Source organism: Tiliqua scincoides, chromosome 3 (assembly GCF_035046505.1).
Source record: "Tiliqua scincoides isolate rTilSci1 chromosome 3, rTilSci1.hap2, whole genome shotgun sequence".
Lineage (NCBI taxonomy): Eukaryota > Metazoa > Chordata > Lepidosauria > Squamata > Scincidae > Tiliqua > Tiliqua scincoides.
This window is the reverse complement of record NC_089823.1, coordinates 47,173,340-47,750,055: the sequence shown is the minus strand read 5'-3', so window position 1 is coordinate 47,750,055 and position 576,716 is coordinate 47,173,340.

The following is a 576,716-nucleotide window of genomic DNA, read 5'->3' as shown; positions in this document are numbered from 1 at the left end:
CTTTTCTACATCTTAGCAGAAATTGTGGTTAGAGCTGAAATGAAGAATATAAAAAATGTGGATTCGGTGTCTAATGCTTTAGGATCATTAAGAACCTTAATAATCATGTTCAGGACACACAAAACGTCATAGGAGCTGTTTGAAGTCTTTAATATATTGACATTTAAGTTCTCATTCATTAGGTTAATGAGTTATATTTGATAGAAAGTGGAAGAAGGGAGGGGACATTTATATGGTGGTTCCTAAAAATATTATGTACAGCCCAATCGTATACTGCTTGCTTGCTTGCTTGCTTGTGTCACAGTATAGCAGAGCTGAAATAGCTGCTCTTGTATCCTGTGGGGCAAGGGAAGCAACCTGAGGTCTCCTTGGAACATCAGTTTCCTTACTCCATGTCAGGACCAGGCAGTCCCTATGGGGCTACTTGGATCTGCACAGCTCCATAACTGGTGCAGATTCAGGTAGCCCATGTAGGGCTTTCAGACTCAGGAAGGCAGATAGGATTCAGCAGTAGCCTCTGCTGTTGTCCCTGCTCCACACCTGGGCCTGAACTGCCTCCTACACAACCCTCCCCCACCCACTTTCACCCCCTCCCCATATTCCCCCTGCCAGGAATGTCTCCCCACTGTCCAGCAGGGAACTTTCCATCAGTGAATCCACCTATTTTGGACTCTGCCTTGAATCAGAGGCACAGCTCAGTCCTAACTAGTTCCCTGTGAAGCAATGCAGTGGTGCCAACTTGGTGCTCACTCTATCCCTCTAGATCAGGGGTGTCTAAACTTTTTGGTAGGAGAGCCACATGATCTCTCTAACACTGTGTTGGGGGCTGGGGAAAAAAAGAATTAATTTACATTTCAAATTTGAATAATTTACATAAATTTACATAAATGAATATATTAAAGATGGAACTTGTGTGAATGAATAAAGGTCATTCACTCTGAGAGCAGTTGTGTCAGGCCAGCATGGGCTCTAGCAAGTTTCTGGAGGGCCAGAGGCTCATTGGAGACCAGGGGCTTCCCGTGGGCCGAATTAGGCATCCCCAAGGGCTGCAAGTGGCCCCCGGGCCGGGGTTTGGGCCCCGCTGCTCTAGATAAAACTGCCATGTCTTCTAGATATAAGCTTATGAGCAACAAACTGGGCATGGCTCACAGCTATCAGGACAGAACAGCTACAAACAAATTACCCCACTGCTTTCATCTGTTTCTTGATAGCAAAATATATTTCTGTCAAGCATGTTAACTAAAGATGGCTCGTGCATCTGATCATTTTGGTTTAATTTTAAGAAACAATATGAAATCATACACATTTCATTTACAAATAAATACATATTTTCTTAGTAGCTGCTTATCACAGAGTGTAGTTTATTAATAACCCCAAATGTGTAATCTTCCTATGTATGAAAACTATTTATAGGTTTTTAAAATCTAGGGCACTTGTTTGTGTTATACTGTTAACACCACCATTAATTTAAATGGAGTCCTCCGTGTGCACATAAAACATTATTGTTCGTGTTAGCGGCATAAGCTAAAGAGATAGCCAACTGAGGACCCAATCCTATCCAACTTTCCAGCACTGGTGCAGCTGCAATGCAGCCTGAAGGTAAGGGAACAAATGTTTCCTTACCTTGAGGAGGCCTCTGTGACTGCCACCCCACCAAAGGATGCAGCACACACCCCATTGGCACCGCTGCACCAGCCCTGGAAAATTGGATAGGATTGGGCCCTGATTCTAAAAGAAGATAATTTTAGGAGCACTGTGAGTATTTATAAAGTTGTAATACGAAAAAGGAAAAAAATGACAAAGATTCATCTTTAAACTTAATCTTTTTTAAATTTATCATTTCAATTGAGAAAAAAATCATTAATTGAAAGAATACCTTAGATTTATCAGGGCTGTTCTTTTTTTTTTTTTTTTTTTTTAAGGCAATTAATGTTTGTCAAAACTTTTTTTGATTAATATTACTATATAAAATGAATAAACCTGCAGCTATACTCACTCAGGGCCCAATCCTATCCAATTTTCCAGTGCTGGTGCAGCTGTGCCAGTGGGGCATGCACTGCATCCTGTGGTGAGGAGGCAGTCACAGAGGCCTCCTCAAGGTATGGGAACATTGTTGCCTTGCCTCAGGGCTGCATTGCAGATGCAGCTGTGCTGGATAGTTGGCTAGGCTTGGACCCTCACTCTCACAGGCAACCTGACCCATTACCCAATGTAAAAAATGAAGAATAGAGGAAGAGAAAGAGAAGGGGGGATGGGCAGCTGCAGAGGAAGGGAAGTTGAAGCAAAATGCAAGAGATACTTTGAATGTACCGGGTTGGACATCAAGGATTGGAGGAAGCCCCACAATGGGGCTTCTCAAATCTGCGCCAGCTATTTTGACTGTGCAGGCTTGAGAGACTCCGTGTTGGACCTTCCGGCCTGAAACGAAATTCAGGATATGGAGGAGTAGAGGTCTCTCTGTGAGTACTCCCAATCCACTGTACCTTGGTACAATACATCCTGAACTGTACTACAACATGTACAGGTTGGACCTTGGTATTCATGGGGGATTCATACCTAGACTCCCATGGATGTCAAACCCACAGATACTAAGTTCCATGGAGGTTCACAGAGGACCTCCAGACGCAACCAGATGTACCTTCTGGAGGTGGTCTGAGGTGCGAGGAGGCCACCTGCAGCTTCCCTACACCTCAGAAGGCCTCTAAGAGGCACTTACGGTTTCTCAGCAAACCGGACGTGCCTGTTAGAGGCCTTCTGAGATGCAGGGAAGCTGCATGTGTCATCTCCGCACTTCACAACACTTTCAGACACAACCAGAAGGGACCTATGATCACATTGGGAAGTCCTCTGTGGGCCCTCCTGATGAGGGTTCAGAACTCACGTTGGGTCAAATCCACAGGTTCCAAACCCACAGTTGAGGAGGGCCCACTGTACCTATATTAGGATTGCTGCTAGATTTAACCTTTACCCAAAATATTCCAAATGTTTAAAATGAATTCAGCAAGAAATTGAAATGTGGTTGCAAACAATGAGATAAAAAAAATCATTCAATATTTACCGGTACATCTTTTTCAGTGCTGGGCTGCATTGAACTATTGAACTATGCTTTATGTGTTATGTAAGGGGAATTCCATGTTAATTTCCCCACAATGTGTAACAATTATTTTGTGCAAGGCAGTGAAGGACATCTACCCTTTATATGATAAGATCAAGTTTTCATCTCAACTGTTCTATTTTGGCAGCAAGGTTAACTTTAAAAAAAAAAATTAAGAAAAGCAAATACCAGGAATAAGGAACCATGATAAAACTTTTTAAAGATTAGTCATAAAATAGCCTTTAAATATAAATGCCAGAGAAGGGAACAGAGAAAGAGGAACACTTCATGCTTTATTTGATGTGTGACACATTGACGCTTGCTCTTCTCCTGTAATATTTAAGAAAAATAAACAAGAATTATCTTGAAAGTTTGAAGAATATAACATATTTCTTCACTTAAAATAAACCTTCAATACAAAGCCAATTAAGGCAACCAGTTTGGATATGATGAAATGTAACATTCTTATCCAGGAATCATCTTTTCTGAAATATACTGTTCCCAGATTGTTTTGCTCCTTTTATCTTGAACATAATCGAGTAAAATATGTGCCTTACATAACAGTCTCTCTCTGCCCATGCTCACATTAAAATAATTGTACCGTTGGCTGTATAAGTCAAGAAAACCTGCATACTTTAGAAGTATCTACCATATTTACTTCAGAAGCATTGTTTTTCATGTTCTTCTGGCATTTAAGTAGCAATCAAAAGGGTCACATCTCGAATGGGAGACCTACCACATACAGTGTGCTAGTGTGCTATTCCCTCCCTGCCTTTCATAGTAATGTGCCAGATCATGAGTCAATCCCACTTTGATAGATCAGTAAGGCACAAATGCCCTGTGTTTTGTGTACTCGAAACACCAGAGAACCAGCAGAAATTTGAAACAAATCTATCTGGATTTCATGTTAGATTTCTGTAAAGACTGTTGTCCATTCTGAGCCTTTGTGAATGGCAGGTTACAAATTAAGTACTATATATAAATACACTGAAGTGCAGTGCATTTTTCAACTCTAATGTACCAAGCAACAAAATTAATGACAAGAAATCCTACTGATTGGCCATTAGCAAGTTGTGGGAGGAATCTCAGCAATGTCTTCCAATTCCCTTTATCTCCTCTCCTTCCTGTGCAGCACATCTGGTTGACATGGGGAGGTGTCAACCCAGGTCAGTTTTAATGCCACATGGCTTGAAGTCATGCAATGTATTCCTTGGCTACACAATGAGCTTGAGCTTTAGAGGCAGTAATTTGATCCCCAATCTGTTAGGGATATCATAAACGATGAGAATAAAATGCTAATGTTTCCTTCATGACTCTGGAAGGCTGAAATAGAATTATATCCTTAATCAAGTTCCATTTCAAGGAAGCCTTATTTAAATGTACATGGTAATTGCAATTACTGTCCATAAAGGTGCTGAAGCACCATAGACTGATGATGGTAGTGAAACCCCATACTAGTAAGATAGTAAATAAGGCTTTGAATCCTATATAGGAGCTACTGTGCCCCTCCCTACTCACAGAAGCCATAAGAACACCAATGGCCCTATCAGAAGGATGATTATATTTTTGTTTTTATTATATCATTTTATAATTTTTACTTGTTGAATTTGATTGTACTATTCATATGTTTTAGGCTGCAATCCTAACCTCCCTTTCCTGTGAGTTGGCATCCTTCAGTCTCAGAAGACTATGGTGTCACGCTCTGAATGGTGGTTCTGGAACAGAGTGTCCTCTCCAGTGCGTGAAGCCTGGATAAAGCAGGTATGGAGGATAGGCTGTTACCCATGCAGCAAATCCCCCCTCTCCACATCGCTGAAATGGTCCAATGGAAAGGAAGAGGCCAATACGGTTGGTTCCAGCGGCGTCGCAGGAGTTGCCAGAATGTGACTGTGTTCAGCCATGAACTGCCTCAGGGACTCCAGCTCCGGATTTTGCCTCGAGGTTGACTCCTGAAGCCTTTTCCATAACTGATGTAGCCACAAGGCAGTGGAGGTTTGGGATCAGAGTTTTCCTTCTCTCAGATGAGCTGCCTTCCCAGGCTGACGAGTCCCATCTACCCGGTGGCTGTTTAGTCGCCTCTTATGACAAGTACAGCCAAACTGAGGGCCTATTCTTATCCCCAGCCCCCAGGGGAAATTTTGCAACTCAAAATTTTGCAACTCAACCAATAGAGTTTGACAAACCAACCAATAGAGTTTTGTCCCCTCAAAGCCTCTGGCCCACTTGACTGAACATGACCAGAAATGTGCTCTGATTAAATCTGGAGGGTATTCTGAGGGCCAGAGAGGCTGAGTGAATGAGCCAACTCATTCATTTATTCACTCACCTAAGTTCCATCTCTAATTTATTTATTTAAATTTTATATTTACATTTTTTTCCAGTCCTCAGCACTATACCAGATATTTCATGCGGCCCTCTGGCCAAAACGTTTGGCGACCCCTGCCCTAGAAGAATGGAAGGATTGGGTAGGTATCTCTTTAAAAAAATGTATTCATATATATTAATACACTACTTGCCAAAGTTTAACCTCCCTAAATACTACAATCATGAGACTATGAGCTAGAGCAGGGGTCTCCAAACTTTTTGGTACTAGGGCTGCATTGTATATCTGACTTAGTGTCAAGATTGTATATCTGACATACAAGATAGTGTCAGATTGTATATCTGACATAGTGTCAAGGGCCAGATAAATAAGTAAGTAAGTAAGTAAGTAAATAAATAAATAAATGGAGAACTGACATGCTGAGAGTTTGATTAAATACCATAAGTGGGTGCGAGTTGAAGGAGGGAAGCAGAGGGAATAATTTCTTTACATTGCATTACATTCAGCACCTTTAGTGGCTGAATGTGGTATAAACCCATACTGGGAAATCCAGAGGTGTGTCTTTGGAATTATTTTTAGCTCTGAGATGCTGAGAACCTTGTGGGCCAGATAAAAATGTTCTGGAGGGTTGGATGTGGCTCCCGGGTCAAGGTTTGAAGATTCCTGAGCTAGAGCACAACACATATATTAGCAGTGCAATTCTAGGCATGTCTACTAAGAAGTCAGCCTACTGAGGTTAATGGGACTTTCTCTCAGGTGCATGTGTATAAGATTACATAAGAACAGCCCCACTGGATCAGGCCATAGGCCCATCTAGTCCAGCTTCCTGTATCTCACAGCGGCCCACCAAATGCCCCAGGGAGCACACCAGATAACAAGAGACCTCATCCTGGTGCCCTCCCCTACATCTGGCATTCTGACTTAACCCATTCCTAAAATCAGGAGGTTGCGCATACACATCATGGCTTGTACCCCATAATGGATTTTTCCTCCAGAAATTCGTCCAATCCCCTTTTAAAGGCGTCTAGACGCCAGCACCATATCCTGTGGCAAGGAGTTCCACAGACCGACCACGCGCTGAGTAAAGAAATATTTTCTTTTGTCTGTCCTAACCTGCCCAACACTCAATTTTAGTGGATGTCCCCTGGTTCTGGTATTATGTGAGAGTGTAAAGAGCATCTCCCTATCCACTCTGTCCATCCCCCACTACAAGAAGCCCCCGACCCCCCTCCCGCCGAGGAGTATCCCGAGTGCGCTCGGATACGGGCCCATCCCCTGGAGAAGGGATCCCCCCTAGGGGATTGTTTCCCTCCTCTCCAGGATGACGTCCTCCAGTCCCGAGACTTCCCACCCGGGCAGCCGAGGAGCTGCACGCCTGAGGTTGGGACGAAGCCTGATTGTCTTCTTGTAGTGGGGGATTCGATTATTAGAAACATAGAGAGGGGGGTTTGCGACGGATGTGAGGACCGCATGGTGACTTGCCTGACTGGTGCGAAGGTTGCGGACATCACTTCTCGTCTAGACAGGCTGGCAGACAGTGCTGGGGGAGAGGTAGCGGCTGTGGTGCATGTCGGCACCAACGATGTGGGCAAGTGTAGCTGGGAGGTCCTGGAGGCCAAATTTAGGCTTTTAGGCAGGAAGCTGAAAGCCAGGACCTCAAAGGTAGCGTTCTCTGAAGTGCTACCTGTTCCACGCGCAGGGCCAGCTAGGCAGGCGGAGATCAGGGGTCTCAATGCATGGATGAGACGGTGGTGTAGGGAGGAGGGGTTTAGATTCGTTAGGCACTGGGGAACGTTTTGGGACAAGCGGGGCCTGTACAAGAGGGACGGGCTCCATTTGAACCAGAATGGAACCAGACTGCTGGCGCATAACATTAAAAAGGTGGCAGAGCAGCTTTTAAACTGATCCCTGGGGGAAGGCCGACAGGAGCCTAGGGGCATCCGGTTCGGGACTCCTCATCCCTATGGGATGAGGATGGGGAGGTTAGAGAACAACAAGACAAAGGCAGGGTAGGAGAAGAAATTGGGAAAGTTAGGGAGATGGGATGTGATAGACGGTTTGGCACAATGAGAGGATGCGGGGACAAAGGAGCGAATAAGCAGCCCATCCTGGGGCATTCCGTGTATAAATGCTTTTATGCGAATGCCCGAAGTCTACGAGCAAAGGTGGGAGAACTGGAATGTCTGGTGACAAGGGAAAATATTGACATAGTGGGCATAACGGAAACCTGGTGGAATGCGGAGAATCAGTGGGATACCGCAATCCCGGGCTATAAACTCTACAGGAGGGACAGGCAGGGGCGTGTTGGAGGTGGGGTGGCCCTTTATGTTAAGGAAGGGATAGAATCCAGCAAAGTAGAGATTGAAGGTGGGTCCGACTCCACCGTAGAATCTCTGTGGGTTAAATTACCAGGCTTGTGCAGCGATGTAATACTGGGGGTGTGCTATCGTCCTCCAGACCAGAAATCTGATGGGGACCTTGAAATGAGGAAACAGATCAGGGAGGTGACAAGGAAGGACAGGGTTGTAATCATGGGGGACTTCAATTATCCTCATATTGACTGGGTCAATTTGTGTTCTGGTCACGATAAGGAAACCGGATTTCTTGACGTGCTGAATGACTGTGGCTTAGATCAGCTAGTCACGGAGCCCACCAGAGGACAGGTGACTCTGGATTTAATTTTGTGCGGTACGCAGGACCTGGTTAGAGATGTAAACGTTACTGAGCCATTGGGGAACAGTGATCATGCTGTGATCCGTTTTGACGTGCACGTTGGGGGAAGAATACCAGGCAAATCTCTAACAAAAACCCTTGACTTCCGACGGGCGGACTTCCCTCAAATGAGGAGGCTGTTAGAAGGAGGTTGAAAGGGAGGGTAAAAAGAGTCCAGTCTCTCCAGAATGCATGGAGGCTGCTTAAAACAACAGTAATAGAGGCCCAGCAGAGGTGTATACCGCAAAGAAAGAAGGGTTCCACTAAATCCAGGAGAGTGCCCACATGGCTAACCAGCCAAGTTAGAGAGGCTGTGAAGGGCAAGGAAGCTTCCTTCCGTAAATGGAAGTCTTGCCCTAATGAAGAGAATAAAAAGGAACATAAACTGTGGCAAAAGAAATGTAAGAAGGTGATAGGGGAGGCCAAGCGAGACTATGAGGAACGCATGGCCAGCAACATTAAGGGGAATAATAAAAGCTTCTTCAAATATGTTAGAAGCAGGAAACCCGCCAGAGAAGCGGTTGGCCCTCTGGATGGTGAGGGAGGGAAAGGGGAGATAAAAGGAGACTTAGAGATGGCAGAGAAATTAAATGAGTTCTTTGCATCTGTCTTCACGGCAGAAGACCTCGGGCAGATACCGCTGCCCGAACGGCCCCTCCTGACCGAGGAGTTAAGTCAGATAGAGGTTAAAAGAGAAGATGTTTCAGACCTCATTGATAAATTAAAGATCAATAAGTCACCGGGCCCTGATGGCATACACCCAAGGGTTATTAAGGAATTGAAGAATGAAGTTGCAGATCTCTTGGCTAAGGTATGCAACTTGTCCCTCAAAACGGCCATGGTGCCAGAAGATTGGAGGATAGCAAATGTCACGCCTATTTTTAAAAAGGGAAAGAGGGGGGACCCGGGAAACTATAGGCCGGTCAGCCTAACATCCATACCGGGTAAGATGGTGGAATGCCTCATCAAAAATAGGATCTCAAAACACATAGACAAACAGGCCTTGCTGAGGGAGAGTCAGCATGGCTTCTGTAAGGGTAAGTCTTGCCTCACAAACCTTATAGAATTCTTTGAAAAGGTCAACAGGCATGTGGATGCGGGAGAACCCATGGACATTATATATCTGGACTTTCAGAAGGCGTTTGACACGGTCCCTCACCAAAGGCTACTGAAAAAACTCCACAGTCAGGGAATTAGAGGACAGGTCCTCTCGTGGATTGAGAACTGGTTGGAGGCCAGGAAGCAGAGAGTGGGTGTCAATGGGCAATTTTCACAATGGAGAGAGGTGAAAAGCGGTGTGCCCCAAGGATCTGTCCTGGGACCGGTGCTTTTCAACCTCTTCATAAATGACCTGGAGACAGGGTTGAGCAGTGAAGTGGCTAAGTTTGCAGACGACACCAAACTTTTCCGAGTGGTAAAGACCAGAAGTGATTGTGAGGAGCTCCAGAAGGATCTCTCCAGACTGGCAGAATGGGCAGCAAAATGGCAGATGCGCTTCAATGTCAGTAAGTGTAAAGTCATGCACATTGGGGCAAAAAATCAAAACTTTAGATATAGGCTGATGGGTTCTGAGCTGTCTGTGACAGATCAGGAGAGAGATCTTGGGGTGGTGGTGGACAGGTCGATGAAAGTGTCGACCCAATGTGCGGCGGCAGTGAAGAAGGCCAATTCTATGCTTGGGATCATTAGGAAGGGTATTGAGAACAAAACGGCTAGTATTATAATGCCGTTGTACAAATCGATGGTAAGGCCACACCTGGAGTATTGTGTCCAGTTCTGGTCGCCGCATCTCAAAAAAGACATAGTGGAAATGGAAAAGGTGCAAAAGAGAGCGACTAAGATGATTACGGGGCTGGGGCACCTTCCTTATGAGGAAAGGTTAGGGCGTTTGGGCCTCTTCAGCCTAGAAAAGAGACGCTTGAGGGGGGACATGATTGAGACATACAAAATTATGCAGGGGATGGACAGAGTGGATAGGGAGATGCTCTTTACACTCTCACATAATACCAGAACCAGGGGACATCCACTAAAATTGAGTGTTGGGCGGGTTAGGACAGACAAAAGAAAATATTTCTTTACTCAGCGTGTGGTCGGTCTGTGGAACTCCTTGCCACAGGATGTGGTGCTGGCGTCTAGCCTAGACGCCTTTAAAAGGGGATTGGACAAGTTTCTGGAGGAAAAATCCATTATGGGGTACAAGCCATGATGTGTATGCGCAACCTCCTGATTTTAGGAATGGGTTAAGTCAGAATGCCAGATGTAGGGGAGAGCACCAGGATGAGGTCTCTTGTTATCTGGTGTGCTCCCTGGGGCATTTGGTGGGCCGCTGTGAGATACAGGAAGCTGGACTAGATGGGCCTATGGCCTGATCCAGTGGGGCTGTTCTTATGTTCTTATGTCCCCAGAAGTCTCCCCACGGTCCTCCTCTGGCTGCCTGCGCTTCTCCAGGTCGGCCACCAAGGCTTCAAGGGAGCGGACGCGTTCCCTGAGAGCCTGGAGCTCCTTGCACCGAGGACACACCCATGACTTATGCCCCAGAGGCATATAATCATACATGTGGCACTCGATGCAGAACACTGGATAGCCCCCACCCTGCTGCTGGCTGTCTGACTGCATAGCTTTTTTGTTGTTGTTGTTGTTGTTTTATTTAGGGGTCCTTTTAAAAACCGTACACTGGATAGCAGCCCTTTTCTCTAGGGAAGAGGAAGGGCAGTGTATGGGGCCCTGGCCTCCTCGCCCTGCTGCTGAACTCGCCCAGATGCTAAACTCTTGTGCCTTACCTGGCACTTAGTTCCCGAGGCACTGGGTTCCCAGAGGCGACACGCGTCTGCAGAGAGCCTCACGCGATGGCCCGCCTAGCTTTATACTCCTGGCTGGCTCCTCCCCCCTCCTTCCTTCCTGATTGAAAGGGGGCTGGCCTTCCCAGGTGAGTTTACAAAAGCTCAGGAAGGCAAATGGCTGCTGATGGGCGTGACCTACTCTGCAGGCTCCTGAATGGACTGCTTGGATTAGCCTAATGGGGCTCTTAATGGGTTGGGAATTGGCCCTTCCTAGGTCCTTTCCCTCCTAGTTCTGTTCTCTTAGGCTGGACTGTTTTTGTAACCTCAAGCTAGTTTTTATTTGGGTTTGTTTAATTATTTATTGCTCTCTAGATCCTGTGTCCCAATTTACTGACCTGTTTAGGTTATGTTCTAACTTAGATTACGTTTAACCTGGGTTAAGTATAGGTTTAATTTAAACAAGTAGAACAACCTGCTTTCCACTTTATCCTCCTCCCTTCCTTCGATTAGGTGCTACCTTAGGTGCAGCTAACTTTCAACTTTGATTTAAATGCCTGACCCTTGGGCTCTTACTCACGAGTAGGACTCTGCTCCTGCTCAGAGTAGCCCTATGTACCTCCCTTAGGTGCTAACTTTCAATTTTGATTTAAGGTTGCTTTAAAGGTAAGGTTAAGGTTAGAAGACAGGGAGTTAGAAAGACAAAGCGTTAGAATGAGTACACTTACCTCCTCCTCCTGCTCCTCCTCCTCTCCTTCTCCAAAACTCAGAGGTCTCCTTGCCTTCTCCTCGCCCAGATGCTAAACTCTTGTGCCTTACCTGGCACTTAGTTCCCGAGGCACTTGGTTCCCAGAGGCCACACGCGTCTGCAGATTGCAGCCTCACAGCCCAATCATAAGCTTCCCAGAGCCCGCTAGAGCAGTGGTACCAAAATGGCTACTGCTGCATCCAGTGGACACTGGGAAGCAGCTGGAGGTCTCCTCGGGGAAAGGAGCCTTTTGACCCCTTCCCCCAGGGAATGCCCCAAAGTCCCACAATGGGGCTTCTCAAATCTGTGCTGGCTAGTTTGCCAGCTCAGAGTTAAAAAGCTCTGTGTCAGGCCAGAAGGCCAAGACACAGTTTTCGGGATCTGGCCGAGCAGAATTTCACCAGTCCTGCTCCCTCCTGCTCCACTTCCTCTCCCACCCCACTGCCCCCCCCCACTTTGGGATGACCTCCCCCTGCCCCAACAGACCTCTCTGCTGCCTGGAGCTTGTCCCTTGCTCCAGGCGGCATGTAGCTGGCTTGCAGCTGGTGCTGGGTTGGCACCAGTACTGACGTGGCGCTGAGTGTCGCGGGCGTGCCTTATGGCAAGTTTGTGACACTCAGTGCTGGCATTAGGCCAGCACAACACATTAGGCCCGCTCAGGATTGGGCTCTCAGTCTTCCCAAGGACAATTCTAATGGGACTCATCTCACCCATCCATAATTCTTTCCTGAGATGTGGTAGTTTGAGATTCCCCAGATGAAGGACTGTGGTAAACCCAATGTCAGACAGGAAGTGCTTGCTGTCCAGGTCACTTTCCGATATAGATCTACTTCTCGCTGGTAGTTTTTATGGACTAATCCACCACAAATATGTGAGACTGGTTGTATTGCTGAGCCTCTTCTCTATGGGCCTTTATGGCAATCTGATTATTCTAGGCTCTTGTTTTCTAGGAATAACAAAAGAGAGGATTTCATGGGAGAAGAAGTAATAGAAATATGATGAACATACTAAACTTCAGGTAGACTTACTACAGAGGATGATAGATTTATGAAAATCTGGTATAGAATTGAAAGCACAAATCAAGAAGTTCTCCTCCCATTGCTGTTACTGGTTTGTTCATAGATATACGTTTTCTTCAAGTGGATAATTGCATTTATTTTCCTGCATATGTGGGAACTGAAGCACCCACTTGTGTAACAATATGTTTTCAAAGGTAAACTTAACAGAAGTGCAATAAGTGGAGACTTTCATAGATTTCTGGTCAATAAATAAATATTTATTAAATATTTATTGCTAAATACTAAAATGATAGATAGATAGATAGATAGATAGATAGATAGATAGATAGATAGATAGATAGATAGATAGATAGATAGATAGATAGATAGATAGATAGATAGATAGATGCACTAGTCCATTATGAAAATTGTGTCAATCTACTAAGTAATATGGCTTTCCACTTCTAGAGAATTTTGAATGCATGAATAAAGCATACGCTGGCTATAAATATTTTAAAACCAGAGGTATTTTCTGCAAAGGTATCCTAGAAGAAGAAAAACCTTCTTTAGAATTATGTCATAGTAAGGAGAAGTAGGGGGCTTAATGGCCTTTCTTCTCTGCTGCACTGAGGTCAAAGGTAAAGTAGAAGGTTGTTTAACCCTAGATGCACATAGCCTAACCAGTGATTTTCAGCCTTTTTCATCTCATGGCACACTGACAAGGTACTAAAATTGTCAAGGCACACCATCAGTTTTTGGACAATTGACAAGGCACACCATGCTGTTGGTGGGGGGCTCATATCCCCCAATGGTCCTATTAATAAATGACCCTCCACCAAACTCCCATGGCACATCTGGGAACCATTCACTGCACACCAGTGTGCCACGGCACAGTGGTTGAAAACGGCAGGGACTAATCTATCTTGTCCTTTTTGTGAACCGACCAAAATTGGGTCAACTGCTCTACAGTGCAAGCCCATGCAGATCTACTCAGAAATAAGTCCCACTGTGTTCAATGGAGCTTACTCCCATTATAGTGTGTATAGGATTGCAACCTCATGTCTGTGAGCAAAATGACTGCTGACATGAATGTGCCTGCAAAAGTTTGCAGCTTTGTGAGCAGCTCAACCAATCAGTTCTTCTTTGAAAACACTGATGAAACCTTTATCAATGTTTATGAGGGGTTGATGCCTGAGAAGCTTTAACTTTTTGTGGGCGTGTTCAAGTTTTTGCAAAGGATCCAATGGATTGTTTGCAAAGGTTACAACATTTGCTGACATTTGCTTGGAGCATATGCAAAAACTGTTTCTATGTTCATGCATTCATAAAGTTCATGCATCCATAAAGCCAATGAACAAGATGTTTCAAATAGCAAACACCAAATTTATTTATGCAGTAACGGAAATTTGAAATTCCTTGTTGAAGAAATCTCAACCGTAATAATATCCAAACAGAATTTCACAATAATCTGCTTTGTTATGAAAATGTTACAGTTCAATCCTATTTAACACCAGCCTGCACGATGTTGCAGTGCCAATGGAGTGTGCACTGCTTGCTATAGGTGTGTGGGGGGATGACGACTAGATGGCCCAGAATCTCTGTTGGCAACCTTCAGTCTCAAAAGACTATGGTATCGCGCTCTGAATGGTGGTTCTGGAACAGCGTCTAGTGTGGCTGAAAAGGCCAATTCGGGAGTGACAATCCCTTCCACACTAGGAGCAAGTGCAGTCTGTCCCTGGTCTGTCTCCCTGGCTATGGGCCTTCCTTCTTTGCCTCTTAGCCTCAGACTGTTGGCCAAGTGTCTCTTCAAACTGGGAAGGGCCATGCTGCACAGCCTGCCTCCAAGTGGGCCGCTCAGAGGCCAGGGTTCCCCACTTGTTGAGGTCCACTCCTAAGGCCTTCAGATTCCTCTTGCAGATGTCCTTGTATCACAGCTGTGGTCTACCTGTAGGGCACTTTCCTTGCACGAGTTCTCCATAGAGGAGATCCTTTGGGATCCGGCCATCATCCATTCTCACAACATGACCGAGCCAACGCAGGCGTCTCTGTTTCAGCAGTGCATACATGCTAGGGATTCCAGCACATTCCAGGACTGTGTTGTTTGGAACTTTGTCCTGCCAGGTGATGCCGAGAATGCGTCAGAGGCAGCGCATATGGAAAGCGTTCAGTTTCCTCTCCTGTTGTGAGCGGAGAGTCCATGACTCGCTGCAGTACAGAAGTGTACTCAGGATGCAAGCTCTGTAGACCTGAACATAAGAACATAAGAACAGCCCCACTGGATCAGGCCATAGGCCCATCTAGTCCAGCTTCCTGTATCTCACAGCGGCCCACCAAATGCCCCAGGGAGCACACCAGATAACAAGAGACCTCATCCTGGTGCCCTCCCCTACATCTGGCATTCTGACTTAACCCATTCCTAAAATCAGGAGGTTGCGCATACACATCATGGCTTGTACCCCATAATGGATTTTTCCTCCAGAAACTTGTCCAATCCCCTTTTAAAGGCGTCTAGGCTAGACGCCAGCACCACATCCTGTGGCAAGGAGTTCCACAGACCGACCACACGCTGAGTAAAGAAATATTTTCTTTTGTCTGTCCTAACCCGCCCAACACTCAATTTTAGTGGATGTCCCCTGGTTCTGGTATTATGTGAGAGTGTAAAGAGCATCTCCCTATCCACTCTGTCCATCCCCTGCATAATTTTGTATGTCTCAATCATGTCCCCCCTCAAGCGTCTCTTTTCTAGGCTGAAGAGGCCCAAACGCCCTAACCTTTCCTCATAAGGAAGGTGCCCCAGCCCCGTAATCATCTTAGTCGCTCTCTTTTGAACCTTTTCCATTTCCACTATGTCTTTTTTGAGATGCGGCGACCAGAACTGGACACAATACTCCAGGTGTGGCCTTACCATCGATTTGTACAACGGCATAATAATACTAGCCGTTTTGTTCTCAATACCCTTCCTAATGATCCCAAGCATAGAATTGGCCTTCTTCACTGCCGCCGCACATTGGGTCGACACTTTCATCGACCTGTCCACCACCACCCCAAGATCTCTCTCCTGATCTGTCACAGACAGCTCAGAACCCATCAGCCTATATCTAAAGTTTTGATTTTTTGCCCCAATGTGCATGACTTTACACTTACTGACATTGAAGCGCATCTGCCATTTTGCTGCCCATTCTGCCAGTAGGTCCTGGATCTTGGTATGTTCCGTCAGCTTCTTGTTAGAGTAAAAATTATGTTTATTTCTCTATGAGCTGCCTCATCATCAGTGGTTCTTCTCAGACTTATGCTAGTCTGAGCCACAGGGAACACTGGGTAGGGAAAAGGGGGTAGGATGTTGGCATGTGCTACTGCTGCCTAGATCCTGCCGCTACCACCCTCAAACGGCCCCCACTTTGGCCCATTCCCCATCCAAATCCTCCTCTGAACCACCCTGAACTGCCCCTGCTGTCACCTTACCTGTTCCATTGTGGGCTCAGTGAGCCTCTGGCATGCATACAGGCCCTCCAGTCACCAAACATGGCAGTGGCGACCTCGAAGTGCACAACAGTGGTATGGTTTTTGTGGCACTGGGTTTATAGAGGCAAATTCTAAAAATCTGTTGCTGTAGGCCCTGGATAGGATTGGGCTGTTAATTTCAGCAAGCTATGTTGAGTTGCAGCACACTTATGCAGACAACACTGGGAAATGACAAAGAGGAAATCTAAAATATTGTTCTGGCCTAACTGAGGAAGGCTTAAAAAGTCACATGCTCCTTTGGCATACGATACACAAGGCAATATTGTTGCTATCCAACAATTTACAATCCAGTTAATCTGGAATATTTTAGAATTTGATTAAAAACCTATTCAATAGCACTCTAACATTGACATCTCTTTTGTCATCATGCAGATCTTACCTGTCACCCCAATGCCATGTTTACATGTGTTTGTTGTGCAAATGGAAACAAGTCAGCCCCATTAGACTCAGCCAGGACAATTAGACTCAGATGCACCTTGGAAGGAATCCAATGCTTATGTCACTCTACACTTTCCTCCAGTTGTCATATGTGCTTGGTTTTAATGTATTTCACTGTCATTCACTCATACTGAACAATTGAGATGTAAGTCCATAGCTCTACCATAGCCAATCTGAAATGTGAAAATGATCGAGAACTGCCTGCATCTGGTGTGGTGCAGGATACTGGAACAGCTTGGACCACCAGCTACCTCCCAAGGAATGATATGCTTGTGTGCCTCACAGCCCAATCCTATACATGTCAACTAAGGCCCATTATAGTAAAAGGAGCTTATTCTCAGGTAATAGGATTGCAGCCTCAGAGTCCATACAGAAAACTAAAACTGCTAGATAAGGGCTACTGAAACAGTTCCCCCACATGGTGAATATTTTGAGGTAGTACAGGACAAACTAGAGCAGGGGTGTCCAGACTTTTTGGCAGGAGGGCCACATCATCTCTCTGACACTGTGTCAGGGGCCTGGGAAAAAAAGAATTAAGTTACATTTTAAATTTGAATAAATTTACATAAATTTACATAAATGGATATATTCAAGATGGAACTTTTACAAATGAATGAAGATCTTGCAGTAGTTAAAGGCCTATAAAAGGCCTTGCACAATGCAAGTCTGGCCTTGCCATCACTGCTGCTACTGCAGCACAGACATGAAACAGCAAGCAGTGGAGGGAGCTCTCATCTCACAGCTCATGTGAGAGGTTGAACAGTCACCCTCATGCTGAGAGCAGATGCATCGGGCTAGCACGGGCTCCAGCAAGTCTCCAGAGGACCCTTTCCCAGAGGCTTCCAGCAGCCCAGGTAGTGCCACTGGATACAGCAGTAGCCATTTTGACACCACTGCACCTGGCAGAGCCATCAGGGATAGGATTGGACTGTCACTCCTCTATAAGCTCCAGCTCAGCATAAACATGGAGTCTTCAGGCAATTAGTTCTCTACATGGTATAGTCTTCACTTTCTACGCTATGACAACTGGTCTGTTGACCTTTGAAAGAAGTAAGGGAAGAAATAACTACCTAGCAAGTACGGCAAATGCCAGGTGTTTTTGTTCCTGGAGATGGGGCTTTTTAACTGCTTCACTACCCTGTGTAAAGGCACCCAGCATCATCTGTTGAGTGGACTCTCACATTGTGCACCCCTTGACCTCTCTGAATGGAATGGATCATCCTCTACTGGCCTCACAAAGCAGCAGCTAAGAAAGTCAACTGACTATTAAGGGCAGTTTGCCTGTCCCAGAATATCTCTTTGGGGCCAGAATCTGCCTCACATGCTTTCCATCGCCGATCCCTAATTTTAATCTTTTTATCCTCTAGGCTTACTTGTCTAAATGGTGTAGATTAATATTGCTACGCCATTTACACAAGTAAGCTTAGAGGATAAAAAAGATTATCACAACAACAAGAATTTTTAAAATGACACATAGGTTTCGACACACATTTCAATTCATTAATTGAACATAGGTAATACGCTAGCTAATCTTTTTGCATCAGTTTTTTGAAAGACTAAGAAAACAGTTGATCAGCACTCTGTTTAAAAACAAGATCCTTATGATTAATGAGGTCTAAATGAATGACAACCACATGGATTATCTCTTCATTGTGGAGGAACTGGCTACTGTGTGTGTAGACAGGTTCATTCTGAAAGGCTGGCTAAAAGCTCAACAGCCTTTGCTGTTTAAACTGCTTCACAAATTTCCAGACCTGACTGTGAGACCCATTGATAAAACAATTCGCTTAGTAATTACATGTGCACTGGTGGAAGCCAGAGCTATTACAGACCCATAGATCATTGCTCTTAAGTCTCATTCCACAGGATTGCAGTGGCGTCCGCCTAGTGCATGGCAAAGAATGATGAAAGCTGAGTGATAGCAGCAGATAAGAGAGGCGGTATGTTCCATCCTGGGCAGATAGCTAGCATGAGGAAAGATTGTCATCTTTAAAACCTCTAATCTAACCCACCAAGATAAATAAAATGGGGGCCAATGTGAAATAACATTTTCCAGGATACCCTTCATACTCTACATGATCGGTGGTCAAATTGCCTGTTCACCAGATTATATTTAAACCGCATCTCAGTATTTTTGAGCCTTTGCAGTTGACTGAAAGGGCTGTGACAGAAGCAGGTGTTGTTGTAACCAGGGGAGCCTTGAATGAAACATTTTGCACTTATTTGAATGTATCAGTTGACCTTTAGTTGCATATCAGTCAGAGCAAGGCGATGATCATCTGAAAAAACCTTGAAATACAGAGCAGGAGATAAGCCATCTGTAACTGCTGGTATTAACACTGAAATCCTATGCACACTTACTCAGAAGTAAGCTCCAATAAAAGAACATGGCTGGGTGTCAACACATGTAAGATTAGGCTACATAACATTTCAGAGACTCTCACCTCTTCTCAGAAAATGATAGCTAATGTTTTGGAATAAGTAAGGAAAATAGTAGCTCTTGATCATAAATGGATTTCTACAAATACTAATGAAAGGACAAGTGTCTTCATTCCTCAGCAGTAAGTACTGTGTTTGTAAAATCTTTCAAGGCCAAATTGCATATGACACTCTCAGCCCAATCCTATCTAAATTTTGGCACCAATATAAGCTCTGCTTCATCCTGCAGGGGAATTTTAGCTGCTGGAGACCTCCTAGGTGTATAAGGACTTGTTCCCTTGCCACAGAATAAAACCACAACGGGATAATGGGGTTAACATACCAAAGGTAGGGATGTTGTTGCTGCAAGTCCAAGTTGATGTGTGTTGGCAGATTAGGCAGATCGGGCCTAGGAAGGGGGATAGAATATGATGCTTGCCAGTGCCTCCAATCCCAAGCCTGATCCGCATAGGATTGTGCTGTAAGAGACTAAGGGCCCAATCCTATCCAACTTTCCAGCACCAGTGCAGCCTCAATGCAACCCTGAGGTAAGGGAACACATATTCCCATACTTTAAGGGGGCCTCTGTGACTGCCTCTCCATCACAGGATGCAGCGCATGCCCCATTGACACAGCTGCACTGGAAAATTGGATAGGATTGGGCCCTGAGCTGTCTCAGGCAAACCGTGTGGCTAGAAGGGTGCTAGATCTTTCTAGAACCCTTGTGGTGAGCTGACATCAAAGGGGAGTGGCTTGCTGAAGGCTACCTGGTGAATCAATGACAAAGGCAAGATTCCAACCACAGGGACTGGCACCTTGTGGTTGAAATCTTGCCTCTGCCATGGATTCACCAGGTAGCCTTCAGCAAGCCACTCCCCCTTGGCCTCAGTTCCCCACAAAGGTGCTAGAAGGATTACAACAAGGTAATGTGTGTGAAGCACTGGGACCCTTGGAAGTGTTATTCAAAAGTGGAGACTTGTGTTTTTTTTAGATTCAAATGAAGGTGCAAAATAGAGCAGAATCATGCAAATTTAAAAAGCAAAAATAAATGGCTGTTTGCAACATTGTGCGGATCCACACACAGAGAAGAGAAATAACTAAGATATGCCTAATGGCTTATAAATTCCTGGAACCTCATGATACATTCATGTTCTGGGTAGAAAATAGAAGACTAAACTGCACCACCCAGAGAGTTCCAGGAATGCAGACATAATAGGGAAACAAAAACAAAGTCTATGGATTCAAAGCATATAAACAAGTTGGAAATCATTTTGAAACTTGCTTTTCCTTTGGTCAGTGGGCACAGGAAAGCCATGTTAAGCATTAAGTTGAAGGAAGCCATGTTAAGCATTAGAAGGAAAAAAGAGTCCCAGTAAAATTAATAATTTAACTTGAGTTTTGCAGAAAGCTTGGTTTCTTAACAGAGGCGTGCTTTAGAGAAAGACAATGCCTCTTGCAATTTATGGTAATTAACCAGCAAGAGATAATGCCCAGCTCTTAAATAGCACTCAACGGCTTCAAAGTAGTGTGAAAACACACATTAATTGCTCACAAAGTGTGAATCTGCAAAAGTTTGTGGGCTGGAAGAAAGATACCTTCTATGTTATTTCATGTATTGTAGAAGCCATCTTACTGAATTCCATATGAACATTAAATAACATTCATTTAAAATTTGCATGTCAGAAAGATAAGGTGTACATAACATGATCTGTTCAAGGCCACAGCAAATCAGTGACAAAACCGTAAGCAGCTTTCTTAACATAAAATAAAATGAACACTTACTGCAAAGTTGCCCGTATAAAACAGTCCCAGGCACAACTCTAATCAAATGGGGGGAACACGAAGACTCAAGGCCCAATTCAAACATACCTCAGTGCCAGCACTGAGCTCCAGCGCTGGTGCTGGTTTTCAGAAATGTGCCATAAGGCATGACTGTGACACCCTGAGAGGAGTCTGTGCCCGCCCAGCACCAGTCAGCAGAGCTCAATGCTGGACAGACACTGCCCAGAGCATGATCAGAGCTCTGGGTGGTGATGAGGGCATGGAGCAGAGGAGGAGGCGTTCCAAGGCAGGGGGAGGGTGGAGAGAGGGAGGAGCAGGGGGAGGACCAGGGCAGGAGGGGGTAGTCTGCCAGATCCTAAGCTCCATATTTGGGCTGAAAAGCAAAATAGCAAAATAACCAGTGCAGAATGGAGGAGACCCATTGTGGCCCCTATGCCCTTAGTCGGAATGGGACAAAATGCAACTGAGCTCAGTCTAGCGCCTGCGCGCTAGAACTAACCCAGTTGTCCCGCCCCCACAGGCCAGCCAGCCAATCAGCTGGCAGCAAAGCCCTGCTGCCGGCGGATAGGGGCTCTGGCATGGCAATAATTGCTAGCGTGCCATACAGGCGCGCTAGCAGCCCTTTCTCAAGGAGGCCTCCAGCAGCTCCAGCAGTGCTGCTGGATGCCGCGGTAGCCATTTTGGTGCCACTGCACCTTGCAGAGCCACCAGGGGTAGGACTGAATTGTCGCTTACCTACAAGCTCCAGTTCAACATAAAGATGGAGACTTCAGGCAATCAGTTCTCTACGTGGCAAGGTCTTCACTTTCTATGCTTACTTCCTCTTCATTTGTAGCCCCTTTGGCACAATACCTTACATGCTAAAACACATGTGTAATGATTAAGAACACACTATGTAAAACACATTATGAAATGAGTAGATGCTGCTGGTGCAGGCTGTGACCAAAGGATGAATCAGACCTGCACCCGGATGGTGCATTAGGTACTACCACTGCCACTGGTACTGGGGGTCAAACCATGTGGGCTGACCCTCTGATAGGTGCAGGCTTTCAGTAAGTGTCCAAATTGGCTGATCTATGAAAACAGTTGCCACCTCTGTGACGGGGTGCTTTTAAAAATACAAGTAATAAGCATATGGGGGGAAAAAACAATCATGTGCAGGAACCCAATATAATGACTATAATGACTGACTACAATTTTCCAGGGAAAGGAAAATTACGAAAATGGTGAAGGTGCACGATATTTACTTATGTGACAGCCATAGAGGACTTCGCTCTGCTTGAACTCTAGTTCCAGTAGGTCAAGGCCTTCGTGGAAGGGGCCGTAACTGAGATTCAGGGTGATCTGAGTCTTCTAGCTCTTATGCAGCACTGTATGCTTTACACATTACACCAATATTTGTAGGAGCCTTTGAATTCTCCTTTGCTATCCGGCTTGGAAGAGGAGGGTGTAGAGAAATTGGCAGGTTTCTTCAGCTGTTAATTTCTCTTGTTGAATAACACCCTGGAGACAGGGGAATCCTTGCAAGCTACATGGAGAATTCACCCTGAAAACTATCCTCAGTGCTTCAGAAATAGCACAGACAGAGAGGGGGAAAAAGGATAGCAGATATCTTGGGATACGATGAGCGTTTAGGAAAATAAATGTATCCTTTAAAATACATAGAGTATTTTATACAAATAATGCAATCCTGTATACAGTCATCTGGGAGTAAGTCCCATTGAATTCAATAGGGTGTCAGTACCATGCACATGTGCAAAGGAGGAAGAGGGCGGTGAAATGTCACTTATTAAGATTTTTGATATTGAATTCTAAATCTCCTCTCCCCTGTTCTTCCCCAATTTTTCTTAAATGGTCACAAAACATGTTTTAATGTTTTATTTACATTAAAACAAACGCCCAAAAAATATCATCATTAGAACAGCATTTAATACCTAAAGATTTCTCAAACATCTTATTGTTTGTGTATCACTCTTTCTGCAAGAAGCTGAGGATGATGGAAACAGGGATATCTCATGTAGAGCCCAATCCTGGGCTCGCTGCGCCGGCTCACCACTGGCGCAAACGTGCCGTAAAGCATGTTTGCAGGCCCTACCACCAGCCAAACACTTGTGGTAGCCCAGGGCTGGCTGGCGCCAAGTTACTACTGGGCAGGCACCCAACCGCCGCCACGGTTGCGCGGACCGCCGAGCAGTGGAGAGGTAAGCAGGGGTGTGGGGGGAGGTGGGAAGGAGGCATTCCTGGGAGGGAAAGGTGGGAGAAGGGCGGGGAAAGGGTGGGGAGGAGGCATTATGGGGAGGCGGGGAGAGGGCAGGGGGAGGTGTGCTGGGGAGAGGGAGTGGAGCGGGAGAGAGGCAGGACCATGGAGCTTTGCTCCACTGGATACAGGGCCTCTGTGTTGGGCTTGTTGCCCTATATGGAGGCATTTGATTCACTGCCAACCTTTTCGTTGGCGGTGAATCAAGTAGCCCCATTGCGGACTACCTGGGGGAAGGGGACGAAAGCAGACCTATGGGGAAGGTCAGAGGTTGGGGGGGTTGTTTCGCAATGACCTGTGACTTTATGGAAAATGTATAAGACTTTATATAATGATCAGCCTTATTCAGTTTCTTCAAACTCCCCCTTCCTTCCTGGCCTGTTAAAGACAATTCACACAACAATAATTGTGAGAACGGAGTTCTCACCTTTAAAATTGTTTTCAATGGTGACTTTGGATCAACAGCCCAAACTGACACAGATAGAGCAATGGAGATCATTTTATGCTTGGTTGAAAATGGAGTTGTAGATGTATAAGATAGGGCATTTAGATGAATATATTGGATACATGATATATTGTATAAGATATGATAGGACAGATAAATGATATTAAGGGGCTAAGCTAGAAGAACAAGATTAGAAGATATGTATTGATTGATTAGATATACAGGTCCAGCCTATTTATACACGGATTTTTTATACACGGATTTGACTCAACACGAATGGTCCCTGCAAATGAGAAAGTATGTGCTGATCCCTGGAGAAGGGGAAAAATGCATCCCTTTAAAATCAGTTTTAAAACTGAACAGTCCTTTAACAACAGCCTCCTTAATGAGAGACAGAGTGGTTAGCAGGCTAAAAATCCATCAGTCCTTCTCTCTCCAGGCAATCCCTCCCTTCCCCCGAGCAAGTGAAAGAAAGATACTTTCTGGGGAGGGAGGGGCTGAGTGAAGTGCTGAGGGATTGTCTTCTTAATGACTCTTATCTTAGAGTCAAAAGGTCAGCAAGGCTGTTTTTCAATCACTGGAGCAAATAAACTTTGTTCTTAAAATTGATTTGCTATAGTGCATTTTTTTAAATCCACATGAGTGCTCGGAACGGAACCCGCGCGAATAATTAGTCTCAACCTGTATATATGATTGCCTGCACCCTCCAACGGTGTTTTTTGTTTTGTTTTGTTTTTTTTGTGTGTTTTGTATTGAGTTTGTGTTTGTTTATATATGTTTTATTTTGGAAAATAATAAAAAAATTAAAAAGAAAAAAAAATTGTTGTCAGTGGCAATGTCATATCCTTCAACATTCCACAAATGAAAATAAGAACATGTTTGCAATATCCCTGTTGTAATAATAAGGCTCCATGCCTGGTTTCCAGACTCTTCCCTCCTGACCTGCCCCAAAGACATTGGTGAAAGCTCTAATTCTCGCACTATACTCTTAAGTCAGCACACACAAGATCCGGGTGTAAAAGGAACTGGTTGGAAAGCCACTGAATGGCAACTGTGGATACTATGCTGCACAAAGACCTTGAGGACCTGACCAAGAAATAAAAATACCACTCAGGTGTAACCTAACTCTCACAGCTCTTTTGAGGTAAAGTGGGGTAATTCCATTATGCTTCCTGTCTTGAATTCAACTTGATGGTAGGTGATATGTTTGTTCCCTTGCAGGGTCTCTGGTTGAAATCAAATTGGGTGCAGTGGACATCTGTTTCCTTTTCTGATTGACCTTTTCTTCAAGGTAATTTGGGGATGTGATTAAATGAGGCTGGTACTATGTGCCTTGCAAGTTCTCGCACCTCATTGTGTTAAGAGCTAGTGTATTGCAGTCCTCCCTTGAGCAATTCATTTTGTGCGTCTCTTTCAGATGTAACCATGTTTCTGTTATGTTTTGATGTTGTTCATTTTCTGGTCTTTGTAATAAAATAGGGGAATAGGATGGGGTAGGGCTTGTGGAACAGGTGGGGCTTGATATTGTCCTTCAACACGGGCAGAAAAGCCCTGCTAAGAATTTGCAGACTAACCTTCTAAACAATGAGTTAATTACAAGAGAAGCCAAAGGCAGTTCACTAATTACCACAGGTGATTTGCTCACCTGAATAACTCACACCACAATGCTAATGTAACATCTTGCTGGCACAGGCCTCCCTATCAGCCGCAGACCTCTGCAGCCCCGCACCTGGGGCAAAGCTCCGCGACGGAGCCCCCTGTGGGTTGTCACCACCCCCTTGGGCAGAAATTTGCCCCCCCCCCACTTACCAGAGGCTCACGGAGCCTCGCACGACCTCCTCCCACACCAGAAGCACAGTTTCGCCCCTGTCGGGAGCCTCAGAGAGACTTCCACGGGGCTCTAGAGGCTAACGCTCGGGGCATTTGCCCCAGATCAGGCTATGGCAGACACACAACTGCTTCCTGTGGTGAGTTCAAGTGTCGCAAACATACCATAAAGGATATTTGTGGCTACTTAAAGGTTGGCAGTGCTGGCACAAAGACATGTGCTGGTGTGCCAATGCCAGATTCAGTACCAGTGCTGACCAATGCAGGTAAGTGTGCACCAGATTGTGTGGGGGGTGGTAGAGGGTGGCAGGAGGGTGATGTGGAGGCAGGAGGAGTCATTTCTGGTCAAGAGACGGGTGGAACAGGGAGAGGATCAGGTCAGGGTTGGAACTGGATCAGTGGTGGCATTGCATGCTGTATCCTAACTTCTGCTCCCAGGCCCAGCAGGCTTCTTGGATTTCGCTATTTAGCTGGCACAGATCTGAGTAATCCCATATGGCAGGGTGGGGCATTACTCAAGGTAAGGGGGGAAAATCCTCTTTCTACAAGGTGATCTCCAACCTGATGCTAACCTGCACTGGATACAGTGCAGGCCAGACCGCCTGGCTGTACCGGTGCAGGTTAGGATTGTGCTGTCAATTAAATGTATAGAGAACTGCCAAGGCTGTATGAAAATGTAATGTTCTTTGTTATACCTACTCTGTATTGTTGGCTCACAGCTATTTAGCAAAACGTCAAAAGGAACAAGCAAACGATCCACTGACCCACATCTTCTACTGCAGTATCAATGCCACATATGAGATCTTGTCAGACATCACTTCAGCTTTCACAAGGCTTTTCAGCCTTTATTGTCGTTGAATGGCAATACTCTGAAGAAGACGTTGACTTTTTCACTTCCTTTCTGGCAAGCGCTCGTGTGAAATGCTTACCACAAAGAGTCAATTGAGAGCCCGTTCTAGCCCTCTTGCTAATGAAGGAGGTGGAGAAGGATGCCACTGTGTCTGAGAGTTTGCATGGAAATGCCCCTCTCAACGGAGCAGAGCCTTGACCTGTGAAGGGAAGATGTCCATGTTGTCTTTGCAAGTGGTTGCAAGGATCTTACTGACAAACATTTGTCTCTGTTAAATGCTCTGCTTATTTTGAAGTCCCTTCTCCAGGTAGCTTGAAGGCCACTGAGCAATGAATTTTCCTAATACATCATCATTACAGAAACACCTGTGCTAACTCATAGATTCCAGGCTCCTATGAAAGATCCCAGAGTGTCCAGTAACCCTCAGAAGTTCCTCGTCAGTACTGCAGAATTGCTGAATAGCTGCATAAGCTGGGAAATACTTTTTTAGCACTTCCATAGAGCAACTTCTTTCCCCTAAGAGCGTACACAGTACAATAAATTTGTTTCAATCAAACATAGACATTTCCTTTTCAAATCATATCACAATTGCTCTTCTTCAACTGACTTGCTTTCCTTCCCTCACCACCCCACCTGTTTAGCCCCATGAAGAGCACGCTGGCATTTCTGGAGGAGAGAGAAGCAGGTGTCACTTCCTGGAATTGGCAAGGGGTTGGCAAGGTCACCCTGGGAGGCAGAAGCAGGTGTCACTTCCTAGGTTGGCAAGGGGTTGGCAAGGTCACCCTGGGAGACAGAAGCAGGTGTCACTTCCTAGGTTGGCAAGGGGTTGGCAAGGTCACCCTGGGAGACAGAAGCAGATGTCACTTCCTAGGTTGGCAAGGGGTTGGCAAGGTCACCCTGGGAGACAGAAGCAGGTGTCACTTCCTAGGTTGGCAAGGGGTTGGCAAGGTCACCCTGGGAGGCAGAAGCAGGTGTCACTTCCTAGGTTGGCAAGGGGTTGGCAAGGTCACCCTGGGAGACAGAAGCAGGTGTCACTTCCTAGGTTGGCAAGGGGTTGGCAAGGTCACCCTGGGAGACAGAAGCAGGTGTCACTTCCTAGGTTGGCAAGGGGTTGGCAAGGTCACCCCTTGCCAACCCCTTGCCACCAATTACCCCAGGAAAAGGGGATCAAGGCAGCTCATCCCTAGCTTGATAACTTTTGACATCTGCAATTCAAGCCCAAAGGGTCTCCATTCCTGAACCAGACAGGCTGAGTTGATTCTCCTTCGGACTCTTGCTTGTCTTAGGGTGCATACCCGATACCTGATCTCCTACACTATATCTGCCAGTAGTGGCTGCCCAGGCTAAAAATCACATCACAAATGACAAATGAAGGGGAGGAAAACTTCCTACCAATAGCTAATCAGACAGAAAGCAAAAAAAAAATCCTATCCAGCCCCCAAGGGTGGCCAGCTAGTCTCCCAAGAGTGAGTGAGCTGGGATGCAAAGCCTTGGAGGATCACATTGCCAGCTTTAGGGCTTGCCTGTACTAATGCTGCTTTAGCCCTGTCCCCAAGCAGCCACACAAGCTCCTCTCCTGAGAGCGACCTCTGTACTGGGGGGTTCAATCGGCATCTCCAAAGAAAGCATGGCTCAGGCACATTGAGGAAGATCTAAGGAACCAGCAATCAACCATTGACAAGGCTAGAAATATCACCAACAATCATCAAGAGTGGAAGCGTGTTGTGAATGACACGTGGATCCCAGTGGCACCTACAGCAGTGTGTTGGTTAAGAGGATGATCTGCTCCCCAAGTGCCAGTGAGGAGGAGGAGTGTGTCTGTCCTTCCTGCCTTGCCTTGTGCTGAGTGGGATAGGACAAAGAGAGCCCCCACCTAAACAGTGGAGGGACTGCATTCTAGCAGTGGCATATCAGGTATGCAGTGCCTAAGCTTTTCATTTTATTATTTCATGGGTGTCCACGGCCGTATCTCATTAGTACTTTCAGTTTAGTTTTCAGTGCAGTGCCTTTCCTCCTACGGTTTATTTTAACACCAGTTTTGTAAGCATATTTCCCTAATCAATCTTTTGCAGGGGGTTATTTAATCATATTTCTACATTTCCAGTAATGAATGTGACATTTTTATTTCCTAGTCGTGTAGTAGTTCCCCCCCCACCCGAAGCAATTCTTTTGCATTCTCAATGGGCATTAATGCTTGCAGCCCTTCACAAGGCAATATTACCCACAAATTAAAATATGTCTTTGTGTGTTGCATTCCAGATCATTACCTGAAACAGTATATTAAACAAAGCCAAACACCAAACCCTTTAGCACCCCACTGGAAAGCCTCCTACTACCAACGTTCAATACACTGTCATGAGTGCCTCTTGTTTACACTCCATTTGACAGTGTTACTATCCTTCTACATTTGCATTATCATTTCAAATATGATTTTATGAAGCAATGCTTTGCTGAATTTTAAGCACAGTATACATTGCGCACTGCATTTTCTTCATCCACCAATTAAGCCACGTGATCAAGGCAGCAGCCACAAAAATGCTACCAAATGTGTTGTTTGTGATTCCATGCTGTCGTAAGCAGTTGCGCTCTCTCTCTCTCTCTCTCTGTATACACACACACACACACACACACACACACACACACACACACACACACACACAAACACACACACAGTGGTGCCTCACATGACGAATGCCTCGCGCACTGAAAAACTTGCAGAACGAAAGCGTTTTGTGATTTTTGGTGACTCGCAAGACGAATTTTAATGGCCCATGCTTTGCAAGACGAATTTTGTTTTGTTTTGTTTTGGTTTGTTTTAAGGGGGGGGATCTTCATGCCAGTTTATGCTCACATTCACCCTAAGGAAGGATGATGAGTTCTTGGGGTTTCCTCGCGCAGCAGCGGATCAGTCAGCATCCCTCCCTCCCTCTCACACACACACTTACGCTCTCTTCACCACCCCTCACTCACTCACTCACAGGGCCAGGCTCCTGTGTGCCTGTCAGGGGTTGCACGTTCTTGCTCCCGCCCGTTTTTGTGCCCCCCGCAAGCCTGGAACATCACAGCCCTCTCTCCCCCCAAGCCTAGAGCATCGCAGCCTCTCTCTCCCCCCCCCCCCCGCAAGCCTGCAGCATCCCAGCCTCTCTTCCCCCAAGCCTGGAGCATTGCAGCCTCTCTCCCCCCCCCTGCAAGCCTGGAGCATCACAGCCTCTCTTTCCCCCCACCCCAAGCCTGGAGCATCACAACTTCTCTGCAACACAAACACTTTCCCCCCTCTCTCACACACACAGGCTGCCCCCTTCTCTTACACACACAGATGCTCTGCCCCCCCCACACTCACACAGCAGGGGAGGGGTGCCTTCACTCACCTCATCCAGCATCTGAATGTAAGCCCCCCCAGCAACCTGCCATTGCAGCCTCCCCCCCCCCCCCGCAAGCCTGATCCCATTCACCCTAATAAGGGGGAATCTTCATGTCAGTTTATGATCCCATCCACCCTAGTAATGGGAGCATCTTCATGTCAGTTTATGTAAGTCCTATTGTGCTTGCTCCCAGGAAAGTGTGCACAGGATTACAGCCTTCAAGCTCCCCACTCAGCATCCCCCCGTTTTTGAAATCCTCAGTACAGTATGTATGCCTTTAAAGAGCACTTAATAAACACTTTGTAAACCAAATTTGACTTTGTTCTGACTTTTCTTGCCCATAGGAACGCATTAATTAAATTTCAATGCATTCCTATGGGAAAACGCGCTTCGCAAAACGAAAAACTCGCATAACGAAAGGACTCGCGGAATGAATTAATTTCGTTATGTGAGGCACCACTGTGTGTGTGTGTGTGTGTGTGTACACACACACACACACACACACACACACACACACACACACACACATAAACAAAATAGAAGGATTGTCAGTTTCAGGGAGAAGAAAAGGTCAATTGACAGTCTGCCCTATCTCAGCAGCATTGCTGATTTGCCCTCACACCTAATAAAGACACAGGGCAGTCATCTGGGTGGAAATGGGCCATGACTGGGTGGAAATGGGCCATGCAGTTATAATCTGCAGAGTGATTTCCTAACTACTGAAACTTCTCCCTCAAACAGTGCAAGACTGATAGTCTGATCCCTACTAGGATGTGCCAGCAGAACGCATGTTCCACCGGCACATGTTGTTGCAAAAGCTCCATAAAGTGCTTTGTGCCAGCACTTCTAGCTGGCATGCTGGTGGGAAGGCCAGTCTTCCCACATGCACCAGCACTCACAGGGATGCCCACTGGACCAGGTAAGTCCACTGGAGGGGTGGGAAGGGTGGGGGAAAATGGAAAAAGTGTGAAACAGGGTAGAGGAAGTGATGGGGGTGGGGTGAGCGGATCAGGCCCAGGAGGGGGTGGGATCAGTGCTGCTGGGGCATGCTGTATCCTATCTCTTTTCCTGGGCCTGATCCACTGACCTGGATCAACTTGGACTTGTGCTGGCAATATCGATGGCGGAGCTCCAAGTTGACCCACTGTGGCCTCTGGGGTTTGCCTTGGGGAAAGGGGACAATTGTACCCCTACCCTGTGGAGACTTTCAGCATGTGTACTTTGCAGCATAGTCCATACCAGCACCACAGCATTGCCACGTGAGAATTTACTAAGAATTTGGCTGCCTACCTCTTTTGACTCTAATATGCCATCAACCCTATGCCCCATTCCTGGGTGCATTTATGCCATGGACAGAGTAGTGGATCAGCAACATAATGTCCTGCCACCCTACCTGCCATTGCACGAGCAAGTCTTATCTCCATGTCCCCTCACGAAGCCAGAAAGTCTCTGGGAATGGGAATATTGGTACAGTTCAGAGAACAGGATTACTCTCCCTAGAACCATACAGCCCCAATGAATTGTTTTCCAGTCCTCTTCATGCCCCTGAATACCTCTGGTGTGGTCACCTGTCCTTTCTTACTCCTTCCTGACCCACACTACCCCTGCTAGTTGCAACCTAACCTCCTAGATCCCCATCAAAGCATAAACGAGATTTTTAAAAAACCTCTCCAAAGCACAATCTAGTGTAAAGACAAAAAAAAATTGTACTCAGCCTCAAAGTCACCAATTCTATCCCTACAGTGACAATTGGGTGGATAGCTGGGTGCTACACCTTTGCCCTGATAATATGTGGCCGGAGCAACCCGCTACAAGCAAGATCTGCTCTCACAGCCAATGCATTTGGGCAGCTTTAATGGGCTCAAATGTCCTCGCCAAACCTTTTGCAAACAGTGTGAGGCAAACCACATACTCACAATGAGTTCAGGGGGAGCATCAGTCTCTTCTCTCACAATGAAATGTTTGAGATGTCAACATGATTTTTTTTTCTGAACAGCTATACTGCGGATAGACTCAAACTTTTGTCTTAATATTTAGGACAAATCATGTGCCGTTTATGCATGCTATATCCGGCTTTTTAAAGTCCCTGTATATCTGCTCAAAAGTAGTGGTTGTAGTGAGTTCTTCATATCCTAATTGCCCACATTCCATTTATTTTTAATCCTAAAGATTCACTGTTAAAAGGCAGTTGGTACCTTGTAGATTCATCATTTATTTCATTTCCTTCCTCATTTATTAATGAAGCTTCTGTCTCTTTTTCCTGGCATATTAAATGCTTCCTTCTTAATCCTCTTGATTCATTTCACCCATATGCTCATTCTGTGAATTTCTTTCTTAAAATTGTTGGATGTAAGACTATATTTACTCAGAAAGACTTATTTCACTTGGGCCCAAAACATGCTTAATTTCTAAAATAAAAATTGTCTGGGTGTAAGCATCTCTAACCACCTCATAAGAACATAACATAAGAACAGCCCCACTGGATCAGGCCATAGGCCCATCTAGTCCAGCTTCCTGTATCTCACAGCGGCCCACCAAATGCCCCAGGGAGCACACCAGATAACAAGAGACCTCATCCTGGTGCTCTCCCCTACATCTGGCATTCTGACTTTCCTAAAATCAGGAGGTTGCGCATACACATCATGACTTGTACCCCATAATGGATTTTTCCTCCAGAAACTTGTCCAATCCCCTTTTAAAGGCGTCTAGGCTAGACGCCAGCACCACATCCTGTGGCAAGGAGTTCCACAGACCGACCACGCGCTGAGTAAAGAAATATTTTCTTTTGTCTGTCCTAACCCGCCCAACACTCAATTTTAGTGGATGTCCCCTGGTTCTGGTATTATGTGAGAGTGTAAAGAGCATCTCCCTATCCACTCTGTCCATCCCCTGCATAATTTTGTATGTCTCAATCATGTCCCCCCTCAAGCGTCTCTTTTCTAGGCTAAAGAGGCCCAAACGCCGTAGCCTTTCCTCATAAGGAAGGTGCCCCAGCCCCGTAATCAGCTTAGTCGCTCTCTTTTGCACCTTTTCCATTTCCACTATGTCTTTTTTGAGATGTGGCAACCAGAACTGGACACAATACTCCAGGTGTGGCCTTACCATCGATTTGTACAACGGCATTATAATACTAACTGTTTTGTTCTCAATACCCTTCCTAATGATCCCAAGCATAGAATTGGCCTTCTTCACTGCCGCCGCACATTGGGTCGACACTTTCATCGACCTGTCCACCACCACCCCAAGATCTCTCTCCTGATCTGTCACAGACAGCTCAGAACCCATCAGCCTATATCTAAAGTTTTGATTTTTTGCCCCAATGTGCATGACTTTACACTTACTGACATTGAAGCGCAACTGCCATTTTGCTGCCCATTCTGCCAGTCTGGAGAGATCCTTCTGGAGCTCCTCACAATCACTTCTGGTCTTTACCACTTGGAAAAGTTTGGTGTCATCTGCAAACTTAGCCACTTCACTGCTCAACCCTGTCTCCAGGTCATTTATGAAGAGGTTGAAAAGCACCGGTCCCAGGACAGATCCTTGGGGCACACCGCTTTTCACCTCTCTCCATTGTGAAAATTGCCCATTGACACCCACTCTCTGCTTCCTGGCCTCCAACCAGTTCTCAATCCACGAGAGGACCTGTCCTCTAATTCCCTCAGGTGTAAGCATCTCCATCCACCTCAGGAATGCATCCATCAAACTAGACATGAAACACATAAACTCCTTCCGTCTTTCCCTTTTTAAAAAATAGTCCAGACTGGGACTGCTGCACAAATAGAGAGGAAGCTTAACCCTTATTATGCCATAACCTTGGCAATAACCACCCTTTCGGATGCTAATTGCCTCAGAAAGGAACCTGCCATTGATGCCCATATCTGGTGATTAGGTTATGGTTTTTCATTGCTAAGACCCATTTCAAACTTGTAAGAAACTTCCTAAAATGTCCCGTGGCTGTTCCAGAGGAGTACATTCCCATGGAGAATATGTGTCCCAGTTCTACATGCAGCTGTAGATAGAACTGAATCTCATGATCACTGGGGTTTGGAAGCAGTTCCATCACAACTTCAGAAATTGCTGCCAAGAAATTGCTCCCAGGAGACAAGGTACTGCCCATCAGAACCTGCCCAGAAAGAGTTCTGCAACTGGTTCTTGGGCTGAGGCCTGGTAATCCATGACTCAAGCAAAACATCCAATCCAACATACACACAAAAACTGTTTTCTTTCTTACATGCTGTTTTGCCATCTCAAATTTATCAAAGGTTAATGTCAGGACCAGTATCCCTTAGCATTGTCAGTTGTACGGCTAAGGCTGTAATCCTAACCAACTTTCCAGCACTGACATAAGGACAATGCAATTCCGAGGAAAGGGAACAAACATTGCCTTACCTTGAGGAGGCCTCTGTGACTGCCACCCAACTGCAGGATGCAGCACCTACCCCATTGGCATAGCTATGCCAATGCTGGAAAGTTGGTTAGGATTGCATCCTAAATCAGGAAAGTCAGTCATTAAAATACTTCAGCACACAGAGAAAATTTGCATCTCCAAAAGGAATTAGAATTTCTGTTCAAAATGTGTGCTTTTTGCCTCTTCTTTGTGATAATTATAAATCACCATGCCATTTTTATTCCCCCATCCCCTCATCCCACAGCAACAGTCTTTCTAGTTCCATACTAGCACACCAATCTCCTTTCTTTTTCATATATATCTTCTTCTTATCCTCTAATACCAAGACTTTCTATGAGGGGACTCCATTTAGTATTGCTCCATCTACCTCAAATAATAAGAAACAAAAGATGATTTCCTCTTGGACTAATCCTTTGGCAGAACTAACATTATGCCAGTGGATTCAGCTTTATGGCAGCTGTAAAATTCTCTCTGGTAGTGTGGAAAACTGCACATTGGCAGAGCACCAGTGTGGATGTTGGAGCAGCCCTGCACACCACGATGGATTGCCAAAGGCCTGCCAACCCAGGTAGGCCAGCAGGAGAAGTGGGACTAGGTAGGGAAGGGTGGATTGTGGCAGTGGGGAGAAGGGCAGATTGGGTCTGGGAAGCAGTGGTTCATCATCATCATCAGCCACCAAATCTCCCTTTCCAGACCCAATGCCCTGACCTTGGTCCACATGCATTTGTGCCAGCAATTTTGCTCACACAAATCTGAGAAGACCCGCCTGGGTCTCAAAGGCTTATCCTTGAATAAGGGAACAAATGTTCCATTACCCAGAGGAGACTTCTGGTACTCCCCCTCCCCCACAAGATGGAGCAAGGATACAAGTCTTTCTGGCACGGCTGCATCAGCGGAGGGTGGGGAAGAATAGGATTGGGCTGTTAATGTTTAATTGCCTTTGGAGCACAAACTACTGTATGCCTTTGACAATTCTACCTCTTTGCAACAATTTACACATTAAAGAATAAATAAGGAAGCTGAATGCACTTCCAGTAAACTGCCTGTCAGAACTGGTGCATCCCTACCATGTCTCTTTCCAGTACAGTCTCTTATTCTTCACGGTTACCTGCAACACATGACATCTGATCAGAGAAGCAGGAAGGTGCAACAGTAGAGGGAACAATATGTGCATGAGCTCACTCTAATCATAGTAGGTAGAGCAGCTTGGATGCATTGTCTGAACTGGCCTTTTGTTTTTATTTTTTTTATTTTTTGGTGCAAAGTTTATTTATTTATTGCAGATACAGGTGAGGAAAATGGGTTAAACTTAGGGCTGGGACTACATAGGTTACACATGAGGGTATTGGACATAGATTACAACATGTCTTAATCCAAAAATATAAATCAACAATGACTGAAAAAAATAATCATTGATACAAAAATTATCCTATTTGTCATTATACTAATTAATTATTTAACTAAACAATCACTATTGTTTAACTAAAATTATTTATCCAATCGTAAAAAGGCTTCAAATTTTGCACATAGAATATTCTTGCTGCTATACTGATATGTACAATAAAATGTTTCTTATATTGGTCTTCAATTTTGATATCACCTTTAAAAGGAATCTTTCCGGTTTGAATGGTACTACACAAAAGAACATAAGAACATAAGAACAACCCCACTGGATCAGGCCATAGGCCCATCTAGTCCAGCTTCCTCTGTCTCACAGCGGCCCACCAAATGCCCCAGGGAGCACACCAGATAACAAGAGACCTCGTCCTGGTGCTCTCCCCTACATCTGGCATTCTGACTTAACCCATTCCTAAAATCAGGAGGTTGCGCATACACATCATGGCTTGTACCCCATAATGGATTTTTCCTCCAGAAACTCGTCCAATCCCCTTTTAAAGGCGTCTAGGCTAGACGCCAGCACCACATCCTGTGGCAAGGAGTTCCACAGACTGACCACGCGCTGAGTAAAGAAATATTTTCTTTTGTCTGTCCTAACCCGCCCAACACTCAATTTTAGTGGATGTCCCCTGGTTCTGGTATTATGTGAGAGTGTAAAGAGCATCTCCCTATCCACTCTGTCCATCCCCTGCATAATTTTGTATGTCTCAATCATGTCCCCCCTCAAGCGTCTCTTTTCTAGGCTGAAGAGGCCCAAACGCCGTAGCCTTTCCTCATAAGGAAGGTGCCCCAGCCCCGTAATCAGCTTAGTCGCTCTCTTTTGCACCTTTTCCATTTCCACTATGTCTTTTTTGAGATGCGGCGACCAGAACTGGACACAATACTCCAGGTATGGCCTTACCATCGATTTGTACAACGGCATTATAATATTAGCCGTTTTGTTCTCAATACCCTTCCTAATGATCCCAAGCATAGAATTGGCCTTCTTCACTGCCGCCGCACATTGGGTCGACACTTTCATCGACCTGTCCACCACCACCCCAAGATCTCTCTCCTGATCTGTCACAGACAGCTCAGAACCCATCAGCCTATATCTAAAGTTTTGATTTTTTGCCCCAATGTGCATGACTTTACACTTACTGACATTGAAGCGCATCTGCCATTTTGCTGCCCATTCTGCCAGTCTGGAGAGATCCTTCTGGAGCTCCTCACAATCACTTCTGGTCTTTACCACTCGGAAAAGTTTGGTGTCGTCTGCAAACTTAGCCACTTCACTGCTCAACCCTGTCTCCAGGTCATTTATGAAGAGGTTGAAAAGCACCGGTCCCAGGACAGATCCTTGGGGCACACCGCTTTTCACCTCTCTCCATTGTGAAAATTGCCCATTGACACCCACTCTCTGCTTCCTGGCCTCCAACCAGTTCTCAATCCACGAGAGGACCTGTCCTCTAATTCCCTGACTGTGGAGTTTTTTCAGTAGCCTTTGGTGAGGGACCGTGTTAAATGCCTTCTGAAAGTCCAGATATATAATGTCCACGGGTTCTCCCACATCCACATGCCTGTTGACCTTTTCAAAGAATTCTATAAGGTTTGTGAGGCAAGACTTACCCTTACAGAAGCCATGCTGACTCTCCCTCAGCAAGGCCTGTTCGTCTATGTGTTTTGAGATCCTATCTTTGATGAGGCATTCCACCATCTTACCCGGTATGGATGTTAGGCTGACCGGCCTATAGTTTCCCGGGTCCCCCCTCTTTCCCTTTTTAAAAATAGGCGTGACATTTGCTATCCTCCAATCTTCTGGTACCGTGGCTGTTTTGAGGGACAAGTTGCATACCTTAGTCAAGAGATCTGCAACTTCATTCTTCAATTCCTTAATAACCCTTGGGTGGATGCCATCAGGGCCCGGTGACTTATTGATCTTTAATTTATCAATGAGGTCTGAAACATCTTCTCTTTTAACCTCTATCTGACTTAACTCCTCGGTTAGGAGGGGCCGTTCGGGCAGCGGTATCTGCCCGAGGTCTTCTGCCGTGAAGGCAGATGCAAAGAACTCATTTAATTTCTCTGCCATCTCTAAGTCTCCTTTTATCTCCCCTTTCCCTCCCTCACCATCCAGAGGGCCAACCGCTTCTCTGGCGGGTTTCCTGCTTCTAACATATTTGAAGAAGCTTTTATTATTCCCCTTAATGTTGCTGGCCATGCGTTCCTCATAGTCTCGCTTGGCCTCCCCTATCACCTTCTTACATTTCTTTTGCCACAGTTTATGTTCCTTTTTATTCTCTTCATTAGGGCAAGACTTCCATTTACGGAAGGAAGCTTCCTTGCCCTTCACAGCCTCTCTAACTTGGCTGGTTAGCCATGCGGGCACCCTCCTGGATTTAGTGGAACCCTTCTTTCTTTGCGGTATACACCTCTGCTCGGCCTCTATTACTGTTGTTTTAAGCAGCCTCCATGCACTCTGGAGAGATTGGACTCTTTTTACCCTCCCTTTCAACCTCCTTCTAAGCAGCCTCCTCATTTGAGGGAAGTCCGCCCGTCGGAAGTCAAGGGTTTTTGTTAGAGATTTGCTTGGTATTCTTCCCCCAACGTGCACATCAAAACGGATCGCAGCATGATCACTGTTCCCCAATGGCTCAGTAACGTTTACATCTCTAACCAGGTCCTGCGTACCGCACAAAATTAAATCCAGAGTCACCTGTCCTCTGGTGGGCTCCTTGACTAGCTGATCTAAGCCACAGTCATTCAGCACGTCAAGAAATCCGGTTTCCTTATCGTGACCAGAACACAAATTGACCCAGTCAATATGAGGATAATTGAAGTCCCCCATGATTACAACCCTGTCCTTCCTTGTCACCTCCCTGATCTGTTTCCTCATTTCAAGGTCCCCATCAGATTTCTGGTCTGGAGGACGATAGCACGCCCCCAGTATTACATTGCTGCACAAGCCTGGTAATTTAACCCACAGAGATTCTACGGTGGAGTCGGACCCACCTTCAATCTCTACTTTGCTGGATTCTATCCCTTCCTTAACATAAAGGGCCTAACCCCACCTCCAGCACGCCCCTGCCTGTCCCTCCTGTAGAGTTTATAGCCCGGGATTGCGGTATCCCACTGATTCTCCGCATTCCACCAGGTTTCCGTTATGCCCACTATGTCAATATTTTCCCTTGTCACCAGACATTCCAGTTCTCCCACCTTTGCTCGTAGACTTCGGGCATTCGCATAAAAGCATTTATACACGGAATGCCCCAGGATGGGCTGCTTATTCGCTCCTTTGTCCCCGCATCCTCTCATTGTGCCAAACCGTCTATCACATCCCATCACCCTACCTTTCCCAATTTCTTCTCCTACCCTGCCTTTGTCTTGTTGTTCTCTAACCTCCCCATCCTCATCCCATAGGGATGAGGAGTCCCGAACCGGATGCCCCTCGGCTCCTGTCGGCCTTCCCCCAGGGATCAGTTTAAAAGCTGCTCTGCCACCTTTTTAATGTTATGCGCCAGCAGTCTGGTTCCATTCTGGTTCAAATGGAGCCCGTCCCTCTTGTACAGGCCCCGCTTGTCCCAAAACGTTCCCCAGTGCCTAATGAATCTAAACCCCTCCTCCCTACACCACCGTCTCATCCACGCATTGAGACCCCTGATCTCCACCTGCCTAGCTGGCCCTGCGCGTGGAACAGGTAGCACTTCAGAGAACGCTACCTTTGAGGTCCTGGCTTTCAGCTTCCTGCCTAAAAGCCTAAATTTGGCCTCCAGGACCTCCCAGCTACACTTGCCCACGTCGTTGGTGCCGACATGCACCACAGCCGCTACCTCTCCCCCAGCACTGTCTACTAGCCTGTCTAGACGAGAAGTGATGTCCGCAACCTTCGCACCAGGCAGGCAAGTCACCATGCGGTCCTCACATCCGTCGCAAACCCCCCTCTCTATGTTTCTAATAATCGAATCCCCCACTACAAGAAGCCCCCGACCCCCCTCCCGCCGAGGAGTATCCCGAGTGCGCTCGGATACGGGCCCATCCCCTGGAGAAGGGATCCCCCCTAGGGGATTGTTTCCCTCCTCTCCAGGATGACGTCCTCCAGTCCCGAGACTTCCCACCCGGGCAGCCGAGGAGCTGCACGCCTGAGGTTGGGACGAAGCCTGATCGTCCCCGGAAGTCTCCCCACGGTCCTCCTCTGGCTGCCTGCGCTTCTCCAGGTCGGCCACCAAGGCTTCAAGGGAGCGGACGCGTTCCCTGAGAGCCTGGAGCTCCTTGCACCGAGGACACACCCATGACTTATGCCCCAGAGGCATATAATCATACATGTGGCACTCGATGCAGAACACTGGATAGCCCCCACCCTGCTGCTGGCTGTCTGACTGCATAGCTTTTTTGTTGTTGTTGTTGTTGTTTTATTTAGGGGTCCTTTTAAAAACCGTACACTGGATAGCAGCCCTTTTCTCAAGGGAAGAGGAAGGGCAGTGTATGGGGCCCTGGCCTCCTCGCCCTGCCGCTGAACTCGCCCAGATGCTAAACTCTTGTGCCTTACCTGGCACTTAGTTCCCGAGGCACTGGGTTCCCAGAGGCCACACACGTCTGCAGAGAGCCTCACGCGATGGCCCGCCTAGCTTTATACTCCTGGCTGGCTCCTCCCCCCTCCTTCCTTCCTGATTGAAAGGGGGCTGGCCTTCCCAGGTGAGTTTACAAAAGCTCAGGAAGGCAAATGGCTGCTGATGGGCGTGACCTACTCTGCAGGCTCCTGAATGGACTGCTTGGATTAGCCTAATGGGGCTCTTAATGGGTTGGGAATTGGCCCTTCCTAGGTCCTTTCCCTCCTAGTTCTGTTCTCTTAGGCTGGACTGTTTTTGTAACCTCAAGCTAGTTTTTATTTGGGTTTGTTTAATTATTTATTGCTCTCTAGATCCTGTGTCCCAATTTACTGACCTGTTTAGGTTATGTTCTAACTTAGATTAGGTTTAACCTGGGTTAAGTATAGGTTTAATTTAAACAAGTAGAAAAACCTGCTTTCCACTTTATCCTCCTCCCTTCCTTCGATTAAGTGCTACCTTAGGTGCAGCTAACTTTCAACTTTGATTTAAATGCCTGACCCTTGGGCTCTTACTCACGAGTAGGACTCTGCTCTTACTCACGAGTAGGACTCTGCTCCTGCTCACGAGTAGCCCTATGTACCTCCCTTAGGTGCTAACTTTCAATTTTGATTTAAGGTTGCTTTAAAGGTAAGATTAAGGTTAGAAGACAGGGAGTTAGAAAGACAAAGCGTTAGAATGAGTACACTTACCTCCTCCTCCTCCTCCTCCTCCTCTCCTTCTCCAAAACTCAGAGGTCTCCTTGCCTTCTCCTCGCCCAGATGCTAAACTCTTGTGCCTTACCTGGCACTTAGTTCCCAGAGGCACTTGGTTCCCAGAGGCCACACGCGTCTGCAGAGTTCACAATTCAATATTTCTACACAATTCAATATTTCTACACAATTCAATATTTCTTATAACAATATATATCATTTTCCAATATTTCTTTTGGAAATATTTACTTTCCACTTAACCATCACATATAATAAAAATTCCCTCATTCTCTTTGCATATCTAACAATTATTTGATGACCAAGGGTACATTTTTGCTACTTCCTCTGGACTTAAATATCATCTATAAAACAATTTATATAAATTCACTTTAAAAGATACAGCTTTAATTATCTGAATACCACTTTAATTATCTTAATATTTGCGTTCCAACTTTGTTTCCACTTACAACTACTTGATTTGACATAATTAATGGCATACTCCTCACTTCTGAGGAGAATTCAATCCATTAATATCTACAAAAAAATTTCCCCTTGTTATTCAGCCATTTTCACTTGCTGTCTTAGTATTTTCTTTGTTCTCTGCCTTGTTGATATTTTCCTTCTTGCTCCTCCTACTGCTCCTTCCACTCCTTCTTCTTCCTCTTAATTCCCTTATATTTCTTGATCCCCCTCTTCTTCCATTTTCTCCATTTTGTTCTTTTTGAATGTAATCCAAAGATGATGATTCTTCTTGAAAGGATGCACTCTCTTTCTCTGAGAATTCCCTTTTTTCTTCCTGAAAATTCTAATAATAAATGTTGCTTTTTCCATCTCCTGTCTCATTACAAAAATCTCCAATTCTTTAGTTTCATCTGACATTTGGTTCATTCTTTTTTCCATCCCCTCCGTATTTTTCTTTGTTTGTCTGTTTGTCAGGGAGGAGTTTATTTGCCTCATTTGTTCAGATAGTTTTTCAAACTCTTGCTTCAGTTCATTTCTGAATTCTTGCAACATCTCCATTAATGAGGTCTGGCTTTCGCTAACATGCTTTAGATTTTTTGACATCATTCTTATCAGTATCAAATCAAGCCAATTCCCACAATTAAAGAGTCATCCAATTCTTATTGTCTTGCATCCCTTCTTGTCAAAGATAGTCTTTATGTTTTTATATCCAAAAGGGGTGGGTCAGTAATCCAATTCAAGTTAATAACACTGTCAAATTAAGTTAGTATACCTTTAATTGTTCAGGCCTGAGTCAAGTCTTTTGTGGTAAAAACAAAAGTGAAAATTGTTCCATACTTTAAAGATTAATTGTTAATTTCTTTTCCATGCATACCATTCCAACAGGATGATCTTTTATCTCTTTTCTTCCAATCATCCTTGTTACAAATAAGAAGAAAAAAGTGGCTTTTTTCTCCAGCAGGGGCTTTTTAAATCCACATTTGCTCTTTTTCCCCTCTGGGTGGCTGCAAGCCAACGTAAATAATCTTAAAGTTGTCTTTCCCTCCTTCCAACCTCTTGATTGCAATTCTTTTTATAGCCTTTTAATGAACTGGTTACTCCAATTAAAGGCTTTGTTTGCTTTCATGTTTTATCTAGGCCGTGGGGGCCTAGACAGGCCCACTGGCCTGCCTGCTTCCACCACAAGTTAGGATTGCGCCCTAAGAAACCCAATCAATCAGAAGACATCTTTAAACTTCAAATGAGGAAAAAAATGAACTACGACTTTCAAAGCACCATCTCTTAGCTATAATATTCTCAATAATACCAAATCATCTTTCCTATTCATTCAACCAATTTGTTGGCATCCTTCAGTCTCAGAAGACTATGGTATCGCGCTCTGAATGGTTGTTCTGGAACAGAGTGTCCTCTCCAGTGCACGAAGCCTGGGTAAAGTAGGTATGGAGGATAGACTGTTGCCCATGCAGCAAATCCCCCCTCTCCATGTCGCTGAAATGGTCCAATGGAAAGGAAGAGGCCAATACGGTTGGTTCCAGTGGCGTCACAGGAGATGCCAGAACGTGACTGTGTTGAGCCATGAACTGCCTCAGGGACTCCGGCTCCGGATTTTGCCTCGAGGTTGACTCCTGAAGCCTTTTCCATAACTGGATGTAGCCACAAGGCAGTGGAGGTTTGGGATCAGAGTTTTCCTTCTCTCAGATGAGCTGCCTTCCCAGGCTGACGAGTCCCATCTACCCAGTGGCTGTTTAGTTGCCTCTTACGACAAGTACAGCCAAACTGAGGGCCTATTCTTATCCCCAGCCCCCAGGGGAAATTTTGCAACTCAAAATTTTGCAACTCAACCAATAGAGTTTGACAAATGTGACTTCTCGATATACTGTAGGCATATATTTATGTGGCTGTCTGCAAAGCGAATTTTGCGATGTGGCATTATTGCATTTTTGTACAAATGACACCAAATGTAATGATTTTAACTGCCATCAGAGATACTTAATTTTACAATTATTTTTCATTATTGTGTGCTTAACAAAAAGATAATAATCAAGATCTACCTTTTTCTGTCATTGAGATAGATGACTCACTAACAAATTTACATATAAATGACTAAATGAAAAGTAGGCTTGTTTTATGTTTTATAGCAGGGGATTTGGAGTCAGGACCTTGGAGTCATTTTCATAGCTTGCTGTGAATTCATTGAGGTTGCGAAGCAGCAACATTTGGGTGGCTTGTTATCCACAGGAGGAATACCAATTACATAAGAAGAGAGTTTTGAGGCATAGTTCATCTTCTGGAAGCCATTTGACAGGGCTAGAAGAATTGGTGGAAGTGCTCAGAGATAATCAGTCTAATCATGAATTCATAACTTGGGTTTACGTTGAAAAAGGACAATACAAAGAGCAGGTGTTAGTCTTGTTGTAATACCGACCATGAAGAAGAGCATTTTGCCCTGCTAACTGAACAAAGGTTTCTCTTTTCAAGAGATTGATATATTTAGCAGAGGGAGAGCAATTGCCTAAATTCTCAACCAGTACCTGAGTTGGTGTCTCTTGGTACTTGTGGGACCCTCAGACATCTGCTGTCCGGCAGTGAGGCAAGTGACATGACACGACGGACCTCAGTAGGAGGCTTGGCTTGATGGGCAGAGCTCCAAAGCATGTTTTCCAAGCACTTTAAAAAGCCCTCCTGTCCACCCTGAGGCTCTTACTGGTGTCAGTCACATTGCATCTGGCCTCTCAACCCAGAAGTAACTTTGCAATGACATCATTGCCAGTTACTTCAGGTGGTACTTCCAATAAGTGGATCATGAAAAGTGGTATGGCGGGGGATAAATGTTGAGAAATGCTGGCCTATATCAATCCCTGTATAGCATCCCTCCCAATGGCTGTTGCTGGTGCCCCCCTTTGTTGTTCCTTTGGGGACACTGAACCATTTTCTTATTTGTTTTCTATATAAACCACCTTTCTTTTCTTTTTTTGGTTCAAAAGTGGTATACTAATAGACTTACTGCCTGATCCCATGGGCTTCTTGCAGCAGCTGATATAGCAATCCGCTGCTGTAAGGCACCCTGCCACAGTACAAAGATCGCATCACCGTCTCACACTACAGAGCCACCAGCAGAACAACTCCTGGTGTAGGTAAGGGGGCAGTTCAGAAGCACACCAGGGGAAGATTAGGATGAGGAGTGGGCCAAACTGGGGTGGATCTCAGCAGCAGTTACGTAAATCTTATCCCCTTTTCCCAGTCTTGACTCACCCTCTTCCTCTCCTCAGACTTGCAGCTGCAAAATAGCTGGTGTATGTCTTAGGAGATGGTGATTAGGTGATGGTGATGTCATTGGTGATTAGGTGGCCTACCGAGGGGTAAAGAAACAGTATTTTTGCTTACTTCTCGCTGGTTGGCTGAGCACCTCTTCCACCATAGCATGCAGCAAATGCTCTTTTGGCAGCACTGCATGTTATGGATTGGCAAGGATAGGATCAGGCAGCTAATATTATTGTATCCACAAGAAATTGACATTGATGTGATGATTAGAAGATGCTGTTCAGTTTTATTATTCTCAGTGTTACACAGTGATATATTTTATTATGATTTATTCTTTTTTGAATACATTTTTTGATTATTTTTACATCTATATGTCTATTTGGAAGTTGTGTCTACTTCTGTGCACACAGCCACTCCCATACACACAAGTACAACACACACACACACACACAACCGATATGGGTATATAGTAAACATCTTAATAATCCAAATATACACGTACATTTCATCTTTGCGATAAAGACTTTGAAGGAGATTATAGGATTTAAAGATTGTACCACATTGTCTTTGATCAGTGAGGTCCAACTTTTGTGTTTGCATTTGGTCCAAATACTCTGAACTTATGCAAAATGATTACTCCTTTATTCAGATTTTCTAAATGTCATGCTTATTATGTCAAAGTAATAGACTTTGCATAGCCTCCTCTGCATGATAATTGAGAAAGGCAAAATACAGTTTATAAAATTTGATCTGCTCAGTCTCTGCATGCAAATGATTAGAAATGTGATCTCCTCACTTGTTCACTTAGAATATTCCCTAACCATCTTGGGCGCTGTGCTCTATTAAGGTGGAAGCTTGGCATATGAGCAATGGGTTCCCACCCAGTATCCCAAAACTGAGCTGTCTCCTGGGGCCAGTTCTGCCATCCCACCCCCCGCTTTTTCCACTCCACTTTCCCAGCTTGCGCACTGATCCCTACGCTTATCCCTAACTGCACCATACCTACCAGTTGTGATCACCTGGCTAAGAAAATACCAAAGGTCAGTCCAAAACTAGGCGAAAAACCTACCAGGCGAATAGCCAAGCCAATCTGGTAAGAGAGTAAAAAATTCAAATTCAGCCTCTTACTGATGACTGACAAATCACAGACTGATCTCCTGGGTGGATAGGAAGGACCTAGTATGACAAATGTACTAGAGACAATGAGGAAGCTGATCAGGCTGCCCTGACTCCCCCACATTGCAATGGCAACTCCAGTGAACTACCATCCCACTGCTTCCACTTGTGCCACAAGGAGATGGGACAAAATGCCCACCCACCATGATTCCTCATAGTTGGCACCATTGTGTTCAATAATAAATGGTTGTATTACATTGAAAGGAACTATGATTTGGTACCAAACACATGATCAAAATGAAATATTTACTGAAATAGGCAAAAAATACTCTAGTTTTAGTATTCATTTATTTAATAATAAATAATTTAATAAATAATTTAATAAATTTATTAAATTTAATAAATATATTAAATAATATATTTAATAATATAATAGTTCATGTCCCACCTTTCTTCCAGCAATGGCAAACCAGGTGGTTTACAAAGTTTAAAACGCAACAGTAATGAAACATTAAAAACAATTAAAACGATAAAAACAAGACTCATCCCACGTATTAGCTGCTATATGTGAAGAAGAACCTGTTGGAATTTGTGATAGTCCAGCATAAAGGCTGATAGTACCACCTCAAATAGTTGCTGGTTGGAATGGAAGCTTTTGTGAAAAGTAATAGCCCTGAATCGGGTCTCATGCTGTGATTTCTAAGTCATCCAACACCAATTTAATAAAAAGCTTGAACTCTGTTGTCTTGTACCCTGCAACTAACAGAACTAACTCTAGCCAGTTTTAGAAATGGGTGAACTTTCTTTGGCTCAATTCAGAGCAGGGCTTGGCAAACCAAGCTATTGAAAAAAAATAAATCTCATAGCAGCTGACCAATGAATTGTGATGGTGCCTGGGCTAAAATATTTTTTACAACTTTATTTTATATTAATAGTCCATCAGGGTCATCACCCCGAACACTTCTGTGCTGACAATGTAGGGGCTCCTAAAGTATTCTTACAGGCCTACTAATGAGAGAGATACCTGCATGCAGGGAAAGGAGAATGTGACTACCTGAAAGTAAGTCCCATTGAGTTAAATGGGATCTACTTTCAGGTACGTGGGTACAGGACTGCAGCCTAACACTCTGCTTTCGGTCCCCATTTTCTGAACACAGAGGGGCACTAATCACAACAGCAGGTTAACGACTGCACCTGGTGCCTGGGGTGGTGACTCCTGGTGTCACCCCCCAAGCATGCAGACATGGAAGTCATCATGTCACTGCCAATTACTTCTGCGTCTGCTGACCCATCCACTTGCTGACCCATACCAATTGAGCAATAAATGAAAAATCCCACTTAGCAGGGACAGACCCTCAGCAATGCATCAGTGGGAATCAGAGTAATGGGGAGGTCTGGAGAACACGATGAAGGGCTGGATGTGTCCCATAGGTCACTTATCTTCATTGTTGTGGGAGAAGGCAGTGGCACTTTGAAATGGATTGAAGCCATCTCTGCCATTGACTTCACAATAGACGATATACCCATCTTCTTGAATAATTTATTACCTAAGTGAAAGACAGATAAAATGGAAATATACTCTTATCTAACAGTACTACTCTTCACAGAATAAGTACCTTGGGGAATCTTTTCAGTGACCTTTTCTTTGCTTTTCTCAATCTGCTGACTGTCTTTAAGCATGCTGAAGGTCATGATCCTGGATTCTCATTCTGACTTTTGCTTTCTTGTTTGATCACCAAGGAAGTGGGATAAGTGAATGAAGGGCAAGGCTGGAACAATCATGTGCTAATTTTGAGGACCCCATTTCCCTGATCCTGCAACAAATATCTTCTCTAGCTTCCATACGTCGCTTGAACTTATGAGAGGCCTATTCAGATCTGAATAAATGTGAAACCTAATTTGAAATTCAGCTGATGTTGTTAAGGATAACCAATGGCATCACTAGGATTTGCATCACCCAGTGCAGGAGGCCAGCACATCACCCCAATGATGTACCCATGCAGTGAGCAAGACAAGACCCTGCTCACTGGGAGTGGTGCAGTAGCATAGCTAATGAATTTGTAGCCCGGTGCAGAGCTCAAAATGATGCCCTGGAAGTGATGGTACAACCGAAAATGAAATCACACTTGGGCTTTTTAAAAAGTGCAAATTGGGGGGAAACCTGCCTTCTCCTCCCAGCAATCCACCACCCACTTGATCTGCCACTTCCCCCAGCCAGTGGCATAGCTAAGGCAACTATCTGCTACCCGGGATCAAAGATTTTGTAGCCCCCCACTCTCCATGACAAAATCAAATTTAATTAATTCAAATAAATAAAAAGTGTATCCCTTATTGGTTAGAGACACTGTGCTGGGGTGAAGAGGAACAGTTATTCTCTCCCTGCTAAATATAAGAGGAGAACCACTTGAAAAAGTGCCTCTTTATCAGTTAGCGGGAATAGCTGTATTATGATACATGGAAATGAAATACTGACTCATACTAACACCTTATTGGTTCCATGCTGTATCATAATAACATCTCATTGGCTCAGTCAGTCTCATAGGTCAGTTTTGAGTTAAATAAATCCACTTTTTGTTCCTTTAGGTAGTTGTGTTTTCTGGTTAATTGGCCATAACTTTTCATAGAATACAGATATTCTAATGTGGTTTGATTCATTGCATTCTGCATTAAATTACCTTTCCAATGATTTATAACAGTGATTTTCAAAGTGGGCGCTAGCGTCCCCCAGGGGGCGTTGGAAAGATCCAAGGGGGCGTTGAAAGTAAAATGGGCGTTAGGGGGGCGATGGGGACAAAGTGGGCGATAGGGGGCAGTGACAGGTCAGGCCAGGTGAAAAACGCTGGCCGCCACCAAAAAAAAAGGGGTTCCAGGCGGCCAGCGTTTGAATTTGGCGCGCGTTGTCCTTGCGCGCCTCTGATTTGTTTTTCTCTGCCTGGAGTCAATGAGCGGGAGAAGGAGGCTCCTCCTCCCCTCACCGCTCAGAGCGCTCCAGGCTTCTGAGGCAACAGCCTCGTGAGTGCTCTTCCCCTGCGCCGCTTTGCCGCCTGCCTCCCTGCTTGTGTGGCCACAGCCTCAACGCTGGTCGTGGTGCCTGCCTGCTGCCTGTGTGGCCACAGCTGCTTGCCTGTGCCGTGTGCCTGCCATCGCCACCACAGCCTCTGCAGCGGCGTTGTGCTGCCTGCCTGCCTGCCTGCCTGCCTGCCTGCCTGGGACCAACATAGCTCAGCAGCAGCCTTCTCCATTGATATCCAGGTAAAAGAGGAGAAGGAAGTATAAGTGTGCAATCCTGAGGCTGTCTACTCAGAAGTAAGTTCCATTATATTCAATGGGACTTACTCCCAAGAAAGTGTCTTAAGGATTGCAGCCTCAATACATTACATTAAAAACATTACTCATCCTACTTGTGTCTACTCATAAGTAAGGTCCATTACTCAGTTGGGCTCGCCCCCAGTCCAGCAATCTCCCCCTCCCAACCCCCCCTGCACCTGCAGCCTTTATCTCCCAGTCTGAGCCCCATCCCAGTTGTGTCTACTCAGAAGTAAGCCCCCTGAAATGAAGTGGCTTGGATTGCAGCCTAACTAGTCTTGCCCCCCCAACCCCTCTGGACCTGCCTGCACTGCCCCAAAGAAAATCCCGTCATGCATGCACCCCCCTGCCCCAAGATAAAAAATATATGCAATATATTTATACATATTTATTTATAAATTTATACATATACAAGATGGTTGATGCTGGATGCAAAAAGGTTGGTTGCAAAGTTTGTTGCAAGTAGTGGTGTGTGATTTGCACAGGTGTTTCTTGACTTGGCCTGCTAGAGACTTCTGCAGACTCTGCAGAGAAGGTTGGTTGCAAAGTTTGCTGCAAATAGTGAGTGCGTGCTTTGCAAAGAATTTGCATATTCTTGTTCCAGAATAAAATATGGCTCCAACACAGCAAACAAAAAAGAAGTGTAGGCAATACAGTGTGGAATATCTGAAATATGGATTTGTACCAGCACCAAATAACGAGCAGCAACCAGTGTGCCTACTGTGTGAGGGAGTTTTTTCAAATGAAGCCATGAAACCTTCCAGGCTCCTACAACATTTGAAGAAAATGCACTCTGATAAAGCAGACAAAAACTTAGCATATTTACAGTCACTTCGGGAACAATTACAGAAAAGGAAAATGTTATTTATTAACATATTTTCAATCACTTCGGGAACAATTACAGAAAAGGAAAATGTTATTTATTAAAAATGTTAAATGTTATATATTTAACTTTAAATACTGTTTACTAGATTTATTTGTCAAATACGTACGCTTTTTTTATAGTGTTGTATTACTTGTTTTGAATTTGCAGTAGACTATTAAGCAAAGAGGTGGGGGGCGCTAGGAATTTTTCCTGGGTCTCAAGGGGGCGTTAGCCCGAAAAAGTTTGGGAACCACTGATTTATAACATGATGGTATTATTCGTACATACCAAAATTTTCACAATTTTGGCCACTAGTGTCAAGCTCAGTTTGTTGCCCCCCTAAAGCTTGTTGCCCGGTACGACTGCTACCCCCTACACCCCCTTAGCTACATCACTGGAGTGGTGATGTATCTTTACCCCACCCTGCTGTTTTATAACTCTTGTTAGAATAAAAATATTTCAACATGCACCAGCACGGCTTATTCCCAAGGAGGCACAAACATGCTTTATGACACATCTGTGACCCTCCTGAGCTGGCGCAAGGGATTTGCACTGTTCCACGTCGTTCTCTGGATTGCACCCTAATATATATACAAAAATTTTAGGCCATTTCCAACAATACTTGTCTGACCAGCCCTTTCAGGTATGATGATGTGCAGAACATGCCATGAGCATGCACTTTCTCTTCCCCTTCTGATGCATAAGGGGCACCATTGCCTAACTGCATGTGGGAGGTGGCTCAAATAAACCACCCTTCCATATACAAGTTATTTACTTTGAGTTGTGCATGAAAGGGAGGGTCAGATGAAGTCCTCATGTGGATACACAGATCAGTGGCATAGCTAATGAATGTGTAGCCCAGTGCAGAGCTCAAAATGATGCCCCGGAAGTGATGTCACAACCAGAAGTGACATCACATCCGGGCTTTTTAAATAGTACAAATTGGGGGGGGAACCTACCTCCCCCCAGCATAAATAAATAAAAAGTGTGCCCCTTATTGGTTAGAGACACTGTGCTGGGATGAAGAGGGATGGTTATAGTCCCCCTGCTAAATATAAGAGGAGCACCACTTTTGATAGAATACAGATATTCCAACTGGGTTTGTTTAATTGCATTCTGCATTAAATTACCTTTCCAATGATATATAACATTATGGTATTATTCGTATAGACCAAATTTTTTTCACAATTATGGCCACTAGTGTCAAGCTCAGCTTGTTGCCCTCCTAAAGCTTGTTGCCCAGTGCAACTGCTACCCCCTGCACCCCCTTAGCTACGCCACTGAAACAGATGAGTACTGGTGCGGCAGAAGGACAGACATGCTTACATAGTTAATTACTTGAAAAGGTTTTGATATAACGAAATCATAACATTACTGGAATCATTCTCTAAATCCAGAGAAGAAACATCCCTGAACTCCTCAGCCATGGGTCCCACCATGTCCCATGGGGCTTCCTCACAGGGCAGCATGGCTTAGCTGAAGTTGTGAGACTGCAATTGTGTACTTGCTTCCTTAGGGGTCATGCCCATGCGCTCAGGTGAAGCTGCTGTCCAGGTATAGACTTGGGTATGGCATTGTGCAGGAGTGTCAACCTGATGCCAGCCCAGCATTGGTTGTTCGCTGGAAAACTGCTACATGTGTGCTCCATGGTTGCAAAGACATTGTCACAAAGTAGCTGCCAGTTGGTTGCTGGACAACCACTGCACACTATTATTATTAATATATTGATATGTCGCTTTTCAACAAAAAGTAGTTCACAAAGTGGTTCACAGAGAAAAACATCACAACGTCTCCCTATTCCCAAAGGACTCACAGTCTAAAAAGAGATGTAGAAGAGACACCAGCAGTAGCCACTGGAAAAGATATCAAGCTGGGGCAAAAAGGGACAATTGCTCTTCCCTTGTTAAATATAAGAGGACACCACTTTAAAAGGTGCCTCTTTGCCCCATTAGAAAGGGTGTTCCTCAGCTATGGGGCACTGATTGCACAGTCACAGCCAGTCATGGCCTGCTGGATGCAGTCTCGGTTGTGAGGGATGCTAGTGGAGTGATGATGTGGCTGAGCATGGCTTGGAACCTGGTGCTCCTCCTCTGTCCATTGACAGACAGGCTTGTGATACTGTGGTTGTTGCTCTGGCATCCGTGCGCCATCAGCACGGTATCTGAATATGATATCTTATATCATGATGAGTCATATAGAAGTAGCACAACTATCCCTTTGTGAAACAAATGGCCAGGTTAACACCTGTACCTTGAGGAACTTTTAAAAATCATGTCCAATATGTTTCTCATGTCACCTGTACCAATTTATTTCCATGTTAGCACCATTCAAATTACTGTCCTGTGTGCAGCAGATTCTGCTCTGTTCTCAGTAGGTTGACTAATTTTAAGGGACCTTGACTTTTACTGACATTCCTGGAAAAGTATCAGGGCTCTCTGGAGGTTATAAAAATATTCTTTAGCCTCACTTTGTAATTTTTTTCCTTCATTTCTTCATGCTTTAGTTTTCAAACCATGGCAGTTTATATAGCGTTTTACTATTATTGACCTGAAGAATGGCCTCCAGTGCTAGCTAATTACAAAATCCGCTGGTGGTACATATTTTGAGGGGGAATTTGAGTTCAGAGGAGCAGTAAGCAAAGAGACATGGCCCATTTCCAAGAAGGAACCATTCACAAAGAGATTTTAATTTCAGAAAGGAATTATTGTGCGCAAATTCATCAGAACTAATTGTGAATAGCTACATTTTTTTTGAAGAGATTTTAATTCCCATTTGAAAAGCATTCATGTTTTTTTTGAAAATTAATGAGACTGAAACACCAAATATGTTCACATATCATGCTGAAAAAAAATCATCTTAAAATAAAGCTTAATAAAATACCGAGTATTGCATTATTTATTTTTTAAAAATATAATACACATTTTTTTTTTTTTTTTTGCAGAGTGCCCTGGATGTGGGCAGCCCAGTGCCCGCTGCAGCTTCCTGAGCTTCCCAGTGCCCGCTGCAGCAGCATCACCAAAGTGGCAACCTCCGTATCCAGTGGGCACCGGGAAGCAGCCAGAGATCTCCTCTGGGGAAGGGGACTTTCCCACCTCCTACCCTGGTTCTTCCCCCCACCCCTAGAAAGCAGACCTCTGAAAGTGATGAGGACAGCATAATCCTGACCTTCTCTGTTCTGGGGCAATGTCCATGCACAGAGCCTAGCACTTCCAGCCAGTTGGTGGCTGCACTGTGCAGAGTAAATCTTCTTCTCCCCCTCCCCTTCCCTAGTCCTAGCACTAGTATGGGGGCAGATTTTAAAATGTGGTGCAAGTTGGGCACAAAACAAAATTATACACCCAAACCTCTGACATTCTAATAGAAAACTCCAGAACTCTAGCAGCTTTTTCTTTTTTTCTTTTGATTTTGTTAATATGGCAGGCTTTACAGTGAGGGGACGCCTCTACTTTTACTCTGACATGTATGTAAATTCGTCACAAAACATGTGACAAGATGAGTAGAACTCTTTTAAAGGCATCAAATTTTGACTGCCTCTAGAATGAAAACCCCAGCACCCATAGTGATGACATTTAGTTGGCTTCATCCCCTTGTTGACAGCATTTATCACTGTGAATTTCATTCAAATCTGAAAAGTAATAAAGTCACTGTGAATTGAATTTTGCTCATTGACATAAATAGAAAAGGATTTTTTAAAAATCAAATTTGAAGTGAAGCAACCATTTGAATGGGGCACAAAAAGAAGCAAATTGTGTACCAAGGCAAAAAAACAAATCAGGCCACCAAACAAAGCAATAGCCAAAGCAACACGTCCCTGGTGATTTTTTTGCCAGCTCAGCTCTGGGGACTTTAGTTTTTCTTTTGGACTTGATTTAGGAAAAACAGCATTTTCATTCTTCATTTATTTTGTATATCTTGATATCCCTTGTTTTCTTGAGAGAGATGCATATCATTTTATAGGCATATTATATGTTTCCATGCTGCGTCTAAAATAGCCTCCATGCTGCTTGTTTTAATTTCATTTCCATATAAGTACCTATAGCAATAATACACAAGTGGGCAGAAAAATGGTACAATCATAAATTTGAAGCTGAAAGTATTGTTTGCACAATAAATTTTCAGGTAATTAATCACAGTGGTATCATTTTATTTTTAAATCTTTTTTATACTTAAAATTTTCAGAAAGGTTGCTTGATGACATATATCAGCATAAGCTATTTCTAGAATGTAGCAAAATACATACATTGCAGGTAAAGGTTGAGTAAAATTACTTGTTGAAATATTTGTTGGAAAAATGACGGCATGCAAGCTAAACCTACAGCGGTGCTCCCTAAACGTACATTCATCACCACACCCTAGCACCCAGAAGGAAGTGGAAATGGCGTGAGATGTGATTGTCCAATGATGTCATCATCACTTCCTTCTGTGTTCATAGGCCAAAAGTAACCTTACAAACAAGCATTAAGGGGCTCCAGTTGAACGGGATGTTCTTTTCAAGCATGTGAAAATCACACACAGCAGCTCTGCCCACCACACCAAGCCTCTGCTGCTGTTTGCAGGATTGCAGTGCATTCTTGCTGCCAGGTAGCGGGCATCACATGATGCCCCAGTAACTGCCTTGTGACACCCCAGGGCACGTCAACGCACACTTATACAGTACCTCTGTGTACAATATCAGTCAGTGTGGATATGTGTACTAATCCCCATCAATGGGGGAGCTGTTACTCATTCAGTTCTTAGTTTAAAGGTCTAAGTGTGGTCTCTCCTGCTTTAACTAGAGTTCTCTTCTTATTGTCGCGTGTATCCATGCCTAAGCAGCTGAGACCATTTGCTTCTGTTTGCTTGTTTTGCCATATGTAAAAACACATTGGGTAAACCAGTTCTGCAGGGAATGAGTTTGTTTTTTCACAATTGCGCCCACAACACTACTACCACTAAAGGATGAATGATCAGTGTCAACAGCATAGCCATTGTGAACCCCAGTGCTTACTCAGAAGGGCACATTCAAATATTTGGCTGGTCACATATTCTGATCACATCTCAGAAAGAATATGAAATTAAATACCCCAGCGGTGCTATTTTGTGAAGCAATAGTACAAGATATGGTTGGGGACAAAATAATCTGTGACTCATTTTGTCTTTAGCATTAAGAAAAGCTGGAGGAGGCAAAATGAACTATTAGGAATATGCTCACAGTGATTAATCGGGGGGGGGGGAGATCTCGATGAGAGCTGTGAACATTCTGAAGATGAAAATGGCTTGTACAAGGCAGTTTCAAAAATGGCAAGATTTTTTTAAAAAAAGTTCAGGATTTTTGTCCAAATCTACAGAACAAAAGGCTTCTTCCTTTACAGGATTTTGGAAAGAGCGAGAGCCAAATGATATTCAAGAAGCACTGGTGTTTTTAAGCCTGACCCAGCTCTAAGACGCTTGGCCTTATAGTGCCAAGTATCAGAAACAGTGGCCAGGGAAAAATTCTCACTGCATCTGAAGTCTTCAATCCCTTGGAAAGAGCAAAACATAATTCTTCACTTATCTAGCTGAAGTTTGAACTTCAAAACCTTTTTTTATATTATTAGTATGATTATTGTGTCATATAACCATTTGGGCATGACAGAACCTAATGCCTTGACACTAAGAAGATCACAACTCCTCCTAGCAAGGCACTCTCCAGTCTTCCCTCAAACAGGAACAGGAAAAGTTCAGAATGTAATCATGCATTGCACTCCCTAAATAAAGCGAGAGAAATGAATATAGTCTCCAACCTTGCAGAAGGAGCTTTATGAGGGCATGCCTAATGATGGCATTTGCCATAACCCTCCAGAAAAATGCCACCTAGTTTAATACAATGGCATTTGCTTGTAGTATTTAACTATTGATTTTGAGGACTTTGAGATAAAGTAATATATTTTAGGTTAATACTCTATCAGCCCAATTCTAATCAACATTAAAGTGCTGATGCAGCCACAATGCAGCCCTGAAGTTAGGGTACAAATGCTCCCTTAAGGAGGCCTTAGTGACTGCTCTCCAATGCATGATGCAACATGCTCCCCGCTGGCATGACTGCATTGGTGAAGGAATGTTAGTTGGGATTGGGCTGAATCTTATGTATTGTCAGGAAAATAAATAAAAAAGGACTACTATATACTCAGAAACAAAGCATATTTGCAGACAGTGTCACAGCTTTGGTGTAGCTCAATCATTGAGTCAGGAATTCTGACATGTGTGTTTTGCCTTGTTCTTTTAGGCTGCAATCCTAACCCATTTTCCAGCACGGACATAAAGGCAATGTAACATATGGATAATGGAACAAACCTTGCCTTACATTAAGGAGGCCTCCATGACTGCCACCCAACTGCAGGATGCAGCACATGTCCCACTGGCACAGCTATGCCAGTGCTGGAAAGTTGGTTATGATTGCGTCCTTAGGGCCCAATCCTAACCAATTTTCCAGTGCCGGTGCAACAGTGCCAATGGGGCATGCACTAAATCCTGTGGTGGGGAAGCAGTCACAGAGGCCTCCTCAAAATATGGGAACACTTGTTCCCTTACCTTGTGGCTGAGTTGTGGTTGCACCAGTGCTGGAATGTTGGATAGGATTGGGCCCTTAGTCAGTTGTTTCTGATGGATGATCTTGGCTCCCCATTTAACCACATTTTGCTCACTCTTGTTTTCTTACTCCTTGCATCAATCCCTTCTCCTCTTGGATGTCATCAGTTTGCCAATGCAATGTTCTCTCGTCATCCTTCCTAGGATAGTTTGATGTCCCTCCAACTTGGCCAATCAGCCCTTATTCCCTCAACCTCTCTTGTCTTTGTAGGTGCCATGATGATATGGTATAATTGATATTATGGTACAACTCATGGGGGAATGTTTGATTATTTTTCCAAAAAGCTAAGGAAGGCCAGTTTGCATTTCTGAACTCAGAAATTTTCAATTAACTTTGGCCATATCAGAATCCCCTAGCCTGCATTAGCCAAGTTTTTTGGTCCACACATATACAGATTACAAATGCATATGCTACAATATTCATGTAGCATCTATTCAAAATCAAAAACCCCAAAATGACTCATACCCCCTGGGTATTTGCATGCACATTATGTAAAAACATCATATTATTATCATCATTTAGCTGCAACCTGCTGCAACCGTGTTAGATAAATTATGCTAGATTATGCATCAGATCAGTTAACATTGCACTTTGACACTGTAAAATAGTGTTTTAGAAGGACACCAATACACATTTATTCAGAGTTGGCTGAATTTACTTTGGGATTTGAGAATAGTGAAAAATTGACTTGTGAAAAATTTTAAGAAAATAATCCTTACTTCATTAATGTGTCTCAGGCATTACAAAATATCCAAAATTATCAAAGAAAGGGGGACCCCCAGGATGTAATCAATTAAACTTAGGGGCAATTTCTAAAAATACGTACTTCTGTTAGCGTTTGAACAATGCCGCTCTTTCAGAAAGTTTTCTGATAAAGTGGGTCCACTGTATCCACATGTCCTGCATCCGCCAATTCAATCAACCACATATCAAATATGAAAAAATCCAGAATATTCCAAAAAGCAAATCTGCATATCTAAAAGCAAAAACCATATCTAATGAATATGTGTACTCTCAAGCAATTGTTGATACTAGATTTTAGAGAGGTGCTTCCCAAAGAGGTAGTTTTAATAAATGTAGTTTTCTCTTCCATCTGGCACAAGCCTCTTTCTGTTGCACAATCTTCCCTTTCCTGCCAAGGAAGCTGGCTCTGTTGCTCATTTCATTTCCAGGGTTACAAGCCAGTCGCCCCCCCCCCCAGGCCGTTGCAGATATGTCCCCACTCAACAAGCAAGAGGAGGAGGGTGGCAAGGCAGCCTGCTGTTCTTGCTTTGCAAACCCAGATTGGGCTGAAGCAGCGCAGGTGTGGGAAAGACGGGCAGCACCACTGAGAATGCTGCCTTGTATGCCCTAAACAAGGACAGCCTCTTTGTCAAGCACCTGTCTCTCCCTTTCCTGCCACTACTTCAAGTGACTTGAGCATCCACGGATTTTGGCATCCGCCTGCGATTCTAGAACCAGATCCGTGCAGATACGGAGGGCCCACTACTTCTTTGCAAGGAAGGTCACCAGGATGCAGGTCTCTGTTGTCTTGTGTGCTCCCTGAGGCATCTGGTGGGCCCTGTGAGATACAGGAAGCTGGACTAGATGGGCTTTTGACCTGATCCAGCGGGGCTCTTCTTATGTACTAGGACACAAGGCTGGTTCACATCTGCTTGGATCAGTGACTGAGAAGGAAGAGAAAGTGGGGATTTCATGACATCACATCCTGATGGGAAACAGTTACCCATACCATTCCGACTTCATGTGACATCCATTATCATAGCCTGGTGAGACCCTTATTCCCCTCAACACTTTCCTGAAATGTAAGCCAAATGTCCTTATTTTTAGCCACCTTACCAGGATACATTCCTTTGTTCTTTTTTCATTAATTCAAATTCCATGAGAAATGTTCTTTAGAGTTATTGTTATGCTTTAATTGCTATTGACAGCCTAGAGTACGAGCATAAGGTAGCCAAAAATATGCCAGCAAACTGCTGTAGGACAAAAGTAAAAAATATGTATAAATATCAAAATTCAGATAGAAATGTTTGAAATCAAACACAGTGACACCAAAAGAAACCATAACACAAACTGCTTTTGAATGGTGCGCCAAGTGATGACTGGAACACCAGTCAGGAGCAAGGCTGCCCGAGTTAGAGTAACAGTGCAATCCTAACTTGCGCTGGAACAGGCAGGTCAGTGTGCCTGCGCTGTATCCAGTGTAAGGTTTGGGTGCTTAGTGGATCAGCCTGGGGCAAGAGGAATCACTTCCCCTTACGCCGGGGAGAGCCACTGCAGCTTCAATGGGGCTACTCAGATCTGCACCACCTCCAGCAGTAGCACAAATCTGAGCAGCTTGGGGCTGGTCCAGGCTGCCTGGGAACAGGGTCAGGATCCAGCATAACAGCCGGATCCTGGCCCCGCCTCCTGTTTCCCACCTACCCCCCCCCCCCCGTGCAAGTGGGCCTTCTCAGTGGTGGCTCTGTTCCCATGAAATGGTTGGTTCATTTTGGCCCTGCTTTTTCAGAGAAGACCTGTTTCAGAGAAGACCTTCTCCAATTTTTGACTGTGCTGCATTTGTATCTCTCTCTTTGCTTTCAATGTGATTGGTTGCATATTTCTGCTGTGAGTCTTAGGGAATGGCAGGGTATAAATCTTTCTGAGTAAATAAATAAAACCTCAAGTGATGCTATGTGAGTGATTGAAAGGAGAAAAAAAACCCTACCACAAATTGGCTATTGTCCTTACACAGCGTAGCTGTATGACTGATGCTAGTTGAGTCCTAATTGGCCTCTCTAATGGCATCACTAGGACCTTTATTCTGAATACTGTGAGATATTACCTCAGTGGCTCATAGAATTGAACTGTAAGATTCAATAAGTACATATAGCTGGATATAAGTAAATAATATCTTTCTGTATACAGTGAATCTCTTTACCCGTCTTTGACAGATATAATAGTAGGATTTGTGAAGAGCCCTGGTAAATATAAAGAAACTTGGACAGTGATGCACTGAAAATTACTGATAAAATAAATAGGCTGATGGATAGTTTTCTCTGGAGTTCAATAATGGTGGCTTCTCCAATGGATATGATTCAGAAAGAGAAACACAGACAAGAAAATGTTTGGGAAGTGATAATGGTGAAGCTAAAACACACAGTATGTTATAGAAATGTAACATGAGATCATTGAATGGAGAAGAGAATAGGACAAAGAAAAAAAGAAGAACAGTACAAAGTGATGAGTCCAGCAAAATGGCATGGTCAGAGTGACAAACCTCAGAAGATGCTATGCACTTCTGGAAAGTGCGCTTCTAGTAAAATAATTTTCATAATGCAAGACATACGCAAACAACAACATAGGAGCAGAATGGGTTGAATAGTACAACAGAATCCATTAAACGTAAAATCTATAAAGACTAAATGAAAAGGAATGGAAACTAACACAATTTGATACATATCCTGCATGCTGGACCTCTCAGCAATGCTGATACCATAAATCATTGTATCTTTCTGAGGGCACAATCCAAATGCGCCATTGGGCCGATGCAAGTCCCTTGCACTGGCCCAAGAGGATCGCGTAAGACATATTTGCACCTCCTTGAGAGAAAGCAGGACCAGCGCTCTGAGTAGCACCAACCTGCGGAGGCTGACGCAAGCCACTGCCTGCTTCCTCTTTCAGACTTGCGTCGGCTGGCCTGGGCTGACGCAAAAAGAAAAGGGAGGTGGAGGTAGGGGAGGAGATGGGAGGGAGGCATTCCTGGGCAGGGGGTGGGTGGGCAGTGGGCAGCTTCGGCGGTGGGCGGGTGGGCAGGGACCAGGAGGTGGGGCTGGGATCTGGCAGTTATGCCAGATCCCAACCCCTGTTCCCAGGGAGAATGGAGTGGCTTCAAGCTGCTCCACTTTCCTCGGACTTGCGCCACCTGAGGAGTGCAAGTCTGGAGGTGGCGCAAGTCTGAGGAGACCCACAGGGCCAGTGGCCCTTACCCAGGGGTAATGGGAAAAGTTTCCCCTTGCCTCTGGCTGAGCCACTTCTTGGCCCTATCCTGTGCTGGATACAGCACAAGCTTCTTGGCTTACCTGTTCCAGCACAGGATAGGATTGTGCCCTGAGTTACCTAACTGGGATGGGGAACTACCTTGTGATGGCTGTGTTCCTTCCTGGATTCCAGAAGGTGGTGCCATGGGATCCCTACTTGGCATTGTGGCCTCAGGTGCGCAGTATGCTGCAGAGTCCCCTGTGATGGTTAACATCAACATAAAGCCATTGGAGGATGTCATCAGAAATTTGGAACATCGAGTTGAATATCACACAACCATTCCCAGCTGGAGATGCTAAGGATGGCTTTAGTAGGTGTCTGGAGTCAGTGAAGGGCTGGATGTGAATAAACAAGCTGCACAAGACAGAGGTTCTCTTCTGTCACAAGACCTGCTGATTTGGTCATGGTGGTTGAGGTAGCATGTCCCTTGAAGGAACAAATTTGCAGCTTGGAAGTAGACTTGGTTCCAGTCCTGTTCCTGTATGCCTGGCTGATGGCTGCAGCCCAAGGTGCTTTTCTTTGTCTTCAGCCAGTGTGGCAGTTTATTATTGGCAGTGCTTTTAAAAATGCAAGTAACATGAGTACATGGGGGGGGGGGGACAAGCATGCATGGGGATTCAGTGTAATGACAAATTGTATGACTTAGTAATTGTGTGACTTAGTGCTGAAAGAAAAACAGAGTCAGAGGTGAAGGTGCACTAAATGTAGTAAAAGTGCTCAGAAACCCCAGAATGTGGTTCAATGGGTCTAGCTCACTTACACTTGTTTGAGGCAAGGAGAATCTACAGCTAACGATCACACAGCATGGAGTCCTGAGGAAAGCAATTTGAAGGAGCAGAAATGTGTAGAGGGGGGGAGAAACTGTTGAGATGAGGGGGCAGTGCAAAGTGTGGAAAGCAGGGTTGGGGGAGAAGAGATACGGGTAGATTAGCTGGGCTTCCCAGAGGAACCACGAAGAGGACGTAGGGGCTTTGGTGTGCAGAAAATGAAGAAAAGTGGAGAGATTAGTTGACAGTAAAAGAAAAAGGTATAGGCAGTCTAACCTCTCACAAAAAGGTTGCACAAGGGGGGTCTCTGTAGCTTGATGAGAAAGATATAGGAAAGGGGCATAGAAATTGATTGTGAAAGTACTTGCAGTGGGAAGTTAGTCTCTCCCACCAAACAAACAAACTTGAAACACACCAGAACTCAGAGGACTTGCTGAATTGGACAATTTGTCTAGTAAAGGAAGCCTGAGTCTAGTCTTGGGCCTCCAACAAACAGTACAAAACTCGAAAAACTGTCACTCACTCATGAACACATGGCACTCACAGAACGAAAGGAAAGACAATCACTAAGTGTGCCGTCAATTTGAATTCATACAGGACAAGAAAAGATAGCAGGGAATTTGGTGGGTCATTAGTGTGACTGCACTTGTAGAGCAAGGTACCATTCCTACTTCCACAAATCTTGAGAATGTTGCACTGTAGGTGTCGTGATGACAAAGGGTGAACCACACAAATCTCAATGGATGAAGAGAGATCTCAAAGGCAGAAAAAGGACTATGAAGCAAGCCCTAAGCATGCAAGAAGGCAGTAACCTTGAAGGGAGCTCTGCTGTCTTTCTTCCTAGAGAGAGAAGGGATGCTTGGAGAGGTTGCCTGGCCAACAAATGCCAGCTTCAACAGTATCAGTACCACTTGGGAGATGGGCAGAGAGAAGGCTGGAAGGGAAAGGGGGTTGCAGGGTGTTATCCATCCTGGGCACCTACTGGCATGGTAGTTATTGGCTGGAGTGTAGAATGGGAGGGTTGACTTGATGCAGTCAAGAATGGGGGGGTAACTAGTGGGTTACCATTTCACAGGCCAACAGCAAGGCAGGATAGTGGACAAAGAGCAAAGAATGGATGTGGAACAAAGGCTCTATAATTGTGTGTCCCATAGAATTATATGGGATTCTACAACCACATGCTTAGCAGGCACCCCTGAGGGATTTCTAGATTGCTCCAGTGTGCAGGCTAATCTGGAACCTTAGCCAGTCTCATCTCAAATTCCAGGGTCTGTGTATCTTCTACATTCAATCATTCTAATCACTGGAAGCAGAAACATATTTCCAACAGGATAACTTCGATGAAGTATAGTAATTTGGCACTTTTCAAGAAAAGAAGTACCAGGTAGTAAAAAACCTGAGTATGCTGACTCAGTTCATTTTATAATACTATTTCTATGGTAGCTTATATAGTACAAGTCCAGTAATCTCAGACCACAGGTGTTTAATGATCCCAGGTTCTTGCAATATCAATATCTCCAGGCAAAACATTTTAGCTGACCAAAACTATTTATGTACATTATTACATTCCTACAAATATGATAAATGGGCTACAAATTTTTATTAAGCTTTCTTGCCATTTTTAATAACATTCCGTAGTTAAGCTATTTTGATGGGGCGTAAGCTGAATACTGTATCTCAAGACTGTCAAATGCTATGATCCATTTTCCTCAAACTACAGAGGCATTGCTGCAACAATGAAAAATTCAGTGTGGAATTATAACTTTCCTTGCACATCATCATACAGGTATATAAAGCAAAGTAATCTCTTCTACAATCAAGAACCACATTTATCAAAACATATCTTTTGAATATCTGTTTTGCACCTTTGCCTAGGTATGGATTCAAAGAAACCATGTATGTGAGCTGTTTTGGCAAAAGTGATAAAAAATGATGAAATTATAGATGCCTTCTTCTATCCCTGGGCTCCAGGTGGCAGGCATGGTGTTCCCAGGTTCTCACCCAATCATTCACTGATCAAAGGGAGATCTGCTTATTTTCATATATGATCCATGTGCACCACTCAAGTAATTTGTTGATGTGAGTAAATTTGTGCAATGGCATCACATTGCACATATATGGGAAGAGAGGAAAATACATTGAGCTGATCTTATTTGTAGTAGTAGTAGTAGTAGTAGTAGTAGTAGTAGTAGTAGTAGTAGTAGTGCAGGAGTAGTAGTAGTAGTAGTAGTAGTAGTAGTAGTAGTAGTAGTAATAATAATAATAATAATAATAGGGCAGGAGGTCTGGCTCAGTTGGTAGAGCTGCCACCTTGTATGCCTGAAGATCTGAGGCTGCCAGTTCGAAACAACCAGAAGTACCCAAGAACTGGCGACACGCTGATATACTGATGAGCTGACCCTCAGTGGCAGAGAGGAGTTGCCGTCAAGTGGAGCATGGGAGGCGAAGGGCCAGAGAGAGGCCAGACCGGGAAGGAATCCAGCTGGAAGGAGGAGTTCTATGAAAGACTAGAACTATTCAATTGTAAAAATCCCTACGGGGGTTTAGAACAGCCTGCCTATGTAAACCGCCTTGGATTAAAGTCTGAGGAGAAATCTGACCACCAAAGAAAGGCGGTATATAAATACCTAAATAAACAAACAAACAAACAAATAAATAAATAACTCGGTATTTATATACCACCTTTCTGGTCATCAGATTACTCCTCACTCAGCTGGGCTTGTGAGCTGCTTCAAGGTCTCGCCATTCTCAGCTGTTCAGGGAGCTGCCGGTGTCCTCAAACTGGTGACCTTCTGATGTTATCTTCGGGCTAACGGAGGCTCCACCGTCTAGACCAGACCTCCTGCCCTAGCAGTAGTAGTAGTAGGCCTCCTGCCCTCCTCCTCCTCCTAGTGGTAGTAGTAGTAGTAGTAGTAGTAGTAGTAGTAGTAGGCAGCTCATGTGATTATAATATATATTACATAATATTTATTAATATTTGTAATATCTATCCATAGACCGTATATCTAATATAATAGCTATAGACCGTATATCTATATATATCTATATCTATATATAGGTAATATGTATCTATAGACCGTAGTGTCCATAAATTCTTCTGGACTTAGATTTGTGTTTGGTCTGATTCACTTCCCAAAGGATTTCTAGATGCAGTTCCAGCCATAACCAGAATTCCAGTCCTGGGATATTCAAACAGCAGTTTAATTTGCTGCAATATAAAACAAGGCTGGAGCCAGTTTCTTTGATATGTGACAGTGTTATAAAACCTTTTAATTGAGTCTTCTGTTTGGCATTGACCCAACAAAGACCCTCCTTGATTATCAGGACTCCCCAAGACCTATTTGCATTTATACAAAGGCCTCTTTTTCCCCAGCTGTTACCACCACAGAATATCAAATAGCTATCAGAAAGGGACATCAGAACACGCAAACACAATGGTCAATTACCAATGAATTTCTGCAGTTCACAGCCTTCCTGCTACCAAAATAGTTAGAGGACATCAAGTCTTACAAAGTTTAATCACTGTAACCAAGGTATGAATAACAATAGTCAAGCTACACATAGTAAATAAGAAAGAAAAAGCCAGGAAAGTTTCAGGGGAACAGTGGGAAAAAGATTTGTCTTGCCCTTGCTGAGCACTTAAATATGATTTTCCATTTATTCACAAATCAATACTTTCATTACTCACAGCCAAGATAATACAATTTTCTGCTATTTTTTTCCCCCGTGAACACTGGGTAGTAGTTATGCCTTACTTGCTCTGAAGACCACAGCATCTGAAATTTGACTTGGTTATCGAAGGAAGTACAGTAGTTATTTTCTACTCTGAGATGCATCCTTGTTTGTTTTTAGGCTATGAGGAAGGTGAAATAATGTGAGGTTAAAAAAAAACTATTTGAAAGAGTGTTTGAAGGAAGGTTTAAAATGTTTGTGATATCTCTCTGACTTCAAACTCTAAGCTGGGAGGTACTCAGTCCTCTTCACAACTAATAATTTTCACATGCTAACATAAACGCTAGTTCAATAATTAGGCACTAATTGGGTCCAGCCAGACTGAATCATGAATGGATATATATTTAATTTTTAACTTCATCACAGGCATTTTCCAAAGTATTTAGTGCCCATGTTATGAGAAGGAATACCCATCTGACTTGAGGAATTAAATCTTTACATGTTAATGGAATTTGAAATTGCCAGTCTTTTTTTTATTTAAAATTCATTTTGATATGAATGCAACACCTTGCATTTTGATATTTTTCATATCCATTTTGTCAGCATTGTTACCTCAGATCTCTGCTGAGGATAAAGTGAGGATAAAGTGGACATGCCCAGGATAAAGTGAGGAGTGAATGAAGTAATGGCAGAACCTCTGAGAACCTTATACACAGCAGGTCAGAGAAAGGTGCTGGAACAAAAACAATGGATGGGTATTACTATCCATCAAGCTCTGCTTGTGGGTTTTCTAAAAGGAGTTGGCTAGTAAATATTGGAGACAGAACACTGAACTAGAAGAGTGACATTGCTAAGATTTACACTCACAATTACACATCTCTGAAGCCCATAAATACTTGTTGGAAATAAGAGATATTCTGAACCTTGAAGTCTTTGATCCAGAGAAAAGTTATCCTCTTCTCACCATATAAGTTTGCCTCTAAACCTCCTGTGTCCCATCTACACAGCTCACCATCAAGCCTCCCAAATGCCTTTCCCTTCCACTTAGTAGGTTGGCATAGCCTGGCAGCGATAAGCCATGGCAAGTCATAGTTAGAAGAAAGGGTGAGAGCCAATGAAAGTGTTGTGTTTTTTTTCAATTAAAAATGTCACATAAGCGGTGGGACAACGATTTGGATTGAAACCATGGCAAGGGCAAAGTATCAAAGCCTCTCCACCTACTTTGTTCTGGTTTTGAGCCATTTGGTCTAGTTCCCCCCACTTGCACTATTTATTTTAGGAAAAAAAAACAAAAACATGAAACTATGTGTTATGATCATGTCTTGCTTGACTCTAGTGTCCCCCTGCTAACCAATGCAGCAGGAGCACCAGAGTGTGCACAGCATTTGGGGTGGGGGGGGAGAGGCCCCCTATAGGTAAGGGAACATTTTTCACCGCCAACTATTTCTGGGTGCCCTGCTTCGTGTTCAGCACCTCAAGCATCTGGCCACAGCAGCTGCAGTTGCTGCAGCTTCCTGATGAGTGGGGGGCCGTGCAAGTGCTCCCCATTAGTCCCTGCTGGTCCTGGGGCCAGCCCTATAGACACGCATTGAATTGCAGTGTAAGGATGGTTTTTCCTATTGATTTGACTCAAGGAATGAGTCCGTCCATTGAAATCTTTGGGGATGCTTAAACACACTATAAAATCCACCTGCATTTGAGGACATACAGGTCTCTAGATCTGGGCGTATCTCTTTAACAGAAAGAAGAAAAGGAAGAAAGTGTTTTTTCTAGAGATGTAAAAATGGGAATCTGGAGCGGTTTTACACAACCGAAGACTGTAAATTAAGCAAACATCTCTTCCAAGTATTTTCAACTAGAAAACAATACAACTTTGGACGGTTTTTAAATGTTGTTAATGGACCAGAAAGCTTAATTGAATCATATGCCAAAAGTAATATAAACTTGCTGTCATAGTTACAGAATTACGTTAAACAATCAGCCAAACTTTCGAAAGTTCAGTGTCAAACAATGCTTTTAGTGTATATATTTTTCAACTCCTTGTGGTCAGTGATTAAATAAATAAAATGCAGTTGAATGAATTGAGTATCTTTTTGACTTTCTACTCAGAGCAGGAATAGGCATATTTAATATAGGCAATGAGACTCTACTAGAGGGCACTGCCATGTCACGCGCGCGCACACACAAAACATGATAGGAGACAAGAACAAGTTGGGTAAATGGGCCACATTTATTTAATAATGCAACAATAAAATATCCTATTGTATTGTATTGTAGCCTAACTAGACAAAACTCCTCCCCTCTTAGTGTAGGCTCTGCTCTGAGGGGGAAGAGTGCCTCCCCCTCAGGCAACACAACCCTGGCTCCAAATCAAGTTTGTCTCACAACACCCCCTTGCTTCTCCATGCCAATCCCTGGAAAGTGGGGTCCAGGCAGCCATATTTTTCATCTATCCCAAGCCTACATAAAAACATAAGAAGAGCCCTACTGGATTAGGCCAAGGGTCCATCTAGTCCAGCTTCCTGTGTCTCACAGTGGCCCACTAGTTACAAGATACCTGTACCCTGTTGCAACTGCCTTGCAGCTGGCATTCAGAGATAGACTACCACTAAAACATGGAGGTTTCATACAGTCATCATGACTTGCAACCTGTGATGAACCTCTCCATAAATCTGTCCCCTTTTAAAAGCATCCAGACCAAGTGCCATCATAACAAGGCTGACAGTCTTTGTGATGGACTTGTGATGAACTTCAAGCCTGGAGGGTCACCACCCTACATCCCCAGATAGTCTTTTAAGGTCAGTTCTAGTTCCCCCTCTGACTCTTGCCCACCTCATACCAAATCCTAATCTTTACATTTACATTTACATACCAAATCCATACATACATACCAAATCCTAATCTTTCGCCCTGCTCTGCACTATATCTACCAAACATGGTCAGCCTAGCTACACAGCGCACCTTGGGGCTGTCTGGAATGGGTGAACCCCCACCTCCAACCGCCAATCAGACAAGGAGCAAAACATTCCTTCCACGCCTCCAAAAGGGACTAGTTATTTTCAGGCTATCCTATCGAGCGGTGGTCTGGGGACATGATATCATTCAGATTTTGACTGCTGGAGTGGAACTCAGTGTCTGATGCCAACAAAGTCCCTGCTCCCAGCAGTTTCTAAGCAAGCACCAATTAGGTGTGAACCCTGCTGCCTGTCCTCTTGGAGCCAAAGTGTGTCCCACGTCCAGGGTGTTGGTGGAGGAGAAGCATATCTAATGCTGCTGCCAGAACTCAGCAATAAAAATTAGCATGCTTCTTGTGTGAATATGAAAGATAGAAATTTGATTTCTTTGTTTCTAATTAGAAGCCGAAATGAAAAATCAAGAGTTGCTCTCCTTCAGATGGTTTATTTTCTAACAGGCTCGAACAGACTGGTTACGGACAAGACCATACCCCTCCCTGTACTTCCCCTTACAATCACTTTTATAACAGTACAAAACAACTGTCCATAACAACCATGACGCAATTTGGCTTCTCGGGACTTTCCAAACTTCCAGAACTCATCAAAACTCAGGTCAAAGTGCCCTATTACAAGTTGACATGATCTTGGATGTTCCCTTACAAAAGTCCCTGGCTGTCAGCCACAGTTTAGAACTGAAAAACACATTCCTTCTTATCTGCGTAACAGAGAACCAAGGTCTGTAGCCATAATTGTAGGCCTGAAAACCAGTTTCAGAGATTACTATACATTACTAGAGTTAAAACACATACAAAGGTTTACATAAGAAGATATATCACTACAGGTAACCTTAAAAATCTCCTTCAAATATAATAACACCCTTTAGTTTTGAAAGTTTTGGATTGTTCTATTTAAAATTCTATGAGTAGCATCCAGAAAAACACTTCCACGATTGAGCATATACTATGTGAACACAAGCTTCCTTTGGGAAAGGAAGAAGCATTCTGCTCACACCTAAGTTCCTTTCTGCTCACACAAGAACCCTTTGTGTGATGTGCCCTTTACCACTGCAGTATGTGGTTGCTTTATGTGACTTGCAATCTGATCCATTTCGCTGTCTGGGTGGGAAGGCACATCCATAACTCCTCTCCAGTCACAAGTCCTGAGCAAAAGGAGTTCAGATATGTATTTAGCAGGTAGAATTGAAAACCCCACAGATGCTTCTAATTCCCATTCCCTTTCATGAGATGAAAATGATCCACGGATACCTGATTAATATGACAGTGTTGCTGTCAAATGGTATTTCCTTCTTGTGTAAGAGAATGGGAAACCACAACATGAATAAAGCTTAGCATAGCAGTCACTCGATCAGGACCAGTTTCAGGCATTGAATTCACAATGATAAAAAAATATAGGTTTTTTGCATTTACTTGACTTACAGCTGAAGCTTATGCATGACTACTCAAAAGGCCTATTATAGTCAATGGGGCTTACTCCCAGGTAAGTGTGGATGGGATTGCAGCCTTAAAAAATGTACATGTCCAACTCATAATGGTTGGCTACATCACAAGGTGAACAGTATTTCCATCAAAAGTTCATCTCCATGTTCATAGGCTATATCAGAATGCCAGATGCAAGGGAGGGCACTAGGATGCAGGTCTCTTATTATCTGGTGTGCTTCCTGGGGCATTTGGTGGACCGCTGTGAGATACAGGAAGTTGGACTAGATGGGCCTATGGCCTGATCCAGTGGGGCTGTTCTTATGTTCTCCAACTAGAACTGAAACTAAGCACATGAACATTTCCCTGGTGAATTCCCTGGTGCATTGATAAAAGCTTCGACAGCATTCGAGATACCCTAGAAAATGTTGCTTTCTCGGGATGTCAGGTGCTCTATCAGTAACATAACAGGATCTGAATTTTGGAATTGGGTTCTAAAAACACTGAGCAATTTTATGATGTCTGGGGGAATGAGCTGAGCTGGTGGGCTTCAGCAATTACTACAAAAATCCAGAGTGGCTGGACTGTTGACTATCACCATGATATATTTATGTTTACTGCTGGAGATTTCTTGCCAGGCTGTTCACAAAATATTTTTGCACAAGGGAGCAGTAATGGCCAGAGAGATGTCAACTCACTCGTTCTGAATCTTGAACCCATTTATCTTTTATTCTTTTTGCTTTATAAGGTCTTAAACCATTCTGAGTCATCAAAGCTATCCCACACTTTTTTACTTGGTTTGTCTGTGTTGCCCGCTTAACAGCTACAACTTCCTCACTTGGAAATGACCAAAACACTATTTTTAGATTTTTTTTCCCCCCTACTACACTGGAAAATTCAATTACTGTCAGATGTATGAATTGAAGTAGACTAGCTGTGAATGTCTAGTTGTGAATGAATTTCACTCAGTTTACACACCAACATGCTCTAACTTTGTATCATGGCCTCCATCTTGCAACAGGGGAATCTGAGTAATGGAGAGGGTCAGGACTGGGGGTGCCATTACAAAGGAATGAGAAAAGTGGGCCAAGAGGGTAAAGGATAGATGAAATGGGGCAAAATATAAATGTATTAAGACTTGAAAGAGCGCTGATCTTTTGATGAGACAGATGGAAGATACTAGCTCGGCGGAAGAGTACACAGCCTTTCTCTAATCTTTTTTATTTCAGAAGTATAAAACCACTCCTACATGCTAATGCATTGGCAGCACTGTGCTAATATTTTAAGATTTGATAAATCCTTGTCGAATGTTTAAAATGCCAGCAATGAACTTCTGAACATTTTTTCTTTTAATCTTTAGCTGAAGCTATTATTTACTTTGAGATAACCAAGCTAATTCAGATTTTTTTTTTGGTCTTCCAGTACTCTCTTGCTTTTAAATTAAGCTCACTCACTTGCTCTCTTTCTAAGGATCTCAGCTGGGGAAATTTATCCCTGCCAGGAATCAATCAGATTTCCACATTTGCTAGGCTAGTTGACAGTAGGTTTAGCAGATTTCTTAATTATGAATGAAAATACTTTCAGATAACGCCCCACAGTAAAGGCTCTCTTAAACAACCTGCTAAAAACACTGGAGGCATAAGAATAAGAGCAAAGATTGTCCACTGGTAAAGGACAGCAAGTTGAGATAGAAAGCAAATTCAAATTGACAACCAATTATTGAATATGTAAAAGACTGTTGGGCTAGACATGACATCCTCCTATGCCTCAGTCTGGATGATGCTACCTAGAGGCCTAACTATGGCAAAGCCTGAGGGGCACCTGCCCTAGGAGCTATGCCAAGAGGTGTGTGAAGCTGACAATGCCTCCTCTTCCAGGGAGAACCCAGAAGTTACTGCCTTCACTTATGGATTTTCCAGAGGAGTGCACACTCACCACAGTGGCTTAGCGCCACTTTAGCATCTTAGCATCAAAGGGGAGCCTCCACAGGAGAAAGAATGGAGGCACAAAGCCACCAGTGCCTTCTCCTCCTCTGGGGGAACACAGAAGTGAAGTTACACCTCTGATGCTACTTAACATTTGTATAATGCTTTCTGAATATGTAAAGTACTTTGCATGCCTTACTTTGATGGAGCCCTTACAACACTGGAAGACATGCAGGTGTCCTTGCCCCCATATTGCAGCTGGGTTTGAGAGTGTTGCCCAACAGTAAGTTCAGAGGCAAGATTTGAATCAGGAAGGTCTGGAGTAGCAGGTCATTGGCTTAGCATAATTCTGTAGCAGCTCTCTGGTCAAAAGTCTCTTCTTGGCTTCTATACAGTCTCGTCACAAATGATTCTGCTCCCATGTAATTAGTATAGTACTTCAAGACCATATGAAGTGCATATGCAGTGTAAACCTTCACTGGCTTCTGCATCCTCCTTCCATTCAATTAGTATTTTGTGGCTTCTTCTATCCCTGAGAAACAAACATTAGCTTCCCAATCTTTCTTATTAATGGAATAACTTGGAAATATTGCTGTATATATTGGCTATTCAAAAGCCAAATTCTCTCTCTCTCTCTCTCTCTCTCTCTCTCTCGTATCTGCATAAAAAGAGATTATCAATATGTTTTTACTTGTTGGATGGTGGTTTGTCTTTGTAGCAATATAATTCCACATGCAACCATCTAACAGGAGACATTAGCAGCTAAGAGGCTTCAAAAATAGCACATTTTTAAAAAAGTATCTGGTGATATTCCGCAAGAATTCTTATCTCATTCCTCCTCGCTCTGGCTAATGGCAGAAAGACAGAATGAGATGATACATCACTTACTATAGTAGCTAGTGCTGCTGCCGCTATTGCATTTTTGAGCCTGTGGTCACTGCTGTTTTCCTCCTGGACTTCATAATGTCCCTTCCATTCTCAAAATAGCAACAGCATCTGCCTACCCTGTTTTCCTTCTAGAAATGGAATCCTCTTGCTCTGTTCTTTTTCTTCTATCTGTAAGTTTACCAGCATGATTCCTTACCTTACTCAAATAATCTTTGCTTGTCTTCTTTTTGGTTAGCATCAAGGCTAACCTCATAATCTCATCTGTATAATGTGGTTCTGGAAATCTTTTCTGCAAGCAATTGCAGTGCTCTTTTTTCTTTATTTTAAAGTTCAAATGAAGCATTTTGCCACCCACCTATAGCAGCCGTAGAATCTTGTCACGGGTTGAACCTCGGCCTGACTGGTAATTTACTGGCTGCACAGCAACAGGCCTGAAGCCTTGGCCAAACCAGGAGTGCACAGCATCCTGGGAGCTTCATGCTGATGCAATATCTGGAGATATTGCATCAGGTGATCTCATGTGTGTGTGTATATGTGGCAGCAGCTGCACAGTCAGCATGACTGTGCAGTAATGTCCAATGCTGTGATTGGCTGCAAGAAATATAAATATCCAGCAGAGGCAAGTGTGTGGGAGAAGCAGAGCATTGTGAGCCGGAGGCTACGTTGGTTGAAAGTGTGGATTGTGTACCGTTTGTACTACTTGGACTTGTAAATATTATCTGTACATAAGTAAAGGAGGAGTGTGGAGGAGAACTTCTGCCTCTGAGTCTTCCTTGTCGTCGGGGGTGCAAGAGGTTGGGCTGTGAGGCACAGAAACGACAAACAACAGCTGCACAGCGTTCCCGTGCCAAGCCGTTGGCGAAGCTCCAGCAGGAGACCGGTCTCGGAGCAGCTTGGACGGAGGTGAGGCAGCTCGCAACATTTTCTGTCATTCTGTTGTGGTGGTGGTGGTGGTTGCTGTTGTAAATAAGAACATAAGAAGAACCTTGCTGGATCATGCCCAGGGCTCATGTAGTACAGCCTCCCACATCCCACAGTGGCCCACCAGATGCCTCACAACCCAATCCTATGCTTGTCTACTTAGAAGTAAGTCCCATTAGAGTCAATGGGGCTTACTCCCAGGAAAGTGTGGATAGGATTGGGCTGTCAGGGAGCACACAACAACACCACAAGATACTTGCAACTCGCTGCCACTCCCCTGCATCTAGCATTCTATTTACCCTCACACACACCCCAACAAAGACACCAGATTTCACTTGGGTTTAACTTGTGCCACTTTATTAAACATAGTGAACAATTTTTAATTCATGAAACCTACTGAACATACCTTCCCTCCCCCACCAGTCTGAGGTAGGTGAAAAAACTGCCATCCATGGCCAATTTGGATACAATAAAAATTTCCAACCCAGCCTTCATGATGAGCAATCAGTTAATCTCAGACTGCACATACCCATCATGGCTTGTAACCAGTGATTGCGTTTTCCTCCAGAAATCTGTCCAATCCCCTTTTAAAGAGATCTAGGCTGGATGCCATCACCACATCCTGCAGCAAGGAGTTCCACAGACTAATTACACCTTTTAGAATATTAAGAATATTTTCTTTTGTCTCTTCTAAGTCTCCTGACACTCAATTTTAGTGGATGCCCCCAAGTTCTGGTGTTGTGTGAGAGGGAAAAGAATATCCCTCTACCCACTCTATCCATCCCCTGCATAATTTTGTTATGTCTCAATCATGTCCCCCTCAGGTGCCTCTTTTCTAGACTGGAGAGCCTCAAACATTGCAGCCTTTCCTCATAAGGGAGGTGCACTAGCCCAGTAATCATGTCTTGGGTTGGGTTGAGGCTGGGGTTGTCATTGCATTGTGGGCTTCTCAAATATTGGGTCTGTTACCAAAAGGCTGTTTTGTTTAGAGGGAATTATTACACTACCCTTTTTGGAACCTCAGGATCGCAGGCTGGATAACAAGACGGCGTAATGCAGAGAAATTCCCTTTAGCTTAAAAAGGAGACTGGGAGAAAGATAACTTAATAAAAGATTATAGTTTTATTACAGAAGCACAAAGGTAAACATAATGCACATGGAAAAAGTGGTAAGCATATATTTCTTGGTCCTAGTACTTGAATCCAGTGTACCTAGCTTTCATGGTGGTTGCATGTGAAGAGTATTTGGTGCATCCGAGGAAATTAGAAAAAGGGAAGGTTGTAGGGAAGGATTTTAGGGGTCCCTGGTCTGCCAAACCCAGTTGCTGACTAAAGATGGGGAGAGAAGGGGAGAAAAAGGGGGGGAAGAAGGGAAAGAGTTCCAGACGCGATATAGTTACCTGTCTTGTAGAGCAGTTGGATGGGGGGGGGGAGTCCTGTGGAGGACCCTCTGACACAACACAGATGTGTTGTGTCCTTGGAGGGGGAGCCAGAGAGAGAGAGAGCGCGCATGTGGCAGCCCTCTCTTAAAAAGGGATTTGCAAAACGTGCTGAGCTGAATGGTAGCTTCCTTACTATCACACAGCAGAGTAAACATTGAAAAGATCAGGATGTCCCTTATCAGCAAAATTCAATGGGGTCTAATAGCTGGCTTCCTAGCTGGGGGAACTGAATGGGCAACCCAGGAAGGCAGTTCAAGTTTGCATATGGTACTTAAGTAGTGATTGAGTTAAACAATACAATGAATAGGAGACACTTAAACAATGATTTAATATGCCAGACTTCTTCCTATAAAGTATGATCAGGGAGGTGGATTTAAGATGCCTATAACCACAGGGAAGTGGAGGTTGTGTATGCTTGTGACTTGACCTGATTGTGACCTGTGTGTTGAGGTTTAATCTGTATGATACTTCAGTCCATAGTACATAACCAGATAGAGAAAATCACAACTAAAGGCAAAAGGGGATTTTCACATAACAGGTCTAACAGCACAATCCTTTGCATGTCCACTTGGGTTTACCAAATCTGCTCATTCATACAAAGGGGTGTCTTCATACACTTGTCATGCATACATACACAGTAACTTAAATTGACCCCAAAAGGGGGAATTAGTAATACTTATAGAGTTCAAATTCAGAAGTGACTGACAGTTTTGGAATTGCTAATGTGGGTAAGTGGTGCAAACAACCCCAAACTGCCTAAAATTAGGCTACCAGTAAACACAACATTGAGCTTTTCGAAGAAGTTGGAGTTTTTAAAGGAACAGAAGCAAAGAGGGAACAGCACATTTACTTAAGAGATCAATTACTTTGCTTTATCAGTTGGTTACATGGAAACTACAGTGGTTGCAGGTGAAATAAATGTGAATAGTTCTGTCTTGGACAAACATAGGTTAAAAGAAGGAAGGGAAGAAATGAGAGTAAAAATCAAGTTGTGGCTGTGTTGAGCCAGTTAGAAAGAGGAAGAAGGTTAGCAAGATACTATATACAGAAACACGGAGAAGAAGGCTTCTTAGAAGGGATTGAGAGTTGTTTTGAGGATCAAAGGAAAGGAAGAAAAGATAACCAACCTTATTCTGCTGGGTAGATTTAGCATATATTATCTGTCTATGCCATGTGGGCTGCGTTGTGCAGTTCCAGGTGGGGCAGAAAAATGCAACAAAAAGGTGCTCCTTTGATCCAGAAAGGTAACTCCTTCAAGGGTAAGGACGGCCACCATAGCAAGACACTTCCTGATTGAACGTGGATAGCAAGGAGGCTTTCAAGGAGGAAGAAAAATGGAATCTCTATGGGAAGAGACCTTCAAAATACATGGCAGGATGGGCACTTGGGCTTTGGGAGTGAAAACAATGTCAAATGGAAGAGGCTTCTATAGGGAAAGAATCTCCCACAAACATGCAGCACACACCCTACCATGCCTTTTTCCCCTGCAGGAATGTCTCGGAGTGCAATGAAGTTTTTTGTGTGTTCCTGGAATAACACTTTCAAACTCGATCATGCTGCAGGTCTATGCTACAGACTCTGGAGAAGATCCAGGTACTATTGTCCATCTAGAAATGTTATTGTTTTCTGTACACAATAACCGCTCTTACTCTGGAAGCAGAACTTTGTCATTTCTCAACCCTTTAGAGCAGTGATTCTCAAACTGGTGGGTTCTGACCCACCAGTTTGTGTAACGCTTTCCTCATCCCTTCAAGGAGCGGGGGAAGAGGAGAGGCAGGGAAACAACCCCCAGCTTCGCATCCCTAAAGGGGGGCAAAGGGGGGTGTTTTCACTCAGGAAGGCCGCTGGAAGCTGCAGGAAGATGCAGGGAGCCCAGCGCACCCTTCCACAGGGCTCCCTGAGGCTTGGAATTGTCAAACAGAGTGATCACAAAGCACTTTCTGTTTTCAGGAATCACTTTCAAGATTCCAAGCCTAGGAGATCCTTGCAGAGGGCTGCGCTGGACTCCCTGCAGCTTCCAGCAGCCTCCATTGTGTACAAGTTAGTGAAGGTACCCACCTTCATCCCCGTAGGGATGCAATCCTAAGGATCACTTTCCTGTCCTTGCCCCTCCCCCACAAATACTTACTGAGGGAGTAAAGCTCAACATTTTAGGACCACTGCTTTAGAGACATGGCAAGGTGTGTACTGCACCCATGCGAAAGTGTGGACGGGACAGGCTTCTTGGCATTGGGATCTGAAAAGTCCAGATGACACTGTCCAGATGACCTGGTCACTAGATCTGGAAACCTTAATTTAGTATATAGTAGAACATCAGAATGAAACCTCTTTGACCACAGTGCAATTTATTCTCAAGTAAGCATGTATAAGATTTCAGCCTACCGGCACAATTCTATATTCAAAAGTGAGCTTCACTCAGTTGGACTTGCTCCCAGGTACATGTGTATAGAATTGCAGTCTAACAGCCCAGTCCTGTAGTGGCATGCTGGCAAGGCCTTAGCCACCATCATGTGAGCCACTCCAACAGCAGGTGGCTCGCTAACAATGGTGTGGGAGAAGGGAGGGCCCACACTGGCAGTCAGACTGCCAAAGTGGGTAGTTCGGCAGCTGGGAAGGTTTGGGGAAGGATTGTGGTTGGTTTGGGGGAAGAGATCCTATCCCCTTTATCCTGGTCTGACACACCCCCTGACTCTCCTAGGACTTACACAAGCCATTGGAGGTCTGGCAACCTACTGGGTAAAAATTTTTTTTACCTACCTCTCTGGATGTCCTGTCCCACCTGCCATAGTAGGCATTGCTCTGTCAGCGACACTGCTGACTGTAGCTCTGTCTGTGGCACTGCTTCCTATCTGCTGGCAGGGGATAGGATTGTGCTGCCTGTCTAATATAACTCTAACCCAAGGCACCGCAGATTCCGAATCTCAGTACAAAATGGGGAATTGCATGACCTGAGGATCCACTAAGCTGAGTCATGTGTGAACTGACTCAGCCCTGCACACGTGGTAAAAGTTTATATTGTTTTTTGAGATCTTCTGGAAGGATAGTTAATGTAAATTGCCATTCAGAGACAGTGGATAATTTTAGTTTAACATGTTTTACATTGCAGCATATTTCATTCTGGATCAATTCAGATGATATTCCCCCTCCCAACTCACAATTATGGATGTACAACAAGCTCATGGCATGCATGTGTCCTGGTTCTGCTTCACTTTTGGGCTAGTTTCTGAAACTGCATAGGGAGTGGTTCAGAGTGCAATTCTAACTTATTACATTTACAGCCCAATCCTACGTTTACAGCCGCCTTGAGTCCCTTTGGGGAGAAAGGCGGGGTAAAAATAAAGTTATTATTATTATTATTAATCCTAACTTGCGTTGGAAAAGGCAGACTGAATGGGATTTTTTTCCCCCTTACTTCATGTTGCAACTCAGCCACCCCTATGGAGCTACTCAGATCTTCGTCAGCAAATTTGCTGATGCAAATCCGAGCAGCCTGTGTAGGACTGCAGGGCCCGGGAGTGGGGATTAGAATTCGGCATGCACTGCTGCAACCAATCCCACTCCCTTCCTGAGCCGTATCCGACTACTGGTCCACCTTCCAAAATCACCCCCTCCCCACCTGTGTTCCATCCTCCTGCCACCCTCTCCCTCCCCCCTGCATGAACTCACCATGCCTGAGGCTGGATCCCGCATGCATTGTTGTGCCAGCACACTCAGCTCCCGAATAGCCACAAACGTGCCTGTACTGGCCTGGTCTGCACATGCAGGTCTGGATTGCACTGCATGATGAACTTCCCCTCTATGCATTCTGCGAAACCGAGTTTGAACTAGGTTTAGCAGCACATGTATAGGAATGTATTGGATTAATCCTCTCCCCAGAAAAGGAACTGTGGAAACTAACTGGGATGAAGAGAAGGGGACCAAACAATGCACACGATAGCAGCAAACACATCTGTAATTGCATGGGAGCATGAGAAGTATTGTCCAAACTGTCCCATTAGCTATCTGCTTTATGGATTATTGCCTACCCTAAGCTTACAAAATGCATAGTAGATTGCAAATACAAATGAATGATATAATGATTAGGCTGGGAAGAATGAAATATAGTATATAGGTTTCCAGTCCTATCCAACTTTCCGGCATGGATGCAGCCTCAACGCATCCTTAAGGTAAGGGGTCTTGAGGAGGCCTCCCTGACTATCCCTCCACAGCAGCAGGCATCGCATGCACCATGGCACAGCTGCATTGGCTCTGGAAAGTTGCATAGGATTGGGCTCCAAGTGTGTACTGCAGGATGATCCAAACTTCACTTAAAGAATCCCAGTAGATTTTTTTTTTTTTTTGTATTGGCAACCTTCAGTCTCGAAAGACTATGGTATCGCGCTCTGAAAGGTGGTTCTGGCACAGCGTCTAGTGTGGCTGAAAAGGCCAATCCGGGAGTGACAATCCCTTCCACACCGGGAGCAAGTGCAGTCTGTCCCTGGTCTGTCTCCCTGGCTATGGGCCTTCCTTCTTTGCCTCTTAGCCTCAGACTGTTGGCAAAGTGTCTCTTCAAACTGGGAAAGGCCATGCTGCACAGCCTGCCTCCAAGCGGGCCGCTCAGAGGCCAGGGTTTCCCACTTGTTGAGGTCCATCCCTAAGGCCTTCAGATCCCTCTTGCAGATGTCCTTGTATCGCAGCTGTGGTCTACCTGTAGGGCGCTTTCCTTGCACGAGTTCTCCATAGAGGAGATCCTTTGGGATCCGGCCATCATCCATTCTCACGACATGACCAAGCCAACGCAGGCGTCTCTGTTTCAGCAGTGAATACATGCTAGGGATTCCAGCACATTCCAGGACTGTGTTGTTTGGAACTTTGTCCTGCCAGGTGATGCCGAGGATGCGTCGGAGGCAGCGCATGTGGAAAGCGCTCAGTTTCCTCTCCTGTTGTGAGCGAAGAGTCCATGACTCGCTGCAATACAGAAGTGTACTCAGGACGCAAGCTCTGTAGACCTGGATCTTGGTATGTTCCGTCAGCTTCTTGTTGGACCAGACTCTCTTTGTGAGTCTGGAAAACGTGGTAGCTGCTTTACCGATGCGCCTGTTTAGCTCGGCATCGAGAGAATGAGTGTCGGAGATCGTTGAGCCAAGGTACACAAAGTCATGGACAACCTCCAGTTCATGCTCAGAGATTGTAATGCAGGGAGGTGAGTCCACATCCTGAACCATGACCTGTGTTTTCTTCAGGCTGATTGTCAGTCCAAAATCTTGGCAGGCCTTGCTAAAACGATCCATGAGCTGCTGGAGATCTTTGGCAGAGTGGGTAGTGACAGCTGCATCGTCGGCAAAGAGGAAGTCACGCAGACATTTCAGCTGGACTTTGGATTTTGCTCTCAGTCTGGAGAGGTTGAAGAGCTTTCCAGTAGATTAGGTACAGTGGAAAAGCACATACAGTTGATTAGAACATTGTCTCTGTTGATAAATACTTGAGGATAGAAATAATATTGTACATATGTGCTGCATTTCTTTAGACAGCACCAGTGTGCTAACAGTTAAAAAAATGTTTTGACATTTTGAAGCTCATGAACATGTATGATTTGAATTTGTGTGCCTACTTTATTGCTATTATTCTAACTGAAGCTGGTCTCTCCTCTTGTTATATAAATGTATACACAAATAATGTTTGCTGACCGGAAAAAAATTGTACTTGTTCTGGCTATGTTCCAGGCTATATTTTGCTTGTCACCACACACTCCCACACATAATCATGTTTTAATATAAGTGCCTTTAAATCCCTGAGTTCATGCACTGTAAAGCTATCTTTGGTTATCCTCGCACATCAACACTACCTAAGCACCTGACTTCGAAAGGAGTGCCTGTGAAAGTTAGTTTGGAGTATGCACACAATGGGTTCTTAACCAGATGAACTCAACAAAAATAACCCTACTGATTTGAGCTACTAGAAACTAGGCTCTTAGATATGTGAGCTTATCCTTTTGGTTTGCCATTTTTAAGAAATTGTTTTTCTCCTGGTCACCTGCTTTGGTGCTCTCTTTGGGAACTGAAAGGTGGCAAATTAAAGCATTAATAACATTAAAATGTTATTTAATTCTTGATTTTTCCATATTCAGAGTGCAAAATCAGTAGTTGAGTAAGCCCTGATGCATTCTTAAAAAAACTGCTCCCCTGCAATTACAAAGGAACTCAGGTGTTCTGGAACACTTATGCCCTCCCCAGGAATAAATCCCATGGTCCAATCCTATGGGACACTTAGGATCTATTAATCTGTTGTAATGAAGCATCTTGCAATGGCGCAAAAATTGCACCACCATTGAGTGCTACAGAGCTGCCAGTGGAAGCAGCCAGAAACTCTGTGTATGCACCAGAACTGCCAGGATGCTCTGCTGGTGCAGGTGAGGAGACATCACAGGCAGATCAGGGTAGGGAGTGGGCAGGGAGGGAGGGCTGAATGGGGGACAGGGAAGATGTGGGAGAGAGTGGATCTAGTGGTGATGCTGCACCCTGGACCATCCCTTCCATGAGCAGCCTCCTCACCGCCTTTCTTTCAACGGACTTGCACCATCAAAATTGCTGGCACAGGTCTGAAGAAACCCATTGTGTAGCAGGAGGTTTGTGGAGATGAAAGAGGATTTAAATCAACTTTCCCCTTCAAAGCCTCCTGATCTGCGCCCCCCACCCCCCACTGGATAAAGTGCTCCTGTTTTTGTTATGGTTGAACCAGCAAGGGCGGGGGGTAAGGATAGAGTTGGGCTGCAAAACTCAACCAATTTATATAGATATGCTCTAGACAGTTACTATGGCTAATAGAACAGAACTTAGGATAATTCTTAGAAGTGAAAGAGTTCTTTTGCAAGAACCTTTCCCAGCAATCGGATACCTAAACAACAGAAAGAACTTTGCAGCGTGCATGTAGTATATATAATTTTTTTTCCACACCCAGTGGGGAAGGTGTCATTCTGGAAGAAAAGAACATAGAGAGAGTGATTACTAAATGGTCTTTTAAAAAAAACAAAAACCCCTAATATTCACTGTCAAGAATATTCAGTGACTGATGAAACTCATGTTACTGCTGTGTCAGATAGTTGTTAAAAAGTTGTCTCTTTTAGCATATGTGAATCTAACTCATCTGCATTACAATATGCTGTCTTCCCACAGTGCCCAGCTATACTTAGAGGAAGGGAATACTTTTAAAAGTATCTCACAGAAGTAGTCAAGTGAATCAAGGCTTTCATGACTAGTCAAGGAGAAAGAGTTGAGTGCCTGTAAACTGTTATGTTCAAGTAACTGTTATGTTCTGAGGAGTAGATATATCCAAATGTAACCAAAATATACCACTTCAAAGTTTTAATGTGCTTCTGTGGGGAGATTAATTTGTAGCAATTATATCCCAGACTTTCTTTCAGAGATTTCAGATTAATGGTCCATACAACAATTTTACGTCAAATTTCACTACACGTCTGATGACCTTGACCTCAAGCAGCATTTCCAACTCAAAGGTTGAGGAGCCAGTTAGTTCCCCATCACAGATGTATGAGTTGGGTTCTAATAGCATGGATGAATAAGGCTATAAGGAGTACTAGGAGGCTAAACCCAGACCCCCAGATGGTTCACCCTGAGCCAGACTCATCCAAATGTTTGTGTCCTGATGTAAAACTTACTCTTCATTGCCCACTCACCAATGCAAGGATGTGTCAGGCAAGAGATGGTGGAGAGGTGGCAGAGTGCTGTCCTTCTAAGGATCTTCTCACTGAAGTAATGGGGTGAAGCATGCAAGGAGTTATTGGGGCAAAGATGCATAAAAGTACCCATCTGGAACTGAGGTCTGTTGAATCAAGATGAACACTTTAGCTTTCCAAGCTCCTACCATGTAACTTGTCTTATTTTCAAAATGATGCCCTTGTGGGTCTTGTTGCAAGGTTTGGACAGGACATATTTATGGTAAAATTCTCCATATGGCTTGGTAGGATAATATAGATGACCAACCAACCTGTATTGAGATCTCTGTCCTTGGGCTAATTTGTAAGGGCCAATGACGTTTCCACGTGCCTGTCTTTTAGGTAGTGACCAGAGACGTTTATGGTCAAAGATGGGACAACATAAGACATCTGTAGGACATTCACTGGATACTGAAGAAAATGCATATTCTATTGAATAGCCCAAGGCCTCTGCTAAAGACATATCAGGCAATAACCTGCTAGGAGAAAGTATTGTGTTTGTTATGCAGTATCTGCTAAGTGAAAGGGAAAGGGGGAGAGAAAAGAAAAGAAATACAGCCCGAAAAAAATTCATTTCTGTTTCACACAGCCTTTCGCTCCTCGTAACAGGACTTGTGGTAGCGGATCACAGTATCTGCCGCCTTAGGCCCTGCATAAGATTGAGTTGTTAATCATGTGGTACGACTTCCAGATTGCCTAAAGTGTGCACAAACATACACGGCCACCCACTCTCTGGTGAGAAGTTCATATCTTTATATTAGTCAAGAACAGTTGTAGCAACCTGTTCACTATGAGGTCCCAGACAAAGCTTTTCTTACATTTTCCTGGAAAATGTAGTACAAATTATTACTGTAATCTTAATGTAAAAACATGTGATCTAATGAAAAGAGGGGGGGAACCATTGCTTTTCAGGCATCACAGTAGGCATTCACAGCACCTCTGAAAGACAGATATCACAAACACATGCAGTTCAATTATAAGTGTGGGTGTTTCAGTGTCTGCACATTTAAGCTTGCCATTTGCAGGGAAATGCATTAAATGCGTGACATATAACCTCTTGCTTATTTACTTCAATTGACAAATCATTTTTCACACACAAACTCAATATACTTTAAAAACAAACTTTATGAGATTTGGAGCACAATCCTATGCATGTCTACTCAGAGATCCTATCATGTTTAATTGGGCTTTCACCCAGGAAGGTGTCTATAGCATTGCAGTCTTAGGCTGCAGTCCTATGTACCCTTTACTGGCAGTAATGCCAGCTGAACATAACATGACGGGCAGCCCAATCCTGATCTGCCCAGAGCCAGTATTGAATTTCAGCACTGGCACTGTATGTTGCAAAGCTGCATAAGGCACTTTCCTGCCAGCACTGTGCAGGATGCCCGGAAGGACCACTGGGCAGTGAGTATCCCTGTTGAGTGGCAGTGAGGCTTTAAGGCTGGGGGGAAGGTGGAACTGGGTGGAAGTAAGGAGAGCCAGGTGGGCGAATCTGGCTTAGGAGGGGGTGGGGTTGGCAGCAGAGGCTGCCACCAGATCCAATCCCACTTCTGGAGCCATGGAGCCCAACACGGGTCTTGTTGGTTCTGGGCCAGCCAAAGGGCTGGCGCAGATCTGAGTAGACTCATCAGGGCCAGGAGGCACTCAACGTGGGTAAGGGAACCAATGTTCCCTTACCCCGAGGAGATCTCCAACAGCTTTCCTAGCCCCCACAAGATACCATTTTGGCGTCTCTGTACCACTGAGCTCTGAGGAAGGTTTAGGCTGTTATTTGTCATTTTATGCAATCAGTGCAATTCTATGTATGGAGGATCGCACTGATAGGAGGATCAACACCTCCCCAATCAAAAAAGAAAATAAAACAAATGAATGAGTTCACATATAAAATAAGCAGGGGGTTCAGATTTTTTGGGAGGGGATGGGGAGTGAGAAGTATCATACATCTATACAAGTATCATACATGGCTCTCCCATTTTTCAACGTTATTTATTTATTTTCTTATTTATGTTGGCCTTTTCAGATTTTGTTTAATTGCCAACAGATTCTACCATATCACAAAATATGCACCGATAAAATCAATACAAGCAGCAATAAAACAAGGCCTCACCATCTGTGTGTTCAAAACAACTTAAGAGATTTATTGCATAAATTCTGCAGTAAAGGATTTATTTTTGATTTTCTGGCCATTTGCTCTTATGCGGCTACTGCTGTCGTTTCCTTTTTCATCTCATGAATATGCTTACTGAAGCCTGCACAATTTCACCATATTGATGGTTTAGATTCTTTTGTATATGCTCAGTGGACAGGACGGGTCTACTGTGGATTGAGTTATCCTCTGAAATGACCCAACAGACAAACTGTGTTTAGAGAAAGGTTTGACTACTGTATATAATTTCCTCAATAAATAACTGGACAAAATATATAATGATTTTTGAGTAAGTGGGAAAACACTTAGATCTGTCCTGTTCAAATTCACATTATATTGTGAAGGGAAATGAATATAGCGACCTAGATTTTATATTGGCTTTACAATAGCAACCTACATAAAGTGGTGCTAGGAAATTAATTTCGTATGCATGGTGGATTTTGGACAGCCCAAGCCTCTCCTGCTGGCCGGCTGATCTGTGCTGTATGCAGTGCAGTGTGGGGGTTACCTGCGGAGCAACCCGAGGCAAGGGGAATCGATTCCCCTTACTCTGGGTAACACAGCAGCAGCCCAATTGGGGCTACTCGGATCTCCGCCACCAAAATAGGTTGGTGGACCTAGGAATGCTCCCAAGACGACCTTCCCCTGCCCTCCCCAGACCCCCATGCCTGCCCGACTTGGTTGGCACAAACTTACCTTATGTTGGCACCGTGGAGGCCAGTCTTAGGCATTTGAGTAAGAAGGAAGAGGATTGATGTGGCGGATTTTATACCATAATCTAAGACATGCAAGTTTTCTGTTATGACCTTTTAAATATTCATCCTTAGAGTCTCCTTTTTTCCTAAGATACAAAGTCCATTGAGATCCAATAAAAGTATAATGCACACATGACTTTTAATTTCCTCATTGCCTTCCCATTCCAGCAAGAAAAAGAACACAGTAGCATCTGCTGGCTTAATCTAATCCTCCAATTCCCCATATTCTTCTGATGTAAATGTTTGAAGATTGTCTATATTTCAGCAGAAAGCTTGTCCGGTCTCCTCAATATTACCATGTATGCCTCGTTCTCTAATATGACCTAATGCGAGACTAATACTGAATCTGAAAGGAACAGAGATAACATTCCTGGATTTCACACATGTTGACGAATTCTGTGAGATCCTTCCTCCCTGCCGTATGCACACACGCGCGGGCACACACACACACACGTGCGCGCGCGCGCACACACACACACACACACACACACTGCATGGCACAATAGAGTGAGTCAGCGCAGTTTTCATTGACAAAGGTTATTGAAAACTAATACTGAATTTTGCTTGGTTGTAACTCAGTTTTATCTTGAGGTGCATTCATCAGAATTAAAGTACAGAAGGATGACAGGGAAATGACACCATGTGACAATATTGCCTTGTGGAACAACTGTGTTAATACACATTAACATTGACCATAAGCAATAGGAGACAAAGTGGTTGACTCTGCAAGGGAAGAATGGAGACTATCTCCATTATACATTTCTTATTATTTTTTAGTCCTGTCGGTACTGCCATATGTAGGTTATAAAATTGAGAATTTTTAAAATGATCTCACAGAGAGTTCACTTTAATTATCTTGTGGCTATTGCTCAAATTTACTTTCCCTGCTCACTTTCACTTTCCCAAATCTAAGGTGGTGTTCTCATTATCCTCTGTTTATTTAAGTCACCTCGAACTGGAATGCAGCATTGCAGCGGAATATATTCTCAAGTAATTTTAAAATAAAAGGTATTTCTCATCCTCAATACAATTTAGATGAGAGTAAAATACCATAGTATAATTTAATCCCCCCCCCCCATCATACATGCATGGCGAGTGCTGCACTTCCACATGTACATTTCATGGTACCAATGGCAAAGGTGGATTTTCAGTGCCACCTAATTGTATGTGATCTGTGCATACATTTATGTTCATGTGCTGAAGACTGCTCAAGAAAATAAGGCACTATGGGAATTCTTTATGTATGGGTGCTGCTCATTCAGAACTGAACTCTTTCCTGTGCCATGAAAATTAAACATTATTATTTCATTATTATTATTTCATGTTCACCCTGCTGCTGGAAGCATTGCTGAAGAAGAGTCTGCACTCTAATATTTACCTTCCAGATATTGCAGTGTGTTTTTGTTTGAATTAAAAACAAAACTTTCTTGGACTTCTTTATAATAAACCAAAAAAAGCTGGGAGCACAAGTCTATGCAAGTCTACTCAGAAGTAAATGCCATAATGTTTAATGGAGCTTACTCTCAAGAAAGTGTGTATAGGATTGAAGCCTAAGTGGTGCAAACCGGTTGGTGGGGATTTGATAACGGATGATAAGTAGAGATATATTGATCAATCCTACTGCTTTATCTTTTGAAACAGGATCAGATGGACAAGTTTTTTTATGTCTTTCTCCAAGGACTAGGCATTGGATAGTGTTCAATATTCTCATGCCTCTGCACCTCTACTTAATGCTAATACTTAACGCTAATACACTAATTAATGAATCTCATTAATGTCAATAGGATAGATCTGGCTTTAAGGTCACACTCCAGACTGCAATACATTTAAGGTCCAGTTCACACATATATGTGCATTTCTTGATTTCTCATCCCTTCATTGTTGAGCAACTTTATATCTCATAGCTGAGAGTTTCCACTGTAAATGAATACCAAGAAATGCACATATATGTGTGAACTGGACCTTAAATGTATTGCAGTCTGAATACCATTGCAGTCTGAATACCATTTATTTTAAGCTGATGCTATGACAGTTCTGTGTGTGGTGTTTGATTTAGGATAACTCACTGATACATGCAAGTTCACCAACTGATGCTGTAGTTCTGTTCAGCCATTTAGGGTCTGCATATGTATAGACCAGAAGAGGAAGCTTCTCATCCCAATCTGCACAATGATATGCACATATTTGAACAATGGAGGTCTATTCATGCATAGTTGTATATGCATGTATAAGTGTGAACTTGGAGAACTCTTGTAGTAGATAAACTTGTAGTTTATCAGAACGTTCCCTCTGTAGTATGGAGAACTCCTGAATCCAGTCTAGGTTCTGCATACTTACAGCTATGCATAAGAGGTGTTCATAAGTGTCTCATGGCAACTCAAAGACACAATGAATTACAAGTTCGGTATCTTGAAATTATGGAGCCATGAAATGAACAGAAGTATGTTAAATGAAAAAGATCTTATGCCTTTCCGTTGATCCCAGGCTTCAGAGCTCCCAACAGTACTTGCATTTTTGTACAGTTTACAAAGGCGTATTGTCAATGCCTAATGAAAATGCGATCCTTCTACCAGACAGAAGAGATAGGAGCAAAAATGAACCAATAGGCAAATTTAAGGATAGGCCATACTGCAAGTAAGAAAGACACAAATTTAGGCCCCAATCCTATTGGTGGTTTTTGCTTCTGGAACTGGTGTTCTCGCAGAGCAAGGTCCTTTACAGTGGTGCAAAAGTGAGGTCGCTGTTGGTGCTGCCAGGCTGCTGCTGCAAATGCCAAGACGCATGGTACACATTGCAATGGCTCCTGTAGGCTCTCTAGGTGCTGGTAAGTTGGGGCAGGGAGGTTGAAGTTCAGGGGCCTGGGAGAGGGCCAGAGGGGGAGGATCTCAGTGGGAAATACACACACCAGTTCCTGTCACCCATTTTTTGGCCCACCCTAACCCTTTCTGTCCTTGGACTTATGCCAGCTATATAGCTGGTTTGGGTCCAAGGAGACCCACAGGCCAGTGGTTCCCAAACTTTTTGACTGGCAGCTCCCTTGACCTACTGGGCCATTGGCAGCAGCTTCCCAGTAGGGCCACAAACCTATACACTATATAGGGTGGTGGGTTTTTCATGAGGATTCTGAGGCTCCCCTGGCTGGTTTTCCCAGCTCCCCACAGTGCCATGGCTAACACTTCATAGACCAGCAATTTTCATCCTTTCTCATCTCACAGCACACCACAGTGCCAGTGGGGGGGTTCACATCCTCCAATGGCCCTACTAATAAATGATCTTCCCTCCACACTGCAGAGACACACCTGCAGACCATTCACAGCACACCAATGTGCCCTGGCAAACTGACTGAAAATAGATGTCTTAGGTCATTAGAGGGCCTGCATAGAGGTATGTAAAAAAAATTGTAGTTACCTTTTGCAGGCCTCCTGATTACCACCACCCCCCAATTGGATGAGCACACACTCCACCAGCACAGTTGCATGGTTGCCAATGGTGGGGGATAGGATTGGGCAATAAGTGATGCAGGTCTATCAAGGTCTATTGAAAATTGCTTAGGTAGCAAGCCAGTGAAGACAAGAATGTGATACAAGGCATGCCTCATGAAATAGAACATGGATCCACTGATAATGCAAGCATATCAAACTGCAGTGGAGTAGGATAGAGTTCAGAACAAATGCACAAAAATCAGTATTTCCTATAAATGCTCATTTGGATGCAAAACCCACATGGGTTTACTTATCATGAATTTTTTCCATGAAATATGCCAATTTCCTATTCCACTTCTTAGTGAGTTTGGAATCAACTATGTGGGTTTGGAACATATGGTTGGAAACTCACAGGGTTGTCAGATGCATGTGGGTTTTGAGACCTCAGAGGAGGTGAGACAGCATTCTAGACCAGGGGTGTCAAGGCCTACAGGCCAAATGCAGCCCAAGAAGCAACTTATCTGCCCCCTCGTTATAATTGGGCTCTCTCATATCTTAAAAACATGAACAAGGTTTGCACATTTTCTCTTCTGTCATTTGCAGCTAATTGAGTTTCTATGGAAGAACAAAGTGATTATTTCTGGCCATCATCTGCTTAATGTTGTCACTTCCAGCCCTCAGCAGGCACAATGAATGCTAACTTTGGCCCTCCATAATATGTGTTTGCCATCCCTGTCCTAGACTCCCTCCTGGGGGGGGGGGTGCCTTCTTCATTTGATCCCATCCTCTCCATATTTTCTGAGGCTGTTAAACTCTCAGTCCTTTCAGTGGGCAAGTGCCACTGATATATGTACAGACACAAGAAGACTCCTGAAGGATGGTTGACAGGATTGGAGTAGGGACTAGCAGGATTTTTTCCATGGAGGAAATTCCCATATTGGAGAAAACATGTGGATGCAAATTTCAGTTAGTTTGACACTCATGGATGTGGCTCAGAGGGGTAATTTCCCATGGATGTACTGCTCATTTGGTATAGGCCAAAGACAGTGTGGTTTCTGGTACTGGCCGCAGGGAGACACGATAATGAAATGCAATTGCCTAATGCAGAATCGCATTTTGAGAGTCATATTTATTTATGTATTTATTTAAAACATCTGTAACCTGTCATTTCCATTTGGAACCACTAAAGCAATTTACCAATAAAATCTTAAGACTGTAATAAAATTCAAATGAGACACCGAAACTAGCAAGAGATAAAACCACAACTAGTGATATAACCTGTGCAAATGGATAGAAGACAAATACCTATTCCCTACTAAAGCTAACTGCCCAATCCTATATTCTAGATACACCTCTGTACCTCCATGTATTCTAGGGCAGCAACAGCCCCACTGGCATAGAAGTATGCCCGCTGACAGATGTTGCTGTAACACTTGAAAAAAAGACTACATTGGGCAGACAATCACAGCACACCAACTCCCATACAAAAGCCCCTGCCTGGGAGACTAAGGGCACAATCCTAACCAGGTCTACTCAGAAGTAAGTCCTAGTTTGTTCAATGGGACTTACTCTCAGGAAAGTGAGGTTAGGATTGCACATATTGCAGGATATTGATACTGCATCACTCTCCTGTGTCTCCAGCCACCCTGACCCATCAAGGTTGTTAAACGTGACTCCGTCATCAACTGTGGGTTCAATCTTAACCTGCACTGGCACAACCAGGCTGCAGTGTCCTGTACTGTATCCAGCACAGATTAGGTGCAGGTTGGAGGTCATCAGGTAAGGGCGTATTTTTTCCCTTACTCCATGTCAGGTTCCAGCTTGCCCTATGGGGCTACTTGGATCCGTGCCAGCAAATTTAATTGGCACAAATCCGAGCAACCCATGCAAGGCTGCCAGGCTGTGGGGGATAGGATATGGTCTATGCCACCAACATGGATCCCACCATCTCCTGGGCCCATGCAGCCTCCCATTGCACCCTCTATGGAACATTAGTTCTGTCAGTGCAAGGCCCAGATAGGATTGAACCATAAGGTATCACTACAGCATGGAGAAATGTGGCCAGGATATCCTGACACATTTTATTAGATTCCTTCTTTTTAACCTCAATGAAACTATCATGGTGAATGACCAGCAAGCTGCAGTTTTCTACTGTTTGTTAAATTATGCATACATCTTGTCACACAGATCCAACAAGTGTAGAATCTCAAAAAGGCCCTCAGATAGTCTTATAGTTTCTTTACTGAGATCACTAACTTCTGTCTATTTATGCTCAGGTTTAATTTTCTACTTGGAAAGAGTCACCAAGCATAGAATTATGAAGTTGTATGTGAGTGCAGTCTTTTGCTAAATAAATAAATAAACAAACAAACAAGTCATACCACCTCCAGAATTAAACTCCCAGGTCTTAATTGGCTCTTGTTTTTACTGCCGCTAATGGAGCATAATTGCTGTCTTTCCAGAGCAATGATAAACAAAAGAAGGAAGGGGTGGGGTGGGGAACCACCATTAAAGTAGAGACCACTCTCAAATCAAGAATTATCCTAGGGTGATTGTTCTCATAACAATTATGTATTGCATCTGGTATAGAAAGCAGTTTTCATAGCAACTATGTATCAAAATTATTTAGCAATACTTCATGCCATCTGTATCAGAGATACTATACCCTTGCACAAATCACATATGAAGTGATTATGATAGATAGATAGATAGATAGATAGATAGATAGATAGATAGATAGATAGATAGATAGATAGATAGATAGATAGATAGATAGATAGATAGATAGCCGGCTGTGGGCAAAAAGATACCCCTTCCTTCATTATACCATACATGGCAAAGGTGAAACATGCCAGAATATGGTACATTTGATCTTCATCCAGCTCATTTTAGCCAAACAAACAGAAACTCTGTGTTGAAATAAAATCTTGCTATCTTCCATTTGATTCCTTGGGCAATAAACTTTATATTGGGTCTTAAATGAGTTATTTTGTCTTAAAGGCAAACTAACAATGATTGCCTTTCTTTATGTTTCTGAAAAAATCAGCAAAAAAAAAAAATACATAAGGAACATCTTATGCTGTCTATCTAAGTATTGCACAACACTTAGAGCCTAAACCGTCTGATGAAAACTGAGGAAAAAAATTGCTTGAGCCTAGGAAGGCCATATACTGGCCACGCCGCTTAGGAACTGGTATTAACTTGGCAAGAAGCAGTGCAAAGAAGACTTACCTGTGAGGTGGCCTCTCATTTTCCAAAAGAGGGGGTTTCTTGACATATCAGTAGTATGAGATTTTGTTTCAATCCTCACCATGTTAGATGAGGAGTCAGAAGTGTGGAGCCACAGCTCACCTTGCAGGTTCTTTCCTTTGGAAAGAATCCCACTTTTCCAAATCACCATGAGGATTTCTTCCAGGAAACGGGAACTGGAAGGAACTGCCTATGCTGGCAAACATTGTAACCAGAAGAGTGTGGGGACAGGCCTAAAAGCATATTGGCATTGGAGTTAGGATGGCGAGTATGCTTGCATCCTCCAGTGAGGATAGTGGAATTCCCAGAGTGGGGGAACAGCACTAAGTTTTGCAGGGCATCTCACCACACTGTATAAGCCGTCCCTTCCCCTCGCCTGGGATTGACACTGATTTCCCTCTAAAGTAACATTCACACAGTCCTTTTCTTATGCACACTTTTCTTGTACAGTGCTTATACACATGGAGAATTGGCACATGGACGGACGCATCACAAAACTAGCCAGCAGTGATTCAAGTAATTGCACCAACTCAGAACATGATTCCCCATATATATGAATTGCTGCTCTGTGAACAAATTGGGAAAGATCTATGGCTCAGTGGTTGATTACCCGTTTGTAAACAGAAGGACCCAGATTTACTTTCTAGCACCTGCAGGTAAAACAGAGCAAAAAGTAAAATCCTCTTGGAAAACCCTCAAGAGGAGCTTCTAGTCTCTGGCAACACTGACCTAGATGGATCAAATGTCTAATTCGGTACAAGGCCGTTTCTTATGAGGCAGTACTTCTGACATCACATTTTTCATGTGACAGCAGACAAACATGAGGCTCAGGATAGGTTGGGAGTGGCTGCATGTAGGAGAAAAGCATGATTACCATACATTTCAGAAGGTTGTGGTTAATTTCATGCAGAGGCTTAGAACGTACAATGGGATCCTATCACAAATAAGTGGTGAGCATACCTATCAGTTCTATGTCAGAAGGTATCATCAAAACTCTTTCACATACAGTGGTTCTGGCAACCAAAATGACAGGCATGAAAAAGATGAAAACCCCCTTCACAAACATCAGGTACTGTTGCTCCCAGACTTCCATTACCATTCCCTGAATTCCTTTTTTTTTTTCAACTGGAGTCCCCAAGAGTAGTATCAACTACAGCGAGCTTTGCAAGGTCCTCAATGATTATAGATGACAGATGTATTGGGATTGTTTAGTCTGAAGATACTTGGAATTGATGTGTACACTGTTTTGACACGTTACCTTGCTAGCGAAAGCGGCTTATTCCGTTTTCGCTCTTTCTGAAATTGCCTATTTTTCTTCTTAGTATTTCATTAACATGATGATCTCATTTGTCTGAATTTGATTACAGCCTTTTGAGTACTATGTTCCTCTCATCAGATTTATTTGACAAACAAAGAGAAAATATGCCAAAACTGAGATAAAGGAGTGCATTATATCAATGAATGGTCTAACTGTTTTGGCTAAAATCTATTAACGACCCAAACACCCAATGCCACTGAGCCCAAGTTGCACTGAACTCAGTAAGCTGGCAGTGGGTACATGCCATGGACTGGGGAAGGGGAGATTTAGGGGAGTTTGGCGGCAGGGGGTGGGCATGGGGTGGTTTGGGGGAGAAAGCGGTGGATCTCAGTAGCAATAACTCCACCCAGGATCCTACTCCCCCTTTTCCTGGCCATCCTGCCCCTGTCGTCTCCTTGGACATACACCAGTGAATCTGAGGAGGCTCATAGGTGACCAGAAAGCATATAGAGAGGTAAGTAAAATACCTCTGGTTGGCCTTCTGGTCAACCCCTTCCCCCAATAGCATGCAGTGCATGCTAGGTCAGCATGGTTGCATGACATGCAGTGCTGGGGGATAGGACTGGGCTATAAGCAATCAGAGAAAAAAGGAGGAAAATTTCTATTTGTATTAATGTGTTGCATCACTACATACAAAGGGCTAGATTCTCACATTGCAGCCTAATGGTTACTCTGTTGATGTGATAGGACTGTAGTGTCTAGCTCAAAACCTCTGGTGTTCTGAAGGATGTAAATTCTGCATTTGCAACCACTTTGCAACTAATACCTACATGTAATTAGAATTAGGGGACTGGTATAAACTACAACGGTTTGATTTTGTCCTTTAAAAAGTACATAGCAAAGACCAATGAAATATCTTCTGATCAAAGCCAAGACTATCCTAAATGCAATATAAACGTTTACCTGGGACAAAGCACCATTTAACTCAGAGGGACTTACTTCTAGGTTGACATTCATAGGATTGTACGACGAGTGAATTTTGCATAAATTGTTATCCTACAACAGCTTCTCAGTGAAGCATCCAAATTGACCTTAAATTTCAACTTCTGTGGAACTGGATCATAACTTTAATAGTCATTCATTGTATATAAACAGTAAATTGACTAAATATGGGGGGAGAATGAATCACAAGTAGGAACAAACACATGGCCCTCCCAGAAGGCGCCCCAGCCATTGCAGGTTCCACATAAATGGAAATATAAATGAAAAGTTTCTGGTTGCTGTGTATTTAACTGTTCTCAAACGGTATGACATTCACAGATTCAAGTCCGATTACAACGTGAGCTGTCTAGGTTAAACTGTGGAAATGGCAGGAAATCGTGCGCTTGAAGGGAAGCCAACAAAAAAATTAATGCTAGGGTAAATCATGCAAGGTCTTAACAGGGTTATGACAGCAATGTCAAAAGAAATAGTAATATTTTTAACTGGAGCATGAATTATACCCCTTTAATGAGCAATTATACTCCCATCATCAGTAGTAGTAGCTACCAAATTCCCTCACTTAACAGTCTTAAAGTGTGGGGAGTAAGCGACTCTTTCATAATGGAGGCAGAAGGCTTTACGGAAAAGCCATGCCAGAAATATTAATCTGTGCAAATGCACATCTTTTATTCACTAAGTATAGAATGGCTCTAAATTCTGCAGCCGAACCACTAATTGAATTCTATATTGCTAATCACTACGTCTTATGAATTGTAGGAAAGAGCTTAAGTATCCCAGCACAGACATAAGATACCTTCAGGCTAATAATGGGACTTAAACACAGACCCTATCCTATTGTGCCAGTGTTAATGTATGGCAGTTCTGGGAACAGGGCACAGATAGAGCCAAGGTCTTCTTGCCAGAAACATCTCGGAGAGGCTGTGCGTCAAGGCATTGTTTTTGAGTGGGGTTTTCCCCCATAACAAGTATTGGGACGAGACCATGTTTACCTTGCCACAGCAAAAGTGGATTATAGGAACGAGCTATGAATAAGCGTCAACATTTTTAGTCGGCTAGTCATCCTGGGATAATGCCCAGAATTGATTACGCTGCTCTTACCAATAACCATAAAATATTCCCTTTCACAAAATGTGCTGAAAGAAGCTTGATTCACCAACAGTTCGATCATTTCAAAGATATACAACCTGCTTATGACTTTTTTTTTTCCCATGAGTCCTGTTTCCTCTGAAGTATTTCTATGTTATTTCATCAGACTGCTAACTGCATTTTTGTTACTTATAACTTTTCTTCTTAAATGCTGGTTCTTTTCAGTTCTGCTCTCTGATTGTGCATGCAAGAAGAATAGCTAATTTTTCCCTGTCTCATAAATTTAAGTACATTTGGGCCTTTTCACTTCTCCATTTCCCAAAGAAATCACTTCTCATTCCTTCCTGATCTCTCACTATATCTTCTGTTAGTAATTATCACTGTTGGTTGAAAAGATTTCCTCATTAGTCAAGTCTGGTTGCACACTTTTTTTTAGCCAAAGGCCAACTTCCTGACAAGTCTGTACCCTTGAATTATCAGATTATATTGATTTCATCTCTTCATATTTCCTCCTTTACAGAAGCCTTTCTCTGACCATTCCATTATCTAGAACAGCAGTAACACCATTGCTTAAAATATCCAGACACTTGAAACAGTGTTTACACTTATCCAAACTGTTCACCATGCTCACCTGACATACCTTTGGCATGAAACATATTCATGAAACCACAAGCAAGGGTATGCATCATTAAAGATTATCTTTAATGGCTTTCATTTGCCATTAGGTTAGTTTATGTATAATAGCCATGATGGCATTTGAAATAGCACTCTCTTTTTCTGTTGGAAAATGCTACTTCGTCATCAGCTGATTGCGTTTGGATTATGTGTTCTTGCACACTGTATTACACATAGGGCAGTCTAGAAATATCCACAGGATAGATTGTGGCTGCCCATTTGCTAACTGGGTACCACAAACCTGACTAACTCGTCTCTACCCTGCTTATAGTACACCAACACAATCCCAAGTGTGATTCTTGGACCTGAAATCTTTAAATGACCCAGGTCTAGGACACCTGTTCCTATCCAAACCTGCCTATACAGTAAGATAGTATACAGATTCCTGTTTCCAGGTGCTCCCTCCTTCAGAGTCATAGTGGTTAGCTAGTTACTGGAGATTATCTTCAGCATTTAGACATGCTAGGAATCCAAAATGTAGTGGGGGGAAAATGATAACTTTGAAAGTATCACTCGGATAAGTTCTGACTGTATAACATTTATGCAAACTTTCCAATAGCCCTGACCAGAGAATGGGATACTAATGGCATACTAAACTTTCCCTAAAGGGAGGGATACTAATACTAGGACTGCTATCTTTTTTGTTGTTTGCTTTTTGCCCTTATGATGGTGGTTTAGTTCTGGTGGAGTTTTATTTTTATTTTTTTAATGATCTGGCTCCTAAGACCGACCCTCATGTCCATAGTTTAGGTTTTTCATGACAAGACAGCAAAAAAGCCATTCTTCAGTGCTAGAGCATATGGTTTGCGTTCCAAAAGCCCCAAGCTCAGTCTCTAAAATCTCTTAGAAGGGCTGGGAAACACCCATCTGCAACACAGGAGTGCTGTTGTCTGGTGCATACAATCCTGAGCTAGTTGGACCAATGGTCTGATTTGATATCTTCTTATGTAACAACTTAAAGCTATCTTTCAAAATATGTAGGAAATCTCCTCTGAAGAGGCAGTGAGCACTGTAGCAAAACATGGTAAGAACAAGTCACACTAGGAAACAACTCCAGAAGGTCCACCAAAATGCGAGAGCAAGTGAAAGTAAACATCACTGACTTTAAAGCGCATTGCGTTCTATAGTTAGACATGACCTCATGCCTGTTTTCACTAATTTCACTTGACAGTTCATTGACTATTGTAAAAATACACTTCAATCGGATCTATCCTTGCAGTTAGTAGTGTTATGAAACTAGTATGTATTGTATACAGTAGTGTAGCTGAGCACAGGACGCTGGGTGGCACTCTTCCAGGGGGCAACAATGCTGCAATCCTCCCCCCTCACTCTCCCTACGCCCCACCCAGACGTGACTGGAGCTGCCTCAGAAGGCCTTCTAAGGCCTTCAGGAGGCCTTAGAAGGTCACTTTTTAAGACTTTAGAAGGTCTTCTGAAACCTGGCAGGGCCACGCCTCAGAATACCCTCCAGATGTTACCAGAGTACAGCTACACCATTTCCAGCTACACCTTCCAGCTACACCACTGTATGTATATTGAAAGAAGTTGCACAAACACTATCTTTTGGGTGTGGCACACTGAGAATGGACTGTTTCTTACACTATTGTACACTATGCATTCTTTTAGCAATGCCCACTGTAGCTCTGCTAAAATTTTGTGGAGTATATGTGTAAGGAGTGTGTGAATTGCATGTAGTAGTCAGTAGTAGTTAGTAGTCATGGCGCTGTCGAGTCAGGTACTGGTGTCACACACTCGAGCATCACGTGGGGTGCTGACAGGAAGTATATATTACATTGAATCAGTAATCTCCAACCCTGATGTGCAGGCTGGGAAAACATCGAGAACAGCAGAAACTGGAGGGAAGACCTCCTGATTTTAGAAGTAGGCTACCTCAGAATGCTAGATGCGAGGGAGGGCAGCAGGATGCAGGTCTTATGTGCTCCCTGAAGAATCTGGTGGGCCACTGTGAGATTCAGGAGGCAGAACTAAATGGGCTTTATGCCTGCTCCAGCTGGGCTTTTCTTATGTTCTTATGTAAGACATCTTAGACCCTGCCACTCTTCATTTATGAGAGCACCTCCAATTCCTTTAAAAAAAACTCATCAATATACAACCATACTTAAACAGCAGGGTTCCCATTCCATCTGTCACATCAAAAGCGTCAATAATATTAAAAAAAAAACCCAAAAAAACTACAGATCATTTAATTTTATAGGAACTGTAACACTTATAACACTTTTATTAGGAGGGAACAAGTACCCAACAAAACTGCTGGTAGCACAGTGCTCATTTATAATCCAGTTGCTTGAAAATTGATTATGATATAGTTTAAGCACTTACCATGAATGCTCCTGAATACTACCACAATGTATGTTCATTAATACTCCTTCTTTTCTCCATTTCATACTGACCCCCAAAAAAATATATTAGAGAGATTTATAATTTATGACATTTAAGATTTGTAATCGGCAAGGTATGAGGTTCACACTTTCTGTTTTTATTCATCATAAATGCCTAATGGTGAATATGTCAAATGCATTACATCCAATTTTCCTAATGCTGGACACAGGCTTTTATTTTTCTTTTCTTAATTAACTGAACCTCCCTTGCATCCCTAGGTTTCCTATTAAGCAATAATTCTCTTCCTTTTGAAGAAACAAATTGACTTTCTGTGGTAGATGTCCGCTGTCTGGAGACACAGAGGATTAAAACAAAAAATAAAACAAACAAAAAAACTGATGCTCTTCTGAATTCTTTAGCTTGTGTTAATTAGCACAGTAGGTAGTTGTCAAGAGCCTGTCATCTATGTACAAAATACTGCTTATACATGAACGCTCTTGCCTTCAGAATTTTCCAAAGCTGTTTGCATTGCTAAAACGAATGGCAATTCTGCCACATCTCACTTAGAAACGGAGCCCCAGGTATAAACCTGGGGAGACTGATGGCACAATTCTATGCTTCCTTTGTGCCAGAGCAGCACACGCTCCACCAGTCTGCGCTGTCACAAATGTGCCACAAAGCATGATGTGACAGAGCGCGTGTTGGTAGCACCAGTTGGACGGCCAGAGCCTTCCTGCTACTGCCAGTGCAAGGAGCAATGCCCACCATAGTTTATAAGCTCCATGTGTAGCAGCATAGGGGTAGGGGAAGTGCAGGGGAGGGTTGGCAGGTCAGGACTGGAAGGTACATGCACAGTATTTTATCCCCTTTCCTGAGTGTGACCTGCTGACATGGATAAACTTGGACTTGCACCAGCGATATTGCTGATGTGGGTCCAAGCTTACTCACTGCACAGTCTTATCCCAGGGCAAGGGGACAAATGTTCACTTACTCCAAGGAGACTTTTGGTCTGCTAACCCCCCCCCCCCCACACACACACACACACACACTGGATACAGTATAATCTGTGCTGGCATCACTGCATCAGCATGGGAAAATTTAGGTAGGATTGGTAAGTCTACATTGGTAACCAAGTTTCTGATTAAAGGAATGTTAGTTAGTGGCTCAGTGAGCTTAGGCTAAGTCTTTGGTATCTGAAGTTGTGGGTTTGAATCTCTGCTTGGGTGACTTAATTATTATTCCTGCCTAAGGCAGGGGTTTGGACTAGATGACCTATTAGGCCCCTTCCAACTCTATGATTCTATTCTATTTACTTACATCTGCAATCATTTCCATCACATGTGTCAATCCTAAGGCTTTCCCTTAATTCTATGTGTTTCACACAGACAATACAGTAACTATATTCTGTTGTAGATGAATATGGGGTTTTGTCATTTGTAAAAATATCTATTTATTGGCTACACCTTCCAAAGAATCATAGGATTACCTACCAACTTTAAAAACCTGAGGAACAACAACTTTAGTTGTATCAGAACTTCCTAAACATGAGAATTGTCGTCAAGCTTCCCTCAAAGGAAGACCATGCTGGCATATTCAGAGAAACATATGCCCCTTTAGGGACTTTATGATGGTTCATATCCTGTTCACATGCTGTTTCTCTTGATCAATGCTTTACAAATATAGCCAAAATTAGGTTGTATCCCACAATGACCCTGAATAATAACCAATTATGAAGGTACTTTTCATAAAATTCTCTAAGCATTTTGAACTGACTCAGCTTCATAAAAACACAGTTTAATGATGTGCTTCTCTATAAAGGCATTTTATTGTTTTCTTTTAATTCTCCTACCAGTTCAGTGATGCCTTCCATTTTGCAGTATGAAAATGATACTCGTATTTGCTTCCAAAAGCAAAGATATTTATGATCCACTTGGCCTTCATCATGTATATCTTGGGAATTATCTTCCTAGGCAGGAGAGTCTCTTTTCCTTTTTGTTTATCTGAATTTGGGGGGGGGGGGACCAATGCAAAACATTTGAGGTGACTATGTATTTTCTGGTTGCATTCCGTTGCCATTCAAATTCTGCTGCATCTATTTTGGGAGGAGAAAAAATAACTTTCTACTTGATTCATACTAAAGATTGCCATATATGGTTTGATACTTTCTCAATCAAAGGTGTCAAATGTAAGGCCCATGGGCTGGATACAGCCTGCCAAAGCTCTTTAACCCATTTTAGCCCGACCCACAGGTATGCACATCTGGACCCTGCTGCGTATATGCAATGTGGGGCAGAAATTGCTTCACTGCCCCCCACTCGAGAATTTGTTTCTCTCAGTGCTGCCCTTTCAGCAGCACAGCTTCTGCAGAGTCTCTGGGAGAGAGAGATGGAACTCAGAAGGTGAGGAACGCTACTGGGGAAGGTACAGGCCAAGAGAAGTCAGGAAGGGAGACTCTGCCAAGGGGCTGGGAGAGTCCAAATCATGTGAGCCACTCATGCAGCAGCACTGCCTCTGGGCTAGGTGGGCCTATGGCCTGATCAAGTGGAGCTGTTCTTATGTTCTTATGATTGTAAAAACTTCCTCAGGGGTGTAGAAAAAGCCTACCTGTGTAAACCGCCTTGAATAAAGCCAAAGGAGTAATCCAATGGCCAGAAAGGCAATATGTAAATACCAGTTATTCTCATCATAATCGTCACTATTTTGCAGAGCACTTCTCCGAAGCTGCACTGTATAGAGATACCTCAGCAGGAGTGCTACTGCTGAAAGGGCAGTCCACGAGATAATTGAGCTCTCCCAGTATGATAAAGGGCTCTGTCATATCTTGAAAGTATGATCAAATTCTGCATATTTTCTCTTCTGTCATTTGCAGCTAATGAGTTTGCAGCTAGTGAATTCCAATGTGAGAACAAATGTTCATTTCTGGTCATCATTTGCTTAATGATGTTACTTCCAGCCCTCAGCAAGTGCCATGGATGCTGTTCGTCCGACTCTATGAAACAGGTTTGACAGCCCTGTTCGAGATTGTGATACCTTTTGGGGCAGGGAACTGTTTACCGAAGCCATTTAGGCTTTGCTGGTCCTCTGGGAGCCAGGCAGCTTTGGATTGGGCTGTTATTTTGCTATGCAAACTGCTTTCTGAACTTTTTTTGTTGAAAAGTGGTATAGAAATATTGTTAATACTAGAACAACAACAATATATTTAACATTGGTGGTAGCATTAGGCTAGGAAGACAAGGAAAGGCATAGGATCGAAAGTTGTTTGTTTGGTTTTTAGCACATGCCTATTTGTTAAAAGGTCAGTTCAAATTAAAATCCCCCAAGGAAGAAGGGAAGAGTGTACAAGACATGCTGATAGCTATAAACTTTAACACATACTTAAATGTTGTCAGGCATAAAAGATTGCAGCCATTTGGGATCTGAAAGTCAATGATGTCTTATATAATATCAATACCTGGCTGAGAAACTAGCTTTGAATTAAACCTCTGTACACTTTACAAAATATGTTCTAGTGCTCTGGAGGGGGAGAATGACATTGATTCCACTTGCACACAAGAACTGAAAACCCAATTCTACTTCTTATGCTTTAAACTCAGTGAATGAGCGGGTGTAAATTTGCACAACAGTGTACTAGAAAAGAATGCACAGGAATTCTTGTAATCACTCACCACACTCACAAATTGTAAACTAACAATGGGATTTGTACTGAATCTTTTATATGCCATTAAGAAAATCTATGCTTCATGTTCTATTTTACCCTTTAAACCCAATCAGGCAGGCACAAATTGCTACTACTGGGTTTTCGTTTTGCTGTGAGTAGTAAGCTGTGATATAGCCTGACTGCAGTCACTTGAGCTGTAATACAGCAAGCAGATTCAAAAGAAATAGACCCTTGATTTAAAATATCCAGCACTTTAAGAGATGCCTTCATGTGCCTGCTGCCTGTATACCTACAAGTTTTAAACAAGACTTAACCAAGTGTTACTTCTAAATAAACATGCCATACTGCCTGGCCATCTTCCTACTCTCTGGCATCTCATATACTGAGGAGATGGAGTTAAGCTTCACCCATAGGTGAAAGTGTAGCTAGGGGGTGGGGAGGTCAATTGAGATGGGTACCACACCTTGAGGGGATGTCAGGGGGGTGCCTTTCTAAGGCCTCCAACAGTCCCTCTTCCAAGACTCAGGGAGGCAGTGCACATCCTCCTTGGACCTCAGCAGGTCTGCTAGAAGTCCTTTAGTTTTAGCAAAAGGGCACTTCCAGTTTTAGCAAAAGCCAAAAGTGTCTTTCTAAGGCTTCCGGCAGGCCTTCTGAGGCCCAGAAACACCTCCCCGCACCTCAGAACACCTCCCAGATGTCCCTGGGCAGAAAATTCCCTGGGGGCATCTGGCCCCCGGGGGTGTTAATTTTTTTTTTGCTTCCGGGTGCCAGCTACACCACTGCTTCACCATGTTTCTCCTGCTCATCAGTGACCCAGTGACGAACATAGCCACAACCAAATTTCTGGAGGTTCAGAAAACTGACAGGGTAAATTAGGCTATGTGCATCAAGGCATTAAGCAGCATGCTACTGGGGTAGGGGAACACTGCTGCCCAATCACCATTATAGCCACAGAGGCTTGAAGATCTGGGAGAAACTTTTTTTTAGGTCCCGATGCTAAAAATGAGATCCACTGACATAGGGTTAATGCATTTATTAGAATAAGTGTTCCAAAACAAAATGAAGAACAACTATTCAGAGTAAGCCATGGGCAGCCCAATCCTGAGCTGCCTGGGGCACGCAGCTTCAGCGGCACCGAATACGGCTGTCGCCAAATCCTGCACACCTTGGGTTAACACAGGCGGCACCTTTCGTCCCCTTCTCCTGGGTATGGGAAACAGCCCCGCAATGGGACTACTCACTTTGCGTAAGGTAAAAGTGTTTGTGTAGGGTGCAGAGCCCTACACAAACGGATAAGATCCGGCAGAGCGAAGCTCCAACTGACCCACCTCTCTGCCTCCCCAACCCTCCCCTTGGCACGCCTCCCGCTGCCCTTTCCCCGCCTCCCCGTCATGCTTCTTCCCTGGCCTCTCTCCGCCTTCCTCCTGCCTCCCCCTCACTGAAATGCCTCCTCCTCGCCCCTGCTTACCATGCTGCAGCTCAGCAGTCCATGAGACTGCCGAGCAGCAGAGGAAGAGTGCCAACCCATCGCTAGCCCAGCATCGGCCAGTGCTGTACTAACACGGCTGCTGGCCCGGCGGTAAGCATAAGAACATAAGAACAGCCCCACTGGATCAGGCCATAGGCCCATCTAGTCCAGCTTCCTGTATCTCACAGCGGCCCACCAAATGCCCCAGGGAGCACACCAGATAACAAGAGACCTCATCCTGGTGCCCTCCCTTGCATCTGGCATTCTGACATAGCCCATTGCTAAAATCAGGAGGTTGCACATACACATCATGGCTTGTACCCTGTAATGGATTTTTCCTCCAGAAACTTGTCCAATTCCCTTTTAAAGGCATCCAGGTCAGTCGCCATCACCACATCCTGTGGCAAAGAGTTCCACAGACCAACCACACACTGAGTAAAGAATTACAGATGTGCCTTGTGGCACATTTGCAGCAGTGCGCGCTGGCGGGAAACTGGCACGCCGAGCTGAGGATTGGGCTCTAAATCATCATCATTCTTCATGATTTGTGAGGCAGGCACCTTGTACAGCCTCATCAAGTTCTTAAATGATCTTACAGTGCAATCCTAGGCTTATATATTCAGAAGTAAGCTCCACTGAGTTCACTGGATGTAATTCAAGATATGTGTGCATAGTATTGCAGACTTATAGATATGAACTGCCCAGTCCCCATCTGCTCTGCAGGAACTCATGAATCAGTGGCACAGTGTGGTTTGTGGCATCACAAAATGTGATGTACTGTTGCACACTACTGGACTACTACTATAAACAGCAAGCTGTTTTGGCTACATAGCAGCGCCTCATCTGGCTTCCCTGGCGCCTGTAAGTTTGGGGGGGGGGGGTAGTTGGCAGGGAGAGAGGTTCAGGGAGGATATTTGAACTGCCAGGTGGCATATTGGAGGCAGGCAGGAAGTGTTTATTGGTGGCAATGGTGTTGCCCATATCCTATGCACCCCACCCGGCCTTGTTACTCTCCCTTCAGTCCACTCAGACTGGTGCCAAAGGGCTAGTGCAGATCTAAGCAGACTCACAGGGCAACGGAGAGGTTACCTGGACGTAAGGGAAGAAAAGTTCCTTTATTTTGAGATAAGTAAGGATGCATCAGTGTGTGGGGGGGAGGGGGTTGTTAGGTTATGGCCGCACTATTTATAGCAATAGGTAAAAGTATCTTAAAGAATTTCCATTTCTCGAACAAATGTAGTTGGAACCATATAAATATCCAGTGGCTTCCAGGCAGCGGCAGCAGCAGAAGCTATCAATTGCCAGTTGCAGGGCAGTCTGATGTCATTTTATTGCCTAGCGATACTTGCATCACAAAACTACACTCAAGTCTTTGAAGACCAAGAGTGGCTTCAAACATTTGGAGATGTGTATTTCACAATGATATCTGAAGTTGAACAATTTCATTATCCCTCCCATGGAGAAACATGCAACTTCCCTCTGCAGGGAAGTCATGCAGTCCACCATGAAGGCAGATGAGAAAATTCAAGCTCAGATATTTTGAAGAAGGGCAGGAAACAGGAAACTAAAGTCACATGCACCTTCTATCCCCTGACCTCCTCTGAATCTTGAAAACTGCTTTCACCGGATTGAAAATCACCGACTCTGTTAAGGTTGGTCTTTCTTAAAGTGGAATTAGCAAGCAGCCTCATTTTCTTTGCCCAAACAAAGCTGCTTATTACATTTTTCCATTTACTATCTAATGTTTATGGCTAATCCTAAAGCGTTAACATTGTCACACAGAACCGTAAACCACCATGCATAATACAAAAGATGTTTCCATCATCAGGCAGGGCAGAGAGGGATTACCATCAACATTTAACGGAGTCGAATTTACAGAAGATAAGTCCTGCTGTTCCTTCAATATTTAAATATTTTCTTTAGGTGACCTTGTCGTTAGGTGCACTAAGGGGATTAGAGAATCCCTGAAAGATGAGTCTCTCCATGGTTACTCATCAGGATGATTGAATGCTAGCTCCAGATTTAGCAACAATATTCTTTTGAGTATTACTTGGAATAGAGTAACATGGGAAAGGGCTATGCTTTCATCTGCTGCTTATGGACTTTCTAGAGGCAATTGGTTGGCCACTTTGGGAATGAAGATGCTGAACTATGTGGCTTTTTGATCTGTTCCAGAAAGATGTCTATTTTTTTCAGTTGTTTTTACCTTTGAAGGTTTTATAGGCTTTCAAAACAAATTCCACTTTGTGTAGCAAGACATTTTTTTATAGCCCCACTGATGATTATAAGGACAACTTCTGTGGTACTGAGGGATCTAGTCATTCACAACCTGAATGTTCAAGTTGTGCTTTGAATATTTTAATACAAATCCTCAGACCAATGTATCTGGGTGTTCATCCTTCCATTTCTTGTCAAGTTCTCACTTATCTTTTAAACCCCCACTCTACTTGAATCATTTCGTAGGGTTGAATCATGTTGTTGAGCTTCTTTTTTTGGCGAGTCTTCTGGGAAGATTCAAATTTTGTTCGGAAGGAATCTTTCTTCAAAAGTACATTCTTTTAGTATGAAATTAAACTGCCAGTGCTTCAAATGAATTAGTCCAGCTGCCTACACTAATCTAGAAGAGGCAATCAGTAATCCAGCATGACAATAAAACTAATCCAACACTGAAACCAATATGTCAGGAGAGATGAAAAAAGAACCACAGCCATTTGCCACCAGCACTGACAACAAGCAAAATAACAGCATCTTTTAAAAAAAACAAAAAATAAAGACTAATTAAACATAAACATTTTTAATGAGCAACACCATAGTGTTAGAATCTTGTTTTGATATAGTTGCTCCTTTATCATTGCTAAGGTTTATCTTTTTATTTTGAATTGCTTGTTTTTAAATCTTTCAGTCATTTGAAAGCACTTTTTATTTATTTATTTAATTTGCACACCTTGAATGATATTACAGCCAAGGATTATTATTTTTTTACATCACTCTATGGAGGAATAAATGAAGCTGTATATGCCAGACCAATCCATATCTCCATCCCCCACAAAATTTACCAAAAAAAATCCCTATTTAATTTTAAATCCATATATATGTATATCCTATGGAACAAAACCAATCTAATCTTTATTATTTTTGTATAGAATTCAAATTCTTATTTCTTTTTTCTGCTTCTTAATCCACTTCCGTTTCTATCTGTAAAGAGTTTTATAAGTCCCTGCAGCAATGAGAGCTGTGGGATGAGAAAGAAACCCCAATCACATTACCAAAATCCAATACATTGTGTTATCACCATGGCTTCTTTTACTCTCTGTTTTTTGCTTAAACTTATTTTGAATTTCAGTGACTAACACAAACAAAATCCTTGAAATACACAAGCCTGGACTATGCCTTTCTTGATGTCCTATTTGTATGCAAAGTCCTGAATAGAGACTGTGTTCTTTTATAACCTTCTAGCACTAGAAGCGCTGGAGAGCCGTTTTTTTTTAAGCTTCTAGTGTGCTCGGGTCATATCCCTTTTTTTGGTTCTAGTGTGCTAGTCCACACTAGAATTTCTCCAAGCGAGCTTGGAACTAGAAAAGATGGCTACCTCTATGCCTATTTTCCTATCCAAAGAACAGAAGAAACTGTCAAAAGCTTGGTGGCCCCCATAGTGTGCAGAGTGCATGGAAACAACAGGACAAACTCCATACGATTGATTTCAAGGAGGAGACATTGTTTTGTCATTTTGAAATTAACCACGCTGGAACAACATGCTGGAAATATCACTTCTGCCAATTCTTCTGTCTAAAAAAAATATATATATATATATGCAGCCAGAGTTCAGAGTCTCAGCTGACAAGAAATAAACGGGTTACATACTTTACTTCAGCATATGGTGAACTTTGAAGTGGCAAGGGCAAAAGCTCTATCAATGCAATTCTATTTACCCAGAAGTAAGTCCTAGTTTATTCAATAGGGCTTATAATCCAAACCTAAACTTACCTTCCACTGGTGTAGTGGCTGCTGCACTGGCCCAGGGTGTCACAAACCTGCCATAAAATGCTTTTGCAAGCACCTTGTGAGTAGGCTGAACTGGCAGGAAGGCCTGCGCCATCCCACCCATGTTGACCAGGGCCTGATAGAGCGGGCAAGTTCCTGCCAGGTGTCAAAGGCAAACAGGGGCGGGGAGGGGTGTAATGGGACACGGGAAAGGAGAGAGGAGTGGTTCAGGCCCAGGAGGAGCACTAGCTGACACCAAATCCTGTTCCACTTCCCACCCTGAAAGTCCTATATTGGGCTTCTGCCGGCAATTTTGCTGGGTTAGATCTGAGTCGCCCCATTGTGCAGGCTGGGGTTTGACATGGGAACAAATGTTCCCTTACCCAAAGAAGACCTCCAGGCTCCTCAATCCCAGTGCTGGAAACAACTTGGGCAGTTGGGTCCTACTGTGCCAGTACTGGTTCGGATTGAACTGCCAGTCTCAGGGAAGTGTGCATAGAATTGCACTGCATAAAAACTAAAGTATTTCCTTTACGTGCATAAATATCTGACAGAAATGTTGCACCACTGACAAAAATGACTAAAGGTGGACCTTTAAAATTTGTGTTAGTTTGCTTTGCTAGTAACAAAGTAAGAAAATCCCTATTATGAAATATAGTGGGAATACCACCCTGCTGACTGTGTTGAGACTGTGTGCGTTGTGAATTACCTACCCAAAACCCCGGGCTCAGTATAGGTGAGCCAGGCAGTCCCCCAAAGGGGACTCATTTCCAGATTCATTACCAGTCACCCTAAGCCCCAATGGCCTGAGGAACTTCTCTATGAAATTCACCTTTCACCATAGGAGTGCCCTTGGGTGCTTGCTGATACCCTTCTAAAGTAATTCCCCCAGCACCTGCACTCACAAGAAGGAGACAAGCCACCATTTCTTTCTATCATCTGGCAAAGACAGCCTCTCCTAGACCTGCTGCAGATCTCATGAAAATATCTTCCCTATTGTCAGACAAGATCCCATCAGCTCTATAAAGATGAACCGGATGGTACAGGTGGTATATCAGTAAGCAATATACTCCTTTGCCATTGACCAAAAGCATCAATCATATTTCACAGTTCATATTTTTTTATATTCTCTGTATTCCATCTTTTTGGTATTCTCATTGTGGGGCCCCTTTCCCCAGAAAGAGGAAATTGTCATAGTGGGATAAAAATAAAACAGAAAAGGATATAACAGATGGGGAAAATATAATTTTAGTGTTTAAATTCTACCATAAACCGTGAGCATAGGCTCTAAACCTAGGTCAGTTTAAACTTAAAGTCAAGTCACGTTTTGGGTTTAAATACAATCCAGCCAAACAGTTTGAGTAGTGCATGGCCATCAAAAACAAAAGGGGTTGAATGCCAGTTGGAAGGAAGTGGCAACAGGATACAGGTGTCTTGTGGTCTTGTGTGCTCCCAGAGGCATCTTGTGATGCAGGAAGATGAACTAGATGGGCCCTTGGCCTGATCCAGCAAGGTTCTTCTTATGTTCTTACGGGGTTTGTGATTCACTCAAGGCTGGGAGTTGATCGGGAGTTTTAAAAAAGGCAGTGTGAGCATGCAGGGGATTTGATTAAACCTACTGTGTGCTATTTGGGCCCTTGGGAACAGATGGTGCTCCAGTATTTGACCCTGACTCAACTAGTGCTGTTTTTTTTTCCCAGGCTTCCATTTAATCTGTGCAATGACTCTTTCAACTTGCTACACTGAAATCTTTCGTTCATGGAACACATTTTCTGCACAGTGCCCATCTGTTTGATGAGAGGCATTCAACACTTTTCCAGGGGCTGCAGAGTTAGAGATGCTGGTTGTGGGAGATTCACTCTGCCATAGATGCATGCTTTGAAATCCGTTTAACAGGAGGGGAAGGAAAGTCCACACTAAGTTCCCAAAACAATGGCTAGGAAATATGATATGCTTTGTACTCTAGTGCAAAAACCCTATCATTTGGAAACGAAACGTGTGAACTGGATGGAATGCTGCCAAGTGGCTTTAAAAGGGTGCACATGTACAAGCCATGGCAAACTCTAGAGATAGAGTGCTCTGGACTAATTCAGAAATCTATAAAAGCAATAAGTGAGACCCACTGGCGGCCCTGGCCACCCTCTCACCCCAGGGTTGTGGGATACAGTGCCACCCCCTCCAACTGAAAGTAATCGCAGTGACATCATCATGTCACTGTAATTACTTCTGGTATTAACACGCCAATCTATGGGTTGCCCCCTTCTTCCCCCTTTTGAAAAGGGGGTAGCCCTTAGAGCTGCACGGATTCTCTTTTTTTTCAAAGTGAAAGAAGCCAGCAGTGCTGCTGACTTCTTTCACTTTGGAAAAAAAAAGCAGAAAAAAATGGACGGCAGGGAGCAGTGGATGGTGATGGCACCCCTGCAGACATGCAGTCCCGGAGTCACTTTCCCCCCTTGACCCCACCCCAGGTTCTCCAGTGGGGGGCCTGCAAAAAAATCTCCCCAATCCTAATACCCAGCTATCCAGCAGGCCACTCTCTTCTTGCTGATCCATTTTCTTCTGTCATTTAGTTTTGTTTTTTGTTTTCTAAAATGATTCCCCACCGTTCCATGGGTCTACTGAGAATGCTCAGTCAGAACCACAGCCCAATCCTATGCTGGCTGCCATTTCTGTGGTACAGCAGTGTCAAAATGGCTACCACTATATCCTGTGGAGCCGAGGAACCAGTTGAAGGTCTCCTTGGAGTAAGGGAACATTGGTTCCTTTACCCCATGTCGCAACCAGGCAGCCACTATGGGGCTCCTCGGATCTGCACCAGCTGGTGTAGATTCAAGTAGCCCATGTAGGGCCTTCAGATGCAGGAGGGGGAGAGGATTTAGCGGCAGCTTCTGCCATCCTCCCTGCTCCCCTCTTGGACCTGATCCAACCCAGGCCACCCTCCCACCTCCCAGTTTCACTGCCTTTCCACCTTCCCCCCTCCCCCACTCCAGAATGCCACCCCACCAGTCGGTGGCCTACGTACCACTGCAGGTTCCCACTGACTATCTGAGCATTGCAGCAGCCCAGAGCTGACTGGTGCTGGCCTATCCACCGGTACCTCTCCCCTCCCAGCTGCCACAACAAGGCTTGCTGGCTTGCCTGTTCCTGTGCAAGATAGGATCGCATTGAAACTTATCTACTTTGGCATATCCACAGGGTCCCTTAAGTATGTGGAAACCACTACCATATTTTTGGGTGGCCTCATTTCACATCCAACCAGACAGGCACTTGACTTGTTTTCACATTTGTATACAGATGGAAAAGTGGAGAATTTGTAATGCATCAGTTCTACTTCAGAAAGATCAGGTCATTTTAGAACTCCAAATTTCAGGGGAAGGTAAGGATAATTTTGGAAGCATCCTTACCTGCAAGCATAAGGTAAATGGAATCTTGTGTTTGCCTTGTAATAGCTGATTGGCCACAATGGGCCAGATCTTCATAGTCAGATCTTCATTTTTCAAAGCCGCTAAGTCTCAGTATTCAGGTTTTGTTGAAGTCCCAAAGGTTATCAGTGAGAACAAGTAGGGCTGTAGTCATTGTGCTATAATCAGAACAGTGAGTGAGTGGGTGAATATCCAGAGAAATGAAGAAAGAATGCCTGCTAAAGGTCATGATCGGGTTAGAGAATGCAGGAGAGACCAAGCCAGAAGAGACAGCAAATCCCAAAGCAGCTGAGGAAGATGAAGATCAGAGAAATAATACTGAATTCATCAGAAATATAAAAGGTCACAGCATGTTCAGCATGGAACCAAAAGATAAGGTATTTCAGCTGCAGAATGAGTAGACTCATCTGAGTATAGGAAACCTGATTTATGCAGTATACTTTGCAACTGGCTTCTTCAGGCATTTCTGGCTCATGAGGCTACTCTATTTGCACACAATGCAGATTTTAAAGAACAGCTTTTTGATCCTTTTATTACCATGTCCAATGATACTAATGGCCCAAACCTATTGGACCTTTACACTGCTGGAACTTGCATTCTGGTAACGAAGTGTGCTTTGTGGCTGTCACAGAAAGCAAGCAGCAAATGGCTAGGGTCACATAGCAGCCAAGTCAGAAACAGCCCCAGCACCAGCAAGTCAGTGAGGGGAGTGGGGGAGGGTGGGCACAATGGGGAGGGGAGTGAGAGGAACAGGGCAGAAACCAGGGCGGGAAGGGGCACTATCGGCAGCTGTGGCATCTCTGATATCCTATCCTCCTTCCTAGCCTTGATCTGCCTTCCCAGGTCCACTCAGACTTTCACCAGCAAAATCATAGGTGCAGGCCAAGGCCACTGGTGCAAAATCACTGGTCAATGATTGTGATGACCTGCACCAAATTTGGTCTGCAACAAAATCACTGGGGCAGGCCACTCAGGCAGCAGAAGCATACCCTTGGGCAAGGGAACAAATGTTCCTGGGGATGCATTGGCAGCCTGGGGAGAGGGGTTAGATATTATTGAGCTGTAAATTAGATGAAAATGGTGTGTTTCAAAATAGTAGTTATGCCAGTGTTGCTAAGGTGACAAAAATATAGGAATTCAGATAAGAAATGAAGATGGATGGTCAGTTCCTTCATCTAACCTGCAATGACCTTTAGTTTAGTCCAGGGGTGTCAAACTTGTTTCATACAAAGGCCGAGTAGCATTCATGATGCCTGCTGAGGGCTGGAAGTGATGTCATTAGGCAGGAAGTGATGTCATTAGGCAGGAAGTGATGACATTAAACAGACCATAACCAAAAATAAGCACCTTTTCTCACTTTGGAATTCATTAACTGCAAATGACAGAAGAGAAAATATGCAAATCTTGATCAAATTCCAAGATATGGGAAAGCCCAATTTTCATGTGGGCTGCCCTTTCAGCAGTAACGCTCAGCACCGCTCAGCAGGTTAGAGCCTGAGAGCTGGATAAAAAGTTTCCACAGGCCACATCTGGCCCCCAGGCCTTATGTTTGACACCCCTAGTTTAGTCTCCTCGGTGAGAGATGTCATAGGTGAAGCAATTCAGCTGAAGGGGTTGTGGATGAATGGAAAAATGTGGACTGTACAGTCTCTTCAGAATCACATCTAAGCAAGTACAACTAGAAACATATAACCGTCACAATAAGAAACATAACAAAAGCAATGTTAATATGACATGTCTTGTTTTGGCTGTATAATTGTGAGTGCCAGATTACCTATTTGCCTAATTTAGAAAAATATTTAAAATCACCCATACAATATTGTTTACATAGCTGAAAACATTTGGTGCATTTGCACTGACGCTTCATGGATGGATAAGCCACAGATTGATCAACTGGCAAACAGAAATTAGGTCAAAAGTAACAGTATATATCAGTGAAATAAAAATTGCCACACATGAGTTCTCTCACCAAAAAGTATCTGAAAAAAATGAACTCTGTCAGAAATTTGGCCTCTTGGTGAACTACTTTCCAGGCTCAATGCAACGTTAGCTAAAATCCTTGCAATCCTAACAGTATCAACATCTTAACTTTCTCAAGTGGGCAGCCCAATCCTATCCTTCCTGGTCTCCGGAGAAACAGCGACACCAAAATGATGACTGAGGTATCCTGCGGGAGCTGGGAAGCAGCCGGAGGTCTCCTCAGGGAAAGGTGACTTTTGTCCCCCTCCCCTGAAGAAAGGCCCAGGCCCTGCAATGGGACTTCTCAAGTTTGCACATGATATTTTGCTGGAGCAGACTTGAGAACCTCCATGTTAGGTTTTTCAGCCTGATATGGAGGATAGGATCCTGCTGGTCTGACCCCCCTCCTGGGCCAGTTACTCCCCTCACCCCCAGCCTCCTCCAAAAGGCCTCGCTCCAAAAGGCCACACTACCAACCAGTGCTCTTACCTTGCTTCAGGCAGCTGCACGGGGTCCTCCACTGGGCCGGGCTCAGCGCTGACTGGCCAATGCTCCCTACTCTGAGGGTGCCATGAAAGTGCTTTACAGGTGCCAGGACTAGGGCCCCTAGGGAATTCCCCAATTCCAATTTGGGTATGCATAATTTCTGAACCTATACAGGCTTCAGGCTAGTAGCTGTGGGGCAATCCTACCAATGTGGCAGCCCCTGCATCCTGGGGGAGGGGGAGTGTGGGCCTCTGGAGGCTTCCTTGAGGGAAGGGAATATTTCTTCCCTTCACCCAGGGTGCTGCCCCCATGGGTCAGCTTGGACCAGCACCAGCAATATCGCTGGTGCAAAGACTGTGTAGACACATGAATATGGATTGGGTCTGGGAAGGTGGTTAGGATTTGGTGGGCACTGGTGCTGCCAGACCTGCACCCTTCCCAGGCCCAATCTGCCCTCCTCACTGCCCTTCCATTTGATCCAATAGCCACAACTATATCTGAATCGTTCTGACATGGCCATGGTGACCCATGCCCTGGTGACATCTAGATGAGGTTACTGCAACATGCTCTATGTGGGGCTGCTTTTGAAACTGCTTCTGGAAACTGCAATTAGTGCAGAAAGCAGCTGCCTGTGTGTGGGGGGGGGGATGGCTCATCAGTTTGACTCAGACAGGCAGCTGCTTTGGCAGCTACACTGGCCGCTGGTTCATTTCTGGGCACAATTCAAGGTGCCAGTTATGACTTTTAAAGCCCTTTACAGCTCAGGACCAGGGTATTTGAGGGACTGCCTCCTTCCATATAATACAACTTGTTCTCTGAGGTAATCAGAAGGGGCCCTGATTACCGTGCTGCCATTGATGGACATTATGGGAACAGTGGCAAGAAACCACCGTCTTGGTGTTACCACAATGGTGGCACCGCAATTGTGAAATTCCCTCCCCTTGGTATTAAGAACAGCTACCTCCTTGAAGACCATTCAGCAGGGCCTTAACCTTTTTATTCAGGATGTTTGATAGTTTACGTGATGGACTAGCATTTTAATCAAATGTAATTTTAATTGTTTTATGTAAACCCTTGAGGTTTTTCTTGTTTTCAGTGTTTTAATTGCTTTTAATGCTTTATTATTGTTGTTTTTAGTTCTGTAAGCCACTTTGATTGTCCTTACCAGGAGAAAGACAAGGTATACACTCTTTAAATAAAAAACGTAAAATAAATTTCAGCCTAGACTTTCATAAATAGTCCATTGTATCATATGTATGATGAATCCTCATCTGATGCATGCATCAGATACACTTGGTGAAGTGTGTGCCACTCCTGATCCACAAAAGACTAGTCTGAAATAAATGCATTTAGTTTTTAAGGTGCTCATAATTGTTTTCATGCTTCACCTTGCACAGGAACTTCAAAACTGCATTTCAAGTTTTCATCTTGATAAGTGAAAATTCCAAGTTTGGGCAGGAAAAAAAGTAAAGTTTCTTTTTTCCATAAGGCAGGAATTCCATTTCCCTGTAAAATGAGACCTGAGGCATGCTCAGAGAAACAAAGGCCTGAGTTTACTCATCCGTAGTAAAACTGACAGTACTAATACTTGTGATTTTAGTGATGAGACTATGGTTGGCAAAAATCAATTCATTACCAAAATTACTGAGTAAAAACAAAAGCTGGAAAAGACTCAAAAGATGAAGACTGTGATAGAAATAAATGAAGCAAGGCCCCAGAAATGTTATCTATTTTAAGATGGACTTTGCAAACCCATCATTATTTGTCCATTCCCATTAAATATCAGCCCTTTTTGTAGAAGTGCTAGAATTAGTTTTCATTGAATCAGTATGACTGAGTTCTAAAATCCAAAAGTTTGACAAAATTACTGCTGAGCTGCTTCTTTAAGGAACCTAGGACCCAATCCTATCCAATTTTCCTGTGCCGGTGCTGATGTGCCTATGAGATATGCACTGCTTCTTGTGTTGGGGAGGCAGTCTTGGGGGCCTCCTCAAGGTATGGGAACATTTGTTCCCATACACTGGAACTGCATTGCGGCTGCCCCATTGCTGAAAAGTCAGATAGGATTGGGCCCCTAGCTTATTTATTCATTAATTCATTCATTCGATTGATTGATTGATTTGTAATCCGCCTTTCTCCCCGGAGGGCACCCAAGGCGGCAAACAACATTTAAAAGTCATAAAATACATTAAAACAACAGCAATAAAATAGATAAAAAAACAACCAGCAGCAATAAAATCAGCAGTAAAAACAATTAAAAGCAGCCACCAGGCATCAAAGCTTGCTGGAATAAAAACGTCTTCAGGCCTCACCGGAAGGTTAACAATGAAGGAGCTGTTCTCAACTCAAAGGAGAGGGAATTCCACAATACAGGTGCCACCACTGAGAAGGCCCTATTTCTCGCCACCATCCCCCTAACCTCTCTTGATGATGGCACAACCAACAGGGCCCCCTCTGATGACGGAAGAGAGTGGGCTGGAATATATGGTATAAGGCGGTCTCTCGAATACGCATTCTGCACTAGCTGCAACTTCCGGACCATCTTCAAGGGCAGCTCCATGTAGAGCACCTTGCAATAGTCTAATCTGAATGTCAGCATGGCATGGCCCACCGTGGCCAGCTCCGACTGAGGCAGGTACAGCCACAGCTGGCACACCAACTGAAGTTGAGCAAAGGTGCACCTGGCCACAGCCGACACCTGGGCATCCAGGAGCAGCTGTGAGTCAAGAATAACCCCCAAGCTGTGAACCTCCTCTTTCAGGGGGAGTGCAACCCCATTCAAAGCAGGGTGATAGTCCAGCACCTGCATTGTGGATTTCTGCACCAGGAGACCTCTGTCTTGTCCGGATTTAATTTCAGCTTCTTCACCCTCATCCAGACCCCAACTGCCTCCAGGCAGTGCTCCAGGACAGAGATGGCCACCCTGGAGTCTGGTGGAAAGGAGAGATAGAGCTGAGTGTCATCAGCATACTGATGGCACCCAACTCCAAATCCCCGGATGACCTCTCCCAGCGGTTTCATATAGATGTTAAATAACATGGGGAAAGAATAGAACCCTGGGGCACCCCACACTCTAAAGGTCAAGGTGCCAAATATGAGTCCCCCAGTACCACCATCTGGGACCTGTCAGCCAAGAAGGAGTGGAACCACCGCAAAATGGTGCCTCCAATCCCCAACTCAGCCAATTGTCCCAGGACACCATGGTCGATAGTGTCAAAAGCTACTGAAAGGTCCAAAAGGACCAGCATGGATGCACTCCCACCATCCAGCCCTCGGCATAGGTCATCCACCAAGGTACCTAAGGTCATCTCCATCCCAAAGCCTGGCCTGAAGCCAGACTGAAAGGGATCCAGATAATCCACTTCATCCAAGGCCCTCTGGAGCTGAGACGCCACAACCCACTTGACCACTTTGCCCAGAAATGGGAGGTTTGATCCTGGCTGATAATTATCTAATATAGAAGGGTCCAGAGTGGGCTTTTTCAGGAGGGAGCAAACCACAGCCTGCTTTAAAGCCAGTAGCAACACCCCCTCCCTCAAGGATGAATTCACTACCCTCTCTATCCACTCAGCCAGTCCCTCCCGGGCAGATCTAATCAACCATGCTGGGCACAGGTCAAGTGGGCAGGCAGATGGCCTCACACTCCAAAGGATCCTGTCCATGTTCTCAGGTTCCACAAGCTGAAAAGAATCCCACACACCAGGACCGACAGATGCCATGGGGACATCACCAGACATTGCCAATGTGGAGTCCAAGTTGTGGCGAATCCGAGCAATTTTATCCACAAAGTACCTGGCAAACGTGTTACAGCAGACCTCTGTGTGGTCCTCCTGATCAACTGGTAGGGTCTGATGGAGGAGACCCTGCACCACACGGAACAGTTCCGCTGGCGATAGATATGGCAGACATGACAGTGACAGAGAAGAAGGAACGCTTCGCTGCCACTATCGCCATAAAGTAGGCCCTGTAATGGGCCCTCGCCTGTGTCCAGTCAGATCTGTCACGAGTCTTCCTCCACTGTCGCTCAAGATGCCTACCCTGCCACTTCATCATTCGTAGCTCCTCGGTAAACCAAGGAGCCACTTTGACTCTACTGGCTGGGAGGCACCACTCAGGAGCAATCTCATGCACAGCCCTGGCCATCTCCATGTTCCAGAGATCAACCAGACCCTCAGATAAGACAGTGGCCTTAGTAGCAGGAAAATCCCCCAGAGCCCTTGGGAAACCATTCCCATATACGGGGGCAGACCATATAATAAGGTCCTCCGCCTCTGCAGAGACAGGAGGCAGCAACAGGTCTAAACCTTACCAGGAAGTGATCTGTCCATGACAATGGAGTAATCTTGATCTCCTCCACATCCATATCACCATCCCTTTGCCCAGACACAAACACCAGGTCTAACATGTGTCCAGCCTCATAGGTTGGAGTAGAGATCTTTTGTGAAAGGCCCATGGCTGCTATGGCGGCCATGAAATCCTGAGCTCCGCCTACCTCTGAGGCCCTGGCGTGCACATAGGCCAACACCAATAGGTGGGAGTTGCAGGGCAAAGTGGTCAAGTGGGTGGTAGCATCTCAGCTCCAGAGGAACCTTGGATGAAGGGCTTGGGCAAGGGAGATGGAATCCCAAAGTTGTGGCTTCTGCAGTACCCGGAAACTCGGTGGACAAAGCTGATAAAGATTCACTCCTCCCACTACATCCAACCAGGTCTCCGTGATACATGCCAGATCAGCATCCTCACCCAGGATTAAATCCTGAATAAGAGAGGTTTTATTATTTACTGATCTGGCATTTAGAAGCAGCAGTTTCAGATCCAGGGCACTACTGCCAAGGCCCCCAGTCGTCAGAGAACTGGAGGGAAGGCTGGAGAGAGGGACAATCTGTCTATGATGGTTCCTCCTTCCCCTAGAAAGGCTAGCCCTCCCTCCACTGCCATATCTTTCACGGCCCATCACTCTATTGATGGTGGCACCTTTCCCCTCCCCTGAGCTCCTAGATGGAAATACACATCACTTACTGTCGAGGCCTATCTTCTAAAAGCCAATGTATAAAGCACCTGCTCAGTATTTGTTCTGTTACATACACAGCTTGGTACCAAGGCTTCCACTCCTGCAGATTACAAATTAGGAGACAAAAGATGGAAGAGGGATAAGGAAGGGTACTAGTCTGCAGTACAAGTCTAGGCCACTCCTACAGCAACTCCCCCATGTCTGACCCAGTGAGGTGTGCTACCTCACAATTCTTCTTCTACCCCCCTCTCACAGGGGCACAACCATCTGACTTCCCTCACCCCTCTCTCATGGGGATTCAGGATGTCTCACTCTTATATCCCATCTAACAGGCCTCAAGGGAGAAGCACAAAAGGGGAGAAGGACAAAAGGGAGAAGGACAAAAGCACTGCAGGTGCTCCAAATCAGGCTGCTATAACTGCTGCATGTCTCTTGATTAGTAAGATCTTTTGTTATATAGTGCCCCCCCCCGACAGATGACAAACAGGGGGAAAAGAGAACTGCTGCTGCTGTTATGCTTGGTGTGTGCCAGCTGTTTCTGAAGAGGGTCCTCTAGTCTGATGCCCCACGAGTCCTTGGGCGAAGAGCCATGGGCAAAGAGCCCTTTGGTTCTTGCCCTTCGGCTTGCGTCAAAGGCTCGCGCCTCTGGCATCCAGAGGCTTTAAGCAGTTACCTGCAAGTAAAGGGAGGGAGCTGGTCCAGTCCTCACAAGCATAGGTGTAAGTAATTGACACCCTTCTCCACCCTCCCGGCATGATGGCTTCTTGCAAACTTCACACACCATACACAGGGTAAGGCTTTAAGCAGTTAGTTCTAATTAGAATTCTAATTGCCCAGGTACCCACCACAAAGACCATGTCATTTCAAGTAAAACTGGCCACCTTTATTGATCTATATAGCACTAGATCAATTTAAACATCATAAGAACATAAGAACAGCCCCACTGGATCAGGCCATAGGCCCATCTAGTCCAGCTTCCTGTATCTCACAGTGGCCCACCAAATGCCCCAGGGAGCACACCAGATAACAAGAGACCTCATTTTGGTGCCCTCCCTTGCATCTGGCATTCTGACATAGCCCATTTCTAAAATCAGGAGGTTGCACATGCACATCATGGCTTGTAACCCATAATGGATTTTCCTCCAGAACTTGTCCAATTGCCCTTTTAAAGGCATCCAGGCCAGACGCCATCACCACATCCTGTGGCAAGGAGTTCCACAGACCAACCACACGCTGAGTAAAGAATTATTTTCTTTTGTCTGTTCTATCCAGCGAGATCTCATGAGAAACATGTGATCCAAGATGGCTGCACCCATCTTCCTGGCTCTCTCAAGTGCTGTCATCTTGGAAAGCGCAAGATCTCACACAATCCAAGATGGCAGCACCTGAGTGAGCCAGGAAGAAAAGGCTGCCATGAAAGAAGGGTGCTGTGACCATGGTACACTTGGGAACCACTGCCCTTGGGACACACCAGCTTGGATCCAATCTGAGGTTGCCACTCAGTGACTCAAGTTTTCAACACCAACCCTTGGAATAAGGGTCAAGGAAGACAAATTGCTCCACTGACCCCAAGCCAGGTAACCTTTGAAACAGACATTGCATTTCCAGTCTGAGGGACGTTCTGGTGTGACTGCAGGCACTCCGGTAGATGCCCCAGTGTGGGGATCCTCCAGTCGCTCGGCCCAATTTGGCCAAATTGCCCAAAGTAATTTTCTCTTCCTTTCTTTATTCATGTCTTGTGTTTTACAATGCAAATGTACGGTAGCTAAACAATGGTGCCTCTTGGACTCTGCAGCTCAAGGGAACTATTGTCCAGTTGTATTCTGCTCACACAGCTCTTTGTAGAAGACAGGAGCATACCGTAAGATAGATTGAAACACATTTTCCAGAGACTGTTCTGAAATGAGACAATTATTTTAAACAAAAGAGATATAAATATTGTGATATTGTTCTTCATCGATGCTATGCATTTGAATCAGGACACCACTGACAGCACAGTGGGTCTGAGGTCAACTCAGTCAAAAGATAATTGCGTTGGGGCTTCCTCCATTTTAGGGAATGAAAAGGAATGAACACGGGAACCTGAAATGCCTCAATAACACCAAACAGATTCAGTCAACTAGAATGGCATTAACACAGAACTGCTGTGAAGGAAAATAGAGGATAAAATAAACACGAGGCTTACCATAAATCTAAATCATGATAAAATGAAATTTTGAAACAAACAAACCTCGGGAGTGGGGGTGGAAATTAAGGTTGTCTGTGACTGACTTGTAGAGTAAAAGTCTACTTAGGTTGTACCTCAAGCTATTCACAACCTAATATTCAATCCTCAAGTTCGTAGCTCTATCCTCGAGCTTTCTAAAGAAGCTGAAGAAGAATCGCCAGGACAAAGGTGCACCACTGCCTGATTATATCTAACTGATGGCCCAATTCTAACTAGGATTGGACTGGCACATGGGAGGGGGGTTCGCGACAGTAAAACAGTGTTCTGCTGTCATAAAATGGCCACTCCACCAGTTGCCATTTTGCAAATGCTGCCACAAGAGGTGGCAGTGCTGCAGCCTCACTGCTGAAGCCTGTTCCCCCTCTAGAGCTGGCAAGCCAGATGTGAGGGAGAAGGAATGGAGGAGTGAATTTGAGGAGAAGAGTGGAACAGTGGGTGGAACATGGGCAGAATGGGTGGATATATGTGGCAGCTATATGCACCAATTTCCTCACCCTGTTTTCCCCCCATTCTGTCAACTTTACTTATCTCAAACCTGCACTAGCAAAAAGGTGACTCAGTGGGTGAACAGACACCTACCCTTGGGTAAGGGAACAAATGTTCCCTCACCTGAAGGAGTCCTCCATGACTGCCCCACCACAGGATGCAGCATGCGTTCCAATGACATGGCTGCATTGGGGGATTTAGTTAGGATTGGACTGTGATGATTTGTTTTTGGTGCTCACTAGATTGTAGCTGTTGCAACTGTTTTGATTTTGATGTTTTAATTTCCTGTCGTAGAACTGTTTTTACATTTTGTAATGAGCTATCTTGGGTACCTTCCACTGGGGAGAGGAAAGGTGGGATACAGATATCTTGAAATAAACAATTAAGGGCCAAATCCTATGCTGGGGCAATGCCAGCGGCCACCACGCTACTCCAGCAACTGCAGTCACAAAATTGCCATAAGTCACTCCTGTGCTGGTGGTGAGGCCGCAGTATTGGTGCAGGGCCTTACTGCCTGGAGGACTCACCACTGGAGCAACCGGTGGTAAATTTCTCCACTGACCAGCAGAGTGGATTTTCAGGGCAGGGGCAGGCAGGGGAAAGGTGGGGGTGGGCAGAACTGGGCAGAGGAATCAGGCGAAGAGAGGGTGAGGAGAGGATCAGGGCCAGGAGCAGGGCGGAGATAGCGGTAGACTCTGCTGCTGTAACCTATGCCACCTCCCAAGCCTGGAGGCCCTACACAGGCCTCCTTGGTTCTGAACCAGCAAAATAGCTGGTGCAGCTCTGAGGAAACTCATTGGGACCACCAGAGCTTTACCCAAGGTAAGGGGACAAAACATTCCCTTGCCTGGAGGAGACTCTGGCAGCTGCCCTGGGCCCACAGGATACTGCGGCAGCCAATTTGGCATTGCTGCTCCTCTGGGCAAGGGGCAGCATTGGATTGGGCTGCCCATTTTCTTTATGGAGAAAAGCGGAAATGCATGAATTTAAACCAGATTATTCTTATTGAAGTGAATTTCTTCATTTATTTAAAGGGTTTAGAACTTCTCTTGCAATAGGAACAACCTCAAGGTGGCTTCCAGCAGTCTCTAAATGCTTTAAAATGCTGACCACAAAACAACAACGATATAGCCACAAAGATAAAAATCAACAACCAATACATTGGCTTCAATCCATATTGGTTATATCTGGGTTAACGAAAGAACACTCCTGTCTTCATCTGTTTTAAAAGGCCTTGCTGCTAGGATGCAAAAACTAAATTGAATGTTTCAATTGAATTCAAAGCGTGTCATGGTCATTCAAGTCAGAATTCCACGTAAATGGCCCTATCCTATCTGGGCTGACTGGTGGCAGAATGCAGATTGCAGTTGTAAAAAAGCTCCTGATGGCAAATGCTGCTGGACCACCAGCAGGAAGGTTGGAGCAGCCTCCCACATGCCAGCTGATGGCTTAAGATCTGCTAGGGGATAGGGTTGGGGTCGGGTGGAATGGGGGAGGAAATGGGGCAGGGAGGAGGGTGAATAGGCTCTGGGAAGGGGAGGGTTCAACGGCAGCAGGGCCCACAGAATTCTTACCCCCAACCCGAGCCTGATCCACCTTCATGGGTCAACACAGACTTGTGCCAGCTATAGAACTGGTTCAAATCCTATTTGACCCATTGCAGCTTCTGGGGCTTACCCCAGGGCAAGGGAACAAACATTCCCTTCTTCCAAGGAGGCCTCAACATGCTGAAACTCCCCTACAGCATACACAGAAGGCTGCATTTAGTCTGCTGCATTAAAATGCGGGGCATTAGGATTGAACTGAAGGAGTCATGTAAACAATTCAGCTTTCTTTTTCTGCCCAACACACACAAACACATTAATAGGGTAAAATACACAAAAGCCAGGGATATATGTTGCCTTGTTTTGAAACAACACAGTGTTGACTTACACCAGCTGTCTGAACGAGAGACGGCAGGCACATTGCCGTCACATCCAGCCTGTGACCCCTCACATTATCTCTCCGCTTACCAGCAGGCAACTCTGGAACATACACAGAAATGAACGAGTCATTTAAGAGAGCCATTCTCACATAGCAAGACATTGCATTCAATGGCTGATGATTAGGTAGTCAATAATGAGTCCTAACGGGATATTATTATATTGTGAAAGAACTAATTAGAGTAAAATCTCTAATGACTGTTTGGCAGCAAAAGCATTTCAGAAGCACAGCATTGTGCGTCCTAACATTACTGGCTAATCCTTTCACTGAAACTCCATGCACTGTGAGACATTGTAACACATACCACCTGAAACTTTTGGAAGTCGTGGCAGAAGGGGAAAATAAGACACTTACAATGGACTTCACTGGGATTTGTAAGAAATGCATTGATAAGGGCACCGAATTTCAGGCTGGCTTTACTGCACTGACTTCTGGAACTACAGAGAAGTTAAACTCTCATGCCACCTAATGTCAAATTTAATGAGCCTGATTTAGAAGTGGATTATACTACCCTGAAATGTGAAACTTATTTTGAAGAGCTCCTAAAGAACCTTGATCCAGAGAAACAATTCCCTATACAACTCAACTAGCAGACTGAAAATCTAACCCAGAATTTAGTGCAACGTAGAGAAAGGAAGGAATTAGTCAATGCCTACATTTTGAACTATACAGACACAGACTCATCAAGTGTTCTTTTTGCATTTAAACTAAGGATGCTGTTGTAGATGTTTAATATGCCATTCATATCCATTCTTAAAAGTTCACAATTTTAAGACTAAAATGGAACTTCAACACACCATTAGCACACAGTCCCTAAATGCTGCATACCCAATAATATGCCAAGTAAGTATCTTTACATCACTGGTTTCTTTGTTTGTTTTTTCTCTTCAGTCTGTTTCTGCTTACACCAAGTGCTTTTTACAAGATAATTACATTTCTTGGATATGCCAATTTCTGATTGCCAATTTCTGATTTATTTCTGATGGACCTGTTTTGCCATCAGCTCTGTGTTTACAAATAAATGTTAAATGGCCCAATCCTATTGGGCGAAATGCATGTTCTACGGTTGCTAAAGCTCCATAAAGTGCCAAGCAACAGCACAAGGTCCAGGCACTCTGGTGGAAAGACCAAAGATTTCCCACTAGTACAGTGGTCATCGAGAGGCCCATTGGAGCAGGTGAGTCCAGCAAAGGGTAAGGGGGTGGAGAAGAGCTGGGGTGAGTGGGGTGGGGGAGGGTGGATCGGGGTGATGATGGGGTAGGGTGGGTGGATCTGGTTTGAGATGGAGCAGGATCGAAAGCGCTGGTGTATGCTGTATTCAAACCCGCTTTGAAGGCCTGCCTGCACAAATAATGCGGACATGCACCATCAATATCAAGGGCACAGATCCAAGTCAATCTGTTCTGGTTGCTGGGGCTTATCCCGGGGCAAGGGGACAAATGTCGCCTTATCCAAAGACCTCCAGCATCAGGAAGGAAGGTGCTCCAATTCCATGTTATTTTGGCTATCATACCTATGCCTGGGTTCCCATCTACAAACAGTGTTACCGGCAACCCATACAGAGCTGAATGGATGTGGTTCCTTTTCCAAGCACAAAAAATTGCTTTGCCCACTACAGCATATACCAGTGTGACATCTTAATTAATTTCTTCAATAAATTCATAATTGAAGAATGCTATTGTGGCTGCAGATTCATGTCACCAGTACTATATATAGCTAGAAACACAAATGTTTGAGATAACAAAAGCATGAGTAATACAGCATTATTAAATAATGCTTCCTTGACTTAGCACATCCATTGATTTTCTTTGGAAAGTTTCCCTTCATCTTTCAAATTTCCATCAAACTGGCATAATTTATGGTTTCTGAGCATAATTTTATGATCATATTCAAGCTGTATTTAGAATGTCTATCTCATTAATACTGTATATCTCAGTTGTTCTTGCACATTTAGCACTGGGACCCACTTTTTAGAATGAAAATCTGTCAGGACCCACTGGAAGTAATGTCATGACTGGAAGTGACATCATCAAGCAGGAAAATTTTTAACAATCCTAGGCTGCAATCCTACCCACATTTACCCAGGAGTAAGTCCCATTGACTATCATTGTTAAAAGAATATCCATAGTAGCTTGTTAAAGTACAGGTCTGTAACATTTCCCCAAATGCAGTCACAGACCATGGTAGCATCAAGTCTAATCTATTAAAAATAAAATATTGAAATGAATGGGGACTCACCTGAAATTGGCTCACAACCTACCTAGTAGGTCCCAACCCACAGTTTGAGAAACACTCGTATCCTATATTCATCCGATTTTTTAATAACATAACTCCAAAAAGCATATGTGTGTGATACCAGTTTGGGTGCTAAAAAACAAAATGCATAGAATAGACCAGGTGAACAATGCAGTGATACCTGTCATTTGTGGCTTGCTATCACAGTTCAGTGGAAACAGAATTAGAACTAGAAACCAAAATGGGAACTCAAGGCTCCGTTACAACTGCAGTGTCTAGCCATCTGCATCACTTCTCCATTTCAATCTCATCCAACTTACCCCCAATCTCAAGCTCCTCCTTTATTTCTTCTACTCTTTCATTCTTACAAAAGGACCATGTCTAATGTCCAATCCACTGCTTCTTTCAGTCTGCCATATTACTATCTGTTCTTTTCCTAGACCTCTAGACCTGCCCTCCTTCTTCTGTAAGAACTGAGCAAGTCAGTCAATGGAAGCTAGAGAGTCTTCCTGTACTGTATGACATCAGGGCAGCTCAGGATCAATTCAGACATCATATTAACAGCCCAATCCTAATCAACATTCTAGTGCCAATGCAACCACAATGCAGCCCTAAGGTTAAGGAGCAAATGTTCCCTTGCCTTGAGGCAGCTTCTGTGACTCTCCCCCCCAACACATTGAAAATATCCTGTAAAACTACAATGGGACCCTGAAGATGCCAGAGCAGCTTTGGGATAATTTTGAGTAGGGAGGGAAAGTATGGAGGCAATGGGTTAGACACCCCTCCCTCCATGTTTAAACCTGATCCAGACTGAGGCTCCATATAACTGGTACTTTCGAGTAAAAATAAGCCCATTTGTTTCTTTATTTATAAAAAGCACTTTCTTCTGCCTTTTCTAGTCTCATGGGGAAGCCAAAAGTGGCCTACAATCAAGAAGTCAACGAAACAACTAATAAACAGTAACAATCTAACAAGACATAATTAATCAGCAGCAGCATAGCATCAATTTTTTAAAAAGTCAGCCAAAACAAACAGATAGAGTCAAATCAAAAAGAGAGCATAACAATTAATTCAACTAGATTGACAAAAACTAGATAAATAAAAGAGTCGCTGAAATTGTAAGATTTTAAGATCCTCAAGGAACTCCAGCATGGAAGAGGCACCCTGACCACTTGTAGTAGTAGTAGTAGTAGTAGTAGTAGTAGTAGTAGCAGCAGCAGCAGCAGCAGCAGTGAGTTCCACCAACTGAGCACCACAACAACATTCACAACAGGCCCACATAGATGGGGGGAAATGCAAATTTGTATGGGAAAACAATTACATGTTGAACATTTTTTTTCTCTTATCTGCTGGGCTCTGCCAGCAGAACATGCCAGTGAAATGTGTGGAGCTGGCAGGATTCAGGCAGAAGTACCTGGATCCCGGTGGAAGTCATGAGATGGTGTCACTAACTCTGGCACCTCCAACAAGCACACTGGGGCCGCCAGTGCAGCAAGGCCTCCGTCCACTTGCACAAGGCGAGTCAGCAGCCGGGGTGGGAGATGAAAAGGCTGGGGAGGGAGTGGGAGGATCAGAGATGTTTCTGGGTGTTGAGGGGGAGGAACCAGGGGCAGCAGAGGGTGAATCCAGAGGCAATAGTGCACACCAGATCACATCCCCTCCGTTTCAAACTTCCCCATCTTCCCCTTTTCCTCTTCCTCTTTTCTCTCCTCTTACTTACATACACCACCAAAATAGGTAGCATATATTCAAAGAAACGTGTCACTGCTCAGGCAGCCTACCAGGAGATAAGTAACAAATATTTTTACTTACCTTCTGCAGGTTTTCTGTGACCTCCCCCTACCATAGAATGCAGCATGTGCCTTTTGGGTTCATGTGCATCAGTGGTGGTGGAAGAGGATAGAATTGAGGCCCTAGTTCAACAGCTAATCACTGCAAGAGGTGTTGGTGCACTCACCATGAGCATTACAAAATCAGTGCATTATTATAGAAAGACAGGATTGATTAAAACTGCATCAAGCACAAGTCCCTGCAGGACCATCTAGCCCAGCTCACAGGGTAGTCTGTTTTATTATTATTATTATTATTATTATTATTATTATTATTATTATTATTATTATTATTAACAACAACAACAACAACAACAACAACAACAACAACAACAACAACAACTACTACTACTACTGGTATTTATATACCACCTTTCTGGTCATCAGATTACTCCTCTGACTTTATTCAAGGTGGTTTATATAGGCAGGCGTTTCTAAATCCCTCAAGGGGATTTTTACAATCATACAGGTTCTCTTTCAAGAACCAACCACATTTTAGAATCGATCTTCCTGGTTTGGTCTCACTTCTGGCCTCCAGTTCTCCCAGGCAGGCTGACGAGCAGCTCCATCTTTCACATGGAGGGCAGCCAAGACGCTTCTTGCTCACACCAAGAGCAAGTGGAATCACTCAGCTGGGCTTGTCAGCTGCTTCAAGGTCTCGCCATTCTCAGCCGTTCAGGGAGCTGCCGGTGTCCTCGAACTGGCAACCTTCTGATGTTATCTTCGGGCTAACGGAGGCTCTACCCTCTAGACCAGACCTCCTGCCCATGATCATGATCATGTACTAGGGACAGTGGGATTGTGACAGCCAGCTCTCTACCACTGACCTGCACACATTCAGCTAGTCAGGGAACAGATTGTATGAGCACACTGTTTCTATATAGGCTCAATATGTACAGTGGGGAATCCTATAAAAAGCAGTCATCCAGGCAAACGTATGCATGAAAGTGTGTGCACTGAGTCTGAAAGTATCTGTTCACATGACCACTCAGTATTGGGTGGAAAACATCAGAGATTTTGTGGAGGCTTTATGCCACTGCCATTTTCCACCTGTAGTATTTTCTATATGTACTGAATTATTGGAAGGAATAAGCACTCCCTTGCATTACCTGATAAACCAGAAAATTATATATACAGAAGTCCCATGCACATAAACGGATACACCAGCCCAAAAAGCAGAAGAAGCTAATTTCAAGTTTGTATCAGATGCTAAGGCAGTGGCACAGCTAAGGGGGTACAAAGGGTAGCAGTTGCACCGGGCAACAACCTTTAGGGGGGCAACAAGCTGAGCTTGACACTAGTGGCCAAAACTGTGAAAAAATTTGTATGTATGAATAATACCATCATGTTATATATAATTGGAAAGGTAATTTAATGTAGAATGCAATGAAACAAACCTCATTGGAATATCTGTATTCTATCAAAAGTTATGGCCAATTAACCAGAAAATGAAAACACATGCCTTATGGAACAAGAAATGGATTTTCTTCACCCAAAACTGACTTATGAGACTGATTATTCTGACAGTCATTGAGATGTTATTAGGATACAGCATGGTACCAGTGTTAATATGAGTCATCTCTCATTTCCATGTTTCATAATATAGTTATCCTTGCTAACTGGGTAAAGAGGCACTTTTTCAAGTGGCGCTCCTCTTATATTTAGCAGGAGGAGAATAACTGTCCCTCTTCACCCCAGCACAGTATCTGTAACCAATAAGGGGCACATTTATTTACTTAATTAATTAAATTTGATTTTGTCATGGAAAGCTACAAAATCTTCTTTGACCCCAGTAGCAGATAGATGCCTTAGCTATGCCACTGGCTGGGGGAGGCAGCAGAGCAAGTTGGTGGCAAGCTTCTGGGGGGAGGAGGCAGGTTTTCCCCCCGATATTCACTTTTTAAAAAAAATCTAGGTATGACATCACTTCCGGTTGTGACATCACTTCCAGGGCATCATTTTGAGCTTCCACTGGGTTACACAATCATTAGCTACGCCATTGTGCTAAGGTGGTTCTTTTTATTCAATACTGTAGGTTTTTTTTTAATATTTAAGCATAAACTTTGTCCACTTCCTTAAAATGTAAAGTGAAAATCTACTTTAAATACCTATACTTCCTTGTTTTGATAATCCTTTTTGTTACCCAGAGTCAAAACTGGATTTTGGCTTTTGCTGTTTGCGGGGCCAGCTCCCACCTTCAATGAGAAATGCATTCTCCCCACATGCATGCTGTATCGGTGAGTGGCACTGTCCACCATGTGGCAGCTCATAAACTATTGCAAACCATAAATCATGAAATGCAGACTTCCTGGCATATAGGTTCTCTGACAGTTTGTTCCTGCATGCTAATTGGCAGGTTCCCATGGGCCACATTTTTTTTTACTCTGAATACTGAGAAGGTTTAGAGCTACAAGGATAAAATGCAAATCATATTAAATTACAGACAACATACAACACAATGTCACACATCAGAGAATAATGATCACAATTGCTAAAGGGAATCTAGCACAAAATAAGGAATTTAAAGGAAGTGGCTCCAAATTGAAATTAAATTTCTGACTGCTTGAAACTTATTAAAATGAGTTCATTAATATGCAACACTCTTCTGTAGCAATTTCATTGTCAGTATAAAAAAAAAAAACTTGAAAACTTCCTATACTTTATCTTATCCTCCATCCTCTTCAATATGGATGTTGGGCATGAAAAGACATAAAATAAGGCATCACCTATAATCTGATAACTGCCTGCTCTATCTGTGTTTTTCATCTGACTTGTGATTGTATTGCCATATATTGTATCTGGATACTGACCTCAGGAGACTGATTGAGGCTGTACCCAAGGAAGGTGGAAGAAATTATTCTCAGCAGGCCTTGTGATTTGGAGGGAGAAAGAACACTTGTTATTGGTATTTATCTGAATCCCACCAATTCACCAATTAGAGGTTCACAGTAGATCTTAAGGGCCTAGATCTTAAGGATAGTAATCAGTTGTCTGAAAGAACTTCGCTCTTTTCACTCTGGTTTGGGCTTACCATCCAGAGACAGCTGGGGTTGTCACTGACATGTCAAGAAAGTGAAATTCAAAGTGAATTTTAGGGTTCCTGCCAGGCAGAAACAGCTGAGAATGTTCAAGAAAAGCCAAACAAGTTTATGTGAGACAAGTGAAATTCCTCAGGGGTGTTCTGCCCATGTCTGATTAGCACTGAAATCTCACAGAAAGTGAAATACACTTCAGAGAATTGCATTGCAGGGTTCCTCTCAAGATAAAATGTTCTAAATTTTTTAAGGGAAGCAACATAAGTTTCAATAAGACAGCAAGTCAAGTTTCTCAATGGGGTTTACGTGCGTACCTAGAAGCAGCTCCATAGACTTCAGGAAAAGCTATTTTTAAACAAGAAAACGTTACTTTAATCAACTCATAATCACTGTTGAATCCATTTTAAAAAAATTACTAGATCATAGAATAGCATATCAATGTAATAAAATAAGCATTCATGAGCTAATTCTGCCAAGTTGTATTTTAATGGTTGGAATTTAATGTTGTACACATTTTTCCAGAAGATGGTGGTTGACAACCTTCAGTCTCGAAAGACTATGGTATAAGCCTACAGCACCCGGTATTCCCAGGCGGTCTCCCATCCAAGTACTAACCAGGCCTGACCCTGCTTAGCTTCCAAGATCAGACAAGTTCGGGAGATAGTGTTCAGTATAGGGAGAATGCTCCATTGAACACAATGGAACTTGTTTCTGAGTAGACATGCATAAGATTTCACATCACTTTGCTGAGTAGACATGCATAATAACACAGCATGGGCAGGAATGAATCACTAGTACATAAATGTAACGTGACAAACTCTTAAATGCACATTAAACTAAGGAATACGGAGTAGTGCACTACATAATTCTACAGGTCTCTCCCCCCCCTTTTCCTTTTCACCCCCCCCTTTTCTCATATATTTTGATTCCTCCCCCCGCCTCAGTCATCACTACTGCTAGATTAGGTTGAATGTAGCAGGCATATTAGTAGCATATTACAGCTAGTTCACTGGGATTATTAATGAGAGAATGAAAAAGGACTCAGAAAACATTGGCAGGTGAGCTCCTAGGCATGTAATTCTTAGAGGAAGAAAACTAAAACCAAGACCCTATGAGCTATTTTATAATTCTAAACTGAAATGTTTGGTTATAATTGTCATCAGGTGTCAACTGATATATATATCATATACATATATGCATATGTATACATACATACATACATACATACATACATACATACATACATACATACGTATGTATACACACACACACACACACACACACACACATATATATATATGAACAGCTATGTTTGACACTGCTGTGCCACATTCAACCATAGCTGTTAAGTGCATCTTCCTCACATTAGTGGAAAGGCCACAAGAGTCATGAATATATGAAACCACTAACAGCACTTCTCCAGGATCTCAGGCAAAGGCATTTGCTAGCCCTACTATCTGAGAGCCTTGGAATTGCCAGCAGATCCTTGCAAATCATGCGCTGGACTGCTGAACAACACATCCCACACAGCACTGCACACTAAACAGTCTGTAGTAGAATTTTGGTTTTGCTCTAAAGCTAATGAAAAGGTCTGACCTGATCTTTATTAGCAACAATGAACTTTCCAAGAGAGTATTCCTTTTCTAAGTATCTCACCCATTGCTATAATGGACATAACTGACCTCATTTTCATTACACTGACTGAAATTAAACTAGCCATTAGTTGTTGTTTTTTTTTTTGGTTCTTTTTCTCATAGAAAAATGGCCATAGGCTGTATTGCTGCTCTGAAGAATTTTACCAACTTCTACAGACACAATAACTGGAATTGTCTGCTGTAATCATTAAATTTACCCATGGGATTAAATTGTCTGCATAAAAAGCTAAGCATAACTGAATTGTGGCCCGATTGGTGCTGGGTGTCGTAACAGTGCCATAGAGCATGTTTATGGCACCCTCAGAGTAGGAAGCATCGGCGCCATGCCAGTGCCAGTCGGTGCTGTGCCCAGCACCAGAAGGACATTGCCTGGAGAAAGGTAAGTGTTCTGGGTGGCTGTATGGGCTTTTAGGGAGGGTGAGGGTGAGGAAGGAACCAGCCCAGGAGGGGGTGGGACCGACGGAGCTCTGCTCTGCCAGATCCTATCCTCTGTGTTGGACTAAAAAGCCCAACACAGAGGTTCTCTCATCTGGCCTGGCAATATAGCTGCCGCAGACTTGAAAAGCCCCATTGTAGGGCCTGGGGCTTTCAACAGGGGAAGGGTACGAAAGTTCCCTTCCCCTGAGCAGACCTCTGGCAGTTTCCCAGCATCTGAGGGATACAGTGGTTGCCGTTTTGTGTTCCTTTGGGCACCAGGAAGTATAGGGCTACCCAATGCTTGACCTAAAATGTTAAGTCTTCCATTTTTTAAAAAATTTTCCTTGTGGACAAGGTGTTAGTCCTTAGTAAAGAATCTGGTAATGAACAAACTCTAACAACAGGTGTTAGTTTTGGGACCATATTGAGAAATTTACAAAAATCAAACAAAAATAACAGAAATCAGTCGCTGAATTATTCCACTAATCTTTGAAACTTAGAATGTAGATGACATATTTGTTGAATATTGTTATTCATATTGAATATTGTGAATATTGGTGAATATTGGTGAATGACATATTTGTTGAATATTGAATATTTGTTACTGCTGAATGCCATTACAGAGTGGCAGATTTCCTTAACAGAAGATGTCTCTGAATTGTACTGTTTTATTACTTTTTTTCTGCCATCATTTGTAGCAAGAAATTAGTGGATGGCTAAAGAACTCCCACTGATTGACAGGTTTATTTTATCATTAATAAAGTGTTATGGTGCTTGACCAATACTGATATCCTTCTAAAACAATTTTAGTGGTTCTCTATGTATGACTGTATAAGCTTATGTCTTATCAAGAAGTCTATGTTGAATTTTTTTGGAAGTTGCAAACCTTCTGGCTACAGCAATACCAACACAGTAATGCCATAAACAAATGGAGATGTCTGGATAAGGCCAAGTTGTGATGCCAAGAGTAAAGTATGAAGAATGTAAGAGGAGAGGGGAATCATTTTGACCAGCGGGCCTTCTATCACAACCTGATCCTTGCAACTTCACTGCATTAAAAAAAAACAACTGGTTATATGATAAAGAGTACTAGTGTCTGGGAAATATAAGTCCAACTAGGACTTATAGTAGAAAGAGGTAGCTTCTTGAAGCTGGAAACTTTGGCCAGAAGTTGCATGTGTACAGGCTACATGCATCAAATGGGTTCTTATTGACAGCTTTCCCACGGTGGAAGTGACAGAGAATTGGGACACCATGTTAGAAGGGTGTTTGTATAGCTAATATCACACCCGCCAATTAAGATACCAAGGAACTCAAACCACAAAAGAGCTATCTATGTATATAGGCAATGATGCCAGTGAAGAATGCCTTGAATGTGCAGGACTTCTGCTTCAGAGTTTCAATCTGCAAGTTGATGGGATGACATCAGTGTTGCCTAACCAGCAAAGTGAGGGAAGGGATGAAACTGGGAAGGGGAGCAGGAGGTAAAGAAGGGAAAAGATGGAAGCAAGGAGCAGGCCAGTGCAAGGAGAGAGACTGGAAAGAATCAAGAGGGAGGCAAGGGAAGGAGACAGCAGCAAGTCTCCTAGAGGAGGAGTAGATTGGCAGGCTGCCCAGGGAGTTTTCAGCTTAGGCTCCTTTCCACTGGGGGAGAGCTAGGGAGAGAACCCAGAGGTACTAGCAACCTGGCCTGGCAATGACCTGGGGAATAACATGAGTGAGCAGATAGCTTGGGTCCTTTGATACATTTGGAGGCCATACCCTGGGCTGCACTTTACCTCTACATAACCCTGCAGTGAAAGGATACCCTGCAAGAGGATATGGGTGAAGGGATACCCTGTGGAAGGATGGGTGTAAGCCCCTTCCAGCTTTTTTTGCTAATCTTTTCTATTGAATTAAACGTATAACGTGCCGGTTTGGTGCCTGGTTTGCCATTGTTCATCATGGCATTCCACCCCCACCCCCCCAGAAGTGGAGTTGGCACTCAGGTAGGAGGAGGTGGAGATGACACTGATACATACTTAAAATCATATCATATTTTACTGACTTGTATGCATTTTCGCCGCCATAAGTATTCTCTCTTGTGATACAGACAATACCGTTGCATAAGGATTTGTTTCTCTTGCATTTTGGATAGTGTTCTATCCACCTTTATTTTCATTTAAGAACAAAGAACATTGCTCATAACATCTTTTTCTTGACTGATCCATTAAGGGAATACTCATAAGGCAATTCTGAAGTAGCAGAGGTCGGTATACATTAATGGGGATCAACCCCATGCAATTATTATTAGTTTTTATACTGCCACCTAACAAGAAGTGCGTTGAGCTTAGATGCTGCTATTTTATAAGTTAATAACACAAGAAATAACAAGGTTGTGTTATTGCTTCTCTAAGGGAGTGCATTAAATGTGACCAAACTACTAATTCTGCTATAACCTTCCAAAGTGCCTTAAGGGCCATTTATTAAAAATAAAAAAGCTGCCGCTGCTGCTATATAAATCCCTAAATATCTGAGGTCTTGAGGGCAGCAGTTTGAAGGGGAAATATTTAGACGTGTCAGAAGCAAAATTTGCTTAGTCTGTAGCTTTGGGGGTTTCTGCTGGAACAACAGTGCTGCATGTACTTATTGAAAGTGATTTCATTGGCGGCAGTCCTGCACACAGTGAAGCTGCTCAAATCTCATTGACTCCAATAGGATGAAAACCACCTAAGTGTGTGCTAACTTCCAGCCATTGTCAATTAAGTGCTGAAAAGTGGGTCAGGATTGGGCTGTAAATTCAGACATGCCTGAAGCTTTTTTCCTGGTTAGGAGATCTTCTGATTCAGGAGCAGATAGAGATGTGCTCCCATTAAAATACAAGTATGTAGCTGGCCTTACAGCTGGATGTCCAGGTGTTGCCTTTGCTCAGGAGGCCTCAACCCAGCTTTGGCTGGTGCACTAGATGCACCCATTCCTGATGCAGTCTCCACACCTCACTGCTCAATTCTATCGTGCTGCTGTGCCAGTGGAGCAACCGCTTAACCAGTGCAGGCTGTCACAAACATTCAGTGAAGTGCATTGCAGAAGCATAGAATTTAGTAGCACCAGCACGGTAGTAGCACTACCAGTGCAGGCTGTGACATACACTGAAGCAGGTAAACTCCGCACTGAGCAGCAGAAGGGGATGGAAAGGGTTAAGGGGGTCGGAGTAGGTAGATCAGACTGGGAGGGGATGGGATCAGTGGCAGCAGTGCATGTCATATTCTATTCTCCTTCCTTGGCCAGATCCACCAATATGAATCCACTCAGATGTACTCCAGCAATTTAGCAGGCACAGGTCTGAGTATACCAGTTGCAATGGCTGGGGCTTATCCCAGGACAAGGGGACAAATGTCCCCTTACCTCAAGGAGCCCACTGGAGTTCCAACAACCTCTATAGGGTGCAGTGGCTCCTGTGCTGGTGCCATTACATCAGCATGGGGATGTTTGGATAGGATTGGGCTGCCTATAACCTCTCACCTTGATTACTGCAACTCACATGACATCTGGCTGTCCTTGAGGTCCATCTGGAAGCTACAACTGGTTTTAAATGCTTCCAAAAGATAGTTAAAGGGGGTGACGTATTATGATCATGTTATGTCCCTGCTGTTGAAGCTGCAGTTTGCTTCTGGATGCAATTCAGAATACTGGCTATGTGCTAGCTCCCTCCTTATAGAATATGCTCCCTTGGAGGGTCCACTGTTCTCCTTCTTTTATTAAGGCATCTTTAAAAAAAAATTCTTCCAGACTCTACCCATTTGTTTGAAATGCCCAATATCAATATTTGCAGTCCAATCTTATCCTTCCACTGCCCCCCACTGGTACAGCCACACTGAAAAGGCAGGGTGGAAGGATTTGGAAGGGAAGGAGAATTTCAATCCCCTTTCTCCTGCATAAGCCTTCCATCCCACAATGGGTCTGGCGCAAGTCCAAGGAGAGAAAGGGTAGGGGAGACTGCTGCAGACAGGGGATGGGATCTGGCGCACACCATTGCCACCAGATCCACCTCCTCCCACAGCCTCGCTGCCCAATTTCTTGCCCTTTTTTATCCAGTTTCACCCTGCCCTTGCCCCCATTCCACTCTCCCTCACCCCCTCCCCACCTCCCCTGCCATCTTAACTGCCTTGGCGGGTCCTTTTGGGTCTGTTGACACAGGCAGGAAGCCTCTGGCCTATCTTCCTACTGATGTTCAGGCAATACACTACTTGGCTACTCAAATCCTACTCTTTCTATTGTGATCTGGCTCTCCTGGGCTAACCTCTGAATATGGGACAAACAGGGACTGGATGGATCAGCCTCTGAATTGTAAGAAAATCAATTGCAGTAAAGGGCTTCAGAAAGATGTTCATTATCCATTATTGTTTATGAGTGTCTGAATTATACTAGGTGTTACAGAAAAATAAGATGAACAGATCCCTGCATGCAGGCTTACAGTCTAGAAAATATGAGATGAGAGAGGAGACTTTGACAAAATGGGAAAACTTTGCACTAGCTGGTAGACGCTTGAATGAACCAAAAAAGGAAAAGGAATATGACAGAGCATCAAGACCAAAATGCAAGAGACAAAGATATGTTTTTAATACTCGCCTAAAATGAAGGGCATGAAGAGGCAAGCAGCAAACTACTTAAAGGGAAGAAGAGGTCCATGCATAAGAGCCAGGAACCAGAAGGTGAGGCAATGAATCATCACTCAATTACCCCATTGTCAGTCTGGCATCCCCCCCTTGCCTCTCCCAAATCCACTGATTGTGGCATTCGCCTCACTGTGCCTTATTATGGGACTGACCCTGAGCACAAGGGAGTGGAGGTTTAATAAGAAGATTGATCAAAGGAGGGTCTGAGAAGAAGAAGAAGGAAAGCCAAAAAAGGACAGATGAGAATGGGGAAAAAAAAACTATGAAAAGCCTTAAATACACATTAAAGGTTAAACATATTATGGAACAATACAAAAAGCCAGGGAAGAGAAATGTAATAAAGAGGTGTGTCACAGTGAAAGTACAAAGAAAGAAAACTCAAATGAGCCTATAACTTTAAACCGAAAGTCAGGAAGCCCGATAATCAACACAAAAGAACAAAGGTCTTAGCAGAATCAGTAGACTGAAAATGAAGTTTGGGAATATCATACAGAGAGAACCAAAAAACCTTAGTTAGAGTAGTCACGTGGTGTTAGACAAGGTGAAAGTGAAGGTTTAGAGAGAGATGCAATAAATTTTCTCTCATGCAAATTAAGTTTGAGATAATTATCTGACATCTCCAGAAAGTGCTGTAAAACAATCGAAAATACTAGTAAGAACAGAGAGATGGAGGGAGCTACTAGAACACCTTACAAAATAATCTTGGTTCAACTGTACATGCAGTCTTATCAAGCCTGCTTCTTTTTGATGTTTTATAAAAGAATACATACATATCAGTAAAACACCAGATCCCAAAGCACTGATGCCATCATACATGCACTCCTATGCAGATTACTCTTTTGCAGTGTTTTATTATGCACATGTGTGTATTGGTGATGTGTATGGTTGTGCACTGGTGAAAATACGTGAATGATCTAAGGAACAAATACTATTGTAAAACGAATATTCACAGAGCTTTGTACAAAATTTGGAAATAAAAGTAGAACAGTTGAGGATTCCTAATGCATTAGTTCCTCTTTAGAAATGAGATCAGGTAATTCAGAACTTTAAAGTCTGAGAATGAAGTTAGGATGAGTTTGAGAAGCATCCCTTCTGGAAGCATTATGACAGTGATGAACTAAAGAGATGGGGAATAGCCTGCAAAACTGCAAAAAGCTAAGGCAGGCTGGGAGATATAAAAAGAGATTTCAAGAGCCACACTTTAGATTGTAGACTTCTGCATACTGTATGCCTCAAAGAAAGATTATCAAGCTATTGAAAAACTCCTACTTGCAAAGATGAATCATTAAAGTTAAAAGTTAGATTGGTTGTTCTTTGAATGTGAGGAAAGAATTCAGTCCCCGAAAGATTTTTCCATAATCATTAAGCAGTGTATACCATACCTTTATAGGATAATCAGTCATACACTTTCAGGACAATCCTGTTCAGCCTGCGGGCCGGTGCAGTGCAGGGTCAGGCAAGTGTCATAAAGCTGTCACACAAGTGTCATAAAGAACTTCACGAAGGCATAGCAGTGGCCAGCAGATCTGGGCAGGCCCATGCATGCCAGCAGAGAACCCAGTGTACACCAGATGAGCTAAGTTCCATGCTGAGTGGCACGGGGGCAGTGGAAGCTGGGGGAAGGGGGAAGATGGGGTGAAACAGGGTGGGGAGGGCATCAATGGGGGCAGCAGGGTGAGTGGATCAGGCCCAGAAGGGAGCGGGATCAGCAGCAGAGGCTTGCACCGCATCCTATCCCCCCCTCCTGGGCCTGATCCACCAATATGGGTGCACGCAGACTTGAGCCAACCATATGGCTTGCACAGGTGCAAGCAGACCTGTTACACAGGCTAGGGCTTTCCCCGCAGCAGGGGGACAAATATCCCCTTACCTCACAGAGACCTCCAGCCTGCAAAATTTCCTCACAGGATGCAGTGCAATCGGCAGTGGCCCTGCTGCGCAGGAATTTGCACTGGCTTGGACTGTATGTATGTGTGTCTTGCTTATTCCATACTAAAAGCAAGGATGGGGTTATATGTCATTTTATCATGCTTTGTGTATGATCCTTATCTCTCAGACTGAATGACAGTATCCTTAACAATGTTGTTCATGTATTCATTGAAGACAGCTGGGGGGTTTTTGTTTTTGTTGCTGTCTTCTGGCCCTCACTGTAGGATTCCCTATACCTGGAGACTTACCTAAGCCTGCGTACCTTCTTGAGGTCTTCATTCTTTAGATCGTTATCAGTTCTCCACTTCTCTCCTTTGCAGTGACAAATGGTGCTGTATACCAGCTAAGACACTGAGCTATGAATCAGGACTTCCTCAGTTTAATGATTGCCATGAGCCATGGTTTAATGAGCTCACTATATGGCCCTGATACAAAACGCACTCTCAGCATCCTCTCCCCAGCTGTAATGCAAAGCCAGTAATACAGCCCAATCCTAAGCCAGCTACCACTGAAGGGTATCTGCGGGGCATGTGCACTGAAGGGCATGTGCAGTGTCGCAAACATGTCGTAAGGCAGGTTGCAACAGTGTGGAGGAAACTGTCTTCAGCAGACAGGTCTGTGTCGGCCTGCCAGTGCCAGATGGAGGCCAGTGCCCTCCAGAGCAGGTAGGCACTACATAGGCTGGCAGAGGAGCGGGAGAAGGGTAGAATGAGAAGGGAGAGAAGGAGCAGGAGGCAGGGCATGAGGAGCAGGCGAATCAAACCAGGGAGAGGAAGACTGGCAGCAGTGGCTACCGCTGTATCCTATTCCCCTTCCTGGGCCCAATTTCCTAACATGGGGTGGCTCAAACTTGCACGAGCAATTTTGCTAACACAAGCCTGAGTAGCCCCATAGCTACTGCTAGGGTTTACCCTGGGGGAAGGGGATGACTGTCCCATTCCCTTGAGGAGATCTCCAGCAGCCTCTCTTTCCCTGCTTTAGGCAGCGGAGGCTGCACTGGTGCCACTGTATTGAAGTACAAGACTTTGGTTAGGATTGGGCTACCCCTTACTTACAGTGGTGATGCAAGGACAGCATGAAGATAATACACAGGAAGCACTATGCACATTCAGTGCTATACAAATGCCAAGTATTATTCGTAAATGGCTTTCTCTCTTCCTTCTTTCTTTTGCTCTCTATGTTCCCATTTTGTAGATTCCTAGACTCCCATTTCTCTCATTGTCTTCATCCTGCTACTTTTCAGCCTCGGCTGTCTCCATTCTTATACTGTACTATATTTGTTCCAGGGTCAGGACCGCTAAATGTCTCTGCTGAAAATCTGTATGAATTTGTTCATTATAAATTCATGCTTTCTTACTTTTTACACATACTTTATTTTTGGCCTGGTAGTCGTTGCTCATCTTCCTTCTCTCATCCTCTGTGTCAGGTCAGCAGGGGAGGATAGCCCTTGCTTTCCCGATAGCAAAGCGGTACGGGAGCGTAGGAAGACAGCACAAGAAGCAGGCGATCCCAAACAGAGCCAAAGAAGCAGACACAGGCTTGTTTGTTGCAGAAGCAGGTATTGGTAAAAGGAGCAGGCAGAAGAGTAGTCAGGCATACGGTCCAGAAGTCAGGGGTACAACAGGTCACAGTCACGAGAAGGCAGTCCAAATCAGTACACAAACCAGCAGCACAGCACGCAGAAACTCCACCACAACAACCCACACCCAGGGGTCTGTGCTTGCCCCATATATACTGGGGCCAGCCAACCAGAGTAAGGCGACCTCATAGTCACAAGACAGTCTTGTGACGCACTCTGATTGGCTGTCCAGTGGTGCATTGCACCACTCCACCATAGCCTACGTGACTCTGCACACGTCTCTCCCCAAGTCACGTGACTCCCACCTGTAACAGGTGCAGCTGATTGCTAATCAGCATACAGTGCTGCTGTTCCTTTAAGTACATTTTATACCAGGCCTGGACATCAAGGCCCCTCCTGCCACATCCTCCCTTATAACAATTCAGGGCCTGGGATGCCAAAGGCCTGACACTTTGTGTATTTGCTACTTTCAGCTTTTTTTCCTTTGATCTTTCCAATTTTTGATCAGCTCCTCTTCATACTTTTGCCCAATATTTTGGTACATTTCTATTATTCTTTCTTAATTTGCTTTCTCATCTTTGCTTGCAATATTTCTTCTACTTTATTTTCCACCTTACCAGATCTTTCCTGCCGAAGACAGGGGGTTGGACTAGATCAGGGATGCCCAAACCAGCAACCAAACCCTGGGGCCACTTGCGGCACTTGAGGACTCCCAATCCGGCCCACAGGGAGTTCCCAGTCTCCAATGAGCCTCTGGCCCTTCGGAGACTTGCTGGAGCCCACACTGGCCCGACACAACTGCTCTCAATGTGACAGCCAACTGTTCGACCTCTTGCGTGAGCTGTGGGACAAGGGCTCCCTCCACTGTTTTTGTTTCACATCTATGATGCAGCAGTGGCAGCAAAGGAAAGGCTGACCTCGCTTCGTGCAAGGTCTTTTATAGGCCTTGTGTTATTGCAAGACCTTCATTCATTCATATAAGTTCCATCTCTAATATATTCATTTAGGTAAACTTATGTAAATTTATTCAAATTTGAAATGTAAATTAATTCATTTTCCCCCCGGCCCCCGACAGTGTCAGAGAGATGATGTGGCCCTCCTGCCAAAAAGTTTGGACACCCCTGGACTAGATGACCTGTTAGGCCCCTTCCAACTCTATGATTCTATGATTACCTTGCCCTGCTCCTCATTTTCTCCAGTTTCTGCCTTGGAAAGCTCTCTCTCTTTTCTTCCATTAACTCACTCTCAGTAGTTAGATAGTTGAACTATTAAGAATGTGAGTTCCATTCTGATTTTCAGTCATCAGCAGAACCAGGATGCTTGAGTCACTATGGGTAAAGCCCTACAGTGGGCACCCAGTGGCACCCCCACCCATCCTGTTAGCATATTGGACATTACTACTGCCACCAGAACTGAAGGTTCAGGGGTTCACCTGGCTAGTTGGGCCCTCTGATGGATGTGGACAGTCCCTGAGACAGTCCCTGATCATCAGTAATTTTTTTTTTTTTACATCTCCCATTCAGTTCTGGTTCAGACTTTAAAAACTGTCTTAGTAACTGCTTCAGACACTTCAATATTATCCTACAAGAAACGTAATTGAATAAGTTCAACAACTGTTCAAGCTCCTTTGCTTGCAATGTAAATCTTTAAAATGAATGTAATGATAAATAATTATCAAGAAAAAAAAAATTCTAAATGTGCTCTCTTTGGACTCTTGAGAGTTCTTTGGCTCATTTATTGTTTTATTTTGCTTTGTAAATCACTTTGGGAACCACTTTTTGTTGAAAAGTATAAATATTATGATACTTCACCACAGTCTATGCTGGGCTGGTTATAGTCTGCAATTTGGGATCTAGCCAAGATTCTGGGAATCCCAGAGATATCACTGTAGGATTCTTGCTGTTCCAAGCAGTGTTGTATTCTGGAGCTGAGCGGGTATAATTTGCTCAAGGCCAAGAACACTGAGATGTTTCTTCAGACTTCTAGACATTGCTTCAAGGGGTCCAATGACAAATGGCACAGTATTGACCTTCTTCTCCCAGAAACACCAAATTCTCAGGTCTTGGTATCTTGTGATCTTGTCATGTTCTTTATCATCAATTCTACTCTCACCTGGGATTGCAATATCAATTGCAAACTTGATTTCTTTCTGTCAACTACTGTTATATCTGGGGTATTATGTTCTAGATATTCAGCTGTCTGTAATCTGAAGTCCTAAAGGATCTTGACTGGTTGTTCTCAGTGATTTTTATAAAGTTTATGATCCCAAAAATTTTGGAGTGAAGGTAAATTATTGTTGTTGATGTTGTTGTGCGCCCCTCATCAGTTGTAAAGCACCACGTACAGAGATAAAGTAATAATGAGTTTGCATTTTTAAGATTTTCTTTTTGCAAACAAAATATATACGAGAGGATAACATTCATGATACAACAGAAAGTCAGATCATTCAACTACTTATTTTGAACTGGTTACTTTTGTGGTGGTGGTGGTTTAGTGATCCAGATTTAGTTTATGTTTGAGGCAACCAAAGTGTTTTTTGTTTTGGGTACAGTGTTGGTTTACCTAAACTGTAACTCAGTGGTTTCCAACCTTTAGGAGCCCGTGGACCACGGAGGCAAAAATTGGAATTGCCGTGGACCACATGCAATGCCAGCTGCGGGCAGTCTGTTCTCCACTGACTGAGGGCAGTCAGGTTGGCCCTCTGGATGGTGAGGGAGGGAAAGGGGAGATAAAAGGAGACTTAGAGATGGCAGAGAAATTAAATGAGTTCTTTGCATCTGTCTTCACGGCTGAAGACCTCGGGCAGATACCGCTGCCCGAACGGCCCCTCCTAACCGAGGAGTTAAGTCAGATAGAGGTTAAAAGAGAAGATGTTTCAGACCTCATTGATAAATTAAAGATCAATAAGTCACCGGGCCCTGATGGCATACACCCAAGGGTTATTAAGGAATTGAAGAATGAAGTTGCAGATCTCTTGGCTAAGGTATGCAACTTGTCCCTCAAAACGGCCACGGTACCAGAAGATTGGAGGATAGCAAATGTCACGCCTATTTTTAAAAAGGGAAAGAGGGGGGACCCGGGAAACTATAGGCCGGTAAGCCTAACATCCATACCGGGTAAGATGGTGGAATGCCTCATCAAAGATAGGATCTCAAAACACATAGACGAACAGGCCTTGCTGAGGGAGAGTCAGCATGGCTTCTGTAAGGGTAAGTCTTGCCTCACAAACCTTATAGAATTCTTTGAAAAGGTCAACAGGCATGTGGATGCGGGAGAACCTGTGGACATTATATATCTGGACTTTCAGAAGGCGTTTGACACGGTCCCTCACCAAAGGCTACTGAAAAAAACTCCACAGTCAGGGAATTAGAGGACAGAGGAATTAGAGGAATTAGAGTTCTCGTGGATTGAGAACTGGTTGGAGGCCAGGAAGCTGAGAGTGGGTGTCAATGGGCAATTTTCACAATGGAGAGAGGTGAAAAGCGGTGTGCCCCAAGGATCTGTCCTGGGACCGGTGCTTTTCAACCTCTTCACAAATGACCTGGAGACAGGGTTGAGCAGTGAAGTGGCTAAGTTTGCAGACCACACCAAACTTTTCCGAGTGGTAAAGACCAGAAGTGATTGTGAGGAACTCCAGAAGGATCTCTCCAGACTGGCAGAATGGGCAGCAAAATGGCAGATGCGCTTCAATGTCAGTAAGTGTAAAGTCATGCACATTGGGGCAAAAAATCAAAACTTTAGATATAGGCTGATGGGTTCTGAGCTGTCTGTGACAGATCAGGAGAAAGATCTTGGGGTGGTGGTGGACAGGTCGATGAAGGTGTCGACCCAATGTGCGGCGGCAGTGAAGAAGGCCAATTCTATGCTTGGGATCATTAGGAAAGGTATTGAGAACAAAACGGTTAGTATTATAACGCCGTTGTACAAATCGATGGTAAGGCCACACCTGGAGTATTGTGTCCAGTTCTGGTCGCCGCATCTCAAAAAAGACATAGTGGAAATGGAAAAGGTGCAAAAGATAGCAACTAAGATGATTACGGGACTGGGGCACCTTCCTTATGAGGAAAGGCTACGGCGTTTGGGCCTTTTCAGCCTAGAAAAGAGACGCTTGAGGGGGGACATGATTGAGATATACAAAATTATGCAGGGGATGGACAGAGTGGATAGGGAGATGCTCTTTACACTCTCACATAATACCAGAACCAGGGGACATCCACTAAAATTGAGTGTTGGGCGGGTTAGGACAGACAAAAGAAAATATTTCTTTACTCAGCGCGTGGTCGGTCTGTGGAACTCCTTGCCACAGGATGTGGTGCTGGCGTCTAGCCTAGACGCCTTTAAAAGGGGATTGGACATGTTTCTGGAGGAAAAATCCATTATGGGGTACAAGCCATGATGTGTATGCGCAACCTCCTGATTTTAGGAATGGGTTAAGTCAGAATGTCAGATGTAGGGGAGAGCACCAGGATGAGGTCTCTTGTTATCTGGTGTGCTCCCTGGGGCATTTGGTGGGCCGCTGTGAGATACAGGAAGCTGGACTAGATGGGCCTATGGCCTGATCCAGTGGGGCTGTTCTTATGTTCTTATGTTCTTATGTTCACTCTCTCTAGTGGTCCATGGGGAAGCATCTCTTAAGTGAGCACTCCCCCATGGACCACCTGCAGCTGGCACTTTGGTGCTGGCTGCAGACAGTCCATTCTCTGCCCCTCTCTGGTGGTCCATGAAGGAGTGCTTGCTTGGCAAGATGCTGGAAGTGATCAAAGGTAATTTTATTCTCGAGACATCGCGGACCACTTTTCAGGGTCTTGTGGACTACCTGTGGTCCACGGACCAGGGGTTGGGAACCAGTGCTGTAACTGAACTAGTTTTAAAATTTAGGTTCTTTCCCCACCCATTCTTGACCTCTTTTTCAAATATCTCATTTTCCAGGAACTATTGCTCTTTGCTAATGATCCCATAGGATTCACATTTGCTGAACTGTTGTCTCAGCATGGAGACCAGACAGTACAGAAGCAATAGCCACACTGCTATAGTACATATGGATGAGGCCTTAGTTCCTAATCGTATCCAACTTTCCAGCACCGGTGCAACTGTAATGCAGCCCCAAGGTAAGGGAACAAATGTTCCCATACCTTGAGAAGGCCTCTGTGACTGCCTCCCCACCACAGGATGCAGTGCATGCCCCATTGGCACAGCTGCACCAGCACTGGAAAATTGGATAGGATTCAGCCCTTAAATCCTAAAACAGAAGCTATTGGATGATGAATATGTTGTTCAGATTCTAACCTTTCCTTTGGAATCACGGGGACACAACAGCTTTTAAGAGTGTTCTATCTTTTTTTTTTGGGGGGGGGGGGGAATGTGTGTTTAAAATCTAGTCCCAAATTGCAAATGTTGTGCAAGTCAGTCCTGCGCTAACTCTGGAAAAAAATAAGTTCTATTTTGTAATGTGAACAGATTGAAAACATAAGGGGACACTATTTGAACTGAATAGACTTCCAAATTGCCCTTGAATATAATGGACATACAGGATTAGAGCAAATTTTTTGTTCATTGTTTTTGGGACTAATAAAATAGAGCATGCCAGGGATTTCTTTAGAGAGGGTGGCTGTCCTACATCTAATGTTTAAGTATAGCAAAGTAAGGGATGCCGACACAATCAATAATCTTTTCCCTTAAAGGGAAGTGAAACTAATTTCAGAGATGTTGTGAATAGCATTATCCTACTTTTTGCTATTTTTTCCCAATAGATGGTAATGTGGTCTCAAAAAGTGATTCCAACTAATTTGTAACAATATAAAAAATGTTAAAGGTTCAACATACCAGCAGGAGGCTTGGAAATTGTGCACTCTGAAACTAAGTTGATTCGCGTCAATGATCTTTGATAAAATTAATAAAACCAAATTTCCTGACTTCTCTTCCTTCTCTTATTGAGAAAAAAAGTTATTCTTTTTTTGGTTACATTTTCAACTGAGCCCAATCCTAACTAGGACTAGGCTGCCCTTTACAACAGCAGAACACACTTCTGTTGTTGTATAGTCATACAATGGTGGCACATGCAGCTCACTGCAGGTGGCCATTTTGAGCCTGCCATCACAAACAGAAGTGGTGTCAAAGGCCTGCTGCCTGCTAACTCCAGCAGTGAAGGTTAGTGGCATCAGGGGCGGAGAGTGGCTGGGGCTGGGTGAAATGGGATGGGGAGAGTGATGGCACCCGCCGGATCCTATCCCCCCTGTCAGCAGCCTCCCTACCCCCTTTCTGTCCTCAGACTTGCAACAGCTAAAGAGCAGGTCTGAGGAAACCTTCTGTAGACAGGGAGGCTTATGGAGGAGTAAAGGGTTTCAAATCCCCTTTTCCCTTTGAAGCCTCCCATTCCTTCCACTGGATACAGCATGCTCCTTTTCGGCATGGCTGCACTAGTGGGGAAGGCTAAGGAAAGGATTGGCCCCTAAACTTGTTTTAAAGGAGTTTATATACAAAATTCAACCAAAATCCTTTGCAAATGAATAGTGGGTAAGGGGCATTTTCAGGCCTTCCCCCCCCCCCCATGACCGTTCTGCTTTTCTGTATTTTAAGTCATGCATTAGTTTTTAGTATTGTTCTTCACCTGGTTTTGATCTCCTGTCCTCTGGGTGGTTAGGGAGCCTGCTGTTAAAGAAGTTCCAGGTTTCCACACTCTCCCACTACCCTCGACTATATACCAAGACTCCGACTTCTGTCAGTACAGCTTTTGCAGGATTATTCTGACATTGTTTATCAAGACATTGGAAACACTTTTCATAGCATTTATCCCACCCAATCCCTGAGGAGCAACAACAATTGGGTTTTGTTCATCAAAAGAACTTTCTGCCCCTTGTTAGCCCCAATATAATTCTTGATTTAAACATGACACACAAACTCTTATATTGCTTTTCAGGAGATGCAAAGGCTTCTATTTTCTTTTTTCTTTCTTAACAAAAGCCAATAGAAATCTGTGTCCAATTAATGGTAAAAGCTAATCCTCTGTAATTGACGATGCTGACAATTTTCACTTTTCTTTGTAATGCCTATAATAACAGCGCAAATGCTTTCTAAAGGCTTTCCAAAACACTATATGATCCAATGGTCAATCAATCTGGATTGACTGATTGATTGTGCCTTCCTACCTCATTCCAAAGAAATATATTGAGCTACAGGAAACTGAAAATCAAATTTGTTGCTTTTTCTTTGTTTTAAACACTCTACATGTCAACAATGCAAGGAACAGGTCCAGTAGGAAATTGTGTGGTTTTCCATTTATTGACCAGTACATCTTAGCATACCATAAAAGCAAGAATGGAAATGGCTCTTAAAGAAATGCAATAAATAAAGAAACAGCTGCTTTTGCTGATCAATATAAGTCTTTATCTTTGCATCATTTTTAAGTTACGTCATCGTTAAGAATGAGAGATCCATTGAGAAAAGACAAAATGCAACTATTATTCAAAACCCAGATTAATAGTGCAATCCTATATATGCCTACTTAGACATTACGTTTAGTTCAGTAGGACTTATTTCCAGGTAAATGTTACAAAGTTGTGGCCTAGGTCTATCCAGAGGCATTGGGAGGCCAGTGTGGTTGGGGCAACCCGTCCCAGGTATGGTGCTCCATTAGAGCAACATGACATGGCCCGGGGATGGCACAATGCTGCCCGTGTCTTCAGCCCTCTCCATGTTGTCAGCAATGAGGGCCACAGCACAAGCAGAGCTTTTTAGTTGGAAGGCCCACCTGGCCACCCCTGCCTCCGACTGTCTTGAGATCAGGGCACTCCAGAAGCAGTTGGAAGTGATGCAATGATGTCATTACATCACCACCAACCTACTCCTGGGTGCAGCAGTCTTGCTTGAGCACCAGGCACCATTGACCCCAAGCCTACTGTTCGTCATGAGTGAGGGAGGTGCCATGCAGCAGGGGGGTGATGCGTCACAGGGGGGTGACACCCACCCAAGTGAAGGCTTCCACTCCATCCATTGCAAGTAGCCTTTTTCCCCACTTTGAAAGACTCTGGCATGGTAGCTGCCATCTACAGATGAACTGCCTACCCTGCTCACCAAAGGGCACCTTTTTGACTGTGTTTTTCCATTTTTCCTGGGAACCCAAAGTCATGCCACCCAGCCTCGCTGAGCAGAATGACAGCATATCCAAGACTACCTAGCAGAGTCAGGAAAGATCTGCACACAGGTCTACACATATTTTGTTGCCTTAAACGTTAGACCTATTCTTAGGTATATTTGGGGTGCTGAATTTAAAAATGGCATCAGTTTTGCTCAAATGACTCAAGTTTTAGGCGTAAGGCATAGCCACCTTATAGGCTGATTCAAGCAGCTTCCTCATGGGAAAGCCATGCTGTCAGCTACCTCATGAGGAAGCTGCCTGAATCAGCATATGAAGTGGCTATGCCATACCTTCAAAACTAGAGCCAATCAGGCAAAACCAATGCCATTTTTGGATTCAGTACCCCAAAAATATCCTACATTCATTCAATCTTTCTTGGCAAAAAAAAAAATGGGAGGTAGGCCTATGTAATATTTCTTCTCCATCTTAAAAACTAAATTCTCCCTCCTAAAGCCCCATTAAAAACATCTGAATCCTTTACTCCTGTTCTCCTTTGCTAAAAGCCTCTCTCTCTGTGTCCTCAGATCTGAGATTTGCACATGCTGTGGCAGACACATGCATATATGTGTGTGCACACATGGGAGCACTGGCCTAACAAGTGGCAAGTAGGAAGCACATGAATGGCACTGGCCATTGCAGTATGAGCCTATTTTCCCCCTCCCCCCCAAAAAAAGGTTTCCCCTAACAGCAAGATCAGGGTAAGGGTTTCACAGTGCAACAGAATTCAAGCTATCAGAAGACAATTTTCACCTCTCTAATGCATGTGAAGCTGAAGCTTACAAAATTGTGGCAGTTTCACTCCAGCCATTGATGTCGGTCTCTTTCTTTTCTAGTCAAATGCCCTGCATGCTGAGGACACAAATTTATTGAAGTTGGTGTAGGTGACATAGTTCACAATAGGTCATTGTTGTCCAATGCCTCATTCAACTTGCTTCTACTGTTTTGGATAGTGAGGTTCCAATTTAAATGAAAGCACCAAGCTGGCAGTATGGGAAGCTTCAGATCTTGGAAGATATCAATTCAGTCCTGTGCTGTCTTGAATGGTTCTTCTGCAATTTTGTACAGTTCTTTTGATCTATGACTCTAATAACACACACACAAAAAAAAAACTAGCAACTGGTGTTAGCTCAATTCAGACTTGGTTGGCAAGTATGAACTTTGTCAGTAATCATTCATTTTAAAAAATGTAAAAAATGAAAAAAAAAAAAACATTTCTGCATGTGCTTGCAAAGGAGGTGACTAGGTAGTTTTGCCCCTAGACTGCCAAACATTGACTGTACATGCTTAGAATCTCATTTTACATTGTGGCTCAGAAAAGAACTCCTGGTGGGGAAATGGCACACAACACTCGTAATACAGCCAAGCATTCCAAGCTAGAAATGTTGAATTCTGAACCAGGTAATTACCAATGTCAGTTCCTGATGCTGCTCACTCCCCAGGAAATCACAGGCTCGGGGGTAAAGGAAAAAAAATTGAGACTTGGTCATTGATTTGGGTGCTCAAGGAGAGTTGTTTGGGTAGCTGCTAGGGCTGTTCCTCTCACTCTTCACCTCAGTTCAACACATGACAGAAGAGGACATAAGATCAAAAAAGTGACCAGGGACAGGGGTAGGACCAGTGGGAGATGATAAAAGATCAGGTAGGTTGATGAGGGAGGCAGAATGGGGCAGGGAGAGGGTGGAGCAGGGCAGAACAGGGGAGGGTATGGGCCTGAGTGAGGCAGGAGGAAGTGGCAGCTGACATGGGCAGCTTGTGCCAGATGCTGTCCCTGTGATAGCAGTTGGCTTGTCCATTTTGTCTCCTTGGAATTGTGCCAACTACAGAGAGGTCCACAAAGACCCTTATGAGACCATGGGATGGCAGAATAGGGTAAGTAGAACTTTGCCCTACTTCTACATGCCTCCTTTGCATGCTGCTTCAGCAGGGCAAGGTGGATAGGATTGGACTCTTCATACCTGTGGCAAATATCCTTCCTGTTACCTGCTTTTTCCATTTTTGGACCTTTCTAATCTTTCTTCCCAGAAGTTTCTGTGATGTTCCAGCATTCTAATAACAACCCAGATAGCCTCCTGTAGTAAGACCTGTCTTTTTTGAATCTATCACCATTATAGAGGGCTCACCTGGCATCCCAGACCAGTACAAAATGGATTTATTGTCACCATAGTTGAACTTTCCCATGGACATAGAGTTGCACTTTGTTGTCACTTCTGGTTTGTTCCTTTGGTGTGCCCATGTGTTAGTGAAAGTGTGAGTGAACTCTTTCGCTGACACATTCCTTCCTTTGAGAAGGCAGGAATCAGGCCCTTTCCCTTTCTCTCCTTGGCAGTGTAAATAACTGAAGAGAGGTAATAACCAGTGATTGTGTATTTTCAGCTTGTCTTTGAAGCTCTGAGCTCTCTGTTCCAAGCTGCCAGCCATGGTCAGTCCTGTTTTGATTTTGATAAGTCATTTGCATTTGAATCTCTGCAACCACCTCCCTGTTTCTTTTATTTTGCCTGTTTTTCACTGTTTTATAAACAGGCTTGTCTCAGGTTATAAAAAAGGGGGATTGTCTCATTTCTCTCAGACTGCTCAGTCCTGCGGTTGGTTGTTTTGGTTTTTTGTGCAATTGGGAATCCTGCAGATTTTAGGAAGCCCTTTATCAATCAGGGAAGGAGGTTTGCAAGTTGGCCTCTCTGTGTCTGCCTTTCCCCCCATTGTGGTAACACTGTAGCAGCAGAGACCTACTGAAATCCTTCCAAACAGTAGGAGAAGCAAAGAATGGGAGGTCTATCTCTAAATACTAGGCATTAAGCCCATGCTCCCATGTGTGCCTTCTTCCAGCACAGTGAAATTTGCAGAATGTTTATATGGTCAATAAAGTTGTGGCCTATTTATAACCCAAGCTCTTTGTGTCATGTCTTATGGGAGGTTTTGCAATGGGGAAATAGCCACAGTTTGCAGAGATCAATTTGATCTATACTAACTCAAACATGATTGCATGCACTCTTGGTTGTAGATCATGTGGCTGGCAATTCCTGAGTTTCGGGGATTTTTTAAAGTCTGTTTCATTTGTGTGGCCTCCCTATCCTTGCTGCACCACCGAGCAGCCACCGGAAGGAAAGGCACTTTTCAAATATATAAATAAAAGTGTGTGTGTGTGTGTGCGTGAGAGAGAGAGAGAGAGAGAGAGAGAGAGAGAGAGAGAGAGGACATAAGTATATTCTTTACATGCTTCATACATTTAAAGAACTGTCACCCATGGGCTCATATCTGTTTATGCTTAGGATGATAAAACTGAAGAGAAACATTATTATCTTGCACATCATAGCTGCCTATTCTTTAGCTGGACGTGGTGTTAATTATAGTTGTGCCCCACCTCGGGGCCTAGGACATTGTAATGTATTTACAAATAATGGGTGCTGAATCGAGCAGGGTCGCTTTTTGAATTTGAATGGTTTTTGTCAATGTTCAGATGTTTTTAATGCAGTTCAAGCATTCTTGGGACTGCACCCAATGTACCAATCACAACTGGGATAACTGCTCCTGGTTTGCACCATAATCTTTGGATTTCACGTTTTAAATCCTGATATTTACTAATTTTTTCATACTCTTTTTCATCACTTCTGCTATCGCCAGGTATTGCTATGTCGATGATGGTCACTTTATTTTTTTCTATCACTGAAATATCTGGTATATTATTCACCAAAACTTTATGGGTTTGTATTCAAAAATACCACAAGATCTTGACTTTCTCATTTTCTGTCACTTTTTCTGGTTTATGCTCCCACCAATTAACTGTTTCAAAGTTGCAATTTCCACATGAATTCCAATGGACATTTGAGTCACAGTATTATGTCTGGATTTATAATCAGTCTGTGCGATCTTCTTGCAGGAACTAAGTATATAGTCAATTGTTTCTTCAGATTCATTGCATAACCTGCATTTTGCATCATTTGATGGTTTCTCAATTCTGGCCTTTATTGCATTTGTTCAAATAGCCTGCTCTTAGGCTGCTAATATTAATGATTCTGTTTCTATCTTTAAGGTTCTAGATGTTAACCATCGCCAAGTTATTTTCATTATCTATTTTGTCTTTGATCTTTTCCATATATTGGCTATGCAGTGCTTAATTCTACAAGCTTTCAGTTCTTGTTTTTATAGCATTTTTGCTGTACTCCTGTTTAGTTTGCTTAACTTTTAAAAGCTCCTGTTCATTACTTCAACAAGTGCTTGTTCTTGACTCTCTTTTACATAATTAGCCAATGCATGTTTCTCTTGCTCCACCGTTTTACTTGCAAAAGCCCTCTGCCACCAAATTTACAAGACAAAAGGTGCAATCCTAACCCCTTATATCAGTGCTTTCCAGCACTGACATAAGGGCAATGCAGCTCTGAGCTAAGGGAACAAACATTCCCTTATTGAGGAGGCCTCCATGAGTGCCACCCAACTGCAGGATGTCCCATTGGCACCGCTATGCCAGTGCTGGAAAGCACTGACATAAGGGGTTAGGATTGTGCCCAAATACAATCAATCTGTATGGATGTGGATGTAAAACATAGTGTATTGTCATAAGTTTGAGTTTTGTGATCCAAAGTACCCAAATCAGCTTGAGTCCAATTAATTATTCCAGCAGTATATCTTATGACCGGTATGGCCTTGCCGTTAATGTCCCCAACTGTGTTTCCATCATTTAGTTTGGATTTCAAAATTTTTCTGACCCTCTCAGTATATTCTTTTTTTGTTTTTTGGTCATCACTTCTTCATGCTTGATGTTATCCTATTGTAAAATGCCAAGATATTTATAGGCATCTTTTTGGTTAGACTTTATCTTTAGGCCATTTGGCATTTCAATGCCATTACTTTCTGTGTTTTTACCTCTCTTCATAGCTAGTGTCGTACATTTTTCTAGGCCAAATTCCACTGACATATTTGTGCTAAATATTCAAACAGTATTTGTTAATGACTAAACTTCTGTTTCTGACTTTCCATAAAGCTTGGGCAGCCCAATCCTATGCTGCCCGGAGCGCAGGGCTGCTGTGCTGCTGAAAATGGTGGCCGCTGCATCCTGAGCACTAACCAGGCAGCACTGGTGGCACCTTGGGAGAAGGGGACTTTTATCCCCTTCCCCGGGTAAGGTGAGTAGCCCTCAATGGGACTACTTGATTCTATGGCAACCCTTGGATTATTATAGAATCAAGAGCCTCCATGTCGGGCGGAGGATCCAACATGGAGGCTCAGGATTCAGTGGAGCAGAGATTCAGTGGAGCAGAGATTCAGTGGAGCAGAGCTGGAAAGCACTGACATAAGGGGTTAGGATTGCACGCTGAATCACCCTGAAAAATACCTTGCTTGACTGTACCAAAGTTTTCATTTCCAACTATCAGTTCTGTTCTCCATTGTTTTATGGCCTTCTGTATAAATGTATTTATGTTTTTACTAACTCTTATTCTTTTCAAGCATTCTATCATTATTATTATTATTGTCATCATAAGCCTCCTCCTCCTTCTCCTCCTCCTGAAATCTGACAATGTGGAGCAAAGTTACCTATTCAATGCACATTGCCCTTTCCTGCTCCCTCATTCTCTTTCTTCCTGATGCCACTAGTGCTGCATGGAGTCTGGTATTCAAGGTTTGATCCTTACATTTTTCTAGGTGATCTGGATGTTAAAACAATTTCAGGATCAAGATAAACTGTTGGCCCAGCAAGCTCACCTGATTGAGCCAGCAAGACCTCAGAGTCAGGCTGGACATCTCAGTCAAGAGTGTTTATTCTTTTGGAGACACCAGCTCCTTCACCACAAATGGGTGAAGTGTTTTCCAATCCTGCTTCTAGGCTCACCTCCTACCTGTAGCTTTCCATTCAGACTACAGAGAGCCACCTCCAGCTGCAGTCTTTGCTGCCTAAACCCTTCTCTCTCCATCTCCACTAATCTTTCCCTTATTCTTCTTTTCTTTCTCTTATCCAAATGCCAAACCCTTTCCTTCCTTAGCTCAGGTTCCTCTGGGAAGCCCAGCTAATTTCCTTATATCTCATTTCTTCTCCATGTTTCCCCCTCTTTGCTCTGCCCTTCTTCCTTCTAAGGAGCTCCTTCCCCTTCTACCTGCTCCATAGTTTGGTGAATATTAGCTATAGATTACCCCTGTCTAGACTGTGTGAGTGAGCTAATTCAGTTTAGACCAAACTGAGGCCTCCCTTTTTGACAGGGGGTTGGACCAGATGACCTCCAAGGCCTATTCCAATGATTCTATGGTACCTGTAAGTAAAATATATCTGGATTATTATCATTCATAGAGGGAATATTTTGTATTCGTTTCTCCCACACACCAACGCACATGAGTCCTGCACATCTGCAATTTGTTTCTGCACTCTTCCAAGCAGGCATTTGTTGAGACACGGTAAGTCAGGGGGCAACTCTCTCAGCCCTTTACAGGCAGGTTGCTAGTAAAGAGCCAAGGGAACCCCATTCACACAAATAACATAATCAGCCTATATCCAGGTGAGATGTGACTTCTGCCACTGACTCAGACAGTGCTGTGTCAGCTGCCTCCATCATACACATACCAAAAAGGGCAGAATGCTCTCATCTCTCTTGGATACCATAGTGGTGTTGGGATCAGCCATGCTGGGCACTGGCCAATAACCACTATCCACCAGAGGTCCCAGTAGGCTGGAACTGACCCATGAACCACAGTACCAGTAGCATTGGAGGCTCTCAAACAACCATCAGGGGACCGGTCAGGGTACCATGGATTCAGCAGGCAAGACTTGTCCCCAGGGTCCCCAACACCCTGCTGCTGACACTATCCTTACTATGTTTATCTACTTCATCAGCCATTACAACTTCCTGCTGAGTTTTCTGGGCTATGAAATACTGAACAATATTGGCTAGAGATAAAGAACAATCTTCATGCTCAGGTATTTTTCATGCTCTTTTTTGGCTTCAGAGTTCACTTTTGCTGAAGACACTGCTTTGTCTGCCCAGGATCAGCTGCGATTGCTACACAAACAACAACCTGATTGATACGCGTTGACTTCTTAATTGTACAGAGGGACCAATTACAGAGCGCTATTAGGATGTACCCTTGTCCCTGTAGAGGCTGGCGCTGGAATCATAGCAAGCCATTTACTATGACAAGTATTCTTCAGGGTTTGGATTAGGTGCTTGAAAATTGTTGAAATAATAAAATATAAATAGGGAGGCACTCCTACCACGTAATTAATGTAATACACTCATACAGGAATGCATAAAACCTGTGCAAGCATCTGTGAGGCTGAGGAAAAAAAGACCCCTGCTGCCAACGTTAAGTAGAGATAGTGCAGGCTAGCCACAGCACAAAGCAGCAGGCTGAAAAGGGTTTAAATTACACATAAAATTATAATCCAGTATCATCCCATCTCATAAATATGAGACAGCCTTATCAACAAGGTGCCAGTATCATTCTTTTATATGCTTCGTTCAAAATAGGAGGGGGTGTGTGTGGGAGAACTTATCCCTTTACGCATGTTCCCTTGTATTTTAAGTAACGTCAGAGATATTATTCTGTCATACAAAGTGAAGAGGATTACCTTCTCTCCAGGTGCTTGGATAGCCCCACAACTGCACTTGCTCAATGGCCTCTCCATAAGAAGATCAGAAGAGCCCTGCTGGATCAGGCCAAAGGCCGGCTAGTCTAGCATAAATCTCTAGAACTCTCTCCTCTAAAGGAAAGGCTGCCCTGAAACTTTCTACCATATAGATAAGTAGAAACAACTGCACAATACTTTGATCTCTTAGAAGAGATCGAGAAATCTGGCTTCAAGTGTAGAATCTGGCCATATAAAATCCTGAAAATTTTGGTTTTAATTTTTACTTAAGATGGAAATTTTAGGGCCCAATCCTACGCTTGTCTAGCACTGCATGGTACAGGGGTATCGAAACAGCTGCCATTGTATCTTGCCGGGTCAGAGAAGCAGCTGGAGGTCTCTTTGGGCGAAGTGCCCAATGGGTTTACCCGGATCTGTGCCAGCTATTTAGCTGGCGCAGAACCAAGGAGGCCTGTGTCAGCTCCATGGGTTTGGAGGGGGGATAGGATTTGGCAGAAGCCTCTGCCGCCATCCCTACCCCCTCACAGATTTAAATTGCCTCCAGGGCCACCCTCCCCTGGCTCAATTTTGCCCCTCCTTGCTCCCCCCTCATCCCCCTGCACTAGAACACCTTCCCGCCACTTGTCTGGAAAACCTACTGCCTCACAATCCTCCTTGTCTCCCACCAGTGCAAAGGTCCCACTCCACGGCATGGGGCTAGCCTGTCCATTGGTACAGCTCATCTGGCAGCTGCTGCAGTGTGCCATTGCTGGGATAGTGTGCCAACCACTGGCACTGCCCTGGCATTGTATTGGGCTGCCCACCTTCAAGTGAAATTATAGGTTCAGAAACCAGCTACAGAGCAGGTTCAAGATGACTCATGGCAGCTGCTAGGGTGTACCCCTGGGCAAAGGAACAATTCTCTTACCCAAGGAGGCCTCAAAATGCTAAAACTCCCCCAAGAGATACCACAGAAGCTTTAGCAAAACTGCATCACTGCAAGGGGAGTTATGCAGGATTGGGCTGTAACTAATGTAAGTTAGGCCCTTGCCCACACATTTCTGAGGGCCAACCTCTGACCCCTCAATATCAGCGGCAGTGGTAGTACCCAATGCACCATCAGGATTGAGCAGGGAGTGCTGCGGATCGATCAGTGTAAGACTTTGCTCCAGGCTCCCAGCAACCTTGCACTGGCACTGCACATATTAAGCAAGGTAGAGTTCAGAACTCAGACCCAGAGTGAGAGTACTCAGGAAAGGTTTCAGCTTGGAGCTGAAGACCTACTTAAGTACACCCAAGGGCCTGAGCAGTCCCAATGGGTCTTGAAGTTCATCTTTTTGAGAGGCCTATCTCCATGACATAGCAAAAACTGTTTTTCTAACTTTCCTTTACTTTTGCTGTGCAACATGGGTGCCCAACCCCGTATCTCCTTAGGGCACACAGACCCCAGATATATATTTCCTTCTATTCATAGTTCAAAATGCCAGAATCCTTATGTTGTTACATTTCAGTTTGTAGGATTGCAGAAAAAAAAGGATGCACAGAACAACCGGATGCAGTCTGAATTCACTACTGCAATTGAGAGTAACCTGCTAATTCATCCACATAATGTTTTCAGATTCCAACTAGTCACTAGCATGCAAAGGAAGACCTCAAGTTCAGATGTCCTCAATTTATTTTCTTATGTCTAACACCATCATTTATTTTAAGAAAATGACACTGGTAGATACAAAATAATCTTCTTTTGGAATGTAAGAGTAAGATGTACAACAGTGGCGTAGCTAATGATCATGTAGCCCAGTACTGAGCTCAGAATGATGCCCCAGAAGTGATGTCACAACTGGAAATTGTGTTTTCATTTTCTGGTTCATTGGCTTTAACTTTTGATAGAATGCAGTTATTCCAGTGTGGTTTGTTTCATTGCATTCTGCATTAAATTACCTTTCCAATGATATATGACATGATGGTATTATTCGTACATACCAAGGTTTTTCACAGTTTAGGCTACTGGTGTCAAGCTCACCTTGTTACCCCCCTAAAACTTGTTGCCCGGTGAAATTGCTACCCTCTACACCCCCTTAGCTATCAGATAATCACTGATGCACGATTATCACATTTGCCTTGACATTTCTCATCTCTTTTGTTTTCCATTATGAACATAGACCTTTTTTATTGGATCTTTTTTATTGAATATGTTGTAGGAAATGATAAAAAGAGGTTCGCTTTGATGGTGTATGCAAAGAACTGACCCACGCTGTGCCTCTTTTCATCGGAAAAATCTAATCTATTATACTTCCCAAGAATCCACTAGTCACATCTCGTAAACAACTTCAGCTGGCTAATATGACAGCATGGCATAAACATGCAGAGCAATCTTTGTTTATTTACAGTTCCTAAAAAGCTTATGAATATTACCCAATCTCCAACACACACACACACACACACACACACACACACACACACACTCTTCCTGGTTTCCTTTGCCTGAGAAAATGGTGTCTAGCAAACTGGGAGTTTGTACAGTACAAAGCTGACACGTTGGCATTCGCTAAAGGAAGGTGGACGTGTCATTTAAGAAAGGTCATTCTCCAGAGGAAATTATTTTCCCTCTGTTATCTTGAATACTATTGTTTAGTTTTCAAACTTTCCGAGGGCATTCAGATTTCAGTTTAATCACAACAGTGCATTCTATTAACTATTTAAAAAAAGAGAGAGAGATAAAGAATGACCTTTCATCAGGCAGAAATTCTAAAGGAGTTGGTGACTGTACGTACGTATTTTTAGCTAGATTCAAAACTGCAATTCTGCATTTTGCTCCGGTTCTCCTCTGGATGGTGAGAATTTCAGGCTACTTGAGAAAATGAATTACTGAATAACTGTTCCAACCAAGCTGTATCTAAATACCATGTGCTTGCTTTCAAATAAATTAAAGTGCAATATCAAAGGAATTTTGCCTGCCTACTACTGTAAGCTTGCATCATTACATTTATCTAGTGGGTCTAGAACCCCAAGATGTCTAAAACCAGTGTCGAGCTCCACTGGAGCCAGAACCCTGATCCAACATGGGACTCTTCGATTCTACGCTGGCTCAAGAGCTGCCGCAGAATCAAATAGCCCCACTGCAGGGCTACTTCCCTTCCCCGGGGAAGGGGACAAAAGTGCCCTTCTCTCGAGGAGGCAGCTGTGGCTTCCTGGGGTACACAAGATACCACAGAAGCAGAGAAGCTGTTTTTGGTGCCACAACAGACCTGTGCTCTGGGCAGCTCAGGATTGGGCTGCCCGTCTGCAGGTTAAAATTCAGGCCATATTGAAATGTGTTTTGGTAGTCTACTACCCAATCCTAATGAACTACTGTTCCAGCAGAACAGGGGTTCCAGCAGTACACACTGTTGTAAAAGCATGTAAATACTTTGTGACAGCATTACCCCCGCACCCGCAAATGAGCACGCAAGACACAGGACCACTTCATTAGAAACTTAGATCTACAGCCGGGCAAACTTATTAACCCATAACCTGAAAGTGTGCAGGTATCTAAGATGGGGGAAATAGCTCAAGCTGTCTACCTCACTTTTTCAAGTGGTATTCCTCTTATATTTAGCAGGGGAAGAGTAACTATCCCTCTTCAGTGTCTTTTTAGTGGCTGTTTGCTGGGGTTCTTCTGCATCTTTTTAGACTGTGAGCCTTTTTGGGACAGGGAGCCATTTAGTTATTTGACTTTGTAGACCGCTTTGTGAACCTTTTGTTGAAAAGCAGTATCTAAATACTGATGATGATGATCTACCTTCCCCAAGAATGTATATTGAGCATATGGGAATAGCACAAGGCACCAGGCAACATTCTGTTAGAGACAGAGCTCCAAGCCTCCTCCTCCGCTCACACAAGTGGGGCAGGGGCAAATGCGGTGGTGTTCAAGGCTTACAAACTTACTGGCTGGCAAGCTGGCAGGAAGGCCAGAATCTTCCCTTGCACACTGGCAGAGTGATTGAACACCTGCCAGACCAGGTAAGTCTGGCACAGGGGTGGGGGAAGGATGGGGAGAGGTGGAACAAGGCAGAGAGGTGGTGATAGGGACAGGGGTGGGCAGATCAAGCCCAGGGGTGGGCAGGATCGGTGATACTGGCTTGCACTGTATCCTTTCCCCCTTCTTGGGCGTGATCTGCCTGCACGGAACTACTCAGACTTGTGCCATCAGTATAGCTGGTGCAAGTCCAAGTTGACCCACAGCAGCTGCTGAGGCTTACCCGGGGCAAGGGGACAAACCTCAAGTTGCCTGGGAGATGAAGTGTAGCCCTCACCGGTGCTGCTGCATCACCACATGGGAATTTAGTTAGGATTGGGCTGTAAGGTATTCCTGGCACATGCCTTCGCTTTCTGGAAGAATGACTGAAGAAGAATAGAAATCTAAGTCATTGCCTTTATAGTTTCTCTCCTGCTTGACTGCCAGATGCACAACCAAATTTAGCTGGAGTATTTGAATTTGAGCTGACAGTCCCATTGAAGCAGTAGGAGGAAACCAGCTGAACTCTAAGTATTCTGTCTTAACTTGCCTGTTGACCAGGCTGCCAGTCCTTATGGCCTTGAAGTTCCAAATGACTCCAGTTGTGTGGATCATGCAGATTATGATCAAATCAACAGGCTGTCCTAGATCAGTGTCATTTATCTGTGTGGTTTGTTGCTGTTTTTTAAGCCGTTCTTTGTTATCTTCTCCGGGCTCAGAAAAAAAAAATATCCCTCTTGCCATTCATTTTTCTTTTTGTTTCCCAAATGTCCTTTCCTCCATAGCAATTACAATGGAAAAATGGGCATATGGCTCTGTCTTTTAACTGCCGCAACAAGCTGCCGCGCCACCTGGCAAGAGAGTAATATGGAGGTACAAACCTTGCTCTTCACCCCCGGAGGCTCAGCAAGTACTATAACAAAGCACCTTCTTAGTGCCTAAATCTTTCAAGGCTGAGGAAAGGGAGTGAAATCTGATTCTAAGCACTGCTGTTAAATACAGCCAGCTAGAGTATATTGCCACTGCGAAAGACCTATGGATCTGACATTTTGCTGAATTACTTTTACATGTGTCAACTTGCTCACTCGGTTTGTCAAAGTAAACAATTGTACCTGCTCAGGGAAGAATGGAGCAATATATATTACAGCCTGAAACATCCATAACATTTAGATCTCTATGGCCAGATGCATAAGAACCCTATTGCCATCATTCTACAGAGTTTTCTATGAACGCAAATAACTATACATTTTCATAACCTACTTGAGAAAATGAACTATATAGATGGTTCCACGTGGGCATGAATGTGCCTTTTTAAAAAATCACAATACAGTATCACCCACTTCTTTTGTGATTCTTCCCCACTAAGACTGGTTACAGATTGGAGGAGATCTACATCAGTTTTTTCAGTATCACAGATTCATGAGTTCACTGACATACTGCCATGTTTTAAAAAAACACACAAACTCTTGATGCATTAAAAAAAAATAATTTTGATTCCCTTCTGCCTAATAATTAGCCACATTCAGCGACAATAAAGTGGCACATTTTGTCTGCATTATGCCACAAATAGATTATAAAAGGTTTCTGCACTTCTGTTTCCATTATCATCTGGTTCACACATCTTAGAAGTGAGAAACTGTATACTGAACTTTTTTTTTTATTAGCATTCACACTGATTTTACCATTGTTATCTAAAAGCCACATTCAAGAAAATATGGAATGGGGAGGCATTAAAAAGAACTGCAGTTAAAGTGACTCTTCTTTTCAGAAATGGAAAGAACATTTATAGAGAAAGGCACAATATTCATTGCCATATTGGGGGTAGGAAGAGTGTGAAGATGTCACGAAAAGTAGTGGGAAATTTTAAGAGAAAAAAAGAGGAAAATGTGCAAAGATTATCAGCATGTATTCCATTCCCTCCTAATCTTTATATTCAGCACTCTGTACAATTTTCTGCAGGGATTTCAACCCTTGTTGATGTCTTACACACCACCTTCCATCCTCTAAATCTGTCCCATCAGTTGAGATCAGGAAGGAAATCTCTGCTCCACATGTTGTCACTGAGATTCAGTCAGCACGCACTTAGAACAGCTCTGCTGGATCTGGCTAAAGGCCCATCCAGTCCAGCATTCTATTTCTCACAGTGGCCCCCCATCTGCCCCTGGAAAACCCACAAGTAGGGCAGAAAGGCAGACCTCTCTCCTACTTTTGCCTCCCTGCAACTGCTAATTCACAACCCAACCCAATCAAAATCCCGCCCCCTAATGTGCATGCTGCATCCAATGGCGGGAGGGGCAGTTGCAGAGCATACCTCCAGGGAAGTGAAATTTCATCCCAATACCCTGAAGAAAGCCTCCACTTTCCCTGTAGGTCTCCTTGATTCAGTGCCAGATACTTTGCTGGTGCAGAAACAACAGAGAATGAAAGGGAGATTGAAGGGGGATAGTATATAGTCACACATGAGTGCCGCCCATCCCGCCCCCTGCCAGCCCCGCTTCACCTTCCTTCCCACCCCTGCCCAGAAATGCCCCCTTCCCCCCTTCCTCCTCTATCCCTCCTACTTCCTGCCCCATCACTGCTTTACAAGGCACTAGCAGCCTCATTGCATTTACTGTCGGCATCAGCAAGTGTGACAATGGTGTGCAATGCCTGCTTGATCCAGGCACCTTTGCATGGATACTGAGGCTTCCACCAGTGGAATGCACATACTTCTAGCAGCCCTATCAGATAGGACTGGGCTGTCAGAAACATACTGCCATTGAAACTGGAGCATGACTTTGATAGACCTGTCCTCCATGAATTTGTCTAATCTCCCTTTAAAGCTATGCAGATTAGTGGCCAACATCACACCATATGGCAGTGGTACTCAAACTTTTCCAGTCAGTGGCTCTCTTGACCCCCGTGGCTGTTGGCCATGACTCCCCATCATGTTCCTAAGGGCTGGAAGTGACATCATTAAACAGGAAGTGGCCAGAAATATTAACTATATTAAATATATTAAATATAATATTTTAATATTTAATATTATATTTAATATTTTAATATTATATTTAATATTAAATTATATTAACTATATTAATATTAATTATATTAATCATATTAATTAAATGCAGATCTTAAAAATATATTATTAATACACAGCAATATACATGCTTTATAAATGATCAGCTGCTGATCACTGTTGGAGACAGGATAATGGAGTAGGTAGATTTTGTCTGGTCCAGGAGGACTCATTTTTTAAAACTTTGTAAGCATAACAATAGAATTGTTTTATCAAATGAACTTTGTGAACAACCAGTCTGACCAACATTACACACTCACACCCCTGTGGACCCCAATTCAACTAGTCATTTCTCCCATTCTCCTTGGATAGGATTGAATCCTTTATTAATTTAATGAAATTAAATTTTTCCAGCAGCTGGTGGGGAAAACAAAAATAGACCATGAAAATATATCAGAGCTGACAAGGGTTTGGTTAGGAAGCTGATTTGGCTCCTATACTAGGAGATGCACAGCTCAAGCCTATGCATGTCTACTCAGAAGTAAGTCCCATTAGAGTCAATGGGGCTTACTCCCCGGAAAGTGTGGATAGGATTGGGCTGGCAATCATTTCATCAATGGCTGATAAGTATTCCCTTCAAATAGCAAGATTCATCACTTTAAAAATACAGCCTTTCCTCTTCAGTCAAACAAAAAGATTAATAAATCACTTTAAAAACAGTACCCTTTTTCTGCTCCTGGCCAAGTAAAGTGTGTGCTTCTCTCTCCCCCCCCCCAACCCTTCACCAACTGTATGGAAGCAAATTTAAGAGTCCTGATGACTGGTAAAATAGGAAGCGTTTTATTTGGGGAGGGGGAGGAAAGCAGGAAGGTTTGGCGATTGAAAGGGGGGAGTGGAAGAGGGAGGGGGTTGAAAAGAGAGATTTCACTTTGATGAGAAGCGATCCCAGGCTGGGAACTAGGAACCAACTAGACAAGGATCAGCGAGGCTTAAGGACTGCAAGATGGGGGTTGGAGTCGAAGAGCTTTGGAAACAATATGCAGCAAACACAGAAGGTGGTGGCCTTGGAGTGGAGGGAGAAGAGGGCAGGGCTTCAGCAGCCACTCTCACAGCTGAACAACTCCCGTTTCTTCTGCTTTAAAAAAAGTGCAGACAACGGGCAGAAGACGGGCTCGTATTCTGCCCAGGGGTGTGACTGTATCGCTGCGAGAGGACACCCTGTGCCTCCCCTTTGAGTTCCTGGCACCTCCCTAAAGAGCTGCACCTCACAGTTTGAATAACACTGCCTTATGGCAATGAATTCCACCAACTGTAAACATGTTGGCATCCTTCAGTCTCAGAAGACTATGGTGTCACGCTCTGAATGGTGGTTCTGGAACAGAGTGTCCTCTCCAGTGCGCGAAGCCTGGGTAAAGTAGATATGGAGGATAGGCTGTTACCCATGCAGCAAATCCCCCCCTCCACGTCGCTGAAATGGTCCAATGAAAAGGCAGAGGCCAATACGGTTGGTTCCAGCGGCATCGCAGGAGTTGCCAGAACGTGACTGTGTTCAGCCATGAACTGCCTCAGGGACTCCGGCTCCGGATTTTGCCTCGAGGTTGTCTCCTGAAGCCTTTTCCACAACTGGATGTAGCCACAAGGCAGTGGAGGTTTGGGGTCAGAGTTTTCTTTCTCTCAGATGAGCTGCCTTCCCAGGCTGACGGAGTCCCATCTACCCGGTGGCTGTTTAGTCGCCTCTTACGACAAGTACAGCCAAACTGAAGGCCTATTCTTATCCCCCAGCCCTCAGGGGTATTCTTATCCCCCAGCCTATTCTTATCCCCCTATTCTTATCCTATCCTAGGCCTATTCTTATCCCCCAGCCCTCAGCCACCAACTAATTACAAGCTAAGTGAAGCACTTCCTTACAAGCTAAGTGAAGTACTTCCTTTTGTTCATCCTAAATCTCCCACCAGCTAGTTTCAGTGAATGATCTCTGGTTCAAGTATTGTGAAAGAGGGAAAAACGCTCCTCTCGACCGAACCAGTGGTTCTCACACATTTAACACTAGGATCCACTTTTTAGAATGAGAATCTGACAGGACCCACTGGAAGTGATGACATAACCAGAAGTGGCATCATCAAGGAAGAAAATTTTTAACAATCCTAGGCTGCAATCCTTCCCACACTTACGCAGGAGTAAGTCCCATTTTCTATCATTGTTAAAATAATATCCATAGTAGCTTGTTAAAAGTGCAGGTCTGTAACATTTCCCCAAAGGCAGTCACATACCATGGTTGCATCTAGTCTAATACATTAAAAATAAACTATTGAAATAAATGGGAACCCACCTGAAATTGGCTTGCAACCCACCTAGTGGGTCCTGACCCACAGTTTGAGAAACACTGCTCAATACCATGCATAATTGGATGTATCATGTCTCACAATTTTTTCCAAGTCAGGGCGTTTTCTGTGACCTCAGGACCTTTTTCTCTGGCTTTGGAACCTTTTCCACAGGAGGTCTGCAGGGCCTGATCACCCCCAGTTGATCACTCCCTATACTGTAAAGCAGTGTTTCTCAACCAGTAGTACTCATACCACTGGTGGCACTTAAGGTGGTGTCCAGTGATACATGCGGGACTCCCAGCCTGACAGCAATGCAACAAGCAGCAGTAGGAGACTCAGCTCGGTAGAACTATTGGCCTCCACCAGTGGGGGGGGGGGGTTGTTGCTAGTTTAAGAGCTTGTTTGTTGCTTCTACCCCTATGTCTGATTGACCACTCCTTTAACTACTTTAGGAAAACAAATAAATATGCAAGTGTATAGATAGACCTGGAGTGTCAAATGTAAGGCCTGGATGTAGCCCGAGGAAGCTTTTTATCCGGCCCTCAGCTGCTGAAGTGCTACTTCTGGAAAGGTGACTCATAAGATAATTGAGCTCTCCCATATCTTTCCCATATCTCCCATATCCCATATCTCCCATATCACTATATCACTTTAGACGACAAGTGGAAGACTCACATTCATAGATGACCTGATACGTTTACTTCGTGAGAGCAAAAACAAAAACAAAAAAGCCTGCCCATAGAAAACTAGAATTGCAGAAATGAAAATTCTAGGTTAGGTCTCTTCCTGATTTGGGAAGTTTACTGTGTTGAAAGGGTTTAGATTTGTCTTTCCTGTTCTCATTGAGTTTTGTAAGATTCTTATAAAAGTTTCTGCCTCTTCATGCTTTAAATCACATCAATCATTCTCCATTTGAAGAGCAAGAGTTTTCTTTTTTCTTTTTTTAAATGTGGAGTACTTCCAAATGAGGGACATTTGACAGGCTTGGACAGAAATTTCAAGATCCACAGAAGTCAATGGGGTTGGTATATGGACTGTTTCAATATACAGCAATGGATTACAGTCACAAGCATCATAACCTAAATTCAGTTAGTCGAGCAATATTCTATTAAAACAATGTATGCAAAAGTGATTAATGATTTACATTTGAAGTATGTTCTGCCACATTTGAGAATGCTTTCAATTAACAACCTACAGAAATTTGGTGGACGAATGTAAAGTTGCTTCTCAATAGTTCACATTTGGAATTGGGATTAACCTGGGTGCAAGATATATATCATAGAAGTTGGGTGGCCCAATCCAATGCAGGGCCTTGTGACATTCATGGCAGGACCCCATCTTCCCCTTGGGTGGTCTGGCTCTAACGGGGAGGGTGAACACAGTGCAAATGACTTACCCTTCCAAGGGATGGACCACAGAGACCGCTTGCTTGCTTGAGAGAGGCGGTTTACTTGGGTAATGATTTTACATTCATTGGACCCCTTGTTGCACCACAAGGGGCCCAGCTCAAAGTCCACAAGTCTAATACTCAACATGGGTTTTGACTTAGGTCAGTCCTTCTGCCCAGGCAGGGTTGTTGGAGCCCTGTGATGAGGCTCGCAGCTGCCTAGAGGCCTCCTGGGGGTTGGGGTTGGTGCTTCACACGCTGGCTGTGTTCAGGTACACAGGCATTCCCTCAATTGTAGGGCAAGGTGGTTCCCTGAGATCACCACATGTCAGGGTTCTTGCTGCTGTTTTCCCTGGGTGTCTTCACCCTCTCCTCCTTGCCCCTCCTGGGACCAGGATCTACACGAAGGGACAGCAAGGTAACCGACAAGCCAGTTAAAGGTAGTGGGGTTGCTTTAGCTTTCCCTGGCTGTCTTCCAGGAGCCTAGGCCCAAGGAAGAGCAAGCCCTCCCTTTGCCTGCTGGGTTCCTCATGAACTCAGCAGCCAGCCCACCTGACCCCTCCCTTTCCAACCATGTGACCAGCCTGAGATCTTGTGAGATCTAAGGCCCTACTCCCAGGGAGACTTCCCACCTAGGGGCTGGATTCAGGCTGTACTCGTGTTGCTTTCCTACTCTTGAGGAGCCCTTAACTCCCAAGGAGCCCCTTGCTCCCAAGTAGTCACTTGCTCCTGAGGATGCCTGAATTGCCTGTGCCAGGCCTGGGCCTATAGCAGCAGATCTTGTGATATTCTGCTGTACATCCTGTTATGACGGTGCAAAAATGACGGCATACTGTCATTGTGCACACCAAAACCACCAGCACAGAAGGCCAGAGGCTCTGTGCACCTGCTACATCTGATGGAGCAGGCACAGTGGCAGCAGAGGCAGATGGGGGAGGAATGGTGTATGGATCAGGGAGGGGAAAGATCTTGGTGGCAGCAGCTCATGCTGAGATCCTATGTCCCCTTCTCAGCGAACACCCACACCTGACTTTTCTCACACTAAGGCCAGCAAAATAGTAGGTGTAGGTCCAAGGAGACCCACTGATAACCAGGTGGCCTACAGAGAGTAGGTAAAAAATATTTTTACTTATCTCTCCCAGGTCATCTGGTCACTCTTTCCACCACTGCATTCAGCACATGCTGCAAAGTGTAAACTGGTGGGGGATAGGATTGGGCCATTAGTCAAGCAATATTCTATTAACACAGTGAATGCACGGATGATAAACGATCTACATTTGAAATAAGTTCTACAACATTTAAGAATGCTTTCAATCAGCCGTGGACCTCCTTAACCCCGCACCCAGGGCAAAGCTCCGTGATGGCGCCCCTCACGGGCTATCGTGCCCCACCATGCAGAAATCGGCCCCCTCCACTCACTAGAGGCTCACAGAGCCTTGCGCGACCTCCTCCCACGCCAGGGAAACCTCTATGAGGTTCCCCGACGCTATAGACTGCTTCCGGCAAACCGGAATCACAGTTTCCACCCCCGTTGAGAGCCTCAGAGAGACTTCCGCGGGGTTCTAGCAGCCAGCGCCTGGGCCATTTGCTCCAAGGAAGTCTATGGCAGGCACGCAACTACTTTCAATAAACTACAGACTTCAAACTACAGAAATCTGGTAGGTGAATATAAAGTTGCTTCTCGATTGTCAATAATTCTCATTTGGAATGGGAATTAACTTGGGCATGACATGTATCTCACAGAAGTCAAAATGTGCTAATGCTTTCTAAGCATGAAAATATGATCCACAGTACTGATGGATTCATTATCCAAAGTCAGTGTGTACGGTTATAGACTCTTAATGTACGTTAAGAAATTCTCAACCATCTGTTTATCTATCTCTTCCTAAGCGCACACAATTATGACTAGGCCTATGACTTTGTAGCTATCTTTCTATCATGCTGTTTCTATCAGACTCCTCCCCACATAGATCCCACATATTCTCAATGTTAATAAGTATCTTCTATTAAATTTCTATAACACACATGAGCTTCATGCTGTAGTAATCCCAGCATAGATTGCAGAATAGCCAACTAGTGCTTCCCATTATTTTGTAAAAAGATGCCCGTTTTCTCTGACCCCGATATGCTGAACATCTAGAGGTGACTCCTGAACCCTGTTACCATGTGTATGTAACAATGCAATGTTTGGACTGTTCCCAGGAGAATTTTTGTGCAATGGCAGAAATAAATAAAGAAAAACATGTTTACAGTAAGTAACATTAACATTTTGAGTCAACAGGGCAAAAGCCAAGCATTAAAAATTCAGGCAGGTATCACGTCTTCATGCTGCAATCATAAAGAAAGGATTGACAAAGCACCCTGCTATGGGCTGGGGACATGAGGTCAGCTTCTGCAGTCACATTGGAAATGACATAGTGGGATTATTTATTTAAGGGGACTGGTGAATGTGGAATCTGGTTGCATTTGATGTTTCAGGTGTGAAAGCCTAATGAACTCTCTGTTCCACAATGTCGCCTGACACGGGATAAACAAAAATTGGCATCCTGAAAGTTTCCACAAGAAATAAGAACTCATCTCCTCCTGACCGTACCTACATTTCAGCATTGCAAAAACACAACCAATGTAACAGAACTGATTTGCCAAGTTCTACAATGGGTATGATGAACCTCGAGCCATTCAATGGGCTGGTTTGTGATGATGCAATACTTTTACAAAACTGAAACCAAAGAGCAAACCATAATATGAATTAGATCAGTGGTCCCCAACCTGTGGGTTGAGACTCACTAGTGGTTCGCAACTCTTTTTGGTGGGTCATGAAAACAGCCTGCTACACTGGCTGTAGCCACTTCCTAACAAGCTCAACCAGACTGGGCGGCTGTGGTGTAGTGCACACTGGGGTGCTGTCCAGCTGATGCAACCAGCACCAAGTCTGGCTACTCCTAGTGGTTGCCACCCCTTGCACTGAATAGGATAGGAGGCACTTGCCCCTGCGTCAACATCACGACTCCGGAGCAACCAGACAGTCCACAAGCAGCTGATCTTCCCCCTCAGTCAGGCAGCAGAGGAGGGTGGAGCTCAGGAGCAGGGAGATGGTGAGAGGGGGAAGAGACCTTTTGAGTCCTGAAGTAGGTCGCAGTGCTAAAAAGCCTGGGAAGCGCTGGATTAGTTTCACTCTTCTAGGTTATATATTCACAAAGCTGTTCTGTTATCATTCCATCCATGCTGTTAATCCCTGTTGTGCACATCTACATGCACCACATTACAGCCATTATTAGCAATGACTATAACTAAACTTTGTCACTGGAGAATGTTATGCTGGCAATGCCAGAGCATTACCACCATATGTGCAACTAAATATGAATGGGAAGACTGTAAAATAACTCCTGTGCCTCCAGTTATCACCAATGGAGTTTAATTGGTGCTTATTTTTCTTTTACCAGCCTTCAGATGGATAGGTTCATGTTTGTTTGTTTTGGGGGGGGGGGGTAAAAGCATTTCTCAATAGAAAAACACCTGCATTGAATGAAGAAGGACCCAGATCCAATCCCTGGCATCTCCAGGTACGCTTGGGAAAGACTCCAATCTGAAATGGGCAGTCTAAAATGGGCAATCTGAAATGTAAGAAATGGGCAGCATAGACGTTGCTGAATTTGAATCAGACCAGTGTTCTGATTCAGTTGAAGGCAGGGTCTTATGTGTTTTTGTTTTTTAAATATATGCATAGAAACCATGTTAAAAATTGCCACCAGTGTTCTCATATCTTTCAATAATGCCGAGGCCTTCCCAGCCATGGAGGTGATTGAAGCGGCTTTTGGGGGCAATAAATTGGAGGGGGAGTCAATGAATCACACAAACTTCCACACAATCCACACAAACCTCCCACAGGTGCAGCCATACTGAAAAGGATATACTGAATACTGAATTCAGGTATACTGAATACTTATCTGCACCAAAAAGGAGTGCAGAGAGGGGGTTGGTCAGGAGGCTTCAGAGGAGAAAGGGAATTTAAATCCCCTTACCTCTCTTAAAGCCTCCCCCTCCACAACAGGTCCTATGCCATAGGTTCAAGAAAGTCCTCTGCTTCCTTGGACCTATGTCAGCTCTTTAGCTGGCACAAGGACAAGAACGGGGCAGGGAGGCTGAAAATAGGATACGATCCAGGATGCCATTGCCACTGGATCCACCCCTTCCTGCAAAACCCTCCATAGTAAAGCCCAATCCTGCATAGGATTGGCCTGTGAATCAGATTCATGTTGCTGCTTCTGGAGTGATTGTGCACACTATAGGACCACAAGAGTTTGGATTCCTAATTCATACCATACAATGCCATTCTTTGGAGCCTTCTTTCAGGTTGTCATGTCCCTCTGTGACTATGAGACTCAGTTCACATTTCACTTCATGAACATGAAATGATGACCTGTATATGTAGATTGGCCCCAATATATATGGCACTACAAATATAATGTCCTGTGTCAGTCCACAGTGTTTTTCAACTGCGTCACAGATTCACTCATTGAGCAGACAGTAAACTGTGGCAAAAAGAGTTGATTACACACCAAACCAGTAGGACTTAATTTGAGGTTAAGAAGTGGGGCTCTGTTACCACCTTCTGTTTCCTCAAAGCGGCCCTTCTATAAAATGAATTAATAACCAGTTACTTGGGGGGGAAAGTATTCAGAAATATGAACAAATTCAAATTCTGATATTCAGTTCTGGATGCTTATGACGGCTAGGAAATCTTAGAGGCAACAGCGTCAAGAAAAAAAAAGAGCAACTTGGCACATGTAAGAATGGGTTGCAATCCTCTATGTACTTACCTGGGAGCAAGCACCATTAAACTCAATGAGTCTTCTGAGTAAACATGCATAAGATTGTGTTGCGAGTCTTATTCGAAAATACCAGATTGAATAAGAATAAATAAGAAACAGCAGTGGTAATTCTTCTCCAAAATAATGTCAGTTCTATCAGTTTTTGCTGGTGGGGGGGTGTGAGGAGCGTATTTCATTTTTGCTTTTGTTTGTGCTGTGTGCACATTCTGTGCTTTGATGACATTTCCTCTCTCTCAGCCGTAGCTGAAATGTCTTTAGCACAGAAATGTTTCGGCAAATGGAATACAAGTAATTTGTTGCCTGTGCAATAAAATAATAAGCTGAGACAAATGGAATGTCCATTCTTGTACAGGTATACACAAATATAATTTGCAAACCCAGGCTAAATTATTCACCAATATGTCATCAATTAAACTGCCGAGATGCATCTGACGAAATGGATGGTATTGTTGCATGACATCAAGAGCCCCATGGGTCTTTCTTTCTTTCTGATGAACAAACTGTGAAAAGAACAACAGCTGTTGACGAAAGCTAAAGGCCTTGCAGTAGGTGGTACCACCTGTGCTTTTTCTTATTCCAGCCTTAACAATCTGCCGCTTCTGAGCGTAAAGAGGGATGGAAAATTCAACAGTGACTCAGAGTCAGGGGGTGGGAGAGGAGGTATCCTGGTGGAAAGGGAAGCCCATTTTAGAAGCTCGTAGTTATCTTTATCTAGGGATCTACTGGAATGGGAAATGCACAGCTCATATCTTCAAACATAAATGATGACAAAGGACGGTTACAGTGGCACAAAAATTTTGCCTCTGAACACTGTGCCACCTGCACATCACACACATGTCCCTGATAGTCATTCAACTTGTTCCTCTGTTAATTGGATGTGTTTGTGTGGCTATGCTTTGTTATTATTCTGCCTTAAATCAAGGTGAATTTATCAGTGTCACAGGGAAGGGTAATCCCCTCTCCCCACTTATTGAGAGAGCAGATAAATGATTCATGTATTCAGTAGTGTCATGGAACAGCTCTCATATGGAGAGATGCGGTATAGAGCAACTGTTTACCACCATACCAGTGTCCTCAAAACGGAGAGCTCCACAATGTAAGCTCTTTTTGGTCTTCTTTTTTCTCTTCCATTCCTGTAAACTCACTAAGGAGATGCTGTGTGTAAAATGAATATCTTCATGAGGTATACAGATAAACCTGGAGCAATGAACAGGAAAAAAAAATCATATGATAAACTTATCCATCTGTCAGGTCTATACCAGAATTGTAGGTAGTTTTCAAACAGCTGTCATTTCTTTAAAGCTAACCAGCCACAAATATTGTTTTCCCCCTTTCCCATAAATATAGCCTGCACCACAGAATTTCATTAGCACGAAGTGAAGGGCAACAATATTCTGCTTTAGTTCAGTGACAAACATGAGGGCCGACACGGTTTGAAACCGGACAATTTATTCTATTGCCACGTCGACCAGACTCTTGCCAGACGCTTATGCTGTTGAAATAAGGAGAACAACTGGATTTGCACATTTGTTTCAGAAGATGTAAAGACCACAGTAATGTATGGACTGGCCTAATGACAAGAACTGATCATTAAAACAAACTAATTAGCCACAATAACACTAATAGCACATTCTGTACACTACTCAATCAGGTGTCTGGCTGAGTTAATCAATAACAGATAGAGCAGTCTACTTAAAATGCATACGAGGGTAATCATTTGTCCCAAAACAAATTAATAGATGTTACTGATCCTGCTAATGAGATGAAATCAGTCCTCTGGCCTTCATTGGCTCTCAGAAGTCATCCACTCTAGTGATAGACATGGGAAGTGAGAACACTTGCTGGTGAAATGATTGTTTCTGGGGTAGTGAGACCTAGAAGAATGTAGTAGAAGAATGTAGTAGTTGGGTTAGGCAAGGACATCTAGAAAACATTACATAATGGGGGGGAAAGGCACTGGACCAAGGGGACAAAGGCCTTGATTCAAGTGCAAATAGGGCCTTTGTCCTCTCTGCCTAGTCATGGACTTATTCCAATTTAACACATGCATTGGTAACTGATGGGAAATAATGCCTCACTGGATGAAATTTAGGAAGTTGCCTTATTTTGAGTCAGTCCCTCAGTTCTTCTGGCTGAGGGACTATCTCACTGATTGGCAATAGCTCTCCATGGTTTCAAAGATGAGTCTTTTCCAGTCCTACCTGGAGACACCAGGGGTTGAACATCTGACCTACATCATAGAGAGCATGTGCACAAGTGAGCTACAGCTCTTCCCAGGAGGGCAGGAGGTCTGGTCTAGAGGGTAGAGCCTCCGTCTGCCTGAAGATAACATCCACAAGGTCGCCAGTTCGAGGCCACTGGCACCGTGCGACCTTGAAGCAGCTGACAAGCTGAAGCCGAGCTATTCCATCTGCTCTGAGCGTGGGACGATGGAGGCCAGAATGTGAAGCCAGATCAGAATGAAACACCTGTATGTAGTGGTTCTTGAAAGAAAGAACCTACTTTCAAATGGTAAAAATCCCTATTTAATAAGGGATTTAAATATAAGCCTGCCTATGTAAACCGCCTTGAATAAAGTCTTGAATAAAGACCAAGAAAGGCGGTATATAAATACCTGTTATTATTATTATATTATTATTATTATTATTATTCCCTGGCATATTTGCTTAAAAAAAAAAAAAAGATCTAGAATCTGCAGACTCTGCTCCTGATTTTCATCACTCATTTTACATTATTTTTTTTTTACTTTCATGTATTTTTCATACACTACTCTACATTGCCAATGGTAGGTTGTTGGTTGAATGCTTCCCTGTTTCAAAACAAAAACAAAAACCTCTTTTACATAGAAAATGAGATGTCGGGCGGAAGAGCCTCTTTCTCTCTAGCTTCCTTCTTATGGTAATTTTGTATGCGCAGAATTTTTTTTTCTTTGTAAATTTTCAAAACAACACTAAACAACTGTTAACCAAAGAACAGGATCCAATGCTTTGCAATGAGATCAAGAAATTTACAAAACACGCTCTACAAATTGTAGTAACCATCACAGCAAAGCAAAGGAGAACCTTACAGTCATCAACCCAGCTCACCTTTCCAGAAAGATGCCTGAACCAGTGGTGGAAAAATGGAACCACCAACTTGATTAGCACACTGTATAATAATAAATATATTATTGACAATTCTTCTTGACAATTTCACCTACTGCAGTAATTTTCCCATTAAAGCCGGATGCCATATCTTTTGATACCAAAATGTCAGCAACACTTTTATTGATTATTTCCAATTACATTCTACAACCAGCCTTGCTGTTGCCGTAAGAAAGCCCTCTTAGTTATTTACATATCAGGTTTGTAAAATCTTCCTCAAACAGAGGCAGAAAAGCCAACATTGGATCTAGTGCAACATTTTGGTGAGTCATTATAGTAATTTCAGCAAATGTTTCTTCTCAAAATGGTGCTACTTGCACAAACTACTGCCACTTGTGGATAAACGTACCTTTGGTTTGGCAATCCCTCTAGCAATAAAGGACTAGGGGAGCATAAAGGCTTGTGATCACCCACTGTAGTCCTGGTGTAGCCCAGGAACAATTTTATCATCTCATTGGTTGTTTGGATGAATGAGGTCACAGACTCACAGTCAGACAGATACTGGAGAAATAACAAAAGAAGGAAAAAGAGCTGAATGTGAATGAAAAGCCTTATGAAACTGACAGCACAATCCTATGCATGTCTACTCAGTCCTATTAAGTGTGCATTGGGGTTTACTCCCACGTAAACATGCTTAGGATCACAGCCTGAAACAATTAAAGGTGGAATGAATACAAGGATGCAATCCTATACACACTTTCCTGGGCGTAAAAAACCCCCATTGAATACAAGAGGAATTATTTCTGAGTATTGAGCTTTAAATTGCAATAATTCCAGTACCTCCAAACCAATGTCTAATGTTTCTTCTTAAAGATGTTCCTTCCTAAATATTCCTCCTGCTGTCCATGATCTTTCTGTGACAATCTAATGTGGCATCTCATACTTAATTTTATGTATAATGTTAGCTTAAGTAATGTCACTTGTCTAATTAGGTGCCCAAAGTTTGATGTGTACTTGGGGCTCAATGGCAGAGAAAACTTAAGCTATAATTTTTATTTAAAGCCTACCATTTGCCACTAAGGAGAATATCAAATGACAAAAGGGAAACTTGGGGTCTCAGAACATGCCGACATTTGTCATAGTGCATTTTTCAAACAGTAGACTAAATAGCTGCTCTGGAGAGACTGGCTGTTATTGAGAATGCATAAAACGGTAGATTTATGAACCTGAAATCCCAATGTCAACATTCATTCTCTCTCTCTCTCTCTCTCTCTCTCTCTCTCTCTCTCTCTCTCTCTCTGTGTGTGTGTGTGTGTGTGTGTGTGTGAAATATGGATCTGCAAACCAATTTTAAGTTGGTATTAAAGGAGTGATTAAGCTTTTCAGAACCCTTTAGACAACAGACCCTCAGAAGAAAAATTAACTTTAATGAGTAGGAAGGAATACTATATATTGTATCAAAAGAATTATGTATTGCCACCATCTTGCTTCCCACTTTACTCTTTTAATGCGCAGCAGGAAATAACCCTATCCTGCTTTCCAGCACTGATGTTGCTGTGCCAACGGGATGTGCACTGCATGCTGTTGTGGGTAGGGGGCAGTCACAGAGTTTCCTCCAGGGTTAAGGAACGTCTGTTACCTTGAGGCTGCACTGCAGCTGCAACAGTGCTGGAATGTTGGATAGGACTGGGCTCGCAGTCAGATTATGCACTAACTAATCAATCCTCATGTAACAAACTTTTTCACCTGAGTATAAAACTGCTAGTAAACTCTCATTCTCTCTTACTATTTAAGCAAATTACTACAAGATTGTTAAAAAAAATTTTAAAAAGCAAAACCAAAGTTGGAAATGGCATATGGATTGAGATGAACAGGGTTTCCCCCAAAATGTATTGGGTATACATGTATTGGATACAAAATGGAAGAAGTTTGTCTAAAGAGGTCCACATTATACATAATGGACTCAACAAGCAAAGTCTCTTACAGAAACTGAAAAAGAACTAACTTGTTCAATGAGTTCAATGAGTCGTGGTTGCAATTCATTAAAACACACACATATGCACCTGTTCTGCTCTGGTGTGACTGCTTTCACGTGCACAAGTCTGCCTTGCCAATCTCTGGCAAACCACATGAAAACCAGATTTCTATAGAGTAGAGGTGAGCAAACTCGGGCCCGGGGGTAATTTGCAGCCCTTGAGGTCCCCCTTTCTGGCCAGCAGGGAGCCCCCAGTCTCCAATGAGCTTCTGGCCCATTGAAGACTGTTGGAGCTTGGTCTGGCCCATGACTGTCAGTCATAATCACCAGATGCGAGCTGCAGGCCAAGTTATAGTTATGTGTATAATAATCATAATCATAATCATAACAACTGGGTATTTATATACCGCCTTTCTGGTCATCGGATTACTCCTCTGACTTTATTCAAGGCGATTTACATAGGCAGGCTGTTTCTAAATCCCCGAGGGGATTTTTACAATCAAAGAAAGGTTCTGCCTTGCAAGAACCACACAACATTTCAGATGGATCTTTCTGGTCTGGTATCACTTCTGGCCTCCAGTTGCCTTCCACGCAGGCTGATAAGCAGCAACTTCACCTCTCACATGAAGGGCAGCCAAAATGCTTCTTCGCTCACACCAAAGAGCAGATGGAATATTGTCAGCTGCTTCAAGGTCTTGCCATAAGCTTAGTAAAATTCATTCATTTATATAAGTTCCAGCTCTAATGTATTCATTTATGTAAATTTATGTAAATTTATTCAAATTTAAAATGGAAATTAATTCTTTTTTCCCAGCTCCCCAACACAGTATCAGAGAGATGATATGTTCCTCCTGCCAAAATGTTTGCCCACCCCTGCTATAGAGCTACTGTATTTATTTGCTAGAACATTTTCCGACTGTTCTCATCAACTGTAAAATCTCTAAGCCAAGAAGGAAGAAATGTTGGAGGTTAAATGAAAAGGGTATGTTGTAATTCAGATGTGAATTCTGGAACTATTCTATGTAATGATCATTTATGAATTCCACAGTATCTATCTTAGTAATATTCCTTGTAAAAATTAAAAGGCATTTGAACTGTTTGTAAATATAGTTTGCCCATTTACCCAAATGCCATGGGTATGTCAGTATGCATCTGGCACATATCCTCATCATAGGTAAACATTAAGTTAAGCATTCATGAAACCAGATTGCATCTGGATCTCCACCTATACTATCTTGCCATAAGGGGGAAAAATGCGTACATCCCTCATAAGCATGAGGACTGAGAATGGAATGAAAACATCTCCAGCATACATTGTACTTTTTCTGCTTCCATCACCCTGTAATCACAGTTTGAATACAAACAATACCTCCAAGGAATCAGGTAAAATAGCTAATGAAACAAAAAATGACATTGATTACAACACCTTTCATTTACACCATAGTCTATACATACATACTAATCTTGTATTTTCTTTAAGGGATCTTGATTAGAGTTGTCAATGAATTTAAAAAGCAAGCGCAAGAAGCTGTTTTATACTAAATCCAATCATGCTCAGCATGGTCTACACCAGGGGTGTCAAACATAAGGCCCGGGGGCCAGATCCGGCCCCTGAAAGCTTTGTATTCGGCCCTCAGGCTCTCAGGTGCTGAGCAGTGCTGAGGTGTTACTGCTGAAACAGCAGCCCACTTGAAAATTGTTTCCCATATCTTGAAATACAATCAAGATTTGCATACTTTCTCTTCTGCCATTTGCAGTTAATAAGCTTCTATATCAGTGTTTCTCAAACTGTGGGTTGGGACCCATTAGGTGGGTCACGAGCCAATTTCAGGTGGGTTCCCATCCATTTCAATATTTTATTTATAATGTATTAGACTTGATGCTACCATGGTGTGTGACTGCATTTGAGGAAATGTTACTGACTTGTACTTTTAACAAGATACTATGTATATTCTTTTTACAATGATAGTCAATGGGATTTACTCCTGGATAAGTGTGGATAGGATTGTAGCCTAGGATTGTTAAAAAAAATTTCCTGCTTGATTATGTCACTTCGGGTCATGACATCACTTCTGGTGGGTCCTGACAGATTCTCATTCCAAAAAGTGGGTCTTGGTGCTAAATGTGTGAGAACCACTCTTCTATATGATAACAAAGTTCTGATTTCTGGCCATCAGCTGCTTAATGATGTCACTTTCTGCTTAATGACAACACTTCCAGCCCTCAGCAGGCACCCTGAATGCTAACTTCGGCCCTCTGTATGAAATGAGTTTGACACCCCTGGTCTACACTGAATATCACTACCTTCTCCTAAGATTTGAGATAGGGTTGTTTCCTAGACCTATCAAGAGACACCAGGGATTGATCCTGAGACCAGGGGGATCTACATAGAACGCTTCTGTGGGTTTAGAACATGGAAAGCACTGGGCTTCTACTGAAATAGTTCCATCTCCAAAATAGTGTTTGGTGATATTCTCTGGAAGCTTTCTTGGGGAAGCATATGTGTGGTGGGATGGATTGTTCTAAACTCAAAAAGAACCAGCTTAAAAAAAAAAAAACATTTTCTGGCAGATTTGTTGCTAAAGATCTAGAGATGAAATTCAGAATAGCATTCCTGCAGCATCTTTTGCACAAGCCTAGGCTTGGACAAGATGAAGTCATTATAAAAATGGTCTTTATCCTGAGTTCAGTCTGTCATGACTGAGGAAGTTTCCACCCAATCCTATCCCTGACAAATTATAGCATGCAGCTGCAGCAACAGAAGTTGTACTGTAATGGGGGGGGGGTGACTGGACAACCTGAAGGAGACAAGTAAAAATAACTTCTAGTAGGTGGCCCAATCACATATGTGTCTCCTTGGACTTACACCAGCCATTTTTTGCTGGTGTAAATATGAAGAGAGCTGAGGGTTTTCCAGGAAGGGGTTTTGGGATAGGATCTGGGTTCAAGTTACTTCCACTGGATGCACCCTCCTCCCCAAACACTACCCAAGTCCCTCCCCTGATACATCTCGTTACTCTCCCTCCATGCCCATGGCCCCCCTCCATCGCCAACTTACTGGCACCTGCGGAGCCTCCCAGAGCCATGCGAGCCACATCTCTCACTACCTGTGACAATGAATGACTTGGCAGCATATGACAGCAGACTGGCTTTTGCACCACAATAAACCGCCTTGCACTGCTGGAACACTAGTTCTGGAAGCACAAGGTCTTGACTGGATTGGGGCCAAAGTCATATTCATCATTTAAGTCCCATTGATTTCAATGTTCAGAGTGGCTCCTTCAAATGAATATGTAATTATGCTTTTCAGCTGCTTCTACTTGAATGTGTTATGTAGGCTTAGTAATATGAAAAGCCATCAGCAGCCAAATAACAGCAATTCTAACTCAGATCTTAAAGCCTCTGTGAATTTTAACAATACAATACAAGTTCTTTGAATTTCAGCTGTAGGACGTATTCAACTTCAGTTTTCATGGTGCAAAGCTTTCATTTTGGATGCTACCTTATGAACATACCTTTATTTTTAGAAGAAACAAGTCACATGGTTGAACTCTTTGTAAATATAGTCGGAGGCTGTTTCTGTGGTCCTTTACTTCATTTTGAGCAGGAAATACACATCTTGCTTACCAATATAAAAGAAAAAAGGCATGTATGTATATATGTATGTACTAATAGTGCGTGATGACTGTCTATTCTTCCTTTTAGTTCAGTGTCTTCTGGTTACAATTTTGAGTAGTCTGTTTTTCTTCTCTTTTTCTCCCAAGAAAGGAAATGTTCTGAGAAACAGATCTACATTGTTTCTGCCTGAAAAGCCTACTGAACCCCTTTCAATAATCTTGATTCAGAAATTGTAGTGATTGAAACCTAATCTCAATTATAGTCTGACGACATATTGTTGCCGGGTGTAATTATGGCATTTTCTACCTTAAGTGGACTCTGATCCAGAGAGCAGGCTTGAATAAGAAGGAGAGAAAAGAACCAGCCATTTGCAGTATGTTCCCTGTCAGTCTCACAGTCTAATGCACAGCTTGCCACACAGAGAGCAGGAAGTACTTATCCTGTCTAAGGAGTTATACATCTTTTCTCGGCAGTAATTACAAATGTCTTCAAAACAGCCGAGCAAGACCAGGGCCAACAGATAGCAGAGTTAGTGGAGTCTGATAGACTTCACAGAGCACAATGGTCTTGCTGTGCTGATGTGGCTTCTTTTGAAAGCAATGTGCAGGGTATAGAGGAATTACATTATCTCTGGAAAGGCTTCAGGGTAATCATTTGAATGCACATCAAGGAAAGTCTGCTAGGGGCAGGTCTATTATTCTAGACACGATCGGAAAATGCCAAATAAACCTCTCACTACTCTGGTTTTCCATCTGATACTTTTTAAAGGCGGTCTGATCTACATTTCGCATTATGTGCATGCTCAAAACTACCTCCACCACCTCAAAAAACAGAAACAAGGTGTGGAAAGGGAAGGCTGAATCTTGCACTCTGATTTTTGAAAGCCAAGCTTCTCCTAGGAAACAAGTGAGAGCATATTATCAGAATGATCCTTTTTTTGCCTACAAGGAAGGGGTTCTTCAGTATAGCTATACTGTGATCTGGCTGGGACTGTGGGCATCTGTAATGAGCAGCCCAATCCTAACTGGCACTGGCGCAGAGGGGCCGCATGCATTTTTCCCCTTACGCCGAGTAATGCCCCAGTCTGCCCTATGGGCTACTTCACGAGCTTTCCCATGTAAAGCTGCCATGTCTGAAAGGAAGAATATGATATGGTGGAGGAGGCCTCAGTTGATCCTGCCCCACTCCTGGGTCTGATCCACCCCATTCTGCCCTGCCTCTCCTGGGCCCTTTCCAAGGCCCTGTACCTCTCAGTACTGAACTTACTTCCAGTGGTGGCCAAGGGCTCAGGACATCCCGCCAGTGCTTGGTTTCAAGTTGCTGTTTAGGATTGCACTCTGAACACTGGACTGGAGATTGTGGAGGAGATGGGTGCAGCAAGAACATGGAGCCAGAAATGGATCGTGCACCAAGCAGTATTCAGTTAACCAGACCAAGAGAATAGACAATGTTCCAAGTGAATAGAAATTTCATCTTGATATCCATCTTTGATTGCATAGAGGACTGAGGTTTGAGAATATCCCATCCAAAGTAGACCACCAACCTAGGTGCCTGCTTCAAGCCAAGAATCCCTGATCAACTACATATGGAGCTCATTCTCACAGCTCACTAAATGCACTAAAAATTATTTGAGAACTAAAGGGAAGATTGGCATGCTGTCCACTGGAAACTGCTAGAGACAAACTAAACTCTCTCTGCAAATACTGGAATTAACAATAGGAGGTAGTTACCATCAGCTCCTGCTTTTAAGCCTCCATGAGATATCTGTCATGTCCCGTACTCTTGTAGACAGGATCATAAGCCAGACGGATCATTGGGTTGACCCAGCATGCCAATTCTTATATATTTATTTGAAGTTCAGAATGCTGTTGTTAAGAGATATCATTATCAAACCATCTGGAACTGTTTGGACTGCCCCTGCACTAGGGATAATAATCCCTTACAGATTCTTACCACCTAACTTTCAAAGATGCCTAGCTATCAGCTTTCCCTCCTGGTGCATATCCTTGCCCTCCTTCCTTCAAAGGAAAGCCTATTTTTGCAGTGACTTTCCCCGTCCTCTACTAAAGGAACATGCAGTTCCTGAAAACCAAAAATGATCTCCGACCTCTTTGACTTTAAATGCAGAATAGTGAATAGAGGTGCATGAGAACAGAGTCTTGCACTCTCCCTGGGATCATATACATTAAAAGCCTCTATGTTTGCAATGCACAATAAATATTCTCCTGTCCAAAAATGTCATTTCATCTAACCTGAAATTTCTCACTGAGAAATGCTATCATTTTGCTTAGACAGATGTGGTTTACTGACAGTAAGTCTGCAAGAAAGAAAAACACTGTGGACGAATTTTTTAGACCGGATTATGGTATGACAAACTATAATGAAATATAGAATTTCCCATGCCAAGGTATCAGGGATGATGGCACACTGGCAGCTTAACGAGATCAGAGGTGCACTACTACAAACTTTACACAAGATCCTAAGACCATGTCTGCACATAAACCTTTGCCAAAGGTCAAACATGCATAGGGCCACTTGCAGTAATAGGCAAGAGAAACATTCTATAAAATAATTATCTAGATAAAATTCCATAAATTTAGAAAAAAAATTTGTGGAATCTACAAGCTACTATATATAAATTCCAGACTTGTCTGCACTGCGCTTATATTTATAAAATATATACATTTTATTTGTATATTTTATTTCATGTGTGTACTTTGTATTTATTCGTCCTCCCTAATTCCTTCAGATTCCACTGGAGATAATTTACAATTTAAAAAATCATCATTGTGAAAACAATGACTACAAGAATGAAAACAAAAGGGCCAACTATTCAGAAAACACTACAAAATGTAACATTTAACAGATACAACATCTGGGGGGACAAAATTCAATGGAGCCAGCTCAGCAGACAGCAGTAGGAAAAGCACCCATAGAGAGTTATCCTGCCCCATATCATTAGTCTTTAAATAGTAATCTATTTACCCTGTAAATTGTTGTGTGCGGCTCCTACTGATAACCAGCTGAAAGTAAATAGATTCTGTTGCTAAGGAAAATGTTTGTAGTTGCTATGATTGCTGGCAGGTTCCTACTTAGTCCACTGTGATTCTAGAATGCTTCTCCATTGGTATGGGGCAGAGGCATCCAAAAGGTCATAAAGGAATTGATCCACCTCTGGACATTCCTTTTGAAATAGTTGGTGAAGGAGGATTAGTCAGAAGGCCTTGAGCCTGAGAGGTGGTAAGTGTTGACTGGTTGACAAGAATGGGGTCTGAGAGCACATAATGGGCAAACATAGCCTTGCCATGGAGGAAAAACATGCAGAGAGAGAGAGACTGGCTGGGTGAAAGCAGAACAGAACGAACAGGCCAGAAACAGGGCCTGAGAAGAAAGGTAGAAGGAAACAGGTTTGAAGTCCTGCAGAGGGGCAGCAGCAGAAGGAATTGAAAGAACAAACAGTAGCTAGACTCATGGCCCAATACTATCAAGGGCTTATAGCAGTGTAAACACCACACCACCATCACACGTGATAGAACGGCTGGTGGAGATGGCCAATGGCACCACGCAAGGTAAACTCACCCAAACTCTTGATTGATACTCTTCTTAGACATAAGTTTCTTTTTCTTTTTAAATAATTGCATTGCAGTTGGGGGGGGGGAGCACAGTTCAGCTTTAAAAGGAACCAGGAAGGTAGATTTACCTTGAGCTTTTGAGCTGTTTCCAACATCTGTAAGCTAACCCAGCTACTAGGAGGAGAAAAGTTACAGTAAGTAAATACACTGTTAAGGAAACAGGACTTGGTGGCAGTGGGAAAATAAAAAGGATAAAGTCTTAGTAATAGAAGCAAATCCTAACCTTCCACTTCTTCCCTCCAGAATCTTATATAGGCAGATCAGTTCAGAGATTTCCAGATTTCCTTGGTGGTTTTCTATTTATTTAAGAAATGTATACCCCTCATGCTGAAGCAAATGCCCAAGGCAGTTTACAAAGCTTTATAATCAAGTACAAAGTATCACAACAAGTAAAAAAAAATCAAACAAGGCATTAAAACATTAATTTCAGTATTGCATAGTGAAAAACAATATCAAAAACAAAGCAAAGCATTTTAAGGGGAAAAGAGAAAAGAACTCATTGAATCAATGGGGAACTGATGAGTCCAGGGAGGCAGTCAAGTCGCCATAGTACATCAGATAAATAGAGGGTAAAAATCCACTCCACAACCAAACGCCTGATGAAACAGGCCAGTTTTGTTCTGATTCACTGGTTCTACTGGAGGAACCAGTGGAGTCTGCAATACAATAGCCATCACGTGGTATGTTGGAGTTGGATGTGACACAGAGTCAATAATCTCTCAAACAGCCCTATATGCCAGGGGTTTTCAAACTTTGCAGCACTGTGGCCCACTTCATCCTCTGCAGTGGGTCATGATGTTGCTGGTGGTGCTGGAGGCCTCTCCCAGCTTTAGTTAAATCACAAAATTTGCCTTAGCTCCTCATATATAATATGGTGGTAGTAATTCTGGACTACCCTGTTGAAAAGACAAATGAGATTATGGATGTTAAATGCTCTCAACTATTAAAGCAAGTGGTATATCAGTGATGACACAAACAAGACAAATGGCCATGTCTGTTAGTGTAGTTACCTTGATTGATCTACCCTAGTTATCCAAATAAGTGTTCTTTAGTTAACTATTGTACATGAACTTTGGACATGGAATGAATTAAAAAGCAAATTTAATAACATGTAAGGGCTCAATCCTATCCAGATTTCCAGCATCGATACAACCACTACACATCTCTGAGGTAAGGGGCTGGGCTAGCACGGGCAGGAGCCTGATGGTGAGGCTTGCAAATGTCAGTGCACGGCGGGGCAGAGCTGCGGCACTGAGCCCAGGATTGGGCTCTGAGATACTACAGTGAAAAGAAGCAACCATAAAACATCTCAGATACGAGTAAATGATTTTACTTCCTGATTTTAGAAATGGGTTATGTCAGAATGCCAGATGCAAGGGAGGGCACCAGGATGAGGCCTCTTGTTATCTGGTGTGCTCCCTGGGGCATGTGGTGGGCTGCTGTGAGATACAGGAAGCTGGACTAGATGGGCCTATGGCCTGATCCAGTGGGGCTGTTCTTATGTTCTTAAATAGGTAGGAGTCTGCAGATTTGTGCAAAATAGTTTGCTTGCTACTTTTCAGTCAAATCCACCCAACTTAGGTAAGTGCTGAGATTTAGGCTGATTCAGTTCTATTGAAATCACTGCGCATAAATGGGCTAAATGCCAAGCATTTTGATTTAAACAGGATGTGGATCAGCTATAAGTTATTTAGCTTCTTGAACAAATGCACTGTCTAAATGTATATATCCTGACGTGATTGAATACCAAAGTTAGAACTTACCTGGATAACATTCCACTGGAAAAATAATTGATTTGAGACTGTAGCCATACTTTATAAATTACACAGTTCTATTTCCATCTAAAATACCAGTTTCTTCATTTATAACCCCATTTTTATTTGACATTTTTGGCTCTTCTCCTGATATATCAGGTTCCAGTGCTCCTAAAATACTTAATTTAACCAAGACCCATCCCAGAAACCTGTATTTTGCATCAATATTATTTGGAGGCAGGATCCAAGCAAAATATTAGGAGTTTATCATCCTACACTGTCAATAACAGACATTTTGTTAAATTTACCAGTTGCTGCAGCATCAAATGAAAGACCCTTCTTCGTGCTAAAGTGAGCTGGGGATTATATACAGTAAGAATCACTACGTGTGATGGACATGTAAGTGATCACCTGCTGTTGGCCTTGGACCATGAAGCTGCCGAGAATACTAATATCAAGAAAGCTATTGTGGTTTTTACTACTTTAAGATCACACCATTTTCTACTGATGTAGGCAGTTACTTAACGGATGCTATAATCTCTGGCTGCCTTCAGAAAGTGGCACACAAAATTTACCTTCAATTGTTTATCCTTTTAAAATTCTCTCTCTAGTGGATGATGGACAGTGATACAAAAAATTGCACAACAGCTTAAAGGGTGTGCAGTTAAAATGGAATAGCAGTACCATTCTACTACTGTCTCTTTGTTTACAATCATTTCCAATTTACTACAAGTGAAAGGGGGTTGAAAGTAAACAGGAATTATAAACAACCTGCTGCAACTGTGAAGTTAAGAAAGAGCATGAATATAGATAGACTAGTGCTCAGAAACTAACAAGTGTCATTACATTTTTCAATGCATGTATACTTGTGAGAATTACTGAGAATCCATGGGAAGTACAACTGAATAACTATAACAGGTGTCAAACTTTCAGTACAGTTTGTCTTGTTTCATAATTTTGGTGCAGCTGTTCCAGTGTTTATTTTCTACATTCTGGCCACTAAGAGAAGCCGTGCATGAGTACAAATTAGAGCTTACTCCTGATCCGATGCAAGGAGCACCCAAAATTGCTATCAAAAGTGTGCCTTGAAACTTGTGGATTGATAGAAATGTGCAATTAAAAACATACCACCATGGATATTTGGTTTGCGTTTAACTGCAGTGATGGATTTCTAGTGACAGTCAGGAACTTATCTATATTTGTGGACTGCAAGCTGTATTTACATCTCATTAATTTGGCATGAATTTATCTATAATCATATAGCTGTGGAAGACATTGAAATTAGAACTCAAGTATGAATGCAAAACAGTAAAAAAGATCATACTCAACGTGAAGGGAAATAGACATGAACAAATAGGTAGGACTTATTTTCATTTGTTCCTTTAATTATATGGATACCCAATATACCCATGTGCCATGGTTATTTATGGCATAGCTTACTCTCCAATTACTTACAGCACTTAAACCTACAAAAATAACATTTAAAGATATCTAACCTGTAAATGTGAAAAGCATTTTCTGATCTCAATAAAATTTACAGCCCAATCCAGATACACCAGCATATCTCCACATATGCTGGCACAAGTATGGCCCTATTGGCATAGAAATCCAACTACCAACAGTAGTGCCATGGACTTCAGTGCAACACGGGAAAAATGCTGTGCAAATCTACCTTGGATACTGGTGCAACTCTACTGGCAGACAGGCCAAAATGTGGAGGAGGTCCGGGCTTTACATGGGAGGGACATGGGAGAGACAAAGAGGTCAATGCATGCCATATCCCAAGCATCTGTTGCTTGAGGGACTTTGGAAAAAAAGGTGGAGGAAGGAGTAACCTATAGTGAACAACAGAGAAGGGGAAAAAAACCCAGAAAATCTTATCTCCCACTACCCTCCCCACCCACTTTCCCTACATCAGAACATAGGGTACAGAACACATGGTGTAGCCAGTCACAGTATGCCAACCCCTGCCAGGATTGCATCTCAGATGGGAAAATGTGAGGTATGGGCTATACCTCTCTGGTGTCTCAAAGGGCAACACTGATGATGGAAACCATGGGAAAAGGGCACTTGGTGCACAAAGGAATGCATCAATAGCACTCACTGTGACAGAAGGAACTATGTTAAGCCTCAGGGCTGATTTTCCTGATACTCCAAAACCAAGAGCCTAACAAGGGAAGATTCTTAACCTATTTTTGCCCAGCCCACAGCTGTACACATTTGGTCCCTGTTGTGCATATGCAATGCTGGGCAGAAATGGCTTAATTGGGCTGTGCACCTCTGTTGCCCTTCTTATCACATTGTTTGATGGTATGCCATGCTCATACAAACTCTTTGAGAATATTTTGTGCACATCTTTGGAATTTATATGCATTTTCCAAAATGTAAGTTGGATTTTTCTGTTTGAGGCAGAGTAGTTCAGGGGTGTGTGTGGCATCCATTTTAAACTAAATATACAAAAGCAAAAGAAGAGTTATTTGCTTTGAGAAACTATTGAAAGTATCTATTGCAAGATATTGTTACGCTCACAGGAATTATAGAAAATTAACCAACAAGCACACACGCAAACTTCAAATGTATATAAAATGTATTTCAGTGATGATTAGGAAAAATTTGAGAGAAGTACAGCTGGCTCACAAGTACCACCCTAAACACAGCTCTGAAGTGCAAAATTCATACGGCGACAGTACACCCACCAGCTCTCATTCTAGAGTGAAATATGATCGATATTGGCAGTTTTACCTTCAATCGTGGTTGGGCAATGTCAACAAGTGCAACTTTTCTCCTTGTTAACACTGCACTGTAGGCAGGTGCACCTGTCTTTCCTCATATAGAACTATTTAAATGCACAAGCTTCTCAGCATATATTGCACCTGACCACTTTAAAGCTAAGCTAGATATGCTTCCAAACACACTATTTAGCTATGTGTATTTGAGCTGAGTATATTTTTTGAAAATAGCAGCTGCAGGATAGGTATATTAGGACCACTGCATGGGGAGGAGCTTAACTCCTTGCTCTTCCTGTGCTCCTGATCTAGAATACCCTAGCAGTTATTTGCCATAGGAGAAAAAAGCTGCCTCTAATTTTCCCTTTGAGTCTTACGTGCCACCCAGTCAAAGTCACTCCTGGCTGATAGTTTAAACCCCCCCCCCCACACACACACACACTAACATTTCAGCTATGCTTGTCCCTTCTACTGTTTTGTTTTGTTTTTTTACAAAAAACATCTTTAACTACTTGAGGATGCATAATGATTAATGGCACAATCCTAAGCAGCTGTGGCACATGCCATAAAGCATGCTTTGACAGTCTAGCAGGTAGAAGTGCTGGTGGGTAGGCCTGTGCCATCCCACGGGTGACAGATCCAAGGGGAGCGTGGAGCAGATAATAGCTGCTCCAGGTAGCACAGGGGCAGGGGGCGTAACAAGGACAGGGTGGAGGATGGGCAGATTGAGTTCTGGGAGGGGGGCAGGATCGGCAGCATCCATGCACGCTGTATCCTATCTCCCTCCCTGGGCCTGAAAACGGAACCCAAGGCAACTCAGATTGGCATCAACTATTTAGCAAGTGCAGATTTGAGTTGTTCTATTGAACAGGCTGGGGCTTTAACTGGATGAATGTCCCCTTACCTCAAGGAGACCTCTTCCCTGCTCCATTTGCACTTAGGATGCACTGTGGTTGGATTGGCACAGGTTAGAACTGGGCTGTAAGATACACCAGTCATGTTTAATCTGCTTGCTAACATTATTATGTCCTGTAATATTTTACAATTTTGGAATCATACCTTTACTTGAAGTTGATATCAGAATCATGAAAGGGAACGATTCTGCCACAAACAGCCTGGAGGAGAAAAAAAAATGATGCCAAATAGTTAATCTGAAAAGATAGCTAAACTCAAACATTTATCAATATGCTTGCACTTAAACTGATTTCACATAGTGCCCAACAACTTTAGAATAATTGGCTTACAGATCCTATTATTTTATTAAATATTTTGTTGCTAAAATTTGTTGAGACAGATCTTTCAAAAAACATGGTATCAGCAAAAGCTGTGAAATTACCAACATGTATTAAACCCATGGGTGCTATGTAATTGTACATAATTTATCCTACACTGCTATTAAACATCGTAATAACCCCATAAGAAAAGAAAGATCAGATAAAATGTAATAAACACATTAAATAGAATAAGTGATATGCATGTAATCCAACTGAAAGGGGACATGTTTGATTGGCTTAAATACTGAAAATAATTAAATGTCTGCTCACGAACATCCTTCTCTTAAAAAAAAAAAAGCTAATATTTTTGCCAGACAAATTTGTCAGCTTTATTTTTTTAACATAAGGAGAATATGGGAAGAGAATTTAGACAAATCACACAATTATATTCAAAGTTTAATCCTGTCACTTTCAGTCTGCAGTCCAGAAATGAAACTGTGTGGCTGCATAATAACATGGAGTATTCCTATAGATTACAGTCAAATTTTATCCATAGTGCTGTGCTGTTGTTCTCTGCATGCGTCTCCCTTGTGTGTGTGCGTTTGTGTGTGTTTTAGACAGTGAGCCCCTTTGGACAAAGGAAACTTTCCATTTCTTTGGCTATGCTATGTAAACGACTTCATAAATTTTTTTGTTGTAAAATTATCTATAAATCTACTCCTCCTATGACTTGGGTTGCAAGCTAGGCATTTGATGAACCCGTCTTGCATATTAATCAACTCAAGCTCCAATATTAACTCTCCTGCCCATGCATGCATGCCAAGGAAGCAGGCACCCCATCCTGTGTTGGTGGGGGGCAGTAGCAGAGGTCTCCAGGTATGAGAATTTTTGTTCCCTTACCCTGGGGAAGCCTTCACTTCCCCATGGGGCTGCCTGGTTCTGCACCAGCTATTTTGCTTGCACAGAACTGAGAAGAGCAATGGTGGAGAAAAGGGCAAGGTAGAGGATCTGGTTGCATGCAAGTGCTGCCGATTCCATTCCTCCCTCCCCATGCCCCTCCCCCCTTAAACTCCCCTTCTCTCCCACCACCCCAACCGCTGCCTTTCCTGGTGCCTGCAGATAGTGTCTTTCCTGCTGGCCAGAGTACATAACCACCAGAAACTGCATCCATGGTTTCAATTCACTCGCTGGCAGTGTTGACAAGCACCAGCACATCCACCTGGATCCTGCTGTCTCCACCGGCAGAACATGCATTCCACCAGCACAGCACTTTTAATATGATTGGGCTGTTAATCCACATTCCCAGCTTTCCTACTTGGCCACACTTGTCCTTTAATGTAAGATGAGAGCACCAGTAAGATGAGTACTGTAGTTCCACTCCAAAATTCATCTCACACATTCTAACACCTACTTAATTCAAGGCATCATGTATAGTAGGTTGTTTTGGAAGACAATCTATCAAGTATTGGTTTGAACTAGGCAGTGAATGTGGATATTTTGTTAGATCCAGGTCCTGCCAACTCAGGACTTGTCTTGGGAGTGAAGAGCAAACGCAGTACCTTGTTATTCAGGCCACAGGGCAATACTGACTTTTAGGGGCTATTCTTATCATATAGATTGTCTTGGTCTGTTGCTGGATTGGCTGGTTACTAAGTTTATTCATTTTTGACCAAAGCTTGATGTCCTCTTATAATCGTCAGGAAATTGATTCAGGACCTGCTGTAGATTTGAGTCCTGACACATTGTCATAGCTGCATATCCTTCATTTTCCGCAGTAAAAAGGCCTTTTGGACTAGGTGATGATGCATTTTAACAAGACCTAATTTTGCAATGAAGACATTAATTTTAAATAGCTTTTATCTCTGTAATAGACTTTAAGGAATAATAAAGCAGATGGCAGATTCTGAACTATGTCCAAAAGAAATATTAACAGAATGATGCTGTCCTTAATATTTTAACTTCATCTTGATAAAACAATTATTTCCAAAATACTTCAGCAAAGTTTAGTTATGTTGTGTGCAACTGATAGAACATTCTTGATCCCTAGGTATTTTATTTAAATAACACTTATTGTATCAAGTATTATCATCAGTAATAATAACTGTCATGCAGTCATGAAATCATCATGTTTCTGCATTTTTTTTAAAAAAAAAAATCATCTGTGAGTGCCCAGTTTGGATTGGGAACTGTGGCATGGCACAACCACAATATAATCCTTTTCCTTCATGTCCAGGCAAAAAAATGTCCATCTATTTGCCCTGGGAAGGACAGCTTCCTTCCCAGGGCAAATAGCAATGTAGGATTGGTAGGGAGAGATTATCTTCAGAATCATAGCGCAAGGGGGAAAGCTGTCTTCCTTCTTCTGTGTTCATAATGCAGATCTACCCTCTGCAATTACTCCCATTATTTAAAAAAAAAAATGAAATAACACAGGAAAAGCCATTCAGGATCAGGTCAAAGGCCTGTTTAGTCCTGCACCCTGTATTCTACAATGTGCCCACCAATTGCCTCTGGGACACCCACAAACAGGAGGGAATGAATACTTCTCTCCACCACTGCTCCCATGCAAGTGGTATTCAAAGGCATGCTACTGTGGAGCACAGAGATAGCAAAGAGTCATTGTGGCTACTAGCCATTGTCACGTGAATGTGTCCAATTCCCTTTTAAAGCCACCCAAGCTAGTGGCCAGCACCACAACTTGTGGCAACAACTTCCACAGGCTAATGATGGGTTGTGTCAAGAATCCTGTATCTCCCACCATTCCATTTCACTGGATGACTACTATCATGAGAAAGGGAGAAAAGCTTCTGTCTTGCCCATCTTTCCACACCATACATAATGTTAAGGCTCACTCATGCCCCCTACCCCATGGCTTTTGGACCAATCCTATCCTTTCTGCTGGTGCAGCCACTTCAAAAAGGTACACAGTGTATCCAGCAGTGGGGGGAGGAGGAATAGAACAGAGCGGGAGACTTCAGAAGGGAAAAGGGATTTAAATGCTCTTTCCCCTCTCATCATGCAATGGGTCTCCTTGGACCTGTGCCAGATCTTTAGCTGGCAAAAGTCCAAGGAGAGAAATGAAGTGGGGAGGCTGCTGCACAGCCAATAGGATCCAGTATCCACCATCATTGCTGGAACCACCCCCTCCCACAGCCTCCCCATCCTCCCCATTCCTTTCCTCTCCTCATCTGGTTTCACGCGTTCCCCACCCACATTCCATGCTCCCCCACCTTGCCTGCTCCATTTTGCGGCCAGCAGTCCGGTAACATGTGGGAAGGTTCTGGCCTTCCCACCAGCACTTTGGCACTTTATGGCTGTAAAGGAGCTACAAAGCATGCTGCAGCAGTGTGCTGAGTGCACTTTATGGCTGCTTTAGAGTAGCTAGCACTGGTGGAATAGAATTGGGCTATTTTTTTTCCCCATCCTAAACAGCCCCAAGTACCTCCTTGTAAGGAAGACACCACAGCCCCCTGAGCATTTTGGTTGCCCTCTTTTTCACCCTTTGCAGTTTACAATATCCTTCTTGAGGTGTGGTGACCAGAACTGTGCATGATATCACAAATGTGGCCACAACTGTGGCCACAACGTTGATTTGTATGGCTACATTATAATGTTAGCAGTCTTATATTCTATTCCTTGCCTAGTGACTTTGTCTTCTTCACTGCTGCTGCACCCTAGATCAACGTTTTCATAAAGCTATCCATCACAGACTTCTTTTCTGGTTCACCATGGATTGCTCAGGCCCCAACAGCGTATAAATGGAGTTAGAATATTTTGCCCCAATGTCAAAATAAGTGAATTGCTTTACACTTATTGACATTGAACTGCATTTGCCACTTGGTTACAAAATTCTGGAAAATTTCCCCATCTCCTTTTTTTTTTTTTTTAAACCATTCTGAATTGTTTGGTGTCACTTGCAGACTTTCCCACCTTGCCACCAGCCACTAACCCCTAACTCCAAGTTATTTATGAATTTCAAAAGCAGCACAACACAGATAAAAAAGCACAATGATGCTTTTCATATCACGGGTAGTTTCATCCTGTTACTGTAACCCAAAAAACTGCCATGTTGCAATGTAAGAAGTCTCTAAGAGTTCACAGAATAAAATTAACATTTTTTCCCCTTTTGTTCATTTTTGGAGGGTGATATGTTCAAACATGGGACATGGGAGTGTTAATGACTTTTTTCCATATAGGAGAGTTCACCATTCTTTAAAGAGACATAAAAAAAATATGCATGCTGATCACATTACATTGGAAAGAATGAGACATTCCCTTGCAATCAGGAACTCCTTGTACTTGATAGAGGAATTCTATAGTGGTTCACACACATTTAGCACCGGGACCCACTTTTTAGAATGAGAATCTGTCAGGACCCACTGGAAGTGATGTCATGACCGAAAGTGACATTATCAAGCAGGAAAGTTTTTAACAATCCTAGGCTGCAATCCTACCCAGGATTAAATCCTATTTACTATCATTGTTAAAAGAATTTACATAGTAGCTTGTTAAAAGTACAGGTCTGTAACATTTCCCCAAATGAAGTCACACACCATGGTAGCATCAAGTCTAACATATTAAAAATAAAATATTGAAATCAATGGGGACCCACCTGAAATTGGCTCACGACCCACCTAGTGGGTCCAGACCCACAGTTTGAGAAACACTGCTATAGTGGGATCAGGTTACTACCTTTTTTCTAGCAAGGGAAACTTTCTCCCACCAGTCTATGTCATTGTGTGAAAGATGGAAAAGCTTCTTGGTTGAATTTTTGCCTGTCATGCAGCTTTTAAAAGCAAGGGAGCACTAGGCTGGGTTACTTATAACCACAACTAATTTAAGAATCTCACTATTTCATAAAATGAAAGTGATAGTGTTGTCAACTGAACAGAAAAAGCTGTTAGCGGGGTGGGGGGGAGTCTCAATAATTTCATTATCGCTTTCTTTGTTGGCAACCTTCAGTCTCGAAAGACTATGGTATCGCGCTCTGAATTGTGGTTCTGGAACAGCGTCTAGTGTGGCTGAAAAGGCTGATTCGGGAGTGACAATCCCTTCCATACCGGGAGCAAGTGCAGTCTGTCCCTGGTCTGTCTCCTGGCTATGGGCCTTCCTTCTTTGCCTCTTTGCCTCAGACTGTTGGTCAAGTGTCTCTTCAAACTGGGAAAGGCCATGCTGCACAGCCTGCCTCCAAGCGGGCCGCTCAGAGGCCAGGGTTTCCCACCTGTTGGGGTCCACTCCTAAGGCCTTCAGATCCCTCTTGCAGATGTCCTTGTATCGCAGCTGTGGTCTACCTGTAGGGCGCTTTCCTTGCACGAGTTCTCCATAGAGGAGATCCTTTGGGATCCGGCCATCATCCATTCTCACAACATGACCGAGCCAACGCAGGTGTCTCTGTTTCAGCAGTGCATACATGCTAGGGATTCCAGCTCGTTCCAGGACTGTGTTGTTCGGAACTTTGTCCTGCCAGGTGATGCCGAGGATGCATCGGAGGCAGCACATGTGGAAAGCGTTCGGTTTCCTCTCTTGTTGTGAGCGAAGAGTCCATGACTCGATCAGCCTTAAGAAAACACAGGTCATGGTTCAGGATGTGGACTCTCCTCCCTGCATTACAATCTCTGCGCATTTACTGGAGGTTGTCCATGACTTTGTATACCTTGGCTCAACAATCTCCAACACTCTTTCTCTCGATACCGAGCTAAACAAGCGTATCCGTAAAGCAGCTACCACGTTTTTCAGGCTCACAAAGAGAGTCTGGTCCAACAAGAAGCTGACGGAACATACCAAGATCCAGGTCTACAGAGCTTGCATACTGAGTACACTTCTGTACTGCATTATTGCTACTTCATATTAAAGACTAATATTATTCATTTTGTAGTTTTTTTGAGGCAAGGGTGGGGAGAGGGATGGAGCAACAATAAATGTGGTTAAAATTAAAATTCCAATAGAAAAATAAGTCCCATATTACGTAATACAAATTAAAAAAAATATTCTCCAAACGACCAAAAACTTTTTGCTCAACAATTAAAGTGCACTTCAGTTGTCAAAAGAGCTAATTAACCAATTGGGCAATTTTCCAACAATGTGAACCGGAAATTGTTTTTCATTGTATTACTCATCAGCCAGCATTTTAACATCTCTCTCTCTCTCTCTCTCTCTCTCTCTCTCTCTCTCTCTCTCTCTCTCACACACACCCACACACACACACACACACACACACACACCATACACTTCTCTCATCTATGCAATTTGTTATTAATTTAGTGCCTTTTAGATATTCTTTAATTTCGTCATGAAACCAGACACATATCATACTAATTACCTGGCATTTTGGGCCATGCACAAAATACCAGTTGTGGTATCCTATAAGGAACATAAGTAGCTATAACCACTTGCAGGAGCCTGGAAGAAGTGGTAGAATATTCTGATAGATATGATTAGCCTCATACTGTACATCGTGAGAGGAAACCATAAATTGTATAATCAGGGCTATCTGATCTTACATAAATGAATAAGAAAGATGCATTATCTTCTTCTTCTCCTCCATAAATGCATCTGAGGTTGGCCAAGCATGTTGAATAATTGTCTTCCTCCCTCCACTAACATATTTGTCTTCTTTCTACATAAATCAAATGAATGATCAATAAGACAAAGCTATGGGAATATTGACTTGTTTCTTTTCCTTTTCTTTTTGCCAAATGTCTCACTGATGTTATACCTGCATATAATATTTGGTTAAAGCAATATTGTTACAGGCGATGGCCTGCCATCTCACTCAAAATACCGCATAATGGTATTAATAACTGATTTTTAAGTGAAGGCTGGAGGTATTTTTATTCTTCCCGTAAGATATTAAGTCTTTATGGTATAGACAGAGGAAATAGTTTATAGAGGCACTCTCATTCAGCATTGCTGTGGAAGGCAATAGCAAGTTTCTTACAGAGAAGTGATGTGTACATTTCAGAGGGAAATGAAGAGCTATTGTATCCTGGGTCCATAAAGTAGCAAGACCATCTTGCAAAATCACAGGCAATAATAATAATAATAATAATAATAATAATAATAATAATAATAATAATAATAATAATAATAATGCTGGTATTTATATACCACCTTTCTGGTCATCGGATTACTCCTCTGATTTTATATCTCTAAACCCCTGAGGGGATTTTTACAATAACAGAAAGGTTCTATCTTTCAAGAACCGCACAACATTTCATATGGATCTTTCAAGGTCTGGTCCCCCCCAGTTGCCTCCCACGCTGGCTGACAAGCAGCTCCTTCATCTCCCACTTGAAGGGCAGCCAAGACACTTCTTCACTCACACCAACGAGCAGGTGGAATAACTTAGCTTGTCAGCTGCTTCAAGGTCTTGCCATTCATGGAGCTGCCGGTGGCCTTGAACCGGCAACCTTCAGATGATATCTTCAGGCTAACAAAGGCTCTACCTTCTAGACCAGACCTCCTGCCCTAAGGAAGGCATCTCCCTACTCTCACCTTTCCTAGTTATCAGATAGGGCCTGTGCTGTAGTTCAGAGGTAGAACACAGGATTGCATGCAGAAGACCACTGTTTCACTATCCAGCAAGGGCTAGGAAAAATTACTGTTTGAAAACCTGGAGAACCACTGCCAGCAGCATCAACAGTAATAATTAACAGCCCAATACAATCTAAACACCACCTCGCCAATGCAGCCGCACCATCGGGGTGCAAGCTGCATCCTTTGGGTTGGGCAGTCCAGAGGTCTTGCCCAGGGGAAAACCTCCACTTAGTAGCATTCCGTTTTTGTTGGTGCAAGTTCAAGTGGACCCAGGAAGGTGGACTGAGGCCAGGAAGGAGGAATAGGATATTGGTGGCACTGCTGTCACTAATACTGCCGTACCTGGCCTTAAGAACATAAGAAGAGCCCCGCTGGATCAGGCCATAGGCCCATCTACTCCAGCTTCCTATAGCTCACAGTGGCCCGCCAAACGCAAGAGGGAGCACACAAGACAACAAGAGACCTGCATCCTGGTGCCCAGGATGCCTTGACAAGGCCCAGGGCCTTGACATGCCCCCTCCCCACCCCAAATTTTTGTAGCACTCTACAAAAAAATTGTACAAATTTTTGTAGTACTCTAGACCAGTTTCTAAACTAGTGGTGTGGATACCACCAGTGGTACTTGAGGTGGTGTCTGGTGGTACTCATGAGACCTCTGGACCCCTGCCACGGGCAGCGAGACCAGGAACACAACACAACAAAGAGCAATAGGAAGCTCCAAAGCATGTTTTTCTGTGCTCAAAAAAGCCCTCATATCTACCCTGAGCCTCTTGCTGGTGTTTGTCACTTCGCATCTGGCCTCCCAACTCAGAAGTAACTGGCAATGATGTCATTGCCAGTTACTTTCGGTAGTGGCGCACCCAGGGTTTCTGATGCCCAGGGCAATGCCCAATGTCATGACGCCACACAGCGCCATGATGTCATCAGCATGCCCCAAGGGGGAAGCAGCTGGAGTGCGAATGCACCCTCAGCAGCTGGCAGGGCGATTTTGCCGAACCAGCTGCTGACAGAATGCACGTGCTCCAACTCCTTCCTGATGGGGGAACAGTTAGAGCACGAGCGCAAACTCAGCAGCCAGCTGGGCGATTTCACCCAACCGGCTGCCAACAGGGTGCATGCTGTAGTTGGAAGTAGTTGGAGCGTTTGCTCTGGCGCCCACCCTTGATGGTGCCCAGGGCATGCACCATGTCTCATTGCAGGGGTGGTATGCCTCTACTTCTAGTGGTACTTTGAATAGGTGGACCATGTGAAGAGGTACGGCGGAGGACAAACGTTGAGGAACACTGCTCCAGACGATTCTAAGAACTCCACAAATAAGCAATACTTATAAGAATGTTGAGGTCACACTAATATTGTGAATAAAGCACAGAAGCTTAACTTGCAGCTGCTTACAGTATAATGCTATACATATTTACCCCTAAGCAATATTCCCTTTATGGAGTTCATGATTTATGGTTAGTGGACACTTTCGATGTCCCTGCCTTTCAGTACGAGGTTAGATTGAGTGGTCTAATACTTCCAACTCTATGATGGAATTCACGTAGAGGCATGGGCGCCAGTGCCCCATGATGCTGGTATCACTGGTAATGTATGAAGCAGCAGTTAGCATGTGCCAAGGCAAGCCACATAGTTTCTAAATAACCAAGGGTTCCTGTGTGGGAGGGAGGGGGCTGGTCAAGGCAGCGTAGAAAGTCATTATGCCACCGGCCATACTTCCATGACTACATGGCTACTTTGTTCAGATGTCACCAAATGGCACGGGAGCCACCACATTACAGTGTTCCCTTTAGACTGCTTCTGATATATAAATCAAGTCTATAATTTCATCAGGCTATGAGCTAGTGAGTGCCTGAAAGCTGAACAGCATCAGTTTAAAGTCTTTACTAGGACATGAAGAACAGCTGTTGAGAGCAGGACGACTCAGCGTGACTTACCAAGAAAGGCATGCAACATCTGCACAGGTCACACTGGGACAAAGACAGCACTTGTCACCAGGCACTTAGGCCCAAATATATATTTTCACCATCTGTCTCTGCCCACCAGCAGTTTTTCACTACTTCGCATCATCTATTGTTTATAACATGTTTATCTAGCTTGTCTGGGTTATTGCATTACTGCTGGCAACTACTCCACTGATATCAGTACGACAATCTAGACCAGACAAAATGCAAATGGCATATCAATCTCTCTATCACCAGTAGCCTTGAAAGGTATTTATGCGATGGATCTGACTACCAATTGCATAATTATTTTGCTGCAGTGCATCCGATGCTGATGTCTTCAGGGGGACTGGCCATTGATCTTGAAGCAAAGCCGGTAATGTTTATGTTGAAAGCTTGCTTCAGTTCCTTCTGTTAATAGCTGAAATTCATTTCATCTGAAAAAGCAGGGTCAGCCCATCCATGAGCTGACTGAGATGCTCAGCCCAGGTAGTGGCCTGGAGAAGGAGGCCTGCCTCCATCCTCCTCCTCTTCTTCTACTTGTCCTTCTTCCACTCCCTAGATTGGAAAAGGAATTGGGGAATAAAAGAGAAGAGAATGGAAGAGACCAAGAAAGGGGAGTGGTGGGAGAGAGAGAGAGGAAGTGCCAGTGCAGTGACAGTGGCCACTGGTACACTGCTGGGTAAGGAGGTGGTGGTATTTGGTATCCTGCTTCATGTACTAGAATGTCTTAGGCCAGCCCTGTGAAAATACCTTTTCATTTCACATTTTAGGGCAACCCTTATATTACTGCTTCAATAGGGGCTTAGGTGAGTCTATGTTCATACTACTAAGGATCCAATCTTAACAAACTCCCCCAGAGCTGATGAAACTCAGCCAATGGGATGCACACTGCATCTTGCAGTGGAGGGCAGTCACAGAGGCTTCCTCAAGGTAAGGGAGCTTTTGAGGCCTCCACTTCCTCCACTTCCTCAGTGGGTCTCCTTGAATTTCTGCCAGTTATTTTGCTGGCTCAAATCCAAGGAAAGTAAGGGGAGGGGATAGGATCCCAGTGCAAGTTGCTGCTGCCAGGATACACCCCTTCCTTTTCTTGTTCCAGATCCTGCCTCATTCTTTCCAACATCTGTCTCCCCCCAACACACTGGTTTACCTGCACGCCCACAGATAACTGGTAGTAGCAATGGGCTGCTGTCACTGTCATCGTTTGCAGCAGTGGTTCCAAAATAGCTGCCAGGGGCTCGCTGTTGCAATGAGCAGGTTGCAAAGTTTGTTGGTGCCTAAGAGGTGCGCTGGCACACAGAGGCTGAATCTGGCTTCTGTGGTGAAGTGGGCTCTGGGGTGGGCAGGGGGGAGGAGGGAGGGAGGGAGGGAGGCGTTCCTGGGTGGGGGGAGGGCAGGTGGTGGGTGGTCCCAGGACGGGTGGGTGGGGAGCAGGAGGTGGGGCTGGGAACCAGCAATTATGTTGGCAAGTTGCCTCCTGCTGCCCTGGGGGATTGTCCAGTGCATAACAACCACAAGTGCAAACATCAGATTCTAAGTTTGGCACGAGTAGGGCTTGTGATTAATCCCAAGACCCGGGCATTGAGTTGAAGCCCACTTTAAAGGGGGGGGGGTTTCTAAGAAGCAAAGAACAGTAGCTTCCCTACTACCTAATATGCAAAGGTGCATTGGATAAAGGGGATTGGACATGATAAAGTTGTAGTTTATCATATCACAGATCTAGACATATTTTTGGTATGGGGGATGGAATGCATCTACAGAAGAAACAGTATGACATCATTAACCTCCCCCAGAAATTACTTACTCTTAGCCTGAACGCACAGGGGAAAGAAATATTTGTATTATATGTCTGTGCATTATTTATACCGTATTTGTTATACGGGTATCTGAAGACAGCTAATGTTCGACCCCTGAAATAATGTCTACACTAAAGCCTCCACCAACATCTATGATTAAGGCTAGGAAGACATTTTTGGTATATTAATAATCTAGCAGATATTCAAAAATGTTTCAAGTTCATGAATCATATTAGCCACATTCAAGATTCCCAAGGTTAGCTATGAGTTTAGTGCTTCTCTAACATATTGCAAACACTAGTAACACATCACAGGAGTGGTGTGGAATCCATAATGATGTAAGCATGGTGAACTTCTAGATGCTATATTTGCAGGAAATGCTCCTAGCTGAAGTTTTTAACACATGCAGTTTTCCTGATTGCTATATTTCATTTCACTCATACAGGGTGACCAGATGTCCTCCTTTTCCAGGACATGACCTTTTTTTTAACCTTATTCCTTGAAAAGAACTTAAATGTCCTCCTTTTCCCTGTGAGCAGGCAGTGCATAGCCTTATTGTAATTAATAAATTATATGTAATACAGTTTTAAATTTAATAGTAAGTAATATAGTGCTTAAATTAACCACATGAACTCAATACACAAGTGTTTTTAACTTTTATTTTGTCATGTCCTACATTTTTCTTGTATGTCCTCCATTTTGGGGTTCCTTGTTCTCTTTTGTGGTTATGACATCTGGTCACCCTGCACTCGTATCAAGCAATGAGTTAAATCAACATTACAAAAGTTCCCATACCTTGAGGAAGCTTCTGTGACTGCCTCCCTGCCACAAGATGCAGTGCATGCCCCATTGGCAAGCTTGCACCAACACTAGAAAATTGGATGGGATTGGGCCCTTACTTGGGAATAAGGTCCATTGATCCCAGGGATCCACAAGGATGAACTGGGTTTTAAACGCTATCTGTGCCTGCTCTGGGTTCTTCAGGTAGATTAGATACTTTTTCCACCACCACCTGCTATATAAAAATCAAGACAACTTAAAGGAAATGCTAGTGCCCACAGGTGAAATATTTAATAATGCCCAGCCAAAGTAACTATGTAGCCTGACCCTTGGATGTGGATGTCAGGGATCACTGACACTGGGCAGTGATTGGCCTGCTTGGGAGACCTCCAAGCATGATGCAACAGGACTTGGACCCAAAGCTTAGACCCAACCCTCCTTTAGAAAGCACCCATATGGGAGGCAGCACTACTCAACAACCACATTGCCAGGGTGATGTGAACACTTCATCTGGGTCTCTCAGGAAACCCGTATGTGCTGACTACAGAGGCAGGTTTAAAGACCCTGTTGCTGACAGGTGTGATGGTGGACAGACAGATGGTGAAAGGCTTGACTGACTTGCCTCAGTGGCACGAAGAGTCATCAGCAGTGATTTTCAAGTAGTGCACCACGGCAGATTGTTGTGCCGCAAATGGTCCGTAGGTGTGCCACAGGAGTTTGGGAGAAGGTCTTTTATTATTAGGGCCATTGGAGGATGTGAGCCACCTACCAACATCACAGTATGCCTTGTCAATTGTTTAAAAATAGATGTTGTGCCTTGTCAATTTTAGCAACTTGTCAGTGTGCCCTGAGCTGAAAAAGGTTGAAAATCACTGCTCTAGTGTAATGGTGGTCAATGATCAACTGCAAAGTCTTTCTTGTAGACCTTTGTACCTCTCCCCTTCCCCATTAGAGCGATACAATGACTTTTTCTTCCCCTTGACTATAAGGGGAAACTCTCCATACACACAGGATTTTCTAATCTCATATATGGAATGCTTCTCTTATGGACAGGAGCAGGAAAGTTTCGGAGTTTCAGATTGTGCCAAGTGGCCACTATTGAACCAAGTGCATAGTTTGAAGATAAGCATGACTATGTGCATGAAAGTACAAGTATGTTCGAATGTGTGGATTAAAATGAGTTGCTCAGCATGGACCTTAGTGTTGTCTACATCTCAGCCCATTTGAACCACCCTTACTGGCAGCGTCCAGGAAAAAGCCAAAGGTGGATACAAGATCACTAGCAGCACAGAATAATGTTTTAATTACTATATCTACTGCCAAAGGAGTGTTTTGGCACCCCAAATATTTTAACATACTTTAACTAAGACCCTATTAAAACCAAGGTGAGAGTATGCATTTTGATTGTATTGTCATCTGAAAGACAATGCTGCAGTCCTTAGATGAGTCAGAAGCAAACAATGACACAATATTTTCCCCCCTCTTTTAGATTATACAGTTTGCTGGTCCTTTTTTCTCTCTGTGTGGGCTTCTGTTTTCTCTGTTCCTGAAATAATTTTCATTTCATACATTTTTAGACATGCTGCCGTAACTAAAAATCAGCATATCCTGACACATATTATTTGAATATCCTTTTGTCAATTTTAAAATACTGGCTGTAGGATTTTCCTTTCAGCACCCTACACAGTTAACAGGCTGATTGGAACTTACTGTACCCCATATGGGGGCAGGGACAGTGCACCAGGTAGGCAGGGGATATTTATGTATCTAAATAAGGAATATTCCACCTTTTCATCTGAACAAATAGAATGCTCAATGCAGCGCATGGGAAGTTCAGAAGGGCTGTGTGCCTGAAGTTGTTCACTGTTAGAACAGAACTGCCAATATGCTGTCTCAGACAATACCCTATAAAACACATGCGTGCGCACACAAAGACAGTGTGCTTCTATAGGAAACTCTAGGCCTTGTAGTTTTGAGAACCAGTTCTTAAACCAACTTCAAATTTCACTGCCTGTTACCAGGGTGTGCGTGTGTTTATAACATGCATAACATGTGCACATGGGGAAAATACGTTGCATACATGGGGACCAAGTGCAGTGGCCTTTGGCACAGGTCAGTGGTTCTGTGGGGAAGGAAGAGGAAAGTGAGGATGACGGTGCAACAATAATAATTGTATTGGGGAAATAATAATAGAATCATAGAGAACTAAAAAGCAATGCCATGTTCCTTAGCCAGTCCTAAATGCAAGTGGTTCCTATGTAAAGAGAAGGAGGAACCATATACAAGGGGTGTGTGATGGTGCATGCGATGAAATCATTTCACTCACATGTGGTGGGAGGGCCAGTCTCTTCATTGAATGGTCACATTCAGCCAACATTGCAGATGCCCAAGAGGATCCACATCACTTCGCTGAGGAGCCAGAGTGAGCAAATGCTGTGACAGTCAAAGAAGTTCCTACTAGAGGCTTGGTATGGTCTGGCCTTTCCCCTTAAACAGTTAATAATAGACTAAGGCCTGAACACCCACACCCACAGCACTCACAGCAAAAAGGAAAAGACAGAAGCACTATGTGCAGGGACATCTGAACCTGGTCTGTTGTTTGGGGCTGTCTCTATTGTGAAGTGTCAACTTAGTTATTTGGGAAAGGTCATCCAGAAAGTTTGCATAAGAAAGCATTCCTAATTTTTTTCGGAAAGAGGTGGGTGGAAAAGATGAGGCAAGAAGCAGCTAGGGGAAATCTTGACAACTGAAGGGGAATGACAAACATGTTGCCTAATAAAACCTTAGCAAATTATAATGTGAAACTGGACATTGCACGAGAACAAAAATTTGTTTGCAGTATCAGCCCCAACCCTGACAGCCCCACCCCCACTACTACCATCTTCATACACAGAGCAGCTGGAGAGGAATTGATTTATCTAGATATAACGTTTGGGATTATGACTTGGGGTGCGGCTATATGCCAGTAACGAGAAAATGATGAACCTCTTCTAAACTCTGATGGGAAATATAAATGTAACTCTGCTATTTGCTTACTTGTTCCTTTAAAGAAAACAACTGCTAGGAAAATAGATAAAACAACTTCTAGTAACAATAATATCAACTCAAAATATGTAAACCTTCTCTCTCTCACCAATTCCCAGGAAAATAAAATTGATCCCCTTCTGTCCTATCCAGTCTTTAGAACAAGTAGCAAATCAAGGCAGGGTAATAAAGATTTTTACGGAAACGTCATAAGAAAGAAAGAAAGAAAGAAAGAAAGAAAGAAAGAAAGAACGAACGAACGAACGAACGAAAGAAAGAAAGAAAGAAAGAAAGAAAGAAAGAAAGAAAGAAAGAAAGAAAGAAAGAAAGAAAGAAAAAGATTTAGTAAAATGTACACCTAATGGAAGCCAAGGAAATCTCTATGGAAGTCAACAACCTGCCCTGGCTTATTACCAAACTTCAATGCAAAACTAAAATTGAAATCACAGCTTCCACAGTTGTCACAAGGGAAAGGAAATCAGAGACAAAACAATTAGGAAAATTGAAACCTTAAGCTACAATTACAAGCCAGAGACCTACATCACAGAGCAAAATCTCCTATAAAAAGCTAATAAAATGTTGCCTGGTGGCAGATCATCAAGCTGAGTATCCAGAAAATAGTGAAGTGACAAAAATAGCAGAGCTCTGGGCATTCCAGCAGATAGCCAATACAAAACGCAGTATTCCTGCAACTCTTAAACTAGGTATAAAATAACACTGCTTATGGGAAATTGCACTTTGAGAATTCAGGGTGAAGAAATCACAGATGGAAAAACGATCTGGGATAATAGCTATGATAGCATCATTGATCCCAAATACAAAGACAGGAGCCTACAGGCAGAACATACAAGAGACTGTAACAAACTATTGTGGTGCTGTTGTTTTTTAATCGCTTGTCTTAGTCAATCCACTCGTGCCTTGCGCAAGCAACTGCCAGTGCCTTGTGAGTGCTTGGCAGAATGAAGAAAAGATGCAGTTGGTGGTCAACCAGAAAGTGTGTTATTGTGGCAAATCATCAGGGGTGCACTGGAAATTCTGGGCCTGGCGAGCTTCAGACAGACGTCTGGAAAAGATTAGAGAAATTCTCAATAGATGCTTCTGGGAGTTCAGCAACAACTGGACACTTAATATGGTAATAATGAAAAGACGTCTCATTCCATATAAATGGTTAGCACTATTGTGAAATGTTATCAGGCTTCTATGCCCAGAACAGAGAGCATTTATTAGACTGAACTTCGTTACACTGACCTCAAGTTTGGCACATAAATCAATATCGCTTCCTTCTGTGTAGTGTCCAGCCACAATGCTTACAAAACCTGTCTCACTGTTCCCTTTCTAGTGCCCTGGTAGCAGAAGAGCATCCTTCATCTATCCGCAGCTCCTTGCTTTCTTTGTCCAGCAATGTTGTTACTGTGGGTGGAGAACTGCTGTTAGAGGTGTATATTCAGGATTTGTTTTCTCATCGCCCAACAAGCAGGCCATAGTCCTGGCTGAGGACAGAGTGCATATTATATACAGGAAATGTGACAAGCACAGTAGAGGGCACTGAGGGACAAAGCAAAACTAAAGGAAAGCTGAAGAACCACAGGGATCTTGATACATACTGTTAGAAGCCTGCCCTGCCTTGATTGCTGTGAATTGGTCTATCACTGTGGTTTTGCCTAAAGTGACTCCCTGATGGGAGCCAGGGACTTGACAAAGGAATGTTTCTTTTAACAAATGTTAAGGTTTCATAATGAGTGTGGGTTTTTTTTTCCCTACCTTGGTGGCTTAGAATCTAACTTTAAGGATGTGACACTCTCAGAGCTAGGAGGGGGCAGGAAAAGGTTTTTTGAATTTTTTCTAATTTGAGTAGGAGAAGCAAGAGCTGGGATTTTAGTGCAGCGGGGTGCAGCCAGAGGTGTATCTAAGGCAGGGGTGCTCACACTTTTTTGGCTCAAGAGCTACTTTGAAACCCAGTAAGGCCCGGAGATCTACCAGAGTTTTTTTTTACAATAATAGCATTTGCCATAACAGAATTTCCCACCTGCTTCTGCCCCATTTACCTTCCTCATCTCCTCAAGTTCTGTCAATTTACAGTTCATGTCTACCCATTAATGTCAATGGGGCTTACTCCCAGGAAAGTGTGGATAAGATTGGGCTGTCTGCTCTCTGCCTTGGAGGCCACCCATCCCTCTGTCATGTTGCCCAGATGGCTTCTCATTCCATCTGCCTCCCCCCCCCAATGGTCATCTCCCTCCCTTTAAGAGATGCCCCAAGGTTCCTCACAGGCACCAATGTTGCTTCAGAGTCCGGTCCAATGCCTGTCTACTAAGGTCCCATTATAGTCACTGGAGCTTACTCCCTGACAGGTGTGAACAGGACTGCAGCCTCGGAGCCCCACATCCTATGCCTGTCTACTCAGAAGTCAGTATAGCCACTGGGGCTTACTCCCAGGCAAGTGTGGATAGGACTGCAGCCTCAGAGCCCCATCCTAAGCCTGTCTACTCAGAAGTAAGTCCCTTTATAGTCACTAGGGCTTACTCCCAGGCAAGTGTGGCTAGGACTGCAGCCTCAGAGCCCCATCCTATGCAGGTTTACTCAGAAAAGTCCCATTAGAGTCACTGGAGCTCACTCCCAGGCAAGCGTGGACAGGACAGCAGCCTCAGCTCCTCCAGGGGGACACTCTCACACTCTCTCTCTGCCCCCCATCTCCCTGCCTGCTCCAACCTCCCCGCCACCCTCTCAGGGGGCTCCTCGTGCACTGCTCCGTCCTCGAGCGCGCTCCGCTCCTCTCCTCGCCCCCACCGCGCACGCGCTCCTCCCGCCTTCCTTCCCCTTCACTGCTCTCCTCAGCCCCCAACAGACACAGGCGACCCCTCAGGCGCTGACACGCTCACCGTTCCTGAGCTCGTGCTTGACGGTGAGCAGCAACAGTTCTCCCCCCTCAGAGCAGCCCGCAACTCTCTCCATTTCCTCAGTGCGCCTCTCGATGAGGGGAGGGAGGCGAGGAGCGGAGCACAGGCCGAGTCAGGCGAGCTCACGAGCTCTGCGAGGTGCGCTGCATGTTCCAGCGCAAGGGTCCGGGCGACGCCTCCTCACAGGCGGCGCGGCCCGCCCCCCCTCTCACCCCCCTCCCAGCAGGGGCAGGAGGGCAGCAGCGCTAGTCTCCAGGAGCCCCTAGTCTATAGACTCTATAGACTAGACTCTAGTCTAGTCACTAGAGTCTAGTGACTCAACATGAGGCAAAATGAGTGACTAGACTAAGGGCTCCGCGATCGACTCATTTTGCCTCGGGATCGACCGGTAGATTGCAAGCAACGTTTTGAGCACCACTGATCTAAGGTATGGCAGGTGTGGACACCTGTGCTAGGCACCACTTGAAGGGTGAAGCCCCACTACTGAGCAAAAGGAACATCTGGGGGGCAGTCAGATCATAAAGCAGCCACCTTGTGTTTTGGCAACTTTGTGATCTGGCTGCCCCATTTCTTTTCCTCAGTGGTGCTCCCATTGTAGTAGTGTCCTCCTCAAGTGGGAGTCACTTGACATCACTTCCAGGTTCTCCCAGAGGAGGAAGTGCTGGTGGCAGCAGCTTTGTGGTCTGGCTGCCACCCCTTGTTCCTTGTTCTTCTCCCACTTGAAGGGCATGCCCTTAAAGAGTGCACCCTTCAAGTGGTGAAATGGGGGGCAGCAGGCAGACTGTGAACCTGTGCTTCATCCAGGAGAACCTGGAAGTGATGTCGTAATATCACATAACATCATAGCCTCACAGTGTCACTGCCCCAGGCTCTGGGACCTCTAGGTACACCACTGGAGGTTGCAGGAAGTGCTCCTTGGGAATCTGATGCAGAATCACCACCTGAATAAGAAAGAGTATTTGCTTCCACTATGATCTGTGTGGACATTTGCAAGTAAGCTAACCATTACAAAGACACAACCAGCCTACAATGCTGTCTCATCCAAAGGAAACTCTGGTTCTGTGTTCCCCTAGTACTTCTCATCATGCGGAGAAGTGGAAATTTTTTCTCCAATTGCACTCAAGGAATGAGCATTTGCGACCCAGGAAGAAAGAGAATTTTGCAGCAGGCTGAGTCAGGAACACTGTGAGGATTTGCTTTGTAGCCAATCAAACTGCTGTGCTATCAATGAAAGCTATAGGGAGGTCGTGGGCACATAAGTGATTCTGGCTTCAACTCTTCTTGCCCACTGCCTCCTTCCCTGGCTGTCTGGTTTCAGGACAGCATCTAAGGACATCTGAGGAGAAAGTTTGTAGCTCAGTGATAAAAGCACATATTTTGAATGTGGAAGGTCTTGCGTGTTAACGGCTGGCATATCCAGTTTAAAAAGAATCAGATCGCGGGGGGGAGGGGGAGGCTTCTACCAGAGACCCCAGAGAACTGCTGTCAGTCAGAGTAGAAAATACTGCATTAGATACCACATGTTTCAGTATAAGGTTGCTGTATATGGGCCCAATCCTATCCAGTTTTCCAGTGCTGATGCAACCACAATGCAGCCTGAGGTAAGGGAACAAACATTCCCTTATCTTGAGGAGTCCTCCGTGACTGACTCTCCACCAGGGCCTCTGAGAGGAATTTTATCAGGGGGTACAAAGTTTCTTTTGGGCCCCTTCCCAAAGAGGTAGGGGGTGAAACAGAGTGGGGGTGGGCAGAATGGGAGCAAAACAGGCAGGGGGAAAGTGCAACAGCTGAAATAGTCCTTGGAAACCAGGTCTACCAGTCTTTCCACTGCAGAGCTCAGGTCTACCTGCCTGCTCAGCTCTGGCAGCTGAATACAGTAATATAAAAACCTAAAATCTTTCCAATCTAGAAAATCATTGCAGGAAATCAGTATCACTGTATTTAGACTTATACTAGAATGGAAAGTGTCCTGTGTACACCAACGCTGACTTCTGCAGCAGCTGCAGTCCCGCAACTGTGTCGCTGAGCTCCTCTACACTCCTTCATGGGAAGCAGATCCAAAGCCACAGAGCTACTGGAGCAGGTCAGTTTTCTCCCAGATGTGACACTGTTAAGAAATGTATGCATTCCTGCACCTGGTGCGCATGGCTTGTGGCAGTAGTTGCTGCTATGTGCCCACAGTAATGCCCTCAGCATCCGGTGTGGGCAGTGAGTCTGGGTAAAATTGGAAAATGTAAGATTCCAGGAAATTCCTGGGCCCCCTTTCTGACTCTGGGACCAGGTACAAATTACCCCCTTTACCCCCTTCTCCTTGGCCCTGCTCTCCACCACAGGATGCCACACATGCCCCGTTGGCATGACTGCATCAGTGCTGGAAATTTGGATAGGATTGGGCCCTCAGGCTGCAACCCTAACCACACTTTCCTGAGAGTAAGCCCCATTGAACAAAATAGGACTTACCTCTGAGTAGACCTGGTTAGGATTGTGCCCTCAGGATGCAATCCAAACTGCACCCTATGCCCTTGGGCCGGCCTAGGAAGGTCGCAAACGTGCTGTAAAGCACATTTGCCCCTCCTCAAAGGGAAGCCAAGCTAGCGCTCTGAGAAGTGCCGACCTGCAGAGGCTGACATAAGCCTCCGTGCCAGTTTCCCCTCAGCCGCTTGTGTCGGCCCACCTGCGCCGACACAAGCAGTAGGCGTGGAGGGGGGCAGGGAGGAGGAGGGAGGGAGCCGTTCCAGAGGTGGCGCAAGTCCGAGGAGACCCATTGTGGCCAGCAGCCCTTACCCAGCGGTAAGCGGAAGCGTTTTCCCTTGCCTCTGACTGAGTTGCTTCTGGCCACTATCCTGCACTGGATACAGCGCAAGCCTCCTGGCTTGCCTGTTCCAGCACAGGTTAGGATTGTGCCCTCATTCATATAAGATGCTCTGTTCTGGTTCTCTTCTAATGCCAATATTATATTAGTGCTCTGTTCCACATAACTTTACGTACACAGCAGTAGTCTGGTTACATGCACCTGAGTGCACGTTTTGAAGTAGAATGGGCTAAATTCATATCCGTCACAAGAGATATCAACTCTGGGGTCAACTTGCTACACTTGTTCTGGAAACAAGTATAGCAATTATATATTCTTCCAGACATTGAGATCTCTTTAATAAAAAGAAGATTTATAACTTGTAATACTGGTGGGATATTTCTGATATATAACTCCTGCCTTCCAGAGCAGCAGAAATATTGCTTGTAGCATTGATCCTTCTGCCCTTTAAGTAGTCCTGAAATCAAGGAAAGTTTATTTGACCCGTTCCAGTTCACTGGTAGATCACCCCTTATTTGGACATCTGAAATCTGGAGTATTCCAAAATCCAGATGCTTTTGTCCAAGGCCTATTTTCTGTACTGTAGAAAGTCTTGTGCTCATTCTCACATATGGTGCAGGTACAAGCTGTAAGTTCTATTCTCTTTTCTGTGGTGTGTACCTTTACAGACATTGTTGAAAAATGTCAGAGGTCAGAAGATACTGGTATGGGTAACAGTGCAAAGATCAAGAGGAGACATTTCTCATTATATTTATGCAATTATTCCGAAGTCCAGACAAATTTGGAGTCCAGACACCTTCCCATCCCAAGCAGACCAGATAAGGGATACTCAACCTGTATCCAGTAATCAGGATGTCAAAATCTTCTGTGTTGATAGCCAGTCACTTTTGTCATTGAATGATGTCTTCTCGGGATCTAGAACTATAGGTTTCATAGGGTCATTACATGGTCTGAATTATTTGATTCAATGGAAGCTCAATACATATTTGTAATTTCTGGCTAGGCAATTTTGATTGTGGCACTTCTGACTTTAAGGCTGATGTTTCTCTTCATTTCTTTGAAATCTGACTGACTAACAGCACTTAGTTTTGTTCTGCTTAATTCACTCTAAGTGCTGCAAAGTATGTAGTTCAATATACAGTAAGAATGTTGGAAGGCTGTTTTCTAGACAAGGTGGTGGTGATATTAGATTGCACCTTTACAGAAAGCATGAGTTGTGCAGAGAACGCCTTTCAGAGACAGGGTGCAGCTTTTACTTGAGGAATGTGGAATGGGATATTAGAGAGTATACGTATTAAAATGAACATGTGGGTGATGGGGTGGTGGGCCTTAGTCTATAGCTTACAGCCCAATTCTCTGCAGGATTGAGCTGTTGTGCAGAAATGTTTGCACAGCAAAATGGAGTTTCACTGTCGCAAAATGGCCACTGACAGCATGAGGAAGATTCTGTCAGTGGCCATTTTGGGAGTGCAGCAGCACTGATGGACCCCATCATGCCTTCTGAAGCAGGTAAGCAGAGGTGGAGGTGGAAAGGAGGCAAAACTGGGCAGGGAGAGGGGAAAGAATAGGGATGAGGAGGCTGCTGGAGTGGGTGGATCCAGCAGCAATGGCACACACTGGATCCTATCCCCTCTTTTTTGAGCCTCCCTGCCCCCTTGGACTTGCACCAGCTAAAGAGCTGGTGCAGGTCCGAGGAGACCCATTGTGGAGTGGGAGGCTTCTGGAGGGGCTAAGGCAGTGGTTCTCAAACTGGTGGGTCGCAACCCACCAGTTCGTGTAAAGGTTCCCTCTCCCTTTAAGGGGCGGGGGAAGGGGAGAGGCAGGGAAACAATCCCCAGGATTGCGTCCATATAGGGGGGCGAGAAGGGTGCTTGTGACTTGCATTATGTAGGCAGGGCTGCAGCAGTCTGCAGGAGGTGCGGGGAGGCCTGCGCAGCCCTTCACAGCGCTCCCTGAGGCTTGGAACATTTGGAAAAAGCGGGCGCAAAGCACTTCCGTTTTGCAGGAGGGGCTTTGCTCTTGCTGTTTCCGAACGTTCCAAGCCTCGGGGAGTGCTGCGGAGAGCTGCACAGGGCTCCCTGCACCTCCTGCAGCCCTGCCTACATAATGTAAGTCACAAACACCCCCCTTGCCCCCCCTTAGCGACGCAATCCTGGGGATCGCCTCACTGCTCTAGCCCCTCCCCCGCAAGAACTTACTGTGGGAGTAAAGCTTCCTCAAAGTTTGAGAACCACTGGGCTAAGGGAAACTAATTCCCTTTTCCTCTCCAAAGCCTGCCCCTCCAAAGGAAACACCCGAATACAGCATGCCCTTTTTCTGTACAACTGCATCAGGAGGGGAGAGGAGAGAATAGAATTGGGCCCTTCAATGTATAGGAGCACCTTGTTTAAAGCAAAACCAACTCTATGTACTCAGAATCATTTTTGCTATATATTATTACTTGACATGATGTTCTAAGCTCTGCCCTGGCTTTAAAATCAGATTCCGGATCTAAGCTGGGACTTCAACTAAACACTGATCAGATGCCCACAAACCCAGTGAGTAACCTATTCATTTTTCTCACTTTAAGTTCCACCACAAACCGCCAATTGCAAGTACTGTAGTATAACCACTGAGAACATGCCTAATTGAAACCAGCTGTGCAGAAAAAGTCCTGGCTGTTGCTGCTTTATTTGTATATGCCTTAACCATTGTCTAAGGAAACTGGACCATATGTTTAACATTTTTCAGTTTAGCAAATATGTCTAATACTTAGGCAGCACAGAATAAATGAGGGGTGATTATTGCCTGGCAGGCTGAAAATGCCAAAATCTGCCTTCAGCTAGAATAGTAAACCGAGGAACAGCCCAAGACTCATATCCACAAATAAACACCAGGAGCTATAGACAATATTAAGTTTGGTTCCGTAGAAAGAAGAAAAGCAAAGATCAGGAAGCAATTATGAGAAACCGCTCTCCAAAACGGTGCAAAACAGCAGCAAACATAGCTAGTGACTGGCCTTTAAAAGGAAAAGACACAGACAATTAGGAAAATTTCCAACAATCCCCTACAGCACTGAGAAAATATGCCTGAGGATGAGTACATAAAATGAATGTATACAATGTTTGTCCAAGCTGCAGACTGGAAACACAAGAAAAGGAGAGAGAGAGATTTTAAATTACAGAGTTACATGGTATATCTGGGCAGGCCCCGCAAACAAACAGTTAAAAATGTTTGTGGTCCCCCCTTAGGCTGATTGGTTTTTATCACTGATTTAAGTCATAGACAAAGCAGTCCTTTGGATGCACCAACCCCCACACAGAAATGAAAATTTATTCTAAAAGGCATGAAGGTAGGGTGAGTTAGCACATCCTTAACTGCATGTGGGTGGAGCTGGCTGGAACATTTGCACACCAGCTCAAATAATCCATTGGCATCTGAAATATGTACCCATATTTGTCAGAGTAGATTGTTGCCTTCAAAAACTGATGCAGTGGTCCTCTTTCAGTTGCCACGGGACACCTGGGCATATCAAAACATTATCTTTTGTGGATAGTGCTTTCATGGTTGCCCCCTCTATTACATCACTGACATCTAGTCCTGGTATCATTGGTCTGGGAAATCTCACATGATTCAGCACTTGGAGATAAAATAGGGATTTTGAAAAAAAAAAAAAAAAAAACAAGCTGAAATTCTTAACTTTATTGCAAGATGGGAGAAGGGGAACCTTTCCCTTTGTTAGACAGGTCCGTATTTTGATTTCTATAATTAATTTGGTCATCTAGGCTATCATGCATATTCAGTTAATTCTGTCTGGAATCAAAGGCTGTCCTGGGAATTTTTTTTTTTTTAAAAAAGGTAATCCAAATTCTGGACACTGCTAATAAATAGGTTGTCATCTAACTAGTTTCAAACAACCCAATCCTAGCCTTTCTTCCCCTGACCTGCTGGTGCAGCCATACAAAAAAAAAGTCGTATGCTGTATCCAGAGAAGGAAACAGGAGACTTTGGAGGGGTTGCCTCACAGTGGAGCTCCTCGAACCTCCACCAGTGATTTCGCTAGTACAAGTCCAAAGAAAAAAAGGGGGCGGGGAGGCTGCTACTGCAGGGGATAGGATTCGGCACATGCCATCACCGACAGATCTACCCCTTCCTGCGGCCATCCTGCCCTCATTTCTCCCCTCCCCGCTCCTTTCGCCCCCTACCATCTCCCCTGCAGGCTTACCTGCTGCAGCAGGTGGCCAGTGGTCCAGTGACACACACTGGAAGGTTCTGACCTTCCTACCATTGGCAATGTACTTCCTCTGAGCACCTCTGAGCACTTCCAAAGCATGCTTTGAGGCTGCTTTTCAGCAGCCAGAGCTGGCAGAACAAGCATTCCACTAGCAGGGCACTCCAGTGGGCTGTAAAAGAATATAGACAGCATGAACTGAAAAAGAAGAAAAGACTGGTTGAATGGGGCAAGTCCATCCCAGTCCCTCAGATGTTTATCATGGATTTCTTTTGGTGTTATCTCAAATATGTCTTCATGATATTTCAGTAATGTCAATGAAAGACTTTTTTTCCATTCCACTTGTTACTTTACATAGGAATCTCCAAAGATAAAAATCATCTCATGTGAGAAAGCAGCGTTAGCATTCACTCCTCATTCGAGCAACCTGATTCAGGGTCACAATACAATACAGTAATTCCCCGCCCCCCCCCCTCTTTCTTATGGAATGCGAGCAGCACATTGTCAGCCACTGAACTGGGGCTAAGTTTGTGAAAGCATGTTGCACTTCTTTGCTATAATAACGCTGAACATTCACAGCAGCAAACTTAAATATTCAGATCCATCAGCGTTACTAAGTAGCCTAGTGCAAAGAAATCATGTAATGAGCTTTTAAAATCCCAGGATGTTCAGTACTTCTGAATGGAGTGGAACTGTGAAAGACGACAAACAAATGAAAAGGCATCGGTAGGTGGTTGATTTCTTGCTGAGTCAGGTGTCTCAGTGATGAGCCACTTAGTACAGTTTCCACAAGCATTCCGCTAACATATCTATTGTTAAAGAGACTCATTAAACATTTAGCAACAAGGGGAGAGAATATCATGAGTACCATAACAATATTAAAAATTACAGAATTGGAAGGATCGAACTATAACTGAAGGACAGGAAAAATAAAAGGACAAAAAAGAAATCTAGCCTCAATCAGTTCAATGTCGATAATACAGGCCTACCAAATTGAGGGTCAGAAAAGTGTTTCCCAAACTTTACGGTGGTTTGATATGAATTTGGGGTGCCGATTCCAGAAATGGCATCCGTTTTGCCCTGTCAGGTCTAGTTTTGGAGATATAGTATAGCCTCACTAAGGAGGCTATGCCGTGTCTCCAAAACTAGACGTGATAGGGCAAAACGGATACCACTTTTGGAATCGGCACCCCAAATATACCCAGGAATTGGTGTAAAGTTTAAGGAAGCAAAATGTGTGCTGGCCTGTGTAATAGACCTTACTTAGATTAAGGGCCCAATTCTATGCCCTGGCAACTGCCATTGTACAAGTGCTGTAAGGCACATCATCAGTGATGGTAAGCCCACTGCACTGGAGGGGCCGGCATCTTCCCGGTGCTTAAGTCCAGTGCTGACTGGCACTGGCCTCTCTGCCAGTGCAACAGGCTTACCTGGTAAGTGCTCCCACTGATAGCGATGTGGCTCTTCAGGGTGGTGGGAGGGTACGGAAGGTGCAAGGAGGGTGGAACTGATTGGAGGGAGGGCGGACTAAGGAAAGGATCAGGCCTGGGAGGGGGCGGGGATGACTGCAGAATCTGTTGCCAAATTCTATCGCCCCTCCCAAGTCAAGCTGCCTGACATGGGCCTCCTCAGTTCTGCACCCACTAAATAGTGGCAGTAGCAGAGCTTTATCTGAGATAAGGGAACAAATGTTTCCTTCCCCCCAAGAGAGACTGGTGGCTACTGGGGCCTCCCGGGATACAGCGATGGCCATTTTGGGTGACACTGGACCTCACGGTGCCTGAGCTCCATAGAATTGGGCTGTTTATGTTGTATTTGATGCACAGGTTAGAACACCTAACAATAAAAATAAATATCATTATCTCCACAGGGCTTCAATTTTCCCTAGTTGTCCATCTTACTAGTCAGCTGCAAGGCATTATTTATGCATCATGGAAAGTCTACCCTTTTGGTCACAGTGTTGCTGAAATCATACTTTCTCTTTCTTTTAACTTTTTTTTTAGGTTGAAGACCCTATGTGGTTTCGCTGCAACTGTTTGGGACCTGTCTTCTTTCATTATTCTGAGAGAACAGTCATAGTAAGGCCTTTAGCACTATGAATAGGCCAAAACCATAACAGAAGGTAAGGTGGCTTTAGCATTTTGCCTGTGCCACAGTTCTAGCAGTGGCGTAGCTAGCTGGGGGCAGAGAGGTGGACCAACCCAGGTGCCACCTCAGAAGGGGTGACACCACTAATGACCAAAATCACAGTTTGTAGGAATAATACCATCATGTTATATACCAGTTGATGCGTGGTTTACAGCAGAATGAAGAAAACTGGCATGAAATATCTCCATTCTATCAAAAGTTATGGCTGAATAAACCAGAAAAGAAAAATGCAACTGTCTTATATAACAAAAAGTACATTTCCTTAACCCAAAATGGACCAATGAGACTGATTGTTTGAAGAGCCAATGAGATGTTATTATGATGCAGCATGGAACCAAAAAGGTGTTAGTAAGATGATACCCTCAGGGCACCACTAGTGACCAAAATTGTGGAAATCATGGTTTTTAGGAATAATACCATCATATACCATTCTGTGTGTAATTTACAGCAGAATGTAATGAAACAAACTGCTTTGAAATATCTGTGTTCTATCAAAAACTATAGCTAAATAACTAGAAAAGAATAACACAGTTGCCTTATGTTACTAAAAGTGGATTTCCTCAACTCAAATCTGACAAATGAGTCTCAGTGTTCTGAGAGTTGACAAGGTGTTATTATGACACACCATGTTACCTATAAAATGTTATGATGTCAGCTCCCTTTTCTGCATATCAGAGCTAATACTTGAACTCCTATTCAGTTGTGTCAGTGTCATCAAGTTGGCTACTTTGTTTTGTTGGTTACTGATTGCTTGGGTAACCTGTACTGTACTATAGTAAAATAAAAAAATCTAATGGGAGTGACACCTTGAGTTACCAGACCGAGTGACACCAACCCCAGTGATGAATTCCAAAGTGGATTCTAAACACTCATGGTAGACTATAGTCTATCAGTGGTAATTAACCATGATGGCTGCATTGCAGGGACAGTATGTCACTGACTGCTATGTGCAAGGGAGCAGCAGCAGGGGAGGGCACTGACAATTATCCATTGCTTGTGGGGAAATATTCACTACATTTATTTTCTGGCCATTATTATTATTCATTTCATGTCATGACTGTGACTATCTCTCAGTCTCATCTACCTCACAGGGTTGTTGTGATGACAAAAGAAGGGGAGAAACTATGCACCCCACCCTGAGCTCCCTTAGAGGAAGGGTAGTATAAAAATGTAAATAAATAAATAAATAAATAAATAAATAAATAAATAAATTTCTTGTATGGGGGACTGACAAACATTTAAGGGCATTGGGCGTCAAATGACCTAGCCATTGGTTCCTAGCAGAATTGGCTTTCAATAGGAACATGATCTTCCTATAAACTACATGCAGAGAATGCAGTCAGGATAGGAACTGCAGCAAAGGCTAAATGCTCAAGTTTTTCCAAGGTTTTGAGCCATTTTGCACATTGATTGATGTCTTCTCCCCCCCCACCCACCCAACTACCTCTTTAGAAAGAAAAGATACCAAAGTAAAAAATGTACATTGTGTGCCCAACTAGATCGATCTTCAGAGTGTCAAACCAGGTCTGCAGAGAACCTGGTTCAGTTGTCCATTCAGCCATAAAGGACATTAGGTGATATCAGTTGTGAATCTGGCCCTAGGGCTGCCTGGGGGCAGAGGACCGCAAAATGCCGCCTTCACCCAAAAAACGGCACTTCTGTTTTCTTGAAAAGCAGAAATGCCATTTTTTGTCATTTTGAAGGCCTCAGAAGGCCCAAAAGGGCCTGAAAACAGGCCCAAAGGGGAAAAAAATGGCAGTGGAAGAAGGGCCATAGAGTCCCGTCCCCCCCACGGAGTTTCGCCCAGGGCATTTGCCCTCCCGACTCCCCCAGGTACATCAGCAGGTGACACTGGGCCTAATCACTCTCAGTTTCACATATATCACAGGGTTGTTAAGAGGACAACTTTGCCATGAGGTGGGGGAATCCTGTATGCTGCCATGTCTACCTTGAAAGAAGGATTATATACAAATATCAATATTATATATATTATCACATGCAATTTGCATCTCAGCTTTTTTCAGGTCAACCAATACTAAAAATACCCAGACTAGCTTATGTTCAGGTAGAACTCCATCAAGTGTCTTCATCACCACTATATGATTTAAATTAGAGCTTCATTTCTTTCGGCTACAAGATATTTAATTCCTTTGTGTAAAGTTTTCTCTTTGATGACCTTTTTCTTCTCTTCTCTAAGGAACTGGCACAACCATTGCATGAAAGGTTTTTTTAAAAAATTATTATTATTATTATTATTATTAAATAAGAATTTCACAAAAAGGGAAGTGAATACATTTGGAATCTTTATTCATTCACAAAAATGGAGCAATCATTCTCTTATTAGAATAAAAGCTTCCTTTTGTCTCCTGTGTCAGATAATAAAGTGACTCTTGAAAAGTCAGTATTAGAAGAGGAAGCCCATGGGGAAAGCAAGGCGATATGTTTCGACTGAACTACCAGGTTCCTTTTTCTTGCCAGAATCTTTTTAAAACTCTCCTTTGCTACCATCTTGGGCTAAGTACTGGAGCCTCAAATTATAGTACTTGCAAAGATGATTTTCTTTGTTTTTTCAAGTAATGCTGATTGTTCTTTGTAGGTTTTATCATGAATAATTAGAACTGGGTAAAACTGAAGGGATTGGTCATGGAAGATGAAGTTGCTGATATTTCAAACACTCCTGCTGCCTCAGCCAGGGCTAAACTACTTTATAACCTTCTTGAAGAAGAAAAAATTACTTTAGTCTGATGAGTTAAGACTAAAGTAGCAATTGCTGCTATGGGCAGAAAATTGGATCAAGTACTTTCAAGGATAAACAACTTAAAAAGCCGACTACTGGTGTCAAGAAGCATTTAACATGCTTTGGCAAAGACTTTTCAATAGCACAGAACTGCAAGTGTGACTACTGTTTCGGTTTTTTAAAAGCATATTGGAAGTAAACAAGGTTTTTGTCATGCAAGGCACAGATGTTGCAAAACAGGTCCCGGGGGATCTGAGGATGACAGGAAAAGAAGCGGGTCTGATCATGGATCAAATTCAGCTATCATTTGCATGAGCTTAAATCCCATGGCAAGCAGTCACTCCCCTCCGGTGGATGACGGAATTAAGATACATTGTTATTCAACCTCCATACCCAGGCTGCTCACATACAGCTGAAGACCAAAAAAAAAGAGACAATGAAGAAGTAAATGCATGATGTATTTATAGCCAGGACATCAAGGTAGCATATAGAGATGCTCAACTTATGATAGACTGTGTCTGTGTGTGTGTGTTGGATCTTTTACAATAAATGAAAATCTAGTGTTCTTGGATTAATTCAAAGTACATGGTCCAACAAATGAAAATTATTCCTCCCATAACATGCATGTGACCAGCAGTGGCATCACAAGTGTTTGTGTCACCTGGTGCAGGAGGCCAGTGCATCATCCCTATGATGGATGATGGGGCAATGGCACATCACCAAGCCCACTGCCTGGGGCATTGCCCCACCCACTGCATGGAAGGCGGTCCATCATAATGGTGTCAGCCCCACTCCCATGTAAATCATCTGGTGAGGTCCATGCCCCTTGCACCTCCCTCGCAATGCCACTGGGGACTACTGATTAATGGATCATCAGAAAGGGGATGTAAAACCAACAGAAATTAGATAACCATGATTGAGGATTATCTCTGCTATAATCTTGGGTTTCCAGCCATTAGAAAACCACAACTGTATTTAATATCCTTCTTGACTTGACAGCAAGCTAGTTCTGAAATAATGTTATCTCCTGGCTACTGACTTGGCTATGGTTGGAAACCCAGCTTTAAAATGTGACTGTATGGATGAAGCATTAAAAAAAAAAAATTCTACTATATCCCATACCCTTCTGGGCATTGTTGAAACACTGCAAAAATTGCCGTTTTGATGTGATTGTATATATATTTCTTTCAGGATTCTATTTGTATGATGTGCAGCCTTGCACACATGCACTAGTAAGCACTACAGATAATAAATGCAACATTGACAGTCAACAAGCATGTTTTATTGTTAGGTTTCCTTTTTTTTTATAACACTAACCTCACAATACATGTCTACTCATAAGCATCTCCCATTGCATTTAATGGGTTGATGGACTGTAAACATTAATGGACTGCAAGATCCATCAGCATAAGGCCATGATAGGATGGCAGAGATACTACTGAAACATCCAGTCTTAGCTGTTCTACTAAATTAGCAATATTCATTCATTGGTTATTTTAAGAACAGCCCCGCTGGGTCAGGTCATAGACCCATCTAGTCCAGCTTCCTATATCTCACAGCGGCCCACCAAATGCCTCAGAGAGCACACAAGACAACAAGGGACCTGCATCCTGGTGCCATACCTTGCATCTGGCATTCTGAGGTAACCCAGAATAGAGTAACCCAGAACAGGTAATTTTTACCTGAGGTTATTTTAACTAGTTACCAACAGTTTATGACCCTGCAATCAAAGGGGTAGAGGACAACACAGAGCATAAATAAATAAATAAATAAATAAATAGAGTGACAGCAAAGAAAACAAGAAACACAAACCATATGACTAAAGAATAACCATATCCATGCCAGCTACTGCTCCAACAACAACCAATATTATATTTCATTAGTTAATAATTTGAAAGCAAACAATAGAAGTCACTAAGACCCAAATCCTAACCAACTTTCCAGCTCTGACATAGCTATTCCAATGGGACATGTGCTGTATCTTGCAGTTGGGAGGCAGTCATAGAGGCCTCCTCAAGGTAAGAGGATGTTTGCTCCATTACCTCAGAGCTGCAGTACCTTGAGATACTGCAGTACCAGTATCTCAATGCTGGAAAGTTGGTTAGGATTTTTCCCGAAATGGTGTTTCCCAAGATTAACATCAAGATATAGAGACAGTATTGCTAGGTAATTTACTTTTATGTAGGGAACTAACCACCACCATCGGTCATACTTTCAAAGAGAGAAAGTGCCAATGATGTGTGGTGTGGCCAATGCTACTGTCATATGCAAACATACATGTTTACTACTACACATGCGGACATGACCAGTCTCTGGCCCAGGTTTGCCTGGGCCTGAATTAAATTCATTTGGAGCAATCTATAACTAGAGGGGCCAAAATGCAGTATATGGCATTTTGGAATCGTTGACTGGATAGCGGAGTAAACAAGTGCAAAATGCCTTTAATTAGCTAAGAGTAACCACGAGATAGTTTTCCAAATGAATATCAAATATTGTAAGAGGTACAGAAAAACAATAAAGCATGGTTTACATGTATGATCAGTTGCTCTGAGTTTAAGTCAGTGGCAGATCTCTATAAGGCGCCTGATGGGGGCAGAAACTGTGCTCACAGAGGTTTTTCCGACATAGCTGGAGGTCGCGTGAGTCTCCGGGAGCCTCAGGTGAGTGAGGGGGGGTGGCTTTTCGAGCAAGGGGGGCTGGCGACAGCTTGCGGGCAGTGCCATTACAGACCTTTGCCCTGGGTGTGGGGCTGGGGAGGTCCGCTGCTGCACAAGGGCAATGTTAAAAATGCTTTTTCTGGCTAAGACATGACCTAGAAGGCTTGCATTTGAATCAGTATTTGCATTGATTATATACTTTGCTCCATACACACAGCCATGATGTCAAGAATGCTTCTGTTGGCTGAGATGCTTCCAAACAGTAACCAGAAAAAAGCCCACACAAACTTGGTCTGCATAAGTTAGGGTTAGGGTTAAGATATGGAGGATTCAATGGGTTAGGGAAGGGGTGCCCAAACCCCAGCCCGCTGTGGGTCCCCATCCAGCCCCCAGGGGGTCCCCCATCTCCAATGGGCACTCGGCCCTCATGTGCTGGCCTGCTGTGTGAGCTCTGCACCTTGCTTTTCCTCACTGCCGCTGAGCTCAGTGGCAGTGAAGGAAAGACAAGCCTAGCACGTGCGCAGGGCCTTTTATAGTGGGAAGGTAACATGAGACTTGCAGGTCTTTTGTTACTTCCCACTATAAAAGACCCTGCGCGCTTGCCAGCTGGTCTCTTCCTGCCTTGCCTATGGGCTGGGCTGGGCTCCGCTCAGCTGGGCTCGGCTCCCCTCCCCTCCTGCAACCTGAGCCAGGGGAGTGCAGGAGAGAGAGAGATCCAGCGCTAGGGAGGGGAGCCCAGCCCAGCCCGCAGCACATGTCTCTGGCCAGCAGGCCAGGCAGGCAGCAGCAGCAGGAGCACATTCCACCCTAGCTAGCGAGGAAGGGCGGTTAGGTAGGCAGGCAGGCAGGCAGGTAGGCATGCAGCTGGGCGAGCAGGCAGGCAGCCATGCAGGTGAGTGGGTGGCCAGGCAGGAGCACATACTGCCCAAGGAAACAAGGGTGGGAAGGAGGGAGGGCTAGGGGGCAGGCGAGTAGGCGGGTGTATGTGTGTGAAAGTGTGAAAGATCCCTTCTCCATTTGTGTGTGTGAATGGGATCATAAACTGGCATGAAGATCTCCCCCCCCCCTTATTAGTATGAACGGAATCATAACCTGAATTGAATTCAGTCATTCATTTTCTGTCTCTAATAAATTCATTTATGTAAATTTATTCAAATCTGAAATGCAAATTCTTTTTTTTTTCTGGCCCCAGACACAGAGAGATGTTGTGGCCCTCCTGCCAAAAACTTTGAGTACCCCTGAGTTAGGGTAAGGGCTAGTGTTAGGGCTTTTTTTTTTTCCTGTGGGTAATTCTTGTGTGGGCTTTTATCACAGAACCCTACAAAACATAAGAACATAAGAACAGCCCCACTGGATCAGGCCATAGGCCCATCTAGTCCAGCTTCCTGGATCTCACAGCAGCCCACCACATGCCCCAGGGAGCACAAAAGACAACAAGAGACCTCATCCTGGTGTCCTCCCTTGCATCCGGCATTCTGACATAACCCATTTCTAAAATCAGGAGGTTGCGCATACACATCATGGTTTGTACCCCGTAATGGATTTTTCCTCCAGAAACTTGTCCAATCCCCTTTTAAAGGCATCCAGGCCAGTCGACATCACCACATCTTGTGGCAAGGAGTTCCACAGACCAACCACACGCTGAGTAAAGAAATATTTTCTTTTGTCCTAACTCTCCCAACACTCAATTTTAGTGGATGTCCCCTGGTTCTGGTGTTATGTGAGAGTGTAAAGAGCATCTCCCTATCCACTCTGTCCATCCCTGCATAATTTTGTATGTCTCAATCATGTCCCCCCTCAGGCGTCTCTTTTCTAGGCTGAAGAGGCCCAAACGCCATAGCCTTTCCTCATAAGGAAGGTGCCCCAGCCCCGTAATCATCTTAGTCGCTCTCTTTTGCACCTTTTCCATTTCCACTATGTCTTTTTTGAGATGCGGCGACCAGAACTGGACACAATACTCCAGGTGTGGCCTTACCATCGATTTGTACAACAGTATTATATTAGCCATTTTGTTCTCAATACCTTTCCTAATGATCCCAAGCATAGAATTGGCCTTCTTCACTGCCGCTGCACATTGGGTCGACACTTTCATCGACCTGTCCACCACCACCCCAAGATCTCTCTCCTGATCTGTCACAGACAGCTCAGAACCCATCAGTCTATATCTAAAGTTTTGATTTTTTGCCCCAATGTGCATGACTTTACACTTACTGACATTGAAGCGCATCTGCCATTTTGTTGCCCATTCTTGAATATGTATCACTGATCGGCTTATGCATCACCCATGAGGTCCTGTTGGCAGTAATTATGAGCCCATCATAAAGTGAAATTATATCATAACTTATATCATATAGTTAATCTTGTTTTACTGTGAAGAGTCCACTGTAAAGTGATTTGATTGTGAAGTGAACCCATTGTAAAGTGGTGGTCCTTTTGATCAGACACTGGTTAACAAGGGAAAGAGAAAGGAGGTCCAGTCTGTCAGATGGGCAGAGTTTTCTGCATCAGAAATGACCCAACTGGACAGAAGGAGAGAATTACTTTAGTGGGAGATATTAAAAGAAAAAGCAGGAGTGGAGGATTTCAGAAGGGATGGGGAGTTGTTATGAGGATGACAGGGAGAGAGAAGATAAATTACCCATCCTTAATCTGCTGGTAGACTGGGATATGATGTCCTTCTGCAAGTGAGGCTGGCCTATGTGGCTTTAGGATCCCAAGGAAAAATAAAAAAAACGCGGCCAAAAATTTCTCAGGGAAAGTAGCTCCTCTGGAGGTGAGGGTAATACCTCCAAATGGAAAAAGCTTCATGAAAATGAACAGAGAGGAAGTCTTTTTTGGGGAGACTTCCAACAGAAACAGCACGGATGCTTTAGTGGGGAAGAAAATACCAAAGTTCAGAGCAGGAGTATAGTACTTTGGATGAAGAATACAAAGATATTCCAGGCATCAGGAACATCTCCTGGGTGTGTGTTCCAAGGTGGAGGGCCTGAATTTGCAAGACCTCAGAGAAGGGTGACACACAGATGCCACACAGTACTATAGCTTTCCATTGTAATCAATGGCCCTTTCTTAGCATGCTCCTGATTAGAAGGAGCTTTGCCTCACCCCCTCCAGGGCAAATCCTGGCTGACTCTCAGAAATGTAAGCAAAACAACCAAGATGGAGTTAAGAGAGAGATTGCACATGTTTTGAAAAGTGAGATCATTGGCAACAGTACCCTATTAGGATGCTAAAAATCCTTGGGTTCTTGTTTGCAATTTCCCAGGAGACCCAACCTGAAAGCTTTAAGCACTCTTCACAGCTCGTCTAGACCATGATTTTGTAACTTGAAAATTTTGGCATGTCAGGACAGAAGGCTGCCTCTCAAGAATGGTTAGGGTGATAAGACTACAATCCTATACACACACTCCTGTGGAAGCAATCTCTATTGAACACAATGGGACTACTTCCGAGTAGACATGCCAAGGTTTATGCTGTTAGTCTGCTGCATCCTCCCCTGTTTCACATCACCACAACTCTCCCTCCCATTGTTCAACTTTTTTTTTCATGAAATCTCCTAAGAATCCCTCCCAGGAGCTCCCCTAAGACAGTTCCACAGAGCTAAAACATTGTATTAATTTTATTATTCATTGCCATTGATGAACAATAGGGGGCTACATGCCACACAAAGGTATGCAGGTTTGCTATTTCTAATATCCATAGTGTATTCCTTGTCTTTTAAGTCCTCTGACAGAATGTGTTTTGTTTAGGGGGAGGTTTGCTTGGGGAATACAGGAGCTGGCAGGAAGCACTGGGTTGCAGCAGAGACGTAGCATAAATTCCAATTTGAATTGGTCCCAGCTTGAAAAGGAGTTCAAGTGACTCAGAGTAGGCCCAGATTTTTGAAGTGAGAGGAGCTTGCACTTTGAGTTCCCTCCATAGGAAGTCTTGCGCCATCTCTCATTACTGTGTGCTAGCATAAATGGGTTGATAGGAGAAATGAACTCTGTCATGCCCTTTGGAGATCTGTTGATTTATGGACACTGCCCCCATGCAGAAGTTATAACATATGCCAATAATACATTTCTACTGTGGTTTAAAGCTTGCCATTTAATTTACTTTGAGTTTAAACACCCTAAAAAGCTCAAATTTGCATATTTGTTGTTGCTTTTTTAAAAATTATGCCTTTATAGGAAATACTCTGATCTCTTACATATCAGTATTTTTACAGAAAGTCTCATCTCTCATGGCACAACACAGATTTTAAAAGCCTTTGTCTCAGTTAAGAATGTTGAACAACCCATTAACCTGAAAATGTTTCTTTAAAATGGTGAAGTATTTTACCATTTTAGTGACAGGTTTGAAAAACAGCAGTAGCTTAGCAAAAAGTTTGATATACATAAGAACTGGAGGCCAACTTGTTCCTGGAAAAAAATATATATACATATGGAATGATTTCGTATGCAAATACCAGATTTGTATGCACAGATGCAAGTGCATGTGTGTCTCTGCATTGCATACAATCTTGGTTCAGCCTTCTGTTTCTGAAAACTTGGCACTTCAAAATGTAGAGCCTCTCTGAACCATCCTTACTGGGACTGGGTGGTACCTTTTAACCCCAGCAACCAATTAAGCATAATGTTGGGCAACTTTGGGCGTAATTCTACCTTGTGCTTGTGCACAAGGTATCCAGGTATCCTTGTGCACTGTATCCAGCACAGCCACAGGCCAGGGGAAACTTTTGCCCTTACCTCCGGGTAAGGCGCCCTTGCCCCCATGGGTCTCCTCAGTTTTGCACCACCTCCTGAGGTGGTACAAGTCCAAGGAGAGCAGAATAGCTTGACTCCATGGGAACCATTCTTAACTCCATGGGAACGGGGGTTGGGATCCAAAATAAGTGCTGGTTCCCAGCCCCACCTCCTGCTCCCCACCCACCCGCCCCAGAGCCGCCCACCACCTGCCCTCCCCCCGCCCAGGAACGCCTCCTCCTCCCTGCCCACCCCAGAGCCCACTTCACCATAGAAGCCAGATTCAGCCTCTGTGTGCCAGCGCACCTCCGTGCACCAAAACAGCTTACTCCCGGGGAGGTGCAAACATGCTTTACGGCACATTTATGACCCTCCTGGGCCAGCCCAAGGGACTTGCGTCGGCCCAAGTGAAGGGCAGGATTGTGCCCTTTGACATATTTGTTTAGTGTCACGCCCAATATGGTACACTGTATTCTCTGTTGAGTCTACATTTATGGCCCAATCCTACTGAGGGCCTGCGCCAGCGAAACATGCATTCCACCGTCGTGCACTGATGCAAAAGCGCTGTAAAGCACTTTGCAACAGTGCAAGACCCAGGCATGCCAGGGGAAAGTCCAGAGCCTGCCCGTGCATACTGGTGAAGCAACGGAGGCCTGTCAGAGCAGGTAAGCCCAGCAGGGGCGGGGGAAGGCAGAACAGGGCGTTGATGAGAATGGGTGGATTAGGCTGAGAGGGGATGGGATGGGCCTGTCAGTAAATGCCATATCCAAACCCTCTTCCTGAAACATGGGCATGCACCAGCAATATAACAAAGTTCACCCATTGCAGTTTCTGGGGCTTACCCCAAAGCAAGGGGACAATCCTTGGTTTTTTTTTAAAGAATTTTGAGTGTTCATTGAGTCATCGCTTGCTGGCACATAACTCTCTGTTTCCAATCCCATGCAGAGTATCTGGTATGATGGAAAGTATTGCTGTGCACCTGCCCAGCTTCCCCAAGCAGTGAGACATTCCAGCGGCAGTGCTGAGCAGATTCTGGTTTCCTTGGGATGAGAGAGCACTGAAGGCTCGCAATGTCTTTGTAGCATTTCCTTTATTTATGGGGTGAGAAATACATGGGGTGAGCATTAGACAGATATAGTTGGTAGAGCATTCCTTAAAAGTAACAGCAGTTTCCAGCAGTTTCCCAAGAACGTGTTCCAGCTCTTAGTTCAGTCCTTCTCAGTCTCCATGTTGGCATCCTTCAGTCTCGGAAGACTATGGTGTCATGCTCTGAATGGTGGTTCTGGAACAGAGTGTCCTCTCCAGTGCGCGAAGCCTGGGTAAAGTAGGTATGGAGGATAGGCTGTTACCCATGCAGCAAATCCCCCCTCTCCACGTCGCTGAAATGGTCCAATGGAAAGGCAGAGGCCAATACGGTTGGTTCCAGCGGCATCGCAGGAGTTGCCAGAACGTGACTGTGTTCAGCCATGAACTGCCTCAGGGACTCTGGCTCCAGATTTTGCCTCGAGGTTGACTCCTGAAGCCTTTTTCCATAACTGATGTAGCCACAAGGCAGTGGAGGTTTGGGATCAGAGTTTTCCTTCTCTCAGATGAGCTGCCTTCCCAGGCTAATGAGTCCCTCTACCCGGTGGCTGTTTAGTTGCCTCTTACAAGAAGTACAGCCAAACTGAGGGCCTATTCTTATCCCCAGCCCCCAGGGAGCCCCCAGTCTCCATGTTAGTACATCCATTAATACCTATCTAAGATCTAACGAAAAATTCTTCTCTGTCTCACAAGCGACCAGCAAAGACTCTGCTTGCCTTTTCCTTTGTTCTTTCTTACACAAAGGGAGTGAAATCTCTTTACACTGTCATCTTAGCCCCTCCCTACAGGTGGCTGTACATGTAGTTTACAAGCTTGCCAATGATTCCATCCAGACTAGGTATCAGAGCCATTAGAACGTCATTCAGAAACACTTGGGGCCATCAGTGATTTCCTGAGCATCTAGTCTTTGCTCTACATGGACGGAAGCAGTTGATCAGCTAGAATTCATAATCATAACCAGTGGTGGGATTCAGCAGGTTCTCACCTACTCTATAGAACCCCTACCTAATCCAGCTGTTGGTTCTAGGAACCGTTTGCTGGCCAGGGAGTTCGCACCTTGAAATGTCAGGGCTAACCCTCCTGGGGGCAGCAGCCGTGCGGAGCCAACCCATCCCGGGGGAAAGGGTGTCGCTCCCAGCGGGTGCCGAGGCTGCTGGAGCTGAAGGGGCGAGCCGGACGAGGCCAACTGGAGTCTCCCGCGACGCGGCTGCCGCTCACCAGCCCTTGCGAGCTCGCTTTCACAGCTCCTGCGAAAGGGGCGTGCCTGCAGATGCAGCCTGCTGACGAGGGCGAGAGAAGCAGCCCAGCTGCCCGCCCCGTGCTTCCCCTCCCTGGCCGAGCTGGCCGACTGGCGAGTAGACTGCTCCTGCGCCTGGAGGCTCCTTGGGCTCAGCTCTCCAGGTGGGTTGGGGGTGCCAGCGGGACGAAGAGGAGGGCGCCAGAGCAGCTCCTGCCCAAAGAGCCCCCACCACCCCCGAGGGCGAGGCCCCCATGCAGCACGTCCATGGACATACAATGGAACTTACCTCTGGGTAGGCACTGAGCACAAGCCTAACCAGGTCTACTCAGAAGTAACTCCTTTTTTGTTCAATGGGGCTTACTCTCAGGAAAGTGTGGTTAGGATTGCAGCCACTGTTAATCAGAAGGCAAAGGAAGGAAGCATCTCATCCTTGTCTCTGAGTTTGCCACACTTTCCTGGGAGTAAGCCCCATTGAATACAGTGGGACTTACCTCTGAGTAGACACTGTCAATCAGAAGGCGAAGAAGGAAGCATCTCATCCTCTGTCTCATCCGCAGCGATCCTATCCACACTTTCCTGGGAGTAAGCCCCTTTGGCTATAATGACTTACTCCTGAGTAGACATGCATAGGATTGTGCTCAAAAGCTGCACTCCTAGCCACACTCTCCTTCGAGTAAGCCCCTTTGGCTATAATGACTTACTCCTCATAGACATGCATAGGATTGTGCTCAAAGGCTACACTCCTAGCCACACTTTCCTGCAAGTAAGCCCCTTTGGCTATAATGAGACTCTATAATGAGTAGACATGCATAGGCTTGGGCTCTCATGCTGCAGTAAGCTCTGTTGACTATAATGGGACTTACTTCTGAGTAGACAGGCATAGGGATTGTGCCCTTGCTTCCTACAAGCACAGGACTGCACCATGGGGTTGGTTTTCATCCTTGGGGTTTGGGAATGCAGTTTTGTGCCTGGGATCTTTTCATTGCAATACAACTTGTTGTATAATACACTATCAGACACATAGAGGTGATGCTCCCACAGCTGAAATTCCTCAGGTTAAAAAAAGGCAGGAAAGTAACAAAACATTACTTCATGTTCACAATCCTTCAAGGGTTATCCTTCACATTACTTCAAGGGCACAATCCTATGCAGGTCTTCTCAGAAGTAAGTCCTATTGTGTTCAATGGGTCTTACTCCCAGGAAAGTGCGGATAGGATTGCAGCCTTTGAGCAGCATCCTATGCATATCTACTCAGAAGTAAATCTCATTATAGCCATTGGGGCTTATTCCAAGGAAAGTGGAAGTAGGATTGCAGCCTTAGGGCACAATCCTATACATGTCTACTCAGAAGTAAGTCCTATTGTGCTCAGTGAGGCTTTCTTCTAGCACCTGTGCAGTCACAATGCAGCCCTGAGGTAAGGGAACAAATGTTCGCTGCCCCCCACCACAGGATGCAGTGCATGCGCTATTGGTACAGCTGCACTGACACTGGAAAAACGGATTGGGTCCTAAGTCCTCTTAACTGTAACTTTCCAGCACCAAGTCCTGGAGGTCTCCTTGTGACAAGGGAATGTTTGTTCCCTTACCTCGGGACTGCAGTGTGGCTGCACTGGCTCTGGAAAGTTGGATAGCCCTTAGGCTGCAATCCTACTCACACCTGGGAAGCAAGCCCAATTGACTATATAATGTGATTTACTCCTGTGTAGGCTTGCATAGGATTGGGCTGCTATTCCCAGGTAAGTTGTGCTGAAGATGGTACAGTTAGCATTGCTCCTTCTCTAGCAGAAAAGTTCCTTTAGGTTATTCTCCCCCCCCCCCCCATGCAAGTGAAATGGCAGGCTGACTAGAAATTGAAGATTTTTTGAACAAGTTTGCAAATTGGGTTTAGGTCTTCTCACCTAATGAAGAAGAACTGGAGAAGCACTGGGAAGAACTTGTGATCACAGGGTGAACCTCAAAACCTGCAAGGCTTGTTACATGTGCTGTTAATTTTCATTTTTAGGCTGGGTTGTGGGTGCTTGGGCACCTACACAGCTGCAACACTTTCGAAGGACTGTGGTGGGGAGGTTCTGCCTCACCTGCCTCCCCACCCACTGCAGGCCCCTGCTTTGCACTCCCTGGTCAGTAGCAGCCCTCAAACTTGTGGGAGAATCGCCACTAGAGTAGACCAAAGTGATGGGTATCTGCTGTTGCCTGTCGGAAAGCAACCTAAAAGAACAGTCCCCTCATAGTATTTTTTTGCTCATTAGTGAAACTGTCCTTCAAGGCTGCCATTCTCTCTCAAACCCTGGAAGTCAACAACTCCCCTTGAACTTGTTGGGCTTCTGAGTAGACGTGCATTGGATTGCAGAGTTGGAAGTTGGAGGGGGAAGCTTTAGAGTTCACTGGAATTCGTTTTGGGGCTGGGTGGTAAAAGCAATAGAGCAGCATTTCTCTACCAGTAGTACTCATACCACCAGTGGTACTTGAGGTGGTGCCCAGTGGTACTCATGGCAGGACCCCCCCCCCCAAGACATCCACTGCCTGGCAGTGAGACCAGTAATATGATGCAACAAACAGTGGTAGGAGGCTCAGTTCTGCTTTTCTTGCACTCAAAAAAGCCCTCCCATCTACCCTGGGAGCCCAATCCTATGCATATCTACTCAGAAGTAAGTTCCATTATAGTCAATAGGACTTACTACCAGGAAAAAGTGGATAGGATTGAAGCCTGAGCTTCTTACTGTGGTTTGTTGCATCATGTCTGGCCTCTTAGTATGGAAATAACTGGTGATAAAGTCATTCCAGTTACTTCCAGTTGTACTTCCCAGAGGTGGGCCATGCAAAATGGTACAGCAGGCGAGAGGCAGATGCTGAGGAATGCTGTAATAGAACAAAAAAGAAGGGGAGATGTAAAGATGTTACTATGCTGTTGTTGCTTTTGGTTGATGATGAGGTGTCAGACTATGTGCTCAGTGCACTTTTGCTGACAACTAAAAGTGAACCAGATCCTTGAGAGGATTGACTGCTCTGGTAAAAATCACCACAGAGAAGGATGGTGGCCCAGCTCAAAGCCCAGTGCAGCAAGTTGGTTTGTGCAGATGTGAAGGTGCTATGCTGCTGTGGTGTCTCCAGAGGTTGGTAACTTGGAGCCCTGGCAGTTCCCACCTCCTCTTCTTGGTGCCTTCCTGATTTCATTATACAACTGCCTTGAGAATTCAAGAAAAAATGTCCATTTGAAGTGTGCATTTCAGCCGCATGTTTATCCTCCTTGGAAACTAGTGGCCAGAGGCCTGTAAGTATGACTATAGAGGACAGAATTGCAGCCTTGCAATTTGGATTTAGACATTGGGTTAAAGTTACAGTGCAATCCTATGACTCAGAAGCAAGTCCCATTATGTTCAATGGGACTTACTCCCAGGAAAGTGTGTACTGTACAGTATAGGAGTGCAGCCGTAGTCTTTCAACTTTGTTTGGGGCAGACAATTGAAGCTGAGTTGCTCATTAGGACGTAGAACCTGTTGTTAATTTATTTGAATCCCACCACTGATCATAACCCCAAACCTAGGGCCCAGTCCCATCCAACTTTCCAGCATTGAGTGCTACAATGTGTATTGTATTGGCAAACTTCAGTCTCGAAAGACTATGGTATCGCGCTCTGAAAGGTGGTTCTGGCACAGCGTCTAGTGTGGCTGAAAAGGCCAATCCGGGAGTGACAATCCCTTCCACACCGGGAGCAAGTGCAGTCTGTCCCTGGTCTGTCTCCCTGGCTATGGGCCTTCCTTCTTTGCCTCTTAGCCTCAGACTGTTGGCAAAGTGTCTCTTCAAACTGGGAAAGGCCATGCTGCACAGCCTGCCTCCAAGCGGGCCGCTCAGAGGCCAGGGTCTCCCACTTGTTGAGGTCCATCCCTAAGGCCTTCAGATCCCTCTTGCAGATGTCCTTGTATCGCAGCTGTGGTCTACCTGTAGGGCGCTTTCCTTGCACGAGTTCTCCATAGAGGAGATCCTTTGGGATCCGGCCATCATCCATTCTCACGACATGACCAAGCCAACGCAGGCGTCTCTGTTTCAGCAGTGAATACATGCTAGGGATTCCAGCACGTTCCAGGACTGTGTTGTTTGGAACTTTGTCCTGCCAGGTGATGCCGAGGATGCGTTGGAGGCAGCGCATGTGGAAAGCGCTCAGTTTCCTCTCCTGTTGTGAGCGAAGAGTCCATGACTCGCTGCAGTACAGAAGTGTACTCAGGACGCAAGCTCTGTAGACCTGGATCTTGGTATGTTCCGTCAGCTTCTTGTTGGACCAGACTCTCTTTGTGAGTCTGGAAAACGTGGTAGCTGCTTTACCGATGCGCTTGTTTAGCTCGGTATCGAGAGAATGAGTGTCGGAGATCGTTGAGCCAAGGTACACAAAGTCATGGACAACCTCCAGTTCATGCTCAGAGATTGTAATGCAGGGAGGTGAGTCCACATCCTGAACCATGACCTGTGTTTTCTTCAGGCTGATTGTCAGTCCAAAATCTTGGCAGGCCTTGCTAAAACGATCCATGAGCTGCTGGAGATCTTTGGCAGAGTGGGTAGTGACAGCTGCATCGTCGGCAAAGAGGAAGTCACGCAGACATTTCAGCTGGACTTTGGATTTTGCTCTTGGATTTTTCTTTGGATTTTGCTGAAATGTCTACAATGTGTAGCCCTGTAGTAAGGGAATAACTATTTTCTTACTGTGAGGTTAAACTGCCCATGATTGCCCCTCCCCTTCAGCAGCATGCACGCATGTTCCATTTCTGCCCAGCCCAAAGGTGTACACATTTTATCCCTGTTGCATATATGCAGCATTGGGCAGAAATGGCTTAAGAATAGCTCCTTCATCTTTCAGTGAGGCTGCAAGACCATCCTATTCATGAAGGCTTTTAACTGATGGGGGGGGGGGGGGCTGGCACTTCTTAATGATTTCTATTTTAATCCTGGGTGTTCGTTTTAATGTTTTAATTGTTAGGCAGCCCAATCCTAACCTGCCCTGGAGCAGGCAGGTCAGCTGGCATCCAGAGCAGGGTTGAAGCTGCCCATGGCTCAGCCCAGGGCAAGGGCTTATCCGGGGTCACTCCCCTTACCAGGGGTAACACTGCAGCAGCCCCAATGGAGCTACTTGGATCTGTGCCACCTCAAAAAGTGGTGCAGACCCAAGCACCCTAGAGTTGCCCCAGGTTGCCTGGGACCGGGGTTAGGATCCAAGTGCCAGATCCTAGCCCCACCGCCCTGCTCAGCCAGCACAACCTTACCTGTTGCTCCGGGGCTTGGGTCAACTTCCCAACTGATGCAGGGACTTGCGCTGGCCCAAGGAGCATTCTGGATTGTGCTCTTGATGTTTTAATTGTTTTTAGTATATATTGTATTGATTTTATGTTTCACGTTATTAGCCACCTTGAGTCTCCTTTGGTGTGGGAGAAAAGTGGGATAAAAATACTGTAAATAAATAAATAATCTCATAACGCTATTTCTGAATAAAATATTATGGAGTCAACGCAACCAGCACATTCACCACAGCCTCCTCAGTGGGGAAGATGATAGCTCAGGGACAGAGGAAATGCTTTGCATATAGGAAATTACCAACAGTGGCGGACCTTCCAAGCCCCGCGCCATGGGGCAAAGGTCCATGATGGTAAGCCCCCACGAGCTGTCGCTGCCCCTTCATGTGCAAATCTCCCCCCCCCCCCACTCACCTGAGGTTCATGGAGCTTCGCGCAACCTTAGGCTGTGTCGGGGAAACTTCTTGAGACTTCCTGACGCTATAAACTGTTCTTCCAAAAAAACAGAAGCACAGTTTGCGACCCCGTCAGGAGCCTCAAAGAGGCTTCCACAGGGTCCTAAAGGCTGGCGCCCGGGGCATTTGCCTGATCGAATACAATGGGAGGTCCACCACTGAGGTTCAGTTCCGCATATCTCTGCCTAAACAGATCTCCAATGATCTAGCTGAAAAGAAGTCAGAAGAGAAAATATGGGGCTTGATGGACCAATGGTCTGACTCAACACCATGCATTCATTCACTTGACATTAGGAGAAGAATACTGGATGGTGCAGATCCTGTTAAAAGCGAAAGAGTTAATTATACAAGCAAGCCCTCAATATTGCTAGACATGAGACCAGGTATTATTATACAGAGCTTATGAGACCAAACAGAAAGTTCTGTCATATCAATTGTGAGAAAGAGAAGATGGCACATCAGAGCACATGATGGACAGGGATTGAAACCTTACAGCTGAGTGAGCAGGATAACTGATAACAAGCTTTAGTGATAGCGAGAGACTAAACAACGGGCCTCACTTAGGGAGAGGGGAAAAAACGCAAACCTCTTAACATTGTATGTCAGCAATGCACAAAGCCACAGAACAGATTATCCGGGAGTATAACAAAGATCAAATTAGCATTAGAATCTCTAGAGCTCACAAACAACATAATAAAACCACAGATAAGGAATTTCAGTCTGCATATAAACGAGCAAAAGTTAAACCACCCCTTTCTTAATTTGGAAGTAAAGATTTATTTATAAAAGCGGGGGTGGATTAAATACAAATAGAATCCATTTTCATGTAAGCGCAAAATCTGCAGTACATATTGTACTGAAAATTAGAAAGAAATTGGTTAGCAATACTGTAAGAATAAAAGTTACCTATGAGAAGGCAGAATCAATAGCCTTTAACAAGAAAGCTCTGCTTTCACTTTATATCTTCTCTCCAGCGAGATAGTCATAAACCTGTTAACTTCTTCTTTTCTTGAGTCCTTTTAGTCTTGCCAGGGATATTAGCTGCACTCATCAGAAGGAAATACTGTATATTTATACATTTAAATGCTAATGAATAAAAACACTGAAGGGTAGATATTCTTTCTAGACTGCAGCTCTGCCTGCATGATTATGGGGCAGAACTTGTCTTATACGGTCCCCCACCCCCAACACACATGGTTTGCTAACTGGGCAAAAGAAGCCAGCTGCACATCTTATCTGCAGTGCGAGAAGGTAGACACCATTATTTTCCTGTCTTTGGAGACCCAACACACCCACCCTGTAGTTTGTTCAGTCTAATGCATGGCTCAAACCCTGGTTGCCCATGGAGGTGCAGGTAGGAATTTTTTGCTTTACTTCAGACCAGGGTTGCCAAAACCCCGACCCGGGGACCACTTGTGGCCCTCGGGGGCTTCCAATCCGGCCCGCAGGAAGGCCCCAGTCTCCAATGAGCCTCTGGCCCTCCGGAGACTTGCTAGAGCCGGTGCTGGCCCAACGCAACTGCTCTCATTGTGAGGACAACTGTTGGACCTCTCACCTGAGCTGTGGGAAGAGGGCTCCCTCCACTACTTACTGTTTCATGTCTGTGATGAAACAATGGCAGCAAAGGAAAGGCTGGCCTTGCTTTGTGCAAGGCCTTTTATAGGCCCTGAGCTACTACAAGATCTTCATTCATTCATATAATTTCAATCTCTAATATATTCATTTATGTAAATTTATTCAAATTTAAAATGTAAATTAATTCTCCCCCCCCCCCCCCCGGCCCCCAACACAGTGTCAGAGAGATGATGTGGCCCTCCTGTCAAAATGTTTGGACACCCCTGCTCCAGATTGACTCAGGAAGTCTAGTTTTTTTGCCAACCCCAGACTGGGCTGAGGATGGGTGGTAGGACTAGTTAGGCCATGCCTGACAGGATGCTGCAGGGCAGGGAGGTGAGATACGGTTTGCCCTTAAGGAGTTGTGATGGACAACCAAAACCAGTCTCTAGTGACCTTCCAGCATAGGAAATACTGGTAAACCCTCTAGCTTGAACTGTAAATGCTAGCCCTAGAGCAGCCATTTTCAACCACTGTGCCATGGCACACTAGTGTGCCGTGAGTGGTCCACAGGAGTGCCACAGGAATTTGGGGGAAGATCATTTATTAGTAGGACCAATGGTGATGTGAGCCCCCCACTGGCAGCATGGTGTGCCTTGTCAATTGTCAAAAACCTGTTGGTATGCCTTGACAATTTTAGTGCCTTGTCAGTGTGCCACAAGATGAAAAAGGTTGAAAATCGCTGCCCTAGAGACTTGCCAGTTCAGGGTTGGCAGAGCAATTCAGCTTCTGTGACCTCTTATGCAGGGGGCTGGCAATGAGGAAGCAGGGAAACCAACAAGTTGATCCTGGATTCAGAGCCAGCATAACAAGCTTGTAGGGGGCGGGGGAGGCAGGTTTTCCCCCAGTTTTCACTTTTTAAAAAGCCCAGGTGTGACATCACTTCCAGGTATCATTTTGAGCTTGGCTCTGGGCTACACAATCATTAGCTATGCCACTGGGTGTAAGTATGGACTGAATTGGATTACAGGACAGACATGTGCTGTGTCACACACCCAACATTTGTAAGATCCATAAAAAACTTTGAACATTTCTCTTTCTATTGCCATTAACTAAGGCCACAATCCTAACCAACTTAGGGTCCCTTTAGGGAGAAGGGGGGATATAAATAAAGTTTATTATTATTATTATTATTATTATTATTATTATTATTATTATTATTAACTTCCCAGCACTGACATAAGGGCAATGCAACTCCGAGGTAAGAGAACAAACATTGCCTCGAGGAGGCAACATCTTGAGAGGCCTCCATGACTGCCCCCCAATTGCAGGATGCAGCACATGCGCCACTGGCACAGCTATGCCAGTGCTGGAAAGTTGGTTAGGACTGGGCCATCAGTTACCTATTCCTTTCTGTTTCGATGCAGTGGTACACTAAAATCCCGGAGACCATTCTAACTCACCCTGTATAAATCTTATAAATACCATTGCAAAAAGAACTCCCCAGTGCAGTTTCTTCTCAGGAAAACACTGCTGATTTTAACAGGGGCTTGGATCCAAAGAACAATGAGTGGAAGGAGAACATGTATTAGTGATGTCCCATGAACGCTTATGTGAGCACCTGCAGAAGATTGCAGTGTCACAATATATTAGTGGTTTGTTCAAGAAGTATTAGAAGGAATGAAGAAGGAAGATATAGCTGTAGAATATAATTTTCTAGGGATCATAAAAAGTACGAGAAAAGATTCTGTACAACGTCTTGCAAAGAGTTTGCGGGGGGGACGGGACCTGCAAAGTTCTTCTGCTAAATCAGGAACAACCCTTCCACGAATGGAAGAGGCTTTCCATTAGCAGAATGGACCCTTGGATCTAGGCCCTTATTAGGATTACAATCATTCCTCCACAATCTTTTTGTGATTGGTGGTGTTCCCATATGAAGGAGGGATTATGTTGTTATTTTTATGAGTCAGGTCCAACAAGTCCACTGTGGGGTTCAGTGGTAAGATAGGGTGTATACTTTTGCCTACTGGATGAGGATAATAGTGGGTAGAAAACAATCACATTTGCCTCCTTAGTAATTTCTAACATCCTCTCTATTCGTGTCCGGTCAGAAACACAGAACATCTTTGACAGGGTTCAGCAATAAGAGATGGAATAAAGTGACCAAGGCCAAGTGAATTAGTTAAGCAATTATCTACCCTAGGCTTCAGCATTAGACTTATTTATTTGTATACACTATGGGTGTATTGTTCTTTAAAGAATAATCAGCTTGTCCATCAGGAACAGCTGAGAATTCAGAAGTTAGCTCCAAATGATCTTGTACAATTTTGCATGGTCCAATCATGAACTTGACATTATGTATAGTTCCTTTCATTTTGACAAGCCTCCCCACATGCAAAGTAGGGTGTGTTTTTTTTCTCCTTTTGCTCAGCTGGAATGCTGGGTCAAGAAAATATCTTTCGATTGGACACACACACACACCCCTGCTAGCACTGGCTTCTCAGATCATTTTGTTCTCAGACCATATGTGGGCACAATCCTAACCAGTTCTACTCAGAAGTAAGTTCTATTTTGTTCAATGGGGCTTACTCTTAGAAAAGAGTGGTCAGCCTCTGAGTCTATGTGATTCTAAGAATCTTAGAAACTTTCTCTTTCAGTAGTAACGTGGGTCTATGGGTCTATTCCAATGTTGTGAATATATCTTATGGAACTTCATAGTAATGAAATCATTTTCTATATCAGTTGTTGCACAGATGATTCACCTAATCATTTTTTTTTTAATAATAATGCCAAAATTTTCATGTTTCCAGTCTTGATTGTTTTTGTTCAAATACATAACTATATAACCTTGTTAAAAGGAAATCAAAAAAGATATAAAAGAAATGGATGAAAAAGGAAAGATTAGGTAAGATGTATAGCTTACACTACATATATTCTCTATAGAAACATGGAAATGTATGAACCAGGAGTCCCTGGTTAAATCTTACATCCCTGCTGACCAGGTCAAAGGCCTTCGTGAGATCTATGAAGGCTATAAAGAGTGGCTGTCGTTGTTCCCTGCATTTCTCCTGCAGTTGTCTAAGGGAGAATACCATATCAGTGGTGGACCTGTTGGCTCGGAATCCGCACTGGGATTCTGGATAAACGCTCTCTGCAAGTACCTGGAGCCTCTTTAGTGCAACTCGGGCAAACAACTTTCCTACAACGCTAAGGAGAGAGATGCCACGGTAGTTATTGCAGTCACCCCTGTCGCCTTTGTTCTTGTACAGCGTGATGATGTTTGCGTCCCTCATGTCTTGAGGTACTCCACCTTCTCTCCAGCAGAGACAGAGGATTTCATGCAGCTCAGTGACGATGATCTCTTTGCAGCACTTTAGGACTTCAGCAGGGATGCTGTCTTTTCCCGGTGCCTTGCCAAATGCAAGGGAGTCCAGGGCCACGTGAAGTTCTTCTAGGGTTGGTTCACTGTCAAGCACCTCCAGCACAGGCAGGCACTCAATGTTGTTCAGCGCTTCTTCGGTGACTACATTTTCTCTGGATTATTATTATTATTATTATTATTATTATTATTATTATTATATGGCTGCACAGATCTGAACAACCTGGTGGTAGGCCTGTCTTCGTGGGAGGGGAGTTAGGATCCAGCCTGAGTACCAGATCCTGGTCCTGCCCTCATCCTGGGTTTGGTCTTCCCACCAGTCCATCTGCCCTCCCCCTACCTGAAATGCTTCTGAAATGCCCTCACCTTGCCATCTTCAGACGCCCATGCCAGTGGCCTGCTGCTGGTGCAAACCTTCCTTAAGCCGATGCCATGGAGGCCTTTGGAGGCTGGTGCAGCTCTGTGTGCCAGCCTGCTAACCCCCACAGTGGCACTTTTGCAACACCTCTGGTCCAGCACAAGGGATTTGCACTGGCCCAAGAGTCCTTCTGGATTTCGCTTCTAGTTGCTTATTGTCAAGGTTTAGTGGTGAGAGAGAGGGATTCAATTTGAGAAAAATCCCAAAGGTACATAATAATAATCCCAAAAAAGGAGATGGATCCCTGTTTTTTCACACCCATGGAGTGGGAGTTTCTGTTATACGATATGTCAGCATTAATTCTGTTCTGTAAAATACTATAGAGTATTGTGCTAATAATAATTGAGAATTAATTTGTAATACATTTGTAAAGTGTTTTGAAAGAGTTTCCAACACAAGGCACAATCTGGATGCTTGTAAACATCTCTGCATATTATGAAACATTTAATATTTGTATATGCTATGAATGATATAGTAAAGTTTATGCTGCATGGCTATTTGTGTTGACTTTTTGGTATGTATGCACGATTTAATTGACAGTCTGTGTTTGTAAATGGTGTAATTAAATACGTTCACATACATTCCAGATATTTTGTTTTTTTCTACGCATTTTGGGGTTCTGTTGTTTGGTGGGACTTTCTCATAACTGCATGGACATGGAACGCCCCCTCCCCCCATTTTTTTGTTTAGCAAGTAGCTTTTGAACAAATTTGATTTTGGTCGCAGAATTCAATCAGAAGTTTTTACTGCAGTGCTTGATAGGGAAGGCTGAACAGAGTTTTCATTAGTGCTGTAAAATGAAGGTTTCATTAAAAAAACAAAGGTTAAAAATATAATATAAATATAAAAAAGAAGTTTAGAAGTATGTGACTCATAAGCTTCTTCTCCTAATGCCCATTGTAATGGAACCACTCGGCTCCCTTTCTTTACCTGAGATTATAATGGCTCCCTGCTAGCTAAGCATGTGAAACTAATAATAGCATCCATCCTCATAACCATATTATTAAGAGAGAAGATGACAGTGGGAGCACAAGCAGAAGAAACAACAATACAAGTAAGTAACCCAGCTCTAGCAGAAGGAAAGAAATGTAGAAAATTCTCTACAGGGCTGAACATCCAGGACGCCCAACACCTCAGCACTTTAGGAGGTGCTGTTCTTAGCTTTTGAAACAGTTCAAGTGGTGAAGCTAAAAGGAGCTTGGGCAACTTGGGCAGCACAGCATTCCTGCACATGCTTACCAGGGAATAAGCCCCATAGAACATAGCATGAATAGGAATAGGTTTCTGTGAGAGGTGACTCATATCTATAAGGTATCCATAATTACCAATGGGAATTGCAACAAAGCCTATAAACCCAGGCGTTTCAGTGGAAATGCCCATTTCCCATTGAGGGTCAATTCTTATGAGAATGATTGCACTTTGTATAACTAGTAGTATCCAACAAGAAATGGTGGCAGGGAGGAGGAGGGCAGATTGGTCCTGGGTTTGGTGGCAGTAGTGTCCACTGAATCCTAATCCCCTTCCATGACCCAGTCCTGGAGCCTAGGTCCATGCGAACTTGCACCAGCGATTTTGTTGGTACCAGTTCAAGGAGACCCCTTCATACTGTGGAGACTTACACTTGGGTAAGGGAATGAAGTTCCTCTACCCAGATGAGACCTCCAGAACAGCCCCCACCCCCGCATGGTGCAGCACATGCCTTTTTGGTGCAGCTGCATCAGTGGTGAGGGGAAAGGAGAGGACTGGGCTGTAGATGAAAGAGGTTTAGGAGTAGACAGATTCAATTGACACAGAATCAGAAATAAGACTATCTTCATCTCAATTTTGAGGGGCGTAGTTCATCTTATTTCTGTATCAAAGCAGATATGAGCAATGGGTGGATTCAGTGCAATCCCACTGTCTAGAAGAATTTCAAGTTGGGAAGGTGGGATGAAGATGTACTGCCACTCACCAAAAGTCCACCACCAGTTAGCCTCCAGATAAGAGATGAACACTGTCATCTGGGTATGGAGGAGAGGAAAATGGAATGGTGAAAGATGAACTGGGGTGGGGAAGAAGTATATAAGGCAGAATAGGTTTACAAAGTGCATGTGCACATAAGGCAACACAGAACTGGTTCATGTTCAGTAAACCTTGGCACTGACCCTGGGTGGCCATCCCATTTCTAGTTAAAACCAGGCCCAGTTTGTGCGACATTCTGTGACCATGAGAAGGCAAAGACTGTGGGTTACTAGGATTTCATTTTTTTAAAAAAATCTCAAAGAAAGGTACAAGAGATTAAGGGTGCAATCCTAACCCCCTGTTAGGCCAGCGTAAGTCACTTGCGCCATCACGGGGGTGCCACAAATGTGCCACAAGGCACGTTTGCACTGACTTAGGAGTCAGGGAGGCCGAATCCACACCAGATCCACGCCTGGTGGGGCAAATTTGTGCTGGCCGAGCTCAGCCAACTCAGCGGTCTGGGGAGAGGACATGGGAAGGGTGCAGTGGTGGCAGGGAAGAGGCATTTGGGGGCAGGGGGAGGGCAGGCAGCAGGTGTTCCTGGGGGCAGGTGGGCGGGGAGCAGGAGGTGGGGCCAGGATCCGGCAGTTATGCCAGATCCTGACCCCGTTCCCAGACAGCATGGCATGGTCCCTGACCACACTGTTCTGCTCGGATCTGCGCCACCTCATCTGGTGGCACAGATCCAAGTAGACCCATTGGGGCCACTGCAGCACCACATGGGGTAAGGGGAAATTTTTCCCCTTGTCTCAGGTTGTGCCGGTTTTGGCCCCAAATGTGTGCTAGATGCAGTGCAGACCTGCTCACCTGCCTGCTCCAGTGCAAATTAGGATTGGGTTGCCCATGGTAAAATCTGATAAGTTTGTATTCAGTCATAAGGACCACTGATCAACAGCACCAGAAAAAGTTTCATTGAAAATTAATTTGTAAATAGAATCAGAACACTCAAAAACAGATTTACATAAAATCCATTTGAGTGAATTCTGTGCAATATTCAAACACATTAGTACATATGGAAAAGTGTTTTGTAAAAGAAATGTAGCTTTAAGTGGCAATTTCAGATATATGAACAGCATGACAATGGTTATTACTTAATACCTATAATAATGCATATAAATAATATTCTAGGATAAAAAACCTTTCAATTTAAGAAAATAGTTAATTAACACAAATTCACCTGTGCTCAAAAAAAAAAAAACAAAAAAAACACATGGGAAATTGTTAATATTCCAACTTGAACCTGGGTGCTATATAAGGAGTAAATGGGTTGTACAGTTTCACATATTGTGCTCCCTTCAAATTATGCTCCATGCATGCTTTGCCTTGACCGTCCAGCCTCAAGGCCCAATCCTATCCAACTTCCCTGTGCTTATGCAGCCATACTAATGGGGTATGTGCTGCACCTTGCAGTAGGCAGTCATGGAGGCCTCACCTTGAGGAGGCCTCCATGACTGCCCCTCCCCCCGCAACTGCAAGAGGTCTCTTGTTATCTGGTGTGCTCCCTGGGGCATTTGGTGGGCCGCTGTGAGATACAGGAAGCTGGACTAGATGGGCCTATGGCCTGATCCAGCAGGGCTGTTCTTATGTTTGTTCCCTTACCTTAGGTTTGCATTGTGACTACATTGGTGCTGGTAAGTTGAATGGGGGGGGAGGCAGGGGGAGAGAGCAGGGCAGGAGGGGGCAGGACCAGCGGAGCTAGCTTCACTGGATGATGAGCCCCGTGTCAGGCCACACAGCCTGACACAGGACTCTTTGATTCTGTGCCAGCTCAATAGCCGGCTCAAGACAAAAGTCCCCTTCTCCCAAGGAGGCGGCAGTGGCTGTCTGATGCGCAGAGGATACTGTGGCAACTCTTTTTAGTGCTGCACCAGCCTCATGCTCATGCACGGCAGCTCAGGACTGGGTTGCCCGTCATCTTTCATCTGATTTCTCAGGTATTTTGATAGCTCATACGACTCATTGATGAGATCTTCCCTACTGAATTTTATAATGATGCATATAATCATTATTTTGATTTTATAAAGAACAAAACACTCATGATTTTAATAGAGAGTGGTTTATGCCGTAATTAGAAAGTGTTTTTTGTTTTTTTTCAGAACTCTGTATTTGTAGAAAGCAGACACTACCAAATTCATTAGATGGAAAATGTCAGCAGCCGTGATTTCATATTTTTTAAAAAGTCCCTAAAAACAATTTAGGCAGACACAACGTTCGAGAAACAAAGGAGAAGACTTCGCAGCAGCTGGCAAGATCCTCAGTTCACAGCCAAGCAGGAGAAGTGCCAGGATCAAACGAAAAAGAAGAATTATGGTAACAGTGATGCCAGGATGGGCAGAGTGGGGAAAAAAAAGGACAAATGTGCACTAAATGTGATTTACAATGTGCCAACTAGTTAAGTATTCCAGGAGGAAAATACCTAATATATACACATTAAATTATATTTGTTTCTCATTCAAGAGTCTATCATTCCCATTCATGACCAGACATGAACCTGAGAAGTGAATAGTCTACCTACAGATTTACCCCCCATCATATACCACATAGAGAGCATTAAAGGGATCACATTTGCATCACAATGTGACTTGAAAGAGTAAAGTAAACCTGTTAATTTCATAATTAATTTCAGAAGCAGCACAAATCAATTTTTCTGCTGCATTCCAGAGGGGCAGTGAAGAGCTTGGGGAGAGTCACAAAAATAACAGTGAAGTTCTTGACTCAAATCTGCATTTGTCCATGAACTTAGTGAGCGATGCTTATGAGCTTACTGCTCTCTCCCATCTTCACATATCATTCATCCTCCTTATATAAGACTTCATGCATCCTTCGTGTATCCTTCTTTTAATCCTCCTGGTAAGGTAACAGTCTTATTGGTTGTTGCAATGACTACTGTGGACATTTCTTGTTACACCCTTGGAAAGAGCACAATATACATACTAATATGTGCCTTGCTGTTATTGTTGTTGGTCCTGATGCATCAATATTGAGCTGCACAGTGATTAGTTCAGATTAGGGTCAAAAATCCTCTTGGACACAACAAATTGAAGATGAAAAAAGAATATGGAAAAACACTGACTTGATTAGATAGATAGATAGATAGATAGATAGATAGATAGATAGATAGATAGATAGATAGATAGATAGATAGAAAGAAAGAAAGAAAGAAAGAAAGAAAGAAAGAAAGAAAGAAAGAAAGAAAGAAAGAAAGAAAGAAAGAAAGAAAGAAAATTATTTTAAAAACAAAACTTTTGGTCACATTTTGAGTTGTGTGTGATGTTCACCAAACCCAAAGTGAAATTCTACTAACATATTAAAGGTTTAAAGTCATTTATGTTCAAATTCAAGTGCTATAAGTTCTTCATTCTTCTAGCAATTCAAATTTAGTATCCAGATGTTTTTAACAAAAGCAGAAATATTGGTTATAATGGATCAGCACTAAGAGCTCAAACCTATTCAACTTTGCAGTGTTGTTCAAACCTATCCAGCTACAGCACTGGTGTTGCTGTAATGCAGCCCCAAGGTAAGGGAACAAATGTTCCCATATTTTGAGAAGGCCTCTGTGACAGCCTCCCAACCACAGGATGCAGTGCACACCCCATTGGTACCGCTGCACCGGCAATGGAAAATGGGCTTGGCGTGCTGGATTACCGCTGGATTGCGAACTGTTGCAAACGTGCCATGAGGCATGTTTGCGGGCCCTACCGCAGGGCGAACACCAGTGGTAGCCCAGCACTGACCAGTATTAGGCTACCACTGGGCAGGTGTCAGACCTCCATCACTCGGTGGTCGTGTGGAACACGAGGTAAGCAGGGGGTGGGGGGAGGCAGGGAGGAGGCATTCCAGGAAGGGGGAAGGCAAGCAGAGGGCAGGCGGAGGGCAAGGAGGAGACGTTCCGGGGAGGCAGGAGGAGGGGAGAGGGCGGGGGGAGGCGTGCCGGGGCAGGGAGCGTGGAGGGAGGGAGGCGGGACCGGTGGAATGAAGCCCAACACAGAGGCACTTGATTCACCGCCGACCTTTTCGTTGTCAGTGAATCAAGTAACCTCACTGCGGGGCTACCGCATTTACTCAGGGGAAGGAGACAAAAGTCCCCTTCTCCCGAGGTACCGCAAACAGCTGCTCGAAGTGCGCAGGATGCAGCGGCAGCCATTTTCAGCACCGCCACAGCCCTGCTCCCCAGGCAGCTCAGGATTTCACTGTGAATCAACTGCAAAATGGGGATCAACCTTTAAAATTAGGGCACGATCCAGCCAAAGTTAAAAAAAATACAAATCCAATTGATTTAAACTTTCTGCACTGAAATAAAAACTTGGAAGTTTTTCAGTTTAGCTGGATTACGTCCTTGATTTCTATAGCTGCAGTAAGAGCCATACAGCCATACAGCCATACAGCAAACAGGGCTGGTATGCATGTGAATGTTTGTTTCTGTATTCATTCAGATTATATACTGCCCTGTTGAGGCTCTAGCAACTGAAACTAGATGAGGAAAGGAACTTGCCAGGTTTTAACGTGTCATTTGGCAGATGGTGGTTCTTGCAAATGCCTTTTGGGATCTCATTTGCACAAGAGTTTTCCAAAGGAAGCACATGAGGTGCTAGGAGGCTCGCACAGAGTGGGTGTCATCACTGAAGATATTCCAATTTATAGTGCTATAAAAAAGCAGCATGACAAAAATATGATTAGCAGAGATACTGTAAGTACTGCATGAAGATGGATTCAAGGGGGGGGGAATCAATTAGGGGTAGATCAAATGGGGCCCTTTGAAAAGGAATTTGTATCCAGAAAGATCAAATGAAAACATGAAAGAGTAAAACAATTCCGCATTCTTTTCCTTTGGAAAGAATCAAAGATAATTGTTTAAAAACCATCCAAGTTGTTCCTAGGCATGTCTCAAGCCACTGCATCATTATCATCTTAATAAAAATACTTTGGATCCAGCCTTGCCTCTAGGGAAGAGAATGACCAGCTTTCATTGATTTTAATGGGAATGGGATTTCACCCTTAGAATGTAGCTAATGAGTCATGTGTTCATAATGCTGCATAAACACTAACTATTAATTACTCTGCTTTTTCTAAACAAGCCACAAGCAGAAACAGGCTTACCGGAACTGTGCCATCAACAGCATGTACAAGCAATGTAAGTGGATTCTGCAGAGAAGTCCTCAACAATTTGGGAGCACAAATGTCTCTAAACAAACAGCAAACTGGTGTGCAATTTTACTACTAAAACTTACGTTGGGACATACTGTGTCATGAAAAAATGTAATTATTGTTTTATACAGTTTTTCATTTAGTTTCATCGGACTGTATTGGTTTAAACCAGGGGTGTCAAACACAAGGGCCGTGAGCTGCATGCAGCCTCCGGAAGCTCTTCATTTGGCCCTTAGTCTCCCCCAATACCACCATCAGCTGATCTCAGCTTCTGAGCCAAGCTGAGGTGTCATTGCTGAAAGGAGCAGCTTGCATGATAATTGGACTCTCCCATATCCTGAAAACATGATCAAGAGGAGCATATTTTCTCTTCTGTCGTTTGCAGCTAATGAGTTCCTAAGTGAGAAAAAAATGCTTATTTCTGGACATTATCTGCTTAATGATGTCACTTCCTATTTAAAGACATCATTTCTGACCTTCAGCAGCCATTATGAGTTTTATTTGGCTACTTGTATGAAACGGGTACGACACTCCTGGTATCATTTTTCTTAGCTGTACTCCTTGAAACCTAATTTTGATTGCTTAACAAAAAGTATGAGATCTAACACGATCAATAGAGACCATTTGTGTTCCAACACAATACATGTTCAGAAATGAAAAATGTTAGATTACAGCTTGACAAGTTTAATTCCCTGTATTTCTGATGACAGTAAAATGTGCCTGCAACATCAGTTAACTAGCAGATGTGCTATGAAGCCATGATCCTCTGTTGGAGCAGCCCATAAGTAAGGCCAACTGAGGCAGTTGCCTTAGGCAGAAGATTGGCAGAGGGACAATCTGGACTAGAAAGGGGAGAGGGGGCATAGCAGGAGAGAAAGCATGGAGGAGAGAAGGGTGGTGGGCTACAGCATTGGAAACCATTCTCCAGGGATGTGCCCGTCACGAAGCTCAAGTCGCAAGTCACTGACTCTGCAACTCGATTCGTGAGTCATAGCAGCGCCCAGTGCAACTTGTGAGTCACAAGTCTGAGTCATTTTGAGTGACAAGTTGAGAGTCCTTGAGCAAAAACACACAGAAAACAGAGGAAGATGGTGATGGGATGTGTAAGAAAGCAAGCACACACACGGAGGCACAAAAGAGAGAGGGACTCGAGTCATTCAGGCAACCAGGGTGCTAGTATCCCAGTACTCAGGGAAGCTTGGCAAGACAGATGTATCCAAGCCAAGGGACTTCCTATATCCAACATCACACTTCCTTTGTGCATGATTAGCCAGAAACGTCCATGGCAGGGACAAAAGACAAGATGGAAGTAGGTCTTGAATCCACACTCTCCACTTCACAGGGCTGTTCTCTAGCTACTGAGTCCCAGCAGGAGACCTCACTGAGCTTATCACTTCCAGTGCCACCACAAATCTGGCTGAGATACTTGAGCACAAGCACCAATCAGAGGGAGTGCTGCATGGGCCATTAATTGGACTTCCATGAGCCATAGAGGTGCAGCAGCCCATTCATTTAACCATGAGCGCACTGTGCCCTTTCTGCACAGTAGCCCCAGCACAGCTGCCATGATGCCTACTACATCATGTGACCCATGAGGGATTTGCCTCTCAAGCCGAAGCAGTCAAAAAGTGAAGATGATGCAGACCCTGAACTCTGATGGTAGAGAGGACTCCCCTTCCTACAAAGACCCACCTTAAAGCCAGTGTCTGTGTGTGCGTGTGAGAGAGAGAAAGAGAGAGATCGATCAAAATTACACTGAGAGCAAACTACTAAGCCCCCTGCTCCAGTAATGTAGCATAGCTAGAGTGGGAAGCAAGCAGTAAGTACTGAAGGTGCTGCATTGCACCATGTAAGGGGATTTTCCCACTTGCACTCGGAGCCATTCTGGGCAGCAACTTCAACACTGTCACTCACCAAACCAAACATTGTTTCCTCTGTGTTGCAGTCACTGCCCGGAATGGCTCCAATGGCGAGTAGGCGAAGCCACTTACACGGTGCATTGCAATGCCTGTAATACTGTTTTCCTTCTCTAGCTATGCAACTGCCCATTTCACAGCCCCCTTAATTACTTAAATTACTATTTAATCCCCCTCCTCAGTGGAATTTTCTGGAATCCCTAATTGACCTGGCAAGAACTTTGGCAGCAAACATCTTAGCCATGACAATGAAATAATTCTTGATGCTACAAGCGATGCATTTGATCAGTATATGTGGAATGAGTAACAACTAAAATGGTGTTGATTTTGTCTTTACTTAGTCAACATGGAGGCAGACACTTAAATGAAAAGAATATACCATATGTGCCTTTGATTTATCACTAAAATGCTTCATTAACTCTTGTGTGATAAATATTGGAATTTAATAAGCTGAATGTCAAAATTATCTATTGATGAATTTTAGTATTAGTTCTTTTGCTATCTAGAAACAGGTACACTGTAGTGACATATACACAGCACAAAAGGGAAACGTTTGTGTGTCACAATAATTACAGTAGTTTCTAATAATATGCTACCAAATGGGGGAAAAAGTCTGGAATGATTTAGGTCTTATTAAATTAAAGCTTATATGTGCTTAAAACTATTTTTTTGAAGTTTTTCTAACCCTATGATTAACTTAGTTGGAAATCTTTCCCACTGAATGTCGTCTACTTATAAATGTCACCGCAGGTATGTTTGTTCACTGGAATCTGTGTTAGCTATTTAGAACCTTTCTTGCTCTCTGCTCCAGTTCATGTTGTGACTCTGCTTCCTGGGTCAGCCTGTCAAGCAGCATGGCTTTTTATTTTGGGGAACACCAGCAGTGCAAATCTCAGGTGGAAGCTCAAATCTACTTACTAAATTTTAATGAAGGGAAAATTGGAAGGCAAAAATCCTCTGGAAAAAAAAATTTAACTTGCCTTTCTCCATTCACCTGCAAGTTATTCTTGAAAGCATCAGCTATTCCTGGTAGAATGCCCTGACTCTTCAATACATTATAAAACTTTAATTCTGTGTTAGCGTTTCCTAGAATTCCCATTGTACACAGGAATGGAATTTCAATTAGCAATAATTGTAAGTATACACTTGTAAAATGGTGACTACCTGATGCGCTCTCACTCTCTCTCTCTCCCCGTGTGTGTGTGTGTGTGTGTGTGTGTGTGTGTGTGTGTGTGAAATTTACAAAGCTATTGTAAGATAGTGGCTAAGAGAGAGTACTGCAAATCAAAACTTTCCTGCTTTGAATCTTGCCTCTTGCAGCTTGCCTCACTAGCTGGTCTTAAACTTGCCATTGCCTCTGTGCCTCATAGCAATCTGGGGGATAATAATACTTATCTTACCTTGCAGGGAGTTTGTAAGAACTACATCACAACAATACAGGCAAAGAGCTTTGCACACTCAGAAAGGCTAGTATGGGTTGGACTAATATAGGATTGTATAGTACGTGCGGTGCAAGGATGGCAGGTGAGGCAGGACCTCTCCACCATAGTTCTTTGAAAGGTGCCACCACCGCCGGGGCTGTGATAGCACAAACACTCATAACCCATGTGTTTTGACATCTACAAAACTAAAAAAGCACAAGAAAAACATGCACCATTTCTAATGGACTATTTCCAAGCTAAAGGCTGCAATTCTGTACATCCTATTGAATACAATACAGAATTGAGTACAGTCAGTAGACATACCTAGGATGTCACTGTAAGTAATAGAAGCATGACAAAAAAAAGTACATCCATAAAACTACAGAAATGGGACAACAGAAAAAATTTCTTCATATGAAAGTGAAATAATCTCATGTGGCATCTCATGTAAAAATCATCTCTATGGATCTACATTAACAGTTGAATCCAGTTTGGTTTCACTGTGCCATATATAAACCTGGAGGCCCCCCTCTCTCTCTGAGATTTACAGAGAGAGATTTACAGATCTCTCTCTCAGAGATCTGAGATCTGAGAGAGAGAGAGAGAGAGAGAGAGAGAGAGAGAGATTTCACCACCTGTTCCTACTCATCAACTTCCTGGAAAGTTCAAATTGCACTTCCTCCTTGCTCTCCCTCTGCAGTTGCTTTCTTCTTTTATCATTTATGCGGCTTGTTCTCTAAATAATAGGTGTTCGTTGAATGATGAGTTTTTAAAATATTTATGTGGGGTTGTACATACAAACATCCTGTATACTGGCAGCATATAGTATATAAGCTAGCTGGAGCCTCTGCTGGAACTAAAATGGTCTGTGATATGTTCCCATTAATGGTGGGATGCTTGTTGCAAAGAGCATTACACATTAATATTTAAAGGATGCACCACTCAGCACATGCCTCTAGTACTGCCATACTTCCTGAGACGTCGTGAAGACAGCTGATAATGGTGGAAAGGATCAATCTATTGTGGGTGTACACTAAATGCTACCACAGCAAATACTTAATATTGCTATGGCATTTGTCTAGACACCTCTTTCCACAACAGAATGTTTGCCAATATATTTATTTTAATACCCGTACCCCTTCAATGAGGTCATCTCTTGAACCCAAAGGAAAATTATTATGGGCACCCTGCAGAAATGAGTCATATTCCCACACCAAATTTTCAGCAGATTTCCTTCCCCTAGGCAGCCACTCTCAGCTGTCTCACATTCAGAAAACAAGAAGCAAACAAAATGTGAGCACACCAGCTGATAAAAAAAGTACAGAAAATTCCACATGTGTCTGCAGATCACATCAGTGTGGTTCTTGGCATCACAGTCATTCAAACTAGACTGACAAGTCACATCAGAGTGGAGTTTTGTGGCTCACAGCTGTAACCATATCCATATACTACATTCTGGCACACCAGGATGCCAGATCTGTCTGCTCTTCCAAAAATCTTTATCACATATTACTTGCACTGCAATCCTATGTGTAGTAACAGCCCAGTCATAAGCTTCCCAGTGCCTGCTGGAGCAGCAGTGCCAAAGTGGCTACCATTGTATCAAACGGGTGCCGGGAGTCTCCTCGAGGGAAAGGGACTTTTGTCCGCTCCCTGCGGGGAAAGCCTCAAGCCCCACAATGGGGCTTCTCAAGTTTGCACTGGCTCTTTTGCCGGCACAGACTTGAGAGACTCCATGTTGGGCCTTCCTGCCTGACATGGAGTTCAGAAACGGGTGGAGCAGAGCCCCACCAGTCCTACCCCCTCCTGCCTCAGTTCTTCCTCATAAGAACATAAGAACATAAGAACAGCCCCACTGGATCAGGCCATAGGCCCATCTAGTCCAGCTTCCTGTATTTCACAGCGGCCCACCAAATGCCCCAGGGAGCACACCAGATAACAAGAGACCTCATCCTGGTGTCCTCCCCTACATCTGGCATTCTGACTTAACCCATTCCTAAAATCAGGAGGTTGCGCATACACATCATGGCTTGTACCCCATAATGGATTTTTCCTCCAGAAACTCGTCCAATCCCCTTTTAAAGGCGTCTAGGCTAGACGCCAGCACCACATCCTGTGGCAAGGAGTTCCACAGACCGACCACGCGCTGAGTAAAGAAATATTTTCTTTTGTCTGTCCTAACCCGCCCAACACTCAATTTTAGTGGATGTCCCCTGGTTCTGGTATTATGTGAGAGTGTAAAGAGCATCTCCCTATCCACTCTGTCCATCCCCTGCATAATTTTGTATGTCTCAATCATGTCCCCCTTAAGCGTCTCTTTTCTAGGCTGAAGAGGCCCAAACGCCGTAGCCTTTCCTCATAAGGAAGGTGCCCCAGCCCCGTAATCATCTTAGTCGCTCTCTTTTGCACCTTTTCCATTTCCACTATGTCTTTTTTGAGATGTGGCGACCAGAACTGGACACAATACTCCAGGTGTGTCGTTACCATCGACAACAGCATTATAATACTAACCGTTTTGTTCTCAATACCCTTCCTAATGATCCCAAGCATAGAATTGGCCTTCTTCACTGCCGCCGCACATTGGGTCGACACTTTCATCGACCTGTCCACCACCACCCCAAGATCTCTCTCCTGATCTGTCACAGACAGCTCAGAACCCATCAGCCTATATCTAAAGTTTTGATTTTTTGCCCCAATGTGCATGACTTTACACTTACTGACATTGAAGCGCATCTGCCATTTTGCTGCCCATTCTGCCAGTCTGGAGAGATCCTTCTGGAGCTCCTCACAATCACTTCTGGTCTTTACCACTTGGAAAAGTTTGGTGTCGTCTGCAAACTTAGCCACTTCACTGCTCAACCCTGTCTCCAGGTCATTTATGAAGAGGTTGAAAAGCACCGGTCCCAGGACAGATCCTTGGGGCACACCGCTTTTCACCTCTCTCCATTGTGAAAATTGCCCATTGACACCCACTCTCTGCTTCCTGGCCTCCAACCAGTTCTTAATCCACGAGAGGACCTGTCCTCTAATTCCCTGACTGTGGAGTTTTTTCAGTAGCCTTTGGTGAGGGACCGTGTCAAACGCCTTCTGAAAGTCCAGATATATAATGTCCACGGGTTCTCCCGCATCCACATGCCTGTTGACCTTTTCAAAGAATTCTATAAGGTTTGTGAGGCAAGACTTACCCTTACAGAAGCCATGCTGACTCTCCCTCAGCAAGGCCTGTTCGTCTATGTGTTTTGAGATCCTATCTTTGATGAGGCATTCCACCATCTTACCCGGTATGGATGTTAGACTTACCGGCCTATAGTTTCCCGGGTCCCCCCTCTTTCCCTTTTTAAAAATAGGCGTGACATTTGCTATCCTCCAATCTTCTGGCACCGTGGCCATTTTGAGGGACAAGTTGCATACCTTAGTCAAGAGATCTGCAACTTCATTCTTCAATTCCTTAATAACCCTTGGGTGGATGCCATCAGGGCCCGGTGACTTATTGATCTTTAATTTATCAATGAGGTCTGAAACATCTTCTCTTTTAACCTCTATCTGACTTAACTCCTCGGTCAGGAGGGGCCATTCGGGCAGCGGTATCTGCCCGAGGTCTTCTGCCGTGAAGACAGATGCAAAAAACTCATTTAATTTCTCTGCCATCTCTAAGTCTCCTTTTATCTCCCCTTTCCCTCCCTCACCATCCAGAGGGCCAACCGCTTCTCTGGCGGGTTTCCTGCTTCTAACATATTTGAAGAAGCTTTTATTATTCCCCTTAATGTTGCTGGCCATGCGTTCCTCATAGTCTCGCTTGGCCTCCCCTATCACCTTCTTACATTTCTTTTGCCACAGTTTATGTTCCTTTTTATTCTCTTCATTAGGGCAAGACTTCCATTTACGGAAGGAAGCTTCCTTGCCCTTCACAACCTCTCTAACTTGGCTGGTTAGCCATGCGGGCACCCTCCTGGATTTAGTGGAACCCTTCTTTCTTTGCAGTATACACCTCTGCTGGGCCTCTATTACTGTTGTTTTAAGCAGCCTCCATGCACTCTGGAGAGACTGGACTCTTTTTACCCTCCCTTTCAACCTCCTTCTAACCAGTCTCCTCATTTGAGGGAAGTCCGCCCGTCGGAAGTCAAGGGTTTTTGTTATACCCTTTGCCTGGTATTCTTCCAAAATTTACCTAGATTTGAAAATATACCAAAATTTACCTGGATTTGAAAATATACCAAAATTTGCCTGGTATTCTTCCCCCAACGTGCACGTCAAAACGGATCGCAGCATGATCACTGTTCCCCAATGGCTCAGTAACGTTTACATCTCTAACCAGGTCCTGCGTACCGCACAAAATTAAATCCAGTCCTACCCCCTCCTGCCTCAGTTCTTCCTCCAGCCCCGCCTCCCCGTTCCACCCAATCCCTGCCTCCCCATCTCCAAAACTATTTACAATCAGCTGGCCTTCCAGAGGGCACTGAGGCTTAGCGGCAATTGACACTGGCCCAGCACTGGCAGCCCTACCTCTCCGGGTGCCACAGACATGCCTTACGACATGTTGCAACACACAGCAGGGCATTGAGAATGCTTAGGATTGGGCCCTAAGTCTCACGACATTCAGTGGTACTTAGCTGCAACTGTATTTAGAATTGCTGTCTTAATTACATTGGGTCATAATTCATTTATTCTAGGAATACCAAAGTGGACTTCTGCCTAGCTTAATATCTACAATAAGAACTGTAATGTAGTACTGGTAGTAGTATTGTAGAAAATTAATGGAATTATAACTAAAACACCAATGTATTTATCCAATGACAAACTGTCTATTGGAAAGAAATTTGTAGACAGGTATTCTGACAGTTAGCTGTTTCCTGGAAGCTCTTTTCATATATTTTGAAAATATTAGAAGTAAAATACTGTATATACTGTAGTGAAAGTGTCATATGGAAATATGCCATTTTCGTGTTGGAAAAGGGGGGATTCTATAAGCAGAGCAATCAGTGGAAAGACCCTTTTCCTATAGTAAATTCCACCACTCAGTGGCTTTGTGGCTATCAATAAATACACAGCAGCAGTTGAAGTTTTAAAAGAAAATACTGTACTCGCTGTATGGTATACAAAAACATGCATCTTTTGAGGTATCAGGGTTTTTACAACCTTTGAGTAGAGGTTGACAACCATAGAGAAGCCTGAACGCTGTTCTCTTTGTTTGGAAGCAATGGCTGTCTGCCATGTTGCCCATGTGATGGTTGGGGGAGAGAGAGAGAGAGAGAGAGGGAGAGAAAGAGAGAGATGCATGGAAGAAGAGAAGAGGAAAGTAACAGGACACATCTCCTACAGGTACCACAGAGGACAAGGTAACAGGTCTCAGGCATCTGGACAATATACTGCCCTCCAGAGTCCAGCAGGTGGTGTTGCACCGATATTCCAATACTTTGTAATTATATTTAATGCTTTAGTTCATAGACTAACAACCTATGGGCTGTCAATGCAGTGGGAGTGAGTCCTGCCATCGTAAATAGCCTTATGGCAACATGTGCATCATGCTGCTGGCAGAAATTTCTGAGCCACTACTGTAAAGTGACAGCAGCATCAGACACCTGTTGCTGCAGTTGGTGGCCTGCATTAGATCAGGTAAGTAAACCAACACGAAGGATGGTTCATGGGCAGGAAGGGGAAGGGCAGGAAGAGTAATGAAGCTTATTGGGGGATGAACCAGGGGGTGTGTTGGAGGAGGGAGGGGATGAATCCGGTGCAACAACTTTGCCAGATCCTATCCCTTCTTTCACAGGCTGCCCATCCTTTTTCTCGCCTCAGACCTAAGCCAGCAAGATGGCAAGTGTAATTCAGACCCATAGGCAATCAGGCAGCCTACCTGGGGTAAGTAAACAGTAGTTTTACTTATGTCCTGCAGGATATCCATTCACACATACACCCCATCATTGGGTACAACATGTGCTCCATCGGTGCAAGTGGTGGGTGATAGGCGAGGGAGGGAGAGGAACAGAGGAATGTCTGGGTGTGAAGGGAGGTGGATGGGAAGCAGAATAGGGAGTAGAGGATCCTGGTTACACCACTGTGCTATAGGATCCTCTCCCCATTCCTCTCCCCTTCCCTCTCCAGTGCTTTTCATAGTTCTGTGCCAGCAAAATGGTTGGCACAGATCTGAAGATACCCAATGGGGCAGTAGAAGTTTTCCCCAGGTTAAGGGAATAAAAGTTCCTTTACCTCGAGGAGGCCTCCAGAACTTCCCACACACTCACGGGATGCAGCACATTCAGTGTTGGTGCAGCTGCATTGGCAGAGGGGTTAGTTTGGACTGGGCTGTCATTTTGCTCAAATAGGAATATACCTGCTTAATCAATATGTGGATCCCAACTGCAGCCTACATTCCAGCAAGTAGAAGCAATTGGTAGGAAATGACAGAGTGAGTGCTTTTTTTCCCCATACAATTCGAGTAATTTTTTTCTCTTGAGTGCAGAATATATCTTAGACTTTGTTTTGCTTTGAGAGATTGTATTGTTGGAGGTGTGCAGAATTTGAATGAATATATATTGAGGGAGCTGTTCGGATTGAAGAGAGGTGACTACAGACATGCCACAAGGGTACTACAGCCAATTTTGTTCAATTGATATAGTATCGTGAGGGACGCTGATGAAATTTGCTGATGGCACAATATACAAAAAGGGCTATGGGAAGGGTCAGTCAACAGAAAGTGAGGATGCAATACAATTTAGGGAGCTTTGGAAAGTGTTCGCACAAGGGCAGGTAACCAGTTTATGCAATTCAGTCTTGAGACTGTAAAGTAATAAGCCCGGTGGCCATAAATAAATAAATAAACAATGGAAATATGAAAGGGGAATATATTGTACTCTCAACAGTAATGTGTTCCAAAAGACTAATCAAAAGAAGGTTCCGGGGCAGCAGCACATACATTTTTTAAACCTTTCAATGCACGCGGCTCATCAGAAAGGGGACTGCATTACCAAATCCTGAAGTGCATAAATGAATGTATCACATGTAAGACAATCATATAAGGCAATTCTCCTCTGCAACAGTGAAGCGAAATGAAGAGAGTGCATTTGTAACATAGTGCGCAGGGTTGTGACAACTATATTTGGAGGAGCTTATTACACAGATAAAAAATGTGGACTGTGATTCAGGAATTAATCAGCCTAATAGGGAAAGTCAATGTACATATGAAAGAAATGGAAGCTGGGTGAAATGTAGAAGAACCATGCAGGCATTCCTTGAGGAAATGCATGGTTGAAGTGTAATGGATTGTGGTGATTAACGGCAGAGCTCTAGTAATGTATACACTCTTCCTATAGCTATTGGTCAATTCATACAACAGAAAAGGCTTCAACGTATTCCTGTGAAATATGCACAAGTCCTACATGTTGCCTCAGGAGCTCTGTGAGCTGATTCAAACATTCCATCACTGAGTTGAATCAATTATTGCTCACACAAGTATGCCACCTCTATTTTCATGTTTGTGGGGGAAACAAAGGAATGACTCTCTTTCATGAAAGCAACTCCATATGAACCCTATCAAAATTTACCAGCACAGAGAAAGAATTAACCCTTTGACACAGGACATTTTCATATCAGGGTAGTTTCAAGCATAACATAAGCTTGAGATGGTACAACCCCAAGCAGGACTGGCCTAGTCATCAGGGAGATTGAAGTTGCCATTTTGAGTAGCAAACTGAGAAGGGATGCCTTGGAACCTTCACTTGTCTGCAACCCACCTCTGGTCCACCACTGCCAAAGCCACCCTAATTATCTCTCCAATCCTCTTGCTCACTGAGAGTGAGGGGGAGGAGGATCAGGGTGGCAGCAGCCCACTGTTAACCAATGGCCTTCTTTTCCAAACATGTACAGTTTCTCCTAATTCCATCTTGGTGACTTGAGAGCTATTCCAGGAGACCACAAGAGTTTATCCCCAGAGGGTGGTGGTGTGTGGCTTCTCCTGATCAAGAACATGCTAGGAGGAATTCGTCAGAGTGGAAGGATGAATTGCTGCAGGTCACCTGTGCATCATCTGCTTCTAACGTCTTGCAAATTCAGGCTTCCCACCTCAGCATAATCCAGTTTGCAAGCATGTGTCATCCTGAATAATAAATTAAACTTCACTGCCCAGTAGCCAGGGCATCTGAACACTCTTTTCCAACCCCCTCAATGAAATGTCTCACCTACCAACAATCCAAGCATGGGTGCAGCACCCACCATGCCTAACCTTTTGTCCTTCCAGGATTAAGTGGGGGATAGGACTAGGGCCTCAGTCTTGCTTTTATGATAGGTTGAAGCAGGTGAATAATAGAAAATAAATATACATTTTGTACATAATTCTAAGAATTTTCATGACAGGAAAAAGTATTTGCAGCCATGAGTTTGCTTGCTATCTCTCCCTCTTCCTCAGGTGGGCTTTCAGCAAAAGGGACCCAGCAAAAGCAAACACTTCAACCAGCAAGAGGGAGCATGGTGGCAAGCAAGAGGCATGGAATTATAATACAAGTGGACTCAGCAGGCTGATCAAAATATGCTGGAAGGTCAGACGTGGCCCATGAACTACAGGTCGGTCCTCTTTATCTGAAAACCGGAAGTGCATCTCAGAGGCCTCGCCACATGTTAGAACACCTCCAGACGTGACCAGAGAGAGTCAGAGTCACACCGCGGATCCCATTATCCATGGATTTTGGCATTTGTGGAGGTTTCGGAAACAGATGCCAAGGTGAGACTGTATAATTTGGAGGCCCCCACTGTAGAGCAATGTGATTATGTGTGAGGAGCTAACAATATTTACTCCCCCTACCAGCATCACACTTGTCATAGCCAATAGGTATCAAGAACTTCTACAAAGCTTTCTATGATTTAGGGCCAAATCCTACCCGGCTTTCGAGCACTGATGAAGCCGTGCCAATGGGGTATGTACTGCATTCTGCAGTGGGGAAGGGGGGAGGCAGACACAGAACCCTGCTCAAGGTAAGGGAATGTTTGTTCCCTTGCCTTGGGGCTTAATTGTGGTTGCATTGGCACTGGCACATTGGATACGACTGGACCTTTAATCATATAACTTCCTGGAATCAAGTGGAAGTGATGGATTATGACACCAATATGATTGTGACTAATATAGGGTTGTGTTTCCCTCTGAACCACTTGTGTGTGTATATATATATTTCATATGAAAGACGCTCATGACAATCACTCTCTAAAACTTACTTGGATCATCAGTCAGTGTGGGATATCATAATTAGCTTTATCAAATAGCTAATTTATTCCTACAAAGTTCCTTGATGCTCTGAAGCACTGCTTCTCCTCCATAAGGCTGATCTGTCAAATCGGATTCATATTTCATTCATATGTTAATTATGCTATTTCTGGTTGTTTATGTCTATCCATACCAACAGAAAAACTCAGAGAAGATCAACAGATAAGAAACAAACATGTTTATTTTTAAGGACCCTTTACTGAATCCCTAACATTTTGGGTTTACATTTCTAATGTCTTCTCCCATTTGCCACAACTGCATTGTTGTTAAGTGTGTGCAAACAGTGCCAGCACATTCCTCCTGAAAATGGAGGGGAGGGGGTATTAGTGGTGAAATGCAGCATCTAATCTGCCTTTAATCAACTATTACTGGTTCCCCCAGATGACATTTCTTAGCTGGGCTTTTCATTTCTTGGCCCTTTTCACAAGCAGAAACCACTTTCTCATCCAAGGAAGAAGCATGTACAGCTTGATGCTTTTGGGGGGGGGAGCTGTTTGTACCCTGTCTCCAGACTTCTGAGCCCGCTAGGGCATGGTAGCAGCAATCCCAGAAACCATAAGCCTTCTCCAGCAATCTCTAAAACCAAAACAGCTCCTACCCTGGATTTGAGTGCTCTCTCCCCTTGTTTTTGGTTTTTGTTTTGTTTTTACCCTTAACAGAAAACCCAGGTCCCAACAGATTCTCAAGAACAAGATGCCAAGACTGCTTCCTAACCACTCACCCCCACAACACTGAGAATTCCCCACTCAGGGTTCTTAAAAAGTAGCCCTTTCAACTTGATACAACTATGAACAGTGATGGTTTCCCTTCCAAAGTAAAACAAAGGCTGACCTGGCTTAGCAGCAAACCAAGTCAAGAGAGCAACCTCTGGGTCATGGCCTAGCTATGCAATAAATGGAGTATTCACTACCTGGAATGGTATCCCCTTTCTTTCTTTCAAAAAAAGACCCTTGGCTGCATGCGCAGGGACAAAACTCACAACCATTGCCCTCCAATTCATCTCACTCTTACTGATGTCTGAAGGGAGGGTAATGTTAGGGTTACCAGATACAAACTGCGACAGAGTGCCTCTACCTTTAACCATTGTATAGAAGAGGGAATTTTAGCAGGTGCAGCTCAAAATACAATTCTATTCCATAGCTTCAATAGCAATGGGGAGTTTGCAAAAGGGGGTGGCAGTTGTTGATATGGTTGGCAACCTTCAGTTTTGAAAGACTGGTATAAGCCTACAGCAACCGGTATTCCCAGGCGGTCTCCCATCCAAGTACTAACCAGGCCTGACCTTGTTTAGCTTCCAAGATCAGACAAGATCAGGCATCTGCAGGGTAACAGTTGTTGATATGCTGGACAACAATAATGGGGAAGCCCCAGTAGGTGCCCCACCTCCTATTCTCCCTAAACCCTCCCCAACCCAAGGAATTAAAACAAAGTCTCTTTTTTTTATAGCTTGTTCAGATCAGGATAAAGCTGCTGCTACTACTACTTCAATAATACTACCAGTCTCAACAGGTAAGTAAGGAGTGGAGTGGACCTTCACATGGAATCCACCAACATGGACATGCAGAGAACAGGTGCTGTGAGCCTAACATGCTGTACCTGGTCTTACCCTTGGAGTTCTAGGCACCAATCAGATGCCCATCTCTTCCCCTGCCTCATGCAGATGGAGACCAGGGCAAAAAACCTATGTCTGCAGGTGGGGGGAGAAGCATTCTTCTTGCATGCATGCATGAGTCATCATTCACCAGTCACCTGAAAACTATGCTGTCAATCTATTTTAATTGTGAATCCAAAGTGTAAGATTAAAGTACTATTAAGAATTTTTAAGGCTAACACTCATCATCTACCAGTATGCCATACTCATATGTACTGGTGCTCCTGTTTAAGTGTCAGATGGACATGTTTTCCTCTAACAAACTTCACAGAAACAGGAGAACAGAAACAGAAACAGTATATTTTAATGCTTTAAACGCACACACACAGCCTGGCGAAGGCCTGACTGAGGCATCACATGTTTCAGCTTCTGTGGCTAAAGTTAATGACATCATAATCAGAGTGTAGGGAATGAGAAGCATTAAGCAACATTAACTATAGCCATGACACTAATAATTAAGCTCTAATTGACTTTGTATGCTAAACAGGGTGTCACAGCATCCCTAGCAGTGTGAAGATGCAGCAACATGGAGCAAGAGCATTTCATTTCCAGAGCTGTCTCTCACAACTTTGTTGACTCCACTGTCAATTCTGAGTTAAGTACACCATATAAAAGCATGTGTTTTTGTTTCCTTATTAGCATTCAGCAGAGTAGGATGCCAGGAGGTTAAAAACAAGGTACTTTTTTTTTTTTGCACTCAAAATAGCAAACAGAAGTGGAAGGAAGCTGGGCTCATTGACAAAGTTCTACACTGAATGCAGATGCTTTAGTTCAGAAAAAAAGTTTTCCATTTGAGGGAAAGTAATCCTTTGAAATGAAAAGTCCAACTTGCTGTGGGGAAACAACATTGCACTGGTTGTACGTTACCTGCCATCAATTCCATATTTTCTTTGCATGATTCCCACAAAGTGCCAAAATAGCATTATCCTTTCAATCATAATATTAGGTCAGTTTCATTGTTACTCATGTAGATTCTTTGTGGTTCTGTGGCTAGCAACACAGTGGAAGCAGTACGTGATTTGAACCCACAGACTCCCCAATCCTACCTGCCACCACACTATAGCATGCAGTCATGCCAACAGAATGCACACTGTATGCGATGGTGCAGGTGTGATCAAAAGGCCGACGAGAGGTATGTAAAAACTTTTCATTAACAGAGCTGTAAGTAAAATGTTTTTACTTACTCCACAGTATGCCAGTATGTAGCTGGAGTAGGAAAGAAAGGGGGTGTGGTGAACTGCGAAATGGAGGCTAGGATCTAGTGTGCTCTTTCACCACTGAGATCCACCCCCTCCAGCCTGCTCTCCCATCCCAGTTCTCTCCCTTCCCACCCCAAACCTCCCCTGAACAGCCCACGGACCACCCCAGTTCAACCCCACTGCTACATTACCTAACTGGTGGAATGTCTGGGTAAGTCCTATGGGCCCATAGCACCAGTGCTGAGCTCCAGCACCAGCACTAGGTGTTGTAAAAGTGCCATAAAATATGTTTACAGCACAACGGAAGGAGGGAGCACTGACACTGAGCCAGCACCAGTCGATGCTGGGCTTAGCTCAGGAAGGATGCTGACTGGCGGTAAGTGGCACTGCTAGCTGGCGGTGTGGCTGTTCAGGGTGGGGAAAGCCTTCTGGGGCAGAGAGAGGGTGGAATAGGGGAGGAGCCAAGCAGGAGGGGGCTAGGAGGCCTCCGCTGGATCCTATCTTCTGTATTTCGTTGAAAAGCCTGACATGGAGGTTCTCAAGTCTGGACCAGCAAAATAGCCAGTGCAGACTAGAGTAGCCACATTGCAAGGCCTGTGCCCTTACTCAGGGGAATATCCCCTTCCTCCAAGGAGACCACCTGTGGCCTCTGCTGGACCACTAGTTATAGCAGTCGCCATTTCGGAGCTGCTGCACCTGGCGGTGTCAGCGGCCATTGGACTAGGTTGCTTCTGTGGTAGACCCTTTATAGGATTGGGCCATGAATAATTTCATGGGGAGTACTGACCCTAGCACTTGTTTCCATCTAATATAGTGCTGATCAATAGACCCTATTTATTCATGACAAATAGGTATTTGTAATTCATAGGAGCTCTGATTACTAACAGGCACACCTACAAGACCAAATGTACTGCAGTGGATAAAGTGTTGGGCTTCTATCTTCGAAATCTTATCTTCCCAGCTAGTCCATTTTGTGTTGGTTTGAACAGAGTTTGCTCTTTGATTTTGACGTTTTGATTCTCCAAAACCCTCCCATCCCCCTGCCCCATGCCAAGTATCACCTAGGACCCAAACCTACCCAACTTTCCAGTCCTGATGCAATCACAATGCAACCCAGGGCAAAGGAACAAACATTTCTTTGCTACATTTCTTTGCTACATCAGCACTGAAAAGTTGGATAGCTTTGGGCCCTTAGTCTTCTGCCTCCAGCAGATGGGAGAAGAAACTAGTTTAAAATAAGACATAATCTAATCATGGAGAAGAGTGGGGTGTTCATGTAGGGGTAGTACAATGCTGAACCATTTAACTTCATACTGCAAGTCTGGGGTCATAGCTGTTGGCAACCTTCAGTCTTGAAAGACTATGATATCGCGCTCTGAATGGAGGTTCTGGAACAGCGTCTAGTGTGGCTGAAAAGGCCGATTCAGGAGTGACAATCCCTTCCACACTGGGAGCAAGTGCAGTCTGTCCCTGGTCTGGTTCCCTGGTTATGGGCCTTCCTTCTTTGCCTCTTTGCCTCAGTCTGTTGGCCAAGTGTCTCTTCAAACTGGGAAAGGCCATGCTGCACAGCCTGCCTCCAAGCAGTCCGCTCAGAGGCCAGGGTTTCCCACCTGTTGAGGTCCACTCCTAAGGCCTTCAGATCCCTCTTGCAGATGTCCTTGTATCGCAGCTGTGGTCTACCTGTAGGGCGCTTTCTTTGCACAAGTTCTCCGTAGAGAATATCTTTGGGATCCAGCCATCATCCATTCTCACGACATGACCGAGCCAAGGCAGGTGTCTCTGTTTCAGCAGTGCATACATGCTAGGGATTCCAACTCGTTCCAGGACTATGTTGTTTGGAACTTTGTCCTGCCAGGTGATGCCGAGGATGCGTCGGAAGCAACGCATGTGGAAAGCGTTCAGTTTCCTCTCCTCTTGTGAGCGAACAGTCCATGACTCGCTGCAGTACAGAAGTGTACTCAGGACGCAAGCTCTGTAGACCTGGATCTTGGTATGTTCCAACACCTTCTTGTTGGACCAGACTCTCTTTGTGAGTCTGGAAAACGTGGTAGCTGCTTTACTGATGCGCTTGTTTAGCTCGGTATCGAGAAAAAGAGTGTCAGAGATAGTTGAGACGAGGTACACAAAGTCATGGACAACCTCCAGTTCATGCGCAGAGATTGTAATGCAGGGAGGTGAGTCCACATCCTGAACCATGACCTGTGTTTTCTTAAGGCTGATCATCAGTCCAAAATCTTGGCAGGCCTTGCTAAAACGATCCATGAGCTGCTGGAGATCTTTGGCAGAGTGGGTAGTGACAGCTGCATCCTCGGCAAAGAGGAAGTCACGCAGACATTTCAGCTGGACTTTGGACTTTGCTCTTAGTCTGGAGAGGTTGAAGAGCTTTCCGTCTGATCTGGTCCAGAGATAGATGCATTCTGTTGCAGTTCCAAAGGCCTGCTTCAGCAGGACAGCGAAGAAAATCCCAAACAAGGTTGGCGCAAGAACACAGCCCTGCTTCACTCCACTTCGGATGTCAAAGGGGTCTGATGCAGAGCCATCGAAGACAACAGTGCCCTTCATATCCTTGTGGAAAGACCTGATGATGTTGAGGAGCCTGGGTGGACATCCGATCTTGGGGAGAATCTTGAAGAGGCCGTCCCTGCTGACCAGGTCAAAAGCCTTTGTGAGATCTATGAAGGCTATAAAGAGTGGCTGTCGTTGTTCCCTGCATTTCTCCTGCAGTTGTCTAAGGGAGAATACCATATCAGTGGTGGACCTGTTGCTCGGAATCCGCACTGTGATTCTGGATAGATGCCCTCTGCAAGTACCTGGAGCCTCTTTAGTGCAACTTGGGCAAACAGCTTTCTTACAATGCTAAGGAGAGAGATGCCACAGTAGTTGTTGCAGTCACCCCTGTCGCCTTTGTTCTTGTACTGTGTGATGATGTTTGCATCCCTCATGTCTTGAGGTACTCCACCTTCTCTCCAGCAGAGACAGAGGATTTCATGCAGCTCAGTGACGATGATCTCTTTGCAGCACTTTAGGACTTCAGCAGGGATGCTGTCTTTTCCAGGTGCCTTGCCAAATGCAAGGGAGTCCAGGGCCACGTGAAGTTCTTCTAGGGTTGGTTCACTGTCAAGTTCCTCCAGCACAGGCAGGCACTCAATGTTGTTCAGCGTTTCTTTGGTGACTACATTTTCTCTGGAATATAGCTCAGAGTAGTGCTGCACCCAGCGTTCCATCTGCTGCACCTGATCCTGGATGACCTCGCCTGCTGCAGACTTCAGAGGGGCAATTTTCTTCTGTGTTGGACCTAGGGCCTGTTTGATACCATCATACATCCCCTTGATGTTGCCCGTGTCAGCTGCTATCTGTATCTGGGAAAAGAGCTGGAGCCAGTAGTCGTTAGCACATCTCTTGGCAGTCTGCTGGACTTTGCTGCGAGCAGCTCAGAGGACCTGCAGGTTGCGCTCACTGGGACAGGCCTTGTATGCTGCTTGAGCTCTCCTCTTTTCCTCAATGACTGGTGTCAACTCCTCAGAGTGGGCTTCAAACCAGTCTGCCGCCTTGTTGGTCTTCTTGCCGAATATGGACAAAGCGGTGTTGTAAACAGCATTCTTGAAATGTTCCCATCTGTTGGATGCATTTGCATCGGCCGGGCCTGGAAGAGATTCCTCAAGCGCTCGTGCAAATTCCTCTACTTTTCTCTGATCCCGGGTCTTGCTGGTATCAATGTGAGGTCTTCCTTTTTCGTTTGATACAGTTGCTTTGTTTGCAGTTTCACTCTGCTGCACACCAGGGAATGGTCAGTGTCGCAGGCAGCACCCTGATAACTGCGTGTGGGGTAATAATTTAGAATATTTTCCCATGTAAAAAAAAAGTCAGAGAAACACATATTGAATGACCACATGAGAAGAAAACATCTTGATTTGCTGGTTTTCTACATTCAGGATGTCTTTTGCATGGGGTAGGGTTCCAGAATACAATTATATACTTACAGTGCAAATTGGAGTAGTTCAGATTTCTACCAATTCATCCTGTGCAATATGTAGAGTGGGTATGAGTTACAGTAACTTTGTGAAAGCTGTGGGTTCATCCCACATTGCTGCATTATGTGGGCAAGTTCCACTGAACATATCCTTCCTGTAGAGTAGTTGCATAGACAGGGACAACAATTATGTAGGAAGGATTCTCACAATTGGCTCTCCCAAGTGGCTGTCAGTTTTATACTGACAGTACAGTATGGCAGCAACATGGCATGGCTCTATGCAAGACAGTGTGGCATACTGGTTAGAGGGATGGCTTTAGATCAGGAAGACCCTAGTTCAAATCCTTGAGTCTGGGGGTTTGGGGTGGTATATGAATGTCAGGGGAAGTGAATGGCTCCTACACCACTACTGCAATATGTAAAGGATGCCTATTCTCGACAAGTTTAAAACACAGTATAATAAAAATTAAATTTTTTTAAAGTACTGCCTTGTAAATGTTAATCATATGCCTACAAAAATATCTTAAACTTTCATCAAACACATGTAAAATTGTAGTTCTATTCCTTTGTTTTCATCATTTTTAGTACTGAGTGAAGCTACACACTTACAGAAGAATTGTAATTTGAAACAATGCACTCTGATTTATTCATATTAGCATTTTACAGGCAATTTACACTTCCTGCATTCTTACATCCTCATGTTTGAAAATTATTTGACATTAGATCTCACAGCTTTCAATTCCAAGTAATTGCCACAGAAGATATAATCAGGGAAATAATAGATTAATAAGTGCAAAACTTTTAGAACAACTTGAACCAAATAACAACTTAAACTATTGATCTAATAAAAAAGCTCCCCAATTCTGCATCTTTGTTCTACATTTGACATCAAGACGAACCTAAGCAGTGACATTTTGAAGTAATTGCAAATAATTGATTCCTGTCCCAATAGCATTACCATTTAACACCCCATTTACCATTGGGGTGTTAATCTGACTCAGATATAAACCCAGTAGCCCAACACTTGTGTATACGGTAGGCTGTTCCTTTCCCATTGTTCCTCTTCCCGGAAGCTTCCCCGAGCCCAACCCCCCAATGTCCCCAAGTAGAATTTCAGAGTAGAATTTCATATAGACTTGCCAAGGAAAAGAAGATGGGTACAAATCACTTCCCTCCCTTACCTAAGAGAAGCAGTTAGGATATGACACACAATAATCCAACGGAACACAAGACAGTTTCCCAACAAAAGTTATAAAGTTAAAAAGTTATATAGAATGAACTGAAACACACAAAGAAAACAGAAAAAAGTCCATATATTGTTGTGTCTTATTTTTAAAAGCTCTACAATAACATTTCCATCTCTATTTTAAGTTTCCTACCTATTTCTACAACCATTAGCATTTTTAAGCTCAAGTACTTTCCATCAAAACAATTTTTTTTTAAACTTGTCTTATCTTTAGTGTATGTCTTATTTGGGCCAAGTATAGCTGTACAGTAATTTCAATATATCTATTTTCAATCACTTTAAATACTATTTTATGGCCCAATCCTGAAGGTGCGCTATGCGACCGGAATGAGTGTTCTGGCAGCATAATGTGCTTACCAGCTGTCATGAAAAGCAACATACTAGAGTGCTCAGGCTGGCTGCTGCCAGAAGTGGTTAGCTCTATGTGGCAGTGGACACCAGACACCCACTGTCCCAGATAGAATTGTCCAGGAGGCACGATGGAGGTAGGGAGAAAGTAGAAGAGGTGGGGATGGGCAGAACAGGAATGTGATGGGGTAGGGAGCAGTGTGGATTAAGCTGGGAGGGGGGCAGGTTCATCAGTAGCAGCACCCACAAAATTCTAATCCCCTTCCCAGGTCTGATCCACATTCCCAGGTCCATACAGACTTGTGTCAGCATTATTCCTGGTGCAGGTCACAGCTGACCCACCAGACCAGCAGGGGCATACCCTGGGGCAGGGAGTATCAGCCCAATCATAGGACAGGGAGTAACAGCCTAATTTTGCAGCGGCACCAAAACAGCTACTGCTGCATATAGCAGCTCCGCCAGGACCACTGGAGGTCTCTTTGGGGGAAGGAGACTCTCACCCCTTTCCCCTGAGGAAAGCCCCAAGCCCCACAATGGGGCTGATCAAGACTGTGCCTGCTACTTTGCCAGCACAAACTTGAGAGCCTCTGTTTTGGGCTTTGTAGCCCAACATGGATAGGATACGATTGAGCAGGGCTCTGCTGGTCCCACCTCCCTCCTGCTCCAGTTCCTCCCCTGCCCCCCTGCCCAGAACACCTCCCTCCCTGCCCCAATAGTTCTTACCACCACCCAGAGCTCTTATTGTGCCTGTGCGGTGTCCATCCAGCATTGGGCCGGCACCAGTGCTCCCGGCACAGAGGGTGCCATAAATGTGCTTTACAGCACATTTATGACATCCAGCGCTGGCACTGGAGCTCAGCACCAGCACTAGAAGCCTTTAGGATTGGGCTCTTAATATTCCCTTTCTCCAAAGATGACGCTAGATACCAAAACGTCTCTGTGGGATGCAGCGGATGCTACGCTGTTGCCCCTGCATTGCCATGCAGAGAGTTAGGTAGGATTCGGCTGCCCATCTAACAGGTACCACAGCCAGAGAATACTTCAGTGCCAGAGAATGAAATATTCTTATTAGCACTTGCCACCAAGAAAGGGACTTTAGTTACAAACGTTATTCTTGAAAAATACAAGAAAGGAACAAGGCCCATAACAAGTTTGTCTTCTTATCAGTTAGAAAGAAACAAAAGTGGTTTTATTTTATTGTATTACAATAAACATTTCTGGGCAGGCTGCATTGCAAAAACAATAAGTTTGGTTACAATCTAAAAATCTAACAGAATGAAACAGTGGAGTCGTTTAGCATTACAGTGGCTTTGGATGACATTTCCTGGATCTCAAAAGTGGTAAAAAAGAACAGAAGTCAGAATTCTATTCCAAAGCATGTATTATTGCCAAGTCCTCCACATCATATAGCAGCTTCAGCTAGGCAAGACTGCAGAAAAAAGGCGCTTTTAATGTCTTTGTGGCGCTCAAGTTACTTTTCTCATAATAAACAGCTATTTTGAAGATTTATAATTATTTAATTAACCCACTTCACTCTACCTGAAATGCGATAACAATAAATGCAAGGGTCAGATTGGACTGGTCCAGGGCAGGAGGCAAGATCAAGAAAGAATCCTCTTGGGGATGAATGAATGTTTACACACAATACCTACGAGACTTTTGTGCCTGATCTTATGAGAATGCATATTGGTGCCCATGCTGCATTTGTTTTCTGCTACTTATCACCATTAAAAAATTGTCTGGAATTTGAATTGTGCCTTATACTAAACAATTCAGAAAGAAAAGCTGCCTAATAGGCAAGAGAAAGTGTCAGATGTCAAATATCGATCTGCTTACTCAAGGCTGGCTGAATGCCTTCTGCGTTGAGCAATGTGAGATCTGAATAAAAGTGTGACTCAGAAACACTTAAGCTTTACTAGCTTTCAAAATTAGAGGTTTTGTATTAACCAGCAAGCTCAAAACAAAATTACTTTAGATTAGGATTCCAAGCATTGTTCCTTTTTATAACTCATTTTCATTGCAATAACATTTACTCCAATTGTGCACGGCAGCTAGTGTGGCAGCTGAATTTCTAACGCTTATATTTAAACAGTTTCCTTCTTTAGGTCTTTAGCCACTTAAATAGCATGTTGTTGGGAGGCTCCCAAGTCCCATCCCTGCAACTTGGAGGATCATTGAATACAACTAGAGCTGGAATTTCTGCAGAGTGAGCTTTTGGAAGGCTGGTGGAAAGGAACTCAGTTCACTCACCCACACTTCCCACAACCTTCAAAACAGTAACAGCTTTGAAGGACCAGGGACGTGTGGTGTGAGGGCAGCAGGTGAGGCAGAACAGCCCCATTGTAGTCCATGGAAAACCACTGCAAGAGCCTCTTCAGGTATAAGCGGGTGGGGCAGCTACAGTACTTTTCCAATAGGGAACAGGGTAGTTCTGCCTCACCTGCCACCCCAGCACTGCAAGTCCCTGATAAGGACAGCTGAACGTGTTGCCTCAGGCAGCAGGTTAGTGGGGGGGGGGGCATCCTTCTCTTTCAGCCTACTTGCCTCCACTGATTCTGCTTCCACTCCCTGTATTGGAAAATGAAACAGGGAGGAAGAGGAAATGGGAGGGGAGAGGAGAGCTGAGCTAAATCATTGAAGAATGGGAGGAGCAGAAGCTGGTACAGCATTAAGTAAGGGGTGCAATATTTGCCATGCTGCCTCAAGTGTCAGGAGATCCACAAGAAAATTGAAACCTCTCTCAGCAGAGAGCACGTTTTGGAAACCTGCATGGCCTGTGGATGAGGCAGACCTTCCATCGGATTCCTTGGCTCCCAATTGGTTCAAAACAGAATTTTTATTTTTTTTTAGAACACAGAATCTTACTTAACTTTAATGTATTTGCTTATATTGCAGCATCAGATGTCCTTGGCATAGGGTAAAAACAAGCCTATAGTACACAGGATTCAACCGATGCTTGTGTATTTCACAAGGGTTTTGCTGTTCCATCCCAATAGCCTTCTTTGTCACAGATGCAGCAGAGAGGATCCAGCGACTGAATGAAACAAACAAATAAATAGAACAATGGATTTACCAGGAACAAGAGAAAGTACTTGTTCCACTCACAGCTAAAGGAGGAAGAAGAGAAAGTGTATCCATAAACAGTGATTAAATGCAATGACTCTAGTCATGATATATTAATATAGCAGTGATAATAAACTTGTGCAATGATATAGGAAGAATGAAGTGGGAAGGTAGGATATGACCTAAATAGAGCTTGTACGCATGTGGTAGTTGTACAGAGGTTTGGGTGAATACATGGATGTCAGGGCCCAGTCAAAGTCATGCTCCTGATCCCACTTTATCCAAACATTTATTCTCCCTAGATTAACTGCGCATCATTTGCAGGTAGCAAGGAATTAAGATGCAATTTCCTATTCTTACATGATCTTTTCTTTTTCCAAATGAACTCACCTTTTGGCAATGCATCTGACTATTGGACATAATAAATCACCTGAAGTCTGTTGCTATATTTCCTATGAACAAGTACAGTGCTACATAATCTTATATTAGCACTTTCTTTTATACTTTATATAATTCGGTTTTCTTAGAGCTTTCCTTATAGCATTCCCAGTTCTGTCTCTACATTTTACACATAGGTCGAGCCTTTAAAAATATATTTGAAAAGGATATATTGAATAGGAATATTCACACAGCTCAAATCACAAATGTAACTTTTTCATCTATAAAACATGCATCGAATGAATTGAATCTATTCATAGAACTCGGTTACCATTGCCACATAAATGATCATTATGTTATGCCATATTCCCATAACTACAAATATCATACAAAGTCTGATAGCTCCAAGCGTTCATTACAAGCTAGTTCTCCAAGTGGGGATTGCCTCATCAGCCATGAATGGGAAGAAAGCTTTCACATAATGTGATCTCACTACAAGAGTGCATGGCTCACTGAGTGGTGGAAGGCTGAATGGGCTGAGGAGGGACCAAAACAGGGCGGGGATGGGTGAATCAGTTCCTGGAAGGGGCAGGATCAGTGACACCACCAATATCCTTAACCCCCTTCCCAGACCCAATCCTACAGCGCAGGTCAATGCAGACTTGCAGCAGCAAAATAACTGGTATAGGTAAAACTCTTTTAAATACATTGCTGATATGAAAAATAAGTTATCACATGTGGTTGAAATTAATAAATGGGAATGAAAGAACTGAAAATGTGGGAAATAAATATGGGATGATATAATCTGAGCAAGCTGGTAGAGTTCTGGTATAAATATTGCAGTATTTATATTTTTCAGATGAAATTACAGTAGGAATTTACAGCTGTCATCAGAAGTAGGAGATCTAGACAACAGTAATAAATCCATTTGTACAAGAACAAAGGCGACAGGGGTGACTGCAACAACTACCGTGGCATCTCTCTCCTTAGCGTTGTAGGAAAGCTGTTTGCCCGAGTTGCGCTGAAGAGGCTCCAGGTACTTGCAGAGAGCGTCTATCCAGAATCACAGTGCAGATTCCGAGCCAACAGGTCCACAGGAGAAATGCAGGGAATGATGCATTTAGACAGCTTAGACAGCTGCAGGAGAAATGCAGGGAACGATGACAGCCACTCTTTATAGCCTTCATAGATCTCACAAAGGCTTTCGACCTGTTCAGCAGGGACGGCCTCTTCAAGATTCTCCCCAGGATCGGATGTCCGCCCAGGCTCCTCAGCATCATCAGGTCTTTCCACAAGAACATGAAGGGCACTGTTGTCTTTGATGGCTCCACATCAGACCCCTTTGACATCTGAAGCGGAGTGAAGCAGGGCTGTGTTCTTGCACCAACCTTGTTTCGGATTTTCTTCACTGTCCTGCTGAAGCATGCCTTTGGAACTGCAACAGAATGCATCTATCTCCGGACCAGATCAGACGGAAAGCTCTTCAACCTCTCCAGACTAAGAGCAAAGTCCAAAGTCCAGCTGAAATGTCTGTGTGACTTCCTCTTTGCCGAGGATGCAGCTGTCACCACCCACTCTGCCAAAGATCTCCAGCAGCTCATGATTCATTTTAGCAAGGCCTGCCAAGATTTTGGACTGACGATCAGCCTGAAGAAAACACAGGTCATGGTTCAGGATGTGGACTCACCTCCCTGCATTACAATCTCTGCGTATGAACGGGAGGTTGTCCATGACTTTGTGTACCTTGGCTCAACAATCTCTGACACTCTTTCTCTCGATACCGAGCTAAACAAACACATCGGTAAAGCAGCTAGCACATTTTCCAGGCTCACAGAGAGTCTGGTCCAACAAGAAGCTGACAGAACATACCAAGATTCAGGTCTACAGAGCTTGCGTCCTGAGTACACTTCTGTACTGCAGTGAGTCATGGACTCTTCGCTCACAACAGGAGAGGAAATTAAACACTTTCCACATGTGCTGCCTCTGATGCATCCTTGGCATCACCTGGCAGGACAAAGTTCCAAACAACACAGTCCTGGAATGAGCTGGAATCCCTAGCATGTATGCACTGCTAAAACAGAAACACCTGCCTTGGCTCGGTCATGTTGTGAGAATGGATGATGGCTGGATCCCAAAGGATCTCCTCTATGGAGAACTTGTGCAAGGAAAGCACCCTACAGGTAGACCACAGCTGCGATACAAGGACATCTGCAAGAGGGATCTGAAGGCCTTAGGAATGGACCTTAACAGGTGGGAAACCCTGGCCTCTGAGCGGTCCGCTTGGAGGCAGGCTGTGCAGCATGGCCTCTCTCAGTTTGAAGAGACTCTCGGCCAACAGACTGAGGCAAAGAGGCAAAGAAGGAAGGCCCATAGCCAGGAGGACAGACCAGGGACAGACTGCACTTGCTCCCAGTGTGGAAGGGATTGTCACTCCCAAATCGGCCTTTTCAGCCACACTAGACGCTGTTCCAGAACCACCATTCAGAGCGCGATATCATAGTCTTTCGAGACTGAAGGTTGCCAACTACATTCCAAGGCAGGCTAAGCCCTTAATAGGTGCCATGACACCAGTACTCATTGACCTCTATTCCAAATCCATCCACTGGTTAGACTCCTTATTCCTAACACACTGGGAATTTCTTTTCTCCTTGTTTAATGATATGTAACAGAGTTGTGCCCACAGACTTCCTATTCTGTTGGGTGCCTTTGACTCCTCAGAGCAGGATACATCAGACCCAGCAATTAGTCTACCCTACCCTACACAACCTATTTCCTGCAGAACTGTTCCAGGCAAGAAAAGGAGCCAGTAGGCAGGTACCTGGGCTCCTTAGGGACGCAGATTTCAGAAATTCCCCATGCTGCTCTGTTCACTCAAAGGTTTAGACTGGGAAAAGAGTGCTAATTTTCAGTGAAAACATTTCACACTGTTATGTCTTTACTTCACCAAATGAGACACATTTAGAAGAATAAGTAATCATGGATGAATTATATATATTTTTCACTAAGTGCTGGACAAAGAATCATGACTGGGCAAACTTGGGTTAATATATGAATGCTCTATGAGTGCTGAAAGAGAGGAAAATTAATGGACATCAGAATGTTCATTACTATTTTTGGCACAGAGCAGACAATGTAATGGTACCAATCTGCAGATAACTCAACAATGATGGTTTGTATTATCTATGTTATCTTTTTTCTCTTATGAAAATAAGGGTGCAATCCTAACCAACTTTCCAACGCTGGATTAGCTGTGCCAGTGGGGCATGTGCTGCATCTTACAGTTGGGGGCAGTCATGGAGGCCTCCTCAAGTTAAGGCAATGTTTGTTCCCTTACCTCGGAGTTGCATTGCCCTTAACTCAGTGCTGGAAAGTTGGTTAGGATTGTGTCCTAAGTTAATTATGATGGCTTTACAATGTATAGCGATTAACATATATCTTTCACACCCCAATTTCTCCTTATTTGAAATATTCTATTATGTAACAAGGTCAGTCGAAAACTGGTAACTGGTGCTCTCTCTCTCTCTCTCTCTCTCTCTCTCTCTCTCTCTCTCTCTCTCTCTCACACACACACACACACACACACACACACATGAAATTTATAGCAAACACTGTGGAACCAAAACTTCTGGGGAAATTTGCTCAGGTACCTTGCAAGTCAGAATTGGATAAAGTTCCACATTGGTTCTTATTTGACATTTGACTTGTTGATTTATCCTTCCCACTATTCTGAAGCAAAAGGCATAAGTGTAAAATGATGAAAAATAATTTCAATATTTAGAGGATTGGGCTCTAAAGCACAGACGTTCAAAGCAGCCATGGGCTCCACTACTGCACCCTCTTCAGGGTATAAAGCACAAAGGATGACCATCTCCAAATAGCAATGGACCATCAAGGGTCATCAAGACACAAGAGAATGGATCATGATGAGGTCACCGTAAAATAGCCTTATGTTGTCCTATGGGGTGAATGTTGTGAGTGTGTTGTGGAGTCCAGGTGCTCTTGGACCATTTTCTACTATTTAAAAAAGAGCAGTAGCATAGCTAGAGGGGGTGAAAAGCGCTAAGTTCTGCACAGTGTCTCACTGTGGCATGCAAGTGGCCCCTGCCCTTTGGAGCCATTCCAGGTCACTAGAACAAAACAGAGGCATTTCCTCCATTTTGTTCTAGTGGCCCAGAATGGCTTTGAAGGGGAGGGGCCATTTGCACACCATGGTGATGTGCTATGCAAACTTAGGGCTTTGCACCCCTTCTAGCTATGCTACTGAGGGAGAGGCCTAGAGATTAGTCCAGGTGTCTATCTCAAGGTTCCCCTTAACTGCTCCATCAAAGTCTCAAGAGAGAAGGAAAATCACCACTTTTGCTAGATCTCTCAGAGTCTCAATAAGAACATAAGAACAGCCCCACTGGATCAGGCCATAGGCCCACCTAGTCCAGCTTCCTGTATCTCACAGCAAATGCCCCAGGGAGCACACCAGATAACAAGAGACCTGCATCCTGGTGCCCTCCCTTGCATCTGACATAGCCATTTCTAAAATCAAGAGGTTGCACATACACATCATGGCTTGTAACCCGCAATTGATTTTTTCTCCAGAAACTTGTTCAATCTCCTTTTAAAGGCATCCAGGCCAGATGCCATCACCACATCCTGTGGCAAGGAGTTCCACAGACCGACCGATGTCCTATAGTCACTGAGCTGTTGAGAAAGACATGCTTCCCCAACCCCAAGAGGGTGAAGTGCTTTGCAGCCCACTGAAGGACTTGCCTGCATCCCTGGTCCAGACTATGGAAAACACAGATTCAAGTCACGATCTCACACACTGGCTTTCCTACTTGGTGCTTTCCTGCTTCTTTTCTTTCTCTCTTGTTTCAGACTTCCACCATTCCTCTTCCTTCTTTACAACTGCATATCCCAAGTTCTTCAGTTCCTGTTCTCCCCGACTAATCTCTGATTTCCTAGTACACAACCATCCTTCCTTTCTTTGTTTCTCCATTTTGAACTACAACATATCTCCTTTTCCCTATAAGAATTTTTATCTCTTTCTGCCTACCTAGATATTGGTGATCCCAGTTGTGTGAACAAGTGTGTGCAATTATTGTATTGCATTATTATTTTGATTCCCCTTTCCAATTATTGTACATTTATCCCCACAGTAAAAGCTATATAATATTGCACCCATACTTCTGCCTTCCTCCTCATTTCATGCCTGTTCACTGAACCATGCCATGAGCTACTGCATCTGGTCCCTGCCTTGGGTTTAGTAGTGCTATCATCTTGTATATTTGTATTGGCAACCTTCAGTCTCGAAAGACTATGGTATCGCGCTCTGAAAGGTGGTTCTGGCACAGCGTCTAGTGTGGCTGAAAAGGCCAATCCGGGAGTGACAATCCCTTCCACACCGGGAGCAAGTGCAGTCTGTCCCTGGTCTGTCTCCCTGGCTATGGGCCTTCCTTCTTTGCCTCTTAGCCTCAGACTGTTGGCAAAGTGTCTCTTCAAACTGGGAAAGGCCATGCTGCACAGCCTGCCTCCAAGCGGGCCGCTCAGAGGCCAGGGTTTCCTACTTGTTGAGGTCCATCCCTAAGGCCTTCAGATCCCTCTTGCAGATGTCCTTGTATCGCAGCTGTGGTCTACCTGTAGGGCGCTTTCCTTGTACGAGTTCTCCATAGAGGAGATCCTTTGGGATCCGGCCATCATCCATTCTCACGACATGACCGAGCCAACGCAGGCGTCTCTGTTTCAGCAGTGAATACATGCTAGGGATTCCAGCACGTTCCAGGACTGTGTTGTTTGGAACTTTGTCCTGCCAGGTGATGCCGAGGATGCGTCGGAGGCAGCGCATGTGGAAAGCGCTCAGTTTCCTCTCCTGTTGTGAGCGAAGAGTCCATGACTCACTGCAGTACAGAAGTGTACTCAGGACGCAAGCTCTGTAGACCTGGATCTTGGTATGTTCCGTCAGCTTCTTGTTGGACCAGACTCTCTTTGTGAGTCTGGAAAATGTGGTAGCTGCTTTACCGATGCGCTTGTTTAGCTCGACACTGACCACTCCCTGGTGTGCAGCAGAGTGAAACTGTGAACAAAGCGACTGTATCACACGAAAAAGGAAGGAAGACCTCGCATTGATACCAGCAAGACCCGGGATCAGAGAAAAGTGGAGGAATTTGCACGAGCGCTTGAGGAATCTCTTCCAGGCCCGGCCGATGCAAACGCATCCAACAGATGGGAACATTTCAAGAATACCATTTACAACAACGCCTTGTCCATATTCGGCAAGAAGACCAACAAGGCGGCAGACTGGTTTGAAGCCCACTCTGAGGAGTTGACACCAGTCATTGAGGAAAAGAGGAGAGCTATCATCTTAGGCTTAACTGATTAAGGGTCCAGTCCTAAACAGTGCATGCGGACATGCCTACAGCCCTCAGGACAGGTTCAGCACCGGTGCTAGCTCAGTGCCAGTTGGTGCTGGGCTAGTGCCGGTGGACTGCCACCACCCCACTGCTCCACTGTTGTCCAAACTGCTGGGTGGTGGAGAGGAAGATGGGGGCATGGGGGGAGGCAATCTGGGGTGGGGGAGGTGGGGGAAGGGCAGGGAGGAGGTGTGTCAAGGGGAGGGAGCAGGGCAAGAGGGAGGTGGTGTTGGAGGAAATTTAAAAATAGTTTCCTCTTTGGGGGGAAGCAGAGTAGCTTAAGCAGCAGACCCCCCCTTTGGGTATCACCCCAGGGAACTTCCCTCACCCGGCTGACTGCTATTCAATAAAAAGACAAAGAGGCAATGGCTTGTTAAAGTTGCAAAAAAGAAGTTATTTACTTACAGTTCCATTGAGTGTATATTTACAGCATCTGATTAGGATCAGAGGTTAGCTAACTCTTAGAGATAGCAAGGCCCTAGAGCTGCCTCACCCTGCATGCCTTGTGCTCAAGATGGCCTGGGCATCAGAGCCCTGGTGTGCGCATCTTGACAGGTCAGTGGTCAAAGGACAAGAGGAAGTGCTCAGAGGAGAAGGGAAGGATGAAGGGTTAGGGCCACACCCCACAAGGATCACAGAGAGAACAGGTAGAAAGGTCAGAGTCACTGGGCCACAGCTTGACCCTTCTGGACAGCATCCTGCCCCCTCTGGACAGCAGACAGAGTTGCACCAACTCCAACAGTTGGGACCGGTGGAGATTTGCTCCACCAGATCCTGAGCCTCCGTGTTCGGCTGCCAGCCCGACACAGAGGCTCTTGATTATACGCCGACCCTTGGATTGCCATAGAATTGAGTAGCTCCATTGCCGGGCTACTTACCTTAAGCGGGGGAAGGGGATGAAAGTTCCCTCTCCCAAGGAGCCACCGGCGCTGCCCAGGTTGCTCTCAGGATGCAGTGGTACCCATTTTTGGCGCTGCTGCAGCCCTGCATGCCGGGCAACTCAGGATTGAGCTGTAAATACATTCATAAGGAGGCTTACAGGGGCATCTAAGAGACTCCTTTTTCTCTAATCATTGGGAGAAATTAAGTTCCATTTTCATGAACCAGACATGTTTTACTCCACCTTGAAATAGATGGTTTTGTTGTTCTAATAAAGAGTAGGTGTAAAGTGAACACATTATGTCCTGAACCTGTTGAAACAAAACTTCACGTATCAGTTAATGGCTGTCTGTAGCAGCTCAGGAGAGAGATTTTGGGGTGCTGGTGGACACCTTGATGAAATTGTCGACCCAATGTGCGGAGGCAGTTAAGAATGCCAATTCCATACTAGGGATCATTAAAAAGAGGATTGAGAATAAAACAACCAATATAATGCTATTGTACAATTGATGGTACTGCCACACCTGGAGTATTTTGTTCTTTTCTGGTCACCATATCTTAAAAAGGGCATAGTGGAACTTAAAAAGGTGCAGAAGAGAGTGACCAAAATGATTACTGGGCTGGGGTACCTCCCTTATGAGTAAAGGTTAAAGCATTTGGGGCTCTTCAGTCTACAAAAGAAGTGCCTGAGGGGGAGAATGATTGAGACATACAAAATTAAGCAGGGACAGACAGAGTCCTTAACCTCTATGGATAGAGTGACTGGGGGGTGCTCTTTTCTCTCTCATACAACACCTGAATTAGGGAGCATCCACTAAAGCTGAGTGTCAGGAGGGTTAGAACAGACAAAAGAAAATACTTCTTTACCCAGTGTGTAATTAGACTGTGGAACTCCTTGCTGCAGGATGTGGTGGTGGTGTCAGATGCCTTTAAAAGGGGTTTGAACAGATTTCTGAAGGAGAACTCCATTACAGGTTACAAGCCATGATGGGTATGTACAGCCTGAGATTAGCTGATTGCCTATCATGAGGGCTGGGTAGGAATATTTTTCTGTCATCTGAATTGGCCATGGATGGCTGTTTTCTCGCCTACCCCAACCTTAACTAGAGTCACCTTCAGTGGTGTTATAAACAGCATATTGAAGTTATTTTAAAAATATGTAGTTCTAATTACACTACTACTACTACTACTACTACTACTACTACTACTACTACTACTACTACTAGCCAATATGTGACAAGCTGGTGCTCTTGACTGCAGATGTTCAGTTCATCCTCATTCACATCAAAAGAAGCATTCAGTCAGTTTAATGGCTGTGTGTGTCAGAATAAGATTGTAATGAAGTTGGGAATGTGGACTTAGATGTGCAACCATACAGGCAATTCACACAGAAGGTTGTCTGCCTATATGGATCTTTCTTGCTGGATAAGGTTGATTTGTTTCCACAGTTAGTCTATTCATTATCCAGTATGGATACTGTTGTTCCAACATAGGCATGACTATTATGCATAATGTTAATTTGCACAATGTCATTCTTCTGCAGGCAGCCATTCTACAGAGTCATTCTATCTGTGATACTGTCATTCCATTGTCATTGATGTTCAACTCTGCAAATTGTCATTGCAATTTTCTTCCACCCTTGACAATGCCATTTGCCACCCCTTTCTAGACATTCTGAGTGCACATACCAATCCTTGCAATAGGGTGGCTTACAGAATACATTTTTTTTAAAATACACATTTATTTTAGAAATGTGCTTCTATGGAAATGAGTGGAATGGTGGGGAAATATTGTCAGAAGTTCCAAAGGCCACTTGGAAGTCTTGTATAGATCTATGGTTGTTGGTAGAAACTATTGGTAGAGGCTAGTGAAGTTTCCTAAATATCTTCCTGTGTGGATTCCAGTGTGTCTCTGTGCTTTGATTATATGATCATTCCAAAAGACAATGCCTTTCATGAACATTGAAAGAGTCAGAGAATCCCTGTAACCATTCAAGGAAGGATATTCTATCTATATCCTAAGGACAACAACAGTTATTTCCCTTGGTTCCTATGGTTATCTGCCTTAGCATTTCTGTTGATGTTTGCATTTTAATCATCAGCTGGATGAGGAAAGGATTCCTGCTAAATCCCTAACAGCACAGCACAAGTTATGCCAGTATAGTGAGGTTACAATGGAATTGCAATACTACAACATAACCTTAGGTGGGAGTTATAGCTATAGCAGTTTGGCATAAAGGGAAAATGAATGGAATCTGCATCATGATGCAGGACCAGCAGTGTGGGACCATCAGAAAAGTCCAGCTTAGTCCAGGTTTGCTCATTGGTCCATCATACAGTTCAGGTTTTAGAGATACATTCATCATCCAATAGCTATCTAATTGCCTAATGGCTGCTTTTTATTAGTTATTCTGTATATGCATATTACTTGCACCTTTACACCAGTGTTTCTCAATGTTTATCCTCTGCTGTACCACTTCACACAGTCCCCCTATTTGAAGTACCACCATATATAACTGACAATGACATTATCACCAGTGACTTCTGGGTTGGGAGACCAGATGTAATGTGACAAACACCAGTCTCAGGGTGGACAGGGGGGCTTTTCTGAGTTTTTCCTTTTTTGAGCTGAGGAGAGAGATCTTGGGGACAACTCAATGGTGGTGGGGTGGTGGACAACTCAATGAAAGTGTCGACCTAATGTGCAGCAGCAGTGAAGAAAGCCAATTCTATGCTTGGGATCATTAGAAAAGGTTTTGAGAAAGAAAAGACCTCCTTCTGTATGAGGAAAGGCTACAGTGTTTGGGCCTCTTCAGTCTAGAAAAGAGGCGCCTGGGGGGGGCATGATTGAGACTTACAAAATTATGCATGGAAAGGATAGAGTGGTTAGAGGGATGCTCTTTTCCCTCTCACACAACACATCCACTTAAATTAAGTGGATCCACTTAAGGGACATCCACTTAAATTGAGTGTTGGGAGAGTTCAGACAGACAAAAGAAAATATTTCTTTACTCAGCATGTAGTTAATCTGTGGAACTCCTTGCCACAGGATGTGGTGATGGCATCTGGCCTGGATGCCTTTAAAAGGGGATTGGACAAATTTCTGGAGGAAAAGTCTTTCACAGGTTACAAGCCATGATGTGTATGTGCAACCTTCTGATTTTAGAAATGGGTTATGTCAGAATGCCAGATACAAGGGAGGACACCAGAATGCAGGTCTCTTGTTGTCTTGTGTGCTCCCTGAGGCATTTGGTGGGATACTATGAGATGCAGGAAGCTGGACTAGATGGGCCTATGGCCTGATTCAGTGGGGCTGTTCTTATGAGTGTGGAAAAGCATGCTTTGGAGCATTCTACTGCTGCTTGTTGTGTCATGTTGTGAGCAGCAGGTGTCCAGGGGTCCCATGAGTACCACCATTCACCAACTCAAGTACCACAGTGGTGGTACTCATACCAGTGGTTGAGAAACACTGCTTTATGCTCTTAGGCAAATTTCTCAGTTTCAGGAAACAGTTTCTTCAGTTTCCTGTGTGTGTTTCAAGAAATGTGTGTGTGTGACTGTGTTTCAAGAAGTGCATGTTTCAGGTATTGTGTGTGTGTGTGTTTCAGGAAGTGCGTGTGTTTCAAAAAATGTGTGTGTGTGTGTTTCAGGAATTGCGTTCGTGTGTGTTTCAAGTATGTGTGTTTCAAGAAGAATGTGTGTGTGTGTTTCAAGAAGTGTCTGTTTCAGAAAGTGCGTGTTTCAAGAAATATGTGTGTGTGTGTGTTTCAAGAAGAGAGAGAGAGAGAAAGAGAGAGAGAGAGAGAGAGTGTGTGTGTGTGGTGACAGCACCAAAACAAGCGAACACCAGGCTTTGTGCAAATCAAGGCAGTGCCCAGACAAGGGTGGGGGCTTCATTTCCGACCCTTCCCCGCGTGCCTTCTGCTGCGCCTAGGCCCCTTCTGAGCGCAGGTTCTTGGAGAGAAGCTCCCGCCCCGCCACCTGCCTCGCAACTCCCGAGGCGAAGAGAAGACGCGCTCGCGGCCGCTCCTTCGTCCGCCTGCTCCCCTCAGCCGCGGACGCAGCAAGCCGTCCCTTCGAGGCTCCGCTGCCGCTGCGGACTGCGCGGTGACCCATTTTCCTCAGCGCCGCTCGCCTCGCCCGCGCCGCCCGTTTCAGAACCAAGGTTGGACAGCGACTGCGTTCGCTCCGCCCTCACACTCCCTTTATCCCTTTCCTCGGGCCTTCCCATTGGCCGGCTGGTTGAAAACGGTCAGAGCTATTCTTTGATAGGCTGAGAGACATGCCAATCTAAATAGGAGGCGGGGACTACTTGGGATCACTTTCCTTCAAACGACTCCCACCATTCACTCATTATCTTGGGTCGGGGCTGCCCTCCCAAACCCAGCCTCTCCCACTGGACGGCGCGGCTGTCTGTCATAGCCTTGGTTGGTGGGGAGAGGGGAAAGGAGGAGGACGGTGCAAAGAGCAGCGGGAGGCGTGGCCTGTGGCGGAGGGGCGGGGCTATGCAAATCTGGGGAAGCGTGGTCTGGGAGGGGCGGGGCTTCGCGGGAAGGGAGGGGGCGCGTGCGGAGATTGCCCTTGTGTCTAGAGCTGGGGAAGCGGCGCGCGCGGCGGAGCAGTCTCCCTGCGAGCGCCGAGGTGAGGAAGCGCGTGCGAAGCGGAGCGGCCGGGAGGCGAGCGCTGCAGCTGCCCCGACGTAGCAGCGCAGGAGGGAGCGCCGGTTCGCGGAGAGGCTGCCCGCCGGGGGAGGACGGGCTCGCGGGGCGCACTGACCGGGCAGCCGCCCCCTCGACCCAGCCGGTCCTGCTGCTCACCCCGCTGGATAGGCTGAGGTGGAGGGAGTCACTGCAGAGGCGGCGGCGGCGGCTCCTGCTGGGGGAGGACGAGCCCGGCGAGAGGAGGAGGAGGAAGCGGCGGCGGCGAGGGAGGGAGCAGCGGTGGCAGCGGCTGCGGCTGCGGGATTCTCTGCCTCGCGCCCGGCCAGCCCGAGGGAAGCCCCCAGGATGCGGCTGAAGCCCGGCGTCGTCCTGCGCTTGTACAGCCTCTGCGGGATCCTCATACAAGGTACCACCTCCTCCCCCCATCTCCTCCTCCCCCCTTGCCCCCCGCTCCTCCAACTTCAGGCTCTGAGGGGCGTTGCAGGTTGGGGTCCCCACTCCGCGCCCCCGTCCCACTGCTGTGCAGGCTCCTCTGCTGACCTTATTCCCACCCCTGTCGCCTCCCCCGAGACTTGCCCCCTCCCTGCCCCTCGTTTGTCTTTGCTTCTCCCCAGCATCCCCCTCGTCTGCTCCTGGCGTCTGGACTGCTTACAAGCCTATCCACACTTTCCTGGGAGTAAACCCCATTGGCTATAATGGGACTGACTTCTGAGTAGACATGCAGAGGCTTGGGCTCTGAGGCTGCAATCCTATCCACACTTTCCTGGAAGTAAGCCCCATTGACTACAATGGGACTGACTCTTGAGTAGACATACCTAGAATTGGGATCTGAGGCTACAATCCTATCCACACTTTACTGGGAGCAAGCACCATTGACTATAATGGGACTTATTTCTGACTAGACGTGCCTAGGCTTGGGCTCTAATCCTTGCCACCGTTCCCTACTTCATCTCTCCATCAGCCTTAAGCGCCCCCTCCTCGCCTCCAGCAGCATCAGCACCACCACCTCTCCTCTCCTCGCAGGGCGCTTTCCAGCCTTAAAGTGCTGCACAAACATTAATCCTTCCCTTCCAGCCCACCCTTCAACTCTTCCCTTGTCCCCTCCCTCCCCCAGGAGCATCGCAGCCCCCACCCCCCTTCAACTCCTGGTAACCTTCCTCCTTCAGCTGCTCTCTTTTCCACCCCGTCAAACATATTCCTGTAAAAGTGCAAGAGGGGGATGCAGGCAGAAGAGCAGCCTGTGTGCATTGCCACACCATTCTGAAGGGGGGGGGGAATGCTCTATAGGCGAGCATTGGCCAAGGGACTGTGCAGGCATCGCTTCCTGGAAAAGGGAGACTTCAGGATGAGCGAAGCTGCATTTCCAGGCTAAATCCTTTCTCTTTCCGCCCCCCCTCGCTTTATAACCTCCAATATGGAATAATGCGCTCTCTTCACAGCCCCTTTGCAGACTCCCCTCTTTATTCCTTACTGCCTATGATTCCTACCCGTTTCTGTTCTCCATGCACCCTTCCACCTCTTGCCCCTTTTATTCATACTGTCCTTTCAAGTGAATTGGAACAACTGCAAAGGAGGGGGGGAATGTACAAACTATTGTCATTTATGCACATAAATGGTTGTGATGCAAAATATGGGAATGTAAGTAGGCAGTAGAGGGCAAGGCATCTTCTTTCCTGCTTCCAAGATTGTACCCCCCCTTTGCACCTTTGAAAATCAAATTAAATGGTAATGCTTATTATTAAGGAGCCAGCAGAGAGAGAGAGAGAGAGAGAGAGAGAGAGAGAGAGAGATGGTTGTTCCTGATGCGATTAACAGAATGTGGCCATGGTGCTGGAATGTGCAATGAGAGTAACGGATAAAGATAGATATAAAGAGAGAGAGTGCGCGTGTGTGGTGTGTGTCTATGGCTGCAGTGTTTGAAATGTGCTGGCGAGATGCTTTTGCTGCCCCTTTCCCACAGGCAGGGGGAGGGATAAGGCGACTAGATACCCAAATGTGTCAGGATGAAGGACTCTTGATGGTTAACAATAATCTTGAAGGCTTCTGGAGGCTCTAAATGAGGTCAGCAAGCACCAGAAGCACCAGCAACTTCCCCATGTTTTTGCTTCCCCCCCCCCCCCCCGCATCAGGATGGCCAGGGGCAAAGAATTGTCTCAGTATTTTTGTGTTTAGGGAATTCAGAAAGAGCCAAGTGACCTTGTGGTAATCGCCTCTCTCTTCTTCAGTCACTGCATTATAAAGTTTATTGTATTTCATGCCTTGCAGTATCATGAGGTGAGGTCCCCAGAGAAGGCAGTGGAAGCTTTTCCTTTTCCCATTCCCAAAACAGGAGTAGTAGCCTTTTAAGCGAGTCTGTGACTCTGCTGTCTTTGGAAACCTGGATGCAGCTCTAAGGAAGTAGCATTTGAAAAGCAGCCTTGGAAGGTGGTAGAATGATTCCGTTTGTCAATGGCAATGATTTTATACAGCAGATGATTTGTTTTCCTTACTGATCTGTATGAGTGGCTGGGAATGTCCTGGTAAAAGGAACTGCTACAGTGCTGCTGTACAGGATTATTTATTGGGGAATCTGGCAGGTGGCACATGTAGGGGGTTACCTCTCTCCTTGTTACGTTTCCATATGAACTGTCAGTTCTCTTTGCTGCAAAAGGAGGGGGAAGCTCCTTTTATTGATTTTTTTCTCTCTCATCAATATAATCATGGTTGCATATGAAGAACTTGATATTTTAGGGATGCATTTGGTACATAATGCGTGTTGTAAGAGTAATCAGTACAATTTAAAATTTTTGTGTTTAATATTTAACACAGCAGTTCAGTGATTGTGCTGGGGAGAAAAATGCACCACTGCAGGCAGCATCAGGTAAAAGAAAAATGCTGTGCAAAGAGGCTGCTTTTTGGTATTGCCTGCATACATGTAATGAAGCTGGGCCTTTCCATATGGTATACAGACTGTCCCTTTCCTTGCAACTTCATTCACCTGGTACTTTCCCTGTATTTTAAAATGTTTGTGTGTGTGTGTATTGGGGAAGGGGGAAGTTATCAATTTGATCAAACCTGCCAGTTTTGTTTCAGAAGCAGCTGATGAAAATAGCAGCTCAAGCATTCAGTCTTCTGTGCTGTAAGAAGGCTGCTTTATAAAACATTTTGCCTGATCTCCTCCCATACGATTATCTATTAAGTGTATGCTCCTGGATATGCAGAAGATGTAGCAGAATGCCCTTTTTGGAGTCTTCCTTTGTACAGGGAGAATGAAAGTATGATTGCACTGGAAATAAATCCACATTTGTGAGACCCATGTAGTAGATCTCATGCAGTGACTTATTTAGATTTCTTCAGTATTCATAATTCTTGCCATTAGTATTGTATTAATAGCAGATTTGGTATATTGGCTGAATCGCCTATGAGCTGTATTATTCTTGTTTGGAAGGTGTACTTAGTTCTGCCAGCTTAATTTGCTTTCTAAACTATGGCAAGTGAGTCAGCTGACCAGTTGAAAGTTCCTTTAGCCTTGTCTTTTAACTGTGTAGTTTCTCCCCCCTCCCCCAGTTCCTATTCTGCAGGATGTATCCGCTTGACAAAGAACTAAGCAACTTAAATTCATCCAGCATCAAGTTTAAGAGAAGCTTGCTAAGGTTTTTTTTCTTGTGGGAAATCCAAATCTTTGAAATGTTCTAAACATATTAGAACATGTTCTAACCATGCTTGGCTCTAAAATATCTTTTGTAGGTGTCCTTAAAGCTTAGGAATTCATATCTAAATCTTTATTAAATGAGTTTTTTTGTATGGAATGGGTAGGTGCTTAGAAGTACAACCCTGACTTCAACCTAGAGATTGCATAAGGTAGCAGATATGAGGATCTAGCTTTATTAGTCCCCAATCAAGGCCCCCACAAGGCCAGCTACAAAAATCAGTTAGCAGTATAAAGAAATAATAGATCTTAAGCTCCTGCAAGGACTGTCCGTTTCTTTTATTAGGAAGTAGTCTTTGCAAAATATTTAATATTAAATATTAATGATATTAGAATGGAGATCATAAATGAGTGTAAGATCTTGCTTATTGAGACTGGAAACAGTCTTCTTGTTTTGCATATGTATATGGTTAATTTCTGCCACCACTGGTTACAGTAGAATATGACTTTCAAGTGTAACCCAGACAGTCTTCCAACTCAAATGCTTCAGCCTAAGAACTTGTTTAGTTTATTTACAGTAGTAACCAATTCATTTTTTTATTTGTTAAATTTGTAACGATAAATATTTGGGACTGCTAGATTGCCTACTCTACGAAATGGATTGTACACTATCATTAGATGTGTAACACACCTCCCAAAGGCTTGTATTGCACAATGAATAGTGTGAAAATGCAGTAGTAAATATATTTTACTGTACAGTACTTTATATAAATATATCTAGAGAGAGGTGTTAGAATTATCCCAGAATTGTAGCTGTTGTAGCCCCCTGCTGTGTGATAATGCAAATGGCATCTAATGCTTTAATATGCCATTGCTTTTGTAAAAATATTGGATAGCACTATGTTAGATGCAGAAACGGTTACACACACTTCACTAGCATAGAGCAAATATTTCAGAGACATTCCTACAGATCCTTAAAGGGAAAAAATGTGGTTGAAGTGAAGATTTCGGTGATTGATTGTCAGTAAATGACTAGATAATATTGAGTTTGAGATTGATTGTGATACGTTCTTTCAAAACATATTACCGATGATCACTTTTTTCTTATTTTAAAAAGAAGTATAAACAATGAATTTTCCTGTGTTCTATACAAAATGTTGTGGAATAAAATCAGATTGGTGTTCATTGTGATCTTCTGAACTAGTCAGTACTTAAACTGTCACTGAATATTTTGATCTGTTTCTAGTATAACTCTATGAACTGCATATATGGTAACATATGTCAAGCATATGGTTCAGCCACATGTTCTAATGATTCATAGGAGAATGAGGCAAAGGATTTCCCCAGACACATGCAGGTCATCTTTTCTTATTTTTAAAGAGAACAACATGAAATATATATTTCTACAAGTAAATGTGTTGATTTTTTAAATTCCATATATGCGGCATACACATGCATTTAATATGAAAATATGAAATATGTTATGAAAACAAGTTGAAGGTAGCCACAATTTTGACATTTTTCTGAATTATTTACATTTTTAAATTAAAAAAGCAAGCCACTTAATTCTCATAGTGTAATCTTTACATGCTTACTTGAATGTAAACCCCACAGAGGTAAAGCTATACTTCCTTTGAATTATGTGCCTAGTTCGCGGTGCCCATCTCCTGGCCCAGGGGCCACTTGCAGCCCTCAAGTGCTCCCAATCCGGCCCGCGGGTAACCCCTAGTCTCCAATGAGCCTCTGGCCCTCCGAGACTTGCTGGAGCCCATGCTGGCCTGATGCAAGTGCTCTCAGTGTGAGAGCAACTGTGTGACCTCTTGCAGGGGCTGTGGAATGAGGGCTCCCTCCACTGCTTGCTGTTTCACATCTGTGATGCAGCAGCAGCAGTGAAGGGAAGGCCAGTCTTATTTTGTGTAAGGCCTTTTATAGGTCTTGAGCTATTGTAAGACCTTCATTCATTCATTCATTCATTCATATGTTCCATCTCTAGTATATTCATTTATGTAAATGTATGTAAATTTGAAATGAAAATTAATTCTTTTTTATCCCCAGCCCCTGACACAGTATCAGAGAGATGATGTGGCCCTCCTGCCAAAAGGTTTGGCCACCCCGACCTAGATTATGGCCTAACTATATTACACACTGCCAATATTACATATTGCCAAAAAGCTAATTAGAATCGTGTTTATGTATGTTGTACAGGTGACAAGGTACTAGAGGTGAAAGTAAACTGGGGGAGTGTCAATGTAGCTCAATGACAGAGCACATACTTTGCATGCAAAGGTCTCGAGGTTCAGTCCCTGGAGTCTCTAGGTAGGGGCAGAAAAGACCATTGTCTGAAATTCTGGAGAAAAATTGCCTGTCTGTGGGGAATATAAATATCTCCACCTCATTTCATCGTCTCGAGGCGGCTTACAAATGCTGAACTAGGTGGGCCAATGACTTGTCTTATAAGAACATAAGAAGAGCCCCGCTGGATCAGCCAAAGACCCATGTAGTCCAGCTTCCTGTATCTCACAGTGGCCCACCAAATACTTCAGTGAACACACAACAAGACACAACCTGCTTCCTGGTGCCCTCCCCTGCATTTGGCATTCTGAGGTAGCCTACCTCTAAAAGCAGGAGCTTGCACATATCTACCATGACTTGTAACCCTTGATGAACCTTTCCTCCAGAAATTTGTCTAATCCCCTCTTAAAGGCATCTAGGCAAGTTGCCATCACCACATGGCCCAAGCCTATTGAGTCTGCACCGGTGGAGTGCACATTTGTTTGGTGCGCATTGCCGTAAAGGCACTGTTAAGAAGAAGGCCCAGGTGTGGCTGTGGAAAGGCTGATGCCTTCCCTTGGGCGCTGGTGGAGTGATAGATGTCCACCAGAGCTGATAGGTCCAGCGCAGGGGTGGGGAAAGAAGATGGAGTGGGGTGGGCACATTGGACCCATGAGAGAGTGGGATCAGTTGCACCAGCATGCACTGAATGGCTGTGCTTTTCCCGGGCCTGATCTGCCTGCATGGATCAATGCGGACTTGCACCAGCAGTATCACTGGCGCAGGTCTGAGTTGACCCATTGTGGCTGCTGGGGCTTACCCCAGGGCAAGGGGACAAATGTCCAGCAGATAAAGGAGAAGAGACATCTGGCAGCCAAAAATCCTGTTCAGTGTAGTTCATGCTGGTGCCACTGCATCACTGTGCAGGGATTTAGGTTGGATTGGTCATCATAAGGCAACATAATATGTATTACAATGAAGCATATTCACAGATGCAATCCTGTTTTCAAAGGATGTTGATTTCACCCATTTTCATCATTTTGGGAGAAGCACTTGAGTGAAAATGCTTTTTCTGTTGAATATGTTTATATTTGTTTATCTAGTTATTAAATATAGTCTAATGTTTTTTGTATATATTACAGTCATTTTACTCTTGCGTTGCTTGCTGTTTGCAATTGGTAGGAATTTGCCCTCAGTGTTTATGAATGTCCACTTTCATTTCTGTCAGTGCTGACCTTCTATGAGATCAAACGAGAATTTACTGAACAAAGCAAGTGTCATTCAGACAAGTGGAATGGCACCTGCTTGTTTGAAGTGTGAGTTTATCCGCATTGCATCTATGTATAATCACTGTTAGTTTTGAATTTTAGTAATTTTTCAAATGAAAGCATTTGATGTTTCCCAGCAGTTGGCTTTGTCGTTCTGGGAAATGTTAGCAATTAATTTAGAGCATAAAAAAAATATTATCCTGCTGTTTTGAAGATCTTTGCAATAACTTGAATTGGTTGCAGAGATGCGAGGTGGAAAATTTTCCATTCCTAAAGATACAGTGTTTCATCGGATTCATTAATAACATTGTGAATGGATGCCATTGCCAATACAATATTAGGCAAACTTGGCAGTTGCAAAGTTGTAATTAATGCTTTCCAGGTGGTTATTGCTAGGCATTATGTGAGAAAGGCATATATGCTTAATTGATTTATAAGAGGAGGGTAAAATACACACATTAATACATTTATGGCCCAGTTCCTAAGGGGGCTGCCAGTCCTGTGGCACTGAAATGTCTGTGACTGAATCCCATGGGGCCAGGGAGGCAATTGGTGGTTTCCTCTGGGAAAGGAACATTTGTTCCCTTATCCTGTGTTGGTCCCTGGCAGCCTCTATGGCAGTGATTTTCAACCTTTTTCATCTCATGGCACACTGACAAAGCACTAAAATGGTCAAGGCACACCAGCAGGTTTTTGAAAATTGACAAGGCACACCATGCTGCCAGTGGGGGCTCACATCTCCCATTGGCCCCATTAATAAATGACCTTTCCCCAAATTCCTGTGGCACACCTGTGGACTACTCGCAGTTCACCAGTGTGCCATGGTACAGTGGTTGAAAATGGCTGCTCTATGGTTCTGCTCAGATCTGTGCCAGCTCAATTGCTGGTGCAGATTCGAGTAGCCCCGAATAGGCAGTCAGGCTTGCAATGGGGGTTAGGATGCAGTGGAGTCCTCCTCCGCCATCCCTCCTCCCTTGCGGGCCTGAATTACCCTCCACCCTCTCCCCACCCAGAAATGACCTCTCTTTACCCCTGTTCTGTCCTCCTTGCCTTCCAGTGCTTTACTTACTCTGGACTGCGTGTCCAGCACTGGTGGAGGCCATTCCGCCAGTGGCACTGACTTCCATGCAGCACAACAGACACATTTGCGACTGTGCATGTGCCTGTCCTGCCAGCATAGGATCTGGCTGCCCATAATCTGAATTACAAGTTACAATAGTACTTGATTGGCTGTGCAGGTTAAATAAAAACCAAAGTGAGCATTATTATTTCATCTGAGAAAGCAAGTGAAAGCAAAACGAAAACTGTGATTAATCTTTCACTTTTAGCAAACACACAGAGGGATGTCTCATCTCTTTTCTTGGTCTGAGAAAGTTGGAAATATTTGCAAAAATGCTGGGTTTTTTAGTGCTGCTAGTTAATTTGAACTCAATAATGCGTAACGAGGAGGGCAAATCCTACTCTTTGGTGGTATTATAATGGAGTAACTGAAGGAAAGAAATTGGTAGCAATAAATATTGCAAAATTTTGAGTTTGTTTTAATATAACATTTAAACTACACTTGATGTAACATTTGTTTTCTTAATCAAATTTTTCAGTTCAAATACTTGTGGCTTTGGGGACATAAATAACACAATTTTGTTTGTTAAATATAAATCAAATAAACATATATTCTATTTAGGGTGTCACTGGTTTTAGAAACTTTTCTGGAAACCTACTTCACTGATTCAGTGTAACTCTGGCTTTGCTTTTTTATTACTCCCCCACCCCCCAAAAGAAACCTCTTGTTTGTAACTTCTTAAATAGGTTGTCCTTTCGATTGAAACTGTTTTAATAAGTTCTGGATGCCTATGCAAAAGTTGCTATCTCTCAGTTACTATTTTGCAGCTCACCTACCTCATAGGGTTGTTGGGAGAGAAGGAAATATGTACACTACCCTGAGCTATTTGGAAGGAAGGTATAAAAATGTGAAAAATAAAGATGTTTTTAAGTTTTTTTCTTAAAAAAAAATCAGCATCCTTTATAGGAAAATGTAATAAATAGGAATGACTCACTACTATCCAATTTATGAGAGATTTTAAAAAAAAAATATTCATGAGTGTTTTGGTTACAAGTTTTTGGGGTTGCTTGGCACTGCACACAAAAATCTATGCCAGCTAACTTATTTGAGTATTTTCTAGTTAGGATTTTCCTTTGAGTAACCATATACAATAGTCCCTAACTCCTCAGGTGTGGTCCCTAGGGATTTTTGATTCTTTGGTTCACACAGTAGACCTCTATGGGATTGGAGAGTACTGCAGTCATACGCTGGTCAATTATGAATGTTCTATAGTCTCAACTACAACTCAAGCTAGTTTGAGAATCAACTGTCTGGTTATACCCTTGGCTAGCCTTAGGATCCAAGTAATATGCTTCTAATGTGCCTAGTAGATGTAGAACCATGATAGGAAATTGTTTCAACTGCTGCCTCACTTTTCACTCTCGGAGCTAGTCATAGCCTTTTGGGAAATAAGGCTGTAGCCAGAGGTCAATGGGGGTTAAAATGAAGAAGACAGGAATTGCAGGCATGTATGCAGGCTAATGGACTGTGTCATGTTCCATCACTCCAAGGACCTACATCTACTGGTTTCGTGATCAGAGCTAAGGGGCCTCCTATCCTTTTTATTTGGACTAGATTGTCAGTTTTGTTTGTCTGGGATAGGGAGAACCCTGTCCTTACTATAGAAACTTCTGGGGTGCCTGGATGGTCAAACTGGTAAGTGACCATGGGACCAAAATAAGGTATGCTCATTCTTGTACATGTGCGTTATCTTTCTCCCTTGCCCATACAGCACATACAAAGATATCCAGTTCTTTCATATTTAAAGTTTTCTGTCTCTCCTTTCTGCGCTTTCTCCATTAACACAAATTTGGTTGAAACCAGAACAGAGCAACTTGTACTTAGACAAAAATGGAAATAATATTTGTTTCATCTGCCTTCATCTCCTCAGGGATGTTGTGGTGAGCCAAACCACTTTACTCTTTAACTTTTGTTGATTTAAACTCTACAGTCAATTAATAACAGTCATGCGCTAACTGTAAGGGTTTGCTTTTAAAATAAATGCTTTCTACATGTGCACCTGAAAGAGAGGCATATATTATGTACATTATCTTGTGCACCACTATTTGAAAAAGTTATCAAATAAGTTGGTTAATATATCTTAGTTAGCACACATACCCCCACACGTACTTGGTCAGCTAATGACCTTTTTACATGGTTTGTGTAAATTATAAGGCAGTGTGTAGTTGAGATACTCTATGCATAGACCTGTCAAGGAGTGGGATTGAACTGCTACTTTAAGGGTATTGACTTATTTATCAAGTTACCGTCCTGCCTTTCACAATTCAAGGCAACTTGCAACATTTTTGTAAACTACAATAGCATTGCAGATTATTGTAATTTGAAATTTGTAAACATTATGTGAATACTTTTTTTTTTTTTGTAAGTATGCATCTGGAAAGAAGATAAGTATAGTTTGGAAAAAGATATATACAATAAAATATATAATAAACTCAAATGTTTCGTAGGGACTTGGTATGTTAATTTGCCCTTGCTGGTTACTATTTTTGCATTTTGATAGAAAAACAGTTGCTACAATACTGTCTTTTTAAAGTATGTGGCTTTCCATTTCTTGGCGAAGATAACTTTATGCTATCCGACCTTACATCTGCGGTATCTTAGTTGTATTATTTTTAAACTCAATTCATTGAATTGTTTTGAAAATTAAGTCGATTGGTCAATGTATCATAGAACATAGGTTACTGCCTTGCACTGAATCAGACCGTTGCTCCATCTGTTATTGTTTTGTACACTGGCACTGACTGACAGTGGAAGCGCAAACAATGCTGTTAGGACTTGGTACCGGAAAAAGAGTCATCAGCTTTTCCAGAATAAAAACAGTGCTATCCAATTTTCCAGTGCGGATGCAGCCATGCCAATAGGGTGTGTGCTGCATCCTGTGGTGGGGGCAGTCATGGATACCTCTTCAAGGTAAGGGAACAAACGTTCCCTTACCTTGGGGCTGCATTGCAACTGCATCGACCCTGTAAAGTTGGATGGGACTGGACTGTCTTCAGCTGATTGAGCAATTGGCCTCTTGCTTTTGCAGCCTGGTAGCAAAAGGCCTTTATATGATCTATTTTCTCTCATGTTGCTATTTGTTCAAGGGAGTCATCTCTCTTATGAATCATGAAATAAATGATGACTCTTTGACAATATACGTTCATACTGTTATGAATATACTACATTAAAGACCAAACACGTTTAAGGAGATAAGAAGTTTTGAATTTATGCACATCTTTCATTTTCTGAAGTTCGTAAACCTTCAGGCAACAATTCTGTGCACACTTTTGTGGGAGTAATCTCAGCTGAACACAGTAGGACTTGCTTCTGAACAGACTTGCCTAGGATTGTGCTCTCAGAATATGAAGCTCTTCTAGACCCTGATTACAAAAAGAAACTTGTTTTAGGCTATTGTGTTCAATGATATAATATTTTTTGGCATTGAGATGCGAATAACTCACATAAATCAGGATGACTAATTATATTTAGCTACAGTTTTATCTGCTGTGTAGTCATCACCATTTAACCCCACTGTTTACATTTTATATATGTGTATATATCCATCTTCCAACTAACTTCATGATTTGTTTTATATTATGTCTAATCCATGTAAGCTTATTCTACAGTAAATTTGTTAGTCCTCCAGGGTGCCATAAGATTTATTTTTGTTGCAACAGACTATGTTGATGAAACAACACTGAGGGACAATTGCAAGTTGTTTAGTGGCATTTTTTGATGGCTGAGAGAAGGTACAGCCCATAAACTGTCATGTTACTTCTTCCACAATGGTCTGGTCATTAGCAATGGTACAATAATCAGAAATGTAAGTAAATGGACAATTTTTATATAGGCTTACATGCTCTAGGACAGTGATTTCCAATCTTTTTCATCTCACTGCACACAGGAAAGGTGCTAAAATTGTCAAGGCACACTACCAGTTTTTTGACAATTGGCATGGTACACCATGTCGCTGCCAGGGAGCTTGCATTCCCTAATGACCCTATAAAAAATGTCTCTCCTCAAACTCCTGCGGCACACTTGTAGACCATCTGTGCCACACCTGTAGACCATCAGTGGCACACCAGTGTGCCATGGCACAGTGGTTGAAAATCGCTGCTCTAGGATCGTGTGGAAGGATCTTCAGATATTTTCCAATATTTGAGGTTTGGATGATGAAGTTTTTGATAACTTCTAATTTTAATATGTGTTTAATAGTGGGTGATATATCTGAGTCCTCTCATCAATCCATTTGAGTGACTCTTCTGATCTTTCTAGCCCAGTGTAATATGCTTCTGTCTGTAAATAGTTTCTCTGCTACTTTATATCAACCATATTTCTGGACCTTAAGTCCACTTCTACTTGCTCAAGCTTTCTGTCCCAGTAGCTTACAAATGCCTGGCAGCTCTGAGAAATTTTGAAGACAAATTACCTCACAGTGTCAGTAGATGCTTAGAGATAAATATCTGAACAAATGGAAAATACCAAACTGACCTACATCTGCTGGATTATCAGTGTAAGTGGACTTGTTTCTATTTCTGCCTTGCAATATGGCAGGAGACTGTTCTGATTATTTCTTAACTAGGGGAAAAACAGACTAATTATTTGGAAATATAAAGTCTGTTTTGAGAATTAAATGTAATCCATTCAAACATTTATCTTGTGTTGAATCACAAAACATTTGTATCACAAAATATTAGGGTTTTTGGCAGTGAGTAATACCTTATGACTAGGTTTATAGGATACAAATGTAAAGTAGCCTGAAATCAACGTACTTGAAAAGATATCCTTAAAATATGAGAATCATCAGTGGGGATAACACGCCACTGAATGAGAGGAGTGTGGCCATCCAGTGAACCGAACCCATCCAGGGACTGTATCACATTGAGTTGCATCTGGGTATCATTCCTTATGCTGTTCCTGAGGATAATAGGGATGTGCAGAGGTTAAAGCATGTCAGCCTGGCCTTATCCCCTGCAAATTTCAAGAGCTAGTCTCTTTGAACCTATGAAACTGACACTTACTGTGTCAGACTATTAGTCCATCCAGGTCAGTATTGTCAGCTGGCTGGCTCCAGGTTTTCAGACAGGGCTTTGCCAGTCCTACCTAGAGAGGTCAAAGACTAAACCTGCAGTCTTCTGCATACAAAGTAGATGTTCTGTTGCTTAACTTCAGCTGTCAGAGTGCTTTCCTTTGATCCAAGATTTCCTGTTTGGCTTCCTATGGAGAGCTGGTAAATTATCCTTTCTGTGTAGTAGCATCAGAGGCTCTAACAGGTTAATGTTGGAGTTGCTAAACACAGCATTGTCAATGGCTGTGCTCCTCTGGTGGAACCAAAATTCATCTGGTTAGTGATAACATATGCCCTGTATTCAAAATCAAAAATTTTGAATGGGAGATGTAGTGAAAAGAGATTGCAGTGGGAGGACTATGCCCTATGGAGGTTAACTGAGCCTTCCTTAGCATTTAAAAGTGTGCATGTTTCAATTCTCATTACTTAACTGATATTCATATTAAGTATTTATTTGCTTTTTAAAAAACTTTTGTGGCCAATATTCAGAATTCTTAAGTGACAACCCTAAACTACTGTACTGTTTTTTATATTGGGGAAGTTTACCAAACTAAAATACTAATAGTGAAATGGCTGAAAGCTTTTTGAAAAATAAAGCGGCTATCTAGGTTTTTGGAACTGTAAAGCAAATACTAAAGAGGCAGAAAGCTCTGGAGTAGGGAAAGATGTTACATGTCCTAGTCAATTATAGTGAAGTAAAAGCAAGAGGAAGTTTTTTTAAAAGTCTGTTTTACCTTAACGGAAGACTTGTTTAAACCAAGGAAATATGCTGTTCTAGAGGGAATATTCTCTAATCCCTGCTAATTGGGTAAGAGGCACTTTTTCAAGTGGTTGCTCCTCTTTTTATCAGGGGGAGAGTAACTGGCCCACCTCACCCCAGCAGTGTCTTTTCTAGTGGCTGTCTGCTGGTGTTCTTTTTGCATCTTTTTAGATTGTGAGCCCTTTTGGGACAGGGAGCCATTAGTTATTTGATTTTTCTCTGTAAACCGCTTTGTGAACTTTTAGTTGAAAAGCGGTATATAAATACTGTTAATAAAAATAATAATAATAATAATATGAACTGCAGAAAGAGGCTACAATTTCAAGGAGTGCTTCCTCCCTATTGCTCCCCTTCAGATTTGTCCATCTGCCAGAGAGCTCAGTTGCAAGTGTCATTCATTTGGAACATACAGACCATGGCAATGAGAGCTAAGCCTTCTTCGATGTGCTACCCTGTCCTTGAAGCTGTGGAGAGCTCACCTGGATGAGTTATTGCTGGCCTCATAAAAAAGCTGTTTTAAAATCCTTTTGTTTTAGAAAGCAGATGCTAATGATTCTGCTACTGTTTCTTTATTGCTTTTTGAGTGATTGAACTGATGCTTTGGAGCTTAATAATTTATATTTGATTTTGAATTTTGGTGTGAGCTGCTTTGAGAGTCCAGTGAATACTAATGAGGTAGGGATGCTACTAATACTTGGGATACTAATACAAGGGATGCTACTAATACTTTGAGAGTCCAGTGAATACTAATGAGTAGGGATGCACATGTTGGAATGAATGCTTTATGTCAGGGCATAGGAGAGGAGGGTAGAGGGGCTAATTTGTACCTGGGCCCAGGATCAAAAAGGGGGCTGAGGCGCCAAAGGAAGGGGCCCAGAAATTTCCTGGGATCTTACATTTTCCTATCTTCTCAGGGTTGTTGCCTGCACAGCATGCTGGGGCTACTACCACAAGCAGGCAACTGCAGCTACTGGCAACCTATATATGCTGGGCCAAGGAATGCATACATGACACTCCTTAAAACAGTGTGAAATCTGGGAGGAAACTGGTCTGCTACAGTAGCTCTTTGGCTTGTGGATCTGCTTACCATGAAGGAGTGTATAGGAGCTCAGGGACACAGCTGCAAGGTGACAGTTGCTGCAGAAGCAAGTTTCAGTATGCACAGAACACTTTCCATTCTAGTGTGAGCCTAAATATGATGGTGCTAATTTTCTGCATATTTAAAGGATTTTAGAGAGACTTAGGAGTGTGTTTTGTTTTCTGTATTATTGTTTCTAGCTGCTGATACCACAGGGGTGGGTAGATCTGGCTCCAAAGACTTTTCCAGGTGTCTCCGCTCTCCCCCACCTTGTTTTGCCCCTCCCTAGCCCATTCTTCTCACCTGTCACCACCCTCCCCCACTCTGTTTCACCCATCGCCCTTTGCAAAGGGCCCCAAAAGAAACTTTGTACCCCCTGATAAAATTCCTCTCAGAGGCACTGCTTTCCATGTACCAGTTGCTCTAAATGGCTACAGAATAGAGCTCAGGCCTTCATCATGTTATCACAGTCCCTTACACAATAACACACGTGTGTGCACCCATACATCCACATTGATTTTATTGGGGTGTGTGTGAACATAAGACAGTGTGCTGCACTCTGTAAAAGCACCCTGAGTGCATAGTATGTAATATTTTACTCCTGGTACTAATTTTAATTTTAAAGGCACAATAGTGGGCATTGTGTTTGCAATACAAATGTCCCTTCTAGATTAGAGAACATAATGAAATTAATGGAGTATGTGGTGATCTCGTCATCATCTTATTAATAGTATTTCATGTAGAAACAAAAACTAAGGCTGCATATCAAAAGTATATACACTATTTTTATAGTATTACGGAAAGCTCTTCAACCTCTCCAGACTGAGAGCAAAATCCAAAGTCCAGCTGAAATGTCTGCGTGACTTCCTCTTTGCCGACGATGCAGCTGTCACTACCCACTCTGCCAAAGATCTCCAGCAGCTCATGGATCGTTTTAGCAAGGCCTGCCAAGATTTTGGACTGACAATCAGCCTGAAGAAAACACAGGTCATGGTTCAGGATGTGGACTCACCTCCCTGCATTACAATCTCTGAGCATGAACTGGAGGTTGTCCATGACTTTGTGTACCTTGGCTCAACGATCTCCGACACTCATTCTCTCGATACCGAGCTAAACAAGCGCATCGGTAAAGCAGCTACCACGTTTTCCAGACTCACAAAGAGAGTCTGGTCCAACAAGAAGCTGACGGAACATACCAAGATCCAGGTCTACAGAGCTTGCGTCCTGAGTACACTTCTGTACTGCAGCGAGTCATGGACTCTTCGCTCACAACAGGAGAGGAAACTGAGCGCTTTCCACATGCGCTGCCTCCGACGCATCCTTGGCATCACCTGGCAGGACAAAGTTCCAAACAACACAGTCCTGGAACGTGCTGGAATCCCTAGCATGTATTCACTGCTGAAACAGAGACGCCTGCGTTGGCTTGGTCATGTCGTGAGAATGGATGATGGCCGGATCCCAAAGGATCTCCTCTATGGAGAACTCGTGCAAGGAAAGCGCCCTACAGGTAGACCACAGCTGCGATACAAGGACATCTGCAAGAGGGATCTGAAGGCCTTAGGGATGGACCTCAACAAGTGGGAAACCCTGGCCTCTGAGCGGCCCGCTTGGAGGCAGGCTGTGCAGCATGGCCTTTCCCAGTTTGAAGAGACACTTCGCCAACAGTCTGAGGCTAAGAGGCAAAGAAGGAAGGCCCATAGCCAGGGAGACAGACCAGGGACAGACTGCACTTGCTCCTGGTGTGGAAGGGATTGTCACTCCCGGATTGGCCTTTTCAGCCACACTAGACGCTGTGCCAGAACCACCTTTCAGAGCGCGATACCATAGTCTTTCGAGACTGAAGGTTGCCAATACAATACAAAGTATTATAAAATGTCTGCATGGAGTCCACTGAGTCTGTAGCCCCTGCCCCATCACTGCCATGCCACACTTCAGCCAGGCACAGGCTGTTGACCTAGAAAAATAATCATCTTCTGGGGCATTTGGTGGACCGCTGTGAGATACAGGAAGCTGGACTAGATGGGCCTATGGCCTGATCCAGTGGGGCTGTTCTTATGTTCTTATCTTCAGCGACTGAAAATGCTATGTGCAGAGTTATTGAGGGAACCCAGGCTAGAATAGTTGGGGAGTGTCCTGATGCATCTGTGTTGTCAGGGCAACAGAGCAATGCTGAAGCTTTAAAGTTTTGAATGTCAGTGAAATTCCTTGAGACTGGACTTATGCAGTCTGTCACAGCATGTTTATGAGACCATGAGTGGAGGGGAGCAACTGCATGTCTAAACCAGAGTGCTCCTGTGGAAGAAGGGAAAAGCAACTGAACACCTTCCTCGGTGCTTCTTTGTCATCCCGCCCAGGGGAGCTGTACAATCTTTAAAAGAAGAGAGAATAAAAGAGCTTGCTTAGCATTCATATTTAGTTATCTTATTTAGTTATCTTATCTTCAAACATTGGTGAAGTTTTATTTTCTAATCAGTATTCTAGTTTTTCATCAAGACTAGTTCTAGATCAGAGTTACTTATCAACTTTCACATACCTTGCAGTGATTTGAGTGTGCATTCAGATTTTTTTCAGTGAAGGAAAGATGCTTTCTAAAGCTTACCCATAGCAGTTCAAGAGTTTAATTTTCAACCTTCAGTTTTAAGTTTTATACAAAACTACAACCGTGTAGAGGTCCAGCCTTGTTATACACAGATTTTTTATACACGGATTTGTCTCAACACAAATGGCCCCTGCAAATGAGAAGGAATGTGCTGATTCCCGAAGAAGGGAAAAAATGCACCCCTTTAAAATCAGACTAAAAAACTGAACAGTCCTTTAACAATAGCCTCCTTAATGAGAGAGAGAGGTGGGGGGCAGCTGGCTGACAATCCATCAATCCTTCTCTCTCTTTAAATCAGCAAAGAAACTGTTTTTTAAATTGATTTGTTATAGTGCGTTTTTTGCCATCCACATGAGTGCTTGGAACGGAACCCACGTGATTAATGAGGCTCAACCTGTAGTATGTATTGGATAAAAAACACTTTTTTGGAATGTTTTTATTGCATGGGTTTTAGAGTTCCAAGAATTTTGAGTCGCATCAGTAGCCATCCAGTTACTGCTTAACGTGATCCTTACCCTGGATCCTACCTTTGGGAACTTATATATGATGTCATGCTAAAGGTTGATGTCAGATACCTTCAGAGTGCAGTACCAAAGCAACAGCACTTCTCACCAGTTACATCCTCAAGAGAAATGTGGGGGATTGTCATTGTCTGTATTGCACTTTAGAAGTGCTCTCTGAAAGGCAGAAACATGCATCTCTTCTTGTGAATTGGGAAACATTTGTTATTATTTTCCTCCTCTTCCTCCAGCTCCTCCTCTTCCTCCACTCTACCCCTCCTTCGTCAGTTGTCATATCTACAGCCACCTTTCCCTTTCCTTTTTCACTCTTTATTGTACCAGTACTGAGCTTGGAAATTGTTGGTGCCTCCTTTCCTTTCTAAGCACCTCTTTGCTTCCCCCTTCCTTGTGATTCACCTATGTAGGCTTGAAGAGACCGTGTTGTGCTGAGCACTGCCCAGTGCTCAGAGATCCTGCAAAGGGACAGTCATAAGCTCATAGGTTCAGCACTGACTGGTTGTGAGGTGGAGGACTGTAATGTGCAGGTGAACTGGGAAGGAGCAAGGGACATGCCGGATTGGAAAGGGACTCTCACTGTGGTGAATTGATTTCTGGAACCTGTTCATGTGAAAATTGTTGGATAGCCTTTTCTATCACACCTGTATTACTACATGGTGTAGTTTAGTTCAGTAAGCGATGTGGAGAGCTAACCTATGCAGTATATTAAAGCAGCTTGACTATGACTAAAACATCTGCGTCTTGTAAGTCTACAGGATTGTTGTTACAGCAGTTAGCTGCTACAATGGAGTTAGCAGAGGGTGTTTCGCTGAAAACAGTAGCATGTGCCACTCTCGGCGCTGTTGTTGCTATGTTTGTGTTTGGGACTGGAATTCCCCTATCATTAAGAAGGGAATTTTCTTCTTAAATTTAAGGTTTGCAAACTTCTGTAGGAGAAATCCACTTTGAATAAAAAGCTTTTTTTTCTGTGTGGAAGTTTACAGTCACTAATCTTAGTGGTGCCATTATGAGCAGGTATACCACCCGTTCTCTTTTCATCAAACAGTTCCTATCCTTTCCACCATGGTCTTGTGTTGACTTTGTTTCCCAGCTGCATTCAGGTGCCAATCTGTTTTGAAACTGGTGTGAAGCTACCTTATGTGTGGTATCATCAGATAAAAATATCTAAAATACAGATATTTTTGGCCTCATGAAAAGCTATTGCAAATGATTTTAAAATAGTAAATTCAGTAGCTAGACTTAGAAATGACTATGTGAAATGGTAACCAGAGTCTTGGTTGTGCAATCCTATGCACATTTCCTCGGAGTAAACCCCACTGAGCACAATGGAACTTGCTTCTTGGTAAACTTGTATAGTGTTGAACTGTCAGGTTATTGACTTGATGCTGCCCACAATCCTGAAGAGGGAAATCTGATAGTAAACATATATTTAAAAGTTTGAAACAGCTGTTTTAGATTAAAAAACTGGAAGTCTTTCTAAGTTGGTACAGTATTGAGTGTGCTTTTGTAATGTGCACATGGGGGAAATATGTCTTGCATGCTGGGATCATGTGTAGAGGCCAATGGCACTGCTTAGTTGCTCAGTAGGGAAAGATGAGGTAGGCAGGGCTGAAAGGTGCAACAAACCAACTTTTATTGTGGGGATAATTTACCAATACTAGGGAAGGGGAATTGATACAAACATGTACTCACACAGAGAAGGAAAATGATAGAAGCTATTGTCTTCTGATTGCATAAATAAGAGATAAACAAGGAGAGGTGCATAAAGGAGAGTTTGTGGGTTGATGGCAAGGCTGTGTTGAGGACTAAGTTTACGGGTCTTTCTGCTGGATAGGTGTGATGCATTGAGGGATTCATAGGGCTAGGTTGCCAAGGTCCCAAGTAATCTTCCTATTTCTAAGTGGGGGTTTTAAAAGCCAGAAAGAGGGCTATGGAAGAAGCCCCAGAATGAGGTAATAGCTTTTGCTGGCTCGAGGGACGGAAGCAAGGCAAGAGAGCCAGAAGAAAGTGGTACATTGCAGGGTGACCCACAAGAGGGGGGGGGCGAGTCCAGGTTGAAACAGTGATCTGTGGATTGCAGCTGGAATGGAGGTGGCTTAACACAGCACCATCAGGACAATGAATGACACAATCAACAAGGCAACTAAAGGAGGAGCAGATAATAAAGACCCATGGGGTCCTGTGACCTCGCTTTTTATACCTTTGCATTCCTTCCATAAAATCTCATCAAGGAAACTTTTTTTCTGACTTGTTGGCCCTGTATTGCTTATTCCCAGTCTGTCTGTTGTTCTGGCATCTTCCTGAGGTTGCAGTAGCTAACTTAGAAAGCAATTGCTTCTTTAGCATGGTTCCTGAATTGAATTTGGCCTTGGAGTTGTTAAGTACAGTTAGGATCTTTTTTCCTGTGTTGTGGTAACATGTTTGCTCCCAGTCAGTAGGCTCCTAAGAAATGCTAGGTAAGGAAAGTGCAGTCCTTTGTGGAATTTTCCAAGGAGCAAGCAAGGTCCCTTCCAAGACTGATAGTCTGTCAGGTAGGGAAGGGTAATTGTACAGACACTAAAAATTGTGTCTTCCTCTTAGCTGTGGATCTGAAGCCTCTTACCACCTGTCCTGCCTGTGTAATTATACTACTGGCCTGGGTCATGTTTTCCTGGTAGGCACCTAGTGCGAGATTCCTATACATACACATTGCACATCTTGTGCATAAAATAATAATAATAAAAAAATTGTCAGGCAACAAAGAACAAATGTCTTTAAAAATATTCTGTGCTGTATCATATTTAAAAATGTTCCACCTATAAAATGGACTTGTTTAGTTTGTTTGGAATTCTTCCAATATTCCTTTAGAATCTGTGAGGCGCTTAACCTTTTGTTCCTCGTGCATTCCCAGGATAATTTTGCTCATGTGTACCCACAATATTTTTGTATAATTACTTTCAGTTATTTGCTATTTTCTTCTATAGTATTGAACATAATATATACGTATTTTAAGAAGTAAAACTTCAAAAAAAATCACATATCAACCATAGGAAAAAAAGTGTTACACAATTTGCGGATATAAAAAAAAACTTGTGAGAAAAATCAATATCTAATTGGCTTTTGTTCACGCACCAATACTCAGGGCCAAATTTCAACTAAGTTCACTTATTTGTTTTAAAAAAAAGTTTTCATCTAAGTGATATTAAGGCAAAACATTTTCTTAATTCTGGGAGCACCTCACTCATCTCCTGAGCTGCTTTCATGCGCCACACAGGAGTGTAGGCCCCACAGGTTAAGAATCCCTCCTCAAAAGAACTGTTCTAAGGAGCAATTTCCAGCATCTCACAGCCCAATCCTATCCTCCCCTCAAGGAAGATGTGCCAAAAATGGGTGTGCTGCATCGGGAGGGGGGGGAGAAGTCGGGAGATTTCAAAGGGGAAAGGAGATTTAAATTCCCTTACACATCCGTAAGGCTCCTGCTCTGCAATGGGTCTCCCTGTACCTGTACCTTGGACCAGCTCTGTAGCAAGTCCACAGAGAGAAAGGGAGTGGTGAGGTTATTCACAGAAGGGATAGGCTCTGTTCACCATTACTGCTGATCCACCCCACGCCCAGCCTCCCCATCCTACCCTCTTTCTGCCTGTTCTCACCCCCTCTAACCTTTCATGATGTCCTACCTGCCTGGGTGGGTCCAGAGTACTTCTCCAGCACTTGTGGGAAGGCTCCTGCCTTTCCACTGGTGCTCCTGCGGCATGCTACTCTGTGTGCTTCAGGAGCACCCTTTATGGCTGCATTGCAGCAGTCACTGCCAGTGGAACACACCTTCTGTTGGCGGCTGGGCCTAGTAGGTTTGGGCCATCAATAGTGGAGAAATCATGACCCTATAATGCGTTTAGGTCTTCAAGACTTTGTCCGTCCCTTCCCTTCCAATTAAGTACACATTTTATAAATTTGTTCTATGTCTGTTGGCTTCCTGAAGCATGTATATGAACACTGATCTCAGTGATAGAAAAATGCTGTATAACGTTGTAAATACTCCTAGTTAATTATGTATCCGAATGGGATGCAGCGATGTTGCATGTGGATTAAAAAAATCTCATTAATGCAGATTATATGAAATAAGAAAAAAATAGTAATTTTATGCAATGCATGCACATCTTTCATTTTAATGCATAGCTAAAGTTTGAACCTTGCTGCGTTTTGTTGGGAACTGTAGACTGAATATATTTCAATAAAGCAAGTTAGCAAATGCATAAATGCAGTGTTAGCTAACTGTTGGCAAACTTGTTCTTAGACATTGCAGCATATATGATTTTGTTACTTGTACAACACAAATAGCTTCTATTCTCTTAAAACTAGTTTGCAAAAGTAAGCTTGTCACTGTAACATATCTGGAAGCTTTTAGATAGGGAACTAGGTGGTGCTGTTCTTTCATCTTTGTATCTTAGCTGAGTTCTTTAGCCTTATTTCAGAGCATGGCTTTCTATTCTAACTAGGAATTCGGCTACACCTGCCAGTTTTTGCAAGCATATAGAATGAGTATTTTGCAGCAATAGCTCTGTTTGACATAGCTGTCTTTAACACAAACCATAAAGAGAAACTTGGCATGGGAAGATGTCAGTTACAAAATCAAATGAAGTAGCTGGGACATCTCTGGTAAAATGGGAGTGTCTGTATATTCCTTCTAAGAAAGGAACCCGAGTCAGTCTGTCAATGTCAGGCTTTCAAAAATATGTTGAACACAATACATCAGACATGGTTGAGCTACAGTTGGAAGAGAAGTTATAAGAAATTGTGAGCTTTGCATCTTAGATTCCTGAAATAAGTTAGTTGTGTTTAGTCCTATCACTGCCTGAATTTCTTCAGGACTGCAGCTATGCCAAGGCTTATTTTAAATAGGGTATACTGATGGGATGCGTGGCAGATATAGTACTCTAAACTATGAAAAAGTTGCTTGTTACGATATGCATTTAAAATGTAAGGTCTTTGAGGCAGTTACTTTATTAATTTATAAAGTTATAGTTTATGATCCATAGGCAGTATGTACACAGTACTATATTATGTAATGCATGAACAGCTTGCATGTATCCTAGCCTGAATTCAAACGCTCCATGGCTCCTCTGTTTTTTCCTACAGAAAAAGATCAGCCATCTCATCTCACATGATTGCAAATGTGATTCAAGTCACATCTGGTTCAGTCCTAACGCTTTAAAGGCAGCATTCATCTTGGCCCTTAACTTGTTGCTTCAGTTCATAACATGAGATAAAAATAACATGTTGTACTATAGATCACATTTTGAAAAACAATTTTAAAAGACTCCTGAACTGATATGGAGAGGGAGCTGACACTAAATTCAGTTCCTCCCCCAGACAATAGAAATCTGTAACCTTTTCAGAGATCACTTTTTAACTGTGGTTCATCAGTTTTAATTAAGTTGAACTCCAAGATTTTAAAAACTCATGATGTCAAGCAGAATCTCCATATTTATTTTAAAAGTGAGTTTTTCGATACTCATTAATTCTGTTCTAGAAATATCAATGACATTTTAGACTTGCTTGGGGGGTGGGGTGAAAATGCTGTTAGGTTTTTATGTATTTGTTTTCAACAAAAATTATTTTTCTAAAGGAAAATCTGATGCAGTATTTGAGGTTGACAACTGAAGGTAGGGTGCATACTCTTGTAAGGGCAATAAACATTCATTTATATCCCTTTTTCAAGTGAAATTATAAAAACTTATGTAATTCTTTACTGTGTATATTAGTAGTTAGGACTAAAACCATAAAGAAAATACTTTTCTTTCCTATATGAGCAATGCTTCATAGTAATTTTCGTTGGAAATCTATACATTAGTTATCAAAGATTAGAAGCATGGATTTTGTTGCTGTGAAGGGATCATGACTGTGCTGACTAAAATTGTCAGAATTATCTATGATCAATGCATGCATTGGGTAATTGTGTTTAGAAAATCAAAGACCGATCAGGTTTTTGTTATGCAATTTTGAGATTGGAAGGGTCTTAACTGATATGCAAACTTAAGCATATTTGCCAACTTCCTTTGCCAATATGGATATCCAGTCAATGGACTCTCCTATCTGGGCAGGAGGTCTGGTCTACAGGGTAGAGCTGCTGGTAAGCTTCCGTAAGTGACAAGACCATGAGAAGCTGACAAGCTGAGCTGTTTTTGGGCAAGAGCCAAAGAAGCTGGCTCTGAAGTTCTTCCTGTGAGAGGAAAAGGAGCTGTCTATCAGTGTGGGAGGCAACTGCAACCAGAGTATCCACCAGACTGTTAAAAAAATCCGCATGGAATGTTGATTGTTCTTGAAAGAGAGAACGAATTTGGTATTGCAAAAACTCCCTTGGGGGTTTAGAGAGAGCCTACCTATGTGAACTGTCTTGACTAAAATCAAAGGAGCAATCCAATGACCAGAAAGGTAGTATATAAATACTAGTTTATATAGATAGATAGATAGATAGATAGATAGATAGATAGATAGATAGATAGATAGATAGATAGATAGATACTGTTGCTGTTATTGTTGCTGTTGCTGTCTGGACTCTTGTTCATATTTTGGGGAAACATTCCTAGTTGCTTATTCCAGACTGTATGTATCAAAAAGCGCAAGGTGTCCATAGAACCAAGACAACAAAGGTTTTGCTATAGTTTCATTATTATCCCTGGTTGCTTTTAGTAGGATTAAAAAAAAAATAGAATTCCTGAACATGTGTACTGCCAATGTTGTGACACTGTAATCGCAGTTTTGAGGACTAATTACTATTCATCTTTAAAATATCTGTAACTCAATCTATGGAATTTATCACAGCTGCTGCTGAAACTAAAGTTTCAGTTCTTTAACAGATGTTTTCTCCTACCTGGTTTTAATTTTGAAGAGTTTGCATAGTTCTAGATATTTGTATTGTAAACCTCACAATATAGGCAGTGCTCACAGGCAGTCTTTGCTTTGGCATTTTAGCAGGAAATATTGATTATAGCAGTGAGTTACTTTTTGGCATTATTAGAAAACTCTTGTACTGGTATAAAGACAAATTGTACATCAACTTGTCAGTTTACTTACAGAAATTACAGACAAATTCTGTTGGCTGAGTATCAACAAATTAGCCACAAGTGTTTGCAGTTAAAACGTGCATTTTTTAGCGGTATCTGTGTGCTGTTTCCCATATTGTGCTTGTACGTGCATCTCTTGATTTATGCGAGAATTATGTTCTCGGAAATCAGTGTATATGGAAAAGAACACCTAGAATTAAAAACCATTTTTCCTATAGGAACCTATATAAATGGTACAGGTTAGGAGAAAAGTCATCAAACGCTCATGCTTCTGCTTGGCCAAGATGTCATAGGCAACCTAATACACAGCAGGGAGTGTGGCACAAACTAACCACCTAATGTCGCTCCACTAACTCCCTTGCAAATAGCATTCTGAAATGTGTGCGAACAAACCAGAAAACATGGAAACAAATGTCACTGTGCAGAACTATGAAGGAGGAAAGCACAGGAGAGTGCTCAAATGGACCAGATAGAGTAGCAGTTCCCAACCAGGGGGAAATCCTCCCCCTTCCCCTATCACTTTCGGGTTTTTCCTGCTGCTGCTGCTGCCAGTGACAAGGAGGTAAGAAGGGGTCTTAACAGGGCTCCTGTTTTAACAGGGCTTCTTACCACCCTGGAGTCAGTGGCAGTGCCGGCAAGGAGAACCTGGAAGTGATAGGTGCCCGCGACTCAACTCAAAAGCGAATCCTAATCGGCGGACTTTCTGAGTTGCCCAGAATGTTTTCGCTGCTTGAAAAGATTAGAGTCCTGAGTTTCAGACTCAATACACATGCCAGGCATGTGCAGAGTCTCTGATTTGATACATGTGCCTGGCACGGCTCAGCAGAATAAAAACAGAGCTGCTGCCAGGGTGTGGGTGTGTGAGAGAGAGTTCTGTGGTTGTGTGAGAGAGAGCAGAGGGAGTGCTCTGTCAACATTTGTCCAGGTTGGTGAGGCTGGCTAGCAAGATCCCTGGCTGGTTTAAGTAAAGGCCAACTCAAGGCTTCACATTTGCAGGTCAGTACTGGCCAACTGCATTGACCACTTCGGGTTGGCTGGGATAGACTAACCCAGTCTGTGATTGGGTGATGTTTGGAGCCAGGATTGCCATGTCCATGAGGGTTTGGGGGAGATAAACGGCTAGGGCCGTTTACCCCAAGCTCTTAGTGGCCAGCATGCTTTGGAGTTTTCTAGCTGAGGTTTTTCCCTGCTGCAGGTTGTTATGAATTCTGTAAATTGCAATAATCCCAAACCTCTGTCTTGTGTACTTCTTGGGGGGGATGCCAGAGTAACTGTTGAATCCCATAGGGCAGTGGTTCTCAAACTGGGGCATCATGACACCCCAGCCCGAGAGCTCTGGGCCCTGTACCCTTAAGGGGCAGGGGTGGGGGGGAGGCAGTGACGCAATCCCTAGGATCGTACTCCTCCAAGTGCAGAGGGGGCTTTCCCTAGAAAGCCTTACCTGCTGCCAGGGTCCGGGAAATCCTGCAGGGGGCTCTGCAGGGCTCTCTGCATCTTGGAAACATTTAAAAACGCAATCGTGACCCACTTCTGGGTTGTAAACGTGAAACTGGAAGTGGGTCGTGATTGCATTTTTTCACTATTTCCAAGCTGTTTTTTCACTATTTCCAAGCCCTGGACAGCCCCCTGTGGGCTCCCTGAACCCTCTGGACCCTGGCAGCAGGTAAGGCATGCTAGGGAAAGCCCTCTCTGTCCCTGCAGCAGCGGGATCCTGGGGATTGCTTCACTGCCTTCCCCCCGCCCCCACCAAGGGTCAAACTTTCCCTGAGAGTTTTGAGAACCACTGACATAGGGGACTGGTCAAAGAAAACCCGAAGGGTAAGTATTTTTCTTTACTTCTCTTTTCAAATTGGCCTCATCCTGACTTGTGTGCAGAATATAGCAGATGTCGCAGTTCATACCTGGTGCAAAGCCACAACTAGCTTAGCATATGCTTTCCTAAAAGTCATTTGAGCACTTAATCAGTTTATTACAACTGCAAATAGGTGCTTGTTTGTTCAATTTTCTTGCTGGGTGTTGCACCCATCATCAGTTGTGTTTCTCCAACTGAAATGTATCTATAGCAGAGTTTCTAAAACTGTTAGTCAGGACCCACTTGGTGCATTGTGACCTGATTTCTGGTGGGTCCTGCAGAGCCTCCAATGAAAACAGGGGTGATGGAAAGATCAGATAATTCAGAAGTCATATAGCTTCTAACTGCCCTGCAAGGAGCTGAGCTCCTGCAGTTTGTAAGCTTGTTTGAATATAGGGAGCACCTTTATTCCAGTGTTGTTTTTTTCCAAGTCTGTCAATGGCAGGGGGGGGGGGGGCAGGCGAAGGCTGGATCACATAACAAAATGCCTCAAGTCTTAAGGCTGTTCATTAGGGCCACCTCATTTTGAGAAATGGATCAAGTCTTTTGCAAATAAAGAAATAAAATATTTGTAAATAAATAAAATATTTCTTTCTAGATCACATTTTTAAAGCTAGGTGAGTCCCAAAAGAGTCATTTTAAAAAGTGGGTCCTGGTGCAAAAAGGTTGAGAACCACTGATTTATAGGGTTGGGTTGTAAGTTGATGAAAATATCTTTCTGCAAGAGAACTCTGACGTGCATTGCTGAGGTGCAGTAAAAGTTGTCAAACCTTTGTTTTGTTTTGTTTTTTTTTGCAAGCAAACATATTCAGACCTTTCTGGAAGAATACAGTGGTATTTTGCACATAATTGGCATTTGGACTCTCAGGAGTTTTTAAGATAAATTTGATAGACCTGTAGCTTTGCTCCCCAGAGAGTTCTTTATTCTCTTGAGTGTAGTTGTCATCTTTTGACGGAAAATGAAGAAATAGGTATCACTGTCACACATTTACACAGGGGCAGAATGTCTGCATTGCTCTTTCTTAGTGGTTGGCACTTGAATAAATTTGTTAGACGGTATGTCATAGCACAGATAAAACCATAAAGCATTCAATTAAGTTTTTTTTGAGAGAAGCACCCAATGCTGTAATAAGCAGTTGTGTACATTGACAACTAAACTGTCTTTTATTTCTTCTCTGAAAACATATAGGACGCAATCATTTTGTGCACCACTTTCCTTTCTGACACATAGATGGTTAAGTGTACGGATTCAATTGATTGGGTACGGACAATGTATAAAAAATAACTTCTGTACTCCTAGGTAAACCTGTGCATATGTTGCCATAAAGTGTGTTGTTGTCTGTGCTTTTTTAAGAACATGCATAGTGTGTGCATAGGGGGTAAATCTGTTGCTTATGCTGGGCCTATATGCAGTGGTCAGTGTCATAACTCATTGGTTCCATGGGGAAGGAAGATGGCGGTGAGGGTGATGGCGCCAAACTTTATTGTGGGGATACTAATACAAATATTATTAATTATTATTACAGAGAAAGGGAAGCAAAAAGTAGTAATAATTGATTTCAATCTTACAAAGAAAGCAAAATTGAGCTGAGTGCTTTTGTAGGTATTCTAGAGTACTTCTACATACATTTTATTGAAAATATCTATTGACAGTTGGATGTCCTGACAAGGTGTTTCGATTCTGTGTATCCTGTGTGTCTGATTTCATTAAAATCTAAATTCCTGTGGTAAATTTGAAATATTGTTCACATATAACATGAATGACAGGTGTCCCCCTGTATCCGCGGATTTAGTATCTTCAGATCTGTAATCTGCAGATTGTCTTTCTTGAATGTTCCTGTTGAGTATTCAGTAACCTGACAAGATGTTTTGAATCTGTGAAGTCTGTTTATCTGATTCAGTCAAAATTGATATGTAACATAAATATATTATCCCATAATGTCGTCAAAGAAAGTAGCCGTGGTCATTTTATTGTTGTTCCCAACCAAAAGATGTCTGCTCAGATAACAGCAGAAGTCTGCTTTCAGTCACTTCTTCACAAATAAAGCATCTACTCTTTGTAATTGTAATTTTTGATAGTGACAATCTGAAACAGCCAAAAGTAGTATGTGAACACGTAGCAGGTTCTCGGATCAGGTAAATACTACAAGAGCCCACATATGAACTTTATCATAGAACTGATAGATTTTCCACAATATGTTGCTGTAGTATTTCTTTGACTATCAATGCATGGAATCTATATCTCTAAGTTCTACCCTATCCTTATTTTGTTCAGTCATATTGCTTAATCCCATGCTACTTCCTTAATTATTTTGGGATAATTCATTATGGCACGTCTATTTTGTAGCATATTGTTCTGAGTTCATTATGTTTTGTTCTGAAAATAAGAAAATGGTCTGACAGAATGGAGATTGTTTATGCACAAAACTGATGAACTAAGGAAAGATAAGTATTGCCTTGTGCTTGCACATTTAAGTTATGTAATGTCACAATTTCACTACTTAACACGTGTTTTAATTAGGTTGAACTTGCAAAATGTATGTTAAGTGTATTCAGTAACATCTTTTATATTGCAAAACCATATAATTACATTTTTCCAGACATGAAAAATAAATTTGTGCTGCATTATAAATGGTGACAATTTTTTCTGCTTCTTTTTAGAGTTGCTGAAGAGCACAGAACAGTTTTTTCTAAACTCTTCCCAAAAATCCGTTTCAGCAACAAATCCAAACTACTTAATATCAAGAGACAAATATTCAAATTTAGTACTGTGTACTCATCGAGAGTTAAATTATGAGGATTGTTTTCAATGAATAAAGTGGTAAACATTGAGAGAAACCATTCGGAAGTCTTTATTAATTAGCAATAAAAGTGGTGAAATGTTATGATAGTATGTACACCAGCCCTTTGCAAGGGACTATATTCCTCCTGAGTGACATAAGTATAAATCAGACTCATGGAACTGAGCAGAAAGGAAATTATTGTAGCTTCCAAAGAATTATGATATAGTTCAAATTCCAACTGAAAATCCACCATTACTGTTATGTGTTTAGCTCAACTCTACTCCAGTGTTCTCAACCTTTGTTCCCCCCTGTTCCACTTGTCATGGTGTATCTCACTGGTGCTCAAAGTGGTGGGTTGTGACCCACCATAGGAACTAGAAAAGGGCCATTCCCCCTTAAAGGAACTGATCCAGGAATGGGTGCCCCAGCAGTGCCCCAGTGATTGTGGTGCCACAGGCACCCAGAGGTTTGTCGCCCTACGGGGGGGGGGTGGAGTTAGCAAACCTTGGAGAGTGTCTGGGAGGCCTACAGCCCCCTCTGTGGATCTTCCCCAAGCGGGCCTCCTGGACCCTCTCCGAGACTTGCTGACCACCCTTCCAGGTAGGGAGATAAGCCTCTGGGTTCCCGTGGTGCTGTAATCGCAGTGGCACTGCCAGGGCACATCCCACTTCCAGTCCCTGCCCAGCAAGCACTTACCAGTGGTTCTTGAACTCCCAGAGAGTATGGTCTAAAGTACTACCTGTACCAGTGATGTCAACCCATGGCCCCACCCCTTCCACTTTGCCCATTCCAGTCCTGGCATGTAGAAGCTCCCAGGGGAGAACATAAGAACAGCCCCACTGGATCAGGCCATAGGCCCATCTAGTCCAGCTTCCTGTATCTCACAGCGGCCCACGAAATGCCCCAGGGAGCACACCAGACAACAAGAGACCTGCATCCTAGTGCCCTCCCTTGCATCTGACATAGCCCATTTCTAAAATCAGGAGGTTGCACATGCACGTCATGGCTTGTAACCCGTAATGGATTTTTTCCTCCAGAAACTTGTCCAATCCCCTTTTAAAGGCGTCCAGGCCAGACGCTATCACCAAAACCCGTGGCAAGGAGTTCCACAGACCAACCACACGCTGAGTAAAGAAATATTTTCTTTTGTCTGTCCTAACACTCGCAACACTCAGTTTTAGTGGCTGTCCCCTGGTTCTGGTGTTATGTGAGTGTAAAGAGCATCCCTCTATCCACTCTGTCCATCCCCTGCATAATTTTGTATGTGTCAATCATGTCCCCCCTCAGACGCCTCTTTTCTAGGCTGAAGAGGCCCAAACACTGTAGCCTTTCCTCATAAGGAAGGTGCCCCAGCCCAGCAATCATCTTAGTTGCTCTCTTTTGCACCTTTTCCATTTCCACTGTATCCTTTTTGAGATGTGGTGGCCAGAACTGGACACAATACTCCAGGTGTGGCCTTACCATCGATTTGTACAACGGCATTATAATATTAGCTGTTTTGTTCTCAATACCTTTTCTAATGATCCCAAGCATAGAATTGGTCTTCTTCACTGCCGATACACATTGGGTCAACACTTTCATCGACTTGTCCACCCCCCCTCTCCAAGATCTCTCCCCTGATCTGTCACAGAAAGCTCAGAACCCATTAGCCTATATGTGAAGTTTTGATTTGTTTGCCCCAATGTGCATGACTTTACACTTACTTACATTGAAACGCATCTGCCATTTTGCTGCCCATTCTGCCAGTTTGGATAGATAATTCTGGAGCTCTTCACAATCACTTCTGGTCTTCACCATTTGGAAAAGTTTGGTGTCGTCTGCAAACAGCCACCTCACTGCTCAACTCTGTCTTCAGGTCATTTATGAAGAGGTTGAAAAGCACAGATCCCAGGACAGATCCTTGGGGCACACCGCTTTTCACCTCTCTCCATTGTGAAAATTGCCCATTGACACTCACTCTCTCTTTCCTGGTCTTCAACCAGGTTTCAATCCATGAGAGGACCTGTCCTCTAATTCCCTGACTGTGGAGTTTTTGCAGTAGCCTTTGGTGAGGGACCGTGTCAAACGCCTTCTGAAAGTCCGGATATATAATGTCCACGGGTTCTCCCGCATTCACATGCCTGTTGACCTTTTCAAAGAATTCTAAAAGGTTTGTGAGGCAAGACTTACCCTTACAGAAGCCATGCTGATTCTCCCTCAGCAAGGCTTGTTCGTCTATGTGTTTGGAGATTCTATCTTTGATGAAGCTTTCCACCATCTTACCTGGAATAGATGTTAGGCTGATTGGCCTATAGTTTCCTGGGTCCCCCCTCTTTCCCTTTTTAAAAATAGGCGTGACATTTGCTATCCTCCAATCCTCTGGCACGTGGCCGTTTTGAGGAACAAGTTGCATATTTTAGTCAAGAGATCAGCAACTTCATTCTTCAATACCTTAATAACTCTTGGGTGGATGTTATCAGGGCCCGGTGACTTATGATCTTTAATTTATGAATGAGGTCTGAAATCTTCTCTTTTAACCACCATCTGACTTAATTCCTTGGTCAGGAGGGGCTGTTCGGGCAGCGGTATCTGCCCAAGGTCTTCTGCTGTGAAGACAGATGCAATGAATTCATTCAATTTCTCTGCCATCTCTAAGTCTTTTATTTCCCCTTTCCCTTCCTCACCATCCAGAGGGCCAACTGCTTCTTTTGCGGGTTTCCTGCTTCTAACATATTTGAAGAAGCTTTTATTATTCCCCTTCTGAGCACTTCTGAGAACACTACCTTTGAGGTCCTGGCTTTCAACTTCCTACCTAATAGCTTAAATTTGGCCTCCAGGACCTCCCGGCTACACTTGCCCACGTCGTTGGTGCCGACATGCACCACAACCGCTACCTCCAGCCTGTCTAGATGTGAAGTGATATCTGCAACCTTCGCACCAGGCAGGCAAGTCGCCATGCAGTCCTCACATCCGTCGCAAACTACCCTCTCGATGTTTTTAATAATCGAATCCCCCACTACAAGAAGCCCCTGACCCCCCCTCCCGCCGAGGTGTATCCTGAGTGCGGGATACTTTTGAGGAAGGCGGGAATCTTTTGAGCTCTTACTGGCTGGCAGCTCACCAGCTGATTGTCAGCAGCACTATCAACAATCAACTGGCAAGCAGGAGTTTGCCTGAGACAGAAGCTGATCCTCTAGCCAAAATTGGCTTGAGCAGCGAAGATGGAGCTTTGTAAGTTCTATCTACCACTGGACAGCAGCTCAGGTACCGCTGGTGGTATATGTTCCACAGGTTAAGAAATGTTGCAACTAAGCCTATCTGTGCATATTCCTCCCTTCATTTTCTTGCCTCAGTTGCTCTTATATCAATTTCTGGATTGTGAGTTCCATGAGTGGGGATCTATACCTGGATGTCATTATATAAATATATAGTATAAAACTTGAACACATTTTTTAACAGAAAGCAAGTTCAGGCTAAAATGTTAATTATGATTTATCTGTTAAGGCTGCAAGGTAAAGTGGGCCAACATAACTCTCCTTCAGCCAATGCAGCCACTGGGGCACAGTAAAGCATTTGACAGAGTTCCACATGATATCCTAATCAGGAAGTTGGTAGAATGGCAGAGAAATGCAATTTTAGCCTGCGCTACTCTAACCAGTCTTCCAAGGCATGAGAAGTCATGGTTCTACTTTATCTGCATTGGTTACATCTCACCTGGAGTACTGTGTCCAATCCTGGGCATCTCAGAGGAGGGCGACAAGGATGATCAGAGGGCTGGAGAACAAGCCCTGTAAGGAACTTGAGAATTTGGTATGTTGGTATGTTCAGCTGGGAGAAGAGAAGGTTGAGAGGGGATATGATAGCTCTCTTCAAATACCTGAAGGGCTGTCATATGGAAGAAGGGCCAAATTTGTTCTCAACTGCCTCTGAAAGTAGAACTAGATCCAACAGGTACAAACTGCAAGAGAAGAGATTCTGATTAGATAATCAGGAAAAGATTTCTGACAGTAAGGGCATTTCAGCAGTGTTTCAGATTGCTGAAGGAAGTGGTGGATTCTCTCCCTCACTGGAGATCTTCAAGCAGAGGCTTGACAAGCACATGTTGGAGATGCTCTAGGACAGTGTTTCTTGAACTGTGGGTTGGGACCCACTAGGTGGGTCCCCATCCATTTCAATATTTGATTTTTAATACATTAGACTTGATGGTACTATCGTATGTGACTGCATTTGGGGAAATGTTACACATCTGTACTTTTAACCGGCTACTATGTATATGCTTTTAACAATGATAGTAAATGGGACTTACTCCTGCGTAAGTGTGGGTAGGATTGCAGCCTAGGATTTTTAATCATTTTCCTGCTTGATGATGTCACTTCTGGTCATGACATCACTTCTGGTGGGTCCTGACATATTCTTATTCTAAAAAGTGGGTCTCAGTGCTAAAAGTTTGAGAACTACTGCTCTAGGATTCTGTGCAGCTTCCGGTGGGAGTTTTGGGTCCCAGTGGCCTCTTCAAGAGAAAGGAAACAAATGTTCCCATGCTCCCGGTCAAGCCCCCACTGCTCCTGATTAGGCTCCTGCAGCACCTACTTTTCTGGTTGGCCACAACTTACATAGAGTTGACCACACTGGTATAATTTAATCAGCAGTTTTGCTTGGAAGGTCAAACAGAGATGGGCTCCTCATTGCTGGAGTATACAATATATTTGAATCCTGCGAGGTGCTGATAATTGGTATAATTAAAACCTTACCAGAGGCTTCCAGCCACAAGCCAATAACTTATTGCTGAGGTTATAAACTGCTGTCTCCTGCATTCAATCCCAGCATGTATTAAGTACCCTGCGTTGTCTCAGGCACAATAATGAGAATGTGTAACTTATTTCTTTATAGTCTGCACTCTGTCAGTCTTGTCCAGCTACTATAACTAGTGTTCCCCCCCCCTGCTCGTCTCTAAGTCCATGGCATGGTCCGCTCAATGCATGTCATTGTATATAGCATTTATATGGAAAGGATTTCTGGAGTAGATTTTTTTTCACCTGCCCACCATAGCCAAATGGTAGCTCAAAACTTTTTGACTAGCCTTCTGCATTGTAAGTACTTACTCCTTAATTGCTTAATAGATGCCATACAATAAACACATAAATTTCTTCAGGAGTCTTAAAGCTACATATGTTTCAGTTTTTGTTTTCTTATGATACAATCCCCAGTTCATTCTTTTTGTGACATAGGAATTTTTTTTTACTAATTCTGGAATATTTTTTATAAGTATGAAATTACCTTCACTGAATAGATTCAGTTGAATGTATCTGGGAACAAAGAATGGTTGCTAATATTTCTTTATTTTTCCAGGTTAGAGTTAAAACATATTTCAGTTAGCCAGTTCTGTCTTTTGGACAACTCAGTCCTATTCTTCCATAGTGCCCAGGGCTAGGGTCCTGGAGGCTCATGCCCCCCCCCCTCCCATGTTGTCAGAGGCTTCTGTAAACCATCCTTATCTCTGATCATCAGCTACTTCTGGTTTTTGGTCAGATCAAAGATAAGGATCAGAGATAAGGACTGTTCAGAGATAAGGACTGTTCATAGCAGCCACAGAGGAGATTAGAGGGGGCTGCAAGCCTCCAGGACCCTGCAGGAGGCCAGCGTTGCCCCCCAAGTAAGAAATAAACCTCTTGGCAGTGGCAGCAGCATTGTGGTTGCTGTCCCTCGCCCCGTCCCCACAAATACTTATCTGGTTCTCTACTCCTCTGTAGGGGTTTGGGAACTCTGTGCTAGAGAATTCCTTGTGTGTTCACTTACAAAAACATATTTAAACTACATTCAATTCTTGGAATTTTTTGTTGGAATTCTGATACAAACAAAAACTTGAGATTGCAACTGTTGGCTCTGATAAGTGCTAAACTTGCTATAATGAATTGGCAAACCAAGTTCCACTCCTCGTCTGTGATCCAAGGAATCCACTCACTGCTGAGAGAGGTCAGGAAGCCCAAGGAAGGTGGCTCAAGATTTTTGCTCTAACCTGCTCTAGCCCTATACAGATTGTTGCATCTATGGGTAGGCTAATGCATTTGGGGTGGGGATGGGGGAAGCAAACATGCTGGCAAGCTCTGCCCCTATCCCAAGGCATTTCCACCATACATACAGCATTGCTCTGTATAGACAAATGTTATATGGATGGAGAAAAGGCTTCAGCATAAAAAAAAAATGTACTGGCATGCTCGCATTTCTTACCCCCTCCACCTGTGTTTGTGTCCCTATGGAAACAAACATCTGTGTAGGAATTCTGGTTACCAGAAAAGAATGCAAACACAACATTTAACACCTGGTAGATTTACATAATACCTGTCTCACAAAAGCAGACAAGGAGCTTCAGATAGATGTGGAGTAGGTGATTTTTCACTATTCATCCACCTGTTCAGTGCAGTTTATTGTTTAGCCCAAAGATCATCCAAATGTCAAATGAAGTAAACAAAAAAAATTCTCATTCAAATGCAGGTCTGCAAACTACAGCATGCATATGGAGAAAATTTTGCTTTATGTTCTGAGTGGCTACTATTTCATACATAATTGGATTATAGGTGAAGTATATTAAAATAAACAGATGTATGATTCAAACAATGTAAGCCGTATGTATGAGTATGGAGTTTGCCTTGAGCTGTTTTCACAAGTAACCTAGAATATCAACATGCCACTTTACTTCATTCACAATCCTGGAGGAACATTATGTAAGTAATTTTCACTTCCTGAACACTTACTGAATTCCTTGTGAGCAAGACTGACAGGCAAGCAGGAAGTCATGTGTTAGAAAATGACTGAGAAAAACTTGATCATAAAGCTCAAAATGGAAGTATATAGCATTTTTGCATAAATAGGCTGACTTATTTTGCTTGCTTCCCATTTCATGTTGCTTAATAATTGGAAAGTCAAAATGCTGAATAAATGATAGGCTGTATATGTGTATGTGTCGTTTAATCGCAGTTTGCAATGTTTGGTAGTGTGAGCACACTTTATTTAGCCTTTTTGTGTTGGGATTTAATATGCTGTAATTGAAAGAAAAGGTCAAAATTGATATGAAGCTTAAGCCATACACTAGTTTGTTAATTAGTTTTATAGTTAATTAGCTTTTCATATTTTGAGTTGAGTTTCAGAAGGAAAAAATTATTTTCTGAGAAAGTAAACATGATCTTCAAGTATGACAAAACTTTAAAAATTTCATAGTGCCCAACAGAGTAAGAAAGTGGACTCTAATGTCTAGACCAGCCATTTTCAACCACTGTGCCGTGTCACACTGGTGTGCCGCGAGTGGTCCACAAGTGTGCCACAGGAATTTGGGGGAAGGTCATTTATTTGTAGGGCCAATGGGAGATGTGAGCCTTCTCCCCCCCCCCCCCCACCACAGGCAGCATGGTGTGGCTTGTCAATTGTCAAAAACCTGATGGTGTACCTTGACCATTTTAATGCCTTGTCAGTGTGCCCTGAGATGGAAAAAGTTGAAAATCACTGGTCTAGATGGTGAATAAAAAGCAAGAGTCAGAGCTGCTTATCTTCTCTCCTGGATGTTGATTGTGACTCATCTCTGCGTAGTCACAGTTCAAGCCTTTTGTGATGTCTAGATCTGAGGGAGCTGAATTTTGACCTGCTTGCAACCAGTATTCCCTCTCAGGTGTCTGTGCTGCAGCATGGACCACTTCACTTGCTGTGTAGGGGCATATACTGGTGTTTGGTGATGATGTTGTACATCATTGCAGACTTCTAGTTTAGCTGAGCCTTACTACCAGAATCCAGGGCTTGTCAGAGGCGATTTTCCAATTACTAACCAGCATATAGTATTCTGTTTACTGGATATTTGCTCACTCAGGTTTTCCTATCTTAAAATACAGGACCACAGTAGACAGGATAGTCTCTGTGCACTGGATATATGGAAAAATCTACTACCAGTCTATATATAATTTTGTTGCTTGATCAGCTACTATTGCATGCAAATTCCAGTGGCACTTACATGTGTGTACAAGGTACCAGGTTGATGTGCAAGTTTCTTTTTCTTCCTCTGCTTTTTTTCCAGTTCTCTTAAATTTTTTAAATTTTGCACATACATTGAGGGCACATACCCACTAGACCCAGAACTGGTGTGTGTGTGTATATAGTACTGGGAAAAATTTCAGTTGTGTCTTCTGTTTGACATGCCCAGCTATTTTGGCCTGGGCCCTTCCTATTTGAAAGTAGGATCAGTGTCGTCACTAGGGTTTGTGTGACCCGGTGCGGGATGCCAGCGTGTCACCCCCCATGCAGTGGGCAGGGCAACACCCCAGGTGGTGGGCATGGTGATGTACCATCACTGCGCCCCCGCTGGTTTTTTGGCTGTACCTTTTGATGGAACAAAGACAGAACACATTCTGCATGAAATGACACATTGATTGATATATAACATGATGGTATTATTCTTCCAAATTGCGATTTTAGTGATTTTGGTCATTAGTGGTGTCACACACACACACACCCCTGGGTGTCAACTTACTAACACCTTATTGCAACAGTTCTCAAACTTTTAGCCCTGGGACCCACTTTTTAGAATGACAATCTGTCCAAGGCCCACCAGAAGTGATGTCATGGTGGAAGTGACATCATCAGACAAATTAAAATAAGTATAAATAAAGTAAAACAAATAAATAAGCAGAAGCCAGCCCTGTTCCACCAAGTGAATTTCCTCTGTAGCCTGCATGCAATAACACCTCGCCCTCAAAATCAGTAAGGTCTTCAGCCCTACCCAGTGCCCAGTTCAATTTAAGAACTTCTGTTTAAACCAGATCACTGTCAGGATCCACCTGGCATTACAAGTCTCAAAAATGTTCACCTTATCAGCTGAAGCCACTGTTTTAATCCTTTTTAGTGTGTGTGGGGGGTGCCTTCTGGAGCACTTTAGCTGCAGGTGCATAGGATCAGGACCATTCTGGTAGCCTTACACTCTCCTTCACCTGATCTTTCACACCAGCCAAGGCATGTTCACTTACTCACGAGTAAACGTGACAGTGAGGCTTAGTTTTGCTTTCCATAGGGCACAATACATTCATCTGCTTGGAGGGAGGGACTTCCTTCTTGGGTGTTTTTGGGGGCTGCATTCATTGGATCAGGACCATTCTGGTGTTGTTGGATTCCTCTCAGCCTGCCCTTTCCAACGGACTAAGGCAAGTTCGCCTATTTGCGAGTAAACGCATGCTACAGCTCACTTTCACTTTCCATAGGGATCCATGCATTTTTTGTTCTCCTGTTTTTTGGCCATATATTTTGATAGCAAGGAGATATTTCACTCTGGTTTTTTGCATTGCATTCTGTTCAGAATTCTGCATCCAAAAGTATATAATATGATGGGGTTACTCCTAACTACCATGATTTTCGCAAGTCACCCCCCCCCCAGCAAGAACATAAGAACAACCCCACTGGATCAGGCTATAGGCCCCTCTAGTCCAGCTTCCTGTATCTCACAGCAGCCCACCAAATGCCCCAAGGAGCACACCAGATAGTGCGTCACTCCCCCGTGTGCATCACCCAGTGCGGCCCGCATCCCCTGCACCATCCTAGCGATGCCACTGAGTAGGAATGAGCCTAACTGGATTATTCAAGTGAGGGGGATCAGTAGTAGTCAAGGCAGTGAGAAGTTGCACTATATCTGTCTGGTTAGGGTTCTCTAGTGACTGCCCCCCCCAACCAGAAACAGTGTCAGAGTAATGCTGCTGCACATGTTGGCTTCTGTTCAAGTTCTTTGACCTCCAGTAAAGGAGCTTGCAGTGCTCCTCTGCCTACATGGAGCATGCTGCACTTGCCAAGAAGAGCTCGGAAGCAACTAGAGAGTTGATATGTAAAGGCTGCTAGATTTAGAAGGCATTGATACATATCACTGTGGGGGGGGAGGGGCAAGCAATGCATAAATTATTCTAGATGCTTAATTCATTGACATATATTGTTTTGATCTACAATGTGAAGCAGGGATGAGGGAGTCCAGCACGGCTTGACTTGAGTCGAGTTGTGAGACTCTCCCCTCCCTCTTGCAACTTGACTAAAAAACGAGTACTCAGGAGAGTTTTCCAAGTTGCCTAGAGCATTTTTGCAACTTGAAAAGGCTTGAGTTTTGAGTTTTTCCCTTTAACTAGTCAGCTGCAGCTCGATGGAACAAACTGGGCTGCGGCTGGGCTATAAGTGTGCTTTTAAGTTCCCTTTAAACACTCCCCTGCTGTCCCTGCCTATCCCATCTAAAGCAGCAGTGGGGTACGCACCACTCCATTCCCTTCCCCCATATAGTCCCACCCCAGCTGTGACAAAGGAAACCCACCCGCTTCACAACATGGGCATGGCAGGGAGGATGCATCCCAGCTTAGTAAGGTGGGAGGGCATGGCTGCTCTGTCCCCAGCCCCTGTTTCTGAATATAATGTATCCTGCTGCAGGTGCTGGAGCTGCTGCTTGTGAGTGCAAAGCCTGGCTTCTGGATTGACGCAAGAGGTTACTTCAAGTTAGGCAGAGGTGGCGCAAACCGTAGCCGTTTGTAGGGAACTTGAGTTGTTCAAGCCAAGTCATTGCCACTGGTGACTCTGAGAGCCCAATTTTATCCAACTTTCCAGCACCAGTGCAGCAGTAATGCAGCCCTGAGGTAAGGAAACACATATTCCCATACCTTGAGGAGGCCTCTGTGACTGCCTCCCCACCACAGGATGCAGTGCATGCCTCATGAGCACAGCTGCACCGGCACTGGAAAATTGGATAGGTTTTGGCCCTGAGTTTCCCCAAGTCACCAAAAATGCGCATTTTTGAAACTTGGACTTGAGTCACCTGACTTGAGTTCCCTTCTCTCATGTGAAGCGCCTGTAAGATATTTTGTCTGGATTAACTTTCTTTGCCCATGGAAATGCTGAGAGGTGCTTGTTTCTGCTTTGAAGCTGGTTTTTAAAATAGCACTTTATGTACATGGTTTTAACTTTTTTACAGGCCTTGAGTATATAGGGGGGTTAGCAAATCAAATAACTTTTTAAGCACTTCTATGTTTTTAATTTCCTTTATCCCACGTTCTTCATATGAGTAAGGTATATCAACTGCAAGCAACTAATAACACCTCAAGAGTTGGTCTTCCAGATTTTAATTAATGGCACAGCTTTTCTTTTCCAATGTTGAGCAATTAAGCATTCTTCTGATATGGACAAATGAAAACTTAATTCAATTGTTCTGTGTCAAGTATTTTGGAAATATGACTTTTATTTGTGTATGGATTATTATGGTTTATTTTTTGTATATGGTTTAATTTAATTAAATATCTCCTATAATAACCAGAATTTTCCCTTACCTCAGGTCTGCGTTATTTATAGTATGTCTCAGTCAGGCTGCCTGCCTCCCATTAAGGCACTCATCTGCTTGAGTGTCTTCCACAGTGCCAACCACCAGGTAAATGTCCTAAGATATTTGATGGGCAATGAACTTCAGCCTGGAGGTCATGCCTGGATTATTCTTGGTTAACCTAATGGGGTTATATGCACTGTTTTCCAAGATGTTTTTTTTCTTCCCAAAAGAGAGAGTGGGTTCAGCTTTTTATAGGAATGTAAGAATGCAGGAGTAAGACCCTAAAGGTCAATATAGTTATATTTGCAATAAATTATATGAGTGTTACAAAGTACAAATCCATTTGCAGGGTAAGGCTGATCCCCAGGAAGGCTATGTTAAGGGTCGAACAGGGAGAGATGTGTAGTTTTTTGCAGGTTGGTACTCTGGTGTTGAAACCATTTGAATCTCAATCCAGCCCCGCACCCCCCCCCCCAAAAAAATGTTGGATTTAAAACTGTATTGGGTAGGGCTGAAAATCATATTGATTTTTGCGGGTGGGTTTTGAGGTTATTGCAAGCAGGCTACAGAGAAAATTTACTTGGTGGAACAGGGCTGGCTTCCCCATCTCATGTCCCCTTATTTAATTTTTTATTTTGATTTTATTTAATTCAGTCTATAATTCTTTAATTTTAATTTATTTATAGCCTTTCTATCTAGGGAAAATGGCACAATTTCCGGGCTTGCTGTGTTCTCAGGAAAGCTTTTCCTGCTTGATGATGTTGCTTCCAGCCTTGACATTACTTCCAGGGTAATGACATCACTTCTGGTGGGTCCCTGACAGGTTGTCGTTCTAAAAATTGGGTCCTGGTGCTAAACAATTTGAGAACCACTGCTACTAGTTTACTATTTTATGGAACCCAAATTCCTTTCCCCCCCCCCTAGGAAATTGGACCAGTTTGTACAATACTTTGTCATGTGAGCCAACCCCACATGTTAATCATTGTGCATTCCCATGGTTCATGCTTTCATGCTCAGTCTTGGTGCTCCTAGCATATCTTGGGAAATTTGGGGTGTTTCTGTACAGAAGGTTCCTGATGTACAGATGTTCAAGTTATGAAGATCCGACTTACCAATTATGGATATTCAAGTACTTCTGGATATTTTCATTCTGATGAGCTTTTTAATCCATCTTATTCCACTTTCATACATGAATTTAAGGATGGCAAAACAGATATGAAATTGATTCCCTGAAATATTTCTTGGGATGTGTCTAACATTTCTGTGTTTTAGTTGTAGATTGACAGGTATTGAAATGGCATTTCTAGTTTTGTGTTTCCTCATTATAGAGACATATTGGTTGGTTATGTATTTCTGTATGAATTAGGGTAGTCAGACTTTTTTTACTTTTTTGATGTGAATTCCAGAACCAACTGCCTTTTAAAAATATTTGGAGTAATTGTTTTAGTAAATATAACAGAGAAATTTGATTAACTATTTAAAATAACTTAGGGCTCTGTAAAGTAAAATGTCCCTGTTTTTCACTTTCTGGTTTCAGGTAAATAAGCTTTTTTGGTATGAATTTAGTAGTTTCTGGTTAGTTTTTCTCAATAATAACTTACTAGCAAGCTTCCCAAACAGTACAGTTGTGTGTGTATGCAAGCAACATTTGATCATAATTTATAGAATTATGAATTCTGTAAATAAAAATAAATTGTTTAAGTGAAATAAATATAAGTGAATGGTTTGCTTGTATGAAATGTATTTTAAATGACCTATAAAGGTAAATATTATAATTGCATCAGTTTAGTAACACCAGAGTAAGGGTGAAACAGAAATTTCATCAGCCAAATACAGTAGATAAGTTGATGATAGAAGCAAAAGGATATTGGGCTTCTCCAAGACAGTAGCCATAATATTAAGAAATTCTTAGTATTGTCATTACAGTGCATGTATTTAGGGAGACCAGATGGCTCAGAGGATTGCTAATGAGATACAAGGCTTTTTACCTCTTGATCACAAGTCTGAGTCTGCAGGAGTCTGGTAATGATTGAAGGTTGTGGCCATCTGTTCAGTGGCCTACATGAAATAAGCCCCTGGTCTCAGCTCACTTCTTAACTTATCATTCAAATTCTTTAACAATTACCCCTCATTGGCAGTGCACCAAAAGAGAATAGGGAAGATAAAAATCAGGTACCAAATGTGTTGGTCCATTATAGCAAAATGGATAAGGTCAGTAAAAACAATCTCTGTTAAGACCCATCAGTATTCACGCACAAAGTATTCCTAATGATCAAGAGGGTCAATAAAGAAGGAAAAATACATGCCTGAGTAACATGGTGTTACCCTTACTCATATACTGATATTACAGTATAACCAAGTCTATGTGGTGAACCTGCAGGATTGTTTCAGGTGTTAGATTGTTTGGTCACAGCTGGAAGAGTCAGTGTGGATTTGGAAGGTATAGAAAAGAATTGGTGACCATTTGAGGTATTCAAGGTGAAGACTGGATTATAATCGAAGCTCCTTACTCATAAGTTAAATGCTGGTTGTGTTTTAAGGTTGAAACTGTTACATACTATGTAGTGAAAGGTACTATTTCAGTGCAAATGGCCCTGGAATACCAACAATCTGTCAAGGTTTCTGTGTGCATGCCCTTTTACAAGTATTTCAACAGCACTTTCAAATGTATTTTGGAGATTTTTTGCAAAATTTGCTATATGTTTGCATTTGTGTTTCAAATATTTGATTTCTGCTTTGAGGGTACCATATATATTGCCACTTAGAGAGTGCCTTGGTGAATCATTTTTCAACAGAAGGTTTTGAATATTCAAGCTCTTGTGTCTGGCAGTATGTATATTTAATATAACACTGATTGACCCACAGTTATTCAGGCTCAGAATAAACAGAATACTAGGTTCAGTATCTGGTGATTTGCAGATCTTAACTAGGGAAGAACAAATCATATAAGGACCTACTCTGGAGTAGCCTCACAGCTGTCAAGGTTATATTCTATTGCTGCTAGCTTTGCTTTGTTTTATTGGAAAATGTGCATTCATTTTACTAATGTTTCAGAATGAATCAGCTTTCACAGATCCTTACTCAGCCATAACTTTATCTTAAGAAAAAGATAAAATATTGAAAGCAAACAATCTGAGCAGACAAAATACTCTTCTGAATAAAAGCAATGACTAGTCATGTAATGAAACTATGCGATCCACTGCTTTTGTTAGTTATAACTGAACTTTAAAAATACGACGCATTCAAAAAGGCAGACCCAACTCAAGTTCTGTCAGCATCTAAGGTGGCATTCCAAATACTTCTGCTCCTTTGTGTGCCAAGTGCTTCAAGGGGTGGCGCATGAGTGGCTGCCTCTTATGTTTCTCCTTCTATTCCCTGGATTTAAAAAGGAAGAGGGGAACAAAACAGAAAAGGATGTTTGGAGGAAAGGACTGTTGGACTAGAGTGCTGGAGATAGGAAAGATGAGTGACAGGCGTGATTGTCAACCTGGTCCCTGAGATGACTTCCTTATTGAGTCTCAGGGCAATTCTTAAACATATTTACTAAGATGTTTTAGTCCCTTAAACAAGACCATATAATTTTTAATAACCATATAATAACCATATAATTAGTCCATATAATAACTTTTCTGTCTTCTTAGGTAGCATTCGGTGAACTCTTCTCAGCTTACAAAAGTTTTTTTTTTTTTGCTTTTTCAAACTTTCCTTGAGAAAATGATCAAAATTCCGAAGCTCCCTAAACGTGTTGGAACAAACCTTGTCATATTAAAGAACAAACTCACAACATTTATTCATATTAGAGACATTTAAACTGATAGTTCAAAGTAAAATACAACCCTCTCATTTTTGTAGGCTTTTGGGCACAATCCTAACCAACTTTCCAGCACTGGCATAGCTGTGCCAGTGGGGCATGTGCTGCATCCTGCAGTTGGGGGGCAGTCATGGAGGCCTCCTCAGGGTAAGGCAATGTTTGTTCCCTTACCTCAGATTTGCATTGCCCTTACGTCAGTGCTGGAAAGTTCGTTAGGATTGCAGCCTTTGTATAGTAATGGCAACTGTCAAGGGAGGCTAAGAATTCCTATTCTGCCAAGGCATTTGACCACTTACTCTCATACTGCAATTGTAGGAGTGAGGACAGGTTGCTGCATCAGTGCCCAAACTGAGCCTTGGAGCAGGTGAAGTTGGCAGTATGTTGTTTGTTCTGATTCTGTTGCCTTTAGCCATCAACCAACCTACATTCTCTTTTGCTTCTTGCCTTAGAACTAGGATAGATCAACTCTTCCCCTGGCAATAATTTTTGGGGAACACTGATGTTTTAACAAAAATATTGCTGAATGGATATGTGTGCTAACTTTTATCACTTTCATTCACACACAGTGGTGATAAATTTTTAGATATTGAAACCACTGCTTACTGTTAAAATTTATGTAGCTCTTCACAAGTTATTGTTCTGCATATAGTATCATGCATACAGATAAAGTGTAAGACTGTTGTAGGAAGAAAAATAAATGAAGATGCATAAGGCTGAAATGCAGTAGTCCTGCAGCCAGGGGTGCTATGTTCCAAGATGTGTCATGGATGCCCAAAACTGCAAATAGTAGCAAACACTGTATACCATATTTAAGACTTAGAGGGAGCTTTCCTGATTGACTGGTTGGTTGGCTGCTCCCATGTTAACAGCAGCCAAAGCATCTCTGGGCTGGAGGGGCTTCCAGGTGAGTCACTGGGAAAGACGAAGAGAAGCGTGATGGGCTTCCCCTGCTCCACCTTGGCATGATCTTCATAGAGAAGCTACTGGCTTGTAAAATGCTGCTAGAGGACACAGTGCCATTGAGTGAGGTAACCGAGGTGAGCCAGAGCTTACACACATACAGTGTGCTTCAAAGGGCAGTACTAGTCGGCTGGTGAAGACAGGAGGAGAAAGCATGGGGCATCGTGCCAGAATTTAAGAACTGTTGGGAATTTTTTCCAATATTTTTGATCTCTGTTTGATTGAAACCACAGATACAGGACACAGGGGTACAGAGGGTCTACTGTAACGTAAATGACTACATAATGTGTTTTCAATGTTTTCTGAAGACAAGTGGAAGCCATATATGGCTGGTTGACTTTCAATACAGGCTGTGTCGCGTAACAACGGACTGCATATACGATGGTGGTCAAAGCACAACAAACAGGCTCTTAATGAGGCAATTGGATCTCCCATAGCCTGCCGCAGAGTGTCTGTTTATACAACAAAGGGGCTCCTAATGCGGATAAGAGGCAATCTATCTCCAGTAGCCTATGCAGGCAGGGAGTGTATGTTTACACAAAGGCACTAGATTGAGCTGAATGTTTGCTTAACAACCTAATCACATAACAACAAAGATTGAGATGCATATCCCTGTTGTTAAGAGACATACACTTGTATTAATTACATGTCCCTTCCACTGATCAGAGCTATATAGACAAAACTATGCAGGGTGTAGACATAGCTATGCTCATAAACATAGCTATGAAGTCTATGAAAGTATACTCTTCAAAGCAAAATGGAAATGCCATGTCAACAGACAGAGTTGCCTGTACATTCCACAGTATAACTTCTCCCCACTTTCTAAAGGCCTATTTTCATCATTCCATGTTTGAAGGAGGTTTTAGTGTTTGTTTCAGATCTCATACTTCACATTGACTTTGGCCCTAAAGCAGCTAAGAACCCTAAAGAGTCCTTGTGGATTTTTAATGATTCAAGCTCTAATTGGATATACCTGCTTGCTTCGCACTGTTTCAAGAGTTCATGGAAATTTTGTAAAGATTTTATTACTTAGTAATTTACCGCAGTTAAAAGATCAACCGCTGCATGATCCATCTGCCCAAACCTGCTGTACTTTAGATGTCAAATGACAAAGCCAGGAGGTAGTATCAGGGCATGGCCAAGCACTCCACCCATCAAAGGGCCAGTTCAACCAAGCCGAACCCTTAGTACCAGTAACAGTGGTGTCATCCAGTGCACCAGTAGGGGTAGAAGGGCCCTGAACAGGTTTTTCCCCCAGTGATTGGGCACCGTCACTGGACATTAGATGGCTGTTTGTCTGTAGTTGGAAGCGAACCTGTCCATAAGGAGAAATCTCTGTATTCCATGAGAACATAACAACCCTGCTGGATCAGGCCAAAGGTCCATCTAGTTTAGCTTTCTGTATCACACAGTGGCCCACCAGATGTGTCAGGGAGCACACAAGACCAGAAGAGACCCTGCATCCTGGTACCCTCCTGTGCATCTGGCATTACATAAACTGTGGCAAAAGAAATGTAAGAAGGTGATACGGGAGGCCAAGCGAGACTATGAGGAACGCATGGCCAGCAACATTAAGGGGAATAATAAAAGCTTCTTCAAATATGTTAGAAGCAGGAAACCCGCCAGAGAAGCAGTTGGCCCTCTGGATTGTGAGGGAGGGAAAGGGGAAATAAAAGGAGACTTATAGATGGCAGAAAAAGGAGTTCTTTGCATCTGTCTTCACAACAGTAGACCTCGGGCAGATACTGCTGCCCGAACGGCCCCTCCTGACCAAGGAATTAAGTCAGATAGAGGTTAAAAGAGAAGATGTTTCAGACCTCATTGATAAATTAAAGATCAATAAGTCACCGGGCCCTGATGGCATCCACCCAAGAGTTATTAAGGAATTGAAGAATGAGGTTGCTGATCTCTTGACTAAAATATGCAACTTGCCCCTCAAAATGGCCACAGTGCCAGAAGACTGGAGGATAGCAAATGTCACGCCTATCTTTAAAAAGGGAAAGAGGGGGCACCTGGGAAACTATAGGCCGGTCACCCTAACATCTATACTGGGTAAGATGGTGGAATGCCTCATCAAAGACGGAATCTCAAAACACCTAGACGAACAGGCCTTGCTGAGGGAGAATCAGCATGGTTTCTGTAAGGGTAAGTCTTGCCTCACGAACCTTATAGAATTCTTTGAAAAGGTCAACTCCACAGTCAGGGAATTAGAGGACAGGTCCGCTCATGGATTGAGAACTGGTTGAAGACCAGGAAACAGAGAGTGGGTGTCAATGGGCAATTTTCACAGTGGAGAGAGGTGAAAAGCGGTGTGCCCCAAGGATCTGTCCTGGGACCGGTGCTTTTCAACCTCTTCATAAATGATCTGGAGACAGGGTTGAGCAGTGAGGTGGCTAAGTTTGCAGACGACCCCAAACTTTTCCGAGTGGTGAAGACCAGAAGTGATTGTGAGGAGCTCCAGAAGGATCTCTCCAGACTGGCAGAATGGGCAGCAAAATGGCAGATGCGCTTCAATGTCAGTAAGTGTAAGGTCATGCACATTGGGGCAAAAAATCAAAACTTCAGATATCGGCCGATGGGTTCTGAGCTGTCTGTGACAGATCAGGAGAGAGATCTTGGGGTGGTGGTGGACAGATCGATGAAAGTGTCGACTCAATGTGCTGTGGCAGTAAAGAGGACCAATTCTATGCTTGGGATCATTAGAAAAGGTATTGAGAACAAAACGGCTAATATTATAATGCCATTGTACAAATCGATGGTAAGGCCACACCTGGAGTATTGTGTCCAGTTCTGGCCACCGCATCTCAAAAAGGATATAGTGGAAATGGAAAGGGTGCAAAAGAGAGCAACTAAGATGATTACTGAGCTGGGGCACCTTCCTTATGAGGAAAGGCTACGGTGTTTGGGCCTCTTCAGCCTAGAAAAGAGGTGTCTGAGGGGGGACATGATTGAGACATACAAAATTATGCAGGGGATGGACAGAGTGGATAGAGGGATGCTCTTTACACTCACATAACACCAGAACCAGGGGACAGCCACTAAAATTGAGTGTTGGGAGAGTTAGGACAGACAAAAGAAAATATTTATTTACTCAGCATGTGGTTGGTCTGGGAAACTCCTTGCCACAGGATGTGGTGATGGCGTCTAGCCTGGACGCCTTTAAAAGGGGATTGGACACGTTTCTGGAGGAAAAATCCATTATGGGTTACAAGCCATGATGTGCATGTGCAACCCCCTGATTTTAGAAATGGGCTATGTCAGAATGCCAGATGCAAGGGAGGGCACCAGAATGAGGTCTCTTGTTATCTGGTGTGCTCCCTGGGGCATTTGGTGGGCTGCTGTGAGATACAGGAAGCTGGACTTGATGGGCCTATGGCCTGATCCAGTGGGGCTGATCTTATGTTCATTCTGAGTTAGCCTACTTCTAAAATCAGGAGGTTGCACATACCCTTCACAGCTTATAACCTGTGTTTGACTTTTCTTCCAGAAATTTATCCAATCCCCTTTTAAAGGCATCCCTGCCAGGTGCAATTGCATCATCCTGTGGCAAGCAGTTCCACAGACTAATTACATGCTACGTAAAGAAATATTTTCTTTTGTCTGTCCTGACTTTCTGAACACTCAATTTTAGTTAATGTCCCTTGGTACTGGTGTTGTGTGAGAATTAAAAGAGCATTCCCTTATCTACTCTATCCATCCCCTGTATAATTTCGTATGTCTTGATCAATGTCCTGCTGTCCCTTAGGTGCCTTATTTCTAGACTGAGGAGCCCCAGATGCTGTAGCCTTTTCTCATAAGCCTCACACAAGTAAGCATTTTGGTCACTCTCTTCTGCACTCTTTCCATTTCTGCTATATAATCCAAGATGAAACAATCAAAGCACTGAATATAAATTACATCCTAACTATATTGTGATCATTTTTTTAAAGCCAGCCAGCTATCCTTACAGTTTGAAATAAAGATAACTGGAAGTAAAGACACTGGACTATAGAGAGCATTAAAAAAAAAGTTATCCAGACTAGATGAATGGCAATGAAGTGGCATCAGGTGCATTTCAATATAAGTGCAAAGTGATGTATGTTGGAGCAATCTGTATGCTGATGAAATTTGAATGTTGATGAGGTCTGAATTAATCCGGACTTTCTTAGATGTTGGGACATAGCAGAAAGGTAACTGAAAATTTCAACTTGGTGTACGGTGCATTGAAAAAGGCAAACTCAATTTCAGAAATTATTAGAAAAGAAATAGAAAAACAAAACCTATCCTAATGACAGTGCAAATACCTTTAGTGAAGTCGTATTGAGAATGCTACGTGCAGTTCTGCTCATTGGATCTCAGAATATGATACTGGAGCTTGACAAGGTGCAGAAAGGGCAACCAGAATAATCATGGAGTTATAGAATTTGCCCTACAAGAGAAACCTGCTGTGTTCATGCCACTTCACATGCCCCACTACTGCAGCATGTGAAGTGACAGGGGAAAGACCCATGTTTCCTTCTCCTCCTTTGCATGCTGGTTTTGAAAAGTAGGAGTGGTGTCCTGTATTGGGTTCCTGAAGGAGATTGGGGAGATTGTTACATTTGTCATCATTGTAAGCCTCTAGCTCATTTTCAACCACTGTGCCATGGCACACTGGTGTGTCGTGGATTGTCTGCAGGTGTGCCATGGCAGTTTGGGGATGATCATTTGTTAGTAGGGCAAGGGAGGAAATGCAAGCCCCTGCTGTCAATGTGGTGTGCCTTGTCAATTGACAAAAAACTGATGGTGTGCCTTGACAATTTTAGTGCCTTGTCAATGTGCCATGAGATGAAAAAGGTTGAAAATTGCTGCTGTAGCTGTTGAATAGGAAATGATGTACCAGATGAATTCTGGTCTGATCTAGCCAGAAAGTTTTCATTGTGCATGTCTGAGTGTAATATTCCTGACTGCTTGAGGCATGGTGTGTATGATTAGAGCTGAATCAAAATTTCATAAATTTTTGTTTTGGTATCAAAATATGCATGCTTAATGGAAAACCTCTGTTAAAAGTTTGTGTAAGTCTAAAATGATCCACTACTTTTAGTCCAAGATGTTGAAGTTAATTCTAGGCTTTTGTGTCAGAGCTCTTCCCAAACCCTAGAACAGAGATTTTCAACTTTTTTTTGTCTCACGGCACATTGACGAGGTACTAAAATTGTCAAGGCACACCATTAGTTTTTTAAAAATCGACAAGGGACACCATGCTGTTGGTGGGGAGCTCACATCCCCCATTTGCCCTACTAATAAATGACCCTCCCCCAAACTCCTACGGCACACCTGCAGACCATTCATGGCACACCAGTATGCCATGGTACAGTGGTTGAAAATGGCTGCCCTAGAAGCTAGTTTTTAAAGATCTTATGAGCGGAGACCTTACACATAGGTCAAAACTTGGTGAGCATCTTGGATAAGGGTGCTCTCCAACTCCTAGGCTTGACCAAATTTGGTAGAAGACCCAGACCCAAGGTAATACTTAGGCAGAGTTCTCTGATGTATTCCCACAAGCTTCTTTCCTGAATCCAACTCATGCATACAGCACTGCTTCTAGTCACATGGGTGGTGGCAAAGCTATAGGTGGGTGGGAAGACTACAGTGGCCCCTTGGTATCTTGGGAGAGCTGTTCCAGGACCTGCAATTTTTTTTTTTTAAAACCCTAAAAAATCTGTTTCACGGACAGCAACACAATTACTTATTTGGACGCTGCACCTGGCCCTCCAGAGGTCGCGCATGGCCTCCTGACCGCCTCAGGAGCCTCCTGGACACGATTGGGTACAAACTAAACTTCAGTTCATTCAGGGCTAGGTGCTAGCTGTGGAACTGCACAGCTTTCTGTGGCCTTAAACAGATGTGAGGCATTTTTTCACACTTTCTAAGATCAAGATAAAAAATACATAAAATTAATGAGACAGTCAAAAGTGTAGCAAAAAAAGATGAACATACTGGAGTTCATACTGAACAGGTGAGATTAGTATATGTCCAAATGTAGCAAGAGGTCTGTGTGGCTTTTGGAACAGGAATACCTTACATCAGTGTTTCTCAAACTATGGATTGGGACCCACTAGTTGGGTTGCGAACCAATTTCAAATGGGTCCCCATTCATTTCAATATTTTATTTTTAATATATTAGACTTGATGCTACCATGGTATGTGATTACATTTGGGGAAATGTTACAGACCTGTACTTTTAACAAGCTACCATGTATATGTTTTTAACAATGACTGTCAATGAAACTTACTCCTGGGTAAGTGTGGGTAGGATTGCAGCCTAGGATAGTTAAAAATTTTCCTGCTTGATGATGCACTTCTGGTCATGAAATCAATTCCAGTGGGTCCTGACAGATTTGCATTCTAAAAAGTGGATCCCGGTGCTAGATGTGTGAGAACCATTGCCTTACATAACATAGAGGGCATTTGCAAATAGGATAAGGATAGTCCTATTGCTGGATGGATCCATGCAAATGTTTAAAAAAAGCAAACCTAAAATCAAAGAACAAAATAAGGAAGAGCTAGATCTTGCTGCTTGTCCCTCTGACCTTCCAGGCAAACAAGCCCCCACCTCAGCGTTTTGTTTTGAAGTATTTATGTGCTTTCAGCCCCAATAATAGACTTTCTCCAAGGAAACTGACAACAATGAATAAAAGTACAAAAACTAATAAATATGAATCAATAAAAACAAACTATAGGTGTGCGCCGCTTAACGACGTGTATGGTGGTGGACAAAGCACAATAAATATTTTCTTAATGAGGCAGTCAGGTCTCCCATAGCCTGCAGCAGAGTGTGTGTTTACCCAACAGAGGCTATTAATGCAAAGAAGAGGCAGTCTATCTCCAGTAGCCTGTGCAGCCAGCTAGTGTCTGGCAGGGAGAGTCTGTTTACACAACAAAGACAATAGATTGGACTGAATGTTCACTTAATAACCTAATTGCATAACAGGGATCAGAGAAGGTATCCCTGTTAAGTGGCGTACACCTTTACATTAAAACAAAAAAGCTGCAAACAAAAGCAGTTAGCAGAAACAATTCAGCAAAAGGCCTAATGCAACAATCATAGCATGTTTACTTAAAAGAAAGTTCCATTTGTTGAGGCTTGCTTTAAGGTAAGTGTGCATAGAATTGCAGCCTCAAAATATTGAGTCAAATGTAAGAGATAGCAGCCCAGTCCTAACTGATACTGGCACAGCCAGGCTGCCTGGCCTATGCTGTATCCAGCGCTAGATTGGAGCTGGCTGGAAGTCACTTTGGGGTAAGGGAATATTTTTCCGCTTTATCCTGAGTAATGCTCCGTTCAGCTCTGTGGGGCTACTTGGATCCCAGCCAGCTGTTTAGCTGGCAGAAGTTAGAAGGCAGAAGTGTAGGGCTGCCTGACCTTGCATAGGGTTAGGATATGGTAGAGGAGATATCTGCTCCTGCCACTGCCCTACCCACGCACCTGCACCACTCAGTGCTTTATCTGCTTGAGCTGGTGGTCAGAGGATCCAAATAGGGTGCTGGTGGGGTGTGCAGGCTGCTCCGCCAGCACTGCTTACTCATGTGGTATTGCGACGTGCCTTATGGCATGTTTGCGACACTTTCTGCCTTCAGTGGCTGCTGCAGAAGCCAAAGGTGCATTTAGGATTGCATTCTTAAATTGCTAAAACAAAGATTGAAAATACAGCAAGGTTTTTGGCTTTGATGTAATCATTAAAAGAATAATTAATAATAAATAATGAGAAATAATAGTAAAACATGGACAATAATCTTTCTGTTACCTATTCCAGTTTAGGATTTTTTAAATATTTTGTATGTTTTGCTTCAATTTTAGGTTGTGTTTGTGTTTGTTCAATAAACATTTTTCCCAGGTTCTCTTTCATACATTTTATCTAGTCTTTTAAAATCTGAGTCTTTATTTCTGTTGCTGACGTGATCTGAATTTTGACTATGATGTGAATATCAAAGAGTTTGCATAGGCAGCAGTTCTCCTTGAAGCTGTTTTAGGTGAGGTCTGTGTTAGCTTGCAAAGTGTGTAAACTGGGGAAGATGGTTTTACTGTGTCAGCAGTCTTCAAATACTTGGTTTTTAAATTTTGTCTCTTTGAAAGTGTGATCAAGAGCAGTTTAAAACATATTCAGTGCTTCTGGCTACTGAGAAACATGCAATATAGGTACACTTTCAAAATCTGATATAAATTAAACAAAACACATCTAACATGCTTCACATATTACTGTATTGTGCTTTTACAAGGGCAGATATTTTGAGCCTCCTGCCCTTGGTTTTTCTGTCCATGTAGTATCTTATATAATTGGATGACTACAAAACATCATTTCTAGGCTTGAACTGTTTCTTCATGCTACAGCAATCCTGCTGTTCTCCAAGGGTCATGATAGCTTCCCCAAATTCTACTTTGTAGTCACAGTGTGTGGCACAGATTAATGTGGTACAAGAGATAATTGACTGGCACTGAAGCCAAAAAGCAGGAAGATAATGAAGGGGTCTGGTGGCACTTTTAAAAACAGCATGCAGACATAACAGCAAACCATAGTTTGACATTACCAGAAGTAGGGTTAGCGACAAAATTGTACACAATTACCCTCAACGCAAATGTCAGGATGTATTCTAGGGTAAAACTTCTAAGACTTTTAAAAGGTAGCTAATTCAGTTTGTACAAGACAAGTGAAGTTTATCAAGATGATTGTACACATCTCCCAGTTTTCTGTGTCACTGTAGAAACAATTCTCCTGGATGATTTCATCTCTTATAAATCACCTTACAGGGATACCTAGAAACCAATATTGGCAGCGGTGACTTCAAAAACAATTGCTTGCTTGGACAATCCTACCTGACTGGCCTGCCAAATTGCATGGGGGGAAGTGTGTGGTAGGGGAAGATATACAATATGTATTTCCCTTCCCGATGTGCCCTCCTGCCACCATGTAATCACACGGAAAGTCAGTAGTTGAAATATCCAGACTGTTCCCACATGCAGTTACAGTACATGACGTTATGGCTAAGCATACAGGTTCCTCATGAGATGGAAAGGCTGGTTCATTGAGTTACCCAAAGTAACTCACTGTGAGGAGAAGGAGTACTGCTGATAAGAATAAGAATATTTATGTACTGCTTTTCCACAGGAGTAGTTCACAAAGTAGTGAACAAAGTCACACAGTAGTTTGGCTGTACTTGTCGTGAGAGACGACTAAGCAACCACCAAGTAGATGGGACTCATTAGCCTGGGAAGGCTGCACATCTGAGAGAAGGAAAACTCTGATCCCAAACCTCCACTGCCTTGTGGCTACATCCAGTTATGGAAAAGGCTTCAGGAGTCAACCTTGAGGCAAAATCTGGAGCCGGAGTCCCTGAAGCAGTTCATGGCTGAACACAGTCACGTTCTGGCAACTCCTGCGACACCACTGGAACCAACCGTATTGGCTTTTGCCTTTCCATTGGACCATTTCAGCGACGTGGCGAGGGGGGATTTGCTGCATGGGTAACAGCCTATCCTCCATACCTACTTTACCCAGGCTTTGCACACTGGAGAGGACACTCTATTCCAGAATCACCATTCAGAGTGCGATACCATAGTCTGCTGAGACTAAAGGATGCCAACACTAGTTCACAAAATGGTTCATATGGTAAAATAAAACGTTCCCTGTCACAATCGTAAAAAATATGCCAAAGAGGCATCAGCAATAGCCACTGGAAAAAAACACCATGATGGGGTGAAGTGGGACAGTTACTATCCCGCTGCTAAATACAAGAAGGTACCACTTAGAATGTGGTGTTCTCCTAAAGCAGCACTTCCCAAAGTGTGGGTGGTGGCTCACTGGTGGGTCATGAGCCCAAGCACAGTGGGTCGCAATCTGGACTCTGCTGCTCACCTTTGTTTTGGTTTGGCTCCAAATAGGAGCCAAAAACTCCATTACTTACCAAGGCCTCTCCTGACCCGTCAGCCCATTTGACAGGCCACAGAATGCATCATAAGCCAATTCCAGTTTTTGAAGTTACTTCCTGCTTGTTTGTGAAACTCAGAAGTGGCTTGTAGAGGCTTCTGAGGCCTTTCCTGAGGCCTGCAGTGGCCTGTAGAGCAGGTTGCTGGACCAGGAGAGGCCTCTAGCAGCACCAGAAGCATCACAACCCACTGCAGAGGATGAGGTGGGTCGTGATCCTGCCAAGTTTGGGAACCCCTGTCCTAAAGAAACATTTTTAATAACAGGTACAGGTATTCATCCCAAATTTTCTCAAGATCAGTGGTTTAAAAGCATGAGTAATAATTTCTTGGCTCCTCACAGCTGTATGAGTCTCTACAGTTCATTCACAGAATGCAATAGTGTATATATGAATAATTCAAAAATTGTGCTATGAAAAATATGTCGTAGTGCTATAAAAATGCATCCAGGCTTTTTCTCAGACCATTATGACATTATTTACAATCTGTTATTTACAATCTAACTGGGTAACAGTAAAAATCACACCTCAATTCACCATAAAGAATATCTTCATCAGAATTGTTGAGAAGAAGCCCTATGTGTAGAAGACTACACCTTTTCTACAGTTTTCAACTTGATGTGTAAAAAACTACCAGCTTCTGCTCGGTTAGAGAAGTCATCATGGTCCATGCAGAAGGCAGGTTTTCTTACTATGAGCTTTTCTGTAATGTGGTGTTTGCCTGAATACTGCAATGAGAAGCATTATCCAGAATATACTCATGAACTCATCCACTTCGATAATACACAGTTGTGGAAGAAGCAGGGTTTAATGAATAAGATCAGTGGTGCTCACACATTTAGCACTGGGACCCACTTTTTAGAATGAGAATCTGTTGGAACCCACTTTTAAGAATGAGGGACCCACCAGAAGAGAATCTGTTGGGACCCACCAGAAGTGACATCATCAAGCAGGAAATTTTTTAGCAATCCTAGGCCTCAATCCTACACACGCTTATTCAGGAATAAGTCCCATTTACTCTCATTGTTAAAAGAATATACATAATAGCTTGTTAAAAGTACAAGACTGTAATGTTTCCCCAAATGCAGTCACATATCATGGTGACATCAAGTCTAATATATTAACAATAAAATATAGAAATGAATGGGGACCTACCTGAAATTGGCTTGCGACCCACCTAGTGGGTCCTGACCAACAGTCTGAGAAACACTGAGTAAGACAGTAATGATAATAGATTTCCATTTGGTCACTTTAAACCCCATGAAAAAGTTTAGTTGACCTATTGCTAATATAGTCAACACCAATTGACCTAGTATAAAGAATTGTAAAATGTGTGCTATACCATTTTAGCACTGCTGCAGGTATTTTGATGTACAGGCGCAAATTGTTCTACAGTCTTTGCTCCTGGCATTTGTTTGGAATGAATGATCTGAACTTTCTTGTGTTTACGCTGTGGGATAGTTCTTTCCTAATGGGTGCCGTTTCTGACATTCTGGAATGAATCATAGTTTACATGGACTGTAGTCCACACAAATGTTTCAACTGGTCTGTGAGCTTTTTATATGTGGCAGTACCCACATTGTGCTGTTCACAATATTTCACCTTCAATTCTTCCAGCCTAGGAGGGGTTCTTTCCCATTTATTCAAGCAATTGTGCTGATAGGGAGCACTCCAGGAAAGCCGCTTATTGTAGTGCAGCCAGTGCTCTCATTCAGTTAGTAAATTAATAATCTCAATGAAGCATGTGGTATCTAATGGTTCCAGAAGCAGGAATTTTTAAATGGTCTTTTTAAAAGAAGTTATTTTAGTAACCATTCTGCAGGTAATTCTATAAATACAAGTGGCCACTTGGCTGTGTCCTTTAAGACACATAGGATGAAAATCATGAACTTTTGCCTTATTGTGCAACTTTTCAAACTTGTCAATGTGGATTATATTTGCTATATAAAATAAGTAGCCTCATAAGTAGCGTATTTGAAATGTTGAAGACATAATTGCTCTATTTCTGATTAGCAGATGTTGTGAAGCACAGCTGCTTTTCTCTGCACTGCTAATCTGCATTTCTTACACTGCAGCTTCTGTTAACTCTTTGGTTGGAATAAAGCTCACTTCACCGAAATTCCATAGATACTTAGACTTTTTAAAAAACCGGGTGCATGTTAAGTGTGAATGGGACAATATTTAATAGACGTTTTGAAATTTATGCTCTCTAATTCATTTGTGAATGTAATTTAAATTGTTGAATATTAAGGCTGAATAGGGATGATTGCTGCCACAAAACAGGTTTTCATATTTAAACACATTTTGTCTACATATTGTGTCTTCTATGATGCATTAAATTGGCTTAATTTTTTTTAACACAGCCACATATATGGGGACATTGAAAAGATTTTTATTTTTTTCAAAACTTGTATATTACTCTGGCAGCTGTTCTTCAGTCAGTGGCTCCCTGTTTCATATGGAAAGCAGCCATACCTTTTAAGGTGTGATTGTTAAATAACATGTAGATTTAGTCAGACATTTTCTTATCAGTTGAAGGTAGTTTAGAATGTCACAAAATTTGTCTATGTTCATTGCCTTGGCATATGGGGGGGAAAAAGCATTCAACTAGATCAGAATGAGGTGATTATGTTCGTAATCCCTTCAAGAAAATCCTAGATAAATCTGGTTTGTGTCGGAATCTCCACGTTAGAGCTAGTGACTTCTAGGAGTTTGTGGTGCTGGCATACATTTGGCATGATGAGTCTGGCCCATGTGTTAGCTAACAGAAAAATGCTGGTGGCTCCCATTTTATTTATTCAATCAAGTTAATTTTTCATTACATCTATACTCATTGTTAAAAGAACAGCATAATAAAGTGTAGCTGTTGTAGCCACTCAGGTGTCTCTCAGCATCTCCAAGGAAGTTGCTTTTGCATCAGGCTTTCACTGACTCATTAATAATCGATAGCATTATCTAATATGATTCAATTCAGTATAATTGAAAGGGTTTTTATAAGTTAGCCAAGAGCTTTAAATGTTAATAGTATTTTAAAATGAAGCCAATGTTCCAATGCTTAGCTTTTAATATTGATGGCATTTGTGTCATAATACTGAAGAATAAATGAATTTACTAGGTGGGTTTTCCCTGAGAAGTAGCAGTATGTAGCCAGAGTATTGGCATTTTCATGCACTTTCATCCATTTTGAACGGTTGGTTTGATATGCTGTTATGCAAGCCATTCTATGGAGTCATGGATAAGAGAGAGATAAGTGAATTGGAATCATGGTCTTTCGCTCACTCGCTGTAAGCCTTACTTGAATATGAAATCAAGATTTTAAAATGTCAGCCACTTGTAGTGATCTGAAACGGCACAGACATACGAGTTGGATGTTTTAGTTGTGCACAGTTTGCATTTTCATGGGGTTGATCATCTTGAAGTCCCCTTCCAAATATGATTCTATGCTTAACCACTTATTTCCAGACAATTTTCCACTGGAAATTCTCTTGCTTCCCCCCCCCATGTGTGATAGCTAATATTAATCCTTGTGATGCATATATGGACTGATTGCCTCTTTCTAATACTTAGGTCAGATACATGTGGAGAGAAGAAAGGGATGCATCAAATTGGATAAAGATCACTATGTGTAGTGCAACAAAAGCTGCGTACATGTTTTTAAAAAATTCCAGTGTAAGGAAAACATCTACATTGAGATGTTCATTATGCTGCTATAGTTATACACTCGAATGATCAGAGCATAGTGGGAACACAGAAGAGGAGTGTGTGTTTAGCAGTGCTTACAAAGAGAAGTTCTTGTGATTCTTCCAAGAAGATGACATAGGTGTTACAGTTGTTCAACTAAGGAGCTTAATTACATTATGATCTTATTGGTTAACCTTCTCAAAAGGCTAAAGGTGGAATTCTGATCAGCTGAAAGGGGATTAGAGTTGAGAATTCTCAAGAAAAGCTTTGTGGAGATGTTATAAGTAAGAAGCAGCTATTCACAGTTGGTCATAACTTAACCTCAAAGCCAAATGTTCATGAAACAATTTCCAAAGTGAGATCACTCGGCCTGAGTGCATTTTAAAACAGAGGGCAATCTTAATTTGAATATAGCTCTTGAAGTGACAAATTCTGGCATCTGGGTCACTTCAGAGGATTGGGGACACAAGGCACTGTTTCTGGTCAGGAAGTGGTGCACACATATTCATGTGCTTACAAGTCCTCCACAACTTGCAGCCAAATCCTGCCTATCTGACTGACATTCTAGTTCCACTTCCACTGGAGCTGACAGCCGAGAAAGGTGGTCCAGTAGTGCACTCAGTAGCATACTGTTGGGGATGCAGGTGGAAAGACTAGATCCTTTCTGCCTGCATCATCAACACTGCTGGGGTGGGGAGGGGGCAAATGGGGTGGGGATGGGCAGATTAGGTCTGGGGAGGGGGCAGGTTTGGTGGCAGCAGCTTCTACTGAATTCTAACTCTTTTCCCAGACCCAATCCTGTGGCGCGAATCCATGCGGACATGCGCCAGCTACTTAGCTAGTGCAGGTTTGAGTAGACCCCTTGATGCCATGGCAGCTTACCCCAGGTAAGGGAACAATTATTCCTTTACCCAGTGGAGACCTTTGCAATTCTCCCCCCCCCCCCCGCCGCAGGATGCAGTGGTAACTATTTTGGAACTGTTGCATTGGTGGGGGGGGGGGAGAATAGAATTAGGCTCTCAACATATCCACACATTATACCAGAACCTCACAGATCAACAAAACCAGGATGCAGTATTTACTATATTTAAAAAAAGAAATAGCCTCTGTTTTCTATCTGTAGCTCAAGAGTATGAGCCAGGCCACAAGTCAAATCACTCACAGTGCATTATATAGTCAATAAATGAAATGACTGACACACACAGATTCCTTTCTTAGTCTTATCTTGTTTAAAATTCAATTTCCAATTCTGTCATTGATTTTTCGTTGATAGTCTTTTGGATCATAAGTAGGTACAGGTTGAGTCTCATTATTCACGAGGGTTCTGTTCCAAGGACATGGATGGCAGAAAACACACTATAACAAATCAATTTAAAAAACAAAGTCTCTTTGCCTTCGTGATTTAAAAACAGCCTTGCTGACCTTTATAATGCACACAGAGGCCATCAGTCTCTCTCCAGGAGCTTAGGCTTCACTAGTAGGCAGCAATCCCTCCCTTCACCAGGAGCCCCAGCAAGGGGCAAAGAATGGAGAAGGTGATAATCACTGCCATTTAGCCTTAGGTCACTTGCTCAGGGGAAAGGGGGAAGTATGGAGAGAGAATGATTGATAGGTTGTCAACCGACTGTCCTCTCTGGCATTATTAATAGACTGTTTTCCTTTAATTTAAAGGGCCCTTCCCATCAGCTTTGAGATAGAAAAATCTGTGGATACTTAGTCATACAAGTGATTACAGGTATAACCTATCTCTCTGCAACAGTAAAAAGCAGTTTTTTAAACTGTGATTTTAAAGGGATGCTTTTTTTCCCTTCTCCAGGGATCACCATTTTATATGTATATATTCTGTCCTTCTAGTTAGCTCACCGCAAGCGAATTATGTAGAGATACTGGAAGAGTCAATTCCCAAACTGGCTGAATGTATCAAAACAGCACCAGTGATTCCTGTGGTTGGCTTTTCTTGAAGGAACAGTGAATTTAGAAAGGAAATGTACAGTCAATTAATGTTGGCAAAGTGAACATCTTTCTAAGATTTATTATGTCAGTATTAAGTCTTTTTGTTCCAAATACTACTTGAAACTTCTTTCAACAGAAAACAAAACTAAAATTTAATTGCTTTGATAACTTGTGCAGCAAGCTAGAGCTACTAAAATATGTCCGTGATAAGCCATTTGTTTATAAGAATGAAAGAGGATGTTTGTGCATTTCTGAGCCCATTAGATAATATTAATAACACAAGTATTTAATGATACACAGTTATAATAGCATATGAACAAAGGCTCAAATTTATCAACATGCTGGAACTTAAAATATTTTCCAGTTGCAAAAGTATGTATAGTTTTCAGTTGCAGAGCTGTTAACCCTACTTATTGCCACAATTTGGTGCTTATAAAGGCATTTTTAGATATGCAGGCGTCCGCTGCTTAACAACAGTTCGCTAAATGACGGACCACATGTATGACAGTGGTCTAAGCACAACAGACTCTTAATGAGGTAATCAAATCTCCCATAGCCTGCAACAGAGTGTCTGTTTACACAACAGAGAGACTCTTAATGCAAAGAAGAGGCAATCTATCTCCAGTAGCCTGTGCAGCCAGCTAGTGTCTGGCAGGGAGTGTCTGTTTACACAACAAAGGCAATAGATTGGACTGAATGTTCAGTTAATGACCTAATTGCATAACAGGGATTGGAGAATTTATCCCTATCAAGTGGCTTGCACCTGTATAATCTCTTTTAAGATGCTGTGTATTGTGCACTTTAGCTGGAGCAAGGGGTGGTGGTGGTGGAAATACCTAAGCATGGACATATATATGAAAGTACAATCTTCTAGCACTTCTTCTGTACTTCTAGAAGTACATGTCCTCTAGCATTCGGAGGGTTGCATCTTTGAATGCCTTGTAATTGATTTCCATTACTTTAGTACAGGTTACTTTAGTGTTACAACTGAGAAATTCTCATTTATCTGTTGGACTACTTAGCACAGTGGTTCTCAAACTCTCTGGGAGTGCACCCAAGCCCCTGCAGCCCCTTGAGCAGCGCAATCCTGGGGATCTTGCAGCTGGCTTCCCCCCACCTCTAGGCTGCCCCCGCCCCTTAAGGGGGCAGAGACCAGGGCCCTTAGGCTGGGGCATCATGATGCCCCAGTTTGAATAGCACTGCCTTAGCAGGTGCTATAGTTAGAATACTTTATTTTTCCAGAAGACTGAAAGAAACGTTCAGTTGATGTTTATCAGAAGTTAATAAGATAACTTATCAAAAGTTATTGCAAATCAATATTATCAAAATGAGAAGCAAATCCTACTCTCTGTGAGAAGCAAATCCTACTCTAACCTTACAGAATTAAGATAAAGGTTGAATAAATTTAAACGGGGGGGGGGAGAAACTACTATTAATGGTGATAATCTGATACTTGGGTCACATTGCAAACAGCTTCCCTTTTCATTTTAATTTGTAATTTGTATGATTGTGAACTTTCCAAAGGCTTCTTATTGCTGGATACTAGAATGGAAAGGGGGTGAGGGGAGGGTAAAATGGCATGGTGATGGTGATAGTGTGGGGGAGTGCGGAATAGGGCAGTGATGGGCAGGGGATTGGTGGATTGTTTGCTTGAAGGGGCAGGTTTGGCGGCAGTGAACAAATCCTAACGCCCTTCCCAGATATGATCCTGTGACAATGGTTCATGGAGACCTGCAGCAGCTAGCTCAGGTTCAAGTAGACCCCTCCCAACCCTGCATGCAGTGGAGGCTTACCCCTGGATAAGGGAACAATTGTTCCCTTACGCAAACAGAACTTCTGCAACAGCTACCCCGGCAGGATGCAATGGTAGCTGTGGGGGGAGAATAGAATTGGGCTCTTAGCTAATTTATGAACCAATCACAAAGTTGAGGATCCCTTTATATGCACAGGTTTAACACTAACATGTTAAGGTCTGTTTGTATATAAGTTATGGTAAATATTCAGCTACAGAAAGAAATCTTGTGTAAGCCATATCAGATTTCATAAACAGATAAAGTAAAAGGTAGTAGAGCAATCTTAATTAAAGGACATTTTTAAAAATAATTTGCTTAATTGTATGTTTGAAAAACAAATCCAAAAGGAAAGGAAATAGTACTATACCCATGAATAAAATTAAGATGTCACATTTTGGAGGAATCTTGGTCATCCTGCCCATAATGAACTTGTTTCCAACAGACCTTCGATAGTAATGCAATTCTTGAAAAATACTGTATATCAAAGTCTTAGTCACTAACTAGCATAGATTCATGGGTGCTTTGGAAATTTCTGACCACAACATTTATTTAGGAGGAATTAAATTCTAAAAATGCTGATGCTACTGTTTACCAAACATGGATTTTTAAACTAATTAATAACTGCTTGTAATCTTACAGCGATAAAAGTATAGGTAAACGTTCACTGCACTTCAAAAAAGAAGCAATTATATAAGCTAATTGGGAAATAAAATGCTAAAGGCTTTTATAATAACTTTACAAAATGGAAACAATAAATCTTGCTTCTTAATACTATAAGCAAAACTAATATTCTCAAATTCTGTTATAATAGCAACAGTAGTGCTAATGAACGGTAAAATATTAGAAGGAAAACAGTCACTATCCTTATGTAACTGTTCCACTTGCTGAGCCATGAATATATATTTTTTGTCTTCTCAAAGTTACTCATTCATTATTCTTGCACATAAACCACTTGGATGAATATTGTGCAGAACAGCATGAAATACTTTTCTAAAATATTGGATATTATAGATATGTTGGTGTAGTCCTTATGGGAAAAAGTATGGTTTGTTGGAATTATAGTGGGTATCTTACTTGGATTTTACTTGGAGCACAATAAATTTCCTCTAAATTTTTGTATGTACCCAAAAGCTATCCCTTTATTCCCACAGATTTCTGGTAATTCTTTTTACTTTCCTTGACTGAGAACATTCTCAGTTCACACACTTAGAGGATGCTTAAAATTCCTGGCCCCATCTACTAATTGTTCAGAGAGTCATATTATACCCTTTCATAGGTTCTCCTGCTAGAAGCATGATATGCTCACCTTCGTGACACGTTTGGCTGATATAGAATTTTCTCATTCGGAGTTGGGCATTTTTGTTCAGTCCATCTGTCTGGGAAGAGCTCTACTGTCCCTGAACCTGTGCCTGCCAAGCTCCCCTGGAAAGTTGGTCATTCCCTCTCCATGGTCACCGGGGCCAGTGTACTCCCTGGGTGACAAAGGAGACCACTACTGGTAACCCAGCTGCCAACTCCACCTCCATAGCTAATACTACAGTTACTGCGTGAGCCACAGTCAGCTTCTATGACTACTTGCCCCTCTCCTGATGTCCAAGGCAGATTTCCTGGTTGCTTGGGCAACAGGAAAACTATTGGGGCAAGTTCTGAGTTGGAAAAGAGGTGGAGTTACACATGCCCATAAGACTGGCTCTAATATGAGGCTGTATTGGCAGGATGCAAGGCTGAGGGCTCTGTCTCTGCAGCTCTAGACTGAGATAGTAGCTTAGAAAAACTGTCCTGAAGGAAGAGGTGGAAGCAGAAGTGAGTGCTATGTAACCCATTTTCTCCAAACTACACTGAGCACAGTGGGAAAATCTCTCCAGACCAGGCGTGCAGGACCCTCCTCAGGCTGATAGGGAAGAACAGCCTAGAAAGCCAGCAGGGGTTGTGAGTATATGGCAGGGCTTTTCAAACTGGGGTGTTGCGATGCCCCAGCCTGTGAGCCCTGGCCTATTTCCTCTTAAGGGGCGAAGGCAGCCCGGAGGCAGGAAGGAGGCAGCGGTGCGCTCCCCAGGATCATGCCGCTCAGGGGGGCTGCAGGGGCTTGAGTCCACTTACCAGAGCCTCCTGCAGCCTCCCAGGGGTGTGGGGAGCCCTGCATTACCTTCTGCAGGGCTCCCCGCAGCTTTGAAAGCGAAAGCAGAGTGATCACGCCCTGCTCCACGTGATCACTCCACTTTCACTTCTGAAGCTGTGTGGAGCCCTGCAGAAGGCCGCACAGGGCTCCCCGTACCCCAGGGAGGCTGCAGGAGGCTCAGGTAAGGGGACTCAAGCCCCTGCAGCCCCTCTGAATGGCATGATCCTGGGGATTGCGCTGCTGCCTTCCCGCTGCCCCCTGCCCCTGCAAGAACTTGGCCCCTGCAAGAGTGGCTCAAACTCTCCATGAGAGTTTGAAAATTGCTGGTATATGGGGAGGAGCTCATCCCTCCAACTTGGACCAGGGATATGGGACCCCCCACATCATCATTTGTAACAAGTCCGACACAATAGTATGTATTGACCATGTAAACTCTCCATTCATGAACACAGATACATTCTAGACAAAGTATCCAACGATTTGATTAGCCTTTTTCACACAAATTTCCAACTACAGAACAGCAAGGTGGAAATACAAAGAAAAAAATGACACATTTGGGTTTCTTCATTCTGCCATCATTGTTAATATCACAAAGGATGGAAGGAAGAGAGATTACAGATTTGTGCAAAAAAAAATTGCTATTTTCCTTTTGATTCCAGCACTGTTTTAGTCTGGGTTTGCTTGGGGGTCACTCTGCCTATAGATGGAGCACTTTGTTTTAATTGTTTTTCTTCTATACCGACTTCCATCTTCTTTCTCCTCTTACATTATTCTGAGTTTGCATTAGAATATCTTGCATTGGCTTTAGCTGGAACAGTTGTTCTGAAATCTGCATCCAAATCACTGATCTGATCCACCTGCCCCATTTATTTCTTCTAGTTCCAGCCTATTATTAAGAGGTTAGTTTATTTGGTTTTGGGGGTGGTTCCCATTAGCAAAGACAGTTTATACTTTGCAAACCACTGATCCAACACTTTAGTTGTCATATTCTCTCTCTTGTGGTATTACGGAGTCCTTGCCTGTGACACCAGCTTTGGATGGGGGGGGGGGTGGATAGGGGTTTCCTGATCCTATAGCAGCTAAAAGTAGCTTCTTTTGAAATGCAGTTTTCAAAGCACCACAATTTATTCTTTTCCTCTCTTGTCATTATTCCGAGCCAGCCTATGAAACTGAGTCTTTTTTCTTTTTTTTGGTGGGGAGGGTGCTCCACAGCAGCCAGGGCTAGTTCCTTTGCCCACCTGGGTGCCCATCCTTGTTTGCATGTGTGACAAACCTTCTCATCCTGGCTAGGCTTGGTGTTGGCTGGTATGTTGCCTCTGGCTGGGGCCAGTTCCTTCTTGTTTGCCTGCCTGCCTGGGCATCTGCCTCTGGGTGATAAGTGCACATTGGCACAGTCCTCTCTCAGTTGTTCTAGCTATGCCTTGGCCAGTGAGTTGCATCTGGCAGGGTCAGTAATGCCATGTCTGTTGTCCTGTAATCCATTTCCACTGGAAGTACTCTGTTCCTAGGAGCACATTCCTCCTCTTACCCCCACCAACTTTGATTGGCCAAAGCTGGTTCATCTGGCCTCTAACTTTGGTTATTGTTTACTGACAAATATTACTGGGCAAGCCTGCAAAGGATTTAGGTTTGGGTATTGGCAAAGTGAGAGAGCCAGAAATGCTCATCAGGACAGCTAAAAGCTCATCTTCTGCCTCAGTTCCACACCTTATGAAAAAGCAGCAGAACATCCCAGTTTGGACAACCAAACTCTGGCGATGTTTTCTGTTTTCTAAGCCAGTTAAAGGCAGAACCCCTGCTTGCTTCAACTTTGTTCTGCCAAGTCAAGGTCCCAAAGTCTGCCAGACTTTCGACTTTGAAAGTTCAAGAAGCAGTTGTAAGGGGAATGGAACAGCAGTGGCAAGTATAGGAGAAGTTTTTTCTCTATTCATCAGCACTTTATGAAGGGGACGGTATGATGGCCCTTGGGCTTTGGAATGTTTCTAAGAGTTACTTTGATGATAGCAGCAATTTCTGGGGGGGGGGGATCACTTGGCAATTCTAAATTGATTTGAGGCAAGAGAGCATGCCCCATCACTTCTTCAACAGACAATAAATGTTAGCTTTACACAACCTGAAATAGAATTGTCTATCAGTGTTGGCCTTTCGGGGCTGGTCAGCAGCAGAATGTGTGTTCTACTACCGGCTACAGCTGAAAAAGCTCCAAAAAATGGTTCCTGGGGGTGAGGAAGGGTGCAACATGGGTGGGAAGGGCTGAATCTGGGGTGGAGTAGTGTGGTTCTCTCCTTGGTTTTGTGCTAGTGAAATTGCTAGTGCAGGTCTGAGGGAATTCATTGTGGAGTGGGAGACTTGTAGAGATATAAGGGGATTTAAATCCCCTTTCACGACTGAAGCCTCCTGATCTGAAGCCTTAAAAAAAAAGAAAATAAAAAAAAAGAGAAATGTTAAATCAGGCTGTGTGTGGCTATAGTCATTGTCATTATCAATGTAAGGTACTGATAGATATGACCCCCATCTTCTGCAGCTTGTATTTGGTTTACAGTCTGCTCCCATTGCTTCATTCATCATTTGAGCTCTCCCCATCTTCTCTCTGCCCAGATTTCCAAGTGTTTATGGAACTGTGTCAAATGTCAGAGAGGAGAATATGAGTATATATTGGTGTTATTGTAATTCAGCGCACACATGTTCTACATGGTAGCATTCCTTTCATATCGATGGGCAGTTATGAGTTATATTTACAGTTGCTTATGTAACTTTAAGTTATATAACTCAAGACAGAGAGAGAGACACAGTAGTTCATGCATCACCACACAGTACATCCTAGCCATCTCTAGGGGTGCCATTGCATGATAATTCCTGGGAGTGTTTGCCTCTCTCATAATTGTGAAAATTGGGATACTGCAGCCATAGCTGGAGACATGCCAGGCCACACATTAACATTCATTACACAATTGTGGGCATGCACATAACTGAGAGCAGCTCAGGTCACATTGTCTGGAGGCAGTTAGTGCTTTGTAAACTGTCCTAACTATTTCTGTTTGCATTCCATTTCTGTATCTTTTTTTTCTCAGTTAAAGATAAAAAAAAAAAAAATAGAAATTTCACAGTTGGGTAGTTGGGCACTCTAAAACTGCTTATCAAATGCATATGATTATCTTTCACCCAAATTAATGTTCTTATAAATTTATTCCATGTACATATAACTATCCTATGGTCTCTTATTCCTTAGATTAACAAAGGTGCATGCACTTGCCACTGAAAGCAGATTTGAACAAACAGTGTTCTCCTGATTTGGAGGGCAAGCACAACCATTGGTTGCTGGTTTTACATGTAATAAGAAAGCACTAAAAAAGAAATTAAGTAACTGCCCAATCCTATCCTTAGGGTACCAATCCTGGTGCCGTAAGGGAGGGCACCAGGATGCAGGTCTCTTGTTGTTTGGTGTGCTCTCTGGGGCATTTGGTGGGCCACTGTGAGGTACAGGAAGCTGGACTAGATGGACCTATGGCCTGATCCAGTGGGGCTGTTCTTACGTTCTATCCCCTGCCACATTATAGCATATAGCCAATTGCATAGCGGCTGCACTGCATTCTATGATGACTGGGTGATTGGAGAGCCTGCAGGATGTAAATAAAAATATTTTTAATATATTACTGAATATAGTTTTTACTTATCACTTAGTAGGCTGCTCGATTGCCTATGGGTCTCTTCAAACCTATGCCAGCTATATAGCTGGCTCAAGTCTGAGGAGAGCCGGGGGCAGGGCAGGCAGGAAAATGGGGATGAGATCCAATGTGTGCAGTTGCCACTGGATCCACTCCTTCTCCAACCCCCCCCCCCAACACATTCTTTACTCTCACTTCCCTGTCCTTGGCTCACCCCACGGCCAACTTACTGGTGTCTGTGGAGCCTTCCAGAGCTGCTGCCATGCACGCTGCACCTCTTGCTGTTTGTTACAGCAGCCTGACTGTGTTCCATAAAAGCCACCTTTCCATAAAAGCTGAAGGTGGCTAACAAAATTCAAAATGAATTTTTTAAAAAAAAATCAGACACAATTTTAAAGATAACAAAATTCAAAATAATGAACCAATAAAGTACAGATAGAAACTAGCACACACCTCTGACAATCCCACTTAAACGCCATAGGACACAATTAAAAGAATGGCATCATCCTGCAGTTTTCAAACTCTCAGGGAATTTGAAAGCCGCAGTAGGTTCTGGCGGGGCGGGGGAGGCAGCGGTGTGATTTCTAGTTTAGCGGAGTGGGTCATGATCGCTCCATTTTTACTTGTTAAGCATCTGCACCTGCAGATAGCCACCCCTGTGAGGCTGCAGGAGGTTCTAGTAAGTGCACTGAGCCCATATAGCCCCCTGAGCGCTGCCTCCTCCCTGCCTCCTGGCTGCCCCTACCCCTTAAAGGGGCAGGGGCCAGGGCCCACAGGCTGCTCCGGTTTGAAAAACCCTGGCATAATCTGTTAATTCAAGAATCCCAGATTAAAGGAAACAAACAAAAAACATAATGAATCAACAACAGTTATTTAAAGCCATTGATAAAAAGTAGTATTAGTAAAAGGCAGCTTAAACCCACCCACACTCTGAATACCAATTAAAATAAAATCATATTCAGTAACCTCCATAATGTCTCTGAAGGGGCAGTTCTTGGCTCTTAAGGGAGAGAGTTCTGCAGCTGCAGTGCCACGACAATCAGCCCTGCTCTTCACGTCTTGTCCACTTCCACCGTCTTGGGAACTCCAGCTGTCCCACTACAACCCTGGTGGGGGAGAAGCTATGAACACAACAGGACCAATGCATGGCTGGTCATCCTTTCCTCCCACTGTCTCTCAGTTCACTGAGGTACAGGTTTGGTTGCTCCTAGCAGGATGGAGGCCTCCCTACTCTAGGAAGATTCTGGGCTGTACCCCAGGGCTAGACCAGTTGGAGCTGAGGGTGAGTATGGGGGAGAGAGGATCCAGGAATGGGACGGGCCAGGGCTTCATAAGCTGCTCAGGGCTGGTGAATGCTGGGCTTTGTGTCCTCTCCCCTGGGCAGACAGCAGGGCTTTGTGTCTGCTCCCCTGGGACTGGGGCAAGCCCAGGGAAGGAGCCAGGAGGCAGGTAGAGGAGGGGGAAGAAGGGTCAAGCAACCCTCTTCTTGCTGCTGAGCTCTGAGGCCTGGTTGGGGGATCCTGGTGTTGGGCCAGCAACCCCCCTCCCTTTATTTCTACTCTTCTCCTGGGACCAAAAGGACTCGGACATGGGTAAGTGTGCCTTTTTCACCGTAGCCTTGCTGGGATTAGGAAATGAAGAAACCTAACACTTCTAACTTCTGTTAAAGGTGGCACTTCAAGCAAGGCCCCATCAGATGGTCTTGGAGAACTTGCCAGGATATATTGAAGCATTCAGTGCCAAAGGTATCCTGGACCCAGGTCATAAAGGGCTTTAAAAGTTAACCACAGCACCTTGAAATGGGCCTGGAAATGAATTGGAAGCCAGTGCAGATAATCAGTGGTCTGATAGAGTCAAACGACTGGACCATAGAAACCACATCAGCTGCTTCATTCTGCACTAACGGTAGTTTCTGGACTGTCTTCAAGGGCAGACTTGTATAGAGTGTGTTACAGTACTTGAACCAAGATTTTACCAAGACATGGACCACTATGTCCAGGTTTGAGTGACTCAGGTATGGCCATAGCTGGCACATCATTTGAAGCTGGACAAAAGCCCCCTGGCCATACCTGCCATCTGGTGAACTAGGAGTAACTGTGGATCCAAGAGGACTCTCAAGCTTTGCATCTGTTTCTGCATTCAGGACAGGTCAATGGTCAAGTACCTTCATTGCAGATTTCAAAACCAGGAGGATCTCTATTGTTTCTTGATGTAGGTTCAGTTTAGTAACCCACATCCAGTTCCTAGCTACCTCCAGGCAGCATTCCAGCACCTTGGCCCCCTCAGTATTTGATGGAAAGGAGAGAAAAAGTGTGTATAATCAGCATAGTAATGACAGCTCACTCCAAATCTCTGGATTACTGCACATAGATTTCATGTAGATGGTAAACAGCATGGTGGACCAAACAGAACCCTGCGGAACGTCACATGTTGCTAATGAGAGCACTGAACAGATGCCTCTCAATACCATTTCTAGAACTTGTTAGCTGAGGGAGCAGAGATACTTCAAAACAAGCCCCAGCTCAGCTAACTGATTCAGAAGAGCACCATGGCTGAATTTGTTAAAAGTTGCTGTCATATCCAGCATGACCAAAAGGGACTTGCTCCCCGTCTGGTGATACGATGCAGGTCATCCACCAAAGTGACCAGGCCATCACCGTCCTGAAGCCTGACCTGCAAAGGCTGAAAGGGATCCAGATTATCCTTTTCATCCAGCACCCTCTGTCACTGAGAGGCTACCAACCACTCAGTGCTGTAATTAACTAAGTCAGGCCCATTGTGCCATGGTGGTCATGAAATCTTGAGCCACACCTACACCTAGGGGCTCGGCATGGAGCACCACCAGCCAGGGGCACTCCAATGCCATCACAAAGTTTATCCCAGAGAGCTCAGGTAGCGAGACTGTTGGGCAGCAAGGCCGGAGGTACACCAACATAATCTATGCCGTCTCACCCATTCATTGTGACACAGAGGCACTGCCTCCCTGCCTCTGTAGCCATGGCTGCATTGAGCTGTAGTTACCACAGATGTTGAGTTTTTGTAGACCTAGAATATCTTCAAACTCAGATTTTTGTATTAAATGTGGATTAAAGCAGTGGTTATCAAACTGTGGGTCTGATACCCAATTTTTGGTGGTTTTCAAAACTGACAAGGTAGATTAGGCTACGTGCATCAAAGCGTAAACAAGCTGTTGCAGGGTGGGGGAGAGCACTCACAATCGCCCATTATAGCCACACCCCTTGGGATTTATAAATCAGGCAGTGGCCTCTAAAGTTTGAGAGCCACTAGATTAGAGAAAGTTACCATGTCATGGGATGCTTTACACATCATGAAATGTCCTGCATATCTGTAGAATATGGGAAATAACTGGATTAACCAAGTTGGTTTTAGCAGGTATGTGCAGGATTTTAAGCAAGGGGATTAACTATTCACCTGTTGATCAACAGGAAACAAATTACATTTGGAAAAAAAAGAAAATGGGGCTATCTGTAGTTTATGAACTTTGACATCTCGTTGCTAGAGCTGTGATTATGTTACTGTGAGGATTTAAAATACCTCAGGCAAATGATGCAAATAGTTAACAGGTTTGGCTTGGCTTTTATGGACAAGCATTTCTAAAACATTGCTCTTAATTCAAAGCGGAGCATTTGGCATGCCTGGGCCTGCTTAGTTATAATAGGCTGAAAAAGAAGAGAGTTTTGGTTTGCACAAAGGGGTAGCAAACCATCAGTGAAGAGAAAAACAGTTGTGCCGACGCTGACAGAGGAGAGAGGTTGCCAGTGGGGGGTAACTATTTTGCTAGTTTAATAAATGGGTATACATAAATAATTACAGATTGTGAAAGATTTAATGACAAGTCAGCTAGAGATGGGAGAAATCTGCATCCTGACATGTGAAATATGCCAGCCTGTGGAATGACAAGGAAAAAAGATGATTGGAAAGTGAGACAGGCAGCTTGTCTAAATAGGGCTAATAATAAATACAGGTGATTATAATATATACAAATAAGATGCAATTCAGTTATTTTTAAATTGTTCGGTCGTTTTAGCTGCAGATTTTACCAGGTGCTAGCAAAAGCAGCAATGTAAATATCACTAGAATTTAAGAATATCCTAAAGCGGTGCTGCTTAATGTCATTGAACAAAAGGAATGCTGTTAATCCCTGTTGGAAACATATACCACCTTCTGTTTTCTGATTTAATTTAGATTCTACAAATGTTCACTTCAAAGGCATTAGATCATCTGAAAGGAAACGATTTTGAATGTTTTATGTATGCATTAATTCTACAAGGTTCAATACTCTCTCTGAACTGCATCCTATGCAGTTTAAGAGGTGGCTGGAGGTCACCTCGGTCTAAGGAGGTACACTTCCCCTTACACTAACTAACAATCCACCTACCCTATGCGGCTTCTCAGATCCCTACCAGCTATAGCTCGTGCAAATCTAGGAAACCCATGTAGGGTTGCCCATACCAGGAACAGAGGTTAGGGTACAGCAGAAGAGACACCCCCCCCCATTCAATTCTCCCTTGGCCCAAAGATGCCTCCTCTCCACCTTCAATCCACTCTCCTGCCACCCTCTACCAACTCCTGTGCCAGCCAATGCACACTTACCTGTGCTGGCTAGCACGGGGATCAGATCCAGTGCTGCCAAGCCAGTGCAGGCCTCCACACCTGCCTAGCAGGTACATTTGCAGCACTCTGAGTCTGTGTGTGGACGGCCATGCCAGCTCAAACGCAACTAAGGATCGCGCTGTAAACTGTACATTTCACTTAAATGCAGTAACAGTAGGTTCTGAAAATAGGCTTCCATTGTTTCATAGCCCAGTGCAGTGATTTTCAACCCTTTTCATCTCATGGTACGTTGACAAGGTGCTAAAACTGTCAAGGGACACCATCAGGTTTTTTTTTTTACTATTGACAAGGCACACCATGCTGCTGATGGAGAGCTCACATCCCCCAATGACCGTACTAATAAATGACACTCCCCCAAACGCCTGTGGCACACCTGCAGACCATTTGTGGCACACCAATGTACCGTGGCACACTGGTTGAAAATCACTGGCCCAATGCATTCAGAATAACTGGAATGCAGTACAAAGGAGCCTTGCTCATATCTGCTTAAGATGGTGAGGGATTGGGACATTAAGTCCTATAAGGAACAATTAAAAGAGCTTGATATGTTTAGCCTGGAGAAGAGTAGGTTAAGGGGAGGTATGATGCTGGCTTCAAGTAGCTGTTGGGCTGTCAGTAAGAAAAAAGGTGAGGATATATTTTCTATGGCCTTTGAGAGCAAGGCTAGAACCATGGATTGAAACTCCAGAAAAGGAGATTTAGGCAAGACATTAGGAAGTATTTCCTAAATGTAAGAGCTATCTGGCACTGGAAGTGTCTGCCTTGTGCAGTAGTGGGCTTTCTCTTTTCAAGCAAAGTCTGGATATTCACCTGTTTGAGACACTATAGGACAGGGGTGCTCACACTTTTTTGGCTCGAGAGCTACTTTGAAACCCAGCAAGGCCCGGAGATCTACCAGGGGGAAGGAAGTGTCTGACAGACACCCCCTTTAATGTATGGAGCCCCTGCAGGAGTATAGTCAGTTTTGTCAGTTTTGTTGCTGCATGCCTGAAGAACAGCTAAAGTGTCAGTTTCAGTGTCAGTTTAGTGTCAGCTAAATATGTCAGTTTCGTCTAGTCACTAGACGAAACTGACATATTAACAGTTTGGAGAGACAGGGCTCCGCGATCTACTCATTTTGCCTCGCGATCTGCTGCTAGATCGCGATCCACCTATTGAGCACCCCTGCTGTAGGAGATGCCTGCACTGAGCAGGGAGTTGGACTAGATTCCAACTTTCACATTCTATGGTTGCATACGTTCTAAAATAAACGTACATGCTAATTCAAAACCATTTCCCTACGTTTGCCCCAGGGAGAGTGAACACAACATTTTTCACCCTACCTGGTGACAATGTAGTCCATCAGGCCCAGTTTCAAACGCTTAAAAACAAACCACAGCCCTTGAGAGAAATACAGAGTGTTGAAGTGAGGGATTTATGCTTACCAAGTTGACAAAATCATTGTCAAACGTCTCTTAGAAATTGACTAAAGCATGCAGTAAATTCTGTTTGCATTGAACTTGCACAACTGGTGATGAACAGAACATCCGAGAGTAGACATAAAACTACTTGTTCTGACACTTTACTCCCACATAAAACTGGTAGTGTGTTTGACACTATTCTTCATGGTTTTCATTTCACTTTAGCCACTTAGGCTTAATCTCCTCCCATTTTGTCTGTCACCCAGGAGGCAAGGAGCTACTAGCCCTTCAGTGCGGCGTCTATATTGGTCAGTCCAAACCTGCATCAGCTGCACCCTGATCTGCGCTGGCATACAAATGCTGCATGCATTTAGACTGACATGTATGACAGTAGAATTTAAACATTGCTCCCCACTGCATGGATTATTGGCATGGAAAGGCCCTCTTGGCAGCAACGACAGAAGGTAATTAAATGACTAAACTGGCACTTAGTTCTATGGGAATAAGTGGGAGTTTTGTCTTCCTTTTGCTAACATTTCAGAGGGATTAGAACAAGCTGCGATTGCATCACACCTATGCTTCTCACATGTCACTGTCAGTAAGACGCTTGCATTAGTTTTTATGTATAAAAAATTTGGAATTTCAGCTGGTGCACTTTTGTTCTTGAGACTGAACTATTTAGTATTCTAATTCTAAAAGCAATTAGGTTGTGACCCAAATTTTGTTGGGTCATGAACCTGACAGGGCAGATTAGGCCAAGTGCATCAAAAGTTAAACAGGCTGCTGCTGGGTGGGGGGTGGGGGGGGTGCGAATTGCTGCCCAGTCATCATTATAGCCACACCCCTTGGTATTCATAAATCAAGCAGCAGCCTCTAGGGCGGGATGTCAAACTTGTTTCATACAGAGGGCAAAAGTTAGCATTCATGGTGCCTGCTGAGGACCGGAAGTGACATCATTAAGCAGATGATGGCTAGAAATAATCACTTTATTCTCCCATAGAAACTCATTAGCTGCAAATGGCAGAAGAGAAAATGTGCAAATCTTGTTCATATTTTCAAGATATGAGAGAGCCCAATTGTAACGGGAGAGGGAATAAATTGCTTTTATCAGGCTGCATTTGGCCCACAGGCCTTATGTTTGACACCCCTGCCCTAGAGCCCCTAAAAAGTTTGGGAACCACTGAAATAGTGGGTTTTAAAAACATACAAATGTCAACTTATAACCACATGTTTATATTTTGATTTTCCATAAAGATTCTTTTCTTGGTACAAAAGTATTTTTCCAAACAATGTTACTCTCAACTATACAAATAATGACTATACTAGAGTTTTAATTACACAGAATAAAGAAGATATAATATTACCTTGACTTTTTTAGGGCTAACTGCTTACTCCGGGATCTTTATTTTTGTGAGAACTGGAAAGTTAGTGTCTCCTGCACAGAGATTTTCAACCTTTATCATCTCATGGCACTCTGAAGAGGCACTAAAATAGTCAAGGCACACCATCAGGTTTTTGACAATTCACAAACACACCATGCTATTGGTGGGGGCTCACATCCCCCATTGGGCCTACTAATAAATAACCTTTCCCCAAATTCCTGTGGCACACCTGTAAACCACTCATGGCACACCAGTGATTGAAAATAGCTGTTCTAGCACTTTGTCCTTCTAGGATAGGGGTCTCCAAACCCTGGCCCGGGGGCCAGATGTGGCCCGCAGCAAGCCTCTTTCCAGCCCGCGGCCGACCTCTTGTCGCCTGAAAGCCTCTGGCCCACTCAACTGAACATGACCAGAATGGTGCTCTGATTGTGTCTGGAGGATGTTCTGAGGGCCAGAGAGGTTGAATGAATGAGCCCATTCATTCATTTATTCACTCATCTAAGTTCCATCTCTAATTTATTTAAATTTTATATTTAAATTTTTTTCCGGCCCTCCACACTACACCAGATATTTGATGCGGTCCTCTGGCCAAAAAGTTTGGGGACCCCTGTATCTAGGACATTGTCACTGGCCACCTGGTGCATGATTTCGCTGTGAATTACCTTTAGCAAGTTTCTTCCTATGAACAAAAAATGACTGGTGAAGCCCAGAAATGAATTAAGGGAGCAATCCTATTTGGGTGCTGCGCTGACAGCAAACTGGGCCAGCAAATTTCCAGCAAGTGGATATTAGGACTGCTACATCCTAAGCCTTTCCAGCATGAGAGTAAGGAGAAATACCAAAGCCCCAAAAATGCTACACTGGCCCCAAACCGCCCATGAATCACCCCCACCACTGACCTGCTTGCTCTGGCAGGGTGTCTGGAAGTTGATTTTGTGCACACAAGGCCACTGGCAGCCCCAAAGTGTGTGATTGCCTGACTTTTGTGCCAGTATCCTGGGATTTACAGTTGCAGATTTTGAGATCCCTCATAGATTGGGCTGTTAGTTACATAAACAATTCAGCAGAAATTGCATTGAACCGTGAACACCTAGTTCAAATGCTGTGTGAGTAGCACTTGTAAAAGGAGATGTGAAGATCTGGAAAAGTCCTTCTCCCCAGCACCCCCCCCCCACCCTGCATTATTTCAGTGGAAAAAGTTGAAAGTTGGAGAATGTAATAGAAAAAGAAACTCTTCAGATGTTCTCCTTCAGAAATATGAGTAAAGTATGTTTTTAAGCAGCTTTATTTAAAAGGAGGCTGCTACAGCCAGTTATACTATTGTAAATCACTTTTGGCTAGAACCAAATGGGGAGTTTGCCAAATGTATTGCTCTTGCAACATGATGGCAAGTACTTCATAAAACATGGCTTCTCTAAGGACCTAAACACTTTTACATTAAACACATCGCTGGCCTGGGGGAGAGTTCCTTGTTTAAGAATCATGGTGCTCAAGATGGGCTGAAACTGTGCTACTTAAGTGATAAAAAAGGCACTCTAGCTTTCAATGGAGACTTTTTTCATCATTTAAATAGTGCACAAAGTGGGGAGGACAACACCTTCAGGATTAGAACCAGGACTATGTTTAGTGACCTCCCTCTGCTGAAATTTTGGCCCATTTTAGGAGCCATCTCACATTATTTTTAAAGCAAGGGAAAAAGAAAACTGGCACATGTGATGTAACGTGTTCTTTTGCTTCAACTCTTGATTTCTGCCTTGAGTTTGAACTCACAAACATGGTCATGTAACAAATGAAGGCCCAAATCCTAACCAACTTTCCAGCACTGGCATAGCAGTGCCAATGGGATGTGTGTGCACCCTGCAGTTGGGTGGCACTCATGGAGTCTTCCTCAAAGTAAGGGGAGCTGCATTGTCCTTATGTTGGTGCTGGAAGGTGGGTTAGGATTGCGCCCTAAAATTAACAAAATTGACGATCTTCTTTGGATTCATATACCTTCCATTTTTGATGTCTGAAGTGAGAGAGCTCAATTTTGTCAAAATGTCAATTTTCTGGACTGAAATCCCTCCCTCCGATAACCACTTGAATGTACTTTCCACTTGCACTCAGGACATGCATGTTCTATGGACCTTTTCTTATTGATCATGGTGTACTCTCCTTTGAAATAGCATACCAGGAATAGAATCAATAGGAACAATAAATGAAGTTGAGGCAAAATAGTTCCAAGCATGGGGCTTTCATTGCCATAAAGGCACACAGAGTAAAAGAGCTTGTGAACTCAAAATTGCTAATAGCTCCAAGGGGTTTTTAACTATGCAGTGTTTGAGCATGCACTTGGAATGTACTTCTTACATCTGTAGTTAGAGTTATAATTAATTCTTACAAGAAAGAATTAATATGACAAAAAGGGCCCAATCCTGTCCAAATTTCTAGGGCTAATTCATCTGTGCCAGTGGGGCATGCGCTGCTTCTTGCAGTGGGGGGGGGGGTGGCAGTCGCAGAGACCACCTCAACTTAAGGGAATGTTTATTGGTGCTGGGAAGTTTGAATATGATTGGGCCCAAAAAGATGGAGGGAGGAAGACATACAGCCTGCCACAGGGGTGTGTTTCATATCAGGACCATAGCACAGAGCAGGGGTGTCCAAAGTTTTTGGCAGGAGGGCCACATCAGCTCTCTGACACTGTGTCGGGGGCCGGGGAAAAAAAAGAATTAATTTACATTGAAAATTTGAATAAATTTACATAAGTTTTCATAAATGAATATATTAAAGATGAACTTATATGAATGAATGAAGGTCTTGCAATAGCTCAAGGTCTATAAAAGGCCTTGCACAAAGCAAGGCTGGCCTTTCCTTTGCTGCCGCTACTGCATCACAGATGTGAAAGAGCAAGCAGTGGCGGTAGCTCTCATCCCACACCTCACACGAGAGGTCAAACAGTCGCCCTCACGCTGAGAGAAGTTGCATTGGGCCAGTGCGGGCTTCAACAAATCTCCGGAGGGCCAGAGGCTCATTGGAGACTGGGGGCTCCCTGAGGGCCGCATTGAGAGGCCGCGACGGCCGCAAGTGGCCCCCGGGCCGGGGTTTGGGCACCCCTGGCACAGAGGAAGGGTTTATTTAGCGCTCTATGTCTTCATTGTTTCCCACCCAAACTACCCCCTAAGCATTACAGTATTTACTTCCCAAAATGTCATTTGTTATGCTGGCTGATTTAAAGTGGGAAAACAGCATGTAAAGGATTGCACTGAATTTTAATTATGATTGCTCAATTGAGCACCGACCTGGAGCCCATGACCAAGAGAGGATTCCCTCAGTCAGGCTCACCCCTGAACTTCTGAACAATAGGGACAGACTTTACCCCCAGGCCCCAGCAACCCAGTGCTATCTCTTATTGCTTTCTGTTTTTGCGTTTATCTGCTTTTGTTTTCTTTTTACAAATGTTGTTAGCCAATTGATGGTCCCTTAGATGGGTCTACAAGGGTAGGATATAGATATCTTAAATCCAAATAAATAGCCATTAAAAATGAATGAGAACATGAAAGAACATTTCTGTCTGTTTTAAAATTGAATCCACATGCCTAGTAGTAATAATATTTTTCTTTTTTGTTTTCCTCAGGTGAGTAACTGAACATTAAGATAGGAACTGGTGACATGTTTTGATACTCTGTTGTCAGTGGTAGGTAAGTAAAAGAAACAGCTGTATTGTGCCTGTTTTTATAAACAACTTGTTCCTGAAAATATTCAGTTTCCAATGGCTGGAAGCAAGTGTTCCTCTGTACTATTGCAGATAAAACATGTATTGGAATAAGCTACAGTGAGTTCTTCTTTTCTATAGCAATCAACATTCTCAGTGCAGCGCAAACTAAAACCCAGATCCTGGCCTAATCGCATCATCAACCCAGATTGACAGAATAGTTAACCTAGTAAGGAAGTTGAGCCCCAGATGTGATTGTGGACATCAGTGCATCAGTTGCTGCTTTTGATTAGTTAGATAAGACAGAAAGAATAGAATCATAAAGTGCAGCGATAAAGGGGGAACATAACTTCAGTGGGGGGACAGGACTTTGATACGTCACCAGGAATTCTTATTTCTGTTGGACGTTTCTTCTTTATGGTAGTAAAGAATTCACTCCCCTGATCTGCTTGAGGGGCAACGGTAGATGTATATTTCCTTTTGAAACAACTTTTTAGCCACTTGGTCTTTCTTTATTAATGATGTGTAGGGGCCTGCTATTCAAATCAAATTGTCAAATTTAATGCTTAGGCATTGGATTGTGTCTATTAACACTATAATTGATGTTGTGAGTCATACTGTATAGGATTGACGTTAGTACATTACAGACTAATTCAGTAATACAGGCATGCCCAGTATGTTATCTGCGGGGGTTCCATTCCAGAACCCCCCGTGGTTGACTGAAACCACGGATTGTTATGAATACCTCCCCTACCCTCTGGAGGAGAGGAGAGCTCTGCCTCCCTTGCCTCTGAAGGGTCTACTGAGCCCAGCAGAGCTGCTCTCACCTTTGAAGGGCTGCGTATTGCAGGGCCCCGTAGACGCAATCTGCATATAAATGACTTTGTGGATGTGGCCCCCTATTAACTCCTCTGACAATGGTCAATACACATGAAAACTCACAGGAAGGTAATAAAAGTCAGTCCTTTTCCTCCTTTTCTCTAGCCTTTAGTGTTTAGATGTATACTACCACTGAAGAGGGAAGCTTCATTTTAATAGTTCATTTAACTACTTCATAGATCTGCCTTCTATACATTTGTCTGATCCTTTTTAACTCATCTAAGATAATTACAGCATCACGTTTTCTGGCAGTGACTTTTGTACTGTAAGTGAATTATGCCTTGTGAATAAATGACAGTGTATACCCATTAAAATTAATCTGCAAGCTAAGTTGAATTTACACTGTTTCAGTAACGTCCTGGCTCATGAGCAGACATGACATATTTATTGCATTTGCCCTAGCATTATGAAATGTTGGAAGTTCATTGGTGATCGGATAGAGGGCATGACTAGATAAGGTTTATTTCTGTAGAAGACAATTGTTTCCTCTTTGTGGTAGTAAAGATTTAAAGTAGTAAGATTTAAAGATGTGGTAGTAAAGTTTAAAGTGGATCTGTATAGACCATTGTTTCTTAAACTGTGGGTTGGGAGGCAATAGGTGGGTCGTGAGCCAATTTCAGGTGGGTCCCCATGCATTCCTATATTTTATTTTTAATAGATTTGATGCTACCATGGTATGTGACTGCATTTGAGGAAATGTTACAGATCTGTACTTTTAACAGGCTGCTTTGTATATGTTTTTAACAATGATAGTCAATGGGGTTTACCCTGGGTAAATTTGGATAGGATTGCAACCTCAGGTTGTCAAAAATTTTCCTGCTTGATATCACTTCCAGCCATGACATCACTTCTGACAACAGATTGTTATTCTAAAATGTGGGTCCCAGTGCTAAAAAGTTTGAGAACCACTGGTGTAGACCAGGGGTGCCCAAATCCCAGCCCGGGGCCACTTGTGGCCCTCGGGGACTCCCAATCTGGCCCACAGGCTGGAGCCCATGCTGGCCCAAAACAAGTGCTCTCAGCATGAGGGCGACTGTTCAATCTATTTTGTGTGCTATGGGACAAAGGCTCCCTCCATTGCTTGCTGCTTTACGTCTGTGATGCAGCAGTGGCAGCGAAGGAAAGGCCGGCCTTGTTTTGTGCAAGGTCTTTTATAGGCCTTGAGCTATTGCAAGACCTTCATTCATTCATATAAGTTCCATCTCTATTCATTTATGTAAACATATGTAAATTTATTCAAATTTGAAATGTAAATTCTTTTTTTCCCAGGACCCCCAACAGTGTCAGAGAGATAATGTGACCCTCCTGCCCAAAGGTTTGGACGCCCCTGGTGTAGAATGATGAGAGTACTGTATTTTCATCTTCATGAAACTAAGACTGCTATAATAAATGGAAGAAAACAATAAGATTTGCCACCAATGACAGATTGGTTAACAATTTGTGATATGGTGTGTGTGGCAAACTGATATTATTATAGTTATGGTCCGATTGTACTGGGGAATTAAGACAGTGAATCTTGCAACCTACCGCTGAAAGTTCTTCAGTTGCACTGTAAGTGTTGTGCCACTGTCATGCATGTTGGAGCCACTGGTGCAAATGACCACCACAATTGAACTCAGTCTGTGTTAGAGCAGGTAAGGTACCAGAGAGGTGGGTTATGGGCAGTTTGGGAAAGATTCAAGGTGGGGAGTGGGAAAGGACAGGAGATAGCTTGGGAGCAGGAGGGGTGGATCCTGGTGGCAGCAGTGCATGTAGGGGTGCTGTCCCCATTTTTCTGGCCCAGTATGCCCACTGCCTCTCCTTGGACTTACCTCATCAGAGGTCTGGCATAGGTCTGAGTAGACTCAGTGATAGCCAGGCAGCCTATTTACTTCCCCCAGGCTATCTGGTCACCCCGCACCATTGCAGCATGACTGCATTGTGTACAATGGTGGGGGATAGAATTGGGCTATAAAAGAGGGAAAATCAATGAATAGAGCAGTGGTTCTCAAATTTTTAGCACCAGGGCCCACTTCTTAGAATGACAATCTGTTCAGGACCCACGGGAAGTGATGTCATAGTCAGAAGTAACATCAAGCAGGAAGTACTTTCCTGAGAATGCAGCAAGCACTGAAATTATGCCTTTTTCCCCTAGATAGGCAGGCTATTATAAATAATTAAATTAAAATGAATAATTATAAATAAAGTAAAACAAATAAATAAGGGGAAAGATGGGGGAAGATAACAGCTGTTTCAAATAAAGCAGTGGGTTCTGAATCTTTTAGTACTGGAACCAGCTTTTTAAAATAGTCCACCTATCTATACCTAGCTAGGATCCACCTTGCTTTACAAGACTAAAAAAGAAAAAAAGTCTTACCAGCTCAAGTCTCTTTTTACTGTACTATGGTTGGGGGTGTGTGTGCCTGCTCTGGAACACTTGTTGAGCTCCTTGTTCATTGGATTGGGACCATTTTGGTGGCATTGGATTTGTCTGCCCTTCGCAATGGACCAAGGCACATTCATCTACTTAAGAGTAAGCACATGGTGTGGCGATTTCACTTTCCATAAGCTTCAGTGCATTTTGCTCATCTGCTATCAGTTTGTCAATTACAGCTTCATGACCCACCAACAATCAGGTTACGATCCACAGTTTGAGAAACTCTGGTATAAAGAAATTGAATATATTTATAATGGAATTCTAAAGTATAGGGTGTTGCTTGGACCCATAATTATACTCAATTTTTTTAAAAACTGTTTTACTATGATTTGATAAATTTGAACTTGTTTTTAATAGTTTTAAATGCTATTTTTTATAATTGTACAAATGGACATAATTATCCTCAGATACCTAGAATTTTTTACCAAGGGAAAAAGTCAGTTCCTTTTTTTTTTTCTTCTGTTATCAAAACTAGTTCTAGCCACTGTTGTTTAGTGCTAGATTACTACTGTGAGAGTTGTGTTGACAAATGCAAGAAACATCATAAACCATAACAACATTATTATTGGTATGAAAATAATTGTATTTTTTCCTTAAGAAAGGCTTTAAAAAATAACATTTTGATTAACATATGCATTCCCAAACTTGCACAAAATAAAACTAGACTGTCCCACAATAGAAACTCTAGAAAGGGTGTGTGTGTTGTGCTGTCACTGTTAGCAATTGAGCATTATGTAATAGCTTAAATATGAAATTCACCAATAAGGCAAGAACATTTTATGCAATAAAGAGTAAATGTGAAGATAGGGCAACAAAGTGACACAAGTTCTTCATATAATCAGTGTTTTCCTTTTCTGAAACAAGCACAAATATTATACAATACTCCATATGTCCAAATTAACCTTGGCAGTATCTTTAATTAACGTCAATGATAGTATGTTTTGTCAACACTAGTGGCAGCTGCTTTGACGTAGGTTATATCTGTTTAAAAAGCTAAGTGGATATGTTAACATTGTGACTCAAGTAAAGTCTGTGGAATTTTTAACCAGGATAATTATGTTGAACTGCCTGTAGACTTCCTTGAATTTGGGGGGATGACATGTTTCTGGACTAGCTGGAGCACTGAGCTCGTGAAGTTTTTAACTGTGCTACAAGGATTTTTAGCAATTGGTTTTATTTGTACTATACAGTCCTGAAATCTGTATACATTTCGTTTCCGTGCACTATTAGTGCTCGAATTACCTTTGTTTTTGTAGCCTTCTTGAATGAATGCTTTCATTGCATATACTTTATGGTGTATTGCTGAGGTATTCAATCTGTTCATCAGGGTTCCCTAGGGAGGTGTGGCTCACCTCCAGGGGCATCTTGGGGAGAAAGGTGGCTGTAGCTGCTCAGCTCAGCTGCACCTGCTGCCTCCCTACTTGCTGCTTTTCTGAGGGTGGGGCAGTGTGAGGTGGGGAGGTTGTGTGAGACATGGTCCAGGGAGGTGGTGGAGCCTCCCAGCCAAACTGAGAGAAGGCTGGCTGGGTAGCGGTGGAGGTGCTGGATCTCATCAGCACGGGGCGCGCTGTTGGCAGGCTTCAAACTGGGAGGCAAGCTTGACCTAGAGATAGCAGCGCAGCGCAGTGCTTTTCTCTGCTTGGGAAGGAGGGAGCCCAGCCTGCTCTTAGTGGAGGGGGGTGTCCAAATGCCATGGCTCCCCATTACATCACCTGACCACAGTTAACCCCAAAATGGGGATGAAGGTGTTATAATGATACACTAGAAACAAAAAAAACAGCTGCCAGCACTCTGAGGCTTCAATCCTAACCACACTTACGTAAGAGTAAGCCCCATTGAACAAAATAGGACTTACATCTGAGTAGACCTGGTTAGGATTGTGTGCTGAGTTTGTTAGCAGCACACCTGAAGGGTTTTGGAAAGGGGGAGGGAGAGAGAGAGAAGTGATGAACATGCTGGGGAAGGGGAAGACTTTGTTTTTTGTGTATCTGCTGATTGCAAACTGATGTGAAACTGAGACCTAGAGACTGTTTGGTTGCAATCCTAACCTCACTTTCCTGGGAGTAAGTCCCATTGAACACAATAGAACTTACCTCTGAGTAGACCTAGCTAGGATTGTGCCTTTTGTCTTATAATAGCAGCCAACATGGGAAGTAACCCCCCCCCCCAAAAGGAGGCAGGAGGAAAAAGGGGGGTGGCTGAAAAGGAATGGGTGTTTTATTTTTTAATCAATTTTTGGAGACAAAGCTGATCAAGAGTGACTTTTTTTTTCTTTTTTTGAAGGGGGAGGAAAAAGAGAAAGTTGAGGATCCTTGGTTAAGTTGACACATACCCCAAGCTTATGTAGGTCTACTCAGAAGTAAGTCACATTTGAGTCAATGGGGCTTACTCCCAGGAAAGTGTGGATAGGATTGCAGCCACACTGAGCAAGATTACAACTCACCCCAAAGTAGATGGAAGCTGCTCAAACACATACACCCCAACATACAGATGCCACCCGTATTCCTCTCAGGCAAGACAGAAAACCGCTGATTCAAACACATGTATCAATTTAATCTTCTATAGTACAGTCAAATGTCCGCTCTTCGAAACATTCCAAAATTATCCATACTATGGTTCAATACATCAGAAGGGGTGCAGTATCAGAGTTGCAAATCAAAGGTGAGAATGTATGGTAAAATATTCTTTTTTTACGATAGCCTTTAAAGGCTATATTTATTTTCACAGGAATATAAACCATTAAATCTTGCCCACATTTTTAATCCGCTACCAGGTCTATTTTTTATGCTACCATTCCTAGAAGAGTATTATTTGATGTAATGTGATGTAAAAGCTTTGTTTAGGAGTTTGATCTGTGATAAACCATTTGTGCATGAATAAGCTATTAGTGCAGTGATCAGATAGCTCTTTGAAGAAACAATGGACTCATACAACAATTGGAAATCAAGTAGTACGTAATGCAGAAAAATATAAACACCAGCTGACCCAAAATACTTCCGTATGCTCAGTTACACCTTTTGCTCATCTTAGTGGTTATCAGCAACAATTTAACTGAAAACTCACGTATTTGCTCTTGCTTGAGAGAAGATGAAAGACCTGGAAATTGAGAGAAATGCCTAGAAATGTAGATGTCAGTGGTTCAATCAGCAGTTTTTGTGGGCCAGTATAGAAATTACAAAACACAGGGCGTAATGTGTTGATACTCTGTCAGGTAAATCCACAACTTGATGCTGCAGTCATCAAATGATGAAAACGTATGCGTGAACCTATCCATGTTGCATCTCAGTAGTGAGGAAATCACCAAGAGTGACTAATGACTCACAGCCAATCCTGAGCTGCCTGGCGCTGCAGGACCTGGCGGCTCCACAAAGGGCTCCCGCCAGATCCAGAGCCTCCGGCACTACTGCGGGAGGCTCCTTGGGAGAAGGGGACATTGGTCCCCTTCCCCCGAGTAAGGGAAGCAGTCCCACAATGGTTTGGTTGCCGCTAAAGTGAAGGCAGTTGTGTAGGGTGAGCAGTCCTGCCCGAGCGCCCTGGACCCTGTGGAGCTTGGCTCTGCGGACCCGCCTTTCCCTCGCCCCTGGGTTCGCAGCCCCACGCCCCCAACTACGCCTACCCCCTTCCTGGAATGCCTCCCCCACACTCCCATTTCCCGTTCCGCAGCCCAACGGTCACAGAGACCACCTAGCTGCGGAATGCGGGCACCCGCTGCGCGCTGGCTCAGCGCCGGCCGGAGCTGAGCCACCTCTGGCAGGAGCCCGGCGTTAAGCCCCGCAAACATGCCTTATGGCACATTTGCAACTGTGGTCTGTGCCATGGAGGCGCAGTGTGGACCACAGGATTAGGCTCTCAATCTTATGATCCATTTCCATAAGTCTTGTTCTGGCACAAATGGCCAAAAGCTTTGTGTGCATGTCAGTGGCTCTCTGATGCTTCTCGAAAGCAGGTAAGGTGGCATCTGAGGTGGTTTCGGAGAGGATTGGGGATGGGACCAGGTCAAACAGTGGTGGTTTGGAAGCAGGAGAAGGAGGATCTCAGTGGCAGCAGTGCATGCCAAGATCCTGTCCCCTCTTTCCTGGCCTGACTCTCCCCCTCAAGGCTCCTTGGACTTGCTAAATAGTTGGTGTAGGTTCAAGGAGATCGATTTGTGGCCAGGCATGATGATGTAAGTAAAAATGACATCTTGTCACTCCCCCCACCATTGCATGCGCTCTGTCAGTGGACCGATCATGCAGCCTGATGGGTGATAGAAATGGGCTGCCTGTGCGTTTGGTAAGAACAGAAGAATAGCTCCACTGGATCAGGCCATAGGCCCATCTAGTCCAGCTTCTCGTATCTCACAGCGGCCCACCAAATGCTCCAAGGAGCACATCAGATAACAAGAGACCTGCATTCTGGTGCCCTCCCTTGCATTGGCATTCTGACATAGCCCATTTCTAAAATCAGGAGGTTGCACATACACATCATGGCTTGTAATCCATAATGAATTTTTCCTCCATCGTGCAACGGTGATAATGTTAAATGTCCTATTCCTATCTGGGTTTTTTTTTTTGGCCCATTTTTTCTTTCTTTGGGACACTTCTGTGCTTGCTCAGTATCCTAAGAATTGCTGGACATCCTCCTACAATAGCATTTATGCTTGTTTGAAACTGTATTCTCAAACACACACGTGGCGGGTTATGTATTGATCTTTATGTCTGGAAACAATTCCCAGAAACAACATCTCCTAGCCAAGCCTTTTACTAAGGTTCAATGATTGGGCAGACAAACCTGCTTGTCTAGGTAAAGGGCTGGGTGGATGGTGCCCAGTATCATCCATCTGATGAGTAACCTGATGACATCTTCAAACCTAGGTATCTTAAGAACAAGCACAAAAAGTGCCTGCATATACTTTGCCAGGTATGCTGTTGGAATCAGCTACTCATTCATGGAAGGCAACCTCATATGCTCTTCAAGAGACAACATAAGGAGCTAGCAGTGGGGACTTGTATTCTAGCTAGGCACATTTAGGAGATTAATTTGCTCTTCATTTGCTCTTTGCACTCCAAGCCAGCTTGCAAAGTTGCCACGGTAGTGCTAGAATTTTGCATGGTTGCTCTTAAGTAGCTTCGTGGCTCCCTCTGCTTTGCCAGTTATTACATCCACTATAGTTGAGTTACTTTCTGTGTTCATCTAATGAAGCACTGTACAGATATTTTTCAGCAACCTGCTTGTTGCATTTTTTTTATCTCTCTTCCTTGTTTCCTTTTTCTTTTTGTTGGTATACTGGTTACATTTGGACTCCTTGCCTGCATAATCCATGTTCATGGGTAATTCATTGGGTTGTCATATGTGAACATGCTACTGAGATCTGATTTAAACAAGAACCCCTGGGTTCTATGTTGTCCTGGGTGGGGTGGTTTTTCAAAGATGGCCCTGCTCTGCCTAGTTTCCATAGGTTAGAACAGGGGTGTCCAAAGTTTTTGGCAGGAGGGCCACATCATCTCTCTGACACTGTGTTGGGGGCTGGGTGGGGAAAGAATTAATTTACCTTTAAAATTTGAATAAATTTGCATAAGTTTACATAAATGAATATATTAAAGCTGAACTTATATGACTGAATGAAGGTCTTGCTATCGCTCAAGGCCTATGAAAGGCCTTGCACAAAGCAAGACTGCTGCATCACAGACATGAAACAGCAAGCAGTGGAGGGAGCCCTCATCCCACAGCTCACACGAGAGGTCAAACAGTTGCCCTCACGCTGAGAGCAGTTGCATCGGACCAGTGTGGGCTCCAACAAATCTCCAGAGGGCCAGAGGCTCATTGGAGACTGGGGGCTCCCTGAGGGTCACACTGTGAAGCCTCAAGGGCCGCATGTGGCCCCAGCGCCGGGGTTTGGGCACCCCTGGGTTAGAATGATGGTGGTGGATAGACCTACCAGTCTTCCCACCATCAGCCATCAACCTAGTAAACTCAGGATGTGGAGAGTGGAAGAGAATGCACTGTATACCAACTGCTATGTCCCTTGGTCAGCCTCCAGCTTCTTCCCTGACAGTGGTAGTGGATTATTAATTGTGTCATATTGATTTTCATGGTAGTTTTGCACAGTTAAGATGGAGATGGTTAAGATGGTGATGTTAGGGGTTTGTGAAGAGGCAGCAGTTCAGTGCTCGTACATTTTGATAGCTGCAGTTAATTTTTAAGCCTCTGGATTCACCTACTGATTTCTTTATAAGTTTGTATAGTTGCTATATCATTGTTAGGAAGCTTGTATAATCATAGGTGGCAGTGTTGGTCCAAGAGAAGAGTAGTAATGCAATACCCTTATTTTACTAATTCCAAGGAGTAGAATACTGACCTGCATTGAGTAAACCATCCAGCTGGGCTTCAGTTTTCAGCAGATTTATCTCCTGTTTAGAGACTATCAAGTCTTCTTCCGGTCTTGAAGGAACCCATACATTTCAGTTGAGCTAAGAAGACTATATTCAGCTAACAGCCCAATCCTGATGGCACATTATACTACCAGAACAAGTGTTCCAGTGGCATGAGTGCTTTCAAAGAGACACACTGGAGCATGCAAGGTGGCCACTGCCAGAAACAGCAAGTGGCTGGGTCTGTTCAGGGACAGACACCAGACACCCCAGATAGAACTGCTCAGGAGGTAGGAGGGAGGCAGGGAGAGGGTGAAACTGGACAGGGAGTGGGTGGAATGAAGAGGCAATGGGATGGAGAGGAGGGAGGACTGGGCCCAGGAAGGGGGTGGATTCGGTGGCAGTGGTGTCCACTGAATCCTCATTCCCTTTCACCTTCACAAGTCCATACGGACTTGCTCCAGCAATATCGCTGGCACAGGTCTGACTAGACCCACTTGGCTGACTGGGCCTTCCCCAGGGTAAGGGAACAAATATTCCCTTACCTCAGGGAGGCCTCTGGAGGCCAGAACACCCTTCCAGGATGCTGTGGATACCATATTGGCACTGCTACATCATCATGTAGGGTGGGAAGTTAGTTAGGATTGGACCATAAGTTGCATACTTCTTATTTCTGAAAAGGTTGTATGTCATTTTTGCTGTTTGTCTAAGAACCACATGTGTTGAAAAAAGTTCATATCTTGCAAGAAAACTGCAAAACTCCATCTTTATATTTACAAGCTGCAGACTGTCGCCCTCCAACAACATGCCCACCTCTTCCCCCTCGTCAACTGTCTTACAATCTGCCTAATGAAGACTCCTGTAGGACTAGAAAGCTTGGCTAAACAACTTGTGTAACTGGACACCTTGAACAGAGACAGTTGGTACTTGCCCCAGGGAAACGAATGGCAAATGGAATGGTTAATTTACACCCCACTTTCAGGGCTACCCAATTCTCATTATAGCTTATAATCTTAAAATACAGACTATCCACAGTAAAACAGCAATCACAGAGATAATAAATATTTAGAATGTATAATTGTTTGATAGTCAATAACAGCATTTCACCCTGTGAACTAATAGAATGAAATGGTTATGCTTTCCCTAGAGTGCATACAAGTGGAGTTAAAAAAGAAAATAGAAAAAAAGAAAGAAAAAGAATTTTTAAAAACCACTCCGATTGGCCTATGTTGCTGTATTCTCTCCTTGTTTCCTTATTCTACCTACAATTTTTGTGTTGGGATAAGAGTAAGAACTTACAATAGAGTAACAGCCCAATTCTATTGAGGTTGCATTGGTGGAGTAGGTGGGGGGAAGGTAGGCTTGGGCTCTAAGTTTATCGGTGTAGGTTGTTCATACCATTCTTTTTCTCTCATTTATAGGTATCATCTTCCCAACACTTGCTAGCTTTCCTATCCCCTCTTAATGGCTCTGTTGTGAGGTCATGGATGGTATTGTAACTAGTCAAGCTAGGACATTCAAAGGAGAATCTTGGCAAGTCATGCTGTTAGTGTGTTTGAAATTCTTTTTGACTACGGATAATAGCAAAAAGGAGCTAGGGAAAGTAGAGAGGTTTAGGGATGGAGGGTTTCAAGTTAGAAGGCCAGGGACCAGTGGGCTCAAAGAAAGTTGCAGGGAGGTGAATCGCACCTGCTGGTGAGCAAATGATCTAACACTTGCCTTCATATGTCTAGTATTTATTTATTTTTTACTTTGCAGGTTTGTTATATTCATCATATAAAAATTGACTGTTCAGGGGTACAGCAGAATGCCTTAATCAAGTGTGATTAAAGGAACAATCAATTGTCTCCAAATATAAATGACATGAATTAAGGAAAAATAAGACAGCAGCAAGTCAGGCTAGAACAGGGAAGTTGATTGGATTATTCTGCATGAAGGTTCCCATATTGGTGTAATAGATTAATACACACACATAATGTATAATGCACACACTTTCCTGGGAGTAAGCCTTGTTGAACAAAATGGGCCTCACTTCTGAGTAAGCATGTGCAGGATTGTACTGTGATTCTGGTGGTATGGATAAATGTGACTCTTGGAAAAGCTTGAATAAGGAAGGGGCTTGTAGAGTTGAAGAATAAGTGTATGTGGAACATGTAACAGACTTTGAATAAAACTTATGTACATACATTAGTCTTATAAAATATTGTGCAGCAAATGGAAGGATTTCAATTTATCCTCTAGCTTAATGTATTCATGAAACACACAAGCTATAAGTAGAAAATTAAAAGCAGATGACTCTTTTGGGGTCGTTGCCATCGAGCTGTGATTTCTTATTCATAGTGTGTTCCAAGAGGCATTAAGTTACATAATCATAAGCACCTAATTACTTAGTCTATTAGCTGAATTTATAAAACTATAATCACTGAGGTGAACATTAATAAATCTTTTGGTGAACAGAGGACCCAATTTCAGTCAGTTAACCAATATTTAGTCAGTACCTTTGTAAAGGTGGTCGCAACTGTGTTGTAGAAACATGCTTTAGGAGGTATGCAGCATTAAGAATTTTTTTAAATCTTTGTATATTCTGCAGGAATATTAATGTTATAAATGACATGACAGACTGTACCGAGAAGCAATTTTGCTAAGTGTTTTTAGATTTAAAAATGCAGTGTTTTTTGCTTTAATTTAGAATGTAGATGCATTATTTTTTAGCAAGGGTATCAGGATTTTGTGTACCATATATGGTTCCCTGAGCTTTAGTAAGTCTTTAGTGATACAGTAAACTTCTACAGTATCTTTCAGCAATTCCACTGTACTCTCCAGGGAAAATGAGGATGTGGAAATTTAGCTGAATGTATTTATGTAAAGTGTTCTTGAACTCAACCTCAGATCTGTAACTTTGTTCGATTTTCACAGCTCAGTATTCAACTGTTTCTAACAGCAGCATTTTGCCATTGGAAAAATCATGATTTTGAGAAGGACTCGGGTACAAGTACATGCCTTGGTAGTTTTCTGGAGATAATGGGTTTGTGGAAGCTGCCATTTTCATTGCCTATTCAGCTCAGCACCAGTGGAATGTATCCTGTTTACTTTCTCCAGTGAGAGATGACTTCCTCCAGCAAAGGGATTTCTTCCTCCTTGTAAGAGTTACACTTTTTCCGTAGCAAGAAGTTCTTTCCCCAAGAGGAAGGAAATCTTAGGATACAACCCATTATTAAGGGAGGAAATGACATTTTTGTCCTCCCATGACTCCAGGCTCTTGTTTCTGTGTAAACTAGCAGAACTTAAAAAAAAAAAATCTTGAAAAATTAATAGGTCTCTTATCTCTTTAACAGTGATTTCTGTTAATTATTTGTTGGGTCATTTAATACCAATGTAAACTCGTAGTGAACCCATCCAAGCTGAGATAAAATTCAATATTGTCATAATAAATATGGATTATTCTGTTTTATTAGTGTAATATATTAGCATAGTATTATTCAGTATAGCTTCTACTAATCCCATCTGCTTAAGTCACTGCAAAGTGTATAAATAAGATAGTGGAATGCTCTTTAATGCAGTGAACAGACATGCATGATTATATAGCCCACTGAAGTTGAAATTCACATTTCAGGACTTTTAACCGTTTTGTAACACTAACATCTAATCTGTCAGAGGTAGTACACAGAATAGGCAGTCTTTCATATTACATTAATTTTGGCTGCAATCTTTATGCAGGTGGCTTGAATCCCATTGATGTCAGTGAGATATAAGTAGTCTTGGTGTGCGTGAGATTGAGGTCTGTACTAACAGATAACTTCCAGCCCATTCCTATCCAAAATGTTTGTGCCATTATGCAGTGGCACATAAAACAGTCACCACTATTTCTGGTGAGGGCAGTGAAGCTGCTAAATGTCTCACTGTGGTACTTTTGTCTTCTTGACCTTGAGAAAAAGCCCCAGCAGCCTCTATGGGGCTACCTGGGGAGCTACTTGGTCCTGCACCAGCAAAATCGCTAGCTCAGGAACATGCAACCCTGGGTCGGTGTATCAGGTCTGGCAGGGGAGATAGGAACCAGTCCATCCCTGCCCCCTTCCAGGCCTGGTCTGCCCACCCCATCCCCATTTCACCTCTTCCCCCCTCTCTCCCTTCCCTACCCTGGAATTCCTCTGCGCTGCTCAGCAGTGAACTTACTGCATTTGGCACCCAGTGCCTCTCCGACCACTGCAATAATATTGTACAAGTGTAACAAATGCTTGGTACCTAATTCAAGAAGTACTGACAAGTTAATGTAATAGACCCATTATACATATGCAGTAGAAGAAGAAACATATAGAAGAAACAAAGTGGAGAAATCCTGCCAAACTATTCCCCTGTGACCAGGTGCTTACAAGTACGATATTTTGGCTTTCCATAGGGGAAAGATTTTTAATGTACTCCTGAAGTCAGTATAATGCTCCATTGGTGCAGGATCTGGGGAGAGTATGTTTCATCATGAATATGTTGTCTCCAACCTACTAGTAATCTTCTGTTTTAAATTTTCTACTGGTGTATCTTTGCTGTGTAGAGCAAATGCTGATGTAACTGTACTCTCATGTATCTGCAGTGTTATCACTTACATGATGCAGGTGGTAACAACCATGACACAGGTGGTTTTCAAGATACGTCAGCTTTTGGGGAATGTTAGGATTGGGTAGAAGCCCTTCCTCTGGTGCAGTGGTTTTGGTTTCTGGAGCCCTTTGCACTCCTAAATGGAGTCTCAGAGAGCCCTGTCAGTGCATGTGTGGAGTCTTGGGGAGGCCCCAGAGTGCCAATGTATGCAGAGTGGTGCAGTGTTGAGCAGATAGATGCCACTTATGGTGTGCCCCCCAAACCCCTGAATGGTTCTCAGGGAGTCCCAGGGCTCCTAGGAGCACACTTTGAAAAGCACTGCTCTGGAACTGGAACTCAGGATTATGCTTTAAGTTTTGCTATGTGTTTTCTGCTTATTTATGTTCTCTTTCAAGTTAGCATATTAACATCACTACATTGAATATGCTGCACAAACTTGTTCCATTTGGGCATTTATTTTAGGCCCCTTAAAACTGTATATCCTTTATCGATTTGAATTGGATAATCTTTGCTGCTTGTCATGAATGTTGCTAAATGTAAATTGTACTCAAATAATATAGAATATATATTCTATATAGAATAATATAGAATAATATAGAATATAAATATCACAGAAAATTAAAGATTATTGGAGCACTTTTTTCTTTAATTCAGAAAAGCTGTGCTACTGACTAATATTAGAATGGGATATTGATCTTTCAATAGACTTCTGAATAATTACGTTTTCCATGTTGACTATCAATTGTCTTTGGCATAGTTGGACTATATTGTGGATGGTAAATAAAATAATATCTAGTAGCTGTGTTTCAGTAAATATTGTTGCTGTTGACATTGATAGGGACTTGACAGTGTTACATGATCTGCATAGCACTTCTCTTTGGTGTTGAGGGTTGCATATTCAGGGTCTAGTCTTAAGGCAGGTTTAGCTAGTTCAAAATACAGATATGTCTGGTGGCTCTTGCTCAAGTTGTTAGTCTAGCTTCCTTTTTTCTGAGTATTTCAGTTTATAAATGTAGATATTGTAGTAGTGGCATTCTATCCTCTTGCTGTCTCACTTGAGAAGTTTTAGTTTCCCCTGCAGTGTCCAGTTAGCAACATTTGATTTCTACAGAGAGAGAGAGAGAGAGAGAGAGAGAGAGAGAGCTTGTTTCGGACTGTCCATCTGCAGCAACTTCTGAGCAGCTCATATATTGGGGAAGAGAAAAAAGATTGGGAGAAATTTTAAAAAATCTCACGTTCATCATTGTTTGAGACAAAGAGAAGCTTTCTGCTCTGGAGAGTCATGATTCATTTATATATAATAAATGGATAGAAAGAGAGAGAAATATGTAAGATGAGGGATGGGTTCTGGTAGAATTAATGATTGCTGCTCATATAAGATTGTAACTCTCAGGGCTGAGAGTTACATTTGCATGAAGGCAAGCTTTCATAAAGCATTCCTTTTGCCTTTCCACCATAGCAAAACATATTTCACGCCAAACGCTCTCAAAATTATCATGACCTTGACACTACCTGAGTAATCTCACCTTATTTCCACTATTTTGATGCTGGGGAAATACAATTTCTAGCAGAGATCAATGTTGTAGATTTCTTCATGTAATAAGATTAAGCTTCACTTTGGAGTGGGGATGGGGCAGGACAGAAAAAGGAAAGAGCTCAGTGCACCTTGTTGCATTCAGGAGGTACTGTCTTTAAATTCTGTCAAGTAAGATCAGAATATATAAAAAAGTGATGCTTAATAATTCAATATATTAGGGGGAAAATAATCCTATATGGCTTGCACTATGTTGTACTATAGGCTTACTTTATAATGTCAGTTAAACATTATGCTTTTCTTTTGATTTTGAACATCTTGCCAATTTACTGCTGTAGAGCTAGTCTTTCACTAAACAACATTATTTGGAAATATTTTTTTAAGAACAAACAGGCTTATTTTTTTCTCTATAGCTTCCTGAAAATATGGTGGCTTTTGTCTTGTTCAAAAACAAGTTCAACTTTATATTGATGTCATAATATCAATCATAGGTATAAAAAATTATGAACAAGCAATAGGAAAAAGTCACTTAGGTTGTAATTCTATACATATTTATGTGGGATTAAGTCCTATTGAAATAAATGTTACTGCTAAGTAGACATACCTAAGATTGGTTTGTTGTAAGACTTACACCACAAATATAAACTACTGGTTGCTCCTTGGCAACCATGGCAACCTGTTCTGTTCCCAGAATTGGAGGTTGCATCTGGGAGGTCTTCTGAGTTCCATTTCGGGGTCCTGGTGGGTCTTCCAGTCACGGGTTCGGAACCTGTGGTTGGTCAAATCTGTGGATACCAAATCCATGGATAAAGAGGACCCACTGTACCTGAAATTGATAACTCAGAATTGTAACTGTTATTAGCAATCCTGCATCTTCAAGAAGGGGCGCTTCAGTATTCACTCATTTGTACAGGTCTAGATTTCATACAGGTTTAGGTTGTTTACTCCACTCACATCTGTATATGACAGATAACTCCATTGTTTACATAGTTAAAAAAATTATTGATGACTGAAAAAGAGATCGAAGAACTTTTCAGTGTATTAGGAATTATTCTTTAGTATCTAATTCATAAAGTATAAACTAATGCAACAAAGGTGGGAAAAGTTTGAAGAGATGCAGACATCTTGGTTAGGAAATCCACAATATCAGAATATTGACCTGTTTTGAAAAGGGTTGCACGCTCTGAAGAAGCATGTCCACAGGTCGGGGCCATCCTGGACTTTATGCGGCTCCTGTGATGGAGCCTTTATTATGGAATTACCACCTAGTGGATTAAGTACTAGGGACGTGTGGTGCAGGGGTGGCAGGTGAGACAGAACTGCCCTGATGTTGTCCATGGAATAGCACTTCAGCTGCCCCACCTGCTTATATCCAAAGACGCTCTCCTTACACCTGAGAAAGCAAATGTAAGGAGAACCTCCTCGGGTGTCAGCAGGCGGGGCAACTGCAGTACTTTTAATGACAGGACAGTTCTGCCTTACCTGCTGACCCTGCACCTCATGTCCCTGTTAAGTACTTCCTCTACCTTGTGAGCCTTCAAATGGGAGCTGAAGATTTTCCTTTTCCACTTAACTTTCCCCTCTTAATTAGTTGCTTTGGGGTTTTGTGGTTGTATTTTGGTTTAATTTTTTAATTGCATTATTCTCTATTATTTTTAACATTATTGCACTTTTTTTTGCACTTCTCTATATTTTCCCTACGTTATATGCTACCTTGAGGGCTCTGTTAATTTGGAGAGGAAGGTGGGATAGAAAGTATATAAATAAAGAAGTGAATTATAAGATTGTATCTTCATTGCTATTACTGCTTATTCCTATTTCAACAACTTCTGAAGACAGTTAACAGGACAAAAAACTAGTGGTGTGATGTATTTTGACAATGGTATATACCTGCAGTTCTCAAACTCTCAGGGAGTTTGAGGACCGCACTAAGTCCTTGCAGGGAAGGGGGAAGGCAGCAACACAACCTGCAGGATCACGTTGCTCAGGGGGCTGCAGGAACTGGCATGTACTCATCAGTCTTTGCAGCAACCTTCCTGGGATGCAGAGAGCCCTGCAGAGGCGTCTACAAGGCTGCCCGAAGCCTAAGAAGTGAAAGTGCAGCGATCGTGCCCTTCCTTCACAAAACTGGAAGTGGAACGCAGTTGCTGTGCTTCCACTTTTTAATCTTCGGGGAGCCCTGCAGACACTTGTGCAGGGCTCTCCACACCTCCGGGAGGCTGCTGCAGGGACTGGTGAGTACATACCAGTCCCTGCAGCCCCAAGTGACGCGATCCTGGGTATCATGTCTTTGCCTTCCCCCTGCCCCTTAAGAAGAAAGTGGCCAGGGCCCTCATGCTGGGGCGTCACAACAACTCAGTTTGAATACCGCTGGTATATACTAATGTCCAGGCTTATTCTGAAAGAGACGTTTGTTTTCTATTGACCTGTAAGTAGGCATGCATGTTCATTTTTGAGACCTTTTACAGAAGGCAGTGTAATGACTGGTGCTCTCCCTTTTGGGGACCTGGTAGCGAAGCATATATTGGGAATGATGTATATGGTAAAATGGAACAAATGCAATTAAGTTAACAAAATGAAGTATGACATTTTTGTGTTAAAACAAAGTTTGCTCCTGACTCCTTCATTTTATCATTCATATTATCAACAGATAGATAAGCCAATTCATTCTGGAGTGAAGGCAGTGAAGTGTAGAGCTGCATGCCCTTGTCAAATTGATAGAGTGAAGATGTGGAATGAAATAATGGGAACTTCCTATTTGGTGAGAACTGGAATGTTAAATGTTTTAGTCATTCATCAGCATTGATTGCCTTTGTGCCTGAGGCTGTGATCAGAACTTAGACAAAACAGAGATGGCCAAATAATTTATGTCTTTTAACTAGGTTCACAAAATAATCACTAAAAATATTCACTCATATAGGTCACAAGGGTACCAAAGCAGAAGCAGTTTATTTCTAACTCTTTAGGAGCAGCTCTCTGTTTTATAAGGCAAACATTTTTGCTCTTTGTACGCCTGTGTTCAAACAGCAAACAGATTTTCTGTGGAAATGTGTAGTGGTTTCTAAGCAAATTGATATATTTGTATTAGGGCAATATTTGTTTCCCCCCCCCCACATACATGCAGTTCATGTATTGTGGAATTTTTTCTTCCCTTCCTAATCATTTCAAGGGAACTCTCACAGTGCTGAACTGGTGTTGATAATAGCATGAGGGGCGGAGTCATGCAAATACTAGTGTCAGTTCATTTTGTACAGAAATGATTCTACCTTAGCTGGTGCAATTATGACCCTATCGCATGATGAGCTGGTCAGTGGCCTGGCAGTGACTCATACTTGACCCTCCTGAAGGGAATTTGACTATGTTGACCTGAGACTTCCTTTCCAGTACATGACCCTGTAAAGAGTGATTTGAAAATAAAGACAATTCTGGGATTTAGTGTTTAAAAAAATTTTTGTGGTTGCATTGTTGTGTTGGAAATCATTTTGAAATTTGATAGAGAATGGGGGTGATGACCCTACACCCAGTATGGGCAACTCCTTATAGAATTTTGGAGAGAAGTCTATTCAGAATTGTTTGTTAGAAGAGAACTAGAATGGCTTGAAAAGACAACTTAACCCAGTGTTTCTCATACTGTGGGTCGGGACCCACTAGGTGGGTTGCAAGCCTATTTCAGGTGGGTCCCCATTAATTTCAATATTTTATTTTTAATGTATTAGACTTGATGCTACCAAGGTATGTGACTACAGTTGGGGAAATATTGCAAACCTGTACTTTTAACAAGCTACTATGTATGCACTGCTGAAACAGAGACGCCTGCGTTGGCTCAGTCATGTCGTGACAATGGATGATGGGCAGATCCCAAAGGATCTCCTCTATGGAGAACTCGTGCAAGGAAAGCGCCCTACAGATAGACCACAGCTGTGCTACATCTGCAAGAGGAATCTGAAGGCCTTAGGAATGGACCTCAACAAGTGGGAAATCCTGGCCTCTGAGCGGCCCGCTTGGAGGCAGGCTGTGCAACATGGTCTTTCCCAGTTTGAAGAGACACTTGGCCAACAGTCTGAGGCAAAGAGGCAAAGAAGGAAGGCCATAGCCAGGGAGACAGACCAGAGACAGACTGCACTTGCTCCCGGTGTGGAAGGGATTGTCACTCCCGGATTGGCCTTTTCAGCCACACTAGACGCTGTTCCAGAACCACCTTTCAGAGCGCGATACCATAGTCTTTCGAGTCTGAAGGTTGCCAATACCAATACCAATATGTATATTCTTTTAACAGTCAGTCAACAGTCAACAAAACCTTTATTATGGATCAGGCCATAGGCCCATCTAGTCCAGCTTCCTGTATCTCACAGCGGCCCACCAAATGCCCCAGGGAGCACACCAGATAACAAGAGACTTCATCCTGCTGCCCTCCCTTATATCTGGCATTCTGACATAGCCCATTTCTAAAATCAGGAGGTTGCACATGCACATCATGGCTTGTAACCCATAATGAATTTTTCCTCCAGAAACTTCTCCAGAAACAGAATCCCCCTTTAAAGGCGTCCAGGCCAGATGCCATCACCACATCCTGTGGCAAGGAGTTCCACAGACCAACCACACGCTGAGTAAAGAAATATTTTCTTTTGTCTGTTCTAACTCTCCCAACACTCAATTTTAGTGGATGTCCCCTGGTTCTGGTGTTATGTGAGAGTGTAAAGAGCATCTCTCTTTCCACTCTGTCCATCCCCTGCATAATTAATGTATGTCTCAATCATGTCCCCTCTGAGGCGTCTCTTTTCTAGGCTGAAGAGGCCCAAACGCCGTAACCTTTCCTCATTAGGAAGGTGCCCCAACCCAAACATACATTACATTTTACATACACACATGTATTCTTTTAACAATGATAGTCAATAGGACCTACTCCTGGGTGTGAGTAGAATTGCAGCCTAGGAGTGTTAAAAATTTTCCTGCTTGATGATGTCACTTCTGATCATGACATCACTTCCAGTGGGTCCTGACAGGTTTTCATTCGAAAAAGTGGGTCCCGGTCTGAAATGTGAGAGAACCACTGGCTTAAGCATTATGTCAGGAAATAAAATGAGAATGAGTAGGAAAATAGAGTTTTAGAGAAAAAGTAAAAATATAGTCACAGTTATGGCTCTCCATAGTATCTGTGCATGCATTTATTTACAGGTGGGATCTCAGTATTTGCAGAAGTTCTGTTCCAGAACTCCCTACAGATTCTGGAAGCCGTGGATACTGGGGTCCAAATTTTCAAGGCAAAAATCAGGGCACCTATTATTGCTCAGCAAAATCATGCCATTTCAAATTCTCCAGTGCTCTTTTTCGGGCTGAAAGACCCACTTCTTAGTCACGTAGAGATTCCTTGCTCCTCCCAGCTTCGCCCTAGGGTGCATCACGCTGAACCATATTTACAATTGGGAATTGCACTGCATTCCATTGTGCTGCTGGGAATGTGTTTGTGGACTTTTTTTTACAAGCTAAAATCTGAGCAGCATTGGAAATCACATTATTAGAACTATAGGTGTTTAAAAGGGGATCTACCACAGCCACCGTACTTGAACATTCAGTTTTATTAGAGTGATAAAAGTATAAACTAATATAACAAGGGTTTGAATATCTCTCTTCACTGCTGATTAGTATTTCCTTTCAGTGTGTTGGGTGCTGGTGAAATTAATAGGCGTAACAAAACAAACAAACTCTTCAAAGTAACTGAATTGATTGGATTTGACTGCAATTTTTTTTACATATCTAAAAACTGAAATATCTAACGACAAGTGTATGACCCTGTACTTTTCACAAATGAGAAACATGAGTAATGAAATGAAGTTCGATGAAAAAGATTCAAATCTCAGTTTATTTACTAAGACAGAAATGTATAACTATGATGACATAAACCTCAGCAATAATTCATAACACCTTGTAAATCTCCATGGAAAGGCTTACAGACTCCTATGCATAAGGAAATTCACCATTCCCATCCCCAGAAGATGAGCAGAATGAAGAAAATAAAATATGAAACCAGAGCAAAAGATATTTCACAGGCAGCATTGCAGTTAAAATGAAACATACAAAATCTTCATTCCTATCCATGCTTACCTGACTGCAGTGTTGCTTACTTCTGAGAAGATATGCATAGGATTCAGCTCAAAAAGAAGTTGTTAGAAGACAAAGGGAAAAAAGTCCTGTTTTGTTTGTGACAGTAGGATAGATTGAGTGAACACTGACTTACTTCAGTCTTGTTCTCACAATATTTTAAATCCAAGTAAAGTGAGTATGAGTTCAGAAGTTGATGGAATAATCCAGTTCAACTCCATGTGTTTTGGTGGGGAGCAAAATGAATTATTTTGTTCTACTCAAAGTGAGAAATGGATTTTAGTTCCCATAAATCACTGGTATAGTTCTGTACCTTCCCTTGGGGGATATGGCTTGCATTGTCTACTCATAAGAGAAGATCTCCAAGACTGCTTGAGGAGATGGAAACAGCTGTCTTCCTCTATCTGAGAGGCAGTTGTATACAGGTTGAATCTACTTATCTGCGGATTTGGCTTAATATGGGTCCTTCCGAACCCCTGTTGAGCTACATTCAGCCCAACCTGAAGCCTCTGGAGGCTCTTTTGAGGCCTGTAGAGGCTGTGCACAGCCTCCATAGGCCTCCAGAAGTGCCTTTAAGACCTCCGGAGGCCAGCAAGCCTCCAGTTGCATTTGGAGCTCAGTGGACCCCACATGATTTGGTTTCATGCAGAATTCGGTATGCATGAGGGTTCCAGGAACAGACCCCTGTGGATAACGAGGGTCCACCTGTACTTCTCTTTCAGTCTCTAACAGCACAATCCTATCTTGCGCTGGAACAGGCAAGGCAGGAGGCTTGCACTGTATCCAGCACAAAATAGGACTGCAAAGTGGTTCAGCTAAAGGTAAGGGGAAACTTTCCCCTTATGCCCAGGTAAGCCACTTCAGGCCCTATGGGTCTCCTCAGACTTGTGCCACCTCCTGAGGTGGGTCCCAGCCCACCACTGGGGCTGCCCACCGCCCGCTCTCCCTCTGCCCACCCCAGAGCCTTGCATCTGCCAAGTCAGCTGATGCAAGGCTCAGTCCCTCCATAGGCACGGAGGCTGAATTCAGCCTCTGTGCGCCAGCCTAGCTGACTCATGAGAAGGTGCAAATGTGCTTTATGGCACATTTTGGGCATGAAAAAATTATGCACAGAAGACAGAAAGCCTTACGGCAGTGGGTGTCCCAAACCATTGTCCTCTCTTTTTTGCATTATTATCCAGAGGCATTGACATATAATGTATAATAGGCATGGGAGCGCCTGAATTAAGACAAAGTGTTCTGCCAATGTAAGAACATAAGAAAGGTCCTACTGGATCAAGCCAAAGATCTGTCTAGTCCAGCATCCTGTTCACCACAGTGGTCCATTAGTTGCCTCTGCAAAACTCACAAGTGGGATAGGAGACAGGATACTTCTTTCCTGCCATTGTGATGACCCTAACTGTACATCCTATTCCAAATGTGGCCACAATGATAGGGACACTCGCTAATGTTAGATTAGCAATCTTGTTTATGTCAGAATGCCAGATGCAGGGGAGGGCACCAGGATGAGGTCTCTTGTTATCTGGTGTGCTCCCTGGGGCATTTGGTGGGCCGCTGTGAGATACAGGAAGCTGGACTAGATGGGCCTATGGCCTGATCCAGTGGGGCTGTTCTTATGTTCTTATGTTCTTGTTCCCTTCTGTAAGAATCCCTAATATGGGATTTCCCTTCTCATAGCTGCCTCACGTTTGATTCATGTTTTTCATTGAAATATCCATCACAACCACAAATCTCTTTCCTGGTTCATCACTGACAGCTCAGAACCCATCATTGTATAGATGTTCGCCCTTGAGGACAGCCTGGAAACTTTAATCACTGCAGAATGTGGTGGCTCAGGTGGTCATTCATGGGAGTGCAGTGGAGTGATTCTGTTGAGCTGCTTCCTCTGCAACTGCACTGAGTAGTGATTTGTTTCCATTTGCAATACAGGGTGCTAGTTTTGACCTTTAAAGTTATTCCCAATTTGAGGCATGTAATAACGCAGCCCGAGAAGTCATCTTGGGGGGCTCTCCTGCACATGCTGCCACTGGCTGAGGCTAAATTGGTAGCAGTGAGCGAGACAACTTTCTCTGAGGTGGCGTCACAACTCCCTCCCAATAAAGAACTGCCTTCTCCCTGGTGACCTTCCAATGCAGGGGGGGGGGGAGACATTTTGTTTCAGTTAATCATCACCTTTTAGTGCCCCCATAAGCAGTTTCCCCATTTTTTTCATTAACTTTTTTATTTATTTATTTGCTTTTTGTTTTTTTAATCTCTTTTTATGTATTTATTATATTGGTTGTGAGCTGCCTTGGGCATCTTAGTTTTTAAGAAGAAAGCAGACACACAGATCTTTTAATTAAATTAATATGTGAACTTGAGATTTTTTTCTTGCCCCATTCATCAATTTATTCTTGTCAACAATGAACTACATTTGCCATTTAGTTGCCCATGCAGTCAAACCAGAGGGATCCTTTTGGAGCTCTTCACAATCTACTTTGATTTTTTATTGTCCTGAGTATTTTGGTGTCATTTGCAAACTTGTCTTCTATAAACCTGAAGTTTCTATGTTTATGACTATGTTAATCAAATTTTATGACTGTCAGAGCGATCAGAGCTTTCTGTGGTAGAATGCTGTTTTTCTACCTGGCACATACTTGTTATATAGCAAGACACAGGGGCTCCTTCAGAAAAATTGGAATGCTTAAACAATGAACGAGAGTGGTTTACGTGATTTGTTTTCTAATGGTTTGCCTTGGTTTCACTCATTGTGTTACAGCTAGGCTCAGCTTTTGGAGTGCTTTGCTTTGCTTTGCATAGGTTTGAGTTCAGTTAATGATGCCCTTTATTAGGGAGCGGGAGTGTGGCTCACTTCCATGAGCAGTTTGTTTTGTATAGATCTTTTGTTTTCTTTATGTTCACTACTTTTTAAGGGAAAAAAAAAAGTGATATGTACCCCCCTATACATTCTCAGTAGCGTAAGACTCGATAGAATTATTGTCAGAATGTGTGGATCAGAGCTCTCTTGGAAGTTTGACCCTGAACCAAGGATCCTGTGACCATTTTAGCGCAGCTTGCAGCTCTATGAAGAAAGCTCAAAATAATTAGTTGCTTAAGAGTACAAAAAGTTAGAACATGCATGTGTAACAAGTACAAAACAAACACATTCAAAGATGAAAATATAACCCCAGCATAAATCACTAGAACTAGACAAGTACCATTACAGAGAAGAAGAATGCACATTGGGGCAAAAAATCAAAACTTTAGATATAGGCTGATGGGTTCTGAGCTGTCTGTGACAGATCAGGAGAGAGATCTTGGGGTGGTGGTAGACAGGTCGATGAAAGTGTCGACCCAATGTGCGGCGGCAGTGAAGAAGGCCAATTCTATGCTTGGGATCATTAGGAAGGGTATTGAGAGCAAAACGGCTAGTATTATAATGCTGTTGTACAAATCTATGGTAAGGCCACACCTGGAGTATTGTGTCCAGTTCTGGTCGCCGCATCTCAAAAAAGACATAGTGGAAATGGAAAAGGTGCAAAAGAGAGCGACTAAGATGATTACGGGGCTGGGGCACCTTCCTTATGAGGAAAGGCTGCAGTGTTTGGGCCTCTTCAGCCTAGAAAAGAGACGCCTGAGGGGGGACATGATTGAGACATACAAAATTATGCAGGGGATGGACAGAGTGGATAGGGAGATGCTCTTTACACTCTCACATAATACCAGAATCAGGGGACATCCACTAAAATTGAGTGTTGGGCGGGTTAGGACAGACAAAAGAAAATATTTCTTTACTCAGCGTGTGGTCGGTCTGTGGAACTCCTTGCCACAGGATGTGGTGATGGCGTCTAGCCTAGACGCCTTTAAAAGGAGATTGGACAAGTTTCTGGAGGAAAAATCCATTACGGGGTACAAGCCATGATGTGTATGCGCAACCTCCTGATTTTAGAAATGGGTTATGTCAGAATGCCAGATGCAAGGGAGGGCACCAGGATGAGGTCTCTTGTTATCTGGTGTGCTCCCTGGGGCATTTGGTGGGCCGCTGTGAGATACAGGAAGCTGGACTAGATGGGCCTATGGCCTGATCCAGTGAGGCTTTTCTTATGTTCTTAAGAACTTTCAGACAGCTTTGACGTTTCTCGCTAAGAATAGAGACTGACCGGGGGATTCAGTCTGGCTTGCTGAATCTGCTTTACTTTAGGCAAGACAAAGGTTATGCTGTCACAGGCTACACAAAGAGCAATCATACACAGTTTAATTGACCCTTAATTAGTATTAGATTTCCTTGCAGGTATACCTGTGAATTTCTCTCATCATTAGTACTCATCAATTGGGTTCTTTAATGTGTGCCTGAATATTGTGTTAGTATTTGCTGCCAGATTGTTGTTGTTGTTTTGTTTATACAGCACCATCGGTGTGCATGGTGCCTTACAATAGAAGAGAAATCAGGACCCTGTCTTGAAGGTCTCGCAGTCCAAAATAAGCACAAGAGAGGTGACAGAGGAAAGGGAAGGAAATGGTACAAGGGACGATGGGCAACAATATGCAGTTATGTGCATGCATTTAGACCGAGTTGCAATAACATAGAAGGTCTGGGGGTAGTGCTAAATCTTCACAGAAAATATGGATTTTGAGGAGGAATTTGAAAGAAATACGACAGGAGCATCCCACAGTAACACTTCTTACAAAAAAAAGAGAAAGAATTCAATCTGATTGCCTGATTAATTGCATATTGTTTTCTGCTGCAGTGACTTGGGTGCTAAAAACCACTGCAGATAAGATAGTTGTAAATATATGTTTGGAGAATGTTAATGAAGCTTTTGAAAGTGAAGGGTGAAATTAACTCTTTCCCACACCATGCAAATCAGCTACTGTTTAATAGAATCACATCACAACTTTTCAGGGGATCTCAAAGCATAATCAACAAGACTGAATAATTTTTAACCATTACTCCCTCCCAAGAATTTTAAGTTACTTGTATTTGAATCAACACAGGGAGATATAGAACTTCACATTCAAGAGCCTATCAGCTCAGTCTTATCCATGTTTGCTCAGAAACAAGTCCCATTAATTTTAATGAGACTTCTTCCAAAGCAAATGTGCATACAGATGCTGCCTAAGATTTCCCAGAATTTACATAAAGCATATATTTATATAAAGTATCATGGTCAGGACCTGCTATGTACCAGGGCTCTTCTGCATCACTTTCTACAGGACCCCTTCGCCTTTGATAAACTCTCCTTGAAGTAATGCAGTGGCATAGGTGGGGATATTGCTGACCCCTTCCCATGTCATATGAGTGCACATTAATTATATTACATTCATTAAAAAAGAGAGAAATGGCTCGATTACTTGAAGTATTGCCTCCTTCCATATGAACCTCCTGTGTGAGAGGCCTCCTACTTTCAGATATACGGTTGGTTGGCACTCATCTCTGTAGGTTCTGGAATTCCCCCCTTCTCGTCTCCCTCACCCAGATATAGCTGGATCTGAAGAAAAGGTATGAACAAGGAAGACTTAGCACTTGGGGCATCAGCTATGATTCTATCTGAGCTTACCCAACAATGACTTCAATGATCCAAGGTCTGGTTATGTCCATGCTTGATTCTTTGAGTTCTGCATATTGGGCTGCCTCTGAAGAGAGATTGGAAGCTGTAATTGGTGGGGAATGCAGTGGCCAAGATGTGACTTAAGGCCAGATAAACAGTCCTCATTTCAATATTAGAACTACTACACAGGCTTTCTGTTTGCCTTTGGTCTCCATTCAAAGTAGGGGTTTTTTGAGTTGGATCTGGTCTTGGAACCACTTCTTTAAAGGACCACTTATTCCTGGATTAATAGATTGGTCTTAGAGGTCCTTCTCTCTGACATATATACATGGAATATAGGAGTACTCAAGATGGGGCCTGTTTGGTGCCAGTACTGCACCTGTGGGACTGTCTCCCTAGGGTGGTGCATCAGGCTCCACTTTCCCTGTTCCTAAATGGTGGTTGAACACATTTTACTTTTTTTGCATCTTCTTTTTAGATTGTAATGTTGTTAGATCAGGAACACTTATCTATTTTTAGATTGTTTTATGTGCATTATTTGTTAGACAGCTGCTTGAATGTTGCTTTAAATTGCATTATATCTTTACTTCATATTACATATTTGTGTGTTACTGTTCTTACATGTGATGTGCTTCCATGTGCCTGTTTCTAACAGAAAGAGTTGGGGGAATAAATCAATAAAACTAGAAGATGAATGCAGTCAATGTACTTGGTATTTAACAAAGTGTTTGTTGTTCCCTTTCTCAGCCATCAAAAATGAACTCAAATTGGCTTGGATAGGAACATTGTTACGTGGATTAAAATCTGGCTAAAGGAGCATAAACAGAGGGTGTCTAGAGGGATCGCGGAGGGATTGCTGTTACAGCCACTTTTATTTAACATCTTTATTAATGATTTGGAAAGGGAAATAAACAGCATGCTAATAAAATTTGCATATTATGCTAAGTTGTATGGTGAAGTGTTTTTCAACAACAACAAAAAGTGAGGATAACAAAAGAATTGGAAACTTAGAGAAACAAAATGAATTCAATTATGTTTTCCTTAGATAAAATACCAACTTGTGGAAGACAGCGTTTAGGCCATTTGTTGTTTTATTAGATGACCTGAATCTACAACTATGTCTCTGTAGAGAGTTTCATTATATGATTTAATCCACCCAGTTAGAGACATGTATTTCTGCAAGAGTGTTCTGCTTTTCCATGGTTGTTGGATAGCCACATAAATCCATTAAGGTTGCAATCCTATAGACATTTTCTTGGGAGTCAGTCCCATTAAACATCATGGAATTTACTTCAGAGTATAGCTGTATGGTACTGTAATAGTATTTGGACTAAATTACATGTCAAGTTAATGCCTAGTTTGACTTGGAAATGTTTTTTTTTTTTTTAAAGTTAAATTGCAGCTGTACTGGTGTGGTACTGCAGCTGTACCATTACTGGCATTAATTCTGGGAAGAAAGTTTCCTTCAGTTTAAATACATAGAAGCTTTCCTTCTCAGACTAACAGGTTCTGGGATATTATTTTTATTATGAAAATGGCAAGGTGGGAACAGATTAAATATCTCACCCCGTTTTCTCTCCTTGTTCCAAAGCTACTATGTAACTTTAAAAATAAACACAGTAGGGCAACGTGTTATTTGACTTGAAGATATTAATGGAGGATATTCCTTACTTTGAAAAAGCAGGGTTGTCCCCTCCTCTGCTAGGCTTACACAGTGGTTTACAGATGTGATCTCTGATCCTGGAAAGTTCATAGCTAATTGCACATTGTCTGTTCCCTCTGCAATGGCTAAAAGGAGTATGTGTCAAAATGGCAAGCTTTCCTTTATTAACCTGCAGATATAGAAGTTATTTTGTCAGTTTCCTCCTTGTCAATTGCACTTTTACAGTGAGTTTTTTTAGTCACCTGTTCCCCAGTTATGTGTAGATTGTTACTGGCAGTGCCTTTTAGAACACATGAAACATTTACACATGTGGGAGGAGAAATAGTTGTGTGCAAGGGTCCTGTGTAGTGGCCAATGGCATGGCTGTATAATCCGGTGGAGAAAGGAAAATGGAGACGAGGGTGAAATATGCACAAGGATTAATTTTTTTAGTGCCCAACCCTCCCTCCAAATAAAAGGGGAATTCAAACTGGTGCCTAGCTAAATTAACTCAAGCACTGGTAACTAGACAGGGGAACTCTATGAATAACATTCACACACTATGGAGCCCTGTGGAAGGTGGTTATGTGCATATGATATTGTAATTTATTCTGTACTAACTGGTATGCACAACCTAGATGCAGTGACATTATTAGGCTGGTGTAACCCAAACTAACTTTTATTTTAATTTAATTTTTCTCTCTCGCTCTCTCTCTCTCTCTCTCTCTCTCTCTCTCTCTCTCTCTCTCTCTCTCTCTCTCTCTCTCACACACACACACACACACACACACACACACACACACACACACACACACACACACACACACACACACAGTGTATAGGTCACCCAACAAATCAATAACCAACCAAACACCAGTGGCCAACTTAGTACACCCAACTGAATAAGGATTATAATCTTAGCTCTGATATATGAAAATGACTCATACTAACAACACTTTATTGGTTCTCTGCTGTGTCATAATAACACCTCATTGTCTCTTGGAACAATCAATCTCATTGGTCAGTTTTAAGTTAAGGAAATCCACTTTTTGTCATATAAGGCAGTTGTGATTTCCTTTCTGGTTATTTGACACTGATTAGCTGACCAGCCTGTGCTGACTCAGCAGCTTCTGTTAGGCTCAGGGAGACAGAGAAGGTTGAAATGGAAAGCTGATTGCATGGTGTTCCTGTTCCTGACATGATGGATCTTGGATGACAGCTGGAATGAGGATGGCTTGACACAGCACCAGTGGTTAATGCTCCACAGGCCAAGGCAGGAAGGAACCAGGGATAATGAACACAAGGCTCTAAAATCCAGCATCCTTGTACCCCCCTTTCTTCCATAGAATCCTATGAGATTCTAGGTGGTGTGACTCAATCAGTGGGTCTTCCATTATTGTTTGAGATCCCTAATAACTTTTTCCTTTATTTTCCTCCCAGTTGAGTGTGTGGTAGCTGGTTGGAGATCCATTGGCTTGTTCCTAAATTGTGCTTATTCATGGAGCTGGTGAGGACCTTTTTAGGTGTGAATCCTTTACTTTGTTTTGCAGAAGTTGTTTTCCCCAAGCTCAAGAGTCCCTAGAAGATGGCTGTGATCACAAGGCACCAAATATGATGTCCTAGCAGAATTTGGAGCCTGTAGGCTTCATCTGAGTTTTAGAGGGGTGAAAACTCCATTTTAATGTAAAGAGTAAGCATAGTTTCATCAAAAGTGTTGTACTCCTGGTCTGTGGATCAGTGGCCTTTTGCCATCAGTTCTGTAAATACTCGTGTTATTGGTCCGGTTCTTGATTTTCAGGCAAGACCTAGCACCATGTAAACATGCTGAAATGCTCATCTCCTATGCCTCGATATAAAAGAGAATAAGGAGAATATTTACCATTTAATAAGATGCACAAAAATAGTAGAAAAAATTTTAAATTATACTGTTCATTTCATGCACTTACATGCACCTTATAAGTTGCACAGGAACTAGAATTGCACAGAATTCCAAGGTTAATGGTGGGGTACTTTTTCTTCCCCTTTTACATGTGTGTCCAGTATGCCTTTCTGGATATTTCAGATCAGAAGTTAATGTAATTTCATTTTTGCATATTAACCTAGAATTATCAGAGATTTTGTGTTTAACTACTTTTTTTAACAAAACATCAAAATCTTATATTGTCAGGGATTTATAGAGTGCGTTTTGTATCATTGTCATTTATTGTAAGCTTTGCTAACTGAATTAACGTACGGATAATGAAAATAACATGGCCTCATACATTTTCCATGAGAGAGGTTGCATTCTCTCTTAGCTGTAAGAAATCCATCCAAAATCTGTTTTCTAATATAAATTGTACTAAAGCCTTTGATCAGGCAGGACATGAATAAGAAATTATGTATCTTTCTGGAATAAGGGGAAATGAAGCCTGGGGCAGAACAGTATCAGGAAGAGAAATGCTAAATAAAAAATAATGTAGATAGACGTTTTGATTTCCAGGAACACATACGCAGGTCAATTCCAGTGTCATATAAACTACACAGGGAATAATTTGAAATATATGATGTCATTAAGATGGAATCCTAATTGCATTTACTTCAGAGTAAGTTCCACCAAAATCAGAGAAATGGAATTTAGACAGGGGCAGCCCAATCCTAAACTGCGCTGGCACAGCAGAGCCTCAGGGCCTGTGTTGCATCTAGTGCAGCTCCAGAGGCAGCTGGAGATCTCTTCGGGGTAAGGGGATATATTTCTCCTTATCCAGGTAATGCCCCAGCCATCCCTATGGGGTTTCTTGGATCAGTGCCAGCTATGTAGCTGGTGCAAATCCAGGAAGTCCCATGTAGGGCTGCCTGCCCTGGGAAGGGGGTGAGGATACAGTGAAGGATGACTCTGCCAATCCTGCCCTTCTGTGCCCAATCCACCCCTCATTCAGTCCTCCCCCACCCAAAAACTTTCTCTGCCTTCAAAACGCTCTCCCATCCTCTTGCAACCCCCCATGCCACCCAATACCACTTTACTCATGCCAGCCAGCACTGGGACAGGATGTGGTGCTGGTAGGCCAGCACCAATAGCTCCGGAGTTGTCATGAACATGCCTTATGGCATGTTTGCAAGACTTTGAGCTCGTGCAGGGATGGCTGCACCAGCTCAAGGCAGACTTAAGATTGCGCTGTTATACTGTAGAAATGTAAAGAGCAGAAATAGCACTTTCCCCAACTCCTCAATTATGATATTGGTGTCAATCACCTCATGTAATTCTTCTGTCATAATTGTATTTGCGTATTAACAATAGAATGTTAAATGTGCAAAGTGCCTCAGATAGTGTACTACTTTGATTTCATTCTAAAATTTGAAGTGTATTTTTTTATTGCTTTAAAAGGAATTGAATCTGATGAAAACAGAAGTGTTCAAGTATTGCTGCACAAAGTCTCACACAGTGCAGAGAGGGATTTGTTCCAGGGGTCCCCCCACATGTATACTGAATTGCATGGACAGTGAAATCCTTGGGAGCGCTGTGCCGGCAAACAGGAAGTGCCTTTCAGATACCTCCAGGAGGTTTCTGCATAAAAATAACAGTCCAATCCTACCCATATCCCCCTGCTGAAGTAACCATGCCTACTGAGCGTATGTGTATGTGCAGGAGAGGGGCAGTCAGAAGTCTCCTCTGGGTAAGTGAATTTTTGTTTTCCACAAAACCAGAAGTGCCTTTCAGAAGTCTCTAGGAGGCTTTCTAAGGCTCAGGGAGGTCGTGGGCAGCCTCCCCGCCTCCTGGAGTTTTCTGAAAGGCACTTCCTGTTTGCCAGTGCAGCCCTGCCATGGATTTCACTGTCCACAAAATTCAGTATACAGGTATAACCTGATACGCATGGATTTTTCACTGCAGTTTTATTTCAGCACAATTAGAAGGGCCTTTAAATGAAAGGAAAAAAGAGGTCTAACAATAGCCTCATTAATGCGAGAGAGGGCAGTTTGCTGATCATCTATCATTTTCTCTCCAGGTACTTAGAACGGTTTTACTCCAAGGCAAGTGACCCCTCCCTTCCCTCTGAGCATGTGAAAGAAAGATAATCACTTTGCATTACTTCTTAGCGCTGTGCTCTGGGTGGAGGAAAGGTTTGCTGGCTCGGAGTGAAGCCTTTTTAAGCACCTGGATTGTCTGCCTAATGACTCTGTCTTACTTCACAAAGGTCAGCAAACTGTTTTTAAATTGCCTAGAAAAGGGACATTGCTTTTTAAATGGATTTGCTTTAATGCGATTTTTGCCATCGTTCGCTAAAGAGGCTATGCTGTGTCTCCAAAACTAGATGTGACAGGGCAAAAGGGATGCCATTTTTGGAATCAGCACCCCAAATTCATATCAAACCACCATAAAGTTAGGGAAAAACTTTTCTGACCCTCAATTTTGTAGGCCTGTGTAATAAAACAGATTTATATAGGACGAGGTAATTCTTCAAGTACTCCAGTTAAAAACCATTTAGGGCTTTTTAGGTCAAAGCCAGGACTCTAAATATTGTGCTATATTGAAGTTTTACAACAGTTTTCAAAGTCAGTCCCTTACAAATCACGTAGCAGTAACTGATTATGAACAATAATGTCTTGAACATAAGAACATAAGAACATAAGAACAGCCCCACTGGATCAGGCCATAGGCCCATCTAGTCCAGCTTCCTGTATCTCACAGCGGCCCACCAAATGCCCCAGGGAGCACACCAGATAACAAGAGACCTCATCCTGGTGCTCTCCCCTACATCTGGCATTCTGACTTAACCCATTCCTAAAATCAGGAGGTTGCGCATACACATCATGGCTTGTACCCCATAATGGATTTTTCCTCCAGAAACTCGTCCAATCCCCTTTTAAAGGCGTCTAGGCTAGACGCCAGCACCACATCCTGTGGCAAGGAGTTCCACAGACCGACCACGCGCTGAGTAAAGAAATATTTTCTTTTGTCTGTCCTAACCCGCCCAACACTCAATTTTAGCGGATGTCCCCTGGTTCTGGTATTATGTGAGAGTGTAAAGAGCATCTCCCTATCCACTCTGTCCATCCCCTGCATAATTTTGTATGTCTCAATCATGTCCCCCCTCAAGCGTCTCTTTTCTAGGCTGAAGAGGCCCAAACGCCGTAGCCTTTCCTCATAAGGAAGGTGCCCCAGCCCCGTAGTCATCTTAGTCTGAACAATGGTGGTTTGGCAATGGAACACATTATCGAGGGAAGTGCTGACCTGTCCCTCACTGGAGATCTTCAAGCAGAGGCTCGACAAGCACCTTTTGGAGTTGTTCTAGGAGGATTTTCTATTACAGGTAGGGTGTTGAACTAGATGACCTATTAGTTCTCTAATTCTATGAATAATCAGCACATAGCTAACTGCCCAAGTTACAGGTTACTAACAGGGACTGCAGTTACTGTAACAAAGAAAGGTTGTTAAAGGCTCTACAAGACACACAGGATACTTCATCATCCATCCAAAAGAACAGATCTGACAGTACTCTTAAGCTGCAGACCTGATCATGTAGGCCCATTCTGGTAGTGCAAAAGCTGCACCACCATTATGCACTTTGGAGCTGGCTGTAAAAATGGATGGAGGCCACTGGCTTCCAGATGTCCTTTCAAAGCAGGTAAGATGGTGACAGGGGAGGATCGATTGAGGAACAGGCAATTTTTGTTATGAAAATTTATATACTGCTTATCAACCAAAGTTCACAAAGCGATTTACAGCAAAAGTGAATAACTAAATGGCTTCCAGTCCCAAAGTGGATCACAATCTTTAAAAAAATGCAGAACACTACCAGCAAGCAGCATCTGGAAAAGACATTGTGCTGCGGTAAAAAGGGACCCTGTTCCCCTTTTCCCAGCCTAACATGCCCCCTGAGGCTTCTTGGATTTATGTTGACTAGATAGCTGGTTTAGGTCTAAGGAGACCTATTGACAGACTTGCAGCTTACAAGGAAGTAAACATATTTATTTACTTCTTCTGGGCACTGTTCCTTTAAGCTGTATGGCTGTTTAGCTCAAAGTCTGCTGCACAGCACAGAGGCCAAAAATCTGGTAATGAGGTTTGATGTCATCACTGTACCCCTGGAAATGGCATCTGTGTAGCAGTGCCAGACCCCTTAGTGGGAATACTGGGTCCCTTGGGGAGAAGGGCGGGGTATAAATAAAGTTATTGTTATTGTTATTGTTATTATTATTACTGTTCTTCGGCTTTCTACTTGCCCCCACCCACCACTGAATGCAGTGTGCACTAAGGGCCCAATCCTATCCAACTTTACAGCACTGGGGCAGCCACGGTGCAGCCCCGAGGTAAGGGAACAAATGTTCCCATACCTTGAGGAGGTCTCCAAGACTGCCTCCCCAACACAGGAAACAGTGTATACCCTATAGGCACAGCAGCACCGGCACTGGAAAATTGGATCGGATTGGGCCCTAAGTTGGCACCATTGCATCATGCAGACTTGTGGATTGGGCTGCCCATTTCTTAAGTTACTCTAAATTAGTCCAAAAATTTGTGTTTTGTTTTGCATTAAAATGCAAACATGTGGACATTCATGCACAACAAGCATACAACATTTGTATCTCTTTGGGAAAGGCGAAACAGCAGGACTATTTGTTGAACAAAACATCTGTACAGATTCAAACTGAAGGAGGTAGTCCTCAAGATATCCTGAACCTACCACTTAAAGGTAAAACTAGGACATGAAAGCAAACTGGCAACCAATGCAGTTTGAATAACACTGGGATATTATGTTCAGAGTGCTTGTTTTTCAGGGCCAAAAGTGTTTGCCTAATTTAGCCACATCACTGGATGATTAGAAGAGAGTAGTTTAATTTCCAAATAGCAAGAGTGGCTGCAAAAACCACTGTGGAGGCAAGAGGCATTAGCAATTTGCCCTGCCTGTGGTTTTGACCCCAGTAGTGATGCCCCATGTGCTAGTTTTAGTTTAGTTTTTTATTCCTTCCAAAACTGCTGGAAGGAGTTTCTTTAGGCCTTAAAAAAAAAAGCGTGTGGAGACAGCCATGACCAGGATCAAAACCACAGCGAGCAAAGTACTAACTACCCTCTATGCCAGGGCTGCCCAAACCCCGGCCCAGAGGCCACTTGCAGCTCTCAGGGACTTACAATCCAGCCCGCGGGGAGCCCCCAGTGTCCAATGAGCCTCTGGCCCTCTGGAGACTTGCTGGAGCCCATGCTGGCCCAATGCAACTGCTTTCAGCATGAAGATGACTGTTTGACCTCTCACATGAGCTGTGGGATGAGGGTTCCCTCTACTGCTTGCTATTTCACGTCTGTGATGCAGCATAGGGAGCAAAGGAAAGGCCAGCCTTACTTTGTGCAAGGACTTTTATAGACCTTGAGCTATTGCAAGAGCTTCATTCGTTCATACAAGTTCCATCTCTAATACATTCATTTAGGTAAATTTATTCAAATTTGAAATGTAAATTAATTCGGCCCCTGACACAGTATCAGAACGATGATGTGGCCCTCCTGCCAAAAAGTTTGGACACTCCTGCTCTACGCTCTTATTCTCCTACCCCCTGATGTTGCATACCTAGGCACACATTAGATTCCTCCCGCCAGACAACTATATAAATTAAGTTTTGAGCTAGCCAAAACCTCTGAACATTAACTTAAATATAACCCAATGTAGTGTGTGTTCCAATAGTCTAATATCAGTGTGATATAGCATGAATTACAGCCTTCGTTCAGGTTTGTGGCTCCATCTAGCACTGTCATTTCTAATCCTGGATTATAGCACCATTTAATTTGGTACTTCTCATTTATCCCTTAACTACATCATGTTACTCTGTTTATATCAGACAGTGCTGCATCTGTTGGATTTATGTGGCACATTCTACAATATTTTTGTCATCCCAATTCCAATGTTCATCAACTTGTCCCTCAGTGTGTGAGCAGCTTCTTACCTTCAGCAGTGTGGGGCTGTTTTCATCACTAACTGTGATTTTAAGACGGGTAAGCAAACAGGTGGGGCGAGGAAAATGCCAAAGATGGATGTCTGTGTGTTTTGAAAAGTCAGACACAAGGCCAACACACTGGCAGAGTTCCTGAAGGAGCTTCACAAGATGCACGTCAGGCTGTCTTCTGACATCTGTGACCTGAAGAATTCTGTCTTAGATGTTGTGTACTCGTGTCTTAAAACGAGTACAAAAATCATAAATGTTACTCAAGCCATCACAGAGATGACACACAGGAAGGCACAATAAAATGCCATGTGCAGCTGTAATGGTTCTTTACTATTCAGTAGTTCTTGCTTTAGTTATTTCAAAAGAAAAACTTTTAATTACCGTCTTTAAAATTGTGATAGAAAAATTGTGATACTGTCTTTAAAATTGTGTAAGCTACAATCATTAGAATTATTTTTGCATAATTTTTCTCCAACTTTTCTCCTTAGGTACAAGCTAAGACAGACTACAGTTCCTTTGAAAGTAGCCATCAATTAACACGAAAACAATAAAATAATAGCATATAATAATAATAATAATAATAAAATATACAGTATTTATATACTGACTTTCTTGGTCTTTATTCAAGACTTTATTCAAGGCGGTTTACATAGGCAGGCTTATTAAATCCACGCAGGGATTTTTACAAATTGAAAGAAGGTTCTTTCTTTCAAGAACCACTACATTCAAGGTGTTACACTCCGATCTGGTTTAACATTCTGGCCTCCATCCTCCCACGCTCCGAGCAGATGGAACAGCTCAGCTGCAGCTTGCCAGCTGCTTCAAGGTTGCACGGTGCCGGTGGCCTCGAACTGGCGACCTTGTGGATGTTAATCTTCAGGCAAATGGAGGCTCTACCCTCTAGACCAGACCTCCTGCCCAGACCAGACCTCCTGCCCTATTTACATATATGGTAAACATATATGGTAAACCTCCCTCCTGTTTACATATATGGTAAACATAATGTGAAACTGAAATTAACGGTGAACTACTGTTGAACTTTATTGCACTTTGTATTACCCTTATTACTTTTCTCCAGTGAGCACTAGCTGGTCCACTGATTGTCTGTGTACCTTGCTAAATAATAGCTATTCATTATCAGAACTTCTTGTCCCAACAGTGATTCAGATAATGATCAGTGAAGCATGCTGGACCTTAGTTCTGTTATTTGAAAAAGCAGCATTCCTCAGTGTCTGTTTCCTGTATATTAGATTACTTCAATAATATATTTAAAATACAGAGTAATTTGAAAATCCTCATATTGGTGTGATCATGTAGTCAATAGTGCAAACAAACTAAATAATTATAGTGATCACATGTTCTGGAACTTGATCCTGTTACACAAATAAATCTAGCCTTTAAAAAACTTGAAACTGGAATCCTATATAGACTTACCTGAGAGTAAGCCCCATTGTGCAGAGTGAAACACTTCTGAGTAAACATGTGTTGCTTGCACTGCAAGAAGTTAAGGATTCAAACAAAATTAGCATACTATGAATCCTAAAATTTTATTGGCGTTATCCTAAATATTAATAATTTTTCAATAGTACCATCAGTTTGACAAAGATGACAATTTTCTTTCACAAGGATATGCTGTGACATTTCTGCAAATTTATTTGCAGAGCAAATCAAGTAGCTCTTTTCAGATTATCAAATACTTTATAACATTAAGTTTTCATGGGTTGCAATCTGTTTCTTCAGATTAAAAAATGCAGTAATTGAAAGCAAACTGCACAATGTAGTAAGCAGAATGTTTAGTTTCAATAGTCCTCTTGTACAGTGATAGTAACCTACATGAGAACTTACATGAGAGAAGAACAGTACATAATGATAAATAAAATAATGATAAAAAAATTCTTCCATCTTTTGAGTGGAAGAAGAACCCATGGCATCTAATTAGCTCCTTCACTATGCAATCAAAGCTTTGAATGAATTTCTGTCCAACCGTTTCACCTTCCATCCATTCACAAAAAATTGATTTTCTTAAAATAGCCACTCTACATGAATTATCTACAGGAGCTGAAGTGATTACTGACAAATTGTTTTCTTTATTTCTATTTTTGTTATATTTACACCTGTGTGGATTTTGTTTTTGTAACAGAGACTTTTTTGGACAATGGACAGCCCAATCTTAACATTGACTTGAACTGGCACAGTCCTTCTGCACCGGCTCTTGAATGTCACAAATATGCCATAAGGTAGATTTGTGCTGACTCATGAGCTGGCCACACCAGCAAAACTATGTACGCTGGGCTGTCAGCTACAGATCCCATCCCTGTGCCCCACAGTGACCTGCTCCTCATCCGCCTTGGATATTGCACAGGCCCCTGCAGCCTAGCTGTACTGGCGCAGGTTAAGATTGGACCTTTAGACATTTAGCAAAATACCTTTACATCTGTTGAAATGGAGTGTAAGACATCCTAGTATAGCAGGTTGTATCAGTTGATCTTTATACATTTGCTGCAGCCCCTGTTTAAGTAGCAGAGTGCTCACATGGGTCTATTTTTAGGTCTGACACCTTCAAATGATTGTTTTGTGGTGTGCTAATTGTCTGTGTCCTAACTTAATATTTGACTAAGGGATGAAGTGACAAAACATAATTGCAGTTGCTATTCAGTATATATTTAGTACATAGTAAAAATGATAGATTAATAGCACAATCCTATGCATATCTGCTCAGAAGTAAATCCCATTATGTTAAATTGTTTAAACAGTTCATTGTTTCCGTACTCTCAGAAAAGTGTGTATAAGTTGGCAGCCTAAGTACATGCCCTTCTTGTTTCACTATTAGTTAGTTGTCAACCTTCAGTCTGAATTTGAAAGTTATCAGAATGATTCACTAGTAACTCCTATTCTTGTACATTTTAATTTAATTGTTGTTGGGATTACTCTTTCTTGAGAAAACAAGGTTGAATATACAGTATGTGTTTAAAAAAAGTTTATAAAAATTAAACAATGTACAATTGTATTGGCAACCTTCAGTCTCAAAAGACTATGGTATCGCGCTCTGAAAGGTGGTTCTGGCACAGCGTCTAGTGTGGCTGAAAAGGCCAATCCGGGAGTGACAATCCCTTCCACACCGGGAGCAAGTGCAGTCTGTCCCTGGTCTGTCTCCCTGGCTATGGGCCTTCCTTCTTTGCCTCTTAGCCTCAGACTGTTGGCCAAGTGTCTCTTCAAACTGGGAAAGGCCATGCTGCTCAGCCTGCCTCCAAGCGGGCCGCTCAGAGGCCAGGGTTTCCCACTTGTTGCGGTCCATCCCTAAGGCCTTCAGATCCCTCTTGCAGATGTCCTTGTATCGCAGCTGTAGTCTACCTGTAGGGCGCTTTCCTTGCACGAGTTCTCCATAGAGGAGATCCTTTGGGATCCGGCCATCATCCATTCTCACGACATGACTGAGCCAACGCAGGTGTCTCTTTTTCAGCAGTGCAAACATGCTAGGGATTCCAGCTCGTTCCAGGACTGTGTTGTTTGGAACTTTGTTTCACTATTATCTAAAGCTGTTAAACATTTTTCATTATCATGGGTCATTTGAAATTGCCAGGGAGACAATCTTGAGAATTCTTAAATGTTAGATCATACTTTATAATCACAGTAATTTTTGCATCATATGTGACTCAGCAGCCAAATAGCTTATAGCTTACCGAGAAATGATCTGATTTTTTGTTATTTCTCTGTGCTGTAGCAAATTATGTTTATATGCATTTGGTTTTAAAAATCACTTGTATTAATGAAACATATCTTTTTATCACTTGTGAACTGCAGTGATTCAGTCACTAACAACGCAATCCTGAGCTGCACTTGAGGGTTGTTTGCACCTCCTCAGGAATCGGCAAGGCTGGCATGCAAAGGTGCACCGACCTGCAGAGGCTGGAATAAGCCTCCATGTTGACAAAGGCTCTAAGTCTTTTGTTGGCCGAACTGGGCTGACGCAAGGCTCTGGGGTGTGTGGGAGGGAAGCGTTCTGGTGTGGGGGGAGGGCGGGTGGTGGGTGGCCCTGGGGGCAGGCAGGTGGGGATTGGGAGGTGGGGCTGGGACCCCACAGTTATGCTGGATCCCAATCCCTGTTTTCAGGGAGTTTGGAGCGGTTTCAAGTTGCTCTGCTCTCCTCGAACTTGTGCTCACCTCAGGAGGTGGCACAAGTGCGAGGCGACCCATCGAGGCCAGAGTGCCTTACCTAGAGGTAAGGGAAAAAGTTTCCCCTTAACTCTGGCTGAGCTGCTTTGGGCCCTATCCTGCACTGGATGCAGTTCAAGGCTCTTGGGTTGCCTGTTCCAGCCCAGGATAGAATTGTGTCCTAAGTGACCTAAAACAAATGGTAAAATAGGAGAGATTCTCAATTTTAATATTGACTAGGAGGCTGAAATGTATATTCATGAACTGATTTATGGCACTAAAAATAAATGTTTTGAAATGCAACAAGTAATAAATTACAAGTCAAGGAAAGGAAAATGTTCTTCATTGCAAAACTTGTTAGCATTGTGTTATATATCAGATTAAAACATTAATATATTTATACCTCCATTAATTACTAAGAGAGGAAAAACATCCTAAGAAAAAATCATTAAGCGCATTGGACCCCTCAGTTGCAGATGTTGGATCTTAGAACAGTGCTCAGCGGATCCCTTGAAACAATGCTCAGTGGAGATAGACTGAACATGGGGAGGAAGAAGGCTCAACAAACCGTGTGATCACTTCCATGTGCCCAAAGTGGGCACCTTGCCTGGGGTTATCTTCTAAACTTTGCTAGTGCTATCTTAGATAAGGCCCAATTAATATTTTAATAGCTATTACAAAGTATAGTAGGCACATATGAGAAAATCCTCATGAATATATGTTCATATTCATTAATATACCCTATATCCATGAAAATTGGTGTAGAATGGCCTGGAAAGTGCTGCATGTGTACCCTGTAGTAATTGCTGCTTAATTGGTGCTCCCACAGCTGGTACTCCCCACATATTATCTGTTGTGTTTGCCTTTTTGAGATTGCTAACATTGCTTATGTGATATCAATGAAAGCCATTTGCTTTACCCATTGATGTACTCATTGCTTCCAAATCCAAAAGGAACAATTGGTGGGAAGCTGAATACAGGAACTTGGACTAGATGGACCTTTGACCTGATCCAACAAGGCGCTTCTTATGTTCATAAGCTCTAAGATGTCAACTTGTTTGTAGTTCATATGTGTAAATTTATGTGACTATGGGAAACCTGCAGTAGTAGTTTAAAAACATGTTGTTTGATCACTGCTCTCCTTTCATTTCTAATATTTGTGCTTCATTTCTCTCCTTCATGGTACACCAGTAATGCTGATGGTGCAGCTCTGGACAGTCACTTCTGTTATAGTTTCAGGCTTGGAATGGCTGATTTGTTCTCATGGTTGTGGATAATTGTTGTGAGCATCATTCCCCAGGCGTATGCACCTTAGAAGTCTTTAGCGTAAAAAGTGCTGAGAGTTTTCTTTCAAAAGCAAGAAGAAATGTGCCCTCCACCTTTTTTCTCTTCAATGGTAGTACAATATAGACTTTTTTCTTTTTTTTCCCTTTTATCTCCTACTGATGGTGGTTTTATGAAGTTTTCTTTATTGGAGTGGTATGTAAAAAAAGCTGCGATGGAATGGAAAGACTTGGTTGCAGAGTGCACGAAGATTGCACACCCTTGCACACGTATTTCAGTGTAAGTCCCATTGAAGATAGTAGACTAAGGGTGCAATCCTAACCCTTATGTCAATGCTTTCCACATGCCAATGGGGCATGTGTTGCATCCTGCAGTTGGGTGTCACTTATGGAGGCCTCCTCAAAGTAAGGGAATGTTTGATCCCTTACCTAAGAGCTGCATTGCCCTTAAGTCAGTGCTGGAAAGCACTGACATAAGGGGTTAGGAATTGTGCTGTAAGATATTTATTTAATCTCTCTTCTTTTTCCATAGACTACAATCCTGCATGTAGTTACTCAAACATAACTACAGCTGAAATCATTAGGTCTTACCATTTTGAACTGTATGCAAAATCTCAAACTTTAGAATAAGCCTTTCTTCATAAGTTAATTTGTGACAGAGCCCATAAAACTGAAACATTTTAGCCTAAAATAAAAAATAGGAAACCCTCTCCCAGTGCCTTGGATATCAGATTTATTGTCCTGTCTTGCTAGAGAATGGTCAGCTACTCCATTTGAGATGTATTTCACAGGTGATGTTCTTTAACAGTAAATATTCCTTTTAATGTCTTTCAATAGTGTTGGAATGCATGCATGTTGGCTGATCACAGAGTATCTTTAGTAAGCTGTTTTTTGTTATAATTCTACTATCTAGAGCCCGTACAACATGAAATAACTGAACAGTCATTCATGCAGAAATATATTTTATTCCTCAGTCATAAATATTCATAGATATTTCTATGTTCCTCAGTCATATCCACTAAAAGTTTACATTGCAAAATTCTTTTAATATTAAAAGAACATCCCCAAAGATTGAGTGGCGTCATTTGTCTTTCCTTGAGAGGTGTTCTTTTTTCCTGATTATAATTTTGCAATAAAAATGTTAGATGTCAAGCTGTGTAAACGTGTCATTCATTTGCTTGTTCCTTATCATACAAGCAATATACAAGAAAATCTGTAGACTTTTATTCTGATATATATTTATCAATAAGAGGTTTGTAATGAAGAATACAGCTCCTAGGAAAAAATTTTAACTGATAAAAATGTTTTGCCTTTAACTAGCACTGCATTTCTTGGTAAGGTATTGTAAGAACAGGATTCAGGATATTGCCTCTCTATAAGAACCTGGTGATTTGGGTTGAACACTTGCAAGGGGCCAAACTATAGATTACAACTCACACATAACATGACATGTATGAAAAAGCCGGGGGGGGGGGAGGTAGTTCATAGTGATTGTGAGTTCCACTGCATGGCATGGGTCTGTTGTTACTTGGGGGGAGGGGAGAAGCCTCATTGAATGACCAGCTCCAGTGGGACTACTTCTGAGTAGAGCGGCAAAGGATTTGGTTGTCCTGGTAAGCCTCGAAGTTGCTGTGCTTGACCCTCCTCCCTCTTACAGCTTTTGTCCCACTTTCTTGCTGTCCCTCCCATCCCTTCCCTCCGTTTTGTAGGTGGACAGGGACAGCAGAGGAGTTTTTAAAGTGAACTCCAACTCTCTCTCTCTCTCTCAGGCAGCAGCCCTGCTTTTTTCCATGGCTGGGTTTTAAAGGAAGTGGCTCGACTCGAGTCCTTTAGAGTTGCAAAGGGGGGACCTGGAAAGTGTACCCCGTTATGACTTATTTTTGAGTCAAGTCTCAGGGGGGCAGTGAACTTGACCTTTCTTGACGTATTGACTTTTCTTAACTATACTTCACTAAGAATTTCGTTGGAATGGTTATTTTTTGTAATAAAAGGCGATAGGAATCATAGTTCATTTTTCTAGAACGATTTGTAAGGTTAAACTTTGAATAGAATGTTCCTATATTTTCAATGTGCTGTGAAGGGAAATATGAAACTTATTTGAAAGTTATCAGAATGATTCACTAGTAACTCCTATTCTTGTACATTTTAATTTAATTGTTGTTGGGATTACTCTTTCTTGAGAAAACAAGGTTGAATATACAGTATGTGTTTAAAAAAAGTTTATAAAAATTAAACAATGTACAATACATGCATATTTTTGCAATCAGACAGCATGTTTTAAGAAAGAGGTTGAGAAAACAGAGTGCCATAGTATGTATTGGCTGTACCACTGTAATACATGGCTGAGTTTGAATCTAATCTAATTTGGGTAATCCTAACGTTATAAATTTCAGTGCAGTTAAAGATAATTTAAATCAACACACAACACTAACAACTCAATCCTACGTATTTCCCCACCACCCCCACCGGCTGGTGCAGTAATGTCAATAAAGTGCATATTGTAACCAGTGGGGGGAAGCAGAACAGGATTTATTTCCTTACCCCTCTCTACTTCTCTACAATGGCTGCCCGCTGGTGCTAAGGTAGCGTGCTACTTTGCACACTGCTGGAAGCGCTTTTATGGTGGTAGTAAAATAGGTAGTGCTTGCAGAGTGCTTGTTCTGCACCAGCACTACAAGCACATACAGGTGAAATAGTTTGATTTATATACAATTTGAAATGTTATCTGAGTGAGTCATTCTCTAATACAGCAATTTTCAACAACTGTGCTGCAAATAGTCCACAGGTGTTCTGTGGGAGTTTGGGAGAGGGTCATTTATTAGTAGGGCCATTGGGGATGTGAGACCCCGACCAGCAGTGTGGTGTGCCTTGTCAACTGTAAAAAAACGGATGGTGTGCCTTGACAATTTTATTGCCTTGTCAGTGTGCCACGAGATGAACAAGGCTGAAAATCACTGATCTATGAGCAGTTTAGGAACTGTGTTGTGAGGGTCACCAAGACTGTTTTATTGCAGTCTACAACTGAGAGAACTACAGGTCTAGCTTTGTTATACACTGATTTTTTATACATGGATTTATATAAAACAACACGAATGGCCCCAGCAAATGAGAAGGAATGTGCTGATCCCTGGAGAAGGGAAAAAACACATCCCCTTCAAATCACAGTTTAAAAAACTGCTTTTTACTGTTGCAGAGAGACAGTCATACAAGTGATTACAGGTATAACCTAAGTATCCACAGATTTTTCTATCTCAAAGCTGATGGGAAGGGCCCTTTAAATTAAAGGAAAACAGTAATAATAATTTAATAATTCTAGAGAGGGCAGCTGGCTGACAATCCATCAGTCATTCTCTCTGCAGGCTTCACTCCTCCCTTCCCCCTGTGCACATGAACTAAGGCTAAATGGCAGCGATTATCACCTTCTCCATTCTTTCCCCCTTGCTGGGGCTCCTGGTGAAGGCAGGGATTGCTGTCTCCCAGTGAAGCCTAAGTACCCGGAGAGACACTGATTGCCTCTGTGTGCGTTATAAAGGTCAGCAAAGCTACTTTGAGATCACCAGAACAAAGAGATTTTGTTTTTTAAATTGATTTGCTATAGTGTGTTTTTTGCCATGCTTGGAAGGGAACCCTCTCGAAAAATGAGACTCAACCTGCACTTAAAAAACCTAGGATGCTAACCATAGTATCTCTAGTTAGAGAAAATTCTTGCATTTCAAGTTGAATAATATAGCTGATCGAAGTAATGAAGTGACAGTCCTTGAAATGTGGGAAATGAGAAATAAGGTGAATGCAGAAGCCATGCCAACTTCAGTATTTTTGTTCCTGAAGTCTTTGAAGTCTGACTTTGCAGAACAGATTGTGAATCTCTGGCCCATTACACACCTGCTGAGACTTTGGTGTTTTATTTCTCTTGGGTGAAGAATCAGAAGCTCTAACCATGTTAATCACTGTCAGTATCAGTTGTAGAAAATGCCAAAATGCAGTGAGCTGCATGCTTTATAATAAATATGACAATACAGTTTAAAGTTTGTGTTAGGGTTCTGATTTGTTGTCATTTAGGACATATAACTTTCAAAGATGGGATTCCAGCTCAGCCTCTAACTGACTACCTGCTAATATGGATTGTCAGTTTGAGGCCAAGTTGGAATTTTTGCCTACAAACCCACTTGGGCAGGGTTGGGGGCAGTTTGCCTTCTTCAGACTGAATGAATGGATCAGGTGTTTTCCATAGATGCCAGCCGGTCACAATTGGTAGGTATGGTATGGGCAGGTAATGGAAGTTGGTGTGCATCCTGGGAAAGTGAGGCAGGCAATGGGGGGGGGAGACAATAATAATAATACAGGTATGCACAGATAAATCCACAGAGCCTTCTTGTCTCAGGGATGCTGGCTAGAATCCCCTTGCCCATGGGTTTTCAATGTGTGCATTGTAGCACACTAACAGGTGCTGCAGAATGACTCTGAGGGATGGCCCCTCCTACCTTTTTTCCCTTGCATCACCATCTTGGATCTTATAGGGTTTCTCAAGATCCAAGATGGAAGTGCCCAGCTGAGCTGAGAAGAGGAGGCTGCGGGGGCATTGTGATCCAGGTAAGTTTGGGAACCACTGCCCTTGCTCATGGTTCATTAAACCAACTTTACAGCCTTCTTGGCTTGGAGTGGGTGGTGCAATACAGATCTTCCCGTATTTCCTTGTGGGGATTGAGGTTGATAAACTGAGTTATTGTAGGCAACCTTTTGATCAGAGCCAGGATGGGAATGTTCATAGTGGGAATAGACTATGAAGTTGCAATTTTAGGGGGCTGTCATTACAGGGAAGGTTCTCATGCAGGAATGCAAACACTTTTCATGGACATAAGTAATCTACTTGGTGAAACTTGCATGTGGTAATCTTGCCTAACTGTAAACATACTGGTTTCTTTGGCTAATATAGGTAATAAAACAGAGTTGAGACTGTCATAATGAAATTTTCTTTTCTCTTCTAGGTAAGAGAGCCAATGTAGGATCAGGCTATATCAGAGTGATCCAGGTTCAAATTGTGTCTTACCCATGAAACCCACTGAATAATTAGGAGCTATTCATTATCTCTCTACAAAGCACACCTCAAAGGGTTGCTGTGAATCTAGAATGGGTAGGATAAGTGCACTTTGCCTCCATGGAGTAAAGGCAGGATAAAAATATAATACAAATAAATAAATGGTTCTGCCCATCTCAAACACCTAAAAATACCACTCGAATTCCTCAGGTATCAACATTGTGTCTTCTTTTGTCATCACATAAGAAGCAACTGTAACTGGTTACTTAATCAGTGTAGGGCCTGGCAGAAATTGCAACTCTGCTTTCCATAGTTGCTTTGTGTCTTTGAAGCCTATTCTGACTGTCCAAAGCTATGTATTAACTGTGTCTAAAGCCATGTATTAGCTTAGGTATGTGCAAGCTCTTGGTTTTAGGGGCAGGCTGTCTCTGATTGCCAGATGCAGGTGAGGTCACCAGGACGCAGGTTATGTCTGTTGTCTTATGTGCTCCCTGGGGCATTTGGTGGGCCGCTGTGAGATACAGGAAGCTGGATTAGATGGGCCTTTGGCCTGATCCAGTGGGGCTGTTCTTATGTTCTTAGCTGTGACTATTTATTAAATATTGAAGTATTTTAATGTCCGTGCAGTCATGCTCACGTTCGTAATATACTTTCCCCAAAATAAATGTAAGAAGTTATAAGGTTGAAACATAATAGTACATAAAAGCAATGCCTGTTTTAAAATGGCTGAAAAAAATTTATCTGGGAAATTTCTTGAGTGTTTGCATTTTTTTTAGATTTGACAGCAGTTTGTCAAACTTAAAACTTTAGGATATTTTTTTCCCCACCAAATACATTTGTTCTGTAAATATAAAATGCGGTAGCAATAAAATGAAAAAGCTAGTGTTATCCCAAACTGCACTTACTCCTAATGAGCAAGGTATTTGTTTAAGGGAGAAAGCATCTTGTATTTTCAAATCTACATGTTTATATGACCTTCCTTTATTAACGAATGCTAATATTTATTGTTGTCCTTGTTGAGATTTTGTTTGATGTTCTATGACAAACAAGACTATGATTAGTGCAGCTGCAGAGTTCTTGTGCTGCCTGCCTGGGCTCCCTAGATAGCAGCATTAGTGTCTGCAAAAGCAGTTAATGCTGTTTATCATTAGTGACAGAGCCTGGGAAGGACCTTTATGTAACTTTTATCTTTCACCTTGCTAACAGAAGTTGATGAGCGTTGTGATTTAAATTCATGGGGCGATATTTTAATATTTGTATTTGTTACACACAGACAAGTGTTCAGGTAAACTAATCTGGTTGATTGAAATTAATTAAACTATTATTGTACTGTGGGAAAGGCGACAGAACCGTTTCGTTTTTATCGGTGGATTTCGCATGTGTGTTTCCTTAGAATTGTTTTGTATTATAGACTAAAGATGTAGGTAGAATTCTTCTTACCAGTGGGCTGCGTGCACGCTGATGGAAAATGAGAATTCTAATTTGCGTCCTCTGTTGGAGCTCAAACCATTCTAAAGATATGGAAGCATTCAGAGCATGACTGGAAAGGGCAGCCCTTCTCATGAGATTGCTTTGAGGTGCAGGCAACCTGCCACCATTGCCCCTGCCACCAGAAGCATCACTCTTGCCACTGCTGGCCAGGTTGGCAAAATGCTGAGGACCACACAGGCTGCAGTGCTCAGCCACCAGCACATGTGTGCTGGCAGACCGTGCATGTACGGAAGTTGCAGCAGCGGCACAATGATGGTGCAGGCATGTGGTCTTCTCCTACTTTATTGTCAGTTTGCCACTCCGCTGCTGAGATCTGATCTTTACTAATGTGATGCTGAACACATTACTGGTGTGATACTGTGGCCACTCACCTCACTCCAGGCCTCCCTCCATCAGCCATAGGTCGCCTGATTCATCATCCCAAATTATGTGATGACAGTGTGTCTGCTTGTTCACTGCAGGTCTTTTCTGTTTATCTACTTCAGCTTTGACTCATCTCCTTCTCACTTGGTCTCTCCGATATGCCTAAAAAACAATGCCTATCGGTGGGGTATGTGTGGAACTTCTAAGCTCACTTGGAAACATTCTGCCAGACTCAAAGGTTCTGGGGGTGCCTGGCATTGCCTCCTTCATCTCCCATCAACTGTGTTTCTCTTGTCTCCTTCTTTACCAAACAGGTGGCGCACTGCTTTGTCTTATGGGGTAGGTTGGATGGCTGCAAAATACTTCATAATGGTGGGGGGGGGGGAGGAATAGCTTGGAGAAAAGGACTCTTGTGCCCTTTCTGCTGGAGAGAAAGAAAGCTAAATTTTATGTTCTTGAAATTTTTGACACACACTTTGAGGTTGCGATTGTGTGCTTTGTACCTGGCTGGAGGTTTTAAAAAAAACAAAACTGGCTGGAATGGAGGCTAACAGGGAGTCTGGAAATGGATTCACTGTTAAGACATAGAAATGTAAGTGGAGTGGATTGGACATCCATCAGAGACTGAACAAAGATGAGGGATGATGTGCATGGGTTGTCATTTTCTTCCCTTTTCTCTTGCCCTGGTGGCTTTTGTCCTCCCCAGCTGGGATGGAATGGCTCTCTTCTGCCTGATTGAGTACTTTTCTGTCTTCTATCTACTTTTCCGATATCTCTTGTCTTGGTAAGGAGTTCTCTACCATGGATTCATAGATTGCTCTGGAACTTTTCTCATTGTATCCCATCTACTTAAAATTTTTCTAGAATTATATATGTTTAATTCTTTAACTACAAGCATTTTTGACCTGTAACTTGCTTCACTTTCTCGAGTTATCTGCTCTGCATACATATCCTTCATTTCCCCTGTCATAAAGGGCTGTATTATACTGAATCAGATCATTACTCCATCTTGATTAATATTATCAACACAGACTGGAAGTGGTTGTCCAGGGTTTCAAGACAGGAGTTTTCCTTTGCGCTACCTGATATGCCATAGATTGAACCTGAGACCTTGTGCATGCAAAGCATGTGTCGGTCGCTGACCCACAGCCCTTCCCTTAAAAGAGCCAACCTAATGTGTTTTTCTCTAGCTGTAATCCATGTATCTTGGAAAAGTTATTGGCTTTAACCAGACTACAGTAGTGAATATGGTGTGTAAACTGCAATATTAGAACATTTTTTTTGTATACCAGTTATTACCAGGTATTTAAGTGAACATAGTGGTCAAGTCGGATGGCATTCAGAGCCTTTGGATGTTATCCACGCTATCAAAATGGTGTCCATTCAAACCATTCTTCACCTTTGGGAATATGAAAAAGTCATAAGGAAGCGCCGTGATGTGTTTTTTAGCTGAAAATTCTCTGACAGCCAAAGCACTGTGACAAATCCTGAGTCACGGCTTCATGAACAATTGACTTGAGAATTCCTGTTTCCTCTGCAGTCATTCTGATAGTGAGCTGTCAATCACGGTTGAGAACAGCCCTCACTATATCCACATTCTGTTTCTTTTTTGACAAAGAGAGGCGTCCTGGTCATTGTTCGTCTTCAACCCCTTCTCGTCCTTCCTTGAAGGCATTGTGCCATCGATACACTTGTGCAGATGATAGTGCAGCTTCTCCATAAGCCTTCCTTACCATTTCCAAAGTTTCTGATGCACTTTTACCCAATTTCACACAAAATTTTATCGCGTACCGTTGTTCCATAGTCGCTTGCATTTTTCTTAATACGGAGCACTGGAACAGGGTATCACAAAAGCAAATGTCTTGACTCTGACAGGGCTGGAATGCAACTATCAGTGTTCTAACCTGTACCTGGCACCCCACCCCAGGTGACCTTGGCCAACTTCTCCCTTCACAGAGCCTTTCTCGAGCATAGGAACTTCATTCTCAATACTTTCCGGACACACCTCATATTTATTTACAGCCCAATGGGGCTCTTAATGTGGCAGATCTTGCATCTGCCGCTGTAAATCTCGGTACAGCACTGCAAATGCCACACCACTGTCATGCACTATGGAGTTCATGGTGCAAATGGTCAGAAGCTCTGTGTTTGTGCCAGCAATTCCTGGATGCTGCATTGGGACAGGTAAGGTGGCAGAGGGGGTGATTCGGGGAGGATTAAGATGAGGGGCAAGCCAAATCAGGGGCAGGACAGAGAGGATCTCAGCAGCAGCAGTGCATGCCAAGGTGCTATCTTCCCTTCCTGACCTGAACCCAACCCCAGATGTCACCTCAGACTTATGCCAGCAAAAGACCAGGTGGCCTATGCAGTGAAACTTTTTTACCCTCCCCTGGGCCATCTGATCACTCATACCCCACCATAGCATGCAGCAAATGCTCTGTCAGCTGTCCTGCATTCTCTGGGCTGGCCAGGGATAGGATGGCTGTTTAGTGACATCTTTGTCCAATAGAGATTGTATTGTTTTGGGTGCTGATAAGTGCATGTAGGGAATAGAGGACAACGTTTGCTGTTGCCATATCGATCACTTTCACTCTGGGTTAAATGTGACTTGAAGCCATCATAATCAGTTTGCCTGTACAAAAAACTTACTGTGGGGAAAAAAATTGTTGAAAGAAACTTGCTGAACTTGAGTTTGCTTGAAGTAAACAAGGCAATTGTTTCTTAACTAAAGGGCATTTCCGAATTATGTACTTTGCATCCTTGAGCTATTCAAGTCATGGAATCAGTAAACTGTGGTCTATGTGCTAACACCAGAATTGGAAGTTGGTTTTTTTTAGAATCTAATCAGAGTTCTGTAAAATACTGGTGCTGATAGATCACTCTACAGGACATTAATTCTGCATCACACAGTCCCTACTAGAACGTTTCCTCAGCTGAGCAAGCAAGGAAATTGCAACCCAAAGTTGTATTTCCGAAATTGGAAATATTTTTAAATCTTTTAAAAATAAACTTCTGTTTCACAGTTCTGTCATGAGAAAGTTTTACATCCAGCTGGCAATACCTTTTGAAGGTTAAAGTTAAAGAGTGCTCATGTTATATGCTAGTGGTGTGCATTCATTATATTACACAGTGAAAACAGAAAACAGCTTAGAAAATAATACATTATAGGAGCGGCAATTATAAATTGATAAATGTATGAATTATGGATGTTTTAACCATGCAGAAACTAAACTAGAAGTGGTAGAACGGTCTGAAAAAGGTAATTCAGGATGCATACTAAACAATATCAATAATTAACAGAAAAATGTAAATAGATTTTCATCTAATAAAAAGGAAAATATTCAAATATGAAAGCTCTGTGTGGTACTGAGTGTTAAGACATCTGGCACACATGAAAATGCATGTTTCTGTCACATTTACACGGTAACATGACAAGCAGGACAGATGACAGAAAATCAGGACGGATGTGAGGATAGTATGTTCAAACATATGGCTGCAGCATTTCTTGGTAGAAGTAACATTCTTTTTAAACTGCAAACATGTCAGAAGTTTTCCATTTTGAGGGATGGAATGGGACACAAAACTGTTATGATAGAGAAAAATGAAAATATGTAATTGCAATCTATGGTAAATATCTGGCTGCTGTCTGACACACGGCCCAATTCTACCTAAATTCCTGTGCAGCAATGCAGCTATGCCAGTTTGGCTTCTGCTGCATCATGCAGGGGATTTTTGGCTGCTGGAGGTCTCCTTGAGGTAAATGGACATTTGTCCCCTTACCCCAGGGTAAGCCCCAGCAGCTGCTATGGATCAACTCAGTCCTGCACCAACTCAATTGCTTGTGCAAGTTGTGTTGCTCTGTGAAGGCAGATCAGGGTAGGGATGGAGTTTAGGATTCAGTGTGTGCTGATCTGCCCTCTTGCACACCCTGTCACCACCCTGTTCTGCCCACATCCTTCCCTGATCTGCCGTCTCCCTGCCCTGCAGTGGTGTTCCTAGTGTGGCAAGGGGGCCAAATGCCACAGGGTGCCACACCTCAGGGACTGGCACCACCTTCCTTGGCACTGCCCCCCCCTCCCCTGTCCAAGGGATCTGCCTTCAGAGATCCAGGGAGCCTGCATTTCAAAGAGTTGGGGAGTCTGAAAACCTGAAGTGTGGTTGTAAGTCTGCCTTCAGAGAGCCGAAAATTGCTACGTCCAAAAATTGAATTCCCCTAAACTTGTTAGTGTCTTTAACACTGCTCCCTGATCTTTCTTTGAGAAGATTTCCAAATTTTGTTTAAGCACATGGCTTTTGATGATTATTGCTTCACACAATCAGACTGAAAAGAAATGCTGATCTTACACATGTGAAAATAGCTTGTCAATTATCAGTTAAATCTAACATAGAAATTGCTTCTTCAGGCATCCTTCAATCCGGTCTAGAATAATAGAATAATCTCCAGCAACATCTTGATGAAAGTATAGTTGTTTCTTTGTTACCATGTTATTGTTGTAGCGGTTTTGATAACATGATCACTTGCTGGAAAAAACAAAAAACAAAATAAATGCCTGTCATACTCTGATTCCAAGGAGTTCACAGCAGAGTCAGATCATCTTTACAACATCCTCTGAGAAAATTTAGGCTGAAAGACAGTGTCTTTTCTTGATGAAATGGATTTAGAGCCTGGTCCAACCCAAGGCCAGCACCAGTCTCCTGTGCACTGCTTGGGAGACGGCCATTGCAAAAGCGTCATAAGGCATTTCATGGTGGCCAGAACCATGGAGGCACTGTCAGGGAAGCTAACATGGGCAGGCATTGGGCCTCCGCACAAGTTGGAAAAAACCTGGGAGATCAGATGTAAGTTTCCTGCCAAGTGGCAGGGAGGTGTTGTGGGGCAGGGGAGAGTGGGGTGGGGGGAAAGCAGGGAGAGGTGAAGCTGGGCAGGGGGAGGTGGGGAGGAAGGCTGTTCAGGCTGGCAGAGAGGGCAGGGACAGCACCAGTGCTGCTGCCACATCCTATCCCTATCCTGTGCCTGAAAGCCCTGCACAGGTTGACTCAGGTCTGTGCCAGCAATTGAGCTGGTCCAAATCTGAGTAGACCCATAGCGGCTGCCAAGAGGTGAAACGAGGTAAGGGAACAAATGTTCCCTTGCTTTGAGGAGACCTCTGGATGCCTCCTTGGCCCAGCGGGATACAGCAGCAGCCGTTTCAGCACCACTGTACCATGGCAGAGGCAGCCTGGATAGGGTTGGGCTGCCCACTGATTTGTTTGGTTCAGTGGAACTAAAATGCAGTCATAGATTTGTCCAAATTATTCCGGTGTGATTTAGGAATGTTAATTTTGCTAGGAATGCTCTTCCCACTTGGTCTGTAACCATGTTAAGTGGAAAATATTTCTTTATAACTGTTTAGCCCTATTGAGTAAAACATTAATTGTAGACCTGTGCGGCTGCCTCACAAGAATTATTGGAAGTAAATGAACTAGAAAGTGTTTTTGTAGTGCCCCCTCCTCCATGAAACAATTTAGCTTTACATAACTTTTTGTGATGTGGTTATCAGTTATTCTAAAGTGATGTAAAAGCTTCCTTACCTATTTATATTTCTGGTTAATAATACTTCAGCGATGTGCAGAACAAATTGCGCTATATAACTCAGATGGCGGGACCTTTGCCTCTTTGCCACGTGCACACACGATAGGTTACTGGCATTGTCAGAAGTTTGAAAGTGGTGGAAAGAGGATAGCTGTGATGAAATGTGTATAGTGTTTGAATGCTGCAGGTGTTTCCAAGATCCTGTCCTCTCATTCATCCCACATCTCCTATTGTTGTGCATGGTAGCAGACCCAGAAACCAAACTTAATATTTAAAAGTTTAAGAGTTTTTATCTTGCCTCATTCTCTCATGTTTAGAGGCAGGTAACAATAAAATGTGTACAATACAATGAAAAGGTCATACAATGAAACTGATTCTGCAAAGGGGTTGCCTCTGCAGGATTTGAACAAATATTTTAACTTTTCCTTTTCCATATATTTTGGCTTTTTCTACAGAAAATTGATAGAGATATTAAAATGGGCTATGGAAATTTGTGATAATGCTGGCTGGTTAAAATATATTCTTATCTGTGAAACAGAGAGAGAGAGAGTGAGAGAGAGAGAGAGAGAGCTATTAACTGGCTTCCAGGGCTACTGCAATTTCCATAAGAGAAAGCAGAAAACAATTGTGCACAGAAGAAACAATAAGAACTGAATGAACTAATTATAATCATAGATTGCTCAAGAAAATTTTGTGGGGATTTGTTTTCGTCCAATTCAGTAGGATTGTTCTGTAGATTACTTGCCAAAAATCTAATATATTCAGAAATCTAATATAATCTAATATATTGACCACCTGAGTGAACCCCACCATACTGCTTATCACTCACATAAATCTTCTGAGGTTCTTGTGAGAAATCTACTTAAGCAGCCTCAATTGCTTAGCATCTACTGATTTCTTAATGATGTTATGTACTACGTCTTTTCATGTTTTAGGCATTAGTCAATGTGGTCTGTGTTGGTGGGTCATGCACAATATCTTTCTCAGTAAAATACTGATGTGTCTAATGTAAAAGAAATACCTAAGTGTGTTACTGAATGTATGATATAGAAGGACAGGCCAAGGCAATGAGATAAAATGTCAGAACAAATTGTGACTCTACAGTTTGAGCTTGGTAGCTTACCAGAGGTCCTCTTCAGGACCAATTCATCTTAAAATGTGCACTGGCTTTGAAGTAATACCACAGGACGCCTGTGCCTGTACCAGTAACTCTGATCAAAAACGGTAAATCTTTTTGTCATTGTGTATTGTGTGAGGCAATCAATCTCAATCCCTTAGGACATGAACTTTGTGGGGGGAAAAATTGTTTTCCCCTTTAGCAAAAGAATAGCAAATCGAATTCAAACTGATGTTTTGTCTGAGATGAAGAAAAGAATTCGGCATATAAAATACATCCATTTTGAAAAATGTACTGAATAATATAACAATTTGCTAGGAGGAATATTTTCAGCATCATTAATATTTCACAAGAGCTGTATCTGGGGGAGAGAGAGAGTGACAATACTGTACAGTACTGGTACCACATACTGGATGCAGTGCAATTTATCTCCTTAGACATTTTAGATATTCTCTATTGATTTAGTAATTTTATTCCTACCTTATTATCTCTATGATGCTTTCCCCACCCATTTCACATCATTGCTTTAATGTATTATTGACTTTAAAAGACATCTTGGAAGAATCTCAGTTCTCTTAGTGATTATTAATGTCACTTTACACAGGTCATAATGCAAAAGGTTTAAATGAGTTCTTTCTAACTGTACCTCATTGATCAGGCTCTTTCAGAAAGTTACTGAAATATAGCCCATATTTAAATAAAGCAACCTTGGAGAAATTTTAATATAATATTTAATTAGCACTACAGGTATGCGTAATATTTTTAATCCTTTGTGACAAAACAGAAACATATAATGAGTTTAAAATATTATAGTATATAATGAGTTTAAAATATTATTACAGCTCAGTCCTAATGGGTTGCTGTGTTGGCAGAGCATGTGTTTTGCTGGCAGCAGCTGCTGTAAAACAGCTGTAAAGTTTTACAGGAGTGGCAGCAGAAGGGCTGGAGTCTTCCTGTGCATGCCGGTGGATCTATGGAAAGCCTCCAGGGGAGGTAAGTGGGGTTGAATGGGGTTGCAAGGGGGTGGGGAGGGTGGAATATGGCAGTAATGGGGCAGGGAGGTTGGTGGATCAGGCCTGAGAGGAGGGTGGGATCAATGGCAGTAGCATACTCCAAAACCCAACTCCCTTCCTGGGCTAGGGGCAATGTGAACTTGTGCCAGCAGCTGAGCTGGCACAGGTCTGAGTTGCCCCATAGCAACTACTGGGGCTTATCCCAAGGAAATCCCCAGCAGCCAAGACATCCCTATGGGATGCAGCAGAAAGTGCTCTGGCACTACTACATCACTTTACAGGGAGTTGGATAGGATTGGACAATCACCACAGTCACTCCCCTACAATCTGATCTCACAGATAAGTCAAGGGCAGGTTTTGAGCCCCAAATCATGGAATTTTCTATGACCCTTGGATAAGTCGGGAGCTAAACTTAGGGAGGTCTGACTATAATTTTGTCTGATTTTACCTGAAGCCAGATCCTGAAAAATAACCTTCCAGTAATTACCTAAAAACTGTACAGTTTCTAATTTATTAAAAATACAATAAAAGATCACAAGATGCATTTTTGTTCGTTAACTTTTTAAATTCTGATCTTCACAACATTTGTGTAAACACTGTCAGAGTAATTGTTGTGCCTGTAAGCAACATATCAGTAGAACCATCAGTCAGATCCTTCTTTAAGGTGCCTGGTGTGTGAAGCCAGAGGCTCTACATGTAACATGCAACATAAAACATGCAAATGGGAGTGTGCAGTTCAGTTCACAGCAGGGAGACGAGCAACAAGAACTGAGCTGCGCACAGTTGCAACCCTCTTTACTCAGAAGCAGACCCACTGCTTTCCATGGGTGTTACTCTTAAGTAATGTGCATTGCAGCCTGGGACCCTGTTTCAGATGGAAATGAGGATCCCATCCTGGGGTTTTAAAAACCAGACCCCTAAACTTGGGTGTGGGTGTGTGTGAAATTCTTTGCAAATGACTTGCCAGGAATGTTCAGAGGCAGCAGCAAAAGAAGGAGGTATTTCCCTTCTTCTCCAAACTGGAAGGGAAACAAAGGGGCTTCTGGGAGTTGTGGGGAGGCTTTGTGGGAGCATGTGCTGCATTCCATAGCAGCAGCCCATACAGACTACAGTTCCCAGAAGTGCCTTCTCTTCTCTTCCTGTCTGGAGAAGAGGCTAAAGTGGCTGCCTCTGAATACCGTAATTACTGGTAAAAATTGTCCTTTTTCACCTGCTTCCTGCTTGTCAGCCCATTTCCAGCCCCCCCCCCCCACTTCACCAGACAGCTGATAGCCTCCATAAGCTTCCCAGAAGCTCCCAGAGGATCCCAGGGGATAGGATTATGCACTGACCCGGGTATAAGTCAACCCAGGACCTCAGGCTTTATTTTTTAGGCATAAATTTTTCTGACCTATAGGCAAGTATATACGGTGGTTGCTGTTATTCTTGCAATAAGCTTACACCTTGCTTCTGCAAGGCAAATTTGCTCGTGTACCGGCCAAAAATCAGATGCTCACCAGATCTACTACTGAATACAATGGTTGCATCTAATGCTGATGAGAATAAATAGCTCCATTAGGGCCACAAGTGCACATCATGATACTCATTTTTCTACAGTGATTAGTACACTACATAAACATTGAACATTTATTTTAGAATTAGTATGTGCCATAGACTACATTTTAAAGAATATTCCTTTGCTTGGAATATTCTTTCCATCAATTTGGAAAGCTTATATTTTTGATAGTTGCATGGGTTATAAACATGAGTGAGCAAAGTTTGAAAATTCAGATTTCAATGAGTTCAGTACTTTTTAACTATTTGCTGCTGCGATTAATTTTTATCTAGATTTGGGTACTAGGAGGAGGCAAAAGGACTAAGTGACCAATTATTTTTGAAAGATATCTCTTCTCTTAGTGTGCGGAATTCAGAAATGACTTTCATAATATACACCTGGCTATCACTGTCATTTAATTAATCCTTGTTTCCATGTTATTGAATGGATTGGACAAATGCTGAAGATTTTCAGCATCTGAATATTTCAGCATCTGAGACATATGTTTTATTTTCCTCCTTAAGGAGAATGGCATACGACTTACATAGGAGTCTGTGTTAGTTTTACATGTAGAATAATGAATCTCAATTTATTTTACAGTTGTTTAAATAAGAAAGGAACAAAAGCTGAAGTAGTACAGCGCTGCATTATTTTGCTGTGTAACAAAAGAAAAAAAAGACAGTGGGAACATAAAAATGGAACTTTGACCAGCTGTGTTTAACTCATTCAGTGTTGCACTGAGCAAGTAAACAATAACATATTTTGTGTCCAGGTTTTCTACCATTCAATAGCTATGTGTCTAAATTCTTCTTTTGGAGAAGGGGGCTTGTATTTCTTTTTCTTCAATTTCAGATGAACAATATCCAGGTCAACTAATAATACAAACAAATGAGTTTAAGATCAGTGTATTTTATTTTTTTAATAATACTCTTTAATAATTTCTCTTTATAACAACAACAACAACAACAACAATAATAATAATTATTATTAATAATAATAATAAAAATAATTATAACAATAATATATTGTTTATATATTAATTATTATAACAATAATTATTATTGTTATAATATTATATTATTATATATATTAATTATTAATATATAATAATAATTATTAATTATTATATATTATTATTAATTATATAATTAATTAATAATATTATTAATATATAATAATAATAATAATAATAATAATAATAATAATAATAATAATAATAATAATAATACTCTTTAATAATTTCTCTTTATAACAAACTCTATCATGTCTACTGCCTTCCAGGGGTGTCCAGACTTTTTGGCATGAGGGCTGCATCACCTATCTGACACAGTGTCAAGGGCCGGAAAATAAATAAGTAATGAATACATGGAGGACCAATGTGCTGAGAGTTTGATTGAATACAATAAGTGGGTGGGGGTGTAAGAAGGAGGGGAGCAGAGGGCAGAATTGGTTTGTACAGGTAAAGGGGGGAATGAATTTTGAAAAAGCTTCAAGCAACCTACAATGCAAATCTCAAAATTTTGTGTCAGTTTCTGCTCCGTTTTAAATTTAACATTTTATTTATATTCCAGATCTTTCAGCATCTCATTTAGCCACTAGAGGTGCTGAATGTAATGCAGTGTCATGGAATAATTTATTTCCATTACATTCAGCACTTCTCGTGGCTGAATGTGGTATATACCTGTAAGTACATCTTTTTAGTTATTTTTAGCCCTGAGAGGCTGGGGAACCTTGGGGGCTGGATAAATTCCTCCTGGGGGCTGGATTTGGCTCCCGGGCCGGGGTTTGGACACTCCTGTTACAGGCTATTGGAGCAGAATGCTCTTTATTACATCATAATGAAAGAGAATGTAAACTAAGATCTAGTTAATTGTTTCTAGAAGTTTTTAGTTGATGGATTTGGTATTTGCATCAACTGATTACTATATTTAGGTAAAAAAGAACAATTCCTCACACCGTCACAGTTCATGGCCTACATTATTTTGACTCACATTGGTCCTCATGAACCTACAAGGTGGAAAAATCTGAATTTTCAATAAGGAGCTGTAATTCACTTGTTTAGCTGTTTTATTCCTATGTATTTAGTTTAATTTACTTCAGAAGAGTAAAAATGATCAAGAAATAAAGAAAAGAAGGCACTGTATAGGGGTTTAATAGTTCTATATGCGCTATATATGATTTTCCTGTTATCGTTTTCCAATTTAGCTCAAGTGAAATTATAGTAGTAGACCTAGGAAACTACCCAGTGGATACCCAGCAGATTCTCTTCAAACTGCATGTACCTTGAAAGACCGAACAACTCAGCAGTCAGAATGTGTTGCTTGGGCAGTGCTGTTTGTAAATGCAGTGCACCATCTATTTTGCTGATGGCATGCTGGGGTGAAACAATATCTTCATCCCTGTGTGTTCCGTTTTCCAGCTGAGGCTAGCCTGAATGAACCGCATAAGAGACATGTCACAGAATCTACTCAGGCTCTATAACATTGTTATATTATCTTACACTGTGCAACAGTTGCTCTGTCTCAAGCTGTAAAGTACCTTCCTTTAAAAAAAAAAAAGTGACCTGCCTTTCCAAACAAAGATTGATAGTGAACATTATTGATTCAAGGGCCTTTTTTTGCTCTATCTCTGTTAATTTTTGAGTACTGTGTACCTTTTTTCATATGAGGGCATTCATTAAGACTTTTTCAGGATCTCATTTATTTGCTCAGGGTCTCCTTTCTTTGGGTGGTCCTCTGTATCTGTGGAACTGGTATCTGAAGTTGCAAACATCCATGAGTCTGGAACCCCCTGCACCCATTGTTACTGTGAAAATGCTCTTGCTTTGCAGGGTCGCTATAAGCCCTACAAGCTTATAGCAATGAGCAGGCTGCCTTCTGGCAGATTGAATGCTTCAAAAGACACAAGATTAACAGCAAGTTAACCTTGATCATGTTTTTTGACGAATACAGGCTCATGGAAAGCAACCTGCCCATCGCTATGAACCTATAGGCTTATAGCAACCCTGAAGAGCAAGTACATTTAAACAAAGATAAGCCTTGAAATAATGTTACTGGGCATGCCAGGGAAGCATATGGGGGATGCAGAGATGAGAATTCCCCTTACCCATGGGGGAAGGTCCATAGAATAGATCACTCGCTTATACAGGGGCACATCTGTATGCTTTTTTTCTTAGAAACCAAGCTTATAAGAACTTAAGAACATAAGAATTTGTATGATCCTATTAGCTGTAGTATCTGGAACAGTCCCTATCTTTCGGTATCCATCCCTGGTAGAAACACTGTCCTACTTGGCCTTTTGGGGAAATGCTGGGGATATGATCCATGAGGTCCTCTCATGGATTGAGAACTGGTTGGAGGCCAGGAAGCAGAGAGTGGGTGTCAATGGGCAATTTTCACAATGGAGAGAGGTGAAAAGCGGTGTGCCCCAAGGATCTGTCCCGGGACAGGTGCTTTTCAACCTCTTCATAAATGACCTGGAGACAGGGTTGAGCAGTGAAGTGGCTAAGTTTGCAGACGACACCAAACTTTTCCGAGTGGTGAAGACCAGAAATGATTGTGAGGAGCTCTAGAAAGATCTCTCCAGACTGGCAGAATGGGCAGCAAAATGGCAGATGCGCTTCAATGTCAGTAAGTGTAAAGTCATGCACATTGGAGCAAAAAATCAAAACTTTAGATATAGGCTGATGGGTTCTGAGCTGTCTGTGACAGATCAGGAGAGAGATCTTGGGGTGGTGGTGGACAGGTCGATGAAAATGTCGACCCAATGTGCGGCGGCAGTGAAGAAGGCCAATTCTATGCTTGGGATCATTAGGAAGGGTATTGAGAACAAAACGGCTAATATTATATTACCGTTGTACAAATCTATGGTAAGGCCACACCTGGAGTATTGCGTCCAGTTCTGGTGCCGCATCTCAAAAAAGACATAGTGTAAATGGAAAAGGTGCAAAAGAGAGTGACTAAGATGATTACAGGGCTGGGGCACCTTCCTTATGAGGAAAGGCTACGGCGTTTGGGCCTCTTCAGCCTAGAAAAGAGGCACCGAGGGGGGACATGATTGAGACATACAAAATCTTGCAGGGGATGGACAGAGTGGATAGGGAGATGCTCTTTACACTCTCACATAATACCAGAACCAGGGGACATCCACTAAAATTGAGTGTTGGGCGGGTTAAGACAGACAAAAGAAAATATTTCTTTACTCAGCGCGTGGTGGGTCTGTGAAACTCCTTGCCACAGGATGTGGTGCTGGCGTCTACCCTAGGCACCTTTAAAAGGGGATTGGACAAGTTTCTGGAGGAAAAATCCATTATGGGGTACAAGCGATGATGTGTATGCGCAACCTCCTGATTTTAGAAATGGGTTATGTCAGAATGCCAGATGTAAGGGAGGGCACCAGGATGAGGTCTCTTGTTATCTGGTGTGCTCCCTGAGGCATTTGGTGGGCCGCTGTGAGATACAGGAAGCTGGACTAGATGGGCCTATGGCCTAATCCAGTGGGGCTGTTCTTATGTTCTTATGTTCTTATCTTGTGCTTGGGAGTTTCTGAGAAAACGTTGGAGGATGGTACCACAGGTCCAGCATGGTAGGCATTGATTCCTCTTCCACTATTTCCCCATATTTGAATTAATGTTCTCATTTGAGCTCTTTTGGCTTAGCTCTACTTCAGTGTTTCAATTGGTACATCAAGGTCAAAGAATTTGCTTATCCGTTACACCATTGTATCAACCACAGGCAATACAGTTGGGATTAATTAAATGACAATGAAATTTAGAGAGGGTGGCTGGTCCAAGGTCACCCAGGAAGCTTCATGGCTGAACAGGGATTTGAACCTGGATCTTCCAGGTTAAAGTCCAAATTCAGAACCACTAAACTATCCTAGCTGTCTTAGGGCCCAATCCTATCCAACTTTCCAGAACTGTTGCAGCTGCAGTGCAGCCCAAACGTAAGAGAACATTTGTTCCCACTGCATGACGTAGTCAGTGTGCACACTCTTGGCACAGCTGCACTGGTGCTTTAAAGTTGCATAGGATTGGGCCCTTACACTCTAATACTGTTAAACTGATGTGAAGGCTGTTAATGTGAAGGACATGCACAATATAGGTTTTACATGGAAAATGCAAGATATTTTATTTTGGCAAAACAGAGATCAAATTCTGAATTCAGGGTTGTGTATAAGATATTCAAATCCATACTGCATATATGAATATATTTCATTTTGTTTGGAACTTTCCAGATGCTTAAGACACATTGTATATTTCCTCTCAGTGTGAAAAGCCTGCGTTTTCCACAGAAAGGTCGTATGAATTGAATATTTGAAGATACTTAATCGTGTATTGGATGGGAAAAGATCTTCAGTAGTGAGTAGTTTAGGGTTCATTTGGGCTGACTTTGTTCTTAGTTTTTGAACAAGGAAGTAACAATAATGGAAATTTTAAATTATAGAAGTCCTCTTTCTTGCTCCCCAGGGAGAATTCCATCACAGTGGTGGTGGTGCAACATACTCAGAGAAGGGGAGGGGATATTGAGCAGCAAGGAAAGGCAGAACAAGAAGATTAATACTTCTACTCTATTTTGATCCCAGGTGGACAGGTTAATAAAACACAGAAACAGGCCCAAGCCCTGTTATGGACTTGTTCTGTGAGACCTCTGCTAAGTGGAAGTTCTATATTCCACTCTGGGTTAAGGTTAGGATAGCAGAGAATCCAGCCCATATGCCGCCACAAGAGTAAGGCAGGATCCCCTACTGTTGGGTCCCCAGTTGGGAGCATGCTCAGTCTCCTGCCTCAGAAGGGACCTTTCTTGTCCTTGATGGCTTCCATTTCTCCAGGAGTCTATAGCCAACCAGCCTGTACCATGGGTGCCTTGGTTTCTACACTTACCTCTTTTCGTGGCTGTCCTTTCTCTTTCCCCATGTTTCGCTTGTGTAAGGCTTGCTTTGCCTCCTTTCCCCTCATTTTCTTCATTTTGCTTTCATGCTTTCCACCAGTTCCGTGCCAGTTCTTTGTGGTCCTCCACCATCTGTTTCTCCTTTTCTTAGCATCATCTTCACATTTTCCTATCTCTTTGCATCCCCACCTTCAGCCCTGCCTGCGTTCCCTTTACAGGCTGATAATAACAACCCATCTCCTCTTCAGTTCAAATGCTGGCAGCTGATACTTTACCAGCTCTCCTATCTCCTTCGACACTGTCTGGCCATTGGTGACATCACCACTGAGCGCCAAAGCATTCAGCACTCAGCCTTGCCCCCCTGGTCATGTTCAGGCAGGTGTGATGCAAAACATGGCAATCCAGGAGTGCTTGACACATTTTAAAATAAGAGATTCCAGGCAGTAGTTAAACTTGGCTGTTGAGTGTTTGTTTCTTACTCAGAATATGGTTTAATTATTTGTTCTCTGAATACTGAATTTGAATAGCTATGATACTGAATTTAAGCATGAATGCAATTGCTTTGTCATGCATGAATAGGTGTTTTGAAATTGTAGTTTGAAATTTTGCAATATAGTTGATAGAGCTATTCCTCTGACTGCAAAGAAATGCATTTGTCAGCTAGATTTAGGATCCAATCCTAAACGCACTTTCAAGTGAGTAAATCCCATTGAATTCATGCCCACTGAACTTATTTGGATTAAGCTTTTGGACTGCATGAGTAACCTTCTTAAACATCCCTTTATTGTGATAACAGAACCACTCCAGTGTTCTCAGGCGTTCTGAAGATATAAAGTAAGGGACACAAGCTGAAGTCCCAATTGCAATCTCTCTTCAGTTGAAGGGCAGGAACATACAATAAAGGAGGAAATAATAAGTATATATGCAGCTACTATGAAAACTTGGACAATATTATTTACAGCCCAGTACTAAGCTAAGCTAGTGCAGCTTAGGAGGTGGCTGGAGGTCTCCTCGGGGTAAGGGGATATATTTCCCTTACCCCAAGGAACGTCCCAGTCACCCCATGGGGCTTCTTGGATCTCTGCCAGCTATATAGCTGGGCAGGAGGTCTGGTCTAGAGGGTAGAGCCTCCGTTTGCCTGAAGATAACATCCGAAGGTTGCCAGTTCGAGGCCACCGGCACCGTGCGACCTTGAAGTAGCTGACAAGCTGAGCCGAGTTATTTCCATCTGCTCTGAGCGTGGGAGGATGAAGGCCAGAGGGCGGGGTTAGTGTATTGCATGTACTGCTGTTGCCAGTTCCACTCCTCTCGGGTCTAATCCTCCCAATGTTCTGCCCTCCTCCTGCCCCCAAAAAACCCCTTGCTATCTCTGAACTGCACTTCTGCCACCTTCCCCATGGCTCTGCGCCATTTGGTGCTTTCTTACCTGTTCAGCCAGTGCTGGGCTGGGATGTGGTGCTGGCAGGCCTGTGCATGCCTTTGTGATGGTGCTGCTGGCTCCTGAGTAGGTACAAATGTGCCAGAAAGTACATTTGTGACACTTTGGGCTGGTGTGAGGGCTGCTGTGCTGGCTCAAGCAAAGGTTAGGATTGCGCTGTCAGTATATAATGCTTCTTCTAAATGATATAGATTATACAGGGAGGTTATTGTAGAGAGTACCAGTACCAGGTTGCTGGAGTCCATAGGACAAAGCACCCCCCTCCACAAGGTTACCTGTGCTGGACAATAGCAGCAGATGATGATTCCTTTCACCTTACACAGCAGCAAATGAGGGAATATGGTGTGACTAACTAATACTGGGTTCAGGATTTGACCTGGCTTGGTGAGCCCTCTTATGGGTTTGATCCTCAACCTTTGTCCAAAATGGCCAACTTCTAATGCCAGCCATGATTATGGATAAATTTACTTACCTTATGGCCATAACATTCAACAGTTAACACAGAGTTAAGGTACACTTTGGTCACCCACCAAAGATTTTCTTATGGTACCTGATACCAAACATGTGCATTCAATAGGAACATCCGCATTTTGCAGTTTCCTTAACAAAAATCAAAATTTTGAACAGGAAACTGCCACCAGTGGCAAGCTGCGTTTCTGCAGTCTTCAAACTGCGCTTGCACCATATCCCCAAACTATATTGGTACATGCATTCAGGAAGCTGTGTTTAAATTCTAAAATGTGCAATAGTACTATGGTTTTCCCTCCTCCTTAGTAGGCATTTACCACACAATATTTAACTTCCTGCTGATAGAATTTTCTGTTAAGGGATGCAGTAGGTAATCATCTGATTGCTTAAGTGCATCTTGTCATTACAAACTGCTTCCCCTTGTCTAGACTTCTAGTACTTTGTCCTTCAAAATGAGGATCAGAGTGAAAGTAATTTAGGAAACTATATTACAAAAACAGATATGTGTTCAAGTACAATGGTGACTTCACCTTGTCTAAGTGCCACTCGGCTCTAGGTATTTTAATTTTAGTTTTTAATTAATTTGCCCCATTTTTCTTTCACTGGACTGAACATTGAAATTTGCATAGAGATGGAGCATGTCAAAGGATACCCAACACTCCCCTTGGTTTGTTTGTTAGCTTTTCATTTCTATCCCGCATTTCCCTGGATAGTTCCAAGGTGTATCCCCCAGTATCTGCAGATCCAGTATCTACAGTTTCAGTTATCAAGGGCAACCCATGCAACTATCTCCCTCCTATGCCTGTCACAGTACCTTTTGGTTTTTCATCCATATTGATGGCAACATGGGTGTTTTTGCTTAAACTGAAAAATTCTTGCTTAAAATGAAGAATGCAGCAGGCGGGCAGGGAGGTCTCCTAGAGGGAGACTAGCAAACATTAATAGAAAGCAGGAACTGAGGGGGGCTTCCATTTACAGTATGCAGGCATCCCTTTGTATCTGTGTTTTCCGTATCTGTGCCCCCCACCCTAGAACAGAACTCCTGCAGATACTGGGGGGCACCTGTATTAAAAATAATTTACAATAAAAAGTAATTTGTCAATTAAAAAAAATTAAAAGTAAGCCCTTTGGTTCTGTTGGCCTATGCTTACGAGGCCAAATTATTATTTTCATTTGAACGTAGCTGTTACATTATTTTAATTGTTTTTATTCCATTTCTGTTAACCTTTGTGAGATCCTTCTTGAGACCAAAAATAAACTAGCTAAGCAAGGAGGCTGTGGCATGAAGCAGAAGAAACACACTGAAGCAAACCTGCAAACTACTTTCCCCTCTCTCTCCTTCCTTCCTGTGTCCCTAACACCTAATATATTTCTGTGATGGATTTTAATGTCTGTATACTATTGATCAATTTTAGTTGAAGGATGGAATACTATTATCAAAAGTGCTTCTTTTAAGGAGATGCTGTTGTCATTTTATTAATACTGTCTTTTATTTTAATATGAAAACTGGTTCTTGAAACTTAGAAGATTGAAAGGTTGTGGCCTGCTTGAGTTGGTAGAACTACACATAGTTCACCAATTAAGGTGTGCCTCAAAGGAATACATTTCCTATGCCTATTTCTGTGCTGCTGCTAGTTCTCCTTCCAGTTTGGATTCTTGAAAATTTGCACTTAACATTCTTTTGCTAGCTATTCCATCTCATTGAATTTTCAAGAAATGCAAAACAGAGTCTACTGGGACCAAGGTCTCTTGGATTACAGCCCAACTTCTTCAGTTTAATTGTATTACTTATTTTGGATTTGAAATACCTTTATCTACTACTTCATTCATCAAAAATGCTCACAAAAGCTGGCTCCTGGCCAACTAGTCTCAGGGTCAGACTATACAGAAAAAAAATGTGCCTAGTCATCTGGTAGCTTTTTTATTTTTAGTGGAAAAAACATCTGCCAGTTTTTATGGAGAGGGAATGCTTAACCCTTTCTTCTCATACTTTAATATCTGCTGAAAGTTGTCCTCCCTAAATTCCTTTTCTCCTTTTAAAGATATAAGATCCTTTGTTTTGTCCCACAGGTGAAAAAGCAGTAGGGACTGATGATTTTGAATAGAAAATAGCAGGAAAAGGGAGGATTCAATTGCCCTCCATTCTTTGTCATAAACTCCAGTGTTTTTTTTTGATAAAACAACACATTGTTCACTTATCTCAATTCTGTGTATTGTCTCAGGAGTAAGTTTTATATTCTCCCCTCTACACATTCTTGTTTCTGTTATCTGTCTAGTTGGTCTTTACACTGCCTTGCAAATGACTGTGCTTTTGTTTTGTTTTACCCCCTATGCACCCCTGCCAAAATTGAGATTTCATATTTTTTTGGCCTCATTTCAACTGCTTTTGTATGTCTTCTTGACTAATATAAATGAGAAAGAGAGAAAAAAAGGACTTAACTTTGCTTATCTCTCCTGTTGAAATTAATGAGACCAAAATGTGCTCAATGTCTGCTGGTTCATACCCAGTTGATTTTGAAATAGTAGGCACTATATCAAAAAATCTTTTAAATACCTTATTCTTTGTCTAACTTTCAGTCAATTACAATACACTGCAGTGATAACTTTGTGGAACTCAAAATATAAAAATTCACCTTCATTTGTTCATCCTTGGTCATCCAAAACTTTATGGATTTCAAAAGAAGTATTAATAAGAATTCAAATTTCTTCCCCCCCCCCAAAAAAAAGAATCTCCATATTATTTAGTGCTAAATGTGTTTTGCATGTACTTTCCAGTAGGAAAACTTGGCTCAATTCCCACTGGTGCATAAGGGCTTTAGCCCAGTGGTTCTCAAACTTTTACCACCAGGACCAACTTTTTAGACTAAGAATCTGTCAGGTCCCACCAGAAGCGACATCATCAAGCAGGAAGAGTTTTGACAGTCCTAGGCTGCAATCCTGCCCACACTTACCCAGGAGTAAGTCCCATTTACTATCATTGTTAAAAGTATAGTACCCTTTTAAAAGTACAGATGTGTAACATTTTCCCAAATGCAGTCACATACCATGGTAGCATCAAGTCTAGTATATTAACAATAAAATGTTGAAATGAATGGGGACCGACTGTCCTGACCCACAGTTTGAGAAACACAGGGGAAAATCTTCACCTGGCCAGTTTTCTCCTTGGAATGTTCTAAACTAGTCTCTATATAGGAACATTGCATAATGTAGAACATGGTAGCATGATCAATTGAATATTTAATTTCATGTTGAATCTATGCAACAATTAAACACTTCAAATAGGCATTGGGGGAAACTATAACGCCCTTTAGATATTATAATAGTAGCTTGAAAGCTACATTTCCATGGTTTTTATGTAACTGGGATAGAGAAATTCTATTGTGTGGTAGGGTCATGAAATTAGGTGCATCTGTATAAATGTGTGTATTTAAATATACGCACACCAAAGTACAAATTAAAGTCTGAAAATATGAAAAGCAATGATAGGTCTGGGATAATTGCTGTAATTCAAAGAGGATGTGCCTTTGTATTATGTGCAATCATATTTTCCAATAAAGTTCCAATCTTTTTTTTTCTTCATAGTAAGAGCTTTGTTGGAGAATTGTTTTGAAACGTGGAGATTCAGCCTATTATCACAATAATATGTACACATACACTGTGAGTTTATTGGATCACAGAATTAAACAGGGTTTCATTGGTCAACCACCTGCTTGTTGAGGAAGTCCAGAGCTAGAGCATCCCCAATGAGTGACTGTTGTGAAGAGACATCCATTTCTTTCTGTGATACTGAACAATTGCTTTGGAAAGTGATGCTGCTAGGACACATGAGGCAGAGTGAAACATCTATTTTTAATTTTAAAAAATGGAAGCTCCATAGAATACTATAATTATAAAGAAATACGCAATCCAACTCTTGGGAATTGTGTTTAATATATCTTATGGAAGTTTAGAATCATGTTAAAGGTTTGCATGTTCACAATATGTCTTCTACTAGCACATAACTAATCTGTGTTTTCTGTATCTCCTCAGAAGTTGTTTAAAATCCAGCCTTTGTGCATCATTACCAGTTTTTATTTTCAAAATATTCTGGCCAGAAGCAATATGCTTTCAAACATAAAAATTAGAAAGGAGAAATTATGCCATAATTATTATGTATTGCCCTGTGTCTGTTATTTACGCAACCAAGGTATTAGATTTTGTAACCTGAAGGACTGTTAGTAGAAGAATAAATATAAAAATAGCAGTATATGGAAATATTTTTGGTAGATTACTCATAAAAATTCAAATGTCTCTTGATTTTATTTACATAAATATTACATTCAGCGGTATTGAAGAATTATTCAGACGTCTTAGAAAGTACGGTAATAGCTTTCTAGGTGAGAATAATAAGGAATCCGTGAGTGTAGTGGTCAGATGCTTAGACACTGCATCCGCAGACAAATAGCTGCCAGAGTATTTGTTTATCAGTGTTTCCTGACAGTATCATGGAACATGTACAGTAGATCCTGTAAGAAGCATCTGACCCAAATACTTAGTATTTAATGGCACGATCATATCCATTATTTGGGCGGGGAGCACACAGGTGTATATATAGCAAATCAAATGAACTCCAGCAAATTATGAACAAATAGTGTATTTAGTACCTCAATCTTAAATACATTCAATAAAATCCAGGGAAAGCTAGTCATGGCTGACTTCAAGTAGGCAACATAAGAAGCAATTTAAAGTTTCATTGCGACAGTGGGCTGTTCACACTTCTAAATAGCTGTCATGGCCAGGAATTACCAGCTTCAAGAGCTAGAATGGGATATCTCACTGCTGTGTTACTCACGTACTCTTACTGTAGCCAATAGGTTGTGAAAATATTTTCAGTGGTTGTTCTGTGCAGTGTGATATTGATGATAATGTTTTTGGTGGGATGTTGCAGGTACTGAAACATTAATGCTGTAATCCTAAGCACACATAGTGGGAAATCAGCATGGAACTAGGTGGGACTTACTTTTGAGTAATCATGTATACACCATAAGTATCACTTTACTCTGCATGATTAACAGCCCAATTGTATGCTTCCCCCACTGATGCAGGCATGCCTGAATGGCTCACATTGCATCCTGGGTGGGTGGGGGAGTCAAGGAAACTTCATGGCACAGGGGGGTCTGCTCAAACTTGTGCTAGGAAAATTGCTGTGATGGTCCGCATGCACACAGCCTGTGAAATTGGGTCCCAGAAAGGGGTTTGGATTCAGTTGCTGCTGCCAACCCCCCCTTCCTGGACCCAATTCACTCTCCTCCTGTCCTCCCACCATCCTGTTCCACCCCCACTTCCCCTGTTCTGCCCTCCCCACCCCATCCTTCCTTCTCTGCTGGTTTACCAGGGTTGGCAGGTGGTCTGTTCTCCACTGTTGCTCCTAAGGCCTCTCCAGCTTTCCCACAGGTACTCCAGCAGCACACGGTTTCATCTGCTGCCCAAGTGCATTTTGCAACTGCCAAAAGGCAGCCGCCACTCCATTAGCAATAGAGCCTAATAAGATTGGCTGAAAAGCCAATTTTCTAAAAAGCAAAAGTCACTATTTCTGCTGTTTTATATAATATATAATGTGTGTGAAGTAAGTTCAGCTCAGCTTGGCTTTGAAATCAGCATTTTTGTTTGGAAGTAAAAGTAATTTTTTTAATTATTAATTTTAATTTTAATTTGTTTGGAAGTAAAAGTCCTTTTTTTTAGCAGGGGGAGAGTAACTGGTCCATCTCACCCCAGCAGTGTCTGTTCTAGTGGCTGTCTGCTGGTATTCTTTTGCATCTTTTTAGATTTTGAGCCCTTTTGGGACAGGGAGCCATTTAGTTATTTGATTTTTCTCTGTAAACCGCTTTGTGAACTTTTAGTTGAAAAGCGGTATATAAATACTGTTAATAATAATAATAATAATAATAATAATAATAATAATAATAATAATAATAATAATTAACACCAATCTATACAAGGTGACATAGTAGTTGCCTGCATTGTTACATATAGTTTACAAACTGAATTACCTGAATTATTCTTTAATTCTTCATTAAAATAATCATGCCACATTCTCCTATACAATAAAATAGGCTCAGCAACAAGAGAGTGGTGCTATAATATCCCATTTAATTTACAAAGGGTAATTGCTGCCCACTGGGAAATAAAATAATTGCCAGCTAATTCTGCAAAAGCACATATCACAAAGACTCTCTTTTAGTAGTTTATGAGTACCAAATAGAGTGTGAGAGTGCAAAAATTCTAAAACCCTTGTTCATTCTTAGAACTATCTTGGCAAATGATCCACTGCCACTGGAAAAGACTGACTGACTGCAAGGCTCTTATATTTGTATGCTATGTTCTTGTGCTTTCAAATGATTACTGAATGTTTACTTCAAGCTTTATTATGCATATAATGTTCATGAAAAGGTTCTTTTAGTATACCTTTTTTTACTCTCACTTCTTGTTAAAAAAAGTTACATGATAATTGATCTAGATAAGCTTAGCAAGTAACCTTCATTGCCTGGTTTCATGACAAATCTAAGCATGTGATCATGGTACTTACATCAGAGATTAATTCTGCAGTAGATATAGGTATTTGAATTCAAAACTCCATAGTTACAATTAGTGCATTTTTACAGGCTAATTAAACTATTTGTGTATTCCTCTCAGTAAGTGTAGGAGTTTTAATCATATGTTTCTGATTGGGGTTTAAAGTTCTTAGAACCTTATGGTGTGATTATTTTTGCTATCCTTTTACATTAGCTCTTTTCCTCTTTCTTATAATGATGTTAATTTCTTTTTTAGTGAGCATATATGATAGACAAAATGTTATGAATAATTTAAATGAATGGTGGTGACAAAAGTGGTAAGAATTTTGTAACACATTACAGAAGAAATACTTCTGAAGGCTAGAATGAAGTTTTGGGCTTTTAAGTTTATATTCATTCATTCATTTATTTTTACTTACAGCCCAATCCTACCCCCCCTCCACCGCCGCCGATGCACCTGTACCAAAGAGGCTTGTGCTGCATACGCACAGCTCTGAAGGAGCAGGTCTGCAGCTTTGGGTTCTCCTGGATCCACAGCTGCACCTGCAGTCCCAGGTGGCGGCGGTGGCCAGGGGAGCCTTTGCTCAGCTTCGGCTGATTCACCAGCTGCGACCGTACCTGAGCTGCGCGGACCTGGCCACAGTAACCCCATGCCCTAGTGACATCTAGATTAGATTATTGCAATGCGCTCTACGTGGGGCTGCCTTTGAAGGCGGTCCAGAAATTACAATTAGTACAGGACGCGGCTGCTCGTGTGGTGGCTTGAACACGTCGGTTTGACTCTGTCGAGCCATTGCTTCGGCGGCTACACTGGCTGCCGGTTCTGTTCCGGGTCCAATTCAAGGTGCTAGTTTTGACTTTTAAAGCCCTTTACGGCTCGGGTCCGGGGTATTTGAGGGACCGCCTTCTTCCTTACAATCCTACCCGGGCTCTTAGATCATCTGGGGGGGCCCTTTTGACTGTGCCGCCACCAAGAGATGTGAGAGGGGCGGCGGCCATGAAGAGGGCCTTTTCGGTGGGGGCCCCCAAACTTTGGAATACCCTCCCTTTAGAATTGAGAACTGCTCCCTCTTTGCTAACATTTCGGCGTGGACTGAAGACCTTTTTATTTCAAAAAGCTTTTAATTGTTGACAGGCTGGCTGGCTTTCTTGCTTTTTTATATGAGAATCCACGGGGTTTGTTTTTTAGATTTTTAATTATTTGTAAATCGTTTTAATTATTGTTTTTAATGTTGTATTTTTAATTGTTGTAAGCCGCCTTGTGTGCTCTTTGGGCATAAAGGCGGGATATAAATTAATAATAATAATAATAATAATAATAATAATAATAATACTGTGAGAGGTGTAGATCAGGAGGCTTGGGAAAGGTAAAGGGAAAAAAAATATTTTCCCTTGCCTTTTGCTTGCCAGTGGTTTGCTTTGGACATGCACCAGCTCTTTGGCTGGCACAAGTCCAAGGGGAGAAAAGGGGCATACCATCTGCTATCATAGGACACAGCATCCAGCACAAGCTGCTTGCACAGGGTGTCGCATCCTCCGACCTATGTCATGCACCTCTCTCTCCCTGTCCCTTTCTCCCCAGCCCTGTTCTGGCCTCCCCACTAATATCAGCAGGTATCTGTTTACCACTGCTGTGTGAGGGGCTGCTCTCTGGTGAGAGGCCAGTACTGCATACTTTTGCATGCTGCCAGAAGGCCATTTACAATGGCTGTAAAGCATGACCTGCTGCTAGAATGCTAGTTTCTGCAGCAGGGAGATGGAGAAATATAGATTTTTTTTTCTTTTGGGAAATATAGATTTTTATTTAAAAAGTTTCATACTACAGGATTAGGCTGTTAGTTTCTAAATGCTTATCTTGAGTATTGGAGTTCTAGCTTTTCAGTGTTGGGCTGGTGTCGCATCCTGATTATTAGTTTGTGAGGAAGAGGGCAATGCTTACAGCATCACACTGACAAAGCTTCTGTGCAAGCTTTCTTCATACAATGAGTTTTTTCCCGGAGGAAAAAAGTTTACTTCTGTCTTAAAATCAACCTTTTGAACTTTACGTGCAGTGATCCCTAGGCCACTTTGGCAGTAAGATAGAGTGTTGCTGGGTTAGGTCTCTGAAATTGATTTCACCATGCAAAATTAATGCAGGGAAAACTTATGACCATTATTCTGATAAGGGAAAGGAAGAAAATAGTTATAATAAATACATAACAGTATTATGAGTATAAAAAAGACTATTTAGTTCTGGTTCACCTTTTACTTTTTGGTGATTTTGTCTGAGTGCCAAAGAGCTCATGGCACAGATCATGTCCAAGAGCTTGGGCATGCTAAGTTGCATTGTTTTAATTTGTTGCATTCAAAGGAAGACGTATCATGAATCTTTTTGGAAAGGAAGGGGAGTTTTAACAGGTGTTTATTATTATTATTATTATTATTATTATTATTATTATTATTATTATTATTATTATTAACAGTATTTATATACCGCTTTTCAACTAAAAGTTCACAAAGCGGTTTACAGAGAAAAGTCAAATAACTAAATGGCTCCCTGTCCCAAAAGGGCTCACAATCTAAAAAGACGCAAAAAGAACACCAGCAGACTGCCACTAGAACAGACAGTGCTGGGGTGAGGTGGGCGAGTTACTCTCCCCCTGCTAAAAAAAGGAGCACCCACTTGAAAAAGTGCCTCTTACCCAATTAGCAGGGGTATTTGTTAACATCTGTGTTAACATCTGTGTTCAGTTATGAAGTCTAAAGCTTTCTATGAGAAAAAAAAAAACTAACCAGAGTATATTCTGCAAAAATGTTGCATTTCATCTGTAAAGAGAAAAATGGTTCCAAAGGTTAGGTGAGTCACTCCATACTCTAATTTACCAAGTTATGCCAGCTTCATTATAGTTTATAATGAACTATATTAGGGAGAGTGTGTAGCAGAAATACTCTTTCGGTCTTCAGCCTACTGTAAAATAGACTGGCTCCCAAGATACAGAAATTTGCCACCTTGGACTTGCAATACGAGAGGCATGCCAACATGGATTTAGAGATAATTATTGACTGGAAATTTAATAGGTCAGGGTAACAAATTAAAATTAAATGGGAAAAGAAGGCTAACGAGCAGCGCATACTTTGGACCTAATAATGGTGATTAGCTATTAAAGTGGCAAGGATAACATTGTTAGCAGTACTTGAAGAAGGATACTTAGCAGATCATACATGGTACTCATGTAAGTATTTTAGAAGCATTTTGAGTATGGAATCTACACATTTGTATACTTGACATTATTTCAGAATATCTGGCAACAAGTTTCCTTTGGCCTTAAACTGCAATATTCCTTCTTTCCTTCCTCTCTCCCCCTAAGAGAACCCAAGGCGACTTACAACAATTCAAGAAGTACGAAAATAACAAAAACACAATTTAAAGAATTACAACGTAATATTAATAAAATATTAAAGCAAATGAAAAACCGATTACAATAAAAGCACAAATACAAAGAAAATGCTAGGGTAGCAATGATACACCATGTTAAAGGACCAACCTGTAAAACTATTCCGATGTCCTAGTTTAAAAAAGCTGAGAACTCAGAATGCCTGTGTAAAAAGAAATGTCTCCAGGCCCTGCTGGATGCTATAGAGGGAGCAGTTGGAAAATAAAGGGGAGGGAGTTCTATCAGTTTGGTGCCACTAATGAGAAGGCATCAGACACAATTAAGCTATGAGCAAAGTGAAGCTTTCTCCATTATTATATTCGTTGTGAAGAAAGTTGCATGTGTTGAATTTCTGCACATTAAAGATAGAAGAGCCTTATGGGGGGGGGGCAACTGTGCTAATGTTTGTCTGTTCTCAGAACTATGCTTGAAAAGGTTCATTGAAACAGTAGGGGGGGAAGTACACATAGACTAACAAAAAAAATAAAGTATTTGGTCAATATTACATTTTTATATTTTGTTGTTCAAACTGTAAAATTATAGTTCTTGATAGTTTCATTTTCTAGTGAAAAGGCGGCATTTATGCAATTGGTTCAAGACCTTGAAACTAAATCAAAATTGCTCAATTAGACTCTGCAGAAAGGCTTAATTTGTCATAGTGAATTACACTGGTCATTGGCTACTATTAAATGGAGAAAAAGGAAAGGTACAAGCAATCATGCTCAATGAACAGGTCATATTAAGTCAGCCCAAGAGTCCATAGTATCATACACATTTTAGAGAGCAAAAAAGGCTTTGATAGCAGATAACTTAATTATCTGCCACCGTCAGTTTGGAATGGCTTTTAAACATGTCCGAAATGTCTACCAAATTTTTCAGCAAGAGTGACAGCAAATTCTTAAGTAAGGATAAAAACACTGCAGTCTTTCTCGAATAAAACTCTTGACAGACTATGATAAATTTCCTTATTATACTTATTCGTATGACAAATGTACTTGATCAGGGTTTCTTCTTGGGAATAGTTGAGATTATCCAGGGGCATAACTAGAAAGGAAATAAAAGTTCACTACTAATCAGGGTAATAGATCAGTACTTCAATAGAAATAACATTTAGAACCTAAACAATTGTTTGTCAATAACAAAGCACTTACATGCACATAAGGCAGAATGTTTGAGTAACTTCATTTAAAAAAAAACAAACACTTTATATCATAATTTTTTAAGCTGAGGCCACTTGAAACATGTTGCTGTTTCGATGTAAATAAAAGACAATGTTAGTCTGCATGCACAGAAGTACTTGTGGAAAATTAATGTAAACTTTCCATTGCCCTTGCAGCAGTGCTTGCAAGGAGGGTAATTACTGTGATATGGTTGAGGAATAGTTAGTTTTGAAATCCTGTGGGGCTTCAGAGTGTAATCATCAGAAGTCTCTTAAGAACAGGATTTTGACCTGAGATCTCATAATATTTCAAGCAAGACGTAGAAATTGGACTAATAACCCAGTTTATTTTCCCATAAGTCTTCATTCTCTCATATGAACTGGCTTGTCTTCTGAGGCCATCTAAAGGCGCAACCATAACCCTTTATGTCAGTGCTTTCCAGCAGTGACATAAGGGCAATGCAGCTCTGAGGTAAGGGAAAAAAATATTCCCTTACTTTGAGGAGGCCTCAAAGTCAGTTGTGCAGTTGACTCTGCTACAGCTACCCCTCTCCCCCGTCTGTGCATGATACTGGCTGGTTAGACTGGATGCTCCTTGTACAGGTCTACTGTTTGCAAACTAAGGCGCCTGTGGGAAGCACACAAGGAGTGGAGGTGTATGACCCATCTCCCTGAGATGAATGATGAAATCACACACGCTGGGGTGAAGAAACTGGACTTAACAGAGGAGGTACCGTTAGGTCAACAAGGCAGCCACCTAGGATGCAGGCCTCAGAGGGGCACAGGCGCCCAGGCATGTTGCAGGGCTCCAGCAGCCACTTTTCAGTAGCTTAGATCCGGGCAGCCCAATTCTGAGCTACTAGGCACACAGGAATGCCACAGCGCCAACAATGGCAGCCACTGTATCCTGCATGCATCAGGCAGCTCATGGTGGCTCCTCAGGGGAAGGGGACTAAAGTCCTCTTCCCCCAGGTAAGGGAAGTAGCCCTGCAATGGGGCTAGTTGGTTCTGTGGCATATGGCCTGACACGGAGCTTGAGATCCGGTGGAGCTGAACTCCACCAGTCCCACCCCCTGTTCTGCTCCCTCACCCACTATGCCTTCTTGCCATCCTCCTCTGCCTCAGAACGTGTCATCCCTGCTTCCCCCCACTCACTCTCCCCACTTGGTGGTTTTGGGTGAACCGTCAGGTGGCGGAACATGGGCCCAGCGCCAGAACTGGCCTATTGTGGACTCATGCTGGGCCTGTGGTAAGGCTCACAAACATGCCTTATAGCATGCTTGCGACAGTGTGTGCCTGTGGAAAGCTGACACACCAGGCTCAGAATTGGGCTCTAAGCCATGAACTGGGGTCAGTGGCAGCCGCAAGGGGAGAGGCTAGGCTGGATCCAGTGTTCAATACTTTGCCCTTTTGCCTGATAGGGCATGCCTTTCTCCCCTCCTCACATGAAAGGTGCTGAGTGACATGAGGCTAAAGTAGGGACCATAACCCATAAACTCTATGGTGTGGAGGTTGAGAAGCTGGAGGAACTGGTAAGCCCCTGCCCTCACTTTCTTTAGACCCCCAGCATCACTTATAGCCTCAGAGGTCTCTTTCTGTCTCACTTACTCACCCAACAAAGAGTCAGCACCCAGGTATGTTATATTTAACTGAATATATAACCAGCTTTATAGTTCCTCCTGACGTATCTGATAATTTGACACCACCTAGATCCTAAAGACGTCAGATTATGGGACATCTACTATAACAATAATTTTTAAAAAAATACTTCTAACCTTGCTAAATGAAAATGACATTTTGTTTTTTAGTTGGGCCAGGTAGCAGTTATATAGTCTCCAGAGCTCAAAACATGCTGGGTAATTGTGTGAAAAACAGGCAAGAGTTGTTCCAAGTGACTGGGCACTGAAAAGCAGGTGAACATTGCTTGACTGATGGTTTTCACTCTTCTGCCTCTCTGTGCAAATGGAATAACGTAACAAAAAATCCACATCACCTACAAAATTGCTATCCTCTGAGTTGTATTTTAAAGAATAAGTGAATAAAATATTATTCTTGAATCAGTTGGCCATGTATAGGATGGGAGTATAATTAATCTAATCTTCTAAAAAGAAAAAAGAAATCTTTAAAATTTCTGTTTTATTCTTGTATTCTTCTGATCAGTCATCCGTGAATATAAAGCTAGGGTTCCCAACCCGTGGTCCGCGGGCCACTGGTGTTCCGCAGTGCCCCCGCAGGTGGTCCGTGACCTCTCTGGTGAAAAAAGAAAAAAAAATGCCCTTCCAGGAAGAAAAAAAGCCTCTGCAGCGCCAGCAGCCACTCAGAGCCAATCAGAGCATAGCCTCTCTGTCTCCTGCCTCCACCTTCCTTCCTTCCTTGTCTGTAAATGCCCAGACAAGCAAAAAAGTGAAGTGCAGTGGCCTTGTAAGGTGTGCGTGCGTTTGTGCAGCCTCTTGGCTCAGCTGCATGCAGAAGAGAGGTACCCTGCTGCCCACTGCCTCCAGCTTGCTGCCTCCATTCCTTGACCCTATGCGTTCAGGTGAGCCCTGGCAGCCTGGTTTCTCAGGAGTCAGATCAGGACTCCAGCCAGCCTGGGAAGTCCTTTTTGCTGGTGGGCAGGCGGGTGGGGGGGCCTGAGGAGGAGGGGGGGTCAGAAGGGGAGGAGGGGGGCCAGTGAGGGGAGGAGGAGAGGGGCCTGAGAAGGGGGAGGAATGGGAGTAATGAGGAGGCGGAGGCGGTTCCCAAAGGCATGGCTGGCTGGCTGGGGGGATTTCCCTGGGAGCGGGTTTCTCTGGATGTGATTTCCCTGGGTGTGCAGACTCCAGCTGGCCAGGAAACACCGAGGAAGGGAGTTGGAGGCGGTGTGGCAGCAGGAGAGGGGAGAAACAATATGCTTAAACCCCAGCACTGATACCCCCTCCCCAGTTGGCAGGATTAGGCCCCATTGAATGTGCTCTTCTAATGCCCAGGGGTGAAGCAAGGGATCGAGGCAACCAGGTTTTTGCACCCCTTCTGGAGAGGGAAACAGGCAGCATCTCTGCTGTCTTACTGCAAGCTGCCCACCTGGGGAGAAGCAATCCCAGAAGTTGCAAACAGGCACCCCAGTAGCCAAGTACAGCAGGTGTAACCCCTGACTTTTCCTCCTCAGAGAGCAGCAGCAGCTTTGTCCATGGGGAGCCCTCCCCCTCCTCACACTTGGCCAGTTCCCCTAGCTCCTCAGATTGCAATCCTAAGCATGCTTACCTTGAAGTAAGCCCCATTGACTATAATGGGACTTACTTCTGAGTAGACATGCCTAGAATGGGGCTGTTAGTCACACTGTGGCTGTGATGGACTTCTCCAGAAATTTCTCCAATCCCCTTTTAAAGGCATCTAGTCTAGACACCATCATCATATCTTGGGGCAAGGAGTTCCACAGACTAATGATAGAGTAGGCAGCTGTTGTTTTGTGGCTGCACCCTACATATAGACTTGCTCACACTCTTAGCTCCAACCAAAGTAGTCCACAGCTAGAGCATGTCAGCAATTAGAACATGAAGAGAGGCTTTTTTCCCCCTAAAGAGCTTGCAGTGCCCACCAAAAGGACTTTTCTTCCTAAGACATGCAGCAGCCATTCTCAGATGTCGCTCTGAGCTGGTGCTTCTCCTTCAGGACCGACCTGCTTAAATTGTGTTGAACACTTTCCTAAGGACTCTGGACTCACAAGTGCGGGGAGCAGGGCCAGGGCTGTGTAACAAAAGGAACTGTGGAGGGATGTCTTTTTGTTAGCTCATTTAACTACCTTGCACGACTTGTCTATAATCCCCTTGTGCTTACCCTCTCCCTTTTTGAGGTGTTTTTCCACACTTAAAAAAGGCAAGCACTGTGCACAATGTGGTCTGGTGTGGGGGAAAAGAGACTGGATTGAATTGGGTGGGTATGAAAACCTCTGAGTTGGGGGGGAATTATTTTGTGTTCCATGTATTCCATGTAAACCCAAGACTTTCACAGCTAGTGAAGCAAATGCAAACACAACCATCACATCTTCTTATGTATTACAAATTTATAATAATCTTTTTATGTGTTAGAAATTTAATTGCATTTTTTGTGTGTGAGGGTGGGGGGGTTGCATGTGGTCCCCGCTGTTTTCAAATGTTGCCTTAGTGGTCCCTGAGCTCCTAAAGGTTGGGAACCACTGATATAAAGGGATAGCAAATGTGTACACAAGCTTGCCTGTAGTATACTAGAATGATGGAAGCTTATAAAGGGGGGGAAAATCATTCAATTCTTTTTTTGCAAAATTTTTTGCAAAAAGTCTCTTCATTTGGTTTTTATTTAATTTATTAAGAAAACAAAACCACCTCACATGTTCACACTTTCTAAATAAGCCTTTTACTACAGCAATAAAAGAAAAGTGTGAGCAAAGCTGAACAAACTAATTGAATGAGTCTGTTTGAGTCCAGTACTTCAACTACCAATTGCTTGCTCTTGTTCGGCTTAATTTAGGGACTGCTCTGTTTGCAACTCCAAAGTCAACTCAAAGTCATGCTCACAGAAAGTAGATTCATTTCACACAAACAGGTCAGACTAGTTCAAATGATGTGAGCAAATTTGACACTTGTGCTTCATGGAGCACTAGTTCTTTATGCTTGTTGCAGGGCTTCAGACACAGCAAGAATATAAGTAATGAATCATTAACAGCGAAATTCTGTGTGTGGCTGTTCAGAAGTATGTCCCATTGAGTTCAGTGGGTTTTGTTCCCAGGCAAGTGTGCATAGGTTTGCTCTCTTCTTTCAGCATTAATTTAAAAGGTGATAAAACTGTGTGATAATCTGATATACTTATGAAAACAGGGAAGTTAAGGAGCACAGAAAAAATTTTTTGAAAGCTGACAGTGTTGGTGGGGAGGCCTGCGCCTCCCCGACAATGCTGCAACCAGAAGTACACCTGATGGAAGAGATAAGAGTCATGCTGGGGGTGATGGGAGGGTGATTTGGATGCAGGGGAGGGGACATTCTGACTGGGAAGATGGAATGGGAGCAGATCAGGCCTATATAACCACTGTTATAACCATTATGTAACAACCAAGGTTGGGAACTCGACTCAGATGACTCAGACTCAAGTTGTGAAAATTTTTGCTGACTCATGAGTTGCACATGAGTTGACTTGGAAAAACACTTGAGTCAGTGCTCCTCTGGTTCAGCACTCGTTCCCATGCATGAACACTCGAGCCTGCGTGTATCTGGGTGTGCTTAATATTGTGAACAGAACTGTTACGTGTTTCAAGGAGATGATTGTCTAACAGGTGCATGTGTTTGTGCGTGGGTGTGTGTTGTGCTTTAATAGAATCTTCTATGAATTTGATTGCTCTCTAGCAAACATCTAGTCATATGAGTATGTGGAGTCAATGTGCTACCTGTTCTAAACTAATTGTAACTTTGGCATCTTGTTGTCCTTATCTTGCTAAATGTGAGAGAAAGGGCCCAGTCCTAACTGTGTTAACACCGAAGTGAGCCTCATTGATTTAGGGCTGACTGACTTAGAAGTAAAAACAGCCAGGATAAGGATACATATGATCGTGAGTTGACAAGTCATGAATGACTGAACTAGTAATGAAGGAGAAGTAGCACAGTTGGTGCTTCCATTTACATAAGAGACAATTCAGCATAGTGTGCAAGCTCTTCAGTAAGCTGCTTTCAAACAGAACAAGGGGCATGCATTGAATTCCACTATGCATAAGTAGTGCTTTGTGGCATTTTTGTACTTGATACTCCTTTAGAAAATCCCCGTTAAAGGCAAAGTGATTCTGACAAATCAGCCATGCACATGAAGACTCCATATTATTCATTTGTCTAAACAAAGTGTTGTCATGATTTGCAGGTATTTGGAGAAGGGGGATGGGAGGGTCAAAATCTCCAGGGTGGACCAGGGCCATGACAAAAACAAACTATACAGTACAAAACACATGTATTACAAAGTAAATTTGGGTATGTCAGTGTCAGCCTATCCAGAGCTGCATTTTCACTACAGCTTTAATCCACTTTCAGTGCACTTCTGTTCCCACCACTGTATTCTGGAGACTGTGTTAAGGGTAGCTCTCTCAGATTCCTTAACAAACTACATGCATTGGCATCCTTCAGTCTCAGAAGACTATGGTATCACATTCTGAATGGTGGTTCTGGAACAGAATGTCTTTTCTAGAGCACAAAGCCTGGGTGAAGTAGATATGGAGGATAGACTGTTTCCCATGCAGCAAATCCCCCCTCTCCACGTCGCTGAAATGGTCCAATGGAAAGGCAGAAGCCAATACAGTTGGTTCCAGTGGCATTGCAGGAGTTGCCAGAACGTGACTGTGTTCAGCCATGAACTGCCTCAGGGACTCCAGCTCCAGATTTTGCCTCGAGGCTGACTCCTGAAGCCTTTTCCATAACTGGATGTAACTACAAGGCAGTGGAGGTTTGGGATCAGAGTTTTCCTTCTCTCAGATGAGCTGCCTTCCCAGGCTATTGAGTCCCATCTACCCGGTGGTTGTTTAGTTACCTCTTACGACAAGTACAGCCAAAGTGAGGGGCTATTCTTATCTCCCAGTCCCCAGGGGTGACATCTGGGATGTCAAGACTTGCGCGTGAATGGGATTAAAGTTAGGGAGAGGTGCGCATATTCAGCCTCACTTTCTCTTCCCAGTTTCCATCTTGCTCCAATGGCAGGACAAAAGTCAAGACGGTTGGATATGGGCTGGGTGCAGTGGTCTTTCGTGTCTTTCCATGCTCTTAGTGTACCACATCACTTGCAGAAACCACCTTCATAACGGTTGGTCCTATTCTAGTAGGTCTCATCCACTCAGTCCGCCAGAGTCTGTCTTCACATGCTTGGGATAGACAAGTCCCAATCTCGCCGAAGGTGGTGGTGGTGGTGGTAATAATAATAATAATAATAATAATAATAATAATAATAATAATAATAATAACAGGTATTTATATACCGCCTTTCTTGGTCTTTATTCAAGACTTTATTCAAGGCGGTTTACATAGGCAGGCTTTATTTAAATCCCTTATTATTAAATAGGGATTTTTACAATTTGAAAGAAGGTTCTTTCTTTCAAGAACCACTACATTCAAGGTGTTTCGTTCCGATCTGGCTTCACATTCTGGCCTCCATCCTCCCACGCTCAGAGCAGATGGAATAGCTCAGCTTCAGCTTGTCAGCTGCTTCAAGGTCGTACGGTGCCGGTGGCCTCGAACTGGCGACCTTGTGGATGTTATCTTCAGGCAGACGGAGGCTCTACCCCCTAGACCAGACCTCCTGCCCAGACCAGACCTCCTGTCAATGACCCAACGGCTACCCTCAACCTGGTTTGGCCAGCCTGTCGAAGCTGTTACCCGAGGTGTGGCCGCTGCGCATGCTACAGCTACTGGGAGCTACTGGGAATGACAGGTGGGGACCAAAGGTGGATGAGCTGCCCTAAAAGGACACGACATGCCCCTACACCAAAGGTACTACCCCTCCCTGAACACCCCATACACCTTTAACAAACTACAGTAACTCCAGAATGCATTTGGGTAATAGAAGTGCATTGAAAGTAGATTAAAGCTGTAGTGGAAATGCAGCCCAGGTCTTCTCCATAAGCACCAACATGTATTAGTACAGTTCAAACATGGAAAGTGAAACTTACACCTTCAGACCAGAACTAAGAGGCCCCAGCAATAGGTCGCCCAGTGCAGTTCACAGAATTCCCAGGTCCCAATAGTCAACACCCCTACTTCTAGTTTAGGGTGTATCTAAAGCACAGGGCCTTGGAGTAATCTGCATGTGTTTTGGCATTGTTTGAAGGTGAAGTAATAGTATGGAGTACAATATAAGTCTGGAGCACAGAAAAGTAAAAAAGAGAGTGATTCACCTGGGCTTTATTTCAAAATCATTGTATAGTAATGAGGGTGATAGTGAAAGCCAGTCCTTGGACGTCCATGCGTTATTAGAAGAAAAAGCGAATGAGGAGGACTTTGCTGAGGTAGAAGAAAAGAAACCCAGTAGCACTACTCAAAGTAAGGATGTCAAGAGGGTGGTGGGGATGAGTGTACTAGGGCAGAGGTTCTCACACATTTAGCACTGGGACCCACTTTTTAGAATGAGAATCTGTCAGGACTCAGCGGAAGTGATGTCATGACTGTAAGTGATGTCATCAAACAGGAAAAATTTTTAACAATTCTAGGCAGCAATCCTACCCACACTTACCCAGGAGTAAGTTCCATTTACTATCATTGTTAAAAGAATATACATAGTAGCTTGTTTAAATGTACAGGTCTGTAACATTTCCCCAAATGCAGTCACATACCATGGTAGCATCAAGTCTAATATATTAAAAATAAAACATTTAAATGAATGGGGACCCACCTGAAATTGGTTCGTGACCAACCTAGTGGGTCACAACCCACAGTTTGAGAAACACTATACTAGGGGAAGGGGTGCTCCAGTCAGGCATCTTGCTCCAGGCCCAAGGCAGTGGACCTGATAATTTGCAACTTATCTATAGGAGCCTGATGATGGGGGAGGGGGGTTGTCAGAAATAATTAAGAAATGCATTTTTGTCCACATGAAATACTTTCTGAATGGATTCATTTTAATATTTAAAAGCAAATGTATTGGCAGGTTGTTGCCACAAATTAAATCAGTTGTATGCCCATGCTTGCTCTAAAACTGGTAGACCTTCATGGCAATACTAGCATTTATATTATGGCTTTAACAAAGCATTCTGGCAGCTTGACAAATATGAAATGTTTTAGAGCATTGGAAATGGAGCCTGGTATTAGCTTGTGAAATTACCAGTGCTTAGATACGTTTCAGTATAAGCATGGGTTTTGCAACTACATAACAGCTTATAGCTTAGTTATTTGCTGTGCACTGGAAGAATAACATAAATGTCTTATGACTTCAAAATAAAAGCAAAGAAACTGGTGCTGGGTCAGACCGATGGTTCATTTAACTCAATAGTCTTTCTGCTGAGAGTGACTCAACTGCCTGCTGAAACAGTGACAAATAGAGCTTGACAATATTCTCCCCACCACAACCATAGTATCTAGTTTTAATAAGTATGCCGTTTCTAAATGGCACTTCTGCTATTTTTTATCTTCCGTGAATTTGATCTTTTTAAATATCTTTATTATGGAGACTATCAGATTAGCCTGTGGCAGTGAAGTACATAGGTTAACTGTGAATTGTGTGAAGTTCATCTCAGTGTTCGTCTGAAGCCGACTGTCAAAATATTTTGCAATATTTTGAAAGAGAGGGAGTCATTTTTTCCTGTCTACTTTCTGTTCATTGCTTTGACTATACTGGGGGTGGGGTGGGGAATAACTTGTATAAAGCAATTTTTAGAAGGAGTCCCCTGCTTCCAGTAATTTTAGTTTGCCTTAAAAATGTTATACGCAAAGAATATTAGGTAGCAATAAAAACTTCTTAAATCTTCTATACAGTTATTGTGTATTGATCTGAATCAGTACCTGAGATAACAGATTGCCTGGGAACCCTGTGTATATGACTTTCAGTTTTATGGGGCAAAGGTGAGAGTTAATATCAGTGTCATTTCAAAAATAGTGCAGCAGTGGTATTCTTAAAACACCATCCACACTCATATCTGGCTTTTCATTTTGCCACGTGCTTTACAAGGTGTCAGAAGGGTCAGCCCCTGGCAAAAGGGCTTCTACAGCAATGGCAGAATGATGTAAATCCATTTGGCTCATGGGTTATTTGACACTTTCCATCAAGACAATTGTTTTGTTTTGTTTTAATTGCCATGTAATCTTCTAACACAAACACCTTCTTTTGTTTTTTAGGTAAGCTAATAAAAGATTATTCAGTATAATCAGACTCAAAGAAGGTAAACCAATTTCAGGTATATTATCCACTTATAATGGTATGATAATTAATGTGATTTTATATGTATTTACACAATGCAATATGTGTTTGAAAATAAATGGATTGCACAGGTGACTGAGTGGGGGGTATGAAAATGTTGAATTTTTTTCATTAGAAATGTTAAATCAGATGGTATACATGTGTGAAAGTAGTAGTCTGTTTATAAGAACACAAGAAAAGCTCTGTTATATCAGGCCAAAGGCCCATCTAGTCTAGCAGCCTGGTTGGCATGGTGGCCCACCATCTGCTTTTGGAAAACCCACAAGAAGAGAGAGCCATTCTTCTGTATTATGCTCCACTGCAACTGCTATTGAGGCACACCGCCAATGAACCTGGAAGTAGTGCATGATTTATGAAGATATATATTATAATATTATTTCACCACTTACCATTAGCAGCAAAATACCACTGTAAAGGGGATAAGTAGATCCACAGGAAATTAAGACACAACTCAGCTCTTCAAACCCAGAGCATGAGATAGAAAACATGATGTGGACCAGTTCTACTTAACACATACCAGATTTTATATTATATACATATTTAAATCAGAACTGGAAATGTGTTTTCTCAAAGCATGAACCTGCACTATACTAAGTATTAGCAGAGTGGCAATATCAAACGTATCTGGATATCAGTTTCAAATGTGATTTTCCCCCTAAATTTCGGTTTTAGATCATTTGGGGAATTTCAAAAATGTGCAGTTTTATTAACAAAAGGATCATTGTAGCACTGTTTACAGTGATACATATTATAGAAGTACATTGTAAAGACCTTTATTAGGTCTAGAAAGCCTGCCTATGAAAATTGCCTTGAGCAATATCTGAAGAGTACTCAGAGGAAAAGGAAAGGCGGTATATAAACACAGAAATAAATAGATAAATATAGTGTTTAATGATAACTTCTGTCTATTCTTGAGGGGGGGAAATATTTTTTGAAGAGAAAATAATCATACGATGTAGTGGTGTTAACAAGTGAGGTCCAACATTTTCCAGTATTTTAATTCTCCTTGCAGATGCATGTAATGCTGCATGCACAAATTCCTGTCAGTAATTTCTATTTTAGAGATAAACTAAATATTGACTGACCGATTGCTTACACTGATATAAGTGGGCTAACCTGGTCTCTGCAATCTTGTATTGCAAAATTTTTGAAAGAACAGGCAAGTATTTTTTACCCAATTCAGATTATTTTTCCCCTATAATTTGTCTTCTGTGGAAATCATTTTTTTCCCAGCAGTTATGAACAATGCAAATTGTTTTAAGCTTTATAACTATTTGATGTAATAGTAACTGTTCCACTTGTAGCAGATTCCATTGCCTTAAAAGTAATAAATTTTTAACAGGATTAATGGTGAACATTAGCATTATTTACTTTGCATATGTGTGCTCAGGCTATGCATTTTTGTTGTTAACTGTCTCCTTTGTGAAGTTGACAGCTAAAATAATACTTGAGGCTGTAGGCCTATGTGTACTTTTCTAGAAGTAAATTTCATTGACCATAAGAACATGTAAAGTTTCCTTATACCAATGCAGATCATTGGCTCATCTGAGAGCCCAGTCCGATCCGATTTTCCAGTGCTGGTGCAGTTGTGCCAGTGGAATGTACACTGCATCCTGTGGTGGAGGGGTGGTCACTGGGGCCTTCGCAAGGTATGGGAACATATATTCCATTACCACAGATCTACATTGTGGCTACACCAGAGCTTGAAAGTCATATAGGATTGGGTCCTAAATCAGCATGTTTCCTGTGATTGGCAACAGTTCTCTGTGGTCTCAGACAGGTATCTTTCCCAGCCCAACCTGAAGATAACTGGGACTTCTTGCATGCTAAGCGTTTGCTCTATCAATGAACTGCAAACCATCCCCATTGAACATGGTGGGACTTAGTTTAAAGTAAAGTTATATACAGGGCCGACTAGGGCTGCCTGAGGCAGCATGTAGCTCCATTGTGGCCCCCCCCCCCCACTAGCCCTGTGGTCCCTTTTCACCTGGTTTTTCTTTCACATTAACTCTTGACTCAAATCAGGAAGTATGAAGTATGCCAGGATCTCTCCCAGAGCCCTTTGTTTCCTCCTTTGTTTAAAGTTCTCACACAGATGTAAGAGCAAACTTTTAAAGCACCTGATTAATGAAAGTGAGGGAGCAAAGTTGCTATTGTCAAAAGAGTGGAACACTCTTTCCATGCAAGCTTTTTATATTGAGCAGGCAATGTATTGGGAACACATCCTACATTTCCTTCTTTGATTGATTATAGAGCCACACAGAGGATGGGGCCGATAAGGAGGCTGACCCCATCGATAGTGGCAGAGCGAGGAAGAGGCAGGTGGTGGGCATCTGTTTGCAGCCCTCTGTTCAGGCCCCAGTCTGTGGCCAGATGCTAATGGGGTCATTCACACCCTGGATGGGGCTGGCCAGGGGTGTGTAGGTTTGTTCTGCATCTAACTTAGTTCACAAATTGATGCTTCTTTCAATTTGACAAAATCTAATAGAAGTTATTTTTTATGCTGGTATATTTTGCCTCCTCTTTAGGTAATTATATTGCTTGTGTGACTATGAGCCATATTCCAAATTACTATACCTTGCATATTCAAATTTATGGACGTGCTATAATTTGAAATTTTGGGTTAATGCACTTATACATGCATGTCACTCGATGTCTCATGTGATTATGCAGTACTTGTTTGAATTGCTTCTATTGAAAAGTTCTTCAAATGCATTGATTTGAGATACTGTGAAATCTCTCTGTATGTCATATAATCTCTGATGGCTGTTTTCCCAAGTCAGGTACTGCTTGCTGTTTTAGTCATCAAGTTACAAACATATATGTTTGAACTGAGCCATTTAGGTGATCTTTGTGGCTAACTGGGGATTTTTAATATAGGCTCCCAATAAGTGTGGTACTTGTTTAATTTTTTTTTCTTGGAAGAGGAGCTGCAAATGCACATGAGTTCATATCCATGATAAACATTCTGGTTGAGAAAAATTCTGATGTTACGCTAGTCAGGCATTTAGACCACTCATATGAATGATTTTTTAAAAGCCATTTCTGCCCAATGTTGCATATACACAACAGGGATCAAATGTATACATCTGTGGGCTGGACAGAAATGGGTTAACAGAAATGTGTTGGAACTGATTCAGTCAATAGAAAATTGGAATTGAACTCAACAGGAAATAATTACAAACATGTATCCAAAATTTAATTTCTGCATAAAATCATTTTTGCATTATACACCTGAAATAAAATCCAGTGTGATAGGTCCTGTTGAAATAGAATCTTGTTATAGCACAATTTTATGCATATCTGCTCAATAGTAAATTTCAGTATATTCAGTGGGGCTTATTGTCAGATAAGTTTGTATGGGATGGTAGCCTAAGACTGCAATCCCATGAACTTTTACCTGGGAGTAAGCCCCATTGACTGTAATATGATTTACTTCTGAGTAGACATGTATAGGATTGGGCTGTAAATCTGTTTGTGGTTTAATCCTATCCATACTTTCCCAGCATAAGCCCCAGTGATCACATGTATAGAATGTATAGAATTTAGAGAAAATGTTTCCTATTTGTAATGATACTACCACTTAAGGCACAATCCCAACCCCTTATGTCAGTGCTTTCCAGCACTGGCATAGCAGTGCCAATGCGACATGTGCTACATCCTGCAGTTGGGTGTCACTAACGGAGGCCTCCTCAAAGTAAGGAAATGTTTGTTCCCTTACCCCAGATCTGCATTGCCCTAATGTCGGTGCTGGAAAGCACCAACATAAGGGGATAGGATTGCACCCTTATTAACATATGGTTTCCTTTTAGATAAAGGAAACATAGTGGTGTGATTATTTTAAAGTTACTGCTAAGTCACCTTTTGGTCTGAGCGAAAGGACCTCTAAGACAGTTAAATATTAAATGATATTAAAGCAATGTCAATGTTAAAACCATTTCAAACATCCATTAAACAAGGCAATAAAAAAACAGGCAGAAGCATAAAACCCAGAAAACTCAAAGAAAGCCATCTAACAAAAAGGTCTTGATAGTGTTCATAGAATTGGGTAACCTGGCTTCCAGTAGGAAGAACAGCCATATCCTTGCCTTGTCACAGCATGGAGCTGCACTGCATGGTTGGGGGAAGGGAGGCAGAAGGCAAAATTGACACAAGTTTATTAAAAACAAAATATCCTTTTCCTTATTTCTGCATAGGACTTTGCCACCTATGGATTTTCTCAGACCCATGTCAGCTCTGGAGCTGGTGTAAGTCTGAGGAGAACCAGGGGGCATTCTGTCGCGTGGTTATGGGGATAGGATGCACCATATGTGACTCTCACTGGATCCGTCCCCTCCCTTCCATGACATACATATCGGTTCTTTCCCTTAAATGTCCCGATCCTCATTCTCCCTGCCTATGACCCACTTCCACCACCACTTTACCAGCACCAGTGGTGCTGGTGTATGTATGAAGCTGCTGGCTGTTTCCGCTAGCTTACCTATTATGTGTGACAGTTTTACGAAGTTTCTGCCACAGCTGGGCCTTTTTTGTCAGTGAATCACAAGATCTGCTGATGCAAAAAGCTCATAGGATTGGGCTGGAAGCTCCGTAATCAGGAAGTCATTACTGAATACGTCCTGTCTCATGTCCTTGCAACTGCAGCTCAGACACTGGTGGGGCAAGAGGCAGGGTTTCCAATGATAACCACAGGATACAAATTGACTCAGTTTTAAAATATTGGGGAAGGGAAATAAAATATTAAATCACAGTTGATTTGATGAATTATTACCTGCCCAACAACATGCCCCCCTCCAAAAAGTTCATGCCCATTCCCTGGAATGACTAGTTAAAAAATCAGTACAGATAAAGTACTGTGAATAAAGAATAGCCTTATAGAAGTTAAGAGTATCATAAATTTTTATAAACACTGATTGTAGGAATGGGCTGTCAAATTAAAAGGAACTGTATTTAAACATGCAGAATAAATTAAAGCAACAGACAGTTCAATAAAATTAGCATGTACTCACTCTTTCGTACACTCCAAACCATCAATGTAGTTGTAGTCCCTAGAGTCCTGAATCAATAATCCTCTTAATTTTAATGTGTTTTTTTTTCTAAATGAAATGGCTAGTTAATGACTATATTTAATTATGAGACACTGTTACCTTTACAAGACTGAGTCATTCAGTTTCTAAGAATAATAATGAAAATTAAATGCTTGATTTATCATGATTTATCATGAAAATCTCGTAAGGCATTGTTTATGCTGTCAGAAATAAAACAAAAATTAGAATATGAGGAAATAAGCATCTCCTACTGTAAATTATTAGCATAGTTTTATTTATTTGAAAATATTTTTATCCATCCTTTCTCCTTCTTGCCAAATCATTCAAGGCAGCTAACAACAGTTGGATAGAAACATAAATAACATAAGAATCACAATGCTGAGAAATTCAGTAATGGCTGATAGCATCAGCTCATTTATTCATTATAACAAATTTAAGAGTGGTTCATATAAAACAGGGTTATTATATTTAACAGAGTACTCAGATTCCAAAAAATGGCACAGTTTCTTCAACATTTTGCTTTTGTTGCATGACAAGTAGTGAAGTTTAATTTCAGGACACTGTTGGGCTACCACTGACCTCTTGCCCTTGTGAACTCCAATTCTTTACCATTAGACCCTGCCTTGTACTAGATTCCCCCCCCCCACCTGTTTTCAAGGATTGGTAGTATTGTGGCATCATCAGACCTCCAGCTTGTACATCAGGGCCTGGCTCATAAATCTCAGATTTTTAGATATGTATGATTTGGCAACCGGTATTTCCAAACTTTGCAGAGCCTTGTCCCACCTCATCCTCTGTGGTGGGTCATGATGCAGCTGGTGGTGCCGGACACCTCTCTTGGCCTGGCGACCCACTTTACATGTCTCGCTGAAGTTTTGGGAAGCAAACTGGAAGTGGCTTCTGAAAACCAGAAGTAGCTTACAGAGATTTCTGAAGGCCATTCTTTCCGTGCGCGTGCCATCGTATGCAGGAGGGGAGAGAGGCCACGCATTCGCACACACCTCACCTCTCCCTCCTTCTGGCGCAGAAGAGGCCCCAGAGCGTTCCCTTCTCACGCAGGCTGTGAGGTTGAGGCTGAGCGCGGGAAGAAGGGGAAGCTGCGCACAGAATGCCCCAGCCCCTGCCTTCTTCCATCGCGGCTTTGAGGCCCCGGAGTTCCTTCCCATGCCAGCCCCAGGCTGACTGGTTTTCTGGTTAATTGGCCATAACTTTTGATAGAATACAAATATTTCAGTGCAGTGTATTTCCTTGCATTCTGCATTAAATTACCTTTACAATGATATATAACATGATGGTGGTATTTGTACATACCAAAGTTTTGACCACTAGTGTCAAGCTCAGCTTGCTGCCCCCCTAAAGCTTGTTGCCCTGTGCACTTAATAAACCCTGCACCCCCTTACCTATGCCACCAATTTGAAATTTGAAATGATTCCTTCTTTGCTGGCCTTACAGAGTTTGAGTTTTCCCCCCCTTTTCTATTTTTCTTGATTTTTCAATTTAGATTTTTATGTCTTCTGTTCTTTTTGTTGTTTTGTTTTGATTCATTTATGGTTTTGTTGGCTGTTTTTAATTTTATAAGCCATCTTGAGCTTCCCTGTTGGAATAGGAAAGGCAGGATATAAATGTTTTAAAATCAAGATTCTGCTGATTGTTAAGAGTGTCTCAAAAAGGGGCCATTAAAAACCACAGAATTATTTCAGAAGTCATTTATTATTATTATTATTTCAGAAGTTACAACAGGAGATTGATGCTGATGCCTGGTGATACTGGGCCAATCCTGCAGGCATGACAAACCCTATTAAGGAGTTGTCTATATGAACCTATTGTCTATATGAACCTATATGAACCTATATGAACCCAGGAAATAGCTGCATTGTTGCTTTGCTACAGAATTGCTGTAAATAATGATATTCATTCCATAGTTCTGCTGGCTAGTCTAAAGAGTTTCATGATAGCTTTATAGCAGAATCTATGCATGTCTTCTCTAAAATAAGTCCCATTGTATTCAGCAGAGCCTTCTCCTATGCAAGTGTGTCTAGGATCGTAGCCATTATGTGATATAAACTTTCCAATTGTTTGGACATGCAGCTGAGCACTGGGCAGCCCAGCACAGAGTTGGGGGTGGCTGTGGCCTAACTCACAGTAAGGGAATATTTCCCCCCTTATCCTGAGCACTGCCCCAGCCATTGCAATGGGGCTAATTGGATCTGTAGCAGCTAAATCGTTATCTCAGATCTGAGCAACCAGATGTTAGGCTGGGCTGCTTGGGGGGGGGGGAGTTAGGATTCAGCCTAAGTTCCTAAGTGGCTGGTCCCACCCCCTCCTGGGCATGGTCTAACAGCCACCTGCCATCCCCCCACCCTGTAATGCCCCACCGAAATGTTCTCCCCCACCCTCCCCAAACTTCTGCGCTGGCTGCCCACTGCCAGCTTAAATTTACCTTTGCTGGGGCTTTCTCTGATATGGGAAGGCTGGTTTACATCTTTGCATCAACCTCCTTGACTCCTGCGTTGACTTGAATGTGCTTTATGGCATGTTTGTGATGCTCAAAAGCTAGCGCAAGTGCTGGTTTAAGTGCAATTTAGGATTGCACTCTTAAATAATTTGACCATTTATTTGAGAGAATGATGCTCAGCATAGATATTTTTCATCACCATATTTATGCAGATATGTACCATTTATACATATATTTCAAATTAACACGCATGAATATGTTATCTGTATGCATATTTTAGTGTTATTAAGGAGTCATGTTTTCTGCCTTTAAAAAAAATTCAATTTAATGTTAGCAAACTTTTCTGCAACAATGACAGATTGATAATTGTTTTTACCAGCCGATAGGCAAGCAGTCTGTGGTGCCTTTTACACTATTTTTAATGTGCTGTGTTCATCTTGAATATTAAGAATCAAAATGTTGTTCACAGTGCCCTTGAGTTGAAGCTCTTTTTGTATCTGCAGATTCAGTTATACTTTATGTAAATGACTCCGGATACTTTGGAGAATTGGTACTTTGATTCCTGTCTTTATTTACCTTTATGAAATGTCACCTGCCATTCAAACTACACACCAGTGATAACAAAACAATGAACATGACAAATACTTTGAAATAGATGTGACAGTTCTCACTTAATGAACATAAACAAAGAGGTATTTGCTGAGTGTGCTGGAAATAAGAGATACATTTTTTTATTGTAAGCAGGCACAAGATACTTTGTTCATTGTTCAAGTAGACCAGTGATTTTAGTTTTTCTTCTAATATCTATGGTCTTCACCTCTAGTGATGTCATTTCTGGCTTCCCAATGACTCTTCCTGGTCCATGCAGCTCTGTTTGCTCCTTCCTCTGCCAGCAGAGAAAGAGGGGAAGACTATTCATGACTACAGACAGTTGCCCTAGAAATAGACCCGCAGAACATGGAAGAGTTTTTCAGTTATTTTCAGCGCTGTGTCCCAAGCTCCTGCAGCACACCTGTGAACCTTTCATGGCACACCGGTTAAAAAGTTATTGATATAGATTATAATTTTTCTTAAAGAATTGTGTATTTTCTTTTTTAAGGCAGTTGTTTAAAGCTAGCTGTAAAGAATAAAGTAACATCTTTCAACTAATTCATAGAAAAGTATTTTTTTGAAGAAAAATCTGAAGTACCTTTTTAGTCTAGCCTTAAGCATGTTTTACTCTGCTTGTCAGTGTAATCTGTTTAGAGGTGTTATTTATTTTACTCAGAAGTAAACCCATTGTGTTCAGTAAGAATTAGGCTGTAATCCTATCTTACTCACTGGAAACAAACCCCTCTAGTTACGGAAAGTAATTTCTCTACATGTCTCTGTTTTCAAATTTATAGGAAAAAAATGAGCGGAACAGAAGTTGAGATGTATGCAGGTTAGAATACTCATGAAATAATTACTGTTTATTAAAATAAGAATATAAGGACCAGGTTGAATGTATATCAGTACATAATAAGTGGACAGGCAGATTAATACTTGGAAGAAATCAGGGAGTTAAACTGAACCTGAATTAAAACCAAAAATGAGTCCAAAGAGGTTTTTCAGTGAACTGAAGCTGAAACTCAAATCATTGAAACTGAACTGGAATGGAGAATTTTTTTTAAAAAATAATAATACTGATGGAACCTGAACTGAAACAAAAGCTCTCCTTTATAGTTTTATTCCCTTAAAAAAAGACAAGAAAAAGAAAATGAAGTATTAATTATTAAGATTCCCCAGAAACTATTAGCTGCTGTGAAAATCATATTCCTAGTAAAGAAAAGAGAATTCTTTACAGACTTTTATGTACAAACAAGAATGGCAAAATTCTTACTTCATCTTGAGCTATTTGAGTTTCATTATATTCCATAAGACTATATTTATCTAACATATTTGATTAAGTGTACATATGGCACACTGGAATAGTTAAAACAAGCCATTTTTTTTTCCAGCATAACCAGAAATAGGATTTGATTTGTCACACTGTGTTGCCTATTCTGATTTACCTAGCCTAAACATGCCATAGTGTTTTAGGTTTGGCCAGTTTGACATTATGAACTTCTATTTAAAAAGCGGAAAACTCAAGTTTGGCAGCAAGCACAAATGTCAGCTTAAGCATTGTGTTTTTCCTTTTGACTGTTGTCCAAACTTCAGGACTTGGCTGCTCATGTCTGTGCTAGAAGCAGTGTTGCACAGTTGTCTGACTCCAATATTTTGAAACATGTTCTTGTGATATTTGAATCTTGAAACACTGTAATCTTAGAATTTTAACAAATCAATGTGAAGACTAACTTTTTCAATACCTTATTTTTTTTTTTTTAATTCAAAGTTCATTGTCTCCAGTAATGAATGTGATTTTATTGGCTTTTAAAATACAGGTATAACTTAATTATATGCAGATTTTTCACCCGGGGTTTAACCTCAACGCAATGAGGAGACCCCTTGAAATTAAAATCAGGAAGTTGCACATAAACATCATGGCTTGTAACCCATAATGGATTTTTCCTCCTGAAATTTGTTCAATCCCCTTTTAAAGGCATCCAGGCCAGATGCCGTCACCACATCCTGCGGCAAGTTCTACAGACCGACCACATGCTGAGTAAAGAAATATTTTCTTTTGTCTGTCCTAACCCTCCCAACATTCAATTTTAGTGGATGTCCCCTGCTTCTGATGTTATGTGAGAGTGTAAAGAGCATCTCTCTCTCCACTTTATCCTTCCCATGCATAATTTTGTATGTCTCAATCATGTCCCCCCTCAGGCGTCTCTTTTCTAGGCTGAAGAGGACCAAACACCGTAGCCTTTCCTCATAAGGAAGGTGCCCCAGCCCAGTAATCATCTTAGTTGCTCTCTTTTGCACCTTTTCCATTTCAGTGGTGTCTGGTTAGAACATAGAGGCTTATGTTTTACATATTCATTCTATCCAGTATATAGAATATACTGATTGTGTTTCATGAATTCACACCAAACTTTGTGCTCTCCAGTGACCTATGCTGTTGTCAGCATGCTCAAGAGCTCTTATATATAACATGTTAGATTCATTATAGGAAATTGGAAACCAGGACTTTATTAACAGAGCTGCATAAATACACTTGAATTGTATGGTCAAGATTGTAGGCATTTTGAGTAGAAGCATTTCTATCTGCCATATCCAGTGAAAGAGGTTATGCTTTCCAAACGGAATTATCATGTGATTCTGAAAAAGGGGGTGTGTGAAAAGAAAGTAAACTGAAAAGGATCGCAGTGACTGATGATCAAAGTTTTGCTGGTTTGTGGGGTATGCAAATACTTTTGGAGATGTGTATTGACGAATAAAAAATTAACTGAGCTGCTTCTTTCTGATAAATTTTATTACATCCAATTTCATCTGGCTCATTTATGTAGAGCCAATGGGTTCATTTGTTGAATGAGGGGAATAGTTCATTTCTTGAGTTCTGTAATGTTTGTATGATGTAATCCGTGGCAGGTGGGAGAAAGGGAAATAAGCAGAGGCTTTTTTTCTTCCTGTGACAGATTAGTGCACGTACCAGGGCAGTCAACGGTGTGGTCGAGGGAGCTGCTGCTGGTCTCCACGTCTGGGGAGGGGGCTTGCCCAAGAGGAGTGGCAATCCTTGCAGTGGCATGGACTACATCATTTCCAGGGATTTTTAGTCACAGTGTTAGTTCAATAGTAGTTATTTTGCCACAGGTCTTATTAAAGTTGCGTCCCAAGTTCAATCCATTCAAGTAATCTTGTCTCTTTATTCCATGTGTGGGCACAATGCTCAGACAATGCAACATGGAAAATTCAAACTGGTGTTGTCGCTATCTGGATCTTCTTTACCTTGGATAAAAATTTTTTTTTCATACACACAAATATGTTGTACTTTCTCATTATGAGGCACTCTGTTTCAGCTGCTTACATCCCCATTTTCAGAATGCGAGCTCATTCTGTAACTGAGCAATATATTTTAGATGGGAACCCAGGGAACTAACTTTTCTTGTAAATGTTATCCTCTGTGATTTCCCAGTCTTTCAACCTTTTAGAAGCTGATGCATATCTGTCTGTACTGCTGTGTGTAAGAAATTGGGGAAGCGGGGCATGGTGTTCTGTTCTGGTCTTCAGTGCAAGAAAGATATCAAGGCTTGCAGTATATAATTTGATTCGTGATTTGGATCTATTCTGAAGTAATTTTGAATTGTTAATCATGACCAACAGTGCCTCTGCATTTTCGGAGGGGGGAAGGGACTGGGACACAGAGCCTCATAAAAAATTCTTTGGAGCTTGGTTTATATCCCTAAACCCCTCAGCATGGTTTCCTTTGTGAAATCAAGAGTAAGCTGTAAGCATCACACCTTCACAAGACTACAACATCTTTCTAGCGGCAATGAGGAAGCACTTTAAATAACTTAAAACACACACACTTATGCACAAACACACACATCTGAATAGCTTATTAACTAGTATGGACAACATTAACCACAGCATCAGCGAATGGATGGTCTGTGGCATTTGCACAGTCACACTTAGAAAGCAGTCACTACTCCACACAACTGGATGGGTATGGGTAATATTTTCCCTACAACAAAGAATTCTGATTTGAGTACTGATGTTGTGATAATGTATTTTTCCAGTACTATGTTTGATAATGAGTTTTGGATACTAGTCTGCAGTATCAAAGCAGCAATTAATACACAGTAAAACTATCATTTAGAAAAGCTCTTAAAATTCCAAATGGGACCTTCTGCATGCCAAACCTTTTCTCTTGCACTATAGCCCCAACCCCAAAGTCAAGAAGCACTTCAGACTGTAAATAAGTTTTAAAGAATCAGAACCAGTTGGACTGTGAATTCATGTCAGTGACTTATGGGCACTCGTGATCTTCAAATGATTTTGCAACAATAACCTAAATCTGAAAGTACTGAGAGAAGAGAGAGAAATCCAAAGTAGGGCACTGCTTTTATTAAGATCAACCAAAAAGCACAAAAATTCAGACAGCACACACTTGAGTCCTATAGGATTATTCATCAAGCTGGATGGTAAGCAAGATAATGGGACAGGCCCGCATAGGTGCTCCAACAGTCTGCAAAGTTTAATGATGAAATTTATTTATATCTCATCCTTCTTACAAGCTGCCCAAGGCAGCAGACATTGTCCCCCTCACACACACTTCATCCTCAAAATAACTCTGTGAAATAGGTTGCAAGGTAGTGATTAGCTCAGAGTCGGCAAGTGAGTGTAATGGCTGCTCATCCTGTCACTTTCTTCTCTGTGGTGCCTCTTCTGATAGGGTTGAGAAACTATTATAGCCCTACAATTTGGATAGCTCCCTCATATCTTGGGCCAGCAGTGTAATCTCCTTTTTTCTTATGTTGCTGCTTTCACTGATTGCTCTGGAGCAAAATGATTCCTTATGCTAGTCTGAGATATGTTATCTATGTGTTCCTTCTGCTGAGACTGCAGTGGGTCACAACCCACAGTTTGAGAAACGCTGACCTAGGGCATGGTAGTACACTTACAAGGCTAAGAAGCCCATGAGTGGGACTGCAATTCGAAGTGATGGAGGTATGGGATTGTAATTAACCCTGAGGAAATCCTCACAAGGGCAATGGTTGATTTATCAGGTGATTTTGGTGCTAGAGCTGCCCACACAGTCTCACTGAGCATCTCAATAGGAGGGGATAGAATATTTTACAGTGGTCGTACCAGGAACATGTTATGCCACACTCCTTATTAAAATTGTGGCATGCTTATCTCAGGGGATACCACCGTCTCTTTTTTTTTTTTTCTCCCTGCAGCTTCCTTTCCTGGTAGCTCTCCCAGGTTCTGCAGACCTACTTCTAGCTGTAGTGACTGTTGCTGAAAGGCAGAACTTCCAAGTCTTGGTCAGTACTCCTCAGACTTTTCAGCTGTCCATAACAGGAGAGTCTTCTGTGTCCAGAGAACTGAAATAGTCAGTTAGCAAGGAAATGCCCACATACTACTTTGTTTGAATGTATTTATGGTCTGGTTTCTTCTGGTTATCCACATGCTCTAAGAACTACAGAGATCTTCCATTTAATGGAAACACATAACTTTAGAATTACTTTTCATATATCAATGTGATACTTCTTGTTTGAATTAGCCATAGGCCATAGCAATTTCCAAAGTATATATCAAAGTGTACAGAATACAAAATATAAATGACACAACAGGGTTCATAAAATATGGTATAACACAAAATATAAACAGGAAGAAAAATAATTTGAAAAGCACAATAACTAAAAACTTATATAGTACTAAAAAAGTCTTATAACCATAATGATTATTTTTTCCTCTAAGGCAATGGCCTCTTCACCCTCATTCCAGCCACAGACAAAATAAGAGTGGCTGCTCATTTAAAGATTCTGAAATATTTATTTCTTCCCCAAATAGCATCAGAACATACTTTGCCTCTAACTGGCAGAATTCTAGGGAGCAATTCAGGTGTAACGCACATGCCTTGTTAATTATTTTTATAGGTAAATGGATGTTATAATTGTGATTATGGACTTATTTTCTTCAAAGGGAGTGTTCTGTTCTCTGACTATATGTAACAAAGGAAAGAAGTTAATTCCCCAGCTTATGTGCAATTGCATGACCATCTGTAAAGTTAGTAATTGGAGTACTTTGGATTTGTCTGACCCTGCTCATATCTTTGAATATCTTTTTAAAAATAAAACACAGTTACATATCACAACTGAAAAATATCTAAATTTGAAAAATCCTTTTATAGTCCTGTGTTTCCCCCAACTTCAAAATTAATGAAGATTTCAGTTCAAACACATTCCTTACTAGGGATACATGTTTAATACTGAGTAGTGAGTTGTGTGATTGATTGCCCTTCAGGACTTTTCCTTCTGAGCTAGGATGGGATGGCTGGGACCCAGATTCCACTGCATGGTTAGTGGGGTAGTTGGATAGCAGGGTAGTAGGGTGATAATGGTAGATAGTTACCTGGGGAAACAGAATGGGAGTTGCTTGAAAGGGGTCTTAAAGATGATCCTGGACTTATTTCTTTCAGTTCCTTGGGGACTAGACCATGCTGGGGCTGCTTAGAAAGTCTCTGCCTGAAACTCTTGATGCATCAGCCTGATTGAGATTACTCATACTAAATAAACTGCCTTGAGCAGTTTATTTGAGCAGTACCTGGATTGAGCAGTACCTGGATTAAATTTTCTTACTATGAGAGATAAAGGGACAGAACTTTGAAATGCCACAGTTCAACTTAATTCCATTTAATTCCACAATTCCACTTAAGCCAGTGACCTTACAAACCAGAGTCTGAATCCTTTTGCTTCTTACTTATCTCATATTCCCCCATCTTCTGCATCAAATAAAATAAATGGATTTATGTTTGAAAATATGCAATGACCATTTTTGATGTTTAAGGTTTGGTAGGCAACCCCCAGTTAATACTTAATACTGTTTAAGAACAAGTTTAGGACATCCTAGCCATGTACAAGTTCAAGCCATGAATGGTGCTGCAAGATCATTACCGTGGGCTAGATAGTACTAACATATTATGCCCCTGCTGTTCCTGCTGCGTTGGTTGCCAGTTTCCTTCTGTGTGCAGTTCAAAATGCTGGTTATTACCTTTAAGGCCCCAGATAGCTTGGGACTTGGATACCTGATAGGCCAGCTTCATCTACATGAATCTACCTATATACTAAAATCTTCTGAGGTGGTCCTCTTCTCTGTCCGCCAACTATCAGAGGGAAATCTGAAGGAATGCACCAGCAAGCTCTTGTTGAGGTGGCCTCTCTCCCTATGATAGTCCTTCCTACGGGAGTTCACTGTGCTCCCGCCTTTTCTTTTAGGGGACACCTAAAAACATATTTGTGAGAAAATTCCTGCTTATGTTTGATTATGTTAATCACTGCATTGTGTTTTTGTTTTCTCTTTTGGGTTACAGCTGTTTTCTATTTTATATCTTTTGTGTGTTTTAGTCTTTTGCTTTATTCTAAAGACTCTAGTTTTAGAGTATTCTAAAGTTCTAGTTTTAATTCTTTTATAAGATATGATAGGCTTTTGGGAAAGAGGTGGGATAAATTTTAAAGCAAATAAATAAGCTTGTTCTTAGCTCAACTTTGCTTTTACTAATGCTTCCTCGGTATTGCTTTTTACTTCTCATGCCTGGTGGTCCTAACTTCAATTGCTCTGGCTTTCAGCTATTATCTTTCAGTTCTGAGCACCGCTCTCATCCTCAACACTGTACAGTTTTTCTTACATTATTTGTGCAATTTGACAGTCATCTGGATGCCCCTTCTTTCTTCTTTTCCATGCCTTTGCCTATTTTCTGTTTTCACTGCTTGCCCCAAATCTTATATGTCAGTTCAGTGCTGAACCTGAATCCTTCCTTTACTGTTCTGGCTGTGAGTGCTTGCCTCTCCATCTGCTATGTCATTTCCTTCAGTGGAAAATGACCTTTAATATTATCTTATTTTTCAACTAGTAGGAACTAGTGGTCTCAGTGCTGCCACAAGTGTAACCACCAGAACATACCTTAGTACATTACAGCACAGATTTCCAAAAAGTGTCATCACAATAAAACCCTAATATTTTATTTCCTCTTTAAATGAAAACTCCATATCCCCCCTCTCTTGATAGATAAATAGAGAGAGAGAGAGAGAGAGAGAGACCCATCCACTATCTACTCACAAGCCACTCCCTATGCAGCTAGTGTTAAATCAAAGATGAGACCATGTGTCACTAAACATAATTAAGTAAAATTAATTGTATGTTTGTATGTGTGAATCCTATGCATCCAGTTAAATTATCCCAAAATTAACATGCTGTAAATTAGAACAGAAAATAAATTAAAGTGATTACCTGAGGTTTGAGCAGAAGGTGCTCCCGGGGTGGCTGATATGAAATACAGCTAACCCACTGGTATTGTGAGATGTTAACAGAAGATGACTGCCTTGATTAAATGTTTTGTTTGCTAGTGCCCTTTTTCATACCATAAGGCATCAAATCAACACTCTGAATACATCACAGGAAAGGAAAGTAAATTTAGTGTCAACACTCAAAAAGAGGTAAACAGAACTGAATCTACCTTGTCCATTTATATAATTTTTGAAAACCAAATTTTGTCAGCAGGACAATAGCCACAGATAACATTTGCAGGGACAGGGACACTCTGAATACTTATGTTCTAACTATAATTTGTATACTATTTTTAGAAGTGAGAACTTGTGTATCCATTCATCAAAAATGAATATAGAAAACTGAATGATAATTTGTACATTATCTTCTAGCTTTTCTTAAATAGTTTTGTTTCTTAGAAATGGGCCACAATTTGTGTTCCTTATTGACCAGTTCTTCAATATGTCAGTTCAGGGTCAAGATACATGTTGAACTATAAAACATGCACCAATCTTTAAAAGAAGAAGGGAGGAGGCTAAAATATCGCCAGTAAATTTTCTTGATACATTGCATTCTTTATTTAATTATATTAAAACAATTGAAATCACACTTAAGGTAGGACTATTAGTTGCTCCTTTTATATGGGACAGTTTTTGTTTGTCTAGCAAAACAAAAGTATATGGTGTCTCTTCCATTACTGAATAAATACTGTAAGTAAGAACATAAGAACATAAGAACAGCCCCACTGGATCAGGCCATAGGCCCATCTAGTCCAGCTTCCTGTATCTCACAGCGGACCACCAAATGCCCCAGGGAGCACACCAGATAACAAGAGACCTCATCCTGGTGCCCTCCCCTACATCTGGCATTCTGACTTAACCCATTTCTAAAATCAGGAGGTTGCGCATACACATCATGGCTTGTACCCCATAATGGATTTTTCCTCCAGAAACTCGTCCAATCCCCTTTTAAAGGCGTCTAGGCTAGACGCCAGCACCACAACCTGTGGCAAGGAGTTCCACAGACCCACCACACGCTGAGTAAAGAAATATTTTCTTTTGTCTGTCCTAACCCGCCCAACACTCAATTTTAGTGGATGTCCCCTGGTTCTGGTATTATGTGAGAGTGTAAAGAGCATCTCCCTATCCACTCCCTATCCACTCCATTCCCTGCATAATTTTGTATGTCTCAATCATGTCCCCCCTCAAGCGTCTCTTTTCTAGGCTGAAGAGGCCCAAACGCCGTAGCCTTTCCTCATAAGGAAGGTGCCCCAGCCCCGTAATCATCTTAGTCGCTCTCTTTTGCACCTTTTCCATTTCCACTATGTCTTTTTTGAGATGCGGCGACCAGAACTGGACACAATACTCCAGGTGTGGCCTTACCATAGATTTGTACAACGGCATAATAATACTAGCCGTTTTGTTCTCAATACCCTTCCTAATGATCCCAAGCATAGAATTGGCCTTCTTCACTGCCGCCGCACATTGGGTCGACACTTTCATCGACCTGTCCACCACCACCCCAAGATCTCTCTCCTGATCTGTCACAGACAGCTCAGAACCCATTAGCCTATATCTAAAGTTTTGATTTTTTGCCCCAATGTGCATGACTTTACACTTACTGACATTGAAGCGCATCTGCCATTTTGCTGCCCATTCTGCCAGTCTGGAGAGATCCTTCTGGAGCTCCTCACAATCACTTCTGGTCTTCACCACTCGGAAAAGTACCTGTATGAAAATTAAGAGCCTTGAAAAACAAGGCCTTTATCATTTCATATAACAAGCTAAAGGCATTGATGTGACTATGCTTCTCTATCAGTGCTCTCCAATAAACATTGTTTTCTAGTAGCACATCATTTTGGCTTGCCTGTTTTTCTACAAGTACTGATGATGAAGATGAAGGAAATAGTACTGATAATTCTGTGAATGGGAAGCAATAATGTTATGTGTGCACTATCATGATGACAGCTTGTCTGTGACAGAAGCAACAAATAGTTGTCCTTAGCATATCCGTGCAAACAGAACAGTTGCAATTTAACTGTGTATTTTCTGAAATGCTTTTATCATGCTCATTCAATTCAAATAAATACATAGTGAAATTTGTTTTAGCAAAGGTTATGTGTTTAACTAAACATATTTGAATCTCAGTTACAATTTTTAAAATTGTTTTTGGTTGCAGTTAGTGTCCTTCAGAACATCTGCGTAGTTTTATGAAAATAAATGTGCTGTCTGGCTGCATCACAGACAATGTAAATTCATGTTTGGTGACAGCTCGGTTGAAACTTCCATTCCCTCCATTTAGCAAAGTGTTCCAATGATTTCACAGTTTTTTTTCTGTTAGCAGACTCAAGGCACTTAATATTATGTGTTCAGAAATGTTGTTTCCCTCTGAAATATTTAGCAAGAAAGAAATTGGTTTGGTCTGTAGCTTTTCCTGAGGACAAAGTCTGTGCCAAGCTGGCCAGCAGGGATGAGGAAATTCACAGGATATGCCTATAGTGTAATTAATTATTAACAGAGGTCTCAGTGAGGAGTGGGAAAGGGAGACAGCCCCAGCTCCACATATGCAATACAAGAAAAATTAAAAATGTAGTCCAGGTTCCCCCCTTGATGTCTGAGATGAACAGATCATCTTAATAACACAGTTAAATATTTTGATTCAGTCTTAAATTCAAACTCGCACTGTGCCTTTTTGAAATGGCAGCATTTCATGTTTTGACATGCCTGCAGTCTGAATTAATTGGATAGACTCAGAGGCATTACCACATGTGCTCTAAGATACATATGCTTACATGCACATGCTTGCCCAGACACATGTGTGAGGAAACTTTGACTGTTGGCTCATGATGCACCTGCTCTGTGCATTGCCACTGAAGGAATGACTAGAAAAGGGAGGAGTCAGGATTAACTGAGGTGAAATTTTATCGAAGGATTCAGTATAATGGTGGAGGTGGGGAAAGCAATGGAATTGAGCTCAGCAGGACTTAGGACCCAATCCTATCCAACTTTCCAGCACTGGTGCAACCGCAATGCAGCTCTGAGGTAAGGGAACAAATGTTCCCATACTTTAAGGAGGCCTCTGAGACTGCTTCCTCACCATAGGATGCAGTGCACACCTTTTTGGCACGGCTGCACTGGCACTGGAATATTGGATAAGGTTAAGCCTTTAATACATTCTAACTTGAGAGTCATAGATTATATGTTCAAGTTTTTGATAGATCAGGGACTGTTTTGCACAGTAACTCATATGTGCATTCATACAATAATTTATTTTTCACATTTTGCGCATTCAGACAATTTATTTTTCACATTTTTATACCACTCTTCCTCCAAGGAGCTCAGGGTAGTGTGCATAGTTCCTCCCATTCTTTTGTCCTCATAACAACCCTGTGAGGGGTTGGTAAGGCTGAGAGATAGTGACTGACCCAGGGTCATTCAGGAAGCTTCATGGAAGAGTCGGGATTTGAACCTGGATCTTCCAGGTCTTAAGTCCAAACCCACTACAACATCCTAGCAATAGTTAGTAGGTGGAATAGAAGTTCAAGGCAAAGGCTGAACTTGTAAAGGGGAAGTTAATGTGCAGATACAAAATGGAGAAAGAAAATGTGATAGGGAGAAAGGCATCTTGCTGATGGAGCCTGAGCTTGTCAGAATATTAACAGGGCTCTGCATGCAAATGGAATATTGCCCTTTCTCTTTCATTCTGAAGGTGGGAGCATTTTTACCCTGTCCCTCCCGTATGTGAGGCAGGGAAGGCAAATGGGAGCATCCTACTGGATGCTTCTCACTAAGGGGGTTCCCTTGAGGCAGCCATTAGCTCAGTGTGCCTTCCTGACCTGACTGATGCAGTGTACCTCAAGCTGCATTCAGCCTCAGCTTTGGCACCACCATTAGGGAGCTTGTGCTTTTGTTTTATCTTTGTGATGCAGTTCCACTCTCAGAACTAACACTGATAAGACATGTATTCATATTTAAGAGAATTTGGGCCAAGACTGTGAGGTCCTATAAAGCCATTATAGGATTTGGCCATCTGTATTGCTAAAGTGTGGAAGGAGTTGCATGTACCTGTGTGAAGGATTGTTTATTGAGAATACAGGAGATGGCAACAATAAAGACATGTTAACAATAGACTGGAAATTATAACAGGCAGATTCTTACAGGAATGGCCTTTGTCTTGGGACCTTTGGGAAATACTATATGCAACTAATTACAGGTTTTCAAATACCAATGATGTGCATATTTTGTTATTTATGTGATGTTCTAGTGCAGGGGTGCTCAAACCCTGGCCTGGGGGCCACTTGCGGCTCTCAGGGACTCTCACAATCCGGCCCGTGGGGAGCCCCCAGTCTCCAATGAGCCTCTGGCCCTCCAGAGACTTGCTGAAGTCAGTGCTGGCCCAAAGCAACTGCTTTCAGCATGAAGATGACTGTTTGACCTCTCACATGAGCTGTGGGATGAGGGTTCCCTCCACTGTTTGCTGTTTCACGTCTGTGATGCAGCAAAGGAAAGGCTAGCCTTGCTTTGTGCAAGGACTTTTATAAACCTTGAGCTATTGCAAGACCATCATTCATTCATACAAGTTCAATCTCTAATATATTCATTTAGGTAAATTTATTCAAATATAAATGTAAATTAATTCTTTTTTCCTGGCCCCTGACACAGTGTCAGAGAGATGATGTGGCCCTCCTATCAAAAAGTTTGGACACCCATGTTCTAGTGGAAGTTTGGGAGTGGGGGTTGTGTGTATTTAAGAATAACTCTGTGTGTGTGTGTGTGTGTGTGTGTGTGTGTGTGTGTGTGTGTGTGTGTGTGTGTGTGTGTGTGTGTGTGTGTGTGTGTGTGAAAGAGAGAGAGAGAGAGAGAGTGTCAAGATTCTTTTGTTTAATCAGTTTGGATCTTGTATGTTAAATGGAATCATATGAAGATTTTGTCTTTGCATATAGATAACTTCTTACACAGTCATGGATTTTTTGAATTTGGTTCTTTTTCTTGATCAGTTTAAATCTTAGGTGGGTGTATAAGATTTTGTTTTTCTTCGTCCATAACTTAAAACTCACAATAAAAATGTGCATTGCTTCAAAAACAGTCTCATTGCTAAAATGGAGTTTCTTAAAATTTGTTTTTGAATCTATCTTTAATATGTTTATATTTTTAATATAAAAAAATAATTTTTTCTGAAAGAAAAAAAATTGGAAAGAATTCTGAATCTTGACGAGCTCTATTGCCAATCTCTTACTGATATTTAGAAGATCACATCATTCACAACACAATCCTGTGCATGTCTCCTCAGAAGTATGTCCCATTAAATTCAGTAGAACTTACTCCCTGGAAAGTGTGTATAGGATTAGATCCCCAACTTTACTCTCTTTACCAGGTTTTCAGGGTGTCCAAAGAAGCCTAGAGGAGAACAGACTTCTGGTGACCAGAAACTAATTTGGGTTGGTTCATGGTCCTCAACACTTTTTCAAGCACTAGGGAGAACACAGCACATAACTATAACTAAGAGCACAAGCTTTTGATAACATGGTTGAGAATGAGAGCCTAATCCTATCCAAAGTTCTAGCACCAATGCATTAGCAAAGCATCACTAAGGTAAGGGAACAAATGTTCCCTTCCCTTGAGGAAGCCTCCATGATTGCCTCCCCACTGCAAGATGCAGGATACTTTCCATTGGCACAGCTGCATCAGTGCTGGAAAGTTGGTTGAACTGGGCCCAAAAGCATTACATTACTTTTTTTCATTACTGTGAATGTGCAACAAGGCCTGGTGTATGTATTCTTCTTCTATTGAAATCACAAAGAGGGGTTTGGAACTTTACCTTGCCCCCTGATTTCACCCCCCGCCACATTCTATTTTAAAGAGAAAAAGAAAAGCGATCAATTTAAGCTTTTTAAAATCTTAAAATAGCATACCAGGGGGAGAATGAGTAGGAGTGAAATCTCAATGGGAGTTAAACCACGATGGGAGTGAAGTCATAAAGTCTCCCAGCTCCTTGTCACTGTTCTGCTGTTTCACATCCCCCTTGGGTCACTGTATTTTCTTGAAGCTCACACAACCAGGCAATGTTACACATTTTGAGTAACATGTTGTTAGCCCCAGAGTGGGTTGAGGTGCTTTCTGAAATCCATTATATTTATAAAAAAACTAAAAAAAAAACTCTACTAAAATAAATAAGGTGCCCTTCAATAAATGAATACATTTGAGACTGAAAAGCCTCATTGAAGCTAAAATACTGATCTAAGACTGAACTACTTATGAACTAACAAATAACTTAAAATGGTTGGAGAGGCACCATAAGTGAAAATGTAGCATGGAGAATTTGTCTAGTTACACTTCCAAATTTTCAAGCAGAGCAAGGAAAATAATTAAGATACATAAGAAATATGTTATAAGCATAACATAATAAATAAATAATTAATAAATTACATAATAATAAGCATATTAAGTAAATTATAACAGAATATTTATCTTACGCCCCAATCCTATTGGGGCTTGTCAGACGAATACATGTAAAACACAGTTTGGCAGCATGCAGTGGGAAAAGAGCACCCATGAGAAAACTGGAGCTTTCCTGTGCCTGCAAGAGTATAGTCTAGGACCGGCCCATTCAGGTAGGACTGCAGGGAATGTGGGGTGGGGTAAGGGTGGAACAGTGTGGCAACGGGGCAAGGAAAGGGTGGATTGGGTCCGGGAAGAGGATACATTCAGCAGCATTGGCTTCGCTGAATCCTATCCCCCTTCCTAGACTTGAATCCTACAGCATGAGTCCATGTGGACCTGCATAAGCAAATTCACTAGTGCAGGTCTGAACAGATCCCTCTGTGCTGCAGAGGCTTACCCCCCAGGTAAGAGAACAGGTATTCCCTTACTCAGAGGAGACCTCCACAACAACCCCCCCCGCCCCCCCGCTGCAGGTTGCAGCAGTGGCCATTTTGGTGTCCCTGTATCAGCAGTGGGAAAGAGTAGGATTGTACTGTTAATGTAATAAATAGTATATTATGGGGTGATTGGTGGTGGACTTAATGTTAGTATGATGATAAATATGAGACTGGAATAATGTTTATCTTTATTCTTCATTGAAGTAATGAAGTAAAACATGTCTTCAGTCTTAAACTGAAAGGAATTTATTTTTTTAACTTGCACATCAAACTTTGTAGGCAATATGCATTGCCTGTATTCAACCAAGCTGAAGGAAAAATGTCAAACCAGCTTTGATAAAAACTGTAATTGTTCAATACTTCTGTTCAAGGAGAACCCTGCTGGAAATCATTTGCTGATAGCTATAAAGAGTGTGTAGTGTCCTGGAATTTTATTTAGCCTTAAAAAGCTGGAGAGAATTATCAGGTGATTTACAAATCAAGACAGGCATTAAAATTATGAAACTTGGAAAATAATTTTCTCTGTCAGTGTGAATAAACTGCAGAGGTTTTGACAATGTATTTAGTTCAATGAAGAATGGCTCTTTATTCATGAATAAATTGGCAGCAGTGTTCCAGCAAAACTCATGAACAGTACTCTTGAAATTACTGCTTTTTATTATTTTAATATGAAGTTACTATTCTCAGCAGAAGTACTTGTCCACCTTTAAAAAAAAAAAAAGACACTTTTCCCTCTTCTTCCGAAGTTGAGCAGTGCTTCTCCCTGCTCCTCTGTTCTGTTTCACATCACAGAGTGGCAAAAAGGGAAGGAAGAGGTATGTGGGGTCAAGATGCCACTTGAAGCAGCCACTTTGTACTGAGCAAGCATATGCTTCCCCATCTCTGATATATCAAACCTAAAATTCTGCTTAAACCATGCATTCAGTATTGTGGTTTGACCTTTCAAGATTCATATTGATTCATTTGTGCATATAAATCTAATGCTTATATTAAGGATATTCACATATTTTGATTTATCCAATGTAAGTGAATATTGGAGGGGGAGAGAGTTCTTCACTAAAAAAAAAAGCAGACCTAACTTTAGTCTTTCTGGGAGATGAGTGATAAAATGTACGTGCTGATACGATACCTGCAAGATGTTGTTTTGTTCCTATTATGATCCTTGCACAGTGCGTCCTTATTTTTTTTCAGTTTGTAGATTTCCTATAAGTTCTTACAATTTCTCATGATCTCACCAACATACTTATAAAAAGGTATGTGTATAGTCATAGTAAGAATACCAATATTCTCAGAAACGAGTTAAATAGTTAAATGATAGTGATAATGATAATAATAACGGTATACCGCTTTTCAACCAAAAAGTTCCCAGAGCGGTTTACAGAGAAAAATCAAATAATGAATGGCTCCCTGTCCCAAAGGGTCTTACAATCTAAAAAGATACAAAAGAAAACCAGCAGACAGCCACTAGAAAAGACACTGCTGGAGTGAGGTGGTCGAGTTACTCTCCCCCTGCTAAAAAGAGGAGCACCCACTTGAAAAAGTGCCTCTTACCCAGTTAGCAGGGGTTAAATAAAATGATTTATTCAAGTTCTTTTGTTAAGAGATACTTTAAGAGATTCATTAAGAGTTAAGAGATACCACATTCTTCAGGTGAAGTGACAGGCAAGCCTAATCCTATCTTGTGCTGGAACAGCGCAAGTTTGAGGCAGCAGCGCAGCTCCCCTTACCCCGTGTCACGCTGCAGCGGTCCCAGTGGATCTACTTGAAAATTCGAACAGCCCTGCAGGATCAGGCCATAGGCCCATCTAGTCCAGCTTCCTGCATCTCACAGTGGCCGGCGTAGATCCAAGGAGAACGGAGCAGCCAGAGGTTGCTCAGTGCCTCCTGGGAACGGGAGTCAGGATCTGGCATAACTGCCAGCAAGGCCTAGGAGAGGGGGATAAAGGGGGTAATTTGCACCTGGGCCCAGGGTCAGAAAAGGGACCCAGGAGCCAAAGGAAGGGGGCCCAGAAATTTTCTGCAATCTTACATTTTCCTATCTACTCAGGCTTGTTGCCCACACGGGATGCTGGGGATACTACCACAATCTTGTGGCTGCAGCTACTGGCAAGCCATATATGCTGGGCTGAGGAATGCATACATGACTCCCCTTAACACCATGTCCAATCTGGGAGGAAACTGGCCTGCTACCACAAGCCAAAGAGCAACTGTTCTGCTTACCATGAAGGAGTGTATAGGAGCTCAGGGACACAGGTGCAAAACTACAATTGCTGCAGAAGCAAATTCTGGTACGCACATGACACTTTCCAATCTGGTGTGATCCTAATATAATGATGCTATTTTTCTGCAATTATTTTCTATATTTAAAAGATTTTAGAGAGATTTAGGAGTGTATTTGGTTTCCCGTATTACTGTATGTAGCTGCTGATTCCACATGGGTGGGTCAATCTAGGCTCCAAAGACTTTTCCAATTGTCTCCACCCTTCCCCCACCCTGTTTTGCCCCTTCTTGCCCCCATTCTGCTCAGCCATCACCACCTTTCTCTGCTCTGTTTCACCCCTCACCCTCTGCAAAGGGGCCCAAAGGAAGCTTTGTACCCCCTGATAAAATTCCTCTCAGCGACCCTGACTGCTGGGTCCTGGCCCCACCTCCCACTCCCTGCCTGCCTGCCACCAGGAACACCTGCTGCCCTCCCTCCCCCACCCTGGAATGCCTCCCTCCTACTTCCTCCCCATCCTCCTCACACACACACCCCCCAGATCCCTGCGCTGGCCAAGCTTGGCCAGCACAACTCACCCTTGCACCAGCCCAAGCCCCTGTTAGTATCGCACCCTTAAACACATATTGCATAAATATTCAATGTTTTCCCAATATTTTGATTCTTGAGAAAAGCCTATAAATGAACTCATAAATAGCTCATACACAGCCCCTTGAATCATATGCTGTACAGGTGCCGCTAAACTCTCTTCCTCTGACTTAATCTCCATAGGCACTGCTCATGGTTTTCCAAGCTTTGGTCAATAAGTCTGAAGATATTTTGGAGTCTGACATGGTGTCAGACTCCATGTTAGCACAGAATCCATAGCTGACCGTACAACATGCTTCAGTGAATCATATAACACAGGGGCTCACCTACTTATGAACAAGTTTGGTTCAGGAGTCTGTAAGTCATTTTATTTGTAAGTGCAATAATGCCCTGTCTCTATTGCTGTAGCTTTCAGTTTCACTGGGGTTGCTGCTGGTGCTGAGAATTTTTCTCTGAACACTGTCAGGTTCATTTAGCGCATTGTCAGAAGTTTAATTCACTTGAAACATTGTCAGTTTCACTGTGGAGCCTTTTGGAATGCTCCTGAAGAGCTTGCATAATCAACAGGATAAGGTGCAAACCTTTAGTCTAGGCCAGTGCATTTGGCATGTCAAAAATTCATAAAATGCCTAACTTGAGTCTTCCGGTGTGTCAACCCCCCCCCCCCCAAATACAGTCTAATCATGTGTGGTGCTGTGAATTATGTAAAGAAATAACCAATATTTACAAAAATGAAAAACAACCTCAGTTGGTGTCAGTTGTTGGTGAACGCTGGCATGTCACCCAAAATGCTATGACATGTCACCTTTTGACACACGTCATAGATTCACTATCACTGGTCTAGGCTGAAAGTAGTCACTCATAATTTGGACATCTGTTAGTTGAGCATTCGTAAGTAGGGGATGTGTCTAAAGCAGGAGTCTCTAAACTTTTCGACCAAAGGGCCACATCAAATATCTGACACAGTGTCGAGGGCCAGAAAAAAAATTAAATATACTAGAGATAGATCTTAGATGGAATGAATGAATGAATGAATGAATGAATAAGCTCAAATGTCCAGGATTTCTCCAAGCACCAACACAGCCCAAGAAATAAAGCACACACTTAAATGAGCCCCCATTTCCCCACGCCAAAATCAGAACTCTGGTTGTGTGTGGTCAACTGGGTCAGAGGCTCTCAGGGGATCAGAGGCTCTCCGTGGGCCAGATAATGGCTCTCCGCGGGACGTATCTGGCCCCCGGGTCGGGATTTGGAAACCTCTGGTCTAAAGGAATAAATAAAAGCCCTGCTTCCATTGGCTTTTTCAGTACATCATAGTTTTAGCAAGTATGAAGAGATGTACTGGCTTTCTCCATTTTCTGTTTGTGTTATGTTATATACAGTACATTGTGTTGTGAATTGGTCACCTGAAGAAATATATGTTAAATTTGTTAAGGTCTAGGCAACCCGATTCATAGGTCAGTCCAGAAAAATGTCACCAGAAATATTGGTTGGAAAAGTGAGGGGGGGGGGAGGAACCTGGCCAATTTAGAGTGAATGGCAGATGGAGGAAGGAGGCAATGGCAGTGAGACATTATTGGGAAAATGGTAAGCTAAAACCACTACTTTGGGGAACTGGTCACTTTATTGGATATAATCTGAAAGCAAGTTGTGTTTGCTTGCTTTTCTTCTCATTCATGGTATAGGCTTATTCTGGCCTGTGACCCCAAGTATCTTGTTTTATAAGCCTCTTGGCAACATAGATTATGGTCAAAATACTAAAAGCCATTTAGCAAGTGCTTGTGTTTAACAGTAAAAAACCATGCAAATAGAGCAATGTTCCACTGTCAGTCAAGTGTGAATTTTACTCCTTGATAAATGGTGCAATGAAATATTTTATTATGTATAGCAACCACTAATAAAAAAGGATCTGCTTATCTATAAACAGTAAAACACGATGTGCCAATTCTGGATATGCATCACACTTTCTGAACCACTCACTTTTCATGGGCGCTAAAGATATTTAATGCCTACAGAAAGTAAATATATTAAAAAGAAAAGGGGGGGGGGAGAGAAAATAAAACCTACAATAACTGGAACACTCAGCTTGTTCATCTTTATCTGTCTGTGCCAAGTCTTAACACTACAAATGTGAGTAGCATTCAGTAGTAAGAGAGACAGATGTAAAGAAATAGAATGCTGTTTACATAGAATGCTGTTTACAACCTGTGGGCCAGGCAAAAATGGGTTACCAAAAAATGACTTGATTGACTTTGTCATTTGTTGTCCAGATCATAACTGAAAGTTGGAGCATTTTCCTTTTATATTTCTTTCCCCACCCCTGCACTTTTTAAACAGGATAAATTTGTAATAACTAATTTTATTCCTTTACACAAAAGTGAGTAAACAGAGTATGTTGACGAGTATATGCAAAGTGTAATAGTACTGAATGTAACATTTTCACAGGTGTCCTATTTGCCAAATTCTGGGAATCTGGATATGTTTTTACTTTCATTTTGTTTTTTATTTTAATTGTAAAGACTTTTGCCTTATAGTAGTCCATCTTATCAAATAAAATGTGATTTTCTTTCTTATTTTTTAATTTAACATCAACATTCTTAAAAGGCTTGTAGACACTATCTCCACAATCAGGCTTTAATTTATAAGTTTTACATACCCCATTTCAGCAGGAAAAATTCTCAAAGTGATTTACATAACAAGAATTTTTTTTAAGTCCCTGTGTCAAGAATTGTTCAGAATCTAAAGTAAGGCACAAGGGAGACACCAACAGCATGATGCCAGTGGGTGGCGCACTATCAGTGCAGCTCTGCTGGATCAGAAAAGCTCAGCTCTGCTGGATCCTGAATTCCATATCAGGCCTGCAAAATAAGTGGTGCAAACTTGAGAAGCCCCATTGCGGGGCTTGGGCTTTCTCCGGGAGGCAAAAGTTCCCTTTTTCTGAGGTGGCCTCGCAGTGCCGCTGGATGCAGTGGTAACTGTTTTTGTGCTGCTGCACCAGGCGGAGCAGCCAGATTTAGGATTTGGCTGTCAGCTGCTCAGTTCTTTAAAACTGTGTTCATAACAAACTCTGCAATAAATATTTTTATCAAGGATTCTTGAGACACTGACTTTTAATGCCAGATGCAGGAAAGAAAGTAAGGCTTCCATTGTCTCCCATTGCAAATGTTGTACAAGTCTGTGTGTGTATATTGTACAAGCATCTTCAAGATTTGCAGACTATCTGTATTTAAAGGATGATAAATGCAATATATGCCACCAGTGGCCAAAATAATAATAAAAAGTAGGGTGATTTGTTCAATTAGTTAAGAGTTAGCATGCTCCGTCTTCTTGAGCAGTGTTTCTCAAACTGTGGGTCGGGGCACACTAGGTGGGTCATGAGCCAATTTCAGGTGGGTTCCCATTCATTTCAATTTTTATTTTTAATTATCAAACTTGATGCTACCCTGGTATGTGACTGCATTTAGGGAAATGTTCCACATCTGTACTTTTAACAGGCTACTCTGCATATGCTTTTAACAATGGTAGTAAATGGGGCTTACTTCTGGGTAAGTTTGGGTAGGATTGCAGCCTAGGATTATTAAAAATTTTCTTGCTTGATAATGCCACTTCTGGTTATGACATCACTTCCAGTGGCCCCTGACAGATTCTCATTCTAAAAGGTGGGTCTCGGTGCTAAACGTTTGAGAACCTCTCTTCTTGAGTATGTTTGTAACAGTTTGCAACAAGAAGGATGCCAGGCATAGGCTTTTTTGAGCAAAGAACAGAATGAATCACTGCTATTGCTGTGTTAGTTTTGAATGTCAGGTGCAGACTCAAAGCCTATCAGTTCATTCTCTTCTTCCACCACAGTCTAACTATCTGTTTTCCAAATCCCATTCCCAGAACCTGCTCAGAATCACCGCCTGCAACTCTTATATGACAGCTCCACAGGGCCAAAACATTTGCCTACGTGTTCAGTAGAGGACTATACTAACTAAATAGCATTACACAGATTATTTTTTATTTAAACGGCTTTACTTGCATTTCTGGAATCCTCTCTCTTCCTAGGAGAAAAACAAAACCTAACAATTTGCCCTGTTAGAATTGTTACAAGTATAGGTACCTGTTATGGGTACAGTTCTAGGTAATTGTTACAGGTATAAGCAGATCAGCAGTGAAAACAAATGACATCTAGTTGGAAATGTAATAAGATGGGACATCCCCTAAACTCCTGGGCAAGTTCAGATTGCTCCCTCATTCTTCTTATTTCCTTTTGTTTCTCTCTTACACACACCCTTTTCAAAAGTTAAACACATGTTCCATGGAACATGGCAAGCCATCCCCTGCTTCTTCTGAAGGCTGCTCCTGAAAACACATCTGAACAGAGCTCATGAGGGCAAGTGGTCTCAAAACTAGAACATTTTTCCCAAACACACAATGGGGTGCAAGAGATTTGTCCACCTTGTCTCCTGCAAGGAGGTACAGGGCAAAAACACCCAACCTCCACTTAAGGTGGTGGAGGGATAGAATAAGTGAATTCTGTCTGTACATGGAGTGTGGTATTCCCTAACCCAGAGCTGTTCAAACTAGGGTGTTGCGATGCCCCAACTTGAGAGCCCTGGCCTCTGCCCCCTTAAAGGGCGGGGGCAGAGGGAAGGCAGTGATGCAGTCCCCAGGATCACATTGTTTGAGGGGCTGCAGGGACTGGGATGCACTCACCAGTCCCTGCAGCAGCTTTCCTGGGGTGTGGGAGCTCTGCATGAGCGTTTGCAGGGCTCCCCAGCCTTAATGGAGCAATTGCACTCTACTTTCGGTTTTGCGGAGGTGTAGCGCGATCACTCACTTTTGGAAGGCTGGGGAGCCCTGCAGATGCTCGCGCAGGATGTCTGCTGCAGGGACTGGTGAGTGCATCCCAGTCCCTGCAGCCCCCCTTAGTGAAGCAATCCTGGGGGATTGCGTCCTGCCTTCCTCCCGCCCCTGCTGCCTCCCTCCCCTCTCATGCAAAGACTTACTGTGGTCTTCAAACTCCCTAAGAGTTTGAAAACCACAGCCCTAACCTGTCGCTCTTTGAGTGGACAATTCCAGAATAATTTTGGAAATGGAAGGCACTTGCAATAAAACTTTTGAGTTCTGGAGGCAAGTTAGGATAAAATTTAGAATACAGAACACCAAATTGTACGGAATGGAATATATCTATTTTTATGGCTGTTCATGAACTTGAGCTACTGTTATCAGCACTGGGCTCCCACTCTTAGTTCAGTAATACTTTCCCTGTTTTACAGTGTTCAGGTAAAAAGCTGGATTCTTGAATCCCCTTCTCAAACCAGACCTCCCCCCTTTCTGGTATGGATCATGTCACTGTGTTGGTCACCCAGATTAGGCCTCGTTTATTTGCATTATACTTTTAGAGGCAGTTTACTGGCAGTCCCCATCAATCTTAAATCATGCTGTAGATCATCTCCTGCATCTTTTATTTGTGATGTTAATTAATTTCAGCCCACACTCTACCATTCTTATCCATCCTGCTGAGGTAATCCATCATCTTGCTAAAGCAAGGAAAATCCAATTCATCACTGCTGGATCCTGATAGAGGGCTATAAGGGGGAATGCAAGTCATCTTCCAGGCAGTAATCAAACAGCTGTGATACATGCCACTTTAAGCTCATATCATTATATAATGGATGGTTTTCTTATATATGGGAGTTGCCTTTAAAACTCCGAAACAGACAGATTCTGTTGCGGATATTTTATTTTGTAGAATTTAAAGGCTGCAAACTGGTTATTGACGCATACTACATCATCAGTTCCAGCTGAAGGCACAGACTAATAAGTAAAACATTGGCACTAATCCTTATTTAATCAGCCTTAAAATGATAATTTCAACTATATGAATGTGTCTAGGGAATAGATTTCATACTCAGACTACTTCTAAAAATACTTATATGCATTCCTTAGAGCTAGTGTAATGTAGTGTAGTTGAAAATTAGCTCTGAGCTGGGATGTTCCCAGTTAAAATGTCAGTTCAACCATGAATTCACTGGGCCTTAGGCAAAACAATCTATTTTAGCCTCAATTCCTCCATCCTGCAATACAGGGGTACTGCATATCATGGTGATAATAGTACTGGCCTATTTTATGGGATCATGACAAGAATTATTAATGTATATAAAACACTTCTAGTATTTAAGCAAATATTATATTAATTTTAAGTATTGTTTTCATTGTAAGGGCATGAATCTTATGACCCTGAGGTTTGTAGCATGAAATATTTGGACATCTACATTTGTGTTGGTAATTTTATATAACCCATTGGCCTAGGGCAAGGTTTTCAGACTGGGGCGTCACGATCGCATCGCTTACAGGGCCGCAGGGATTGGGGTGCACTCACCAGTCCCTGCAGCAGCTGTCCTGGGGTACGGGGAGCCCTGCACAAGCCTTTGCAGAGCTCCCTAGGTCAGCAGACGTGTAAGTGGAGTATTGTGCTCCACGTCCAGTTTTGCAAAAGTGTAGCGCAATCGCTCCACATTCATTTCTGCTGACCTATGGAGCCCTGCAGATGCTCGTGCAGGGCTCCCCGCACCCCAGGACGGCTGATGCAGGGACTGGTGAGCGCATCCCAGCCCCTGCAGCCCCCCTGAGCGATGCAATCCTTTGGATCGCATCGCTGCCTCCCCCCGCCCCCGCTGCCTCCCTCCTTGCCCCCACAAGGACTTACTGCGGGTTTCAAACTCCCGGAGAGTTTGAAAACCTCAGACCTAGGGCTTAGGACATGTAATAGCATGTTATTTAAAATAACATTTTTAAAATGTGTGTAGGTTGGGGCACTCAAAAGCCAAACACCACTGTGTGGCAATGAATGGGACACACCCAAACAGCTGCATGGGTTCAATCTCCATACACATGGGAACCCCAATGGGCAGCTGTTACCCTGCTTGGTCTTGTGTTAGGGAGAAGGGACCAAAGCACCAACGATTGTGATGCTTCAGGAGATAGGAATCATTCTCCTCTTCTCCTTTATTAGTGAATAAAACATGTGCAGAGAGAGTGAGAGAGATTACTAAATGTCTAAAAAACAATATATCCACACATAGTTGTCAAGCCATATATTCAAATATTGATAAAGTTGAGAAGTTTTCAGTCCATTGCAGGAGACATGTTTTCCTATGTTTTTTTAACTACGATAAGGGCACAAAGAGTCCATTTATACTGTCCTGCCACCTGCCCCCCCTTCCCCTTTTCTCTAGGCCCACCCACTAATCTAACATGGGGTAAAGAGAAGAGGAGGCATGCAGTGGAGGTGGCGGCAGCAGCGGACCCTCCAGGGCCTGGTGAAGCATTTCCCCCCCCCCCACCAACAGGGTCCTAGCACCCCCTGTGGGAAAATTACATTCCATGCACCTTTTCCAGAGACCTAGTACAACCCAAGAAAAATGCTAACAATTAAACTATTGTGTATGTAAAAAGATTAAAGGAAGGAAATAAAGTATGCCGCAGGCCAATAGTGAACCACTAGATTAGTGGGCCACTGTCTGTTGTAGTTCTTGAAATGGCCAAGGCAAAATGGTTTATCTTGCAGGCAGAATACATGTGCAGAATTGTGATCAAAGGTGAGATCCTTTCTAAAGTTTTCTCCTTAAAAATGCTACAGGTGGCCTGAACTGCTGCAAATGTAACAACACCAAAGGTGATTGAGCATCCTGACACTTTCCCTTCCAGATTTCCATAGTGGAAATCTCATTAGACCATTACTATTTCTGTAATTAACTTTCTCCATGATAATGCTTTCCATGAATAGCATAATATTAAATTGAGTTTATTCCTAGAGGGGTATTTTATTCTTATTGTAGAAGTGTGTTTAGCTTGTCTGATTATAAAATGTCAGTGTGCTGCCAACAGAAAGAGTGGCTGCCAAATCCATTATCTCTCTGTATCTGATACCTTGGGGAATTTCAAACATAAAGCCACTGTATGACCCATGAATAACCACTGCAAACCACTGAAAATTTGTCAAATTGGTGCTTATCAGAATGTATGAGGACATGGTTTAGCAATTGCTTTCTATGATTCTGAAATTTTTAGTGGGACTCTGCTTCATTTGTAGAATCATTTATATTTCTCTTTTTAAAAAGTAAGAATTTTAAATATATTTTCCTAGTACTTTTTTCCTCTCCTATTATGTGCACATACTCACATTTGCTGTAGCCAGTGTCTGGCATAATATTAAACCATAGTGTAAGTAAATTAACCTGAGGAAGCTGTTGCTTGGCACACACCTGTCCTCTTCACTCTTGTGCTCAAAAAAGTGAAAGCTTTTACTTTAAGAAAATGCTGTAGTTCAGTGTGTTAAGTATACAAACAGAGAACTGGGGTTTGTTAATGAACTAGAGTTAGGGCAAGCCAGGATATCAAACATGTGGTTTCATTTGGTCTTTTATGTAGCACCAACAAAGCACCATTAAACCATGATTTAGTGGTATGTCTGAAATAGACTTTAGTCTCTCTCCATCTCTTTCTTCTCCCCTCCCTCCCTCCCTTACACACACATAGGTACACACATTCTGGGATTTTTAAAAATATCTTCTGTCTAAGAAAATAACTAATATAGATATGTGTTGTACGATACTGGTTATCGATTCAGGAATTGAGTGATGCTTCATGACAATTCATTAATACTGAAGCACTGTTATAATGGATTCAGCCACCTAGCTCCTCTCTTTCTGATCAAGGCATAATATTTTAAACGTGCATTTAGTCCGATTAATGCAGTATAAATATCTTTTATATTTTTCTGTGTAAGCTTCTGTATAATGTGTTTATTTTATTTATATTTTGTGTGCCCTCATGTAATTTTTTAACTTTCTAATGTAGTGGTTTGGTTTGTTTTGAAGTTTCCTACCTTAACACGTAAATTTTGTGAGAGTGAAGTTCTACATCTTACATATTGTGCTTACTTATAATTTAGGTTAAGTGCCTTGGGGCACAAGCCTAACCAGGTCTACTCAGAAGTAAGTCTTATTTTTTTCAGTGGGGCTTACTCTTAGGAAAGTGTGGTTAGGATTGCAGCCTTGGTCTCTCAACCTCGGTCTTCTTCCATTACTCTTGGATAAGATAACAGTAACATCAGTACTATATAAATATTCAATAAGAATTTGTTTATATGGTGAAATTAATTACAGTTGTGAGAGAATTGTTAAAATTTTCCCTTAGGGTTTTTTTTTTTTCTTTTTCTTCCAGCTTAGTGAAGACTCTCAAGGCTGGGCAACATCAATTTCAGAAGTTCTTATTTTATTAAAAACAGCTGTTTTGTTGCCAGCTACTCAACACCTCTGACCAAGGCAGCAAACCTCTTCACACCCACATAGGAGCAGGTCCCATTGACTACAATGGGATTTACTTCTGAGTACGCACAAGACCATGCTCTAAGCCAGGAGTGAAGAGTTAAACAAAGCGCCCCGGATAGAGGGGTTCAACACATATATACCTCTTCCACACCCAGTTTCAAGTGGATGGTTCTCTTTTGTTTAGCAGGGGGAGAGTAACTGGCCCTCCTCACCCCAGCAGTGTCTTTTCTCATAGCTATCTGCTGGTGTTTTATATTTTTTAGATTGTGAACCCTTTTGGGACTGGGAGCCATTAGTTATTTGATTTTTCTCTGTAAACCGCTTTGTGAACTTTTGTTGACAAGTGGTATATAATAATAGCTATTAACAGCTGAAAAGCTGTTAATAATAATAATTAATAATAATACATATGCATTCAGGCCAGAAAGTTCTGACTTGCTGCCAAATAAGGTAAAGCTTTAGACTTGGTCCAATCAGACACAAAACAGTAGACTGATTCCCTGAATAAGAAGGGCTACATATACATATTCAGTAGGATAAACCATACATAGTCACTGTAATATCATTACACTGTAATGTCAGCCTCACTGTAAGTTCTTACGGGAGGGGGAAGGCAGCAACACAATCACCAGAATTGCGTCACTGTTGAGGAGCACAGGGGCTTGTCAAACGGGGCCCCAGTTTGACAACTACTGCTCTAGGGGCTGTTATCTCTTTTGCCCAGTGTTTGAGATGTGAGAAGGTGAGGTTTTCAATTTTCTCAGGATGTTTTATAGCAGGAATTTTCTGCCATTTTCATCTCACGGCATACTCACAAGGCACTAAAATTGTTAAGGCACACCTTCAAGTTTCTGGCAATTGACAAGGTATACCATGCTGCAAGTGGGGGCTCACACACACACACCCATTGACCCTACTAATAAATGGCCTTCCCCCAAATTCCTGTGGCACACCCATGAACTACTAGCGACACACTAATTTGCCTTGGCATAGTGGTTGAAAATGGCTGTTTTAGAGGAATGTTTCAACATCAGTTCAACTAAACTAAACTACATATGAAAGTACAGTTTATAGCACCAAACACAACTTAATAAAACAACAATCATATAATAATATGATTAAAAAGGAGTATGACAGGATTATCAATAGAGATGAACCCTGTATTTCTTTCACACAGGGAATGCCCATTGGAAGGAACAGTTTCAACAGCAATGCCAATTTAGAGACACATTCTCTTGGCTTTCATAGATTTCACGGATTGCTTATGAAAGACCAAAGTGCAGCTGCATATTTGGGTGGGGGTGGCAAGATGGTGTAGTAGAGGAGAAAGCACTAGGGAAAGGGAATAACATAGTTCAAATGACAGTGAGGTGTAGGTGGACCTGAAATGAATTGTGTAGAATGAAAGGTTGAATACTAACACATTGAATGAAATTAACACAAATGAGTGAAACTCTTCCTATACTGAACACTATCTCCTGATCTTGTCTGATCTCAGAAGCTAAGCAGGGTCAGGCCTGGTTAGTACTTGGATGGGAGACTGCCTGGGAATACCGGGTGCTGTAGGCTTCTACCATAGTCTTTCGAGACTGAAGGTTGCCAACCGAGTGAAACTTCTATTTTCTGAATGGAAGTTGGGGAAAGTGTTTATCGCAGACCAGAGTAGATAGCTACAGCCCCTCACTCTCCTACAGATCACTTGTCTAAGTCTACAAAGTCTTGGATGTCTGTAGAGATGCACAGGAGCAGGGACTGGCAAGATGTTGGCTCCCCTGCCACTTCCTTAGCAGTTGGCTTCTGTGTTGAGGGAACCCTAGCAGTTCGGCTTACTGCAGACTTCTGGGTTAGCTTGCTTGAGACTTTGTTCATCCAGTTTCTAATAATGTTTTCTTTCCCAATAGAAAGTCTATCAGATAGAATTAGACAGAAGGCAGGTTTGGGATAATTGTGTGCACAGTGAAACTACAATATGCATGTCATAAATCAAGCCTGCCAGATTAGTTAATACAGCTGGCACTTTCATGTGATCCACAGCTGTGAGTCTGCAATTGGCCCTGTGTATTATCAAAGTCAAAAGACCATGAGAGGCCTCTGGCTGTATGTGGTGGCACTAGCCATGCAATAGCAAATGATACTAGAACAAATATTGGAATACTCTACCTGTATCTCAGATGAGCATCTTTAAAATCAGGAGGCATGGGATATCTCAAACAGTCAAGCAGTTCTAAAATGATGCAAAATAATATCATCATGGGACTGCCACAATGCTTGTATATTTGTAAATCCTATTTGAAAAGCTGAGTTTAGAGAAATATTCAGGAAATAGGATGTTGAGAAGTTTTTGTGTTTTTTCCCCCCCCCCAAGTTAGTTGCTTCTGGAACAACCAGAGAAAGCTGGCAGGGCCATTCCCTTAATCTGACAGCAGCTATTGTTTAAGGAACATAGCAATTCTTCAACAACAGAAGTTCTGCAAGAAAGAGAAAACCACTCTTATTATTTATAGGTCTTGTGGGCTGATGTATGCACTTCTACTCAGCTCTTGAGAATTCATACTCTCTACCAAGACCTTGACACTAAACTTAGAAGGTCATCCCTATAGTTTGGTTATGAATATTTTGGTACAGCCGGAAGAAAGTGGTGGGTATGTCAAAAATCATAGATTGTGTTCTGTATCTAGTCAACTCTTTTAACCTGCTCTGTGCTACTCTGCATAGACATGCAGCTCTGTTATATGCAACCTGTTCTTGGCAGCCATATAACTACAAGATTTAAGTCTTGCACCACCACCCCCATGACATCAGCCTCATTCAGTTTCATCTCCTGATCTTCACATCTGCCACTGACCCATTTCTCTTCATTCCTCTTCAATTTAATGCCATTTTGCCAAATCTGTACATTTAACCATGGAATTTAATTAAGTCGCCCTCACTCTGTTGAGTGGGTGCTTTCCGGAGACACAGCCACCAGGTGGTGAATATGGAAAATTAGATCCTGGACAAGGAAGTAGTTCCCAAGCTTTTTTGGTTGGTGGCGCCCTTGACTTACTGTATAAGTGGCCGTGCCTACCTATTTGGGCTACAATCCTATACACTGTATTGGACAGCAGGTTCTTGGTAGGATTCTGCAGCTCCCTTGGCTGGTTTCTGCTGCTCACCGGAGAGCCAGGGATCATCGTTTGGGAACCACTTGCTTAGGTAGACAGAATGTTCCCTAGTAAAGGATTTTCTCTGATCCATATTAGACTGTGTGTGCACATACACAATTCTGTACATACAAACAAGTAATTAGTACTTGTGCCCAATCAATTTAGGTATGGTGTGGGAAAGTTCAAGAAGTTATATCCATTCAATTAATTTCTATACATTTATGATTCTTTGCCAATGTATGGATTACAATAAAAAAGGCTACAGATTAAACTTTAACCTAGAAGGAGGAAAAATTTGTATAAGTAGAGACACACACATGCGCGTACACACACACTTCACACCATTTTAATAGGATTGTATAATATTTTCGAATCACTTTTGTCTGAAGTATTTGAAGTGACATTTAATTCAAACATGTTTTGCTAATATATAACTCAGTTGCTATATACCTTCAAGAGCAATTGTATGTAACTTAGAGGCGAGTATTATCTCATGTTTTAAAACACAATATTGGGGACGGGGGAATGTGAGCTCTGACCATTTTTCTCCTCACTAAATTCACCAAAGATATTGGAGCAGCTTATACAGGACTGTGTTTGCTATGATCATGTTGACCCTCAGAACAAAGGCTGAGTAGTTTGAAGGCAAAGGATTGGATCTAAGAACTATAAGCCAAAGGATAGTTGCTAGCAAAATTTCACAAGCCATTGCTTAAGAGTTAGTAGAAGAGTTCACCCCATGTTATAAGTGAGTTTTTATAGAGATGTTGTTTTCACTTGTGCGAGAGAGTCTTTAGATGGACAGTCCAATTCTAACCTGCACTGGCCCAGTCAGGCTGTGTGGCCTCCGCTGTATCCAGCACAGGTTAGGGGGCAACTGGAGGTCTCATAGTGAAAGAGTATATTTCTTCTTATGCCAAGTAAAGTGCTAGTCTGTCCTATGGGAGTTCTTGGATCCATGCCAGCTGTATAGCTGGTGCAAATCCAGGAAGCCCGGTGTAAGGCCTGGAGGACCGGGAAGGGGGCTCATATTTGGTGGAAGAGGCGATACCGCCCCCTCCTTGGCCCAATATGCCTCTCATTCCACCCTCCCCTGCCCAGAAACACTCCGCCCCGCCACCTTCCTCATTCCCACTCTACCGCTTGGTACCTTACCTCCTTGTGTTGGTAAGGTGGTGCAGGCTGCTCCGCTGGCGCTGCTTACTCCTGAGGTGTCACAAACATGATTTATGGTGAGCACCTTTAGCCAGCACAGTGGCCACTGTGCCGGCTGTAGAAGAAGATGGGATTGCTCTCTTAGTTTCACTTTTCTTGTGCAATGCTGTAGCATGAGATGCTAGATTCCATGACTGACAGATATTGCTTCTATATGGAATGGCACCTTTGAATCCCACAGAAAGTTTCTGGCAAAGAATTTTCATGGAAATGTAATACCTAGCTTTCCAATATCAACTGATATTAACATGACTACTGGCCCTCCCAAAATGACTGTAAACACTATTTAATGCGTGCAGTTCACTGAAGGTTCTTTCTCCTTTGACATTTTTACTGGGCCTTCCCTGGTTTCCCTTCAAATAGAAGGTATTGAAATCTTGAATTAAACAGTTTAATTTACAGTGAAATGAAATGAATCTCTGTAGAATAAATCAAATATCTCACCCATGAAGGGTAATTATCTTTCTCTTTCTCAAGAAATAGAAATTCTGGAACAAGCTTCACACTTGTGAATCAACAGATGCCGCATCTGCATATGAGACAGAAGAAAGATTTCTATGCATGATTATATTTTTAAAATTTGTTGGCCACAGCAATTTGAAGGACATTTCCAACTTATTTCTTTTAAATAGGAATTTTTTTTTATTAATTTTAATAACATTAATTTAAAGAAGATGACAGTCTCATCTCAATAGCTGAAGCTTACCTATAGTCATCAAGATCATTTTATAATCTTAACATACTTTGGAAGAGAGTCAAAATGGCCCAAAGCCCAGCAAAGAGCCTTCCCAAATTATTAATACTGTAGTAGCCTTGCAGTACATATTCATTGTTTGTTTTCTGAAGTTTTTTTTAAAAGCCTAATGCAGCTGCAGAAAGTGTCCTGAAAAGAGCATAACAGTGACGGGTACAGAATCTCATGCAGTTAATTTAAATTTTAAACATGTTCTACGAAGCAATATTGTAGGTGTTTGTGCAGTGCCAGGCTGGTTAGTGCTTGACTGCTTAACGAGTTTGAGTGCTAACCTGGCACCGTGTGAAACAAGTTGGTCAGATCAATGCTTCATAGGAAACAAATGAGTCTGAGTAATAGCACTGGCAAATTGGCCAGTGGTTTAAAAGAGAACCATGAGCAATTAAACTAATCCCAGAACAGCCTCTATGTCTTCAGACGAATATTGAATAATACATATTCCTGCTAGGAGCCAAACTAATGTAGGGAATAAAATCCTGTCATGAAAATGGCATATCCACTTTTACAAATACATTCCCTGAACACCATTTTGGCTGACTAGTCTAGGAGGTGCGTAAACATTTTCCAAAGAAGATGTGAGATGCACCAGAAGTACATTAAGCCTCAAGTAATTTATTTTCTTCACCTTTGTCTCTGAGTACATTTTAATACAGCATATGGTATATGTTTTAACCTTTGAAAGTGCTTGCAATAGCAGGTGAAACATCAGGTAAAAATGGTTTTATTCAACCGTAGCCTATTAACCCAAATCATTTAGGATTTATTCTAGCTATTTTGTTTAGCCATTAAAGTTCATTGTCATTGAATGGCATTGGAATTCATATGAAAGATTTGTTTAATGTAGACTCTTTTGAGGGCTTTTACATGCATCCTGGGTATTGTTATAAGCTTGTATGCTTATAGCTACCCTGTAAAGCAGTGGTTCCCAAACTTTTTAGCACCAAGACCCACTTTTTAAATGGCTCTATCGCAGCCATTTTCAAGCACTGTGCCATAAGAACATAAGAACAGCCTCACTGGATCAGGCCATAGGCCCATCTAGTCCAGCTTCCTGTATCTCACAGCGGCCCACCAAATGCCCCAGGGAGCACACCAGATAACAAGAGACCTCATCCTGGTGCCCTCCCTTGCATCTGGCATTCTGACATAACCCATTTCAAAAATCAGGAGGTTGTGCATACACATCATGGCTTGTAACCCATAATTGATTTTTCCTCCAGAAACTCGTCCAATCCCCTTTTAAAGGTGTCTAGGCTAGACGCCAGCACCACATCCTGTGGCAAGGAGTTCCACAGACCGACCACACGCTGAGTAAAGAAATATTTTCTTTTGTCTGTCCTAACCCGCCCAACACTCAATTTTAGTGCCTTATCGGTGTGCCGTGAGATGGAAAAGGTTGAAAATCACTGCTTTATCACAACTCACCTAGGTTTACCAGACTTCAAAAAAAAATCCAGAAAAAAACATTTATTTATAAGTAATAGTAACAAGAAAAAGACCCTCAGACTTCATTTCTATATTTCTACATGCTTTCAAACTGCAGGTGCTCAACTCCTTACAGGGCAGTTAGCAGCTATCTTGCAATCTGCAGGAGCTGAACTCTTTGCAGGGTAATTAGTAGCTGTAGTGTCTGATTTTTCAGTTGCCTCAGGGCTTCAGTTACTTAGGGCCCAATCCTATCCAATTTCCCACTGCTGATGCAGCCGTGCCAGTTGGGCATGCACTGCATCCTGTGGTAGGGAGGCAGTCACAGAGGCCTTCTCAAGCTGTGGGAACATTTATTCCCTTACCTTGGGGCTGCATTATGGCTACACTGCTGCTTGAAAGTTGGATAGAATTGGGCCCTGAGTTATCTGATCTTTCCATCACTGTTTGGCGACCCACCAAAAATCAGGTTGTGACCCACCAGTGGTCCCACCACAGCTCCTCCAAAGATATGGGGGCATGCCTGTATGTTCAGTAATAATAATTCAGATCTTTGTGTTTTATTCAATTATCATACACTTTCAAAATTGAACAAGCTGGTTGTTCTTACCTACGGTTGAGTTGTATCCTGTATTGTTATTGCTTCCTTGTTTCAGCATATAAATAGTATGCAAACACTTCAACTAAAGATTGGAGGTTGCCTTCTCTTTTTAAATTCCAGGACAAACTGTGTGAATCAAAGCTGTAGCACGATTAATTTGCAATATCCTGCTGAGGCACACTTTACCTTCTTCACTACTCAAATGATATTGAATCATAATGAATGACAAAGCAGATCCCTACCTGAGAAATACTTGTAACTTGTAAAAGTACCTATAATTATATGTTGCTGCTTCCTCGGTAGAGCATGTATGTGTGCATGTTTCTGTGTATCTTAGTTGAATTTTGGAGGTTATACACAGGTGCTTGCAGCTGTTTAATCATCTTTAAGTTCCAAAATATGCTTTAATCCCACTCACAAAACACACATTCCTTTTCTACTTCTTTTTAAGCTTATGACTGACTTTTAGGATTTGTTAGAGCTTTCCTTATTAGTTCTTATTGGTTCAGTATAAAGTTGGCAGCAGTATAATATACTAACATAATAGTATTTCAAAGCATAGTGCAAAAAATGTAACTACCAACCTGTAAACTTATATTTAAACCTGTAAACTTATATTTACAGGTTATTTGCATGTTTCTCATAGTTTTTGGTGCAGAAGGGAACAATCATGTGTACAGTCCACACATCTTGTTGCAAATCAGTACAACAAAAAGGTTTTGGCTTACAACAGTATTGGCAGAGAGAATGAATAAGATTCTACAGAATTTAATTCATGAAAATCAAGCTGGACTTTTACCTGAAAGATATATGAGAAAAAATATGAGAATTGTAATAGATCTAATAGAATATTATGATAAATTTACACATAGACGCTGATATTTTTGGATGCACAAAAGACATTTGACAACCTGAGTTGGAGTTTTTATTTGAGATTTTGGAGAATATGAACTTTAGGGATAATTTTCTGAATTAGATAAAATCAATCTTTATAATTGGTGCATGTGGTGGTAAATGGAGAGTTGACTTTTGAGCTACAAAAAGAAATGAGACAAGGATATCTATTATTACCACTCTTATTTATATTGGTATTGGAAGTGTTGAACAGACATGTCAGACAAGATGAAGATACAAGGGGTGAAGATTAAAAATGAAGCCTTCAAATTGAGAACTTTGGAAATGATATGGTAATTTTCTTAGAAAATCTCTTAAAAGATGTTGAACTATTGATGATTAAATTGAAAAAAATTACATCATTAGAAAGTTTTAAAATTAATAAACAGAAAACAAAATTTTTTAACAAAAATATGAGTATGCAAGATCAGGTAGAGTGGATGAACAAGACTGATTGTAAGGTTCAGAAACAAGATTAAAGTATTTAGGTATTAATTTGATAAGTAACAATTGTATGGTATTTCAAAATAATTATGTTAAAAGTAAGGAATGAAATTAAATAGGATTTTATAAGATGGGAAAGATTGAACCTGTCTTTGATGGGAAGAATTTTTGTAATTAATATGAATGTCCTTCTGAAAATGTTGTTATTTCAGGCAATACCAGTTATATTATCTGATGCCCCATTTAACCAGTGGCAGAAAGATATCTTAAAATATATATGCAAAGAAAAAAACCCCAAGAGTAAATTTAAGATTCTGCAGGATGCATAAGAGAGAGGAGTATTGAGGTACCAGACCTGGAAGTATGTGCCTTTATCTGGTTGAAAGAATGTTGTTCTTATGAAATAAGAGACTGTTGGATCTAGAAGTTTAGAATAGAAGGTTTTGGTGGCACGGGTTTTTATGCTGTGACAAATTAAAAGCAAATTCTGAATTTAAAAATCATTATATTAAACATGCATTGCTGAGAGTATAGAACAAATATAAAAATAGGTTTTATACATAAATACCATTGTGGGTCTCTCCACAAGATACTTTTTAATGGTCATAGCATAGGTTTGACAAAAACTTGGTTATTATATCGAAATTGAATAATTTTTACACAAGCAGAATATGGATGAAGACAAGAGAAGAGCTGTTAGAGAAAGGATTTAGTTGCCAGTGGTTTCAATATATACAACTTTTGGAGAGATTCAAAATGGATAAGAAAATATATGGATTTGAAGATCATATGTCTCTATTAAGAGTCAACTCTGTTTAGAAGAAGAACAAGTGATTACTAAGGTAAATCTGCAAATGAAACCAGAAGCTTTTCTGTTGGAAATATTGGATGATTGGATTCAGAAAGATTTTGAAACCATATTTTTATATACGACAACTGCGGCGAGAATATTGTATGCTAAGTATTGGAAGGTTCTTGAGATACCTTCAGTTGAAGAACGGTGGGTTTATTGGACTTAGCTGAAATGGACAAACTTATGATTTTTCTTAAAGAGAAGTCAGTAAAGACTTTTATGGACAATTGGAAACCATTCATGGACTTCCTGCTCGCAAAGGGCAAAATGGGTCTAATGAATTATGGATTTGATGAGCAAATAACTGATATATAGATAACTTTTTTGTTGAAGGTTATTTTAGAAATAACCAATAGGCTGTTTAAGATACGACACTTAAACCATTTCTGCCCAACATTGCATATAGGTGTGAGCACCTTGGCCGCGGGAGGCAGCGGCGGGGCACTGAGGGGTCTGACCTCAGCAGAGACAGTTTGGCGCAAGAAGTTTCAGAAGGATGTGCGGGGGAAGGGGGTTATGCCACCTGTTCCTTTTCCCCACTGTCCAGGACTCCCGGGCCCTAGGCTGTTATTGCTCATGTGTTGATCTGCTTCTGCTTCAGCCAGTAGCCTAGCCCAGACTACCTTCACCCTTGGCTGGGCCAGGCTTTATTCTGGGGATCTGCCCCCTCAGGCCCTGGCCCTTCCTCCTTGGGAGGGATAAAGGTTGGACTTCCGAGCCCTCTACTTTAGTTTTCCCTCACCAGCTGTCCCGTCTCGCCCAGCCTTGGGGGTTGTTACCCAGGTTGTTCCTTGGGGGGAGGCGGCCCCAAGTTGAGGGCAGCTCTCACCCTGCTGCTGCTGTAGGGAAATGGATCAGCTCTGGATTCCCACACTCGCTGCTGGGGGTCCGCCCGGTAGAGCAGAGCCCTGGCCACACGTCTCCCACTTGTCCTTGCCTGGCACCCCTCTGCGTCCAGGCTTGTAGCCCAGCAGCTGCTTGCGGGCAAGCCACAGAACTGAATCACAGGCCACCGTGGAGCTTGCCACAGTCAACCTGGGTCTGCACACTTCCTGCCCTGTCCTCTCATCAACCGGGGGAGGTGGGGTCATGTTTAGAGCACCACCTTGTCTGTGGCTCTGCCGGCCACCAGCAACCTGGTTACACTTTGCCGAGACACCTTCCCAGGCGTCCCAGAACGGGGCTCTTCCAGGGTTGCTGCTGCTCATCTGGGGACTCAGTTTTGCAGCTGTCAGTGAGGTGCACCGAGGCTGCTGCGGGTTCTACCCCCTCGCTACTGACAAACCCGCTTGCAACCTACCTACTGGCTGCTCTCCTGGTGGTTCCCTCAGGTAAGTCAGGGGGCCCTGACAATATGCAACGGACCAAATGGGTACACCTGTGGGCCAGGCAAAAAATGGGTTAATATGTTTTATAATTTTATAGAAGAACAAGGTAATGTAGATTTAGAACTCCACACCTGCACACACCTTTCAATATCTATTTTCATTTTTATTTTCATTTCTATTTTTCTGAGTTTGTATTCATTAATTTTTGTTTTAAAATTAAAAAAACAACAACAACAGAAAGGTCTAGATAGAACTCAGACTTTGGGCTAATGAAGTCTCTATATGAGGTTAGAGATCAAGCCATTGAATATTTCACCTTTGTCTTCACCAGGAAAACTGCAAACCTATCATTTTATTAAACTGGTCATGATTCTACATACTAAAAAAATGAATCCATCTTTTGATGGATTGAGTAAACATTTCTGTAGCAAAAGCTTTATTAAAATCATTTTTTCCAAAGTATGTTGCTTTCTATATGTCATAAAATGTTTAGAAGTAAGCCATTCAGTCAAGCTAGTTCTACTATGATCGAAAATTTCATTTTTGGCAAATGTCTTGTCATCCCGTTATCAGTGGATGTATGAATTGAACCATGCTTCTAAATTATATTGTATTTATTAAATGTGGTATATGCTCCCTTTTCACTCCGCCACTGCCTGCTTCAAAAAAAGGGGGGAGGATTGGTCTGAGAAATTGGACAACTTCCTTGGAGTATAGTATGCTGCTACCCTATCAATCTGCTGATGAAAATGTTTGGCATTGTTTTACACACACACACTCACCCCTAAAATACATAAGTGCCAGATGAAGTCTATGGTGTTTTCCTGTTTCCTTACACTAAGATTCTGATTTGCAAATGTGAGAGATTTGACTTTACATTGCTGGAGATGATTAGCTGCCAGCTCTAATCAAATTGAGAAGTAATTGCCAAATCAAAACTTGATTAGCTCTTTGCTTCATTTGCTAAAATTATAGTTTATGCCGTTTAAATGATGGGGGACGGGATATGTCTGAACTTCATATATAGACTCGTTTACTGAAGCAGGGGAAAAACTGGAATATTTAGTCTTGGCTAAATGATAGTACAGTGTACAATGGTCTCTCTCTACACCTAAGAATCCCATTGTTTCATATACATCATATTGTGAAGATATGTGTGACTGTGGAGAGTAGAGTTTTGAATAATTATTCACAGACCATGTGGCAATACTGTATAACAAATGGCAATGCTATACTTCTAAGGGTCTCAGGGAAGAGGAGGAGGTGGCTGCAGATTCCTCAAAGAAGTATCAAGATGAATAGACATTTTCCAACAACTCGTGGTTGTCTTTGAGGGCCAAAGCAAATGCTATGTGTATTATGGATGCCTGTGCTTGATTTTTCAAGTAGATTACTGTACAGCCTCCCATGGGCCTGTCTGGGATCTCTTTCTCTCACTCTAGTGGCAGCTAAGCACCCATCGGTGACAGGACAAATAGTTCTGCAAAAAGACCATGGTGGGGTCAACAGATTGAAGCCACACCCATATAATCCCAATCCAGATTTTATCAGAGCGTATGAACATGATTATAGGTTTGACAAGCAGTAAGATGTTCCAGATATTTTCACCTGTGTGGGAAACCCCAGTGTCCATTCACCCATGCTGCAGAACAAGTATTACAGAGAATTCTTCCAGCACTGGTCTTGCGCAGTGATGTAGAAGAAGAAAACTAGAAACCAGTTCATATATTTGCCCCTAGGTTAGGCCGCACACATGATCATGAAAGTTGATCTCTATCACATATAGCTAGTTCACTCTCCTGTGAATGGCATGTCATATAAAAATACTTTGTATTTGTTTAGTGCTCTCAAGTGCTAAATGGATTTTCCATATATTTAAATCCTTACTGCAAGCCTTAAAGGCAATGGTTCCTAATTGATGGCTGATTTTCTGGTTTTCTGATGGCTGGTTTTCTGATTGATGGCTCCTTTTACCTACTGGACCACTGACCGTGGCTTCCCGTTAGGGCTACAGTTCTATAAACTGTATAGGGAGGCTGTTTTTTTCTGCAGGGATTCTGTGGCTCCCCTAGCTGGTTTCCACAGTTCCTTGGGGAACTGCTTTAAGGTAAATACGTTTTATCTCCATATTGCAGATGTGGGTGGGGGTACAATATCCAGTGTACTAGTGCTACACTAGGTTTGTAACATTTCAGTGAGAAGATGTTTTGTCTGTGCTTTTCACGAACACATCATCTGTCCACATTTAAAGGGGTTCTATTTTTTTAACTTTCTTCTTCAGGCCACCTAATGATTCATTGGGATATATAAGATTCCACCATGAGTACCCTGCTCAGGGGACTGTGGTCTAAACCTACTTGTTTCTGGATTGCTTCAATTTCAGTAGCACAGAAGGCTAGAGCAACTACAGTTGGGGCTTGGTACCTGCAGATTTTCTTTCCATGGATCTGACTCAATGTGAGTTCCCCAGATCCTTGTTAAGCCAGACGTGACTCACTTCCCAACCTGAGCCCTCCAAAAGCAACCGCCCGCGGCCTCTGCGGGCTTCAGAATGGCCATTCCAGGCTGAAAACGCATCACTTTCCCTTTTCCCTTGGGGAAACCAGAAATGATGTTTTTTAATGCCTTTTAAGGCATTCTGAGACCATGGGGAAGCCCTTCCCAAGCCTCAGAATGCCTTAAAAGGCATATAAATGTCACTTCTGGTTTCCCCGAAGGAAACCAAAGTGACATTTTCAACCTGAAATGACCATTCTGAAGCCTGCAGAGGCCGTGGGTGGACACATGCAGCCTCTGCAGGTTTCAAAAAGCCCTCCAGAGGTACCTTCAAAGGCTTTAAGGGTCCGAAACCACAGATTTGCTTGTCCATGGTTTTCTGTATCTGCGGGCAATCTGAGAACGGATCCCCTGCAGGTACCGAGGTTGCACCTGTATGCCCTGACAGTCTGTTGGAAAATGGTGGTCAAGTTTAAACTTCAAGGTAGGCTTTCTTTCTAACATCCTCACACTATTATAGGAAAAGGACAAATTTCCCCATATGTGAAGGGAGAGGCCAGGACCATGTATGGTCCCTCAGCATGCACATCTATTATAACATGACGCTGCCACAGGTGATAAAGTGTGGTTTGAACAAGGTTGCTGTTTTGCTTGCTTTCCTTATTTCACTGTCATCAGCACCCTTAATTCATTTATGATTTCTTTGTGAAAAAGAAAAAAAAAAGTTCAGTTTAGAATGAGTTTAGATCTTTAGGAAGCTCATCCAAGTTTTGTTCTGAAGGACAGTTCTGCCTGCTAGATATTGTCCAGGGAAGGCATATAATGAAATGTTGTCTACTTGCACTTCTCATTGCTATTCTTTAGTGGTGCTGAGGCTTGTAGGTCAAATAAAAGGTCATTCAGCAAGAGCTGTAGCAGAAATGGAAGGCAGCCTCAGGTTAGTACTCTCTCTAGAGATTTATATGTCAGCCTTTTATTGCACACTTTCATTAAATGTTACTGTTTGTGCTACATTCTTTGTGTGTACAGAATGAAGGCTCTATATTAATCATGCACTCTGTATGTATGACTTGTGCTGTATGTAATAGAGAAGATGTTCCTTGAAACTGAACTGTATGCTGACAGGAGCCACAGCAATAATCACAAGAGAGACTTGATAACTTCTGTTGTGTAGTCTCTTACAGTTTATTGGAGGCAAGATTCTAAAAAGATTTTAAAAAATACACAGCTAATCTTCTGTTTTGGGTCCTCAATATTTTTTTGGTATCTTTAGTCTGCAGAGTTGTCAAGTGTTCCTATTCTAACCAGAGACTCTTGTCATCTCATGTCCTTTGCCATCCATTTTTGAGAAGAGACTTTGTTCTGATTATTTTCAGTTATTTTCATTTGAGCTATCAATTAATTCTTTAAATAACTACATAAAGTATTTTATCTCCACCGAAAGTCTTGATTTTTTTTTAGAAAGACAAGAATGTCTGCAATGAAAACACTACCATCACTTTCAGTATATATTTAGAAAGGTGGTGTGAATTTTTACTGAACTACTTTTAAAAATCTTTCCTTTCCATGTAGCTGGAGTAGTAAGGAGATGAGAAGGAGACCTTTAGACTTAGGAGAGGGAACCTTGCATATCTTGGACATGTAGGAGTATGCTGGGGACTGTATGAGTCCTATAAACTACCTAGATTTGGAGTCATAGGTATCTAAAATGGATAGGAATGCACATCGGCTTGTGCATGAAGGAATGTTTGACTTCTGCAAACTGCCACTTCCATCCACATCCTCCCATGTCACATCCCATACTCTTTCCAAAGTTTTCTCCAAATCTTAGGTTTTTCAGGAGGGGCTGGGAATGGGGAGGGTGTGGAAAAGCCTCATTTCAAGCATGGAACAGTACTTGGGGTCCTTGGAATGCAAGTCACCATTAACACATGAAGCTGTGCCATCAACGTTAGACTTGCAAGACGAGAGTTGACAGGAAGGACACCTTTAGTGAATTTCCTCGGGTTCTGGTGTTGTGCGAGAGAGAAACAAACTTCCCTCTATCCACTGTATCCATCCCATGCATAATTTTAAATACATTGGGGCCTAATCCTATCCAACTTCCCACTGCTGATGCATTTATGCCAACGAGTCGAGCGTAGAGTCCTCCTCATAGTAAGGGAATGTTTGTTCCCTTACCTCAGGGCTGCATTGCAACTGCATAGTGCTGGAAAGCTGGGTAAGACTGGGCCTTTCATCATGCCCCCATCAGACATCTTATTTCAAGATTGAAGAGCCCCAAATGTTGTTACCATCGCTTGTAAGGGATGTGCCCCGGCCCACTAATCATTTTGGTCACTCTCTTCTGCACTATTTATATCTTATTTATATCCACATGGTTTGGATATTTCCTCTCTTCCGCTGCAGAGCACAATGGTGTTTCTAGGTAGTCACCCCTCTGTAAATGTATTTCTAGATAGTAACCTCTCTGAGAGCTGCTTAGCATTAGCAAAGTGGCTGCATCATGTGCCTTAAGACTATGCCTTTCAGCCTGGGGTATAGTGAAGTAGTGCTGAACTGCTATTTAAATATATTTTTATATCTAAAGGTTATGATGCAGTTTGTGGCTTTGTAATTTAAAATATGTGATACATTTTTTTTTTAAAGTAGTCCACATCAAAAGGCTTCATTAAGCTCTCAGCTTTTTGGTCTTCTATAGGTCATCAGCAAATATTAAGTTGGAAGAAAGATAGGTTTAAAAGCAGTACTCCTTATTTGAAATTTCTGTTCCTCCCCCTGTTCACAGAATATCATACAGTGAATACAGGAACCAGGATACAGTGCTTTGATCTTGCTACTGTCTTGTTTGATTAGTGTTTTCATATTATGGAGTTTATCAGCAGGAGGCAGTCTGCTCTCTGGGGTTTTCTAACAAGCAAAGTAGGAAGCAAAAATGATTTTACAGACCATTTAAGATCAGTTTCCTCTATCTTCAAAGTTTTTTGTTTTTTTTTAATAAAGGCACAAATGGATAGTGACTGACACTAGATAAAATCAGTTCTCCCTAGAGAGAAGACTGACCTGTGTGTACAATATTCTCTTCCATTTTCTCTCTCTTTGACTTTTGCATAGTTATGAACTTCCATAAAACTTGCGAGAAACTACAGAAAAGTACTAAATCAGTGCTTCCCAAAGTGTGGGTTGCAAAAAGTGTGGGTTGCAACCCACTGGTGGGTGGGTTGTGAGCCCAAGCACAGTGGGTTGCAACCTGTGTCCTTGTCCTGGTTTGGCTCCAAGTCAGAGTCATTCTGAAAGCCCCATTACTTACTGGAGCCTCTGCATGCCTCTTCCGGCCTGGCGACCCACTCTACAGGCCTCTGTGGGCCTTCTGAAGACCCTCTGTTAGCCACTTCCAGTTTTTGGAAACCATTTCCTGTTTTATTCAGAAAACTGGAAGTAGCTTATAGAGTCTTCTGAGAGCCATTCTGAGGCCCACAGAGGCAAATAGAGTGGGTCGCTGGGCTAGGAGAGGCCACCACGAGCATTGCAACCCACCACAGAGGACATTTGGGTTGTAGCGCTGCAAAGCTTGGGAACTCCTATACTATATACGATACCCTTATACCCCTATACATGCAAAACCTTTAGAAAACTGTTGAAATCTTAAACCTTTAGTTTATACTTTAATATTTTCTTCTACATGATTTTAACAGAACTGCTACTTTGGGGGGGGGAAAGTATTTTGAACATTGTACCATTTTTTGAAATCATATGTATAAATTTTTTGTTTCCCTCTCCTAACCCTGATGTTTGTCTGATTTTTGTCTTTAGGATTTTAGTTATTCTCAAGATTTTCAACTCAACAGTATAAAATAATGGTCATAATTGTTCAGTATGTAAACCCTTCTTATTGAAGTCGAAATCGTAAAGAGAAATATAAGAGAATTAGCCTTTATGTTCATTAACAGTCTCTGAATAAAGGGGGGAGGGGCCAGCCAGCAACCGAACAGATGTGCCTTTCTCGAGCTCTTGAAAGGCACTCTGTTTTTCCCCAAAAACTGTGAATCTGAGGAGATCCGAGGATTCTTTGTCAGGAGAGACAAACTCCTCCACATGATGGCACAATTCCTGAGGAGATAAAGCCTGGCCAGGGGGGCTTTCTCAGGAGATTCTGCCGTCTTGGCAGCAATGGTGAAAAATTCATGCTGAATCAAACTGAATGTGCCAGCACGGAAATATATTGAAAGACTTAAGTAAGTGTTATTCCATTTGTGTATGCCTGGCATGGATTGAGTAATTGACTGCCTGATTTGGTTTTTTTGCCGTGAGAAGAAGGGGGGCAGGTTCCCCCCCTCAGCTGTTTATCAGTGTGAGGAGAAATCGTAGAGGAGATTTACTTGCTATGGATATATGAAAATATAATTACAACTTTACAACTTTGAATTTCTTTGGATTACAAATTAATTGTCCTTGGAAAGTTTGTGTATTGGAGCGTTTACTGCCTTGGTTTGTTATTATTGTTTGGGAGTGCCTGAAGGAGCGGCTGGATGTTTTGACATTCCTGCGGACAGAAGAATGGCTTTGCCAAGGCTACAAGTATAAATACGATAAGAGAAATATAAATAAAACAGAGCACCAGTGACATCTAGTGGATTTTAAAAGACATTGCAAGAACTGGATTTGTGTTTATAATTGAAGCAAGGAAGATAATACTCTGAGGATATCTAGTGGTCATAAAGAACATTGCAAGCAGAAGAAAAGCAGGAAGAATGAAGATGGTGGGCAAAACAGTGAAAGTCCAAGGCTCAGCAGCATCTAAGATGGGGCTTGGAAAATTAGTTCAAGAGGAACCGAAAGGGAAAGACTGGAAACAGACTGTGCAAGACAACATAGAAAAACTGTTGGCAATGGTACAGCAACTAACAAACCAATCTGTACAAACTCAAGCTAGTGTGGATGCTTTAACTAAACGATTAGATGATCTTACTGGACAATTGATGGAGGTGAAAATTACATCAGAAGAAAATAAACAAAAGATTGAGAGATTGGGACAGAAGATAAGAAAAGATCAAGCTAAATTATCGGAGATAGAAGAAAATCAGCACGATGCAGAGACAGGGTTAATGGGATGATAACGAAGTCAACATTTTGAGACATGTTCCATGGAGAGTCTTTATATTCTTCTTCCTAAGAGAAAAGAATATGAAAACCTGACAAAATTTTTAAGAGAAAAGCAAATACCATACAGATGGCTTTCTCCAGAAGGTATGTTTTTTCAATATCAGACACAGAGATAAAATATAAATTCAACAATGAAAGCAGAAAACTTCTTTACAGTGATGAAAGATGAGATAACAAAGGAAGAAAAGGAGGAAGAGAAATTGAGAAGAAAACATTAGAAGAATATAGACCAGAAATGGAGTCAGATGAAAAGAAATCAAATGATTTAGAAACAACAGATGAATCAGAAAGGGAAGAGCCTAGAGGAGCGAGTAAGATAAGCTCACCAATAGCAACAAGAAAAAGACAAAAAGAGAGGAAGACTAGTAAAAAGAAATGTGATGACTAATGAATAGGGCATTGTTGGTGAATAAAAAATTAGGAGAAGTTTTTGTGGCTTCAGATAAAAAAAGGTGTTGCCATTTATGTTAAAGAAAGATTGAGATAAAAAATAATATATGCATTATAAGATAGACTATTGAACTTTGAGATGTAAGAAGAAACAGTAAAACAATGCATGATAAAATGGGCATAAAATATAGGCCATAATATCACAATAGATCAATGGGAACAGATCTGAAAGTATAATTAAAAAAAACTTACTAGAGCAACAAATTTTACATTATTTTAGATATTATAGATAAAGAAAATGATGTATATCTAGTTATTTTGATTTTAATTGTAGTGAGGATCCTATATGTTAGATATTGGAAGGATTCTAAAATACTAATGAAAAATGAATTAATAGAGAAAATAATGAATGTGACGGAAATGGACAGACTTTTAGAAGTTTTGGATTAACAACAAAAACTGACACAAATTGAGCAAGGGAAAAAAAACCTTTTTATGCTTGGTTAAAAATGAAGTTTTAGAAATATATGATAGGGCATTTAGATGATTGTATTACATATATATATTCTCTTTGATATGATACGATACATGTATGATGAATGAAAAATGATATTAAGAGGTAAATTTAGAAGAGGAATTGATCAAGATATGGAATGATTTATTAGTTTTAGTGATATATAATAATGATATATGATTTCCTGCACCCTTTGTGTTTTTTGTGTAGTGAAGTGTGTTATGTTTTTTGTGTTGTGTATTTGTTTATAGTTTTTTAAAAATAAAAATAAAAAGAAGGGGGAAAAACAGTCTGAATAAACGGAAAGCCGTACTTATAGCGTACAATACATTAATGGTAGATTATAGATATGCTCATATTAAGCATTATGCTTAAGCATTATAGAGATGCTCATACAATAAACATTAAACAAGATGTATATTTCTTCAAGAGAGAAGGATGAGAGGAGTGTGCTTTGTAATGGTCAACATTTGGGTGCTCTTTAAATGGGCAACCACACTTACAGCCCAATCCTAACCAACTTTCTAGCACTGATGCAGCCACAAAGCAGCCCCAAGGTAAGGGAGTGTTTCTCCCCTAACTTGAGGAGGCTTCTGTGACTGCCCCCCCATCACAGAGTGCAGTTTATGCCCCTTTAAGCACGCTGCATTGGTGCTGGAAAATTGGTTAGGATTAGGTTATTAGAATATGATTTATTTTTATCATCCCACTGTGACACATACAATCAAATTACTACTCCAAAACTAAAAGATATTAAATAGCTGAAAAGGGAAGGGGAGGGAAGCTATACAGGTAGCCAAAATAATACTCAATTATACTGCTAATAAACAGTTTGAGTATACTCTTATGTTCAAAGACTACATTATAATGCTAAATCTGTAGAAAATATAACAACTTGGATATCGAATGTGAAAGAAAATGTGGAAATGACTTTCCTATCTGTCTGATTTGGACTGATTAATAATACGGTATGTGCTTTTAAAATATCTTCATTGTCAAAAGGATTGCCACTTGACTATCATCTACTTGGGATAGAACAGTAATAAGAGAAATCACTTTCTCTTCTAATGAGTATGGTCTTCTAAATCTTATGTACTTGAAGATAGGTATGTGAGGTCTATGATTCACGTACTTCTGATTTGTAGTATCATTTCAAGGAATTAATTCTAGTTTTACAGATAGTGAATCAACCTTTACAATTTTCAGAGTATGAATTACTCACACTCCTTTTTTTTTTTTTAAAGTATTGACTCATTGAAATGTGCTTGTAAACCCTTGAAATGATGAATTGTTGAACAAAGAAAAATGAATTGTTCCTTTCTATCCATGCCATCACAGTAATAATTGGCTGCAATCCTATGCACACTTACCTGGGAGTAATCCTCATTGAACTTCTGAGTAGATATGCTTGAATAGACATGCCTAGGATTGCCCTTTTATAATATTTTTTTGTTGCTTGACTTTTAAATGTGTCTTGCAAACACAGTTGGGGGGATATATAGAACATTGTGCAATTTTTTAATTTATTATATGAAATAATTTGGAAATGTGTCATTAAAAATGGAACAACAAAATTCAACCACATTTTTCAATAACCAAAAGAACCACAGTGGCGATCAAAGAATCAACGGATCAAAGATTTTCCTGGTAGTTGGGTTCTACCAGCTGCCATTTGTTTTAGAACTATACCAAGGCGTGTGCATAACACCACTAGAGCTGCTGTCATCTACAAAGGCACAATCTTATTTTGGGAGGGGGGGTACACACCACCATCACCAGTCAGTAGGCAGACTCCTATGCTGGTGGGGCTATCACTGGAGATGCAGCAGCATATCTTGATAGGACTGAACTGTTAAGTGTTTAAGAAGCACCAGATCCAAAACCTCCCTTCCTTTTTTTAGTTAGAGAGCATTCAAATTGTGATGATCAGATGATGATATTGCAGTCCATCAATTGATGATAGGGAAGAGAAAAAGACATATAGGTTACAATCTTATACACACCTTTACTTGGAAGTTAATCATAATGAATATATGCAGACGACACCAAACTTTTCCGAGTGGTGAAGACCAGAAGTGATTGTGAGGAGCTCCAGAAGGATCTCTCCAGACTGGCAGAATGGGCAGCAAAGTGGCAGATGCGCTTCAATGTCAGTAAGTGTAAAGTCATGCACATTGGGGCAAAAAATCAAAACTTTAGATATAGGCTGATGGGTTCTGAGCTGTCTGTGACAGATCAGGAGAGAGATCTTGGGGTGGTGGTGGACAGATCGATGAAAGTGTCGACCCAATGTGCGGCGGCAGTGAAGAAGGTCAATTCTATGCTTGGGATCATTAGGAAGGGTATTGAGAACAAAACGGCTAGTATTATAATGCCGTTGTACAAATCTATGGTAAGGCCAAACCTGGAGTATTGTGTCCAGTTCTGGTCGCCGCATCTCAAAAAAGACATAGTGGAAATGGAAAAGGTGCAAAAGAGAGCGACTAAGATGATTACGGGGCTGGGGCACCTTCCTTACGAGGAAAGGCTACAGTGTTTGGGCCTAGAAAAGAGACGCCTGAGGGGGGACATGATTGAGACATACAAAATTATGCAGGGGATGGACAGAGTGGATAGGGAGATGCTCTTTACACTCTCACATAATACCAGAACCAGGGGACATCCACTCAAATTGAGTGTTGGGCGGGTTAGGACAGACAAAAGAAAATATTTCTTTACTCAGCGTGTGGTCGGTCTGTGGAACTCCTTGCCACAGGTTGTGGTGCTGGCGTCTAGCCTAGACGCCTTTAAAAGGGGATTGGACAAGTTTCTGAAGGAAAAATCCATTATGGGGTACAAGCCATGATGTGTATGCACAACCTCCTGATTTTAGAAATGGGCTATGTCAGAATGCCAGATGCAAGGGAGGGCACCAGGATGAGGTCTCTTGTTATCTGGTGTGCTCCCTGGGGCATTTGGTGGGCCGCTGTGATATACAGGAAGCTGGACTAGATGGGCCTATGGCCTGATCCAGTGGGGCTGTTCTTATGTTCTTATAGTGCAGCTTAGAGGCTCTGCCAAGGATTGCACCAACGGACTATATACATCTTATACTGTCTTGGGTAACTGACAGAACACTATGAGCCATGGAAAAAAGTGTTAGTTGCTGCCACCAGGAAAGGAGAAGACACAAAACAAGACACATTCTTTAGCCATTCTCCTGTTTAGGAGTGCACTCATTATTGGGACTTCCTCAGCATGGGTGCTGGCTGTTAGAATGTGATCCAGGAAGCCTATTAACCTGACTGACCCCAGTCGTACTTGCTCTGTGTAGTCTTAGCCCTGACCAATCTGTGAGGGTGCAAGTTGCGCTGGTTTGTTAGCTCTGAGTTGATAAGACAGGCTGGCTATTTTAACAACACGTTTTTAAGGGGGGGGGGAAGAAAAATAGGCAGAGTCAAAAAGGACAAACGAAGGCACTTGTACATGGAGGCAAAATGAACATAAAAAAACCTAATGCAACTACTTCGATAATAGTCCTGCCTAGAGAGTTCGTTCTTAGTTACAATCCCTTTGTATACCTCCCATCTAAGAGAGGCAACTCAACAAGAGGCAGGTTAACTTTGTACTTGATGAAATAGAATCCAGTTTGATTCAAACTAACAGCTCTTTTTATGGAATATTTTGGGGAACAAGATTCTGTTCTTCTGTTTTGCTGATCCAGTGGAAAGAAACCTGAGTTAAGTCCCTTGACACTTCACTTGACAGGTGGACAGACTTAAGCAATCATCATGTGTGAGCAAACCCCATAGGCTGCCAAGCCCATTGTTTCATCCTAGCTGGTCCAGACCCTCTGGCACACCAAATACACATGCAAGGTTAAGACTTTATGGTGGACATGTAGTAACACAGTCCTATGCAAGTATCATTGTGTTCAGTGGTCTTACTCCCAGAAAAATGTGCAAAGGATTGCATCCTAGGTTAAAATGGAACATACTGCTAACCCACCCCATGTGACCTTTTCAATTAAAGTGAAGGAGTCTCCGTCAGAAGTTCAAATCTACTATAATTCTCATCTGCACATTCTCACTCACTGAAAAAGGCACATTCTTGTGAATAGTTTTATCTACCTAATATATTAGAAACATCTACTTCTTATGCTCTTCACATGTAGTTCAACCCTAATCCTTGTTATTTTTATAGTTATTCTTCAATTTTAGTATTTCTGTACTTTCAAGGAATCTTTCTCTAATTTTCTGTGGCCTTCTTTGCTATAAGTTATAATACACAACTTTGAAAGCACAACTTCCATCTCCACAGAGATACTTAACAGTATTTAATAAATATGTTGGGTATGTAATAAATTTATACCAAATTCATCATGTTACGTTGGTAGATATTTAGGAGGGAGGAAGAGAGAAAGAGGTTAAATAAATCACACTGTGTTTTAAGTACATTTCTTTCAATACAGAATATCCCATTTCATTTTACAAGCATTTTTATTTTATGCATACAAGCAGTTTATTTATGTTCTTGTCTATTTAAAATTTATATGCTTGAAACATATGCTTTCTAGAGTTTTTCAAGATCTGGCATCTTATTGTAAAGGTCATATAGCCAATTTTAGAGAGTATTCATGGTATTCTTATTTTGGGGAAGACACAATTTATATTGCCAGAGAAACGGTAAGGGAACAAACATTCCCTTACTTTGAGGAGGCCTCCGTGAGTGACACCCAACCGCAGGATGCAGCACATGTCCCATTGGCACCGCTATGCCAGCGCTGGAAAGCACTGACATAAGGGGTTAGGATTGCACCCTTAGTCTGCTCTGGAGTATGTTTTTTCCCATTTGTGTATTTCTTGCATCCAGCGCAAGTTTAGGGCCAAAAGAAGCGCAGCCTGAGGCAAGGGGAAGCCTTACCCTGTGTGGTGTTGCAGTGGCTTTAATGGGTCTACTTGGATCTTTGCCACCTGATGAGGTGGTGCAAATCCAAGCAACCTGGGACTGCCCTGGGCCACCTGGGAACAGGGTCAGGATTCAGCATAACTGCTGGACCCTGGTCCCGTCTCCCGCTCCCCACCCACTCGCCCCTTGAAATAACTTCCCTCTCCCGCCCCAGAACGCCCCCGAGCTCTTGCTCACCTTCCCCCTGCCTCCTCCCCCTATGTTGACCAGGCTTGGCGGATGGAACTCGCCCTCTCCCTGGGGCCTGCGGCACTTAGGTCGAATTCTAACCCCACTCCTGAACAGCCCGGCCTAACTCCAGGCTGCGCCACCTTAGCTATCGCAGATCTGAGTGGCCGCATTGTGGTGACTGGGACAGTGCATGGTGTACGGGGAAAATAACCCGGTGTACGGGGAAAATAACCCCTTGCCCCAAGTTGTGCCACAGTCACCTTCAACCCTGCTCTGGATACAGCGCAGGCCAGCTGGCCTGCCTTTTCCAGCCCAAGTTAGGATTGGGCTCTAAGTAACTCATAGCCCAATCCTATCTCCTCTGCAGCAAGTGCTGTGAGGTCACCAACATAGTCAGCAAGGCACACTGACTGGTGGAAAATACTCCATCCACCAGCATAAGGTAAGTGGTAGTAGGGGTGCCTGCTTGGAGGGTTGGAGGAGGAATGGGGGAGGAAGGGATTGAATCTGGGCACTGGTGTGTGGTTGGAACCTTTGCTTTTTCCTTTTTGCCATTTTTCCACTCCTTGATTCTGAAGCAGCTTTTCTAGCGGCAGCAGGATCCTCTGCATTGGCCCATTATGGCATATTTGCGATAGTGTACACCCTCATCCTGCTGGTGGTAGCTGATTTAGGATTGGGCTGACCATAATCTAAATTAGGTTTGGTAGTTTCTTAATTCAAAATATGCTTTAGTAAACAATTCAAAATAGTCATTTTTGGTTGGTATTTAGCAGCATCAGGTATCACTATATAGAAAGATTAAATTATTGCATATATTAATGCAATAATAATAATAATAATAATAATTATTATTATTATTATATAATGCAATAATTAAAGATTAATTATTGCATATATTCATTGGCTATTATATCTTTTAGCTATTATCTCTTTGTTGCTATTCTTCAGACAGATGATGGAGTACTTCGGATTAATTAAAAGGGGAAAAAAACACAAGTGCATAAAATTCATTAAAGCCAAGTTAATGAAGTGGACAAATGTATTTCAGAACTTGAGTAATGTGTGTCACTACTGATGGAGCTTAATATAAAGTAATGATCGGATTTACCTGAAGTGTACATTTCTTTTTGATCGTTAGAACAGTCAGTAGCAGCTCATTCCTAAAACGGACTGAGGAGATGCCACCCCAAAATGTAGAGGAATGAATATAGAATCAACAGGAATATAGACAACAAGAGTTGTCGCAGACTCATGGCTTGCAGTCACTTAAAAGTCAAATAGCAACTACATACGAGATGTAAACTGAACTAATGCAAAACTGGACTGGGTTTGGGGGATATGTTAGTATTCATGGAAGCACCAAGTGAAGCTTCCCCTTCTTTCTGTTTATTCAAACCGATTCTGACAATGTAAACTAATTAGCAGCCCAATCCAGTGCTTCCCCTGCCAATGCAGCAGCATCAAAAAGGCTCATGCTGCATCTTGTGGGGGATGCAGTCCTGGAAATCTTCCCTATGTAAGGGAACAAATGTTCCCTTACCCCCAGGTAAAGCTCTGTAGCATGAGGGGAGGAATATACCAGCGAAATCATTGGCACAGGTCTATGTGGGCCAGGGCACAGGATTGGATCTAGGGCAGGGGTTAGGATTCCATGGCTACTGCTGAACCCATGTCTTCCCAGACATGATCTTCCCTCTCCCCACCCACATCGTCATCCTGTGCTGCCTCCATACCAACTTGTCTTCATTGTTGAGCCTCTTTCATGGAGCTGCTGTCACGTGCAGGGCTGCTCTGGTCTTGCCACCGGTGTTCCAGAAGGGTGCGACTCCACGCACTTTCAGAAGGTCCTTTGCAATAGTTGGAAAATGCATCCCACCACCAAAACACTAGTTCTGAGGGTGGGGTAGAGGAATTAGAATTGGGTTGGAACTGTTTATAGTTATGTGAAAGCTCACAACGTCCTTGTAGTATTCAGTTTCTTTGAACATATCTCAAGATTTAACCTGGCAGAATCAACATCAGTCTCCAGGTGATTAATGAAAACAGTCCTGGGGATTTCAGCAGGGCCTCCTCAGTTCAATGATTTCACATCATGTTGGGAAAGAAAATGTATACGATTAGCCTCAGTTAGAGGTGGCAACATTAATGAGCAAGGATCTTGTGACATGAGAGGCATTCAAATTCCTTTCTTGTGTTCTGATGTGATACAGTGCCACAAGGACTGTTTTCTGTATTTCTGAACTTGGACCCAGTCCTATGAGCCATTTATGGTGGCAGTACTCCCAGTCCACTGTCATTAAAAATGTGCTGCTGCCATGCATTATGGGGCCACCAGCACAAGTGGCTGGAGTGCCCATGTGATTGACAATAGCTGCTGAAAATCTCACTGGTGCAGGAATGTTGTCAAAAGGGGCTTTGCCCAGGTATCCCCCCACAAACATGCATGACACAAAAGACTTGGTTGAAACAGGGCCGTGATTTATTCCATTACAAGGCTGCGCAGCGATTGGTGCAATGCAACGGGTCCTGACTATACTCCACCCCCTTTAGTGCAGGCACCTAACTAGGAGGAGACAGTTCCTGTCTGATCCCTCCTTTGGGCAAACCACCTTGACTCAGAACCTGAGCTCGCCCAAGGCTCCCCCAGGTTCTTCATCACCAACCCCTGGAAACGGGGTCCAGCCAGCTGACTTGTTCTGCCCACCCTGAGCCAGGAAACCACGAAGGTGAGCATCCCAATTCCATTCCAGGGTTAAGCCAGGCTGCTCCCAATCTGGGTAGCCTCGGGGCTCAGCACTGGCCTTAACCCAGCCTGTCGCTTGCCTGAAAGTAGACACCGCTTCCCTATTTCTCCTCCTGTTCATGCACTACCCTGCCACATGGGCAGGCTAGCCTAGCGCTTAGCATCCCCCCACCCCATCTAAGAGTCCTCACAGGACCCATTGTAAGTCTGACAGAAAGGTATGGTTCCTGACCTCTGAGAGATGCACACCATCTCCCCTGTAAAGGTGTCGCAGAGAGCTCTCTATATCTGGGTGGCAAAGCACCAGGCCGCCAGCTGCCAACACTTCCCTCCCCAGGTGCGCATTCACCTTCCTTCTAGCTCTATCAACTCCATCCGGGCTTGTAGTGCACCTCCAAACCCAGCACGGAAGCAGATCCGACCATATGATGATCAGGCCAGGCATCCAGCTTCTCAGTGTGGTGAGGTCTTCTGCCGCCTGCTGCCTCAAGGACAGCCCCGTCCTCGGGCAAAGGTCGCCAAGGTGTATGAGAAACACCTGGGGAGGAGGAGCTCCCTGTATTTACTCATATACCAGCAGAAAGGACATAATGGAAATGGAAAAGGTGCAAAAGAAAGCGACTAAAATGATTACTGGGCTGGGGTACCTTCCTTATGAGGACAGGCTACGGCGTTTGGGCCTCTTCAGCCTAGAAAAGAGACGCCTGAGGGGGGACATGATTGAGACATGCAAAATTATGCATGGGAAGGATAAAGTGGATAGAGAGATGCTCTTTACACTCCCACATAACACCAGAACCAGGGGACATCCACTAAAATTGAGTGTTGGAAGGGTTAGGACAGACAAAAGAAAATATTTCTTTACTCAGCGTGTGGTTGGTCTGTGGAACTCCTTGCCGCAGGATGTGGTGATGGCATCTGGCCTGGATGCCTTTAAAAGGGAATTGGACAAGTTTCTGGAGGAAAAATCCATTACGAGTTCCAAGCCATGATGTGCATGTGCAACCTCCTGATTTTAGAAATGGGCTATGTCAGAAGGCCAGATGCAAGGGAGGGCCCCAGGATGCAGGTCTCTTGTTATCAGGTGTGCTCCCTGGGGCATTTGGTGGGGCCACTATGAGATACAGGAAGCTGGACTAGATGGGCCTATGGCCTGATCCAGTGGGGCTGTTCTTATGTTCTTATGTTCATATTATAAATTCCAAACATGCTGCCTCTAGACTGCAAGGTTTTTTCCCCCATTTGTTTTATTCTTATTTTTTAATTTGTATGACTTTCCAAAATATTGAAATCTTTCACAAAAGAATCTCACCACTGGGATATCTCAATTCGGTTGGAATGCATAGTAACAGCTGAGTACACATAGTTAAGATTTCAGTGCTAGGCCCTATCAATGCAAGTTTTGCCTCCATGCCCATTCATAGCAAATGCAGCAGGTTTAGTTTTCATTGATTTTTCTGACTTGTTTATCTAATGCGCAATGTTCTCAACAGGTTAAAAATTGAGAAAATACCTGTGTGCGTCCCTTTTATTAATAGGATCTTTTGTAGAAATTTAATAACCTCAAACATAAAATATTGATTCTGTTGTACCTGCTCTCATAAATTCCTTTAAGATTGTAACATATTATGTTTTTGTTCTTTTTGTTGTTGGTGCATGGAAATAAAAACACCAGCCCTGAATCTGATATCTAGGACATGACAAAAAGAACAATGTACAGTTTCGAACCCTGAAGGTCAGCAGCTGTGATATTATTTATTGCAGAGCTCCAACGTGAATGATCAGCATGGCAAAAGAGTATAATTCTAGTCAGAGGTGAAAACAACTCATGAAATATTAGATACTGTACACATTGGTAAGTGACAGTTTGCCATAAGAAATAAAGTAGGTTGCCTACTTATAGCAAATGGACTGACACCAAAGCCATAAGAAAATTATATAAAACCTTGAGTTGTCTGTATTGCATATAATACAAAAGCAGCATGTGGCCTGAATACAAAGCAGGCTCGTGTTGAACTATACACAAGTGCCAGTGTCACCATTATACATATTTTTTGATGCTGCGACCTTGAAATACTTGAGTTATTTTACTGAAAAAAAACAACAAGTAATGCACAGGAGAAGCAAACTGTCAGAGCACTGTGGGCTCTAGGTAAATACTAAAGTCACCATTTATTGAGTCTGTATCCCCCCAATCTCTCTCTATATAAACGAAGTCCTGACTGACTCATTGTCAGTCCTGACTGTCCTGACTGACTCATCAACGTTCAGTCCAAATCCCTGAACCTAGAAACATGAAATTTGCGAGTATATTCCTTCCGTGACGTAAGGACCCACTAAGAAGGAGTTTTTAGAAATTTGATCCCTAAGGGACTGAAAAGGGGTACAATGTGTTTTCACGGATTCCTTTTAGGCCCAATGAGATACCTACTTGGTTTTTGTTTACAAAGATTACCCATACAAATGTTTAAAAACATAATTCAGAATTTTGCCCTAATCAGCTCCTAAAGGGGTGAATCTAAATTTGGGGGTGAATTATAGATACCCTTCCTGTTACTTAGGCCTGGCTAGCTTTTTCCCCATGCTTTCCCCCCATGCTTTTTCCCCATGCTTTTTTTTCCATGGTGCCTGCATGGGAACTGGGGCCAGGTCAACCCTTTTAGTGTAATCCTTTTTAAATCAGTATGGGCAAGGGGTAGTAAATGTAAAATAACAGAAAATTAAGTCATTTTAGTGTTTACTCTGAACAGTAAAATGAAGTGTATTTGTGGCTCAGTGCGAAGTTCTGCTAACCCAAGATTCTGACAAGCCTGTCTCCTGAGAACTTTTGCTATTGCCAGCCCTTTCTCTACTTATCTCTGTATTCCAGTGAGAGAAGAGTTAGGGAGGGGCACTGGCTAGAGAGTTGTGTGGTGCGGTCTAGCTTCCTTCACAGGAGGCATTTTCTTTTGACTGTAGTTGCTGTAAATAACAGCTGAGGTCCTTCAGTTTAAGTCAGTATGGCAATTGACTATTTAAATCAGTGGGGAAATGGTGCTTCACACTATTGTCCCCATCACAGGAGACGGAGCCTGCCTCTTTCGGTCCCTCTCCTATCTCATTTATGACACTCAGCTAATGGCTAAGGAGGTTCGTGAGCTCATCAAGAGGCATGTGGTGGACAACTTGGAGGAGTTTTCCATCATGTCCCATGATGGTGACCAAGTTGCCCTTCAAGAAGACAGTCTCTGCAGCGAGCTCCTGCTCCTACCACATCATGGCCAGGCAAAGGGAGGTCAGCCACATGATCTTCTTCCACTTTCTCTTCAGTCGTTTTGGTTGACATGTATGCCAAAATAGAGACTGAGAGGTTGAACTACATTACGGACAACCAGGCGCAGCTGAGGGCAGTCAGCTACATTCGCCTAAGGGACACCATGGGGAGGCAGGATGCTGGTGCTGCTCAGCTGGGTCTAATGGTGGTGCTCCATTCATCCTTCACTGGGAGGGCCCTGCTACATGCATGAGCAGCTTCAAGATACCATGACATATGTCTGCCACCATGGCCGTCTTGATCTGTTCCTCACTTTCACCCGTAACCCCAGGTGGAAGGATATCACAGGTGTACTGGCGCCTGGGCAAAAGTTCTGTGATCGTCGCATCATATTTTTTGTGATTTTTTTCACTACAATCTTCTCTTTGTTATTTCTTCATCAAATGCAATATTTCAAATTTCACTTCATCATTCTTTTGCATCACCATGCTTCGCTTTATTCAGACTATGTATACTTTTTTCTTAATTTGTTTTGTGAATACCATTGTGAAGCATGAGTACTATGTTGCCTGACATGGGGTAGTTGTGCTCAATTTCAATTGTTCATTGCAATCAAAAGAAAGTTTATTGGAATCAGAATGGATTTAAAGTAAATACCCGCAAAGCATTGGTATCGTGCTAGTATTTGCATAATAAGACTAGTAATGGAGGGGAAGTTTTGAGATGTTTCATTTGTGAATTCTAGAGATTTGGAATACATATTATTAGCATAACTCTTAAAGCCCTGTGTTCATCTTGGCTTTATCATGTGGCTTTTTTCTAGGATTCTCTCACCACCCCATCCTCACTGTTAGCATTGATCCATTGCCTGCCACCATTTTTTTTTTAAATGTAGTGATTCAATTTTTTGGTCTGTCCTATGTCATGAGCTCAGTGTATCCCAATTTCTCACAAAGAAATCACCCTAGCTTCTTGTTTAACAACAACCAAACTGTTTCTCCCCTATAAATGAAAATATTCCATCTCATTTGGATTTTTGAATAGCATGTGCTATTAACTACTACAGTGCAATTCTACACCTGTTTACTCAGAAGTTAGTCCCATTGTACTCAAACACATAGTTGGGCATGCTTGTTTTGTTTTCTAGTCCTAAATAGCAGCTATCATGGGGGAGGGGATCTAGATCATTAATATGACGTGGAAGAAGCGACTTTAACCCTTTGTGATCTGGATTAACCCCCTTCTGCAGGTACTGTTTACTCCAGTAAATAAAATTTACTCCAATTTTATTTTTTGATTGAAATGAATGTTTATGTTTTTTATTTCTAATAAATCATAGTTTTGAATTGGTTTGTTTTATCAAACTCGAACAATTCTACTTTGCATTGACAATGATTTAATTTTAAAAATGACCTATGGCAGGAAAGAATCTGTCTCTCTGAAGTAAGGTGTGTATGGGCAATATTATAGAATGGGACAGTGAGACTGGTAACAGTTTTGCCTTGTTCAAATATAATCTTTTATGCTTTTTGATATCTAAAGGACATAGCAAATGATGGTAGGTAAACCTGCAGATTTTTTGCTAAGCAATTCCATCTACTGAAGTGCTCATTATTTGATGACAATATTCCCTTAAGCAATGCTTTCATCTTTATTTCCCTCCTTTTTCTTCAACCAACCCTCTATTTTAATTATCATAAGGAACTATTTCCTTCCTTTCAGGAATTTGAGTAAATCTAATTAGAAATGATAGTTCACAATACTAGGTTGTCAGGATTCACTGAAGCGCAAACCACTGTCTTTATATTCTGTTCTTTTTTTACCCTTAAAGAATAATCAACAACTGTAGTTTGTTGAAATGATAATTAGAGAATATAATTTTTTCAGCTTGGTCTCTTAATTACATGTGTAAATGTCTATATGTATGCAGGCAAAAAGAATGAAATGGAATCTGGAGTAAATTATCCTAAAATAATCAGCTCTCATGATGTGTACACAAATTCTGCAAATTTCCTATGTTATCTTTATTCTGGTTTCTCCCCCACATTAATGGCAGAACTTTTCAGAAAACAATAAACATAGCCCATTCCCTAGAATTATAACTATGTGTATACCAAAAGCAGCAATTTGCATCTGTAATACCTGCTGTCCAATCATAACTATGCATTTACAACAGTGGAACACAGTTCTGTGCTTCAGAGGCGCCAGTGCAAATCCCCAGAGGCCCCAGATGCACACCAGTTGTTCCTGGATGTGCCATTGGACTAGGCAAGGTGGTGGCAAGGGCAGTTTAGGCACAATTTGGGCGAAGTTTAGGGTAGGGACTGGGCCAAATCAGAGATGGGCAGGTGGTAGGGAGAGGATCTCAGCTGCAGTTGTGCATGCCATGATCCTGTCTCCCTTTTCCCACCCCAACACTCCCTTTGAGGTGTCTTGGACTTAGGCCAGCAAAAGAACTTGCACAGGTCCAAGGAGATCCATCAGAGACCAGATGGCCTATGAATAGTATCATCTTTCATATCATTCAGTATTATAAATGTGACTATTTTATTACAAACTTGTCATCTTCTAACTTACCTTCCTGTCCACTTTTAAATGCTAGTTTGAAGGCTCACAAAAATTGGTTCTGATTGAGTAAAGGAAGTTGGGAGGAAGCTGCTAATTTCACTGAAGGTGTTCAGGGACAAGGAAAAAAAGAAAAGAGCTACACATTGCTTGCTTCTGGGGGTTCTTAGGTCAGATACATTCCAAGATTTCTGAGTTGGGGTCTGCTGATGTCAAAAACTTACAAAAAATTTGGGCAAGCTGGCGAACCAAGTCCCTTCAAAAACCGACTGTGTGAAGGTGAGAAAGGTGGAATACAGCATGGGCATTTGCATCATGAACATGGTTCTTTAGTTAGCCCAAATCTACCTTAAGTGCTCTATGATGCCTTTGACCAAAAGACTGGTTCCTCTACTATTTCGTGAATTTCCATGAGGCTGTGATGTCCAACCAGCCTTGTGCATTATACAATTTGTCAGGTTGTTAGAAATTGTTTTCTTTACAGTGCATCAATTTTGTTTTAGATATTGTTTGTCATTTTTGCGGCAAATCTAATAATATGATTAGAATTGTTCAATAATCTTCTGTCTCATGGCTTCATTCATTTCTGATTCATTGTGCCTATTATTAAATCCAGCTGTTGATGTTTTTGAATAAACATACTTCTGAATTACTTCTACATTGTGTTCTTTAATAACCCCCAATTCTGAATTATCATGGGTTGCTCCCAATGTACTTTTAGATAATTAAAACCTCTCTTTATGTCTATCCAAGTTGTCTGTTTTATTTCCCAGAACACAAGGATGTGATTTCATTTACGTTGCTCTTGGGGTCTAAAGCTGATAATCATTTTTCTGCATCTGCCCTCATCAGTATCTTCTGCTATATATGTTACAGATCCCATATCCCTTGACTTATTTCATTAACATTCACATTCTCAGTCATGTGTTATCTTCCTTTTCCATGGGTTATCCCCCACTGCATTCTTATACAGTATGCACATTTGCTTTCAATTTGTCTTAATTTCTCTGGCACACAGTAACGGTTTTCACCTTCATGACTTGTCTATAATTATTTGCATAAGAATGTATCCACAATAAAGCTGAAAACATTCTGAAATATTAAATGAATCCTTCCTCATTTAACACTGGCAGGTTTATAAAGTCTCAAGTAATTAACATTAATCCCTGGTTCCTTAGAATCTCATGAGGCAACATAGAGCCTGTTCAGATGGTATTTGGGTACGCGCTCATGCATACCCCATCACTGTGTGTTGTGAATGCACCAAGATATCTTTCATTTATGTGATGACTAAATTTGGGGAAGAAGATCCTGTGATTGTCATCCCAAAGAATTGCCCTTTTGGACTGGATTCTACTCAGCTCTCTACTGAAGGATAACTCTCACAGGTCCTTCAGACTGCCTCAGTATGAGTGTTTAAGTCATGTGAATAGAGATTAGCCCATCACCCTGAACTACAAATTTTTAATAAGCATCTTTACTGTTATTCCCTACCCATTAATGGAGTAGATCAGATTTCTGTTTCTTTCCCATAAAAAGGGAATGTCATCTCATAGTAACAGGCTCATTGTGGAAATATGGCATGAGAATGAATGTTAAAGCATTTCACAATTAAAGAATCAGAGAAATAGAATATTTTATTTTTATTTTATTTTATGCTTATGTTTTAAACAAACATTTGTTCTCTTACCTAGGGGCTGCATTGTGTCTGCATTGGCGTTGGAAACCTGATTAGGATTGGGCTGTCTCATACACTGTCCACTGTGTATACCTGTGTGTGTGTGTGTCTATGTGTATAATATTATATGACAAAGAGTAGAGTGTGTGTGTGTGTAACTAAGCTATACATCAGAACTTGGCTATCTCTTCTCAAGTACATAATCTAATTAAATGCATAAAATGTTCTGTGCATATTTTCAGATATGATTAGATGCTGTATGTTCTAAGAACTAGTCTTATTGCTCTCATTCAGACTTTGAGTGACTTGATGGTATAGCAATCTTTTTAGCTAGGTCTTGCCTGGAATATCATATATCCTCTTTCAGTAAACACATTCACATGCAGATACTCCCACCCTCCATTTTTAAGTAAGTGCAAATGCTACACTGTTGACTGATGGTGGCTTTTGATCACGTATCTGCATGCTGGTAACTTCAAAAGGAAGAGTCTATTTGGATTGGCATCTGCAGTCTCATGAATTATTTAGTTTGTGCTACACGGGAATCTCTTTGAAAGAGTGGTTGATGAGGTTTTGAGGAAGAAGGCAGTATTCACATGTTTGTGTTGCCTGATGCTCTTTGCCTATGAAGACCTGTCCGGGCGCCAAGGGCGTTTGCACAGAAAGCAGATTACACATGTATCTCATAAAAAAGGGTTAGATTAAAGCACCTTCCTTTCATTTTGTTTTATTATTTATTAACAAACAGTACGGCATATTTATGTAGACTTCCAATGCAAAACATGGGTATAGCAAGAGCATATTGGTATAATTTAATGCACTACCCCAAGATAGCAACTATGCATCTGGTTAAATACCACAGAGCATATGTTCGCAGCTGCAGACTGCTACAAATAGCTGTCTTTTGGACTCACTCCCATATTCAAGTTTCCCCTTGAATTCTGCCCTTTTATATATTAGATTGCCCCCCCAAACTCACATTCAGTGTCTGATCCAAGCAACAGGATGGCATTTTAAAATGATACTTCTGTCTAATTTAATGAGCTCAGTTAAATTGCATCCATTAATATTTTCATTGTGCTTTCTTTTGTAATAGGTTTTGATGTTTCTGTGTGGTTTAGTTTACTTCAAATCATTTTCATGGTTTGAAGAATCGGGAAATGCCACATCCTGTCAGAGTTGCCAAGAAACAAGTTAGAACTGTCGACACTAATTCATTCATCTGCATTTTTAAGCAAGTCTTCAGAATTTCCCTCCACCCTGAAATGAATGAATAGCTGCTGTTGTTTGTGCAGTGGGGGAGCTGGTTCAGTCCTCTATTGTGAAAGCCTTACAGGAACAGCAAAAATACCATCTTACACAGGGAGTTTGAGACATCTTAGTAACTTCAGCTACAAAGTAATTGCTTTTACAGTAAGAACTATTTAGTTTTTAGAGTTAAATAAAAACTGTAAACGTCATCTTATGCGGTGCATTTTAACATAATTAAATTCAAAATGTAAGGTGACAAGCCTTCATGATGTCTCCAATGTGTACACAGGACTCCCTGTGTATTCAAGGACATCACCATCCACAGTTTGTGCAATTCTCTGTTCTGATAGAAAAAGTGATCTCTGTTCTTTCAGTCATGCACAATCAAAACAACTTCCAAGTGATTTAAAAAGTCATCCAAAACCCACTTTTACCTTCTAAAGATAAATTGTAGTTTTATGAAACATACTTGACAATGAGACTGACTTAAAGTAATTTAACAAGCAACCGCAGATTGTATTATACAAATAATCAGATTGTATTTACACACACACACATTTTGTTCCACGACATAGGTAATCCCCCTGTTGATGGAAGTTAATTTATATTAGCTCACCTGCCCAGTACAATTATTTCCTATGTCAGTTCTTTCTGTTATAGATCAGTCACATCTGGTTTCCTCCTTGCTTCTGAAACCTGAGGGCCCTTTAGTGAGAATAAGAAAAACTGGTAAGAAAATATTGTCAACAAACCATTCTGGGTCTATTTGCACAAAGGTTGTTTCCTACAATATAGTCTATTTCAAAACAATACAAAATTACTAGCCTTTGATGTGTCAGTTGATTGTAGATAGCATATTACATATGAAGAACATGATGGTCCAAAGTAGGAAATGAAACATAAAGTTCATATAGATAAACTGATAATAATTGTCTTGATGCTATTAAATAGATCAGACTAAGGGCCCAATCCTATCTAATTTTCCAGTGCCGGTGCAGCCATGCAAATGGGGCCTGTGCTGCATCCTGTGGTGGGGAGGCAGTCACAGTCCTCATCAAGGTATAGGAACCTTTCTTCCCTTATCTCAGGGCTCCATTGCAGCTGCACCAGTGCTGGAAAGTTGGATAGGATTGGGCCCTAAGAGCCCAATCCTGAGCTGCTTGGGTGCGGCTGCGGCAGCACTGAAAATGGCTGCTGCTGCATCCTGTGCACCCGGGGCAGCTGCGGATGGCAGCTCAGGAGAAGGGGACTTTTGTCCTCTTTCCCCAGTTAAAGGGAGTAGTCCCACAATGGGGCTACTCGATTCACACTGACCAAAAGGTTGGCAGTGAAATAAAACGCCTCTGTGTCAGGCGGTGAGCCTGATGTGAAGGCTCAGGATCCGGTAAAGCATCGCTCCACTAGTTCCGCTTCCTTCCATCCCCGCTCCCTCTCCCTGCCTCCCGCCTCCCTGTCATGCCTACTCCCTGCCCACTTCTCACACTCCGCACGCCCCCCCCCCATGCACCTGCTTTCCTCTCTGCCACTTGGTGGTTCGTGCGACTGCAGAGTGGCAGAGGCCAGGCATCCATCCAGCACTAGCCTGGTGCCGGCTAGCACTGGGCTAGCATGAGCACTCACCCAATGTAAGGTCTTGCAAATGTGCCTTATGGCACGTTTATGACAGTGTGTGCCGGTGCTGAATTGGGTTGTAAGGCAGCCATCTTATACACACTTTCCTGAACTCAGTGGGACTTACTTTTGAGTAGTCATGCACAGGATAGCACTGTAAATTTGGTATGTGTGATTGTTAAATCTCCCTTTGTCTTGATTTTCAGAGATTTCCTGAAATATATGCCATGCAGGATCTTGCCCAGTCAAGGAACCTGTTCCAGGTATAGGAGTTCAAATATATGCATTGAACTTCCCTGCCTGCAAGAACTTCACTTATTTTAGATGGAAGACACATAAACTTTACTTTGCATGCTTGCATCTGCTTCCTTAGAGCCCAATCCTATGCCAATTCATAAGTAAGTCCTATTACAGTCAATTGAACTTACCCCCAGGAAACTGGATAGAATTGCAGCCTTAGTTGGATGAATAAGAAAGCCCAAATTATGAATAAGAAAGCCCAAGTGTGTCCAAATTATCAACAGAAAGGATGGATTGTTTTCAAGGCATGAGAATAATTTGACAAACAGAAGCAGTTTCAATTGTCACTGCTTCAATCACACAGCCAATATGGCAATGAAATTGTGTCTAGGTTTGCCAACTGCTCACATTTAACTATTTATCTGACATTGTCAATTTTGCAGTGTGAAAGTGCAAGCGTGGACACACGTGTGTGCATTCACACACAATACAATTGTAGCAATGAAACTGTAAATGTGTCATAATTTTTCAAGTAGGGCAAGGATCATTGCACAAATGATATGCTCCTAAGCACAGAAAGCTAATGCAAGTTGCTATTTTTAAGTTTGGAGAAAAGTTTCTAAATGCTTAAGAAATTTCTCATTGTTTATGCTTTGTGTGGGTGGAGTATTGATGAAAACCAATAAGTTCCACAGCGAAAATGGATTTTTAATTACCACTTTCCAGCTAATTTGTTTGCTCTGTGAACTTTGACAATTGAATTGCAGTTGGACCATCCCATCAACTGAGACATTTACAAGTATTGAACATGACATTTATATAGCGCAAGTGACACTATCGTTCATTTAGACTGAATATTCAAGAGATTGTAATTGAACTAGCATTTTAACCTGGCCTAGTTTCAGTTTTATCTCTAATCTTATGCCTGTCCTTTATTCATTGATATTATCTTCATTTGCCCTTGCACTCCCCCCCCAATAAAACACACAAGACAAAGTGTTGAATATAAATTGGCCCACTGTATTAATTATTAATTCAGAACACCTGCAGCAGGGAGTGTACTGAAACATTTCCTGCACGTGCGGGCATCTACCAGGGGGATACAGTGAGAGGTTGTCTATTCCCCAGTTTACTGGGCAAGAGCACCCTGACTCCAAGCATCAATCAGTCTAAGGACTCTGCACACTTCTCATGGCCAACTCTAAAGGTTCAAGGCAGCTGGACTGTGCAGATTCCCTCATCCAGAGAACATTTAAGGTTGTCTCTCAAGCTCAACAGCCAGCCTTGCCGAACCAGCAAGCATCTGTCAAGCAGTACTGGTTTATCCACTGACACTGCTTACCTCAGGGTGCACATTAACCAACCAACTTCCAAGTCCCATGCCCACATGACACCTGTCTGAAGTGACCAAAAGGGGCAAGAAATCAAACTATCCTAATTGTGTACACCAGCGAACCTAATCCGATCTGGGGTAGGCTAAAACACTACCAGCCAAGGTCAATTAGGTTGGCAGCAAAAAATGTCTACCCAGCTCCCAAAAGCAATCAGCTAATCACTGAGGGGAGGGTGGATGGGGGTTGCAATTTGGAGCCTGACTGACTAGTGAAAAGTGCTGCTAATTGTTTCATGCACTTCTCCCCCTCACAACAAAGGCACCAATCAGGTGCCTTGCATTTTCACCTTTTTCTCACACGGCTGGAGGAGGCTGGGCAAGCTCAGTGTGATCCAGGCTCATACCACTGGGAATCTCTTCTTACCACCGTCATTTACAAAGTGTTATATTTTACCTTTTTTTGAGATCTGTTCCTATCCCTTGGCCAAGTTATGACATAATTCACTAGCAGCAGAATCCTATCCATAATTAAACCCAATTGTTTTACATTGCCATAACACACTAGATTCTAAAAGCAAAATCGTATACCCAACTTTAGTTCCAGAGCACAGATATTCATTCCAAAGCATGCAAAACACATTCCTGCACATGATCCTATGCTTTTCCAAGCAAATATTTCTGGGTATTTTTAGTTTGCACACTGTGTTAGAATCAAGGCCTAATAGGCTTGAATTGCAATATCAACCTCAAAGATATCCAGCTTTCTTTTGGGGGGGGGGCAGTGCAGTTCATCTTCTTTGTCCCCCTGCCCCACTGTTATGGAGGAGAGTGGATCATCAGCAAACAACCTGCATCTTTGGGTCAGAGTAGGAACATTCAAAGCCAGGACAGACAGTTATGGGCTGCCTCCTTCGAAGGAAATTCCCACACTAAAGGAGAGTAAATTGCTGAAGATAGAACTTCCTGTAGGGTATGCAGTGTTTTTCATCTAGCATTGATTTAATAAATGTGGCCCAGTTAGAACCCAAACATTTCCTAGTGTATTTTTTTGGGGGGGAGGGGTAATGTGAGCAATGCAAATGCCAACCTTTGATGAAGTACCATGATACAGCCACCATGTTTCTTTCTTTCATGTACACAAAGCAGAAATGAACGCAGTGATGGTGCTGCAAATGACTCAGAAGTAAAGTGCTTTATTCTAAAGTTACTGCTAGAGTGAAGTGTTTGTTCCATCCTTAATTGTGCAGTGTTTGCATATCTTACAGTTAATTTTCTTTATCTACCATCTGCAGTATTTATTATGTCTCTGGGCTGTGAGCTGCCTTTAGAGAAACAGCGTTTGCACTTTTTGTACAGAAAATAATCCTACGGCCCATCCTATCTGGGCATAGCGCTGACAGAATTCAGTGGCATGGTACCCGCTGCATCCCAACACCTGTCCCAGGCCGGACAAGCCCCCTACAAGCTCCTCAGAGCTACAACAGCTGGTATAGATCTCCGGAGTCCATCAGGGACCATGCAGCAGCCGGAAGTTCTGCCACTTCTTACCTGTCCCAACTTGTTGATCCCCAGTTAGTATTCTGGGCACAGCAGTTGCTGTGCTTGGAGGCCCTGCATCCAGCACTCTTTCATGGGCTGGGATAGGGCAGTGGCATTCCTGAGAGGGAATGGGGGTCACTGTCCTGGGCGCTAGGCTTTGGGGGGTAGCACTGCAACCTGCTCCTCTCACCACCGGTTTCTGGTGTGATCCGGAACCATGCCAACAGTAACTGCGCGCTAATAGCCACTGTCAGCACAGTTCTATGCCAGTCTAGGGCACCCCTCTTCTCCTCTTTCTTTAAAGGGGAGGAGAAGAGGGCAGCCCTCTGATCCACAGGGAATCATACCTAGAGTGGCTGCGCTCCTTCTCAGTGGCAAGTGGGGGTGGCCTATGGTGGGAAAACCTCCAGGACTGCCACTGGAATAGGGCCCTTAATGTATTATTTCTCTATGAGTGCAAACCTGTGTAGTGGGGGTCATGTAAAATCTCAATACAAAAGCATTGTTAAAACTCTAAATATGCCATTTTAAGTAAACTTGTCTATAAATGTAGTAAGTACATGTTTACTTAAAACAAACTCCTGGTGAAAAAGGAAAGAAATTGTGTGAAAAGGCAACATGCAATATCCTGTAGGCGTGCTCGTTCTTCGATGCTGCAAAATGTATCCATAGTTTTACTTTTGACTAATGTTAGATGTGTGCAATTCGTATGTTCTCTAGGAACTCTGGTACTTAACAATCAGTTAAACAATTTTTTTTTAACTCAGCAGATAAAAGCAACAAGCATATTAGCAGATACAAATAGGTCAGATTATTTGAATTTGGCTTTTGTTAGTCTTGAATCAATAGTGAAACTTTCTCTCTTCTTTCTTGGTCAGAGCTTCTGACTAATTTATATTTGTTCTCTTCTCCTCTTGCAATCTTTTCCTTGGTCTCAGTGGCTGCTTCAAAGAGCAAAACTAAAGGTGAGTTTTCCCTTTCATTCTTGATGACGAACACTGCATGGCTTTGCAGTATTCATCCCACTGTGATTGCAATTAATTATGCCGATTAGATAAATTTCCATATATTTATAGAATTTGCATGCTTTGGTTGCAAAGCTCTCCTTATTTTCAAATTGAGCTATATAATTTTTGCCTTGGTTCCACTGGTTGCCTCAAAGAGCAAAACTAAAGGTAAGTTTCCACTTTCATTCTTGATTATTTACACTGCATGGCTTTGCAGTACTATGATTGCAATTAATTATGCAGATTAGATAAATTCTCGCATATTTATAAAATTTGCATGCTTTGCTTGCAAAGCTGGCGAACTATTTTCTCTTTATTTTTGAAGTTAGCTGTATAATTATTTATGTTTTTTCCCTTGAAAATAACTCAAAGTTCCTGTGAATTTCTGAATGACAAATCCCATCTCAAAATATAAAACCTTCTTCTGTTTGTAGAAGATTGCTGCCAAGTTAGAATAATTAGATTGCAAAAAGAGCCCCAGTTCATGGTATCTATCTTATTTGTATTATCTTGCAGTTTCTGAGATGTTCCGTTTTTAACATCAATCAGACAGTGCAGCACTGTTCGTTGAATGCTTATTAGATATAAAAAAAATCAAATAAATAAATCTTATCATCTGCATAAAAATGACACAGTGCATAATAATGGGGGAAATGAAAGCAACTTTTTTTTAAGACTGAAAAGCATGAACCTGTTGTGGAATCATATTCCTCTGTAGTGCAGGAAAGGAGAGGAGGAAAAAGAAAAGGGGGGGAAATGGTGATTATTAATCCTTTCCCTCTGTCAGAGGTCTTAGTTTGTGGTACAGACGGCAGCTTTGTCCCGTCTGCTTGATAAAAAGTGTGAAAAAGGTGGTATCATACAATGCTTCTTGTGCATCTCCCTCAATTGTATGAGATGAGACTGGTGGAGGTGTGTGAGAGGACCTTCTTGGTAGTGGCCCCCTCTCTGTGGAATTTCCTCTTTTAGAAGAACCACTAGATTATCTCCCTGCTTTCCTTCCAGTATTATTTGAATACTTTTTTTTTTTTTTGGTCAGACTTTTTGTTGGGTGTATTTTTAAAGGGCTTCCTTTCTCTATTTGGGCTATGTTTATTATGTAAGTTTAGCATTTTGTTTTATTTGCTGCTTTAACAGTTACTGTATTTAAAAAGAAAGAACTATGCTATGAGTGGCTTCAGGCTCTGTGAAAGTGAGGTGGTTTATAAATCATGTTTAGATGAATAAATAAATAAGTCCCAGAGCAGTGTTCAAGCATATTGCTTCAAGAGATTTGATTAGTCAGCTCTTCTCTTTTCCCTAGCATGGTGGATCTCTTCTCAGCGTTCCCCATAATCTCTGTAACTGCCGTAGTCATTTCCACTCTCCACAATTCTGCTTCTTCACTGTCTACCAAGCTATTCTGTTGCTTCTCCAACTATTTATTAAATATAGTTTAGGAATTGAAAGTTATATGGCTTTTTTAAAAGGGTCTACAAGAAAAAAAAAAAAAGGGTTGGTTTAATTTCCAGTTAACTTTTGTTTTGAAACCTTTGGTTCATTTCAGTATTTGTCCATTTTTGTTATTCGTCCATGCAGAAGTGGTTTTCTTCTTCCATTTCAGTATACATTTGTTCTTTTGCCCCCTTTTTCTTTCTTTTTACCACTTGCCATCACTATCTATGGTCACAGTGTACAGTGGAGTGATCTGTACAGCCGCCTCTTGGTGGCTGCCATTTTTCTTTCCCTGCTAGGTATCAGCCTGTTCCATTATGGAGAGAATTACCTGCCATTATTGGGAGCTGCCTACTTTTGTGGTAGCTGCCAATTTTGTATACAATTCTCTGGATTGATGCTGCATTGAAGACATGTGGTACCCGAAGAACCTGATGATTTCCACTGGTAGTTGTGCAGTTGTTCCACAGTGACCAAACTGATCCTGTATCAGGTCATTATTGGCAACATGGTGGTTCCAAACCTAATCTGAAATATGGATCAGTTTTCCAGACAGCCAGTTGTGAACATCTGTGGTTTACTCCAGATTATTTCTGGATTTGACAAGTTTGAAAATCTCTAGAATTATTTATGAATTTAGGGTATAAATAACAGTGTAACTGACTGGCATGCCACCCTGGGGCCCGGAGGTTGGCCTGCCACCCTGTTTGACCCAGAAGTAATTGTAGTGACATCATGTTGTCACTGCAGTTATTTCAATAGTAAGCAGGGTGCTTCTTCCAAAGCACATGGCTTTGATCCAACTGCTGAGAATGACTGTGGGGAGGGAGCAGGCAAGCTTTCCAGAACTTATGTGCCCCGCAGTCTTTCTCAGCTTGGTCGGAGAGGAACCAGGCACTTCTGAAGCACCCAGCCTTGCTCCAAGAATGACTGCATGTGCAGTCATTCTTGGTGTAGTCATAGTGAAGCCTGGTGCTTCAAAAGAAGCGCCTGGGTTAACTTTGCTCCAACCACACCAAGGAAGTCCGTGTGGGCCGGTAGAACCTGCCTGCCCCCCCCCGCCCACGCAGCCTTTCTTGCTGCAGTCAAAGCCAGGTGCTTCTTCTGAAGCGCCTGGCTTCACTCCAAGTATGATTGTGCATGCACGGTAGGCAGGCTCTCCTGGGGAGGGTGGGGAAGGAAAGGGAGGGGCTGTTCAGGCCTGGGAGTGGGAGGGATTGGTGGCACTGCCCTACGCCATGTCTTATTCGTCCCCCCTGGGCTTGAAAGCCTGACATGGGACTTCTCAGATTGGCACAGATCTGAGTAGTCCCACTGCACAGCCTGGGGCGAAACACCTCCAGCCTGCTCCCTCCTGTCACAAACATCACCCTTGGGGTAAGCAAGGACCAGGGGAGATTCCCAAGTCAACCAGGATTTAACCCTCCTCCACCTACACCATCCTCCACAAACCCCCAAGAGCAATGTTTATTTATTTAGCTTACTCCAAGCCCCAGGTCCTTTTAACATACATGTCCTTGGTTAATTATTGCACTCAATTTTCATGTAAAAGATTTTTATTATAGCTTTAAAGGAGCTTCAACTGCTCCAATAACATATTTACATGAATTACAGTAGCTTAAAAACAAGAAAAGATCATATCTAAAAAGAGGCTAAAATTACCATCTTTCAGGTCTCTCAGCATTTCTTCCAGTATAAAAGCTGTTAACCCCCCAGCTCCCTTCCTCCTGCTGTATGTGTTTTCAGGCACCCATGCCCAGGTTTTATTCTTTAAATTACTAATGCAGTACACCTGGGTAACACCCAACTTAATCCATCTTAAAGGGAAAGGGACTTGCCCCACCCCGTGACACCTCCCAGTCTTGGAGTTAACATGGGCTGTGCAGCCCCACTGTGCCAGTGCCGGTTTGGACTGGGCTGTCAGATCCTTAAAGCTGCTGTGTAGAAGAACTATGAGGAAGATAAAATTTGACTTTTGCTGTGTTGGTCCATCACAAAAATTTCCAAAGTTTCAGCTAAGTTGTATAAAGTTGTGTGCAGCAAGCCCCCATACCATTTGTATTTGAGATACAAAATCAAAATAAAGTACATTATAATTGTTGTATTAACTTTTGTTTTTAGCCACCGTGGGTGTCCCATGTTATGGAAGCAAAGGCAGAACCTTAATATTAGAATTTTGTTTTAAAAGGATTAGTCTGTGACACTGATTTCAGAATGCACATGGTGTTCCAAAGTCATTTGCTTTTATCAGGTGCTCCCTGTAAGCTACATGGCTACGCAGCTCTGAGCCCACGCAGCATGGAAGTTCAGCAATGACGCATGATGCCATCGCCAACCATCCAAGGACGGCACAGACCCTTCAAGAGCCCACAGGCCCTTTATAAGATTTACAAAGCAGGTGCCACATTAGCTGTAGGAATGCTTCTTTTTCTCCTTCCATCATTATTTCTTCTTTCGTTATTTCTGTGGAGGTTGTGCCACAGTCATTATTATTGTGAGGCAATGTAGCTATAATGCTACACAGATAATAGAATGGGAGGAAGCCTTGCTACGAGTGTAGAAATCTCCTAATGTGCTTTAGTTTGTTCCTAACTGTAGCCATTTTCTGTAAGCCTGCAGTAATCAGTTGACTCAGTGGAGTTGTTTGCTTTTGGGGTATTTTCACTCCTAAAGAGTTTATTGGGTCCATGAATATTCATTTGGGTATGTGAATATTTCAGGATTGGTGGACATCAGAGGTGTAACCAGGGCAGAGCTGGAGGAGCATCTGCTCTGGGCTCTACTCCAAGTGGGCACAATTTTTTCCTCTGCTCCTGAGGAAGAAGCGCCCCACTGCAAAGCAAGTCCTATCATGCTCTTAATTAGGAGGGCAGAGCAGCAGAGTGGCATACAGTGGCTGCTGGCTTAGCTAGTGGAAGGTGGCCCTGAGTCATGCATTAGAGCCTACCATGAAGGAGGGACGAGAGTGCATTGGTGCATTCAGAGAGCCTGTATGAAAACAGGTGCCAAGCTAGCCCTTTAAGAAGTCAGACACTTCTTGGCTGGAGTAGGAGCTTTCGAGCACTGGCTATTGCTTTCTTGCTTTCAACATGCGCTACCTCCGCCAGTAGCAAGAGCAGTGCACTCTCGAACTGAGAGGGGCTAAACAAAAGCGGGAAGACGGGAATGGTCTTATAGCATGGAAAGGGGACGAGATCACAGGGTAACCCTGGGCTCCTGCACACGCGAGTGCCCACCCAGTGTGGAAGGTGCCTTATTTTGCAACGGGGAAACTGAATGACCCTGAAGGCAAGAGCTGAACTCGCTCACAAATAAAGGTGTCTCTCTTGCAGCCAGGTGGGTCATTTGAGGCACGGAGAACCACCAAATAATACTAGTCCAGACTCGAGTAACTACTTTCTCCCCCCTCCCTCCCCCACGTCCCCTTACACTCTTTGGAAGGAAAGGGGGGTGAAGAAAAAAGAAGCAAAACCACTCAGTTGGGTGCAACTTGCTTTTTGCATGTGCCAGGTAATGGGTGAGCACAGCCCATTCTTAGAGATACAGAGAAGGAGAAACGCAGTGCTGGCAAATCTTCCCAGCTCCCCATTTTTGGAACAGGGGTGATATGAGCTTGCAATAGAAGGTTGCTGGAAAGCCTCTCATCAGCCATCCTTGCAACCATTTTGCCTATTGTGTGTGCACAATCCAAGTGGCTACTCCTTTAAAAGTGAACTCTCTGCCCCCCTCCCCATAACCTCATCCCTCCTTGCTGTCCCTTTCTAATCCACCCTGGCTCTGTCATGAGCTTCTGCTTTGGAAGTTAGAAAGCTGCTGTGCATGCACCAATGAGCCTGTTGCAATGGCTTTTCCCTGCATACTCAGGGTGATTTTAAGAAGTCTGGCAAAACAACTTGGATGGCAATGACATGACGTCACCTCTGGTGGACATCATCAAGCAGGGGATCCAATCAATTTCCATCCCCTGATATACTCTGGATCTGCCTCTCCTCTTTCTCCTTGCTGTCATTGCCTGTTCATCTGCCGCATATGAGCAATCGCACCATGAGAGGAGCAAGGAAAAACAGCCAACACGCTTCTCACCCTCTCCTTTTTGGAAGTCATACATATTGGGGTCAGAGGAACACAACAATGAGAATAGGCAGCTATGACAGCATAATGTTACAGAATCGTTTTGAATATAAAATAGGAGAAACCATCTTGTGTGCTACTCTCAGTTCCTTGTAAAAAGCATGGGTTATAAACAAAATCATTTCTAATATACAATAGCAGAATAATTCAAATCCTTTTCTAACTTGGCTAAAAAAAATAAGAGGTGAATTCTTTGGCTGGTTTTAGTATTTTCCCTTCACTGTGTGAGTAAATCTATCTAGCACAATCCCATTTACTCACAGTGACTCTGAATGATGGTAGATATGCTCCATAATTTTGTATTATTCTCCTTACTCTAGATCTCTTTATCTCTAAAGTCTCCCATTGGTTTATATTGTGCTTCATGTGTTGCCACTGAGAATATTATAAGTTTAACACCTTTTCATTTGGCAGATATCCTTTCTCTTCCTGTGTTTCCTCTAATAATCATTATTATTTCTACATGTATTCAGCAGATTGGATATAAGCCTGTATCTACATTTTTTTTAAAATTTAGATAGACTCAACTGAAAAGTAAGCTATTCGTTTTTGTAAAGATAGAAACTTTGCTCTTAGTATTACCTTCCAGCTGTTTTTTAAATAAATAATAATACTAAAGCCACCGTCACCTCATCTTTGTTCCCAGTGGTACCCCACGGACCTCTTTTAAACATGAAAAGCTGATTTTGACTGCTGTGCTTTTTATTCTCATCACACTGGCAGTTTTAGCCTTCTAGGTTTCTTTTCATCTTTTCCCCCCTCAACTTAAAAATTAATTATTAAAATTTGCCGGCTTGCCACATTGCTGTGCCAAAATAAGCATGGGCAGCCCTTATTTAAATTTGAGGGCTGCACAGTAGTCCTTTAATGATAATTTTGTAATATTAATTATTTTGCACTAGAGGCAATACACTAACATCTCAATCCTGAGTGTGTCTACTCAGAAGTATCACTGGTTTCATTGGGATTTACTCCCAGGAAAATGTGCATAGGATTGCAACCTAAGAAATCAGCATTGCCTGCAAAATAAATATACTGTAGTAAAAAGACGGCCACCGCCTTTTTCTGAAGAAAAGAAGTCATCGGAGTAGTCAAGGAAGAAGTCAAATGGTTTTGTTTACAGAAAAACTTCTAAGTTGGGGGGAAAAATGTCCCAGGGATCTTGGAGACAGCCACTGCATTCTATAATTTTAGCAGGGTCTTAGATGGGAAGCAGGACTGAATTTATAAATCTACTGATGACTCTAACTAAAGACACAGAGGAGGATTGAGAAGACTTAAAACATTAATTTCATAGCTTTATGAACTGAAATAATGGAATTGTACAAAAAGTAAAGTATAAAATGTGAGGGTATGTATGACTTACCTTAAAACATGTCTATCTCACTTTGGCTGACCTACAGGAGGTGCCCAAAGCAGCTAACTGAAAACAAAAACCATAAACCAGATAATTTATTAATGTAAATAAAAATTTTGATACATCACATTAGCGCAGGGGTGCTCACACCCTGGCCCAGGGGCCATTTGTGGCCCTCAGGGACCCCCAATCTGACCTGCTGGGAGCCCCCAGTCTCCAATGAGCCTCTGGCCCTCCAGCGACTTGCTAGAGCCCATGCTGGTTCAATGCGACTGCTCTCAGCAAGAGGATCAACTGTTCGACCTCTCAAGCGAGCTCTGGGCCAAGGGCTCCCTCCTCCGCTTGCTGTTTAATGTCTGTGAAGCAGCAGTGGGAGCAAAGGAAAAACCAGCCTTGCTTTGTGCAAGGCCTTTTATAGACCTTGAGCTATCGTGAGACCTTCATTCATTCATGTAAACTACATCTCTAATATATTCATTTATGTAATTTTATTCAAATTTTAAATGTAAATTAATTCTTTTTTCCGCAACCCCCAACACAGTGTCAGAGAGATGATGTGGCCCTCCTGCCAAAAAGTTTGGACACCCCTGCATTAGAGGACGAAAGGAGAGCAATGGATCGTAAACCACTGAACTATAAAAATCTTGCTGGAACTAAAATCTTTTCAAAGCATTAGAACGCAATCAAAGAGATATGCATTGGTATGTCAGGATATTATCATCTTGGTTTGAACAGGGTTTCACTCCCTCTGAAGGAGCAGGTCCGCAGTTTGGGGGTTTGCAGTTGGTCCTGGATTTTCAGGTGGTGAAAATCATATGGACAGAGGGGACTTTGCTCAGCTTTCGCTGATTCGCCTGCTGCAACCATGCCTGGTCGCTCAGACCTGACCACGGTGACCCTACTGACATTTAGATTAGATTGCTGCAATGCACTCTACTTGGGTCTGCCTCTGAAGACAGTCCAGAAGCTGCAATTAGTGCAGAACGTGGCCACCCGTATGGTTACTGGGGCTTGTTGGTTTGACTCAACTGGACAGCTGGTTCAGTGACTACACCAGCTGCTACTTCGTTTCCGGACTCAATTCAAAGTGCTAGTTTTGACTTTTAAAGCACTTTACGGCTCAGGTCCGCGGTATTTCAGGGATCCCCTCCTTCCATACAATCCAGTACGTCCTCTCAGTTCATCTGAAGGGATCCTTCTAACTGTGCCCCCACCAGCAGAAGTGAGAGGAGATGGCGGCAAGAAATAGGGCCATCTTGGTGGTGGCACTGTGAAGGTGATGACCACTGCTGCTATGTGAACGTTGCTGCCACCTTGTGGATGTGGGATTTTTTTTACTGCCTCCCACCGCTTAATACACTCAACAGGGCAGATAGCTAATTGCCAGTCTCAATAACCCACTCCAGCACAGCACACGCAGTGGGGCATACAGCCAATTGCTTATCTCAGCAGTCCAAGTCAGCAGCCCCCACATTTGTCTGCACACTTTTAAGGTGAACACAAAACAGGCAAGCCTCCTCCTCAACTGCTCCGCACCAATACTGAGTGTGCAGGTATGAAGACATTGCCAACTTAGGGTAACCCACTTTCCAGTGCTGACATAAGGGCAGTGCAGCTCTGAAGTAAGGGAACAAACATTCCCCTACCTTGAGGAGACCTCTGAATGCCACCCTACTGCAGAATGCAGCACACACCCCATTGACACAGCTATGCCAGTGCTGGAAAGTTGGTTAGGATTTGGGCCTTACTTATTTAAGTTATTTGAGCAAATGTCACTATTGAATAACACACAAGCTAATTCAAAGTAGAAGAAAAGTTTATTCACACAAACCAGGCAAAAAGCTCCAATAGGGAAATGCCATCCCAATGCCAAATAGCATGAGATCTTTTCTAGGGTGTTTCTAAGGAGTCAGCATACAAGACAGAGCTAAGTTATTGTTTTCTTTGTGCTATCTATTCCACTTCAAAGATTAAAACTAACTAATCATCCAGTTACCAATGCTGGCAAATGTCCATTTGACCAGAGAGCTTCATGGCAGTTGCCAAATTGATTGAAGAACCAGACAAGGTGTACATCCAAAGATCTGTGTCTGTCTCAAATGTCCAAACCGACCTCTTTTTATAGCAAAAACCTTCTTATCCCACAGAGGATCAGAAACAATCAGTTATACCTAATTCTGAAGAGTCACTTACACCCTTTGATATTAACCAGTTCAATTTCACTTCACTTACAAAGCAGCTGCTGCTAGTTTTAAATCATCCCACCTGCCTATAGTTTCTTCTTTCTACAGTTCTTATCTACCCACTCTCAAGGTCTCTACAGAGCTTTACTGATCTTTTACTTAGCATTTAAAGGCATATTAGTTTCACTGAGGTGTTTAGTTACTATTTTCAGCACATAACAGCACCCATTTATCAATACTGCCATAGTCATATTTTAAATTAAAATTGAAATAAGTAATTTTTCCGTGATAGGCACTCTGCCCGTGGAATTCCCTCCCTTGGAATTGAGAACAGTTTCCTCTCTTGAGTCCTTTTGGTGGGGGTCTTGTTGTTGGCATCCTTCAGTCTCGGAAGACTATGGTGTCACGCTCTGAATGGTGGTTCTGGAACAGAGTGTCCTCTCCAGTGCGCGAAGCCTGGGTAAAGTAGGTATAGAGGATAGGCTGTTACCCATGCAGCAAATCCCCCCTCTCCACGTCGCTGAAATGGTCCAATGGAAAGGCAGAGGCCAATACGGTTGGTTCCAGCGGCATCGCAGGAGTTGCCAGAACGTGGCTGTGTTCAGCCATGAACTGCCTCAGGGACTCCGGCTCCAGATTTGGCCTCGAGGTTGACTCCTGAAGCCTTTTCCATAACTGGATGTAGCCACAAGGCAGTGGAGGTTTGGGATCAGAGTTTTCCTTCTCTCAGATGAGCTGCCTTCCCAGGCTGACGAGTCCCATCTACCCGGTGGCTGTTTAGTCGCCTCTTACGACAAGTACAGCCAAACTGAGGGCCTATTCTTATCCCCAGCCCCCAGGTGGGGGTCTTAAGACCTTTGTATTCAGGGAAGCCTTTTTATGCTGACAGTGGGGACACACACACACACACTTTTTTAGGGATATATTTTAATTGTAATTTGTTTGTGTTTTAATTGTTTTTATCATCTCAATGTTTTAAGTATGGTTTTATCATTTTATTTGTAAGCCACCTTGAGTGCCCTTTGCAGGGTAGAGTACTAAATACGCTTATCTAGTGCATTACATGAGGCATTTCTAGTAAGGTATGTAAGTAACCATGCCCTTTCCCTGCTTTTCCAGCTTCACTTTATCCTTTCAAAAATAAGTTTCTGAAATTTGGCAAAATTTCCTGTTCTTTTTATTTTTAATTTGTTTTGTGTGTGTGCGTGTGTGCGCGTGCGCACGCATGCACTCATGTTGCTGAAGCTAGTAGATAACACTCAACCAGTCCCAGGTATAGGCAGTCTTTATTGTTGTTATTTTTTAAGAACTAAAATTGTATTTGCTTCTGATTGGGTTTTCAAATGTGGTGGCCAGAGAGTATTCACGGCTTGCGTATCCTGTGCATTATTTGCACTTAAAAAGGTACTACTAATGTGAATTAGGTGTCCTCCCAGGTAAGTGTGCATAGATTGTGGACTTATGATATGAAGCTGAGTCACGCCTTAGGTTTATGTCAGCACTGTCACTGTCACTGACAATGGATCTCGGGGTCTTGGCCGGAGATCCTTTAACTGAATCTTAAATCTGGGACCTTGTGCAAGTAAAGCATATTATCTACAATGACCTTTTTCTTAGTCTTGAAAAACTGTATCTGACAACGTGAACTCCGGTCACCAAAATTTTATTAGTCTCTAAAGCACTACAAAACTCCTTGTTCTTGTAAAACTTGTAATTCCTCCTTCACTTTTGTCGTAAATTTCCCTTGTACAGGAATTTAAGCTTGGCATTATACTGCCACTTTTTAACGGGAAATATAAAACTTTTATACAAAATTCAAAAACTTATAGCTTGTGCATTTCTTAGTACAGGCAGAATTCCTGTACTTCCTGTATCTTCCTTCCCAGATGGGAAGAAGATATAAATTTGGCCTTTAGTCCAAACTATAAGGATCAATAGTCTAGAAATAATTTTACTGCAAGAGATAGTGGTTTGGTGGAAGTGGACTTTATACCTAGCTAATAGAAAATAATGGTTGCCTACCAAGCCCAGCTAAAATGTGTGGACTTCTGTTCTTCATTATAATAACCTTTTGATGCTGGTGGGTTGGCAAGTGCAGTTGTGGAACAAAGAAATACAGGTTGGGACTCTGTTTGCAAATTTGACTCTCTGTGGTTTCCAAACTCATAGATTGCCCCATTGAAGACCTGAACGAGGTTCCAGTAGTGTCTAGGAGGTTATCTGAGCCTCTGGGGCTCAGAATTGCTCTGGTCGTGTTCGAAGCTCCAGTGGGCCTGAAAACAGTGAATTTCATTATCCACAATTTTCTAAATCTGTGGGGGGTCCAGAAATGGAACCCCTGCAGATAACAAGGTACCAGCTGTAGAATCATTTAAGAAATGAAGACTATAGTTTAGTAATAGAGATGAAAGAAGCTCAGTCTTCTCGAGTTAGGCAAGAAATGTGTAGAGAAATTACCGTGAGAAAATGGGAGCGTAGAGAAGGAAACTACAGGTTGAGACTAATTATTCGCGTGGGACTTGGCATTTCTGTTTAAATTAGGTAGAGCTCTATCTTCCATAGCCCCCCTTTCCCTGATGTCAACTTAAAATTGTTAATGACCTATTTGCAGTAACACCCCTCTAGCACTAACAGCCTTTTAAAAGTTAAATATAGGGCCTGCCTATTTATACACGGATTTTTTTATACACAGATTTGACTCAACATGAATGGCCCCTGCAAATGAGAAAGAATGTGCTGATCCCTGGAGAAGGGGAAAAATGCATCCCTTTAAAATCAGTTTAAAAAACTGAACAGTCCTTTAACAACAGCCTCCTTAATGAGAGAGAGAGAGAGAGAGAGAGAGAGGGCAGCAGCTAACAATCCATCAATCCTTCTCTCTCCTTTCTCAGCATGTGAAAGAAAGGGATCATTTTGCATTGGTGAAGGGAGGGGCTGAGTGAAATGCTGATGGATTGTCTTCTTAATGACTCTTATCTTAGAGTCAAAAGGTCAGCAAGGCTGTTTTTCAATCACTGGAGCAAAGAAACTTTGTTTTTTAAATTTATTTGCTATAGTGTGTGTTTTTTTTAATCCGCGTGAGTGCTTAGAATGGAACCCACATGAATAATTAGTTTCAACCTGTAGATGTAAAGTGAATTTATTTTCATTTGTGTTTAATACGGAACAAAGTTCACCTTACCTCTCCTCTCCATATTTGTTTCCTGGTACTACTGCTGGAGTAGAGGCTTTTTCGATCCTGACTAAGGCCTCAGCTGTTCACATCAGTGTGAGGTCTTTGAGTAATCCGTGACATATTTTGTGTTGGCTGAGGCAACTGAGCAGTTCTGTGTCTGTAGACCTAGAGTTAGTACCTGTACACTATTTTTGGCTTCCAGGAATCCCACACTGCTTGAGGACAGCATATATATGACACCGTCCTTTTCATGGAATTTGGAAGGAGTTGGGAAAAGAATTGGGAGTTTCTGCATCACCCCTCCTTCTTCGTGTGCCACCCGAGCCCCGGTTTGGCCTCTCTTCATATCTCCATACAACAGGGTTTAACAATCTTTTGAGGAAAAGGGGCCAGGCATTCGGCAATGATGTCATGTCATCACCCAAGTTCCACGTTTCTAAGATCCATCCAGAGCTCAATTTGGGAGGGAAAGCCTTCTGCCCAGTTTGCCGTGCAGTGGACAGAGAATGGTTGAGCTACCCACCTGGGCTTTTGGAATCACTGTGCTGCACAGTGTTTGCCATTCTCTGTCCAGCATGTGGCCAGTTGGCGGGAGGATTTGCCTCCCAAGCCAAGCTCCTCATGAGCTGGATTACTTTGGGCAGCGAACTGGATCCAGCCCGTGGGCTGTGGGTTGCTGACCTCTGCCATACAGGCTTCAAGAGTGGCAGATTATGTATTATTCATTTTTCTAATTCCTTAGAGTTCTTCCAGCCCTATAAATTATTGATCCTTTCTTGGCTTAATGTTGATCAGAATAGTTCCTCTCCTCAGTGGCGTTGCTAGAGGGGGGTCAAAATGCTTTTTCAGGCACCTAAATGCCTGTGAAAATTGGCCCCTCCCCCTTGCCGCTGGAGCTATAATGGGCTGCGGGAGCAACATGGAGGCCTCCTCCACTTAGCTCTCCTTGTTCCAAATGGCTCTGAAGGCGAGGGGGAGGGCCCGCTTTATGCAGGCATTCAGGCGTCTGAAAAACTTAGTGTTTTGACCCCCCTCTAGCTAAGCCACTGCCTCTCCTACTTATATTAAATCTTTTTAAATCTCCTTGTTATTGTGAAGAGAATTGAAAATTTTCTTTACCGTTTGTCTCCTGTACCGACATTGAAATGGCTTCTGTCTTTTGAGACAGCCATACCTCTGTGTTTGATTGAACCTTTTTAAAAAAGAATCCTCGGTTGAAAAAGAATGTAGTTGCAGGAGACTTAAGAAGTGTAGAAAATTACAAATGATGTGATTAAAGAAAGAAACTTGTTTGCAACTGCAAAAGTACATGGAGCCAAGATGTCTCAAATATATACTCTCTTCAACAGAAAGGGAAAAATGAAAGGCGTATTGTTCCTACATTACAAATGTGTGGGTGTATGGGAAGAACTGAAATAAAAAAGGCACTTGAAAGAAGTAATAATTAGCCATAAGCTGCTGAGTCTATAGATCTAGCTTGTCACTCTGAGAATCTTTGCAAAATGGAATTATTTTCCTTGCAGCAGGAGTGTTAACATGAAAGCAAGATTTAAAGGAAAGGGTGTTTCTGTGAACTGAATTCTTTGGTGCAGCTTGGTAGATTTTTAGAGTTCAGTTTGTCTGAAGGTGTAAGGCCATTGGAGACATATTTAAAGCTGAAGACTCTTTTCATATTGAAAGGGGTATTTTTTAAATTGGTCAGAAGGTGGAAGCTTATTTGGAAAAGAAACTGAAAACGCAGTCTATAAAAGGCATTATCCACAGTTTCTGTTTGTCCAAGAGAAGGAGCCTTAAGGTTCAGAGCAGAGGTGCCACCAAAGTTCTCTGCGCTTTGATTTGGACATTTATTTGGAAGGTTCTCAATTTGCATCATTTACTTAGAGCAGTGTTTCTCAAACTGTGGGTCGGAACCCACGAGGTGGGTCATGAGCCAATTTCAGGTGGGTCCCCACTCATTTCAATATTTTATTTTAATGTATTAGACTTGCTGCCACCATGGTATGTGACTGCATTTGGGGAAATGTTACTCAGATCTGTACTTTTAACAGACAGTACTATGCATATGCTTTTAACAATGATAGTAAATGGGTAAGTGTGGGTAGGATTACAGCCTAGGATTGTTAAAAATTTTCCTTCTTGATGATGTCACTTCTGGTCAAGACATCACTTCCAGTGGATCCTGACAGACTGTCATTCTAAAAAGTGGGTCCCAGTGCTAAAAGTTTGAGAACCACTGACTTAGAGCATTTTAACAGCAAACATTCTGCCTATTTCAACAAAACAATATTTTGGTTAAGTTTTGTCCTAACCTTGGTGACTGAAGTAAATTGCGGTGGCATGTGTCTCTCATACGTCAGCCTCTCTTGCCTGGTCCCTCCTTCATGTTGAGCAGAGGCAGGAAAATCTCAGGAGCTTATTGGTGCCTGAATTGGGGGTGGAGCAAACTGAACATTAATTGCAGTGTTCTTTTATTCTTATTTCAATCCTGCCATTTTGGCAAAACGCCTCCCAGCTCTCACCTTCTGCAGTCTGAAATTAGATGGTTGCCCTTTTTGGGTAGCAACCAGGTAGCAACCAGCCGGGTAGCAATTTTTTGCTGCTAACCAGATTGACCTTGGGCTTTCGATTTTTTCACCTACCCCAGACTGGCATTGATTGGGTTTTTAGTAGCTATATTTTGTTCTTTTTGACTCTCTTTACACTTTCTTTTTCAGTCCTTTAGGCAAGCATTGTGGAGGCAAGGGAGGTGGGGGTTTGCAGTTTAGTGTGCATCCTGAGGTGAGCTAGGTCAGAGGGTGAACCAGTACTGCTCAGGTGATGTGTATTGGCTTGCTGAGACTTGTTAGCAAGACCCTCTGGCTTGGATTTGCTAAGGCAACCTCAATTGCTTTCTCGCTAGCGGGAACCTGCACAGTCCAACTACCCTTCGGGGTTGACTGTGATAAGCCTGCTCCATCTCTTGACGGTTCGCAGCTTTGAGTCATGGTGGTCTTGCCCATGCTTTCAGTTTCAGTAAGGGATTTAATACAGTAGGGCAGTGCTTCCCAAACTTTAGGCAGTTTGTTTCTTTTGTAAAGAATGTCAAAGTAACCTTTTAAAAAAAAACCCTGAGGGCAAGAGAGTGAGAAGATGTTGGAGACACCTCTGGAAAGTCTCAGTTAGTACTAAAAGAGGAGAGATTGAAAGAGGCGTGACAGACATGTTGTGGAGATGCTTTTGTAGCTAATTTCTGGAGCAAAATAGATGGAAAAACACACACAGATTCTTGCTTGTATAGTGAAGGAGGACAGCATTAAAGAGAGGTTCCCTTGAGGGGGAGAATTTGTTGGATTATCTGAACTAGGGAAGCAAAACTGACATCAGGAAGGAGATTTGAGGCATAGAGATTTCAAAAGGAACAACCAAATGCACTGTTGTGCAACTTCAGGGCAAGTACTGCAAGACAGATTTAAAGGGACATGAGAAATATTTTTGTTAGAGAGGTAGAACCCAGACTATAGGAAAAGAAAGAGAGAACATGCTGTTCAGTAAGCCAGTGACAACCTTTTGTGGTACTTTTGCTGGATAGTGTAGCGATCTTCAGTGGAAAGAGGTAAAGGTGAAAGATGGTATTGCATAATGGGATCCCATTTACGCACCAAAGATGCAATGATGCCAGAAGCTCAGATATACTTTGAAAATAAGCGCAATCCTACCCTGCACTGGAACAGGCAAGCCAAGAGGCTTGCGCTGTATCCAGAGCAGAATAGGGGCCCAAAGCAGCTCAGCCAGAGGCAGGGGGAAACTTTTCCCCTTACCTTGGGGTAAGGTGCCCTTGCCCCTATGGGTCTCCTCAGACTTGCACCACCTCCTAAGGTGGCACAAGTTCGAGGAGAGCAGAGCAGCTTGAAGCTGCTCCAAACTCCCCGGGAACAAGGGTTGGGATCCAGCATAAGTGTTGGAAACCAGCTCCGCCTCCTGCTCCCCACCCACCTGCCCCTGGAGCTGCTTACCACCCACCCTCCCCCTGCCCAGGAACGGCTCTCTCCCGCCTCCTCCCCACCCACCCCAGAGCTTTGTGTTGGTCCAGTTAGGCCAACACAAGGCTTGCTGCAGAAGCTGCACTGAGGCTGGATTCAGCCTCTGTGTGCTGGCGTGGCTTACTCCCAAGAAGGCACAAATGTGTTTTACAGCACGTTTGTGACCCTCCTGAGCCGGCGCAAGGAACCTGCGTCAGCCCAAGTGAAGGGCAGGTTTGCGCCTAAAGACACTTTGGAATGTCTAGTCCAGTGCAGTCATAGGACATTTACACGTAGGGTGAGGGAGGAACCAATAGGAACTCACTTCTACCTTCACTGTATTAATCCTTTACTTCCAAAATTTACTTATTTGTCTGTCTTCTAAGCAGCTTTTTTATTTGAAAAGTTAACCTGGAGAGAAGAGTATCTTTCCCTTCTTGACAGGATTAATAAATGCTATAACTGTGAAATTTACAATTACCAGTAGCTTATGGCAGCATCCATCTCAAATTAGTAGCAGCTCATGAGGGTGAGAAATCCTTTGTTCTTTTAATGGTCCAAACAGACTGATTTTAGCTTTCAAGGCTTGAAAATGAGAAACATGTGGCATCTCTGGACTTTATGTTGTTAGTAAATATTATTTGACTTCTGTCATCTGCTGTTGTCTTATACATTGGCCTACGATGCTTTCCCCACAATATTTACACAAATTTTATTATAGAAATTGGCTGCTTGGGCAGTATTTCAAGGTGCATGAGGAGGGAGTGTGATTCACTTTTCTCTTGGTTACTTTCTGATATAAATCTTTCTGTAACTCATAATTGTGCTACTTTGAACTGAATATTTATGTAGTTGTCTGACTGTTGAAACTGGCAGGAAAGGAGGCTGTGGACCTGGTAGAAAAAATAGGTTCAGCTCACATAATAATAATAGTAATAGTAATAGTAATAGTAATAGTAATAATAATAAACTTTATTTATACCCCACCCTTCTCCCCAAAGGGATCCAGGGCGGCCCTGCAGTTGGGTGTCACTTACAGAGGCCTCCTCAAAGTAAGGGAATGTTTATTCCCTTAACTCAGAGCTGCATTGCCCTTATCTCAGTGCTGGAAAGCACTGACATAAGGGGTTAGAATTGCGCCTGTAGTTATGTCAGAAAAGTTTAAAATGTTTCTAATGATGTAGATTTGTGCTAAATTTTAGGCTGTTCTTTGGGGGGGGGGATAGGACTGTCAATGTGTTCTTTAAAAAAGTTTTATTCTTGGAAAGGCAAAGGATTATGTAGTAGAGAGATGATTCAATTCAGGCTGCTGCACCACCATCTACTTACTGTCTTTATACAAATTAACTTTGAGCACTACTGCATATATGGCTGCAATAGCTTCACACATTGCCAAGTGATAGCTCCAGTTTTGTATTCAGACCTATCTCTACTTGGGAGGCAGTTAAGTCTTACAACCAGGTAAACCCTTCACCTGTGTAGGTGGCTTCCTATGGGTTCTTGTGACATTGCTTCATGAGGGTATTCTGGAATGCTCCTGAGCAAGAGGAACATAGACCACTGGGAGAGATTTTAGGATGCCCTGGTTCAGTATTACTGGGGAGGAATACTTGCACCTTCCCACTTCTGGTTAGTCTCCTTTTGGTGATGCAGACCTCGAAGATAAGAGTATCTTCCCCCCCCCAGTCTTAATAGATGCTTTAAAAATTTATTTATTTACAGTATTTTTATTCTGCCTTTCTTCCCACCAAAAAGGTGGTTTAATACCCAGATTATCATTTTGAAAGCATTACAGAGTAACAATAAGTGGATCAAGAAGTTGATCGAAGTAATTGTGATTCCCCTTCTCTTAAAGGGGAAAAGTGCATGGGAAGTGTAGTGGAAAAGAGGAAATAGCATAAAATGTACACAAAAGGAAAAGCAAAGATACTAGCTGAAAATGTGAAAAAATAAAATGTGTCAAACAGAACATAAAACTAGACATAGCTTAACCAAGTGAGACATAATTTTAGTTTATCATGCCGTAAATTGTGGTCGTAGACTTGCTTGGACTTGTTCTTGTGACTAATTTCCCTAATATTCTCCATATAATTCCAAGCATCATTAAGACTGTTTCTATGCCCCATGATGCATTGTTCTTTTATGTCTCAGAAACAATTTTAATTTAAGCTGACACAATTAATTGTTTTAAATTTCACAAGAAATGTGGCATATTAATAAACAGTATTGGTGTGAATTACAGTGATAATGTGCCTGACCATTGCTTACAATTGACAGTCCGTAAGAAGATCCTGTGACCACAGCACTCTGATATACAGGATGCTCATGCTCAGAGAAGACCTCTGTATCATCACATCTGCCATTGTTAGGAACAGTGGGAGACAGAGAACTGTCCAGAGAAGTTACCATAGGGGTCCTACAATGTGGGAAGGGTGGTTTCTCTTGGACTTACTGGCATGTTGTAGTGCAACTCTGCACACGCTGAAGAAAATGGACCATGTCAATACAGCGTGAGAAGTGGTCTTTACCTAAAGACAGCACATACTTTCTCCAAACTGTTGATCATGTATGTACAGGGCAGTGTGGTGTTTTCTACTTTGGAATGAATTGCAAAATGATTATGAATGTGAACGCCAACACCTTAAGAGTTCTGTTACAAGAACTATTTGCATAACACATCAAAAAATAACATGAGACTTTTGGCAGTCAGTTTTCATTCAGGATGTTCTATAGTAAGAGCAGCACATGAAAAAAGAATCATAATTTATAACTAGAAGCAGAAATTGTTTTATGACTCATAATACAGAAGCTCCAATTCTTTTCCATCTGTGATGAAAATAACATTCAGGGATTGGCATAAAACAAAGATTTCAAAATTTCTATCGTGTCTCTTTTATGGCCCAAATGTATCCCCCCACTGGTGCACACATGCTGAAAAGGCATTCACTATGACCAGCAAGTGGGGCAGAGTGGAAGGCTTCAGAAGTATTTAAGCCTTCGCTCTGTAAGCCTCCTGTCCTGCAATGGGTGTCCTTGGACCTGTGTCAACGATATTAAGATCCACTCCATCTTGAGGCCACCCTGTTTCTCCCCCCTACCCGCTCCATTTTGCCCTGTTCCTGCTCCCTTCCACCCTCCCCCACCACTCCCGCCTCCTAAACTAGCTTACCTGCTCTTGCAAGTGATAGTGCATGCAGCCACAGCGCACTTTACAGCTGTCTTACACTGGCATAGCAGTGCCAGTGGGGCATGTGCTGCACCCTGCAGTTGGGTGTCACTCACGGAGTCCTCCTCAAAGTAAGGAATGTTTGTTCCCTTACCTCAGAGCTGCATTGCCCTTATGTCAGTGCTGGAAAGCACTGACATAAGGGGTTAGGATTGTGCCCTTAGTCAGATGGTCTGTGGTCCTCTGAACCCACCCTATTTCTCTGCACATAGCTGGATTCTTTGCTGCTTTGTTCTACCTGTCCAAAAGTCCTACTGCACTCATGACAATAGTTGTATCACTTAAAAATGTTCTGAAGGCTGTATTGTTATTCAGGGATGACAACTGCATATAGTATAAAATGGCCTTATGGAGAACCAATACAGTGCCATTAGTTGCACAGCAGGGATTCTAAATGAAGAAGTTTTGAAAACTGCTCAGATCTAATGGTACAGCATTTATTCAGTGGCCAACACAGTCATTGTATAGCAGTATAGTACTTTATGTTCATGAACAGCGTTTTCACATCTCTGTATAACCACAATAATTTGGGTTCAGGTGCCTTAGCTTGTGGCTTCAACTGTAAGAGGAAACTTTCAAACTAGTCCTCTCCCAGCAAGTCTTTTGGTGAGTTCCTATCTATTATGGTTGATGTGGAAACATCCTGGCTCACACATTGTTAATTAAGCCTTTTTTGCCCGGCCCACAGGTGTAAACATTTGGTCCCTGTTGCGTATATGCACTGTTGGGCAGAAATGGCTTAAACATGCTAGCATCTTGGAGAAAACTATCTCCTCTCTACAAAAGTCACTTGAGGAAATGGTGAAAATCTGTTGTGCAGGGACTATGGCAACTGCAGTTACCTACTAGTCACAACATTATTAACAGAAACTCCTCTTCTGGCAAATAGAAAACATTGATAAACAGGCACCAGTGACACTTGTGCCTTAATCCTATCCCCTGCCATTGGGGCTGATGCAGGTGCACCAGGGACATATGCTCCTGCCCTCCCTGATCCATCCAGAAACTCCACCCTGCCTTCTCCCTTCCTACCCTTGAAACTGCCCTCATAACAACTTCCCAGTGCCAGATTAGTTTGGCAGCTGTGGCTGCTTAGCGCTGATGCTGGTGCTGCTTTGCAGCTGCAAGCTCAGGTTGGCCTGCTGGTGGCTAAGGCTGGCCCAGCAGCCATCACGGGGCCTTTTTACAACAGTGGGACACTGTGCCACTGTCATGAAAAGAGATATAGGATTGGACAGTTATTTAGAGAGAAAGCAGGACAGTGGCAGGCCTACTTGTAGGATCCAACACCCACCTTGAAGACCGCAACAAGTTCAATTTTATGCAATATAATAAGTAGACACAAATCTGACATTAAAAAGACAGCATTTGGAAACCAGTAGAAAAATGTGTCAGCCAGGACATTCTACTGTGGACCTGAAAGTCACGTTTTTAGAACAAAGAATTTCAAAGGGAGAGACCAATGATAAATTGCAGAACTATAATTTAATTTTGTTCATGTTAGCTTGAATAAAGGCAGTGGCTTCTTTTCTCACTACAGCTTGCATAATTCTGCCAAGAAGACTGTTTATTGCTGATATAAATTATTATTGTATCTATCTCATGCATTTAGCTTTACATGAGAAACAGTACCGATTTAATTCCTTTGCTGTTGGGACCCATCCTTTGCAGGCCTGGGTCCATCCATTTAGTTTCTAATATGTTTATTTTCTTACTCCAACCGAACTAGCATTTGAGCAATCAGGATATGGGCTGCAAGATACTGCACAAGGTCTTAAGGTGGTTGAACATAATGCCTGGAACTCACCCATTGTTATCTGCCCTAGAGAATCTTCTCATTGTGTATGATCACAGAAATCTACATTGTAGTTCGGTTGCAAAAGACAACCACCAAGCAACACTGTCTTAGGTTCCAGGTAACTTTTAGCATAATTCAGAAAGTTGTGAAGTGAAATATTTCTGCCAAAAGATTATTCAGCACAAAAAAAGAAAATGTAGTTTTTGTGTGGGCAGCAATTTCAGACCTGGGTTCACCGATCCAGAAAATTGCTTTAATGCATTTATCAATATATTTGCTGGTTTCTTATATTTTACTGTTGTTTTCTTTTAGATTATTTCATGGATTTTTACCGTGTTTATTTTATATGCTAGAAACATCTCTAAAAGTTATCCCCCCCTATGAACCAATAGCTTCATTTGGCAACCAGTCCTATCTTTCCTTTAGCTAAAGGACCTTTAAGTTAACAGGAGTCAACAAATCAAAACTAGAACAGACAAAAGAACCTCCAGTACTTCTTCACCCAGTGCATAATTAAACAGTGGAATTTGCTGCCATTGGATATAATGATAGCTTTGTGGTATCCTGAATTTCATGTCAGGCTGGAAGGCCCGACATGGTGTCTCTCAGCTCTGTGCCAGCAAAATAACCAGTGCAGACTTGATAAGCCCCATTGTGGGGCTTGGGGCTTACCCCAAGGAGATCGCCGGCAGCTGCCACAGGGCAGCAAGATGCAGCGGTAGCCGCTTTGGCATCGCTGCACCCGGCAGCGATGTCACTTTTAGGATTGGGCTGTAAGCCCTCTACCTACATACCAGCTTGGTTCCGGAGGTCTGTATGTAAGTTGAAAAGTATGGAGGTCAAATCAATTGTTTCTTGCTGGCCTACTGTCATTGTACCTGCCCAAAGGCACCACCAAAGCATGTACTGCATTGAGCGAAAATGCTGATGTAGCCACTTGTAACTCAGATCTCCAAAATTTGGGGAGCCAGGGTAATCAGTACTATAAGCAGTCCATTTTGAGATTATCTTCCTAAAACAAAACTACCAATAAAATTAGTGTACAACACCATGCTTCTGTTTCATGACAACTTTCTTCTGTCTCTGCTGCTGTATGGCATACTTCCAAATCTCTGTTGTGCTGACATTTGCTCCTGGGATGGGCAGAAGGAAAAGGGTCCATAAGGTTTATACTAAACTAAGTAACATAAACATCTGCTGGATTCATGAGCAGCTTGCTGAACTGATTCATCAGGGAGGCTCTCAGCTGATCAGTATTGCCATATTGGTAGACATTTCGTGGGCCATAGGGCCACAACAGCAAGTCCAATAAAATCATGCAATTTATTTCAGTATTAAAAATCACCATATTTTGTTATTTAAAACTGAATCTAAATGACACTAAATATCCGCGATGGACTGTGTATAAACAGATCGTCTAAGTGGTTATGAGCATGTGTAAAATAGAAGGTCAATATTCCAAGAGGCAGTAAGGCAAATTATATATCTGGATGAAAGTCTGCTAATAGAAATGAAAGGGAGGTCAGCAGGAATCCCATTTAATAGGGTGATAAATCTTGGTCTTTAATAACATTTGACTTACTCATCAGACATAAAGGCAATGACAGTTGTGTTTTTTTACTCCCATCCCCCACACTTTACTATTTAAAAATTTTATTTTCATAAAAAGGGAAGGAAAACGGAACATGCAAAAACCACAAGATCTATACAAAAATCTTATCAATTCAAGCAAAATAAAAAATTTGCAATCAAGTCATAGATTAATGTCTTAAATCAAAATCTTACAAATTTAACCAAGGGGTAAAGTTAAAGTTATTAAAAGTAAAAACAAAACCCTGAATTATAAATTCTGTAAACTGAACTGATCAAAGTATATCATTTAAGGGCCCAATCCTGTGCTTAGCGGCACGGTTGCGTGCCGCCAAGCACTGTTGCAAATGTGCCATAAGGTACGTTTGCCAGCCTCACTGCCGGGCTCCTGCTGGTGCTAGCCCAGCGCCGGCTGTTGCTGGGCTAGCACGGGGCAGCAGCCCAGCTTCTGCGGCTCGGCGGTCTCCTGGACCACCAAGCTGTGGAACGGTAGGCGGGGGCGGGGAGGAGGTGTTCTGGGGAGGGGGAGGCTGGCAAGGGGTGGAGAGATGACAGGGAGGAGGCGTGACGGGGAGGTGTGACGCAGGGAGGGGGGTGGGCTGGAGGCCATGGGTACTTGAGTCGCAAGGTGGGAGCAGGATTGTGGCACTGCACACAATAACACACACTGCACACTTGGAGGTCATCTGGGCCCTCCAGAGCTCACAGCAGGCCCACGGCCCACTCTATTCCCTTGCCACTGTCCTTGCCCCTCCTGGACCTGAACAGCTCCCAGGCTGCCCCCCCCCAGTTTTGGCCCATTACTGCCTTTCCCTGCCCTCCCCTGCTCTGAAATGTCTCCCTGCCACCTGGCGGTGAACTACCACCCACATCTGCTTGTCTTCCTGCCTCTGTGGAGGTTGAGCATCAATTGGCAACAGCCTCCTTGCTGGCACCTCTCCACTCCCGGCCGCCACAATGTGCATTATGGCACATTTGTGATGGCTATTGCTGTGGAATTGTGCAGGCTGCTGGTGCTGCCCTGGCGAGGGATTGGACTACCTGTTTCTCTGCCTTTGATACTGATTATAATCACCAAATATTATTTTTCAATGCAATGTAAACATCTGGGGATAAAAATCACTCTAAATATGTGAATTAGAGATTGTGTAGTAGTAGTACAATTTATCAGATTTTATAGTAATTTAACTTGCTGATTACTGTGCAGACTGGATATGTGTCAACAGGAAGCTGTTCATGTAAATCTAGCTTGGTACTACTAAAGTCACAAGCATCAAAGATAGGACATACTAATATGATGGGTGAAATCTTCAATAATAAAGAATGCATAAATGATCAAAAATAGAAAGCATATCTTATTAGCTGCTGCTAACTTTGGTTAGCAGCATAATTGTTTTCTTTTTGAGATACAGGGGAGCCCCTGTATCCACAGATCCCATATCTGCGGTTTCACTTAATGGTGGATCAGATCCACACCCCCTTCAGAGGCAAGGGGAGCTGAGAGCCCTCCAAGGCTTCCCTGGGCCTCCCAATGGCTCCCAATGCCAATTAAGTGTCACTTCTTTTTTCTCCACGAAACAATAAGTCACTTTTTTTATAGCCTCAGAGTTCAATCTGAGCTCAGCAAAGGCCAGGGATGGACATCCTCAGCTTCTCCTGTGCTCAGAGGCCCTCCAGAGTGGGTGCACACGGGGGGGGGGGGGTGCGCCAGGGTGGCCAGACCTGATCCATGGATAAGTGAATCGTGGATATGGGATCTACACATATGTACCTTTTTTCTTGATTGTAATCCTTCAAGTTTTCTTCATGTTGCAATCAAAGTAGGCCAGCTATAGACTTTCTTGCTTTGACATCAAGAGGCATTCCACCCAGCTATATTGCAGTGACATCCTTCATATGTTATCTATGTTGATTTCTTCATACACAATAATATAGAAGTTAATAATTTTGTATAACCCATAAGCTTATTGTAACAGAAATAAGATCTTTAAATAGTTATTATAAGAGTGGTATCTTGTTTTTAATATTGTGAATTCAGGGTTTTTTGGTTCCTATATCCAGACTGCATGCAGTCAGTTGTCTGTTGGTTAAGTTATGATAAGTTGCAATTAACTGTGCAAACCAAACCAGATCATCTGTGGGCACAGCAATCCCTGCACCAATGCAGCATGTTGCAAATGTGCCATAAGGCACTGTGCACCCAGAGAGTAAGCACTGCCGGCAGGGGGCTTATGCTGCCCTGCTAATGGTGCATCCAAGACTTTTGCTGGACAGTGCAGGTAAGTTCACACTGGGCAGTGGAGGGGCAGCAGGAGGGTGATTCTGAGGGATCAGTGGACCAAGCTTCTGCCATATCTATCCCCTCTTTTTGGCCTGTCAATGTTACACCAGCTGCTCAGACTTGCACCTGCTCTTCTACAGGCGCAGATCCAAGTAGCCCCATAGGACAGGCTGGAGCATTATTCGGCGTAAGGGGAAAAATATCCCCTTACACCAGTGGTATTCAAACTGGGGCGTTGTGATGCCCCAGCCTGAAGGCCTGGCCTCTGACCTCTTAAGGGCTGGGGGCAGGGGGAGGCAGTGTTGCAATCTCCAGGATCGTGTCGCTAACAGGGCTGCAGGGACTGGGATGCTCTCACCAGTCCCTGCAGCAGTCGTCCTGTGGGGCGGGGAGCACTGAGTGAGCATCTGCAGGGCTCCCCAGGCTTCTAAAAGTGAAAGTGGAGTGATTGCACAAAACCCGGAAGTGGAGCATGATCACTCCACTTTAGCTTTCAGCTGCAGATACTTGTGCAGGGCTCCCCACACCCCAGGACAGCTGCTGCAGGGACTAGTGAGTGCATCCCAGTCCTTGCAGCCTCGCCTCCACTGTCTCCCTCCCCTGCCCTGCAAGCACTTACTGCAGTTTTTAAATTCCTGGCGAGTTTGAAAACCGCAGCCTTACACCAAAGAAGACTTCCAGCCTGCTCCTATGCTGTATTGGATATATCAGTAGCCATATGGTCGCACTGCACCAGTGCAGCTTAAGATTGGGCTGCCCGTGGAATGAATTTTAAACTGATCAAATGTAGCAGTATTTTACATCCCTGTGTTAATACTTTAAATATTAAGAAACTGGCCATGGAAAACCTCTGCTAAAAGATCACTACTTTGCTAATCAAACTCTAAAAGTTTCATGTGATGAAGGTTCCCTTGCTCTGTCTCTCCCATTCCTTGTATGTTTGTGTTGTGATTTAGGCTAATTAGAGGCTGGCATACTTTTGTTTCACAGAACACATGACTAATTCAGAGCTCTGCATAGAAAAATAATGTGATGGAAGTAAATGCTCCTTTTCCTCCTACAAATAATTGGTAATAAATGGTGGCTATGAAGTTTCTATAAATGCTGGGATCACTTGCAGCAAGACAAAATCATAACATTTCCAGTTACTGAGAAGTATCTATACAAACTGGAAAATACATTAACAAAGAGAAATTGGTAGATTTGCGAGGCATGAAAAATTATTGTTCTCTTTGTTTTGAAAAATTGTTCACAGCATGATCAATATTTTGTAACTGGAATCAAAAAGTTTTCTACCAGTAGAAAAACAAAGACAAGTCAAAAGTTAAAGTGACTTTCCATATCCTATTTATTATTGGGGTGATTCTTTTTGATGTGATTCTCTCCAGACGCGTGTGGCCTCTGGGAACCAAGTGCCTCCAGAACTAAGTGCCAGGTAAGGCACGAGAGTTTAGCATCTGGGCGAGTTCAGCAGCAGGGCGAGGAGGCCAGGGCCCCATACACTGCCCTTCCTCTTTCCTTGAGAAGAGGGCTGCTATACAGTGTAGGGTTTATAAAAGGACCCCTAAATAAAACAACAACAACAAAAAGCTATGCAGTCAGACAGCCAGCAGCAGGGTGGGGGCTATCCAGTGTTCTGCATCGAGTGCCACATGTATGATTATATGCCTCTGGGGCATAAGTCATGGGTGTGTCCTCGGTGCAAGGAGCTCCAGGGTCTCAGGGAACGCGTCCGCTCCCTTGAAGCCTTGGTGGCCGACCTGGAGAAGCGCAGGCAGGCAGAGGAGGACCGTGGGGAGACTTCTGGGGACGATCAGGCTTTGTCCCAACCTCAGGCGTGCAGCTCCTCGGCTGCCCGGGTGGGAAGTCTCGGGACTGGAGGACGTCATCCTGGAGAGGAGGGAAACAATCCCCTAGGGGGGATCCCTTCTCCAGGGGATGGGCCCGTATCCGAACGCACTAGGGACACTCCTCGGCGGGAGGGGGGTCGGGGGCTTCTTGTAGTGGGGGATTTGATTATTAGAAACATAGAGAGGGGGGTTTGCGACGGATGTGAGGACCGCATGGTGACTTGCCTGCCTGGTGCGAAGGTTGCGGACATAACTTCTTGTCTAGACAGGCTAGTAGACAGTGCTGGGGGAGAGGTAGCGGCTGTGGTGCATGTCGGCACCAACGACGTGGGCAAGTGTAGCTGGGAGGTCCTGGAGGCCAAATTTAGGCTTTTAGGCAGGAAGCTGAAAGCCAGGACCTCAAAGGTAGCGTTCTCTGAAGTGCAACCTGTTCCACGCGCAGGGCCAGCTAGGCAGGCGGAGATCAGGGGTCTCAATGCGTGGATGAGACGGTGGTGTAGGGAGGAGGGGTTTAGATTCGTTAGGCACTGGGGAACTTTTTGGGACAAGCGGGGCCTGTAGAAGAGGGACGGGCTCCACTTGAACCAGAATGGAACCAGACTGCTGGCGCATAACATTAAAAAGGTGGCAGAGCAGCTTTTAAACTGATCCCTGCGGGAAGGCCGACAGGAGCCGAGGGGCATCCGGTTCGGGACTCCTCATCCCTATGGGATGCGGATGGGGAGGTTAGAGAACAACAAGACAAAGGCAGAGTAGGAGAAGAAATTGGGAAAGGTAGCGTGATGGTATGTGATAGACGGTTTGGCACAATGAGAGGATGCGGGGACAAAGGAGCGAATAAGCAGCGCATCCTGGGGCATTCCGTGTACAAATGCTTTTATGCGAATGCCCGAAGTCTACGAGCAAAGGTGGGAGAACTGGAATGTCTGGTGACAAGGGAAAATATTGACATAGTGGGCATAACGGAAACCTGGTGGAATGCGGAGAATCAGTGGGATACCGCAATCCCGGGCTATAAACTCTACAGGAGGGACAGGCAGGGGCATGTTGGAGGTGGAGTGGCCGTTTATGTTAAGGAAGGGATAGAATCGAGCAAAGTAGAGATTGAAGGTGGGTCCGACTCCACCGTGGAATCTCTGTGGGTTAAATTACCAGGCTTGTGCAGCGATGTAATACTGGGGGCGTGCTATCGTCCTCCAGACCAGAAATCGGATGGGGACCTTGAAATGAGGAAACAGATCAGGAAAGTGACAAGGAGGGACAGGGTTGTAATCATGGGGGACTTCAATTATCATCATATTGACTGGGTCAATTTGTGTTCTGGTCACGATAAGGAAACCGGATTTCTTGATGTGCTAAATGACTGTGACTTAGAGCAGCTAGTCACGGAGCCCACCAGAGGACAGGTGACTCTGGATTTAATATTGTGCGGCACGCAGGACCTGGTTAGAGATGTAAACGTTACTGAGCCATTGGGGAACAGTGATCATGCTGCGATCCGTTTTGACGTGCACGTTGGGGGAAGAATACCAGGCAAATCTCTAACCCTTGACTTCCAACGGGCGGACTTCCCTCAAATGAGGAGGCTGGTTAGAAGGAGGTTGAAAGGGAGGGTAAAAAGAGTCCAATCTCTCCAGAGTGCATGGAGGCTGCTTAAAACAACAGTAATAGAGGCCCAGCAGAGGTGTATACTGCAAAGAAAGAAGGGTTCCACTAAATCCAGGAGGGTGCCCGCATGGCTAACCAGCCAAGTTAGAGAGGCTGTGAAGGGCAAGGAATCTTCCTTCCGAAAATGGAAGTCTTGCCCTAATGAGGAGAATAAAAGGGAACATAAACTGTGGCAAAAGAAATGTAAGAAGGTGATAGGGGAGGCCAAGCGAGACTATGAGGAACGCATGGCCAGCAACATTAAGGGGAATAATAAAAGCTTCTTCAAATATGTTAGAAGCAGGAAACCCGCCAGAGAAGCGGTTGGCCCTCTGGATGGTGAGGGAGGGAAAGGGGAGATAAAAGGAGACTTAGAGATGGCAGAGAAATTAAATGAGTTCTTTGCATCTGTCTTCACAGCAGAAGACCTCGGGCAGATACCGCTGCCCAAACAGCCCCTCCTAACTGAGGAGTTAAGTCAGACAGAGGTTAAAAGAGAAGATGTTTCAGACCTCATTGATAGATTAAAGATCAATAAGTCACCGGGCCCTGATGGCATCCACCCAAGAGTTATTAAGGAATTGAAGAATGAAGTTGCTGATCTCTTGACTAAGGTATGCAACTTGTCCCTCAAAACGACCATGGTGCCAGAAGATTGGAGCATAGCAAATGTCACGCCTATTTTTAAAAAGGGAAAGAGGGGGGACCCGGGAAACTATAGGCCAGTCAGCCTAACATCCATACCGGGTAAGATGGTGGAATGCCTCATCAAAGATAGGATCTCATAACACATAGACGAACAGGCCTTGCTGAGGGAGAGTCAGCATGGCTTCTGTAAGGGTAAGTCTTGCCTCACGAACCTTATAGAATTCTTTGAAAAGGTCAACAGGCATGTGGATGCGGGAGAACTCGTGGACATTATATATCTGGACTTTCAGAAGGCGTTTGACACGGTCCCTCACCAAAGGCTACTGAAAAAACTCCACAGTCAGGGAATTAGAGGACAGGTCCTCTCATGGATTGAGAACTGGTTGGAGGCCAGGAAGCAGAGAGTGGGTGTCAATGGGCAATTTTCACAATGGAGAGAGGTGAAAAGCGGTGTGCCCCAAGGATCTGTCCTGGGACCGGTGCTTTTCAACCTCTTCATAAATGACCTGGAGACAGGGTTGAGCAGTGAAGTGGCTAAGTTTGCAGATGACACCAAACTTTTCCGAGTGGTAAAGACCAGAAGTGATTGTGAGGAGCTCCAGAAGGATCTCTCCAGACTGGCAGAATGGGCAGCAAAATGGCAGATGCGCTTCAATGTCAGTAAGTGTAAAGTCATGCACATTGGGACAAAAAATCAAAACTTTAGATATAGGCTGATGGGTTCTGAACTGTCTGTGACAGATCAGGAGAGAGATCTTGGGGTGGTGGTGGACAGGTCGATGAAAGTGTCGACCCAATGTGCGGCGGCAGTGAAGAAGGCCAATTCTATGCTTGGGATCATTAGGAAGGGTATTGAGAACAAAACGGCTAGTATTATAATGCCGTTGTACAAATCGATGGTAAGGCCACACCTGGAGTATTGTGTCCAGTTCTGGACGCCGCATCTCAAAAAAGACATAGTGGAAATGGAAAAGGTGCAAAAGAGAGCGACTAAGATGATTACGGGGCTGGGGCACCTTCCTTACGAGGAAAGGCTACGGCGTTTGGGCCTCTTCAGCCTAGAAAAGAGACGCCTGAGGGGGGACATGATTGAGACATACAAAATTATGCAGGGGATGGACAGAGTGGATAGGGAGATGCTCTTTACACTCTCACATAATACCAGAACCAGGGGACATCCACTAAAATTGAGTGTTGGGCGGGTTAGGACAGACAAAAGAAAATATTTCTTTACTCAGCGTGTGGTCGGTCTGTGGAACTCCTTGCCACAGGATGTGGTGCTGGCGTCTAGCCTAGACGCCTTTAAAAGGGGATTGGACAAGTTTCTGGAGGAAAAATCCATTATGGGGTACAAGCCATGATGCGTATGCGCAACCTCCTGATTTTAGAAATGGGTTATGTCAGAATGCCAGATGCAAGGGAGGGCACCAGGATGAGGTCTCTTGTTATCTGGTGTGCTCCCTGGGGCATTTGGTGGGCCGCTGTGAGATACAGGAAGCTGGACTAGATGGGCCTATGGCCTGATCCAGTGGGGCTGTTCTTATGTTCTTATGATGTCTACAAAGTAACAACAGGGGAAAGCTATTAATACATATTTTACTAGTTTTCTACAACTTCCATATTCCCTGTAAGCTATAACACCAGTTCAGTGCAATGTGTGCTGTGGTGTGTGGGTGGGTGGTTTGCCTCTCATTGATAAAAGGAAAATGCTTATCGAACACTTGAAATATGGTTTGAGTGTGGGCCAGACTGTTTTGTGCACAATCACCCACTAGCCATTGAATCTGTATCTATGTATTGAATCCATAGATGGATAGATAATATCATCTGAGCAACACACAGTTTAGAGGAAACCAAGTCAATTAACACCCAGGTTATTGTTTTTTTTTGTATTGGCAACCTTCAGTCTCGAAAGACTATGGTATCGCGCTCTGAAAGGTGGTTCTGGAACAGCGTCTAGTGTGGCTGAAAATGCCAATCCGGGAGTGACAATCCCTTATTGTAAACAGCATTGATTGTCAACCAATTTATTAATTAGCTTCATTGGGTTGTATTTGGTTCACCATTTTTATAGTTATTTCTGCAGTCTCTTACATCAGCATGTATTGTAAAACATAGTGCAGCAGGTTCCGCCTTCATGTCTTAAGGTTCACAAGCATTTTAATTCTCCTTCCTCCAGTCACCATTTCCAGTGGGAGTCTCACCCAGCATTCTGTCCTCAGTTCCTAGTCCTCCTCTTTGGCCTTACATTTCTTACCTTCTAAACCAGCGGTTTTCAACCACTGTGCGAGGCTGCCTCAGGTGTGCCGCAGGATCAGAGGAGGCAGGCAGTAGCCATGTGGGAGAAGCAACTGCTTTGAGCCTCCCACCAGGAGCAGCTAGGGAAGGGCTGGTCCTGGCTGCTTTGCATCCCAGCAGCTTGGAGCTTGCTCCTGCTACTGAGAACGACTCAGGCTGCAACCTGATCCTCACTTTCCTGGGAGTAAGCCCCATTGGCTACTATGGGGCTTACTTCTGAGTAGACATGCATAGGGTTGGGCAGGAAGGAGGTTGTTGCCTGCCTGCCTGCCTGCTGATTGACCAACAAGAGAAGCCTGGAGGAGCCAGGAGGTGGCAGCTTCGGAGTGAGTGAGAAGAGGGAGCCAGAAGCAGGTACACAGAGAGCGAGTCTGCTGAGGCCCCCAACCTAAGGTTTCAGGGTCCCTGAAAGTCCCTTTTCCTTGCCCGTTTGCCTGCAACTCTCCAAAGTGACCCTCCCTGCACTTTGGGGCTTTTAGAGGAAGGGCGCTGGGCCACAGTCCTATATACACTTTCCTGAGAGTAAGCCCCATTGACTATAATGGGGCTTACTTCTGAGCAGGCATGCATAGGATTGGGCTCTGGAGGTGCTATCCCATCCACACTTACCTGGGAGTAAGCCCCATTGACTATAATGCAGCTTTCTTCTGAGCAGGCATGTATAGAATTGGCTATGGTGATGCTATCCCATCCACACTTTCCTTGGAGTAAGCCCCATTGACTATAATGGAGCTTACTTCTGAGCAGGCATGCATAGGATTGGGTTTTTGGTTGCACTCTTTTTTTCTCAAATACACAAGCAGGCAATTGGCACTTCTCTCTCCTCTTCTCCTCCACCCCACCCCATTCCCCAGGAATATCCCCCCCCCCCAAATCTCACAATCACAGTTAGCAATTATCTTACTGTCCCTCCCCTCAGCTGTCAGCACCTTCCAAAGATACAGAATCACTGCCTCACATTCTCTCTCTCTCTCTCTCCCCCACCCCCAGTTTAATCCTGCACGTCTCAATCATGTCTCCTCACTGCCCCTCACCCACTATGTGATCAACCTGCCCGGTCCTTGCCAACACTTTCTGGCACTTTTGATAAGAATTTGAATATAGAATTTTCCTCCTTTTCAGAAACCACATATACTTCCCTCTCCATGCTTCTTGTCAATTTTTTGTCATGTAATGATTTAATGGTATTAATTTATAAATTCAAGATTAATTAGTAGTTGGCAACCTTCAGTCTCGGAAGACTATGGTATGGATGGTGGTTCTGGCACAGCGTCTAGTGTGGCTGAAAAGGCCGATTCGGGAGTGACAATCCCTTCCACACTGGGAGCAAGTGTAGTGTGTCCCTGGTCTGTCTCCCTGGCTATGGGCCTTCCTTCTTTGCCTCTTTGCCTCAGACTGTTGGCCAAGTGTCTCTTGAACTGGGAAATGCCATGCTGCACAGCCTGCCTCCAAGCGGGCCGCTCAGAGGCCAGGGTTTCCCACCTGTTGAGGTCCACTCCTAAGGCCTTCAGATCCCTCTTGCAGATGTCCTTGTATCGCAGCTGTGGTCTACCTGTAGGGCGCTTTCCTTGCACGAGTTCTCCATAGAGGAGATCCTTTGGGATCCGCCCATCATCCATTCTCACAACATGACCAAGCCAACGCAGGCGTCTCTGTTTCAGCAATGCATACATGCTAGGGATTCCAGCTCGTTCCAGGACTGTGTTGTTAGGAACTTTGTCCTGCCAGGTGATGCCGAGGATGCATTGGAGGCAGCGCATGTGGAATGCGTTCAGTTTCCTCTCCTGTTGTGAGCGAAGAGTCCATGACTCGCTGCAGTACAGAAGTGTACTCAGGATGCAAGCTCTGTAGACCTGGATCTTGGTATGTTCCGTCAGCTTCTTGTTGGACCAGACTCTCTTTGTGAGTCTGGAAAACGTGGTAGCTGCTTTACCGATGCGTTTGTTTAGCTCGGTATCGAGAGAAAGAGTGTCGGAGATCGTTGAGCCAAGGTACACAAAGTCATGGACAACCTCCAGTTCATGCGCAGAGATTGTAATTCAGGGAGGTGAGTCCACATCCTGAACCATGACCTGTCTTTTCTTAAGGCTGATCGTCAGTCCAAAATCTTGGCAGGCCTTGCTAAAACGATCCATGAGCTGCTGGAGATCTTTGGCAGAGTGGGTAGTGACAGCTGCATCGTCGGCAAAGAGGAAGTCACGCAGACATTTCAGCTGAACTTTGGACTTTGCTCCCAGTCTGGAGAGGTTGAAGAGCTTTCCGTCTGATCTGGTCCGGAGATAGATGCCTTCTGTTGCGGTTCCAAAGGCATGCTTCAGCAGGACAGCGAAGAAAATCCCAAACAAGGTTGGTGCAAGAACACAGCCCTGCTTCACTCCGCTTCGGATGTCAAAGGGGTCTAATGTGGAGCCATTGAAGACAACAGTGCCTTTCATGTCCTTGTGGAAAGATCTGATGATGCTGAGGAGCCTGGGTGGACATCCGATCTTAGGGAGAAGAGGTCGTCCCTGCTGACCAGGTCGAAGGCCTTCGTGAGATCTATGAAGGCTATAAAGAGTGGCTGTCGTTGTTCCCTGCATTTCTCCTGCAGTTGTCTAAGGGAGAATACCATATCAGTGGTGGACCTGTTGGCTCGGAATCCGCACTACGATTCTGGATAGATGCTCTCTGCAAGTACCTGGAGCCTCTTTAGTGCAACTCGGGAAAACAGCTTTCCTACTACGCTAAGGAGAGAGATGCCGCGGTAGTTGTTGCAGTCACCCCTGTCGCCTTTGTTCTTGTACAGCGTGATGATGTTTGCATCCCTCATGTCTTGAGGTACTCCACCTTCTCTCCAGCAAAGACAGAGGATTTCATGCAGCTCAGTGACGATGATCTCTTTGCAGCACTTTAGGACTTCAGCAGGGATGCTATCTTTTCCAGGTGCCTTGCCAAAGGCAAGGGAGTCCAGGGCCACGTGAAGTTCTTCTAGGGCTGGTTCACTGTCAAGCTCCTCCAACACAGGCAGGCACTCAATGTTGTTCAGCGCTTCTTCGGTGACTACATTTTCTCTGGAATATAGCTCAGAGTAGTGCTGCACCCAGTGTTCCATCTGCTGCGCCCGATCCTGGATGACCTCGCCTGCTGCAGACTTCAGAGGGGCAATTTTCTTCTGTGTTGGACCTAGGGCCTGTTTGATACCATCATACATCCCCTTGATGTTGCCCGTGTCAGCTGCTATCTGTATCTGGGAACAGAGCTGGAGCCAGTAGTCGTTAGCACATCTTCTGGCAGCCTGCTGGACTTTGCTGCGAGCAGCTCGGAGGACCTGCAGGTTGCGCTCACTGGGACAGGCCTTGTATGCTGCTTGAGCTCTCCTCTTTTCCTCAATGACTGGTGTCAACTCCTCAGAGTGGGCTTCAAACCAGTCTGCTGTCTTGTTGGTCTTCTTGCCAAATATGGACAAGGCGGTGTTGTAAACGGTATTCTTGAAATGTTCCCATCTGTTGGATGCGTTTGCATCGGCCGGGCCTGGAAGAGATTCTTCAAGTGCTCGTGCAAATTCCTCCACTTTCCTCTGATCCCGGATCTTGCTGGTATCAATGCAAAGTCTTCCTTCCTTTTTCGTGTGATACAGTCGCTTTGGTTGCAGTTTCACTCTGCTGCACACCAGGGAGTGGTCAGTGTCGCAGGCAGCACCGTGATAACTGCGTGTGATCTTGATGCTGGGAAGGCTGGAGCGTCTGGAGAGAATCAGGTCGAGCTGGTGCCAGTGCTTTGATCTTGGGTGTCTCCAAGAGACTCTATGTTGGGGCTTCGTGTTGAAGAACGTGTTGCTGACACAGAGACCGTGATGACAGCAAAACTCTAGCAGGCGTTGGCCATTTTCATTCATCTTCCCAGTGCCGAACTGACCTAAGCAAGTGGGCCACGAACTGTGATCAGCACCAACTCTAGCATTGAAATTGCCGAGGATGAACAATAGCTCTTTTACAGGGATCTTCTTGTTAGTGGTGGCCAGGTCATCGTAGAATTTGTCTTTGGCTTCTGCTGGAGATGACAGAGTTGGTGCATAAGCACTGATGAGTGTGACAGGTCCTGCTGATGACTGGAGCTGCAGGGACAAAATTCTTTCACGTCCCACAGTAGGTGGGATGATGGATTCCAGCAGGGTATTTCTGACCGCAAAGGATCTCCTCTATGGAGAACTCGTGCAAGGAAAGCGCCCTACAGGTAGACCACAGCTGCGATACAAGGACATCTGCAAGAGGGATCTGAAGGCCTTAGGGATGGACCTCAACAAGTGGGAAACCCTGGCCTCTGAGCGGCCCGCTTGGAGGCAGGCTGTGCAGCATGGCCTTTCCCAGTTTGAAGAGACACTTTGCCAACAGTCTGAGGCTAAGAGGCAAAGAAGGAAGGCCCATAGCCAGGGAGACAGACCAGGGACAGACTGCACTTTCTCCCGGTGTGGAAGGGATTGTCACTCCCGGATTGGCCTTTTCAGCCACACTAGACGCTGTGCCAGAACCACCTTTCAGAGCGCGATACCATAGTCTTTCGAGACTGAAGGTTGCCAATACATAATTTCTGACGGCAAAGCCAACGCCATGTTCCCTGGTTTCGTTTGGTGGTTTTCCCTGCCAGAAAAGATTGATTGTAATTTAATTACAACTACAATTAATTACAACTATAAAAAAGATTAATTGTAATGTAGTAATTTAATGTAAGTAAAAAAGGTTTATAAAAAAGTTTTTAAAAAGGTACGTTTTCATCTGAAATAGACACATGAAAATTCTGGGAATATTATAAAGAATGCATATGGATTAATGACACTTTTGTTTACCCTTTGTATATAACACTAGCCCAGCCAATGCTTGATTGCTTCATGAGGCAGTCCACTATTGCCATTCTTCCATGTTTTCTGTGGTCATGCTGGCATGCACACACACCCCAATTGCCATCACTCCTTCCTTATTTCTAATGTGAAATTTAGCATAATCACTTGAATTTTACCATTTGGCTGTTACCCACATATATTTTAAATAGTTGAAATTAGTTGGGTGAGCTGATCTTGATTGGCCTCTAAATTATTTGAAAATGATCTTATATTCTTCTCTATAAACTAGGAAAATACTGAGCCATTTCAAGATCTAATAAATGACTTTGCCTATCCCTCAATCAACCTTCCCATCAGTCATTTTCTCCTGAAACACATCCTTTTTTTCCAGAGCAGCAGTGTGTTGGTTCCTTTCTTCTCTTCCCTTCATTCAGATGTAGCATGCTAAGATTAAAGTGTTTAATCTTCCCCTCCCTTTTTCCAAACAGCAAGAAAGGAAGGGGCTGATGGGAGTCTTTGTAAGTTCTACTACAGTGGAGGTAAACTACATGCTTCATAAAGACTACAGCTCTCATTAGCCTGTCTCCTTGCTTTCTTCCTGCTTGCTTCCTAATGGAGAAAAACTGTGTGCAGTACAATTTATCCTTGACATCCTACAATGAGACCAATTCAGGGTGGGGAGAAATCCACATTTCTATAGAAGATGTGTTTGTGGGGAAGAATTAATGAGGTAGCAATGAAATTCTTCCACCTCTGGCTTGGAAACTGAATTTTGGGGCTTCACCCTTACTTTGAGGAAAAAGGGAATTTGCAGCTCTCCCTAATTGGTTTACCAGCCTGAACCTCACTGAAAACGTCAGTGACAACACGTTTAGTTACTATCTTAAAACATCCATGTCACATGGTATTGAGATGCTAAAGTGAAATGCTAAATTATGAAGAGGAAAAAAATCCTGATTCCTCTCCCTGTATTATATGTCTGTATGGCGTGGATGGGGATAGAGCAGCATTAAAGTTTTAATGCCTGAACTAAAAAGGGGTCTCCTATCTACCTACAACTCTACAACATGTTTTGAATAGATATGTTGGTTAAAAAAACAATCACTGGATCATTACATCAGGGGGCAAATTCCCAACAGAGAAAACTCTGAGAGGATAAGTTATCAGTTTTGTGGTATTGATTTCGATTTAATGCCTTCTATTTTATTATATTTATTAAATTATTTTAGGAAGCCAAGGACAGTTTCCACTTACACAGAATGTAACAGTCATCGAGGGTGAAACAGCAACTTTGACCTGTCGAGTTGATCAAAATGATAACACCTCCCTCCAGTGGTCAAATCCTGCTCAACAGACTTTGTACTTTGATGACAAGAAAGGTAACCATACTTTCCATACTTTCCCTCCTTCTATTTCTCTATAGTTATTTCAATAATAAAGTTTGTCTTGACTGATTTAAAAAAAAATTAAAATGCTTGCTTTGAATATGTTCTGTGTTTTGATCCCCATTTCCTAGGCTTAAACACAAACTCTGTTTCGTTCTCTACTTTGGGGTTAAGGAGAAAATAGTAGTTCCAGCTTTTGAAGCTAATATATATTTTATTATTATTTTACTCATCCCTATTCACTGGCAGAAAAGAGAGAAATTTTCCAATATATGATTGGCATGATTCATACCAGGTGAAATAGTTGTACTGGAAGAATCTAGCATGAGTGAGTCCAATGTAGATGGACACGCTCCATCATACAAGGTTCATACAAGGTCAGAACTCAATGAGAAATTGAGGAGCCTTCCAAAAGTGTAAAGAGAGGCATGCAAGAACATGAAAAGTAAGACATACAGGTGGCCCTCAGTATCAGCGAATTTAAATATCTGCGGGTTTCAAACCCACAGGCTGGGCCACTTGTAGCCCTCTTAACCTGACTGGAGCTGTACACTGGTTGGGTCTGGAGGCCTTACTGAGGGCCAGAGAGGCCGCACGTGGTTGTGCTTTTCGGCCTTCTGAAAGTCGACCTCCCTGGCCCTAAGAAGGGGCTCCAGTCAAGTTCTGAGGGCTTGGGGGGCGGGGCCCAAATCTGTAAATTTTGGTATCTGCAGTGGTTATGGGTTTGGAGAACATATATTGAAAACTGGTCCAGAAAGACTGTGAAGTTTATCCGAAACATTTACCCACCCTTCAGTTGATGAACTCTTAGAGTGGCTTACTGTAATTGTCATTCTCATAAAGTAGTTAAAGGAGGCTGCCTGTGACCCAGCCTGGCCTGCCGTACTTGTCATGCACATGCCTGCTCTGTTTCCTTGTCTGATGTAGCACTCACTTGGGAATGGGAAGCTGAATGGTAGCAACCACACTCAGAAGCATTTGTAATGAGATCATACCACATGAAGTGTGTGTGTGGGGCTGGGGAGAACAGGTCAGGGGATAGCATGATGGCAATGTGACATGTGGTTTCTTAATATCTAAGATGTAATTCTTGTGTAATTCTGTGACTTGATTGTAGACTGCAATATAATGATAATTCTGATGCACTTTACAACATTGCTTAAAGACTACAAGGAGACACAGTATGTGAAGCACTTAAAATACTCCAATCCAATCACCTTTATTGGCGTACACTTAAAATACTCTATAAAAGGCTTTACAACATCATCAACATCATTTTTTAAAATATGTCTATGACTTGTCTCTCCTTTGTTAAATTTAACACCATCAGTCAAAAAATTCATGTATTCTGAAAAATAATGTATTCTGGGGTGAACCTGGTAGAAGCCAGCAACCTCTGTGTGACCTGGGTCTTTCTGTCCTGAAAACAGCTCTACAATCTTGGAAACCACCCAGTTTTGCCGCAAAAACGTATTTTGGCACTTTTTTGTTATTAAAAGGATTTAAATTTGGACCCCGGTATCCACAGATTCTGTATCCTTGGGGGTTGTGGAACTGAATCCCTGCAGATACCGGGATCTGACCTGTATATACTACCTATATTATTGATTTTTTCCTAACAATTTTAGTTTTACTAATGTGTTTTATGTTTTACATCTATCCTTTTTATTTATCTTGCTATATAAATGACCTGTGAACTTTTTTGTTGAAATGTGTTGTGTACATTTTGAATGATAAGAATAGCAACCCAATCCTACCTAAAAGCCTATGCGGTAATGCAGTGGCACCAACATGGCATCTGCTGAATCCTGCATGGAGATTTGGACTTGGGAAGCTTCCTCGGGGGAAGGGAACATTCCTGTAAGAATAAGGAATTTGTTCTTTTTCATTGGAATAAGCCTCTGCTGACCCAGTGGGTCAACTCAGACCTGTGCCAGCAATATCCCTGACAGAAGTCTGCACTGACTTCTGAAGGCAGCTTCAGCCCAGGAAGAGGGTAAGGATTTGGCAGGTGCTGCTTCCATCGAACCTACCCCCTTCCTAGGCTTGGTTTGTTCTCTTCCCTTCCCCATCTCCTCCAGTTCCATCGCCTACTTGGTCTTACCTGAATGTACATTCCATTGGGGTGAATTAATCACTTATTGCAGCAGATCATGAAATTTGCTGTCATAGGCCCAGGATAAGATTGGGCTGTGGTCATCATCAGTGGAATGATTCATGAGAAGCACTTGTAAACAATGAATGTCTTCTCTAATATATACAGAAGGCCAATGAATGTGAAATTTCATGAATTGTAACTGCATTTCATGATAGCTTCTTAGTGGAGATTACACTGAGGTGAAATTACATGCATTGCACATCATACTCCCCATCCCCATACTAACAAGTTTCTGTTCACATATATTGCTTTGGGTAACAAAGGAAATGGCAATTGGGTTAACGGATTTTTCCCCCCTTAAGAAAGAAAGTATCTGATAGCACTCCATATGGGCATCAAATGACCCATACAACTTAACCTTAAAATGGCCTCCTCTGGTGCAGTGTTGATGAGAGTGTTCATCTGGCCATTACACTTTTTGCTATCCTACTCAGAATGGTTATTTCCTAAAATCTTTATCCTGTTCTGGGAAGACATCCAATCTGAGCTACAACAGTCCGAGTATAATAGAAGGAGAAACCCTTTAACTGCAAGTAGACTCCTCCTCATTTGCTGACAGATTGTTGGTTAAAAGCGGCAGGTAAGGGGGTGGCAGGCACCCAGATCCAGCCAGGACAGCTGGATAACTTGTGATAATGAAGGCAGTAGTTTGCCTTGCCTTTATGCTGCTTCTGCACAGGCTATACAGCAATGTTCTAAAAACATATGGAGTCTGTATGAGTCTTTTGATAAAAGCAGTGGGCTAGCCAAGCTGCTTATTAACAGAGACTTTAAACTGACTTATAAAAAATAAAATTGTTAAAATAAAGAACAAGGAGAAAGTCAGAGAAAGGAAAAATTGGAAATCTATACTTCATCAAATAGTTTGAAAGTAAGCCAATGGTGATTAGTGCAACCGCATGTACAACAATTTGCTCTGCTTGAAGGGACTATCAGGGAAAGATGGTTAGTTATTTTAAAAACGTTATTTTTATTTATGAGCACCACTAGCAACGGTGGGAATGAGCAGAGGACAGTTACGTTTATGACCTTCAGTGTTATGGCATGGCACTAAAGTAATTTAGTTTAGGGTCTAATCAAAATGTTCATTTGCTACTTGCTATATAGTAAACTTTTTAAGATGGAAAACTGCCACTCAACATTTTATGATGGCTTTAAAGTATATTTTTAGAGAGGAGAGATGGCCTGGTGGTTAACTTGGGGAAAGAAAAGCCCCACTTGAAATACATTTTAATCTCTCCTTAAACACCCCCACCTTTCTATTGTTCTGTATTAATGGAGCTAATTTTATAGTAATTTTTCCCCATACCAATACTATATGATCAATCACACTGAATGTTTCCCTTACAGTAATCTATTATATAAAATACCTAAATCAATATGGATTGATTTCAATGCGATTTGATCATGAGTAACTTTCTTGGCTATGAAATGAAATGGAACAAATGAAATGAAGGCTATAACACACATTGACTATTCATAAATTCTTTTAAATGCCCCTTTAAAAGAAATGTTATTACTCAGTAGCAGAAACTGAGTATACAGGTGGGACCTCAGTATCCACTGATTTGGTTCACCACTAATACCAAGGTCCACCTTTAACTGTCTTGTAACAAGGAAAAAAGCACCAAAATCCCATTTCCTACCTTCCTGCTGTTAAATAATTATAATTTCATTCTATTAGATTCCATTATTCACTCCATCTAGTGGCTGAATATGATCATTGTCTATATTAATGCATTCTGGGGCAACAGTAAAGGAGCAAGAAACCTGAAAGTGAGTCTTTAAAGCTATGTTTCCACTGATTTGGTATCAACTGATTTTTTTTTAATCCAATAGGTGTTCTAGAACGGAAACCCAGTGGATAAGGAGACATTGTAGGATTTAGTTGAAAAGTTGATTCATTTTGCAGGTTGCAAAATACTCTTGAAAATCATGTCAGCAGATAAAACATCAGAAGGCTTTGTACTGGAAAAGTATAGTCCCAAAGAGTAGATTGAGATACTAATGCAAATAAACATACACTTCAAATTATGTAAAGTTACGAACTTAAACTAAAACATTTGGACTGCAATGCATTAATAGAATTACTCCCAGTTATATAATCTATTATTTCATCAGGTCCTAGTAAGAACTGAGCATTTTGCAGAGCAAATAGTGAAGGGTAGGAGGCTGCATTCAATTGTTCTGAAGCGTGGGCGGCTGCACAAATTAAGTCTTCTACCTTTGCAGCAAGCTAAATTGAGAATGAAGTTGATGCATTGGAATGCAGTGAGGTGAAGCTGTGAGTTAGGAGAACGTGCTAACACTCCTCTTTTGTCTGTCTTCAGGCTATGCACTTTAGTGATTTTAAAACTTTTTAGAAGAATAAGATTCAATATCCCTCCTCCTTACTCATCCTGTCTCTCCTGTACAGCATGATCCACGTACATTTTTTTTCACGGCTGCATATTTTTTTGTGCATGAATTTGCTTCTCAGTGTCATAGGTTATTCGTATGATAGTTCTCTCTGAAGGTTTTTGAAAATATATATCTGTATCTATATCTAAAACTCTGTTAGCTGAATTAAGTTGGATGCTGACAGCCTCCTTCCTCATAAACTTTGGTAACCCTAGTTCAGATCCTGGGGTGGGTGGTGGTGGTGGTAGGTAATGAGAAGCCATGGAATTAAAAAGCAATGTATCCTGTCAGAAAGACATCTAAACGAAACCATAAAGCCAGTATTGAATCACAGGAATAAGAATTGTAGGAAATACTTTCTTAGACTTAAAAATGTGAAATAGAAGAAAAAAATCCAAAATGTTAGACCAGGTAGGAAGAATATCATACCACCCAACGTTATTAAGAACACTTCTGGAGTATTGCACTCAGTACTGGGCAAGCTCCATTCATGAAACTTGTTGACATATTGGAAAATAGGCATCTGTAAAGACAAATGGAGACTCATATGAGCAGGATTTTTCTGATCACTTGTATGCTCAATGAACATGTTATGGTGCCTGTGCATTCTGCACTGTGGGCTGGAACCTAGACCTCTAGGTGTCTTCTAAGAATCTGATGGCCCAATCCTATCTAACTTTCCAGTGCCGATGCAAAGGTGCTGCATCCTGTGGTTTGATGGGAAGGAGCAGTCGCAAAGGCTTCCTCAAGATAAGGGAATGTTTGTTCCTTTACCTTGGGAAGGTAAAGGACAAGGAAGCAGTAGAAGCACCTCACAAGTCAGACAATTAGTAGGGCAGTAAACTCATCAACCCCCCAATTGACCAGTTGGCTTCTGTTTACTGCCAATTGCCCTCTCAATTCAGGGAGCTTTCAGAGTACACAACAGGTCAATTTGCAGATGCCCTCCAGCAGCCTTGACTTCCAGCCAGAGTCTCCGCTTGGCTTGAAACAGGAAGCCAGGCACACTTAATGAGGCGTCAGGGAAGCATAAGACCAAATCACTGGAAACCAGTCACAATCACCACCAGTTCCCCCTTTCATGATTCCAATCATCCACACAGCTGTAAATAGATAGGATTTGTTAAAGGATAGAAATAACAGAAGACAAGCACTTCATGTAGGCATAAATTTAAGAATTTAAGGACGGCATATAATACACGACAGATTATAATAATAAAAGCTAACTCCTAACACTAACACTATCACTCACCAAAGTCTCACATCAGTAAATCTCAGTAAATCAGTAAATCTCAGTCCATCAGCCAGCCCTGCCATGGTCAGGGTCATCCATCTTGGAATGGAGTGGTCAAAGCTCAGGTCACATGGGTCAGAGAAGATCTAAGACAAAGGATGTTCCTAACTGGTGACTCTTATAACAGACTTGAGCTCAACAGCCAATTAGAAATCGGAACCAGCCAAACTTTCTAGAGGCGGACATGAGATCAAGTCACTCACTCATGGAGGGTTATCCCTCCGTGCCTGAAAACCTGCAGCTGCAGTGGATTTGTAATCCATGATTGTCCTTGGCCAATCAGCCACTCTGGGAACTGCTATCTCCAGATATGAGGGCTAGCCGCTCCACATTTCTCCAAGAAGCTAGCTCCTTTGGAATACTCTACTGAGCAACTTACAGCTGTGTCTTGCTAACATGGCTCCGACACCTAACATGGCTTTAGGCAGAGACCTATACTTTGCTTTTACCCCTTTAGCCTTTTTCTGTGATACTTGGTTTTGTACTGCAGCTGTATCAGTGCTGGAAAGTTGAATAGAATTGGACCTTCAGATACTTTTCTAGCCACAGTGCTGAAGAAATTGTCTGTTTGGCAATATATGTATGCTGAATTGAGAACAAGTGGGATGACTGAGTATAGTGTTGATTACAGTACAATGTACTGAGGTTTCAGGGCTTGACCTTGTCAAGTGACCCTCTCATGAGCATGGAACTTCCACCAATCTGGCCAACTGCTGGTGGTCATCCTAATGCCCATTGGTGAAAGAAGTTCCATTTTGTCAAAAAATGTGTCTAGGCACATGAAATATAAGACTTGACATGTTTATAAAAGAACTAGCCAAACCACTCATTCTTGCAGCAGCGCCCCAAAACATGGCTGAAAAAAGTATATTTATTTTGAGGCAAGCAGAGCTACCAGGATGTTGGGGGGATTCATCCAATCTATCTTTTGCTCATCCTAGGCCCTTTGTTCATGGTTAAAAATGGTGTCTTCCACTTAAAGTTCCCTAAGAACTTTAGAATTTCATTTCTTTAAGCGGTCTAGGAGCACATGGGATTTTTATATGTCTGAAAACAAGACTCAAATGAGCTATTTCTGTTGGCAGCCATCTGTCAGCCAGCCTTTGAATTCATCTATAGCAGGGGTGCCCAAACCCCGGCCCTGGGGCCACTTGCAGCCCTCAAGGCCTCTCAATGCAGCCCTCAGGGAGCCCCCATTCTCCAATGAGCCTCTGGCCCTCCAGAGATTTGTTAGAGCCCACACTAGCCTGATGCAACTGCTCTCAGCGTGAGGGCGACTGTTTGGCCTCTCACGTGAGCTGTGGGATGTGGGGTTCCTCCACTGCTTGCTGTTTCATATCTGTGATGCAGTAGCGGCAGCAAAGGAAAGGCCAGCCTTGCTTTGTGCGAGGCCTTTTATAGGCCTTGAGCTATTGCAAGACCTTCATTCATTCATATAAGTTCATCTTTAATATATTCATTTATGTAAACTTATGTAAATTTATTCAAATTTAAAATGTAAATTAATTATTTTCCCCCCGGCCCCCGACACAGTGTCAGAGAGACGATGTGGCCCTCCTGCCAAAAACTTTGGACACCCGTGATCTATAGCACCTTAACATAAGAACAGCCCCACTGGATCAGGCCATAGGCCCATCTAGTCCAGCTTCCTGTATCTCACAGCGGCCCACCAAATGCCCCAGGGAGCACACCAGATAACAAGAGACCTCATCCTGGTGCCCTCCCTTGCATCTGGCATTCTGACATAACCCATTTCTAAACTCAGGAGGTTGCGCATACACATCATGGCTTGTACCCCGTAATGGATTTTTCCTCCAGAAACTTGTCCAATCCCCTTTTAAAGGCATCTAGGCTAGACGCCAGCACCACATCCTGTGGCAAGGAGTTCCACAGACCGACCACACGCTGAGTAAAGAAATATTTTCTTTTGTCTGTCCTAACCCTCCCAACACTCAATTTTAGTGGATGTCCCCTGGTTCTGGTATTATGTGAGAGTGTAAAGAGCATCTCCCTATCCACTCTGTCCATCCCCTGCATAATTTTGTATGTCTCAATCATGTCCCCCCTCAGGCGTCTCTTTTCTAGGCTGAAGAGGCCCAAACGCCGTAGCCTTTCCTCATAAGGAAGGTGCCCCAGCCCAGTAATCATCTTAGTCGCTCTCTTTTGCACCTTTTCCATTTCCACTATGTCTTTTTTGAGATGCGGCGACCAGAACTGGACACAATACTCCAGGTGTGGCCTTACCATCGATTTGTACAACGGCATTATAATACTAGCCGTTTTGTTCTCAATACCCTTCCTAATGATCCCAAGCATAGAATTGGCCTTCTTCACTGCCGCCGCGCATTGGGTCGACACTTTCATCGACCTGTCCACCACAACCCCAAGATCTCTCTCCTGATCTGTCACAGACAGCTCAGAACCCATCAGCCTATATCTAAAGTTTTGATTTTTTGCCCCAATGTGCATGACTTTACACTTACTGACATTGAAACGCATCTGCCATTTTGCTGCCCATTCTGCCAGTCTGGAGAGATCCTTCTGGAGCTCCTCACGATCACTTCTGGTCTTCACCACTCGGAAAAGTTTGGTGTCGTCTGCAAACTTAGCCACTTCACTGCTCAACCCTGTATCCAGGTCATTTATGAAGAGGTTGAAAAGCACCGGTCCCAGGACAGATCCTTGGGGCACACCGCTTTTCACCTCTCTCCCTTCTTCTGGATTGAAAAGCTTAGAACCTGCGATAACATCATCAACTTTTAGGGACTGCTTCTGTGGGCTGCAGTCTATACCACTAGCCAGCCTTCTGCTTCCCTCTTTTTAGAAACAGAAGCTTGGAACTTGAACTGCATCACTGATTGCCCCATAAGTACTGCTTGCTAATATATTTTAGCTTTTTGTTGATTTAAATTGTAAATTATTTTGTGATCCAGTCCTAGCTGAAGTGTGGACTGTTAAATCAATATATATGCAAAAATGTGTTTGTGTTTTTTTCAATATTTCTAGATCTCTATAGAACAAGTTAACAGTTCTGCAAAGGTTTTTCATGGCCTATTGGATGACTTGGGGATAAATTAGGAAGCAAATGAAACCAATCAATCAAAATAAATTAGGAAGTTATCCTTTTCCTTGCATCAAACGACCCCAAATAACTCAACAGAACTGTTGCTTTCGCACTCTGTTGTGCATAGATTCAACATGTTAGAATATTGCAAGGAGTAGAAAGTCTCTGTGAATTTCTCCTATATGTCTGTTGAGGTCTCCCAGTCATCACAATGCAAATTATTCAAATTTAGATCTTGAGAACAGCTCAGAATGAAAGATGTGAAGTTCTTGTCAGGGAATAGAGATATTGCAAGTACACATAGACTTTCCATTTATTTGAATGCCCTAATGTGCTACTTACCATACATTGGGGGGGGGGGGAGATGACTATATTCAGCTTTAAGGGGATCCATCCATGTTCATGTTCTGTACCCTCTCAAAGGGAAGGATTGTGTCCTATGTACTTATAATTGGTCTATTAAGAAGTCAATACTACCATAATTACATTTTTATTAAGTCTTTTATCATACTAGAAATATTGGGAAAAATCATAAAGCTTCTCAGGTATAGGAAAATCATCTTCCATTTCTTTTAACAGCATGATGGAAAGTTTCTTATATACTTAGCATAACACTGGTCTGAAAATGAAGCACAAGAGGTGGAAAGAGTAAAACATTGCTCTTTTGAGTTGAACCATGGGGAATTTCTGCAAGATTTACAGCTGTATTGGCTCATTGCTTAATCAGAAGGCAGAAATATGTTCTCTGTGTGTGTTCGTTTCTCCTAATGAGAGAGACTATTAACCTACCCCAAATGATATATTTAAAAGTTGTTTTGTTGTGCTGTTTTCTATTGGTATGAACTTCTTTCAAATACATTCTATTTTATTTCTTATTTTTCTTTCTCTGATTACATCATCCTGAAACTATTGAATTTGAGCTACTATAGAGGAATGTGGCTGCAGCTTTTTTTCCATATTCTTAATAATTATTTGTTTACATTAAGATTAACATTAAGAAGATTTGCATTAAGATATGCATATCAAAAATAATTACCTTAAGAGATTATTGGCAGTCTTCTTCAGGATGAATATGCCCATATGACCCTTACTTTTCTTCCTTTCATTCATGTCTTCATTCATTCCAAAATTTTGCTGTTATTCTCAGATTGGAGCAATTAAGTGACAAAAAAAACAAAAAACTTCTCTGTCAAGCCACATTGTTGTCAGGCACTGAAAGGTATACTTAAAACACTTCAGAACTTTGAGAATAAAGTGAGATGACTCACAGCCCAATTCTAACTTGTGCTGAAACAGGCAGGTCAACTGGCCTGTGCTGTATCCAGTGCAGGTTAGATGGTTTCTAGAGGGCAACTTGGGGTAAGGGGATTTTTTTCCCCTTAGCCCAAGTAACGTCCTGCCACCCCATGGGACTGCTCAAATCTGCACCAGTAAATTCACTGGCACAAATCTGAGCTGTTGCCGCAGCTGTTCCAACCCCTCCCAGGCCCAATCTGCCTCCCGGTCTGCCCTCCCACCACCTTCTCCCACCCCCTGCACTGGTCTGCTCAGACACCAATATAACCCATCCAGGGCTGGGTCTAGCCTCAGGGAGCCAGTGTTGGCCTCTGCACCAGCCTAGCTAGCTCTCAAGTAGCCACAAACGTACTTTACAGCATGTTCACAACAGCACGTTCACAACAGTCCTGGGCTGGTGTGAGAGGCTTGCTCCAGCCTAAGTCAACCTTGGGATTGCAGTCTCAGTCAAAAGCAAACCCATTTTTTTGACACAATTACCTATTCCTATTAATAAGGCAATTTTTAAACGGTTCATTAAATCTGTTATACAAAAATTCTTCTGCTACACCTGGCACTGGTGCTGGAAAAGACAAACTGTGAGGGGAGGGATCAGTACAATGTACATATGCTGTTTGTGTTTGAAATTCTAATAATATGAGATAATTGTACTGATACAGCCATATATTGCTGCTGATTCCAATCTTCAATCCACCCCACCCTTTTAACTGCTAGCAACAGAAAACGTTAATTTGCAGTTGTTGAAGGTTCAGGAGATTGGACGTT